The sequence below is a fragment of the Orcinus orca genome, chromosome 16 (assembly GCF_937001465.1).
Source record: "Orcinus orca chromosome 16, mOrcOrc1.1, whole genome shotgun sequence".
In the NCBI taxonomy this organism is placed as follows: domain Eukaryota; kingdom Metazoa; phylum Chordata; class Mammalia; order Artiodactyla; family Delphinidae; genus Orcinus; species Orcinus orca.
This window is the reverse complement of record NC_064574.1, coordinates 4,035,818-4,612,533: the sequence shown is the minus strand read 5'-3', so window position 1 is coordinate 4,612,533 and position 576,716 is coordinate 4,035,818. Positions and strand designations below refer to the sequence as shown.

General features: G+C 47.2%; 6 protein-coding genes and 5 long non-coding RNA genes across 16 annotated transcripts in view; 2 read left to right on the top strand and 9 right to left on the bottom strand.

Annotated features, from left to right (window-relative positions):
- LOC125961401 (uncharacterized) overlaps positions 1-4,610 on the bottom strand; it is a 5,583-nt gene extending 973 nt beyond the window's left edge. The window contains exon 1 of the long non-coding RNA XR_007472084.1: positions 4,474-4,610. This is a non-coding gene — a long non-coding RNA (uncharacterized LOC125961401). The remainder of the gene's footprint in view (positions 1-4,473) is intronic.
- A 99,193-nt stretch (positions 4,611-103,803) lies between these two features.
- Positions 103,804-111,680, bottom strand: LOC125961398 (uncharacterized). The gene is made up of 2 exons (XR_007472079.1): positions 111,548-111,680; positions 103,804-104,101 (listed from the first exon to the last, which is right to left on the bottom strand). It is a non-coding gene; the product is annotated as an uncharacterized LOC125961398 (long non-coding RNA).
- On the bottom strand, positions 104,167-108,829 carry LOC125961396 (uncharacterized). Its single transcript, XM_049699158.1, has 2 exons — positions 108,473-108,829; positions 104,167-107,865 (listed from the first exon to the last, which is right to left on the bottom strand). Exons 1-2 carry the CDS (start codon positions 108,483-108,485, stop codon positions 106,904-106,906), a joined length of 975 nt encoding a protein of 324 aa, XP_049555115.1. The 5' UTR covers positions 108,486-108,829; the 3' UTR covers positions 104,167-106,903.
- Positions 111,681-147,730: 36,050 nt separating the features above from the next.
- Positions 147,731-386,329, top strand: PHACTR3 (phosphatase and actin regulator 3). Of its 3 annotated transcripts, none has more exons than XM_049699157.1 (13): positions 147,731-147,879; positions 288,255-288,416; positions 292,444-292,521; positions 299,654-299,836; positions 308,708-308,920; positions 311,443-311,617; positions 312,434-312,681; positions 350,621-350,774; positions 376,552-376,607; positions 380,664-380,725; positions 381,740-381,880; positions 383,683-383,759; positions 385,756-386,329. In XM_049699157.1, the coding sequence occupies exons 1-13, from the start codon at positions 147,771-147,773 to the stop codon at positions 385,769-385,771; spliced, it is 1,674 nt and encodes a 557-aa protein (XP_049555114.1). In that variant the 5' UTR covers positions 147,731-147,770; the 3' UTR covers positions 385,772-386,329. The 3 variants fall into 3 exon arrangements, with proteins under 3 accessions (XP_049555114.1, XP_004282371.1, XP_033266187.1); XM_004282323.3 differs by lacking the exon at positions 147,731-147,879 and adding an exon at positions 168,919-169,494; XM_033410296.2 differs by lacking the exon at positions 147,731-147,879 and adding an exon at positions 232,734-232,845.
- Positions 368,026-369,836, bottom strand: LOC125961399 (uncharacterized). The gene is made up of 3 exons (XR_007472082.1): positions 369,768-369,836; positions 369,326-369,467; positions 368,026-368,144 (listed from the first exon to the last, which is right to left on the bottom strand). It is a non-coding gene; the product is annotated as an uncharacterized LOC125961399 (long non-coding RNA).
- A 47,702-nt stretch (positions 386,330-434,031) lies between the features above and the next one.
- Positions 434,032-464,307, bottom strand: SYCP2 (synaptonemal complex protein 2). 3 transcript variants are annotated; one of them, XM_049699141.1, is made up of 18 exons: positions 463,192-464,304; positions 462,144-462,287; positions 460,723-460,851; positions 459,830-459,928; positions 459,562-459,586; positions 457,305-457,390; positions 455,291-455,376; positions 454,983-455,017; positions 454,040-454,182; positions 453,905-453,957; positions 452,717-452,762; positions 452,080-452,175; positions 446,899-446,959; positions 439,720-439,868; positions 438,466-438,540; positions 437,880-438,026; positions 434,949-435,048; positions 434,032-434,116 (listed from the first exon to the last, which is right to left on the bottom strand). In XM_049699141.1, the coding sequence occupies exons 1-18, from the start codon at positions 463,213-463,215 to the stop codon at positions 434,097-434,099; spliced, it is 1,518 nt and encodes a 505-aa protein (XP_049555098.1). In that variant the 5' UTR covers positions 463,216-464,304; the 3' UTR covers positions 434,032-434,096. The 3 variants fall into 3 exon arrangements, with proteins under 3 accessions (XP_049555098.1, XP_049555100.1, XP_049555099.1); XM_049699142.1 differs by lacking the exons at positions 434,032-434,116; positions 434,949-435,048; positions 437,880-438,026; positions 438,466-438,540 and adding an exon at positions 440,538-440,617 and having other exon boundaries at positions 439,855-439,868; positions 463,192-464,307; XM_049699143.1 differs by lacking the exons at positions 434,032-434,116; positions 434,949-435,048; positions 437,880-438,026; positions 438,466-438,540; positions 446,899-446,959 and having other exon boundaries at positions 439,796-439,868; positions 463,192-464,303.
- A 7,962-nt stretch (positions 464,308-472,269) lies between these two features.
- Positions 472,270-475,604, bottom strand: PPP1R3D (protein phosphatase 1 regulatory subunit 3D). Its single transcript, XM_004282325.4, has one exon. It carries the CDS (start codon positions 475,397-475,399, stop codon positions 474,500-474,502), a length of 900 nt encoding a protein of 299 aa, XP_004282373.1. The 5' UTR covers positions 475,400-475,604; the 3' UTR covers positions 472,270-474,499.
- An 801-nt stretch (positions 475,605-476,405) lies between these two features.
- Positions 476,406-481,010, top strand: FAM217B (family with sequence similarity 217 member B). Its single transcript, XM_004282393.4, has 4 exons — positions 476,406-476,656; positions 477,507-477,618; positions 477,763-477,848; positions 479,436-481,010. The coding sequence occupies exons 1-4, from the start codon at positions 476,406-476,408 to the stop codon at positions 480,592-480,594; spliced, it is 1,608 nt and encodes a 535-aa protein (XP_004282441.2). The 3' UTR covers positions 480,595-481,010.
- Positions 481,011-488,778: 7,768 nt separating this feature from the next.
- Positions 488,779-516,211, bottom strand: LOC117197643 (uncharacterized). 2 transcript variants are annotated; one of them, XR_007472080.1, is made up of 5 exons: positions 516,116-516,211; positions 513,692-516,025; positions 509,582-509,672; positions 505,283-506,235; positions 488,779-489,802 (listed from the first exon to the last, which is right to left on the bottom strand). It is a non-coding gene; the product is annotated as an uncharacterized LOC117197643 (long non-coding RNA). The 2 variants fall into 2 exon arrangements; XR_004478369.2 differs by lacking the exons at positions 505,283-506,235; positions 516,116-516,211 and having other exon boundaries at positions 513,692-514,043.
- A 3,851-nt stretch (positions 516,212-520,062) lies between these two features.
- Positions 520,063-528,121, bottom strand: LOC117197642 (uncharacterized). Its single transcript, XR_007472081.1, has 6 exons — positions 528,093-528,121; positions 527,793-527,941; positions 527,189-527,414; positions 525,666-525,822; positions 524,538-524,803; positions 520,063-523,543 (listed from the first exon to the last, which is right to left on the bottom strand). It is a non-coding gene; the product is annotated as an uncharacterized LOC117197642 (long non-coding RNA).
- Positions 528,122-535,647: 7,526 nt separating this feature from the next.
- Positions 535,648-576,157, bottom strand: CDH26 (cadherin 26). Its single transcript, XM_049699161.1, is given in 22 exon segments — positions 535,648-538,484; positions 538,579-538,656; positions 541,525-541,612; positions 541,615-541,653; positions 542,228-542,298; positions 542,300-542,443; positions 543,716-543,857; positions 543,860-543,958; positions 545,917-545,926; positions 545,928-546,060; positions 550,610-550,775; positions 550,778-550,883; positions 552,456-552,641; positions 554,348-554,482; positions 554,680-554,845; positions 556,397-556,517; positions 556,613-556,751; positions 557,145-557,288; positions 560,564-560,757; positions 565,393-570,591; positions 570,943-571,347; positions 575,823-576,157. Coding segments are annotated over 17 exon segments (1,809 nt in total). The 5' UTR covers positions 556,638-556,751; positions 557,145-557,288; positions 560,564-560,757; positions 565,393-570,591; positions 570,943-571,347; positions 575,823-576,157; the 3' UTR covers positions 535,648-538,384.
- Between the last annotated feature and the right edge of the window lie 559 nt (positions 576,158-576,716).

The window sequence follows — 576,716 nt, the reverse complement described above, 5'->3', positions numbered from 1 at the left end:
TGTAGGTCTCTGCAAAAGGCTACGTCTGATGCCTAAGAGCCGAAATGAAGACAGAGCTTCATTTATATCTGAGACGCACTTTGCTTTGCAAAGGCCTGGAGGAGACTTGAATTCCTACAGGGTAGGAGGGATAACAGGCACCACATGGACCAGTTGCCAGGGTCCTCCCTCCCTTATTTGGACTTTATCTTGTTCTGTGGACCCCAAACTCTCCCCAAGGCTCTGCTTCCTGGCCACCTCGGGGAGCCAATCAACAACCAGAACATCTAATTGGGCTTGTGTTGACACTTCTTTTGACAATCCAGTGGTACAATTAGCAACAATTAACCTTGAGAATAAATGAACCACCACAAAAGAAAAAGTTTCTCTTTTGCCAAGCACAGCAGACACCCTTTCAACAAACACCATTCTGATTTTCTGGACACTCCTAATGAGAAAAAGAGCTGCCTGTGGTTTAAATAAATAGACCGATGGGTCAAAAATAAATCCCATTAGTAAACACAGTAACGGATGCCAGGCTTGGCACTCAGCACTCCGCGTTGACTTAGCTCTCTGAATCCCCTCTAAAATCTGGTAAAATCGACACTGTTTTGCCCTTAAGAAAAAAATTTTTTCTAAAAAAATTGATTTTATTGAAGTATAGTCGATTTCCAATGTTAATTTCTGCTGTGCAGCAAAGTGATTCAGTTATACGTATATTTCATATTCTTTTGCAGTATGGTTTATTACAGGATATTGACTATAACTCCCTGTGCTATACATTAGGACCTTGTTGTTTATGAAAAACAACTTTTTAATTTTGAAATAGACAGGAAATTGCAAACAAAGAACAGAGAGGTCTCATGTACCCTTCACCCAGCTTGATGACATCTTATGTGACCATAGCCCAGTATCAAAAGCAGGAACATTGACACTGGTTCCATCTGCAGCCCTTACTCAGAGATCACTGGTTTTGCATGCACCATTTGTGTGTGTGTGTGTGTGTGTGTGTGTGTGTGTGTGTGTGTGTGTGTATAGTTCTATTCAGTTTTGTCACTCTGATCCCCTTTTCGTAGATGAGGAAACCAAACTGTAGAGAGGCTGAAGGGACTGGCCCAAGATGACAAGGCTTGTAAGTGGCCAAGCCAGGCAACGTCAAGGTCAGATGCCTGCACACCCCACCTGCCCCTCTAGACTTTCCAGTACCCCACTCTGTGGGAACATGATTAATATGTGGAAACTTGACTTGCGGATGAATTTAGCCCTTGAATAACCGACACGGCTGGTGGTAAAAATGTCTTCTTACCAGTTTATCTCCTCTAAAGATGATACGCGATGAGGAGAGATTTAAAAAAAAAAAAGTGTGGTGGTTTGACAAGGTGTCTCCAGTCTGGTGGTGTGGACAAAAGTGACCAGGGACCACCAGGGTTAGGGGAGACCAACTGGCAAATGGAAACCCACCTCCCACGAGAGGGGGGCAGGCGAGGCCCCAACACACACACCAGAGGGAAGGTATCTGCTCACATCCAAGGAACACAAATTAATAACAAATTGCAAAACTAACGTGCCCTAGCGACTTGCCTTTGTTCTTGGAGCTGTTAGGAATTTAAAAGGTCATGGAGCTACAATAAATAATGACACCCCCCCAAAAAAAAGCTTATTTTGTGCTTGAGAGATAGGCTTTTATTTTGGAGGGGGGTGGGGGGTGTTTTAATGGCTCTGGGGAGGGGGTTTGAAATCATCTCCTTCCCTCTGGGAGGCAGTGGGAGTGAGTGGAAACTTACGGCATGTTAAATTAAAAAAAAAAACCAGTGGCGTTTCAGGTGATTGTGAATCAAGGGCTATTGACTGAGGCTTAAAGGGGATTAAGGTTAAAGCCTGTGGATGATCAATGGGCCATTACTGCTGTGCTGTGCTGGAGGGAGGGGGCAGCAGGCTGCAGCCTTGGGGGCAGGGGCTGCCAGAGCTGGGGGGCAGCTCTGACTGCACCCCTTTGAACATCAAAAGTATGCGATGCGTCGGCACGTGTCAGACTAGAGGAACCAGGGCTCCAGTGCGTGAGGGAAGCGGTTTGCTGGTTCACTGGCCCCATGAAGACGCCCACGCTTGGCCCTCTCGGACCTCACCCACCAGGGAGGAAATGAGACCCACCCTCCATCCCGATCTTGCGCAGACAAAGCCAGAGGTGCGCCCCGAGGCCGCCTCCGTGCCAATCAGTCCTGGGGCTGTAATAACGACAATTTTCTGATTTGAAGGCAAAACCAAATAACCCACAGGGGTAATTTGGGCCCCGTGGGCCCCTCTTCCTGAGAAGGAGTACAGATTGATTTTTCTTTCATAAGCCCAATTTGATGCGGCTCATCGTCCCCCCTCCATCATTTCTGAGCTCTTTTCTTTCTTTCTGCTCAGGACACAGTTAACAGAGGCTCAGAAAGTTTCTTGCTTCTGATTTCTCCCCTTTGTTGACAGAGCTTCACTTCTGTGCAGAGCAAAGGCATAGAAGCCAGCAGCCCCTGGCCTGTCTTGGGAGAGTCGCTGACCCTTCAGGGTCTCAGTTCGCCTGTGTCCACCACCGAGGGGCCAGAGCCTGCAGAGGGGTCCACCTCTGCCTGAGCACCAAACTCTACAGAAACACTGACAGCCTGGCTCTGCCCGGGGGCCCTGACTCAGCATTTCCAGCGGTCAATGCCTCTCTGGCCCCCACGTCTGTTCTTTACCTAGTGAACTTTAAAGTCTAAACCCTGGCTCAGAACTCACCAGCAGCTCCCAAACTCAGAGTGAGACCCACAGGAGTTGGGACTGTGGCCCCAGGGTCCTCCCCCTGTTGTCTCTGCCTGCACCTGTGCCGCTCTTTCCCCCTTTATTCTGTTAAGCCATTCTGGGCTTCATTCAGTCGGTGGTTCTCTCCAAAGTGGTTCTCACCGCAGGGCCTTTGCACATGCCGTTACCTTTGCCCGGAATGCTCTGATCTGCCCATGGCCCACCCATCATGTTCTTCAATCCTCAGCTCAGTGGTCACTTCCCCAGGTCACACCGTCTACCTTCCTATAGCATCGCCCCGTATCGTGGCCCGGAATTCTGTTCTGTTTATCTGCTCGTGTGTCTCCTGCCTCACGAGAACGTGCCCTTTCATCCTTGCATCGGCACGCCTGGCCCCTTGTCTGGCACATAGTAGGTGTTCAGAGACGTCAGTGGAGTGCATGAGTGAATGAATGCATTCTGTGATCAGACGAGTTTCGGAGGCCCTGGGACACAGCCAAAGGCTCATTACAGGCCTTTTTCAGCTGTGACATTTCATGAGTCTGGACTCATCTTTCTTGAGCTCATTTTACACACGAGGGAGCAGAGGTTCCCAGTAGGTTGATCGTCCTGGGAGGGTTCCCCCCGCAGCTATTAGTGGGGTCCTCAGGTAGTCCCCTCTCCACCCTGTGGGTACCCTCCGGGCGGTTTTGGGTTTGGAAAGAAGGTAGATGGTGCCACGTGGCCTCTGAGCCTGGCAAAAAGGCCCTCGGGGTCAATGGGACCACGTGGCCTTGTCAGTGACCGAGGCCCCTCACTTCCAGTGAGGAGTTGAAACTGGCATCAAGAGCTCAGTTCCGGCGAGAGGCACGCGGCTCCCAAGATAGAAAGAGACAGAGTCGTTCTGAGGCCACTGACACGTGCCAGGTGCTTCCCCGGCTCTTAATCCTTCATAAAGAGCTGCCCATCAGCTCACCTCTGCGCACTGAAAATAGTGTAGGATCGCTTATCCCCTCTGGTGGGAGCCGTGCTGGGAGGGCTCTAGGCTGGAAACTGAGCCCAGCCTTCCCTCCTCCAGGCCCAGAGCGTGGTCTGGGGAGTCTGCTGGCTGGCAGAGTGTTTCCTGCAAGTCGGAGGCAGCCCATTCTACCGTAACACCTAGTTCCACCGGAGGTGGTCTGTTGTGGTCTCCGTAAATCTCCCCTTCTCTTCCCCGACCGGCAGGAACAGCGGACCGAGAAAAAGGCCAGACGTGGACGCTGACACTTGGATTTATGCCCTCGCTTTCTCGCGTTCCAAGCTTTCCCTCTGTTTAGCTGCAGAGCTGGCCACGGAGCCAAGGGTGTCCCCTTTTTGGGCCTAGGAGTGCTTTCTCCAAGCTTCCAGCCAACCACAAGCTTGTCCCCTCAGCCCCAAGTGGGGAGAGGCTCATGTCAGAGGGTATTTGGGGGCAAAGCCAGAGACCCAGCCCTTCACCCGCCCCTCCCCTGCCTGCGGGAGGATGCAAACAGGAACTTCCATCAGCGCTCAACCAGCAGGCAGTGCCCAGCCTGGCGGAAGCACGCCGGCCACCCATTAGTCGTTATGGAAACTCATTACCCCGAGAGGTCATTCGGCTGAAAATATAAACAATTTCCAAAAGGTTTTAGCGAAATTCATGGGTGACAGCCATAATGGCATTATTTAGAGAGTAGGACGCACCACTTCTGGAGCCGTGGGCGAGACCTACCTCCGGTCAGGTGGGGACCTGCTCACCTGTACGTTTCTGCAGCCATCCCCTCGCCACCACAGCAGCCAGAGGCCGGGCACATGGCAGGCCCTCCTAGAAGCCTCTGAGTCCAACAGTGCAAGGGCTACTCCACTGCTGTCAGCCAGGGCTCAGTAGGGAGAGAAAAGAGATGAGGCCATGGTACCCTCTGGACTCCCCAGCAGATACCTCCTGCAAAGCGGTACAGAAAAGCATCACCTGTAATGAATGACGGTACTATATGGCAATAATAATAGCTAGGTGCCAATAATGTAGCGTTCAGTGTGATCACTGTTGCTGTATCGTGTTGTTTAATTGCGTCATTAATGATCAATTGCTATTGACCTTAATTACTAATAGGAACACAGCGTACCAGTGTGTGCCGCTAGTGTTTTGGGAGCTCTAATCCTGATCACAGCCCTGCAAGGCAGCCACTGTTATCATCCTCATTGTATAGATGGGCTAACGGTTATGCCCTCTAACCTTTCACTGCATTAAAACTATGCCTCGGGCCCCGTACCAAGCACGATCGTCAAGTTCCCTAAAGCACCGTCTCGCTCTCTCTCACTTTTACCCAACATTCATTCAACAAGGGTTTATGGCGCTCCTACTGCCTGTTACGTCTTGTTCTAGATGCCGGGGAGGAAGGGCAGGGCCTGCGCTTGGACTTTGTTTTCTACTTGTTCATTGCTACTCACCGCCCAGAACCTACAGAGCATTTCTCCCAGGAAGGCTTTTCCTGAACGTGCCGGCCAGAGGCAGGAGCCCCTTTGATGCCCCCCTAGGTTCTGTGCTTCCCCGACCCCAGCATTTAGAGGTCTGGGGCAACTGCCTGTTTTGTATCAGTCTTTCCTGTTTAAGGGCCAGGGACAGAATAGGCAGTCACTGAATATTTGTTGGATTTTATCACTAGGAAATGAGCTCCAGAAAAACTGGGTATGTATTGTTCATCACCGTGTCTCATAGAACCGTGTCTGATCCCGAGTGAGTACAAGATATATTTGTTGGATGGATGGATGGGTGGGTGGATGGATAGGTAGATGAGTGGACAGGTAGATGGTTCTCCAGTGGTGTTTGAATAGATGGTTGGTGATTCGATGGATGGAAGGAAGGACAAACAGACAAACAAGTGGTTGGATGGATGGTCAGAGAGATGTTTGAATGGATGAATGTCTGATACTTGAATATATAGATAAACAAAATGTTGGTTATTAGGATAGAGAGTTGGATGATTAAATGGCTGATTCAAAATCTAAGCATCGATGAACAGAATGCTTTCCACTGGCTTGTTTCTTGAAAGAAAGAGGAAGAGAGAGATGGATGGGTGGAGGAGAAGAGAGACCCCACCTTCCCTCACACACTGCAACCCCGGTCCCCTCTCGCTGACCTTTCCCATGCTCGTTTCCAGTCCCGATGTTGACAGGCCAAACCACAGAGAAAGCAGGCTCCCCTGGCTCCCGTCCCGGGCCCAGGCCTCTACCCTCCGGTGTGCAGACAGCTCAACAGTGAATTCTGACCTCTGCCTGGATTTCCTCAGCTGGCTGGACATGAACTTGTTCTCAGAGCTGTGAAACTTGACATACGTTATCCGGAGCCTTTCAACTCCCAAGTTTGCTCGGCCAAAACAAGCCATCTTTGTTTAGTCTTTGGGGTTCTTTCCCATGGAAACGGCTGCTGCAACCATGGCCACTTCTACAGGCCTGGAGCCCACAGGGCTTCCCCCATCCCCCGACCCCCACCGTCACCACCAACGTCCCCAAGTCCCCTTGTAGTCCCAAAGGGAGCATCTGTTCTGCTGCCATTTCAGCTGCGTTTTTGGAAATCAAAAATAGGTGGTGATGAAGGGACTGACATCAAGGGTTGAGGGACCCTGAGTGGCCTCTTGGCAGTTCAGTTTCCTCAGTAGAAACGGAATAGCCCTGCCCGGGGGACAGCAGCCTCGAGGGGCAGAGGCTGGTAAGTTGCTACTTGCCCCCATGTCCTCAGCTTAGTTTCCTGGGAAATGCTACGCAACGCGGCTGCCCCAGGTGTTGGCGGGGGTGGGGTGGGTAGTCTTGACCGGCAGGGTCAGGGAGGGAGGGGAAGTCAGAGACTCTCTACATGCAAACGTGCTCAGTGGACCCTCTAAGGCTGCAGCTTCCAGAAGGGACAAGGACTCCGAGCGGTGGACAGGAAGAGTGTTCTGTTGGTTGTGTGAACCGTTAGGAGGACATTCGTTCATTCATTCGTTCACATGGAGCACTGGGCTGGGCTCGGGGGCTCCCCTTGCCCTCTGAGCCCCTGATGTGCCTGCACTGCCATCCCTACCCCCATCCCATCTCTGACCTCCTTCCCTCCCACCCGAGCCCCTCGCTGCAGCTGCTGTGGCCCCTCCTGTGCAGGGGGCCCCCTACTCTTTCTACCCATCCCCCCACTCCCTCTGAGTACCTAGGACTCCTTCTACATTGTTGCTTAAAATCTCTCTCCACCGTCAGGCTCCCAGACGCCTGAAGACAGGGACTTGGTCTTGTGCACAGCTGAGTCTCGGGTGCCGTGCGTGCAGTTGGAGCTTAATAAATGTTGACGGAGTGGATGAGTGCAGAGCAGAAGGCAGAATCAGCTCCCTGCCCTCATGGGCTTTATAGCACAGCAGGGAGACAGGCCTTAACCAGATATACAAAAAAATAAATGTCCAACTAAAAATTATGACAAATGCTCCGCAGAGGAAGGGGTGGGGCCTCCTGAGGGAGGGTGTCCGGTTAGTGAGGTCTGCTGAGGCCTCTCCATTCGGATGGACGCTGAGTGGTGAGAGCGAGCCCGTCTTTCTTTTTTCTAAGCTTTTAAAAAGTCAACATTTATTCCGTTTAAAATGCTCAAGAGACTTTTAAAAGGTCCAAAGGTCTAAAGATAGCCAGGTTTCAGGTAAGATGAGAGGCAGGTGCTGAGTGTTACTATCTCTGTTGCTTAAGCCTAAACTTCCACCTGTTCAATTCTGTACCGCCACGATCCTTCCGCCTCACCTGGGGAGTGGCGCGCTCCTCTGGCTCTTGGCAGACTGCGTCAAAAAGTACCACTCCGACAGCAATGAGAAAAGTGATGGCCGTAGCGATCACTGTCACGGCAAGGGAGAACGTTTTGTGATCCAGAGAGAAAGCTGCCGTAGCGATTTCCAAAATCAGAATGATTAATCCAGTAAAGAATAAAAAGAATCATCTGTAGACTCCGTATGAACACTTGCCTGGCATTCTCCGCGGCACACATGCCCGGCCTGTGGCCCAAATCCATGCCAGGTACAAATTCCTAGGTCCACCCAAACTCACTCACTAAATATTCACAGCAGCATTTTCCCCAAGAGCTCAGGCCCGGAGCCGCCCAAGGGCCGGTCACCAGACATGGGACGGATGCGTGGTGGTCCATCCACGTGGCGGAATCCTGCGTAAGTCGCCATCGGCAACCTGTGTGACTGGAAGGATCCCGCAGACACGGGGGTGAGAGAAGACAGATATTAAAAGAGTCTTCTCTGAATGGTTCCACTTAACAGTCTGCGGAGCAGGGGAAGTAAGGTGATGCTGGTGGGAGTCAGGGTCATGGCCGCCCTTCCAAAGTGGGTGGTGACTGCAGGGCAGCGACGTGGGCCCTCTGAGATCTCGGTGGCTAGGTGTCACCGCCTGGTGTGTGCCTCTAGGGAGCTGTGCCCCTCCCTGTACAGTTATACGAGAGGTTTGAAGATGCAGGCCCCCTCTGCTACTCTGAGGAGAGCGGAGAGGTCACCAGGAGGCACCGAGAGCTTGTCCTGTGAGGCCAGAGCTGCGCTGCTTCTCCCGGACCCCCTGCTCGGGATCAGGCGCCCTCCCCTGCAGGGCTCCCTCCCTCCTGGGCTGGCCTTCCACTTCTCTGCCCAAAGCTCCCCCATCCCGACTGGCCACTGATAAATCCGCCCCCTCTACAGCCAGGCCAGTCAGGGCAGGGATGGGGGACTCCGCAGAAACCCGGCATCTGCCTGGATGGAACGTCTCCGACCTCGAGAGGCAGAGGCGAGCGCAACTGCCGACACGTGCGCGTTCCATATACATTTAAGGCCCAGGCGAATGGGGAAGAAATTCAAATTGCAGTTATTGAAGGAGTCATTTTGGCTTCCAAGGAGCCTCTCGGGCTAATTTCTGAGCAAGAAGCAGCCGCCTGGAGCTGCAGAAGGCCCGGCCCATCTGCTCCGGCCCCTTGGGTACATCTGGGGGGGCAGCCGCATCGCCACCCTGGGGAGCACTTCTTAGCGTGGGACCGGAGCCTCATTAAATTCCCAATTAGGTGTTCCGCCACCCAGCAGGTGTCTTCTGTTCAAACCCAGAGGGGCCCCAGAAGCTGACGTTATTATAGTCAGTTTCTCATTTAGTGTTTACATTAGCTCTTCATTGGGGTGTCATCAATTAGCATGTTGAAGACTTTCTGGAATCTGAAAGTCCTTCCAGCAGGCGGGGGTGGGAGGATGGGGGGGCGGGAGAACGGCTGTCTCATGCCCCCAGTTTCACCGGGTCCCACTTTGCTCACAGCCTTCCCTGGCTCTTTCCTTCCGTGCATTTTAATGTAGGTTTGTATTTAGGGTGGAAGAAAGAAAGAAAAGTTTTGAAAGAAAAGTTAGCATCAGTTTGAATTTAGAATATCAGGAATCCAATGTCCTCGTTCGATCTGTTATTGACGTTGGCTGCTTGATGGGCACGTTCCTGTTGGCCCCCTGTGGTTCTGGCCGCTGCAGCCCCGGGTGATGGCAAGAGAGCGGCCAGATGGTTTTCAGTTGGACCAGCCAAGGCTGAACTGGACGGGGCCGGGCTGGGCTGGGCTGCGGCTCACCTGGGCTGTGGTTTAGATGGAAGTTGGGACTGTAGCCACGGATGGAGCAGGGCTTGGTGTCCACATAGCAGGTTTATTTCCCGTTCGAAGGGCGGCCCCACCAGGGTCCCCGAAGCATACGAATATTTTAAAAGGCTAAGAAAGAAAAAGTGTAATCAAACCCCCCGCAGGGCTGAGGCAATGGGAAGAGGGCACTGAAACAAAGGCAAAGAAGTGGACATAACAGCAAATGAGAATCAATGGGCCAGAGCACAGAGACGGGGTAGGTAATGCTTCTCGGTGTCTGGGGGTGCCCAGGGTTCACCCCTACCCATGCAGACGGGCACACCTTTCTGGGACACACCTGTTGTCCAAGGTCAGCATAAAGACCCATATGTCCTTCAGCAGCCCTCTGCCCCAGAACTTCACAGCCCTAAGCTCCTGCTGGAAGCTTTCTTCCCAGGGGTCAGGACAAGGGGAGAAATTCGCCGCCACCTGCCTCTGCCCTCTCCCTGCACGTTCCTAGCTGACATCCAGGAAGCCACACTAGAGTGATAAAGATGTTTCACGGCCGCATTTTTACTTGGGTAACACATTTTATTGTTTAAATCCGGGGTTGAAAACAGTCGGTAGGTCGATGAAGGCGAAATGACCTTGTGGTTGAGAAAAAAAAAACCTCCGGGGCTTCCCTGGTGGCGCAGTGGTTGGGGGTCCGCCTGCCGATGCAGGGGACACGGGTTCGTGCCCCGGTCCGGGAGGATCCCACATGCCGCGGAGCGGCTGGGCCCGTGAGCCATGGCCGCTGAGCCTGCGTGTCCGGAGCCTGTGCTCCGCAACGGGAGAGGCCACAGCAGTGAGAGGCCCGCGTACCGCAAAAAAAAAAACCCTCCGTATCTCAACCCCCTTCAGTAGCTGCCTTCACCTAAATGCTAATGACCATACTTCTAATTGATTTACGCTGGCTCTCCCCGGTGTGTTTGCATTGCGTGGGGTGTTTGACATTTCACAGCTTCACCTCTCCAGCGTGGGATCGAGGCTTAGCAAACGTGCTTCCGGAACAGACACTAAGCATTATTTGGAGTTTGATCTTTAGCTGACACAGCGGGCTCACACAGCATCCTTAATTGATGGAGTAAAAATTGAATCCGGAAGAGTGCATGCCCCAGGAGACTCCTAAAACAGATTGCCAATGGGATGCGGGCCAGTCAATGGATCAATCGGTAGTACCGAGCATGCTTCCGCCCCCTCTGCCTCCCTGACATCAGTTCAGCCCTGAATCCCATGCTGTGAAGACCTCAGACGAGGACCAGCTGTCCAAAGAGGTGAGGCTCTCCCAGGTGCTGTGAGAGGCGCCCGCTTTCAGCGGTAAACCATCCAGGATGTTAAGCCAGTTTGGAATGCAGGGAGGCAGCGAATGAGAATCTGGGTAGCCCCGTGAGCAGAGACCCCTGGAGGGATGGAGGCTTTGCGGAGTCAGTGTGGGCCGGGGGCGATGCGGTGTATGGTAGCGACAGGCTGGGGACCTGGCTCTGCCGCTCTCCACCGTGTGGGACCACTCGGAAGCCTCCCAGCTTCTTCCCCACATAAGGGAGCTGCTTTGGAACTGTCGGCAAGGCGGACACGCAAGAGTTCGGGGGCAGAATAAGTAACCGTTCAGAAATAGAGATGTGGGGTCATGTCAAGACCAAATGTAACTACTCCCCGGGGCTGTTAGTATCTAGAGGCCCAGCCCAGCTGGGTGCAGCTAGCACCTCAGTTTTGTGAGCCAGTAAGCCAGTAATTTCAGCAATCACCTGAGAGCTGATCCCACCCATCAGCCCACCAGGCGGGTCCAGGGTACCTGGCTCCCCATAAACAAAATTCTGTTGCTTATTACACAGACCCTCCTGGGCCTCAACAGGTCGCTTTGGCAGGAATTCCAAGGCCAAGAAATGGCACACAGAACTTTCTCCTTATTAGGCAAGAAAATACCCAGAAGCGTTCATCTACACAGAACGATTCCGTACGTGTTCACCACAGTGTCAAAATAGCTCTGAACTATTCTCGGCTTCCCTTGTGCCCCCAGCTGCTTAAGGGATGCTCTTTTCAAGTGCGTGCCTTTGGAGCCCAGGAGGACCCCCGCCGCTAGGGTCTTGGCATGCAGAGTTAGTACAGATCAAAGGTACGAAACACTGATGAAGGATCGGGGCTAGAAATCTGGCCTTGGGAAATGTGGCTCTTTTCCCCCCACGTTTTCGGTTTGAGGTATATTTACATTCAGTAAAATGCTTCCATCTTAAGTTTACAGCGTTGTAAACTCTACCACGTGTACACCCATGCGGCCAGCATCCTGACCAAGACATGAGGCATTTCCTTCAACCAGAAAGTCCCGCTGTCTCCTTCCAGGTGACTACCCCACACCCCTCAACCTTGGCGACCCAAAGGCACCCAATGTTCTGGTTGCTGGTACCACAGACTAATTCCGCCTGTTCTTGAACTTCATATAATTGGGCTGATACAGACATACGCAGTCACATCTGGCCTCTTTCACTCAGCATAATGCTTTTGAGAATCGGCTATGGTGTTGTCTACATTGGCAATCTGTTATTTTTATTCTTGTATGAATATATTTCATTGTGTGGATATACCTCAATCTGTTTACTGTTATCTACTATTAAGAGATAGTTGGGTTGTTTCCAATTTGGGGGCTGTCATCCATAAAGCTGCTTTAAATACTCTTGTATATGTGCTTTCATTCCTTTTGGGTCAATTCCTAGGAGTGGAATTGCTGTGTCACGTGATATCTCCTTGTTAAACTCTATCAAGAACTTCCCAAAAGTCCCAAAGTGGTCGTGCCTTTTCCCACCACCGTCGGTGGTTTCTGAGAATTCCTGTTGCTCTACATCCTTGCCTCGGTTTGATGGGCTTTTAAATGTTTGTTGTTCTCATGCACGTGGAATGGTATCTCGTTGAGCTTTAATTTGCAGAGAAAAAGGTGAGTTTGTAATTAGGCTTGGTCGCTTCCACCTGGGGTACTCCCTGGGAAAAGTTAAAAAAAAAATTGGGGCTTCCCTGGTGGCGCAGTGGTTGAGAGTCCGCCTGCCGATGCAGGGAACACGGGTTCGTGCCCCGGTCCGGGAAGATCCCACGTGCCATGGAGCGGCTAGGCCCGTGAGCCATGGCCGCTGAGCCTGTGCGTCCGGAGCCTGTGCTCCGCCACGGGAGAGGCCACAACAGTGAGAGGCCCGCGTACCACAACAAAAAAAAAAATTGATGGTGTCTCTGAGTTGGAATGACTGGAGAGTTGTGAGCATGATTTTCTCAGTAAACACAGGAGAAGTCCCTCTAGGACAGGAAGGGCCCTCAGGTGGCAGAGAGGAGTGGCACGGCCAGATGCCACCTGGAGCAACCCCCCCGGGGGCAGGCATTCTTCCAAAGCCCTCAGATTCAGGATTGCGCGGAGGATGAGGACCCGTGGGGACAGGTCCTCTGTACCTGAACGGCACTTCCTGCTCTTCAGTGGCGTGTGTGTCAGGTGGCCCTGCCCACAGGGTCCAGGGCCAGATCCCCAGCCCAGCTCCTGAGGATCTGGAGGCTGGAGTCATCACTCGTGTACTCACTGGGTGGACATATTAATGGAAACAGGCTGCCATGGACCACGACGGTGGCCCTTGGCCCTGAAGGATGCTGCAGGTGCCGGGAAAGGTTACTGTGATTGATGCCGGTCCAGCAGCATCGATTCGCCCCCCCACAAATGCCAGCTCCATCCTGACAGCCCCAGCCAACCTGGGGCCTGTGCCGTCTCACTCTTTGCAAACCCTGAGGCCCAGGGAAAGGTCAGCCTGCTGGTCTCGCCTTGCTCAGGGCAGCCCTTTGGCGCAGCTGCAGAGCTCGGCAAACCGGACTTGCACAAAGGACACGTGAAGCTGTATCCGTACATTTAAAAATGGTGATGATGTTGAGGAGGGTGATGATGACAACCTCTTCTTGATTTCTTGCTACAATGCTCAACTCACTCCCTGTTAATTTTCACAACCACCAGGTGGGAAGATCCGTGTCCTGGGAGGGAGAGCTGAGCTATGGTTGAGGAACTTACCCGACAGCCCAGGAGGTTTAGGATTTGAACCTTGCAGAGCCTTTCCCATCCTGCGTTGCAGGGAAGCAGTGGGTCCCAGCTTTGCCCAACCCCCACGTGCTTGTGCTTGCAGGGGTCAGAGAAACACAGCGTTTTAATTAAGCATCGCTGGGGGTGGAACAGGTGAGGGAGGGGGTATGTTCTCACTGGATAGGCCAGGAAGGCCACCGGGAGGGGGAGGGAGTCAGCCCTGAAGGCGGGTTGGAGTTGCGTAGGGAAGGGGAGAGGTGTCTGGGGTCTGAGCACGAGCACGTGGAGAGATCTAGAGGTAGCACGCGGTGCGTGTGTCTGACGGTGCATGTGTCTGACGGGGCTGCAGGCTGTAACGCTGGGGAAGGGAGCTGGGGGAGAGCGTGACATCGGGGGAGTCTGGCCTGGCTAGGGGGTGCTGAGTGCTAGGCACAGGGGCCTGGACCACAGTGGACCGGCAGGGGGAGCGCTCTTAGAGGTTCTGGAGCACAAACCCGCAGAATGGTTTAAGGAGAGAAGGAAGACATTTCTCATGTGCTGTCATCATTAGTTCCTTCAGCAGATGTTGGGTGAGCTCTAACGGGCACAGGACTCTGGGGATACCGTCATGATGGGCAACCCCAGTTCCCTGGCCTCCTGGAGCTCATGTTCTGGGGGGTGTAGGTGATGCATCATTACACAGATGAGACGGAGAAGACGGTGGGGCGAGGCTGCTTGGCGGCTGTGGTCGAGGGAGACGCGTTTGAGAAAATGGCATTTGAGCTGGGACGGGGCTGTTGAGGAAGAGCCAGGCTCAAGAAAAGCTGAGAGAAGGTGCCCCTGGCCAGGGGACAGCAAAGGCCACGGCCCCGCAGTGGGAAGAGCGCCAGCTCGCTGGGAGGTCTGGAACGTGCCCCTTGTCCCCCTTCATGTGACAGTCCTTAGGATCCTCTGCAGACAGCAAAACCCCCAATCCTATGTGTTCGAGTCTTGGGGATGCCGAGACAAAGATCTAGAAGATTCTGAACACTGAGTGGGTTTGAGGGAAGCTGTGAGTCATGAGTCGATGAGAAGGGGGATGGGAGGTGATCCGAGTTGGAGGAGCAGGTGAGGACGTGCTGGTGTCATGCAAGCGAGCATGGAGTGTGGACAGGAGGTCCTGGGGGAGCTCGCAGGCTGCAAGGGGAGGGGAGGCTTCTGTGGAGCTGCTGAGATCCTGCGCCCCGTGGCCCAGATCTACTTGTTCTGCTCTGACCTTTAAAAACAACCTCACGTCCAACACTCAGTGCAGAAGAGAAAGTCCCCTCGTGTGGGTTCCAAAGGGCATCTGGCAAAGCCACCACCTCCCAGTAAGACACGAGCCACACCCCCATCTTGGTGGCCCTAGGAGCCAGGATCCTCCCCATTCTACAGATGAGGAAACCAAGTCCTAGACACCAGGAAGTGTAGCGGTGCAGCTGGCCATTCAGCCGGGTCTGTCTGGCTCTAAAGGCCATGATCAACTTTGCTCTGTTACGTAACGTCAGTTCGCGCATAAACATGCTAGGTGAGAGATGCTCGCACCTGAAAAACTCCAAAGGAGAACAGAAAGTGCAAAGGAAGATCAGTCTCCATCCCCTCCCGCTTCCCCTCCCCGCTCTCCAGTCCCCCCTCCTCGAAGCAGCCACAGATAACAATTTCTTGGACATCCTTCTGTGCATATTCCATGCATATTTCTGCATCATGACCTTCTTTTTACTTTTTACGCAAACAGCTGCAGCTAACGTGCGCTTTTCTGTGCCTCGCTTTTCTCAGTTAACAGGCTATTTGGGGGACAGTTCTGCGTCAGTACAGATGGACTTGACTCATTCTTGGGGTGGCTTATACAGTGGTGTGGATGAGCCGTAGTTTACAGAGCCATCCTGTGCGCCCGTGTGTGTGTGTGTGCGTAGAGCCGTGCAGCATCGCGGTACATCATCGCGGTACATCATCGCGGTACATCATCGCGGTACATCTGTAGTTTCCGGCGTGCGAGAATGTCTTTCGGGCAAATTCCTAGAAGGGAGCTGCTGAGTCAAAGGGTGTGTCCATCTTTCATCTGAATGGTTATTGCCAACGGTTGTGTTCAAGGGTGTCAGGTGTGCCCAGGCCAAGGAACTGCAGGATGTTGCCAAATTTTGTGATTTCGCCGATCTGATGGATGCCACATTGGCCTTGTTCTTGTTATGAGTGGGGCGGGGCAGTTTTTCACGTACTTTCAAAGCCAACGGCAGTTTCCTTCCCTGTGGCTTCTCTGTTCAGGACTTTCAGGGCACACCCTTGGCATTATCCTACCCTGCCCGTCAGACCCCTTGCATGGGACGATGAGGGGTGGTCTTGGGTCAGGGGCGGGCGAGGGGTGCCTGGGTCTTGGACTCTAAGACGAACACTGCATCCAGTTCTCCGTGTGGTCTTGCAAAATATGTGTGCCCACCTACGAATGCGGTTTCCTCCAGGAAGAAGGGTTTGGATCAGATAATCCTCAAAAGTCTATGAATCTGTGGTTATTGCACAGATGGCTGTGGCTGGTAGTTTGCTATCTACTCAGAAGGAAATGGATCTGAGCCTCAGGAGAAGGAATTTAATTTAGATACTGGGGAAAACTTCCTGATGCTGCAGGATATTAAACTCTGCAATGAATGATGATGGTCTGGGGCAGAATATCTCTGTAATACCGAGAACTTCAGAAACAAGATGACTCATTTGGCCTCGTGGGAGAAGTTTCGCTCGGCCTCGGAGATGGCCGTTTGGGGCAGCACGAGGGTCATTTCAGGTCTCAGCGTGTGGTGCGTTTCACGTTTTCAGAGCCAGGTGCCACGCCGATCAGCAACGTTCAGCCAATTACCTGTTTTTCCCTGGAGTTTGTACATCACCCGATTTCATGACTTAGCTCGTTACACGTTAGAAGCAGACACACTCTTAGGCTCACGTAATCAATTCCTAAAATTAGCATTATTGAAAAAATGAGCTGCGAGGGAAGCTGCTGATGTTAATCGATAGTTCAAGTGAGCATGGGGAAAGAATGCCCGAACTCAGCAAAACCACCTAGAAGTTTGGCAACATCACCCCTGGCCTGGCGTTTTTGGGGGGAGAGGGGGTGGGGCACAGTGTTCCGGATAAGTGAGCTTTTGGTTAAGGGGAGGCCGAAATCATTCCGAGCACCCAAACTCCTTCCTTGTCTACTCCTTTTTTTTTTTTTTTTTAATAAATTTATTTATTTATCTTTGCCTGCGTTGGGTCTTCGTTGCTGTGCGCGGGCTTTCTCTAGTTGCGTTGAGCCGGGGCTGCTCTTCCTTGCGGTGCGCGGGCTTCTCATTGCGGTGGCTTCTCCTGTTGCGGAGCACGGGATCTAGGGCACGTGGGCTTCAGTTGTTGTGGTGCACAGCCTCAGTAGTTGTGGCTTGTGGGCTCTAGAGCACAGGCTCAGTAGTTGTGGCGCACGGGCTTAGTTGCTCCGCGGCATGTGGGATCTTCCTGGACCAGGGCTCGAACCCGTGTCCCCTGCACTGGCAGGTGGATTCTTAATCACTGCACCACCAGGGAAGTCCCCCTTCTGTCTACTCCTAATGGATGTCATTACCCATCCTTTGCATGGGCTCCTGCCTTAGTTAACAGAACATACTCAGCATCATTTAATCTCTTCTTAATGACTCAGGGTCCTGTTTGTTTATAACATCCATTACTAATGCCAACAGCTGACCTCACATTCTGCAGAAATCTAAAATATTAGTATTTTTACAAGCCTCTTGGGGGCTTGAATTGTCTACTGTGACTTCCTTCTCATGGGAGCACCTTTCAGTATCCCCAAGAGGAGCTTACACAGCCTCCACCAGGGGCCCCCAGTGTCTGGGAAACTCGCGCGAGTCCTCCCTTCTCCTTCCCTTTTTCCCCTAATATTTACCAAATGGCTCCCTCCCCCCAGGCACTGTTCTTTGACCTCAGGAATCAGTGGCAAAGAAGGCAGATAGGGTCCCTACCCTCAGGGAGCTTGACATCTATTGCGGCGACAGATATTAAACAGGTTCCAGCACAGCTCAACATACAAGGACAGATTGTCACAAGTGCCACCACGGAAACGCACAGGCCCAGGGTGGAGGCAACCAGCCAACGGGGATGCAGGAACCAGGGGACCGACAGCAAGGTGGGTAGTCAGGAGGATGGGGGAGATGTTCTGATGGAGGGATCAGAGAGTTCCAGAGAAGACCTTTCCCAGGCCACAGGAGGCAGTTCCATTCATTAAGCGCCTACTGTGTGCCAGCGCTCGGCCAAGGATTTCACATGCATCACCAACTCGGGTTAGGTCCACACACCGCTGTGAGAGATTTCTGATGGAACGCCCGTGGAGACCTTTCGTCTTCATTACTCTGGGTTTATTGATCTTAGCAGCTATTAGAAAACGTTTCTGGGTCCTCCTGTCTGGGGTTTCATGGAGAGCATTGCTTAGGAGTAGGTTAAGTTTTTTTTTTTTTTTTAATATTTATTTATTTGGTTGCATGGGGTCCTCGTTGCAGCAGGCGGGCTCCTTAATTGCGGCTCTCAGTCTCCTTAGTTGCAGCACGTGGGCTCCTTAGTTGTGGCATGGGAACTCTTAGCTGAGGCACGCATGTGGGATCTAGTTCCCTGACCAGGGATCGAACCTGGGCCCCATGCTCTGGGAGCACGGAGTCTTATCCACTGTGCCACCAGGGAAGTCCCAGGAGTAGGTTAAGTTTTAAAAAGTCAGTTCATCTACAGTTGATTTAAAGAAAAAATCCTATACATGGTAGTGTGGGTGGGCTGAGGCAAGGGCTAAGGCCACAGAGGCAAGTGCATCTCAGCAGGGGCAGAGTATATGGCTGCTAAGAGGCTGTAGCTTTCTGGCTGATTCAGAGCCGGAGCTGGGGGTCCCTGTGTCCCTCAGTCCCTCAGTCCCTGGGCTTTCTTCCTTCTCAGGGTGTTGGCACCAGTGCTCAGTTGAGACATGGCCAGCCTCTTCTCTGTGCCTCGGCCCCTCCGGCCCTCTGTCACCCCTCTCCGCTCCCTGGGCACTCCAACCGTGGCCGAGACAAGGGACCCCATGGGGACACACCTAGGAAGCACGAATGGCAGCAGGCAGGTGGGACACGGTAGGGAGCCCGAGCTCTGGGGTCAGGCCTGGGCTGAGATCTCAGACTCGCTCCCCGCTAACCAAGGGATCTCTGGCCAGGCCTGCCCCAGTCCTGAGCTCCAGGCTTGAGCTCTGTGAGACGGGAGGTCACATGTGCCCCGCCTGCTCCCTGGCAGCTTCGGGGTCACTCTGTGACCTGAGCACCCGTATGTCCACCTGGTCAGGGAATACCCTTTCCTCACCAATCACAGTCAGCCCCTCCTGGCCCGCGGGCCCCGCTCTTACTTGGCCGAGGACCTGGAAGCTGGACATGGCTGGGTTTCTAGCCGGTCCTTTGGTTTTGGCCTGGGTCCATTGCTAGAAAGACATTCCTGGGACAGGCGAAGGGCCTCTGAGGAAGGGCTCACAACAGGGTGACAACCTGGGCACAGAGCCGTGAGTGGGATGGACATCCAAGAACAAGGATGCCAGACACTCAGGGCACACGCTCCCCCTGTCAACCTCTGCTCCCTGGTACCCGCTCTGTCCTGTGTACGGCAGGTCAGAGGGACGCTCGGTGGACCAGGGTCATCGCCACCGCGTCTCTGCTCCACCCCAAGTCCTGTCAGCTCAGGATGCCACCCTTTCTGGGAAGACAGCCAGCTAATAGCCGAGCTCAATAAAGAGGCGATTATCCAGCTGAGTGATAGAACCACTTTTCACAGCAGGCCCCCGCGAGCCCGCGATCACAGCATTGGGCTTGTACCTTTCCATGGTACATAATTTGTTCTTGCAAGAAAAAAAAAAAAGAAAAAAATATATATATAAATAAAGGGTGGTTAAAATGTAGCTTAAGCAGAGATCTGGGATGGTGGCAAAGCACAGACATTCAATTTCCTGCACCCTTGCTTTGGCTTTGAAATCTGGGGCTACATTCTTGGTCCGCGTGGGCAAGAAACAGACTGTTCTGGGAAACCACGCTCTCTGTGACTTATTGGGAACCAAATTAATTGCTAAATGTTCTATCGAGTAACTGGCCTTCAGCGCTGAAGTACCGAGCACAGGGCGGTCAGGGCTCCGACGGTCCTTTCCGGAGGCAGAGTCCACACTCTGGGGACTGACCAGTAGGCCAGGAGCCCAGGCTGCAGAAGGCAGTGGTTTCTGGAGGGAGCAGGGGGTCTGGGCTGGCCTTGCTGCTTTCCTCATCTCCCTGCTCTGGGGTCCCTCGGGACGGCTGTGCTGGGCTGTGAGTCTGCGTGTGTTTGTCCGTCTGCACATCCACTGTCCGTCTGCCCTCCGGGCGGAGCTTGGCTTGAGACTGAGGTGGGTTTGAGAATCTGACCCGACCACTGCAGGGGTCTGTCCAGCCTCTTGTGCCCCCGACGTGTGCGGACAGACCGAGAGGTGCATGTGGGTCCTCTGAGGCTGGAGGGGGGCGCCGTCTGAATGCCGGATCTTGTCTCCAATGTGAAGACCACAACGGTCATCCTTGTGTCCCTGCTCAGCCCACCCTCGAGGCCACACACACTCCATCCAGTGTCCAGGCCTCTTCCTCGGGCTGCTCCCACCGTTTAGGATGTCACTTCATCCTAAATGCACAGGACCCAGCTCCAGGCCTGCCTCCTCCAGGGGAGGCTGTGAGGGGGGAGGAGGGGGGAGGAGGGGGGAGGGGCGGGAGGGTGAAATCCCGGCTCCTTAGTCATCCTCCGTCCATGGGCCACGGGGACTAACAGCTGCGAGGGGGGGAGTGTCCTCAGTGCCCAGAAGAAGGGCTTTGCCCCCTCGATCTGTGTGAGCAGCGTGTCGCTGATGCGGCAGGAGGACCTGGTCGAGTGTGAGCACGCCGCACGCTCTGCTCCACTGAACGTCTCAAATACCAGCTCAGGCCCGGTGCCGCTTCGCACACCGAGAAGCTGGGCAGCTCCCCTGTCAGGTGCCCGAGGCGGGCAGGGCGGCACCCTCCAGCGTTGCTCCAGCCCTGCCGCAACGGAACGAGTAGGTGGCGTGGGCAGCAGCAAACACACAGTTCACGCCTGCTCTGCTCTCTCCTGTGCCCCTGGGCGATCCTGAACACCTGAGCCTCTGTTTCCCCAACTGGAGATGGAGGAGGGGGCTCCTCCTTGGGCCACAGGGAGGAGTCTGGCAAGGTCGTTACAGGCGGCCAGGCTCGCTGCCCTGAAGGCCGCCTGCCTGGAGCTCCTGGGCTCTGTGTGTCTGTGGCTCTGGGCTGCCCAGGAACCAAGGGCTGCCTCCCTCTCTGGAAGGGCCTCTGTTGACACAGGAAGGAGGGCCAGGGGCCAGTTCCCAGGGCAGCTACAGACAAAACCCAAAGAGATGGGCAGTTTTTCCTCCAAGGGCAGCAGTCATTGCCCTTCCCGTGTGACCGGCGCTGACCTCATCTGCCCAGCGCCTGGCTGTGAGGTTCCTCTCTTGTTTCAGCCACCTGTGTCCCTTCTTCTTGAACCCCACCAGCAGACCCACCCTTACCTTTGGGCACGTGTGGCAGCTACTTTAAATATCTCGCCCTGTTCGCCCATCCTTTACTTCACATGCTTGTCCCAAACCTTGAACTGTTTTCCAAGCCACATAGACCCGAGACTCGGGAGGAAGGCAGGTGGCCCAGGTCCTGCATTTGAGGACACGCTCGCCACGCCGGCCTCACCAGGTGCAAAGGGTACCACTTTCATAAACCCGCCCCCTTTGACTCCCACTGACGTCACTTTCCGATATTTGTTTCTAAATCAGTTCACCTTAAAAAAAAATGTAATAGATTTCTTTACAAAGCGTTGAAAGTGAAAAATCGTTCTTCCTTGCCATAATAAATAGATGGGAACCATGACAAGAAAGGCAACGGAAATGAAACATTATGAGATCTGCCAGGAGACCTTGCCCAAAGATTCTGAGCCGGAGCCCTGCTTTGTTTGACAGGGAAGTTCTTTGAGGGTTTGGGGGTGGCAGATGCATTAGATTGAGATTCTTCTTGATGTAATGAGAAAATGTCAAAGACTTGGACGGGAAATAAATTTTCCTTACGCAATCTGTCCTTGCAACACCACACTTCATCAAACGCAGACCGAGGGCAGCCCTTCAAACCCCAGAGGGGGAAACTGAGGCATCACGTGGAGAGAACAGAGACCCCAGGTCAGGGGGGGAGTTCACGGCCTCGGTAGATCAGGCATCAGAGAAGGAGCCCATCCTCAGCTCCACGCTGGCCCGGGCGCCCCCCTGGTCTCTTCCTTTGCCTAAGTTGACTCTCTCCACGTGGCTTTCAAAGAAACTGACAGCAATCCTGGCACCAGACTGAGGTAGGTGGAAAAGGCACATGCAAATTCCACCAGTTCCTCCTGGAAAACCAAAGGGGATGTTTAAACTGCAGCTGAATCGGGAGATGGAGGGCGTGGCTGCCAGCAGGGATGTAAGTTTCCTTCCTCCTGATCAAACACCTCCCGGGGCTTCTTGGCTGCGTGGACAGTTTTCTTTTTTCTCTCTCTCCTGACTGTCTTCACATTTGGTGAGTGTTTGAGTGCCAGCGTGGGAGGGGAAGACAGAGCACCACCTGGCTGTCCATCACCGCAGAGGGGCTAGCAAAGAAGCTGCTGGATCAGGAGTCCATGACTCACCCCTCGCCCGGCCCCCCACCCCCACCCCGGACACTGCGGGGAAGGTCCTGCGTGACTTTGTGCTTCTTCAAGGAGAGCTTAGCATCTTGGGACGCGGCGAGGGACACACCCCAGGGAAGTGCTGAATCTCCAGGCAAGAGTTCCCTGTATTGGCACAAGAGGGGCCAAAAACAAGGGCAGGTGAACCCAGCTGGTGCAGATGAGGGGGAAGGAAGTTTCCTTCTTTCCTCAGGAAGAAATACATCCGTCTCCCTCCTGTCTCTCCAGGAATGCTTCTCAGTTTTCCCCCAGCCCCTCGGTTGCCTTAATGGGTCTTGGCTGTGGGGATGGGAAGGTGAGGAGGGAGAGGTTAGTGGGAAAAGATGAATTGCCCCGAAGTTATTAATGCCATGGAAGTTAGGTCATAGGACTCCCCTCTTTTTCTTTCTCTTGCGGGAGACTCGGAGGTGGAAAGATACAGCGAATCCTTTAAGAACTTCATCAAAGGGAGTGGGGAACATGAAGAAACCAGTCCTCAGCTGAAATATTACACAAAGAACAAATTCAGCTGGGCGTACCGTCTTGGTGGTCACAGGAAGACCGTGGGTTACCCAGAAAGGACATCGGCCAGCGTCGAGAAGAGTGACTGTCTTTCTCCCCTGGGGACATTGCGCGAGGCCGGGGGAGATCCATCGCCCGGGTTTGGTGAAGTGGGTCAAAAGCAGGGGCGCTGCCAGGATCGTTACTTCTGGAATGTGATTGGCAGGATGAAAGCGACCTCAGCAAGGAGGGAAGTCAATTACACTTGGTTCCAGGATTTCTGGAGAGCTGCTGTCCCACAAACACAAGGCAGACGCAGGGGAAGGCCACCTCCACGGTGGGCATCGTCGCCAGGGGCTGCTCAGGGCCACCAGGAGCCTACAGCCTTTGCCCAGGTACCCAGCTCTGGCTGGCCCAGAGCAGGCGCCCAACCCTACAGAACCAGCTGTGGGATGGGAACGTCAAAGCCTGCCTCCCTGGGGTGTGGCTGTGCCTTTAGGACTGACTCAAAGATGTCGGGAGCAGCGGGGGCACCCGAGGCCTTTCCAGGTTCATCGCTGGACAGTCCACTCCCAGCCCAGCCCCGGTCTGCATCGTGCATAACACCCAGGAGCCCTTTAAAGATGAAGGTTGGCCCTGTTGCTCCTTTGCTGGAAGTCTCTCGGTTGGTGGCTCATGGGCTCCTCCGAGGTATGAAGTCCAGTCTGCTGAATGAGATGTAAGCCCAGTACCGGACCCTTATCCCAGAAGTCAGGGTGGCAGCGTCTCCCGCAAGACAGGTGGATTCGTTTCCCGGGGTTGTGTTAACAAACGAGCACAAACTGGATGGATTGAAAGAGCAGATATTTATTCGCTCCTGGCTCTGGACACATCAGTAGGGCCGTGCTCCCTCTGGAAACTGTTGGGGAGGTTCCTTCCTCGCCCCTCCCAGCTCCCAGGGGCCCCAGCTGCTGCTCCGCTCCAAGCGTCGCCCCGATCTCTGCTTCCATCTTCACGTGACTTTCTACTCTCCTGTGTGTGTCAAATCTCCCTCTGCCTCCCTCCTTTTTTTTTACATCTTTATTGGAGTATAACTGCTTTACAATGGTGTGTTAGTTTCTGCTGTATAACAAAGTGAATCAGCTGTATGTATACACATGTCCCCATAGCCCCTCCCTCTTGCGTCTCCCTCCCTCCCACCCTCCCTATCCCACCCCTCCAGGCGGTCACAAAGCCCCGAGCTGATCTCCCTGTGCTATGCGGCTGCTTCCCGCTAGCGATCGATTTTACGTTTGGTAGTGTGTATATGTCCATGCCACACTTGTCATTGTGTTTAGTGTCCACAAGGCTAATCCAGGGGGATCTCATTTCAAGACACCTGGCTTAATCACACCTTCAAAGACCCTTTTCCCAAATAAGGTTACGTTCACAGATTCGGGGGTTTCAGATGTGGATGTATCCTTTGGGGACACCATTCAGCCCCCCCACAGAGGGCATAATGGTCTCTGGTTGTTTAAGGCTGGGACCACCCAGAAGCAGAGCTGGAGACAAGCAGCTGGATTGGGAGGCGACCCCAGGAGGCACCCCTAGGAGAGGAAGCCAGGCAGATGACAGAGGGGAGCAGAGCATGAAGGTCGTGGCCACGAGCAACTGAGGCTGTTTCTCGGGAGATGAGCCTCTGCTCGTGGTGTGGAGCAGGCCCTCGGAGCTGTCGTCACAGAGGGAGAAGGAAACGGGGGATTTTATCCCCCACCTCCCACCATCTTTGGCTGAGAACTGCTCTGGGCGTGAGAGCTCCTTAGCACTTCCGGTCGGGAGAAAAGGTTCAGTGTTCACCGAAGGACACTTCTGGAATGCTCTGGAACAAGTGCTGGGGGGATACGGGCGGGCACAGCAGCATCTCCCCCACTGGTCTCCAGGGAAGTGGCATTGCCTGATCCTTGAGCTGAGTAGGGCAAGCCCGTCTCTGTTCCTCCCGGGGGGGAAGCACTGAGCGCCATTAATATTTGTTGACCGAGGGAATGAGTAGCCACCCATTTTCAGGAAACTTCCCTCAGTCACGTCAGCCAATTTTAATATCTCCTTTCTCTGCATCAGTTTATTATTATTAATAGTAACCTCTTGGGAGACACAACTTATTCAACATATGGATTTATCGAGGCTTAGCATTTGATTTTATTGGGCCTTGAATTGTCATCTATTTTCTGTCCGTCTCCTGCTCCAAACTGATGCAAACACCCCAAACTGTGGGACCACATGCCATTCCTCATGGGATTGTCAGGTTAAGGAGGCCAGGTTTAAGAGTTGCATTTTGCTTTAGCCTTCTATATTGTTAATTAACAAGTATTGAATTCCCCCATGAGCCTGGCATTGTTCTAATTGTTTTTATTAAGAGTGTTTCAGTTGCCCATGAAAAGAAAAATTCAAACCGGCTCAAGCCCAATCCAGATGTCATTGGCTGATGTATCTGAATGGGCCAAGGGTTATTCCAGCTTCAGGCATGGCTGGATCCTGCAGCGCCAGGGGGCATCACAGGACTCTGAGACCTCTTCTGGCTCTGCTTGTCCATGTGCTGGTGCCAAGACTCTGTTCCTGTAGCTCCTGGTGGGAAAGGACATTTTCCAGTCACTACGGCAAAAATCTCAGAATTCGCTCTGATTGGACAATCCAGGTCACTATGGTTACAATGATGTTGGCTGATTTAGGGCTGAGTTGCATGACCCCTTTCCCAAAGATCTTCAGTAGTCAGCCCCACTCAAACCACGTGGACTGAGAAAAGGGAATGCATCCCTCCAGGAACCTCAGGATATAGTTACTAGAAGAAAGGGAGGAGACTTCCCTGGCGGTCCAGTGGTTAGGACTCCGAGCTTTCACTGCAGGGGGGTCAGGTTCGATCCCTGGTCAGGGAACTAAGATCCCACATGTCTCGGTGAGGCCAAAAATAAAAAGAAAAAAATAAGAAAGGGAAACAGATGCTGAGTCATCTAAAGGAATATTTGTCCTCTGTGGTCCTTTTCATGCAAATCCTAAAACCACCTTCAGGAGGAAGGTTCTATTATGACGCATTTTGCAGAGGAGGAAGTGAGGCATAGAGAGGTTTCTTGGATACGTTGATAAATTGTAAGAAGACTCCAGCCCAGCTGCAAGGTTCCTTGTAATGACCCCCAAAATTGTCTGTGCTGTTGTTGGTTCTCTGATCTCCTCTGTTTGTGGCTCCCCGACACCAGCACAGAGCCAGGCACACAGGAGGCCTGAAGAGACTGCCTGGTTCTATCTATGAATGTCTGTTTCTGGTGTTTGTGCGATTGTTTATGGTTCAGAATTTCCAAAGGCTACAGAATGTGCCCAATAGCAAAACACATCAATTTTTACTGCAAATTATTTTTTTTAATAAATGATGTATAAGTTTATACATCCTAATTAAGCAAAAATTACTTATTGCAGCAAATTAAAATGAAGTCACAGAAATGACGGCAATTCTAAGTTCTTGACAAAGTGATAAAGTCCATTAATGCTTCGCTGCCTTGCTGGGGCTCCTTGAACCCCTGCCAGCAGCCAGCTGTCCTGCCCCCCCACAGAGCTTACAAGGAACAGATTCAGAGAGTCTGTGGATCTGGGTCCCCTGGAGAACTAACTCCAGGCTGGAGGTTGCTCCAGACCCTCAGAGAGCTGACAGTCAGCATCTTCTGATTTGGTTATACCAGGGAGGGAATTATAAATCACTAGACCTCTCCATCCGGACACAGAGATGGGAGAGGAATGACATGCCCCTCGCTTTTGGAGCACCCAAAAGTGACAGGTTCTTTTTGCCTCTAATCTCACTGCCCTTGCCTTATCCCATGACTTGCTGGGACCCACTTGAAATGTCCCCGTTTCCTCCCATGCCAACATTTATTCATCCACCCATCCATCCATCCATCCATCCATCCATCCATCCATCCATCCATCCACCCATCCATCCACCCACCCATCCACCCACCCACCCACCCAATCCTCCATTCCCAACATCCCTCCCTCCCTCCCTCCCTCCCTCCCTCCATCCATCCATCCATCCATCCATCTATCCATCCACCCAATCTTCCCTCCCTCCATCCATCCACCCATCCACCAATCCTCCATCTCTCCATCCATCCATCCACTGACCCACTCCTCCATCCCTCCATCCCTCCTTCCATCCCTCCATCCAGCCAACCATCCATCCATCCATCCATCCATCCACCAATCCTCCATCCTCCATCCATCCATCTCTTCATCCATCTATCCAGCCATCCAATCAATCATCCATCTATCCCCAAAATATTTACTGACAACAGAATACCAGTAATTATTTTCCTGGACATAGGTGCACATGGTCTTTTGGATCAAACCAACTCCTATTTATTGAGCACCTACTGTGTGCAAGGCAGGTCCTCCTTTTCCCCTAGACAAACCTGCCCATTTTTCTGGGTTTCCTCATCTCTTCCACCTGGCTGCCTTTGCCCACTTCAGCATCTGTCAGTGTCTCACTCTTTCAAATCCTGAACTCCACCTGCTCCTAGAGGTGGGACCCCACCACATAGCGCCTGCTACTTCTCTCATTTTATAGATACTGGCCTTGCTTCCTCTTCTAGATGGTGCCTAGGGAAGGAATCTCTTGACACGTCTTCTCTTGTCCCGATGCTTAAAAAGCCTGGGAAGCTTGGATGAACCCAGCAACCAAGAAGCCTGTGTCATTCATTCATTCATTCATTCAAGTAGAAACACTCATAGGGCACCTTCCTAGTGCCAGGTACTCGGGGTTAAGACAAACTAGGATGTGAGACTCACCTTTCTCATCTGTGAAACTGGAGATGCAACCAGGGACTTGGACTCTGTAGACGGCAGGGCATAGACTTCGGCGAGACGCCCTCAATATCCCGGTTAAAAAGTGCTCTGCAAGTCACAGAAAACACATCTGTGAGCCAAACGCAGCCCAAGGGCTGTCAATTTGCAAACTCTCATCCTTGTACGATTGTTCAAAGGATCAACTGGAATAACATGATTAAAGGGGGATAGATGTGTCCAGAGGAACGGCGGCCGAGGTCGGAGCAGAGGAGTGGCCGTTAGGGCGACTCTCAGGGCAGAGGTCATTCCCCGTGCTCACTGGTCTGTCCTCCTGGTCCCCAAGCCCCCTCTTCTCAGTATCTCTCTTTGTGACCTGCCCCCTCCCTACCTCGTCTGTTGCAGAGATCTCTGCGTCTACACATGACCCCGACCGCTCCTAAATTCCACCCTCATTGGCAGTGGAATAAAAAAACTGGTAGTTTTTTTTAAAGGGCAATTCCTAAGAGGCCATGTTGAGACTCGGGTTTTGGGATGAGACAGACTTGAACGTGAACTTGAGGATTAACTCTTCGAGTACTCTTAGCAGGGTGCCTGTGGGAGCCTTTGCGTCCATCCACCGAGAAATGGGTTTAGTGATTGGACCACAAAGAGCTGTAGAAAATGCTCCCCAAACGCCAGCTATTATTATAGAACCAGTAGCCACGAGCAAGGTTATTTATGCCACAAGAGGATCCATCCTAGGCCCTTCAAGCACCCTTGGAATTCCTCTAACACGGGGTTCATTTGAGGAAAGTTGGATTGGTTTGCGGCTTTTTTCTAGCCCTTATCTTCTGAGGAAAGAGAGATCAGAACAAGGTTGCTTCTCCCCTAAAAAGTGCATAAGAAATTTTACAAGGATGGGATCTCCAATGCCAGCTTGTTTTTTTTTTCAAACGATGCAGCCATCTGCAATTTTTCAGAATGGCAACGTTAATCTACTATAAAAATGTGTTGGTCAAAATTCTCATGGTTGCAGGTGATGAATTAACTAACTCCAAGTGACTCAAATAGCAGGGTTGACTAATCTTGTATAACTAGCAGCCTAGAGATGGACAGTAACTCAGCAATATCAGCTAAGACTCACTCCTCCCATCTTTCTGCTTTGCCATCTTCATGGTGACAGTATGGTTGCTATAGCTCCAAGCATCACATCCTTTATACAATGACATCCCAAACAAGAAAGAAGGGGATACAAGCCAAAGAACCTTCTCTTTAGGACTCTCTCTTTATTCTGGGGGGATAATCTCTTCCAGAGATTAGGTTTTCTCTTGCATTTCATCGTCTAAGAGTAGGTTATATGCCCATCTCTACGTCAATCAAGACAAAAGAGAATAAGATTTCAGTGGCTTAGACAAATCAGCCGTCTTTCTGTGGAGTTGGGCATATTGTCACACAAAATCAGGGTTCTATTCACAAAAACAAAGGGAAAATGACTGTTGGGTGGGTGGTCAGTATTTCTGCAACTCGTAATAGTAATGCAGGTGAAAAGAGCCTCTGTTTCTTGAGCCCAGTCACTGAGTTGAATCCTCCCAGCAGCCCCTCTCCAACCTCATCACAACCCGACAAGCCGCAGTGCTTGCCCCCATCTTATGGGGGAAGCAGGAGAGCACTTGGGGCCACCCCAGAGGTTAGCCCTGGTGGTCAAGGATAGACCCGCCCTCCCCTATTCCCCCAGAGCAGCTGGAGGAGAGATCGTGGGCAGGGCCTCTGCCCCCTCAGTTACATATTCCCCTGGGGGTAGCAGCAGACTGGCACTTGGACCTGTTTCTGACCCATGAAAGGGAAGTTTGGGTGTCAGGAGGGGGACACGGCCCAGGTCTGGTCATCGGGTCCTGTCTCTCACCTGCCGGCAGCTCTCCTCTGGATCTGAAGTCTGTCTATTTCTCTGTCTCTGTCTCTCAGACACACATGAGCACACTCTGCATTTCTCAATTATATAGTAGAAAATTCTGTGTGGGTGTGTGTACGCACGCACATGTACACAAGTGTCTCTCTGGACAGCGAGGGTCTCTCCTTCCTCCCCTCTCTCTGGGTAGGACACACCAATTTTGTTATTGTTGTTATTGATTTGCATATGGACACATTTTTTGGTTTATTTTTGTTTATTTTAATTTTTAAATTGAAGTATCGTTGATATATATTATCTAAGTTACAAGTGTACAATATAGTGATTCGGTTTTTAAAGGTTATACTCCATTTATAGTTATTATAAAATTTTGGCTGTATTCCCCGTGTTGGACAATATATCCTTATCGCTTATTTTATATATAATCATTAGAAGACAGCAATTTTTAAGGCAGCATTTAAGGAAATGCCACATACCCTGATCCCGCCGGCCCCAGGGGGAGGGTGTGGTTGTACATGCGTGCCTGCATAGGTGAGGATCTCACACGTGGGTAGGAAGGACCCTCCCAGGACAGAACGGTCTCCATTTCTCTTGCTGAGTTATCTACCAGCTGAAATGCAAAATCAACGCCATCCGTTTTTCAGCACATAGGGAAGCGTGCAGGTCCCTGGTGAAATGCTCCCCGCCCCGCCCCCACAAAAGCCTCTCTCTGAAGCGCCTATCTCTAAGCAACAATCCACGAGCCCCCCACCAACTCCCCCATCCGAGGTTTCAGTTACCCACGGTCAACGTTGGCTAGAAAATATGAAATGGAAGATTCCAGAAATAATTCATAAGGTGTTCTTTTGTTTGTTTGGTTTTGGTTTGTTTTGGATTTAATTAACCTTTTTCTTGAAGTATAGTTGATTTACAATGTTGTGTTAGTTTCAGGTGTACAGCACAGTGATTCCGTTATGTGTCTATTCTTTGTCAGATTCTTTTCCCTTAGAGGTTATTATAAAATGTCGAGTATAGTTCCCTGTGCTATACAGTAGGTCCTTGTTGTTTATTTTATATATAGTAGTGTGTATGTGTTAATCCAAACTCCTTATTTATACCTCTCCCACCTTTTCCCCTTTGGTAACCGTAGGTTTGTTTTCTATGCCCATGAGTCTATTTCTGTTTTGTAAATAAGTTCACTGCATGCTGTTCTGAGGAGTGGGGTGAAATTTTGTGCCGTCCTGGAGCTGCCCTGTCCTGCTCCCCCAGGAATCGGCCCGCTGATGCTTGTGCTACCTACCCGCTGGTACAGGAAAAGCACGGAACACAGAGGGCTCGGTACTGTCCGTGCTTTCAGCATCCACTGGTTGGGGAGGGGGATTGGGACGTATCGTATCCCCTGCGAACATGGGGCAACCACTGTACATCCTTCTCCCTAAGAAAGTGCAACTGAGAGAGAAATACTCAGAGAAGTACTTCTGCCTGTGATCTGTTTTTCCATGGAAGCTGAAAAATATATCTGTGCTTTCTTTTCAGGAAGAAAAAAAAATCTGTCTCTCTCCCACTCAATGACTTTCTGTCTCCTTCTGTCTCTCTGTCTCTGTGTCTGTGTCTGTCTCTCTCAAACACACACACACAAAACACACTCACACACTCAGGCAGAAAGTTCTCTCTATTGGATTTAAAATTGGACAGAAATTACTCCCCTTATTTAGGGAAGAATCATTTGAGAAAAACACTCTAGTTCTCTGCATACAGAAAAGTGTGTGTGTGTATTAGGTAAAAATTATTCTCTCTCAGAGTCTCCTTCTGAAGCTCATTCTCCCTGGGCAGAGATGCTGGCTGCCTTGAGAAAACACGTACCAGAGAGAAAAACATACACATAAATTCTCTGTCCCCGAAGAAAACTCTGTGTGTGTGTGTGTGTGTGCGCGCACACGCATGTACATGTGTGTGTATCAGATACACGTCTTTCTGGGTTGATTTATCTCTCCGTGCAATGAGGGGGAAATATGCCCTTTTTTTTGAAGAAAAACATACCCCTTCTGTCTCACACACACACAAGTGCCTTCCCTTCCCTCACTGAGTGTCTCTTATTGGCAAGACAGACTCTCTCCTCCCAGGATGTGGGGTAACGTGTGTGTGTCTGAAGAGGGGGAGCCAGAAAGGACCCTCTCTCTCTCATTTTTTTAAATCATTTTTTCTTTTTTCTCTTTCCTTTTTTTCTCTTTTTTTCTTTTTAAAAATAATTGTCTTTCTCTGTCTCTCTCTCTCTGTCTGTTGGTCTCTTTCTGTTTCAGAAAAGTCTCTCTCTAAAGGTACACACGCACACACACACTGACACTAAGAAAGTGCACACGGAAGAGAAATGCTTAGTCTCACTCTGACAGCAGGAAGAAAAGTGCATGTGTGTGTGTGTGTGTGTGTGTGGGCGTGTGTGTGAACGTGTGTGCTGGCAATGAGCCTCTGTCCACGGACTGCTGGTCTCTCCCCACAGGCAGGAACATCTATGCATGTCTTCTCTCCAGGCAGAAGAATCTGGAAAACACACACACACACACACACTCTCTCTCTCTCTCTCTCTCTCTCTCTCTCTCAGGCAAAAAATTCTCTCTATTCATTGTTAAAACTAGACAGAAATTACTTGTCTTCTTAGGGATTCATCACCTGAGAACTAAACACTCTGTCTCCCAGCTTGCGGGAAAGTGCATACATGCGTGTGTGTGTGTGTGTGTGTGTGTGTGTGTGTGTGTTTTAGGCACAAATTATTCTCTCTGAGTCTCGTCCTGTAGCTGGTTCTCACTGAGCAGAGGTGCGGGCTCCCTTGAGAAAATATGTACCAGAGAGAAAAAACATGTAAATTCTCTGGGCAAGAAGAAAATTGTGTGTGTTCGTGTATGTGTGTGCACGTGCCGTGCAGGAACAAACGGACAAAACAAAACGAATAGAAACTTCTTTCTGTCAGCCTGAGTCTCCCTACAGACTTGGGGATGGGGGCAGGGGAATGGACGCGCCATCCTCTGGGCAGAAAAAGCCGTCTCAGACACTCACACATGCACCAGACACACACTCACCCATTTGGCAGCAAGGCCTCACTGTGTGCCCCCAGCAAAGCGAGCCCTTGCACACCAGAAAGGTCATGTGTGTGCTTGTACCACACACAACACACGGCAGGTACCGGGCAGGCTCCCTGCAGTCTCGGAAAGACGTGTTTTTTTCCAGATATGAAAACAAAGAAAACAGAAAAAAGCAGCAATTGTCTTTGCAACACACACACACACACACACACACACACACAGAGCAAGAAGGGATGCATCTGCTTGGGTGCTGGGGGCACAAGCAGAAAATGTCTTTCTGTTGTTTATCTAGTTCCCTTCCTGCAAGCAGACCTATCTCACACACACAGCTCTCTCCTCTCACTAAGCATTCAGCCGCTGAACACTATTTTTTAGCTCATGGAAAATTTTGTGTGTCTGTTTACGAGCAGAAAATGATCTCTCGTGCTCAAAATGCATGTCCTGCAGCTGCCCTACTCTCGCACTGGAGAAAAGCTTATTCATTGTGTGTGTGTGTGTGTGTGTGTGCCTACACACACACAATCCATCTCCCTCAAAACACACACACACACACACACACAAATACAAATGTGTCCCTTCCTCTCCCTAAGTTTTCATCACCTGAAAAACCAACATCTTTCTCTGGAATTCTTGGTTCTCAAGAAATCATGAACACTCTTGTTCACTGAGAAGGGCTGAGAGCTCTCTGTCACCAGGCAGGACCCTCCTCCACACACACACACACACACACACACAGTCAGGCACATGGAAACTCATAGCAGGAAGAACATGGTGTGTGTTTCCACACACCCCTGTTACCCTCTCTACACACCCATGTGCACACACATACTCACACTCGAGCAGAAACATGCCCCTGCCACCAAGTGTGCACTGGGTGACAATCAAGGCTCCTCCCTTCTCAGGCTCGGCTCACAAAAACCTGTCTGCAGATGAAAAAGGCTTTCTTCCTCTGAGAAGCCTTTCTCCAAAGCATGTTATCACTGGAGACAAATGACCCCCCGTCAAAGGGAGGGCCCTTGACAGGAAACTCACGCCCACTCTCACCCCCTTTCCGTATCTGGAAATTGTGTGTGTACACGCGTGTGTGCAGAATCACTGCTTTGGGTCTGTCTTCTTGCAAGCCCCCAAATACGTATCTTTTTCCAGACAGTAAAACTCTCTGTCTCTGTGTCTCTGTCTCTGTGTCTCTGGATCTGTGTCTGTTTCTCTCTCTCTCTCTCTCTCTCTCACACACACATACAAACACAGCAAGAAGAGATCCGTGTGTGTCCATGAGTGTGGATATAAGCAGAAAAAGTCTCTCTGGGGCTGAGCCAACTCCCTGAAAGCAGAGAAAAAAATGTTCTTTTTCCAGAAAGAAAAAATAATACTCCCAACACACACACACACACACACACACACACACACACACACACACAGAAATGTGGCTCTCCGCTGTGTTTGTACTATCTGGAAAATGAACAGACAAACAAACATTCTGTTTCTCAGCTCATAGAAAATTATATCTGTGCTTGTCTCCAGGCAAAAAAAAAAAGTCTCTATTGCCACTTCGAAAAGTCACTTTTTAAAAATCACTGGGCAGAAATGCACCCTTCCCCATAAAGACCACCACAGATAAAAACACACGTGCTTGGACTCAGAAAACTCTGTGTGTGCCTGTGTGTATGTAGGGGAAAAAAACCTTTAATTTATTAGACTGTCTCTTCCTGTGGGCCAAGAAAACACACATGTTTTTCCATGCAGCAAAACGTGGATGTCAGGCTCACGTGCGCGCACACACACACACACATTTGGGCAGAAGGTCTTCGCTTCCTCACTAAGTATGCATCACCTGAATTTCCAGCCCTTTGTAATTCTCAGCTCACCGAAACGTGTGTCTCCGGGCAGAAAATGTTCTTTTTTCCCTCTCCCCCTAAAGCTTTTCATCACCGGGCCCAAGTCACTCCCCTCTCCCCAAGAAATCACAGATGAGCTAGGAAGAGTGCACACTGGGCAAGAAGAAAACTCTGTGTGTGTTCACATGTGTGTGGCCCCAGAGTGTCTCTCTGTGGATTTCCTGATTTTTGTTGATTCCCTGCAAGCAGAGAAATATATGTGCTGTTTTTCCAAACGTATATTAGAAGATCCTCTCTGTCTGTCTGTCTGTCTGTGTAACACACACACACACACAGAAGCACAAAGATCCCTTTGCTGGCCCCGCTCCTGGGCACATCTGTCTCCCACCCCATCACTCAGGCTTCCCCACCTGAGAAGCAAACACTACTTCGCAGCTTGCAGAAAATTCCGTGTGTGCGTGTGGGCAGCAGGCGCCCTCCTCTCCTTTGCCCTCCTCCCTTTCCCTCTCTCATCCCCTCTTGGAAACGTCTCCTCTGCGGCAGCCAAGAAACACAGGGCGCTAGGAAACACTCGTCCCCCTCCAGACGGGACCCTCCAGGGGCCCTGTCTGTCGCTCTGTCTCTCCTGCTCACGGAAACACGTGTGCGTGCGCGCGTGTTTTCTCTGGGAAGAAGAAAATCAATCTCCCTCCCTCCCTCCCTCCCTCTCTCTCTCTCTCTCTCTCTCTCTGCTGGAAAAATCATTGTTTGTTGCTCTGGACCACCCTGGAAAGGTCTCCCTCCTTTAACCACCACGAGGGCTGCAAACCCCATCACCCCGTCCTCCCTGCGGCCGAGAGCCTGGCTCTACCTCAGCCTCCGTGAGAACCAAGGGCACCTATCCTCCTTATGGATGTAGAGTGTGACTGTGTCTCTCTCTACTTAGGCCCCGTCTTTCCGTCTGTCTGTCTGTCTGTCTCTCTCTCTCTCACACACACAGACACACACACACACACACACACCGTTTCCCTAGGCTGAAAAGTGTGCTCGTGTCACTGTCCAGGCCCAAAGGCTCTGGGTTCACCCAGCACCCTGGCCCACCAGACGGTGACCTTGGCCCTTTCGCCCAGCGCCCCCATCCCTCGCTCCCAAGGCCTCTCCTGGGGTCCCCTTCCCATCTGCAGCACCTGGGCCAGGCTGCGCCGTCCCCCTCCAGAGCAGGCAGGGTACTCGGTGTCCCAGCTGGGTACCTTCCTGCACACGCCCCCCGCCATGCCCACCTCCCCAGCACTTCACTGTACCAGCCCGTGCTGGGCGTCCCGAGGACACCGCCGCAATTAGGACGCCCCCAGGCCGGGAGGGCGGGCTCTTGGCCCCGAGCAAGCCGGTCCCGGCCCAGTCACCCCGAGGCGTCCCATCTCCAGCCCCTCTCTCCGGGGTCTGCCTCCCGGACCCCCCATCTCATCTGGGCTCCGTCAAGGGGAGGCCTGGCACTCGCGGGGGGCGATGCCACAACCAGGACCTCGCCCCGTGACTCGGGTGGGGGACGTGGGCCCGAGTAAAGGGAAGGGACCGCCGGTCTCCCCCCGCCCCCCCCCCGCACCCAACCGCGCGGCTCCGCAAACCCGAGAAGTCCCCGCGCCGCCGCCACCCCCAACGCGCTGCGCTCACTCGCTACACAACAGCGTGCCCACGCGGCCGCAGGCGGAACTGCAGGCGGCCGCCGTGAGCCTCTCTGCGCAATGTTTTCTTAGAGGCTCAGCTCCTTCTAGAAGCTTCCACCAGTCTTTTCCCCGTCCTAGAGGCCCTGACTCGGGACCTAAGAAGAGGGGCTTATCTCCAATCTCCTCTCCTTGAATTTACGTATTTCAGGTGGTGCTCTCTACTCATGATGTAATGCATTTGTGCCTGAAAAAACCCACACTCCCCCCAAAAATAAATAAATAAAAGATTCCAGGTGGCCGATCCATGCCGTTTCACTAGAGGGAACACAGACAGGATGAGATCATAGACAAGTTCAACTCTCTGCCCTTTCACTTGCTGACTAGGGGAACTTGGCAAGTCATACGGCCCTTCTGAGCCTGTTTCCCCATCTGGAAACACACAGCCCTGGTGGGGTTGCTGGCGGGACCACAGGGTGGGTGAAGCCTGGAGACCGTGGTGGGCAGCGGGTGGGCTCCCAGGACACGGTGGTTCCTCCCGTGAAGGTGCCCTTGTGATTATCCGCAAACACAGCTCCCAGACTGTGGGGGAACGTGGGGTCCCAGGGCCACCAGCCACCCCAATGGATGCCTCTGTGCTAGTCAAGTCGGGGTGTTCCTGGGGAGTCTGGGCTCCTGCGGCGGTGGGAACGTAAAGAGGTGTGCTCACGTGTCCCAGGGAAGAAGTTCTAGGCCAAGGGCAATCTCTCCTAATGATACCCTTGTCTCCTATCAACAAGGATTAGCTCAGCCCTGTAGACCGACTATACAATATGTCACCCCAGTGAGCTCCTCATTGGGTCACTAATGGACCCACACTGGATTAGGTCCACCGGGGATTCTCAATCACGTTTGGGAGGTGAGGCAGAGCCGCCATCTTCCCAGCCCCCACCCCCGGCTCCATCCGCACAGCTGGTTAGGCTCATAGCACCATCTTTATCTGCGCTCTGACCATGCGTGTTTGTGCAGCTCAATAGCCCTTCCCCATGTCTTATCCCATTTCTCCTCCAAAATCTGCCTGCTTTAGAAGATTAAAGAGAACGCCATTTCTTTGACAGTTGTTTATTGAGGTCCTGCTATCTTTCAGGAACTGTGCCAGCTACTGGGGATGTGGCATAAACAAGGCAAGTCCCCGTTTTCTCAAGGAGCTTACATTCTAGTGGGGGAGAAGACAACAAATGGGTAAATTAACAAGTAAACAAGATGATTGCAGATGAGAATGCCTGCAAATGAAGCAAGATAGGATAGAGAGCAATGAGGAGCGGCTTCTTTAAACAAGGGGGTCAGGGAAGGCTTCTCGGAATAATGAGAAGGTGCCAGCCATGTGCAGAATAGCAGTAACAGTGTTCTCAGTAGCGAGAATAGAACGTGCAAAGGCCCTGGGGTGAGGATGCGGAGGTGAGATCGGGGAAGCAGGCAGGACCCACCTGTGCTAGATGTGAAGACAAGGTGAGGGACTGGGATTTTAGTCTAAGTTTGGGAGAAGCCAGTAGATTTCAAGCAGGGAATGACAGAATCTGATTACCGGTCATAAGGTCCCTCTGGGACTGTGTGGAAGGGTGAGGGCTGGGGAGCAGTTGTGGACCCAGGACGTAAGTCACATTTGCTGAGGTCCAGGTAGGAAACAATAGTTGGAGATGCTGGAGGTGGAGAAATGTGTTCCAATTTGGGAGGTAAAGGCAATAGAATTTGTAATGCAGCAACATTATTCCATTTCTCAGATATTTAGGCTGAAGTACAAAGAAAGGCTGTGCAGTTGGGAAGGAATCCCACTTCCTACTATAGGGAGGGTCCTTACCTCTTCAGCCCTAACTGTCTGCCATCTTACCTACCAATGCTTTGAAAAACATATATAGCTAATGCTGTTGAAAGCCTGTTCTCCCAGGCTTCTGTCTTGCTATCTACCTGATTAAGGAGCTTCCTTGAGGAAAGAGCTAGTAACTCACTTTTTCCTTCCTCCCATCCCTTGTAAGGTCTTACCCACAGCAACTTTCCTGAGTAGCTACTGAGATGTCTGCTCTGTTCACAGCTGTATCCCCACTGCTTAGGATAGCACATACCATGCAGTTGTCCATATATATTTGTTGAATGAATGAATGCATAATTTGATCTAGCTGTGGATGGTTGACCAGAGGGCCAACAGTTTTCCAAGTGAGTGTCCCCCTCCTGTTGTCTTTCCCTTAGTGGCGTTGGCTCTCCAAGACCTCTTGCTTTGGGCTTTCCTTCAGAACCTCTCTTGCTGCTCCTCTGAGGGCTGGGTTGAACCCCGAGAAACCATTTCCTTGTGGGCATTGCTGTTGTTTTCTCAACATTCTTACATGTTGACCTCAAGTTCTTCAACCGCCTTACAATGCGTCTGAGGGAGAGGGGCTAGACCCACAGTATGGACTGCTGGCTCCAACTTTGAAGTAAAATGTTTAAACAGCCCGGCTCATGATATTGAAAACAATAGTCTAAAATGTGTTCTGTAATAGTCATTGATACAAATATATCATTCCCCCATTACCGCGTTTCAGAGTTCACAAGAAAGAACGATGGTTATGGAGAAGCCGCCAACCCCAACATTTCCTGGATGGCCCAGAACAATCGTTTTCTCTCAATTTCACTTAGAATCTCTTTCAAGGAGGAGATTTTTCAATTTGCCATAAATCCTACAATGTTTATTTTTAGATGTTCCAGTTCCATAATAATTTGCGAAGGAGACATGCTTTGAACCCAGGTTAGACTTGGCTGAAACTCCCCAGAGGAGACTTGATAGCGTTCAGTGAAAGGGAAACCAAAGTAGAATTTTGGAAAACACCCACCTCCTTGTTAAGAATCCTCCCACGGCGTACGTCCCCTCATTGTGGACCCTTATCTGCAACGTTCACCTACTGGAAATGAAATTATGTTAACCCTTCACACTTTAGTTAGAATAGGAGCACTGATTTCAGCTCTCCACCATGAATCCATGTGAACGCCCCCAACATGAGATCCCTTTTTCATCCCAATGTCACTGTGACCAGTGAAGGAGAGGTGGGCTTGGGGTTACTAAGGCCTGAAGACGGCCTTGGAGGCAAGACGTGCTCTGGATCACGAGGGTCTTCCAGGGTTTCTGAGAGTCCTTGAGAAGTCTACACTTGGGGTTCTGGAAAGCCATCCAGTGCAGTGCAGGGGTCTGTCCCCACAAGCGAGACCGCCCCCCCCAAAAGTAGAAAAAAAAAGAGCTGCTTAGGAAGCCAAGGCCTTAAATTGGAGTCTTTGCTCTTCCTTTCACTAACCATGTGACCTCAACCAAGTTCTAGGCCCACAGAGTTATCTTGTCTGAGCCTCCACGTAAACCCAGAGGAATCTTCTTCCTTACAGTTGTGTGAGTAGAACAAGCCTTCTTTCCAGTCCAAAGCCATGTGTCCTCCGAGAGAGCTGGAGAAAGGGTTTCCTAGAGCAGTGGCGAACCTCCCCAGCTGATTTTTTCTGAAATGAGGAAATACAGTCGGGAACCTGCAACAAAACGCTGGTCTTGCATTGGCCCTTCAGAGCCTCGTACCTGGATGTAAGATTTCCCTGGAGCTATGGCTCCCCCTGGTCGCCACAATCCAAAAACAACTGAAAAAACTTTAGTATCTTCTCTCCATGATGAGAAATAAGGGTATAAGGAAAATAAAGAACTGAAAGAAAAAGAAAGGAAAGGAGAAGAGAACTGCGTTGACTAGAATCAAGTTGAGTTGAATCCATTTAAGCCACAAAATGAGGGAGGACTTTCCATGAAAGTCAGATTCTTTCGGCCTCTTGTCCAACGTTCAAGCAATTATTGAGCGCTTACTGTGTACTAGGTGCTGTGCTACATCCCAAGGTTACAAGGAGTAGCGACGACTGGCCTGCGTCCTCAGGGAGGCCCTGGGTTCCCATGTGACACCCGTACTCAGGTTATGGAAAGAATGGGAAACAAGTTCTCCTTTGCGCCCCTGTTTTTGCCTTTCCTTCTCTTCTCCTCGTTCTTGCCTTCTTTTACCTGGCTCTGTCTGTGCATCTCACTTTTTCCTTCCTGACTCTGCTCTCTCTGTCTCTCTTTGGCCCCAGTGGGCAAGTATGTTTTTATTCATCAAACGCGTTGTGTTGAGTTGATCTCAGACGTTCTTTAATTTAGAAGTGAATGGTTCTGCAGTGCACTGAACCTCTCTCTCCATACACAACATTCATTTGCTTTCTGGCATATGGGAGTCTTGATGGAAAAAATTCTTGTCTTCGAATTTAGGCATGTGCCCATTGTGCCCCCCAGAATAAGACTGAAATTTCCATTGGCCACATTTATAATATTAAACATGGAGGCTCAGAAAACTACCTAGAAAATAGGGGTTTTTTTCAGGAATCTTGGGAGAGAGCTAGGGTGAGAACACAATTTAGATTCAGGGACGTGACGGCACCCAGACCGTTCACTTCATGAATGAATGATATAGAGTGACAGGACCTGGCTAAAGCTTCTGTTGATTGCAAAAGGTCTGTTAGCTTTACCTTTCCCAAGTGGCATAAAATATTCTTGGCAAGTCTGATTTCCTGTTTACGCAGATCCATCTCTTTGCTGTCAATGAGAACACAGCCAAAAAGATCATGATTTTTCATTGTCAACAAGAAACAATGAGTGAATGTATTAGGGCTGCAGCTGGAAAAAGAGAAGCTAGAGCAGGACTCTCATCTCCCCGTGTTGCTTCCTGGCCCCCGGTGGGCCAGCTGGTACCCACTCTTCCAGAGATGAAGCCTCTGCAGTTGCAATGTCTCTGTGATCTTCAGGCATCATTTCATCGCACCTCCCTTGCAAGGGGGGAGCAGAGGAAGAAGAGTCAAGACAGAAGGGGGAAGAGGACCCCCATTCAGGAGTGGAAAAGTGGAACCCCGTTCGCCTGCGGAGCCCACCCAGCGCCCCGCCATCTACATCTCTTGATTGGGTTCCCTTGACACACGTCGGTCACTTGAACTGGAATGTTTGTCATGCTCGTGACATGCTCCAAAAATGATGGACCTTTGAAGATGGTGATGCAGGACGTTCATTCACACATGAGCAACCATATATTTTGTGGTTGAATTTTATGCCCCTTTTCATCATTCAGGTGGCAAGGAGGAATGGCCCAAAGCATGTCAACGTCCAGGTACACAGAATCTGGGTCCTCGTTAGCATAGAAATCCTGTGAGCACCGGGCAGAACCTTTTAAGATGATTCGTGTCATTGAGAGGATCCAACAGGCTTGGGAGGAAATGAGAAATGGGCGCGTTAGCTTTTCTCATTGTGAGAAACGAGAAGATCAACCACGTGATGAATTAGGAAAGAAAAGACCTGACAGGGGATAATTACAAAATGAATCCAGAAAGAAAGGACTTTGGGGGTTATAACCCCCAAAGGGCATCTTTATGAAAGGTTGTCTCCTTTTTTTCATAAAAAATAGTCTCTCACTATTCAAATACAGTCGTTATTAAAAAAAAAAAACAGCAAGTTGGCATCTATTTTCAAGCCCTTTTAATGAGGTTATTGCAGAAAAAATGAGAGAGCAGAGAAAGACTCTGAAAAGCAGACTTAGCAGGAAGTTGTTTAAGAGACCACGAGAGCGTCCATCAAGAGTCATGTAGAAAATATTGCCAGGAGAATTCATGTTGGCTCAGCAAATAAACTACCCCTGAAGAAGCTGACGAATGTTTATTTACATCCACCCGAATGTTTGGGCTCCAGTGACCGCGGCAGGCCAGCTGAGATGAGCACGCGGGACGCACTCATTAGGCCACCATCTTCCCTGGCTGTCACTTTATTACCCCCGGTTCATTTATTCGCTTTGAAATTATGATGGGGAATTGACGCCTCAAAGTGTGTGCCTTGTCACAACTGACTTCTCCTTGTTTGTGGAGAAATCAGGTGCACATCCACCGTTGCCCGGAACGAGGGCCCCTGTTTGGGTCCCGGCCCTGGGGCCGGAGCCGCACCAGCTGCTGTCAGCTCCCCTCCACCTCCACCTTCCATCCCCTGGGAACACGGCCAGGGCTGCTGGATCCTTGGACTTTTCAAGAGAAGGTGTATATCACCAACTGTGGCTGCATCTGGGGCCTCAGAGTTCAGGGGCTACATTGCGTCACCAAATGGGCACTAACTGCTACCACCGTCTCCTGGCGCGGCCCACAGAACTCTCTGCCCACCGACGGTATTTACCAAACACATGGATGACACCTCACTGGCCCAGCCAAGAAGGCTTCTCCTCCCTCCCCTCCCTCACCTCCTCAAGGCCCAGGGCGCATCTGGCCTCCCGGGCCCATCTCCAGCTGCCCTTTTGGACGCTTCCAGTCAAGGGACTTTCTGGACCCATCATCACCAACTTTGCCTCTTCCAGAGGCCTGTAGAAAATGGTCTGATGTTTCCAACGTGGGAGGATTTTGTTTCTGAGCGGGTTATTACAAAGGGAGGGGCTGTTACTCTTGTGGTGATGAAGACTCTGCAAACAGCCACTGAGTGCCCTTGGGTGGAGGCTGCCTGGTCGCCCCCTGGTTAAGGACACTCGGTGTTTCTGCAGTTCCGTCTTCCAGGCCCCGGGAGAAGCCCAGGGAACAGCATCGCCGGATGTGAATGAGCAAAGGGAGAGAAGACAGCCCCAGCTCAAAGCCCCCATCCCATACTCCACAACCTAGTGTCTTCCAAGGAGGGGACCCGGGGCAATGAGGAAGTGGCTGGGTGGTGGCGCTGTCAGCGGCTGGCATAATGGGCACGGCACAAAACACAGCCCCGGGGGCAGTGGAGGTAAGGGAGCTCCCAGCCCCCTGGGAAAGTGCGATACCCCCTGAAGGAGCCAGGGGAGCACCCAGGCAGGGTTTCGCGTGGAGTCTAGTCCGCTCCCAATTCCGAGGGCTTCTTTTAAGCCAGCGCTTCCCCTCCGAGGCACTACTGTGAAGGCTTGGTACACAGTAACTTGCTGAACCCTCGCGGTGGCCTTTGAGGTAGGGCGGGGGTGTCTGGCAATGTCCAGAGATATTTCCGGTTGTCACAACTGGGTGAGGGGCTGACTGACCTCTAGCGGGTAGAGGCCAGGGAGGCTGCCAAACCCTCGAAGGGCCCAGGACAGCCCCCCCTCACTCAGCATGGCCCCAGGTGACCGCAGGGAGTATCCCTGAGGCAGGGCTGTATCATCAGCTCCATTTTCCAGGTGAGAAAAACACACAGAGAGGGGAAGTGACTTGTCCAAGGGCACACAGCTCAGAGACGGGCTGTGTGTCGGTGCAGGAAACCCCGGACCAGGCCGCTTCTCAGTTCCCACGAGGAAAGGCCACCATTCATCCTGCCTGGAGTGCCTGCACCTCTCTACCGTCACGAACCCTGTTTCTGCCCTCAGGCCAGAGACCACCCTGGAATCAGGAGCCCTCTCTGAAGAGGCTGGCGGTCCAGCAGGTGGAGTGGAGACCTCTCGGCTCCTTGAATCCAGAGACTTGGAAAACCATCAAAAGCAGCGGTCAGAGAAAACCCCACCCTGCAGAGTTAACGTCAAGGGATTTCGTGCCAAAGCTCAGTGAAGGCTTTTTGCCTAAACCTCACATTCTTGGATCATAAAAAGAGCAACCTCTGCATTTTCATATATCTTAGCATTAATAATCCAAGAAGTCTGAATAATAAACATTTGGGTAGCGCAAAGCTCTTCCCTCCCTCTTCCCCCGTCAGACAGGGCCTGGGCCGATGGTGGGATCTTTCTGGGGACCTCCCGCCAGGGGTGCGGACGCCAGCCAGGAGCCCAGCTGGGCATCGAGCTGGTCCACAGGTGTGAAGCCCTGATGGTAGATGTCACGCTGGGTTACCGAGGGGACTGTAGGTTTTATAAGTGCAAGGGTCCGTTTTATTTTTCCTTGATCCCACTAAGCCGGACAGTGACCACAGTCTGTTAAAAACCTTGCAGAAAGTAAAGCCTCCCCAACAGCTGGGCTGTTCTGTACATTTAATCTCAGCCCTGAAGGAGGAGAGAGAAATGGTCTTGCTGGTAAACACCGGCTGCCGCTGACATATCCTGCAGTGTCTGGACCCACATCCCTCTTCCTGGAGTCCCCGCTCCCAAAGCCTGGGAATTATCCTTCTTTGAGGGAGATAGCGATTTTATTTCATCATTAGAGTTCAGGATTAAAGGGTCTGGGAACAAGAATGAGGGGATTACTGTTTCCTTGCCCCATTTTGCTGACTTTCTGACGCGTGTGAGGACAGACCCCGTCGAAGAAGGAGAAAATGGGGTCCCCCTAATTCAGGAAAGATCTGGGGCCACAATCCCCCCCTTTTCAGCACTTTGCTCACACCCTAAACCTCGAAAAACAGTTCTCCTGCCCTCAAAACCCAGGCGAGAGTGGCATCTGTCCTGTAGCTCTGATCCCTGGCAGCCTGAGAAAGTGTTCCAGGGCCACCTTGAGCTGCCCGGCTGGAAAGCAGCCAAACCACCCAGAACCTTCTGGCCCCGTTTACAAGAGCTGTGGCCCAAGCATCCAACTGTTCTCTGTCTCCTGGTTTCCAGCCTCTTGCCTTCTGCTCCTCCTGGAATTCCCAGGTGACCCGCTGACCCCCACGTCAAAGGGAACGATCCCAGGCCTTCAAAGGTGGCGTCTGAGCCGAGCCAGCCACAGTGCCTCCCCGACCCTGGCTGGGGACCCAGGGGCTGACCCCGTCCAGCAGAGAGGGAGCCCACGTCCAGGCCTGGCTCCAGGCCTGGCCTCCTGGAGCCTTCAGGTGTCCCTCAGCAGCAGTTAGGTGATTGCGAAGGTAGATGTGCTGACAGTCAGTCCAAGGCTGGTAGTCAGAGAGAACTCGTCAGGCAGAGACTTCTTGTTTAGAAAGCTGTCTCTTCTCACCCCTGTTTTCCTTCCAACTAATCAGCCACCCAGCATTCTCCCTCCAGAGCGCCGACTGGCAACCATCAAAGTCCCACGGGTCCCTCACACTGTGCAGGCCCAGCCTCTCCAGGGGGCTCAGGTTTCCAACCCCGAGGCTGGTTTCTGTCTAACTCAGGTGGTTCCATTTAACACGGACGGAAGGACAGAAGGGCCCCAGGGCCGCGGGGGCCTCCCCTGCCTGCTCTGCATCCGCGTCCGGCCCTGTGGGGTCTCAGCCCAGGCACCCTGGTCCCCTTAGAGGCCGGCACAGTCTCACCCTCGCCCCCTGCACGCACGGCACAACCGGGGGCTTAGAAATGTCCTCTAAGGTGGTACCTGCTGAACCCCTCAAAGCTTTCCTCGAGGGGAACAGCCTCATCTGCGCCCGGAAGAAAGCGAGTGTTTCTACAGCTGCTGTGGTCAGACTTGGACGGAGGGGTTGTTTGTTTTGCTTTGTTTTCTTTGACTTCATTTTGTGTGGGATTTATTAAATGGGTTTAATATTGAAGTATGATACTCAGATGGCAGTGATTCTCAACCAAGGGTGGCTTTGCCTTCTAGGGAACGCTTGGCAATGTCTGGAGTCATTTTGGGTGTCTGGGGACGGGGGGATGCTGTTGGCATCTCGTGGATAGAGCCTCAGGAGGCTGCAGTGCACAGGGCAGTCCCCGCTACAGCGAGTAAGCCGGCGTCAAGTGTCAGCAGTGCTGAGGTCGAGGTCTGGCCTGATGTATAGCCAAGTGTGTAAATCTTAAGTGTACAAATCTTAAGGGTATCAGTCTTAAGACACATCCATGAATTTTCCAATATAGACATAACTGTATTAGTTTCTTAACGCTGCTGTAACGAATTACCACAAACTTAGTAGTTTAAAACAACACATATTTATTATTTTACAGTTCTAGAGGTCAGAGGTCCTAAAATCAAGGTGTCAGCAGGACTGCGGTCCTTCTGGCGGCTTTAGGAGAGAATTCCTTGTCCTTTCCAGTTTCCAGAAGCTGCCTGCATCCCTTGGCTCGTGGCTGCCCCCTCTAAAGCCAGCAACATAGCATCTTCCAATCTCTCTTTCTGTCTCTGACCATCCTGTGTGCCTCTTAAAAGGACCCTTCTGATGACACTGGGCCACCAGGATAACCCAGGATAATCTCCCCACTTCACGATCCTTAACTTCATTCCACCTGCAAAGTCCCCTTTGCCGTGAAAGATATCATACGCACAGATTCTGGGAATGAGGAGGTATCCTCTTTGGGGGTCGCTATTCACCCTCCCACCTATACTCAGATCCAGATGGAAACCACCCCCATGACCCAGAAGGCTCCCATGTGCCCCTTCTCCTCAATGCCCACCCCCAGTACTATTCCAGCTTCTATCCCCGCTTTTTCTTAGGGTTAACGACTTTTAGAGAAAATCCCTCTTTATTAAAGGCTACGCATAAAATGTTAATACAGTTATGAAGAAACCCTAACGTTTGGATCCCTAGAAAACTGCAGGCAAATTCTTAGGCTGAGCGTTCAAACCCAGCTTAGAAAGAACCAGAACTTAATTAGAGTGGGAAGCAGTTATTTTACAGACAGAGATCCACATGCATTGTGAACAAGGGGGGCGGGGGGCAGAGGAGCAGGGGAATGGCATGCAAGTGCCAGTAATTAAATATATTCACGGGGCTTCCCTGGTGGCGCAGTGGCTGAGAGTCCACCCGCCGATGCAGGGGACGCGGGTTCGTGCCCCGGTCCGGGAAGATCCCACATGCCGCGGAGCGGCTGGGCCCGTGAGCCATGGCCGCTGAGCCTGCGCGTCCGGAGCCTGTGCTCTGCAACGGGAGAGGCCACGATGGTGAGAGGCCCGTGTACCGCAGGAAAAAAAAAAAAAAAAATATATATATATATATATATATATATATTCACAGCGGAGGAAATCGTGGTGGAATTTTTAAGATACTTAATATAGTTTTTTAAGCTCCTAGCACTAATATACACATAGTCCTCCTGGATGGGGGCGGGGGGGTGTGTGTCGCTGGTCCCGAAGGTCTAGGACTACAGGCTTATGGATGGCAAGTTGCAAACATTCACACTTTTTCTCATTTATCCAACAATCCTGGAATCAGACTTTTAAGTCTAAGATAAAAAGAGGTTAGTGGTAGCCAGGAGGCGTGAGACAGGTCATCGAATGAGCAAAGTGTTTGCCAACCAAAGGCTCGAACCCATGCCCAGTTCTAGAGGGGGCAGCATCATGACGTGTCACATGCTGACGTCCTGGTCTAGTGGGTGGCCCCAAAGGCAGGTTGAATTTCCCAGGGGACCATGGCTCCCCGCCTTCATGGGCTAGAGCTGATGCTCAGAAGAAATGGCTCCATTTTCTTATGTCCAGAGAGTCTTATGTCAAACAGCTCTCGAGACCTCCATGTTTGGAAGTTGCTCCTGGGGGTGGGGGGTAGATAGTGAGTGCTCAGCAGAGGGTCCTTGTCCTTCCTCCCCCGTAAGACCCACGTGCTGCAGCCATCCTGAGCTCTGATTGCTGGTTTCCCTGCCGACATGTCCAGTTGGCCGCCTGCCTTTATGAACTCACCCTGAAATACACATATATTGTGTGCAGTCTTTCAAATGTTTTTTTCTTATCAAAACAATAATAGCTGCACTACAAAGCTAATAATCTGGCAGTAAATTCTTCCAGGAAATGTATTGCTAAGGTTGTGTTTGAGAAATTGGTCATGCTATCCAATGAAGGGGGTACAATTAGACATTGAAGAGTAAAAGTCACACGGGATTTAGATGATGCTTCTCGGACGAAGGTTTCAAAGACTGTCTGTCCTTTTCCCATCAAATGCTCTACAGATGATTTCAGAGGCTGAGAAATGGCAGAGCTAAGTCTAAGGTCAACCGTGAAGTCATCTGCAGCAAGAACTTATCTCATTGTTTCCTCGGCTCTTCCTTGTGGCGTTTGCTGCTGCCGGGTTTGTGTTTGGGAAGGTGTTTATCCCATTCTAGGGCCTGTGAGCCAGCTGAGTTCCTAAAGGTGGTTTGACCTTGACCTGCAGCTTCCATCAAGGTCAAGGTATTGCCAGACCAGCAGGGAATTAGGGAACGAATAGAAAAAGAAGGGGAACTCTTGAGGACAGACATAAGGAAGAAAGTGAGAAAATGAGGTGAAAAAAATGACAGTATAAAGAATCCCATTTGCAGAAACCCGGGATGAAGATGCCCAAAGAGGGAAAAGTAAGAAATGGGTCCTGGAGAAAAAGTCCAAGGTGGTGGCCAGGGTGAAATCAGTCATAAGTGCAAAGTGGGTCTCCACCCTGGGGGATCTGTCCACGTGTTTGGAGACCGGGGATCGTGCACACACAGAGTAATCCATCCCCAGGAGAGGAGCTGGACAACAGCGCTTGTGGAATTCAGGGGAGAGAGACAGGGTTGGTCCAGTGCTGGAGAGCGTGGGGAGAGTCCTAAGGAGGGGAGATGTTTCCAGTAAGGCAGTGGAGGGTGGTCTGGGGGCTTCAAGTTTAGGTGGATGATAGGGGCGTCTTGAAAGCCAACGGGAAAATGCCACTTACTCAACCCTTCCATCCGTATCTATAGAGCTCCCAAGCTCTGTGCGGAGGAGAGAGCAGGCCCTGCTCTGGGCAGGTGGGAGCCGCGCAAAGCCGATGGGCAAGGAAGTGTGTGTAGGAATCTGGGGTTTTAGAAGGAAGCTTGGGGACACTTTTCTCCTTTCGCCACCCACGGCTGTGTTTCCTACCATCCCTCCGGGTGCTGTCCGTGGGGCAGAGCTCCTAGTCTCACTGTCCCTGGATTCTGACCGTGACAGCATCCACTCCTACCACGGCAGGCACCACCAGGAGCCATGTTCAGGCTCGCTGTTTCTTTTATTCTTTCATTCCCGGGCCAGCCGGCTGCTCACAACAGCGTCTGAGATGGATATGGCTCAGATTCTCGTGCTGTCGTTGGGGAAATTGAAGATTCATGAGCGGCAGTAGGTGATTTGCCCAAGGCCAGCCAGCCAGCGTCACAGCCCAGGAGTCAAGCCCAGGATCAGCCCATCAGGGGCCCTGTACCCGCTCGACCGGGGTGTTCTCATGTGTTGAGGGAAACCTCTCTTCTGAGCTCCGTGACTGTCCTCTGCCCTTTGAAAGAACGGAGGACGGCCCTGCAGATGGAATGAAAATATCCGGCCTCACACGTCACCAGATTTCCTATCAAGCCTAGAGATGAAACAGCAGAAGATGCAAGTGGCAGAACCCAGGAAAAGAGAGGCAGGCTTATCTCTATCACCTCTCTTTCTGCCCTACCCCATTCCTCTCTCTGCTCTTGGGCCAAGTCCAAGCCTGTATCTGGGTACATTCTGTCTCCTGGGTGAGAAAACTGGAGTCTGGAATGAAAATCAAGTTTATATCTGCCGTGCATGGGCTTTTCATCCTGGCCTGTCTGATCCATCCACGTGGACCAGCTGCAGAGGGGGCAGGACGAGGGGAGGCAGGCCTAGGCTTCTAGGAGGGGCTGCTTGCAGTAACGGGAAAGGAGCTTTGACAGTCCGTCCATCGAGGCTGTGAGGTGTCCCAGTTTCCCACTGTTCTAACATCAGGTTGTGGTTTTCCTTGTAGTGACGCCACCTGGGTCTTTCTGAAGATCGACTGCCCCTGTGGCTTGGACCGTGTGTCCAGGATCCTTGGAAGAAGCTGGTTGGGTCAGCTCCAAGGAAAGGGAGATAGATGCCAGGCTTTCTGTGCACCTGGTGACCTCCGAACAGCCCCACTTCTTCCAAATGCCTTCAGAGCAGCTAGAAAGCCCACAGGAAACGCCCCCTCTAGTCTGTTGGGAGGCCTGGCATTCTATAAGAGGATTTAAAAATTTTTGTTTGTTTGTTTGTTTTTTGAATCTTAGGGGGAAATATGGCAAATGATGCTCACAAAGGGCTGGGAAGTTGCCTGGGCTGCACAGCTGGCCAGGACCCTGAAATAAGTGAAAAAGAAACAAGGAGAAACAATGGGAGATGATTGCAAAAACATTCTCTCCAAACTGAGGAGGAGGGATGGGGAGAAGAGAAAATGTAAGTTATTGGATGTTGGGGAAAGGGCAGGACGTGCCCTCATAAACCTCTTGCAAGAAAGCAAAGGAAGGAGTGTCTTTCTTGGACCCGCAAAAGATCGCGCACTCAACAAGCTCCAGGGATATGGCCCAGTGGAATTCGGAAAGGAATCCGGGTTCTACGAGCATCTGGTGTGGCAGGAGCTAACAAGGAACGAGCACACGCCCTACAATGGAGCAGATGGGGCTTTGCGGGAGGAGAGAGCCGCTGCTTATACTCCGTTTCAGAGGTTTTGTAGGGTAATGATAATAACACCTTCCTTTCTGCTTTTCCCAAAGCGCCCCGTCTTTGTAAATAGGTCAGCAGCATGCGGATCCTCAGGCCCCACTTTGTAGATGGGAAACTCCAGGCTCAGCCCATGAGGCTGAAAGACTCACCCAGGTGGACAGAGGGAGAAGCAAGGGCAGAGCCAGCGGATTCCGAGTTCCCTAGAAGAAAAGCCTTCTAGGCTTTTCTGTGCCACGATTGCTTGTCCCTGTTCTCCCCTAGAGGTTGGAAACTCTGGCCAGATGTGTTCCAGGACGCGTCCGAGGGGTCCCTCCCTCCTTCCCCTCCTTCCTTCCTCCCGTCCTTCCATCAATTACTTGCATTTGAAAATCGGGCACATTCCTGTTGCAGTCCAGATACACAGCTTCTCTTGAAGCGTCAAAAGGTCCGGCAGCAATGGCCGTGCTCCCCCGCAGTGCTGACCCTCAGACGGGGCTGGCATCCTCAGCGCATTTCTCTCGTTTAGGATCTAGCCTCTGGTCTGCCCTCTCTTGGTGCCTGGATGTGACCTCTGTGCTCTGCCAGGACCCACCTCTTTGGGGCAAGCATTCTCCCACACCTTCAAGGGAAACAAACAAAGGAGATTGAGAGAAGCATCTGGGTAATTAGAGGGGAACATTTTAGTTCTTGCACAAATTTGGGGGGCACTAGGCAAAGATGGCTCCGTGGGGGCACAAGCCAATCAGGTTGCCACCATACCCTCCGAGGTTTGAATTCACAATTCAAGAGCTCATGAATGGCTCAGCTCCAACTAGACTGTGTCAGCTCCAGCTAACCTGTTGGATCATATGGGTTTGGTCTTTCAAAAAAAACCACAAAACGTTCATGGAAATCTCAGTGCCTATCAGCAGAAGACTGGCTAAATAAAATGAGACAGTGCACATGTCCGAACTCGAAAGAGCAGTTAAAACGAAGGAACTACAGCTCGGTGGACATATCGTTAAACAGACACACAACATAGCAAGTGTATAACAGGACTTGGGGAAGCGCCACCCACCACCTGTTTTTGTAAATAAAAAACCAAACCCGCGCATGCTCGTTTGTTCACCTATCGCCTGGGGCTGCTTTCGCGCTGTAGCAGCGAGGCTGAGTAGCTGCGACGCAGGCCATATGGTCCACCACGCCGAAATGTGTATTAGCAGACCATTTCCAGGAAAAGTTAGCTCTACATTATTTGGGGACATATATAAATATAAATGCACGTATCTCAAATATTTCCTATAGACATCTAGGCAAGATAGAGGCATTTGGTTGAAAAGATATTTAAGTTCATGGTAGAGGTTGCCTCTAAGCGGGAGTCCAAAGACAGAGAATAAATACACAAAATTTTCTCCATCCTAAATTTCCATTTCTTTAGTTAAAAGAAATATCTGGGGCAATATGAAGAAATGTTCGCAACTGTCAGATTTCAGTGGAGGGTTCACAGGTGTTTGTTTTATTAGTCTTTGAACTTTTCTGCCTTTGAAATGTTTAAAATAAAAATTATTTCATAAAAGAACAAAACAAGTTTTAGGAATGGAGTAATTCCATCTACATAATAAAAATCCTAGAGTGACATTGTAATTATATGTTTAAAATGATCTACCATAGCTCTCTTCTTAAATACTCAATGTACGGTCCTCAGGTTGTAGTCTAAACTATTTGGGAAGAAAGGACTTCAGTTTCAGCTTTTCTTATGCTTGTATATTTTACAAATTCCCTTCTATATCTTTATAAATAGTTTCTAGGTACAACCGACAAATTCACTTAGTCCAGGCACCAACTTTCCCCTCCTGGTCCTGTTTTATTTTCCCTCAACACAGAAGCAACGTATAGACCCATCCAAGAGGAACAGCTCAATTATGTAACCAGTGCCTTCCAACATGTAAATACCCCGTCTAGGAATCCAGGAAAAATAACCGGGCTTGTCCCAGTTACTCAAATCACACGGACAATTTACGTCCGTGAATTGGAATTTCGATCTGATCTCAGAGTTTACATGTAGAGGCCAAGGCACATTATAGGGGGGAGAGAGAGGGGGGCTGACCAAGTTGAGAATTGGAATTAAAGTAATGGGAAATGGACACAGGCTGACGGATGCCAAGCGAAAGCCAGGTGCTGGCTTCGGGCAGGTGGCCTGGGAAGCCTGGCTCCCGCCCCTGGGGCAGGCTGTGAACAACGTGAGGGGCCGTGGGTGGGGGCATGATTTTGGGTCTCTGATTGTTCCACCTCTGGCCGTCTTCGCCCAAGGGGTTGATCGTGGGGTCTGGAAATTTCAGCGGAATACGTCCTCTTCCGCACCTGAAGCGGGGGTGCAGAAGTGGGCGTCTTTTGAAAACAGACTTCTGGAATTTCCCAGACTTCTTGCAAATAATCCACACGACTTTGTCGGGGTGGAAAAACCTGAAATTCTTCCTCCTCCGTCTGGAATATATACAGTAAAGTCTTTGTGACTTGGCAGGGCGCGCCTGGCCGGGAAGACCTCTGTTCTTGGCTGGGCCGTGCAGCAGTGAACTCGGTCACCTCAAGGAGATCAGGCGCCTCTGGGGGCCTCTGCCTGCTGGGCCGTGGGGTCGGGGGGCCAGGGGAGGGCTGGGGGGCCCAGCCTTTGTCCTTAGATTTCCCGAAAGTCAGATGACCTTGGACGTGGCACGTGATCACTGCAGATGCAGCAGGTGGCTGGGTGGGCGGCCAGCTGCTGCAAGGCCTGGAGAGAAAGCAAAGGAGGGTCGGAGAGGCTGAGTAACAGGCTTGGAGTCGGGGCGGAAAGGGCCCCTTCCCGTGGAGGGTGTGGCCTGTAGCCTCTCCCAAGACTCTGTGGCCCCACAGCGCCAGGGCCTCACGGCTGTCTGGCTGGGCTGCAAACGGGGTCTGTGCCCGGCTGGACCCGCCCTTCCCCCAGCCTGAAATGTCCACCCCTGGTTCCAACCTGTCTGCGACCTCCCAGACCCCAGCTCCCCACACCGTCTCCCTGGCCGATCTCGTTTGATCCCCCCGAGAAGCCTTTAGGAGAATGAACGTGGGCATAAACCCAGGCTCGGTTCCCATCTCTGCCTCTCGCTAGCTCTGCAAACTTCTGAAGTTTCTACCTACCTTCTCTAAGGCTCCGGCTCCTCGTACGGGAAACAGGGATGATCACAGTGTCCTCGGTGCAGGGACCTGGCAACGACTGGGGACACCAGGACCAGAGCTGTGAAGGGGGGGGTGACTGTCGCCAGCCTTCCCCTGCCGACCGCAGGCCAAGGTCCTGCCTTTCTCCTCCTAAAGCCCCTGCCTCTTCGGCTTCTCTCGGGCTCTGATCACTGTGCACCCCGTCACCCCTCACCCTGGCACCGACCTTGAAGACACAAAGCGGGGCCGCCACACCCTGCAGTAACTCCGTTCACTCATACAGGGAGCACCTCCTCGGCCCCAGCGCCGTTCTCACTCAGGGAAAATGGCCTTGACCAAGGAGACAAGTGCCTTACGGAGGTTGCGTGTCAGTGGGGAAGGCAGTGGAAGAACTGCAAAGAAAATACAGGCAGTGATCCAGGCCTGGACTGCAAGGACACCGGATGGTGGGTGGGAGTGATGAGCAGGTGCTCTCAGCAGGCCACCCGAGGAGGACATAGCTTTGGAGTTGAGACCTGGCCGACCCGAGGGTGACGGGTGGCCATCAGAAGAGAGATGTTTCTGGCTGGCGGAGGGAACAGCTGGTGCAAAGGCCCAGTGGCAGGAGGGAGCGGGGCAGTCTGAACACTGACCGCAGGTCTGGAGGGAGAGAGAGGGGTGAGGAAGAAGGGGGGGTGGGCAGTAGGGGTCGAACTGAAGCATGCTGGGTACCATTTGGGAAGTCTGAGTTCCGGCTTAGAAACAGCATCGCTGCTTCGGGATGGAAAAGGAGCTGAGGGACAGGGCGACAGAGAATGAGTCTTTTCTCCACCTCCGCTGCCCTGTACTGGGGAGAATGGGGACCATTTTCTAATTTAAGTTCCAGCTAAATTAAACTAATTTGGCTTATGGAACCTAAGCATTAATGGTCAGTCCAATGACCCCAACGCAGCGAAATATGAAGGAACCAGAAAGCCCTCGCACAGAGGAGATCGTGGAAAACGCTTATGGGTTCAGACGTGCTCAGCCTCAGCTGGGTTTTAATAGAATAAACACATTGGGGAACTCTTTCATATTTCCCTTTCTCAAAACAAAACAAAAAAAACCCTGAAATGTGCCACCCGGTTCCTATTGAGAAGTGCACGGGCTCCCAGAGCTGTTCTGAAGGCCTGTTACTGCATTATCGGGGTTTCTCATAAATCCCTCCCGAACAAAGCTATAGCTCTGTAGGGGAAGGTTGACCGTAATCTAATTATTGAGAATTACTTTAAGATTCATGTTTTTCCTCATATTACTGAAAAGTAATCATTGTACTAATGAAGACCGCATGTGTCTTGGATCTAATTATTAAATCGTTATATTGTTTTATAATTCCTATTAGCTACTTCGGCTAAAGGGTCAGATGAAAAAAGGCAGAAGGATTTTTTGTGTGTTTCTTTTTCACTCTGACGTTTTAATTTCTCTCCATACCCTTCACTCCAGCCCGAGGAATGGCAGAGTGAGGACCAAACTGGCACGTCCAGGGGCCCGGGCTTGGCCTTCGTGGTTGTAGGGGCCTGGAAGGACACAGCTAGGACCCCTGACAGCTGGCAACAGGTCAAGGGTCTCCAGCATTGGCCCTGACCACTGGTGAGAGGCACTCCCAGAGCCAAGTCTAGGTGCCTTTTCTTTTCTTTTTTTTTTTTTAACATTCTTTTTCAATTTTTCTTAAAAAAATTTATTCTTTTTAATTGAAGTATAGTTGTTTTACAACGTTGGGTTAGTTTTAGGTGTACAGCCAAGTGACTCAGTTATAGACATATATTTTTTTTCAGATTCTTTTCCCATATAGGTCATTACAACATACAGAGTATAGTTTCCCGAGCTCTATGGTAGGTGCTGGCACGGTTTCTGACCAGCCCTTCTTGTCTGGGTCTTATCACTGGATCTGCCTGTGAACACTCAGGCCCCGCAGGTGCTCCCCTTAGGCCCACCTGCTTTCCGCAAAGTCCTCTAAAAGGTCAAGACAAAGCAGTAACAGTGGACTACGTAAATGTTTGACTCCATAGCATTTCAGCCAGGGGCCTGCAAGTTGCTTCACTCGTAATACAGTTGAAGTTACCAGATCAGGATGAACAAGACCCGTGTGTCTCAAAATACAAAATAAAACATCACAAGAAAATTGTAAAGACAAATTAAGGTCATCTGTGACTTTTTGTGAGTCAAATTCCAAATCATTGTAAAAGCCAGATTATCAACTTCTTTCCAAAACGTTTTGCAGCCAAAAAATCTCCTGGGTGGCGACGTGTGCTGTGCTGGGGCTCAGGGTGGCACCTGCCCCCTGGGCCAGGGCTCTGGGCTCAGAGCAGTTGGTCGGGAAACCCTCCCCATGTACTGTTGACGGGGCCTGAGTGTTTCCCTGGAGCGACGTCTTGTCAGCCTCCAAACGGGGGGGGAGGTCACTCAGTTGTGGCCCCCCGAGCGGAGCCCGGCTGCTGCCCCACCCACTGTGTCTGCAGGACCTGGAGGGGATGTTTGAACCTCTGATGGTTCAACACCCAGGATCACACTCAACTTTGCCATTTCTTCAGACCCGTGCACTGCCCTTCACTGAGCATTCAAACAGTAGGTGCTTAATAAGTGCTTCTGGCCCCAAATGACCACAGTTCTGTCTGGGTCCTGCTCCTTCCACACATTTCTGTCCTCTTGAGTCAGGCAACGTTGAGTATCCCCCAGGGAGAGCAGCCGTCATCTTTGGAGTTGAGAACTTCAACCCTTCCCTGTTTTTTCAGGAATCCTTTGGAACCAAGAGGGATCAAACCATGAAGGAATGCTGAAGAACCTTAAAATTATTTTCTCTCTACAGCCTACACCTCTTGCAAGGCCCTAATTATCATTAAACACTGTAATCTTTGCATCTGGAGCCCTTTCCCTGGTGAGAAAGTAGCAAGGCCTGACCAGAGACCCTTAGCTGGAGTGACTCATTCATTCATTCACTCACTCACTCAGATTAAAAATTTTTTTATAAAAGTATAGTTGATTTACAGTGTTGTGTTAATTACTGTTGTACAGCAAAGTGACTCAGTTATACATATGTATACACTGTTTTTCGTATTCTTTTCCATTGTGGTTTTATCACAGGATATTGAGTATAGTTCCCTGTGCTCTACAGGAGGACCTTGGTGTTTATGCATCCTATATATAACAGCTTGCATCTGCTAATCCCAAGACTCACTCAGATTTTTAGAAAGCAACTACACACGTCCCTCAGACTTATAGGTGCTGGGTGATGTGGAACAAGATAGGTCCCTGCTGTCATGGCACCCACAGCCCGCAGGGAAGCTGCCAGTGCTGAGCGAGGTGGGCACGGGGGCGACGTGTCCTGGCTGTGTGCTAGCGTCGCGGCACCAGATCTCCCGGCAGAAGGAGACCACCAGGCAAGAGGAACGAGGTTGGAGGGAAGGAAGGGAAATGATCCAGGTCGGGGGGACAGCATAGGTGGCAGCCAGGAGGCTGGAGGTGCGTTTGAGAACCTGAGAGAAGCAGTGAGGTGAGAGCAGGGGCGGGAGGCCGTGGCATGTGTGCGCCCGGCTGTGGCTCCAGGCCGCCTCTCCTGCTCCAACAGGCAAGCGTGGGCCAAACCCTCCCTTAAGTTCCAGAGAGTTCCAAGCCCTGGAGGAGCTGAAAGCGTGTCATTAGTTGTGTCTGGGGACCCCTGGGGGAATGCTGCTGTGAGGACCAAAGAGGGGGTCGAGGAGACCCCGTGGAGAAGGCAGGCTCCCAGGCCCCCATGTGGCACCCTCGCTGTGTCCTGCCTGAGGCAGGGGCCCTGCAGACCTGCCGCTCCAGGAAAGCAACTCTTTGCGGGTCCCAGGAGGAGTCTGGAGACACTTATGGGCAAGCTGTGCGCAGGGCATCTGATTCTCAAAGCCAGTGGCTTCCGTGCGTTATGCAGAAGCACCTGGGCTGAGCCAGGCCCCAGCACGAGTCAGAAACTCAGTTCCCAGACGCCAGCCTCTCCTGTCCCACCCTCCCCAGCTACAGGCCTCAGCAGAGACAGACCTCTGCGGGCCCTTGAAAGGGTGAATTTGCCTTGAATAGGGGCACCAATGATAGCCACGACTAACCATGGCAATGAGAGATTCTATTAGGCTGAAATTAGGAAGGGAAGGAGAAAAAAGGGACACCTAAGAAATCCAGCAGTCCCTTCTTGGCCGTGGGGACAGATTACAGACAGGGCCACCTTCTCCAGCAAGACCAGGGCCCCAGGCGCCAACACACCGCGGTTTAATGCTGGGTTGCCACCATCTTGCAGTTCTTAACAGCTGTTGAAGGAGAGTCTGCAATCTCGCTGCCCTGAGCCCCACAGACTGTGTAGCTGAGCCTGGTCATGGAATTTGGCTGCCGTACCTGCCATACCTCCAGGCCTCCTTTTAAATATTCTTCTCTCCACCGTATACAATATAGTCCACCCCTATTTCTCAGCGAGGTGAGTTTGTGGTGGCATTTCCTTTTTCTCTTGATTACTGTTTACCTGGACTTTTAAATTAAGGTATAACATGCAAACGACAAAGCTCATAAATCGTAATGGTTTTTTGTATATGGATGAATCCTTGTAAGGTTCCCTGACGTTGCCTTCCGATCAGGTACCACCCAGCTATCGCCATCCTGATCTCTAGCATTATAGCTATGTTTGTAGCAGGATTTTATCTCGGAAAGATTTTCTTATTTCATTTCCCAAATTCTCTTGGAGATTATTCAGATCCTTGGGAATCCTGAAAATCTTATGGGGAGAAATAAAAGATAGAACTATTTTAAAGAACTCTGGCTGTGGCAAACACCCCAAGTCGAAAGAATATCTGAGTCCTTCAAATAGTGTAAGACATTATTCTGTTTTGATGGGCCATTTCTGCAATGAAATTCTTGGGTCTTTTAGAAGATGCTTTCAGGGATCCGGAATCGTATATTTTTGAAATGATGTATTATCTTAAATCGTCTTAATTGTTTCATTAATGTGAACTTGACATAAAGTAGCCTCTCGAAGTGCATTGCTAAGGAGGGAAAGGAGATTAATAACCTAATCGAGCATTTAGAAACAATTGAGATGCCTCATGGAAAGGGTACTCTAAAAATTTCATTTAAAAATGTAATTATACTGATTAGAAAGACGTATTCCTTTGTTTCAGAGAGAAGATCTTATAGTTTGAGAGCATTTAGCTGAATGGATAGGATTATATTTAAAATGTTATCTTCTTAATTGTGTAAAATGTCATTTCCAGGCTTTTACTTCAGAAAGAGATGAGTTTCTGGAGTCTTCTGCTGTTTTAATGTTGATTTGGGGGTGACCACTGGTGTTAGTGGGAATGGGAAACATAAAAATGAGAGAAACATAAAATATGTAATTTAAGATATTTTAATGTCAGAACCCACCTTGCTCTAGGTAAGGTGGCCGTGGATTTGCAGGTGGGACACAGGTGTGTAGAAGTGAGCATGTATGGGCAAGAAGAAGGTTCGCCCCGGGGGGGTTCCCTAAAAAATGGGCCCCCAAATCCAGGTCCCAGGGAGTCTGAGCCTCCTTCTTTGGATGCAGCCTTCCCTTTGGGGAACAGAGAACTTGGCACAAGTTTGAAAATCTTCGTAATGTCATATTTACGTTCTTTGAGGGAGGGCTGGATTTCCTGAAATAAGTCACTGGAGCCAAGATCGGTTAGTGATAAGCTGGGAAGATAATGCTCTGAGATAAAATTTTGCACAGCGAAGCCAGTTCCCAGGGTCCTGAGGCTGATTTCCTTGTGTGCTTTCAAAAGCTCACGTCCTTTCATCCTGGGGGTCCTCTTTCTCCTGGTTATTTATCTGAAGGAGAAAATACATTAGAGGGAAAAAATGCTGCATGTGTAAAGACGTTCAAGCACAGGAGGATAATAGCTGAATGAACAAACAAGCAAGCAAACTGAAAACAACCTAAGTGCCTCTGGCCAGTGCTATCAGAGCTCCTGTGATCGGAACCCCCCGGCCCCCCCAGACATCATAAAGGCTGCCCAGACATACGGAAACATTGATGAGATCATATGGGGAAAAACCCAGGAATCAAAAGTTGTAGGTACCCTCTGCAGTGGGAAAAAGGAAAATGCCTACTGTGTCAGGATCGTGCGATTCAGAGGGAAGGACTTCTCCCCTTGTTTGGGCTTGAAACTGCACATTTCTGACAAATAGAAATGTGGAGAACAAAGAAGAGAGGCCAAGTAAAGCAGGTGCCTCTGTAGCAGGATTCTGAAGGAGAAGCGACAGCCTTTCAAGCAATGCTCTGTCTCTAGATTGTGTAATAATCTCTTTAGGTAAATGAGCAGAAGGGCGTCATGGCCGTTTGGAAGTAGAGGTTTTCTACATTGCCAACAATAATAACCAACATTTGGAAGGCTGACAGAAAAACGTTCATGTAGAAGGACTCACTTCGCTCAATCCAAGCCAGCGAGGGTATCGCTATAGACAAGAGGGAAACTGGGTCTGAGAAGAGGCCATCAGTGGTGACCTGGCCAGGCTTCAAGGCAACAGGATGAGGCTTCAGAAAAGGAGCCCTGTCTCCTGGTCTGAGGCCTCATCCAAGAGAAATGGACTTGAGGACATGGCAGTCGGTTCTGTCCTCAGAGATAAGGAAGCTCTTCCATCCACATGGCCCACCGGCTTTCCAATTTCGCCCAAAATTGATGTACTGGGTCCCGATGGCATCCCTCCAGATACCTGCTGCCTGTATGATCTGATTGTCCTTGGAGGCGGAAGATGAAATCTCATTCTAGGCCCCAAGATCACAGGCTCAAACTCCCTCGGAGGCCAGAGCTGGGGGTGAAGAGTCTTTGCTGCTGTTTGTGAAATGCATAAGAAACCCTCTTCCTTCCTTCACAGAAATGTGTTTTCTTTCATTTCTTGCTTGAAACATGGAGTGCCCTTGATTCATCTGTACCCATTTGTGATGGAGTCTATGTTCAAGGGAAATATTTCTCTACTTTGAGGAAAATACCCTGCAACGAAATGATAATTGGCAAGGAAAATAGCCTCTGGGAAACCACAGGGCTTGGTGGAAGATGTGGAAAAACCCAGCACTTTCCATCCCAAGGGGGCCCCGTTACAGCTCCTTGCTGCCATGCTTAACAGTGGGTCCCATGCTGTTACTTGTTCTTATTTTCAGAGGGAAGCCAGAGACCTGAATATTTATGTAGAAACTTCCCATCAACGTATTTTAACATTTAAAGAGAAAGAGTGACTTTCACTTTAAAGAATTTCAAGAACTCGCATCGGTTAAGGGTCTTGGTTTGGGTTCCGCCAGGAGCAGTCCCAGAGACGAGGATTCGAGGGCAAGTAGTTTTGGGGGGAGGGAGTCCCAGAAAATACCCAGAGAAGAGCAGGAAGGGAGAGTTGGAGGGTCGATGCTTATGGGGGGGGGCGGGGGGGGATAAACAGCACTTGCATCAATGGTACCTCGCCTGCTCATGCGCAGCTATGGGCTTCCTCCCTTCCCGGTCTCCTCCATCCTCTTTCAGTGTTTCCTGGAATCACCTTCCGAATCAACTACTTGCATTGGATTCCCCAGGTCAAGGTCCGCTTCCGGCAGACACCGACATGAGCGAGACATGGCATGAGATCTGGCCTGGGTCCACGGGGCAGCCGGCCAGGGCTGCTCAGCCTGCTGTGCAGCCGGGTGTGGCCATGGCACACACGGTGATATGGGTTATAGCATCTCAGAAGCAGGTGTGCCTCCTCCTAGCGTTCACCTCTGCCCCCGTGGGCCAGAAGGGAAACGACCAGGCTGACGCTGGAACCCAAGTGTTGTGGGTGGCGCAGGCAGAGCCAGCCTGGGAATAAAACCATCCCACAAATGATTCACCTGCGCAGACAGGCCCGTTATCGAGGGAGGAGCGAGTTCTGGCGGACTGACGTCACTCTGTCTTGCTGGGTCTCCGTCACAGGTTGAGCCCTCCCTCCAGAAGCGGACGCTGAAATGGAATTGAAGTGCGAGGTGTCCATCAGGGACCAATACTTGTGAAAGGAGGAGCCAGTGCTGAGCAAAGGGGAAGTGGAATCAGGACCCAGATGGAGGCCCCCCAAGCCCCGGCTAGTCCAGCAGGAATGTGAGAAGAGGCTGTGCCCATCAGGCTGAAGTCGCCAGGCCTCTGTGTCCTCCCCTTGCCACCGCTGGATGTCGGCTGTCCCAGGAAAGGAGTGACGCTGCTGAAGCAGCCGAGGCTGCCCCTGAAGGAACGAAAAGCTCCAGGCTGCCCACCTTTTCTGGAGCTGTGAGCAAGTGCTTCCCTGAAGCGGGCCCCGGGGGCTTCCATCATTAAGCGGAAGGGGCACAGCTAATGGTGGGTGCGTGGACTTGCTCGAGCCCTCTGGTCCCGCGTGTGCCATTTCCGTGTTATGGCGGCTGCTCTGGGGCCAGCTCTACCCCATGGCTTGGTGGGGACACAGATCCTGATGGGTAGTCATGACCTCGTGGTCACGTGATGTCCCACGGTTAGCCATTCCTTCTCTTCCAGGAATGGAATTTTTTTTAACACACTATAAACCATTCCGTTTCATTAATTAATGTATATTACATTCAAACATAGTCTAAAGAAAGCATTAAAAACTCTACTGTACAATCCTCGATCAAAATACAGATTATGAGCGTTCAAGAATCATTCTTATTCTTCTGATATAATGACCTGAGAACTGTGCTTTCTACGGTGTTCAGAACTGAGGCTAGCTAGTTAGTAAAGACAGACGTGCATTAATTTTATGACATTTTAGGTGTACCAGGGCACCGCAGGGGCTGGTTTCCACCAGGTATAGGATCCTCCAGTGAATTCTTTCCCCACCACTGACGCCTCCAGCTCCACGGCACCTGCTCGGTTGTGTGGACCTGCTCCGAGCGCACTTGCAGCTAGCCGCTGCATGTCACCCCGCATACGGACGCAAAGTACCCAGCTGTGACCCACCACAGCTGGGTTGTGCTTCTTTCACGGTTGCGGCAGAGAGGTCAAGATTCAACACTGTCTTCTGCTTTAGGGAGAGTGTCTTGGTGTGCCTCTGACCACGGGGGCCTCTTCGCAGGGCCTGTCTAAGCCCCCTGAAGCACGTGTGTCTTCTCAAGGCCTCTGGCGTGCTGGCCACTTCTCGCACTTTTGGGCTGATCAACATAATATCATCACTGTCATGGACCAAAGTGATGCCCCACGGATATCCAGATGGTCCAGATTTCATTATGAGAGAGGGCGAGGGAGGCCACTCGGCCTGGGACAGACCTGCAAACCCATCTTGTCCGCTCCAGATCCATTTCTGGAGTCCTGCAGACCATCTCTGGACCTCTTTTCTGATTGGGATGGAATAGAGCTCAAATATCTGATCTGAAGCTGCGGACCTCGGGCAAGTTAGTTTGTGAGGGTAACACACCCAGTACAGAAACTGATCAGGGGTCCTTACTAACGGTCACCCACAGTCACCCCCCGGGACTCCTCCTGTTTCTTCGAGGACCAGATAGGTGAATCCCACAGTGATATGATGGGGACCTTGTCCCTGGATCTTTTAGCTCTTTTAAGAATGATGCTGACCACCACCCGCTCCTGGGATGGAGGGGATGAACTGTAACCTTCCCCTTGACCTTCTCCACTGAGATGGCTCTTACCTCACAGAACAAGGACCGGCTGCCCAGCACGGCAATCCTAAATATGCAGCCGGGATCAGGGCGCTGACCCCGGCGGGCGGGGGGCAGTCATGGGTCCAGTGGGCCCGCGATAAACCAGCGTTTGGCCGGGACTCCACCTGTGATCAGGGACTCACCTCCCGTCTCTGATCAGGAGGAAACCGTGATGAGGCCTCTGTGGTTTCTGATCACTGACGACTCGAACGTTGATAAAACGGAATAACTGAAGTGTTTTCTACGGCGTCACTGACCACTGCCACGCGCAGGGAAACTGACAAAATGAGTAGCCTGTCGAGAAGCAGGTGCCTAGGCTGGCGGATAAAATGAGCACTTCGTGCTCTCTCTGTGCCCTGCTGTGCTAGATTCTCCCCACCGACGTCCGTCTCTGGACGTCTGCCTCCTGACCCTGGGCAGCCCTCTACGCTGGTGGGCTAAAATCTAACCAGCAGGTTTGAAACAAGGGGTGGATGTAGTCAGGGCTTGAAAAATTGGAGACAAAGGTATTTTCCTACCCCAGAAGGAAAAGGGAACTGGCCAGCCAGGTGGGATGAGGACAGAGGCATGGGGAGAGGTGACCACTGACTGGAAGGTGCGGGTAGTGGGGTTGGTGGGCGAGAGGGTGTCCCTGAGCAAAGGGGTTCCCAGGACGTTGTGGAAGATACGATGTTAAGAGGCAGAGAAATCTCTTTTCTCAGACAATGAACACCTGCCTGTTCGGGGCTATTAAATCCAGCATTTCTCTCCCTGCATGAAAGACACATGAAATTGTTTCTGTGATCCTCTCTGAAGGGAAATGTGAGAGCAAAGCTTGACAACCGGAAGGCCCTTCAAATGGGGCTGTGGCTACAGGCGCGTGAGACGCCTGTGACGGGGCTTCAGGGGAGCTGCTCTTCCCCAGGTCGGCTGTTTGATTGCAGAGTCAGGCTGTGGGAACGAACCAGACAGTTATGATCGCTGGAAAACCAGCTCTCAGAATGACAGCTCGCACACTCCAGGTGTGTTTGATAAGGCGTATTATTTAGATAAACCAAGCCTCCCTACTGTCCTGGTTCTTCCACTGAGCCCTCCACTGCCTGGGGTGAAGCCCTCGTGATTTTATAATCAACCAGGAGATAAGCACATCGGAAGTGACAGCCCAAGGTGGGTGTTTTGGGGGCTTCTTCTCCTCTGCATTTCCCCGTGGAGTTCCGTCTTCCTCTGCCGTCAGCGTGAAGCTCACATGAGGAGTTTTACTGGTGCGTCCCCAACTCCCTCTTTTCTGAACGGTGGGACTACTTTCTTTTTCCAGGCAAGCTTCCAGGGACACTTGGCATTTACCATTCTTAAAAGAAATGGAAATCCACAGACATTTCATTTTCGTCTGTCCCGCAATCTGGTTAAGTGGCCTGCCTGTCAAAGGCCCCAGCAGTGACCCCAGCCAACAAAAGCCACCCCACCTGAACACAGGGCCGTTCTGCAGCGACTCACGCAGCTGTCTCGTGTCTGATCTCTGTGCCACCCCCCACGTGCCCCTTCCCTTCACTCGTGTGTCATTACATGTCAGAATATATTACCATGCTCGACCGTTGAGCTAGGCTGTTCTTTTTCAGTTTAATTACCAAGCTCAAATCGCTGACCCCCTGTCTGTTTTATTAAGATGTTGCTGCCGATAATGAATAAATTGAGAGGGGAGAAATTCCAATTTCCTGCTGAGCTGCCTTTGCACGAGGTGCTCTCCAGGATGGCAGCCACGCTGCCGTGGAGCTTGTATTCAACCCATTGGACGGACTCCCCCCAGGCTGAGCCTCACCTCCTGTTTTGTGGGCTACAACAAAGCACTGGAAAGACGTTTATTAGTTCCATAAAAACACTAAGAAAACAACTGGAACCAAGTCACCTGCTCTAAGGATCAAAAACGGTCACAACAGCTCCTTGGAAAATGGGGTCGTCCCAGCCCCAGGGGCTTAGAAATAGAAACTAACTGGTTCTGCCCAGTTTTAAAAAGGAGGGTAATTCCTCCATGGGCTCTGGGGAGAGTTTCTGTCTGCCTCAGGACACGTGCTCCCCATGGAAGCCCTGCTTCCGTCGTGAGGATGATTTTAGAACCACCCAACCTTCTTCCTGACCCCCAGATCCGAGGAGGGCACGCTGGACACAGCAAACCCTGTTCACGTGATTGTACATCCCTCGCCGGGCACTTGGGCTCCATTTTGACACTAATAAAGTTAGTGAGTAGAAATCGGATTCCAAGAAGGAACAAATGAGTTGTGTTTCATGAGGTGAGTCTGTGATGGTCCATTTCAGCCGGGAAGAATTGCAGCTCCCGGTGCGTCTTCAGAGAGTTTACCGAAATGTATTCATTTACACAGAAAGCGGAAGGCAGGCATGATTGCTTTTATTTCTCCAGTTGAGAAACTGGAAAACCTGGTGCGGGGCTCTTGGGACCTCACGCACTGTAGATGTTTGTCTTCGTTGGGGGGCCGGGAAGCAGGTGGGAAAAAGAAGGACTCGAAGGAAGGAAATTGAATAGACAGGCACACTTCTGAGTCTCATTGACCTTACTACCCCACGTGACTGCAGAGAATTTTCTCTGGGGCTTTGCAGTTGTTGTACATGGCGGGGAACCTAGCATCCTTGGGGTTTTCTGGTTCTGCAGAGAATCTCCTGACCCCGCGCCTCTCCCTCCCCGACTCTCATCACCTGGTCTCTCTGAGCCCCATCGCTCTTAGCTGCTCACCGGCCTCCATCTGACACCCTCCTTTGTACTTCGCCTGCACCTGTTCTCTCCCCATCCTCTCCTTGCACTCCACAGTGACCCCGTGGTGGCCAGCAGTGTAGACGCTCAATAAAAGTCCATCCCATGGAGCTGAATTGTTACAGCAAGAATGGCCAGCAGCTTTTGGCCCGGTGGCCAGCCGCATCCGGAGAAGCAGCAACTATAGCCGGCTCTCCCCTGATCCCTTTTTCAATACAGCTTGCCTAAGGCTGGGGCTTCAACTGCCATTCAAAACATAAATTGCGGGCTTCCCTGGTGGCGCAGCGGTTGAGAGTCTGCCTGCCAATGCAGGGGACACGGGTTCGTGCCCCGGTCCGGGAAGATCCCACATGCCGCGGAGCGGCTGGGCCCATGAGCCATGGCCACTGAGCCTGCGCGTCCAGAGCCTGTGCTCCGCAACGGGAGAGGCCACGACAGTGAGAGGCCCGCGTACTGCAAAAAAACCACAAAAAACAAAAAAACATAAATTGCTTGTTTGGTGGCCTAAAATAGAGCCCAGAGACACTCACTAATGAACCCTTGGTAGGAAGAATCCTCCCTCCTGCAAAGAGGGAACGAATCTAAGACACCCAGCTTCACTGTTTAGCAAAACTGTACTCTCAGTGCCGGGGACCTGCCCTCCCCTCCTCACTATGTTTCTAGTGTGTTATTTTACTTATTATGATTTGCTAGGTATGGCTGAGTGGGAAAATGCTGTCCACAGAAAGCCATGAAGCGACATGTTTCAAGCTTGGGCCAGATCTGTCATCATGGAGGGGGTCCCCAGCATTAAGCAACACCTCTGGCCTCCACACGTTAGATCCCAATAGCATCCTTCCCATCACCCCCCCGCCCCGGTTGTGACAATGAAAAATATCTGCAGACATTGTCAGATGTGCCCCAGGCTGGGGGCGAGGGCACAATCACCCCAGTCAAGAAGCACTCAATAGACACAGCTAAAATGCCAAGGAATTAAACCTTCAAATTAATTTGGGCTGCTCACTTAGGGTTGACACATGTCCACAGACAGCAAAGCACATTCATTGGGCTTTGCCTTTGTGTTTCTAGTCTCAGGACCAATGATCTATTTAATGAAACCTTTCTGGCTTCATCAGACTCACAGGTGACACCAAAGTTTTGACGAAACCGTGACAACCTGGGCGTGAGATGTGAGGCCGGGGACGCTCAGCCAGGCCGGGAGACTGAGCCCACACTCCACTCGCTAGCAGCTATTTGATGCCCGCAGGAGAAGACGGCTCGATGGAAAACGTGTCTACATGAGCAGATCCATCCAAGTTCTGGTTCTGGTCCAAGCGAGAAAAGAGCACGGGGCAGGGAGATGGGACCTCACACTCAGCAAACACCGTTCACCCGGCAAGTCCCCCCACCATCCCAACTTCAATCCCCTTGCCCCCCAGGTGGGGACATCACTCTGCCTTTTTGTTTTCCCCACGTGGCTATGACCAGACCCTCTGGGGTTATTTACACAGAAGCACCTTGAGGAATAGAACACTTGGAGCAAATCAAAGGGTTTTTCTTCTTCTGTGTCTGGGTCCCATCTTGGTAAACCCTGTTTAATCAGCGCGCACTCTGTTTCAGATAGCTTAATGGCCTGTTGGTATAAGGAAGGTGTCGCATTGCAGAAGAGGGTTTATCACGTGCCACTGCTGACATGTAACAGAGGAGGGACTGGAGAAACATTGCCGAATGCAGATCTTCAGAGCTGGATTTGAAAGGGATTTTTATGCACTGGGCTTATTGGCCTGGTTTAGAGAAAGGCAGTATGCGACTTAAGCTTTGTATTTATTTCAATAATGCAATTCTTGGAAAAATGAGTTCATTTGTGCCCTTTGAAAGAAAGGCACCGAACCTAGTTAAGTTTGGATTAGTTGTATGTGAGAGCAAGGATATGTCTCCTTAAATCTTGATGGGACTAATTGCCCTAAGATGCAGTAGTGTGCAGGGTCTCAAGCTTGAGCAGGAGGCAGAACCCTCTGGAAGGTTTCTCAAAATCCACACGGCTGGGCCTCACCCCCAGAGTTTCTAATTCAAGAGGTCTGGGATGAGGCCAGATAAATTGCATTTCTAAGCAAGTTCCCAGGGGATACTGATGCTGCCCACCTGGGTACCACACTCTGAGGACCGTGGCAATGAAGCGGAGATGAAGCAAAAAGCCTTCCAGGTAGCAGCTGACATTGGCATCCCGTCCACATCCCCTTCACACTCACCTCTACACCTGAAGGCTGTCACAGCGTCCCCTGCCACTCTCCGCTGCAGGGATGCACTGGGCCTGCAGAGGGTGCGTAAACTGCTGGAGAGTTAATGCCCTTGGAAGCAGCCCTTAATCAATTGCAGGCAGGACAGTGGTGGATAAATACACTAGGTTCCCTAGCCCTTGGATGGGGTCATTCTGAGCTGTGGTCTGCACCAACCCTCTGACTCCAAGTGTGGTCCCGGCACCAGTGCTGGCTGGTTTCCTGAGCTGTTTTGTTACTGATCTGTGATGGGCCAAGTAGTAAAATTGAGCGTGACCAGCTAGAAACTTCAACAGCAATCTGATACTTTAATTTCATGACCGTTGACGCGAATAATAAGAAAAGTAGGGCTTGGATTTTGTATGTCTTTGTTCTCCATTTTATTATGTTTTACAAAAACGTAAGTCCTCCTTAGTTTGGCAAGACAAGTGAATTCTGCACAGCAGAAAGTGTGAAGGGCACTGTCCTGCACCATCTCGGAGCAAGCCAGCAGGGCGGAGCCTCTGCTGCCCACAGAGGCCACCTGTTCATCAGTGGACCCGCTCGTGGCTGCTTCCCTTCCCCGTCTCCCTTCCCACTCTTCCCCGGGTGTTTCCTGGGACTCCCTCCCAACTAAACTGCTTGCCCTCGAATCCTCATCTCAGGCTTTGCTCCCGGGGGAACCCAAACCAAGACACTTAACTGGTGGGGTTGAGGGCTGCTTCTGGGCGCGTTAACTCTGGTCCTTCGGTGACCTCTGTGTGGAGGTCGCTGCCGTTACTTCGGTAGCAGCCCTGGGTGCGTGGAGGTGAGGGCCGGGAGAGACATGCGACATCAGCCTCAAACGCTGGTACAGAGGACAGGCCAGCATCACTTACTGAACATTGTTCTTCAAGGCAGTTCACTTAAAATATGTAAATAGATTGGCTTTTGAAAGACATCGGTGCCCCTTCTCACCTTCCTTCTTTCCACACCAGTGTCCCCCAGGCCCCGTGCTAATCACCTGGGATTAACAGTGGAAAAGGCTCAGCCGCCCTAGATTTCTGTTTGGTGCAGAATAATAGACAGATTGGAGCGAATGGTAAATTCGTAGACCCAGGAGGATACTGATGACCTTTCTTTTAATTTTTTTTTTTTTTTTTTTTGCGGTACGCGGGCCTCTCACTGCTGTGGCCTCTCCCGTTGCGGAGCACAGGCTCCGGACGCGCAGGCTCAGCGGCCACGGCTCACGGGCGCAGCCGCTCCGCGGCATGTGGGATCTTCCCGGACCGGGGCACGAACCCGCGTCCCCCGCATCGGCAGGCGGACCCCCAACCACTGCACCACCAGGGAAGCACTCTTTTAATTTTTTTAAATACCCATTTTATTTTGGGTTTTTTTGTTTGTTTTTTAACTTTATTAAAGCATAGTTGATTTACAAGGTTGTGTTCATTCCTGCTGTACAGTAAGGTGACAGTTATATATTCTTTTTCATATTCTTTTTTATTATGGTTTATCACAGGATATTGAAAATAGTTCCCTGTGCTATATAGTAGGACCTTGTTGTTTATCCATCCTATATATAGTAGTTTGCATCTGCTGACCCCAAACTCCCACTCCATCCCTCCCCCACCCTCCTCCCCCTTGGCACCCACAAGTCTGTTCTCTATGTCTGTGAGTCTGTTTCTCTTTTGTAGATATGTTCATTTGTGTCGTATTTTAGATTCCACATATAAGTGATATCATATGGTATTTGTCTCTCTGACTTACTTCACTCAGTATGATCATCTCTGGGTCCATCTTTGTTGCTGCAAATGGCACTATTTCATTCTTTTTTTATGGCTGAGTAATATTCCATTGTGTGTGTATGCATATATATACACACACACCACATCTTCTTTATCCATTCATCTGTCGATGGACATTTAAGTTCTTTCCATGTCTTGGCTATTGTAAATAGTGCTGCTATGGACATAGGGGTGCATATATCTTTTCGAATTATAGTCTGTCCAGGTATATGCCCAGGAGTGGGATTGCTGGATCATATGATAGCTCTATTTTTAGTTTTTTGAGGAACCTCTATACTGTTTTCCATAGTGGCTGCACTATGGGAAATTTACAATTTACATCCCATTTTATTTTGAAACAAGGCATCTCCAAATATTGTTTTTTGCAATTGATCCAGAAGTTCGCGCACACGCGAGTGGGAATCACTCGCCCCTGTTCACGTACTTCTGCGTGCATGCGTGGGTGGGTGCGTGGGCGGGGATGCACGGACACTTTGGTTCCAGGGAACACTGTGTATCACAGGGAAATGCGGGGAGTGATTTTCTCTGCCTTTCAAGAGACCTTCTGCCTCTCGAATGCAAACACAGCCGATCTATCTCTCCTCCGACTTTAATAACAGTTTTGTGAAAACCCCGGGGACTCTTTCCCTTGCCTAACCTTCAAGCCAGATTTACAAGTCAAGGAATGTTAGAAATGAATTAATTACCTCACTAAATACAAGCGGGACGCAAGTGCACATGAAAGGAAGAGAGAGGTTCTTAGCTCCCACACAGAAAAGGTTACCAGAGAAATGCTCCTGAATTATTCTTCCTTCCATCTCCTCTTGCCCCTACTTGAACGCTGTATGCACCAACTCATTTACATATTTTCTAAAAAAGACTTCCGTCCTCTGCCTTTTTTCTCCTACAGATGCACACACAGCCCTAACGAAATACCTTCCTCTCCATCGTGTTAAAAGCTATTCAGGGAAAGCCCCTATCTTTCTGTTCGGTGATGGGCTTTTAATGGCCTTTTTGATGCCGAGGTGAAAGCGGCTGCGTATTTTATCTCTCAGACCTCCTTTCATTTGGCTCGACTGAGATTTCACCCCCTCCATCGGAACCATCTCTGGAAACTTCTCAGGGAAATTGATTAAAAAAAAAGAAAGAAAGAAATTCTCTGGCGGTCCAGTGGTTAGGACTCCGCGCTTTCACTGCTGAGGGCTCAGGTTCGATCCCTGGTCGGGGAACTAAGATCCCACAAACCGTGCAGTGCGGCCAAAAAAAACAAAACAAGAATAACAACCATCTTTTTACCGTCCGTCTCCCTGTGAACTGGCCTAGCTTGGGTTGGGGTGCCTTGGTTTCAAGGGAGACCTGTGGGGATGAAGAAAAGAAAAAAAAAGAAATCCCTCTCTTTTCAAGGATTTGACTGAAAGTTACATGATAGAAAAAAGAAACATTTGAAAGACACACATGCAGAGAAATTGGTACCAAATCTTTTCCACATCAAACTGCACTTTTAAAGTTTTCTGGCGAATAAACGCTAGAAAAGTCAGTTCAGAGCTCAGGGCAGTATTATGACAATCCTGTAGACGCTGCCACCTTCGAATGAAAGTTTCAAGCTGTAACCAAAAAAAAGTCTCTGGAGCTACAGTTTATCCACTATATTGAATCCAGATTTCGTAAACCACAAAAATGTCATCCCAGAGATGATACGCAGAAACATGTTTTCTTCAGAACTTTTAAAGTGGAAATCAAATCTACGACGAAGACAATTAGATGAAATTTGGAAAAAGCCAAACCCAGGAGATCTAGGGCGACTACAGGCTGGGGTCAGTGTGCGGAGGGAACGCATGCTTCCCAAACACGGGTTGGGGGTAGGGGTCCCAAGTGAAGGGCTGCAGCTCCCAGGGCTGAAGAAACCCGAGGATTTGAATCATCTGAGTGAGAGACAGCAGGACTTTTTTTTTTTTTTTTTTTTTTAATCTGCAGTGTCGCAATGTTGCTCTGTAGGGTTTTTATTTCACCTAATCTTGGTAACTCCGTGGCGGGTGATATAGTCGTCTCTGCTGTGTGCTTTGCCACGGTGCCAAGTTCAGTCCTGGAGAATGTTTGCAGTCACAGAAGGGGAAGGGCAGTTCCCAAAGTTTGTTCTGGACACAGATTAGCAGGGAGGCCTTTCGTGAGCTGGAGCTGAGAAATGCATGCAGCCCGGGAGCGGGGTGTGGGCATGGGGAAGCAGCCGCCGTCCACCGGGGGCCCTGGAGGTCTGGCTCCAGACCCCACCATCAGAGCGGAACGTTGCCTCGTTAACAAAGCGCGTCCTCGCATCTTCTGAAGCCATCCCTCCCCAACGGAGCTGCATTAGTGGCAGGACACTGTGCTGTCTGGAAGTGAGAAAGAGACACCCCATTGCCTGGTTCACCAGCGTGCTTGGCAAGCCCGCTTTTACGTGCCCCCGAAAGACAAAAGCCCATAAAAAAGTATGCGTGTGGCCGGATGCAAACTCCTCCACTGACTTTCCAACCTACAGCTCTAGCCCTACACAGACAACACTTTCCTAATTAGCTCCGCTATTCCCTTCTGACAAGACAAGGCAGTCTCAGAGACTGGAAGGAACTCTTTTCCTGCCAGACTAGAAGGAAAGCAGACGTCTTGAAAGAGCTACTCTTGTCTTTCATGGTCCAAGCGGACGTGTGGCTGTGTCTCACCAACTGAGAGAAGCCTCTGGCCTCAGCTTTTCCATCCTCAAGGCCTCAGATGTCTCCGTGTAGCAGCCAAATTAAATATGACGATGATAAGGAGAATAAGAATTTACAGTGTGTGCCTATTGTTTGTAAAAGGCTGGGGGTACGGCTGGGCCAACCCTAATTTCTCAAGTCTGTAGCACAGGTACCTCGGGGGTGGTGTGGAAACCGCCCAGGAGGTACAGCGTGAGCTGGGAGCTCAGATGGACCTGAATTCAAAATCCCAGCTCTGCCAGTTTTCAGCCGTGGGACTTTGGGTGATGCACTCAACCTCTAAGCCTCAGATTCCGCATTTGTAAAATGGGAATAATAATGCCAATCTTAAGCATGGTTGGGAGAATTATTAAGTGCGCGGCCTGAGCGCTTAATAAATGCTGGCTCTTGTTATCACTGTTAATGGCAATGATGTCCTGGCCTAAAGTTGCCATGGGGCTCAAAGGCAGAGGCCTAAAAAGATGGTTTTTCTTCAGGAGAGCAGTTTATTTTCTGGAACTTTCTCACCAGTGTTGACATTTCAGATTCTGGTCTTAACCTCGGAGCAGAGCTCTCTGCAAAGCTGTCGGGGGGAAGACCCCACCTGGGAATTGGGCCTGTTGTGTCTCCTGCTTGGCAGGGTTTTGTAGGGAGTAGGGGGCCGACCCAGTTTTCTTCCTGGAAACGCAGCCCTCACCCAGGAGTTGGGCAGCTGGGAGAACCCCAGACTCTGGAGAGCATTCCTGGCCTTTTCCGGAAGGCGGAAAGGCTAAGAATGTAAGTGTGCAGGTCAGTTGGTGACCCCGGAGCGCAGAATTCTCAGACTCTTATCCTCCTGCTGATAAGATGTCAATGGATGTAAAAAAAATTTCTGGAGATAAGGGTTAAGAAGGATTCCCACGCAGAAAACTTTCTCTCCCAAATGCTGGAGCCTATAGGACTTAGAAGGTAAAATAACCTTGACTGTCCTCTTCCCCGGGTTAAATTTCTTCCATCTTTGGACCCGTTTCTGCCTTGCTTCTCAGCTCACATATGTTTGCATGGGTTTAGTTAGGATGTAACCTGCAAGATTCACCACACTCTTTGGCAAAGGGGGAAAGTGAGCACAGAAATCAGGGAAGACAGGAAGTTGCAGGCAAATCCCCATCACTTGGGAATCACGGTAAATCTGTTTCCCCCAGGCTCCTACCTGGCCTCCAGGGAATGGGCGTCGTGGTCGTGACAGGCATTTCCCTGCTTCAGGAAGAGCTTCAGTGCGGTGACCGTGGATAATAGTAGTTTATTGTACACTAGGGACTTGCTCAGAGAGTGGGTCTTAAATGTTCTCAACACACACACACACACACACACACACAAGGTAACTACGCGAGGTGATGGGTGGGTCAGTTAGCTCGATTGGGGGATCGTTTCACCGTGTAGGGGTGGATCAAAGCATCACACTGGACCCTTACGTAGGTGCATGTTTACCTATCAGTCGTGCCTCGATGAAGCCGGGAGACCAGCAAAACTCCCACACTCACTGCAGGCGTTCCCCCCTTCCATCCTGCTGACCCATAGACTCCTTTTGCAAGAAGGAAAAGGCCGTTAAAAACACTTCCAGAAACCCATCCAATGGGCCAAACGACTGGATTCAGCCACGTCTCTTTAGCTCAGCTGTCTTGTCAGAACATGGCATAATGAGCGTTCGCCTCTTATTGTAAATGAAATATTTTCCAGGCTTCTCTAATTCGGAGGACATGATCGATTATGAGCTTTTCCACTCAGCCAGGCGTGGGGCGGGAGGGGGCTATGTGACAACGGGGTAACTCGCCGAGCAGCGTGTCCAGCGGGTCACAGGGCCGTGGAGAGCCGACCCAGAGCCTGGTTTGAAATAGAGGAGATGCCATCCGAATTTCTAAACGACGACACTGGAAGGTAGGCTTTGGACGTTACCGTTTTCCCAACCAGATCCTTTTCTTCCCTTGGAGTTAGAACGTTTTTACAGGATTCTGAAATTAATCGAGGCATACTATTAGAATGATACGGTTTACAGGAAATGGGCGCTCACGCTTCTCTTCGAGTTTGAGGGAAAGATCACCTCGGTGCTTCTTATTATTCATTCTTGATTCTTTGGACCGGACCTAACAGTTTTCCCATCCCCTCCTGTGGATAAAGAACCCCACGCATCGGGGTGAAGCTGCAGTGGTGGAATCCAGGCTCGGAACCCCAGGGGTGTGTTCACTGGGGCACCTCCAACCCAGGGAAGATGGCTCATGGCAAAGCCATTCTTGGACGCTGAGCCAAAGCTGTTGAGATGTGAAAACGTTCCCAGGTAAACAGATACAACCCAGGCATCCCCGCTTGACCACCATGATGTAGAGCCCGTAGTGTCTGGAATGGGCAGTGGTTACCAAGACTACGGATGCCATTTTGAATATGTCTGATGCAAATGGACAGAAAGTCTAATGGAGCTAAGACTACATCTGTCCTTCTGACTCCAGACAAACTGACTGCTAGATCCACAGGGTGGGTTTTTCTTCTTTTCCTTCCTTTCCTCCCTCTCTCCCTCCCTCCCTCTCTCCCTTCCTTCCTTCCTTCCTTCTCACCCGTTCCCCCTTCCTTTCTCCCTCCATCCCTCCTTCCTTCCATCCATCCATCACTTTTTCCCTCCTTCCTTTATTTCTTCCCTGGAACATTCCAGTTCAGTAGTTTACAGAGCTGAAACCAACTGGCTAATTGTCAGTTTTTCTCTCTGCTTTGTAATAGGCAGTGTATCACCTGAGCCGAACGCTTAGTCATGCAAGATAATGAGAAATACAGAAATACAGAAAGCCACAGAAGCATTTAGGAGACAAAGAGTGAGGAAATTGTCTCTCAGGAACTAATTGAAAATCATTTCCGAAAGGTTCTTTCTTCTTTCTCTTCACACCCAGCTGCCACTCCCTCCTTAAAATTCCCAGCGCTACATGCAAAATGGGAATATTTCAAAGGTCAGGTCCATGAGTCTCACTTGGAGCCTCAATTACTTTCTCATGAAAGGAAAAGAGGATGGAGGGAAAAAGCACCAAGGACTTCTGGCGGAATTTTAATTAGGTACCAAAAGGCAAATGCAAATCTCAGATTTTTCCAAAAGCTAACACGAAATTGTTTACCCAGGATACCTGTTGCTGATAAAAAGTACTGAGGTGAGTGGCTGGGTGGTGCATATGAAGAGACACCTCTTTGGCATAAGTCTGTGTGCATAAAAATGCTATTCTATATGAGCCAAAAATACATTCAAAAGATTTTTGCAACCAAATGGAAAGAAAAATGTGTTATTTTCATGTCATGTTAATGTGGTTTTTTTCTCCTGCCACTAATTTTGCTATTTCAAGAAAATAATTGGAATTGGCTAGAAGAAATTAAGAATAGAAACTTGCAAATTATATAACCTAATGAATGTAACTTTTGGTAATGAACTTAGTTGCTACTTAACACGCATCACTGGAGCTTGCATTAAACAGAGGCGCCTCCTAATTCTTTTAATTCAACTGAACCATTCTTAATAATTCATAATTAAGTCTGGCTCAGAAATGATAGTCTCCATGGCAATATTGATTTCTTTGCTTTTTATGTCTCTACCAAATGTTGAAAATGACAGAATCCTGAGTCTCAGAATCCATCCACAAAGATCACAGAAGCAGAGCGATAACAAAGGGCTTTACCAAAAGTCCTTTCTCTCTTGACTTCCAAGAAAGATGAGAGTGAAAATGGAAGAAAATGGGAAGTGGGGCTTATGGGCTCCCCGGCCAGGTTTGAGCACACATTAACAACAACGTGTAGGCACTGGTGCTGGAAAAATACTGTCTGTGATATGAGAGCAAAGGTCTTCTGGCGGCTGGAGAGGGGAACGGCCCCCGCTCACCGGATCCCCAGCTTACTTTCTGCTTGAAAGACCATCCAAGTCTGCACTTACAGAGAAAATGAGTTGAATGAGGACAAATTCCAAAAAAAATGCCCTATTTGGTCTTCATCGTCTTCTCCTTGGGTCCTTTAATTGAATACACTATAGACTTGAGAATTTATGCTGTTAACATAGATTTAAAAAAACCCCAATCGCCCTCACTCGTCGTGCCGGCGCTTCATAAAAATGTCGTTCTGCTGGGGCTGAAACACTCCCCGAAGACCTATCATCTGAACCCTGAACTCCGACCCCAAAGGAAATGAAGTCAGCTCCAATGCACAGATCACAACACAGCACTATTATTTTTAGACCACGTGGTAATGAAAACAGTAATACTTGTAATAAAAGTAATAGATGCAATTAAAGTCTATATTCAGAGCTATAAACGGGAGTCAAACAGTGCATAAGCATCGTATTTTAAAAGTCCAATTAAGAGCCTGCCTTTAAGGGAGTTGCAAAAGGAAACTCGGGGTTAGAGCGTGCTTTTGCTTGAACGCCCTGCGTCTTGGTGTGCTGTGTCCAAAACTCAGGCCTTCGTTAACTCTTTTTTTTTTTTTAATTTATTTATTTTTGGCTGCATTAAGTCTTTGTTGCTGTGCGCAGGCTTTCTCTAGTTGCAGTGAGCGGGGGCTACTCTTTGTTGCAGTGCACCGGCTTCTCATTGCGGTAGCTTCTCTTGTTGCGGTGCATGGGCTCTAGGCACACGGGCTTCAGTAGTTGTGGCACGTGGGCACAGTAGTTGTGGCTCGCAGGCTCTAGAGTGCAGGCTCAGTAGTTGTGGCGCATGGGCTTAGTTGCTCCGCAGCATGTGGGATCCTCCTGGACCAGGGCTCGAACCCGTGTCCCCTGCCTTGGCAGGCGGATTCTTAACCACTGCACCACCAGGGAAGCCCCCTTCGTTAACTCTTGAGGATCTTCTCTTTGTGATTTACTGTGTTTTTCCTTTAATCTCTTCCAGCCAGTTGGGCAATAACGTTTTATTGAATGGGAGTAAGGTGTGTGTTGAATCCTGTACTAGAGACTCTTAAAGATGGCTTAAAATAGCCCAAGGCCAGCAACATTTTCCAAATGAAATCGCTGAAGCATCATACGGACAGACTGAGGTTTCCCTTTAGGTGAGGCTGTCACCTTTAGGAGGCTGGTTTGGATCACACACATGAACCCACACACACACTGCACACCTGTGCCCCGCAGTGTGACCCCGGCGCTGAGCGAGCTTGGCAAAGAAGCAGACAGACCCGGCTTTGAACCCGACTCTGCCACCAATGCTGTGTGACCTTGGCCAAAGTCGCTGCACCTCTCTGAACCTCCATTTCTTCAGCTGTAACATGGGGACGACCACCCCTGCTCTACCTGCTTTCCAGGTCGTTGAGGAATTCAAAAGATGTGGGAGATGTGAAAATAAAGAGTAGAGTATAAAGCAGATTGCGAACATAGAGTCCCAGCTCTTCCCTGTACCGGCTGTGTGACCTTTAACAAGTTACTTAACCTCTCTGTGCCTCAGATTCCTTATTTATAAAATGAAGACAATAGTAATATCAATCTCATAGGATTGTAGTGATTCCTTATTTATAAAATGAAGACAATAGTAATATCAATCTCATAGGATTGTAGTGAGTATTAAGTGAGGTGCTTATAACAGTGCTTCTTGTTACTGCTATTAACGATGCTCTGTTGAAAAGGAAAGTGAAAAACAGATTGTCCTTTTCTCTCTGAGAGGGACACAACTTATGTCCACAAAGTCATGGGACCTTTATGGAGCTTCCTGAAATGAATCCTGAAGGACAACAAGGCCATGAAAAATTGTGTCAATGATGTAATTTTAAAAACAACATGTCAGGACTTCCCTGGCGATCCAGTGGTTAAGACTTCGCCTTCCAATGCACGGGATGTGGGTTCGATTCCTAGTCAAAGGTCCCACGTGCCTCAGGGCCAAAAAACCAAAACATAAAACAGAAGCAATATTGTAACCAACTCAATAAAGACTTTAAAAATGGTCCATGTCAAAAAACTTTAAAAAGTTACTTAGAGACAATGTGTCATTCCCACACAAATTGGAACAAACGAGATAGATGGACGGCGTCGTACACAACTATCTCTGCAGGGCCACACCGTGAAGAAACCAGGAGCAAACTCTTGTCCATTCATTCAGAAGTCAACATCTGTTGGGCTCCTCCTGGGCGTGACATCCTTGCTAAACGAGGGGACAGTGACAGGGATGCCCTGGGTCTTCACGGAGCTCACAACTGAGCATACGGAGAGTGATGACAAAGCAACGTGCATTTGTCAGGAGAGGAATAAACAGGGCCAGGGCCCCAAAGGCGGGGTGATGGGCTTCCTGGGTGCAAGGCGGGAGGGTGCGGAAACTCGGAGCTGGAGGAGGAGTTTGGATCAGATAGGGAAGGCTCAGCCCGTCTGGCAGAGCACAGAGCCCAAAGGCATCGCAAGCCCGGGGCGAGGGGCTGACTCCTACGAGCCCAGACGTGGGAGAGAAGGGGGAGTTGGAACCCGGAAAAGCGTGCTGAGCACCTGGGATCTCGCGCTGTGTCTGTGAGTGGTCCTGGAGGCTCTAAAGTGGGGCAGGATGTGAGCGAGTCTCACCGTTGAGCGCTCACTCCAGGTGGCGTGAAGGTTGGACCGGGAAGGGAGAGATGAGGCCAGAGGCCCTGAGCAGGCGTTAGAGGTTTCGGCAAGAGACCACTGGATGGGCTGCCCCCGTCTCCCGACTTGAGCACGTGCGTCCTCTCATGAGAGCACAGAAGGGCAGTTTGGGGAAGGGGCTTCTCCCCGTCATCAGCATCATCTGTGCTGGGCTGGGAAGTGTAAGGAAAAGGCAGAAAGTGTGGACAAAGGACCATGAGGCTTATGCTGTGGAAGGAGGCTGAGGAACGGGACAGGGTCTGTAGCCCCTTCCTTCCCTCCTCTGGGCTGGACTTTCTGCATTCAAGAGGCCCGGGTGTGAATTCCCTGGGACGAGGTGCAAGATGAAGTGGTATCCCTTGCAGGACCAGCCTGGATGGTCCTAGGAAAATCATTTCCTCGCCCTGGGTAGCGTGGCTACGTGTAATGAACACCGCTCTATTCAATTCACACCGAACGAACTGATTGACAGAGGAGCGTATGGAGAGATGCATAAACTCCTCATTGATATGCGTCACTGAGAATAAGGAACTCACATGGAAAGAGATTGTGTGAACATCTTCAGTAACCCCGTGGTAGCCAGAAAACCTCGAACGGATCCACAGGTAGCCTTGGGAAGCAGCCCTGATCCCCGTTCCTCTGGCTGCCGCTGCTGCTTCTACTTGAATTTTTAAAACTATCAACGGCGTGGTTCAGAGATCCCTGTTTCTCTACTCAAACAGCTTTCCGGAAGTTTGGAAAACAGAAAATATTCCCCTGAGGCGGAAAGAACACACACTTTCAGAATGAGTAGCCTGGCAAAGGGAAATTAAAAAGTTGGCTGTGGGTAACAGAGTTGTCAGGCACAAGTGTTTGATTACCAAGGTTCTTAAAACTAAGCTCTAAGTAAAGGTTCGTTCCACTAAGTAAAGGTTCCTTCCACCAGGGTACCAGGGGGACTGTTAGCTCACTGTCAGATGCAGGTTTTTTGCGCTCCCCAAACATCGCTCCAGCACCTGCTCGACTTAATATGGGATACTGTTTCCCATTCTCCCTCTCTCCCCCACCCCGCCCCACCGCTCCCTCTTTTTGAACAACCAAAGCCCAGTGCATACTTGCCATTTCTCCTCTGACATAGCTAAGATTTCAAGTGACAACAAAATCTGAAATACAAAACAAATCAGTTACCCCCAATGTAACAAGAACAGCAAAGCTGCTATGAGTTACCAAGGGCAGCCGTCTGTCACCGATTGTGGGACCCTGGGGCATCCCATCACGGTCCAGCCCCGGGACAGCCCCGGGACACACCCACCCAAGAGGATGGGCTACACCAAAACTGAAGATGCCAGATGATGGAGTGACACTTAGAAGTTGAGCATTTTTCAGATTTCATAGGAGATGATGATTACTACTCGCATGGAGACATTTGGATCCCCTTTCTATCCCGAGGACACAGTTGTGCTCAGACAGAGTTGGAATAAACATTCAGCTGGGGAGGGAAGGGATGAATTTATGGCTTTGCCTCATACGAGATGGGAAGCATTTGCACACAGGCAGTTAGCGCTGGGCTCCCTCACGGATGTGGAGGTTCACCCCCTGGTGGTCAGAAAACTTAGAAAAGGCAGCTGAATGTGCAGCCGGAAGGCTCAGCTGGGAAAAGGCTGTTTACTGGTTTTACTGCTCAGAGGCCAAGCTAAGCCACCTTTAGGTCTCAGTTTCCTCATTTATAAAATGGGTTAACATTGCTCACAGATGCTATCAGGATCACACGGGAGGATGGAGGAGCAAAACCTCGGCACCACGTCCAGCCTGCCTGTCTGTCCCCACCTCTCTCTCCCTTATCTGTTCACTCGTTCACTCACTCATTCATTCATTCATTCATCTGTCCTAACATCCGTTAGGGTTGGGGTTAGTGTTAGGGTTAGGGTTAGAACCTAACTAACCCTGTTACGGACCAGGTACCACGCACGCACAGGGCATGAGCCGTGAACGAGAGAGAAAGGTTCTGTCCGTGGGACACTCATGGCCTGAAAAGGAGCAAGAAAAAATTCAGACTCTATTAAACTGCTGGGAAGAGAATGTAGCCATGTTGCCTTAAGGAGGCTGGGCCAGGAGGGGATGGTCAAGGCCAGCACCCTGGGGCTGGGCTAACACCAAGGGATATCAAGGCAGTCTTTTTTATTATTGTCATTATTATTATTATTATTATTTTTGGCTGCATTGGGTCTTCGTTGCTGCGCTGGGCTTTCTCTAGTTGCGGCGAGCGGGGGCTACTCTTCGTCGTGGTGCGCAGGCTTCTCATTGCAGTGGCTTCTTTTTGCGGAGCACGGGCTCTAGGTGCGCGGGCTTCAGTAGTTGTGGCTCGCGGGCTCAGTAATTGTGGCTCACGGGCTCCAGAGCGCAGGCTCAGTAGTTGCGGCGCATGGGCTTAGTTGCTCCGCGGCATGTGGGATCTTCCCGGACCAGGGCTCGAACCCGTGTGCCCTGCCTTGGCAGGCGGATTCTTAACCACTGCGCCACCGGGGAAGTCTGAGGCGGTTTTGAGCACTGCCTCTGTGCCAGGCACTGTGCAAGGCACAGGGGTCACCGCTGCAGAACACCCACATCCTTGGGAGGTTACAGTCAGGCAGGGTGGGCGGGGGAGGAGGACGGAAGAACCACACAAGCAGATACAAAGTGACGAGAGGGGCAGGGCGCCAAGAAAGCCCTGGGCGGGGGGGGGGGGGTGGGGGGTGGGGGGGTGGGGGGCGTGCCCTGGCCCAGGAGGTCTGGGCAGGCTGCCTGGGGCAGTGATGCAGGAGTTGAGCCCTGAAGGCAGAGCCGGCAAAGAGAGTAAGGAGAGAGGAGGGACCAGCCCAGGTGACACCTGCCAGCCCAGGTGGGGCAGCTCAGGTCCGAGGAGGCTGAGGGGAGGGCACCGGGCACCAGGAGGAGGAGGTGGAAGGAGACCGCGCAGGGGAGGCGCGCCATGTGAGACCAGGCCAGGTTACCCACTGCAGCCTCTGTCTTGGGACTGGAGGGGCAGGATGGAGCGCGGGGCCGCCAGTGTGAGCCCTGCACGTTAGCCCAGCAGGAGACGCATCTGCCTCAGGACGCAGGCCGTCTAGTCCCCCCTGGTCCTTCTTGCTTCCCTTTCGGACCCTTCTCATCCTCCTTGGATCGGGAAGGACCAAAAGGGGTCCAGCACGTTGGGAGGTGGCTGACCCCCTGATCTCCCTGCCCCAAGGAAGCCACTTTCTCGTATCGTCTTCCAGAGGCATCTTATTATCAGTACAGACGTGTGTGGTGACTTCTTTCTTTTTGCCCAAGTGGGACCTCATCATACACATGTCAGTTATATCCACCCATGGCGGAGTAACCTGGGTATGAAAGTACTTTTTGCAGCAATGTTTATAACAGCAAAATATTTGGAACAAAATGAATGTCCATCACTAGGGAGCGGGTTGAGTAGTTTACGGCTGGGTTTCTCAACCCTGGAATATTGACGCTCAGGACAAGATGATTCTCTGCTATGGGGTGTCCGATGGGTTGTAGGGTGTTTAACAGCATCCCTGTCCTCTGCCCGCTGGATGCCAGTAGCCCCTCTCCCTGGCTGTGACAACCAGAAGGTCTGCAGATGTTGTCAAATGTCCCCTGGAGAGAAAACTTGCTCCCCCCGGGGTTGAGAACCCCTGGATTCTGGTGCATGTATGCTATGTCGTATAATACAGCTCCCCAAAGAAGGGAGAAGGCCTTTCCTGATTTGGAACTCAAGCAGGCCCAGAAGGACCCCCCCTCCCCTTGAAGTCAGCAGCTCCATGGGAGGAATCCCAGGCAGGCCTGGTGGGGTCTGAGGGGCAGAGGAGGTGACCACCTGCGGAATCGTCAGCAGGGAGCAGAGACGGAGGCCACCCGGGGACAGGGGCCCCCTGCTGGTTGGCTCTGCAGCTGCAGGGAGCATCCAGAAAGCTGATGAAGTGAGGAGAAGCTTCCAGAACAGCTGTGTTTCCTGTATCCCTTTCAAGTGTGCTGAGCAGAGCCTGCAGTGACCCTCTGGGAACCCGGGAGGCCACAGGGCTGAGAACGTCTCAGCTGCCACCTCGTCCACCTTGCTGGGCTCCAGCGTGTGGGCCAAGGCTCCCTGAGGACCAGCCCTGCTTGGGGTCGAGCAAGCACCCCTGGCAAGATGTCAAGTCAATTAGAAACAGTGCCCCCCCCCCCCCAGCCATCGCAAGCGCCACCTGAAGCCCCCCAGCGTTTCGGTGTGCTCAGTAAATTCCAGTCGGCCTCGGATGAACAAGTTTTCCCTAACAACGTTCAGTGTTTGCCAGTGGTCCTCATTGGTTTTGTTGACAAAAACTCAGAGTGGCCCCAAGAAATGGACTAGATGTGCTGGCAGAACAGTCCACGTTGGAAAAAAAGTCCGCTTTTGTGGACATTGAATTGACGTATGCTTTTCCATAAACCCAGGCGTGGGAGGAATCGTGCTCACAGCTGCCTTGTCCATTTTCCATCCCGTGTGCTCTCTCTGTTTTTAACGCGTAAATGCGCAAAGAAAACACATCTTTCGCCTCCTGTCTTCCCCTGCCTGATGAACGGGCTGCTTTTTGCTGGCTCAGCGGACGCTGGGGGCCCAGGCCTAGGCCTCCTTTCCAGCACTCCAGGGTAAACCAGGCGGCCTGAGCCCAGCTTCCTCACTTCTGTTCTTCCCTCCCTGAAAAATAGGGAAAGGGTCCCTCTTAGGTCATAAAAATGTGGCTTAAATACCAAGAACATCTGGCTGGAGCTGATGGTCTCATGGAAACTTCTCCAGGGGTTCTGTGCGTGCCAGACCCCCTCCAGGGCAGCTGGGACGTGAAGAGACTGCAGCCAGCCGGGAGAGGGAGGACGAACCAGGACCCACACTTCCAGACCCAGCCACTGCCACATCCCCAAGTGGGGAGTTCAGACAGATGCTGCCCCGAGCAGAAAGGGGCAAAGCAGTCGGGGAGCAGACATGCCATTCTGAAGCCTGAGACCCGGCTGCCACACGGCCCCCAGATAACAGAGGGGAAGAGCATCGTCCTGGAGCCTCAAAGACCCAGGTCCAAATGCCACTCTCTGCCGGGACGCCCTGGATCCTGGGCACGTGACAGACCACTCTGAGGTTCTGCAGTGCGGGGACCACCGGGGTGACTGTGGGAGTCCAGGAAATGTCTGGAAAGCTTAGCGCAGGGCCAGGTTTTGCTACGTTGGGACACATTGTAAAAGTCTGTGTTACCTCGTGGTGCGGGGATGCGTTGGGCTACGTTCCCAAGCTCTGATAACTCTCCTCCCCTCTCCCTAGCCTGTGAGGGTCCGGAGGGGGGGCCCTCCCCGGCCAGCAGGAGAAAGGCCCAGGCTGTCAGAACTCGGGCCCTGTGCCAGCTGCCTGCAGATGCAGACTTCTGGGAGTCCTCGGACCCCAGAGAGCGGTTTCTTCCAGCAGCCGCTTTGGGCAGCTCATTTGTGAGGCAACAGCGCCCCCTCGCGTCGGAGAGTGGTATTTCCTCTAGAACTTCGGGTTTCAGAGCACCTGCACCCCGAGATTAAGAGAGCGTGCTGAGTTCCTGCAGGGAGATAAAGGCGGCCTCGTGGTCATGGCCTCCATCCCTCTCACCCGTGCCTCGGGCTCTCGCCCCTGAACTCGGATGATGCGGAGGGACGGTGGAGGCAGAAGAAAGAAGGGTCTGCACCTGAAGGCGTCCGCCGCTCACCCTCCTGGTCCCCTCCCCCCCAACCCCCCCCACCCCCCCGGGACCGGCACTGACTGAACACAACCTCATTCGGGCTTGTTCTGCCGTCCCAGGGGCCGCCTGAACCCCAGCTGGCACTGACAACTCCCCACCAACACACACCCCAACCGTGGAAACGTGTGTGCTGTTTGCTTTGGAAAATTCCAGAGATCCAGGCTCTCCTGGGGTCTGTTTATGTGTCAGAGACTCCCCGGGCGGTGTCTGAAGAACAGGAAAGACTGAGGTCCTCCCCCCGACCACCCGGGGCCAGCAGTGTTTTCAGTGGCCTCCTAGACAGTCTCTAGAAGGGGCAGCAGAGTGGCGGGACGTGGCCTCAGTTGGAGTCTGGCTCTGGGCCTTTCTCCCAGACTCCGTGGGGCTCGGAGACGCAGCGGGAAGGAGAGCTCGGAGGCCCCTGTCGGGCTTGCTCCCCTATCCCCCGCCGGCAGAGCCCCTCCAGCCACATTGCTCTGACCCCTCGCTCTCAAGCTCCCTGTGACTCCACGTGGAGTAGAGAAAGCGGTGACCTGAATTTTTGTGAATGAAGGTGATGGCGGTCCAGTCTCTAGGGCCCCAAACAGGACCCATAAACATGCGAGAGGCAAAACCGATCATCACTCAGCACGCAGCTAGCACCTCCATCCTCACCCCATCCAGGCCCCGTCTGAAAACCCACTGGCCGCTCACTGCAGCCCGAGGGAGGTATTAACATCGTCTCTATCTCACAGTTTGGAAAACGGAGGTTCAGAGAGGGTGGGCAATTTGTCACCATCACACAGCAACTGGGATTGAATTTAAGCAGCGGGCCCTGAGTCCCAGCTCAAATCTCTGTGCTTTATGAAGATAACCACTGTTTCTCAAAGTGTCTGTCAAAGGACTAGGCAGGGTGCTTTGAATACACTATCTTTCCTAATCATCACTGCAAGGAGGAGGGGGTTTCCTGCCCATTTTACAGATACAGAAACTGAGACACAGAGAAATGTGTGCCTCCGCTTGACGTGGCAGAGGTGGTTTTCAAACCGAGGCTTGATTGTCCTGTATCTTGTATCTAGCTGCCGCGTGATACTCCTCTCTGTGCGCAGGTGGCGTCCATCCAGAAGTGACAACCGCGCACGCGCTTGTGCAGGGTCCGCACGTGCCGTGGCACTTCCGGTGCATCACCCAGCGCTCACCGGACTGTCTGCGCTGGGTTCATTTATTATCCCCGCTTCACGGATGAGGAAATGGAGGATCAGAGGAGCTGAGAGCCTTTGCCAGAAGGTCCCACAGCGGGAGAGTAGCTGAGCCAGGACTGGGGCTGCAGCTCCAGAGTCTGAGCTCTTAACCATCCCTCTTTGTGAGTTACCGGGATGGATGTGACCACACGATCTGGCCTGTTTAAGAATTGCTTCAGCCAGAAAACGTGTTCTGGATGCTTCTTCCTCCAGGATGGAGAAGGGGTGCTAAGCAGGTCCTACTTTCTCACTGGTCTCTGCTCTGAGAGAGGGGACCTGCTGGACCCATGACTGCCCGGGGCTGGGGTCCAGGGAAGTGATCAGCTCGGGGAACTGGACCTAGAAAATCCAAGTGTATTCCTGCTGCCTTCCCCTGGCTGCTGGGAGCCAGGCCCTTCTCTCTTCATACCTCTGTACCATTTGAATCTCAGCCTCCCACCCACTCCTCCAGTAGTACTCCCCCAAAGGACAGAGGCATTTTCATCGGTGGAGAGACCCCAGTGTTTTCTTGTCTGGTCAGCATCTTGTCCCCCCTCTGAAAGCAGCAACTCACCTCCCCCAGGGGAGGAGCTCCGCTCGGAGTCCTGGCCCATAGGGCTTGGATGGGGTTTATCCTTCTCCCTGCCTGACCCAAGGGGTGAGCACATGCCTCGGCCTGGCCAATCAGAGCCAGAAATAATTTGGTCAGTGATGGGCATGTGACCCAATCCAGCCAATGAGATCAGGTCGTGGAATTTTGCCGGGATTATTGAGAAAGTTGTGTTTTTCTTCTGCTGGGATTACGGCCTGGGATTGCTTTTCCACACGACTTGGGAAAGAAGCTGTGGCTGCCAGCCTTCCAAGTGTCCTCAGTGATTCTCACCTCCTGGGACTCCTGCCCTGAGGTAGTCCCCTTCTGCCTTGGTAATGCTGACTTGTGGTTCCAGTGGAAGATTGCACAAACAGTGGAGTGTGGCATCAAGGTTAGGTCATTAAAGACATTGCAGCCCCTCCTGGGTCCCTCAGCAGCCATATTGTGAGGACACTCAAGCAGGTCCACGTGGCAAGAAACGGTGGCCTCCTGCCCGCAGCCACAGGAGTGCCCCATCTTGGAAGCAGCTCCTCCAGCCGTGGTCCAGCCTTCAGACGACTGCAGCCCCAACAGATGTCTTGATTTCACTCTCGTGAGAGACCACAAAGCGTGACACAGCTTCTGAATTGCTGACCCCTGTGTGAGATAACAAATGTGTATTATTTGGGGCAGATAAATCCTGGGATAATTTGTTACACAGCAATAGTTAGCGACCATAGATGCAAACACAGAGGAATGCAGCGCTGAGAGATGGAGAATGTCAGATTCCTTATGATGTATTTTGACCACCTGGATCCAGCCATGCCTGAAGCCGGACCTTTCAATTTCTCAGTTAATGAGTCAGCCAGTCCTTCTTTTGTTCAAGCCAGCGTGGACTAGATTCCCTTGTGACTGAAGAGCCCTCATCAACATAGGAGTTTTAACAAAAATATATGCATTAGGAACCCAGGAACCAACAGATCCCCTGGGCTGAAACCATGGGACAGCGTTTGGAAGTAGACACAGTGGGTGGTGGATGCCCTTTGTACTTCCGTCCATCAGAGTGCCCTCTGCCTTCTCCTTGGGTCTAAGCTGATCGCAGCCCCAGCAGGAGGCCAGCCAGATGCAGGTGGAGGAGGAGGAGGTCGGGTTTTATTCCCCCAGTGCCTCCATCACATCTGAAGACCTGAGGGTACGGGAGGCTGTTTGTGGAGATGACAGAGGCATCAGGGCATCCTCCCCTACCCTCAAGTCTTCAGATGCCAGCAAGCACACCTTCCCTTTGCCCATCAGGCTGGGATGGCCGTGTCCCCCCCACTGGCCCTGGGCATCATGCCATCCCTGTACCCACCCAGCCCACAACTGTCTCCAAGTCCCTCTACTGGCACAGTCTGTCTCCTGCCCGTACCCTGACAGATACCACGGCAGATTGTCATTGTCATCCCTGTCTTGATGAGGATTGAGCTAAGGCACAGAGAGGTGAAGTGACTGGCCCAGGGTCACACAGCAGCAAAGTGGCAGAGCTGAAATTTGAACTCAGTGGGTGAGTCCAGAGCTCATGTTCTTGGGCCTTATTCTGAAGGTAACTCAGGAACACAGATTTAATCTGCCATTTGGAACGAGGGTCAGACAAACGCACAGAGCTGGGCCGGGGCGGGGAGACCTGGGGCCTGGAGTTGAGGCTGTTTGTGGAGGTGATGGAGGTGGGGTGGGGAGGGAGAGAAGTGGACACAGCATTGATGGGATGTGCGGAGGGGAGGCCTCCAGGACGGTGCCTGAGTCTCTGTGGATGGCACTGTCCTCCCCGGGGGTGGGTACAGGGTGGAGGAGAAGAGTGGCTCTGGCTCTGACACTATAAGGAAATCGTGGAGTCAGCCTGGCCTCAGCTCCCGGGAAACAGAGCGCAGAGCCCCTGGTCAAGGACCTTCTTCCTCCCCCCACTCCGGCGGCCGCAGCTTGGGACTCAGCCCCCTTCCCGTTTAAGCTGCCTCTTATCTGGAAAGCCAATCACTAGCCTGCCCTCTGCCTCCAAATGTACCTGGCTTTGCACGATGCCGAAACGCCATCAGTGGGGGCTCCACACGAGCCCTGCTGGAGCCTTCCTGGCTTCCGGCTAAGCAAGCCTCACACGTGTGGAAAATAGCCTGTGCTGTTACCGCTGGCCCACAAGTCGATTTCACAGACACGGAGTCTGCTTCATCTCCCAGCACAGGTGAGAATAGTCCGGATGCCCATTAAAAGAAACAACAGGGTGTCAGCGCGTGTGCAGTGGCCGGAACCCCCGAGGAGCCCGGATCTGTGCTGCCGGAGCCCATCAAACTTTCACAGTCACCCACCTCCCCAAGTCTCCGGGCCTGGGGTTCACCCACAGGGAAGAGCAGACAGGTCCTCACTCCCACACGCTGAGCCAGGCACCGCCCCAAGCCCTTCTCCTTGGCCGTCTCCCTGTCCTCTGGAAGCATCCAGGGACTGGGGTGGTGGCTCTCACATCCCCTCCCCACAGCTGGATACACGGAAGGTCGGGAGGTGGGGCTTCCCTGGCCAGATGGCATCGAGAATATTCCTCGAGTACCTACTGCGTGCGGGGACCATACGAGGAGCTCGTGCTGCAACTGTGTCCAAGACAGAGGTGTTCCTGCCCACATGCCAGCAGGACACAAGACTACGCCAAGACAACCAAGAAGAAAACATCCACGGAGTGTCAATGCTTTGGGGAAAAAAAGATAAAACAAGTCAATGTGATATTAAAAATCACCAGGAAGGAGGAGGGCTAGATGGGGGGGGGGGGGCGGTGTGTGTCGAAGAAGGCCTGAGACCAAATGAGAGCAGCAGCTGGGAAAGGATCTGCAGGGGGAGGGGCGTCTCTCGAGAGGAGGCTAGAACAGGTGCAAATGCCCTAGGGCAGGAACAGACCCTGCAGGTTCCCCGCCCTGGCCTTCCAGGCCACGTGGGAAGGGAGGGGAGCCCCCTGCAGAGACCCAGAGAGAGCTGCGAGCCCAAAAAGCAACTCCAAAGCCAGCACCAGGGCTGTGGCCTCTGTTCCACCACGTAGTCCTGGCCTGAGCCAAGGGGCCGTCACTCAGGGCCGCCGTGTGGCATTCTGCACGGGAGACACATGCTCAGGAGGGGGCCTTGGACCAGGTGGAGCTGGCAAAGCCAGGAGGTGTTTGTGACATCTCCAGATGAAACGGTGACTAATGGCCTTTCCAGGCCCGGGGGACACAAGGCAGGCTCAGCGCGGCAGATGTTCATGATGATGAGGGAATCGAGGCAGGTGGAGGCCCCAGAGCCCGTGCCTCTGCACCCACGACAGGCTGGGCCAGCGCGCAGAGGATGCAGCGGGAAGACGGCCGGACTTGCGCTCGGTCAGTCCACAGAGAGGCCGCCCGTCTGCGCCCCATTAACGGCACAGCCTTGCTCTGTTGTTGTAGTAAACTCAACCGAAAAGTCATCTCTTTTTCCTTAAAATGAAGTTAGTAGTGTTTAAAGTCCCCATACGTTGACTTGGGTTAGATCCCTTGGCACTAGTTTCTGGAACCCCAAGTTTGAGGGCCGAGCCCCCAAAGTGCCTGTGTCAGCCTGAGAGATGTGTGTGTCCGAAGAAGGGGGTCCCGAAAGGAGAATGGAGGTGCCGCTCCCCGAAGAAGGGGCCCCAGGCTCCGCGGCAGCGCTCCCGGGCCTGCGTCGTTAGCATCACCTCGGGAGATGTTTACATCCAGGTCCCCAGGCCGCGGGGCTCTCCAACTCGGCGCCACTTTGGAATCATGGGGGAGTTGGAACGAGGCAGACGGCGCTGCCGCCCGCGGTTCTCCTGGTCCTGCTGTGGCCTGGGGATCTGGGTGTAAACATCTCCCGAGGCGACGCTAATAAGCGTCCAAGTTGGCGACCTGCAGCCCTGCCTCCGGGAGAGGCGGGGAGGGTGAAAGCGCTCACAAATTCTGCTGTTCTCGTGATCGTAAGAGCAATTATTACTGCTGTTTGCGCGGAGAAAATGGGGGCTCGGAGAAGTCACCTGGCCCAGCCAATCTGGGCTGAGCACCTGGGTTTCTGTGATTCCAAAGCCCGTGCCGTGATGGAAGCTATTTTAACTTAGCCAAAGGAAGAAAATGTGTATTATTTCTGTTCTAGCCCGTAATCACTTTACATTTTCTGTTTTCCAAGCAGTAGGCAGTTTGCAGGGTTAAAAGAATTGGGAGGGGAATTAAAAACTTTCTCCCTGAATTGTGCCCCAATTCCAGATTCTGGAGCAATTCAGTGGAGCCTGGAGTCTGTGAAGCGGTGTTGGGACAGAAAGTTCTCGACCTGGGGGCTGAGGGGACCCTGCCCTGCGTACAGCTGCAGAATTAGGGGCCTGGAGACAGGGACGGAGGCAGGAGCCTGACGGAGCTTTAATCTCTCCGAGGTGGCAGGTGAGCGCTCCTGGGTCAGGGAGGGAAGACCCTGGAAGCTTTCGGCCACGTGCAAGTCCTTGCACGATGAGCAGCAGCCTTGGGCTCTGACAGGCATGCGGGGCGGGGCGGACGCTCAAGTCCGGGCTCCTGGAAGTGAGAGGTGGGGGCCCAGGACTCAGGAGTCGGTCCTGGAAGCTTAGTAACTAGCTTTCATTTATCCACCTTTTTACCTCTTGCCCCTGTCCCCTGTCATCTTACATCTGTGGTTGGGCATGCATCTAAGTCACAAGGAGAGCTTATCAAAACACAGATTGCTGGCCCCATCCCCGAGGTTCTGCTTTAGAAGATCGGGGGCGCGGGAGAACTTGCTGCTCTAACACATGCCCAGGTGATGCTGGTCCAGAGACCACATTTTGAAGACCGCTGCCTTGATTGACGTTCACAACAGGTTGTGAGGGACCGAGGACGGAAGTTCAGGGGCAAAGGCAACTTCCCAGAGGCCGTACAGCTAGAAACTAACAGAGGCGGGATTGGAACCCAGGCCCGGCTGATCCCGGGACCCAGCGAGCACAGACAGGTACCATGCTTCCCACTCCCAGGTTCATCCTCAGACAGGGGTCCTGAGTCAGGGCAGCCTCTGAGGGGACAGGGCCTCTGACCTGACTGCACAGTGAACCCCCTGGCAAGCTTTGACATTGTTTGATGCCGGGGCTGCCGCCAGACCAATTCAGTCCAAACCCCTGGGGCGGCACTGGCCGGCAGGTGACCACGGTGCAGGCACACTGGAGACCCGGGCTTCAGGGAAACCCAGGCAGCCTCAGCAGCCACCCTGGACTGCAGGAGGGGTGCAGGCAGCCGACCACCACCCAGCACAGGGCAGGTCTTGTGTGGTCGGCTGTGCCCTGGACGGGGCCCTGTGGGAGACCAGGGCCCCATGGCAACCAGAGTGATAGAGGAAAGGGTGACTTGCCCAGATGGTGACAGTGGGCAGAGGTCCCGCTGGGGTTGTCAGATAAAATACAGAATGCCCAGGTAGATTTGAATTTCAAAGAAACAGCATTTTAGAAAATATAAGTATGTCCCAAATGTTACATGAAGCAATCTTCTACTAAAAAAAAATTATTTGTTGTTTATCTGAAATTCAAATTGAGCTGGGTGTTCTGTATTTTTATTTGCTAAATGGGGCAACTCTACACAGGACCCCACTCAGAGGAGGGGCCCCAGGCCTAGCAGGTAACTCTGCAAGGGCAGGGGTCCCTGTCTCCAGAACAGCACCCAGCTGTGGGTACTTCCCACCTGGGGTCAGGACTCAGCAGTGAGTGAAAGAGTGAATGAGTGAATGAATGAATGAATGAGCAAACATATTCATTGATTTCATTCAGCACCACGAGCATTGGCATACAGGCAGGGAAGGTGATGCTCTTGGTGTGATACCCAGGGCTCTGCTCAGCAGGGTGGGGACCACGGTGACAGGGGAGGTAAGCCCCCAGGTGCATACAAAAGACACTCATTCTTAGGGATCCCTTCTCAAGCTCGGTGCCGGGGCGCTTACCTCGCTTACCCTAGTTCCAGCCCTGCTGAGACGATGTATTTCCTTCCAGCTTTCTCTGAGGCGTGGCACCTTGGGTTTATTTGGGGAAAGAGCCCTCCGGGGGAAGGGGAGGATTCTGGGCACTGGGGAGAGTGGAGACCCCCCTCACCCCTCTCCAGAGCCTCCAGCAAGGAACCCCTGGCCGACACCTTGATTTTGGCCTTGTGAGACCAAGCAGAGGACCCTGAGCCCACCCAGACGTCTTACCTATGGAGACAGTGAGAAAGTAAGGTCATACCTTGTGAAGTCCCTCAGACTGTGCTAATTTGTTCCAGCAGCAGAGAAAATAAATGCTTCAATCTCTCCTGCCACGTCTCTCACTGCAGCCAGAGAAAGTTCTTGGCTTATATATAGGGTTCATGGGATGACATTGGATCCACCCAGATAATTCAGGTTAACCCACGCCCCGCCCCCCCGCATTTCAAGACCTGTCACCTCAATCACATCTGAAAAGCCCCTTTTGCCAGGTCACCCAGCGTACTCACAGGTCTCAGAGATTAGGCTGTGGCCATCCTCGGGGCCATCCTGCAGGTCATGAGCCTACACAGCACAGTGTAGAAATCTTCGTGCACAACTCAGTGAATGTGTCCACGCTGACGCATGCACCGCTGCCCAGATCAGCACATACACCTGCCCGGGGTCCCAGCAGGCTCCCCTCGCCCTCGCCTATTCCTCTCTACTCCTCCCACCCACAAAGGCACCCACTATTCTAAACTGTATTAACTGTTTTTTAATTTCTCTTAACACGGAATCACCTTGTCTGCACATTTGTCTCTCTTTTCTTCCACTTAACGTTATGTCTGAGATGCAACCATATTACTGCGTGTAGCAGCCATTCATTATTTTTCATTGCTGTGTAATATTCCATTGCATGAATAAACCAAAATGTATCCATTCTGCATGGACAGTGGGGTTGTTGTGGATTCGAGGCCCTTGTGAAGCATGCAGACACAAACATTCTTTGTTACAAAGCGTTTGAAGGTGACTTCTACTGCTGAGTGTTGTGTGAGCTGGCGGTACACGGGCCCGAGGGCTGAGAACGCAGCCTTGTCTCAGACTGCTTGCATCCTAGTGTTTGCTTTTCTGCTCAGTAACTGCGTGGCCTTGGGTTGTCATATGCCTTCTCTGTGCCTGTTTCTCTTTACAAAAGGTAATACTATTCCCCACTTCAGAGGTGAGGGTGAATCAGTTGGGTGCCAACTGTAAAGACTCATTGGCTGTGATTAGTAGGAGGCCCAGCAGGAAGACAGAACTGAAAACAGGTGGGAGGAAAACAGGGAGGAAAGAACAAGGGTAGGGACCCACGGTGGGCTCAGGAGTGGGTCTTGTGCATGGAATAGACCCATGTGCTTGCTGTCCCCTCCTGGTGCAGCGCCTGGGGCCCCCTGCAGGTGTGGCTGGGTCACCACAGACCTTGGTGGAAAAGTCAGTTGCGTGCTTCCTGGTGGCACTAGAGGGCAGTTTCATGAGTTCCAAAGCTTCTCAGGCTCCCAAAGAAAAAAGCAAAACAGTTGTAATTACTCATTTTCCTGATTTTTTCCTAACGCTGCTATTGTCTGCGTTCCGTGTCATGCCGGAGGCTGTGTTGCCCTTACTATACTCCTCTTACTGATTCTCTTCCCTTTGGACCCCCGCATGGTGGAACTGTGTCCCCAAGGAGCACCCCCAGAGAATTCAGCTGTGTTGTGTCTTTCACTGCAGCCCAGGTGTGTGTGTCAGGGTGTGTGTGTGTGTGTGTGTGTGTGTGTGTGCACGCGTGCGCACGGGAAGTGCCCATGAGTGCTTAGGTACAAGGGCTAGCATGAGGTCGGCCCCCGGCACTGTGATGGTGGTGCTGGCCGCCCCAGGAAGTGAGCAGAATCCCTCCACTAGCTGTGGGACCCCATGGAAACCCACCATCTTTGGGGCCTGTGTGTCCTCAGTCAAGTCAGAGTCACACACAATCCCCTTCAGTGTGAGCCGTTCACAGAGCACCTGCCTGACCCGTGATAGGGGCTCTGTTAATGGGAGCTGATTCTAATCAGATCACCGTTGTTAGGTGTATATTCATACCTTCCCCCGTCAATCAGAGCCATGGGGCAGAGGTTCAGAGTGAGTGAGAGAGTTGAACTAGAGAAATTGACCCGGGAGTGGGTCCAGGCGGGGCTGGGTGGACCCAAGTTGGGCTCCAAAACCTCAGGGACCCCTGGCCATGTGCCTGGGTCTATGTGACAACCTGGGGCATCTTGTAATGTGGCAGTGTGAAAATAAAAGATTTTATATTTTTTAATTTTATATTTTTAAAAGTTTTACTGTATTAGAAAAAGGTAAATTTCCCATGAATTTTGTTTATTTATTTTAATAAATTTTATTTATTTATTTTTGGCTGCCCTGGGTCTTTGTTGCTGCACACGGGCTTTCTCTAGTTGCCGTGAGCGGGGGCTACTCTTTATTGAGCGGGCTTCTCACTGCGGTGGCTTCTCTTGTTGCGGAGCGTGGGCTCTAGGTGCACGGGCTTTAGTAGTTGTGGTTCGTGGGCTCTAGAGTGCATGCTCAGTAGTTGTGGTTCACAGGCTCAGTAGTTGTGGCTTGTGGGCTCAGTAGTTGTGGCACACGGGCTCAGTAGTTGTTGTGCAGGGCTTCGTTGCTCCGCGGCATGTGGGCTCTTCCCAGACCAGGGCTCAAACCTGTGTCCCCTGCGCTGGCAGGCGATTCCTAACCACTGCGGCACCAGGGATCCCTCCCATGAATTTTAATAGAAATTCCCTAGAATTGTGATAGACAAAGCAAAAGAATTCAGGATAGCGAAGGCACTGCCTCCCACCCCTTGTCTTGAGCAGAGGCTCAGCCCAGCCCCCAGGGCCCACCCAGCCAAGGGAATCTGGCCCCCTGGCTGCAATCCTCCCAGCGGCCACTAGAGGGACACTTGGCCGCTCCCAGTGTCCAGGAGGCAAAAGGAAACCTTTGCTCAGGTGTAGAACCTGATTATGTCTTACTGTAATAAGACTTTTTCTACCTCCTACCCTCTCTCCTCGGATTGACCAGTTTGAGCACCATTTCTTGACCTTGGTTCCTTCCAAGTCCCTGCTACAGCATCAAACCTCCTGTGAATATGTTCAGAGAACAGCCACCTGCCCGCAGGAGTCGGCAATGAGCCTACCTGAGTACACCTCGGGCTTAAATGCTGAGTTTCTGGGGTACATGCTCTCCTGCAGAATCTAGATATGGCCCGAGAGAACATGGCCCTTGGGGCAGCCAGAGACATGCCTTTGGGGATTGCCATCCAGGCTCAGGGCATAGCCCTATCTTCCCTTTCAAATAGCCAGACTCTTTTCTGCTCTATAACAAAGTGAATCAGTTATACATATACATATGTTCCCATATCTCTTCCCTCTTGCATCTCCCTCCCTCCCACCCTCCCTATCCCACCCCTCTAGGTGGTCACAAAGCACCGAGCTGATCTCCCTGTGCTATGCGGCTGCTTCCCACTAGCTATCTACCTTATGTTTGTTAGTGTGTATATGTCCATGCCTCTCTCTCGCTTTGTCAGAGCTTACCCTTCCCCCTCCCCATATCCTCAAGTCCATTCTCTAGTAGGACTGTGTCTTTATTCCTGTCTTACCCCTAGGTTCTTCATGACATTTTTTTCCCTTAAATTCCATATATATGTGTTAGCATACGGTATTTGTCTTTCTCTTTCTGACTTACTTCACTCTGGATGACAGATTCTAGGTCCTGTTACTCAGCCATAAAAAGAAACGAAGTTGAGCTATTTGTAATGAGGTGGATGGACCTAGAGCCACACTCTTTAGTGGCCCCTCCCTGCCCACAGAAGGTCTCTTTGTCTTTTCCTGTAAGTGCCTTATGGGCTGTTCTGACTTTGCCTTCCGTTTATCCTCCCAAGTACACACCCTGCTCCCAGCCACACATCTTTTCGATTAGGCCTGTTCTGACACAAAACTCTTCCCACCTCCACATTTTAAATCAGTTTATATACAATGAAAATCACCCATTGAAAGTATACAGTCCAACGAGTTTTAGCAAATGTATACACCTGTGTAACCATGACACTGGTCCATACATAAAAACATTCCCTCTCTTCCAAAATGTCCCCTCTTGCCCCTTTTTGTCACTATAGATAATTTTACTTTTTCTTGATTTTCACATAAATGAAATTGTACGGACCTTCTGGTGTCCAGCTTCTTTCAAGGTGTTCTGAGATCCATTATTTTGAGTGTCTCTGTAACTGGTTCTACAGTATTTGTTATTACTGTCACGTTCTATTGTATGGATTACGACTCTCTATCCCCCACCCGTTGGGGGACATCTGGGCTGTTTCCAGTTGGGGCTATTATGAAGGAAACTGCCGTGAACATTTGTGTGTTTGTCTTTCTTGTATCTATTTTTCATTTATGGCCAGTGTTTTTTATATCAGATCTAGGATCTATGCTAAGATGGTAAAGATTTTCTCCTGTTTCTTTAGATGCATGGTAATAGCAGATTTCATAGTTAGGTCTCTGGTCAAGTTTGAGCTAATTGTTGTGTATATTGTATGGTAAGGATCAAAGATAGTTTTTCTAGTACAGATATTCAGGGTTTTTTCCAGCTCCAGTGTTTGAAAAAACTGTCCTTTCCCATGGTATTCCCTTTGCACCATATGGAAAGTCACTTGACCATGTATGTGAGGGTCTATTTCTGAACTTGCTCTTCTGTTCCATTGATCTGTTTGTCTATCTTAATGCAAAACCTCACTGTTTGTTAATGGCTTTATAAAAAGTAATGAAGTCAGGCAGTGTAAGCCCGCCAACTTTGTTTTTCTGTTTCAAAGTTGTTTTCATCATTCCTACATAAATTTTGTATTTCTACATACATTCTAGAATCAGCCTGTCAAATTTGTCAGAAAAACCTACTGGGATTTTGATTGAGGTTGCTGTGAATCTACAGATAAGTATCAGGTCTTCCAATCTATGAACATGGTATATCTCTTTATGTCTTGAGGTCCTTTTAAATTTCTCTCAGCAAGGTTTTGAAGTTTTCAGTGTATTGATCCTGAATCCATGTTTTTAAATTTATCACTAAGTATTTCATGGTTTTTGAGGCCACTGAAAATATTTGTCAATTTCTTTTTCCAGTTGTTGACTAGTATTTAGAAATACAGTTGGGTTTGTATATTAATTCAAAGCAATCCCAATAAAAAATTTCAGCAGACTTTTTGGTAAAACTTTGCAACTATGGTAAAGTCATTCATTAGTTACTACAACTAATATAGAGCTTTGTAAAAATAGAGGTTTTTTTGGTTCCTTGGAATTTTCTAACACACATCATCATGTAATCTTTGTGGAATGATTTTCAATTTTGAATTCAATTTCTTAATTGATATAGAGCTATTTTGTTTTTCTACTTCCTTTTAAGTCCATTTTGATACATTTTGTCTTTCAAGGAATTCATTCATTTCATCTAATTTGTCAAACTTATTGACATAAAGTTTGTCATCGTCTGTTTTATCCTTTTAATGACTATAACATCTGTGGTACTCTCTCTCTCTTCTTAACAGCTTTATTGGAGTATAATTGATATACAACAAATGGCACATATATTTCATATGTACAATTTGATGAGTCTGGGCATATGCAAACACCTGTGGTACTATCACCACAATCAAGGTATAGACATATCAACACCTCCCAAAGTTGCCTTGTGTCCCTTAATGTTTTATTTGTGTGTGTATGTGTGTGTGTGTAAGAACATTTAACATGAGGTCTACCCTCTTAACCAATTTTGAAGTGTTCAATACTGTATTTTTTCTGTTCTTTCATTCCTGGTATTGGTAATTTATGTCTTGTCTCTTTTTCTTGATCAGTCTAACTAAAGGTTTAGCAACTTTATGGACCTTTTGAAAGAACTAGCTTTTGGTTTAATTCACTTTTCTGTATTGATTTTAGGTTTTCTTTTTTTCTTAACTTCCACTCTTACTGTTATTATTTCCTTCTATCTACTTTCTTTGAGTTTAACTTAATTTTTTTAATTGTAAAATGGCACAACATAAAATTTACCATTTTAACCATTTTAAATGTATATTTCTATGCTATTAGAACTATATGGCATTAGAACTATAGGCTTTTAAGTGGATAGTTCTGTTTCATTAAGTACATTCATATTGTTGGGCAGCCATGACCACTATCTATTTCCAGAACTTTTTCATCTTCACAAACTGAAACTCTGTCCCCATTAAACAATACCTCCCCCATTTCCCCTCCCCCAGCCCCTGGCAGCCACCAGTCTACTTTCTGTCTCTATGAACGTGACTCCTCTAGGTACCTCATATAAGTATAATCATACAGTATTTGTCCTTTTGTGACTGGTTTATTTAATTTAGCATAATGTTCTCAAGTCTCATCCATATTGGAGCATATGTCAGAACTTCCTTCCTTTTAAAGGTGGAATAATATTCCAGTGCATGTATATGCCACCTTTGTGTATCCATTCATTCATCCATGGACGGGTGGGTTGCTTCCCCCTTTCGGCTGTTGTGAATCAAGCTGCTATGAACGTGGATGTACAAATATCTCTTTGACACCTTGCTTTCACTTCTTTTGGGTATACACCCAGAAGTGAAATTTCTGGATCGTATGATAATTCTATGTTTATATTAAGGAATTACCATATTAGTTTCCACAGAGACTGCATTCCCATCAGCGATGCACAAAGATTCCAACTTCTTCGCATCCTCACCAACACTTATTTTCTGTGTGTTTGTTTTTGATAAGAGCCACCCTGATGGGTGTAAAGTGATATCTCATTGTCGTGGGTTTAATTTAATTTTAATTATTATTATTTTTTGTGTGTGGTATGCGGGCCTCTCACTGTTGTGGCCTCTCCCGTCGCGGAGCACAGGCTCCGGACGCGCAGGCTCAGCGGCCATGGCTCACGGGCCGAGCCGCTCCGCGGCATGTGGGATCTTCCCGGACCGGGGCACGAACCCGTGTCCCCTGCATTGGCAGGTTGACTCTCAACCACTGCGCCACCAGGGAAGCCCTAATTTTAATTTTTATAGCTGGAAGATTAGAATAATATTCTTTTTTTTTTTTTTTTTTTGGTTTTTTTTTTGTTGTTGTTGTTGTACGCGGGCCTCTCACTGTTGTGGCCTCTCCCGTTGTGGAGCACAGGCTCCGGACGCGCAGGTCCAGCGGCCATGGCCCACGGACCCAGCCGCTCCGCGGCATGTGGGATCCTCCCGGACCGGGGCACGAACCCGTGTCCCCTGCATCGGCAGGCGGACTCTCAACCACTGCGCCACCAGGGAAGCCCTAGAATAATATTCTTCACCACGATACTCTACAACTCAATTTTGTTAAGATTTCATTTCACTAAAGATTTGGAAAACTATCTTAAAACAAACAATTGTATCAACGAATACAAACCTTAAATATATTTTAAGGGAATACAAGGTACTTCATGAAGAAACTGTGAAAGTAGTTGCCAGGGGCTGGGGAGTGGGAGAAATAAGGAAAGGTGTAAGAACTTTCAGCTGTAGGATGACTAAGGTCTGAAGATCTAATGTACAACATGGTGACTGTGGTTGATAACTCTGTTATAACTGAAATATCCTAAGAGTGTAGCACTTAAATGTTCTCACACACACACACACACACACACAAAGATAAACATATGCTGTGATGGATGTTAATTAACTCAATAGGAGGAATCCTTTCACAGTGTGTACATATCCAAAAGCATCACCACGTACCCTTTAAACATCTTACAAATTTTATTTGTCAATTACACCTCAATTGTCAAACCCCATTAGGCTGCTTTCTCTAGCTTCCTACAAGAGCTGCTTAGGAAAGGCTCTTCAGAAATGTTCAGGAATTTCGTAAGCTGCTGACTAACAATATTAAAAATTAAAAATGTCACACTTATAATTAAACTATATAAAAAACAAAGCCAATAATTGCTTTAAAACCATCACTCACTACTTGACTACATTTTACGATGCTCTGTGTTTGTGGGTTATTTGTGTCTGTTGCACCTGTTCGGTAGAAACACTGTATGAAGGTGCACATCTCTGCTCAACTCTGTTTCAGCAATGTTAGTTTATAGCTTGAAATCATCTATGGTGGGAGTATTTACACTATGGAAATCAGCCCTTGTTATATAGTTTTGTTGATTGTCTAGACTTAAGCAAGTGATGGGCAAATGTTAATAATGCAAATTAACCTCAAATCTGTGTCTTGTCTATAGCTGTTGTATTGTGAATGGCACAAAAATGTGGAGGAAATATTCTATCAGTATTTGAAAACGATTATCTCATTCAGTGAGGAAGTTATTCCCATCACTGTTGAGTGAGTGAAGTTTTGACACCTGTCTTTGTTATTTCACTTTTGGATTACTCGTTAACGTATATGAAAATATCAACCAACCCTCAGGTCGGAACTATAGCTGTTTGTCAGTGATGCGAGCCAGGCTCTTTGCTGAATCAGATCTCAATCAAGCATTCCGTCACCGCCTGCTAACCTGCCTCTTTTGTTGGCAATCGAATTTTGAAAGCTGATGATGGTTTTTGCAAGAAATCCAAGTTATACTGAAGTTAGAGTTGTATGGAATTTACAGTAGAGCCTTGTAACTTATCATTTGTGGGCTGTTTGCTACACACCCTTTATGTCAGTAAAATTTATAACAAACATAAACCTATGTACGTACACATGTGCACCTATTTTTCTTTTCTGGAAAGCCAGTAGTTAAGCATTGGCCACCATGTTACGGGTCCTGCCCCGCTCCAGAGCCCACAGACAGCCATCCCTTCTGGTGATTCTAGGAAGGTGTAGAAACTTGGACGAGCACAGCTCCGAGACCCGGGGGTGCCCCTGAAGGACAATGGCTGCCTTTCTCAATCAGCCTCGACTAATGGGAAGTCCTTGGGGGTCTAAGGTGACCAGTGTGCCTCAGGCTTTCCTGATTTTAGCTTGGAATGTCCCATGTCCTTTGTGTTTGTTTCCTACAGCGACTGTAACTAATTGCACACTTAGTGACTTCCAACACCACAAATGTATTCCTTTAGCATTCTGGAGATCACAGATCCTCAAATCAGTCTCGCAGAGCTAAAATCATAGTTTCAGCAGCGCTGCATTCCTTCCGGAGGCTTTAGGGGAGAATTCATTCTTGCCTTTCAAGCTTTCGGAACTGCCTTCATGCCGTATCTCTTGGCCCTTCTCCCATCTTCAGAGCATCTTCCACGCTCTCTTTCTCTCTCTCTGACTCGGTCCCTCCTGTCTCCCTCTCCCAGGAACATCCGTCATTCCTTTGGGCCACCTGAATAACCTGGGACAGTCTCCCCATCTCAAGATCATTAACTCAATCACGTTTGCAAAGTCCCTTTTGCCGTATAAGGTAACAGAGCCACAAATTCCAGGGACTAGGATGTGGACATTCGGGGGAGCCCTTATTCAGCCACCTTCCCCCAGGAAACCCCCCAATTCTGGATAAACCAGTACGGTTGGCCATCTGTCAGGCCGTCTCCCCGCCAGCCCCCCATCCCCTCTATGCCGTCACAGCCATCTTCCCCGGATGCAGGATGTAGCCCACCTCCCTGCTCCCTGGATAGCCTGGAGCCCTGGATCCCAGGAGACAAGTGGGGACAAACGATTTACCACCCAAACCTGGGTGATGCCTGTGTCTTTCCAGCCTGGATATGGCCAGAATGATTCATTTCCACCTGGCGATGTGACCTTGTGAAAATTAATTAACCTTTTGGGGCCATAATGGCCTCCGTCAAATGAGAGTAATAAACCTTCACCTTTCCGTTGGTGTGGGATGGAGTAGGGGAGGGTGTGATGTCCCTCGCGAGGGACCTGCAGCCTCCAGAACATGGGGCTTGTATTTTAATCAAATCCCCATGGTTATGGGCTTATTCACACACTCCTTTCCTTTCAGAAAGGGCTCCTTGGGCTGACAGTGCCTCATAAATTAGAGCGGCAGGGCCAGGACTGTGGTTTGGAGCAGAAGGAAAGGGGCTGCCCAGGGAAGGAGCACAGAGCCAGGACAGGAAACAGGGGTGGCGTGTGGCCGGCACCCAGGAGGTCCTGTTGGTCCCCACTTGTCCCCAGGGGCTTGGGCCACATGCTGGGCTCTGAGCCTGCACCGCCTGGGTCCCTATCTCTGTGTCCATGTGCTGGAGGTCACGTAAAGCAGCAGGACAGACCCAGGCACCTCTTCATTAAGAGCCTGGATGTGAAAAATCTGTTTATATCGACAGGTGCCACCTTGTGGACATCAGGCTTCATGACTTAAGCCAGTCACAAAAAGACAAATCCTGTATGATTCCACTTACAGGGGGTCCCAAGAGGAGTCAGATTCATAGAAAGTAGAAGGGTGCTTGTCAGGGGCCAGAGGGAGGGGGAAATGAAGGATTATTGTCTGGTGGGGACAGAGTTTCAGTTTGGGAAGATGAAAAAGTTCTGCAGATGATGGTGGTGATGGCTCACAGCAATGTGAATGCATGTAATGCCACTAAGCTGTACCCTTATGATGGTTAAAATAGTAAAATTTTTTTTTTTTTTTGCGGTACGCGGGCCTCTCACTCTTGCGGCCTCTCCCGTTGCGGAGCACAGGTTCCGGACGCGCAGGCTTAGCGGCCATGGCTCACGGGCCCAGCCGCTCCACGGCATGTGGGATCTTCCCGGACCGGGGCACGAACCCGTGTCCCCTGCATCGGCAGGCGGACTCTCAACCACTGCGCCACCAGGGAAGCCCCTTGCATCAGTTTTAATAATGTATGGCTATTTAAAAAAATTTGTCCATTATCAAAATTTTCAAGCTTCTTGGCATAAAGTTTTTTATAACATTCTCTCATCTTCTTAATGTCGACAACAAAAACGTTCTGTTTTTCATTCCTGATGTTGGATATTTGTGCTTTCACTTTTCCTCTCCCTCTCTCTTCCCTGTGTTGTTTTTTTATTTGAATCAATGAATGAATGGATTTGTTCCCCTCTGCTCTTATTTCCACCTCTACTACTTCTCAGTTATACGTCTGAGGGTAGTTTACATAAATCCTTTGGGCACGTGGATCAGTGCTGTAAAACGTGGGCAGTAATTTCTACCTGAGAACACTGTCTTGAGAATGTGGTGGAGTGGAGGGACCAGCCCAGCACAGGGCTGTCGGGAAAGCTAAGCCATTATTGTCTCAGAGCTGGCTTTAAATGGTCATACAGAAGTATAAAATAGAGCGACCAAAAAATTAGGAGTAGGTAATAAGGAAAATTTAAAATGAGGCAAACTAGGAATGAGAAATGTATACTTGCTAGAAGGGACCACTGGTTTCTAAACACATTCTTGTCAAGCTGGGGGTTATCCTGCAAGGAGCACTGACCACGTGCCAAGGGCTGGGGAAGCCGTGGGATGAGGTACATCTTCCGAGAACACCAGGATCCTAACAGTTACGCACCATGCTCACTCCATCCAGCACAGTTCCACGTATGTTGCATGGATTATGTCTTTCCATCCTAACAGCGGTCCCGTGATATAGAGCCAACTATCATTCCTATATTACCAATGTGGCTAGACTGAGACACAGTGAAGTTAAGGGTCTTTCCTTAAGGCTTTGTTAGACCTGCGCGGTCTCCTAGGAGTTTCGACTCGCCCAGGAAACAACAAGAGTCGGAAGTCGATGCAAAACGCAAGAGGTTTATTGAAGGCCGGTGCACCGGGGTTCCTTGGTCCTCACGCAGGAGGTCGAAGAAGGAACCCTTTTGGGCGCGAATATGTCAGTTTTATAGGTTCCCACTTCCCCGTATGTAAATTATAGATTTGGTTGTGTTCTCCTGCTGATTGGTCCCGGCTTAGGCTCGGACCAGAGAGGGAACTTGTCCCCAGCTGCCTGATTGGTCTTTGACAGACACCTTTTTTACATTTTGTTATCTCCCTCCTTCTCCCCAGCTGCCTGATTGGTCTTTGACAGACACCTTTTTTACATTTTGTTATCTTCCTCCTTCTCGGAAGGGGGCCGGACATCCTGGAAATTCACCCATTGTCTAAGAAGCCCCTATTGTCTGGAGAGTTCTTAATCATTAGCTGGAACAATGTCCCTCGAGTCCCACATTCCCCCCTTTTTCTTGTGACTATTGATTCCAATCATGGAATCTCAACCTTCTGTTCGTAAACTTTGGTACTGTTGTCTTAACATTAGAACTTGTACAGTACTGATACGTTCTCTAATAAATGCTATCAAGCGATTTAGAACACATGGTCCAAAAGTTAAAATCAACAATAAAACAATAAGAGGTCCCAACAGAGTAGAGATTAAGGTGGTAAACCAGGGGGATTTATCAAACCATGATTGAAACCATCCTTTTTCGTTTTCTCTCTCCCTTTGCCTTTTATCTAAGCATTCCCCGAGTTTATCCATGGTTTTGGTAATGGTTCCTGAATGATCAATATAAAAGCAACATTCTTCTTTTAGAGCGGCGCATAATCCCCCTTCTTTAACAGCAAATCTAGGCCTCTTCTATTCTGCAACACCATTTCTGAAAGTGAGGTGAGTGATTCCTTTAGTTGAGTTATGGAACTTTCTAATGCTCGAAGGTCGATGTCTACAGCCTGTCTTAAACTTGCATAATACTGGGGTTGTTGTATGAGGGCTGTGGTTCCTGTTCCTATCCCGGCAGATATTCTTAGTCCTAGAAGGACAGCCAATGTGAGGATTACAGGTTCTCTCTTCCTTCTTGTTTTTCCCTCGTATTCATCTAAGAAGGACGAATCTGAATGATAGATAAGTCTAGGAACTAATTGCACTAGCACACAAAAATCAGCTGAATTGTTGAGAACCTCTAGAGAGACACAAGGGGTTAGCCCCGTGTTACATGCCCACCATCCATCTTGGGGAGGTACAAGATATCCCGAGCCTGAAGGGAGGCTGAAATCATGACAAAGGTGTCGATGGGACTGGGGAGGTGTTCCTATACAAGTACCATTTCCAGAAACCGAAGACAGAGTTAATTTACTGTTCCCTTTCTGTTTCCATTGACAATGGTCCGGGGAGCTGACATTAATATAATTAGAACTATATCCTATAGCATCATAATAAGGGGGAGGGGCAGCATAACAGAGCCAACATGATTTTGTAGCCTCCGGGTTTGTAGCATTAAGGACCGTAAAGGGTGCCTGCACCAAAGAAAGCATCCTATCCTGAGGAGTCCCAGGCTTAACTGTGGGTTCTTTGGATCCAGAGGTTTCATTAGTCTCATTCTTTGTTGACGTAGTTGAAGGGGCCGGGGGAAGCAAAGGGGGGCCAAATACGGGATTTGGGCCTATTGATATAGGAGCAGAAGTCTCAATCTTTAGCTTAAGAGTCATTAATATTCCCAAATCATATCCATTCTTGTAAAATCTAATGCCCCATGAGTGGCCATTTACCCATTTTTTATCTCTTTTTCCGGGATTACTAAAGGAAATTTTAAGGGGATGACACCATCCTGAACATTTACTCCGGTGTCCGGTATCCTCATTATGAGAATAATTAGCCGTTACAGTAATAAAATCCCAAGCTGAGGTGGGTTTCCAATTAGTATCCCCGGTAGTTTCACATCCCCAGCTTTTGCAATAAAAGTTTTCAGTTCCACCACATTTATAATTCAGAGATCGAGGGCGGTGGAACCCGGGTCATACGTAGAAAGTGAGGATACCAAGCATCATTCTTTTGCCTGCATTTTTGCAACCCGGCCCAAACTAATCAGTTTCCGAAACTTTGGAAGGGGCAGTGTTCATATCATGAGAATCTTCTGTATCCTAATAAGGTGTTCCTATAGCCAATTTACAAACATCAGGAAAAAAGATCTGGCCACCAGGTCCAGGGGGGTGCAGTATGACTAATGGACCAGGTTACATCTCCAGTCTGAGAAATTACCTGCCAAGTTAAACGTTGGGGGAGGTGAGGGTTAAAATCACTTACAGTCAGTAAAGGCAGTAAAACCAAAATTATAAGTCTTAGGTTCGTAGAAGCTTGAGTTTGAGCGGGTTGTCGGTTCTTTGGGCCCGCCATCCTGATGATGCCGTCGCTGGTGCAGCCTTCACATGTGAAGCATGGATCCAGGCAGCGATGCCGTCCACTTTTATGGCCGTTGGGGTGGTGAGGAGGACGGTGTATGGTCCTTTCCATCGAGGTTCCAACGTCTGGGTTCGATGCCGATGGACGTATACGGAGTCTCCGACTTGGAAAGGATGAGTTTCTCCCGGTGTTCCCGGTTGGTAGGCCTCGGCGAGTTGGGACCATATTTTTTTCTGGACCAATTGGAGTCCTAGTAGCCTAGCATATAAGTCAGTGTTATTTTGACAATCAGGTTTTATTTCTTTTCCTAAAGTGAGGAGGGGAGGCGGGGCACCATATAATATTTCAAAAGGAGTAAGATGGTATCGGGAAGGTGTATTTCTAACCCGGAATAGGGCCAAAGGAAGGAGCACCGTCCAATCGGTACCGCCAGTCTCCAAGGACAATTTGGTTAGGGTCTCTTTTAGAGTCCTATTCATTCTTTTTACCTGACCTGAACTTTGGGGTCTATAGGCACAATGTAATTTCCAATCAGTCCCCAAATATCTGGCCACATCCTGACTTACCTGGGCGACGAAGGCTGGACCATTATCAGACCCTATTACCTTTGGTGCTCCAAATCGAGGAAAAACTTCTTCTAAAATCTTCTTGGCTACTACAGCAGCTGTTTCTTTCTTTGTTGGGAAAGCCTCTATCCATCCTGAAAAAGTGTCTACAAAAACTAAAAGGTATTTATTACCGTACCTTCCAGGACGCACTTCGGTAAAGTCCACCTCCCAGTAAGTTCCTGGGCGGTCCCCCCGAGTCTCTTTCCAGTTTCAAGTTTCCCTTTGTGAGCATTTACCTGTTGACATGGGACGCATTCCTGCACAATTTGTTCAGCTAATTTTGTCATTTCAGGGGTTTCGTACCCGGCTTTTTGTAACAAGGCTACCATCTTTTTAGTCCCCAAATGTGTCCATCTGTGCATCTGTTGTAACATGGATTCTGCTTGCTGAGGGGACAAAGTTCCTTTTGTTGTGGCCAGGATGATTTCTTCATCGCGGCCTGGTTTTTCAGGAACTTTATCTGACAGTCCTAAAATGACTTCTCCCGATGCTATTTCTCGGGCCACTTGGTCAGCCATATTATTTCCCCTAATTATTGGGGTATTTCCTTTTTGATGTCCAGGGCAGTGGATGATACTGACTTTAGTAGGAAGCATGAGTGCAGTCAACAAAGCCACGATTTCGTCTTTGTTTTTAATTTCTTTGCCACCTGAAGTTAGTAGCCCTCTCTGTTGGTAAATGGCACCGTGGATATGAGCGGTAGCAAACGCATATCTACTGTCTGTGTAGATGTTTACTTTTTTATTCTCTGCCATCTCTAATGCCCTCGTCAGGGCAATTAATTCAGCTCGTTGGGCTGAGGTCCCTTGTGGTAGCGCCGCTGCCCATATGACTTGTTTTCCGTCTACCACGGCTGCCCCAGTTCGACGCTTACCTTCCTCCAGGAAACTGCTCCCATCCGTGAACCAGGTGAAATCAGCATCAGGGAGGGGCAGGTCCATCAGATCTGGCCTACTGCCGTGTGCTGCGGCCAGTATTTCCTGACAATCATGTATGATGGTGGAGCCTTCCAAGTCAGGATCAGGTAGCAAGGTGGCTGGATTGAGTCCTGTGGCTGGAGCAAACTTGATGCGATCTGAGTTTAGCAACAGGGTTTGGTAATGGGTCATCCTGGCATTAGTTAGCCACCTATCCGGTGGTTGATGGACTACATTTTCCAGGGCATGAGGAGCTGTTATCGTTAGATTTTGTCCTAAAGTTAGTTTGTCAGCATCTTTGACTAGAACGGCCACTGCAGCGATTATCTTTAAACAGGTGGGCCATCCTGATGCCACAGGGTCCAATTTTTTTGACAAATAAGCAACTGGGCGATTCCAGGGACCCAATTTCTGAGTCAATACTCCTTTTGCAATGCCCTTATTTTTGGCCACATATAAATGAAAAGGTTTGGTTACATCTGGCAGTCCTAGGGCTGGAGCTGAAAGTAAAGCTCGTTTGATTTGGTCAAAAGCCCGTTGTTCCTTATCGCCCCAAACGAAAGGAGTGCTGTTTTTGGTTAGGGGGTACAATGGGGCTGCCAGCTCAGCAAACCCTGGAATCCATAGTCTACAGAATCCGGCCGTCCCCAAAAATTCTCTAACCTGCCTGGCGTTTTTGGGAGCCGGAATTTGGGCCACTGTATCCTTTCTGCTCTCCGTGAGCCATCTTTGCCCCCCTTTTAATAGATACCCCAGGTAACTGACCTGTTGTTGGCATATTTGTGCTTTCTTGGCTGAGGCTCTATATCCCAGGGTTCCAAGTTCCGTTAACAGTTTTTCAGTACCCTTGATACAATCTTCTTGGGTCTCAGCAGCTAATGAAATATCATCAACGTATTGGAGTAATGTTACCTGGGGATTTGATTCTCTATATAATGCCAAATCCTGATGGAGGGCTTCATCAAAGATGGTCGGGGAGTTCTTAAATCCCTGAGGTAGCCGTGTCCATGTCAGCTGACCAGACATTCCCGATGTTGGATCTTTCCATTCGAAGGCAAAGTAGGGTTGGCTCAGGGGAGAGAGTCTTAAACAGAAAAAAGCATCTTTAAGGTCCAAAACAGTATACCCACGTATGTTGAGGTGGAAGAGTGCTCAGGAGGTTGTAAGGGTTTGGAACTGTGGGGTGGAGGTCTGCCACCCGTTTGTTTACCTCTCGTAGATCCTGCACCGGCCGATAATCATTTGTTCCTGGTTTCTTTACCGGCAGGAGAGGGGTGTTCCATGCTGATTGACATCTTATTAAGATGCCCAAGTCTAGTAGCCTCTGCATATGGGGACGGATACCGTCTTTGGCTTCTCTACTCATGGGGTATTGACGGACCGTTATTGGGGTGGCAGTTGCCTTGAGTTCCACTAGCACCGGGGGCCGATTTTTGGCCATCCCCATACCGGCAGTTTCTGCCCAGGCTTGAGGGAACCGAGTTACCCAATCTGTAACATTAACTCGTGAGGATGAAGGCTGCTCGTATAATTTATATTCATCTTCTAATTTCATAGTCAATATTTGAAGTAACCTTCCTTTATTATCAGTTATGGTGGGACCTTCTGGCTGAAAGTGGATTTGAGCCCCTACTTTGGAGAGTAAATCTCTTCCCAGCAAAGGATAGGGGCATTCCGGTATAATCAAAAATGAATGGGTTACTCATCCAATCCCAAGATCTACTGTCCTTCGTGTGGTCCATGAATATTGTTTATTCCCAGTGGCTCCTTGTGCCCATGACCTTTTAGCTGAGATAGGACCTTTTGAGTGGAGAAGGACGGAGTGCTGGGCTCCGGTATCCACCAAAAATTGAACAGGTTCCCCCTCCACTTTAAGAGTTACCCGGGGCTCGGGGAGAGGGTTCGAGCCCTGACTTCCCTAGTCTTCTTCTTCCAATGTTAAGATTTTGTTTCTGGTTGGCCTTCCTCCATTCTTTTTTTAGGGCATTCTCTCGCCCAATGTCCTTTTTCTTTACAGTAGGCACATTGGTCCTTGTCTAATGGCCGCCTTCTGTCTGCCGTTCGCCCTTCCTGCCTATTTCTATCCCCTATATTTCTTCCTCCAACCACAGTGGCCAGTATCTTACTTAAATTCCTCTCCTGTCTCTTATCCCGTCTTATTTCACGGGCTTCCTGCTCTTTCTGCTTTCTTTTTTCCTTCTCTTCCTCTGTTTCTCTTTTGTTATATACTTTATCTGCCTCTTTTACTAACTCCTGAAGCGAAAATCCCTGCAAGCCATCTAGCCTCTGTAATTTCTTCTTAATATCAGGGGCCGCTTGATCTATGAAAGCCATTGCTATAGTAGCCCTATGTTCCTCCGAAGTTGGATCATAAGGGGTAAAGCGTCTAAAGGCTTCCATTAAACGTTCTAGGAACACAGTTGGAGATTCCTGGGGCCCCTGAGTGACTTCCCTTACCTTAGCCAAATTAGTGGGCCATCTGGCCGCTCCATGGAGACCCGCCACCAGAGCCTGGCGATACATTTTCAGGCGCTCCCTACCTTCCGGGGCATTGAAATCCCAGTTTGGCCTGACGAGTGGGAAACCAGCATCAATCTCGTTAGGCAGCTGGGTAGGTTGCCCATTGGCACCTAATACATTTTTTTCTGGCTTCTAAAAGAACCCGTTGCCTCTCCTCAGTCGTTAGGAGAGTCTGGAGCAGCTGCTGACAATCATCCCATGTGGGCTTCGGTGGATCCGGGGCGTCGGGTAGCTTCTCCGTGTTGGGGTTTTTCTTTAAGGCTAATATCTCCGACGCTGCTGATGTATGCGCGGACGTACCTGTTGAGGAAACAAAGGGCCGGACCCACGGAGGTGGGGAGAGAATTAAATCTTCCCAGACCAAGACATATGGTACTTGGTCTGGGTGTCCGTGGGGATCTATATTAAATATCTTAGACTTCAGCAGCTTAATCTTGTCTAATAAAAAGGATCCTTCGGGGGGCCATCCTATCTGAAATGTTGGCCATTCAGAGGCACACAAAGTCTGCCACTTTCCTTTCTTTACCTCTACCGAAAAATTATGGGCTCTGGCCCGAACTTCGGTCCAATGGCTTAGGGTAAGGGAAAGAGGAGTCGTCATAGTTTGTCCCATTGTCGTCCGTCAGAGAAGAAGAATAGACCACAATACAGAAACAGTTAAAACTCCACGAAACACATATACGCATGGGCCACCGCGAGCTCGCTTCAAAACCGAAACCTCTTCAGATGGCAGTTATCACCAAGGGAACTGCCGAAACCGAGTGAAGGGGAGACAGAGTTTGCCTCTCCTTCCAGATGAGCCACCAGGGCGTCCCCTAGGGCTCATGGACGCCGGCTATTAGCACGTCTGCCTAGCCAGAGGTCCGATACAGATTCCATAATAAGCCGATTCTTACGGCTTTCCTCCGATAATGGCCCACAAAGAACAAGGGACAAACAGAAAATCAAGCTCGAGCTTACCTGGTACCTCCAACTCCCGATGTTCTTGTGGTCCGGGGCGAGTGGAATCCCGGACGAGCCCCCAAATGTTAGACCTGCGCGGTCTCCTAGGAGTTTCGACTCGCCCAGGAAACAAGAGTCGGAAGTCGATGCAAAACGCAAGAGGTTTATTGAAGGCCGGTGCACCGGGGTTCCTTGGTCCTCACGCAGGAGGTCGAAGAAGGAACCCTTTTGGGCGCGAATATGTCAGTTTTATAGGTTCCCACTTCCCCGTATGTAAATTATAGATTTGGTTGTGTTCTCCTGCTGATTGGTCCCGGCTTAGGCTCGGACCAGAGAGGGAACTTGTCCCCAGCTGCCTGATTGGTCTTTGACAGACACCTTTTTTACATTTTGTTATCTCCCTCCTTCTCGGAAGGGGGCTGGACATCCTGGAAATTCACCCATTGTCTAAGAAGCCCCTATTGTCTGGAGAGTTCTTAATCATTAGCTGGAACAATGTCCCTCGAGTCCCACAGCTTTAAACGTAGAACTAATGAAAGGCAGAGCTATGATTTGGTACCCTGACATGAATCTCCCTGACCAGTGCTTTTAACCTGTACATACTCTGCTGCCTTATCTCTACTGAGAACTTATTTTATATGAAATCTTATAAAAAACACATTTTCGGGCTTCCCTGGTGGCGCAGTGGTTGAGAGTCTGCCTGTCGATGCAGGGGACACGGGTTCGTGCCCCGGTCCGGGAAGATCCCACATGCCGCAGAGCAGCTGGGCCCGTGAGCCATGGCCGCTGAGCCTGCGCGTCCGGAGCCTGTGCTCCGTGACGGGAGAGGCCACAACAGTGAGAGGCCCGCGTACCGCAAAAAAACAAAAAAAAAAAACCCACATTTTCCATTTAAAGAAAAACAGTTTTATTGTTTAGTGGAATACAAACTTTGAATGCATTTTGAAGAAATCACGAAAATATCGTGACTTTGCATCCCCCACCACCACCACCGTGTGAAATTCCCCCAGCCCATCCCAGACCTCCTGGGGGAACTTGGTTTCTCCACCTTGTGCCTCTGGGACACGCTGGTAGAGGATCTGGAAATGCAAAGCTGTCCATTTTCTTTCAGTCATTATGGTGAAATTTGATCAGTTCCATCAGTATTTCTGAAACTCGAGCCAATTTTCTTTCAGAGGCAAAGAAGTTACATAGAGCTTTCAATGTGTTTGAAGACCCCAGGCTGAAATCTACTGATTTAAGAATCTCAAGTTTTGGAGGATGCAAAATGCCTTTCGATTGTAAATAAACTATTCAACAGAGCAGATTTCTTTCAACTTGTTAAAAACAAAAAGAAACTGTTAAAAGATTACTGCTGAAAAGAAACCAGAAAATGACACAGGATATTACGGAATGCCCCGTAGGGCACACAGCTCCAGGGTCTGCGAAACGCTGAGACACGGTGCTGACCATGCCCTTCAGAGTAAAGCAAATCTGACGCTCGAGAAGAATAAATACGGTGGCCCTCGTCAAGGTTGATGGCGGTAATTCAACCTCTTCCCTGGAGATTCCTTTGGCTGAGTTGATTGGATGCTGTGAGTCTATTTAAATCAGCGTCGCTACTGAAGGTAGAAGGGCTGCCACCCCCTCCTCACCTGCTCTTGGCAGACATCACTAATCAATCACACCCCAGCTCGCCGCGGGCCTGAGGAAACCCACCATCTTCTGTCGTGTGTGTGCTCCCTGTAGACGGAGCCTGCTGTTCTCTCTCCCTACATGATGGACACAGATTTCTACCCTGGTCCCTGTCTGACGGCTGGCAAGATTGTCTGGATCAAGTTCAACTCCACCGGCCACATGACCTCATGTAAATGCATTAAGCTTTCTGAGGTCTGGGTTCTCTCTCAAGCGAGGATGGACAACCCCAGTGAGTTCTGGGGGCTCAGTGAGAAGCCCTCACACTCTTCCTGCACCTGACAGGTTCTCCAAGAATGGGAGCTCCTGGTGTAAAGGGGGTGGGGGCCTGGAAGCTCACCATGGACGTGAACTCGAGACGTGGCCCCAGGGGGAGTTAGGAACACAGATCACACCCCCCAGCCGCCCCACCATCTCAGGGCAGGTCCCTGCCACAGGGAGGAGGGTCACCTGGGCTGTGAGCCTGTGCTTTGAGGACAAAGACCTCTTACCCTTGGGTTACTTGGCCCCGGGCTGGGGTGGTATAAAGCCCCAGGACAAAGCTGGTACCTCTTCTAACTTGAAACTCTGAAGATTAAAAAAAATGCCATTATTTTATACCCAAAGAAACATGCCCATATTTGGGAGTAAAGGCTGAAATTTCCATTCATTTTAAAGCTCAAGGGGAAGAATGAAGGAAACTGAATGCTTTCACGCTATCACTCCAGAGCCCGGCAGTGGAGACGCTGAGTTCTACTTGTTCAACGCGGGAGGACTTCGATGGGAAAACTGGTGAAGCTCCGCTCTAGTCCTTCTTGCAGCCTTTAGAAACGTAATCACGTCCACGATTCACAGCACCCGGGGATGCAAAGCACAGCGATCTCACGGAAGCCTGACTGTTCGGGATGGTTTTGACATGAGAATTGCTGCCGGTTTCCTCCCCCTCGTCCTCACGTCAGTTGGGTGCCAGCACCCTGCTTCCTCCCTCCCGGTTTCCATGCTTCTGTGAGGTGGGGTCTCCTGGTTTCCGGTGCCAGAGGGGACCGACGTCCACCTGTGTCCTGCAAGAGTTGGCTGCCTGTCAGGCACCTGTGAGCTGGGTTTGGAGACACACTCGTGCTGAGTTTCGCCCCCGCAGAGCCCAGCTGAGGCGGACAAGGGGGCCAAACGTGGAACGGTCCACAGGTTGTCAGGTCGGGCCGGAGTGAGGGAATGGCTCCCACTCCTGGACCAGACAGCCAGCATCGCCCCCCTTCCCTGTGAGCCAGAAGGGCACATCTTATGTCAACACCCCGCTCCCGGCGGCCGTCACCAGGGGCCACAGCCACAGTCACCATGCCTCCCCCTCACGAGGGGAGTGATTTGCCGATCCAGGCATGCCCATCCGTCCATGAACTGAAATTTGACCCAGGGAGGCTCCAACTCAGGACCACTGCCTTCACCCAAATATCCAGTCAGGGGAAGTCATTTTATTCCCCTGGAAATCTGGATGAAACCCAAAGTGAGCATAGCCCTGGGGCGTCCCTGTGCTGGGGACCATGGGCCAGACTGGCCTCGTCCCAGCAGCTGCTGGGATGCACGGGGACATCCCTTAACCCATCCCTAGCTTTCAGGGGCTTAGGGACCCGGATCAAAGCAAACCCCTATCCTGAGGGAGGCAGCTCCGGGCCTCCAGACCCCTGCTCACTCAGGAGCAATCTCAGAGGCTCCTGGGGAGGGGCCCTGGGGTGCTCTCCGTGTCTGCGCCCACCTCTTCCTCTCACTTCCCTCAGTCCGGCCCCGCCTCACTTCACACCCGGCTCTGGACCCACCTCCAGCTCATCTGAACAGCGCTATCCTTTGCCTCCTCTTCAGACCCACGTGGGGCCTGGGTTAGGAGTGGGGATACGTCAGCCAACCGCACAGACACACAAACCCCTTCCTCCGCTTCTGCCCCAAGCTCACCCCCGCTCAGCCCGGAAGCCCTGCCAACTGGGCTGATTTCTCGGGGAGGGGCTCCTACCTCCCCGCACATTTAGCCACGTGACTTCGTGTTCCGGTGAAAATGGTGCCTTTTCCTCCGTGCTGACGACGGCTGACCTTCGCTGTTGGACCTCCTGCCTCCCTGACACTCTTCTGGAGTTACCTGCTTCCACCCACCCAGCGGTCCCTCGTCCCCATCGTACCCAAGGGGGGCTGAGCTTAGTGACCAAGGCGCCGGCTCCGGGCCTCGAAGCCGGGACCCCCCCCAGCGTCCCCCAGACTGCAGCCCTTCAGTGTCTGGGTGGGAATTTTGTTCAAGGATTTAAAGAACTTCTTTTCACGTGAGTGCAAATACAGTTGTAACATTGTGTAGAACACCAGATTCGAATGCATTTTCCTTTGGGAGAACAAAAGTCTTCCCACGGGAAAAATGAAGTGTTTGCATTCAGAGCCCTTCGGTCTCTCCTCCGCCCTCCCCACCTGCCGTGTCCTCACCAGCGGGGACCCTTTGGCCACCTCTGACCCAGGGAGTCTTGGGCGAAGAACTGGGAAAGGGCCGCCTCAGCTCTGCCAGCACGAGAAGTTAGGATGAAAATAAAGCCCAGGGGTGTCCCAGGCAATCAGGGGCCAGGCGCTGTCCCAGCTCTGGGTGCTGAAATCCCACAAGGCACAAGACAGCACCCACATGAGTATCTACCCCAAATGTCAAGGTGGTCAAGATTGAGAAGCAGCCCTGCACTGAAAGCTTTACGTATTGTATAAGGTTCCTGCAGCTGCCATAACAAACATCACAAACCGGTGGGGGTGGGGTGCTAGGGGGCCCTTAACACAACAGAAATTGATCCTCTCACGGTTCTGGAGGCCTGAGGTCTGGAACCCCAGTGTCAGCAGGGCTGCAGGCTGGAAGGCAGAATCTGTTCCTTGCCTCTCGGTTCCTGGTAGCTGCAGATTTCCTGGGCTTGTGGCCCCATCGTCAGGCTGGTCTTCAAGGCCAGCATCTTCAGATCACTCCCTGCTCTGTCTCTGCATCACCTTCGCCTCTGTGTGCACCGAAACTCCCCCTGCCTCCTCCTTATAAGGACATATGTGGCTGCATTCAGGTCCCACCTGGATAATCCAGGGAAATCTCCCCATCTCAGGATTCTCAACTAATCACATCTGCGAATAGGCTGTTTTCCGTGTGAGGTCACATTCACAGGCGCCCAGGATTAGGATGTGGGTGTATACGGAGGCTGTTATTCAGCCAATCACGCGTATATTAATAAATTCGATCCTCACAAGCACACTAGGAGACAGGCTACTGCTTGTTTTGTTTTGTTTTTTTTCCACACAGCATGTGGGATCTTAGTTGCCCGGCCAGGGATCGAACCCGCACCCCCTGCATTCGAAGTGTGGAGTCTTAACCACCGGACTCCCAGGGAAGTCCCATGACAGGCCACTGTTAATAGCCCCACTTGACAGATGGGACAAATGAGGCATAGAAAGATTAAGGAACGCACTGAGGGACGGAGCTGGGCTGAGCCAGGCCACCCACCCCAGAACCCATCTTCTCGGCCACTACCAAGGTGCTTCTCCAGCCCTAAACCACCTCAGGGAAACCCACAGGTGACACCTGAACTCCTCAGATCTGAGAAACTTAACCTCCAAAGAAAATAACCCTTAAAATCCTCAGGACATATCAGAAGACTCCAGTTTTTAAAATCTCCATTTAAGAATCAAAAGTATTAAATCGTGAAAGATATCTTTCCATTGGGATTTTGCAGGATAATTTTGTTTTTATGTTTCGTAAGATAATTTAGAGCAGCACGGATACAGATTTTTTTCATGTGTGATTTGTTGGGAATTTTCCCCCAGAATACTTTGCATCCTGCCACGGGTCTAAAGACGTGTTCGTCTTCTGGGGCTGCTGCAACAACGTGTCACGAACAGGGCAGCTTAGAACAAGAGGATTGGATTATTTCACAGTCTGGAGGCCAGAAGTCCACGATCAAGGTGGCAGCAGGGTTGGTTCCTCCTGAGGGTGTGAGGAAGAGTTTGGTTCAGTCCTTCCTCCCAGTTTCTGGCAGCCTGGGGCGTTCCTTGGCTCGTGGATGGATGTCTGCATGTTTACCTGACGTTCTCCCTATATCTTCACCTCGTCCGCCCTCTCTATGTGTAGAGCCTAAGTTTCCCCCTTTTAAAGGCCACTACTTATTTTTTTAAAGTTTTACTTATTATTTATTTATCTTATTTATTTTTGGCTGTGTCGGGTCTTAGTTGCGGCACGTGGGATCTTCATTGAGGCATGCGGGATTTTTCGTTGCAGCGTGGGGGTTCTCTCTAGTTGTGGCGTGCGGGTTCCAGAGCACGTGGGCTCTGTAGTTTGCAGCACGCAGGCTCTCTAGTTGAGGCACGCAAGCTCAGTAGTTGCAGCACAAGGGCCTAGTTGCGGCGTGGCATGCGGGATCTTAGTTCCCTGACCAGGGGTCGAACCCAGGTCCCCTTCATTGTAAGGCGGATTCTTTACCACTGGACCACCAGGGAAGTCCCAAAAGGGACGCTAATTATTAATTAGGGGCCCACTCTACTCTTGTATGGCCTCATCTTAACTAATGACACCTGCAATGATCCTATTTCCAAATGAGGTCACATTCTGAGGTGCTGGAGGTTTTAGGACTGCAACATGTAGATGTTGGGGGAACACTATTCAACCCATAACAGAAGACCCCTAGCTCAGTAATTCTGGAGACAAGTTTTACTATGTCCATAGAATGAAAGAAAAAGTGTTTTTGGAGAAATGTGACCTCTTCGTGTGTGCTATTCTTATTAATATTTCCATTACTTGTTTTTTAAATACTTTTTTATTGAAGTATAGTTGATTTACAATGTTGTGTTAGTTGCAGGTATACAGCAAAGTGATTCATATATGTATGTGTGTGTGTGTGTGTGTGTGTGTATTCTTTTTCAGATTCTTTTCCCTTATAGGTTATTGCAAACTATTGAGTCTAGTTCCCCATGCTATACAGTAGGTTAGTTATCTATTTTATATATAGTGGTGTGTATATGTTAATCCCAAATGCCTAATTTATCCCTCCCCTGATTTCCCCTTTGGTAACCATAAGTTTGTTTTCTATGTCCGTGGGTTTATTTCTGTTTTGTAAAAATGTTCATTTGTATCATTTTTTTTTTAGATTCCACATATAAGTGCTGTCATATGATATTTGTCTTTCTCTGACTTACGTCAGTTAGTATGATATTTTCTAGGTCCATCCATGTTGCTGCAAATGGCATTATTTAATTTTTTAATGGCTGAGTAATATTCCATTGTATATATGTACCACATCTTTATCCATTCATCTGTCGATGGACACTTAGGTTGCTTCCATGTGTTGGCTATTGTACATAGTGCTGCAGTGAACGCTGAGTGCGTGTATCTTTTTGAATTATGGTTTTCTCTATCCATTACTTATTATTTTGTCATCAGCCTCCCTTTGGTCGTGGCTTCTGTGCCAGCCTCAGCCTCTGCGGTGCTCAGGTCCGGGCTGCAGGTCAGCACTTAGAACAGGCCACTGAAGCCTGTGTCCATGTCCCTCAGCCAGAGACCCTGGGAACTTGCCTGTCCTTGAACAAGTTGTGGCTGGATGGCTCAGTAAAGGACAATAGGAAAACCTATAAGCCAGTTAGGTGCCTAGGGCTGGTGGGGGGCAAGGTAGTGGCGGGGTCTTGGGGTCGGTGGGTGGGATGGGAGTAATTACCCTCCAAATCTCTGCCCCAGATATGAAGTGTCTGAGGTCAGAACGATGCTGGATCAATGACACGGGGCAGCTGCCCGACCGCTTGTAAATTAGTTAAACTTCCTGGCCACAGTGTCCTCTGTCCAATGAGCTAAGCGTCTGCTCTGTAGGACTGAGCATGGGGCGGGGCGGGGCGGGGAGGGGTGCCTTGCACAGACCCCGGCACACGCTAGCCACCCCTGAACGGGGTTCACAATCAAATCACCACAGCTGCCCGTTTATTCACACACCCTCTTGTCTCTGGGCGGGTTTCAGAGGGTCGTGATGGCACAAAGATCAGAGCAGGACAGGTGTGAGGGGTGGTCAGGTCATGTAATAGCCCCGGGGGAGGCCTCAGCACACCCACCCGGCACCCAGGCCTGGGTACACGCCTGGCAGGCGGGCTGCACTTGGCTGGAAGCCCAGGCTGTGGTGGCTGACCCTCAGGAGTCCTTGCCCAGGTGCTGGGACTGCCGGAAGTCAAAGGGCACAGCTGATGCTCCTTGTATCATCCAATTAGAGGATTAAAAATGCAATCACTTTTCTGATCACAAACATCTCTAGGTTGTGGAAGCTAAGACGTGAGGTTTTCACGGATTTTGAAAGATAAAGCAAAATAAATCAAAGACATTTAGGCAGTGCACCAAATGCCTTGATTTGAGAGGGCCAACTCTGCAGGGTACCTGGGGAGCTTCTTCTGCAAGGAGTGATGGACCAAGAAGCTGGAAAAGCCAGCAGCAATCCCTGTGGCATCCACCAGAAGGCCATGCAATCGCATCCCAGGACTGACCATTACCTGTGAGTAAAAACCAAACTATTGTCCAGCAGAAACACCATTTCTGTTTGTATTTTATGTCCTTTTTATGGGTCTTTTTTGTTTTCTTCCTGTTTTATTGAGATATAATTGACCTACAACACTGTATCAGTTTAAGGTGTACAGCATAATGATTTGACTTAGATACATCATGAAATGATTTCACAATAAGTTTAGTGAACATACATCATCTCATTTAGATACAAAATTAAAGAAATAGAAAAATATTTTTCCTTGTGATGAAAACTCTTAGGATTTACGCTCTTAACAAATTTCATAGGTAATGTATAGCCGTGTTAATTATATTTATCATATTGTACATTACATCCCTAATACTTATTGATAATACTTATATATCTAAGTTTCCACATTTTGACCACCTTCATCCAATTCCCCTCCCCACCCCACTTCCGGTAACCACAGATCTGATCTCTTTTTCTATGACTCTGTGTGTTTGTTTGTTTGTTTTTAAAGTATAACTGACCTACAACACTATGTTAGTTCCTATTACACAACATAATTATTTGATATTTCTATACATTTCAAAATGATCATGGTAAGTCTAGTTACCATCTGTCACCATGGAAAGATATCACATAGTTATTGGCTGTATTCCCCACACTGTACATTTCATACTTGTGACTCATTTATTTTGTAACTGGGAGTTTGTACCTCTTAATCTTCCTCACTGATTTCTTTCCTGTTTACATTTTAATTGTTAATATCGTCACTGTTGTTTTCCTTTTCAACTCCATTATTTGGGTACCATTCCTGCCCTGGCTGGTCTTTACAGTTAGCCAGGCCACTTCAAAGTTAGCCAGTGCCGAGGAGATCTGTTTCTGCTTATGTTACCAAGTCCGAGCTCATACTGTTCGCCACACGACAGGCCAAAATACATCAAGAGACAAGTTGTCGGGGCAAGGAATAGTGACTTTATTCAGAAAGCTGGCAGACCGAGAAGAGGGTGGACTCGTGTCCCAAAGAACCATCTTGCCTGAGTTAGAATCTAGGCTTCTTTTATACTAAAAGGGGAGGGGGTGTGGCTGGGTTTTGCAAACTACTTAGTACAGGAATCCTCTGCTCTTGCAGCTGTCCACCTAGGTCTGGTCAGGATGTTCCTATAAACCTCCAAGACAGATGTTATTCTCTGTTCTGCAACTTTTTATCTCCATATAAATGAGAAGTGTTATATTTTTTAAAGGTCATCCCTGGTAGGCAGAGCCTTGGGAAAGAACTATCCTGTATATTTCAGGCAATAGGCAACATTGTTTTACAAAAGGTGCAGAGTCAGCAGGACTTACCTCAGGCAACAGGGCACTAAGGTTAGAGGTAAAGGAACCAGGTTTGTTCTTCCCTGTTACACTTAGGCTGTAAAAAAAAAGCCACTGTCAAAAAAAAGCACAACCTAAAAGTTGAGAATTGTATCTTACTAGGCGAACTTGCTGAGGACTTAAGCCTGGGAAACAGCCTCTCAGCTAGCTCCGAGGGACTTCTCCACAGAGGTAAGAGAGGAACCAGGATATAGAGGGGTTTTTGCAACAAAAGCCAGGTAGTCAGAACATCAAAAGATTACTGTTAATTAAAGAAAACCAGACATCTCAAGTTAATGAATTTAGCACTTTTCTATGTATGGGAAGATGCAATTGTCTGGGCTCATTGAAATCATTCCTTTGATTTGCACCTTAACCATCTAGGGCCAGTATCCTGCTTCTCTCCATCCTGAATCCCCTCAGGGTTCACAGTTGGGGGTGGCTGCAGTGGCTGAGGGCTTGATGACAGCAACATCTTTTGTTTACTGACATGGCAGACAACATTCTTTGTCCACAGAACCCTAAGCTTACAAAATGAGCCCCAAATCACCAAAAATGCAGAGGGGTTCGACCTAGACATTGCTGTGTTGCCCTGTTCTGTTACAGAAATGTGTTCAGAAGCGACACTTTCAATGTTAAGGCAAATGCAGTTGTAGTGTTTGGTAGAACACACATCTTAAGGCAGTTTTAAGCAAAACTTAGATGCCCTTTTACGAGAAAGCAAGAGGCCTCAAAAGGCCATTCCCAGGGTGGTTTCCTCAGACCCCCTCAGGGGTCCCTGCAGCATCCTGGACCCCTAGGAAGACTTTCAGGAAACATGTCAGAGACTCAAAGTACACTCAGCCCTCCGTATCCATGGGTGCATCATCCTCAGATACAACCAACTGCGGATCGAAAATATTCGGAAGAAAATTCAGAGAGTTCCCAAAACCAAAACTTGAATTTTCCACCTGGCAACTATTTACCTAGCATTAAGAGAGTATTTGCAACTATTTACCTAGCATTAAGAGAGTATTTGCAACTATTTACCTAGCATTAAGAGAGTATTTGCAACTATTTACCTAGCATTTACATTGTATTAGGTCACATAAGTACCCCAGAGATGATTTAAAGTGCATGGGAGGATGAGCTTAGGTTATATGCAAATACTTGCCCATTTTAGAGAAGGTTCTTGAACATCCATGGATTTTGGTATCTTCTGGGGTCCTGGAATAGATCCCTCTATAGATCCCGGATACAGAGGGATGACCATAATTTTAATTTTAAACCTTAAAATTTTAGACTATCAAGTAGCCTTTGAATTACACTTTTACATTGCAGCGGCAGGCTGGTATTTTTCTGTCTGGTAAAGTATAAGTTTTTAAAAATCCGTTGTGGAATCTCCACACTCTGCATGTCCACGGGTCTGCAGACAGCCATTGGGAAACACTGGGCTACAAATTCAAGGAAGATAAAAGCAGAAGAAGCAAACAAAAGCGTAGGAGAAGTACCCCCTTCCAGATCAATGTTGTCGCTTTGGCAGCGCTATTGTTGTTTCTGTTGTTGGTTCAGTATTTGCTTCAGGCCACACCTTTGCGCTGTCCGGCCCTCATGGATAGGACAGCGTATGTCCCCTCAGACCAGATTTGCAGACATGTCCACCTGCCCTGCCCTTCTCCGTCTCTTGCCTTTGTCAGACATCACCAATTAATCGCGGTCTTCCCTCCCAGGGGGCAGCCTCACCAGCCCCAGATGAGCACTCCCCACTGCCTGGCTGTCTCCCTTCTGTCTGACCCCACCGGAAGTGTCACAGCACAAACGCACAGGCGTGTGATCCGTGTAAGTTCATTATCCTTTCTGGCTCCCATGTCCGCTATCAAACCAGAGTCCTGCCTATGCCGTTGGTGTGAGGTTGAACGCGAGGGTGCAAAGACCTCTCACAGTCCTGGCGAATAATAGCCCCGGTGCGATGCAAGCTGCTGTCTAATCAGATCTCCTTTGTTGTGATGTTCCAGGCTCCCTCGTTATTCAACAAGGGCTTCAGAGGCCCACAACGTATGTAAATTAGAGCAGCACGTGGAGATCTGGAGAGGGAAGGAAGGGGAGGAAAAGGAGTGAGAACGGAGGTCAGGATGTGAAATGGGCCCCCGGAGAGGCTGGAACGCAGATCACCCCCCAGGAGGCCGAGAGCACACTCAGCGGTGGGACACACGGGGGCTTCCAGCTCCAGCCTTGGGAACCGGGGCACGTGTGTGCTCCCTGTACTTGGCCATGTTCTGGGCTTCAGTCAAGTCCAGAGAAACCTGACACACATTTTACATCAAAGCTCTTAAAATAATATTGAAAAATCTGTCTATCTATCTATCTATCTATCTGTCTGTCTGTCTGTCTATTTACCTACCTAGCTCTTTTGGTATTAAAACGAGCATCCCTATAGTAGGGAGTACAATGTGAGAGTCTTTTAAAATTTAAAACAAAATAAAAACAACTGTCAGAAAGGTAATGCTTGCATCCCACCCTTGATGGGTCCTCTGAGGGTTCCTGGTGAGTTTGCTCTGTCCGCCTTAGGTGGACTGAAGGGAGGGGGGATTGGAAATCGGAGGAGCCCTGCTGTGACCTTGCTCACAGGTTCTGCTCCCTGGAGGGCTTGGTGGCCACTGGTCCAGCGCAGCTGTTCCTGGTTAACTTGCATGAATTTTGTTGTTTCCATCATCTGGCAACTCTTTCTTCTGCTCAGCCACTCCACCAGCATGGGTGCCACCTTGCGCCCTAGGCCCCCTGGCCACCCAAGCTGTGTTCCAGCCTCCAGGAGATGAGCAATGGTTCTTTCCTCTAGGAAACCACGGTGCCACCTTGAGTGCCTATTAGATGTGTATGGTATGTGGTAGGTGGAATCTTTTAAATATATTGATGCTCAGTTATTCTAATTTAATTGTTCTGATGTTAACCAGCCATCTACATTTTCTAAAAAAACCAACCCAGTTGATTGTAATTGAAAGCCTGAGTTGAGAGCTACTATCCCAGGCCAAAATGTACAAATAAGCAGCTCACATACCAGCATCCCATCTCCTCCTGTCAGACGGAGATCTCCAAGCCATCGCTATGATAGGCAAACTCTAAGGTGGTCCCATGACCTCTGTCATTTGGTGTTAAGCCCTGCATAGTCCCCTCCCTGCGCAGATCCCACCCCACTCCAGTGCAGACCTGTCATTTAGTTATGGAATGACTCACGTTCTGGGTTTGTGCAGTAACTTAAACTTTTGCTGTGTGGTTTGTAGTTTGTACGGATAGGTATCTCATCCAGAAGTATCAATAGATTCAGCTTCAGTGTATGAGGCAAGCACCTTGCACAGGTGGGCCCAGAACCATGGGGCACGTGTTTTTTCTCACTTTTGTGATGGTGAACGAGCATGGAATTGCTTCCCACATCATCACCTGATGGAGCCAGTAGATTCGTTCCCACAGATACCACACTTCCTGGTTTCAGTGTCCCTTGATAACTATTACCTTGTCCCATTACTATTAGAGGGTCAAAAGAGTGATTTTTAAAACTGTGTCATGCCCCCGAATTTATATTAGCTAGCATTTTCTTCCCAAGAAGACTCCCTCTTCACCTATGTGATGGCCCTGCAATACAGTCCAGTCCATACGAGATTGTCGAGATAATTGCTCTATTCTTTCCAGTTGTGTATCAGTTTTTAAGAATAACAAGATGGAGTTAGTGTTTAGGGACTAAAATCTGCAAACTAGGGGTGTTCATTTTTAAATACTACTGGGTTGTAGTCTTCTAAATCTTTTTAGGAGACAGGAAATATTTTATAAAGAAAACATATGTATACTAATATTTTCAATTTAACATCAAGATTACAGGGAGTTGCTTCTATTTTTATATATTGGAATGTAGTTGATTACAATGTTGTGGTAGTTGCAGGTGTACAGCAAAGTGATGAGTTATATATACACATGTATCTATTCTTTTTCGGGAGTTGCTTCGTTGACTTAAAATTTTTCTGGAAGGCTGAAAACCGTGGCTGCCAATGACAATAACATTAACATAATTGTGTACTTTATCTTACAATCTCTCTGTAATAGTTTCAAAATAGCCATCCCAGTAATGAAGCCAGGCTGACATTTCTTTGAGTGTTTTTCCTCAGAATATATCCTATTAGGACTATATAGCTAAAAGTGTGTTTTAAAGTCAATTGAGCCAATGATTTTCTCCGTGTGGTGATGCTACCAGTCTGATAGAATTTTAGGTTTGTTTCCTTTCCAAAAAAAGTTTTTTGTTGTTAAGTATTTTTGTTTATTTATTTAGTCATTTATTTATTTTAAAATTTTATATTGGACTATAGTTGATTTATAATGTTGTGTTTCAGGTGTACAGCAAAGCGATTCGGTTATACATATACATATATGTATTCTTTTTCAAATTCTTTTTCCATTTGGGTTTTTGCAGAATATTGAGTAGAGTTCCCTGTGCTACTCAGTAGGTCCTTGTCGGTTATCTATTTTATCCTTTTCAAATTTTAAAGATTGTTTTCCTTTTTAAATGTAATCCTTTTTTAATTATGCAAAAACATTTACATGGTGCCCAGATCAAAATGATATAAAAATGACAGCCAGAGAACTTGAGTGTCATCTCTGTCTTCTCCATCCTAATTGTCCCCTCCACCACTAGTCGCCCAGTTTATTAGATTTTGGCTATATTTACATTGTTTCTTTGTGATAATATAACTGTTTACGTGGATGTATTTACCTGTCCCTTTTGCATTCCTCTTTTGATATTTTTTCCTGTGTGTCTTTGGGGACAGTCCTAGAAGTGAGATCAATAGGTCAGGGGGCAAACGCACACAGGACTGTCCTGCAAGTCGCCTCACTCCCCTTTCCCAGGAATTGGCTTCCCACCAGCGACATTAGAGAGTGTCAGTTTCTCCACAGTATCAACCACAGAGCACGTTGCAAGCTGCTTTTTCAGTTTGTTAAGTGACTGTGTCTTGGTGTAATTTTAATTTGTATTTCTCATATTATAAATCAGGCTGAGTACCTGTTCATAGGATCAAGGACCGTTTGCATTTCTTGTTCTGTGAATTTTCTGTCTATATCCTTAGCTTGTTTCTTAAGCTTCAGGGCTTGCTTGAATTCTGAGACTTTAGGGCTTCTGTATGTATTTGATATATGAGGTTTTGGAGACTCGTTCATGTGAGTGTATGAGTCAATCTTTTGTTCACTTTTACTGCTGAGTTGGCTGGGATGCGCCATGATTCGGTTATCTATTCGCGCCAGTTGTTGGAGATTTGGATTTCTTTCCATTTGGGGCTATTATGAATAACGCCAAGTGTGAATAATACACCTACAATTCTGTGTGTATGTATGTTTTCATTTCTCTTGGATAAACACCTAAAAGTGGAATTGCCGGGTCTGTGATCAGTGTATGTTTAACTATATAAGGTGCTACCAGGCTGTTTTCCAAAGTGGCCGCACCATTTACCTTCTCACCAGCAATGTATTAGGTCTATTAGTATTTTTTTATTAATACATAAACATTTTTAAATCATAAGTTTTTATATTAAATACGGTAAATCTATCCATTTCTCTATTTATTCTGCATAAACAAAAGCTCTTTGGGATCCTCAACATTTTTTGAGTGCAAAGGGGTCACAAGACCAAGATGTTTGAAAACGGCAGTTTTAGAGCAAAACTGAGAAATAGAATGTGTTTTCTAGCAGGGAGCCCTGCTGTGTTTTTCTAGCCTGAGCCAAGTTCATTTTAAAGGAAACAAATTCTCAAAGTCCCTGAGACCATGCTTGAGGACATGAGGTTGAAGAACATCCATTTAAGGGCTTCCCTGGTGGCGCAGTGGTTGGGAGTCCGCCTGCCGATGCAGGGGACGTGGGTTCGTGCCCCGGTCCGGGAAGATCACACATGCCGCAGAGCGGCTGGGCCCGTGAGCCATGGCCGCTGAGCCTGCGCGTCTGGAGCCTGTGCTCCGCAACGGGAGAGGCCGCAACAGTGAGAGGCCTGCATACCGCAAAAAAAAAAAAAAAAAAAAAAAAAAAAAAAATCCATCTAAGAATATAAAATTCTGAAATATGCAGGTCTCGTTCAATAGCGCGTTCGCGCTGCAGCGGTGGGGTTTTCTCACTAGGCTGCTAAAACTGGCTTTGCTGCTCTCTTTTTCCACGCTTTTCATCGCAAAAATAACCCTCTAGCAATATGAAAAATTTCTCTTGTAAGCAGCTCACGTTTTTTTTCACCCCAAACACTCCCCCTGTGTCTTCGTCGGGTCTGCAAATGTGAATCTGAGAACGACTGAGTGACCCAATTTTACCATCGGGTAAAAGCGACGTAAGTGCTCTAGAGAAATCCTGCTTCTCCGTGTGTGATGACGATGCTCCTGTCACTCTCCTCTCTGCCTTCGTGGCCCTTGGGACACTAGAACATCATAAGGGCCCTCCCTGGGGGCCTGGGGGCAGCTCACCCCACGGGCTGCGGGCAGCCACTCCCTGGGGCTGGGATGGAGGACGAGCAGGTTGTGCTGGTCCCTTGACACCCAGGAGGGGGGACCCCAGGAAAGACTTTGCCTAGATCTTAGTGTGGCTCATGAGCTCTGTTGCCCTGTGGCCTCTCCGAGCACCTGTGTCCCCTCACAAGTGGACAAGGGGCCTCCACCTTCCGTGCGGCTGTGACATCACATAGGGCCTTAAGCAAGTGGAAGCTAGTTTATAATCACACTCCCATTGCTAGGTGTTGGTTCACGCTCCTTCCTTCCCACAGACGGCTACAGGGGCTCAGAGTGTCACATAAATGAGAGCAGAGGGACAGGGGTGGGGAACAGTGAGTACAAACAAGGGTCTGGCCATGAAGTGGTCCTGGGTAAGGCTCGGGTCACCCACCAGGTCCCGGGGTGGCACACGTGGACTCTGAGCTCGTGGCTGTCAGTGCAGGGGTCGCTCACCAACCACGGGGTCCTTGGCCGGGTTTGGGGGTTATGTGAAGTCGGGGTCCAAACTCTGGGCATCGTTTACCTTGAGCATTTGAAAAATTTAAATTGCATTTTAATTTTTTTAACCAAACGTCCCTATACAGGCAATTAATTTGGAATCACTACGTAACAATTAATATGGAAAGTTCCGTGACTGAAAGATTCAGCAAAACCATCCCCTCTTCCCTGGCCCACCTGGCGCCCTCTGCCGTGCACCTGGCGTATTGCTTATGCGAGATTCAGATGCACGTTTGCAGAATCTCGGCTTCAGTCTTCCCAGCCACCACTAGAGGGAAGCGTCATCATATGAAGGATTCCTGAGGCTTCCCTGAGAAAAACACTGGAGTATAAATATTCCTGTTTGTTCTGGAAAAGCTGGAGCCCCACAGGAGTAAGGACAATAGGAAAATGAACCTCCAGGTGCCCTAAGGCCCAATAGTGTTTAATATTTGGCCAATTTTGTTACATCCATCCTACCTATAACCCTGTTTTCTTAAAGTGTCTTAAAGCAAATCCCGAACACGTCTGGATTCACCTGAAAATAATCCAATATGTGTCTTTTCCAGAAAAGGACTCATTAAATCCTTCGACATAGCCACCATCGCATCGTCACCCCTAACAAAATACCACCAATCCCTTGATACTATATAAGCCAGTTCCGCTTTTATTACTTCTTGATTATCTCAAAATGCCTCTTTGCAGTTGCTTTGTTCAAACTCACATCCAAACAAGGTCAGCACATTTGTGTTGGATGAAATGTCTCTAACGTGTCTTTCCACTTACGGAGTTTCTTGCTTTCCTCATTTTTGTTCGCAAGTTTCGTTGTTATTTGGGGGGTGGGTATGGCATTTATCTTTTGAAGAAACTGAATATTTGTCCTGCTATAGGAGCCCCAGGTCTGGTTTAACTGCCCTAGCACCCTGCGTTCCTGGGAACTGGTGGTTAGACTGAGATGCTCCGTCAGTCTCAGGTCTGAGTCTTTGGGAAAGACCTCTGGGTGAGGCAGGTGTGAATCCCACTACCTCCCATCCAGAGGCAGAGAATATCAGGGTGTCTCCTTTGGGCTGTCCCACTTGGTCGGTGGAATCGGGTCCTTTCATCATAAAATTTGCCCGTCCACGTTTCACCGGATGGTGTGAGCAGGGGCTTCTGACTATGCCTAGCTCCATCGCTTCACTAGAAATTGCAAAACGACGATATTCTAATCACATCATTCCCTTGGCATTTTTAAGCTGGAATTCTATTTATAAGAACACGGAGAACTCTTTCCTCATCAACTACTTGGTTATTCTGGAATACGGTTTTTATAGGAAGAGGAGGATAAATGCTTCAGTTTTTTCCTTAATCTATTTTCATAATACAGAGTTGATGTCCTAGCAATTTGAGAGGTTTTTCTTCCCCTCGTAAACTCATGGCATTTCATACACTTGATGTATTCATTATTCTTCTGGGTGGTCACCTGTCTCATTGAGGCCAGTGGGAGCCTCTTCGGGTCAGCCCGTATCCCCGGGACTCAAAGACTTTGAGAGCGTCCTTGCCTCCTGGGGTGACCAGATGTTCGAGGCTCAGCTATGCATCTCCTGCCCCAGAAGTGGACTCAGCCCTTTCTCTGAGGAGCCCTGGTTCCCGTCAATTTAGGGAGGGTGGAGTGGGTGATGTGCTCACATCCACAGTTCTTGCACAAGGCAGGTAAGGGCTGTGATGGGGAAGGGGCCGTGGCATCAGATATTAGTGATGCAGCCCTTGCTTAAGTATGGTGCCCCCTATAAACTCCTAAGAATCGTAACTCATTTGAATTCTGCCTTCTACTCAAATCTCAGCTTTTGTTTTAATATCCAAGTAATCCATTCCTCCCTAAAACTCTGAGTACCGTGGCTATCCTAGGGAAATGTATGATTTTTATCTAAGGGCCTTACTCATGCCTGAGCTCAGGGCCCCGAGCTCACAGATGCTAGTTTGAAAGGATGAATTGAGCGAGAGAGCAGGTGTGCGCCCACCTGAGCCTGGGCCCCATTTCCCAGCCCTGCCCTTTCCTCCCTCTTCGTCTTTGCTGCCTGATCGATCTACTCCAAATGCCTATTTTGTTGCTACAGTTTCTGTGTCTATATGATCCATATTAAGCCATCTTTGGAATAAGATGGGCTGTGAAGTGACGTGAAAATCAGAATATGAGAAGGGAAACCTCCTGTGTGTCGAGGGCTTTGCCGCCGTGGGCCAGACGCTGGGCCAGGTGATTCTGCACATCCCACCACACCCGCGGGACCACCTAACGAGATGGGCTTTGCTGCCACCGTTATACAGAGGTGGGCACTGAGTTTCAGCAAGTTTACTCCCAAGGTCATGAGTGTTAGTAGCCCAAGCAGAGCTTACCGTTGGCCTCCAGCTGGTGCTCCAGGCTCTCTCCCCTTCTTACCCCTCTTGTTTCCTTCCTACCAGAATCGCTGGTAAATATCAAGGACAAGGTCATTTCCTTGGATCGCAGGGGATGGCACTCTTGCTAAGAAGCATGAAAAATAACGATTACCATATGCCCTTTGACCCCACCCCAGTGATGGACTTCGGGAATTCTTTTTTATGACAGTCACAGAACTCGGTACCTGCCCAAGACAACCATCTACGTTAGGCGTCCTCCACCGGCAATGCCCTAAGCCCCTCCCCGGAAGAGGAGGTAAAGTCCTTGAGTGATGTTTACTCTTCGGATACCTTATGAGGTTTTCAGTTTTTCTCTCATCCTGCTGACGTGGAATCACTAAAATCTAAAACTGTTTTCCCCAAAGCCCTACAAGCCAAATGACTTAATATAAACTTCAGAGAAGTCACCACAACAGATCAAATGTGTGGACAGTCCTCATACCTGCTGCTGTGCGGGCCACTCAAAAGTTCATGAGAACAACCAGTGCCACCACGAGACTCATTCAAACCGCAAACCAGAAAATTCACCCAAATTGCCTCTGCCTGTCCTCACCTGGCCCCCAAAAGATGCTTCAGAACCAACACCTTCTTGATTGAATGCCTTCTAGACTTCAAAGCTGGATTTATAATTTGTTCCACAAGGACCATTTACTTTAGCATGAAATGATGGTAAAATAATTTAGAGCCACCAAGCTCTTAGTGGGACAAAATGGAATATATCACACACTTGATTAATTTTTAAAGGCGAGAATGAAGACGATAAGTGAAGATAATCAATGTAGGACCAAAAGAAAACCAATGGTAAGAGGATAAAAAGTAAGTTCAAAGATATTATCAATTTTATTTGACAGCAATGTATTAAATAATCCAATTAAAAGACAAAGATTGCCAGACTGGAAGAAAAAAACAAACTTGTTGCTGCTTTCAAGATAAACTACTTAAACCTAAGGGCAGAGAAAGTGTGAAGTGAACTCTTGGAAAAAGATGAATGTAAATACTAACCAAAAGAAAGTTGGCTTATCTATACTGGTACTAGTTATCAGGCAGAGTAAACTTTAACTTATGACACATTACTAGAGATAGAGTCATGTCACTATAATGGAAGGATCTGTGCACCAGGAAGGTGCGACGATGTAACTGCATATGCACCTGATAACATAGATTCAAAATATGTAAAACACATAGGGAGACTATTAGTAAGTTACCCGTGGTGGCCGTGGAGCAGGGTACCTATGAGGAGCTAGAGAAAGGAGAAGTCATATCTGGGACTAGATTAGGGCCAGACAACTCTATGGACGTGAACTGACTTTGTCTTGGATGAAGCATGATTAAGTATTGAGCGGAAGGGCTGGTGTCTACTAAAAATCATATAGCAGTGTGTTTAAGCAGAGAGTGTGCTGGTAAATGTCCAGCCTCACAGATGATGTCAAGTTCCTCCAGGTGGCAAAATGTATGCAAATTCCTCCAGGCGCTGTGAACCAATTAAAAGAGGCAGATGAGCCTGTTACGTTTAGGGAATACACAACCCAGACTCTACAAGGACAACTGTGAGACATCAGTTACAAACACTATAAAGAGCCATCGTACCGTGTTCCCACGGACATTGGCTTCATCCGCCACAGCCCACAGCTAACAACATCTGGGTAGGCGCCATAACGGAGTCAATTTGGGAAACAAAGCCAAAACCATGATGACCTCATCCCAAAGCATGATATAGCTGAATCCTCAGTTCTGCAACAGTGTTCGTCATCTATGTCCGGGGGCAAAGGAAGAGAAAGAAGACCTGGGGAAAGAGATCTAAAACAACAAGGGGCCGTTATAAAAGACTTTAAAAACAACTGGACTCGTCAGTCTGCAAAGTTCTGGAAAGGTTAAGAGAATGTGATAGGATCTATGAAACCATGGAAGTTAGGGTTAGGAAAAGTCCAGACTCGTGATATATGTATTCGATCCTGATATATGTCTGAGTTTCCTATTGCTGCCTCCAAGTTAGTGACTTACAACACCACAGATCTCTCGTCTTGCAGCTGTATTGCGTACAGGCCCGACGTGGGTCTCGCGGGGCTGGAGTCCAGGTGTGGGCGGGGCTCGGCTCCTTCCTGGGGTTCTGGGGGGAGAATCTTTTCCAGCTGCTGGCATCCACCTATATTCCCTGGTTCCTGACCTTTTCCCCCGTTGTCAAAGCCAGCAAGCGGGCTGTCTCCGTCAGCTCGGACTGAAACAACACAGAGCCGTAGGCTGGGGGCTTAAACCACGGACGTTTCTTTTCTCACAGTTCTGGAGGCTGGAATCCAAGATCGAGGTGCCGCCAGGGTTGGTTTCTGGGGAGGCCTCTCTTCCTGGCCAGCCGTGTTTCCCTTCCCACGGTCCTCACGTGGGGCAGAGGCTGAGATCTCCCTCTCTGCCTCTTCTCACAAAGCCACAGATTGGGGACCCCGCCCCTCTGACCTCATTTAACCTAATTACCCCCTGAAGTCCCTATATCCTGACACAGTCACGGGAGTTAGGGCTTCGGTGAATATTCGGGGTGGGGGGTGGAGAAAATTCAGCTCATGGCACAGGACAGGTCCCTCTGGCCTCCTCTGGCCTCCTTCTTCCAATCTGAAGGCTCCTGTGCTGGCTGGCCTGCCTGGCCTCGCCCCCATAATCCACGACAGTCTCCCCATTTGAAGTCGGCTCATCTGCCAGCCTAACCCATTGCACACTAGATTGCCTTTTGCCACGTAACCTAACATAGTCGAAGGTTCTGTGAATTGGGACGTGCACAGCCCAGGAGGCCATGGTACACAGAAGTAACGAGTGCTACCCGGGGGTCTGAAAGCAGCAGTTTTAGGACAGATAAGTGGAGGTTCTTTTTTTGTTTGTTTGTTTTTTTGTTTTTTGCGGTACGCGGACCTCTCACTGTCGTGGCCTCTCCGGTTGCGGAGCACAGGCTCCGGACGCGCAGGCTCAGCGGCCATGGCTCACGGGCCCAGCCGCTCCGCGGCATGTGGGATCTTCCCGGACTGGGGCACGAACCTGCGTCCCCTGCATCGGCAGGCGGACTCTCAACCACTGTGCCACCAGGGAAGCCCAAGTTGAGGTTCTTATTCCTTGTTTTATTGTGATAAAAGCACATAACACAAAACCATCCGGACCATGTTTACGTGTGCAGTGCAGTGGTGTTGTCTCTATGTATATCGCTGTGCATCTGATCTCTGGAACTTTCTCACCTTGAAAGACTGAAACTCTACCCGTGGAGCAAGTCCTTCTCCCCTGGCCCACCGTCGAACTTGCTAGGACTTTGATGACCGTGGATCCTCACGGAGTGGGCTCTCACCGTGTCTGTGTTTCGTGTCGGGCTCGTTTCACTCAGCACGATGTCCTCACGGCTCATCCCTGCTGTACGTAGCACAGCAAGTGTTCCCTTCTGCTTTAGACTGAATACCGTTCCACCGATGTCTACACCGCACGGTGCGTACCAGCCATCCACCAACCGATGTTTAAGCGTTTCCATGTTTCCTGTATCGTGAACAGCGCTGCAGTGAACACAGGTGTGCAAACAGCTCTTCGAGATCCTGTTTACAATCCTTTAGGGTTTATACGCAGAAGCGGGATTGCCGGATCGTAAGGGGATGTTGGGAGAGGCAGTCTCATGTGTGCCGTCTTTCGACCCCACTCGGCCACCAGTGGAGGGGCCTCGGGCCTGGAGCACATCCCCACCTCGCACGCAGCCTGTGTGGGCCCGGCGCCTCGTGCGGGCATCTCTCTCCCCAGGTCCGACTCTGTGTGTCGTCTCTGCTCTGTGTCACACGGCACCCGGCCAACCCCACTGTCTCTCTGTCCCCTGGGCCCTTCTGATGAGACGGGAGGGCTGCGTCGGGCCAGTGGCCCCGGGTCGGCTTCCACGTGGGGCCCGCCCACTGCTGGGGCTGGTCTTGCCGTGTCTCTCCTCTGCGTGGCTCCATCCAGTGCTTTGCTGTGGTGTCTTTTTCTCGGTGTCTTGGGTACCACGAGGCTGAGGGCAGAGTCATTCGGACTTCTGCTCCCGGTGACAGACGACAGAGGCCACTTTCTGGACACTGGAGCAGTGAGCAAGGTCGCCAACAGGCGCCCCGTGGCTTGGCGGGAACATGAAGCTCCTCGGCCCACTGCCACAGGGCAAAGCCGGCTCTGGGGGTGGAGGGTGACGGGCGGCTCGGGTGCCCTCCGCCACCGGTGTTCCCGTGATGTCCCGGGGGTCGCGGACGATGTCAGAGGGAAGTAGGGGCCTGTGAGGGGCTCCACCAGGTCGGTCACTTGCTGGCCTCCCTCTGTACAGAACCGCTGACGGGGCTGCCGAAATGAGATCCTTCTCTAGGGATGAAGTACAGAGTGAAGGGCAGACGTGGGCAGAAGCGGGGGAGCCCCAGGCAGCCTGGTTGGTGCGTCTGTTGGGTGAAGGGACATTGCAGACCCAAATGATTCAGGCGTTTGACACAGTCAGGGATGGATCGAGGTCTCCAGGACCCACTGGGACCAGGGACCCTCTACTCCTATCAGGATAAAGGGCAAAATGGGGGGAATTCAGATTCTTCTGGGGCTCTTGGGTGCTGGTTCCCACATGACCATATTTCCAGGTCCCCATTAGGGTGGGATTAAACGGATGACATTGGGGATTTGGGGGTGAATGTGATGATCTATGACACATGGGTGCTGATACGCCTGTGGGTGGGGTCTCTGGGCCATTGGGGGTGCTGGCAATGGTGGTCCCACAGCAGAGTGCATTGTGGGCCCTGGCATTTTGACTGCTTGTGGCTCAGAATGTCACTGTCATCTGGGGGGGTCTGACCCTCAGCAAAGAATGCAAGTCGTAACAGTGGGGCGTGTCCACTCCCACCCAATCTCCTAAGTTACCCAAGCCCAGCGGGCTGTTCATCGTGAGCTGGGCTGCCCTCCAGGCGGATGGGGGATTGTTAACTCAGGGCTTGCTGCAGACAGGAATGTTACAGACCATCTGTCACCATTTAACAGCCCCGTTTGGCTGATCAAAAAGGCCTCCAGGACATGGAAACTGACAAGGGGCCATCCCAGGCTGGATCCATCCTCAGAGCCAGGTGTCCTCACTAAAATGGTCAGTGACAGCCCATTCCCCAGATGGGTAAGTCATTATTGACTTGGCGATTTTTCTGGGCTCTAGAGAAACAGGTGGTGCAGCCCTGCCCTGAGTCACTGACAAAATGACATCACCAAGCTCAACACACTGGGTGATATTAAGGGATTGTCAGTTGCATTCAGGATGCCGCTTCCCTCGTGGAATTGGACAATTGGGCCAAAAGGTTTGTGTGAAACCACAGGGGCAATGGGTCCGCAGGGAAGTGGCAAACAGTGTCTCAGCCTGGAGAGCTCTGTGGAGCCGGACAGGCTGCGGGCACTCGCCTCCCCCTACAGAATCCTGGGCTGCGCCTGGTAAAAAGAGCCCCCTGATGAAAACCCGCACAGCTGTGGACTTCACGCAGATTTGTTGGCTGAGAATGGAGTCTCTCGTCCTCGCTCCTGTTGTATCGCCTGGCCAGTACACAACGACTCAGACTCTCCCCAAAGCCAGCAAGACTCAGTGGACCAGATGGCCAGGTGGTGATGGACGACAAAACAGACCTTGATGATCTGCTGGCAGAACCAGGTGGCGTCTGTGTCATTGGCAATACCCCTTGCTGCGTACACATCGATTCTTCAGGGGAGATGGAAACTGACAGAAGATCCTCACCTGGGCAGGTGGTTATCAGCTGCGCACCTGCTGAATTTGGGGCTCCAGGTTGAGGTCCATCGCCCAGGGAGGCCTGATCATTCTCGTGAGTCCAGTTCTCCTAATAACCTTGACAAAGTTCTGGCTCAAAATGACAGACTCTGTGAGCAAAGCGCGTTCATACAGGGGTTCAAGGCCCATTGGACCAGCTCACCTCTGAGTCAGGGGCAGATGGTGGTCCTACAGGACCTGACATGCTTTATCTCCAGGCCTCTCCAGGCAATGTTGGGGACATACTTATACTGAAAAATCATTCCTTTATTATATGAAGTTCAAATTTTACCGAGTATTTCATCTGGCAACCACACATGATGAGGCCTCTCCACCGACGGCAGAAGGGCCGGGAATTTACCTCTAAGACCCTCCTGGTCAGATGGCAGGGCGTACACCCAAAGGGGCCCTCAGGGGCCACACGGAGAGTTTTATTCAAACAGAACAAAACAGGGCCTTATATTAAAACAAACGTGGTTATATTTTGAATTAATATTAAAAAATTAAAATAAAACTTGTAAGATAAAGTGATTTTAAAAATATATTTGGGGCTTCCCTGGTGGCGCAGTGGTTGAGAGTCCGCCTGCCGATGCAGGGGACACGGGTTCGTGCCCCGGTCCGGGAGGATCCCACATGCCGCGGAGCGGCTGGGCCCGTGAGCCATGGCCGCTGAGCCTGCACGTCCGGAGCCTGTGCTCCGCAACGGGAGAGGCCACAACAGTGAGAGGCCCGCGTACCGCAAAATATATATATATATATATATCGCGCCCCTGAAATTTTTGTTCCAGGATCCACCGGTCACAAGTGAATTTCTTTGGGGAAAACGTGAGACTTTTGGATGCAATCCTTCCAATGGCCACTAGAGGGCAACCTGACAGGGTGGTGATTCACAGCATCCCCACCATAAAAAGAAAAACACCTTCTGCTACTTTGTTGTTGTTTCTTCCATTTCTACGAATGTTATTGTCTTTCTTCTCCTCCTTGTGTTGCTCCTCCCTCCTCCCTCCCTCCTGCCACTCTGAGTTCCGTGTCCTGTGTCCAAATGTCCCCGCTGTCCCTCTGTGTGTCATCCTCTCCGTGGCCTCCCGACCCAGCAGTGGGCTGTTGGCACACTGATAACAAGAGCCACCACTTTCCCCGGGTGCCTTCCCCACATGCCAAGCACGTGAGGGGCGCTGCTTGGGTACCACTCAGGATCCAGGAGCCATATCATGTATTTACCTCGAGGGCATTTCAGGCAGGACACTGGCTGCTGGGGACGGCAGGGGCCAGGTCACTGAGTGGAGTGGGCCAGAGACAGGTGTAGGAGCCGGGCAGAGACACAGGCTCTGACGAGGATGTTGCTGGGCCTGGGAGGGAGGGGGCTTCCTTTATTTCACTGTGGCAGGTCCAGCAGCCTCACTCTACACCTCCGTCAAATCCGTTCTTTCACCAAAACCCGTGGAAGGAATGTGCACAGCAGGCAAACCACATGACCTGCGGACGCCCTGCTGCCCTGGCTGGCCTTTTCTCAGAGGGGGGAAGCAAATACATTTTTATCTAAGTCACTAACCCGTGGTTTTCTCTCTGCATCTTTGCAGGTTTTCTGAGGAACAGCCTACAGAGGGCACCGGAGTCCCAGGGAAGTGGCCGGTGCAGGGAGGAGACGGCGGGGGCCCCTTTCTCTGCTCATGGGGTCACATGGGCCCTGGACCCCAGGAGCCGCAGCCGCCTCCGAGGCCACCAGCACTCAGAGGTGGGATCTCTGGGCCTCTCCTGCCTGGGACTCTGGCTGGGACAGAGGGAACCATCCTGGGCTGACTGGATCTTCCAGACATCCGGGACGTTGAGCTGTCCTGGGCATCAGGGACCCATTACAGAGGCTCAGCCAGGTCCGTCGGTCTGGACAGTGGCCACCAGCATGGCCCTCCTGTGGGGAAGGCCACAGGCACCCAGGACTCCACTCTGGGCTCAGCTCAAAGGCTCTGACTCAGAGCCAGACCTTCTCACTTTCCCAGACTCCTTGAATCACGTCGCACTGGAACCACTGGCTCAGCATTCCACAGTAAGTCAACAAATGTGCACTGAGATGCCACACACCGTGAACCAGAGGGCACAGGCCCTCACGCACGGGTTCCGCTAAAATTAATAGAATCCAGGTAAGCGTTAGCATCCCCTAAAGCCTGCTGTGTGCTCAGAGCCACGTTGTTTGAAAGAAAGTCATAAAAGTACTTAAAAATAAATATTCCTACTCTTCAGTAACACCTCTGGAAGGAGTTACGTGGAAACCCCTCTCCCCCAGTCCTGGAGTCTTCCCCACGTGGGGGACTGTCCCACTGGGTCCCTGCCTCCGCCCCCAGCTCCTCCAACGTTACCCAGCACCCCCCGTCCTCGGGGGGCACTTGCTGGAGCTGTGGCCACCCAGCAGCCCCCTCCCTTCTTTGGGAAAGCACCTCACTTTGCTAAAAGAGGGCACGTTCCTCTCGCGCCCATGGGATTTACTCTGAGTGGGGTGACCCGCAGTCCCTCCCAGGTCTTTGGTTCAGAGGGAGATGAGTATTTAAGGCAGAGGACTGTGGTTCCCTAGACTCCCACTGCACGTGCACTAATGAGAGTGGCCTGGCCACGCTGCCTCTTTTTAGACGTATCTTCACACTTGCCATGTTCCCTCGAAGGCTCCCAGTATGAACGCAGAACGTCTCAGCTGAGCAGAAATGAGAAGAAAAGATCATTACTCTGCATGAAATAAGCCACATGCAGAAGGACAAACAGTGCAGACTCCACTCGTGTGAGGTACTTACCTAAGTCAAATCCGTAGAGACAAGGAGTGGGATGGTGGGTGCCAGGGGCTGGGGCCTGGGGAGGGGGCTACTCTTTAATGGAGATGGAGCATCAGTTTTTTTTGTTTTTTTTTTTGAGGTACGCGGGCCTCTCACTGTCGTGGCCTCTCCTGTTGCGGAGCACAGGCTCTGGACGCACAGGCTCAGCGGCCATGGCTCACGGGCCCAGCCGCTCCACGGCACGTGGGATCTTCCCGGACCAGGGCACGAACCCGTGTCCCCTGCATCGGCAGGCGGACTCCCAACCACTGCGCCACCACGGAAGCCTGAGCATCAGTTTTACAGGATGAAAAAGTTCTGGAGACCAAGGGGGGTGACGGTTGCACAGCAGTGTGAATGTGCTTAATGCCACTGAACTTAACGATAGTCAAAATGGTAACTTTTAGGAAGTGTGTATTTTAACACAGTTTTTTAAAAAACATAAACTAAAGGAGGAGGAGGGGGGGATGAGTTAGGGGGAGGGGGGACCGGACAGGAAATGACTGGGGATGGGACGCCTCCATCCTGCCCAAGGTGGCCAGTCCTGGCTTCTAAATTGTAGGAGCAGAGGCTGACGACAGCCTGTCCAGGAGGCCCCAGGAATAAAAGGGAATATTTCAGGAAAGTTTCGCAGGGATCAGGGGCAAAAGAAACAAAATATTTTAATGCAAAAACTGTTAAGGGAAAAAAATCATAGAAGACTAAAGCGGGTATCTTTTCTGTGGAAAACTAGATTCCTAGCCACCAACCTGGACTATCAGATTCTATGGGGTGTCTGTGACTTTCATTGCCTCTGAGCTATTTTCCAGCCCCGTAAAATATAGAAAATTGATGTAGGGTAGATTGGTCCTCAGAAATGCAGATGCCTTGGCCTGGTGGTGGTGGCGATGACACCCCTTCTGCCCCCAAGAAGCCAGCCTGTGTCTTCACTAAGGACATTCACGTCGGCGTCCTGATCGGCTGTCCTTTGGATTCTCCTTTGAACCACTTTTTACGTCCTGACAGTTTTTCCCATTACTTACTGACTACCATAAAATCTTTGACACAGGCTTATTCATATTTATATATGAAAATAGTGATCTTCCCTTTTAAAAAAAATTATACTTTAACAACATCAATGAGGAGAGAGCATAGAGGAGACCAGAAGATTCGCGGGAACTTTTAGACAGTTGAGAACGATGTAGCAGGAACTTTGCCCCACCTGGCCCTCCTCCCTGGGAGCTGCCTCTGGGGTTTCAACCTCTGTCTTCAAAAATGATTTGATGAAAAAATTGCAGACTCGTGCTACAAATTGCCTGTTATCCCTAGAGGGAACCAGATCGGGATGTTGATGAAATGTCTGGAGCCAGGGCAGCCTTGAGTTCCCACGAGCATTTTGCTCACATCTCAGGAAGCCGGAGTGCTGGGCTGAGCCCTGTGGCGACAGCCATCAGCTGGGGGGACCCAGGGCCGACGGTCCCAAGAGGTGACGCTGAGGCCTCCTTCTCCCCTCCTGACCAAGCTCGGAGCTCTAAGCTTCAACCCCCCACTCAGATGATGGGTCCAAACACCGCCGGCAGAGGGAGGACAGGGGTGTCCATCCAGAGGACAAGGGCAGAGCTGGCTTTACCTGCCTGGCCCCAACCTGGGCACGTGGCAGGGCAGAGGGGTGGTGTGACAAAGGGATTTCCCATCACATCAGCAGAGAGGAAGGGAGGGAGGGGCAGAAACTCGGAGAACTGCGGGCCAAAATCAGACGTGCAGAGAGACAGGCAGAGACAGAGAGAGACAGTGAGAGAGAGAGAGAGAGAGACATCCGGAACAAGATCCAGAGACACGCAGAGATGAGCAGAGAGACCGTCTCTCACACAAGGGCCACGGGTCCCACGGCCCGATGCACACCGCACACCGTGTGACTGGCCAGCTTTCCTGCCTGGTGGAGCCTCAGGCCCTGCCCCGCCGCCTCATGTGGGTCTTCCTGTACCCCCATCCCAACGCACAGGGTCCCCTCTTCCCCCATCAGTACCCTCCCTCTCACCGCCGGCGAGGCTGGGGGTTCAGTTGTGTGATCCATCCAGTCGGGATGACGCTGTGTGTCTGATTTTCAGCAATTTCAGCTCTGGGGCTACAGGACACGAGGGCTCCATCAGGGCCCACCCCGAAGCTCTTGGGGCATTTGTGGGCTGGAGCTGTGAATCCGAAGCCCTGAGACCATCCTTCTCTCTCACCTGTTTGTCCAGGGACAGTCACAGCCACCAACCAACACCGTTCTATTCCTTGGTTTTCCCAAAATCTCCAAAAGCATCACTTACGGTCCCTGAGCTCCTTGGTTCTTGCAAGGATGAGGTGACGAGGAGAAGCCGATGCAGATGTTCGAGCGTCTCTGCCAACACTTCACGCCACGGACAGTCAGCGCTCACTTGACTACGGGAAATAGACTCTTAGCATCTTTCAATCTAATCAGGTGAGAGAGTGGATTCCAGAAACCCCAGAACCGGTTCAGACAACTCATGCTGAAAATTCTATTCCTCTAGGGCCACGCTCAGGACCAACGTCTGTGTGAGTCCGGCTCCTTCAGGTAAACAGAACCAAGAGGCCAGAGAGAGACATGGAAGAGGAGACTTATTGTAGAAATTTGTTCACGTGATTATGAGACCAAGAAGTCCCACGGTCTGCTACCTCCCGGCTGGAGCCCGGGGAACGCTGGGGCTTAGTTCAGTGCAAGGGCCTGAAAGTGAGGGTGGCCAGCACAAGTCCCCGTCTGAGTCCAAAAGCCCGAGAGCCAGGAGGGCTGACGCCCGTGGGCAGGAGACGGACGTCCAGCTCAGGCAGAGAGAGGGCATCCCTTCCCCCACTTATGTGTTCTGTTCAGGCATCAAGGAATTGTGGGATCCCCACCCACACTGGGGGGGCATCCCCTTGCTCAGCCTCTGATGCAAATGCTAACCTCTCTGGAGACCCCCCTTCAGACACACCAAAAGGAATCTTCTACCAGCTTCTGAGCTGGGCCTCCCTTGGCCCAGGCGAGTTGACACAGAATTAACTGTCACACCAGGGAGACTGTATCACCCAGATGAGGGGCATGAAAGGCAGTGATATTAACGATGAGACCAGGACAGCAAGCATAGGAGGGGATGGTCCCATGTGAACTGGGGTGTCCAGGCCCAGAGCTGACCATCCCTGTAGAAACCTCTGCCAACACCAGCAGTGGAAGGAGAGGAGGGCCAGGAACTGGGGCTGGGATGAGGGAGCCGGCTCTCGGAGAAGAGCCTCTGGCTTGGTCACGGCGCCAGGCCCCTCACCCTCCTGGGGCCCTGGCTGCAGCCCAGGGACTGAAGGGGGCCGACAGCCTGTCTGTCCCCTGAGCATCAGTGTCACTGGAAGATTCGGAGGGAAATTGTCTGTGTGGAGATGCTGCCCAAGTCTCATGGATTTTTCTAACGAAACAAAAGATTTATTGGAAGTGAATCATTTTGGTCCCAGACCATTGCAGAGCACACCTTGATTTTCTTCCGACTTGGGTTTAGACATTAAGAATCTCTGTCTGGAGGGAAAACAGATTCTCGGTGGCCAGGAGAGAAACACACACGCGTGCGCATGCACGCACACGTGCACACACAGACACACACACACAGACACACACACACACAGACACACACACACACACTAGATCCCATGACCCCAAGCCTGACTTGTCCGTAAGTTGCAGGGCAGTTGGATTTTGTAGCCTTGTAGACGGTCTCCCAGCCCCTTCCCAGGTCTCCGGGAAAACCCTGTGACGTCATCATATCTGCCTCCTTTGGGACATGAGGTTGTGGAAGAATTCCTGGCACACACAGAGGCAGTGAACTTGGACCGTCACTGCTTTGGGGTTGTGTGTGTGTTGAGGGGAAGCTGATCACAGCCACGACCTGCTACCCAATTTGCAAATGCAAATGCAGTGCCCTTATTAACACACGTCAGGAACTTCAAGGTGGTGACAGCAGAGCAGGAAACCAAGGATGGGCCCTTCTGAGCATATGGGGCCTCTGGCGCCTGTCCAGGTCACACGCCCGGGAACAGCTCTGGTCACAGCCCCGCTGCCCCACTTCTACCTCTGACACGTGGCTTGGAATGGCACAGTCCAGCACAGACCTTTAAAAGCGAGAAGGGCCGGCCTGCAGCACAGTGTTCTGGGCCAGCACCCAGGTCCTCTCCTACCCGCCTCCAGGTGGCGGGGCCGCAGTGGGTTTGGAGCGCCTCCCCTCCCCCGGTCTCAGGCCGTGAGGTTCAGGTGAGCAGATCCTATCCCACCTCCATCCATTGTGCAGGCCACCAGCCCTGGGCAGTCAGCATCTTCCATCCCTTGGGGATAACCGTTGGTTCAGAGCTGGTCACGTAGCCGGGGTTATAAGGCCAGTCTCAGGGCTGCATCGGGAAGGAGAAGGAAGGTGTCTTGATGAGCGCTTGGACTCAGGTGTGCCCCTCACGCCCTCCTCCTCTTGTGAGCTCGTGCCTGCCCTTTCCGCTCCTGGTGGATGCACGGGGATTTCAGCCCATTGGAGGTGGAGTGAGGAGGCTCCAGTGGGGGGCTGGACGGCTGGGCAAAGTGGATGCCCTGTGCCCATGGCTGGAAGGAGAGCTGCTAGCTGCCCTGCCTCTCTCAGCCCTTGCTTGTGTCAGACCCCGTCAGCGGGGACTCCTGCTGCCCCTCCTCTGTTCCGTGGCCCAGACACATCCACGGCCGTTCAGGACACTCCTGCTGCTGTAGACTGCCGGAGGTCCTAGGGCGTCTGTCCACTTTACCAGCCAGGGTCTCTTCTGGGGGACTTGCTGCCAGCCTGCCTGGCGCTCTGGTCTAAATCAATACACTGACAAGCCCTCGTGGGCAGGAGATACTGCACCCAGGACTGGCCTTAAAGGGCCTTCAGGGATCCCGGGAGCAGCTGTGGGCTCTTCAGCGCCCTGGATTTCTCGCAGGGGCTGCCCTCACCAGCCTGCATTCGGCCTCAGAGCTGCTTGCAAGTAACATGGTCCGTGGCCAAGAGCGTGGGTCCTGGAGCCCAGCTCCCAGGCTTGAACTTGGTCATCCAGGCATTAGCCGTGGGGCCTTGGGTAACCTCTGTGAGCTTCCGTTTCCTCATTTGTAAGAGGGGGATAAGTCATAATCCCTTCTTCGTCGGATTGTTGTAAAGATTAAGTGGGATAAAGTGTTTAGCACGGGGGCCGGGCAGTAAGGCGTGTTCCATAAATGTGAAATATCATCACATTTCTTTCCCCCTCACGTTCTCTCCTGAAAGAACTTGCTCAGCCCCCAAAGAGACCAGGGACCCCAGACCCCGGCGGCTGGGTCGGGGGTGTCTGCCGAGCCTCGGGCGGGGCTCGCCAGCTCCGTTCCTGGTTGTGGCGACTCGGGAGGGCCGTGCAGTCCTGTCACGTGGGGTGTTGTGTCGCCTGCAGACAGATGAGTGGCATCGAAGGCAATGGCCTGTGGACGGGCAGGGGAGCCCAGGAGCTGAGAGAGGGGGAGGGGGAGGGAGATGAGGGGACAGAGGGAGGGATGGGAGGACGGGGAGGGAGGGAGAGAGAAGGATATTAAGAAAGAGAGAGAGAGAGAGAGAGAGACCTGTCATAGTACTTTGCTTTTTATTATTGTTTTTTTATGACAGCCTTATTATTTTGCGGTCTTTGTGGGTCAGGACTTTGGACATCCCTGACTGAAGGTCCCTCCTGAGTTCCGGTTGCTCCTGGGGGACAGTCTCATCTGGGGGCTCCCCTGAAGGGCCTTCGCCCTGGCGCTCAGACACACACCGTCTCACGGACTCAGTGGCTCACGGCTGTGGGTGGCAGGCCACCGTCACATCCCTGACGCCTGGGCCCTGCAAAGGGCGGCTCAGGGCGTGGCAGCTGCCCGCCATCGGGGAGAGCGAGGGAGACCGCACCCAGGTCAGATGCCGTAGTCCTTCTGTAACCTGATCTCAGGTACGACATCCCCTCTCTTTTTTTCCAGTTTATTTTTATGTGGTAAAACAGACGACATAAAATTTACCATCATATCCATTTCTAAGTGTACAGTTCAGTGGTATGAAGTACATTTGCATTGTTGTGCAGCCGTCACCCCCGTCCACCTCCAGAACTCTTTTCATCTTCCCCAACTGAAACTCTGTCCCCATTAAACACTACCCACCCACCCCCCCGCCCACCCCACCTCGTTCCCCACTCCCTCAGGCCCCAGCAACCACCGTTCTACTTTCTGTCTCTATGGATCTGACTCTGCTAGGGACCTCAGGCAAGTGCAATCATACAGTATTCTGGGGGTGCTTATTTCACTCAGCATAAGGTCCTCCAGGTTCATCCACGTTGCACCATGTGTCAGAACTTCCTCCCTTTTTAAGGCTGGATAATATCCCATTGTATGGATGGACCACATTTTCTTATCCATTCATCCATCAGTGGACACTTGGGTTCTTCCATGTTTTAGCTGTTGTGAATATTGCCGCTACGAACATGGGTGTACACATATCTCTTCGAGACCCCGCTTTCAATTTCTTGGGAAATAGATCCGGAAGTGTAATTGCCGGGTCATATGGTAACCCTATTTTTAGGTTTTTGAGGACCCTCCATACTGTTTTCCACAGCAGCTGTACCATTTTACACTTCACGCTCCCATCAACAATATACAAAGCTTTCCATTTCTCCAAATCCTCACCAACCTTTGTTATTGATTATTATTATTTTTATTATTATCTGATGATAGCCATCCTAATGGGTGTGAAGTGATACCTCATTAGAGTTTTGGTTCACATTTCCCTAATGATTAGTGATGTTGAACGCCTTTCCGTGTGATTACTGGCCATTTGTATATCTTTGGAGAAATGTTGAATTATTCAAATGCTTTGCCCATTTTTGAACGGAGTTGATTGTTTTTGTTGTTGGATTTTAGGAGTTCTCTGTGTTCTGGATATTAATCCCTTTTTAGCTATATAACTTGGAAATATTTTCTCCTATTCTAATGATCTCTTTTCGCACCAAGGCTGAGGGGGGAAAGGAGATAGCAGGCAGAGTGTGATTGAAAATTCTAACCCTCCGTTCAGCTACCTTCAGGCATAGCTGGAACCAGGGGCTCAGCCCCAGCATCTCTGAGATCCTCCCCCTTCCATGTTGTTTCAATTCTGAAGCATGTGATGGCTCGCAGAAGCGCTGACCACTCACATCAGGACCAGTGGATTAAAAGGACTCCTCTCCCAGTCCGGTGAAAGTCCTAAGTGTGTACCTCCATAAACAAACTTTCCTGAATCGGTTATTGAGGCCAAATGTCTGGACTATGCTGATTGGTCAGACTGGGTCACCCCTGGCATTAGGGAGGCCGGGGAGGAAGATGCCCAGAGGCAAATGGAAATTTTTTTACCAGCAGAGGAAGACAGAGGCTGCAAAACAGATGTTCATTGACCTGAGTGGGCCTGGGAAGGTAGCGACTAGGGCCAATGCCTGTCCTCTCCAAGCCCAGCCCAGTGGGGATGGGGCAGATGTGTGGGTGCCTGACTGCATAGTGATGCCGTTTGTGCCCAACAGAAGGTGCGCCCGAGGCTGGGGACATGGACACGGGAGAACCAAGCGCATAGGGTGGGGAAGCAGGGAGGCTGAAGGAAAGACTTCGGAGCAGAGGCAGTGCTTAAGCTGGGTCTTGAAGGATGAGTAGGAGTTCGTCAGGGTGTGCCCAGTGGGCCTGGCAGAGAGCAAAGGCACTGAGACCTTGACTGGGGTTTGAATCCTGATGCTTCCTCTTCCTAGGGCAAGTTACATCATTTTTCTGAGCCTCGGCTTCCCCCTCTAAAAAATGGGGGAGGATCACTGTGCCTCCCTCTGAGAGCTGGTGGAAGAGGCAATAGGATGAAGCAATTGCTCAACAATTCATTCAAAGTCCCTGCTCTTCTGGAACTTGTATTTTCTCATCTGTAAAGTGGGGATGATCATTGTACCCTCCTCAAGGAGTTGTCATAAAGGGTAAATGAATATATGAATATACGGCACAGTGCCGCCTAGTGTTAGCTGGTAACTGTTGTTATTATAATCCCAAACTTCCGAAGATGAGTGACAGGTCTGCGGGGGAGATGCTGGAAGCAGGTGTGTGTGCCCAGGGAGGATGCAGGTGGGTGGGATGCCCAGCTACACCCGTGACAGCACTGCACTCAGCATCCACGTGGCCACAGACAAGCCCTTCCTTTTTGCTGCCTGCCCTCCTGCATCTGTAAAATGGACCGTATGAGGGCACCTGCTCATGGAGTTGCTGGGCCTGAACAGGAGGACCACTGAGGCCCTGAGCAGAGCTGCATTTGGGTGGTGGTGACGAGTGTTGTTGCTTTCGGGCTCTCGGGAACTGTGCCTGTTACACTGAGCCGGTCAGTCTGATGGCCTTGGTGCTGACGAGGGCCCTGAGGCCATCTCAGGCCAGAGACCCTGCCTCAAATGCAAAGCCCCCAGGGTCAGCAGAGCCTTTTCATCCTCTCAAGACTGAAGGCTCCCGGGTGGTGGTGGGTGGCGGAGGAGTTGTGATTGTTCTAGAGCTCAGAGGGCCTTGGGAGAGGGGCCTGGGCACACGGTTCTTGAGCTGGTTGGTGGCAGCAAGCGTCCCACATACGGTTGTCACCAAGCGAAGTAGTAATGTTTTATTTTATTAAAAAGATAAATACTACGTATGTACATATATATAAAGCGAGTGTATGAGAAGCGCAGCAATGACTCCTGCATTTCACAGCAGTTATAGCAAAGGCGGCCAAGGCGCCTCCCGCATCGGGAGGGTCAGGCCCTGGCGCAGTTCTAGGCTCACTCTCATCTCCTTTCACCCTCTCCACGCCCATTTTACACACCAGAACACTGGGGCTCAGAGAAGTCAAGCGACTCGCCCAGCGTCCCACAGCGGCTCAACTGGGCAGCTTCTTTACGACGTAATTACGCGGGCGGCTGCACCTCCCGCCCTACTCTCCCTTTAACGTTTCCAAGGCGTCCTGGCTCTGAGGTCCCTCATCCCGGGCTGCGGAGCCCGCCGGGTCCCGGAGATCAAGGTCACGGCGGCGCCCCTCGGCGCCCCCTCCCGGCGGAGGGGCCGGCCTCGCATGGCGGCCCCGCCCCCGCCCCGCCCCTCCCCGCCCGGCGCTTCCCGCAGCTCTGGGCTCTGCGCGGCGCAGGGCGGCCCCGCGGACGTAGCCCCGAGAGGCCCTCCGGCGGGATGCGCGGCCGGGGCGGGGGGCGCACCCGCTGGCCGGCCCCTGTGCTCTCGCTGCTCCGCGCCTTCGGGATCCGGGACGCCGCCGCCACCGCGCGAGGCCCGGCGCAAGGTAAGCGCGCGGCGCGGGGGGCGGGCGCGGGGCTGGGGGGCGGCTGGCCGGGAGCACGCGCCCTGCCCTGGGCCGCTGCGGGGTGGCTGGGATACCCGCTGCGCCCCCAGCACGGAGGTGGGCGCCTGCTGGCTCGGGCTGTCCCCGCAGTCGAGGCGGGCCACTCTGTCCCCAAAACAAGGGCAGTCAGTGAGCACAGTGGTCCGGAGCGCTGGCCTTGGCGTCGGCGGTCCCGGGATTGGAATCCTCCTGTGTTAGCTGCGTGAGCGTGTGCGCGTGGCACTTGACTTCGTTGTGCCTCGGTTTCCGCATCTGTAAGATGGGGTGCGATCCAGTACTTAAGTCTTGGGGCAGTAGCTGGGATCACGTGAGCAGCGCTTGCTACCCAGTGAGAGTTCCACACGTGTTCCTGGTCCCTTGTTCCCTCAGGAAGGACAGCGGGCCTCCCTCCACCTGTGCAGGGCGGGAGCTGCCAGGGTCCCTGCAGATAGACACCTGCTCCTGGAGTGGGTCCAGCTACAGTTAAAGGGACAGGATCTCAGGCGCGGGACTGAGGAAGCTGGAAAATGGCAGGCCTCCACCTGGTCCAGGGGAGAGGACCTGGGAGTGGGCGGGGCTTAGGTCTCCCCCTGTGGAGGCCAGAGAGCTTTGCCTGGATTTGCCGGCCATTGGTACGGTTGGCAACCAGGCTGAACACTGGTGCGGCCCTAGGAGAGTTAGGCCAATGTTTACCCCAGTGGCCCCTTGGTTGGAATCCCTGGGGGATCCCACCCCAGGCCTGCCCCTTAGAATCTCCTGGAGTCTGTCTTTTTAACCAGTGCCCCGGGTGATTCTGGGATCCAGCTTGTCTGGAAACTGGTTTAGAGACATCAGTGGTTCTCACCAGGGGTGTCCCCCACGCCGGTTTTGGTTGTTACAACTCCTCCCCGCAGTTCTACTGGCATCCAGTGGGGAGAAGCCAGGGAAGCTGCTGAACATCCCATGATGCCCAGAAACCCCCCCCCCCCGCCCAACCCCATCCCCCAGAAAAAGAAGGAAAAATAACGCGCAGATCCAGGCCAGTGGTGCGGAGGTTGGGAAACTCTGAGATCCACCGAGTCACTGGGTCGAGAAGGATGGGACTCTGGGGTTGTTGGGACCAGCAGGCGTCATTTGAGAGCCTGTTGTGTGCCAGGCCCTTTGCGGGGCCCTGAGGTTGAGAAGCCCGTGGAGAAGCTTTGGGGCACCTCCGTGTGGTGAGAGGAGCCCCAGCCTAGAGGATGGGCGGCCCTTCTGTTGGTGAATCCACTCATCGTGAATACCAAGCACCCGTAAGCGTGAGGCCTTGTGCGGAGCCCTGGGGGTGCAGCAGACGAGAGGGAGGTGGCCCCCACCCCGGCACTCACCCTCTAGTGGGGGCAGAGGCGCCCTCACCCCGTGCCTGTACACAGTGGGTGCACACGAGCACCAGCTTCCTCCCCTGAAAGCATTCCCCCAAGCTTTACTTGGGTACTGAGTTTGTAGCAAGGTGTATTTGGGGTTAGATTTTGAGAAAGGACATTTCAAATTGTGACCTTCAGCCTCTTGGGAGTGTATTCGGAGCCGTCACAATGTATGATCTGCCTGTGGACATGATGCAGTTCCTGCCCCACATGCTCATTTCAATTGTTGGACATTTTTAAAATAGTTCCGTGGCTTCCGTATGAGCCTTGAAGGATGCAGGGCTCAGCCACTGCTAACCCACTTTCGCCAAGGAGGAAGCCGACTGTTTAGCGGGTCAGCAAGTGTTTGTATTAATCACTGAAAATGGCTCAGGCACTGACCTACATGCTGGGAATGCTGCAGAGCAAGGGGGTCAGCTTCCTGCCCTCAGGGAGCTTTGATTCTGGTGGGGGGAGAAAGACAATGGGTGTAGAGGCAAATAAAGTGAAACTAAAAGATAACCTCTGTGCAGAGCAACGTTGGAAGAAGATAAGGACAGAGAGGCGGTGATTGAGGATGGGAGCTGCTTTAGCCGGGGTGGCCAGGGGAGAGTCTTCCAAGAGGGATGTTTGGCTGCAGACTTGAATGGGGAGAAGCAGGGAGCCATGTGAGGATAGGGGGCGAGAGCATTCCCAGCATGAGGAAAAGCAGTGGCAGAGGCCCTGCATGGGACTTGGTGGCACTGGAGAACAGAAGAGGGTCATGAGGCTGGAGACCCTGGGCGAGGGGAGATGAGCCATGCCTGGCCAGGTGGGCCAGTAGACCCTGGACCCTGTCATGAGCTATGGGGGTTTCACATGTGCAACATGAGGCCATTGAGTATGTGGGTTTCACGTGTGTAGTATGAGGCCGTTGGCCAGCTTTAGGCTCAGGAATCGCATGAGTGGCCGTCCTGTGGCAGCAGGCCCCTGGTGGGGAGAGGGCCACCTGCTGCTGGGAGGGCAGGGGTGGGGACAGTGGGCAGCCCCGGGACCCTTAGGTGGTGGAGCTCACAGGCCCTGCTGAAGTCTTGGGGGCCTGAAATCCGGGCTGCTGGCTCCTTAGGTTTTGTGTCTAAGCCTGGGGTGGGAGCTCCTTCTGTGGACTTGCGGAAGGCTCGCTGGAGGAGGAGGGAGACTGCTGGGGGGGAAGGTTGGGGAGAGGAGGCCACGTTCGCTAGGATAGGCCTGCTGACATCTTCGAGGATGTGCCGGATAGGCCATCGTCTGTCTGAGTCTGAAGCTTTGGGTGGGCGGGCGGGCGGCCTGGAGCCTCCCATCCGAGATTCCCCGGCACCAGGCTGAGTCTTTGGGTTTCAGTGTTGCATTTCAGTGTTGGGTCAGTTAAGACCCCGTCCAAATACCGAATTTTGGTTTGGAGCAAGGGTCCGGGGACGCGGGGTAGAGCCAGGCTATGTGCCCGCCACTCTGGGTGTTCTGATGGTTGGGCAGTGGAGGTGTCCCCTGACCTCCCAAGGTCTGGACCCGGAAGGGGGATCTGTCTGGCCGCCACCTGAAGCTCTGCTGCCCTGATTCCCGGAGCTTGCTTTGGGCAGGTCCTAGCTCCCAACCTTGAAGGGCTGACGGGCTGTGTCTGTGGCCGGTGCTGCTTTAATTTAGGGACAAATGACCTGCTTATTCTTCCAGAGTTCGAAGTTGGCTTTGGAAACGCTGAGTTGTACTGGGATATTTCTGCACCACATGCGTTGTGGTTTTTTGTTTGTTTGTTTTTAATTTTTTTGAAGGGAAAAGAATGATTGATGAGAGCATGACATGTTCGAGCCGATGCTCGTTACAAGTTGTGGCTTTAGTGGCTGCACGAGGCCACTGCAAATGGAATGCTGGTCTCCCTGGCCCAGCCCAGGGCTCAGAGTTAGGACTGCGCCAGGCTCCCAAAGGCAGCAGCTCTGAAGACCCAGCTTGGGGCTGAGCTGCCCAATTCTTTGGAAATCATAATGACAACCAGGTGTATTTAGCAGACTTTTCTGGTAGCAAGTGACCAACAATTTAGGAAACGGTAAATCCAAAGCTGGGCAGTCTCAGTAGCTCCAGCTAGCATCCTTTTGGCTGTTCAGGGCTCGGGCTGGATCCCACCTCCCGCCCTTGGGAATGGGGGGTGCTGCGTGGCTGAGTCCTAGCTCACGGGCCAGTCCACAGGCTGCCCAGCCAGAGACGGAGCCTGCATCACCTCCGTAGCCAGACCTGAGGACCCCTGCTCCCGCCCTCCCTGGAGAAAATCAGTGTGATGGCAGCAGAAGGAGAGTGGGTGCTGGGCATTGCAAACCCCAGCACATTTCCAGCTGCCCCAGCAGCACGGGAACCCCATACCTGTGCGCACCTGACCTGCAGAACCAACCATGGATCTGGAATCCTCTTCTGGCCTCAGCCTTCTTTCCTGTGACAGGTTTGTGTTTGAAGGCAAAGGCAGGGATTGCAACCTCCAGGCAGCAGCAGAAGGTCCTGCGAGGGTTCGCCATCCAGCCGAGACCTTCCCTTCCCTCCTGTCACCTGCCCAGGTGCCCAGGGAATTTTCCCGCCACTTACCCCTCATCTACCTAAATCTGCACCCCATCATCTTAAAGCTGGCTGATGAACTGGGCCAAGATGAATTGGCTGGTCACTCCATTTTTGCTTGAAGGGAAATGAGTGGTCCTCAGGCTTTAGAACGGGTCTGGCCTGTAGCTGGCACTTGGTAAATATTTGTCAGATGAATGCATGAGATGTTCTCCCATGCAGGCAATAGGTTTCTTTGGAGGGGAAAAAAAAAAAATATATATATATATAATTACATTAGTATTTCATGAACACCTTCTCCAAGTGAGAAGTGAAAACATTACAGGATCTCCTTGGAAAAACACTCCTTCCCTGCCCCTCCCTGGAGGGAACCCCTGTTACCATGAGTGTTTTTCCCACCAGACTGTCTTGCCACGTGCGTGTGGGTCTTGGTAGCATATGTACGGGATGGTTTCCTGTAAGTGTTTTTAAAGAGGTGGCGTTTGAATACAGCCGTCTTGTTCGGAAACTTACTGTTTTTATTCAACAGCATGTCTGGGAGATTTATCTGGGTTCGTGGATTCTTCCTAATTGCTTTAGAATATTCCACCATTTGAGACCTTCTGTGGCTGCAGGCCGTGGAGGGCGTCCTCAGACCCCCTGTTCCCAGTGGTGCCTCTGTGAACATCCTCTAGGTGCATTTGTGCAAGTGTTTCTCTACAGGGCACGTTCTAAGACGAGGAAGTCCTGGGGCATAGAAAGAGCCTGTTGTAAATTTTACTTGGTTTAGCCAAATTGTTTCCCACAGTGGCTCTGTCACCCCCAAGGGCAGTGTCTGAGGAGCTAGCTTCTCTAGGTCAGTTTCTTGAAGGTTGTCAGTCCCACAGGAGAAGAGTGGGACCTCTTGGTTTAAGTTGTATTCCCGTGATTGCTGGAGAAGGTTTTTCTCATGCTAATTGGCCCTTTGGATTTCACTTTCTGTGAGTTGCTTCTTTGCTGTGGGGTTGTTAGTTTCTTTTTGTAATTGGTGTGTAAGAGCTATTTGTGTGTTCTGGGTTCTAATCCTCCGTTTGCTACAGAGATTTTTAATCTCCCTGCGGCTTGGCTTTTAATTTTGTTTATCGTGTCTTTGGCTGAGTAGAAGTTTTAAAGTTTGTCTTTTTTAAGATATGGTTGACACATAACATGATATGGGTTTAGGTATATTATGCAATGATTCGCTGTTTGTATGTGTCGCGAAATGATCAACACAATAAGTCTAGTTAACGTTCATTGCCACAAAGAGTTACGTGTGTGTGTGTGTGTGTGTGTGAGTGTGATGAGAACTTTTGCCATCTACTCTCTTAGCAACTTTAAATGTACAGTACACTTCCATTAACTATTGTCACCAAGCTGCACATTCCATCCCCACGTTTTCAGTTTTGAAGAGTGAATTTCTTTCTTTTTTTTTAAATAAATTTATTTATTTATTTGCTTTTGGCTGCGTTGGGTCTTCGTTGCTGCACGCGGGTTTTCTCTAGTTGCGGCGAGCGGGGGCTACTCTTCGTTGTGGTGCGTGGGCTTCTCGTTGAGGTGGCTTCTCTTGTTGCGGAGCATGGGCTCTAGGCACGCGGGCTCAGTAGTTGTGGCACGTGGGCTCAGTAGCTGTGGCTTAGGGACTCTAGAGCGCAGGCTCAGTAGTTGTGGCGCATGGGCTTCGTTGCTACGAGGCACGTGGGATCTTCCCGGACCAGGGCTCGAAACTGTGTCCCCTGCGTTGGCAGGCGGATTCTTAACCACTGCACCACCCGGGAAGCCCCCATCCAGCTTTTTCTTTATGTCTTTGCATTTTGTGTCTTCTTTAAGAAATCCCTTTCTGCCTCACATTTGGAGCAAACACCTTGCCCCAGTTTGCCCAGGATGGTCCTGGCTTTAGCACTGAAATTCCTGTGTTCTGAGAACCCCTGAGTCCCAGGCAAACCAGGACAGTCGGTCATAAACATCTTCACCCATGTTTCCTTTTAATGAGTGTACAGCGTTCTTCTTTACATTTATGTTTCTAATCCACTGTAATTTACTTCTGTGAATAGTATGAGGTAAAATACGGATTTTTAAAAAAATTGAAGTAGAGTCGATTTACAATGTTGTATTGGTTTCAGGTGTACAGCAGAGTGATTCAATTATACGTGCATATATATATTTCAGATTCTTTTCCATTATAGGTTATTACAAGATATTGAATATAGTTCCCTGTGCTCTACACAGGGTCCTTGTTGTTTATCTGTTTTATGTATAATAGTGTGTATCTGTTAATCCCAAGCTCCTAATTTCTCTCTCCTGAATACAGATTTTTAATCAGGGGTCCAGGAGTCAAATGTTTCACTCAGGGAACCATCGGTTCTGGTGGAAACATCCAGCCGTGCATATGGGCAGAGGAGGAAAGGTGGCCTGGGGGGCAGGCGTGTGACAACGGGGCAGACCATGTCTCCCGAACCTAACATTGAAGCAGGTTTTGGGCGAGAGTTTCGTTTCTGATTTGATAAAATATATGGTTTTATTGATAACGATCAACGTTTCATTTTGCATTTGAGAAACCCCTTTTACCAAGAAGCACCGGCCCACAGGAGTCAGCTGTTTGGAGAATTCCAGGGGTTCCTCCTCATGGTCCAGCCGCTTCTCCCTCCCCCTTCCCCCCGGAAGGAGCCCTCCCCCCCGTGCCCGTGGAGACCTGCGTCCTCGTGACTTAATAAAACCAGGGCACTGAGTCCCCCAACCCCTCCTCTGTTTGAGTTTCATTAAGGCAACCTGCTGCCTTTGGGATTTCTTCCAAAACTCAGTTGCAGTTTATTTTAAGGAAAAACACCACTACAGCAGCTCACACCCCTTGCATCAGACTCCTCCCAGCCGGACGGTGGTGACGAGAGGGGCTGTGTCCCGGTGACTTGGGGTCTGCACTGTGTCCTCTGCAGTTGGGGGGGTGACGGAGGACAAGGTGGGGTGCCTGTTGTCCTTTGAAGACTGGTGACCTTGGTTACCTGGGAAGATGTTGATTTTGCATAATTGTGATATTTTCTGGAAAGGTGACTCGTTCCACCAGTCACGGGTGCGAGTATGTGAGTCTTCATGAGGTCTTTCCCGGGATGGAATCCAGGGGCCCTGGGTGCTCAGAGCTGAGCCGTCCCTCTTCTTTTTCCTGCCCTTGGACACCAGCGTCCTGGTTCCCAGGCCTTCAGGTTTGGACTGGGCCTGTACCACTGGTTTTCCTGGGTCTGCGGCTTGTTCCTGGCAAACCATGGGGCTTCTCTGCGTCCATAACCATGTGCCAGTCCGTCGTCATAAGTGTCTGTCTGTACGTCTGTACATCTCCTACTGGGTCTGTTTCTCTGGAGGACCCTGACTAATACAGCTGGTGTATTAGTCTGGTAAGGTTACCATAACAAACAAACTACCACAGAAGTTAAATTTCTCACAGTTCCGGAGGCTGGAAGTCCAGAATCAAGGTTTCGTCCGAGGCCTCTCTCCTTGGCTTGCCGACGGCTTTGCCCTCACGTGGCCTGTGTCCTCTGTGTGCGCCCCGCTGTCTCTCCCTGTGTCCAGGTTTCCTCTTCTAGGGACGCCAGTCAGGCTGGCTTGGGGCCTCCCCAGCAAACCTCATTTAACCTTAATCACCTCTTTAAAGGCCCTGTCTCCAAACAGCATCACATTTGGGCGTACTGGGGGTGAGGGGCTTAAGTTCATGAATTTTGAGGGGACTCAATCAGTCCAGAACCCCTGTGAGGTTAGTGCCACTGTCTGTCGGTGGGGAGCTCAGCGGGGCTGTGGGCTGAGCCTCAGGTCTGCTCCACGAGGCCTTTGCATGGGAACCTGGGTCCCAAGAGGGAGCTTCCAAGAGACACAGCCTCCAGTTCTGACACCTTTTGTGATCTGGCCTTGGAAGTCACACCTCATCACTTCTGCCGTAGAATCAGCCCACCCAGACTGGGGGTAGGGAAGCAGACACCCATCTCTTTTTAAACATTTTAATTAAAATTTTTTTCTTTTAAATTAATTTTTATTGGAGTATAGTTCATTTACAATGTTGTGTTAGTTTCTGCTGTACAACGAAGTGAATCAGTTATACATATACATATATCCACTCTTTTTTAGATTCTTTTCCCATATAGGTCGTTACAGAGTACTGAGCAGACTTCCTTAGGCTATACAGGAGGTCCTTGCTGATTATCTGTTTTATATGTAGTAGTGTGTATATGTCAATCCCAATCTCCCAAATTATCCCTCCCCCATCTTCCCCCTTGGTAACCATAAACTTGTTTTCTACATCTGTAACTCTATTTCTGTTTTGTAAATAAGTTCATTTGTACCATTTTTTAAGATTCCACATATAAGCGATATCAGATGATATTTGTCTTTCTCTATTTGTCTGACTTACTTCACTCAGTATGACAATCTCTAGGTCCAGCCATGTCGCTGCAAATGGCATTATTTCATTCTTTTTATGGCTGAGTAATATTCCATTGTATATATGTGCCACATCTTTATCCATTCCTCTGTTGATGGACACTTAGGTTGCTGCCATGTCCTGGCTATGGTCAGTAATGCTGCAGTGAACACTGGGGTGCGTGTATCTTTTCGAATTATGGTTTTCTCCAGATATATACCCAGGAGTGGGATTGCTGGATCATATGCTAACTCTATTTTTAGTTTTTTAAGGAGCTTCCATACTGTTCTCCATAGTGGCTGTATCAATTTACATTCCCACCAACAGTGCAAGAAGGTTCCCTTTTCTCCACACCCTCTCCAGCATTTATTGTTCGTAGCTTTTTAAATGATGGCCATTCTGGTGTGAGGTGACACTAGACACCCGTCTCTTAATGGGGGCCATGCAGACCCATGTGGTGAGATGTGAGGTGGGGTCGTATCCTGGCCGTATCTGGGAAATACCACCGGCCACACCATCTGAATGACCCCGACACAGCCCCCTTCCCAGTTCCCGTGTGGCCCTCACCGCTGAGTGTGCACGGAAGAGTCGACCCAGCAGCCTCTCTGCTCTCCCTAGAAAGGCCTGCTTGAGGGGTCGGCCTTCTGCTGGCGTCTGAGAACGTGGACTTGGGGAGGGTCCCTTCCATCTCAGGCTGGGAGAGTGGCTCCCTGCGCTGTTTGCACAGAGAGTCGGGTGCACACTGGGGCCCTGCTTTCCTTCTGGGGTCTGCCTTCCTGCTCCCTGCGGGCAGACGGTGCCCACGGGACCAGCCCCCCAAGAAAAACGCTGGGCGCTGAGTCTCCAGTGAGCTTCCCGGGGCGACCACCTGTCTCACGTGTGGTCCCAACTCCTCGGTGGAGGAATTGTGTCCCGTGACTCCACAGGGAGAAGGTTCTGGAAGCTTGTGCCTGGTTTACCCGGGCGTCACCCACTTGCTTTGTCCCTTTGCTGACTGTGCTCCGTGTCCCCTCTGTAGTGAATCACAGCCGTGAATACGAGTGTACCTGAGTTCAGGGAGCCCCTCTAGTGAGTCCCCAAACCTGGGGGTGGTCCTGGAGACCCCAGCACCGTGGCCATCTGTTCACTCTCTTGTTCGTGCTCCATCTTTCCCAGCCAGTATCGACCCAGGCCCGCGGCGACCAGCTCACTGTTGTGTGCACACCTGTGCCTAGCACGTGGCAGGTGGCCTTACCGAGAGCACGAACCACAGGTGGGGCTGGGAAATCCCGCCTTTTCTCAGCCCACGGAGAGAGCCATCCTTGGGCTCCAGAAGTTTCTTCCTTCGGACAGCATCTGTTCTAACACAGAGCCTCTGGCTTCTCTGCAGAGGAGACCCATTTAGCAGAAAAAGCCCCCAACTCAGCAGCACTTTCCCCCCAGAATTGCAGGGAGCAGCTCACAGCCTCTCCGAAGCATCTCTCTCGGAGAGGCTACCCTGCTCTTCTGAAAGCGTATATTTTTAGACCGTTTCGAATTATTTACACACCCTTCCTACAGCAAACTTGAAACAGGTGTATGGAGGCCTACCTGGGCTCCATTCTCCAATACCGACCCCATGTACTTTGTACAGGTACTGACAGGCGCCCCTGGCAGGCACCTCCATCCGAGTCTTAATCAAAGCGTCTGCCGTATGCGTTTCCCAGTCTGTCCGGGTCCGATTCTACCACCAGCAGGTCTCCCGGAAGTCAGGCAGGCATCCTGCTGCTTGCATTGTGTGCATCGTCTTTTTGGATGGTGGGGTCACTGCCACTGACCCACAGGGTGAGGACCAGAAATAGACCCTGCCCTAGATGAGGTTTCTGATACAAGGGAAGGACTGTCTCTCTCCACTTCATAGTGTGCAGAACAGCTGTGTGGAAAGGAATGTTATCTTTCGTCTGTGACTAAATCTCTTTTAACTCCTGTAATTCACATGCATGCAGATAATGGGATGCCAGCACCCAGAGGAGGCTGCAAATTTCTGTTTCTATTTTTATTTTAACGGCTTTGCTGTCTGTGCTTTTCCCTATAAGCCACACCCCCAAATCATGGTAAATTAGCTCCAAGTTTTTACCTCTTCCTTAAATATTGTGAGGATAAAAAGTAAGAGGAGGGATGCCTTTCACTTGTAGAACAGAGTGATTTCTAACTTGGAGAATTATGATGAAAGTGATGGATGTTTTGTAATGATCGTTTGCACCGGCTTTGTATGGGAGTCACCACGGTGGGAGAAGCCACGATGAAATCTCCTCTGGGGGGACAGTGATATCACACGAGCCGGGGCCCTCAGCTCTGCCCCTTTGCCTGCATGTCTGTATAGGAGGTGTGACCCCATTTGTCAGATGAGGAAAACTGAGGCTCAGAGAGATGGAGTAACTTGCCCAAGGTCACACAGCTGCCGGAGCTGCACCTGAACCTGGGCAGTCGACTTTGGCAGACGTTGGATTCTTAGCCCTTTGCTTGTTCCTGCCTCAGAATTTATGTTCTCTACCTTTTGTTCTGGAAGACAGTGCTAGTTCTTGGTACCTAATACAGGGGTCCTTAGTGAATGCCCCAACTCAGGCTGCACCGTGGAGGTGCCTGACTTGGAAACAAGGGGTCTGGTGGCAGGAGAGACCCTGCAGGTGGCTTTCTGTGCCCCACAGGTGGGACACCTGGGTGGCCGTCTCCACCTGTCCTCCTGTGTGGTTTGTGCCCTTCGTTTGAGTCTTGAGTCGTCTTGAGTCTTGGATGTGCGCACATCCCTCTTCCCAGGTGGTCTATGCGGGGTCACCCAGGGTCGTGCAGGGGTGGGAAAAGGACCCTTGCAGTCCGGCAGACCCGCATGACCAGCCCCTGAGCCTGGCCCTCCTGTGGGTGGAGGATACCACCGGGACTGGCGTCCTTGGTCACCCGGGAGGATGAACGGGAGGATGCGTGCGTTCCTCTTCTGTGGCTGCTGAAACGGAGGACTGCGAACTTGGTGGGCTAAGTGACATGTGTCTATCGTCACACGCCCCTTGTGGGTTAGAGGTGTGGAGGGCTCAGTGGTGCCCTGCTCTGGGGCCCACGGGCCAGAGGTGTGGGCAGGTCCTGGCGTTCTGAGAGGGAAGCTGAGTCCTGCTCACAGGTGGCAGGACCTGGGTCCCCGTTTCCCTGTGGGCTGTTGGGGGTCCTTCTCTGCTTCCAGAGGCCGCTGTGTTCCCTGGCTTCTGGCCCCTTTAGGACTCGCAGTGGTGGGCTGCATCCTTCTCGAATGCCTGGCCCTCCCTTTGCGCCCCTCGTGCTCTTCTGTCTTCTCTCTGCTCTGAGGGCTTCTGTGATTACACAGCCCCGTCTGGATCATCTCGGATAATCTCCCTGTCTTCAGGTCAGCTGATTAGAACCCTGGTTCCGTCCGCAAAAGCCTTCACGGCAGTGCCTGGGGTCAAGTTTGATTGAGTAACCCGGGGCTGGGAATCTGGGGAGATTAGAATTCTGCCGTCCACACTGTGGGTAAGTGGATTAGCCCGGGGACCGGCCCATAATGAGCTACTAGGTGCGGACAGGGTGACACCACTGTGGTGAGATCCAGTTAAATCAGCCGCGTGAGTTTGTGTTGGGGGAGAGCAGCAGTGTCCAGCTTCGAGGAATCCTGCTATTAAAACAGCCCCCCTCCCCAAATTATAGAGCACGTAAATCAGTTGGTAACTATCTGAATTGTAGCAGTTATCGTGTGTAGGAATTTTGTTTTATTGCAGTTCAGCCGGCACGGTACCTTTGCATCAGGAGTGGGCAGGACATACATAGTTACAATGTATCTGGGCTCTGCCCACTACCCTGCATTCTAGGCTGCCTGTGTCTCTCCCTGTCTGAATTGCAGCAGCCCCTGTCCACCCCCTCATCTCCCCGGCCCCTTTTGCCTCCCTCCAGTGGCCCCATAACCTTCCAAGAGAAGGGAAATCCGTTTTCTTTCCTGGATGGAGACCCTCCTGGGTTTTTCATTCCTCCCAGGATAAAATCTGTTCTCTGCCCCATGGGTCACGAGGCCCTTTGAGTCCTGGGGCCTGTCCCCCACTCTCACCGCGTGCCACCCCATCCCCAGCACTCCAGCTACCCAGCCCCTTCTCAGCCCTTCAGACCGCCCACTGCTCCCACCCCAGGGCCTTTGCACGTGCTGTTGTCGGGAGGGAGCCCTCCTCTCCCCTTCCCCACCCCCTGCAGTGCCTGGCACAACTATGAATAAATGAATCAATCAGTGAAACCCCAAACGGGGGCCTCATGTTCCTTAGGACACATCTCTTGAAACCCCAAACAGGGGCCTCACGTTCCTTAGGACACATCTCTTGAAACCCCAAACGGGGGCCTCACGTTCCTTAGGACACATCTCTGGGATCAAGGCTGGTGGCTCCGTGTGGTCTTCAGACCCACACCTTTCCGAATGCAGGGCCAGCCCCCCGTCTTTGCTGTGTGTTCCAGGTTCTGGTCGGAGCTAGAACCAACCCCACTCTAGATTTCTGCCCCTCCACTCCCTCCTGCCAACAGACCCCCAGGGCCCATTCCCCTAAAATCCTGGGGTTCCCTTTTATACCACGGTACCCCAGGTAGCCCTTGAAAAGAATGAACCAGGAGGGTCAGAGGCCCCCCAGAACTGCCACGTGGAGTGCCAGGACTGATCTCTGCTGCGCCCCAAGTCGTAGCCTCCACTACACGCGGAAATGAATGCTGTTCCCCCGTCCGCCGTGGAAGTCACTGGCGCTACTGTTAATATTCCAGAATGCGGACTGGTGAACGCACCAGGATCGAACTGCCTAAATGACTGCCCCTCCCCCCATGAAATCCCAGCGGAGCCACCAGCTTTAAACTGCACAGCGGGTTAGTGAAATGTAGGCTCTGAAAGCGATCACAGCTTCTATGAAAATATGGACGCAGCCATCATTATTTATAGGTTTGCACAAGTGGCTTCTTGGAATTATCGCTCCCGCCAAGGAACTTAGGAAGGATTTTTAAAAGTTTAAAGTACTATAAACCTGGTGCTATGAACTTTCTGTAATTAATGGATCGGGCTCGCTGCCGTGTTTGGACTGTTACCCGGTAAAAGACTTTGTCTCCCGTGCCTGCGATGGGTTGTTAGAGACATAAATCCGTGTGTGGTGAGGCAGTAAGCCCAGCTCTGGGGTCTCCCGAGGGAAAGGAAAGAAGCCCCTTTAGAATATAAATCCAGTAAACATACTCCAGTGCACACGTTGAATTGGAGGAAAGAGAAAGTGTCTGGGTGACAATGACCATTGTTTAAACATGAATTATCTTCTTTTAAAAGCCAGAGTCAAGTGGCTGGACCATCGGGCGGTGAGCATAACTGCTGAAGAGCATTTCCAGCTTGCCCTTTTATTTATTATTAACATTCTAATCATCCACGTCTTTCAGCATCCCTTTCTCCACAGTTGTGGGCATCCCATCCTCACGTGTGTCACTCCAGGGTCACAGGGTGGCTGCTGGAGCTCCAGACCCCGCAGGACACTCGGACAGGAGGCAGGCACGCTGCCGTCAGCACCTGCCAGGGTGATGGTGACAGCTGCCTTTTCTGTGTGTCTCCCCGTCCGTCCATCAGCGGCGTTTCCCACAGAGGAAGCCATCCCACTCCCTTCATTAGCTAGAAACAGGGCACACGCATCCTCCAACAAGGGAGGTGTATAGGATGTACCCAGGACGGGAGGTCCCCTGAGACTTTCGGCTTTGTGCTCCAACGCACCCCGGACACGCAGAAGCATGAGCTGACTGGGGCTGTTTTTTTTCCTTCCTGCAGAGGGCGCCCCCATCCCTCCCCTGGTTCGGCTTCTTGCTCCGTATTCTTTTGCCTCCATCCCTGCCATCCTATGGGGCCCTCCCGGCGGCCTGGATGTGCTCGGGGCACGTAAGACATCAGAAGGCCAGCGTCTTGCACCAGAGGACTTTTTGTGTCTCGAGTGCTGGGACCGAATGCCAGCACCCTACGAGGGAGGCCCTTCCCCGACTCACACGCGGGCTTAGAGGGGACACACAGTTAGGAAGTGATGGAACCCCCTCTCGTGCCCGGGTCTTAGACTCCGGCTCTAGATAGCCTGAGCACGGAAGACACTCTCAGGAGGGCTAAGCCTGGGGGCACCCACGGCCGTTTCTCAGGCCAGCTGTGGCTGCCGATGCCTTTCAGGGCGGGGACCATGGTTGGTGACATGGAGGCTTTTGTTTTAGAAGAGTTGGGTGTGTTTAGAAAAGAGCCACAGCTGGTATTGCATTGAGCACCACCCTGAGTAGCCTTATGGGCAAGGCTGGTGATGGAAACCCCAGCAAGGTCAAAGGGCAAAAGAAGCCAAGTTCAAGGCTAGGTCAGTCCTCAGGTCAGGGGAAGTTCCCACAGGCCATTGTTGGGCGCAGTTCCTTCTGTGACCAGCAGAGGGCGGGGCTCCCCTCCTCAGCGTGGGCTCCGTGGGACCTGCTTTGTCTTCACCCTTCCCTCTCCTTTGGCCTCCAGTCCCCACCCTGGGGGATGCTCTCTGGACCCTCTTCCATTGTTTCCGTTTCCCTAAGAGCTTGGACAGAGACTGCGGCTGGAGCAGTTCTTTTTAAGCGTTTGAGTTTGCTGGTTTAATTCTGTTCTGTGACGGGTCAGGAAGGGTCCCTGGAGCCTCAGGAGAAACCCCAGGTCTGGAGGGCAGGAGCTGACGTGGGTCCTGAGGGTGCTGAGCCCCCCACTTTTGGAGCAGCGACGCGTTGACGCCCCCGTGCGCAGTCATTGATTTGGTCAACGGATACCAGCTTCTTGGGCACCTGCAATGCCCCAGGCTTCTGCCTGACAAAGATCCCTGAACCCACGGTGGCGACCTGCTGGGGTCCCAGGTCCCTGGGCCATCAGCTCTGCAGGGGTCGTCGACATGCGAGGGGTCTCCAAGAGCACCGCTAGCACTGGTCCAGCTCTTGCCACGTGACCTCTGGGAACGGCCGGGCAGGAGTGACCATGCTCTTTCTAAGATGAGGAATCACAGTTCCAGAGAGGGGTCCCCAGCCTGCAGCTGGTACCAGAGGGCCTGTGGGACACAAAGCATGTGCCCTTTTGTCCCTCCCTCACCTGGGGTCCCTCTGTGTCACCAGCTGCAGGAATCCTCTGGAGACCCACTTCTGAATTCAGCACTTGTCTTGCACCGTGCTCACGACAGGGACCACAAGACACTGCATGGACTGGGTCCACACCCCCTCCTCCAGCCTAGCTCACACCTGGCCCCTCACTCTGCCTCTTCTTGGGGACTTCAGAGCTCTGTGCTGCTCCCACCTCATGGCCTTTGCCCAGACACTTCCCTCTGCCTCCTTGACTTGTCTGATTAATCCCACTGAGACTTCAGTTTCAGGAAGAGCATCACTTCCTCAGACCAGGCTCTGCCCGCCCAGGTTGGGCATCCCTCACTCTTGTGTTCACTGAAATCAGTGGATTGATGGATTGCTTAGTTCTGAATCCTCTCTTCTCTGCAAGATCACGAGCTCTGAGAATTCAGGGTCCAGGAACGTCTTGTTTCATTGTGGTATTCCCAGAAAAATCCTACCTTTTGTCACAAAATAGATACTCAGGAAATATTTGACGGATGGCAGTAATCTGCATCTTTTTAAAATTGAGGTATAGTTGGTGGACAATATTCTATAAGTTTCAAGTGTACAGCATAGTGATTCCCAGTTTTTGTATTTTTCATCTGCACTTTGTGTAAGAAGGAAACCAACCCTGGAGACACCTGTGGGCGGGCTTGGGCCTCTGTGTGGTCCTTTTTCCACACACCTGCTAACAAGGGGCACGTCTCTGTGTACGGGTGGCTCTGCCAGCCTCACAGTCACCTCTGCTGTAGTGTCCCCACCACGCCTGCCCTGGGCAGAGGAAGGCCCTCCCTTTCCTTCACCACTTCGCGTTTTCAGAAGGGACGAATTTTACAGGCTTCGCCATCTTTGTAGTTCTTTGAGGCAGCTGTGTTGAGACTGTCAGGGCTGCCCGGAGTCAGCAAATGGCTTTGGGTTTCTGATCAGGGACCAGAAGGGTGACCCCTGGGAGGGCTTCAGTCTGATTCGGAGCCCAGGGCAGGGACAGGGGAGGTTGAAGTGTGACTGTGCCTAGCAGAGGTGAGAGGTGGAACCCAGTCATTCTTCAGATCAGAAGCTCAGCCCAGGTGCCTCTGTGTACCTGGTTTTGTTGTTTAAAACAGCCTCAATGAAATACTTTACGAACCATAAAGGTCACCTGTTTAAAGTGTAGAATTCCATAGCTTTTGGTACATTTACAGAGTGGTGAAACCATCACCATAATCTTATTTTAAAACACTTAGAACATTTCTATCACCCCAAAAAGAACCCCCTTCCTCATGAGCAGCCCCTCCCTTTGCCCCCATGCCCCCCCCTGCCCCAGGTAACCACTAATCTGCCTTCCGTCTCTGTGGACATTTCACATAATAGAATCCTATAGTATATATGTGTATATTTCACATGATGGAATCATATAGTATATATATGTGTATTTCACATGATGGGATCCTATAGTATATATATGTACATTTCAAATGATGGAATCCTATAGTATATATATGTACATTTCACACGATGGAATCCTATAGTATATATATGTACATTTCACACGATGGAATCCTATAGTATATATATGTGTATTTCACACGATGGAATCCTATAGTATATATATGTGTATTTCACACGATGGAATCCTATAGTATATATGTGTGTATTTCACACGATGGAATCCTATAGTATATATATGTGTATTTCACACGATGGAATCCTATAGTATATATGTGTGTATTTCACACGATGGGATCCTATAGTATATATGTGTGTATTTCACACGATGGGATCCTATAGTATATATGTGTGCATTTCACACGATGGGATCCTATAGTATATATGTGTGCATTTCACACGATGGGATCCTATAGTATATATGTGTGCATTTCACACGATGGGATCCTATAGTATATATGTGTGCATTTCACACGATGGGATCCTATAGTATATATGTGTGTATTTCACACGATGGGATCCTATAGTATATATGTGTGCATTTCACACGATGGGATCCTATAGTATATATGTGTGTATTTCACACGATGGGATCCTATAGTATATATGTGTGTATTTCACACGATGGGATCCTATAGTATATATGTGTGCATTTCACACGATGGAATCCTATAGTATATATGTGTGCATTTCACACGATGGAATCCTATAGTATATATGTGTGCATTTTTCACATGATGGAATCCTATAGTATATATATGTGTATTTCACACGATGGAATCCTATAGTATATATATGTGCATTTCACACGATGGAATCCTATAGTATATATATGTGTATTTCACACGATGGGATCCTGTAGTATATATGTGTGCATTTCACACGATGGGATCCTGTAGTATATATGTGTGCATTTCACATGATGGGATCCTGTAGTATATGTGTGCATTTCACATGATGGGATCCTGTAGTATATATGTGTGCATTTCACATGATGGGATCCTGTAGTACATGTGTGTGCATTTCACATGATGGGATCCTGTAGTATGTATGTGTGCATTTCACATGATGGGATCCTGTAGTATATGTGTGTGCATTTCACACGATGGGATCCTGTAGTATATATGTGTGCATTTCACACGATGGGATCCTGTAGTATATATGTGTGCATTTCACACGATGGGATCCTGTAGTATATATGTGTGCATTTCACATGATGGGATCCTGTAGTATATATGTGTGCATTTCACATGATGGGATCCTGTAGTATATATGTGTGCATTTCACATGATGGGATCCTGTAGTATATGTGTGCATTTCACATGATGGGATCCTGTAGTATATATGTGTGCATTTCACATGATGGGATCCTGTAGTATATATGTGTGTGCATTTCACATGATGGGATCCTGTAGTATATATGTGTGTGCATTTCACATGATGGGATCCTGTAGTATATATGTGTGCATGTGTGTGTGTGTGTGTGTGGCAGGCTTCTTTCACTTGGAACACTTTCAAGGTTCACCCAGATTGTAGCAGGTGTCAGTATTTTATTCCTTTTTATGGCTGAATGTTACACTGGAGGGTGCACCACATTTTATTTATCCGTTTATCGTGGATGAAGACCCCCATGGGACCCTCCAGGCTGGGACCTGCGGACAGCAGCCTTCTGCACCCCTTGTGGGCCAGATCTTCCCAGGCCTGTAGACGGCCCTGGTCTGGGTGTGGATAACTTGGACGGCCTGAGTCTCTGCTGCAGGCAGTTCACCAGACTTTTGTTTCTACTGATCAGTAGAGGTGGGGTCACTAGTGTTTTTAAATCTCAAACTATTTTTATTTTGGATCATTTCAAAGCCAGAGAAAAATATAATGACCAGCTCCACCTCTACCCGACTCAAATCAATATTGTACCAACATACACGCTGAAGAACTAACGTATTTGGTGGTCACCCTTGTCTTCTGCCCCTCACCTCCACGGGAACTCCTGGAGCAGATGCTAAACCTTATGCTCTTCTATGCCTTTAAGCCCCGACATACAGTTAGGGGGAGTGGGCGAATGGGTGCAGCCGTGTAGACTGTCTGAAGGGACTCGAAATGGTTTTAGGTGGTACGTACACAGGCGAGGCATTAAGGGATGTTGGCGTCTACAGACAGTTCTTGTGTTCTTCGACCTCCCCAGACGCGGCAGGGAGGCTGCATTCCTATCGCTGGAGTGATGGTTTCCTTTAAAATGCATTTAAAGACAGATTGATTTAAAGAAAAATCTTAAGTCCGTAGCAGTACAGGTTCTGAGTAGGGGAGGCCCTGAAGCGTAGGGGTGGGGGACAGACAGCTGGAAGACGCTGTGGCCACTCCTGTCGCACGTGCCCCTGGGCTGCCATCCGCCCCCCAACCCACTGGTCCATCTCTGTATCCGCTGCTGGCCGGCTTACCTCAGTCCTCCTCACGCAGGTGTGGGACGTGCTGATGGCGTGGCTGGGGGCTTCCTGAGACCTGCCTGTGTTTGGGCCGGGACTCGGCACGGCTCTCGGGGACTGCCGGAGGACACACTTGGAGAGACCATGGGCCGGCAGCCTCGGCCCTGCCTGTCCTGGCTTGTGACCCAGGCAGGTGCGCTTGCCTCTCTGAGTTGCCCTCACCTCTCAGGTGGAGGCTACAGTAGCTCACACCTCAGAGGTGCGTGAGGAAGAAATAATGCCCCCCGCCCCAGAGCCAGGTGTGTCACCATGCAGCACATTTTTACGTGGATAAAAAGTATTTAGTAAAACGTCCTACCGATTTCCTCTTTGTTTCATGGTATGTGTTGACAACTGCAATGAAATATTCTGGGGGGCTGACATGTATTGATTTATTGGTGGCCCATTCTCGGCTCTGTCCTCCCCGGCCACTGGAGGACCCATTGGGGGTGTTTCTGCATCTGGATCCCCAGTGCGTGGCGTGGTGCTCGGCACACACTGGACTCTGCGGATTATTGGAAGGGAGGGAGGGAGGGAGGCTGGCTTGCTTTCTCTGAGGGGACTGCTGCTAAGAGCCCAAAGCCCCAGGTGCAGTGAGGACCCACATTTCCCCACACCTCAGTGCTGTCCTTGGCCCTTCACTGGGGTTCACCCAGCACCGCCAGGTGCTCCCCCTGCACCCCAGCCCTGCTTTAGGTGCTGGCCGGATACGAAGAAGCAGCCCCAGGAAGGTCCCCAGCCCCTGCCCAGCTTCAGGACCCCTGGCAGGCTCCTCTGAGCCCTGGTTGTTTTCATCACCCACAGTAGGGCTGAGAGCAGCACCCTCTACCTGGGGTGGCTTGAGGGGCTGAGACAGGATCCTGCCCATCGGAGCTTCTCTGCACAGCAAGGCCGGGGCTGGGCGCACCCTCCCCCGGCGTCCCTGTGGCCCTGCCACCTGAGGGTCTGGCCCCCTTCTTAGCCCAGGCTGTGTGACACAGCTCCCCTTTCTGTGTCCTTTACTGGGCTTTCCTCTTTTTCATCGCCCGAGCCTTAGCCGGAGGTGTGGGAGTTGCCTCTCTTTCTCCCACACCACCATCTAGAAGGGTTAGAATTGTTCATTAGCCCCTTGGGGGGCACTTCTGTAAGTGGCAGCCCTAGGCGGTGTCACCTCCCTTGCCTTGCCTGGTCTCATCAACTCCATCAAGGAATCTGGGGGAGGCCTCCCTGGAAGGTGCCAGGTGCCCCTCTGCCTCTCTCCTCCCCGGCGAGGGGCTGAGGGCTGGGGGGGAGGGGGAAGGAGGGCTGGGCAGTGGGGAGGAGGCTGTGGTGGGCGGGGACAAAGCTCCGGAGTGCCCCACCCCCTATCCCACGGTGGCCTCCAGATCCCCGAGAGAGGAAGGGCCCTGGAAACCTCTGCCTGAAGCTGCTGGGGAGATTAGGCCCTGACCTCCGAGGGAGGCACCCTCAGGGTTTCCTCCCCGCCAGCGGGGAGCCGGAGGAAGCGGGATGTGGAATCCTTGTTTCCAGAGAGCGGCTGCGGTGGGAGTGGGCGGTTCAGAACCCAGGATTCAGCCCTCTCCCTCGGGGCGGGCAGCGTGCAGTTCAGGTATTTGAGACCCCGCCCCATCCCCACGCTGGCTCTCGCTCCCCTCTCTCGTGACGTCAAGCTCCTCTCGCGGGGCATGATGGGAGAATCCTAATGTTTTCCAACAGATGCTCCAAGAACAGCTTTCAGATTAAAGCAATCGCCAGAGCAAAGATTCTTTTTTCCTTTTTTTTCCCCCGGGGGGTGGGAGGTGGGGTGGGGGAGGGAGCGCCCCCAGAAATTCTCGGGCATCACCCCCTGCCCCAAGCACGCAATAAACACTGACAAGAAAAAGTTTTTATTTCCTGGTTCAACTTTTTTTTTTTTTCCTGGAATATAGACTGAAGAATGGGAATAAACACGAATAAATAACAGAGCGAGGCCGCGCACGCCGGGATGCGCCTGGCTGCAGCCGCGAGGCTATTGTCTCACCGCCCTGAAGCCAGCCCCGGCCTCGTCCTCCGGCTTCTTCCCTTTCCCTGTCCTTTTTTATTTTCCTTTTTAAAAAGCCGCCCCCTCCAGTCCCCTGGCCAGTGACCTTGGCCTCCTCGGATGCTCTGATTACACGCGGCTCCCACCAACTTGCCCCCACGCCGGCCGGGCCCATGGCCGCGTCCGAGGACGGGAGCGGCTGCCTCGTGTCGCGGGGCCGCTCGCAGAGTGACCCCAGCGTCCTCACCGACTCCTCGGCCACGTCCTCCGCGGACGCCGGGGAGAACCCAGGTAACGGGGAGGGCGGGGAGGGCCGGGGCAGGGGGCGCTGGGCGCCAAGTCCCGGGCGCTGCTGCGCGCCGGGGCTGCATTTGCGGAGCCGCGGCAGGACCCGGTCGCTCAGGCTCCCCATAAGGCGGCGGAGCCCTTTGTCCGGGGAGGAGCCGGTTCCCCGGGTAGAGCCCGGCACTCCGCATCTGCCCTCCTTGCGGGTTGGTGGGATCTGCTGGCCCCTCCGCGGGGCTTCCCTTCTTTGGGTGCTGACCAGCTGGGGGCCGGGAGTCAGACCTGTGGCCGCCTCTACCAGCGCCGGCTCCGAGCTCTGCTTCCCTCCCCCGCGGCCCCAGCTCCGGTGGCCCAGGAGGCCCGGCTGGGGCATCCCCCGCCCGGGCAGGGCAGCGCTTATGCGGCCGCCGCGCAGAGGGGTTCCGCGGGGCGCCCAAGTCGGCGGGGCCTGGCGCACCTGGGCGCGCCCGCCCGCCTCCCGGGACAGGTGTGCTGGCAGAGCTGCCACTGGGAGATGAAGGGCATGCGTGCACCAGGACGGAGCCTGATTTCATTAAATTATATGGACTTCGTTCATTCCCCCACCCCGCGCGGCAGCGTCGATTGTTTAGGTGATAAATCCGGTCACAAAGGAGTCTATACGGCTTGATTGATTACTTTCCAAAGAGGAAGAAAGGCCTAATAAAGCAGGAGGGGGGTGGTGGGAGGTGGGCTGTGCGCCCCGTCACCATGGAGACGCAGGAAGCAAAGTGATCATTAAAACCTTTCTCCACCAGAAGGCAATTTTCACTTCACAGGGAGAAGTCTGAGCTTCTGAAATGTAGGGTTCAAAAAAAGAATCAAAGCTGGTGTTTTGGTATCACGCCACAGGACTCCATTCGAATCTTAGAGAAGCACCATCCTGTCACAGGTTCTGTTTTGACAATAAGTTGCTCTTACCTTCCTTTGAGGATTGTCCCTCTCTAAATTCACTGACCCCAGATGGGGACTTGATCACGGTAAATGGTGGGCATCAAACTCCTGATACTCCCTGGGGCTGGGGTGAACCGGCTTTGTGGGGAAGGATTCCTTCACTCCGCTGGAACACAGAGGAGCTTCACTATTTAACTGCAAAGAAAGACGGGTTAAAAGGCAGCTCTGTGGGCGCCAGGGCCCAATCTGAAATTTTAAACAATAAACCCATGCAAGGCTTGTAAGATTTCTTTGTTAGGACTATTGACACTGTCATTTGGTCAAACTAAGGTACCCACCGGAGGAGATCCCTGGCCCTTTTTTAATATCTGGGAGGGCAAGTTAATTTCCTTAGAGTTTCAAGCAGAGGTAGCTCTGCGCAGACCCTTAAGGCTTTAATGAATCCATTTATTAGAAATCTGGGATTAAGCCCTCAGCACTCCATGGTGGATTGGTTTTCTCTGTGTTGGAGATGCACATCCATGATTGTTCCAATTATGGAAGTTGAGTGGCTCATCATGAGAAAATCCTTTTCAGCTCCTTTTGTCTCCCTGGCAGTAAAAGGAAGCAAACTTGGAACAGGAATTATGGAGGATTTCGCTTTTTGGCTGTCTGTGAGTTGATGTCTCCGTGGGTGGGAACAGAGGGCTTGACAGGTGTCTTGTGCGGGTCCGCCTGGGAGAGAGGTGGAAGGGCTTGGATGTCCGTGATTAAGTGATACCACGGGAGGCTGAAAGCCCGAGTTCGTCTCTGGTTCAGATGCTCAAAATGGGACCCAGCGAGCAGACGCCTGAGGTAAAAAAAAGTCTCTAGTAGGTATAATTCTGTGAGTGGTAGAACCTTACTAAAAAGCAAAAATCAGTGAAGTATTTAAGGATTGTGTTCAGCACAGGAGTTCACGGTAGAAAGAGATTCAGAATCTTCACGTTGGAAGCGACCTGGGAGCTTGGAGTGGGAAGGGTGGATCAGGGAGCATTATCTACACCTGCTTTGCTTGGTCGGCTTGGCATGTGCTTGCATGCCTCTTCTGATGGGGGACTCACTTCTTTTCAATGCAGTGCATGCGTCTCTTTGGGCAGACCGATTTGAAAAGTCTTTTTCAAACGATCTGGGAAGGTCTGCTACCAGTCAGTTCTGATGTGATCTTCTCATGATGCACGTTACCTGGGTTTTCAGAGAGTCTGGTGTTGTGACTTAGTTATCGCGCCCACCTGAGTCACTTCCTCACTAGGTTGAAGAGTCCCAGCCCTTCGCCTCCCTTGCCCTGTGGGACCTCTCCCATTTGTCCGCCTGCTGCTCTAAAGAGCTGCTTCTGAAATGTGAAGCTCACAAGCCAGCTGTGGAATAACCCGGTGCAAAGTCAGATAGAAGTGTCACCTCCTTCCATCTACATTCTATGATTTTATAAAAACAGCCCAAGGTTGCATTTAGCTTTTCCCCCTCCAAAATGCATCCTTAACGCATCAATATTCTCACCACAAAAACTAAGAACAGGGCTTCCCTGGTGGCACAGTGGTTGAGAGTCCGCCTGCCGATGCAGGGGACACGGGTTCGTACCCCGGTCCGGGAGGATCCCACATGCCGCGGAGCGGCTGGGCCCGTGAGCCGTGGCCGCTGAGCCTGCGCGTCCGGAGCCTGTGCTCCACAACGGGAGAGGCCACAACAGTGAGAGGCCCACGTGCCGCAAAAAAAAACCACAAAAAACTCAGAACATTATGGGAAAGGTAAGCAATGACCCCCCTTTCTGTCACTCTCCAGAGGTTATCTCTGTGACGAGTTCGGTGGAGCATCTGGACCTTTTCCTACGTGTTTATATCTACAGGTTCTTGGGGAAAGGCATTTAAAAGAACTCAAGTGGTAACACACTGTATGGAAGGTTCTTCCATTTGGGTTTCTACTCAACACTGGGTCTCAGCGATCTCCCTTTCTTAATAACCACATAGTGTCCCAGGGAATATATTTTTCTCAGTTGAGCTATTAGATATTTGTGTCTTCAATTTTTAACTATTACAAGCAGCACAGCAGCGGTCATCCAGGCAAAGCCTTCTTGTGCTCCTTTGTGAATTTCCTCTAGGGTATATCTGGGTCACAGGAGACTCACATTGAAAATTTTTCTGATACTGCGTCCTCCTGGAAAATGGACCACTGATGCTCCTTCAGAATCTGAGAGCACCCTTTCTCCAAAGGCTTGCCAGCACCTGAGGTCATCAATCTGGTTTTTTCTCTCACACGAAGGGTGACGGGGGTCTCTCGTGTTTATTTGTGGCTCTTTGACTGCTGGTGAGCGTGAACATCTTTTTGTGGCCTTATTAGTGTGTTAAATCTCTCAGCGGCCAGGGACTGCGTGGCAGGGATGAAAGATTCTCCCAGAGGGTCGCCCTAATGCTCTCTCCACACCGTTACTCCATTCACGATTCCTTTGGCAGCTTTACAGCGTTCTTCACTGCAAATCCTTACTCTGTACCCACAAGCATGGTTAAGATTTTCCCCCAGGGCCTCCCTGGTGGCGCAGCGGTTGAGAGTCCGCCTGCCGATGCAGGGGACGCGGGTTCGTGCCCCGGTCCGGGAGGATCCCACATGCCGCGGAGCGGCTGGGCCCGTGAGCCATGGCCGCTGAGCCTGCGCGTCCGGAGCCTGTGCTCCGCAACGGGAGAGGCCACGACAGTGAGAGGCCCGTGTGCCGCAAAAAAAAAAAAGGTGACTTGGCATCCCATCACCTTGCCTCCCTCTGAGGGGTTCATACTCGCGAGGAGAAGTTTTGCTTTTTCTCGTTCCATTAGCTCTCAGGCCATGGGATGGGCTCTGCCCTGGCGTTGGTCCCGTGTGGACCTCCTTCTGGTCCGAACCCACGTCACCTCCTCACCTTGTCCCTTCACTGCTCTCGCCCGCTCATCCCCCACTTCCTGACACCCTCTCCTCCCCGGGTTTTCCCTGCATCCCACGGCACGTCTTCCCAGCGCATCGCATGGGGGTTCCCACAGGGCCTTCTTCCTCCATTCTCAGCTCTCTCCCTGGTTCCCAGATGCCAGGACCAGAGACTGAGCCGAGTCACCCTGGACAGCTGTTTAGAATGTTTCCATGGGGACCTGCAATTTGTCTTTTTGAAGATTCTGCTGTGCAGCCAGGTGGGGGACCCTTTGATCTAGAGCGGGTTTCTCAACCTCGACACAGTTGCCATTGGTACTGGGATCCTCCTCTGCTCTGGGGGCCCCCCTGTGCTTTGTAGGATGTTCGGTAGCCTCCCTGACATCTGTCCACTAGACAACAGTAGCACCCCTGGTTGTGACGATCGAAAAATGTCCTCAGACGTTGCCAGATGTCCCCTGGGGGCAAAATCTCCCTGGAGACCTGCTGATGGAGCTCTTTCATTGTCAAACCCTAGCAGTGTATCAGGATCGCCTGGAAGGGTCGTTAACCGCCCCCCCCCCAGCCCCGCACCGCCCCGGTGTTTCCAGTTCAGCCTATGTGGTGGGGGCCGGTGATGTGCATTTCTAACACGTGACCAGGTGACGCTGATGCTTCGGGTCAGGTGAGCACACCTGGGGACCCACTGAGCCTAGTCCTTTGCCACGGTCTCAGTCTGTGCTGACAAGTTCCGTGTGTGTGTGTGTGTGTGTGTGTCTGTCCATGTCCGCGTGTGTGTCCGTGTGGGACCTGCCTTGACCTGTCTGGCTCCTGAGCTCCAGACGTCTGGGTCCTGCTGACCTCTGCTTGCCCAGGTCTCGGGCCGATCTTACCTCCTCAGAGGGTCCTCTTTGTTCACCTGATGAGACGAAGTAGCTACCCTGCCCCCACCGCCCAGACCCCCTTCCTCCGTCCCAGTTTGCTCATGATCACCACCTGGGACTCTGGGCTCACTCTCGGTGGGCCAGGCTCCCTAGGCCAGGAGCGCAGCACAGACTTCTCCCACAGGAGGCCTCGGTAAGCATCTGTGGAACCAGGCACAGTGTCTTAGTGGACGAGGCCTGGGGCTGGCCAGATGGCTGGCCAGGGCCTCCGTGGATAAGCAGCTCAGTGGCAGCCTGAGAGTGGCTGGCAGGTCAGTGTGGAGGAGGCTGGGACCACATCTTTCTGCAGGGACAGATCCACCTCTGCTCATGGCCGGGAGAGGGAGAAGCCTCTCAGAGCATCCACTCCCCTCCTGAGCTGCAGACAGACTCACAGACACATCCGCACCCCAGACTCCAGGCTCTGGCATCCCTTTGCCTGAACCTTTTATTGGTGCCCCAGCGCGGGGTGGGGATGAGGGGGTCGCGGCCTGCTTTCTCCACGGCGTGGTTCTCCCCGGCTTCGTTCCTTGCGCGTTCCCTTGCTCCGGAGTCCTGAGTTTTGGGGATCTCACTCTTGCAGAGTGTCTCCATGGCTTAATTAGCAGTAGAACTATGCAGTAATTACCTTGTCAGCTTCTTCTTGGGGCTTATTAAAAACAAAAGCTGCATGCTTAAAGAAATATGGAATTTAGAAAACTTAGAATTCTTTCTGCTTATGAAAGTAGGAGGCTTTTGAAACTTCCCTTCCTCAACCCTCCTCACCCTATTGCGACACAGAAGGCAGTGACAAGGGACAGCTTCATCCCTGGGACCTTCCCAGGTGCCAGGTGTGGCTGTTCAGCAGAAGGCCAGCCACAGGCAGAGCCCAGGGTCTACCTCCCGCCCCACGCCATCCCTCTCGGTCACTTCAGCCACTTTCCTTCTCCTCACTGGTCGCTCTTTGAAATGATCTCACTTATTTGACCAACTAACTTATTCTCTGTCTCTCCTGCCACATAGCACCCAATACAGTAGCCACTAGCTCCTTATGGCAATTTAAATCTAAATGAAATAAATTAACCTTAACATTTTCTTTCCTCAGTCGCACTGGTCACATTTCAAGCACTCAGTTGCCACGTGTGGCTGGCGGCAGCCATGTTGGATCGTGTGGATCTAAAACACTCCATCCTTGGCGGCTCTGTCAGACAGCACTAGTCGGTGGAACACCCTGAGGGTCCTCTTGGCTGTGCTGCCCTTGGCTGTCCCCCCGGGGATGTTTGTTGACTGAATGGATAAGTCGAAGTGTAATTGATGTGGTCATAGAGCTCTTCTGCTGGAGCCCCTTGGTTGATCATCTCACGCCCTTAAGGGGAGGACACCCAAGCAGGAGTCATTTCTTATCCACACAGGATTAATTTATTTCAATGCATTGAGCTCCTCCAGAGAACCTAAAATGTGCCATGGTTGGCCCTGGCTGGATGGGTCTCTTTGACAAAGAGAACGATGACAACCGAAGAGATTCTTTGCCTGGAATTGGATGAAGGGGTCCCAGGCCTGGCTCTGCCACGTACATGCTGTGTGACCTTGGGCAAGTCATTTCACCTCCTCTGAACCTCCATTTCCTGTCTGTAACATGATGGTAGAGAATGTCCATAACTCCGGGTGGGGGAGGATTACTCAGCTGTTGTCTGTAACAGATGCTAGTCATTGGTTTCACAGCTGTGAAGAGGCAAGGCTCTCCTAGGACATCCCCTAATCGCCTTGAGATAATTCCGTCTTCTGTGAATAATGTCGGAAGGGTGCAGACCCTGTGATGAAGACGTGGAGACAGCCTGTGTGTTGATCTGCAGCCCCTCCTCTAACTGGCTCTGTGTCAGGGCCAAGCTGGTCAACCTCTCTGGGCTTCATTTCCTCCACCTGTGAAATGTGAGTTAGTGCTGCGTGGACCTGGCCGTGGTTCCTGCGAGGACTCGGGGACCCACGCCCCTCGCTGTCTCAGAACAGTGAGACCACAGGGTCCGTCCTCAGGAAGCAGTGATGAGAAGAAGGGGGGGGTCCGGTTCCGATTCTGATTCTGGTCTACCCAGAGGGCAGCAGCAGCAGCGTGCCGTGTGGACATGTTGGTTCTAACAGTCTTCCCACCAGCCCGGGGCTCCTGACCTCACCTGCCCTTTCCCACACTGACCCTTTTCTACTCCCCGCAGCCTCCCTCCCTGCCCGGCCCCAGGTCTGTCCAGCCATCCTCATATGCTGCCCCCCGGCCCCCTTCCTGCCTCCCCCGCTGCCCCGACTGCAGGCCTACTGGAGTCTCCCCACCTTCTTTAAGTTATTGACTTTGGTTCTCTAATTATGGGATAGCACATTGGTGGTCTTGAAGTCAGATTTGAATGTATATATATATATATTTTTTGATTGTTTTATAAATTTGGTGACCTCTTAGGGAAAGGTACCTGTGTTGAAGGACACAGGTGACTCATTTTAACACTAGGCCTGGGAGTGGCCAGACCACCTGCAGGAGGCTGTGGGTGTGGAGGATGGGAATGTTCCAGGCCCCTCACCCGTGCTTCCATCAGAGCATCATGTATGGGGTGGATGTCAAATGTCACAGGAATTGAGGCGAAAGGAAAACGTTTGAATATCAACAATGTATATCAGAGGGTTTGAGACCTACCATTATTGAGTTTGAGAGCTGGGATCTATTCCATGTCCTATAAAATGGTTTAACCCAGGCCCCCAACTGCAGCGCCCACAGGGGCTGGTACCCCCGAAAACAGCCGAGTCAGGGAGTGGGATTTTGCATAGAACTGTTATCACCAGGCAGGAATGTGGTCCCAGGGGGACCCGAGCATCCTATTTTAAGAGACATGCTGGAAATCCCGATTTTTATGTGAAATGTGGTTTTTAAATATTAGCAAGTTTGTCAGTTAGGGATTGGTTTGGCTTCATGTAATAGAAAACCTAAGCGGTACTGGTTACAATAAGAGACGGGGCATTTTACTTTCACCGGAAGTGCGGGCAGCACACCGGCCTCCCTGTCTCAGGGCCAAGGCTCTGCGATTTCCTTGCTGCCTCCTGGGGACAAGAGGGTTGCTGTAGCTCCAGCAACACGTACGCTTTCTAGGCAGGAAGGAGGGGATGGTGACGGGTGGAGGCGTGTCCAGCTGCTTGGTCCTGACCTGGCTTTCCTGGGAGCCCCGCCCAGTGACATCCGCTTACACCTCGTTGGCCAGAAGGGTGTCAAACAGCCACTCCCACCTGCAGCGCCTGGGAAATGGGACGTTTGTTTGTTTTTTAAATTGACTATATTTATTGCAGTATAGTTGTTTTACGACGTTGTGTTAGTTTCTGCTGTACGGCAAAGTGAAGCAGCTATATGTACACACACATCCCCTCTGTTTGGGATTTCCTTCTCATTTAGGTCACCACAGAGCATTGAGTAGAGTTTCCTGTGCTATACAGTAGGTTCTCATTAGTTATCTATTGTATACGTAGTATCGATCGTGAATATATGTCAGTCCCAGTCTCCCAATTCATCACCCCCCTTCCCCCTTGGTATCCATACGTTTGTTCTCTACGTATGTGTCTGTATTTCTGCTTTGTAAATAAGATCGCCTATACCAGTTTTTTCAGATTCCATATATATGCGTTAATATACAATTTTTTTTTTCTATTTCTGATTTCCTTCACTCTGCATGACAGTCTCTAGGTTCATACATGTCTCTACAAATGACCCAATTTGTTTGTTTGGTTTTTTTGGGTTGTTTGTTTTGGGTATGTTCACGGCTACCCCTAACAAGAGCAGGTTCAGAACATGTGAAGAATGAGAGTGACTGCCAGGTGGTCACCTACTGTCCTCCTCACTTAAAAACAAAGCACGTGACCTGAGCCCAGCATATCTGGGGCTACATGTGGCCGGTAGGCCACCCTTGGAAAGCTCACACAGAATCTCAGGGGAAGCTGAAGCATTTTTTTTTTTTTTTTTTTTTTTGCGGTACGCGGGCCTCTCACTGCTGTGGCCTCTCCCGCTGCAGAGCACAGGCTCCGGAAGCGCAGGCTCAGCGGCCATGGCTCACGGGCCCAGCCGCTCCGCGGCACGTGGGATCTTCCCGGACCGGGGCACGAACCCGTGTCCCCTGCATCGGCAGGCGGACTCTCAACCACTGCGCCACCAGGGAAGCCCCTGAAGCACTTTTTATACTTACGATATTTCTTTACCAAGAAGTTAAAGGTTGGCCTAAGATGTGTGACTCAAGCCTGAACATTATGTCCATCCAAATTTTATTTAATAATATTAATCCTGGGAACAAGACTGACCCTCACGTAGCTGACAGTCTGGCAAATCATCAGTGGCTGGAGTGAAAATGTGTTTGTTGTCACCTCTGTGTTACACATGGGGCATCTTACGTTTATTTAATCTTCCTCCAAACACTTGAGGTAGGGTCAGAGGGTGAGAGGGCCGTGGGCACATGTGTATGAAGAGCAGTTTGAGTCTAGGTGAGTTTAATGCCTGGCCCACCCTGCATGCCCCGCCCACCCTGCATGCCCCACCCACCCTGCCCCACCCACCCTGCATGCTCCACCCACCCTGCATGCCCTTTACTGGCTTCATTCTGCATCTTACAGGAAGGCCTTCTGTGCTTTAGATGAAACAGATCCCTGTGTTTATCCCATTCCTGGTTCAAGCAACCTATCCCGTAGATGCATGCACATCTGTAGTCACACAAACACACAGACGCAAGCAGATGTACTCTTCATTTTCCCAGTTCATTTCACTAGCATGGCCACTAGGACAAGATTTATTTATCGAAGGTCAGGCAAGGTGATGGCGGAGGACCAGCCGTGGGCAGAGTTGTGGAAGGTCCTGTCTTTAATGGGCTGGGGCGAGTCATTTGGGTGTGTCTCTTGGCAACACACCTTATCTCGTGGCCGTGACATAAGTAGACTTTGACATCGATTAGTCAGCAGTCAGAAAATGGGTTTGCCAAGACCTGAGTGGAAGGTGGGAGCTGTGGCTCTGGACCTAATAAATATGTTTATTACACACTGTTGTGCAGCTGTTTTTGTTAAAGTTGCTGGGTTGGTCTTAATACTGTTACTCATGAGTGGTATTGTCAGTACTTCATTTTTTGGTCCCATTACTTCTTGGAAGTTTGTATCCATGTGCAGACAGAATTTTTGCCTTGCTGTAATCAGTAGCTCAGGGAATTTAAATAGTCAGGAAGATCTGCCAAAAATGATCTTTCTGTTTCCCTTTGGCAGGAAAACATTGTCTTGGGCAATGTGAATTGTGGGGTGACTGTGTTTCTGCAGTCACGAGTCAAGTCATTGCTGACCTTGGCTCATTTGTCAGCAGGGTCTTTTGTGCAGAACTCCCCAGAGCTCGCCAGCCTCAGGGCTGTCCCAGCCTGAGCATTGCTCTGTGGGGTCCCCTTGGCCTTGCCCCACCTGCTCTATTTCCCTGTTATCCTCCAGGTGACCAGGGTTACACTCTCCATAGAGAGTGGTGGAATATGGTCCTCCTTCAAGTCACATTTGTTTGCAAACAAAAGAAGATGGGCTTAAAATATTAATAAAGTAGCTGTGGTCATCTGTTGAGGAGACACAGGTGTGGCAAAAGTCACTAAGGTGGGATGGGTTTCGGTGAAGTGGGGCATGGTTTTATCATCTTGTACATTATCATCCATTCCTACATGTTTACCTGCTGACGTAGGAAGTGCTGCTGTGTGCAGGGGGCATGGTGTGTGGGTGATGTGAAGAAGTATTGCCCCTCCCGGAAGCTCACCCTCTGGCTAGGGGCATACCGTTTGGACTTGTAAAATGACAGGACACGTATGTAATAAGTACCAGACCTCCCACGTTTGCCCCCTTCTGTGTGGCATCCACTTTGTCCTCTGTTGGAGCCTCCAGGCCTCCATGCTGCGGTGCTGGGCGCTCTCCCCTCTGCTGTCTGCAGCTGGGCAGCGTCTGCAGTCTAGGCTGGGCAGCTCTTCTCTGCGCGCAGCTCATCCTCCTTAGACCCAGCGATGCTGTCTCATGGCAGTGGGGGACAAGTGCGGAGTCCCTTAGCGTCTGGGGCTCTCACTTCAGTCTAGTTCTGTTAGAGTGGGCACATGGCCAGTTTAAGTTCACGGGGAGGGAATACAGCCTACCCCTTGGTGGGAGGGGCTTGGTCACATTCACGTTGGACTCTCCTGCTGCCTCTACCATGGTGGGGCCTTGGCCTTGCCGGGGGGGGGAAGAAACAGACAAGGTCTTGAGGGGAGCTGGCAGGTGCATGGACTCTTTGGCATCCCCTGGTTTGCAGAACTTGGACAGCTCCACCTGACATCTCTGAACCTTGGTTTCCCCCTACGTAAAGTGTCCCTGCCTGAGGGGTGGTGGTGAGGACTTGATGGGTTGGTTCCTGTGAAGCATTTAGCACGGCGCCTGGAGCGCAGGGAGGCCCTGTCGCCATGAGCTGGGCTTCGCCCCCGCCTGTCGTCATGGACGCGCTTCCACCAAGGTCCTCTTGGAGGCCTCTGAACATTCTGGCTGATGACGGTGGGAAGCCCTGATTCTGGGCAGTTTTGAGACATCCATGGCTCCTACTGGTGCCTCGAGATCTTGAAAGAAGGGTCCCTCCTGGCCTGAGGTCACCGCTGCTGGGAGAAATCAGGCAGCCCTGTAGGACTCTCCCATCCTCCCCCCTGCACGGCCCTGGAGCTGGTTCCAGGGGTCGCCGGTGTGCACTGGGGGCTCCTCCGGGGGCACTGTGCCCAGATTCCTAGTCGGGGAGCTGGTCCGGGGGAGCCAGGATGCAGAGGTTGTACACCTGGCCCAACTGAAACGTCAAGGTCAAAGGCTGAGTCACACTCCAGCTGGGACATGAGGCTGCGATGCTCTGAGCTGACCGTAGTCCCGGGGCTCCTTGAGGTCGGCTTGGGGCTCAGGAAGGAGGACACATGGACGGTGGAGCCAGCCGCCGCCTGCGCCTTAACTTCTGTTCTTTCTTCTCCTAATTCTTGCGGCTAGTTCCTCTGCCTTAATGGGAAATAATGCGAGATTTAGGGATAATTGATTATTTTATCTCGTCTTTTCAGTGGGAGGGGTGAGTAACGGGGGACATTTAATAACACACAACATGGAACAAAGCAAGTGCTGCTTCTCCTGTTCTGCTGGGCAGGTGCTCTGGGTCGGGGGTGCGGGGACCGCATCCCGTTTGTCTCCCCCCAGGAATCTCATGGAAGTTGTCTTTTCCTTAAGATCCTTATTGCAAACAGCATTGACATTTTAATGTAATTATTTTCTTCTAATATTTTTCCAGCTCTTTCCGCCTTCTGGGAAATGTATTTGTTTCTTTTTACTTTATAAAAATATGTCTTGTCCACTGTTCTGTCTTCAGCTCCAAAACAGTCTCGCTTATAGTAGGTGCACAGGAAACATTCGTTTTATCGTAAGTACATGGTAGTGATACCAAGCAGCCCCTCCTTGTTCCTATTCCTATTCCATAAGGAAGAGTAAAATCGAGGGGAAAAAATCCCCCACACAAGCAACAGCAAAGCATCAGGTTAAATGGTCTTGCCCTGTTGGAAATTCCTGGAGCAGGTCAACAGGCAGAGAGGGTGGTAGCTCAGAGGACAACTTATCAGTAATACTCATGGCTAAAAATAAGCCTACAAATTTGTTAATAATTGGTCTCTGTCTTTTTTTTTTCCTTTTTTTTTGCAGTATGCGGGCCTCTCACTGCTGTGGCCTCTCCTGTTGCGGAGCACAGGCTCCGGACATGCAGGCTCAGTGGCCATGGCTCACGGGCCCAGCCGCTCCGCAGCATGTGGGATCCTCCCAGACCGGGGCACGAACCCGTGTCCCCTGCATCGGCAGGCAGACTCTCAACCACTGCGCCACCAGGGAAGCCCTCTGTGTGTTTTTTTGTTTATTTTTTGTTTGTTTGTTGCAGTACGCGGGCCTCTCACTGTTGTGGCCTCTCCCGTTGCGGAGCAGAGGCTCCGGACGCGCAGGCTCAGCGGCCATGGCTCACGGGCCCAGCCGCTCCGCGGCATGTGGGATCTTCCCGGACCGGGGCACGAACCCGTGTCCCCTGCATCGGCAGGCGGACTCTCAACCACTGCGCCGCCAGGGAAGCCCTCTGTATGGTTTTTTAAATTAACTAATAACACTTTATTCCAGGAGGATATTAGCACAGAGCAGCTGTTTGCTCATAGGAAATGGAAATTCCAGTCACTGGGGTTTTCTCTGTTTGGTTGCATCTTGCTTGGAGAGCTCTTTGACTGGGAGGCTGTGGGAGCCCATTCACACTGCCCAGGGCGACATCCCAGGAGCCAGTGCTGGCTGGCGGGGGCGCGTGCGAGCCTGGGAGAGTCGTACAAAGATGGAGGCCGGTACCTGCAGCTCACTGCGTGTGAGGTCCTCCTTCCCTCCCCCCCTCCTTTCTCTTTCCCACCCAGCAAATCGGTGCCTTCTATTAGGCCAGGCATGATGCCAGGCGAGGGGCTGCCGCGGAGAGCAGAGATGTGGCCCACACTGAGGGGTCTAGTGGGGATGGGCTCAGATGCCAGTTGTGGGGGAAGGGGTAAGAGCTGCTCTGGGGCTGGCAGGCTGGGGGGAGCTGAGGGAAGGTGTCCAGGGGCAGTGAGTTGAGACCCAGAAGGTGGTTGGAGTGAACCAGGCCGAGTGGGAAGGAAAGGTGTGCTGGGCAGAGAGAACGGCCGTGCAAAGGCCAAGAGGCAGGAGGGAGCTTGGGGGGTTCGTGGGCTGAAGTCAGCCAGTGGCTGGAGGAGGGTGAGGGTGGCTGGATGAGTCATGGCACGCGTGTGTGCACGTGTGCGTGTGCCCTGCTGTAACTTATCCTCATTTAAAAAAGCCACAGGCAGTCATGGGCATGGTTAGGGCCATGACACGGCCCTCGTCGCTCCTGCAGACAGCTGGAGCCGTTGTGCCTGGGTGCCTCAGAGCTGGCCTTGTGGTCAGGCTAGAACCCCGGCCCTGCCAACTGCACCTGGCTGATCTCAGCAAGTCCCTCTCTCAGGCGGCGCCTCAGTTTCCTCGTCTGTAGAATGGGGGCAGTGATGGTTCCTAACTCCTGCGGTGGTTGTGAGGCTGGGTAAAGTATGTGACCCCAGCCCAGTGCCTGCGCTGAATGTAAGTTAACTGTCACCCGCCTTCAGGCGCCTGTCCCGTGAATGTCACCAGTAGAGCAGAAAGCTCGGCCCCGGGGAACAACACCCTTTTCCTGGTTCACGCTGGGCAGTGAGTCTGCTGAGGCCACCTTGTCCTGCCGGTAGAGGGTGGTGCTCCGTGGTTGCTGGGAGACCTCAACCCGGGGCAGTTAACCATCTGGCCGCACACAGGAGGGTCTCTCGTGTTTCTAGCCCCTCTAGCTCCAGGACGAGCAGGGGTCAGAGATGTCCCATGAGCTGAGTTGGGTGCCGGTCCCACAGGGAGGAGGGTGGCCATGCAGCTAGAGCCATCTCTGGCCAGGCTCTGGTTATTCCTGGCACCCCGGAGATGCATGTCTGTCCTGAAAGCCTTGAACTGCCATCTGAAGAAGTCCGAGCTTATCCTGTTGGAGGCGAACACTTGGGCTAACATGTTGCCCCGTTGTTAAATTTATTTCGAGGAGGGCTTCTAACACGACAGCAGCTTTGACCAAAAGAAATCTTCAGCAAACACCCAGAACCGTGTAGCCACGTGAGGTGTAGCCTTCAAAAGTGACCGCCCCCTTGGAAATATTGGCAGGAAAAGGAAAAGAAACGCTTTTCATGGGAGGTGGGGGACATCATTCTTTTTACAAACAGGTTTCTGGAGACGGGAAGAGTGGTATGTGCGCATGTCTTGTGGAGAAGCGTCCGTGATGGCCGGAGATGGGCGGAGCAGCGTTGGGAGGTTGGCTTGGTGTAGTCAGGCCCGGGCTGGGGTCTGTTACTTGTCAGCTGTCGGTTCCCCTTCTTTGGGCCTCAGTTTCCTCCTCTGTCAAATGGGAGCATTGTGATCATCTCCGCACCATGCGGTCACGGGCAGGATGAACTGACACAGTCTGGCAAGTGCACGTTCAGTGAGCGCTGTCCTTATCGTTCCTGCAGACCGACCCCCTCTTCCTAGAGGCACCACCGATGTTTCTTGTTTCTGAGATGCTCTCAGAACATGTCTGTGCATTATATTCTTCCTCTTGTTTTTAATCACAGAAGGGAGTGTGCTCTCCCCACCCCCTCCCCCCAGCCCTGTTCTCTACTTTGCTTTTTCCTCTTAAAACTATATCTTGGAGATATAGATATGAACTTTGAAAAAGTAGGGGTGAACCAGCTGAAGCGTGATGAGGGCAGAGGATGCGGGTCATGACCGTTCCAGGCAGAGGGAGCAGCAGGTGTGGTGGTCCCGGGCGGGAGGGGGCGTTGTGTTTGAGCGTGGGCCGCACGGCGGGGGGTCGGGGGGGAGATGGCAGGGCGCAGCCCGTGCAGAGTGCTGGCGACCCCGCTGAGGCTTTGGGTCTTTATCCTGGGAGCAATGTGGAGCCTTTGAAGGTTGTATGAGAGGGTGACCAATGGATTTGGGACTGGGAAACGTCACCTGGCTGCTGCCTTGGGGGCACATGGGTCGTGTGTGCACGTGTGTGTGTGTGTGTGTGTGTGTGTGTGTGTGTGTGTGTGGTGCAGCTCCCTGAGAGAGAAGATGGGCCAGAGTCTGGAAGAGGTAACGGAGAGAAGTAGATGGAGGTGGGGTTCACGGGACACACGTTGCGGGTGTAGGCAGGGGCGGGGGAGGGAGGGAGTGAGGACGACACCAGGTGTGTGGCTTGTGCCCCTTGATGGGGGAGATTGGAGGAGGACCCAGTTTGAGGGGAGGGGAAGAATTCAGTCAGAAGAGACAGTCAAAGGCAGATGCTCAGGAGGAACTGGATAGAAAAGGCTGTACTTGGACTGGAGAGAAATAAACCACACGGACATACAACTAGAGGCTTGTATGTCAATGTGATCTGTGAGTCTCCCTGCACAGCCAGCCTCCTGGGACTTTGGGGGTGACTTTAAATGTCCCCCAGACTCTTCCCTGTCCGGCCTTACCCTGGGAGACCCCACCCAGCCAGCCAGCCGTCTGTCCACCCGCCCGCAGTGCAGGCAAGTGAGTTCCCTGTCCCCGTGGAGCGAGGCTCAGTGATCTGTGCTGGGCACACGGATGGTTTATGTCAAAGTCAGAGCTTGAGCTCTGGGGGTCGGTGGGGGGTGGGCGCTGCTAGGTTAACCTGCTATAGGCAGGTTAGGTTGTGTGGCTTCCAGTCCTGACTCTGTGTGACCTCAGGCGAGTCACTTGCCCACTCTGTGCCCTCCACCTCCTGTAAAAAGGGGATTATGCTATTCAAGTTGTTTCTACAGTCGGCCTCATTCCCTCAGACCCCACCGCCCTTGTGCATGTGACTTTGTCAGTCCTCCCATCAGGCAGGGAGGCTGCCCCCTGGCATCCTTGTACTTGCTCTGAACAGAGCACAGCAGGAGTGACGCAGCGTGACTCCTGGCCCAGAGCTTGGGCGCCTGGCAGCCTCTGTTCAGCCCTCTCACCTGCCGTGTGAAGCAGTTTGGACCATCCTGCTGGGGAGAACTGGGCGCCCCGGCCGACAGCTCTTGAGAGCAGAGCCGTCCAGGGTGTTTGCAGCCTGGCCAGACTCCCAGCTGAGGAGTGAGCCTGGCCCTCACCACGTCCAGCAGAGGGGCCCTGCCCAAGCCCAGCCCACAGCAAGTGGACAGTGAAATGGTTATTATTTGGGGCCCCTGAGTTGTGGGTAGTGCGTTACGTCTCATAGATAACTGATAACCCACTCCAACTAGAGCGTTTGAGGAGCCCGGGGCTACTTCTTGCCCTGAGTTACACTGTGGTCCTTTGTGCTGAGCTGCTGGGCAGGTGCTGACTTTTAAATGAGGTTTCTCTGTTTCTGGCGGACTCTGGCTCTGCGTTGAATTTGGAGGGGGTGCCCGTTACATCTGTGACCGTGTGCACCTGCCTTGTGGTGGCAGCTTTGGAGGTTTCTTTCCTGAGAGCCAGTAAGTGGGAGATCTCGGTGCTTGTGTTGTGCTGGGGCAGGCCGGCCCACCAAGGGCACCAGGGCTGGACCTGGTCTGTTCAACCCAGGAGTCGTGAGCCAGGAGTGGTCTTCACAACCCCTGTGGGGAGTTGAAAAAAGTGAAATCAGTCTGAACTTTCTCCCTGGAATTCGCGATTGCTGGGTGTTAACAGGTATTTCTTGGCCACCTACTTTATGCCTGTCATTGTTTTCGGGGCTGGGAATTTAGCAGTAAAGACTGTGGTGTCCCTGCCTTCAAAGAGTCAGTAGTCTCCTGGGGCAAGGGAAGCAGAGAAAGAAATAGATGTGTAATGTGATGCCAGGTAGTTTTCAATGCCTACAGCCAGGCTGGCGGAAGGGGAGTGGTAGGGAGGGGTCAGAGGGCCTCTGAGCAAGGGCATCTGCAGAGAGACGAGGCAGAAGTGAGGGAATTAGTCCTGTAAATACCTTGGAGAATAGCCTTCCAGGCAGAGGGAACAGCAGGTGCAAAAGTCCTGAGGTAGCTGTGCACTTGGATGTTGGTGAACAGGAGGCTGACGTGCAGTGACTGTTGGAGGTAGGCGTGCTGAGGCCAGTGAGCCCAGGGGCTCTGGGGGTTAGGATGTGGGGAGGCCCAGGTGGAGGCTTGGCCTTTGTTTCCAGAGCTAACACTTGGAAGGGGGTTGGTCTGCCTGCAGTGTAGAGAGGTTCGACCGTGCTGCGCAAGGCAGGAGGAGAAGGGCATTTAGTGAGACATTGTGGTGGCTGGGAGCACACTGCTTGCAGCAGGCAACTCTGGTGCCCGTGTCACCTGCTCCTGGACCCCCCCCGCCTCTTTCCTCAGTTGTGCTTCCAACTCAACCCACGTGATGGGAGACAAGCTACCATGTTGGCACAGAAGAGGCAGTGGTTACAGTTTCAGGAATGCTGGGAGCTGGTGGATACTATGTTGGTACTTGAAATCCTCCAGGGTGGGAGCATTTACACTGAAATTGGCAATGCCTCGTCACCTGCTCCCCTCCGTCCCCCAGGGGGTTGTTAAACCAGCACACCACTGCCAGGACCTCACCTCCAGCGCGAGCTGGGTGCTCCGCAACCCAGTCCCAAGCGGCAGAACTGGGGTCAGGACATCAGCAGAGTTAATGGCCGAGGGATGATCCTCTACTGACAGGATGGGGTCAATGTCCCAGTGTCCCATCCTTCAGGTGGACGGGTCGTACAGAATCAAAACCCCACTGCCGGGGTCCCATGGTGGGGCAGGGCGGGGACTGGCACTGGGGCCAGGGTCCCGTGGGGCGGGGCTGGGGGGGCGCTAGGACTGGGGCCAGGACCCGTGGGATTGGGTGGGGGGTCGCGGCTCCGCAGGCGGCGGGGGTCCCCGGGGCGCTGTGTCCCTCGGAGCCCCGGAGAGCTGCAGGGCGGGTCTTTGTCACGTTGAGAACCTGGGCCGTCGCCTGTGCAGGTGTGCGGGCTCGTTCATGGGAGGCGTGCACTGGGGGAGCGGGCTTCCTGCACAAGGTCGCCCCTCAGGCGCTGATTGGAAGGAATCTCGTGACACCCCAGATTTTTACCATTAAAATGGTGGATTAAATGTTCATGCTGGTTCATCCTTTCCCATGATGGAGTGTGCACAGGACCCTGATTTGCAGCTCTGCTGTTTCTCTCTGTTTATTGAAAGCATCTACCTCACAGGACTGCCAGTATTGGTCCATATCCTGTATTTCAGGAGCATTACCCTAACTGGCCATGAATACAGCTGTTGACAGGACCGAGGATTATGGAGTTTTGCATCTCCAGCTCTGTACCTGGATTCTGTGAGATGGTCCCCCATTTGCCCCGCACCGTTTGGTGAATGCTCCATGTTTTCTCCGTTGACATGAAACGCATCCCAGGAGATTCTTGGGCAGACTACTTCATGGCTTCTGAGCTGAGCTTGTGGTGACAGTGGTTCTTTGTGAAACCTCTCCAGGCCGGCAGAGACCTCAAACACGCCATTGAGAGCTGCAAACAAGTCAGACCTGCACCAGTACCGGCGTAGGTGAGGTCTCCAAATTGCAGCCTGGAATGATGTGAGCACGTGATTCCCATCTAGTTGGTTTCTCCACTCCACATACCATCACTCCAATAAAGTCAGGAGGTGACAGGAAAAAAAGAACAAAACCAAAAACCCCACTGCCTACAGCCATGACCTTGAGGATGTACTGAGTTGGGTTTTCCTCCATCCCTCCCTCCCTCCCTCCCACTCACTGACTCCTGCTTTCTGTGACAATCTTCCAGATAAACTGCCCTAAATCCACGTCCAGCTCTGCTCTCGGGGAAAATCCAGCCAAGACAGTGGTAGAGCCGGAAGTGGTGAGAAGTGGCCACAATCTGGGTGTATTTCGAGGCAGGGATTTGCTGATGGATCAGATGTGTGGGGTGAGAGATAGAGAAAGGTCAAGGATGACCCTGAGGGTTTCGGTCTGAGCACCTAGAAGAAGGAAGGTGTCCCAGACAGAGACGGGGAGATGTGGAGAGAACCAGGTTGGGAGTCTGAGCTGGTGGGTGCTCGCTTCAGTTTTGGGCAGACTCTGGTCCTGCCCACACTGAGTGGAAGTGGTGGAGGAGCTGGGGAGAGGTGTGTGTGGATACCTGGGCTGAGACGGTGTGGATTAGTCAGGGTCCCCAGCTGGCATCCGTGATGCAGCTGTGCCTTCCTGTTTAAGAAGTACTGTTCTGGGCTTCCCTGGTGGCGCAGTGGTTGAGAGTCCGCCTGCCGATGCAGGGGACGTGGGTTCGTGCCCCGGTCCGGGAAGATCCCACGTGCCGCAGAGCGGCTGGGCCCGTGAGCCATGGCCACTGAGCCTGCGCTTCCGGAGCCTGTGCTCTGCAGCGGGAGAGGCCACAGCAGTGAGAGGCCCGCGTACCGCAAAAAAAAAAAAGAAAAGAAAAAAGAAGTACTGTTCTTTCTTCCTTTCCCTCCTTCCCTCCCCCCTCCCCTCACTCCCCACTCTCTCATCTCTCTATCTAATCTATCATCTGTTTATATGTGTCTATCATCTATCTATCTCTCATAAATCTAGCTTCTATCTATCTCTTTATTATCTGTCATCTATCATTTGTCTGTATCTGTCAAGTATATATTTATCATCTATCTATCTATCTCTCTGTCACGCACCCCTTTGTCCATCCATCACTTGCTTCCCTCCCTCCCTCCCTTGGCATCCTGCTCAGCTAGAGCCTTGCCCCTGCTTGAATGCCCCAAGTGGTAAGCAAGTCCCTACCTCTTAAGGATTCTGCTTACAAGTTTCCAACTCGTGGGACCACTTCAGAACACTGTCTTCCAGGGATGGCGCTCACTCCTCTTTCCCGCCCCCCTCCCCCAGGCTTATTTCCACTCTTCACTGGCCAGGAGAGAGGCGCTTAGGAGTTCGGAGCTGTGGATGCTCCCTGGCAGGGCCAGCCCCCAGTGCAGGGGAAGGAATGGGGCCAGTCCCAGCGGGGGAGGTGCTCCCGTCTCAGCTGCAGCTCCCTGCTCTTGGCTGCCGTGCAAGGGCGTCTTTGTGCTCCTCGTGGACAAGGCTCGCCATTGAGACCGGCCTGGGGACACTGTGCACAAGCGAAGGATGGCTAGAAGCTAGAATCAGGCATTTCACAGGGAGCAACACCCGCACCCGTCCCCCAGCGGCTTCCGCGTGCCCAGAGGGGCCCTTGGCCGTGGGGCTGCGCTTCGAACAGGCTCTTCTCACTCGGGGAGAAAGCCCGCTCTGTTCTCTGCCCACATGAGCCCAAACACAAAGAATCGAAAGTGCGAGAGGATTGGTTCCTTTTCTCCTGCTCCTAGTGGGCCTCCAACCCTGTCTGGGGGTGCATTAGTGTTCTGGAAGTTTCCCCACAACTCATCTTCAGAGGGGCCGAGGGAAGCAGGCTTTGAGGAAGACTGGCAGGTAATCAGACAAAGGAGGTGGGAACACAGAGGAGACCAGACTTGGCTTTTTATAGTTTTGTGTGTTTCCTAAACTTTTTTATTTTGAAATACTTTTAAACTCACGTGGAACTTGCAAAAAGTAGTACCGAGAGTTCCCCCAGCTTCTCTCAACGGTGACACCGTACCTGGAACAGGACGCTGGTGGACACGGGGAGACTGCCCTGGTGCAGTACTGTCACTAAACCAGGGGCCACAGCAAGTGTCACCACGCTGTACGTGCACCTTTTGTGTTTGGTGTAAGTTGCATGACACTTTATTACATCTATAGAATCACCACACTTTTGGCCCCTGAGACGTGCAGGGGTGTTGGTGCCCACAAGCGGGGAGGCAGGCCCTGCCCCCAGCCCCTTGACTCCACGTGGTGCCCCGTCCATGCCCCAGGGGCAATGTCCTCTGGACCCCGCAGGCCCTGCTTCCTTGGTTCCCAGAGAGGCTTGGCACCCCGTCCCCTTCTGCCCAGGAAAGGCCGGGCTGCAGGGGCCCCCATCCCCTTCCTGGGGCTACAGGGGTTTCCTGGGGTGGCTGAACAAAGTACCGCAGGCTGGGTGGCTTGAGGAATGGAAAGGGATTCTCTCCTGGTTCCGGAGGCTGGAAGTCCCAGATCCAGGTGTCAGCAGGGTGGGTCCCTTCTGAGGCTCTGATTCATTCCCGGCCTCTCCCCTGGTGGGCAGATGGCCGTCTTCTCTCTGTGTCTTTTCACGTCATCTTCCCTCTTTGCACATCAGTGTCAGTGGTTGTGCATCAGGCCCACCCATACATTTTAACTCATTTTAACTCACCACTCCTGTGAAGACCCTCTCTCCAAATGAGGTCACGTTCTCAGGAACTAGGGGCTGGGACTCCAGCACGTGAATTTCAGGGAGTTTTGGGGGACACAGTCCAGCATCACAGTGGCCCTCCCTCCCATCCCCCCGAGGGCAGAGGCAGCCCATCTTCTTGCACCATCACCTCCTCCTGTTAGGCCCCCCTTAACCCACCACAGATGCGTCTCAGGCCTCCTTTCTCCCTGCTTCTCCCTTGGATGCAGGCAAGGGATTCCTCACCCTGGCAGCAGTGACCTGTGGCCCTTTCTACTACCTGTGCCACCTGGGGTCTGCTTCCCAGCACGTCCCCCCGAAGCTGGACCAGTCAGCTTTCGGTTGCAAGTGACAAACATCCCAATTCAAATTGGCTTACCCTGGGGAGGTGGGGGTACTTACTGGTGCAGGAGGGAAACAAGCCTGGCCTCCTGCCCCTGGGTTTCAGCCATGTCACCGGAGTCTCCTTCTCTCCCTCCTCCTCTCTCGCTCTTCCCGTGTTGGACTCCTTCTCGGGCAGGCAGGCAGGCAGGCGTCTCCATAGGGTGGCTCTTGGCACTTCATAACTTCCTTCCAGCTTAGCAATCTCTGCAAAAAGGAAGTTCCCCAGGAAGGCAAATCAAGTGCATGGGACCGATGCTGATTCAGCTTGCCTGAGTCATGTGTCCAGCCTTGACCAATCATTGGTCAGAGAGTGAGGATGGAGGAACCTGATTGGCCAGCTGGGTAACACACCTGCCCTGAGCACCTACGGGTGGATCAGCTTCATTGAAGCCCATGAACTGCGATGGGGAGGGTGGTCCCCAGAGGAAAGCTGGGACGTGGCCAGATGCAGGGGGAGTGGGGGCAGGGCGGGCAAACAGAGAACTGTCTGCCATGGCCACTCAGTGGAGTGGAGGTGAGCTTTCCAGGGCTGGCGCCCAGCCTTTGTTCCTGGCTGGTTCTCAGCTGTGTTTGTTGCACTTTCCATGCCATCAGCCACCTTCATCTTCAGTGTCTTCACCTTGGAGTCCAACCGGCCCCCCACCTCTGGCCCACCTCGCTTCCATTCTCTGTCTCTTTCTCTCTCTCTCAGAGCTTGTGAGCATTCTGTCCTAACATCCTGTTCTTCCATTAAATACTTTTTTGCATTTATAATTCGTCCATGCTTCTAGGGATTCTATAATTCGTCCCATTCTTCTAGGGATTCTAGGGATCCCATTCTTCTAGGGATCCATTTCCCTCTCTCACTAAGCTCCACCGCAGTTATGAGCTCCAGGGAGGAAGAGAGCCCATCTATGTTGTTCCCTGCATTGGCCAGCACCTGGGACAGCGACGAGCTTATTCTCAAATAGCTGTGTTGCCTGGGACAAGTTACTTAACTTCTCTGGTCTTGGGTTTCTTCAGCTATTACCTGTTGATCGTGGTTCTCACTTCACAGGTTTGTCGTGATAATGTCATGAGACAGCCTATGGAAAAGCACATGGGGCTTGGCACTTAGGAAGAGCTGAACACACGGGTCCTGCTATGATACGTGCTGTGGCTCTTGACCGTGAGAAGTGGTGGGACGTGGTGGTTAGACTCTGGGGGCAACTGCCCGGGTTCTAGTCCAGCTTTTACCACTTACTAGCTGGGTGACCTTGTGCAAGTTCATCAACCTCTCTGTGCCTCCGTTTCCTCATCTGTAAAGTGAGAGTGGCAATAACACCAACCTGTAGGAGTTATTTATTAGCAAAGCACTTATGACGTTGCCTGGCTTGGGTGAGCCTACAGAAGCATTAGGTGCTGTCCTCGTCATTGGTGTTTGTTACTTTCATGCCACAGCTCACACGTTACTTCTCTGGAGCTAGCTGTTAGAAGCAAGTTTATAACATCTTGCAAGAAATGAACAAAGTGCTTGGGATCTGGGTTCTGTTTCCAGGTCATGTTACTCTGCTTTAGTATGAATCCCTAAAGAATCTACCGTCACCCTCCCTGTCATCCATTTCCCCAGTTCACGTTACCGTGCCTTATGTAGTGTGTTCCCCGTGTTTACCTCCTGAGCGCATGTCCTGCCTCTGTGGTCTTTGCCGAGAGAGGTCCCGTGGGTGTGTGAGCTGCACACCTGCCCCCAACAGATCCCGAGGCTCCAGGCTGCTGCCGGATGCCACACAGGGCACTGTCCAAGGGCAGCTTCTGTTTTCATGTCAAAAAATGGAGCAGAATAAATACAGTCGTCTCTCTGGAATCGGAGATTAGCTCTTGTGATTTTGTGTAAGTTCTTCAAAACATAAAGAGAAAAGTATCTTCCCAGTTCCATAGTTGTCCTCAGAACAATCCCAGCGGGCGACACTGAGTAAGCGCCCTGCTCATCAAGATGGCCACTGTGGACCTGAGTTCTCACGCCCGTGACTGATGGAGCGTCATTGGGCGGAAGCACCCCAGCTCCCGATGACAGTGATGATAAGTGACACCCGTGGGGATGGCTATAGACTAAGGCCCCCCTGCAGCTGAAGGAAGAAACACTCGGGCAGAATTAAGAACACTGGGCAGTGGTTTAAATCCCAGCCCACCGTGGGGATGTTCGGATGCCCGCTTCCCAACCAGCCGATTAGAATGCTGATCTCCTGGTAGTCTATTGGGTAATTTTAGGAGGGAAGTGAACTGTTATATAAAGAATGTTTAAATTAGGTATACGTTTGCTTAATTTTTTTTTATTAGGAAAATAGTGCATTTCCATTCAAGTAGATGCCAAAGTTTTCCTTTTACACTTATTTAAGGAAACATTAAAAAAATCTATTCACTGCAGGGAGGGTGGTGGCCGAGCGAGTGCAATTTGGAAGACACCGCGTTGTGCAGAGTTATGAAGCCGCCGCGTGGCAGAAGTGCTATTGGAGGTCCGGGGGGCATGGAGGAGGGGGCACAGTCCCGCACACCCTCGAGGAGCTTGCAGTCTAGAAGAGGGAAAGAGCGGCACACGAGGTGTTGTCATGGAAACAGGGAGTTGATAAGCCTGTCCAGGAAGCTCCTTAATGCTCTAGGAGATTCGAAGAGGAAGATTACGTATGTGGTGGAGGTGGAGGTGGGCGGAGGGATTTGGAGACGCTTCATGAAGGACAGGAGAGACTCTGTGGGGATTCTGGAGGTAAGGCGGCCCCTGGCACGGCAGCTGGCACGTGGTGCGGGCTTGGTGACTGTTGACCGTCCTTGTTGAATGGAAGTCAGGCTGAGAAGAGCAGTGTAGACCTTCCGTGCTGGGAGAGAAGTGGTTCTCAGGGATTTATGGTCTTGAGCTAAAAACCCGGGGCCGATGCCCAGGCTCGGGGGCCCTCTAGTGGCATAATTAGTGAGAAGAGGTCCTTGGTTAAAGTCTGGTCTAGCTCTTATTAGACCTCCACGTGCACCCGAATCTTCCGGGGAACTTGGTAGAATGTGGATTCTGACTCATCAGTCTGGGGTAGGGCCTGAGACTCTGCATTTCCAGCAAGCCTCCAAGCGATGCTGCCGCTCCGGTGCCCCCCATGGATACTCTCAGCCATCCCCCTCCAATGACAGGAGAAGGCTGCTCGCTCAGCAGAGGCCAGCGGCCTGGGAGAGCTGACTAGGGCAGAGCGGGGTGGGGTATCGTCTTGGTCCCGTTGGTAAATATGGCTCAACCAAGACAGCAAGGGTGGGCAGAGGTTGCCAACTTTTAAACTTTAACCAAATAGAGATGTTTTAAAACAAAAGGACAACAGTGAAGAAAGCTCAGAACATCCAACTATTGTCACCATTATTTCCTAACAGAGGTAGAATTTTAAGTCCAAAGACTCCAGAACGCTCCACGCTCCAGCGGAGGACCACCTTTTAAAGTACGTTCAGCCAGTCTCAGGAACGCCTCACTGCTTGTCCTTGTTTTGGGGGGACTCGGGATGTGTCGCCCACAGGCTGGCACGGATCCTCAGGCTGATGGTTGGGGCTGTGGCTGTGAGAACGGGGACTTCCGTGGTCCTCACCCGTGTCATCGTGTTCCTAAGAGCCCCCTGTGGGACCTCTGGTGGATGCTCTGTCCTTTCCCAGGAGGAAGGGGCCAAGCGGCGCCTGGGTGAGCAGAGCTCCCTCCCTTCCCCTGCACCTCCCTCCCCAGAGGTCTTCGTCCTGGGATGCTGCATTAGCTCTGGGATTTGGGCTGGTGGCTCTCATCTGTAGCTACTGTGTGTTCCTCATGGGCCACGTGAGTCCCAGGCATCACTGCCTCAGTTTCACTTGCTTCTTCTCCACACGCTGGGGTTGAGCCCCAAAGCTGAGGAAGGTCCTGGGAGCCCACTGCTCTCCCTCCAGTGGTCCCCAGGCTGTCTGGCCGTGAGCGAGCACACACCGTCTCCATCTAAGTGGAACCAACCATCACCCTCCACTGTCCCTCTGCCCAGGGTGAGTGGTCCTTGGATGACTACATGGAAGGTTTGACCATTGAGAGTCTATTCCAGGACTTCAGTTGGAGCTTTTGGAAAGGGGTGTTTTCTCTCCACTAAGAGGTCACTAAGCTGGTGGGACTCGAGCCTGGAGTGGCTGTTTCCCCCACCTGCTCAGGTGGGGCCTGCCTGAGAATGGATCCAGCCCAAAGGAAGGCTGAGCGAGGAGGTGAACGCTGACTTCTGCTGGCATCCTTTCAGCCCGGGATCCGGTTGCGAGTGAAGCTGGCGCACCCCTGTATGTCTCAGTTAAACGCTTATATTCCCTTTAATGCTTCTGCTGGTTGGAATTGGGGTTCTGTCACTAGCACCCAAGAGCTCTGATTATCACAGGCGCCTAGAGAGAGGAAGTGGCTTTGCACAGATCAGAGGACTGATGGAAGTGCTGGGACCACCATCCAAAGACCCACCTGCTTTCCCAACAGCTCACTCTCCATCCTTCTCCCAGGCACCTACCCAGCCCTGTGGAGATGCCAAAAGATGACCCGTCTTCCCCATCAGTCTTTGGGGTGTCTGCCTCACTGAAGATTCCTGAGGTTTCAAAGAGGAGTGTCCTTGGCCAGCTGTGGGAGTTGATGGGGGCGTGACAGGAGGCATCTATCGGTGGCCTCTGCTGCTGGGAGGACCTGTATGACACCCAGGGACTTAGGCGGTGCCGGGGGTTCAGGCCTTTTTCGCGAAAATGGGGCTTTGCTTGGACACTTTCACGTTGCCTGGGCTTGCGTGTCACAGAGAGCTCCGTAAGTCACTGACGAGGGTATTCTCAGGAGTTGCTAATGTCATATTTGATTTTAATAATGAGACACCCATGCTCACTATTTATTACCCACTGGTTCCTTGAGTGGTTTAAGAGTTCGAGGTTAATGGATCACACTATTAATTATTTAGAACGTGGAGACAGGAGGCTCTTACAAAACCAAGACTTTGTAACAGGTTAATTAATAGGTTCCTAACTTAACTATCATTTTGAATTTTCCAAAACCACTTTTTCTCCCAAACCACGCAGCTGTGGAAAGTTATTGGAAAACATCTGATTTTTACATCATTTCTTTGCTAGGTTTAAATATTAATATTCTTATTTTCCCACAGCCATTCAGTTCAGGGCTTTTGTTCTTCATTTTATTGCCTGTGAAATACATACAGTGGATTCAGACTTTCTGAAGCCTGTGGAAGGGTTCGCAACACAAGGTGATATTTTAATGCTTCGGAGGCCAGAAATTCGGTAGGAAAGTTTCCTTTCATTTTCACTGGACTGTGGATGGTTACAAGTGTAGCCGTTAGGGTCAGGGTGACCTAGGTGTGGATCCCAGCCCCTCCACTTGGGTTGGTTACTTGAACTTTCTGGCTCAGTTTCCTCCTTCAGGCAGTGGGGATACTGGTAGTCTTAACCTGCTTGGGTCACAGTGAAGAACAAATTAAAAAATGCAGCTACAGCGTCTGTGGTGGTACCCAACAACAGGGTAATAGGCTGAGTGTTGGCTGTTAGTGATGATAAAATACTAGTGTTCACTACAGCAAGCATCGGCAAACTATGACCTCCGAGCCCGCCTCCTGTGTTTGTAAATAAAGTTTTATTGGAACAGAAGCACGCTCCTTCGTCCACATAGTGTCTGTGGCTGCTTACGCACTTCAACAGTGGAGTTGAGTCGTTGCCCGGAGCCGTCTGGCCCACAAAGTCTGAAATATTGACTTTCTGGCCCTTTATAGCAGAACACATGTGCTGCCCCCTGCACATCCTTTCATGCTTTTATCTTTTCTGGTAACACTTGAGAGGTTTCTTTACAGATGAGCCGTGTAACAGCTTTCTGCAAGGATGGGAGAGTTTGCATCTGGGCTGTGCTGTCCAGTGTGGCAGCCACTGGCCCCCCGTGGCTACTGAATGCCTGCAGTGAGGCCAGTGCTTGCAGAACTGAATCTTACATTTGATTTAGCTTGAATTAATTTAGATTTAAATAGCTGTCTGTGGCTAGGGGCTAGCCCTTGGGGGCAGTGCAGCGATGTGCTCTTTCTCCTGTCTCAGCGTGTCGGCCAGGTGGTATCTCATGTGGTCCCTGTGCTAAAGTCCTTTCTGGAGAATGCTGAGGCGGAGGTGCTTCTGTCTTTGGCAAGCATCGGCAAGCTATGACCTGTGAGCTGAGTGAGGAGCACGCGGCAGGCTGCCTGCTTTGTTTGCTCTTATGTTTTTGCTTATTAAAAACATTTTTGGTGGCAAAAATAAATCTGTTTTTTTGGGGGGGGTGAAATATTTGCTAAATGTAGAAAAGCACGAAGGAGAAAACTAAGATGTCTGATCCCATGATTTAGAGACAGAGCCCCGTCAGCAGTCTGGTCTTCGTGTTCGGTGTCACTTTCACACATTTGTGTACTGCAGAAGGGGGATGGTAGCGTCCACACGGTGCCCCCCCACGTTGTCCGTGGCCCTACACACACGGGCCTCCTAGGAGTCCCGGTCGAGGGCTGTGGGACTCTCAGTGGTGCAGCCGCCTCTCTGCAAGGCTCTCTGGGCTCTTACAGTAGGGACTTTACAAGCAGTGCAGTGACCAGTGCCCTTGCTGTAAAGTGTCTTTGTGTTTTTCCTGTTTATACAGAGTGGCCATGCGTCCTCCTAAGAGGCTTTTATCAGTTTATGTTCCTGCCAAAGGCATTGGGGTCTCTGCTCCCTCGCACGTTTGTTGGGGGTTCATGCCCTCAAATTACTGGTCTGCATTTGCATCACTGTGATTTTGAATAAGATATGTCCCCGGAAGTCACTGCTTGGACATACCTCTGGTCATGTTTCTCACTCCTTTTAATTTCTGGGTTGGGCCATTAGGATGTGGTTCCTGGATCTTTGCGCTGTTTGGTGGGGCATGGGTCGGGCCTGCAGAGAGCAGATTTTAACAGCCGCTTGTATTTAGTGAGGCCTACGCTGTGCTTTGCAGGTTTTAGCTCATTCATTCCCCATAACCACCTGCAGATCCAGATGCTTTCCATCCCCATTTTACGGATGAGGAAACTGAGAACTCCCTCAAGTTCAGATGAGTGGGTGACACAGCCTGGACTTGAATGGATGATGGACGCACACAGTGGGAGGTGCGGTGGAGGAGAAAAGTGTGGGAGACGGGGCAGGAGACTACCCAGAGTAGGATTCACAGGCTCCGTGGCTCTGGACAAAGACCTGTGGCCTTCTCAGAGCCTCAGTTTCCCCAGCTCCCAAGCAGATACCTTGCAGGGCCGTTTTACAGACACACAGAGAGTGTGGAAGGGCCCTGGCACCCATCAGTGATAAACGGTGGCTGTTATCTGTATCAGCAACTCTTATTAACACAATGATGGAAAATGTAGCGTAAAGATGATAAGTAGAAAGTGTCTGATACGTAGTAGCTACCAGGAGTGGTAGCTGTTATTTATTTTGTGAACATGTTACAGTGTGCGTGTTGCCACACTCTAACATAACAAGCGATCCAAACTTTGCTCTCCCAAGGACAGTGCTGAAAGCCCCTGATGGGCCTCAGACTGTCATCTCACAAACACAGACCTCTGATCCACGGTGGCCAGGATCATTGCAGACTGATGTAGGCCAGAAGATTGCCGTGTTTCTAAAGCAGCCTGCTCCCTCAGGCTCCCCAGGGGTGTCGCATCCTCCCTGACTTATCACGCCTCCACAGCTGGTGGTATGTTTCGTCCGTGAGGTCTAATCATGGCTAATCGGTTCTGTGTCAGAGGGGGGACTTGCCACCAGCACTGGAGCCTCTGCTTTCCCGATGTTCTCCTGCAGCGCCTGACCGGCTATGTCCGGGGACGGTGCTGGTCCTTCCGTTGCAGGCTAGAGACATCACAGCGTGAACGGGTGGCCGGGGCTATGGGCGCATCCTAGGGCAACCTTCATTTCCAGTCCAGCTGTGCCTTCCACCCTCTCGCGGGGTTATGGAATTAGCCAGCCCCTGACATCTTAGCTCCCCCTGTGCTAAGTTGACTGCTGGTCAAAGTTCTGTGGATTAAATTCTCCACGAAGATGTACGTCCACAGTGGAAGCATCTCTTCTCAGAAGTGAAGTCTCTTCTTAAAGACTTGATTCCTGACTGTCCCTCTCATCCCAAGCATCGTGCCCAACTTGAACAGTTTGGAAATGAGCCTTACAACCAACAAACAGACCACAGTGAAAAAAAAATCCCAACAAACAGCGAGGAAAAAGTCATTCTTTTGGCAGATCTGCCTCTTCTGGGGCCCGGATGATGGTAACTTTCACTCTTCTGGCAGAACCATCCTCCTTACTGCATCTTCCTTGTGGGGAAGTTGCTAGAAGGGAAGGTCAGGGATGGTCCTGTGATGGCAGCTAACGTCTTTATTGACGACTGCTTCTATCTGCCAGGTACCACGCTTAGCTCTCACCTCACCTCCCTCAATCTCGGGGCAGCTCTAGGGGATTCCCACTATTATTATCCCCATTTTGAACTTGAGGAAACCGAGGCCCAGGGAAATGAGGCTGTGCACCCACAGCGCAGGACAGTGGCAGGGTCAGGATTCAAATGCACGCTGTGTTGCCTCACGCCCGGCTCTTAGCCCAGTGCTGTATGAGTTGCTGCCTGGGTTCTTTGACGTCACCCCACCAACCCCAAACCAAGCGGGGTCTTCTTGTATCAGTTCTTTCAGCATTTTAAAAGTACCTTTGTAGACAAATACCATATGAGATCACTTATATCTGGAATCTAAAAGGTGACGCACATGAACCTATCTATGAAACAGAAACAGAATCAGGGATATAGAGAATACACTGGTGGTTGCCAGGGGGGAGGGTAGGAGTGGGAGGTTGGGATGAGCAGATGCAAACTGGTATATATAGAATGGATCTACGACAGGGTCCTCCTGTATAGCACAGGGAACTATATTCAATATCCTGGGATAAACCATAATGGAAAAGCATATGAAAACGAATGTATATATACGTATAACTGAGTCACTTTGCTGTACAGCAGAAATTAACACAACATTGTAATTCAACTATACTTCAGTAAAAAATAAATGAAAAAATAATAAAGTACCTCTGTAGCACTCATCAAAACTGTCATTTAATTGTTATTTGGGTACTTAGTAGTTGGAAGTCTGTTCTGTAGGCGGAGCTGTGGACTTGTGAACACAGGGCCAGTATCCAGCTTGCTCTCCCAGTCCCTATACAGTGCCTCACACATAGTGGGTCTTAAGTGCTGGATGGATGGATGGATGAATGGATGGATAGATGGGTGGGTGGAGAGATGATGGATGGGTGGGTGGAGAGATGATGGTTAGGTGGATGGATGAATGATCAGCGGATGGACAGATCCACTGTGGATGATGGATGAATGGATGGATGAGTAGGTAGAAGGATGAGGTGTGGGTGGACAGGTGGACGGATGGACAGTGGTGGAAGAATGGGTAGCTGGAAGGACAGATGCTTAAAGTAGAAGCAGAGACGTACTCTGGAGTAGGGGAGTTTCTCTCATGGCCCCCCAGGTTTGTTGTGATCAGCTCCTGGAGAAGCTTGCGACAAAGAACCTTGCATGTCTGTCTCTTCTTTCCTTTTGGCCAAGATGCCCTCATGGCAGTGCCTTGGTTACAGTCAGGAGAAGGTTCTCCCGGCCACATAGAAACCCAAGAGGCGGACAGGCACATCCCTGGTCAGCCTCCAGCTAACTTGAATCTCCAAACTTGAACCTTATCCCCCCCCCACCTCCTGTCCTGGGCCTCTTCTGGGATGACTGATTGGAATGAGAATATTCACAAACCTGACTCTGAAGGATCTTGGGAGGCAGCCACAGAGAGGATCAGCCTCAGAAGGACTTAGGTTTGAGTTCCAGCTCCACCACCTGCTCGCTGTGTGGTTTGGGGCGAGTCCCTTTACCTCTCTGAACCTCCGTGTCCACATCAGAGTGCCTGTGGTTCTGCTAAGGAGGGAGGGGGTATGTGTGCATGGAGCAAAGTCAGCACTACATCAGTGTCTAGCAGGTGTTAATTTCCCTTTCCATTTCACCCTCTTTGTTTCCTTTTTCTTAGACTCTTGGAAGAGATGTACTGTGTTGGAATTAGATTTCTGTAATTCTACTCTCTTCCTTCCTCCATATTCTCCATGAGAATGCAAAAAAAAAAAAAAAAAAAAAAGGACCTGACAAGCCAGCTGTGTTGCCCACTAGGCTGGCAGACGTTGTCTTGGTTCCAGTCCTGGCTCCGTGAGAGGAACTTCTGTGGACCAGTGGAAGAGGAGTCCTTGGTCCTGTGTGAGCTCATTGGGGGTGTGCCAGGGGATGGGGGGTACAGCAGGAGAGCAGAGCAGATGGTTGATGGTGTAGGTGTGGATTCAGACCTACCTGGGTCAGCCCCTCACGAGCTGAGAAGTCCTGGGAAAGGTTTTGACCTCCTGTAGCACCAGCCTTGGAGGGTAGGTAGGACCGAGTGCAGCCAGTATGGAAAAACATGTCGGATGGACTCTATACCAAAGACTTTCCCCCGAGAGCCTGTTTGGATATGGGCTGGGTCAGAGCAAGGTGGGGGTGCACATGGTCCTGGGGCCAGGCAGGCATTCACCGGCCAGGGCGAGTCGTAGTGATGGGTCCCAGCCTCAAGGTGGGGAGACACGGGGAGCCCCTGCCCTGCCCGAAGACTATGCTGCTACTCTGCCCAGCTGGTGGTGATGACGCGAGAACATGGGGTCAAGGGCGCTAGCTCTTGAACTTGAAAGTCTAGATTTTCATGGGAAATTTCTTGACTCTAAAAATGTTTTCTTCTGATTCATATCTTTAAAAACTGTGATGCACACCCAGCAGCGTATTTCTTACCCCAGCATTGCAGAAGGCAGAGATGAGAGTAGAAATGACGAGTCAGATGATGGGAGGAAATGGAAAATATGAATGGCCAAACTGATGAGTGCCTCAAACCAACAGGAGAGAAGGCAGCAGGAGAGGACATAAGCTTGGCTTCTAGGGAGATCACATGGATGACGATGACTGTTTTGCAGTTGTGAACTTTTACCTTGCATCTTGGGGGAATGTGGTGTAACTTTAGAACAGGGGTGTTGCAAATGTAACAAACTATAAGGAGGATACTGACAAATACACCTGTCCTGCAAAAGGATTGTAAATGTGTCTTTGGAGATCAAGCCCTCAGCTTCTAAGTTATAAAAATGGACCAAAAATGGACCAGCAGGATAGGGACACATAACTGAATGTATGGTATTATTGTTATATGCATCTCTCTCTCTCTCTCTCTCTCTCTCTCTCTCTCTCTCTCTCTTCCCCCCCCCACCCCTTTCCTCCTCCCTCTGTCTCAGTTTCTCTGTGTCCCTCTGTCTTTCTCTCCCTCGATAGGTACGTAGATGGATAAGTAAATCTACAGATATGTGTGTACGTGTGTCTATAAAATATAATTATCATGTCAAGGACAACTCACAGCCTTCAGGGAGCAGTTAACTCTGCCCTAATGGTTCTCAGTGTTTCTTTATGTACAAATAAAGTATACAGGAACGATGCCCTAGTCCTATTTTATTAATGACTCTTCTGTTTGTCTGTTTCAAGTCAAAGTTCTCAGAGCCCCAGTCTTCTCATGAAAAGCAGGTCCCTGTCGCTTAGGAAACCTGAATGGATGACCGATGGCTATTCTAGTCTCAGGGAGAATGTGGACAACTTCCCTTGTGACACACTCCCTGGTTCTCTGGGTGATTTTGTCCTGTTGAGGTCTGGACATAAAGTAGACTGCCTCTCTGCAGAGAACTAGACTCCCAGAGACTAGAACTAGACTCTCTCTGCAGAGAACTAGACTCTGGGAAGAAGAGGTCTGAATTAAATAGAAAAAGTGACTCAGACACGGGCAAGCACGCCAACCCCGATTCCACGTTCTCTGGCTTCCTTGATTGGGACAGTGTTGAGTTATTTCTCTATTTCATTGTTTGCTTGTTTGTCTAATGCCCCTTTATTTTGTTTTTCTTTTTAGACTTTTTTTTTTTAAGGAAAAATACTCACTATTGAACATTTAGAAAACAAAATTAGCGAGAAGGAAATAAAAACGATTCACAAGCTCCCCACCTCCATCCAGAGGTAACTCTTATGGCTACTTTTCAGCTCCCTTCCAGACGTTTTTCTATGTAAACTATTTTTACTGTATTGGCATCTTTCAGTCTCTCCTTTATTACATTCATGTATCATAAGCATTGCACCATGTCTGTCTGTATACCTGAAACCATGATCTATAATGGTTTCATAATGCTCCCAAATACGGATTTGCCAAAATGTATTGATTGATTGCCCATTCCTCTTTCATCGGAAACTTAGTCTGTCTTGAGGCTTCTGTTTATTTTGGGGGTTTTCGCTATAATAAAGAACTCTGTGGTAGACTTCAGGCTACATACCTTTTTTGTGTGTATCTTTGATTATTTCTTCAGGCTAAATTTCTAGTAGCAGGATTCCTGAGTGAAAGGGAGTAGAGCAAGCCTTCAGATACGTTGTACCCGCATGTTCTCTGGCTGAAGGTGGAGTATTCAGGGAGAGAAAGAGCAATCTAGTTGAACCAAATAGCCTTAAGTGATTTAACTTTTTTTTTTCCCCTTTGGCCGCACAGCATGGCATGTGGGATCTTAGTTCCCCGACCAGGGATCGAACCCGTGCCCCCCTGCAGTGGAAGCGCTGAGAGTCCTAACCACTGGACCGACAGGGAAGTCCCCGCCTTAAGTGATGTAATTCTGCGCCTCAAAGCTGGGGATCAGAGTGAGGTGGGAAATACCTAGCACCGCACCCCAGCACACAGTCAAGGAATGCCTTTCCCCTTCATGTCTCGTAATTTTTCCCATCTGTGAGAATTAAGTTTACACCTGCTTCCTTCCTCGCTCTAAAGGGGCCTTAACTGGGAAAAGCACGGGGGGAATTCAACACACGTGGAGCGATCTGTTTTTATTATTATTTCAAGCAGCTTGATGTAATATGATCCAACCAATTTTGTTAAGTTATGCCTGTTTTTTGAGTAATTCTACACAAAACTGTGTCTTTACTCCAAGAGGAGAACAGACATTGGCGTCGATCTTCACGAGATAATTAGACTCTAAAATTAGAAGGCAAACGGTGCCTATTCAAATGCATCTAAATAAAACCCCAGGGGGGAATTCATCCTACTTGGCAGTGCAGGCGAACTTGGGTGCACGCCTGATGGAGCAGTGAGAAGCTGAAAGGGAGCGATGGGGGCTGATCCGCGTGGAGCGCTCAGGGCACCTGCCTCCATGCTGCTGACGCAACCCCTTTCTTTTGTCTAAAAATACTTGGTTCCAAACGAAAGGGAGGCGGGGTTGGAGACCTTCCTGAATGTCTTGCGTCGTCCCAGTGTGCAGATCCTGCGAGGGTAGCCCCGGGGAGGTGTCAGTCCCATTTCCTGTTGTTCTGTGAGCCCATTGGAGAGCATTCCTGGCTGTCCTTGAGGGAGGAGGTAGGTCAGACAGCTCAGGGCTGAAGTGGCGTTTCCTGCCTTGATATAGCTGACCCGGAATGTTCCAGAGCAAGCCCTCCATCCACCCGTCCAGCCTGCAGATGTTTATTTCATGTCTGCTAAAGGTCATGGATGCAATGGGCAGCTTAGAGTCTAGTGGGGTGGGAGAGGCTCCTTCAATAAGTTAAGGTCCATCGGATGCCTGCTACATGCCGGCACGGGGCTGGGGCCGTGGCCCCCCCATGAGCAAAAAAGGGAGCTAAGTGGGCCGTGTCCCTGCAGAAACACGTATGTGTTGCACTTTGTGGTGAAAACAGCCTTGGATGAACTTTTGTCTGTTGTGACGTGACATGAAATGAAGGGTGGAGAAGAATGACTGTCACATCAGTTGTTCAGTTTCAAGTTAATCTTCTCTTCCTTGTCTCTGTGTGCCCCCCACTACACTGTGAACTCTGAAAAGGTGGGACCCCAGGGTCTAGCCCAGGGCTGGGACTTAGTAGCAGGTCTTGTGTGTGGGATGGATGGATGGACGCGCTGAGTCTACAGGACGCTCCCCTACTGTGCTGCAGTGCGGCCCGAGCACCTGGAGATGGCGCTGTAGGGAACAGGTGCGTTCCCAGCCAGGTCGATCCCTTTTACTGCCTTTGCACCTGCCCCTTCCCTTCGCATCAGCTACCCCGCCTTGCCGGTACTGCTCTGTTGGCGGGTCTTTTTTTCTGTTGTTTTTAACCAGGGCTGAGCTGACCTCCCAGAACCCAGATAACAGGTGCTCACTCTTTTTAGAACAAACAGAAGTCCTGTTTAGACGCAGGAGGGAAGGGTGGGGGAGGGAGAGGGGAAGGGAGGGAGGGAGAAAGGGAAGGAAAGAAGGAAGACCTTTGCCTGGAACAGCCTTCCCTCAGATCTTAGCACCACTGGCTCCTCATCATTCCCGTTTCAGCTCCAGAGCGCCCTCCCTGGCCACCGCAGCTCAGTTGTCCCCCCACAGCCACCCCTGCACTCCCCTCCTACTCCCGCTGCATTTCCCTGGACACACTTAGCACCACCCAGAAATAGATTATTTATACACAATTGAATCTTGCTTTATCAGTTATATAGGAAATGCAAAATATACATTCGAGTGTGTGTGCACCTGTTTTCACCCCGTGAATATTGTTTAAATGAAAGCAGTCTTTCCCAGCACCCAGCACAGTGCCTGGCCCACAGTGAAGGCTGAAATATGACTTGAATGAATGAATGAGTTTCCCTTTTCCCTCCTCTTTGCTGTATTTTTCATGAGGCTGTTGAGCCCAGAACCCCTGCCCACTGGCTATTCCAGGGTCTTAACACCCCTGATACCTTGAGGAGACCCCATGGCGTGTCTCCAACAGAAACCCTGACAGAGACAGTGTCAGGCCCAAGTCCCCTTTGATCTTTTATCCTTTTCTTTCTCCTTTCCCACTGATTTCCTGAATCCCTTTGACAGACGAGCTCCACAGTTTCAGAAGGAAAGAAACATGTTATCATCATGTGTGTCCACGTGTGGGCACACATGCCCCGTAGAAGGTCATCTCCCACAGCGTCCAGATTCCTAACTTGGTTTCCTGAGTGTAATAAGGATTATAGGATCCCCAGATCCAGGTCCCAGACCCGCCACTCACGTGCTTGTGACCCTCATGGCCTTCCTCAGCTGTGGTTCCTCATCTGTGAAGTCTAGGACTTGGATTATGTCATTCTGCCTTTCCTTCCGGTTTTGAAACTTTCCACGTGACTCTGTTTCATGTAGCCTGTTGATTGTGGAGCACATCCCTGTGGTTAATTGCACACGATGTAGGTGCCTTCCCTTCAGAAGGCTTTTTATCTCATCGGTCAAGATTCTTTTGGTTGCGTGTGGCTTTAGTTGCCATCGAGAAACCCAAGTACACTGGCTTCACGTAAAGGGTATTTATTGGCTGAAAAATCTGATGAGTCCGGGGGGACCCTGACGTGCGCCCGTCGGATCCAGAGGGTCTCATTTTACCATCAGTGTTCACTTCCTCTGCATCTCCTGACCTGGGACTCTGTGCTGGCCCGCTCCTAGGCCAACTCTTCCTTCTTTTGGGGCCCTTGTAGGCTCCAGGCTCCAGCCCACTCGGGGAAAGAGGAGACTTCCCCTTTCCTACTAGTTCAAAAAGAAAACAAAACTCTAGGAAATTGTGTCTTATTGGCCTGGAGGTGGTCAGCTTCTGTGAAATCATATGGAAAGAATTGGCAAGGGGTGGGTCCCCCAAAGGAGACCCAGGACTGCAACCAGAAAAAGGGCATAATGGCTGTTGGGTAAGAAAAAAAGTCCGTCTTACAGTCTTCAAAAGAGCTCTCCTTGAAAATTTCCTAGTGATTCCTTAACCAGCGAGAAAATGTCTTGAATCTGGGGGTGGGGGAAGGAGTTGGAAGACCTTCTGGGGTTGATGATACCATTTGCCTTCCTTCCCTGAAACAGGCTTGCACTGACCTTGGTGCTTAATGTAGGCCTGTCCTTTCCTTCCTCACCAGCATCCGTCCCTGTCACGTCCTTTCGGCACTCATTAAAGGGGACACTTTGGGATTATTAGGCTGATGGATTGGGTCGATGTGATTCAGTGTGGGGTGTGTGAGGGTGTGAGAGGCTCTCAGAGAAATGACACACAAATAGCAGTAGAGAGCACGCCTCACCCGCGGAAGGGCTGGGGATGACTTGGGAACTACCTCCTCCAGAAGGTGTGCTCATATTAGGGGACCTCATTTTCCTCTGTTGGAAACACCTGTGATGAAATGATAAGACGGGAAGTGTGGCCATTGAGTCTTCCGTTTCCCTTGCTCCATCCAGCTCAGTGCTGCTGACTTGGAAGTACCATCAGGAATCAAATGATTTTCCACTCCAGAGTTTGCGTGCTGGGTCGTTGTTTACTGAGTTCAGTTAATTTCTGAGTTTTCTTTCTATGACTTGACCTCACTTTTTTTTTTAAAAAAAGGCTAATGAGAGTGAAATTTTATGGTAAGCACATTGAAAAGCAAATAGCAAATAATGAAATTATTATATGAAATTATTCCATCTATGAAATTGTTATAAGAAAAGTTATTATGGTAATGGTTAGAGTAAAACCACTCTATTTAATGCCTGATGGTTGTAGAGATTACAGCCAAGATATAGAATTGTATTTTTCTTTAAGTATTTTTCAAAGCATGCATTTTCATATGATCTCTGTCGTACACGGTCACATGCATTAATGCAGTAAACTCATCAAAGGGTAAACCACGTGCAGCGGCCTGATGTTTTCTTTCTTTAAATACAGTGCATATTTCATGTGGTAAATCAGGGGCTAAATTATACCAGGTACATTTTGTGGTAATATAATGGGGATTTGGGGTTTCATTGAGTTTTTATTTATTTTTACTTGGTTTTGAAGGCCTTCTCTCTACCTCAACCTATTAGAAAGAAGCATCCTTTTAGAATCACAGTTAGAAATGCTTGTTCCTATTACGAACTCAGATGCCAGTACCAACTGATTACTTGAAGGCTTTTTACCGGTTCATGACTCAGTAATATTCAGTGGCGTCTTTCCTGTAGTGTAAAAATATCACTGATAAATTGGAGTGTGTCTTCCGTATAAGATACAGATTGTTCCACATGCACGTGATCAGTGTTTACCTTCACGTGTTGAAAATAAGAAACAGGGCTTCCCTGGTGGCGCAGTGGTTGAGAGTCCGCCTGCCGATGCAGGGGACACGGGTTCGTGCCCCGGTCTGGGAAGATCCCACATGCCACGGAGCGGCTGGGCCCGTGAGCCATGGCCACTGAGCCTGCGCGTCCGGAGCCTGTGCTCCACAACGGGAGAGGCCACAACAGTGAGAGGGCCACGTACCAAAAAAAAAGAAACAAAAACCTCATAATGTGGTTTTCCACATTATCTTTGTTGGCAATGAGAATACACTTCTACAAATTAGCTTTTATTTGACTTACCTGAGTTATTTTAGAGATATTATTGCACAATTGCTAATTGGTAGGTTTCTAAATTCTTCAGTGTTGAAACTCAAGTGGTGTTTTCCCGTATACTTTTTTTCCTTCAGGTCAAAAGTTGAATTTGGCGCATCTGTTAAAACACAAACGAGTAATTTATAGAGGTGCATGTATTTTATTTTTATGGATATAGAAATAGATATAAAGGGACTTGTGAGACAAATGAGCATAAAAAATCAAACTATAAAGAATGAAATACTAGACTCTGGGTACAGGATAATATTCATAATACAAAATGTGGAGAGTTTTTTGGTCATGTTTTCAAAAACAAGGTTCTTAGAAGTCTGTATTTCAGCTGTGAAACACAGAAAACAAAGAAATAGTTGAACATCAGCAGAACCACCAATTCAGAAACAAATCGGGAAATTCCAAATGGATCTGCATGACTATGTTTGCATTTTTCTCTAAAATTAATAAAGTATATGCTTTATATATCTGCACACGTCCAAGATTTATATGAGGGGTTACAGATGCTAAGTTCTCAGGGATGAGAATAGATAATACAAGCTGTTCTCTGTCTTTTGCATTATGGCGATTGTTCCTGGAGGGGGAAAAATTCACTTTAAAAAGCCAATTGAAAGTAAATTTTCCCATTCCATTAACATTAAAACAATGGGATCCTATTTCCACCCATCAGACTGGCAAAAACCAAGCCATAGGAGGATGGCAAGTTTTTGTGAACTTCGGAGAAACAGGAACTTTTACGTGCTGTTGATGTTAGCATAAATGGCTACGGCCAGTTTGGAAAGCAATGTGGCGTACGTCCTTGAGTTCAAAACGCTGTGACCCAGCAGTACCTGCCCAGGCCTTTGCCCTGGAGAAGATCACATCCATGAGCAGGAGGAGAGCCATCAGGGATGTTTATCACAGCATTGATTCAATAGCAAAAAAAAAAAAAGAAAAAATGGGGGGTGCATAAAAGGGGAACAGGAAATCGTGAGCAGGAAAATTCACACTTCAGTCAGTCATTGCCTCTGTAGTGGTGGCAGGGTTGGGGGATGTGAGTGGGCTCCTGAGGTTACTGCAGGGGCTTAAACTCCATCTGTAATGTTTGTTTCTTCTAATGAAAAGAAAACCCATCTTAAGCAACTGTGGTAAGTGTTCATCTTTGCAAGTTGTGGCTGTTGGATATACACATTTATTTTCTGTGCATGTGTATTATTTAAAAGAGATCAACCCATTCAGACTGCATTCTCTAAACCAGTGGAATTTTTAATATTAGAAACTAGAATAAGAACCACTGAAGAATGTTGTAAGTCATGAAGTGTTGCCTTCATAGTTAGTTGCCAGGATGTCCTGCCAGTGTGTATTAACTAATAAAAAAAATAAAAATAGTTAAAAAAATAAAAACACTGTTATATTGTCATTACAAACTGGCTGTATAAGCCTTATGGAAGGAAATTGGGCTATATTTAGCAAAATTACTTATGCAGTTACCCTTTGAACCAGTAATCCCACTTCTAGGAATCTATCCCAAAATATCTTGGCAAAATATAAAATAGCACAAATGCAAACCTCTTTATTTTGTCATTATTCATTATAGCAAAATGTTGGAAACAACGCACATGTTCATGTTAGTGGATTGGTTGGATAAACAATGGTATATCCACACAGTGGAATACTGGATGGTTATAAAGAAAAATGAGGTTGCTCTCTTTACCACCGTGGAGTGGTCCCTAGGATATATCACTGAGTGGGAGAAAATCAAGATAGAACAGTGCTTATAGTATACTAGCTTTTGTGTAATAGGGGGGAAGAGATGTATGTGTGCGTTTGTGTGTGTGTGTGTGTGTGTGTGCGCATGTGTGTGCATGTGTGTACTGAGATTATCTAAAGGGAACTCTGGAAGCATAAAGCAAAAACTAAGAAAAATGGTTGCCTGTAGGGAAGAGAGCCACAGGGTGGAGGGGACAGATATGGAAGGGACACCTCTATAAGAGTACTTGGTTACATAATTTTGAGCTCTGAAACGTATATAGTTTACATATTCAAAAACTTAAAAAGGGAAAAATTGAATCAGATGTATTAATAATAATTGAACCTAACTGTATATCAAGTGGGTGGCTTAACCTCAGAGGAAGTAATTTCTTCAAGTGACTTTAAAACCAAGTATTTTAACTGTCTATTCCTGGTGGGGTATAGTTTAAGGACACACATGCATATATAAAAACAAAGAAGTCATGAACTGCATTCATTAGTGTTATTGTTAGTTGTAATATTGATAGTGTTACTTTGAAATTATTATAGGAATAATTTTGCAAAAAGCAAATAAGAAATACGGTAATGTTAGGAATCAAGATTCTTAGCATGATAGAAAAGATATAATTTTTAAAGCTACCTAGAGTCCTATAATATTAAATTTGAATTGGAAATACCAACATGAATTCATAATATTCTTTGCTCTTACAATATCTACTTTACAACCTGTTCACTGAAAAGACTTGGAAGCAGTGATAGCCCTGTGGCAATGAACACCCCCTACTGCCCAGATTTTGCTAGCTAAATACCATTTCCCATTAAAAGGAAGCAGTTTCTTGGAGAAATGACTGATTCCTCGTCTGAGATGCGTTATCATGCCAGAAAGCAAGGAAGCTATCAAAGATTAATGGGGTTATGTCAAAAGAATATAGGAACTAAATTGGATGATTTTCTGCTGGCTAAGAGGAGGTGCTTGCATGTCAAACAGAATAATGACTACAATTGATTGAAATACATCAAAATTATTTTTAAAAATCCATGCTTTCAGAATGATACTTCAATAGATAATTGGTCACCATTTTATGTTGCTAGGGAACCAGCTCACTATTCTGAAAGTCACCAAATAAAAATCAAGCATTTATTCTGCCTACCATATTTCAGGGTATCCAAATAGTTGCTGATGCAAAGTTCTCCTCTGTAGAAAAGTTCCAATTAATACATGTACAAAGAAAGATAAAATTAGAAAATTACCTTTTGACCACCTTAATGAAATAACAGGTCTAGGTAATTATCATCAATGAGTGTTACATCTTTTCCCATCCTTTTACACACAACCTGTTTGCATCTTTGATTCTAAAGTGTTTTCTCTTGTAGACAGGGGAAAGTTGGATCTGATCTGATTTTTTATTCAGTCTGTCAATCTCTACCTTTTGTTGGGTTCTCTAATCTATTCACCTTTAATGTTATTGACATAGTTGGTTTTGCATTTGGGTATTTTAGTTTTTGTTTCCTATGACTCATATGTCTTTTTTGTTCCTCTATTCCTCCTTCACTATTTTCTTTGAATTGGTGAATTTTTAGTGTAACATTTTAATTTCCTTAATGCCTTTTGAGTTATTTTCTTAGTGGTTTCTCTAAAGCTTACCAAATACATTTTAACTTATCAGAATACTTCAAATTTATGCTAATTTAATTTCAGTCAGGTATAGAAACATTACTCCTATAAAGTTCTCTTCTCTCTTTTTGTGCTATAATTATTACATATATTACATCTATATATGTTGCAAATGCTGATACATTTTTATAATTATTACTTTATATGAATTTATGTCTTTAAAAAAGCAAAGAGAATAAAGCATGGCAAGTATATATTTATAATGTTTGTTACATGAACCTTCTCATTTACCATTTATGGTTCTCGTTCTTCGTTACTGAGGATTCAAGTTACCATCTGGCGTGATTTCCTTACTCCAGTACAGCTTTGTCCCACACATTTCCTTTGTATTGTTACTGATATGTAATTGGTTTTTAAATCAGTTAACAAAAGAAAGCAGAAGGATATGCATTCACCCTGTCATATATAATTGCAAACATACATTTATAATTACATAATCACTTTGCTGGTGTTCTTTGTTTTTGCATGTATGTTGATTTGAATTACTGTCTGTTGTCACTTGCTTTCAGCCTGAAAAATTTTCCTAGCATTTCTTATAAGGCAGGTATGCTATCAATGAATCCTATGTTTTATTTATATATGAATATCTTTAATTCACCTTCATTTTTAAAAGATAGTTTTGCTGGATATAAGATTCGTGGTTGACAGCTTTTTCCTCAGTTTGAATATGTCATCCCACCGCCTTCTGGTTTCCATTGTTGCTGATGAGAAGTCAGCTGTTAATCTTGGGTCCCCTTGTTCATCACTAGTTGGTTTTCTTCTGCTACTTTCAAGATTTTCTCTTTGTTTTTATCTTTCAACATTGTATCTGGATGTGGATCTCTTTGAATTTATCTTCTTTAGAGTTTTTTTAGCATCTTGGATTAATTTTTTTAAAAATCACGTTTGAGAAGTTTCAGCCATTATTTCTTCCAGCATTTTTCCTGCTCCTCTCTCACTCTCCTCTCATTCTGGTACTCCTGGCATGCATATGCTGGTGCACTTAATGGTGACCCCAAATTTTCTGAGCCTTTGTTTATTTTCCTTTGTTCTTTTTCTTTACTTTTTTATCTCTGTTTTTCAGATTGAATACTCTCCACTTTCAGGTTTGATATTTCTTTTTTTTCCTGCACGTTCAAGCTACTATTGATCTCCTCTAGTAAAATTTTCATTTTAGTTATTGTAATTTTCTATTCCAAATTTCCATTTTATTCTTGTAAATAACTTCTCTCTCTTGCTGATCTCTTTTTGATAAGACATTGCTGTTAGACCTCCCATTTCCTCTCTAAGAATAGTTTTCTTATTTTTCTTTTTAACATCTTTATTGGAGTATAATTGCTTTACAATGGTGTGTTAGTTTCTGCTTTATAACAAAGTGAATCAGTTATACATATACATATGTTCCCATATCTCTTCCCTCTTGTGTGTCCCTCCCTCCCACCCTCCCTATCCCACCCCTCCAGGCGGTCACAAAGCACCGAGCTGATCTCCCTGTGCTATGCGGCTGCTTCCCACTAGCTATCTGTTTTACGTTTGGTAGTGTATATATGTCCATGCCACTCTCTCACTTTGTCACAGCTCACCCTTCCCCCTCCCCATATCGTCAAGTCCATTCTCTAGTAGGTCTGTGTCTTTATTCCCGTCTTACCCCTAGGTTCTTCATGACATATTTTTTTTCTTAGAATCCATATATATGTGTTAGCATACGGTATTTGTCTTTCTCTTTCTGACTTCCTTCACTCTGTTTGACAGACCCTAGGCCTATGCACCTCACTACAAATAACTCAATTTCGTTTCTTTTTATGGCTGAGTAATATTCCATTGTATATATGTGCCACATCTTCTTTATCCATTTGTCCGATGATGGACACTTAGGTTGCTTCCATCTCCTGCCTATTGTAAATAGAGCTGCAATGAACATTGTGGTACATGACTCTTTGAATTATGGTTTTCTCAGGGTATATGCCCAGTAGTGGGATTGCTGAGTCATATGGTCGTTCTATTTGTAATTTTTTAAGGAACCTCCATACTTTTCTCCATAGTGCCTGTACCAATTCACATTCCCACCAGCAGTGCAAGTGTGTTCCCTTTTCTCCACACCCTCTCCAGCATTTACTGTTTCTAGATTTTTTGATGATGGCCATTCTGATCAGTGTGAGATGATATCTCATTGTAGTTTTGATTTGCATTTCTCTAATGATTAATGATGTTGAGCATTCTTTCATGTGTTTGTTGGCAGTCTGTATATCTTCTTTGGAGAAATGTCTATTTAGGTCTTCTGCCCATTTTTGGATTGGATTGTTTGTTTTTTTGTTATTGAGCTGCATGTGCTGCTTGTAAATTGTGGAGATTAATCCTTTGTCAGTTGCTTCATTTGCAAATATTTTCTCCCATTCTGAGGGTTGTCTTATGGTCTTGTTTATGGTTTCTTTTGCTGTGCAAAAGCTTTGAAGTTTCATTAGGTCCCATTTGTTTATTTTTGTTTTTATTTCCATTTCTCTAGGAGGTGGGTCAAAAAGGATCTTGCTGTGATTTATGTCATAGAGTGTTCTGCCTATGTTTTCCTCTAAGAGTTTGATAGTTTCTGGCCTTACATTTAGGTCTTTAATCCATTTTGAGCTTTTTTTTTTTTTTTGCAATACGCGGGCCTCTCACTGTTGTGGCCTCTCCCGTTGCGGAGAACAGGCTCTGGACGCGCAGGCTCAGTGGCCATGGCTCACGGGCCCAGCTGCTCCGCAGCATGTGGGATCTTCCCGGACTAGGGCATGAACCTGCATCCCCCGCATCGGCAGGCGGACTCTCAACCACTGCGCCACCAGGGAAGCCCTGAGCTTATTTTTGTGTATGGTGTTAGGGAGTGTTCTAATCGCATACTTCTACATGTACCTGTCCAGTTTCCCAGCACCACTTATTGAAGAGGCTGTCCTTTCTCCACTGTACATTCCTGCCTCCTTTATCAAAGATAAGGTGACCATATGTGCATGGGTTTATCTCTGGGCTTTCTATCCTGTTCCATTGATCTATATTTCTGTTTTTGTGCAAGTACCATACTGTCTTGATTACTGTAGCTTTGTAGTATACTCTGAAGTCAGGGAGCCTGATTCCTCCAGCTCCACTTCTCGTTCTCAAGATTGCTTTGGCTATTCAGGGTCTTTTGTGTTTCCATACAAATTGTGAAGTTTTTTGTTCTAATTCTGTGAAAGTGGTAGTTTGATAGGGATTGCATTGAATCTGTAGATTGCTTTGGGTAGTAGAGTCATTTTCACAATGTTGATTCTTCCAATCCAAGAACATGGTATATCTCTCCATCTATTTGTATCATCTTTAATTTCTTTCATCAGTGTCTTATAATTTTCTGCATACAGGTCTTTTGTCTCCTTAGGTAGGTTTATTCCTAGGTATTTTATTCTTTTTGTTGCAATGGTAAATGGCAGTGTTTTCTTGATTTCACTTTCAGAGTTTTCATCATTAGTGTATAGGAATGCAAGAGATTTCTGCGCAGTAATTTTGTATCCTGCTACTTTACCAAATTCATTGATTAGCTCTAGTAGTTTTCTGGTAGCATCTTTAGGATTCTCTATGTATAGTAGCATGTCATCTGCAAACAGTGACAGCTTTACTTCTTCTTTCCCGATTTGGATTTCTTTTATTTCCTTTTCTTCTCTGATTGCTGTAGCTAAAACGTCCAAAACTATGTTGAATAAGAGTGGTGAGAGTGGGCAACCTTGTCTTGTTCCTGATCTTAGTGGAAATTCTTCCAGGTTTTCACCATTGAGGACGATGTTGGCTGTGGGTTTGTCATATATGGCCTTTATTATGCTGAGGAAAGTTCCCTCTATGCCTACTTTCTGGAGGGTTTTTATCATAAATGGGTGTTGAATTTTGTCGAAAGCTTTCTCTGCATCTATTGAGATGATTATATGGTTTTTCTCCTTCAACTTGTTAATATGGTGTATCACGTTGATTGATTTGCATATATTAAAGAATCCTTGCATTCCTGGAATAAACCCCACTTGATCATGGTGTATGATCCTTTTAATGTGCTGTTGGATTTTGTTTCCTAGTATTTTGTTGAGGATTTTTGCATCTGTGTTTATCAGTGATATTGGCCTGTAGTTTTCTTTCTTTGTGACATCCTTGTCTGGTTTTGGTATCAGGGTGGTGATAGCCGCATAGAATGAGTTTGGGAGTGATCCTCCCTCTGCTATATTTTGGAAGAGTTTGAGAATGAAAGGTGTTAGTTCTTCTCTAAATGTTTGATAGAATTTGCCTGTGAAGCCATCTGGTCCTGGGCTTTTGTTTGTTGGAAGATTTTTAATCACAGTTTCAATTTCAGTGCTTGTGATTGGTCTGTTCATATTTTCTATTTCTTCCTGATTCAGTCTTGGCAGGTTGTGCATTTCTAAGAATTTGTCCCTTTCTTCCAGGTTGTCCATTTTATTGGCATAGAGTTGCTTGTAGTAATCTCTCATGATCCTTTGTATTTCTGCAGTGTCAGTCGTTACTTCTCCTTTTTCATTTCTGATTCTATTGATTTGAGTCTTCTCCCTTTTTTTCTTGATGAATCTGGCTTATGGTTTATCAATTTTGTTTATCTTCTCAAAGAACCCGCTTTTAGTTTTATTGATCTTTGCTATCGTTTCCTTCATTTCTTATCTGATTTTTATGATTTCTTTCCTTCTGCTAACTTTGGGGTTTTTTGGTTCTTCTTTCTCTAATTGCTTTAGGTGCAAGGTTAGGTTGTTTATTCAAGATGTTTCCTGTTTCTTAAGGTAGGATTATATTGCTATAAACTTCCCTCTTACAACTGCTTTTGCTGCATCCCATAGGTTTTGGGTCGTCATGTCTCCACTGTCATTTGTGTCTAGGTATTTTTTTATTTCCTCTTTGATTTCTTCAGTGATGACTTGGTTATTAAGTAGTGTATTGTTTAGCCTCCATGTGTTTGTATTTTTTACAGATCTTTTCCTGTAATCGATATCTAGTCTCATAGTGTTGTGGTCGGAAAAGATACTTGATACAATTTCAATTTTCTTAAATTTACCAAGGCTTGATTTGTGACCCAAGATATGATCTATCCTGGAGAATGTTCCATGAGCACTTGAGAAAAATGTGTATTCTGTTGTTTTGGGATGGAGTGTCCTATAAATATCAATTAAGTCCATCTTGTTTAATGTATCATTTAAAGCTTGTGTTTCCTTATTTATTTTCATTTTGGATGATCTGTCCATGGGTGAAAGTGGGGTGTTTAAGTCCCCTACTATGAATGTGTTACTGTCGATTTCCCCTTTTATGGCTGTTAGTATTTGCCTTATGTATTGAGGTGCTCCTATGTTGGGTGCATAAATATTTACAATTTTTATATCTTCTTCTTGGATCGATCCCTTGATCATTATGTAGTGTCCTTCTTTGTCCCTTGTAATAGTCTTTGTTTTAAAATCTATTTTGTCTGATATGAGAATTGCTACTCCAACTTTCTTTTGGTTTCCATTTGCATGGAATATCTGTTTCCATCCCCTCACTTTCAGTCTGTATGTGTCTCTAGGTCTGAAGTGGGTCTCTTGTAGAAAGCACATATATGGGTCTTGTTTTTCTATCCATTCAGCCAATCTGTGTCTTTTGGTGGGAGCATTTAGTCCATTTACATTTAAGGTAATTATCGATGTGTATGTTCCCATTCACATTTTCTTAATTGTTTTGGGCTCGTTGTTGTAGGTCTTTTCCTTCTCTTGTGTTTCTTGCCTAGAGAAGTTCCTTTAGCATTTGTTGTAAAGATGGTTTGGTGGTGCTGAACTCTCTCAGCTTTTGCTTGTCTGTAAAGGTTTTAATTTCTCCATCAAATCTGAATGAGATCCTTGCTGGGTAGAGTAATCTTGGTTGCAGGTTTTTCTCCTTCATCACTCTAAATATGTCCTGCCAGTCCCTTCTGGCTTGCAGAGTTTCTTCTGAAAGATCAGCTGTTAACCTTATGGGGATTCCCTTGTGTGTTATTTGTTGTTTTTCCTTTGCTGCTTTTAATATGTTTTCTTTGTATTTAATTTTTGACAGTTTTATTAGTATGTGTCTTGGTGTATTTCTCCTTGGATTTATCCTGTATGGGACTCTCTGTGCTTCCTGGACTTGATTAACTCTTTCCTTTCCCATATTAGGGAAGTTTTCAATGATAATCTCTTCAAATATTTTCTCAGTCCCTTTCTTTTTCTCTTCTTCTTCTGGAACCCCTATAATTCGAATGTTGGTGCATTTAATGTTGTCCCAGAGGTCTCTGAGACTGTCCTCAGTTCTTTTCATTTTTTTTTCTTTATTCTTCTCTGCAGTAGTTATTTCCACTATTTTATCTTCCAGGTCACTTATCCGTTCTTCCGCCTCAGTTATTCTGCTATTGATCCCATCTAGAGTATTTTTAATTTCATTTATTGTGTTGTTCATCGTTGCTTGTTTCATCCTTACTTTTTCTAGGTCCTTGTTAAATGTTTCTTGCATTTTGTCTATTCTATTTCCAAGATTTTGGATCATCTTTACTATCATTATTCTGAATTCTTTATCAGGTAGACTGCCTATTTCCTCTTCATTTGTTAGGTCTGGTGGGTTTTTATCTTGCTCCTTCATCTGCTGTGTGTTTTTCTGTCTTCTCATTTTGCTTATCTTACTGTGTTTGGGGTCTCCTTTTTGCAGGCTGCAGGTTCGTAGTTCCCGTTGTTTTTGGTGTCTGTCCCCAGTGGCTAATGTTGGTTGAGTGGGTTGTGTAGGCTTCCTGGTGGGGGGGGACTAGTGCCTGTGCTCTGGTGGATGAGGCTGGATCTTGTCTTTCTGGTGGGCAGGTCCATGTCTGGTGGTGTGTTTTGGGGTGTCTGTGGACTTATTATGATTTTGGGCAGCCTCTCTGCTAATGGGTGGTGTTGTGTGCCTGTCTTGCTAGTTGTTTGGCATAGGGTGTCCAGCACTGTAGCTTGCTGGTCGTTGAGAGAAGCTGGGTGCTGGTGTTGAGGTGGCGATCTCTGGGAGATTTTCACCGTTGGATATTACATGGAGCTGGGAGGTCTCTTGTGGACCAGTGTCCTGAAGTTGGCTCTCCCACCTCAGAGGTACAGCAGTGACTCCTGGCTGCAGCACCAAGAGCCTTTCATCCACACGGCTCAGAATAAAAGTAGAAAGAAAGAAAGAAAGGAAAGAAAGAGAGAGAGAGAAGGGGGAGGGAGGGAGGGAGGAAGAAAGGAACAAAGAAGATAAAATAAAGATAAAATAAAATAAAGTTATTAAAATAAAAAATAATTATTAAGAGAAAAAAATTTTTTTAAGTAAAAAAAAGGACGGACAGAACACTAGGACAAATGGTGAAAGCAAATCTATACAGACAAAATCTAACACAGAAGCATACATATACTCAGAAAAATAGGAAAAGGGGAAAAAATCATAAATCTTGCTCTCAAAGTCCACCTCCTTAATTTGGGATGATCCGTTGTCTATTCAGGTATTCCACAGATGCAGGTACATCAAGTTGATTGTGAAGCTTTAATCTGCTGCTCCTGAGGCTGCTGGGAGAGATTTCCCTTTCTCTTCTTTGTTCGCACAGCTCCAGGGGCTCAGCTTTGGATTTGGCCCCGCCTCTGCGTGTAGGTCGCTGGAGGGCGTCTGTTCTCCGCTCAGACAGGACGGGTTTAAAGGATCCGCTGATTCGGGGGCTCGGGCTCGCTCAGGCCGGGGGAGGGAGGGGCACGGAGTGCGGGGCGGGCCTGCGGCGGCAGAGGCCGGCATGACGTTGCACCAGCGTGAGGGGGTGCCGTGCGTTCTCCTGGGGAAGTTGTCCCTGGATCCCGGGACACTGGCGGTGGCGGGCTGCACAGGCTCCCCGGAAGGGGGGTGTGGATAGCGACCTGTGCTCGCACACAGGCTTCTTGGTGGCGGCAGCAGCAGCAGCCTTAGCGTCTCCCGCCCGTCTCTGGGGTCCGCGCTTTTAGCCGCGGCTCGCGCCCGTCTCTGGAGCTCCTTTAAGCGGCGCTCTTAATCCCCTGTCCTCGTGCACCAGGAAACAAAGAGGGAAGAAAAAGTCTCTTGCCTCTTCGGCAGGTCCAGGCTTTTCCCCGGACTCCCTCCCGGCTGGCCGTGGCGCACTAACCCCTGCAGGCTGTGTTCACGCCGCCAACCCCAGTCCTCTCCCGGAGCTCCGACCGAAGGCCGAGCCTCAGCTCCCTGCCCCGCCCGCCCAGGCGGGTGAGCAGACAAGCCTCTCGGGCTGGTGAGTGCCGGTCGGCACCGATCCTCTGTGCGGGAATCTCTCCGCTTTGCCTTCCGCACCCTTGTTGCTGTGCTCTCCTCCGCGGCCCCGAAGCACCCACCTCCGCCACCCGCAGTCTCCGCCCGCGAAGGGGCTTCCTAGCGTGTGGAAACCGTTCCTCCTTCACAGCTCCCTCCCACTGGTGCAGGTCCCGTCCCTATTCTTTTGTCTCTGTTTATTCTTTTTTCTTTTGCCCTACCCAGGTACGTGGGGACTTTCTTGCCTTTTGGGAGGTGTGAGGTCTTCTGCCAGCGTTCAGTAGGTGTTCTGTAGGAGTTGTTCCACGTGTAGTTGTTCCACATGTATTTCCGGTGTATCTGTGGGGATGAAGATGATCTCCGCGTCTTACTCTTCCGCCATCTTCCTCCTCTCTCCAAGAATAGTTTTCTTTAGTCTTCGAGCATATTTATAATAGCTACTTTGACGTCTTTGTCTGTTAAGTCCGACATCTGGGTCCTTTCATAGGCGGTTTCAGTTGTTTGCTTTTTTCCTTATGTACTGGTCACGTTTTCCTGTTCGTTTACACACTTTATAACTATTTTTCCCCAAATGGGTGTTTTAGATAATATATTTTAACAACACTGGATACTGATTTTCCCTTCGCTCAGGCTTGTTGTTTGCTTATTTATATGTTTTGTGACTTAGATAGGCTATTTCTTTGTTTAACACCACCCCCACCCACCCCTATCCCCAATGTGGAGTCCTTGGCGTTGCTTCTGAGGATGCGTCCTTGGAGGTGTGCACAGTCACTCTGAGATGACGGTACTTTTAGTAGGTCTCTCTCTGAGGGTTTCTTTCCCTAATTTTTCTTTTAAGCTGTTGACTTCTGTTGGTATCACACGAAGCTGTTAGGCCCCACTAACTGCCAACTGATTGCTCTATTACTTCCAACAATACTCAAGGGCTTAAGTTCCTCTACAGTCTGATCCCATTATATTTGTACCCTTTTGCCAAAGAGCCGATCTTTGGCCAAGAGGGCTATCCTTAGCTGTCTCTTTTTCTGGTAAAATAGCTGATCTACAATTTAGCTTGTTGCTGTTGTGGAGCTACCAGCCTCCTATACCTGTCTTCAAGTTCACTGATCATTTCCCTTGCTCTGCCTAGTCTGTCATTAAGCCCATATAATGAATTCTTCATTTCTGATATTGTATTTTCCACTGTAGCATTTCTATTAGGATCATTCTTTTCGTTTCTATGTGTTTCAATTCTCCATCTCTTCAGACATGTTATCTACCTTTTACACGCCATTCTTTAGGATTTTTATCATCGTTACTTTAAAGTCCCTATCTGTTAGTTTCAATAGCTAGTCTACTGAAATTAAGAGGAATTTATATTTGGAGACTACCTAGGTCTTCTCCTCTTGTCTATCTCCTCCCTTGATCATGGATCAAATTTTATTGCCTCTTCACGCATCTTACTTTTTACCACATGTAAGACATTTTGTATCAAATAACAGTATATTCCTCTTCTTTCAGGCTATCAGTGGTGGAGCACAGTCTTGTCCATGGTTGAGCTGAGTCTGGACTTTTGTTTTGTTTTTGTTTTTTTGTCGTACGCAGGCCTCTCACTGCTGTGGCCTCTCCCGCTGCAGAGCACAGGCTCCGGACGCGCAGGCTCAGCGGCCATGGCTCACGGGCCCAGCCGCTCCGTGGCATGTGGGATCTTCCCGGACCAGGGCACGAACCCGTGTCCCCTGCATCGGCAGGCGGACTCTCAACCACTGCGCCACCAGGGAAGCCCTGGACTTTTTTGTAGGTTTGGTTTGATACAGTTCACTGCAGCCTTCAAGTGCTTTGGAAGGAGGGTCAGGACTTCCCTCTGCAGGGCTTGGGCTCTGAGCACTGAGAGGTCTCTTTCTGTTTTGCATCTGAGGTCCCAGCTTTCTGAACCTTGAGACTTCTTTCTCTGTGTTGTAGCCCGGCTGGCAGACGTAGGGGCCACAGAGACTTACTGTTGCTCTCTGGCCCCACTGGAGAGCTCTCTCTGGTCTGTTGCCCTGCTCCCAAACTTGGGAGGGCAGTTGTCTAACACTCAGTGAAGGTCTGTGATGCCTTGAAGGGGTTTCCTCCACTTTCCCCTGCACGCTAGACCTCAGTAGCTGAAAGCCTGGAGTTTCCAGGATGGATTTCTCTTGAGTTTCCCCCTTGGCCCCCCACTTTCAAAGGGCTGCTGTCTGTCACTTGGGGAAGCCACTCCCTGTCTTGGGGTCTTTCAGTCTTCTCGATTTACCTGTGGGAAAGAGGAGCCCGTGGATACAAACTCGCTGTGTGGCTGGAGCTACTCCACCCTCTAATCTGTCATCTGGCCATCAGAGCTTCCTTCAACTGGCGGCATGTTCCTGCCCGTCCTGTGCTTCCCTCACCACTCTCTCAGGGGTGAGAGCAGTCAGCTGGCAAACTCCTTCAATAATATTTTCTGTCACTCCATTACCATACTCTGGATTTCATACAAATGTTAGTCATATGGAAGCGCTGCATGTTCACAGTAAGGACAGCGTTTTCTTGGAGAGCCAGAAAGGGAGTCGTTTAACGAAACATCTCTAATTTAGTTAATTTTTTTTTTTAAAACAGGGAAATTCTATGGTAGTCATTGCCTTTGTGAAAATTATAGAAAAGGGAAATCAGGAGACCAGCGAAGGAAATCACTCCACTTCTGGAAAATACTTTGTTTGCCCTTACTTACGTCCTTTTTCAAACTTCCGAAGGTTGAGGAAGAGAATGGGGCTGCCTGAATGTCTGTTTGACGGGATCTCTTCATGCTGTGGTTTCTCATTTTTCTAATTTCAAATTTCAGAATTTTAAAGCAGACAGTGGCTTGTCCAACTTTACAAAGCTTCTTAGTTACCTGATAGTGAGAGGAAAATTGGGCTGAAGGCATAATTGGCAGAAGAGCTCACCCAAGTACCATGACTTTACTCTGATTTAAGGAAGTTTCAGCCAGAGAAAGTGGTCATTTCCAGCTGGGCTGTTCTTATATTGCTATGTTGTGAGGTGTGTGATTCCAAAGTTATTCCCTGTAGTAGGGATAAATCCAAGTGGTCATTTCTATCGTAATGCTCCATGGGTAATTGCCAGGATCCTCATTTTAGGACTTGGTTCTTTGACTGCCATGACTGCAGCATGTATCCATGAATACATTTGGTCCAATCTCCTTAACCGTGTTGGAAACTGGTCCAGCTTGGCCTCCCATAGGGAACTCTTTCTGTGGCCAAAGATGCCAATACATGTAATTTCCTACATGCTTGTGGCCTCAGCTCCCTCGGACGTCAGGCTGGCCATGCAGTGACAGACCTGCCTCTCAGTGGGAGTTCTCAGGATGTCTAATCAGATGGAAATCTGACCTGTATGCACGACTGGCCTTGGCAGTTAGATGGTGCAGAAAACCAAATCTGCCCTGGCTTTACTAGTTCACGAGGTGAGTGCTGGCCACAGTCCCGCTTGCTGTGGACCCATTGCCTTCCAGTTGGATGTCTTTGGGTTGGATCCGTTTCTCGTGAACCCACAAAAGGAAATCAGCGCTGTTAGGAGATCATGTGGAGATGTAAACCCGGAACTCCAGGGACTTTCCAGGTGCATCTGTGGACCATACATTCATTCATGCACTTACCTCCATCTACTGGGGACCTACTATGTGCCAGGCTCCGTGCAAGACCCTGGGGTTAACCAGGAAATAGTTCTGCCCACAGGGGGATCATAGTCTAGAGGGAGAGATGGACACAGAACAAGAAATGACAGATGGGAGTGTGTGCAGAAGCCAGGATCTGGTGGGCACTTGGCAGGGGACCTTGACCGAGCCTGGGGTGGGGGCAGGGGCAGAGGTGGTTTCCCCCAAGGAAGCCGCCTATACCCTGAGATCCCCAGGAGGAGTAACATTCCCAGATGAGGAGGGAGAGAAGCGGCAGGCGGAGAGTATTCAGGTAGAGAGGACCCGGTGTGCAAGGGTCCCCAGTGGGAGCCGGCAGTGTGTTTCCATGAAGGCAAAGGCCAGTGTGTCTGAGGGCAGGAAGGTGAGATGATGTGGAGAAGTAGGTGAGACCACGTCATGGGGCTTCGTAGCTACGTGAAGGAATCTGGATTTTATCCTAAAAACAAGGGGGAAGAAGTAGAAGGATGCGAAGTAGACGAGTGAGCTGATTAGATTTGCATTTTCTTTCTTTCTTTCTTTTTTTTTTTTTTTTTTTTTTTTTTGCGGTACGCGGGCCTCCCACTGTTGTGGCCTCTCCCGTTGCGGAGCGCAGGCTCAGCGGCCATGGCTCACGGGCCCAGCCGCTCCACGGCATGTGGGATCTTCCCGGACTGGGCCACGAACCCGTGTCCCCTGCATCAGCAGGCGGACTCTGAACCACTGCGCCACCAGGGAAGCCCTAGATTTGCATTTTCAAGAGATTCCCCTGGTGTAGAAGGGGCTGGAGGGTGCAGCTGGTGGAGGGAAGGGGGCTTCTTTGCAGACACCCAGGCAGGAGGCTCTGGGGCCCTGGTCCTGGGCTGGAGGTAGGGAGTGGGTTGGAGCGACCTGGAGTAACTCTGAGTATTTTAAGAGTAAACTTCATGTGACTTGATGATGGAATTAACTGGGTGGGTGAAGGAGAGCCTGCGAGTTTCCTCAACAACAAGCACAAACTGGGGAGCTTAAAACAACAGAAATTTATTTGTTTCACAGTCCAGGAGGCCAGAAATCTGAAATCAAGGTGTGAGCAGGGCCATGCTCCCTCTGCAGGCTCTGGGGGAGGGTCCTTCCTGCCTCTTCCAGCTCCTGGGGCTCCTGGCATCCCTGGCGTGTGGCTTCATCACGAATCCCTGCCTCCGTCTTCACGTGGCTTCTCCCTGTGTCCTCACCTCTTTTTATAAGGACACCAGTCATCGGATTTAGGACCCACCAGGGAGATCTCATTTTAATGAACTAATTACATCTGCAAAGACCCTATGTCTAAATAAGGTCTCATTCTGAGGTTCTGGGTAGACGTGAATTTGGGGGGGAGCGCCCCTGAACCCACTACAGGGAGGGAGGAGGAGTCAAGGATGGATCCAGACGTCCTGCTTGAGTAGCTGGGTGGGACAGACAGATAGCAGCGTAAAGACATCAGGACCACTGATCCGGGGACGCGAGGTCATGGGTGCGCGGGCGGTGAGACCGGACCTGGTGGCAGCCTCGGGCGTCTCGCCTTAACCTCTTCTCCTTTTTCACGTGAGTGAGGCTGGAAACCTTTCGGTTCATCCTTACTTGGCGAAAGCTGTTCTGAAAAGCTGATGCCTAGATTGTCGGCTCAGCTCAGTAAAGGCTGTGAGGACCTTCACAGCGTGGGGACCCCTGAGGCCTCACACAGTGCCAGGTTCAGCGTCGGGGCTGGGAGGGCCCAGCGTTCCCGGGCTTTCGGCGCTGACCAGCTTGGCCACTTCCCAGCTGTGTAGCCTCGGGGAGGTCTCTGAGCTTCTCAGGTTGCTTCCTTTGTACAACAGAGTTGAAAACACGAACAGGGTCATGGAAAGAATCATGTAATGCTTGAAAGTGCTCGACACAGAACCAGTCTGGGTTTGGTTTTGTTTTTACTTTTAATGGAGGAGTTCCGCATCAGGATTCTACTTTACATTCACCAAACCCATCGGCTGGAGAGTGTCTGCGATTACGCGATGCTTGGTGAAACGTCCACGTTCCTCCTGAGCGTGAATTATTGACAAACGCTTGTCATTCTTCCTTTCCTAAGCACTCAGGTGAGAAAAATCCCACTTCATTGTAGATTCTCTTTTATTAAGGAAATACTTTATTTAGGAGCCTGGGAAAATGGTGGTTGATGGATAAATAATAAGCAGGTGGATAAGAAAAACAGTAACCTTCCCTCAGAAAAAGACGGCAAGGAAGTGAAAAATCCGCAAAAGGAGTGACGCTAAAGAACTTTGCATTTAGAGAGAGAGATCACTTGTCAGTTCCTTTCTTCAGTTTCCTTCGGTTTCCCAGCTTCGTTGCCGTACCCTTAGAATGGCTCTTCCTCCAGCACTAAGTCAAGCAGCCAGCACTCTATACAGCTGTGCCTGCCCTCAACCTCCACGTGACTCTGTACCCCAGCCCCCCTCCTTCTTGTCCCATAGCCCTTTCCTGGCACGGTTTCCTCGCTGACCCAGCCTGGATCCCAGAACCAGGCATGGTCTCACTCTCCGTTGGATCTCAGCCTTGACCTATAGCCCCCATCCCCAGCCTTCAGACGTCTCTCTCCTGGTCTCAGGGTTCCGGCTCCTCATTGATGGCAGAAATCACGACCGTGCCTTAGCCATTTCCCCAGCCTCGGCCAAGCCCAGAGAGCTGCTTGCCCATCTTCTTGTATATCCCAGTCTCACAGACTTGTTAAGACCTTCATCCAGGTCTCATGTGCCTCACTTACTGGAAGCACCAGACATCTTCTGCCAACCACCTGGATGCCAGGATGCTGTCTTTCACAAGTCAGCTCTCAGAATCTGACGTCCCCTGTGAAACCTTCTGCCCTGATTCATCAGAGGACAGTGAATGTCCTTCTGTTAACCATTATAGCCTGGATCGAGGCTTCTCCTGGTCCCTTCACATGTTCTCAACCCTCACACGTGCCTAAGGTGCTTGCTCTTACCTCCTACCCTGAGAGTATGACACACTTACTTTGCACCTGGTTCACTTTGTTTTCTTTTCTTTTGTCACCAAACATAAGGATTTATTGCAAGTAGTCCAAACTGAAGTTTAGTTTCCAAAATTGCAGGCATGAGCAGTGTTTCAATGGAATACCCACTTTAGTGACATTTACTTCAGTGGTCTTCCTTCTGTTGGATAATTTGCTTCAAAGTTTTCAGCCGGTTGCGAATACAGCAGAAGAGCCTTCGTGCATGTGGTGTTCTCTGTATTTAGGGCTCTTTCTTCAGGATAGATTCTGAGACATGAAGAAGTTCAACGTTCTGCACCTCTTGAAAAATAATGCAGCATTGCCATTCTGGGGGCTTGTGGTGATTTAAAGTGCTCCTAGCAATACACAAAGGTGTTTGATTTCACCACTCCCCCTGGAGGAGTGGGAAATGAGATAGAAGATCAGCTGGGGATGAGGAGAGAGCCTGGAAGTGCTTAGTGCCCAGTCAACTACAGTGAACGTCTCACCTTCCCATCTGTCCTAAAGGTCCAGGTAGAATCCCAATCTCATGTTGACTCAGCAGGTCACCTGTCTCTGGGGTTTAGTCTCGTAGACCAAAGGAGACGTGAGCACAGAGTTGGCCTCCCTGCCAAGCAGCTGTGCGAACTTCACCCTCTCAGCAGCGGATTCCCTGTAAGTCTGACCGAGAGCGTGTCTTGGGAAAGTGAGCTTTGCGTGAATCGTTTAGACCCTGCTCTTGCTTCAGAGTCGGAATCATCTGCTTAATTACTGGCTGGAGATAACCAGTGGGTTCTGCTGAGCTGGCCACAAGTGTGCGCTGGGAATGGCAGGCTCTTTCCTAAGTCCTAGTGGGGCTTGTTTGTTTCATGGAGATGGTACAGCCCCTTGCTCAGTGGCCGTTTTGATTTGTTCTCAGAGAATACAAAGCTGTCCCCCATCAGAAACATACATCCTCCCTCTGCATAGAGGATCCTTCTTCCGTATCAGACCAGGTTCTCCCAAAGTAAGCTCCTTCCTGGTGGGCAACTCAGCAACGACGTACCGAGAGAGATGGACAGTTCAGCTGAGCAACAGAACCTTAAGCTTTGTTAGCAGACACGTGTCTTCAAGTTCTGCCTCTCTCATTGGCTCGTGGTGTGAGCTCAGCCTGGTGGCTGGAACCCTCTGAGCCTCACTTCCCACATCTGTAAAATGGGGACAAAGGCTGTCTCTGCCCCCTAGGGCTTCAGGCAGAGCACTCCGTGTGCTCTCCCCCTCCTCGCCGGGGAAGCTCAAAGGTAAGTCACAGTTCCCTCTAAGCTGTGATGCCTTATCCTTTCTCTCTTAAGCCTGGTTGAAAGCCACAGAGTCTAGAGGCAGCCCAGGGAGGTGGCCCAGCCCTGCTTTTCTCTGAATCTGGCAGAAAGGAAGGATAGAAACCCAAGGTCCAAACAGGCAGCCCGGGGGCCAAGTTTAGCCTGTAGATGTGGTTGGTTTGGTTTGAACGGTGTGTGTGTTTGTGTGTGTGTGTGTGTGTGTGTGTGTAACTGAACGAGGATTTAACAGCTGGGGGATTCTACACAAACATCTGGACTTCTGGCATGGCTTGAAAACCTCAGAGCTTCAGGCAATGCCGAGCTGCCACAATGGGCCTCTCTTGAGGACAAGGTTGTCCCTCCGTTTTGTTCACTGCTCTGTTTCCATGGCCTAAAGCCATGCTTGGAGGTGTTCTCGATTTGCAAAACTGGAAGAACGGATGGCCAAGTGCTGGCCGCCCACTTTGGGCAAGACCCACCCCGTCCAGTGTGTCAAAGCCCCCGCCCCCTGCATGGAGAGCTCACACCTGGTCCACCTTCACATACCTGTGTCCCCAGCCTGGCCTCTCGGTAACAGCCGTGGGCATAAAGTGTGTGTCCTTCATTCTAAAATGTGGTCCATCAGACCCCAGCTAGAAACGCTTCCAGAAATTCCGCCGCGAGGAAGCCTAGGTGCCTGCGGCTGTGACCACAGCTCTCACGAGTGACCGCATTCTGGGGCGGGGTCAGGCAGACGTCATTGGCTGCCGTTGCCAGGGCAGTGCCCACAGTGTAGTGTCTGTGCTGCGTGGACAAAGAGAAGGGATGTTGTTTAAGGGGCCAGCAATGCTCCTCTCATTGTGCATTTTCCAGGGAAAATAAGTCTCGGACCCCCAGTTAGAGGAAAAAGCCGTACAACCCACGTCCAGGTGTCCCTGTGTTCTTCTTCCATCCAGAGCAGCGGTTCTCCACTGGGGGTGGTTTTGGCAATGTCTGCAGACATTTTGGTTGACACAACTGGGAGTAAGTTCTATTGGCCTCTAGAGGGTAGAGACCAGCGACGCTGCTAAACATCCCGCGGTGCATGGGGCATCCCCCATGGCAGAGCATGGCTGGGCCGCAGCGTCTGCGACGCCGGGGCTGAGAAGCCCTTTGCTAGAGCCACAACACCTGGTGCTCCCCCAGCCCTGCTTCATCGCTGCGGCCTCGGCCCACTGCCTCTCTGAGCCTCAGTTTCCCGTCTCTAGTTCGGGGATGATAGGAAGGCCCATCCCTTGTGGACACGTGGGGCTGGAAAGGACATAACCTGTGTGCAGGTCCCAGGCGTCCCGGGAAGGCAGTAGTCATATAGCGCTCGGCTGCGAGCTAACTGTGACCTCAGGCTTGTCACGTGCCCGCTCTGAGCCTCAGTTTCCCCACCTGGACATCAGGGAGAGTGATATCGCACCCTTCTGGGATGTGAGATTAACCAGGACTCTGCCCGTGCTCGGCACACGGCACGTGAGGATACCCGGGAGCGTTGCCATCTGCCTCTCGGCCCCTGCTCCTGGCTTCCCCTGGCACAGCTGTGCCTTAGGTGCAGCTCCCGGCCTCTCCCCCTGCCCTCACAGCCGCATTCCTCATCCACGAGGTGGGTAAACCCACCCCGACCCACACTCTCCAGGAGGATTCGGGAAGTCCGCTGAGTCTGACCTTTGGTGGATGGACAGCTCACAGGGGAGCGGGGAGACAGTGGATGGGCTTCCAGGGGAGAGATGGGCGTGGCTTAGTCTAGGCTGGTGTTGATGGGGGTTGCGAGGAGGGGACGGAATTGAGAGAGACCCTGAGGGCAGAGCCCAGCGGAGTTGCCAGTGGATGGTGTGGTCTGTCCCAGAGAACTGTGAGGTGTCCGGGGACGGGAGCGCACCTCGTTTCACTGGTTTCTCCCCAGCGTCTGAGTCGATATGGTTTGTGGATTTAAATAAGCTGGGAGCTTTCGGGGCCTCTGTCATCTTCTCATGGTTTATATGCCATTGTGACAGGAGTGTCCTGAGACTGGGGTGGGGTCTCCCTCCCACCTGAGCCTCTTTGGGTCTCAGTTTCCCCATCTGTACAATGGGGATGAAATCCCTCCCTCCATGGCCTCTTGTGAGGATTCAGTAAGACCTGGTATTGGAAGACCGGCAGTGATGGGGTCCCTGGAGCACAGATGGGAGGAACGTGATGATGAATCGTCCTCGTGAGAGCTGGTCCCAGGGGCGCTGAGTACCTCCTGGGAGCCTGGCACCAGGCTAAGCGGCGTTTCTGCTGTTAACCCCGTCTGGCTCAGTGACTTGGCCTGGGTCACTGCTCACAGCCGGGTTCTGGGGCTCCATGTGTGGCAGGTGCACAGCTGGGTCGGGAGCTCCCGGGAGCAGGCCTTGTACCTGACCTTGCTTGGTGCTCCCTTGGGACTGCCCTGAGCTGGACAGTGATTCGTGGACCCTGGATGTCGGCACCTCGGAGCTGCTGAGGGCCGCCCCCAGGCCCGGGTCAGACAGGAGTGGCTTCTGTGCCACCTCCTAACGTGTGGCCTTGGGAGCTCATTTTACCTCTTGCAGCCTCAGTCTCCCCGCCAGACAGAAGTGCCCGCCCTCAGGACGCTCACGAGTGAGGGTGAGATCAGGCCTGGCAAAGGGGGCCCGGCGCTCCCCCCGCCTGGCAGCCCCGCGCTGCCTGCGGTGCTGCTTTGCACGCGAGTCGAGGGAGAGTGAACCGTTTATGTTTCCGTCCTCTGCCTTCAGCCGAGATTCCAGTCCTCAGTCTTCCTGACCCTGAAAAGGGGCAGAAATTGGCTGCCCACTTCAGCTGTAAGGGCATCGGGCTGGCCCCTCCCCGGCGGGATGGCAGAGAGGTCCCATTAGCAGGGCAAGGCCTCTTTTCTGAAAGGCAGAAGCAGCCTATCCGTGGCTGCTGGAATTAGAGGTTTCCAGAGAGACCCCAAACGCGGCTAACTCCCGAAAAATGTTCCGCGTTTGTGTGCTCGCTCCAGGGCTGTGTGAGGGGGCCTGACTCTCCTCTGAGCCCTGCCCTTGGGATTGCCGCCCCCCCCCCCCCCAGCTCTTGGTTGGAGCCTTTACTGTGTGATAAGCACTTTGCTTACCTCACACCAGCCCTGGGGAGGGGGATCCACGCTGTACACTTGGGGAAACGGAGGTACACAGTGGGGCGTGAAGCCCTGGCTGCGATGTGGTGGACACAGAACTCAGGCCCGGGTCAGCCTTGCTCCAGAGCCCGGCCCCCAACACCTGGGTTTTTCCTCCATCAGCAGGAAGGATCTGGGCCCCTCTGGGTGTGCAGTGAAGCGGACTCAATAGCAAGACCTTCACTAATCAGCTCCTGGCCCCGGCCTAAACCCCTGACAGCCTTATTACCCCCTTTGCAGGTGAGAACACTGAGGCCCAGAGGAGTTGTTGCTTTCCCAAGTTGACACCGTCATGAGGTGGTGACAGCAGGATTCAGACCCAAGCTGCCTTTCTCTAGATTAGAAATCCCAGCCAGGGACAGTTCTTCCCCCTCCAGGGGACATCACAATGTCTGGAGACACTTGGGTCGTCAGAATTGGGGCTGGGGGCTTCTGGCATCTCATGGGGAGAGGTCGGGGTGCTGCTGGACGTCCTACGATGCACGCTACGGGCCCCCGATGCCAACAGTGCTGAGGCTGAGAAACCCCGCTCTGGGCCCCTCCTCGCTGGGCGGTCACCCCTAAGCCAGCCATAGAGGTATAGATGCAATAGGTGCTGGGCCTTCAGCTGAGCCTCCCCTTCCGTCTGCTGCCCATCCGGGCCTGGAGTAGAAGGTGCAGTGAGGGTCCCTGCCGTCAGCACCTTTTGACCGAGGTTGGAGGTCAGAGTCCCATTCTCCTGCCGTGGTCCCTCCCAGCTTGGCTCTGGGCAGCCTCCCTGACCTAAGCCTGCAGCAGCCATCTCGTGACGGTGCAGGGCCAAGGTGCCCTCTCCCCAAGGTCAGCGTGGCAGCAGTGGGGGTAGAGGAGAGCACCCCTCTGATCGATGGGCCCCGCCTTAGGCCAGGAGAAGTTGCTGGCGCAGTGGGTTTTGAATGTGGGACTTAGGGCTTTGGTTCTGGTGACTTCTGCCAGACTGCGGCCAGCTGCTGGCCTGGGCAGTGTCCTGCCAGCGCTGGGGAGCAAATCGTGGGCACTCAGCAGAGCAGGGGGGGCTTGGTCCATGAGCTGATTGCTCAGGCCCTGGGCCGCTCTCCGCACCCCATCCCCACCTGCACTCCTGTAATGTCTGCATGTAGAAATGTTTACAGATAATAATGGTGTTCGGCCCCAAAAGGCAGACAGGAGCGTCCTGACAATTGCAGTGCGGCTCCGGGTTGGAGCTTTTCTCAGGGAGCTGAGCTAGTCCGGAGCGCTGCAGGGCTGTTTGCCAATCACTGCCTCCGAGGGAGGTTTGGAGAGACAGGATCCAGGCGCCTGCAGGGAGACAGAGTTCCCTGGGAGAATGAGGACCTTAATTCAGAACGATTCTTTGACCAGAAGGTAAGTGGGATTCCCCCAGACGCCTCCGAAGGAGGGAGGGGTGTAGGCGTCTTCTGTAGGGGAGGCCTCTTAGGAAGGCACAGACTTTGCAAAAGTGAACAGAACCAGGGCCAGCGGAGGGGGAAAGACTGCCCCGCCCCGCCATGAATCAGATGGCCAGGTTGGGAGTCTGGGCTGAGAGATGGGTGTGCCCTTCTCCCCACAGACGGGTCGATTTTATGTGTCTGGTGGGTCAGGCCAGGATTAGCCAGCAGTCCTGCCCTTCAGCCACAGAGACCAGAAAAAGAGTCTTTTGTTTCCACAGGAATGCTATTTTAACCTATTACTTCTGGGCTAAAAATAAAAATCCCACCTGGATGCCTTTTCATCTCCAGCTTGTAAGCTGATTCCCAGGGAATAATAGATTGTCGTCGATGTGCATTTTGACTGCATGGGGTCCTATTCTGAAGCCAGGTTTTGTCAAAATTCAAAGTAGGGGAGGTTTCCGACAGTGGAGGTTTAAACCTTCATTTAGCATCAGGGAAAAAGATGGCACAGTCAGGAGGCATTGCACTTTGGGAATCTCCACCACAGAATCCCTGCTTGGGAGGCAGGGTGTGGGGAGGAGCGTACATTTTGCTTTTCTGTGAGTTTGCATTTAGCATAGTTTTTGGATTTGGGGTTCTGAAAAATGGTTTGCCGGTGAGGTTGGATATCTGAAGTTGGGGCCAAAGAGGGAAATGGGGAAACTAATTCTGAGTGGTAATATGGGTCGTGGGAAGTTCTTGAAAGCAAAATTGGTTCCTGACTGTGCCCTGCTGTCTTTCTAAGTTGCAAGTTTTTGGCCCCAGAGGGAAATGGTGATCTGTATCCTAATTTCTTCAGGAGACGGCAGTTGTCTGAACGCCAAATCCCCTCCCCTGAAATGCTTGCTTTTTTTCTTAGCGGGGGTGGGGGGTGGGGGGTGGGGGGGTGGGGAGCAAAGATGGTAAGTTAGCAGTTCTTTTGTGGGATGTCCTTGGCATGTTACGCTGTGAGGATGAATTACAGATTTATGCAAATTCATTATGATGGTAACCACTTACAAAAATCTAAGCGTAACAGGTCATTGAAAAACACCATGCTTGAAGTTCATTCAGAAATCATCAAGGGTATATTGTTTGATTAAGGAGAGAAGGGAACACTTGTCCTAGAGCCATCATGTCAGCTGTCACCTAGGTGTGACTCTCTGAGAAGCAAATATTCCCAGTAAGACACGCTGCAAATTTGCTGCTGTTTAGTTTAATCTCACAACTTTTACCAGGCGAGCTGAAAGAAGAAGCCCTTATGAAAGCGCAGTTTCCTTACCATAAAGGACCTTCCCTCCAGAGCCACACCCATGGGTGGCTTGGCAGTTTGTAGTTCTCTGCCCACATGGAGTAGATATAGACTTTCTTTTTCCCTGTATTATTATTATTATTATTATTTTGGCATTAACTCTTTGGTTACCAGGCAATTGAGCCCTGAGTCAGTATGATTGGCAGCCTGTGACTTATGCGATTGTTAATTACATTGTTGTTACATAAGGCAATAGCTTTACTTGTGGGGTGACTCACTGCTCCTACCTTGCAAGTGCAGAACGTTCTATTTTTAGACTGTAAAGTATCATCCTGGGAGCAACCTGCTCACTCCTGCCTCCCCTGGGGCCCTTCGCTTTGTACCCGTGGAGCTGTGGGCATGAGGGCACATGGTATATGGACAGAGCAGCCAGCTTCTTGTGTCCAGGGCCCGCTGGGACCTAAGGAGTGGCCAGAGGCTGTTTTTCTTTCTGGTCCTGGAGTTGATGAACCAGAGCCCTTTCTGCTCAGCCTTGTGGTGCTATTTTTAGCTCCCTTTCTTCATTGCTTCTTGACACAATTTGACATGTCACAGCAGAATCCCATCTACTTGCAGAGCTTACTGTGTTCTGCAATCTGTTTTTTGTGGGGCAGAAATAATCTTTGCCTGAGCATATTGTACTGTCGTTACTTAGGCGGGAGGTTAAGATAATACCCATTAACTTCAAAAGATACATGCAAAATAAAATCTAACGGTTTATTTTATTTCTGTGCTAATTTCCCGGCTGGCTGGCTGGCTGGCTGGCTGGCGTGAGCACCTGGATGGGAGGGAGGGAGTATTCTTCCAGCTGTTGGCTCAGAGGGCAGAGAGCAGTGGTCCAGAGTTTGAGAACCTGCATCAGAATCCCCCGGGGAGGGGGGCAGGGCTTGTCACAGGAGCCATTGCAGCCCCACCTGCAGAGTTTCTGATTCTGCAGGTCTGGGATGGGTGTGAGAATTTGCATTTCTAGTGTATTCCCGGGTGATGCCCCTGGTCCGGACCACTCTTAGAATCACAGTGAAGGTCAGTAAATAATTAGAGTGGGGAGAAAAGGCCTAATTCTAGAGCCAATTTAGAAAGTGTTCAGATAGCAGAGCAGGAGGTTTCTATTGGTTTGTATCCTGTCCACATGGTTGAAGATGAACTTGATAGGAAAAGAAATGTTTACAGAAAAACTTTATTTCACAAAAAGGCTGAGTATTAGATGATCCAGGGACTTAGTTGGTTGGATGTGACATTACTTCAGGGGGATAAGGCTGAACTGTGGAGAGGTGAAGTGTCACAATTTTAGACCACTTACTTTGAGATGGTTCAACAGTGCCCACGGTCTGTAAGAGACGTATGTGTGAGTAAATATATGAACACATAGAACAAAATATTAACAATTGCTGAACCTGGGGGTGTTCATTATCTAGTCTTAACACTTTTCTGCACGTTCAAAAATCATATTAGCACGTTAGGAACCGTAATAGGGCTGAGGGCTCATCTTGTCTTTTTTGTGTGTGCCTCATGATGGGTGTTTAGAGCTAAGTTGCTCTGGGTGTGTCGGGCATGTGCGTGGACACACACGCAGCCCCGTCGCTGTTACAGTTAGTCCCTGGGACACGATCATGCCCCTGGTTCATGTCTCTTTCGGGCTGTCTTACTGGCACTGGTGTAAAGTTCCTTCCTGGAACTCGGCTTCTTCCCTGACATAAGCCCTCTACTGCAGTTGTGCCCCTGTGTTGTTAACAGAAGAATTCCATACGCTCAGGACCTGTGACACTGCGGGGAGAAGCTCCTAGAACCTGACTGGGGACAAAGAGGTGGGTGGAATTAGTACCAGCTGGAGAGCTCTTCTCCCAGAACAAAAGGGTGGCCCGGAGTCGAGGCTCAGGGCTCTCGCGTCGAGGGGGAAACACGGTGCAGGGGTGTGTGGGGTCAGGCGCCCACCGTGGGCCCCGCGAGTCGCTGCCACCAGGCCCTAGGACTGTCTCCTTTCCTTCCTTCCTCCCGTTCCCATCTCTCCGTTTTCTTTCCTTCTTTTTCCTGCATGGCTTCTGATCCAAGTAAGTAGCACAATAGGAATCCAGAATTATTAAATTTCACCCTGGGAAATAAAGCACCTCACCTGTGTCTTCCCAGCAGCTCCCCCCCCCCCACCACGGGTGAGCACACAGCGCGTGCTGGCTCTTTGCCCATCTCCCTCATCCTCACTAGGGCCTGGAAGGCAGGTCCTACCGTTGCTGCCATTTGACAGATGGGCAAACTGAGGTTTAGAAGTGTAAGGAAGTTGCCCCTCATCCCAATCTTGAGCCCATTGACCCCCAAGCCCACATTCTTCCCCACTAATGTGGTGGGGAGAGCAGGGCAGGGTGGGGAGTCCTCTGGTCCCTTCTGGGCTCTGCTGCCCACCCTCAGGCCTGGCTACTCACTCCCTCGAGGGAGGGTAACCAAGTGCTCAGCCTTGGGGCTTGGAGATAGACTGGCCGGGTCTGCGTCTCCCGGCGAGTAATTCGTGTGAGCTTCCAAACAGGGGGTACTTGATACGGGGACCGTAGGCCCACACTGATGAGAATATTTACTGTCTGGCCTGTTGCAGAAAAAGTTTGCTGACTTGTGATTTTTCCCATGAGGTAGCTGTCTGGGTGGAGATCAGACACACACACCACACAGAGGAAATGCAGCAAGATGTTAACAATTGTGGAGTCTCGTTGGTGTATATATAATTGTTCATTTTACTATTTTTTCTACTTTTCTGTATGTTAAAAAAATGGTAAGACATTTTGATAACTGTAATAGTGCTGACCCCCAGGTCTCTAGAGGAATGCCACAGGGCTCTATCCTAAGTCCTGCAACATCAGTATTTGCCTTAACAACTTGGCAGGTTAACAACTGGGTAGACGATGGAATTGATAAAAGCATTAACAGTGTGACCGACGTACTCAGGAGTCCAAGAATCAAACATATATCTCAGCAGACCGCTTGGGAGGCTGAGACGACAACAAGTTTCATGTTGCTAAACTTCAAGCCCCCAGATTAGATTCACAAAGCTCACTGCCCAGGCCCCACCGGGAGTAGCCGTGGGTGGGAATCTAGCCTCTTCACTGAACTAAACCGATGTCTACTGCCCCAGAGTGTGGGCACTGTTCTGGCTGTCGGGATATTGGTGAGCAGAGCAGGCACGTTAGCTGGTCCCTGGGGGCCTGCATCTGATGGGAGAGGGGCGGCAATAGCCAGTACCCATCACCGGTAGGGAATCACCCCGCACACTGGTAATAAATGTTGTGGGAAATTGGCAGGGGAAGGGAGGGCAGGGGGACGGGAGCCTACATGTGGTGGGCGGGAGACAGCTGAGTGTTTGAATCAGGGTGGGCATCACTGAGGAGGTGACATTGGAGCCAGAACTGGAGGGCAGTGAGGAAATGAACCATTGGATATCGGGGGCAGAGGGGCGGGAACCATCAGGGCAGAGGCCCCCTGTGGGAGCCCCCGGGGGTCCAGGAGCTGTAGGAGAGAGCCGGCAAGGTCGTAGGAGGGGGCTGCCAGGACTTTGGGTTTTGTGCCCAGTGTGCCAGGAGCCATCGGAGGGTTTGAAACCCAGAGACTTGAGATCGGACGTAGGATTTCGGGGACCCCCAGGCCACTGTGTGAGGGCAGGCAAGGGTCAGGGAGTCAGGCCAGTCCCGAGGTCACTGCTGCGATCCAGGTGGAGATGGCAGTGACTGACCACGGCAGGGCAGGGGTGGGCGCAGGTAGAAGGTGGAGCCAGTGGGGTCGGCCGAGGGAGTGAACCAGGACGGGAGGGCTGAGGGTGACCCTCAGCTTTTGTCCTGAGAATCAGGAGGACGGAATTCCCTTCCTGGCCTTGGAGGGGACGGCCGTGGGTAGAGCAGGTTATGGGGGAGAGAAGTTCATTTGGACCATGTTGAGCTTGAGGTGTCAGTGGGACATCCACGTGGACACAGCAGGTGGCACCTGGTGGCCTGAGCCTGGCGTCCAGTAAAGGACTGGGCAGCAGCTCTGCATCTTGACGGCTCTGCATCACGGGTGTGGCAGATAGACATACATCACGTCCTCTGATGAGCCCTCTCCCAACTCGCTTGTCTGCCACCTTTAGGGTACTTGGCTGAATATTTTCTTTTAATTTTTTGTTTGTTTTTTTTGTTTTTGCGGTACGCGGGCCTCTCACTGTTGCGGCCTCTCCCGTTGCAGAGCACAGGCTCCGGATGCGCAGGCTCAGCGGCCATGGCTCACGGGCCCAGCCGCTCCGCGGCATGTGGGATCTTCCCGGACCGGGGCACGAACCCGTGCCCCCTGCATCGGCAGGCAGACTCTCAACCACTGCGCCACCAGGGAAGCCCTCTTTTAATTTTTATTAAAAGAAAGTCTATTTATTTTTACCTAAAACTCGTTTTAAAAGGAAATCTTTTGCTGTGACTTCAAGTGGGAAACCACTTGCTTTTAATAAAAGGTACCCATAAAAGTAAAACAATGACTGTAAAATAACATTTAGTTCAAACTAGACATGACCTCGCACCAAGATCTCTGACCCAGAAGACCCTCTGTACTTGTTAAAACACCAAGATCTGCAAGGGTAGGGGGGCATCAGAATCATCTTAGCCCCGAACTAAGACTCTCCCCTACTGTCCTCTGGAAGAGTAGAGGGGAATTGAAAAGGGACTAACCTCTGTTACTTTGCACTGGGTCCACGAGCCCCCGAAAATCACCTTATCACCCTCGTATCTGTGCCTGGATCTTTCTGAGCGAGCAGCTGATAGGTGGAGAATGTATACAGTAGTGGAGCTTAGGGTCTAGCTTAACCCTCTGCTCAAGGTTGAGTTCCCTTTGAGATGCTGTGTTTTCTGGAGGACTTTGGCAAACTGGAATTTGCAAGAACACTGAGAGGGACTGTGGCTGTTTATTCTAGAACAGACTGAAGGGATAGCAACCCTGGAAAGAAAGGGGGGGATTTGTCCCTCCTGGTTCCAGAGGGTGGCACTGGGACCTACAGGGAGGCTACAGCAGACAGCTTTCAATTCCCTCTGAGCACACGCTTCTGCTCTGAGAATTCTCATTGGAGCTTTTGTTTTTAAATTAAATCATCCGCTTCCTGACTCATCTCTTTCCTCTGGGGTGTTGCTTTTTCCTGTTTCTTGTGGTCTCTTTTTCACGTTGCAGCCTTTCCTCCAGTGCCATGGTTGACCTTTTCTGAAGCAGCAGAGAGCAGCAGAGCGCACAGGGGCCGGGCGCCTGCGTCACAGACTGTGCCTCAGGCTGTCCTGGTCTGGAGCTGGCCTTTGTGCTGAGGGCTCTTGCAGATGCCTCTCGTTGCGCGTGGTCTGGGGGCAGGCACAGGGGGCCCAGTATTCTGTGCCTGGAGATGGGAGCTGTCTGTGTTATCTGTGGTCCTCCCTTTGGCTGATGGTGAGAAAGGAGTTCACCGTCATGGGAAGTACGTAAGCAGAATCCGGGGATGGAAGGGCTTTTGGACCTCTGAGGTCCTTCCTGTTGTGCGTTTGTATAGTTTTGCCTCTGCGACCTCTCCTTCAGGACTCCTTCCCTCGGTGGGGAGCGTCTGGAGCGTAGTGTCTGCTGACCTGCTGTCACATCACGCCCAGCCCCAGTCGGGCTCTGAAATGTTGAATGGGTGGATGGGTGGGTGGGTGAAAATATCTGCCGCTGCAGCCAGCTGCCCGACGCAAGGCCACCGAACCCAGCTTGGCCCCCCTGTCCAGCCTCCACGCCTCAGCTGGAACGCCCTCATCGCTCCCCCCAGCTCTCCAGGTCCTGCCTGTGCAGCCAGGACCCCTGTTGTATGAAGTCTTGACCCGCCACCTCCACCTCAGTCCCCTTTGTGGCCCCTTTGCCACCGTCCTGCACCCACCCACTCTCATTTGGCTTCTCGTGGTCTCCCTGCTCCACCCTCACCTCTGGGAGAGCCCGGGAGGCTCTCAAAGTGCAGATAGATCTTGTCCCAGCCCTGCTTCCCATTGCCCTTGGATAAAACCCATCCCCCCAACCATGGCCTCTGAGACATGCCTCCCTCGGTCACCGCATCCTCCATCCCTGGGAGTGGCGGCTGTGTGGTCATGGTCGGGAGTTTGGAGTTGGAGCCTCGGACCACCTGGGTTTGGACCTGGCTCCCTGCTTGCTTGCTTTGTGGCTTCCTTTCTTATTTTCCTCCTCTGTAAACAGGTGATGCTGAAAGTACCCACCTCATAGGTTGTTCTGAGGATAGACAAGTCAAGGGTGAAAGGCTGAGCACACCTCCAGGCTCCCGGTTGGTGCCACCTAAGTGTTTTCTTTTGTTGTTTCTCTCCCTGCTACGCACAGCTTTCTAGCCCCCTTTCACCTTTCTTTTTTTTTTAAACATCTTTCTTGGAGCATAATTGCTTTACAATGGTGTGTTAGTTTCTGCTGTACAACAAAATGAATCAGCTCTATGCATACGAATATCCCCGTATCCCCTCCCTCTTGCGTCTCCCTCCCACCCTCCCTATCCCACCCCTCCAGGTGGTCACAAAGCACCGAGCTGAAGATGTGACACATATATACAATGGAATATTATTCAGCCATAAAAAGAAACGAAATGGAGTTATTTGTAGTGAGGTGGATGGACCTAGAGTCTGTCATACAGAGTGAAGTAAGTCAGAAAGAGAAAAACAGATACTGTATGCTAACACGTATATATGGACTCTAAAAAAAAATGGTTCTGAAGAACCTAGGGACAGGACAGGAATAAAGATGCAGACGTAGAGAATGGACTTGAGGACACGGGGAGGGGGAGGGGTAAGCTGGGATGAAGTGAGAGAGTGGCATGGACATATACACACTCCCCGTTCGCCTTTTTTCACATTCCTTGAATTTGTCAGATGATTTCCCATGGCTGCTCGTCCTGTCCCTTCACTAAGGACACTGTCCCCTGTCTTGTCACTGTCCCTGTTATTTTGGGGGTCTCGGGTTAAATGTCACCTCCCCTCTAACCATCCCATTTAAGGTAGGTGCCCCCACCCACGTTCCATGGGGTGCTTTTGTCTGCTGATTAGTTGCGTTTGCGCCAACCAGAATGTGCCCGTCACAGGGCTGTGGGCCTTGCCTGTAGTTTCCTCCGCTGCTTGGAGGGAGGCAGCCAATGACTGTCTGTCTGTTACCAAACCACACTCAGGTCCTCTTGCCCACGTGCAGTAAAGCCAGTCCACTGACGCTGGGTTGTGGTGGAGGAAAGCACAGCGTTTATTGCAGGCACCAAGCAAGGAGCTCTGGGCAGCTGGTGCTCAGGAAGCCCGAACTCCCCAGTGGGTTTCAGCAAAGCATGTTTACAGGCCAGGTGAAGGAGGGGGTCCCAGGGCGTGTGATCAGCTCGTGCACAATTCTCTGATGGGTTGATGGTGAGGTTACAGGGCGGTGTCACAGGGGTTAACAGAATCCTCTGGTGCAGGAGGTCTGGGGGCCGTGTGCTCAGTATCATCAGGTCGTTAATTTCTTCCATTCGGTGGTGGTTTTAGCACCTGATAAACAGCTCAGAAAACGTGCATCAGATACTTTTATGTGGGTGCTTCAGAGAGGAGCTAAAGCAGAGGATATGGGGGCGGGATCTGTCCCGAGAAGGCTCCACAGCGTCCCTCGGGGTTATGTGTCGGCTGAATGAATGAAGGAAGGAACACACGGACTGTTGAACCACGGTGCGAGGGGCTGTATCATTCACACGGCGTGAGGTGTGGGCCGCACCCTATGCCTAACTTCTCCTCTGTGTTTCCCCTCTGAATGCATAAGGTGCCGGCCTCAAGGGCAGGAATGCCAGCTCGTGCCGTGCAAGGTGTCAGGTTCGTAGGTGCAGCGCCATGCTATGAATGAGACTGAAAGGGGATGAGCAGAGGGGGTCAGGGTCGTGGTTCTGGAGGTCACGTGATCCTGACCCCTACTACTCATGAGCCCAGTGACCTCGGCCAACTTTATTTTATCCCTCAGTGCCGCAGTCTCCTTATCTGTAAAATGAGAGTGGTAATAGTACCTGTCTTAAGGGTTGTTGGGGAGATTAAATGAGTTAGTTCTATTTCAAGGTCTGGACCAGTGTCAGTGTCTGGCACATGGTAATTGCTGTGTAAATGGGGCTGATTTGATGATGATGATCGACGATGATGATAATGTTTTGTAATAGATTTAAAATGTGGAGTAGCAGAGAATTAAAGAAAAGGCTAGCGAACTAAAGAGAGGAAAGCCAGGATCCAGGAAACGTTTGCCAGGGAACGCATGAGCCCTGTTTGCAGTGTCAGGTGGATTCAGACTCATGAACTTTACTGAAGCTGAAATGTACTGAAGCTGATGGCAGGATCCATTTCCCAGAGCATGGACGCAGCCCCCAGCAGGTGTCAGAGATGATTTTCCAGCAGTGCGTTTCACATTCTCTGTGGAATAGGACCTGTTTTAAAATTTCCAATATGCTACAAACTATTTTCTTTAGTGTGGAGAGGAACATTGTGGTGCTTCACCCTAGAGGGAAGAGGGTGGAGTGAATGGTACCTGGGACAGATCCCTACCTTGTTGCCACTGGCTACACACACTTGCCCGGTGGGCAGTGGTCCCAGATGCCCTGCTGCTGTTTCTGATGTAACTCAGATGGGGCTTTGACTGTCATGGGATCCCATGGTCGGATGGCTGTTCTCTTTGAATTCTATTTCCGTTTTCTGGTTGTATCAAGGAGAAAATTTTAGTTTGTGGCTGGTGTGTCTTTGACACTGGATGCTTTTTGATTTCTCTTTTCTAGCAAGCAAAGAACAGCCTCAGACACGGAGCCCTGCAAGGGTACAGAGCCTGCCGGAATAGAATTATATCGACTTGTTTCCATTGTAGTTATTTTGTGGCCACTTAACATTTCTGGAAATGGATTCTTTCTTATTAAAGCAGAGGTGTAAAGTTTCTTTAATAGATACATTTATGTAGGTACAAAAAGTGAGTTGACTTAAGATGTAAATTATCCTGTAGCTGATTGTACATATATGACAAATATAACGAAAATGGTACAGGAAGGATTCTTGACAAATCTGCAGAAGATGAATGGAAGGTGGGGTCAGGGAAGTGGGAGTTGATGGAGTGGAAGTTTGGGGGTCATTTGGGGCCATGTGAGCCCCTCCCCAGCTCCCTGGTGGGATAGCATAAAGAACATGCCTGCTCCGCCTTGAACATCCACTTTGGGAGAAGCCACAGGAAGCTGTTATTCTTAGTACCAGAGAAGCCTGGTTTGCTTCATTTTTCAGATTCGGAGAACGTTGTGTCTGGTTTTGTTTCTGTCTTCACCAGGGTTGCTAGGAAGCCCGGCATCCAACTTCATTTCAAACCTCCAATCTTTGCACAGAATATAGTATGTGTTTTGTGTATTTAAGCCAAAATCATGTATTTTCTTTCCTCCTCTAGTTTTATCTCTTTTTCTTTTTTAGATTGCTGTAGGCATTTTTGTAAGCCAGCTTACCTCCTTTTTGGAACACTATGGGGGTGATGATTAAATGCTGGATAAATAAATAATGATGAAACTCTCTTCTGTAACTGTGAGACTGGGGGCAGCTTCGTTACTGGAGCTTCTGGAGGTGATCAGGACCAAGAGGCAGGCAGAGCATCGTAGGACGCGAAGAGCCTTTGTTCTGAGAGGCTCGGGCTGGGTGACGTCACGGTTGTTCTGAACGCTAATTTCTATTATTTGGTGGTGTTCATATCTCAGGCCTCTATTTAAGATACAACATAGATTTCAAGGCACATATTTGCATTCTGTGTGGGCTGAGGTGCCTGGCTTCATTCTCTCTAAATATACCCACACCGCCCCATGGGTATTTTTAAATGCACGTCTTAAGAGCCAACTTTTCTACAGGGAGTGGGCTTATCATTGTGCCAGGGGAATTGCCATGTGGGTTTGCCAGGGCTGAGGGCAGAGACATTAACTCCCTGGGGGGAGAGCCCTTCCCCTTGCAGCCCGTGGCAGGGCTGCCATGGGGGATCGCTCCCTAGCAGGGCGGGACTCAGTCCCTGGTGTCTGTCCTCACAGTTGCTGGAATGGCCAGGAGGCCAAGTGGCCTGAAGGTCATGTCTGAGGTCAGGTAGGGAGGATGACTCAGGAGAAAGATGGTTTGTCAAATAGTGGAGCGTGACAGAGACAGCAGGGCCTGGCGAGATTGAGTCCTGTGTTTTCTCACGCTTGTCTGAGGGTCGTTCAGAACATCGTGGGGATCCCCCAGGGGCCTGCTTGGAATTGAGGGGTGCCAGGCTGTGTGGGCTCCGTCCCCTGTCCCCTCTCATGTGACCTGTTTGGATACTAGGATGCTGTGTGAATTGGTTTGGAGTCCAGACTTGGCCCGTGAGACAAGGGGGAAAGTCCCGCAGTAGCCCAGCCCCCTGACTTGACACGATGGGAAACCGAGGCTCAGAAAGGGACCCAAGGCTGCAATTCCTCATCCTCCTGCAGTGTTCCCAGGGGATGACGCTGAGTCTCCCCTGGCCGCTAAAGCCAGAAACCTGGGAATCAACCTGACTCGGCCTTTTCCCTTCTCACCCTGCATCCCTGCATCCTGCAGGCTCTGCCGCTGAGTACCTCTCAGATCCATCTGCTTCCCATCACCCCTAGCCACGACCACCGAGGTCCAGGCCTCCTCCTGTCTCCTCTGGGAGGATGCAGCTGCATCCTGACCCACCCCTGCTTCCTCCGATAGGCCCACCTAATTGGGTTTCTGGTGGTAATTGGAGTGATCTTTTTAAACCTCAGATCTCATTATGGCAGTCTCCCAATCCCCGGCCCCCGCCCCCATGTTCTGATCTTGCTTAAAATTTCTCAGGGGCTGCCCATGACTTGTAAGACTAAAGACACCCAAACTCCTCACTGTACCTGTCCTGCCTGCCTGCTCCGGCCCCTCTCTGCCCCTCTGGCCACATGATGGTGTGGCAATCCTTCCAACCTCAGGACCTTGACACATGCTGTGACCTGCACTGGAACTCTGACGGGTTCCAACCGCTGCAACTTGTATACACACAGGTCTTTCCTGGCAGACTTCTGCTCTTCCTTCCCATCCTAGACCAAGCACCCCATCTTCATACAGCCCCAGCACGTTCCTGGTCCTTCGGGACACCCAGAACCAACTGTTTGGTGTCTCAGTTGGGGTCCTCTGGCTTTCTCTCTCTTACCCACTGGACTGTCAGCTCCATGAAAGCCAAGTACCCCTACCTCATGCCCCCCGAGTCCCGGTGCCTCCCAGGGTGCAGTCAGTATGTGCCGAGGAGACAGAGACCTTAGGTGTTATGTGGAGGCCGTGTGAGGTACGTAGATGTCTGAGGTCCAAGCGGGAAGTGTCTTCCTTCTCATAGTCCCGCTAGTAAATCCTTCTTCATGGGGCCACTGAAGCATCATGTTGTGGAGTTTCAGATTCAGGGACCCCAGGCAAGGGGACCGTCTTCAGTTCACCATCCCCAGAGCCCCTGCCTTTTGTACCCAGAAGGGTCTCCAGTGCTGCCGGGACTATCCCTATTTAACTGATTATTTGCCATCTGTCATAGCGCCAGAGCCTAGCCATCAAAGGTCACCGGTGACGGTCCTGCAGTAGATAAGCTAGTTTTGTTGCAGGAGGGTGTATGCGGGAGGGTGTCCCCCCAGGGGCCTTGGTAGCATCCCGGCCAGGAGGGCTGGGAGGGGCTTCGTACATGGTTTGGGGCATGCGATGGATGATAATAGAAGGAACGAGGAAGTGAGGCCCAGGATTGGATATTGTCCAGAATAGCCTTCCACTGTGGGGTATCTCAGTGGTCTTTGCTGAGGAGCTGGGAGAACAAATTGGGTGGGGATGTCTTGGTAGGAAAGCAGGATTCATTCACATGAGGGATCCTTTGTACTTTCCATGTGGCCTCATGTGTGTCCTGGTGGAAACCTTGTCTCTCTTCTGCTGGAATCGTCCTCTGATTGTCAACAGGGATGATTTTCACTTTGCTCACTTCTCTACCATTTTTTTTCTTTCTTCTATTTCATATATTAGGGAGTTTAGCTGTTTGTCTGAGGTATGATTTGCAAATATTTTTTCTTGGTTTGATGACAGTCTTTTGACTTACAGTGATTTTTGTCATACAGAAATTTTCATTTTTATGTAGGGTGAATGTATCAAAATTTTCTTTCTTTTGTGGCTTCTGGGTGTCATGTCATCGTTAGAAAGGGCTTCTGTAGCCCAAGCTTATTTTTTACATGTTTTCTTTTAGTAGAAATAGAATGTAATACAGGTGAAACTGATATGATGCTATAAACCAACATGACCTCAATAAAAATTTTTTTTTAAATCAATGTTTCCTTTTACTTTTTCTGTGCTGTCATTTTCTTTTTATGTTTAAAGCTTTCGTAAATCTGGGATTTATCTTGATGTCAGTGTGAGGGACACCATCCTACTTTTATTCCAGTTTGTCACCAATTGTTGTAACTCCCTGTATTGAGTCATCCCACTTTCCCCTGATTTTCATTGCCTTCTCTATAAATATATTAAATCCATGTGATTTGAGGTCTGTATTTGGATTTTTCATTTTGTCCCATTGAAATCTGTCTGTTCTCGCAACAAAATCACTTTGTTGTCATTATGATCATGGTATATGATATGTTTTGATAAGAGGGAAGTTTGTTCCTTTCATCTTTATTCCTCTTTCAGTCTTTTCCTGGTTCTTCTTGTTTACTTTTTTCATTTAAATTTTAGCATGTCTACTATCTGTCTTTTAAATCTCTGATAAATTTCTTACCAGGAATTTAGTCCCACAGGAATGACTGGATTTAAACCTGGAAGAAGGCTTGGAGAGCCCTTGTCTAACTCTCTCGTTTTCTAGAGAGAACAGTGATTCTATGAAAGTGATGCTGTGAGTTAGTGGTGATGAACCAGGAAATCCCCCCATTCCCGTTCCTCAACTCGATTCCCCACTCCCCAGCCAGAGCCTCTAGCTCGAAGGCTGGTCTTGCCCACTGCCAAGGAAACACTTCATCAGCGAGGCTTAGTGCACCCCTACGATGTCAATTTGATCTCAGTCAAAGCACCTCCTTCTGCTACGTTGATTTTACTGGAAAGGATGGAGCTGAGGGATTCAACCTCGATTTTCATTTTGCTATTTGCATTCTGAGCAAAGCTACAACGTAGTCAACACCACTTCTTTGTTTCCATGTCGGGAAGGAAGTTTTATTGGAAGGGTCGGCTCCATTGAACTTGTGGGCAAAATCTTAAAAGTACCCAGGGCAAGGCATTCAGCAAGGAAGTGAGCGGTGTGAGACGGAGTCTGAGGAGCAAAGGCCTTGCAAGCATTGACCCAGCGGGGCACTGGACTGGAATGGTAATAAATAGAATTGGGTGAGAATCCAGGAGGTCACACGTGGTTCGGTTTCGGAGGCGTCCTTGTTTGTGCTTTGCTTGGAGTGAGCATTGGCTTATAAATAGCGCCTGGCCAGCTGCCCGAGGATGATTCTGACTGTCCTTTGCCGAAGGCCTGTACTGGTAGCTCAGTTGTGAGACTGTCATGGGTCTCTGTGACCTCACTCAGAGGGGGAGGGTAGGCAGTGACAGATGCTGCTGCTATTAGCAATGAACATTTCTGGACCACACGCCCGGTGCCGTCCTCCACATGCTTTGTGAATTAACCCTTTAGTCTTCAAACAACTTTTTATCCCCACATTACAGACGAGGAAACTGAGCCCCAGAGAGGTGAGGGCAGAGCCACCTACTGCCCACAGCTCCCCGCTAGGATGTAGGTATAGGAAAATAAAAACAGCATCAGATATAACCCCACAACCCAGAGATGAGCACTGTTGACATCCTGGTCGAGCCCATGACAGTGTTTTTCCCTCTTTGTATGTGTGTAAGTATGGATTCCATAAACAAAACTGGAATCATGCTGTTTATGCTGTATCCTGTGTTTTAACCTCATGTTACTTTGTGGACGTTTTCACATGAATATCTTAGTGACTGAGTATTTTTGGCTCAGGCATTTTCATCTTACCTCTTGAAGTCAATTTCTATCTAGAAACTGGGGGTGATCACGAGATCAGCCTCATAGAGGGTGTCTATTTTACTTTGATTTGGGGAGGGTTAAACGAACTCATGCACTTAGCCCCATCCTGTAACATCCGCTCTTAACTCTAGTACATGTGCATTTATTTGGGACGAGAGCAAACAGTGTGCTAGGCTATTTGGAAGGTCATATGTAGAGAGAAATGCTTTGAAGGCTTTGGTACTAGCACAAAATAAAATTAAATGGAGGTCAAATCATAGAGCACTTAGGGATTCCTGAAGTGTCCAGACCGACAGTGGCTGGCTGTAAATTACAGAAGTAACCCAACGGTGCTGCCTCTAAGATTCTGAACACAGCATCAATTAGCACCAAACAATGGACAGCCAGCCTCTTTTCAGGGCTTACTGAGAGCCTCTAAAGAGTGTCACCAATGAAGGGAGAGATTGGAACGATGACCTGAGATGCTGCCTTTAAGTGTGTGTTGACCTGTCCAGAGGGAGGGACCTGCCCGTTCTCCCTAAGTGGCCGAGCGCGGTGGGAGTCCACCTTGGGCTGTATTTCTTGCTCCCTTGCTGCTTTAGTGGTGCTCATCGTACCTAAGTGCAGTTTGTACCCTCAGACTGGGGCCTTTGTATTCCAGCCACTTCGCTGAGAAGGCCCAGGGCGACTTGGTGAATGCTAAGGAACGGCTCCTGCCCTGGCCCAGCCTGTGCCCAGCTCCCTGGGCAGCTGCCCGGTGTGGGGGGGAGGTGGGAGACGCATGCCAATGGGCTTTGAAGAGAGGCTGGTCAGCTTCTGACCACTTGGAGTTGACAGTTCCCAGAGTGGCCCCTTAGGATACCCAGATCTGCTTCAGGGAGACCTTGAAGGCCTCTGAATTTCCTCCCCGCCTCATTCTGGCTTTACCTGAATCAATATGGGGACATTGCTGTGTGTCATGCTTTCCTATTGCGGGGTCTCTGGCTCACCAGGTGGATGGACACTGAGACTGTCAGCAATAATAATAATAAAAAAACCCTCAGAGTTGAACAGAGGGTGCTGGGATTTAAGCAGATGTTTGGGCAGAGAGGAGGAGCAGGGCTGGGGGTGGAGCTGGAGGATGACGTGACAGTATCACTCATATGTGTCGTCCCCTTTGCTTCTCACTAGGGGTGCATGAGGTTAGTGTCGCCCCACTTACCAGGTTATGAAACAAAGGCTTAGCAGGTGGAGGTAAATCAACCCAGGTGTGGACAGGGCTTCTCTAGAGCCTTTGACAAAGGATGTAGGCACTTGTGGTCCCCGTGGGAATCTTCCTCGCCGCCGCCTTTGTCAGTGTGTGCGCTCATAATGTTTCTTGAGTTGCTGCTGGAAGACTGAATTCAGATGCTCCCTAGATCCATGTCATGACTGTACGGAAATAGGAAAATCATACTTATTTCCTTGCTGGCTCAGACCTACTTCTTTATCCCTGTCCTACACACAGAGGCCCCTATAACGTATCAAGTGGTGGGGAGGGGACTTCGGGAGCCAGGAGACTTGGTTGCAGACTCATCCACTGTTTCTTAGTCCTGGGGCCTTTGGCAATTCACCCCCCACTTCCTCGGCCTCATAGCAGCTGTGGCTACTAGTCGTCACACATGAGGATGGAGGACGTAGTCATTTGTGTAGTCATTTCCAGGCCAAGAAAGGACTGGAGAAGATTAGAAGGAAGGCGGGAGAGAAAAGAAAGGGCAGGATATCTTCCACCCAAATTTGACAGTGTCATGTGTTGGCAAAAATGTGGGTGAGACAGCTTTCAAACATTGCAGATGTAAAACTGGGATGGCCATCCTGGAGTGGCAGTATGGCGGTATCAAGTGAAATTGGAAATGTGCATGCACCCATATCTATTTCTAGGCAAGTGGAAGTGGGCGCGGAGGCGTGGGCCAGGGTGGACCTCACGATTAGAGTGTGTGTGTCATAATGAAACCCTGAAAGCAACCTAAATGGCTGTTAGTAAGGGGCCAGATATATCAGATACGGTGTGTTCCTACCTTGAGGCTCTAGGCGGTCGTTTAAAGCAATGAACTAAATTTCTGTGACAAAGGAAAGTTGCAAGACCAAAATTTACAGTGTGATATTAGTAAACCTAAACCTCCCCAACAAAACAATATGACGCATATCAGATAAGCATGGTATGAGGAAGGGGTGGGGAGGGAGAGAAGGGGGAAGGAGGGAGGAGAGGAGAGAGAGAGAATAAGTGAGAGTGTGTGAGTGAGCATTCTAAATGTTGGGCTCGAAGGACGTATACGAAATCCATGATCATTGACCCCTTCTGGGTGTGTTGAACGCGGCAAAGGAGGATTTCACCTTTATCAATAATGCTCCATTGTATATATTATATATATCATTATGCACTATGTATATTATATATGTCATTACACACTGTGTATCATACACACTATATATTGTATATATCATACATACTATCTATGTTTTAGATATCATTGCACACTGTATATGTCATATATATCATTACACACTACGTATATCACACACACACACCAAACGAAAGCTTTAACAACCTCCAGTTTTGTACGTTTGATATATTGTTCTGTGTGCTTTAAATTTTTTTTTTTTTGTGCTTTAAATTTTTAAAAAATTATTCAGAGAAATTAGAGAAACAATTTTAAAAGAAAGAGATTTGTTTGGGGAGGGAAAAAGGCTGGACAGCTGAAGATTCATAGTTTAAGTTCAAGGTCAAATTTGACTGACTTTGTAAGGTACTCTTCTTTTCTCCTTGAGAGTGTTTTTCAGCAGACACTTATTAATCGCCTGTTGTGTACACAGTCTACAGGACTGTCCACGGTGCTAGTTCTTCAACTGCTAGGCTCGCAAATAAATCCCCTAATGGAGTTCATCTTTGATGATCTTTTCCTCTCTGATAAGGACTCACATTGTCACATAAGCTTTGGCCCGTATGAACTACAGAGTACTGAAAGTGAATGAGCAATGCCTGGGAAGTACATTCATTCAGAAGCATGACTTTCCCAGATGTTCTGGTGTTTCTGCTGATCCCAAATTCCCAAGGCCAAAATAAGTACAAAGGTCACATCTGAGCTGCACAAACATCAGAAAATTGTTGGCGTATTAAGTGGAAGGGGTGTCATTTCTTATTTTTTATGGGCCCGGAGGACTCCAAGAATAGGGAAACATCTCGGACCAAACCCGAAGAGGACAGACCTGGCTGGCCCATTGGCTGTCATCTTTATCTGCTTCCACAGCGTGGGGTTCGGGCTGTGGTTTGCAAGGAGACGGCACTGCTGCCTTATCTTGTTCTAAGTCTTGGGCTGGAACCAATATGGCGCCCTCTAGATTCAGAGCCAAGAGCTACAAGAAACATGGCCCGAACAAACCACTTCCTATCCAGAAGTCACTGGTTCTTGAGGAATCCACTGATTGCTCATTCACCCCTAGTGACTCGTAAAGACCTGACATTCCTTTTTAGGCTGTTAAAAAGCAGGCTACCAGTTCTGTTGCCTCCGGTCTCCGGTATGTTATGATTCCTTTCAAGTCTCTGTATGGGCTTGGCAACTATGTTTGGTCTGGCAGATGTTTTTCTTTTTTCCCCCTTCTTCCTTACATTTATTTTAAAAATATTTGAATAGATAACATTTGACTTGCTTTTGTAAGGTAAACAAATTAAGCATCATGAAAGATGGATAATGCTATTGTAAGTACTATTACTGCCATCACCATCACTTTTACTAGACAGTACAAAGGTTCCCTTCTCTGATTCTCTGGTGGTTCAGTCCTCTTCGGCTGGGGCAACCACTGTTCTGAGTTCCTTCTTTGTGACTCCTGGCAGATATACTTAAGTCTTCTATGTGCATATGTGAGCATGTGCGACCCTGCTTTTTCACCGTAACGATGGTACACTATATACATCATTACATCAAGGCCGTTCGGTGTCTTTTCTTACTTGCCAGTATTTCCGGTAGATCATCCCATATCCATTTACATCAATCTTCCTCATTCTTTTTTTTTTTTTTTTGCGGTATGCAGGCCTCTCACTGTTGTGGCCTCTCCCGTTGCGGAGCACAGGCTCCGGACGCGCAGGCTCAGCGGCCATGGCTCACGGGCCCAGCCGCTCCGTGGCATGTGGGATCTTCCCGGACCGGGGCACGAACCCGTGTCCCCTGCATCGGCAGGCGGACTCTCAACCACTGCGCCACCAGGGAAGCCCCTCCTTCTTTTTACATGTTCCTGATGTTCTAAGGAGAGCAGGTAGCAAACTGCTCTTCTCCGGCACCCCACTGGTGGGCACTGAGGCTGTTTCTAAACATTTGTCCATAAAATTAGCTCCACCGTGAATAATCTTATACCTGTGTATCCATCTTTAGTGTCAGGTTCAGGTTCATTTGTAACATCTGTTCTGAAGATTGTAACTGCTGAGTCAAATCATACGTGCATTTTAAGTTTGGATAGATATGAAAAATTGGCCTCCAAATGTATTATACCAATTTATAATCACACCAGAATTAGTAGGGACTCTGTTTTCTGACCCCCTCGCTAAGCCAGGTCACTGAAAATTCTAAGAGATGTGTCAACAAGAGTAGTGATCTCAAAACACAGAAGTCATTTTTTGACTTAAATTCAAGCTGTATTTACCATCGAAATGATGTAATGTCTTTGCTTCAAAATAATGCAGCGGGGCAGGGGTGATTGAATGGGAGTTGGCGGGGGTGTACATGAGAGGCGATCCCCCACGTATTAGGAGTCCTTGAAGCTGAGTGGTGGGTACATGGCCGCTCGTTTTTTTCATGCTGTGTACTTTTGTAGGCACTTGCATTTCTTTATACTTTTTATAACGGGAATTTTCAAGTCACATGTGAAACAGTTTTACCGTCTAATCCACACAGTAAACATTTGGACAATAATCTATTGTGGATTTTTATTTTTCTGCCTGCGTTCAATAAAAGCTTATCGTGTACCAGGCAGCAGACGAAATGCCTGGTGTGATCATCTTTACTCACTCCTGGAATCTCTGCAAGGTCAGGAGGTGATGATTTTATTTCTGTTTTACAGATGAGGAAACAGAGGTTTTGAGAGATTAGAACCAGGAAAGCAAGACATCTGACAAAGTGTCACACCATGAATGGCTGGCTGTCCCTTTGCCTGGTGGTTGCCCCCTGAATGCCACCTGCCTGCCAGCCTCTGGGGACACTGGTCACTCAGGTCCTGTCCCAGCAGGACAGGAGAGACTGGAATAGATGTGAATGGATTGTTTGAACATCCCACCAGCAACTCTTCTTTTATAATAGGTTTAATTTTCAAGAGCAGTTTTAGGTTTGCAGAAAAATTGTATGGAAGACACAGAGTTCCCATAGACCTTCCCCGCTCCCCACGCCCAGTTCCTTCTCTTATTAGTGTCTCGCATTAGTGTGGTACATTTGTTACCACTGAAACGCAACACTGATACATTGTTGCTAACTCAAGTTCATACTTTATATTAGGGTTAGGTCTTGGTGGTGCACGTTCTGTGGGTTTTGACAAATGTGTCACGTTGTGTAGCCACCATTATGGTATCATACAGAAGAGTTTCACTGGCCTGAAAGTCCCCTTTGTGCCACCTGTTCACCCCCCCTTCCCCCGCCCCGAAGCCTTGGCCACTGCTAATCATTTTACTGTCACTGTGCCTTCCCCAGGCTGTCCTAGCGTTGGAAACATACAACATGCAGCCTTCTCAGACTGGGTTCTTAGCAACACACCTTTAAGTTTCCTCCGTGTCTTTTTGTGTCCTGTTTTATTTTTATCACTGAATACTATTCCTTTGCATGGATGTACCACAGTTTGCTCGTTTACCTATCGAAGGACATCTTGAGGGCTTCCAATTCTTGGCACACACAAGAAATTGAAATTTACATTTTCAAAATGGTTAGATTTCACTTGTGAACCTTGTTGCGCTTAGAGCACCATCAGATGCTCCCCGTGACCTGAGGCCCAAATGGCCTGGGCTCCATCGCCCTCACCTCCCGGCCTGGCTTCCTCTCCTGCTTGCGTCCCTTCCCTCCTAATGTGCAGCCGCTCCAGCCTTCTTCCAGTTCTTCCACATGCCTTGCTGGATCCCGCCTCAGCACCTTCCTGCTTACTCTCCCCTCTGTGCAGAAAGCTCTTACCCCAAGAGACTGTCTAGGTCAGTTGGGACTGTCTAGGTCCCAGCTCAAATGACACCTCCTCTGAGAAGCCCTCCCTCACTGAAAGAAATCCATACTTCCCAGTAACCCTCCTTCACAAACTCCTGTTTTGATTTCCTTTAGTGCATTTTTCGCTCCCTGAAATGGTCCTAGCTGTTTGCTTGTTTGTTACCCGTCTCCCCACAGACAGAGGGCGGGACCACATCTGGCTCATCCCTGGCTGTATCCCCCAGCCCTAGAACAGTGCCTGGGGCACAGTGAAGAGGCTCGAAGAACATTTGTGGGATGAACGAATGATTCATTGATCGGTATGACTGCTCTGATGCCCTCAAGTTGACAGCCTTACCTCTACACTGATCACATGCGCCCATTAAATATAAGATGGGGAAAGTACATCTTCAGTGACATGTGTTGTGTCTCGGGCAGCTTATGGGGAGACCCGTAACATGTTTTCACGCAGCTTCTGCTGGAGGTTAGTCTACACACCCCCTCCCTCTGTAACAGAAGGGATGGAGCCGTCAGTGTAACAGAAGGGATGGAGATATCAGTGTTGTATCATTCTGAACCAACATGTTACAAGAATCAATTTCAAAGAGATCCCTTAGAGATGCCTCTTCTCTCCTTTACCTCCCCATCTATTTAGACCCTGAAAGGTGTTTATGTTGATTCTGCCATTCTCCATTCCTGAGGTGCAGATAAGCACCATAAATATGTTAGTATTGAACAGGTCTTGAAATTTACTGACATAATTTCCATTGTCTTGTCAGTTCTCACAAGCACGAATGGCCTTTTCTTGGTGTGTTGAATGACCCACAGTTGGGGACGGTTCGAAGGCATTTTATGAGGACATTGAGTTGTTGGGGACCACTTGTTCCTGACTCATGCATTTATTTTAAGTCTAAATCTTTTGAAAGGTCATTTAGATTTTGCAAACGTAGTAGGCGGGTCCCTGTCTCACATCCTTTCTCCTTGCCCATTCTTGCTTTCAACAAAGGAAATCATTTTCAGGAAAAGAAGATTTAGATGATGTACAACCAGCCCAAGAGGAATATAGCTTTATACACACATTGGTGAAGTGTTTGCATCTTTTCTTGGGGGAAGGATTGTGTCCAAGGTAGGAGGTGGTGAGAATTCTAACCAAAGTCTCTTTTCTAATTATGAAATTTGCACACGTGTATGATGGAAACATTTTCAGGTAAGTGTAAGAAAGAAAATAATTATTATGCAAGGACCTCTATATATCACATTCTGGTGTATTTCCTCTGTGTGATCTCATTAGTCTGTAAACTCGGCCCCTGAGAAGATGCTCAGTGACAATTTACTGAATGAATGAACGTACATATGTGTCACATCTTTCAAAGCAAAGTTTGGCTAGTTTTCTGTATTTAGTTTTGTATTCTGCTTTTTTTTTCCATTCAATACCAGCCATTCCTCATTTTCAAAAGGTTTTTTGAAAACAAGGTTTTAAATGGCGGAATGTTATCTCATTTTTTTCCCCAGGTTTTTATTAGTTATCTATTTTATACATATTAGTGTATATATGTCAATCCCAATCTCCCAATTCATCCCACCACCCTCCTCCCCGCTTTCCCCCTTTGGTATCCATATGTTTGTTCTCTACATCTGTGTCTCTATTTCTGCCTTGCAAACTGGTTCATCTGTACCGTTTTTCTACATTTCACATATATGCATTAATATACGATATTTGCTTTTCTCTTTCTGACTTACTTCCCTCTGTATGACAGTCTCTAGGTCCATCCAAGTCTCTACAAATGACCCAATTTCGTTCCTTTTTATGGCCGAGTAATATTCCATTGTATATGTGTACCACATCTTCTTTATCCATTCATCTGTTGATGGGCATTTAGGTTGCTTCCATGACCTGGCTATTGTAAATAGTGCTGCAGTGAACATTGGGGTGCGTGTGTCTTTTGGAATTATGGTTTTCTCTGGGTATAGGCCCAGTAGTGGGATTGCTGGGTCATATGGTAATTCTATTTTTAGATTTTTAAGGAACCTCCATACTCTTCTGCATAGTGGCTGTATCAATTTACATTCCCACCAACAGTGCAAGAGGGTTCCCTTTTCTCCACACCCTCTCCAGCATTTGTTGTTTGTAGATTTTCTGATGATGCCTGTTCTAACCGATTTGCATTTCTCTGATAATTCGTGATGTTGAGCAGCTTTTCATGTGCCTCTTGGCCATTTTTATGTCTTCTTTAGAGAACTGTATGTTTAGGTCTTCTGCCCATTTTTGGATTGGGTTGTTTGTTTTTTTAATATTGAGCTGCATGAGCTGTTTATATATTTTGGAGATTAATCCTTTGTCTATTGATTCATTTGCAAATATTTTCTCCCATTCTGAGGGCTGTCTTTTTGTCTTGTTTATAGTTTCCTTTGCTGTGCAAAAGCTTTTAAGTTTCATGAGGTCCCATTTATTTATTTTTGGTTTTATTTCCATTACTCTAGGAGGTGGGTCAAAAAAGATCTTACTGTGATTTATGTCAAAGAGCGTTCTTCCTATGTTTTCCTCTAAGAGTTTTTATAGTATCCAGTCTCACATTTAGGTCTTTAATCCACTTGCAGTTTATTTGTGTGTATGGTGTTAGGGAGTGTTCTAATTTCATTCTTTTACAGGTAGCTGTCCAGTTTTCCCAGCACCACTTATTGAAGGGACTGTCTTTTCTCCATTGTGTATCCTTGCCTCCTTTGTGATAGATTAGTTGACCATAGGTGTGTGGGTTTATCTCTGGGCTTTCTATCCTGTTCCATTGATCTGTATTTCTGTTTTTGGGCCAGTACCATATTGTCTTGATTACTGTAGCTTTGTAGTATAGCCTGAAGTCAGGGAGCCTGATTCCTTTAGCTCTGTTTTTTTTCCCTCAAGATTGCTTTGGCTATTTGGGGTCTTTTGTGTCTCCATAAAAAATTTAAGACTTTTTGTTCTAGTTCTGTAAAAAATGCCATTGGTAATTTGATAGGGATTGCATTGAGGCTGTAGATTGCTTTGGGTAGTATAGTCACTTTCACAATATTGATTCTTCCAATCCAAGAACATGGTATATCTCCCCATCTGTTTGTGTCATCTTTGATTTCTTTCATCAGTGTCTCATAGTTTTCTGAGTACAGGTCTTTTACCTCCTTAAGTAGGTTTATTCCTAGGTATTTTATTCTTTTTGTTGCAGTGGTGAATGGGATTGTTTCCTTAATTTCTCTTTCTGATCTTTCATTGTTAGTGTATAGGAATGCCAGAGATTTCTGTGCATGAATTTGGTATTCGGCAACTTTACCAAATTCATTGATTAGCTCTAGTATTTTCCTGGTGGCATCTTTAGGATTCTCTATGTATAGTATCATGTCATCTGCAAACAGTGGCAGTTTTACTTCTTCTTTTCCAATTTGTATTCCTTTTATTTCTTTTTCTTCTCTGATTGCCATGGCTAGGACTTCCAAAACTATGTTGACTAATAGTGGCGAGAGTGGACATCCTTGTCTTTTTCCTGATCTTAGAGGAAATGCTTTCAGTTTTTCACCATTGAGAATGATGTTTGCTGTGGGTTTGCCATATATGGCCTTTATTATGTTGAGGTAGTCTCCCTCTATGCCCACTTTCTGGAGAGTTTTTATCATAAATAGGTGTTCAATTTTGTCAAAAGCTTTTTCTGCATCTGTTGAGATGATCATATGGTTTTTATTCTTCAATTTATTATTATGATGTATCACATTGATTGATTTGTGTATATCGAAGAATTCTTGCATCCCTGGGATAAATCCCACTTGATCATGGTGTGTGATCCTTTTAGTGTGTTGCTGGATTCTGTTTGCTAGTATTTTGTTGAGAATTTTTGCATATATATTCATCAGTGGTATTGGTCTGTAATTTTCTTTTTTTTTGTAGTATCTTTGTCTGGTTTTGGTATCAGGGTGATGGTGGCCTCATAGAATGAGTTGGGAGTGTTCCTTCCTCTGCAATTTTTTGGAAGAGTTTGAGAAGGATGGGTGTCAGCTCTTCTCTAAATGTTTGACAGAATTCACCTGTGAAGCCATCTGGTCCTGGACTTCTGTTTGTTGGAAGATTTTGAATCACAGTTTCAATTTCATTACTTGTGAAATGGTCTGTTCATTCATTCATTTCATCACTTGTGACTGGTCTGTTCATATTTTCTATTTCATCCTGGTTCAGTCTGGGAAGGTTATACCTTTCTAAGGATTTGTCCATTTCTTCCAGGCTGTCCATTTTATTGGCATAGAGTTGCTTGTAGTTGTCTCTTTTGATGCTTTGTATTTCTGCTGTGTCCATTGTAACTTCTCCTTTTTCATTTCTAATTTTATTGATTTGAGTCCTCTCCCTCTTTTTCTTGATGAGTCTGGCTAATGGTTTAGCAATTTTGTTTGTCTTCTCAAAGAACCAGCTTTTAGTTTTATTGATCTTTGCTGTTGTTTTCTTTGTTTCTATTTCATTTATTTCTGCTGTGATCTTTATGCTTTCTTTCCTTCTACTAACTTTGGGTTTTGTTTGTTCTTCTTTCTCTAGTTCCTTTCTCTAGGTTCCTTTACACCTAAAGGTGTAAATTGTTTATTTGAGATTTTTATTGTTTCTTGAGGTAGGATTGTATTGCTATAAACTTCCCTCTTAGAACTGCTTTTTGCTGGGCCCCCAGGTTGGGAAGCCTCACATGGGGCTCAGAACCTTCACTCCAGTGGGTGGACTTCTGTGGTGTAAGTTTTCTCCGTTTGTGAGTCACCCACCCAGCGTTTATGGGATTTGATTTTATTGTGATCGTGCCCCTCCTACCGTCTCATTGCGGCTTCTCTTTTGTCTTTGGATGTGGGGTATCTTTTTTGGTGAGTTCCAGTGTCTTCCTGTTGATGATTGTTCAGCAGTTAGTTGTGATTCTGGTGCTCTCGCAGGAGGGAGTCCGGAATGTTATCTCATTGAATGAAAAGCTGTGTTGGAAATCCTCTTTGTACTGCAAAGTTTGAGACCATCTTCATTCATTTCCTTGCAATCAGTCTCTAGAAGTGGAAATCTTGGATTAAAGGGCCTGAACATTTTTAAGGCTTTTATACATTTTTGCTAAATAACCCTCCAGGGAGAAAGTGCCTAGGTTCATTCCCATCAGCAAAGAAGAAACTGGTTCTTCTATTCATGCCCCCAGAAATGCGGTGCTGGGGGTCCTCTTACCGTATCGATATATTTCTGTTGTGTATGTTAATATTTTCTGCAGCGACTCAGTAGCATTCTCAGTTGTCTTTAATGGGATATTTTCATGTTCAGAAGTTCTAAAGATTATTAGAGCAAATGTACTAGTATCTTTTCTTTACAGCTTTGCCAATTGCTTTTATACTTAAGAAGGTCATCCCCACCACCAAGAACCTTCTTCTCGTTCTTTTCTAGGTTCTTTTTCTTTATATTTGACCTTCAGCTCATGCATTTTCATGTGAGGAGTGATGTCCTGACCTTCTGAGTTAGGTCAGAGACTCAGCCATACCCTTCAGATAGTTCATATTTGCCACTGATTTGAAATGCATGTTTTGTAATATACCTACTTCTTTTATTTATATTAGGTTCTTCTCCTGAACTTTTAATTTTCTTTTATTTACCTGGGTCTGTCCTTTTAATAACTACAGTTTTAGTATATATTTTAATATTTAGCCTCCCTAAAAACCTATTTATATATTAAAATTAATTATAACTATATATTAATTAAAGTATACTTAGTATATACTTTAATAGGAGGCCTCCCTCATTATACGTCTCTCAGCTTTATTGGCCATTCTATCATATGTATTCTATAAGAATTATTATGATTTATATCACATTAGATTATAATATACAGTTAGAATTGCATGAGATTTACAGAATCATCTTAGAGAACCGATATCTTCACCAAATTGAGTCATCCCATTCAAGGGCCTGATAACATATCTTCGGTTTTTGAGACCTTTTTAAAAATCAGTGTAATTCTCAGTTTAGATGTTATTGTTTCCTCCCGAGGAATTCAACAGTTTTTTATGAGTTTTATGTCTCTGTGTTTCATGTTTCGCACTTGTTACTGTGAATGGGATTTTCATTTTCTTTGTGTTAGCTGGGTGACTGTTGCTAACTAATTAGGAAGAAAATACTGATTTGGGTCCATTCATTTTGTAACAAATTATCTTAGAAACTTTCACAGTATTTAGAATAGTTTTCTAGTTAGCTCTCTTCAGTTTTCTGAGCGTAGATTTGATCGATCAGCTACCCACACAGCCAATAATGAGTAACGCTTTCTGTAAAATGTTCAGCCGTGGCTCACAATGTCCACCCTAACTGAGATGGCCCTGGTTCAAGGGCAGTTCTGGTCCATGGTTCCTGCTCTGTCTTCTGTGGAGAAGGATGCTCTGGCTAGCCTTAAAGTGCCCTTTCTCTCCAGTAGGCACTAGGCCCCAGAATAAGTAAATAAAGGTTAAGCAGCTCACCTCTGATTAGCAGTTAGTTGGCAAGTGGCCACGTAGGGCTGAGACCCTGCCTTCTGAGGGCCGGGCCCTCCTGTTGCCCCCGTCCTGCCTTTTTGGGATACCCTGCCGCTTGTCCGCTTGCTGGCTCCTGTTCTAATCCAGCGGAATCTCCTTACTTCACACCTCTTCTCTGCTGCTCCCTCTGCCAGGACAAGCATCCTCTCCCCTTCCGCATCTTGCTTATGCTGTGCATTCAGAACCACCTCTTCCAGGAAGCCTTCCTGAACCTTCCCACTAAGCCAGTCTCCCTGGTCCCTGCTTCCAAGACGAGCGCTTTCATTCCTCCTCCCCACAGGATTGTAGGCTCCCCCGAAAGGGACCCTTGGGTCTTGTCCGCAGATGGGGCCCAGTATGTAGTGAGCACACTATGTATGCAGGACCTACCTGGCCGGTGTCAGGGGAATGGTGGGAGGGGCAAGGGTGCAAACTAGGTCTGTTTGTTATCTGGGTCTGCCCCTGCCCACCCCCGCCCAACAGGCAGGCAGCTGAGGGTGCCAGCCTGCAGCATCTGGGCGTCTGTAAAGGATAGTACTGTCGATGTGGGAGCTTCAGACTGTGGGTTTATGTCCCAGGTAACGGGAAGAATCGTGTGCTGCTGACAAAGGCCCCTCAAAGGGCAGGTGAGGTCTGGGACTGTCCCCTAAGAGAGGAAGAAATGACCTCGAGGTTCCAAACCTGCAGCGAGTTTCAGATAATTCCTCCTCCGTGCCTTTCTGACAGTCTTTTTTGTGGCTTTTGCGAACATGGGAATAGTGACCAAGGGCACCTGACACCCCCTCCCCCGCCCCCCAGTGGCCTGACTTGCAGGATGCTCATCAACGCCACGCCCACCGCCAGGCACCAGGCATTTCCGGCTCACGGAAGCCAGGGCTCCTTAGCCTCCTGCCTGGACCACACTGGTATTAATGGACATCACGCCTGGGCCTGGAAGGATAATTGGGCCGTTTCCCCGAGAGCTGTTAATTGGGGAAAGAAGTGTTTGTTCTGCTTTGCTGGTTCCAATCTTGTGATTTTGCATAGAACGTGAACGCACTCGGTCACACACATACATGAAGAACCAGAACAGCTGAGCCCTTCTGTTTGAGAAGCCAAGCTCGCCCAGCAGAAGGGGAGCCGTCCCCAGCCTGGCTTCTGGGGGCGCGGCCCTGGGCTCTTTCTGCGTTGACCTGGGGAGGAGCCATCAGCATCCTTTCCTGGTTGTAAAATGCCCACAATTGCTCAGGACCTCAAATGTCTGTGGGCCGTTACCTCAGAGCTTCCCCCAAAGCATCTTATTATTTCCTTCCTAAAGAAATGCAAATCTATTTGTGTTTCCTAACCTGCACAGGGGAAGAAGGGTCCGACTTGAAGTGGTGTAGATGAAAAGGGCACTGATGGAATCACAAGGATGAAACGTCCAAGGTCGGCCAGGCAGCTGTGTCCAGTGGTACACACCGTGTCAGCAGGAACCTTCTCTCTCGTGTCTGCTCTGTGCCCATCTGGTTTGGCTTCACCCCCCAGCAGGCTCTCCCCACGGAGTAGCAAATGGCTGTCAGAGCCCCAGGCTCGTGTTCTCATAGTTTAGCAATCCTTACTTGGAAACGCAAATGTTAATCCCAGCAGTTCCATAAAAAGTCCTGGAATTTATTCTCATGGGTCCAGCCCAGTCACACGTCCATGCCTGAGCCGATCACTGCAGCCAGTGAAAAGTGACACTCCGATCTGCTCGCTCAGGCCTGGGTCACGTGTCTGTACGTTAGGGCTGTGGGTGGGTGGGAGGGAGAGCTGGCCGCGCCTGAGAGGGGGATTAGTCAGGATTAGCTGGGCTCCTGCTGCTATAACATCCTGAATGTTTGAGGGGCTCACGACCATGTCTATTCCTCTCTGATTCTCTGCGTTGATTATGGGACAGCAAAGGGACTCTGCTGACCACATGCTCGGGAACCAGCTTGAAAGAGGCTCCATCTCAACACGTGTCTCCATGGCCATAGAGGCCAGATACGGGAACACGGAGATCCATGTCGTGGCTCCTAAAGGGTCCGCCCAGAGTGGCACGTGTCACTTCCACGGATGCATTGGGTCAAAGCCAGGCTTGGAGTTTTCCTTCTCTCTACTTTTTCAGGTTGGTTCCTGGAAAGCTTTCTTTAAATCCTCCCTAGCTCACCCCCTTGACTCAGTAGACGTATCTTAACAAGCAAAGAGTCCTATTTATTTGGGTACCATGGATAAGAGTGGAAAAGTAGAAGCAGCCTCATTCATCCATCCCCTTCTCCCACTTTTGGTCCCAAGCCAGCTGATCCAGGGGTCTAAGTGGACCTCGGGAGGGATGAGTCTGTGAGACACCAGATGGTAACAGTCCTCCTGGATGGTGACTAGGCGCTAATTTTTGGAGCTTGATTTGTTCTTTGAGAGACAGGGGTAGGGTTAAGTTGGGGCTCAGAGCATCATCTGACCTAGCAAAATGGACAGCTGAGTTCACTGGCCACCCCCTTCAGGCAGACACACACTTTCTAATTCCCCACAGTCTCCAGCTAGCCTTTTAATTTACTTATTTAGTGAAGTAGATTTACAATATTGTGTTAGTTTCAGGTGTACAGCACTGTGATTCGGTTATCCTATGTGTGTATATATATACACACATATGAGATATCTATATTCTTTTTTCAATTCTTTTCTGTTATAGTTTATTATAAGATATTGACTATAGTTCCCTGTGCTCTACAGTAAATCCTTGTTGTTTATTTTATATATGATAGTATGCATTTGTTAATCCCATACTCCCCATTTATCCCACCCCCTTCCTTTTAGAAAACAAACCATAAGTTTGTTTTCTATGTCCATGAGTCTGTTTCTATTTTGTAAATAAGTTCATTTGTACTGTTTTTAAGATTCCACATGTAAGTGATATCATATAATATTTGTCTGATTTCACTCAGTATGCCAATCTCTAAGCCCATCCATGTTGCTGCAAATGGCATTGTTTCATTTTTTATGGCAGAGTAATATTCCATTGTATATACGTACCACATCTTCTTTATCCATTCATCTGTTGAGGGACATGTAGGTTGCTTCCATGTCTTGTCTGTTGTATATAGTGCTGTCCAGCTAGCGTTTTTCATTCTTTTTCAGTTCTTATGTGTTTCCTGGAAATACCTGACCCCTTTCACCAGAGCCTTCAGCTCTGCCAGTTTCATACGCAGCTCCATCAGTGACTTCCTAGTTCCCAGGTACATCTTTTTCATCCTTGTTAGCTGTTAGTTTGGAGTTCAAGTCCCTCCAGGGTCTGCCCCCACCTTTCCTTCTCACCTCTCTCTCCATTGCCTCCCCTTATTCCCCAGCCCAACGTTTTGCTGTTCCTGCATCACAGCTTTCCTTTCGTCTGAAAGCTCTTCCCCACCCGTCAGGATCCTACCCACCCTTCAAAGCCCAGGTCAAATGCTACACCATCAAGAAGACGTTGGATGGCAGGAATGGAATATTTTTCCTGCATCTGAGAACATTACATGCTTATTATAGAATATTTATAAATGAAACGAAAATCACCTTCCATCATGTCACCCGGAGTTAATCACTGCAAATATTTGCATATATCCCACTCATCCTTTTTAATGCAAACATATGCACAGACTCTTTTCTAATACTGATACCATATTGTAGATATAATTACAGATCCTGATTTTAAATATAGCATTGTGTCTTGAAAATTTTTCAACATCATTAAATATTTTTCAAATACATGATTTTTATTGCACGCCTGAAATTCTGTCCTCTCTCTCTTCTGCAGTATATATAAACATTCCTCTTACTGTTGGACTATTTAGATGGTTTTAGTGTCATAACTTATTTTAGAGATTCTTTTGGATTTTCTAAAAACGTTTCTCTAGGGAACAAAAGATGGCTTCATTTCTTCCTATCCACTCCTTAAAGTTTTTGTTTCACATTGTACTGGTTAAAATCTTCAGTACAATCTTAGACAAAGACATTTTTGTCTCATTCCCAATCAGAAAGAAAACTTTCAGTATTTCATCATTAAGCATGAGTTTGCAACAGATATTTTGCATGTATTCCTTTTTTTTTAAACATCTTTATTGGAGTATAATTGCTTTACAATGTTGTGTTAGTTTCTGCTCTCCTCGTCCCAATTTGCTAACAGTTTTTGTTTGTTTGTTTGTTGGGTCTTCGTTGCTGCACGTGGGCTTTCTCTAGTTGCATTGAGCAGGGGCTCCTCTTCATTGCGGTGTGCGGGCTTCTCACTGCGGTGGCTTCTCGTTGCGGAGCATGGGCTCTAGGTGTGCTACTTCAGTAGTTGTGGCTCATGGGCTCTAGAGCGCAGGCTCAGTAGTTGTGGCTCACGGGCTTAGTTGCTTCACGGCATGTGGATCTTCCCGGCCCAGGGATCGAACCCATGTCCCCTGCATTGGCAGGTGGATTCTTAACCGCTGTGCCACCAGGGAAGTCCCCAGTTTGCTAACAGTTTTTAATCCTGAAAGGGTGTGGAGTTCTAGCAAATGCTATTTTTATGTCTATTGAAATGATCATATGATTTTCCCCTTTATTCAGTTAATGTGGTTTAATCACTGACTGATTTTTTAATGTTGAACCAGCCTTACATTTGGAATAAGCTGGTTTGTGATGTTTCTCTTTCTACACATCTCTGTTTCTGATTTTTAACGTTTGTGTACGGTTTCTGTGTCTGTTCATGAAAGAGGTTGGCCTCTTGTTCTCACTTCTAGTGATGCCCTTTTCTGGTCCTGGCATTAAGGTGATTCTGGCCTCCTAAAATAGGTTCCCTCTTTTTTGATTCTCTCTGAGATTGATGTTATTTCTTCCTTAAGAGCTTGGAGGGATTCACCATTGAGCCAATGCATCCTTCAACAGATACTTGAATGTTTAGAAGAGGTGACATCATTCTCAGACGTTTGCAAACTAAGAAAAACGAAAAGAGGTGGAGGCAGAGGTGCCTGTCCACATTCCCCTTAGGGGGAAGGATTCATTCATTCAGTCAGAGCGTCTCAGGTGTTTGGCCCACACCAGGCACTGCCAGGCGTCGGGGATACGCGGGGAGGGAGCCACACACAGAGGTGCTGCCCCTGGGACAGAGGAGTGTTCTCAACTCGGGGATGAGCATGTGTCCATGCACTTAGGACCCCTCGTCCTGTTACCAAGTCCAAGCCCATACTGCTCACTGCACGACAAGCCAGTAAATTGAGAGATGAGTTGTTGGGACAAGGAATAGTGACTTTATTCAGAAGCCAGCAGACTGAGAAGAGGGTGGACTCGTGTGCCAAAGAACCATCTCGCCTGACTTAGAATTCAGGCTTCTTTATACTAGAATGGGAGGGAGTAAAGTCACACATTTCCTGATTCTGGTCAGCCTCCAGAGGAGATGTGTTAATTTCTTCCTCCCTGCAGTCATTCACAGGTGAGCCTGGTCAGGAGGTTTCCTGTGAGCGAAACAAAGGTATTTTAGCTTCATGCTCATTACCTGGGAGGCAGGGTCCCCAGAGATGGGCCACTGTGTATAATTTAAGCTTATAGGCAACATCCCTTTAGCGATGAACTTAGAACAAAGGCTCTTTCCTGTTACAGTCCCACCCCTCACCCTGCATATTGGCCCCGCCTCCTTCTCCAGCTTCACCTGGCTCGCTGCCCTCCATGACTTTAGCCTACATTTTCATCTCTTAGGTGTGAGGTATATAGTATAGTAATAGATTACTTGGGGTATAATAGGGCAAGAAACTAGGAGCTGACTGCTACTGAGCTGACTGCTACTGCTTGCTATAGTTCATGCTGTGCCATGGGGGGGCCCACTTAGGGGGTGGCCCCCGCAAGTACTGGGTGGGCGAGGGGAAAACGTGGACGAGAGCCTTTATTGTGGTTTCCTTGGGAGGGAACAGGCAGGGCAGGGAACCTAAGTTGGGGGTGGCGAGTTTGAATAATTCTAACAGGCTCTGTGGTATGTAGGGGATGTCCCTCTTGGTCTGGTACCTGGCCCCGGGGTGATTAAGGCAGGTGGATAGTGGCCCAGAATATGAGACCCCAGTAAGGGCAGGGGCTGGAGTGTAACTCTGGGTTGGCTGGTCTGTATTGAAACCATGGTCATGGGCAAGTTGTATACTGTCTCTGGGAGTTGGCTCCCTGGGGGACCGTGGTCCCTCAAGGGTCAGCAAGGCTCTAGATGTCAGAGCATCAGAAAACAGAGGACAAAAGACATGGTCATACACACACCCAGGCTAAGTGAGCTTCTCCAGGACCACAGTCTCAGAGCCCTGTGCTCTTCCCTCTCCACACTTACTGTGGTTGCAGTTTACAAACTTGCAGTTTAATTGTGTAATTATTTTGGTTTTAATGTCACTTGTCCTCATCAAATTGGTGCTGCTTAAGGACAAAAGCTGTACTCATTCTGCTTGCCAAGGAAGCCCTTGTGCCCAGTGCAAGGCCAGGCACACAGTAGGTGCTCAATAAATGTGCCTTCCCTTCCTTTCTAAAGGGTTCCTGAGGGCCATTAGTAGGAAGAAACCCAAGTGCAGATTAAGACCAAATCCAGCTTGCTCCTGATGTGTCCCCATTCCCAGCACTGGTCGCTGTTTCATTATTAGTGGAATGAACGAAATGAATCAATGAAGTGTAATTGAAGTTTATTATACTCATAAAGGAAGACAGAGATTAAATAGAGTCATCACAGTAAGATGATTTTGAGAAATTACTTTATCCCTGCACTCATTTTGTTTCCATCACTAATGGTACACAGAGACAATTTTTTTTGTTGTTTTCATGAAAAGTTAACGGGACCCTTGAGTGTTTATTCAGTGTATCGTTTTTGGCAGGATTAATGATCTTAATAACGAAAATAGCTGGCTAACTTTTTTAATTGAACTTTTTATTGAGATCATTGTAGATGTACATGCAGTGTGAGAAATCATGCAGGGAGATGGCGTGGCCTTTGCCCAGTTACCCCCAGTGCTAAACTAGAGAGTGATAACCCAACTGGGTTATTGACATGGATGCAACCCCCTGGACTTACCACGTCGGCTAACTTGTCATTTACATTCGCGGCACTGTGCTGAGTGCTTCATCTCATCTAATTGATAAAACCACCCTCAAAGGGAGGCTGCATTAGGGCTTGTGTTCTAGGGCCTGGGGCTCCCACTCTCAGAGCTGGGAAGTGAGTTACCCTTGGTCTTGCAGATCCTAAGTGGTGAAGCTGAATACACACCACGAAGACCGACATCCCAGCCTGTGCCATTTACCACGTTGACAGGAACGTGATGTCAACATGACCTGCCCCTCGTTAGAGATCTTTAGAGAAGAAGATGACTTGAGGAACAAAAAGAATTTTGTTGTCAGGTGTGTTTTTTGAGTATTCCTTCAGAATCGCATTTTCTGAAAGTCTAAAGAAAACTGCAACAATTCAAGGCACCCAAGTCTCTGAAGAAGCTCTCTGAGTTTACCTGTGTCTGATTCATAGTCTTTCAACTTAGCGGTAGATGGAGTTATCCTCCGTGGCAGTGGCTTCATATCCTGGGGTAGCTCCCCCATCCAGGTTTGCAGACGTTCCTCCAGGGCTTGGGGAAAGGTCCTAGGTGGTAAGAAACCTGCGTGGACAGTGTCCTCGTGTGTTCTTAGAAGCTAGGTGGCCGGGGCAGCCTAGACGTTAGGTGGCCAAGAGCAAAACAATTCTTTTTCTGTCTTTCTTCCAAACACCTTGTCACTCGGAAGATTTGAGACGGCTTCCGCAAGGCCTGGTGACTGGGTAGTTGTGTCAGCGGGCTGCATATTCTCTCCTGCTCATGGGATGGTGTTGAAGGCCACCTGGTTCTCCCGGTCGCCGTGTGGCTGTGAATGACCCTGGACTTCTTACAGCCCAACATTTCCATCCGGTCCCATCGGGGAGGGGAATGTGGAAGCTGGGTTTGTGGCCAAGCTTCAGCGGGACCTCAGCCCCAGGATCACTGGTTCCACTTGCCTGGACCTTTGGCAGAAATCTTTCCTTGTGTGGGAAAGTAGAAGAAAAGGGCAGTCAGTTACACCGTAAGGAAAGGCTCCAGTGCAGGGATGACCCCTCTTGATGATGTACGGAAGACTCTCCCCTAAACACTTCTAACCCTATCTCATCTTCGTTCATTTCGTAATAAAATGAGATCTACTTTTAACTTCTGTTAGGCTGAACTGTACAAAATTACCATTTTTGCAGGTCAGTGACTGCCGAATTTTGGCTGTTTCGAATGGCTCAGTCTAATCTACAACAAGTGAAATTAAACCTGAGGCATATGCAGATCATCACTTAGCGTGGCTCTTGTTTTGAAAAGGATGTCAAGATATTTCAGCTGCGTTTCTGTCCTGTGTTGTGAGCCCCTGTTAATGGTTAAGGCACTGTGGTAGCGCTACGCGTGGCCTCCCGCCGTCACTGAAAGCCCTCGGCCTCTCCGAGGGGCAGAAATCTCATCGCCAGGGACATTCCTTATCTAGATGAGAACCCATCAGATCTCATGAAAACTTAATGTGGCAAAGGGTATAGTTGCATGAGGGTTTTTTTTTTAAATAAATCAGTTCGTAATCCGGTAACACCAGATGAACATAATAATGGGTCTCCCCCAGGGGTTGTGGCGCTGACAGGCAACGCTAGGGTGAAATTCACTCTCTCTTATTTGCGGTTTTCCCTTAAAGAGAATTCCTGCCTTTTGTTTTTCTTCCTGAAGTAGATTTCAGGGTTGACAGATTCTGGGGGTTTTGACTGGATTTTGTGCTCTTAGCCTGCAGGATGGAGCAATCTAGCCCTTTAGCCTACCCGCCCCCCCCCCCCCAGAGACGTGGTGGAATCAGACCTGCAGACCCGAGCTGAGCCTCGATGTTGGGGGGCTTTAAACAGGCTTTTGGGGAATTGGTCAGGCTCACCCAAGCGTGCGTCTTTGCAGCGGGTTCCCCTCCAGGCTCATCACAGGCGTGGCTGATGTGGACATTAGTACCGTCGCACAGCCGCATATCGCAGTCAAGGACCCCTGGGAGACCCGGAGGGGTCTGTGACCTGCCTGCGGTCATGGGGCAACGTGACGTGGAGCTACCCGCCTCTCCTGGCTCTGGAGCCCAGGCTCCTTCCGAGATGTCCGATGGGATCGTAAGCTCCTTGAAAGCAGGGCCCTGTGCTTGCACGACTCAGTGTCCCCGCCGCCCCGGCTTTGTGCCATTAGGCGGGCCGTGAGTGCAGGGGAAAGGCCCCTTGTGCCGCGGGCTGTGGAGGTCTTCCAGTGAAGAAGGGGCAGCACCACCAAATGGCCCTCGGGAGGCCACCAAGCTCACCATCCCTTTGTGTGAGCCCTGCACAGAGCTGACTGGCCATGTTGGGTGCACGTACATATCAATAAATGTTAAAACCACCCACGAGGATCCCAGGGTTCACATGGACAGGCACGTGGAGACTGAAACAGATAGAGGCCACGGCCTCTTAGGTCTCCCAATTCCTGTCCCCTTTCCTGTCCAATGATGCTGTCTCTGGTGACCCCAACCCCGGGCGACACACAGCTGACGGCATCCGCTCAGCACGCTGCCGCGTTCGCTGGTCCCCGTGTTTGTGCCTTTGGGCTGGTCTTCCTCGTTCAGGACCTCAAGGAGCATGAGCCACACAGAGTTCTCTACCTTCCTTTGATCTGAGAATGCTGGTTCTTCCTGGTTTCTGTTTGCTGTGCATTTCTTCCCAGATCTTTAAAAAGGACTGTGCTTCGTCCAAGCATCTTAAGGCTCTTGCTGTAATGGCCACTTCTCCTAAAAGCATCCAACCCGGTCCTTGCAGATTCCAGGAGGAGCCACTGATCTTTTTTTCATTCATCTTTGGTGTTTTGCCTTTAGAAGGGAATATCCGTCCTGTTGAAAATGAAAGACTTGATAAAAGTGCTCTCTATGACTCCCTTGAAAATTGTGAGATCTAGCCCAGGATCTCCGTGGTGTCTTCACTCATCCAACAGATATCTATTGAGTATCGACTGTGATTCAGGAAGGCCACCCAAAAAGCCTGGAAAAACGGATGACAAAGATGCTGTGTGCTGGGCACCATATCAAGCTGTCCACATGCATGAACTCATTTCATCCTGCCAACAACCCTTTGGGGTAGGTACTCATGTCATCTCTATGTCATGGATGTCAGGAAACCGGGGCTCAGAGAGGTGAAGTACTTTGTCCAAGTCTCAACAGTTAATAAGAGCTTGCATCCCCACCTGGTCCGTTCTGGCTCGTGGAACCCAAGCGTGGCAATGCTGCATGGTGCTTTGTGGGATAAACCCACATCGCCTGCTGTTTTTTCAAGGGTCCTTACGGAGGGCTTTGTGTGAAATTCTGCCCTGACTGATGGTGGGCGAGACACACCTGTCTCTCCTGATGGCGTCATTCCAGCAAGAGATCCAGTGAAACGAGCAATTTGGATGCTGTGAGTGAGATGTGATGATCGGCGGGGGGGGAGTGGTGATGATATGAGGGCTCAGGGTGCACAGAGCAGGGCCCCCAGTCCTGAGCTGGGAATGGCTTTTGGAAGGAAGTGAAATTTAAGCTGTGACCCAGAGTAGGAGTTGGCCAGGTCAGGAGAAGGGTGTTCTAAGGGGAAGCATGGGTAAAATTCGTGAAGCAAAAAAAAAAGACCCTGCGGAACGAAGTTGCGGCCAGTCTGGTTGCAGTGATGAGCGATGAGGTGGAGGGAAGGCAGCACCAGACCCCACGGGGAGGACGCTCTGGGCCTCTTGCACTCCCATCCTCAGGGCAGTGGATCTGAGCAGAGGGTGACTTGGCGTCCAAGAGAAAGTTACTGAGCCTCTGCTGCCCTGGGTGAACAATGGTGGACAGACAGGCAGAGCCCCTGCTCTTGCGGAGCTTGTGTTCCAGTGGAAAAGCAGGTAAACACACAAGACAGCGTCAGAGAGCAACATGTACCCCAAAGGAAGTGAACCAAGGTGAAGTGAGCTGCAGAAGGTACGGGAAGGCCGGGTAGAGAGGGTCGGAGGGGAGGGATTTGGGGATGAACAGTAAGCAGTGTGGCAATGTTGGGGAAAAACATTCCAGGCAGGGGTGACAGCGGGTGCAAAGGCCCTGAGGCAGCAACAAACTGGGCATGCTTAAGGACCACAGAGCACAGTCAGTGCGGCTGGAACGCAGAGAGCGAGGTGGGGCAGGTGCCGGGAGAGGCCAGAGGGGCCTCAAGGAGTTTGGATTTGATCCTAAATGCGGGGGAAGCCACTAGAGGCGTAGGCTGGGGATGGCAGAGGCTGATTTTATTTTTGACCATCACTCTGCTTCTGTGCGGGTAACATTGTGGAGCAGCAAGAATGGAAGTTGGGATGAGGGCAGGGACGTGAGCTCCTGCCGTTGTCTACACTACAGAAGGTGGTGAATTGACTTGAGCGGTGGCCCTGGGGAGAGGAACCCAGATGGGTTTGGGAGATGTTGCAAAGTGAGCTTGCTTTGATACGGAGCCTTTGATTGGATGCAGTGAGGGCCACAGCTTATGGGAGACAGTCCGGATTCTGAGTTCCATCCCGACATCAGAGAGACTCCCACCCAGAGAGGGCGGGAGGGAAAGACCCCTGTGGTTCTCAACCAGCTCAGAGAAGGACCTGAATGAGGATGCGGGCAGGCCCTGACCACCTTGTGTTTTTCTCTTTTTTCAACAGCTTTTTTGAGCTATAATTCACATACCATACAAGTCACCCACCTTACAATTCAATGGCTTTTATTAGTGTATTCATAGGGTTGTGCAACCGTCACCACAATCCAGTGTTAGAACATTTTCATTCCCCTCCCAAAGAAGCCTCATACCCATTAATTAACCCCATGTCCCCCTCCCCCAGCCCCTGGCAACCACGAATCCATTTCCTGTCTCTACGGATTTACCAATCCTAGATGTTTCATTTCAATGCAGTCATAGCACAAGTGATCTTTTGTGAGTGGATTATTTCACGTAGCATAACGTTCTCAGGGTTTACCCATGTTGTAGCACGTATCAATATTTCATTCCTTTTTATGACTGAATAATAGTCCATCGTGTGGATACACTGCGTTTTATGTATGTTCATCCTTTGTTGACTTTTCCCCCCACTTTTTGGCTGATATGATAAAGTTGCTATGAACATTCATGTACTTAATGGTTGAGGAAGGAAATGATTTCTGAGGCCAAGACCTGAGGGGTCCCCAAGGGCTTCGTTTAGACAGTGCATTTAAACTTCCACGTGGGGATTTGCTTGTTATGCTGGGAATCGTAACCAAGGACCATTCAACATTTTACGTTGATAGAGGGATCTTGAGAGTAATGACTCTTTAAAAAGGCATTTCGATGGGAAGGACTGAGGTCGATTGGGGTCCACAGCCTCTCTGAGGTTTGTGAAAAGCATCCAGACAAGGCACCCTCGGGGCCCTGGTACGAGTTGAAGCCCACTCTTCACATTACCAGTGCTGTGTGATCTTGGGCCAGTCACTGTGCCTTTCTGGTCTGTACTTGTCTCATGGCCCCATGGTTCCTGATGGAAATGTGGGCAAGATGCATGGGCAGTGAAGATTTTCATAAAAAGGTGTGAGTGTGAATATTCCAAGCTGCCTCTTTCCAGGTAGTTTTGCACTTCTTTTTTTTTTTTTTTCTGGATAAAAATTACTCAGCCCATCTCATCCTTCTCATCTGCTCTGGAGTACCTCCTTGGGGTAGTTTGTCTAGTCCCCCATCACATGCTCCCATGCAGCTCTCTCCCATCTACCCCAAAATGCTTACCCGGCTTTCGTGGTGCACTTACGCATTTGGTTTGATGGTTGACGTCTGTGAGCCCAGTGAGGGCAGGCACTGCGTCTAATTTTGCTCATTGGCTTTCCTCCGGCACCTCACCCAGAGTAGACGGTTGTCTTTGTTTGGTATTTTGCAGGGTGACCCTGGGATGAGGGTTTGAGGGTGAGTAACTCTTAAAAGCGCTCCCAGGAGAAACTGGTGACAGAACAGGGGCAGCTGCTCCGGGAAGGGGAGGGGCAGGCGGAGGGTGATCTCAGGCCGTGTGGCCCCCATTACCGCCTTCTCTCCGTGCACGAGGGCAAAGGGCAACTCAGCTGCAGGAGCCCGAGGGGTGAGGGGTGAGGGGGCAGCTTAGAGCAAAAGCACATGGAAGGCGGGCAGGGCCATGACCGTGGTGCAAGGACTCCAGGACCTAGGGAGAGCCCTGCCAGTGCCTGTCCTGGGTCAGTCCCCAGCCAGCGTCCTGGCCGCGCCTTGAAGAACTAAGGCAGCTAAGGGCTGCCGGCGAGTTCAGGATGTGCACCGTTTCCCGTGTGCTCAGACACAGGGAGAGTGTTTTGGAGTGCCAGCTCAGGTGGCCCCACGTGGCGACGGCCTGAGCCCAGTTTACCATCCCCGCAGCCAGGGCGCTTAGACATGTGTGATCCTTAACGAGCTTGTAATTTAGGGGGATTGCAAAGTCTGCGCAAAGCGTGAGCCTTTTTGTTTCTATGGCTTCTTCAACTCGGCATGAATCATGGGCCTGATGTATGTGTGGGTTATTGTTTGGCATCCTGACCAGCTTTCTTCTGGATCCCAGAGTCCTAATTCTGTGAAGATGACACGTGTGAACGAGGAGGCCAGGCCCAGAGGCAGCCTGGAAGTGAGTCGGCATTGAGTACCCGGTACAGACCTGCTGGGGCTGGGATCATTGCGTCGTTTATTCCCCGGGACACCGGGCTTCCTCGGCACCAGGCCAGGCCCCACTCAGATGCAGGCGAGCGGGAAACCATACGACCCTTTGCTTCTCATTTCACCCAGAAACCACTGGGTGGGCTTTGCAGGGCTGTCTCTGGCTCTAGGACATGTCAGGGAGCTCCACTGTGTCGGACAGGCTTTCTGGTTTTTAATTGAGCTAAAAGACCCGTAACATAACATTTAACATTTTAACCATTTTAAAAGGTACAATTCACATTGTTGTGCAACCATCCCCATTCTTTAATTCCAGAACTTTTCAGCACTAAACAGAAAGTCTAGACCCATTTAGCAGTCACTGCCCATTCCCCTCTCCCCCCAGCCCTGACAACCACTGATTTACGTTGTGTCCCTGTGGCTTTACCTGTTCTGGGAGTTTCATGTCAATGGGCGCAGATGGTATGTGGTCTTTTGTGACTGGCCTCGTGTTTTCTGTGTTCATCCACACTGTAGCATGTGTCAGTGATTCATTCCTGCTGGGGATGTAATATGGTGCAGCCACCCTGGAGGATGGACTGGCATTTCCTCCAAAACCGAAACGTATACCAAAGGGGAAAGTGGGGCGGGCAGAGGGATAAATTAGGAGTTTGGGATTAACAGATACACACTACTATATACAATATATATAAACTAGATAAACAACAAGGACCTACTGTATAGTACAGGGAACTATATTTAAAATCTTATAATAACCTATAAAGGATATATATATATAAACCTGAATCGCTTTGCTATATACTGGAAAATAACACAACACCGTAAATCAACTATACTTCAATTAAAAAAAAAAGTGAGGTATTTCCCTGGTGGTCCGGTTGTAAAGAATCTGCCTTACAATGCAGGGGACGCGGGTTCAATCGCTGGTCAGGGAACTAAGATGCCACGGGGCAGTTAAGCCCTCGTGCCACGACTACTGAACTTGCATGCCTCAACTAAAGCCTGTGTGCTGCAAACTACAGAGCCCATGCGTCCTGGAGCCCGCGCGCCACAACTAAAGAAGAGAAAACCCGCCCGCCGCAACTAGAGAGAAGCCTGCACACAGCAATGAAGAGCCCGTGCACCACAACTAAGACCTGACACGGCCAAAAATAAATAAATAATAAAAATAAATCTTAAAAAAACAAACAGAGCTACCACAGGACCCAGCGATTCCACTCCTAGGTATATACCTAGAAGAATTGAAAACAGGTGTTCAAACAAAAACTTGTATGTGAATGTTCATAGCATCACTATTTACAACCACCAAAAGGCGGAAACCACCCAAATGGCCATCAGGGGATGAATGGAGAAACAAAATGTGATACATTCAAACAATGGAGTATTATCTTTTCTTCTTCTAGTATTTATTAGAGCTAACTTAACTCTTCCTGACATGTCAGAGCTCACCACAGGTGTCCTCACTTTCCCAGGAAGTCTTACCTGAGTCCGGAGACCAGTCCTTTCTCTGCCCACAGAATCCTGTCTCAGTCTCCATCACAGTGCCTTGTCCATCATCAGTTTGTTCACTGATTCCTTCCAGAGTATCTCCCAGGAACCCGCTGTGGCTGGGCCTGCATCTCTCCAGCGGGCAGAGACTGTGAGATCAGCTCGCCTCAGGGAGGGGCGCGTGCTCTGAAGGGGTGAGGTGTGCTGGGCCCGTGCCGGAGTCTCACTGTGGCTCAGTGCACCTCCCATGGAGGAGACCGCGGTACCAAGACCCCAGAGACGAGAAGGAGGCTGCTTTGCAAAGGCGGGAGGGAGAGGGAGCCTCCAGGGCCGCCAAGTGCAGGGGTCTGGAGGTGGAAGGAGGGTGGAGAAGCTGAAGACCCCAGGGTCGGGGCTGCCGGTGAGGGCAGTGGTCACGGGGCGTGAGGAACCACGTGGGATTTTATTCCAGGTGCAACTGGAAGCCACCGGCGGGGTTTAGGCAGGGAAAGGTGGGGGTCAGGGGACATGGTGTGACATGACCCAGGGGAGGACGTTGCAGGAACCTGGGAGCAATGAGGGTGACCGGGACCCGGGTGGGTCCAGGGGAGGGAGGAGTGGTAAAGTCGCACTGTCTTAATTGCCCATTCACACGACTGTCACCTTCTTCCACCCCCAGACCCTGGGACTGGGCGGGCAGGGGCCAGGTCTCAGGCACAGAGTAGGCGCTCAGGAAAGTGGACCGAAGTGTGAGCGAGTCAGTGCAGTGTGGGTGCAGTGGGGAGTGGACAGAGCTGGCTGCATCCTCCACCCTGAGCGGCTCCCTGGCGGCCCAGAGTGGTGGCTGGGACCAGTGCCGCTTGGGCTGGCCCTCGCTGGGGACGCCAGAGGGGGCTGCTGTCCAGCGGCAGCGGGAGGTCCTTAGGGATGTCTGAGCAGACAGGTGACACCGCAGGAGCAGGTTCCCAGGACTGGCCCGTCACTGGCTGTTTTGCTTGTCCCCAGGAAGAGTGTGCTGTTCGGTTGCTGGCTTGTCTGCCGTCTCCATCTTGTTCTGTCGCTTCCGTGACAGTCACCAGAGGTGCCAGGGCCAGAACAGGGGCCTTCGGAGAAGCAAGAACCCCGATGACAACAGATGTGCAGATGCTTACAGGTGTTCAGGCATCACATCCATGGCTCTTGGGTGAAAGTTCTCAGTGAGCAACCACAGCTCAGCCGATGAGGTGCCAGAAGGAGGCCGAGCCAGGCAAAAGCATAGCACATGGCAGGAAGGCCCATTCAATTCACGAGGGAACCCAACGTGCGAAATGCTGAGAACCCTGCCTTGTTCTGGTAGGATGATAACCTTCAGATGTGCCTGGACCAGCTCCCCACCCTGGGCAGGGGCTGTGAACTCGATCATAGAAGGATCTGTAGCTCCCCTCAATACCTGCTGAGCCCTTGCTGGGCCCCCCTGGGCTGTTTGGGGGTTAGGGAGGCAGTTATACAGGACACACTTGGTCTCTGCTTGTAACAGGGAAGAGCCTTCCGTGGTCTCTTACAAGTTCATCACTAAAGGGATGTTGCCTGTAAGCTTAAAATTATGCATAATGGCCCGTCTCTGGAAACCCTCCCTCTCAGGTAATGAGCATTAGGCTAAAATACCTTTTGCTCACAGGAAACTCCTGACCAGGCCCACCTGTGAATGACTGCAGGAAGGAAGAAAGTAACACATTCCCTCCGGAGGCTGATGGGAACCAGGAAGTGTTTGACTTTACTCCCTCCCCTTTTAGTATAAAAGAAGCCTGAATTCTAACTCAGGCGAGAGGGTTGTTTGGCACGTGAGTCCACCATCTTCTTGGTCTGCCAGCTTTCCAAATAAAGTCGCCATTCCTGGCCCCAGCAACTCACCTCTCGATTTACTGGTCTGTCGTGGGGCCAGCAGTACAAACTTGGACTCAGTAACGTGCTCTCGTGGTCAAATAGCCAAGATGGACATTAAACTAATGAACATGAAATCAATAGCTAATTATAAATTCTATTGAAGACTATGGCAGAAAAACTAACAGGAAACCTAACAGGTGAGTATAGAGGATGGGGCCATGAGGAATGAGTAAGAGTTCATCAGGGAAAAGTGTGGTCTCTAGAGGGATTGGCCTGGGAGGCAGCCCTGTGGTGGGAGGACAGAAAGAGACAGACAGAACTAGAGCATAGTGGGGCAAGGGCTTGGCATGGTGTGAGATAAGCAGAGACCAGGACTCTGGGGTCACAGCTGAGGTTTTATCTTTCATTCTAGACGCCACTATGACATTAAGCAGGGCAGTGATGCGAGGCCCCGTTTGCTTAGGGGAGCAGGATTAGTGGATGCCTGGAAACCAGGGAGGAGGCTGCAGAATAGGGTGGGCAGAGTGCAGCTGGCCTGGAGCCCAGGGGTTAGAGGTGGGCAGGACAGTAAAGGCTCAGAATCAGAAAATGTTCCTTTTCTCCCTTTCTCTTCCTGGGGTGTCCAGTAGTACTTTTTCCCTGAAGACATTTCCAAAGGGACCATTTAAGGCAGGCGTTGGCAAGTGACAGACCGTGGACCAAATCCTCCTGCCGCTGGTTTTTGCAAATAAAGTTTTATTTAAATATAGCCACGCCCATTGATTTACATATCATCTACTGCTGTTTTCATGCTACGGCAGCAGAGTTGGGTAATTGTAACAGAAGTTGTCTGGCCCTCAAAGCCCAAGTGACTTACTATTGAAGTCTAAGATATTTACTATCTGGCCCTTTACAGAAAATACTTGCCCATCCTTGACCTAAGCAAAATGCGTCTGGGACACATTTTCTAAACACAAATCTGTTGGCTTAGAATCTTCCCAGCATTTAAAACGTGTTTAGTTCCTGTGAAAAATGCTAAAGTATGCATATTTTAAAATTAACATTTGTATGTCCTTAAGCGTTGACTGACATTATTTAAGAATCTCATCTTACACTTGAGGGTTGGAAAGTCAGAGTTGGAACTTGGGCTTTGAAGATGTTGGGCGATGTTATTTGTCTAAATTTATACTGTGATGCTAAACTCTCCTGATGCATTATTTTACCATTTATGTCTTCTCTCTGAAACACTGCTTTGTCTCCGCTCTGTAAAATAGCATCTTTAAGAGGATGCCTCTGAAACCAGCTTTTAGTCTTTGCAAAGTCTTTGGGCTTCTTGCAAAATCATTTTTATGAGCGTTTGCTTGTGTGCAGATACAGAGCATCCTACGAAACCCAATGACGACAAAGCCGATTTTCCAGATCCTTCCTTTTTCCTTCCCTGACCCCGTCGTCTTCATGTTTCAACTCCTGGTTCTAAGCTCTGTGCAGCCTTTTTGGATTCACTTGATTTACAGATTTGAGCTGATTTCACTTGGAGAATTGGCCATATGTCTGGCAGACACCCGCCACCATTGGCAGAATTACGGGGTTGATGCTAAACAGATGGGCTTTCTAGTTAGACGTGCTGTTTTTTCCACGATACATATGAGGGCAAAAAGGAGCCACTTTTAATAATGTCTTGATTTTCCCGCTGGTGTCAGAGGCATGAAGGACGCCCATTTCTCTAGAGTTAATTTCAGCATCATTTCCGTGTAGGAGACCTTAGACAGCTGGAAGAGGCTTAGAGACTCGGGAAATTTTGAGACCCAACCTCTGCTAAGATCGCAGAGAATCCTGTTACCCTTGGAATACAGATGTCGGGGAAAAGAGTGTTAACTTCCAAAAGTAAATTGTCCTTAGCACTACTTAGCAGGACTACGTTGAAAGTGCTTAATCTCAGGTCTAGTGCTCAAACTCCATGTGACAGCTTTTGTGGGGTTCTTGCTGTCTGGGCAGCGAGATGTAAATGCGGGTTGGCTGACCCATCTGTTTAGGAAAAGCTGGCCAAGCGGCTGAACGGGATTGCTTTTACTGCAGGACTTCTCAGAGGCTTTACTATGATAATGTATGGCGGCGCTCTTCAGAGAAGCCTTTTGCTGTAGGTAGTGTTTCCCAAGTGTCTTCATTCACAAAGCATCGCCCCTGCTAGGGTGCCATGGGACATGCTTTGGGAAACACTGGTGTCATGCCCAGATGGGGAACTTTAGGTCGGAGAACTTGGGCTCCAATGCCGGACCCACCACTTCCCAGCTGTATGACTTTCCACGCGGGCCCCCCATAGCCTCCACTTCCTAAATGTAAAATGGAGCTGCAAATGTAATCCCCGCCTCCTGGGGTTGTTTGTTTGTATTGAACATCCAAAAGGATTTGGTGGCCTCCCTGCGAGCATTCAAAGGTATGTTCTCCTACGAGAACATACTCCTACTGTTCCATTCACAGTATCCAGGGGCTGTTATTCACTCGGAAGCTCAGCCAGGCTCTTGAGTTTCCTTCTGTATGTTCCTTAGCACCTCCACTAATGGGGAAAGGAGAGAAAGGAGATGCTGTCTGCTTAGGGGGTGGCTGGGAGAAATGACGGGGCAGCATGGGGCCAGGAAGTTGCTTAGGAATTATAGTTATCCCCCTCTGACAGGGGGCACAGAGGTGGCTCAGCTCTTTGTTCATTACCACTGACCCACGTTTTGATTCATTTTCAGTTTTTGTATCACAGGATCAATCTCTTTCATTCCTTCATTCATTCACTCGGGTCCCCGGCACTGTCCTGGGCACCTGAGAAGGAGGAAGAGCCCGCTGTGGGGTCTCGGTTTCCTCCAGACTGGAAAGGCAGCAGTTTTTCCACCCCAGGGGGCTGTCAGCGTTCACAGCTTCTGATGCATTTGCTCGCAGAGCTGTAGGGAGGACTCTGCAGAGCTGCTGGGAATAGAGCCGCAGACCTTGAGGAATTCTTTCCCCCTTGAAATAAATGCTCCCGTCTGGCTAACCCTGCCTCCCCGCCACACCCCCTCCTGGAAGCTGTTCACCGGTGGCCCTAGTTCTGCGTATTGATCAGTGCTCCCCACCTATCCTGTGCTTCAGTCATTTCTCCAGAATTTTCCAGTAGGAGTGGAGAGGGTCGAACCAAGAATACTTTTATGTCTGGGAGATTTCAAATCCATTTCGTAAATTTGGTTTTGGAGGTTCGGACCCATCCAGGTGGTGGGTCTATTAAAACACCCAGCACTTTCTTAGAGGACAGCGGCCGTCAGGCCACATCTCTTGCAGCCTGGCCACAGCCATTGGTCTTTTGACCCTAAATGCCGTGATTTTAGTATACGTGGCTTCTTTTTTTTTTTGCTGTACGCGGACCTGTCACTGTTGTGGCCTCTCCCGTTGCGGAGCACAGGCTCCGGACGCGCAGGCTCAGCGGCCATGGCTCACGGGCCCAGCCGCTCCGCGGCATGTGGGATCTTCCTGGACCGGGGCCTGAACCCGTGTCCCCTGCATCGGCAGGCGGACTCTCAACCACTGCGCCACCAGGGAAGCCCAGTATATGTGGCTTTAATGCTCTTCTCTCCTCCTTCACCCTGTATCCCAGATAACAGTGCTGTCATCATCTGCTCTGAGTAGTCTAACATTGGGGTTAGGACGAGGGCTTTGGGAGCAGATGTCCTGATTTCCAAGCCCACTGTGTCACTTTAGCCGCGTGACCTGGGAAAACTGTTTCCCATCTCTGCTTCCATTTTCCTCATCATAATGAGAGTGATGACGGTAACGACCTGCCTTCTTGGGTCTTGATGGGACAGGAATGAGCTGATTCACGTCAGGTGCTCAGGACACAGCTGTCACACAGTAAGTGTCCAACAGATGCTGCTGTTGCTGGTGACAGTGGTGACAGAACAAACCTTGGTTTCCTTGACTCTTCTGTATGTGTTACTGGCCCACACTGGTTTCTCACCCAGCTCTGGCGAGGACTCTGCCTCAGCAACGTCTCTGGATTCCTGTCTCCCTTCTCTGCTGTCCCACTGCTCTCGCCCTGCCTGTCCCTTCTCAGTGGGCCTCCTGGCTGTCTGCTTTGTTCCATGAAGCTGCCGCCCACACGGACGTTCTCTGCGGGGCTGATCTGGTACCAGATCCCTCAGTGATTCCCTGCCCTCAGGGCTCCTATCACGGCCACATACAGCTCTTCTTGTCTGGTCCCCAGACTGCTGTCCATCCCCTCCATCGAGAAACCAAGAGAGCTGCAGCCTAAGGGTTCTCAGGTTCAAGTACACAGACCCATGCCAGCAAATTAGGAACACGAAGGACAACACAGGCTTGCTCGTTTTTCATTTATCAATATATTTATCGATATATCAATAGTAAAGATGCCTTTCTTACTTTGAGATGAGCTTTTCCTGTTACTGATAGTCGGTGGTGATGATGATGATGATTTTGTTTCCGTGTGTGTGTGTGTGTGTGTGTGTGTGGGTGGGTGGGTGTGTGTTGGTCGTTAGCTGGCACCGTGGGAAGCTGGTATCCCTCTGTGGATCCCCGTTTTATACGTGGAGATTTTCCGGGGCTCTGAACCTCTGACTGGCGGTGTCAGATCTCGCTCCGCTGCTTTACCATTATCTTCCAAACACCATGTACGATCACGCTTTTATGGGTTTGCACCTTTTATTCAATTCCTAGTCAACCTCCAAGGCCCAACTCCAAAATCACCCCCACCCGCGGTAGCCTTCTCCGAGTCCGCCCGCTCCAGGCAAGAAGAGTTACTTCCCCTGCGGTTGTAATCCTCCATCCTGGTTCCTCCTGGTGATTCCGTGCACCTTGATTTTCTCCGTGGTCAGTGGGCCCACTAGGGCAGGGGGGTGTCCAGCACCTCTTTCTTCTACCTCATACCTGGCACCGTGCTTTGTTGAAAGAAGCTGGTCGCTACGTATTGCCAGATGGATTCTTTGGGGGCAGGGAAGGACTCACCGAAGAAATAGAGGCCACGCTCCGTTGACCCACATCCCCACTTCCATAGCTCGCATCACGTTCTGAAGGCGTCTCACTGTAAGCAGGCGAGCTTCACGCAGAGCAAGACAGCGTGTCAGTGTGCGTTCACTGCGCTGTCTCAGACTCAGAGCAGCCCTGGCACCCAGCAGGCCTCAGCGGATGCTTGATGAATGAATTTGTGAGTGAATGAATGAGACAAGCAAAAGGTCCTGTTCGAATATTGTCTGATACGGATGGTGCCTGTCTTCCCTGTGAGGCGAGCCGCTCAGCACGTGGCACCTGGTAATCGGGGAGCGGAGCTTCCTTTCCACTGTGTTTTGGGGAAGGTGACCTGGTGAAGTGGAAGGAGACAGAGCCGGGTCAGGGGATAGAAGATGACGAAGCAGAAATGCCAGACATCCCTAAGGCGAGGACTGTGGAGTCAGGTGGACGGGGACCACATCCTGGCTCCGGCCCTGGCAGCTCTGCCTCTCAGATTCACAGGTCGCGCAGGTGTTTATTAGAGCACTTCCTGGGTGCCAGGTGCCAGTAAAGATGCCAGGGACCCATGACGAGCAAGGTGGCCACAGTTCCTGTTATCATAAAGCTTAACGTTGGTTCCAGTGGGAAAGATAGACGATAACAATAAATAACAGATCCCAGGATGATATCTGAGGGTGATCAGAGCTAGGACGGAAGGGGATATTAGGAAGAAAGGAGTTGGCCCTGAGCCAGGCATGGAAGTTAGTCCGTAAGCTCAGTGCCCTCAGCCATGGCATTGGTGTCCTTCACTGCCTGGTTCTAGAAGTGCCTGACTTGTAGGTCTGTGGGATCCGTTGATGGCGTGGTGGCAGTGGGTCCTGGGGGACGAGGGCCCTGACTGCCGTTAACCTCAGAGGGGACCGGGAGAGGGCTGGAGTTGTGGAAGGGACCAGAGATGGGAGGGGCTGGAGCCACGCCTTCAGCCCCAGGGCGGGGCGCCTGGCCCATCCATCGTTTGGGAGCCTGGACGGCCTCCTGCCTGCCCTGCAGCCGCACGTTGTACTTTCCCAGCAGATGCGGGGAAACATTTGTCATTAATTAACTGCTAATGCTTCACAGGTGGCAGAGGCGCCCCTGGAGCTTAGCACCGCATGCTATTCAGAGGCTGCAGGGGTCTGCTGATGTGTTGGATCTGGGAATCCTCCCTGATGTGGGAAGGAGGTTCCCGGGCAACTCCAGGGACGCTGAGTGAATTCAAGGGCTGGGGATAGAGGGTGGTGGCGGTCCCCCACCCTCCCTTCTCTCTGTGTGACGCACACGTACAGGTGCACGCACGCCCTCCCATATAGGCACACGCATGCACATATGCACTAGCTCTCTGCTAGTGCATATGTCTAGCTCTCTGCTAGACACGCACCTGCCCACATTCACTCCCACCCTCCAGTGTGAGTGGGCCACACGGTACCCAGGAGGGCCCGCCCCCCCTCTGCTCCCTCGGACCCCCATGCACACCGTCGGTGACCCATTCATGCCCTTGGGTGGCTTGTAAGTGATTCCTTCACTGGACGGAACATCTCTTCTGAAATTGCTGGCCTTGGGTTATGAGTGACGGCCCTCGGGAGCCCTCACCCTGCCTGGCCCTGGGTCCAGGCGGGGGGAGAGGGCGCTGGAGGTGCAGGCTTCAGACCTCTGGAGCCTGTCCCCACCTTTGCTCCCCCAGTGACAGCAGGCCCCTGGGGAGTCGCTCAGACTAAGGTGTCTTCCTGGTCGCGCACATTGGATATTTGGTAGATGAACAGATCAGGTCGTTTGAGCTGAAGAGACCCAGTCGCTCCTGCTGAATTCTGAATCAGGTGCAAGCCCCTGCGTGCCTCCGCAGCTGCATCGATGGCCCTCATACCCTGCGCTCTTCCTCCAAGCCCTCGACCTCGCTCTTCCTCTGCCTGGGACCCTCTTCCCTGCCCCTGCTCCCATCTACACTGCTGGCTCCCTTTCACCCAGGCTTCTGCTCCAGTAACGCGCTCAGAGCAGCCTTTCATAACCCTCCGTTGCCAGTCAGCCCCCGCGTCTCCCCCGGCTCCCTGAGCAGATGCTGGGTTCTGTCCATCCGTCCTCATGTCTGGAAGGATCTCCTTCACCACATGGGTTCCTATCTTACGTGTTCTGGGCACCAGGGATTCAGCTGCAAACCAACCATCAAAGGCAGACCCTGCTCTCAAATTAGGGAGGTGACTGAGCAAAGGCAAACAAATAACCGTGCATCTGCGTGTGGGTCTGTGTGTGTGCGTGTCTGTGTGTGCGCACGCAGACATACACACACACACCAGGTGATGAATGTGATGGGGAAGATAAGGAGAGGAAGGCAGCAGGGAACTAACTATGGGGCGAGCAGGCTTGGTTTCTTAACGTCCCCCCTCCCGTTGTCCGTCTCCCGCTGGCCACTAGAAGCCCCACAGAGGCAGGGATTCTTTCTGTTCACCTCTGCACATTCTCCTCCTGGTGCAATTCCGGCACATGGCTGGTGTCAATAAGTTTTTGTTGAATAGATGAATGAATGAGTGAATGGATGAGTGAATGAATTCTCAAGGGGAGAGTGGTGTGCAGTCTGTTCAGTGGTCGGCATGCCCCGCCTGTGCCCCAGGCTGTGCGGTGAGGACCCAGGTGTGCCAGAAGTGAGCTGGGAACCACAGTACCTGCTCCAGCCACTGTGGGGAGGGAGCAGGGAGGCAATGTATTAAAATAGTGATGGTGGGGGCGTCCCTGGTGGCGCAGTGGTTGAGAGTCCGCCTGCCGATGCGGGGGACGCGGGTTCGTGCCCCGGTCCGGGAAGATCCCACATGCTGCGGAGCGGCTGGGCCCGTGAGCCATGGCCGCTGAGCCTGCGCGTCCGGAGCCTGTGCTCCGCAACGGGAGAGGCCACAACAGTGAGAGCCCCGCGTACTGCAATAAATAAATAAATAAATAAATAAATAAATAAATAAAATAGTGATGTGGAGGGAGGGGGGAAGGGGTGTTGAGGAGGGGGCCACAATGTCCCTTCTGCCCACCTCCCATTGGTTCAAGCAAGCCACATGGTGAGCCCCCAGGTAAGGACTTGGGAAATCCCCTGTACCCCCTATTCCCCCAGCAAGGCCGGGGTAAAGGTGAAAATGCAGGGAGGACAGTGGTGTCAACACTTCAGCCCCAGGTAGTGAATGACAGAGCCAGGGTGTGAGCCCGGATCCCTGCTTCTGGTAGCTGCATCCTAACAGTTACGACATTCTGGTTTCCATAACATGCCATAGATGCTAATGCACAATAATGCTGCTGATGAAATGGAACAGGGGGCTAGTGGGCAGGGGTGAGGTGGGCGGGGCTTGGGAGCAGATTTCCGAGACCTTTACAGCCTTGGCAATTTTGTCCTAAATGAGAAGGGAGGCCACAGGGAGTAAGCAGGAAAGCGATACGATCAGACTTACATTTATAGGGGTTCACGGGGACACCAGTTAGAAGGCTTGTGTGAGCATCTGGGGTAGAGATGCTGGTGGCCTGGACTAAAGTCACAGTGATACAGGGGGCAGATGGAGTGAGGTTTGGGGTCTGATTTGTAGTTTATTCTATGTGCTGCTCCTTTTTGCTTTGGCTGCCAGGAAGCTCAGAGCCACACGTGGTGTCTCTAACCCCTGATGCGGTGGCTCTGTCCAGACTCCCCTTCCTCTGGATTTCCTCGGACACTCATTTGTCTTGTTGGGCATGTGTTTCTGATAATGGCTGCCCATCCTTTGTGGAGTGAGATGAGATATAAATAAAGCGATGACAGTTCTTCCTCATCTACGTGTGTATCTCTGGGGATCTTCGTCTTTATCTTCAAACCAGCCTGGAAGCTTGGGGAGACCAGGCCGTTTCTTTCTCCTTTGTGCCAAAAATGCCTCCAGGACAGTCAGCTTTTCTGGGGCCACATGGCACCGGCGGTTCCACTCCCATCTGGCATCCGTGGGCGGAGGAAGGAAAGGAGAGGATGATAACACGCAGTGAACTGACTCTTGAGGAGAGGAGGACCATCTGCATCCTGCACGCCTGGAGTGCGGCGCTGGGGGTCGTGACCTTGCCCTGGCTCACTGACTTCCCCACCCGAACTTCCTGGGCCCCTACTAGGCGCCAGGCACTGGGCTTACAGCTGAACCCAAGGTGGAAAATGTCATGGGCTTAGGAGCCTGGCTGGTTTGCTAAGTCCGCAGAGAGAAGTCCTCCAACGAGACCCCTGGGCTGTCTGTCCACACGAGGTTTCTTTGTGGACCCCCTGCGGACCCAGCCTCTGGTGTACACTTAACACTCAATTAAATAACAGCTGTAGACAGGGGCTTCCCTGGCGGTCCAGTGGTTAAGACTCTGCGCTTCCACTGCAGGGGTCGTGGGTTCGATCCCTGGTTGGGGAAGTAAGATCCTGCATGCTGCACGGAAAAAAAACAGCTGGAGAGAGTGGTTGGCTTCGTTTGGACGGTGTTGGTTTACGCCTCCTGTTGTGTTCCATCCATGTGTGTCCTGCTTTGGGTGATAAAGTTATATCGTCACCCTAGAAGCAGCTTAGAGATACGAGAGGGGCCTCTGGAGTCAGGCCGCCCGAGGCCATCATCCCCTCGCTCTGGCAGCTAACAGAATGGCTTGTGGCTCCGAGCCCCAGTGCACCCATTTGTAAAATGGATATAATAACAGGCTCCACCTCCTAGATTTACTATGGGGGTAAAATATGTTAGCACTCGGCCCAGAACAAGTAGTGACTAACTTTTGCTCCATAGTAATTATCGTATTACTTACACAATATAAATGATTATGAAAATGTCTACTGAGAGCCACCCGTGCTGGCACGGCATGTTAGGCAGAATGGGTAGACAGTTTCAAAACACAGATAATATTACTTCACGTGGATCGTAACATGCTATCGATAAACTGTGTATTATGTGTGTCTACCTGTTTCCAGACGTCATGGCCACCGTATGGTCACACAGAATTTTCCTCTCAACCCTAGGCATCAGGGATGATGATAAGCTTCATTTTCCAGATGTGGAAACTGAGGCTCAGAGGGGCTGAGTGGCTTGGGCTGCTGACGGGCACAGCCCTCTGGAAGTCAAACGTCAGGGGTTGCTCTGGAGGCTGCCGGCTGGGGCTGCCTGTCCCTGGGACGCACGTCCCATGGGGCGTTGGGCTGGGTCTTTTGATGACCGCCCATCCCAGGTCCTGGCCCCTCCGACTGCTGGTGGCCTCCCCTGGCCTGGTCCTCGCTCTCTACAGCCCTGCTGTTCCTGCATCTTTGGGTGTCTCTAGGGCTTCTTGGTTCTGGATAAACTCTGCCCCTTCTCACAGGCAGCAGGAGGTGAATTAACCCAACTGAACGTGGGCTGCTACATGATGGAACAAGCCCCGTCTCCATCGCCTGGCCCACCCTCTTGAGCCCCAGGCTTTGGAGGATCACTGGTGGCCCCAGGGAGGAGGGGAGTCACCTCGGGCCCCCCAGGCTGTCGTGTGGGCTTGGTCATCACTGACCGCCTCGCTGGGTTTTCGCCTTCCAGATGAGATGGACCAAACCCCCGCAGTGCGCTCTGAATATCTGCTCTCAGGGATTCGAACTCCCCCCGTGAGGAGAAACAGCAAACTGGCCACCCTGGGCAGAATCTTCAAACCCTGGAAATGGAGGAAAAAGAAAAATGAAAAATTGAAGCAGACAACGTCTGGTGAGCACCAGGGAGAGGGGGCCTGGCGTCACCGTCACCGCGCTTTCTGTGGCTGGTGTTGGGAGGGGCAGGCTGTGCTCTGTGGCCTGTGACGGCCAGGAGCTGTTCAACCTCCTGCGGGTCCCCTCTCTCCACCGGTCCTTCCAGGTCCCTGGTGGGGGCGGGGGCGGGGAGGCAGCTCCAGGTCCCACCCGAAGCCCACTCACGCCCAGACCCTAAGGGGCACACACGTCACCCTCGACCTAGTTAAAAATGCAGACTCAAGGTCAGTGCAAGGCCAGGCTGGAGCTGAGGCCTGGCTCGTAACCATCTCTCCTTCCTGACCACACCGGAGTGGGGAGCACCCAGCCCTCCTGCACCTGGACCCTCACTTTGACAACCCTGGGGCCTGGGTCCCACTGTCCCCAAGAGCCCCCTGGGGGATTCACTCAGAGGGTCGGGGCCTCAGTTTGGCCTCGATACCGACGCTCGCCAGCTCCTAAGCTCCTCCTGAAGAGGCAGCTCCTACCTGGGCAGCCCCGTCCGGATGCCCTCCCACTAAAGGACCCCAGAGCTCCCCTCACTCACCTTCAGCTCTGTGGGAAGCTGGGTTACGAGAGGCTGGACCGCTGCCCCCGCCCCCTCGAACTCCAAGCCAGGAGCTCTGGCCACGAGACTGACCCAGGGGATGCACGTGGTGACGACAACACAACTGGCCATGAGTCAAAGCGACACAGCACGTTTCTAACAACGAAGTGCTCAGAAGCCCCCGTATCACAGCGCTCCTGCCCATGTCAGGAACGGGAAGCGGGATCAGATGGGCAGCCGCTCCCAGGGCCAGGCAGCAGCAGGTTGTGGGCTTGGGGTTGGAGCCCTGGCAGCCGGGCTCGGGTCTGGTTCCTGGGCGATGGGGTGCCCTCGGTGAAGCGGAGGTCGGTGCCCTGAGAAGCAGACCCCAGGGGAGACAGCATCTCGGCTCCCACAGGCCTGTTAGCTGCTGCTGGAAACAGTCAGCGAGGGAGCTGCTTGTGTGGAGTTAGTCCTGGGCCTCGGGGACCCGCCTGCTAAGTGCCCGTCTTGGGCTGTTGCCTCTGGCGGTCCCTGTGGTCCCAGCCTTGAAGTGGTGCAGACTCCCGGGCTCAGGGGATGGCAGAGGCAAAGCCAGTGGGGCGGGGGGCAGGGGGGGCTCCTAACAGCAGCAGGGGGTGCTTCCACCCACACTTTTTATGCAATTTACAAACTTATTTTTTTAACTACCCAAGAAGTTGATGGACAGATTCTCCTCGTCAAGGATGAAAGCAGAACAAACGTCGATGAACCTTGTGTGGCTCCTGTGTGCCAGGCACAGAGTAGACAGGGAGACCCAGACCCTGCCCGCTTAGAGCTTTCCGCCAACTGGGGGGCCAGGCGACAGACAAGCACGTGTGACAGTCACGACCTTGGCGGGGCTGAGGAGGAGGGGGGGGTGGGCGTTGCCCTGGGCTGAGTGGCCTGAGAAGGTCCAGGTGAGGAGGTGACACTGAGCTGAGACGTAATCGGTCCCCTGGAGGGAAGCAGGGAAGAGCATCGCAGCCGGGGGAACAGCTGTGCAAACGCACCGAGCTGGGGAAGCCTCACCCGGGCATCAGTGAAAGGCTTAGGGGGCCAGAGCAGGGTGACCTCTGTGACCTTGGGGAGCCCCTGATGCTCTCTGGGCCGTGGGGTTGGAGGGTGAGCTGCGTGCTCTCGGGACCCTGTGTCCCTGGCCCACTTGGCACTGGGCTGCGGGGAGCAACCTGTGAGTTTTTCAGGATGCTGTGCGGGCCCTGCCGGGGGACTGAGGGTCTCCAGGTTAAGACCTGCAGCATCCCTGCCTTCAGGCAGGCATCCCCGTTGGGCCCTTTATCAGGCATTTGGAATTCTGCAGATAGCGCTGCATTTCATTTATTTATGCTAAACCGTTCTTTCCCCCCAGAGTGTGGGATGTTATTTATTTCAGCCTATCCAATCCCCGTCTTCACAGGCATCCTTGGTGAGGATGAGATGAAGTAAAAATAAAGATGATTTAGAGAGAGGAAAAAAAAAACAAAACAATGCAGACAGTGGTTTGGGCAGAGTGGGGACCGGTGACACCATGACGGTGGCTCTCGGAAGCCTGAAGTCTGGGAAGTGGCATCTGAGCCCGTACCTGCTCTGGGAGGAGGGGAGGGGGGCTTGGGCCGTGGGGACAGGTGTCCTGAGTTGCAGACAGCAGCCCCTGGCAACTGCCTCTTCAGGTCATTGGGAGGACTACAAGTCAGTGCATCTAAGCAGGGTGCTACCAAGGCTGCCACCAGCACTGGTCACAGCGCGGTCCCTCCGTCCTGGAGACCTTCACCCTCGTCCTGCTCGCCTCTTGTTTTTGGACTGGGCGGCACCTCCCAAAGCCAGAGTTCCGTTTCTCAGTTTTATCCACACTGCTGGCACCTGGAAATTGGATTGGAAATTGGACTCAGAAAGGAAATTATGTTCCCTTTGCCCCCAGTTGTCCTTTTCCCGGTATGTTTGGGTTTTCTGTATTCATCCCTCAGCGTAAACACCCTCAGGGAAGCAGCTGCGTTTCCCCAGACGCCCTGCCCCCATGCCCTCTGGTTCTGGTTGATGCCACTCGCCCAGATGTTTGTCATCTGTCCCAAAGCTCTGGCTCTCAGGCAGAGTCCATGCCTGTCTTGCTCCCCTGTGCCCGGCACACAGTAGGTGCTCAGTAAATATTTTTTGATAAATAACTTCATGGTCATTGCCTGTTTGTCATTGGCCACTAGACTTTAAGCTCTGCTACTCGAGCGGCTGTTTCGTTCCCACGTGGGGCAGGGCATTCATACATGTGGGTGACCCAGGGCCCTTTGTGATCCAGGCTTATAGCCGGTACTTTGTCCGTATCTTTTAAAGAGAGGGTCTGAGGGGTGTCATGGGTTCGTGTTTGGAAATTGGATTCTACTGCAGGCAAATTGTTTTCTGGACAGTTAGGGAGAAGAAGGAGAGCAGAGTGAGACCGGCCCCTGGGAGGGGAGAGGCAGGGGCAGGGGGCCAGTCGCTGGAGGGTTTGCCCTGGGATGAGGGGGCTGAAGGGCTGTTCCAAAGGAGGAATTGACGAGGTTCGTTCCGCACGTTGGGCTCGGTGGAGGGGGATCGGGGCCCGGCCGCCTCCTTCCTGTTCGATTGGCACATTTTTTTTTTTTAAAGCTACTATTTCTTTCTTTCTTTTTATTTTAAAGGAACATTATTTATTTATTGGCTGCATTGGGTCTCCGTTGTCTGCACATGGGCTTTCTTTAGTTGCAGCGCGCGGGGGCTACTCTTTATCGCGGTACGCGGGCTTCTCGTTGCGGCAGCTTCTCTTGCTGTGGAGCACGGGCTCTAGGCGTCGGGCTTCAGTAGTTGTGGCATGTGGGCTTCAGTGGTTGTGGCTCGTGGGCTCTAGAGCGCAGGCTCAGTAGTTGTGGCGCACGGGCTTAGTTGCTCCGCGGCATGTGGGATCTTCCCGGACCAGGGATCGAACCCGTGTCCCCTGCCTTGGCAGGCGGATTCTTAAGGGAAGTCCCTACTGGCACATTCTTTGAAAGCATGAACCTGGGGCTCATCGGAGGAGCCTCTGGTGGGACAGAAGACTGGTCTGTGAACAGACAAAAGGGCGGTCGGGATGTATTTAGCAGGTGAAAACAGAACCGCAGAAAAGCACCCCAGGGTATTTGGGGGACAAGGTCTTGGGCTGGAAAATGAAGGCGTAGTCGGCGGAGGGTGGGGATGGGAGCCTAGAGAGGGTGGTACACGGGGCATCGCTTCTCAGATGAGCCACGCAAGCCACTGCCTTAAACAGTGCTCACGGTACCTCCCTTCTGCCCTGCTCAGCACATTGCTTAGGGGGGAGCTCGGGTTCCTGAACCACAGCCCCACCTGGGGGCCCCTAACCCACGGTCACCTGCTGCCTCTCTGCTGTCTTCCTACGCTGGAGGTGGCGCTGGCCGGGCTCGGGCGGGGCCCTGCGGCGCTCTGCCCATGACTCACCTGGATGTCTGTGTTGTGTGTGCAGCCTTGGAGAAGAAGATGGCCAGCAGGCAAGGTCGGGAGGACCTCATCAAGAAGGGGCTCCTGGAGATGATGGAGCAGGGTAAGTGGGCCACCCCGGGCCGGGCTGGGGGTCTCACGGGGGTCCAGCAAGCCCATCAGGGTGGCGTGGAAGTCAGAGGAGTCCGGTGTCCAGCTGTGGCTCCTGGACCTGAATGAGGCCTCCGTGGGTCCAGTGAGGACCCACGGCTCAGCCCCCGGGCCTCTGAGGACCCATCGGTGAGTCTAAGAGTCAGCTGCTCATGGGGCGTGGAGCTGAGTGCAGCCACCTGCCCTGGGGATGAGGGGTGGCTTCCCGCCCCAGCTGGGTGTGGGTGAAGCTAGTGGCTAGTCCTGGTTTTTTGTTTTTTCATATTCAGAGTTTAATCCTGGATTCGGGTGAGTTATTTGTTCCCCATGACCACCTAGTGTTACAGCTACCGTTTATTAAGGATCGATTATATGCTGGGTGCTCTGCTGGGCGTTCTACCCGCCTTCAACCTTTTGTCCTCACAGCATCCTTGTGACTGGGTGTGGTGTTATCACCCGGTCTCCAGGTGAGCAATGGGAGGGCCTGGGAGGTAGCTGCCCTGTGTCACGCAGCCGGAGGGCCCGGATGCTGTTCAGACTCTGGTCCAGAAACCTTCGTCACCGTGGTGTCTGCGAAGCCGCCCTTGTTTGCATCTTTCAGAAGCACCAGGTTTTATCACTCACACAATTAATTTAAGGATTCTTGGGTTCGCCCATCTTCCTCCCTTGGTGATGGCGTGAGGCACAGGACTTGGGTCCTGACGCTAAACTTTCATGCTTTCCAGTTCTCTGAGACCCTAAAGCTTGGCAGGGGTGGTGGGGTCTCAGACAACCTCACTGCTGCCTGCAGGTCTCTCTGGAGCTGGACCAAGCTCTTGCCTCCTGATTGAAAGAACCTGGCCTCACAGAGCCAATTCTGTGAGGCTCACGTGAATAAATGGCATTCCTGTCTCCCTTTTAGCCTTAAAATATTATTGGTGTCTTTGTCATTTGGCCCAGGTATCAGGAAGTAGAAAGGGAGCCCATGGAGTCCGTGAATCCGGATTTATAACGTGCTCCGCGTCTGGTAGGGCCCTTGTGGTCATTCCTCTTCTTTAGATGCAAAGGGAAAAGTACTTTGGTGATGATGCTGGTTTCATGGGAAGCATACGTGGGAAATTGCTTAGTGCTAATAATCAAACTTTGTCTGTAAAAAAAACTTGGTATCAAGTCCTGTGACGTTCGGATGTTAGACGCTCCAGGCTGACTGAGATTTCGGAAAATGTCTTCGCCGAGATGGAGATCTGGACTGTGTGAATTTGGATGGAACCAAAAAGCTCCGAACTCTGGCATTTTGAATATGTTGCCAACAAAACTTACCTTAACTCTTGGGGCGGGAGGAGGGAAAATGAAAACAATATGAAGGTCTGTTTATCATCTGTTTTTAAAAATATTATCACTGATGAAGGAAAACATGGATTTGATTTCCGTCAAAGATAAAGTGATAGGTGAATCATTAAAGGGAAAACCTTCCAGGAGAAGGGCGGTTTTTCCTTTCCTAAATTCTGAATCTTTGTAAAACGATTTTGTCTGGGGGCCTCAGTACCGAGAGCCGGCCGCCGAGTTGATGGGGTGAGCCCGTGGCTGACGCGCTCAGGGGCCGGCTCTCCTGGCTTCCGTGTTTGGCGGGGAGATCTCACGCCGGCCCACCTGCAGTACTGCTTTAGATTGGGGTCAGCGAGCCTTTTCTGGAGAGAGTCAGACAGTAGATTATTTTAGGCTGTGAGGTCCATACTTACCCCTGCTGTCATCAGGCACAAGCAGCCCCAGACACTACACAAAGTTGTGGGTTTGGCTGGGTGCTGGTAACACTTTATTTAGGGACATTGAAATTTGAATTTCATATAACTTCCATGTGCTATCGAGTATTATTTTTCTTTTTCAGCCATTTAAAGAGGTAGAATCCCTTCGTAGCTCGGGGCTCTGTGGAACAGACGGTGGGCTAGATGTGGCCCCCAGGGTGTAGTTTGCCAACCCTGACTTTAGATCACTCTTTCTCTCTGGCCAAGTGATTGTGGACCAGGAAATGGAGGGGCCTGAAACACAGTCTCTTTGCTCAAGAATTGACAATGCGCTCGTTAACTGACGCCACACCATTTTACTGAGCATCTGCTATGGGCCAGGGTCTGTGTTAGCTGCTGAGGATACAGGTGAGCAAAATACCTTTCTCCCAGAACTCACAGTCCCGTGGGGAACAAACATTAGAGAATCCCACAAATCAATACAAAATCACAGCTGAGCTGAGTATGGTGAAGGAAAGCACGTAGCACCTGAAGAACGTGAGTTGGGCCCCTGACCTGGTCCGGGGCTGGGGGGAGGTGATGGTGGAGTGGGTCTAATAGCAGGAGTCAACAGGCTGCTTCTCAGAACTTGCTACAATTAGGGTCACCTGGAGAGCTCTTCAATCAGAGGTGCTGGGGGTGGGGCCTAGGCGTCCGGAGTTTATAAGCCCAGCTGCTTCCAACGTTGGTGCCCCAAGGCTGAGAAGCAGAGAGCGATGGGAGGCTGGGGAGCGTCTTCCAGCCCAGTGGAGCAGCCCGCGCAGGACCCCGTGGGGGAAGGAGCAGGCACCCCGAGGAGGAGGAAAGAGAAGGTGGGTGCGGGTTAGGGGAGGTGAGAAAGCGGGGGCTGTCTGACAGGGTCTTGCGTCCTCCTGCCTCTCCCTGCAGCATGGACGGAATGGAGAGAATTCGACTCCCCAGCAGGCGGCTGGGTGACAGGCACCCCTGTGGCCGTGGCACCCCGGGCAGCCACGGGACAGGTGGGCTGAGTCTGCAGTGAGCCTGCGGGGCTCCCGCTGGGGGGTGCGTGTTAGAAGCAGGGAGCAGGCGTTGCCCCTGGGAAGGGACCGGGTCTGGGGGAGGGGGCAGGGGTGTGGGCTCACCACCCACTCATCTCCCTTAAACTCTTAACTGTATTACCTCTAATGGACGCACAGGGGTAAGGGGAGATGTGAGAGTGTTTGCCGACAGGCTCCTGGGGTGCATACCTCTTGGAGCGATTGTTTCTGTCCTGCACTTGCTGAGAAAATGCCTTTTCTCACTGGGGTGAAGTCGAGCTCTAGGTCAGCCTCTGTCGGTCCCGAATTTGTCCTGGAGGTGGGACAGCAGGGCTCCTGCTGGGTTGATCCGTGGCCCCGGGAGTTGAACCGCCCCCTCCCCCTTCAGAGATGGCCCCCGGCTTGAATTCAGGAATCATCCTCATCGCCACCACCTGCGCCCAGCTCGGCTGGCCGGCTTCGTAGCCAGGAGCGCCCCCCTGTGGTTGGCTGCCCCCTACCCCGCACTGAGCCTGGACTTCACACCCAGGGGGCACCTGGGGGGCTGAGCGAGCCTCCGACACTGACCGAGGGGCCCAGAGAGGCCCCCCACAGGCTGGGGCCACAGACCCTCCCAGAGCTGCCTGCAGTTCTTAGCAGCCTCAGGAACTCACACTTGAACGTCCTAGGCCAGGCCAAACCCAGGAAGGTCCTCTGCCCTGCACAGGTGTGCACACGCGTGCACATGGACACGCCCCTGGGTCAGCCCCCTGGAGTCTGCCCACAAAGCGGTCAGGAGCCGGCTGCGTGAGCCGGCTGTGGACGGGCCTGCAGGAGAGCCTGCACGTCCCGGAGTTGAGCCTGTGTCCAGGGCATGGGTTTGCCCTCCCCGCTCTCCGGGGGGGTTGTTATTTTGTGATACTGTGAACACATGCGTTTTCTGAACCCCTCTGACCTATCCTTGGTTCCTGAAGGTCTGGGAATCTGCCGGATCGAGGAAGGACCCTGCTAGTACGGTTAGGAGTTGTGTGAGATGCGGCCAGGTCTGCATGAGGGACCGGGAGCTGACCTTTCCCTCTCACTCCATCTTCACAGCTTTGACCAGCGACACATCTGTGACAGGCGAGGCCAGGCTGGTGTCCCAGCCCCTGCACCAGGTCCCTGGCCCACATACGATGAGTGAGGACAGGAGCTGGCCCATTTCTCTGTCCAGACGCCGTGTGTGCCCTGGGTGACGTTACTCCATCCTCCTCAATGTGTCTGCTTGGCTTTGCCTTAATAGTTTAAGGACTTTCATTCTCTATCACTGGATATAAGGAGGAGGTGGCTGTTACCGCGGTGCTGTGTTCCGTGACCTGAAAGACACGAGGTCCCTGTCCTCGGGGCAGTTGGCAGTGACGCGTCAAGTCTGTCTGGCTTCTGTGTGGCAGGAGCGCCAGGAGCTGTGTGTGTGTGCGTGCACGTGCGTGCAGGCGTTTGCGTGCGGGGTACGTGTGCATACAGGTGTGTGCGTGCGTGTGCATGAAGGCGTGTGCGTGCGGGGTGCGTGTTTGCTTGGGGCATGTCCCCTCTCAGCGTGGCTGCTCCGCGTATAACCCAGCCTCCGGCCCCGGCTCCCCTCTGCCGCCTTCGGAAGCGCCTGGCCGGGAGGGAGCGCCCACAGTATAGTGAGAGGAGCAGGGGACCAGCTGCCCACAGCTCCCCCCGCCCTGCCTGCCAGCATTGCTTAGCAACGACCCTGCCGCCCAGGCTATTTTGAGAACTGTGACTTTTCACTGAACATGATTATGAGCCGGAGCTCTGAGCACAGCCCAGAAAAGTCCTGCAAGTCCGCTAAGACGTAAAAGTAGGTGGAGGAATCCCGGGGCTGTGCGTCCGGGTGCAGCCTTTGCTGAGCCCGGGTGGAGGGTGGGGACCTTCGGGTCTCGCAGTTTCAGTGTTCTGACCATTTCATTGATGACGATGGAGATGCCGTTATTATTAACAACGGGGATCGTCACCGGCAGCAAATGACCCGCCGCTCCTAAGATTCGGTGTCACCATCTGTAAAGGGTGGGCGGGGAGCTGTGACATTCAGGTGAGATGGTGCCAGCAGAGTGCCGTGCTGTGTCTCTAGCTGTGCACAGCCTCAGTCAGTGCTGGCTGTCACCTCTGTCACCAGCGGCCAAGTAAGCTGGTAGCAGAGACTGTCACAGCTGTGTTTCAAGTATGAGTAAACCAGTCATGAGAGAGGGTCCAGGAAGCTGTAGTTTTGAGCTTGGTGACCTCTCACTGTGTCCACTGGGTGACTTCTCTTGGCTTGTGTCTTGGTCTTCTCCTGGGTGGAGGTTGGTTGGCTGCTGGTCAGATCTGGCCCAAGGTCTGTTTTCTTAAAGCCCCCTTGAGCTAAGAATGGTTTTAAACTTAAAGGACTTTTGTAAAAAATAAACAACAAAGATGAATATGGAGCATGGATTTGTGGCATGTGGCCCAGAAAGTCTAAAATACAAATACTGGCCATCCGCTTCTTTCTGGGGAAGGGTAGCCGGTCCCTGGTCTAGACCCACCCCCCAGGCCAGGTGACATGGCTGCATAGATGGCATCTTCTGAGACCCAAGTCTCTAGACTCTTGCCGTTCTGCCCTCCCTGCTAGGGGGCGTGCAGCAGACGGTAGATGGTGAACAGTGGTTACAAGTGCACGTCCCCTGCAGGGTCACGTCACAGGCCTGGCCTGAGTCCTGGGCGTGGGGAGGGCCCTGTTGATACCACGTGGGCCGAGGGGCCCAGGCCGAGTGGCCAGACCATCACCCTTGTCATCGTCCTCCTTGTCCCCTTTGTGAGCAGCAGTGAGGGTAATGACAGGCACATGCGTGGTGTTTGCTTCATGCCAGATGCGTTATGGACGTTCACTCACTGAATTCTCACTCTGACTCTGCGAAGCCAGGAGTATTAGCCCCATTTTATAGAAGAGGAAATTGAGGCCTGGAGACATTTGCTGCCTGGGCACAAGAAACCCCACGTGCTGTGGTGTGGGATGGGTAGAGAGGGTGACCTTATACCTTTTGTCCCACCTGGGCACTTTGAGGAGTGGAAGGGACACTGCTACCTGACAGCAGGGAGGAGCCAGGACTGACTTAAGCAACGGACCCCCGGCTCTGAAATAAATCTCTCCTCTCCCCGCTGCCTCCAAGCAAGGCTGGTTCCCCGACGCTGCTGCCTCCCAGCCGTGTGGACGTGTGCAGCCTACGCTGACACGCTGCACTGCGGCGGCCTGGGTGACCTGGCCGTGGGGCCTAGGGGTGAGCCGGGGGCTTTGTGGGTGCTGCATGGACTGGGCTGTGAGCTGTGTCTCCGAAGGCTGAGTCCGATCGGCTGGCTGAGCCTCCCTGCCTGGACCTGCCACTCTGGTTGTGTGATCTGGACCAGTTGTTATGCTCTTGAGCGCCCGGCCCCGCAGCACTAAGATATGACCCAAGGTGATCAACCAGTCAAAGGCCAGACCCTCAAAGGCTCCAGCCACTGAGCCCCAGCAAGGGGAGGGCCGGGTCCTCCTTTCAGCCCTACTAGGAGCCTGGTGTCCTCCGTTCTGAGATGGCCACCTGCCTAGACCAAGGACTCCCTGATTCCCGCCTCAGCCCTTCTCTGTGCCTCTGTTGGACTGGCAGTGCCACGTGTGGCCAGCTGTGTGGCCGCCCACAGTTTGAGCCACCTGGGGGGTAAGGATTGTCTTGTTAATCTCCGTCTTTACACCGTTGGCACAATGCTGGACCCAGTAAACGAGAAGCATTTGTGTGACGGGAGACTCATGGTAGGATGGCGGGTGCTGAGGTGAAAGGTAATTTGTAGCCTCGATAGTAACAACCCAGCACCTCCGGGATGGGCAGCAGTTAGGGCTTGTCATCACCTGTCTGGGTGGCCTTGGCTGGCAGGATGGGGGCGCCTTGGCTCTGCTCCCCTCCCCCGCCATCTCTCATCCCCAGCAGGCTGGCTGGGCCTGTCCTCAGGGGGAGGTCCGGGTACAGGAGAGATGTGCAGGAATGGGCAGGTACTTTTAAAGTCGCTGCTGCTTCACACCTGCTCACTTCCCATTGGCCGAAGCCACAAGGCAGAGGCCGAGGGTCGGGGGCACCACAAAGGCGAGGACATGGGTGGGGGCATTGTCGAAGTAAGAGCGCGCAGGCTGGAAGTGGTGCGGCCAGAGGCCAGCGGGTGTTGTGACGCTCGGTGCTGCCTTAGGAAGGCTCTGGAAAGGGATCCCCAGGGTGTGCGAGAGCGTGCAGGGCACCACACCAGGCCTGGGATAGCGGACTTCCCAGGAAGTCACTTCGCGCGTGAATGAAAGCAGGTAGGAAGGGAGTCAGGCTCAGCTGACAGCTGAATTTCCTTGCAGACGCTGAGAGCAAGGCGTGCAGCCCCGACGGAGATCCCCGAGTTGCACAGAGTGAACCTTCCACTCCCAAGCAGGAGCCGCTGACCTCGGCGGAAGCCCAGCTGGGGAGCCCTTTGGCCACTGGGACGGACCAGGCTTCCCTGGATGAGACGCTGTCCTCGGACACCCCTTCAGACGATGCAGGTATTGATTGGACCCTGGGCTTGAGCTGCTCCCAGGAGGCCATCCGCCTGGGTGGCGACTGAGGTCCCCAGCCCGAGCTGGGCAGCAGCCGTGGTAGAAGACCGTCCTCAGAGGCGCAGCCGTGCCCCGGGCTCTGAACCCTGCCATGTTCCACCACGTGGTTGAGTTTAAATGTTTGCGGGAGCGTGTTTCTCCAGCATCTTCCCAAGTCCGGCAGAGCAGTGGATGAAGGTGCTTCCACATGGTCACAGGTCCCTTACCATCCATCCTCCTCCCGGGTGTCTTTGCTTGTTCCCTCCGAACTTCTGAGCGGGAAAATTCTCTCCAAAGAAGCCGATGTCTGGGAGCATCTTAGCTACCCCAAGGCAGTAGGGCAGGATGGAGAAAAGAATGGCCTGTGTCGGGTTATCTGCAGGGTGGGAGGAGCCCAGGGCAGCGTCTGCCACGTTGAGTGATTCTTGGTGGGAGCCGTGGTGGTGGTTCTTGTGATTTCAGTTGAATAGACCAGGGCAGTTGTCAGGTATGGGGAAGGGGAGGAGAGAGGGAGTGAGGGAGGGATGGAGAGGAGGAAAAGCACAAACCCACCACAGAAACTGTGTGCTGTGAAGTCTCTACCCCCTGCTCGCTCTGACCTGTTAGCAGTGTTTTCATAGAAACCTTCTAGGCAACCTGGCCGTCAGGCAGGAGGCCTGCTCCCTCGTAGAACTGCAGCTGTAAACATCGCCAGGCCCGGCGTGGCGGCTGCGACGTGTCCTGCGTCCCCACGGTGTTGGGCTGAGAAATTCGGGCGTGTGCACGGGCCTCTTTGGCCGGGGCCTCTCTGGCTGGCTCTTTGGTTTCAGAGCCGGGGGTTGAGGGGGGCACCTGTGCTCCGCTGCCGCTTCCCCAGACACCACTCACACCTGCACTTTCCCCTGCTGCCCCGGCCACGGCATCCCTCTGGCCTTCATGGGCACCTGTTGAGAGGCATGCCCTACTCTCCCTGGGGATGGCTGTCCCTCTCCAGTTTCACCCCAGCTTGGAGACACGATAGGAGTTTGGGGTCTGAAGGGCTGTGGCCCTTGGGACAGTCCTGGCCTCTCCTGCAGAGACCCTTTTGTCACCGCCGTATCCCCGTGTCCCCCACCATCTGACTTCAGTCGGGCCAGCTGTTGGCGGGATTCTGACGGCCAGCTGAAGCGTCGCCTTCCGCCTGGAGTCCTAGCAGCCCAGCGCTGCCCTTGACCACGGAGCCTCCCTTCTGCGGGCCGCTGCACCCCGCCTCCCACTGGCGCCCCTCCCTGGCAGACTTTCTGCTCCCGTCGGCGCCCCCTCTAACCTCAGGTGCTTTCTGTCCACGCTCTTGATTTGGGGATGGATTCTTGAGACCAGAGTTGGTTTGTTGAGATCACAGATCTGCATTAAGGACTTTTCTCCTGGTGAGACGTGCTGTTGGGTCTGGGGTTGTGATGATAATGTGTCTGGGTCTCTCCTCCCGGGTGGGTGTGAGCAGGTGAGCAAACCTGGTGACCCCTGGGCTGAGTCCCTGCAGGGCTCTGGAGACTGGGAGAGCCCAGCTGGGGTAGAGGGATGACTAGAACTTGTCCGGCCAGAGAGTGAGGGAGAGAGCGTCCTGGCGGGCAGAGGGACCCTTGCAAGGACTGAGAAACAGGGTCAGCTGCTTTCTCTGTAAAGGGCCGGCTGTAAATCTCATTGGCTTTGTGGCTAGGAAGGTCTCACCTCTGCCAGGTGAGGATGTGCAAAAGGAAGAGGAATGGTTGGGTGCCAGCAAGCTTTATTTGCAAACAGCCCATGGGCTGGACTTTGGTTGCTGTGGGTGGCCTGGGAGTAGGAAAGACCACGGGACTTTGGCAGAGCTGTAGGTAGATGTGGTCAGAGCCGGGATAGGCTGGAGAGAGAGAGGGCTGGGCCGGAGAGCCCTTCCCCGAGGGCAGCCCTTCCCCGAGGGCAGCCCTTCCCCGAGGGCAGCCCTTCCCCGAGGGCAGCCCTTCCCCGAGGGCAGCCCTTCCCCGAGGGCAGCCCTTCCCCGAGGGCAGCCCTTCCCCGAGGGCAGCCCTTCCCCGAGGGCGGTTGGTTGGAGCCACAGTGGGGTTTGCACTGTAGGAGAAGCCTTGGGCCTCTGGTCAGTGTGTAGTCTGTGGTGATGGGAGGCAGCTCCACCCCTCACCGGGCCTCTTCCTTCGCTCTGGCCCCAGAGGTCCTGAGCCCCTGGGGTGGGAGAGATGATGTTATCTGGTGGCACGTGTACACAACTTGAAAACGTTTTAGGAGTAATGTTCATTTTCATTAATTAGAGCAAGTGGTATGGGTTTCTCATTCAGGGTAGTGATAGCTTCTTAATAAATAAATTGAAATTAAAAGCCTGGCTTCACTTAGAGTAAAATACAGCAGACAAAAACATGGAAAAGTACAGGGCCACGTCCAGTCTCCAAAGCAGGGCCGATTCATTCCTTTGGGCTGTGGTCAGTGTATTAGCAGCTACTGACCTTTATCATGATGCTGATGACAACAAGGGCCATCACGCTCGGCCGCTTGTGTGCAGGACGCTGTTCTAAGCGCTGTCATGTATATTGGCTCATGTGGCCCCCCAGGTGATTGATTGATGCTGTTTGCCCCCTTTTACTCATGATGGAAAGGAGGTACCCAGGTTAAGTAACTCATCCAAGGGTATAGAATTAGGGAATTGAGAGCAACGTCTTCGACATCAGGTTGACCTGGGTTTGAGATGTGACCGGGCGCCTCACCAAGCTGTGTGACCATGGACAAGTCACTCAACCTCTCTGAACCTGAGTCATCAACTATAAATGGAGATAATGTTGCACTTCTCAGGGTTGCTAAAATTAAACCACTTAGCTCAGTCGTCACTCACACTAAGCGCTCAAAGTGTTTGCTGCTGCTCCCAGGGATTGTCCTGTCTTTATCCTCATCATCACTTTGTCATTGTCATGGAAAAGCAGCCCTTGGAGGGAGGGTGATGCATTAAAGCCTGGTATTGGGTTGCCTGCAAATGCCCCACAGAGGCCCTGCATCTAAAAGCACGTGTGGGTGGGGATGTGGGTGCACCTGCACTTTGCTATTGAGCGGGGGATCCCCCCCACCCCCCACCGGAGTCTCTTGCAGCCCTGCAGGCCTGGAATCCTCCACCAAGAACACTGACCAGGGCTGTGGCTCCTGGTCTCTACCGAGAGGACTGGCCTTGAGCAAAGCCCCTTCAGTGAGGGAGTGGATTGTAATCTAACTCAGACACCTTAAATCATTTCTTCAAACACTGCCTAGGCTTAAAAATCGGGAGCATTCATGAAAAATCCACACGTGCAGCTATAGCTGCTTTTCAACAATCAAAGTCCGCGCCCACTGGGCCCGTGTTCCCACGCAGCTGCGGTCTCTGGGAGCTGAGAAGAGGTTATCTCCTTTGCGGGGGGTGGGGGGGCGGGGTGCTCACCTCTCAGCTCCTGCTTGGGCCCTTGGGTGTATGAGTTTGTGATCCCTTCCATGAAGGTGAAGAGCCTGGTCTTGGGAATCGACCCCTGTGCTGCGCTGGGGGCGATGCCTCTCCTTGGCCAGGTGGTGACACCTGGATTGGGGCTGCTGCTTCTGTGTGCCCCAAACCGTGGGGTAGGGCTGGGGGCATGGGGGTTATAGCCAAGGATTGCAGATATCTCAGGAAGGAAACACTGTCAAAGATTCTGACCGTGGTTTTCTTTGATCCTCAGTTTGGGTTTAGTGATTTGGGTTGACTTTGGACTTTTGTGTTTGGGGTGATTCCTGGTTTTGTTTGGGTCATGCTGTGTCAGCCACAGAGCATCCCCTAAACAAAGCCCAGGAGAACCCCTTGTTTCAATGTTAAGTGGGACAGTTCAGTGTTTCTGTCGTGCAGGGGCTGAGCTCTGGCGTGCCCAACAGTGCGCTAATTAAAAGGAAAAGTGGCACTCGGCATGTTCTGTGTGTGCTATAATATCTTAGCCCCATTTTTTGTTTTTGCTTTTAGATTAGAAAGCAGTGGCCCAGAGAGGTTAAGTCACTTGCCCGAGGCCACAGAGCACATAAGTGGTAAAGCTGGGGGTTGATCCAGAGAACATGCCAGGTGTCACTGGGGTTCTGTGAAACTGACCACGGCAGCTGTCCCCCCAGCCCTCTAGGTCCCTCCTCTCAGGCTGGTCTCTCTCGGTCTCAGAATGTCTCCAGTGGGTGATAACTGGGTATAAAGAAAGCCCACCACCCAGCAGCACGCCCCGGGCAAAAGGGCCTCGGCTGGGAGCTCAGTTGGTGAGAAGCGCCCTCTGCTGGCCAGGGCTGGACAGGGACAGCCCCGATGGAGGGATCCAGATGCGGGGAACGTGCAAAGCTGATGTCGGCGTGTACATTTAAAAAAAAAATTTTTTTTGATATAACACTTGAGACTTTAACAGATGTTAACGTTTCAGTTTTGAGAAGATTACTTAATACAGTGGTAGCTGCACACTCGCGTGAGATGTGCAGAAAGATGTAGATTGGCAAAGGAGGCGCTGAGACTTCCTAGACCGAGGATCCCTCAGACAGGTCAGGGTGTGAGGGGGGTCAGTGTGGAGAGACATCGGAGGAGGGTGTTTGGGGTGAGTTCCTGGTGTGTTGGGTCCCGGGGCCCTCAGAGCAGAGGGTGGGGGACCCACTGCATCTTGGGCTAGTGGCGGGGGGGACCTCCCTGGGGCTGTTAGCATCTTACTCTGTGACCTCTCTGGCTGAAGGGCTGTGACCACTGACTCACTCCCAGAAGTCCAGAGCTGCCCTGTCCACTAGCTGCGTGGCTATTTCAATGAATTAAAACCAAAGAAAATAAATCTATCTCCCCCGTTGCACCGGCCACTTGTCAGCTGCTCGCTGTAGCAGACAAGGAGGCGTTTCTGTCATCTGAGAAAGGCCTACTGGGTGGCACTGAGGGTGAGGGGTGGCCACACGTCCACTTGGGTGCACAGCCAGGGGAGTTTGCTGTTCGGGTCGCCAGCCCTTCCAGAGTTTTCTGCACCAACAGAGACCTTATAACCTGCAAAGCCAAAGCCCTTTACAGAGAAAGCTTGCTGACCCTCATTTAGAGAATGGGTTTGGGGTGCCATGGGTGGAAGGGAAGGAGCTTGAAGGTCATTGCTGAGGTTCAGGCAGAGGCTGGGGCAGCTGACACTGGGAGGACAATATTTCCGAGAAATATTCTGGAAGTAGAGTGCCCAGGATGTATTCGTGAATTAGATACGAGGGGTGGGCATGAGATGGAGAGGACAGGAGAGGGATTGAGCATTGTGTCCAGTCTGGCTGGACAGCTTGGGGGGTGGGGGGAGCGTGTACTGAGTCTGGTGAAGGTGGGGCTCTGTCTTGGTCAGTGCCATGTCCACAGCTCCTAGGGCCCCATAACTGTTCAAGGATACTTGTGGGATGGATGGATGGATGGAGGGATGGATGGATGAGTGAGAGAGAAGAGGGACTGGGGAGGGGTTTCTCCTGGGAAATCAAGAGATGGGTTTGCGCGTGATTCATTTTGACTATTTGACCTCCAGATGGAGGTGTCAATGTGGCCGATGATGGATGAGTCTGGAGCTCCGAGAAAGGGTCAAGGGGGTTGACAGAGATGAGATGGATTTGAAGCCAGAGGACTGGAGGAGAGAATTAGGTGAGAGAGTGGGTTAATGGGGAAGAGGACCAAGGGCTGGGTCCTGGGGCAGCCCAGGGGGAGCCTGAGAGGGGCTGAGCAGCTGCAGCTAGAGCAGCAGGAGGGAACCAGGGGACGAGGTGTCCAGGACCGCAGGGGAGGGTGCAGGGATAGACATGGCAGGACTGTGCTGAGACAGAGCCGGGGGGACCTGCTCTGGCCAAGCGGGTGTGGGGACCCTGACCCAGGGCTGTCTCCTTGTTAACCCTTCTCTCGGCAGCCCTCCCAAGGGGACCCATGGAGCCCAGTTCAAACACGCCCACCCTGTCCAGACTCCCAGGTCCGTGCGGGGAGACCAAGGCCCAGAGGGAGCAACTGGCTGGTCGGGGTTTCCATGATGGCAGCGCCCGGGAGAGTATGTCACAGCTGTGGGTCTCACCACAGGCCTCCCTCGCCAAGAGACACCACAGAACATCCCCTTAGAAGTCTAAGTAGCGTCTGCCTCAAGCAGGGGCTCTCAACCACGGGTGTCCTCCCCTCCAGGGGGCGTGGGGCAGTGTCTGAAGATAGTTTTGGTTGTCACTCCGGCATCTGGCAGATAGAGCCCAGGGCTTGCTGCTGAACATTTTACAGGCAAAGAATTATCTGGCCCCAAACGTCAGTACTGCCAAAGTTGAGAACCCCTGACCTAGAATGAGAGGAAAACTCATCCATGTTCCAAAATAATGCTTCGATCCCTGGCAGTGTGGCCCGTGACCGTCCAAAGTGCTGAATAGCTTCAGACATCCCCTCCACGACCTCATGGAAGTCTCCCTCCCTTGTAGTGGGCAGGAGAGGCTGTTTTATACAGATGTTTGTACAGATGAGGAAACTGAGGCTCAGAGAGGTGGAGACCAAGGTCGCTCCTCTGGAAATGAGTCAGTCACAACAGAGGCAAAGGATGGATGGGGGAGACTGGTGTGGTGAGCTTGAGGTCAGGTGAGCCATTCCTGTGCCACCTGTCTCCCCCGAAACCATGACATTGGGAACATGCTGGATGCCTAGAGGATAGAAACCAAGCCTGGACCGAGTACTCAAGCTCACTCCGGCCCCTCAGCCGGTGCTTCCGGCTGCAAGCTTGGCCACTGAGGGCCCGGGAGCATGGCCTCCCCAGGATCAGGGTCCACTGCCCTGCTCTGATTCACACAGCCAGGAGGCCCAGTGCCCACGTGGAGAAAAGGGACCTTTCCACACTCACCTATGGCTTAAGCGAGGAAAACACACAACAGTTTTTACCTAGAAGCACAAAATGTTTATTTTAATGTTATTTTTGCAAAACTTATTAACTAAAACAGAATTGTAGAGTCTTAGAAGTTGCGGGTCACAGTTCATGGGACATAATAGTCTTGAAGTCTAGGAGTCTTTAGAAAAAACGCCTATGAACAAATATTACTTTTGAGGACAGTTTTATCATTATTGTCAATAATAAAATAAAACCATGGTGTTTTCACATGGGTATCCGAGCAGGGCATAAGGTAAGGAGCCTTCTGTAGTGGCTGTTCTCAGCTCAGACTAACCTCATGATACAAACCTGACTGTCTTCTGCAGCGGGTGGGAAGGGGACGTTTCTCTTCCCAGATCTTGCTTATCAGGATTTGGGAGGGCCACAGCCCTTCTAAGGCAAAGACTGCATTTCTGTGAGCTTCCCAGGGAAAAGGCCTGGCCCGAGAGGTATTCAGCTGCCAACAGGGACGCCAGAAGGACAGAAATGGTGATAAGCAATGGGATGCCTGGGACCTGCAGTGGTCCCTTCTGGAGGTTCACTGAAGCTTTGTGAGGGCCGTGATCAAGCCTGCCTCGGTCAGCACCACGGACAGTGCCGCCGCCACCACCCCCCCCCCCCCCCCCCCCCGCCCCAGACGCGTTCTCTGGCTGATGGATGAATCCCGCACGGTGACTTTGGGGCCAGCTCTATCAGGCTGTTCCCAGAGGATGTTAGGATCTTCCCCCTTAGGTGGTTGCAAAGATGAAATTAGACGTTGTGGGGCGGGGCACCCGGGGTGTGTGCTCTGAGCGGGCAGGGGGGCTGGGGTCCCGAGGTGGGGATGGGAGGCTGCCTCTCTTCTTGTGTCGGGGATGGTAGGTTTGGGTTTGAGCTCCCCCCGCTCCCCCCAGCCCCTGGCCTGATGGGCTCATTTTCCCCTGTAAAGCTGGAGGTGAGGCCGCACAGGAGGAGGGCGTGAGAAGCTGCAGGTAGGAGAGAGACAGAGAAGGTCTGAAGCAGAGTGACCACCTGCTGGGGCAGAACCAAAGGCCCTGAGGGTGGTGGTCCTGAGATGGCCAGGACTGGGGCTTCTGTGTCGCCGTCTGTCTCCCACAGCACTCCCCAGGGACAGGAGCTGGCAGATGAAGGCTTCATCCAGAGATGGGGTGTTCCCAGTTAGCTAAACGCAAAGGAAGGGCGGCAGAGGGCTTGGGGGTATTGGTGAGACGGCTCTTGAGTGATGGATGGTGGAACTCGAGCTGGAGATAGAGAGAAGGGGAAGGAGAGGTTGATGGGTTGGGAGAAAGCCCAGGGGTGGACAGGCCAGGGGAGGGGGGAGCAGTGCTTCGGGAGGGGGGAGAAGCCTGAGCCAGCAGCTGGGAGGAGAGGGGATGGGGGCTGTGGACGGGCTGACCCTTCCTCAAATTTGAAGCTCCCTGCTGTCCCCCTGCCACTCAGCTCACAGCCCTCACTCGGGCAGGACTGTTGTTACCCGGGCACGTAAAATCAATCACTGCGGGATCTGAGGGTCTGCGGTGCGCCAGCCGCACATCTCATTGTCGCTTCTTGATTAAATCTCACAATCCTGTGAGGGACTCTTGCTGTTAGTCCGATGTCGTCCACGGGTAAATGGAGACACAGGAGATTAGGAACTCGTCCAAGGTCGCAGAGTAAGTGCAGGGGCCAACTGACATCTGATTCCAAAGCCTGTGTTTGTGACCAGCAGCCCCGGGTGAGGTGGGAGCTTCAGTACTACCTACTGAGTGGAAAAGGGACAGAATCGCCCACGCCCTTGAAGTTATTTCCCTCTCTCCCCGCTCCCTCCTCTCTGCTTCTGATGTTTCTGTTGATAGTAGAACTCACGGGGAGTGACATGTGTGTGAGAGGTGACCCCTCTGCACCCTGCTCCGTGATAACGAGCCCACCCATCCAAGGCTCCCTCGCTGTCTTCACACCCACCCCAGCCAGAGGAGCTGTGGTGTGTGAACTCTCTGTTTTGCTTTTGAACCAGCCAAGATGTCGTCCGCATCCAGAGATGAAGAAGCAGGTGCTGCGGGCAGCCTCCCACCCTCCACGGACGAGCCCCCTCAAGCCTTAGCTGGGTCCGACCCCCTGGACAGTCCTCCCAGACCCCTGGAGAGATCCGTGGGCCAGCTCCCCAGCCCCCCGCTGCTGCCCACCCCGCCGCCCAAGGCAGGCTCCAGGACCACGAGGAGTGTCACAGGTGGGCCTGCGTGCATCCACCCGTCCACCTTGCTGCCTTTTTCCTTCCGTTCATCCATCCATGCCTCCGACCCGTCCTGACTGGGCTCCCACTGCGGGCCGGTTCTCACCCTTGGCTTCTGCGGTGCTCTGGGGCTCTGGGCGGGTCCAGGGGAGCAGAGCTGGAGAGGGGAGGGCGGTCCTTAGCCAGGAGGAGCCCTGGTTGTCAGAGGCAGACAGCCCGGGCTCCCTCAGACACGTGGGGCAGCGCTCAAAGGTTTCTTCCGGAAGGTGGATGCAGGAGGCGTAGCCACAGCCCCCAGGATGGGGGCTTTATCTTTCTGGACATTCAGGTGTCTGCCTGTCCTTCTCTTTCTGCTTCTGAGTCAGTGTCTGTCTGTCTGTCTCCTTACCTCCCCCCCTCCCTCCCTCTCATCCCCTCTTTTCTCTCCCTCCCTGCCACTCCCCATCTCCCCTTCCTCTGTCTCTCTGTCCATCTCATGATCTCTGCTCATCTCTGTGAGAGCTCCGTCCAGCAAGGCGGAGCCAGGAATCCACCCTGGACTGTAGGGTGGTGGTCAGAGAGGGGAGCACGGCTGAGCAGAGGCCCGCGAAGGCATCGCCTCCTGTAGCTTTGGCCACACTGGCTGAAGGGTCCCAGGAAGTAGGGGCGTTGTCTTTTCAAGTTTGGGTATTTCTTGTCCCGTCCCTGCTGGAAACAGGAGACACACACTGCAGGTCTCAGGGGGAAAGCAGGCCTTTCACAAAGAGGCGATTGTTTAAGAGTAAAGCCTTGCGTGCCGCCTCTGAGGGCGGGGCCAGGAGGATGAGAGTGGATAGCAGGGTTCAGCTTTGCTCTAATCCTTGGCCACCACCTGTAATACGACTACTCACAGCTTGTCAGGATCTGCCCACCCCCAGGCACCGCAAGGAGGCCAGCCCCTCTGGGGAGGGAACGTGTCCCCACTTGACGGTTGAGGGAACTCTGCCATCACCCCTAGTCCCAGCGCCTGCGTATAGCAGGTGCTCAGCGAGTGTGGGTAACTGTGATCGAAGGAGCAGTCAGGTGATCTGACCCCTCTGTCTGCTTTCTGCCTCTTTCTCCATCTCTGGGAGTCAGTCACTCCCAGAGTGACATGGCCACACAGACTAAAGTTTTGAGGCAAATAGTCTGCATCTTGTTACAGTCTGTGTGCGAATCCCCCTTCCATCCATTGAAACGTGAGACAGTTGGAAATCCACTGGATAAGGCACCGTCCGCCCCACTTCCTTCGGGCTCCTGTATAATTAGTTCAGGGACCCTCTGTCCCCGTTGTGCTTAGACAGGATCAGACCTCAGCCTGTTTCATGTCCCGTGAGTCCTCTCTCCCCGTGTCCTAAGTCCTGGGTCAGCTTCTCTGACTCGCCCCAGCCCCTCAGGGGCGAGGAGCTCCTGAACTTCGGAGACCTTTTCTGACAAGTCACCGAGGAGTCTGGGGACTGGGTTAGGGCGGGAGGGGAGGGTTACAAGCTTTGGCCTGGATCTCTTACAGCTGAGACTGCATTTTGGCAACTTGGTCTTCATTTCCTTTAGGGGGAAATAGTTGCTTCAGCACGTGGCCACTAGGTGGCAGCAGAGGAAGAGAAAGGCCCTTCACCTGGGCTTAACTGGGGCACAAGGGGACAGACGCTACACACTCAGTGCTCCCCACCCACCCCGGGTGCTCGCTCGGCTGAGATAGCCACAGCGGCCCCCAGCCCACGAGCTTCCTCAGCCCACCCTCCCCCAGGTGTCAGGGAGCCACCTGCACCCAGATCCCACACACAGACTTGCTGTGCTGGGTCTGCGTGGTGTTTAATATTTTAAAAATGTGTTGCCAACATTTTAAACATATCAAAATATGTTTCAGTATTAAACATATTATATATCTATATTTATCTGAATCACTTTACTGCACAGCTGAGACTAACACAACATTGTAAACCAACTATACTTCAATTCCAAAAAAGAAAAAAAGGAAAAAAATATAAAATATGTTTAACGGGCAGCCTTTGGGGCCCTGGGACTTGCCGTCATCAGGCCACATCTCGTCCCAAGGAGAATGGGAGAGCCGTGATCAGAAGGCCCCCCCTGGTGAGGTGCAGGGTTGGCGGCGGACGTGAACGGATGGCGTGGGGAAGCAGAGGGGGCCGTGGTAGTGGTCCAGGATGAGCGATGGCTGTAGAGCTTGGGGAGTTCTTCCACGTTCCGCAAAAGGAAGTATGGCTTCAGGAGTTTGTAGGAGAGAAATGGGAAGGAGGCTTTCGGTGCCTGAGACCTTGCAGGGGGCCTGTGGGCACTGCCATGGGCTCAGCTCAGGGATGGAGGATGGACTGGAACCGGTCAGGGACAAACCTCGTCTCCGGCTTTGGGGGCGAAGGGACATGGTGCAGCATCTGGTACTAGTGGGTTCACCTGGCCGGGAGCCCTGTGTCCCCTCTGTTCACAGGCTCCTGTGTTTCTGCAAAGCCCCACTTCCCCGCCCCCAAAGACTTACCTTCTTGTTGGTCCTTCTTACGCCCCAGGCCAGGCCACACTCTTCCAAGGCTCTGGCGGGAAGAGTACTGACCCTCCTGTCCGAGGCCAGCTTTCCACGCCCACGGGGTCCCCACATCTCACCGCTGTCCACCGGCCGCTGCCCCCCAGCCGAGTCATCGAGGAGCTGCACAGGGCGCTGGCCACCAAGCACCGCCAGGACAGGTGAGGCCCCTCCCCTGGCAGCGGGACCTGTGTGCCCACATCCCCATCTGCGGCCAGCCTTATGGGTGGCAGTTATGGGGGGCGGGCTCCGGGTTGAACTCAATGCTCTGCTGTCCCCGGCTTGGAATTCCTAGCTTCTGAGCAAGGAGCTCGTGTTTTCATTTTGCACCGGGCTGTGCAGCTGGTCTGTAGCTGGTCTCAGTTGCCACTTCCCGGGCGGGGTCAAGTGGGTGATGTGCACCGTGGGGACCAGCCACAAAGTCCCTGCATTTCCCCCGGAGGATCCAGGGATCCAGGGTTGGGTGGGAGCATCCCGGGGCAGAATCGAGAGGGAGAAGTAGCTGTTACGTTGTCTCGGGACTCTGACGGCTTCCCGTTTTCATCAGGCAAGAGCACAAGTAAGCCTGCTCGGAAGCTGACTCTTATTCTTGGTCTCATATGCCTCATAGACTGAGGATAAGTGAGTCATCGAAGGGCAAAACAGACAATGGAATACGCGTGTGGCTTGACAGAAATATTGGACAAATAAAATGCCCTGCTCAGTTCTGAGGAAATCCTTGATCTGAGTGTTTGCTGCTCTCAGCCTTGGCGGGGTTTATTACGTGCATGTCTGTGACATTCGGGTCAGCACGTCCTAAGCAGCCGTTTGCCTTGGACTCGGAGCCGCGTGTGCCTCCGGCGCGCCTTGTCCTGTGTATCGGCTGCACGTACTTGGGGGTCGTCTTTGCAACGCCCGTTATAAGTCTTCAAGTCGACTTTGCAGGGTTTGCAGGTGAAGCTGGACAACATATAACACGAACTGCCTTTCTGGTTCAGTTTCCAAGGCAGGGACAGTAAGGGGTCCCCGAAGAAACGCGTGGACGTCCGGCTGTCGAGGACGTGCAGCGTGGAGCGGGGCAAGGAGCGGGGCGAGGCTTGGAGCTTTGATGGAGTCTCGGACGGCAAGTGGACCGTGGCTCAGGAGTCCGAGGAGAATAAGGAGAACCTGATCATGAATTCCGAACTCAAGGATGACCTGCTTTTGTATCAAGACGAAGAGGCCCTGAATGACTCCATCATCTCTGGTGAGCGGAGGGTGGATCCCGCGGGGTGGGAACCTCCCACCAGAGGTGCGCATCCGCCAGCACAGAGGGGGCGGGGGAGTGATGGAGAGAGATACCCCCCCCTCTTTGTTTCATGAGCAGGCTGCCTGCGGGCAGGCTCAGGGCACAGTTAGGATGGACCTGAGTGAGTTTGCTTTATTCTGCCCATTGCATATTCATTTTCACGTGTGTTGGAAAAACAGAAGTGGCTCAGTAAGTGACAGAGCATCACTGCTTGGGATGACACGGCAGGAGGTGGTGTCGGTGGCACTCGGATGGCCAGCGTTTGGAAAATGTAGCAGAAAATGTTAATAGGAAAACGAGATGAGATGGAAGTGGGAGGGAGGGAAGGAGAGAGGGGCTGATGCCAGCAGTCGTCTCGGAAATACTATAAGCCTGGCAGCATCTGTTAGTTCAGGACCACGTGTTCACGAGGCCCTAGGAGGTCTCTGTCTGTCCTCAAAACATGTTCTAAAGATCAGGGTATTTGGTCTGTCTTACCCTTGAAGATCTGGGGACTCAGAGAGACAGAGCATCGTAGACCCCTCGTGATGCAGGTAAAAGGGTGCCGAGTCCTGGTGCAGGCTGTGCAGGCTTCGTCTCTTGTAGGAGGGTCAAGGGTGGACGTGCCTCTAAGGCCTTTGGGGGAGGGTTCTTGTTCCTAAGTGAGGGGTTATTGTTCTTCCTGAAAGCATCTCATGGTGACCATCACTGCCACAGGCAGAGCTCTGGGTGGAGCCACTGGGGACCTGGTCTGGTGTTGGTGGAGAGTCGGGAAGGGGCTGGCATTGAAACTGAGCTGGCTGGTACTAAGCGGGTACAGGCAGGGCGAATCGTGACCCAAGTGGACAGACCAGGAGCCCAGGGCTAGACACTGGCCTTGACTGTCATCCCCTCCTGTGACCTCGCGTACCTCTGGGCCTTCTCCACGCTGGTCTAGAGAAGCACTTCCGGGAGCATGTGCTGCGGTACATGTGGGGTGACACGGCTCCCATGAGGTTGGAAGAGGCTGATAGATAGTCGAACTGAGGTCTTCGTGGCAGAAGCTCGCAGCCATAGGGCCCTGGACGTCTAAGAAGAGGATGAAGCTTGAGATGTTTCCCAAACTTCTCTGGCCCTGGGACCCTTTCCCTTAAACACCCGTCAGCATCCTGCCGGATGGGGTGACGTGGGACACATCTGAGAACGGCTGGCGTAGACAGGGCTCACGGGCTGGAGCAGGTCCCTCAACCTCGGCACCAGTGACATTGGGGCTGGACAGTTCTCTGTGGTGGTGCTGCCCTGGGCCTTGTAGGGTGTCTGGAGCGTCCCTGGCTTCTGCTCGCTGGACTGCACTCCCTCTGGCTCTAGGCGAGGGTTCTTCCTGCCTCTTTCAGCTGCCGGGGGCTCCAGTGGTCCTTGCCTTGTGGCCGCAGCGCTCTGATCTCTGCCTCCATCTTCACATCAGCTCTTTGTGTCCTCTCCTTTTCTTATAAGTACACTCATCATTGGTTTTAGGGCCCATCTGGATAATCTGGGATGATCTCCTCATTTTGAGATCCTTACCTTAATTACATCTGCAAAAGCACACTGCATCTTTTTTTTTTTTTTTCCCCAAATAAGGTCACATTCCCAGGTTCCAGGTGCACCAATCTTTGGGGGTCACTGGTCTACCCAACACTGTCACCCCGATGGTGTAGCATGTTTCTTTTCTTATTGAGCCAAGGTCGCCCCTGGGACCTTTTACCCCCAACCCCACGCCCGGGTCCTCAGCAGTGGGACCAGTCCGCGCGCCTCAGACGAGACCTGCTGTGGGAAGGAGCGGGTCCCGCCTGCCCCACCCCCCGACCCCTCACTGATCAGCTCCGACCTTCTCCTCCCTGCTCTGATGACAGCGCTGTGAACCTTCCTTCAGGGCTTTGACGCAGTTGCCGTTTTACCCTGACTTCTGTCCTTGTCTGACTGTTGTCTGTCTCCCCGCCAGTCTATCATTATTCGACTGTTACTGATGACCTAATGTATGTGTTTGACTACTGTGCCCCCTCGTCCCCATGTGCCTGGTTCTAAGCAGGAGTCAGTGAGCAGCTGCTGGATGAGTGGCTTTAAATACCACCTGCCAATCCGACAGGTCCTCCAGCCCACGTGGCCCGAGCTCCAAGGGGTTGTCCTGTTAACTCAGCACGTCCCCCTGGGGTCTTGGAGGTGCGGCTGACCCGACATCTTTGGATCGGAGCTCTTGATCTTTGCCTCCAAACCCAGACCGTTCCCTGTCCTTGCGAGCAGGGCCTCTGACCTTCCGTGGCCTGGGGCCACCGTGCAGCTCTCTGGACTTTGCACCTGACACGCAAATGGCTCCTCCTTGAAGACATCGGGCCAGTCCCCCTCTGCTGCGCTCAGCCTCCCCCGAGGCTCCCTGCCTGCGCCATCACCTCTGTTCTAGCCTCTCCACACAGACAGACGTCAGGGAACGTCACCCCTTGCTCACATTCCTCCAGTGGCTTCCGAGGGGTTGAACGCCCTGACCTCACCAGGATCTGCGTGGCCTGTCCCTGTCCCCCAGGCTTGTCTCCTCTCCACGCCCCCTGGGACCCAGCCACACACCCTCCCTGCTTCTTACACGCCCTGACCACAGGGCTCCCGTGCTCACCATGCAGGAGGTGTTGTGCGGCTCCACGGGGTTTAAAACACCGCTTCCTCCAGGAAGCCGGCAGGCATAAACAAGCAACTCCTCTGCCAGTCCCTACGCACACAATAAATGGCAGTGAATGATGGGGTGTCGGGATGAAAGGAGATGGTGTCTGTAGCCTCACGTGGCAGATCAGCCATTTCGCCACCTCTGAGGGTTCTCCCAGGACGTGGGGCAAAGCTGAGTCTCTTGTTTGTCTTCTCAAACCGGCGTCCTTAATTGAACTTGGCGTTTGACTGTGGTGACAGAAAGAGGGAGGGTGGAACTCATTCTAGAAACTCTGCTGTTGTTAACATGCCCAGGATCCCACCAGGCTGTGCTCAGGAAGGACTGCACTGACTGTGTTTGCAAACCCAGGTAAAGCCACCCCTCTTGTGGGATCGTTATCTGGGGCTCAAGGTCAAGGGCTCACATCCAACCCTAAGAGCATCCTGTGGAGGGCTGGGCGCATTGCACGCAGTGAGGCAGATCTGGGGATTCCCGACGCCCACACACTGACCCCTGACATCTGTAGTTGAGGCCACGGTACACAATTCGGGGTCCCTGAACCCCTGAGATCCAGGGCAGAAAGTGGATGCTTTGCCTTTAGCATATTCTCACGTGTGTTTGCAACTCCCTCAAAGTTACGAATCTCTGGGACACCATGCTTGGAGGAAAAAAATTCAATATCGGTTCTGGGAAAAGTCTATAAATCTTACTTTTGGGGCAAAGTGGTTCCTAGTGGGAAAGGCTCATAAACGTATTCTGCTTGGCCTGGTAGGACAGTGGCAAAGATCAGCTTTTATTTCCTTGCTCGTGTTCAAACCCCGCTCCCAGCATCACGCTGGTGTGTTCTTTGTAGATCTCTGTGGTGCAGAGGCAGCGGCTTCATCCATTATTAACCATAGAAACTGCACTGGTATTTATTTATTTATCCTCATAACTCGCTGTCGATGGAGCCTTTGCAGGTGGCGTCTCATCCAGCGTGAACACCCCAGGACGTGCTTGTTATCGAACATCTTGCCAGCCTGAATTCTCTAGTAGTAGCTACATCAGGGTTTAGTTTCTGGAGGTGGTGGAGACCCCATCCGAGGCAGCCCTGCCCCTGAATCAGCTCCGACACTGTCCTGCTGGATCCGGTTGGAGTGAAAAATGTATTTGCTTTAGTCTGGGTCTGGCCGTTGGATTTCCATGCAGGGCACATACGATGTCTCGATCAACACAAAGATGCATTACAGGCTGTTGTGCTTGTGCCTCGTGTGCTGTGTTTATGCTCCCACATAGGCTTGCGTGCGTATGTGTCCACACGGTACCTTTGTGGGCGTGTGCAGTCAGTGCCAGGTAATTGGGGACATTCTCAAGTCCATCAAAGGTGATTTTTTAAAAGATTTTGTTTTTTAGAGCAATTTTAGGTTCACAGCAAATTAAGAAGAAATACAGACTTTTCATGTATTCCCCTGCCCCATACCTGCACAGCACCCTCCATTATCAGCATCCCCTCCAGTTATTACAACTGATGAACCTGCACTGGCACACGGTCACCTAAAGTCCATAATTTGTTAGAGTTTATTCTTGGTGTTGTACGTTCTATGGGTTTGGACAAATGTATCATGACGTGTCCGTCCTTACAGTATCATATGGAGAAGTTCCACTGCCCTGAAAATCCTCTGGGCTCTGCCTGTTCATCCCTTCCTCCCCCCAACCCCTGGCAACCACTGATCTTTTTGCTGTCTCCATAGTTTGGGCTTTTCCAGGAGGTCGTAGTTGGAATCATACAGTAGGCAGTCTTTTCAGATTGGCTCCTTTCACTTAATAATATGCATTTATGTTTCTGCCTTGCCATTTCATGGCTAGATGATATTTAATTTTTTTTCTTTTTTTCTTATCTTTATTTTTTCTTCCAGTTTTGTTGAGATAGAAATGACGCGTAACGCTGTGTAAATTTAAGGTGTATACAGCATAATGTTTTTCACTTACATACATCCTGAAATACCACAATGCGTTTAATAAACATCCATCGTCTCATATAGATACAAAAGTAAAGAAATAGAAAAAATATTTTTTCCTTGTGACGAGAACTCTTAGGATTTACTCTTTTGAAACTTTCATATGTAACACACATCAGTGTTAATTACATTTATCGTATTTCTCGTCTTGTACGTTACATCCCTAGTACTTACTTATCTTATGCCTGGCAGTTTATACCTTTGGACCACCTTCATCCAATTCCCCCTGCTTCCATCTCCCACCTCTGGCAACCACAAATCAGATCTCTTTTTTCTATGAGTTTGTTTTTGAAGTACAGTTGACCTACAACACTACCTTAGTCCCTGGTATACAACATAGCGATTCAATATTACTATACATTTCAAAATGATCTCCATGATGAATCTAGTTACCATCTGTCACCATACGAAGATATCACGTAATTATCGGCTATATTCCCCAGACTGTACATTTCCTACCCGTGGCTCATTTATTTTGTAACTGGGAGTTTGTACCTCTTAATCTCCCTCACCTGTGTCTCTCCTCCCCCACCCCCTCGTTTCTTTTTAATGCAGAATAATATTCCACTGTCTGGCTGTATCCCAGTTTATTTATCCCTTCACCTACTGAAGGAGGTCTTGGTTGTTTCTAAGTTTTGGCAACTATGACTAAAGCTGTTATAAACATCCATGTGCAGGTTTTTGTGTGGGTATAAGTTTTCACCTCCTTTGGGTAAATACCAAAGAGTGAAACGGTTGGATCATAGGTTAAGAGGATGTTGAGTGTCGTAAGAAACCACCGAACAGCCTTCCAAGGTGACTGCTCCATTTTACATTCCGACCAGCAACGGATGGAAGTTCCTGTTCCCCCACATCTTCGCCAGCATTTGGTGTTTGTCAGTGTTCTGGACTTTGGCCACTCTTATAGGTTTGTAGTGGTACCTCATTATTGTTTTAACTTGCATTTTCCTAATGACGCATGATATGGTGCATCTTTTCATGTGTTGATTTAACATCTGTATATCTGCTTTGGTGAGGTGTCCGTTAAGATTTTTGGCCCGTTTTTTAATTGGGTGATTTGTTTTTTTATTGTTGAGTTTTAAGAGTTTTTTTTTAATATATTTTGGATGACATCCCTTTATCAGATGTGTCTTTTGCAAATATTTATTCCCAGTCCATGACTCTTCTTCTTATACTCTCAATATTGTCTTTAACAGAACAGAAGTTTTAACTTAGTAAACTCCAGCTTATCAATTTTTTCTTCCTTGGAATGTGCCTTTGGTCTTGTATCTAAAAGTGATTACCATACATAAGGTCACTTAGGTTTCCTCCTAGGTGATCTAGAACTTTTATAGTGTTGTGTTTTGCATTTCAGTCTGTGGTCCATTTTGACTTAATTTTTGTGAAAGGTGAAAGTTCTGTGTCTAGATTCATTTTTTTATTCTTTTGCATGTTGATGTCCAATTGTTCCAGCACCATTTGTGCAAAGATTATCATTGCTTTATTGTATTGCTTTTGCTCCTTCGTCAAAGATCAGTTAACTGTATTTATGTGGGTCTATTTCTGAACTCACTGTTTTGTTCTATTGATGTATTTGTCTATTCTTTCACCAATACCACACTATAAACTAAGTCGAGTAGTGTCAGTCTTCCAACTTCGTTCTCCAGTATTGTGTTGGCTATTCTTAGTCTTTTGCCTGTCCATATAAACTTTAGAATGTCTGCCAGTATCCACAAAATACCTTGTTGGGATTTGGATTGGGATTGCATTGAACCTATAGATCACATTAGGAAAAACTGACGTCTTGACAATATTCAGCCTTACTGTCCACGAACATGGAATATCTCTCCATTTATTTGGTTCTTCTTTGATTATGTTCATTAGAGTTTTGTAGTTTTCCTCGTATAGATCTTGTGTATATGTTGTTGGATTTATATATAACTGTTTCATTTTGGGGGCTGTTAATATAAAGGCATTATGTTTTTAATTTCAAATTCCAGTTGTTCATTGTTGGTATAATGGAAAGCAGTTGACTCTTGTATATTAACCTTGTATCCTGCAACCTTGCTACAATTACTGATTAGTTCCAGGAGTTTTTCATTGATTCTTTTGGATTTTCTACATAGATATTGTGTCATCAGAAAACAAAGACAGTTTTATGTCTTCTCACTCTGTGTACCTTTTATTTCCTTTTCTTCTCTTTTTGCATTACCTCCTATTCCAGTATGATACTGAAAAGGAATGATGGAAAAGACATCTTGCTTTGTTCCTGATCTTAGTGGGAAAGCTTTGAGTTTCTCACCATGAAGGATGTTGTTAGCGCTCGGTTTTTGTAGATATTATCAAGTTGAAGAAGTTCCTCTTTGCTAAGTTTACTGCTGTGGTTTTTTTAATTGAGGTAACGTTGGTTTATAACATTATGAGTTTCATGTGTGCAGCACTATATTTTTACTTCTGCATACACTACAGTGTGCTCACCACCCCAAACTGAGTTTCTACCCATTATCATGCAATCGACCCCCTTTGTCCATTTTGCCTTCCCCCTTGTTTCCCTCTGGTAACCACTACTCTGTTCTCTGTATCTACATTTTGGTTTGGTTTATTTGTTTTTTATGTTGCACACGTGAGTGATTTCATTTGGTGTTTGTCTTTCTCTGTGAGACTTGTCTCACTTAGCATAATCTCCTACAGGTCCATTCATGCTGTTGCGAATGGCAGGATTTTATCTTTTTCATGACTGAGTAGTATTCTGCTATGTGTGTGTCTGTGTGTGTGTATGTATATGTGTACACAACTTCTTTATCCCTTCATCTCTTGATGGGCAGTTAGGTTGTTTCCATATCTCTTGACTATTGTAAATCATACTGTGATGAACATAGGAGTGCGTATATCCTTTTGAATTAGTGTTTTTGTATTCTTCAGATAAATAACCAGATGTGGAATAGCTGGATTGTATGGTAATTCTATTCTTATTTTTTGGAGGAATCTCTATATTGTTTTCCATAGTGGCTGCACCAACTTACATTCTCAGCAACTGTGTATAAAGGTTCCCTTTTCTCCACATCCTCTCCAACCCTTGTTATTTCTTGCTTTTCTGATAATAGCCATTCTAACAGGCATGAAGTGATAGCTCACTGTAGTTCTGATTTGCATTCCCCTAATAGTGATGTTGAACATCTTTTCACATGCCTGTTGGCCATCTGTATGTCTTTTTTTGAAAAATGTCTGTTCAGATCTTCTGCCCACTATTCAATCAGATTTTGTGTTTTGGAGTTGTTGAGTTGTATGAGTTCTTCATATATTTTGGATATTAACCCTTATTGCATATATGATTTGCAAATACCTTCTTCCCATCAGGTAGGTTGTCTTTTAGTTTTGTTGACGGCTTCCTTTGCTGTGCAGAAGCTTTTTTAGTTTGAGGCAATCCTACTTGTTTATTTTTGCTTTTGTTTCCTTTGCTTGAGGAGACATTACATGGAAAGGTATTGCTAAGACTGATGTAAAAAGAGCATCCTGCCTATGTTTTCTTCTAGGAGTTTTATGGTTTCAGGTCTTATATTCAAGTCTTTAATCCATTTTGAGTTAATTTTTGTGTGTGGTGTGAGACAGTGGTCTAGTTTCTTATCTATCCAGTTTTCTCAGCACCATTTATTGAAGATACTGTCCTTTCTCTGTAGTATGTTCTTAGCTCTTTTGTTGTAAATTATTTGTCCATATATATGCAGGTTTATTTCTAAGGTCTCAATAATGTTCTTTTTTGATCTATGTATCTGTTTTTCTGCCAATTCCATGCTGTTTTGATTACTACGGCTTTTGTAATATAGTTTGAAATCAGGGTGTGTGATACCTCAAGATTTGTTGTTTTCTCTCAGGATTGCTTGGGTATTTGTGGTCTTTTGTGCTTCCATATAAATTTTAGAATTTTTTGTTCTATTTCTGTGAAAAATGTCATTGGGATTTTGATAGGGATTGCATTGACTCTGTAGATTGCTTTAGGTAATGTGAACTTTTGAAAAATGTTAATTCTTTTAATCCAATGAGGACACAGAGTATCTTTCTGTTTCTTTGTATCTTCTTCAATTTATTTCAGCAGTATCTTACATTTTTCAGTGTATGAGTCTTTCACCTTCTTGATTAAAATTACTTCTTTTTTGGTACCAGTTGTAAATAGAATTGTTAATTTTACTTTATGCTAGCTTATTGTTAGTTTATAGGAATGCAGTGGATTTTCATATATTGTTTTTGTACCCTGCAACTTTATTGTAATCATTATTTTGAGTAGCTTTTCGGTGGAGTCTTTGGGATTTTCTATACATAAAAATTACGTTGTCTACAGTGAACAAGAATGGTGAGAGTGGGCACCCTTGTCTTCTTCCTGATCTTAGAGGGATAACTTTCAGTTTTCCACTATTGTGTATAATGTTAGCTGTGGGTTTGTTTGTCAAATGAGGCCTTTATTAGGTTGAGGCACATTCCTCATATACCCATTTTATTGAGAGTTTTTGTCATAAATGGCTGTTGAATCTTGTCATATGCTTTTTCTGCATCTACTGAGATGATCGTATGATTTTTATCCTTCATTTTGTTAGTGTGCTGTATCATATTGATTGATTTGGGGATGTTGAACCATCCTTGCATCCCTAGAGTAAGCCCCACTTGATCATGGTGTATGATCCTTTTAAGGTAGCACATGTGTTCCGTTTGCTAATATTTTGTTGAGGATTTTTGTGTTTATGTTCATCAGAAATATTGGCCTGTAATTTTCTTTTTTTGTGTTGTCTTTGTCTGGTTTTGGTATCAGGAAGATGCTGGCCTCTGAAAATGAGTTAGGAAGTGTTGCATTTTCTTCAGCTTTTTGGATGAGTTTGAGAAGGATAGATATTAAATCTTTGAATGTTTGGCAAGATTCACCTGTGAAGCTGTCGGCCCTGGACTTTTGTTTCTGGAGAAGTTTTTTTATTACTCTTTCAGTCTTCTTACTAGTGATCAGTCCTTTCAGATTTTCTATTTCTTCATGATTCAGTCTTGGAAATTTGTATGATTCTAAGAATTGTTTCATTTCTTCTAGGTTTCCCAGTTTGTTGGGAGTACAGCTATTCTCTCTCTTTTTTTTTTTTAAATCTTTATTGGGGTATAATTCCTTTACAATGGTGTGTTAGTTTCTGCTTTATAACAAAGTGAATCAGTTATACATATACATATGTTCCCATATCTCTTCCCTCTTGCATCTCCCTCCCTCCCACCCTCCCTATCCCAACCCTCCAGGCGGTCACAAAGCACCGAGCTGATATCCCTGTGCTATGCGGCTGCTTCCCACTAGCTATCTACCTTACGTTTGGTAGTGTATATATGCCCATGCCTCGCTTTGTCACCCTTCCCCGTCCCCATATCCTCAAGCCCGTTCTCCAGTAGGTCTGTGTCTTTATTCCTGTCTTACCCCTAGGTTCTTCATGACATTTTTTTTTCTTAAATTCCATATATATGTGTTAGCCTACGCTATTTGTCTTTCTCTTTCTGACTTACTTCACTCTGTATGACAGACTCTAGATCTACCCACCTCATTACAAATAGCTCAATTTTGTTTCTTTTTATGGCTGAGTAATGTTCCATTGTATATATGTGCCACATCTTCTTTATCCATTCATCCGATGATGGGCACTTAGGTTGTTTCCATCTCTGGGCTATTGTAAATAGAGCTGCAATGAACATTTTGGTACATGACTCTTTTTGAATTATGGTTTTCTCAGGGTATATGCCCAGTAGTGGGATTGCTGGGTCGTATGGTAGTTCTATTTGTAGTTTTTTAAGGAACCTCCATACTGTTCTCCATAGTGGCTGTACCAATTCACATTCCCACCAGCAGTGCAGGAGTGTTCCCTTTTCTCCACACCCTCTCCAGCATTTACTGTTTCTAGATTTGTTGATGATGGCCATTCTGACTGGTGTGAGATGATATCTCATTGTAGTTTTGATTTGCATTTCTCTAATGATTAATGATGAGCATTCTTTCATGTGTTTGTTGGCAGTCTGTATATCTTCTTTGGAGAAATGTCTATTTAGGTCTTCTGCCCATTTTCGGATTGGGTTGTTTGTGTTTTTGTTATTGAGCTGCATGAGCTGCTTGTAAATTTTGGAAATTAATCCTTTGTCAGTTGCTTCATTTGCAAATATTTTCTCCCATTCTGACGGTTGTCTTTTGGTCTTGTTTATGGTTTCCTTTGCTGTGCAAAAGCTTTGAAGTTTCATTAGGTCCCATTTGTTTATTTTTGTTTTTATTTCCCTTTCTCTAGGAGGTGGGTCAAAAAGGATCTTGCTGCGATTTATGTCATAGAGTGTCCTGCCTATGTTTTCCTCTAAGAGTTTGATAGTTTCTGGCCTTACATTTAGGTCTTTAATCCATTTTGAGCTTATTTTAGTGTATGGTGTTAGGGAGTGATCTAATCTCATACTTTTACATGTAGCTGTCCAGTTTTCCCAGCACCACTTATTGAAGAGGCTGTCCTTTCTCCACTGTACATTCCTGCCTCCTTTATCAAAGATAAGGTGACCATATGTGCATGGGTTTATCTCTGGGCTTTCTATCCTGTTCCTTGATCTATCTTTCGGTTTTTGTGCCAGTACCATACTGTCTTGATTACTGTAGCTTTGTAGTATAGTCTGAAGTCAGGAAGCCTGATTCCTCCAGCTCCATTTCTCATTCTCAAGATTGCTTTAGCTATTCGGGTTCTTTTGTGTTTCCATACAAATTGTGAAATTTTTTGTTCTAGTTCTGTGAAAAATGCCAGTGATAGTTTGATAGGGATTGCATTGAATCTGTAGATTGCTTTGGGTAGTAGAGTCATTTTCACAATGTTGATTCTTCCAATCCAAGAACATGGTATATCTCTCCATCTATTTGTATCATCTTTAATTTCTTTCATCAATGTCTTATAATTTTCTGCATACAGGTGTTTTGTCTCCGTAGGTAGGTTTATTCCTAGATATTTTATTCTTTTTGTTGCAGTCGTAAATGGGAGTGTTTTCTTGATTTCACTTTCAGATTTTTCGTCATTAGTGTATAGGAATGCCAGAGATTTCTGTGCATTAATTTTGTATCCTGTGACTTTACCAAATTCATTGATTAGCTCTAGTAGTTTTCTGGTAGCATCTTTAGGATTCTCTATGTATAGTATCATGTCATCTGCAAACAGTGACAGCTTTACTTCTGCTTTTCCGATTGGGATTCCTTTTATTTCCTTTTCTTCTCTGATTGCTGTGGCTAAAATTTCCAAAACTATATTGAATAAGAGTGGTGAGAGTGGGCAACCTTGTCTTCTTCCTGATCTTAGTGGGAATGCTTTCAGTTTTTCACCATTGAGGACGATGATTGCTGTGGGTTTGTCATATATGGCCTTTATTATATTGAGGAAAGTTCCCTCTATGCCTACTTTCGGCAGGGTTTTTATCATAAATGGGTGTTGAATTTTGTCAAAAGCTTTCTCTGCATCTATTGAGATGATCATATGATTTTTCTCCTTCAATTTGTTAATATGGTGTATCACATTGATTGATTTGCATATATTGAAGAATCCTTGCATTCCTGGAATAAACTCCACTTGATCATGGTGTATGATCCTTTTAATGTGCTGTTGGATTCTGTTTCCTAGTATTTTGTTGAGGGTTTTTGCATCTATGTTCATCAGTGATATTGGCCTGTAGTTTTCTTTCTTTGTGACATCCTTGTCTGGTTTTGGTATCAAGGTGATGGTGGCCTCATAGAATGAGTTTGGGAGTGTTCCTCCCTCTGCTATATTTTGGAAGAGTTTGAGAATGAAAGGTGTTAGCTCTTCTCTAAATGTTTGATAGAATTCGCCTGTGAAGCCATCTGGTCCTGGGCTTTGTTTGTTGGAAGATTTTTAATCACAGTTTCAATTTCAGTGCTTGTGATTTGATTGGTCTGTTCATATTTTCTATTTCTTCCTGATTCAGTCTTGGCAGGTTGTGCATTTCTAAGAATTTGTCCCTTTCTTCCAGGTTGTCCATTTTATTGGCATAGAGTTGCTTGTAGTAATCTCTCATGATCTTTTGTATTTCTGCAGTGTCAGTTGTTACTTCTCCTTTTTCATTTCTAATTCTATTGATTTGAGTCTTCTCCCTTTTTTCTTGACATGTCTGGCTAATGGTTTATCAATTTTGTTTATCTTCTCAAAGAACCAGCTTTTAGTTTTATTGATCTTTGCTATTGTGTCCTTCATTTATTTCTGATCTGATTTTTATGATTTCTTTCCTTCTGCTAACTTTGGGGGTTTTTTGTTCTTCTTTCTCTAATTGCTTTAGGTGCAAGGTTAGGTTGTTTATTCGAGATGTTTCCTGTTTCTTAAGGTGGGCTTGTATTGCTATCAGCTTCCCTCTTAGAACTGCTTTTGCTGCATCCCATAGGTTTTGGGTCATTGTGTTTCCATTGTCATTTGTTTCTAGGTATTTTTTGATTTCCTCTTTGATTTCTTCAGTGATCACTTCGTTATTAAGTAGTGTATTGTTTAGCCTCCATGTGTTTGTATTTTTTACTGATCTTTTCCTGTAATTGATATCTAGTCTCATGGCGTTGTGGTCAGAAAAGCTACTTGATACAATTTCAATTTTCTTAAATTTACCAAGGCTTGATTTGTGACCCAAGATATGATCTATCCTGGAGAATGTTCCATGAGCACTTGAGAAAAATGTGTATTCTGTTGTTTTGGGATGGAGTGTCCTATAAATATCAATTAAGTCCATCTTGTTTAATGTATTATTTAAAGCTTGTGTTTCCTTATTTATTTTCATTTTGGATGATCTGCCCATTGGTGAAAGTGGGGTGTTAAAGTCCCCTACTAGGAATGTGTTCGTGTCGATTTCCCCTTTTATGGCTGTTAGTATTTGCCTTATGTATTGAGGTGCTCCTATGTTGGGTGCATAAATATTTACAATTGTTATATCTTCTTCTTGGATCGATCCCTTGATCATTATGTAGTGTCCTTCTTTGTCTCTTCTAATAGTCTTTATTTTAAAGTCTATTTTGTCTGAGAATTGCCACTCCAGCTTTCTTTTGGTTTCCATTTGCATGGAGTATCTTTTTCCATCCCCTTACTTTCAGTCTGTATGTGTCTCTAGGTCTGAAGTGGGTCTCTTGTAGACAGCATATATATGGGTCTTGTTTTTGTATCCATTCAGGCAATCTGTGTCTTTTGGTGGGAGCATTTAGTCCATTTACATTTAAGGTAATTATTGATATGTATGTTCCTATTCCCATTTTCTAAATTGTTTTGGGTTCGTTATTGTAGGTCTTTTCCTTCTCTTGTGTTTCTTGCCTAGAGACGTGCCTTTAGCATTTGTTGTAGAGCTGGTTTGGTGGTGCTGAACTCTCTCAGCTTTTGCTTCTCTGTAAAGGTTTTAATTTCTCCCTGAAATCTGAATGAGATCCTTGCTGGGTAGAGTAATCTTGGTTGCAGGTTTTTCTCCTTCATTACTTTCAGTATGTCCTGCCACTCCCTTCTGGCTTGCAGAGTTTCTGCTGAGAGATCAGCTGTTAACCTTATGGGGATTCCCTTGTGTGTTATTTGTTTTTCCCTTGCTGCCTTTTTTTTTTTGATACGCGGGCCTCTCACTGTTGTGGCCTCTCCTGTTGCGGAGCCCAGGCTCCGGACGCGCGGGCTCAGCGGCCACGGCTCACGGGCCCGCTGCTTCACGGCATGTGGGATCTTCCCGGAGTGGGGCACGAACCCGTGTCCCCTGCATAGGCAGGCGGACTCTCAACCACTGCGCCACCAGGGAAGCCCCTCCCTTGCTGCTTTAATATGTTTTCTTTGTATTTAATTTTTGACAGTTTGATTAATATGTGTCGGTGTATTTCTCCTTGGATTTATCCTGTATGGGACTCTCTGTGCTTCCTGGACCTGATTAACTATTTCCTTTCCCATATTAGGGAAGTTTTCAACTATAATCTCTTCAAATATTTTCTCTGTCCCTTTCTTTTTCTCTTCTTCTTCTGGAACCCCTATAATTCGAATGTTGGTGCGTTTAACGTTGTCCCAGAGGTCTCTGAGACTGTCCTCAGTTCTTTTCCTTCTTTTTTCTTTATTCTGCTCTGCAGTAGTTATTTCCACTAGTTTATCTTCCAGGTCACTTACCCGTTCCTCTGCCTCAGTTATTCTGCTATTGATCCCATCTAGAGTGTTTTTAATTTCATTTATTGTGTTGTGCATCATTGCTTGTTTCATCTTTAGTTCTTCTAGGTCCTTGTTAAATGTTTCTTGTATTTTGTCTATTCTATTTCCAAGATTTTGCATCATCTTTACTATCATTATTCTGAATTATTTTTCAGGTAGACTGCCTATTTCCTCTTCATTTGTTAGGTCTGGTGGGTTTTTATCTTGTTCCTTCATCTGTTGTGTGTTTTTCTGTCTTCTCATTTTGCTTATCTTACTGTGTTTGGGGTCTCCTTTTTGCAGGCTGCAGGTTCGTAGTCCCGTTGTTTTTGATGTCTGTCCCCAGTGGCTAAGATTGGTTCAGTGGCTTGTGTAGGCTTCCTGGTGGAGGGGACTAGTGCCTGTGTTCTGGTGGATGAGGCTGGATCTTGTCCTTCTGGTGGGCAGGTCCATGTCTGGTGGTGTGTTTTGGGGTGTCTGTGGCCTTATTATGATTTTAGGTAGCCTCTCAGCTAATGGGTGGGGTTGTGTTCCTGTCTTGCTAGTTGTTTGGCATAGGGTGTCCAGCACTGTAGCTTGCTGGTCGTTGAGAGAAGCTGGGTGCTGGTGTTGAGGTGGCGATCTCTGGGAGATTTTCACCGTTGGATATTACATGGAGCTGGGAGGTCTCTTGTGGACCAGTGTCCTGAAGTTGGCTCTCCCACGTCAGAGGTACAGCAGTGACTCCTGGCTGCAGCACCAAGAGCCTTTCATCCACACGGCTCAGAATAAAAGGGAGAAAAAGTAGAAAGGAAGAATTATTAGAAGAAGAAAGAAAGAAAGAAAGGAAGGAAGGAAAGAAGGAAATAAAGAAAGGAGGGAGGAAGGGAGTGACGGTCGGAGGGAGGGAGGAAGGAAGGAGGGAAGGAAGGAAAAAAGAAAGAAAGAAGATAAAGTAAAATATCATAAAGTTATTAAGTTAAAAAATAGGGCTTCCCTGGTGGTGTAGTGGTTGAGAGTCCACCTGCCGATGCAGGGGACAGGGGTTTGTGCCCCGGTCCGGGAAGATCCCACATGCCGCGGAGCGGCTGGGCCTGTGAGCCATGGCCGCTGAGCCTGCGCGTCTGGAGCCTGGGCTCCGCAACAGGAGAGGCCACAACAGTGAGAGGCCCGCGTAATGCAAAAAATAATAATAATTATTATTATTATGAAAAAAATTTAAAAAAACAACGGACGGGTAGAACCTTAGGACAAATGGTGGAAGCAAAGCTATACAGACAAAATCTCACACAGAAGCATACACATACACACTCACAAAAAGCGGAAAAGGGGAAAAAAATCATAAATCTTGCTCTCAAAGCCCACCTCCTCAATTTGGGACGATTCGTTGTCTATTCATGTATTACACGGATGCAGGTACATCAAGTTGATTGTGGAGCTTTAATCCGCTGCTTCTGAGGCTGCTGGGAGAGATTTCCCTTTCTCTTCTTTGTTCGCACAGCTCCCGGGGCTCAGCTTTGGATTTGGCCCCGCCTCTGGGTGTAGGTCGCTGGAGGGCGTCTGTTCTTCGCTCAGACAGGACGGGGTTAAAGGAGCCGCTGCTGATTCGTGGGCTCTGGCTCACTCAGACCAGGGGAGGGAGGGGCACGGAGGCGGGGCGGGCAGGGAGGCGGGGCGGGCCTGCGGCGGCAGAGGCCGGCGTGACGTTGCACCAGCCTGAGGTGCGCCGTGCGTTCTCCCGGGTAAGTCGTCCCTGCATCCCGGGACCCTGGCCGTGGCGAGTTGCACAGGCTCCCCGGAAGGGGGTGTGGAGAGTGACCTGTGCTCGCACACAGGCTTCTTGGTGGCGGCAGCAGCAGCCTTAGCGTCTCCCGCCCGTCTCTGGGGTCCGCGCTTTTAGCCGCGGCTCGCGCCCGTCTCTGGAGCTCCTTTAAGTGGCGCTCTTAATCCCCTCTCCTCGCGCGCCAGGAAACAAAGAGGGAAGAAAAAGTCTCTTGCCTCTTCGGCAGCTCCAGACTTTTCCCTGGACTCCCTCCTGGCCAGCCGTGGCGCACTAACCCCCTGCAGGCTGTGTTCACGCCGCCAACCCCAGTCTTCTCCCTGCGCTCCGACCGAAGCCCAAGCCTCAGCTCCCAGCCCCGCCCACCCCGGCGAGGGAGCAGACAAGCCTCTCGGGCTGGTGAGTGCTGGTCGGTACCGATCCTCTGTGCGGGAATCTCTCTGCTTTGCCTTCCGCACCCCTGTGGCTGCGCTCTGCTCCGCGCCCCGAAGCTTTCCCTCTCCGCCACCCGCAGTCTCCCCCCGCGAAGGAGCTTCCTAGTGTGTGGAAACATTTCCTCCTTTACAGCTCCCTCCCACTGGTGCAGGTCCCGTCCCTATCCTTTTGTCTCTGTTGTTTCTTTTTTCTTTTTCCCTACCGAGGTACGTGGGGAGTTTCTTGCCTTTTGGGAGGTCTGAGGTCTTCTGCCAGCGTTCAGTAGGTGTTCTGTAGGAGTTGTTCCACGTGTAGGTGTATTTCTGGTGTATCTGTGGAGAGGAAGGTGATCCCCGCGTCTTACTCTTCCGCCATCTTCCCCTCCGGCCCCCAGCTATTCTCTTGTAATCCTTTGCATTTCTGTGACTTTCATTGTTATTTCTCATCTTTCATTTCTGAGTTTATTTATCAGAGTCTTCTTTTTCCTTAGTGATTCTTCCCAAAGGTTTGTCAAGTTATCTTTCCAAAGAGCCAACTCTTAGTTTCATTGATCTTTTCTATCATCTTTTTAGTGTCTATTTTATTTTTTAAATTTCTGTTCTGATTTTTATTATTTCCTTCCTTCTACTGACTTTGGGCTTTGTTCTTCTTTTTCTAGTTCCTTTAGGTGCAAGATTAGATTGTTTATTTGAGATTTTCCATGTTTCTTGAGGTAGGCCTGTATTGCTATAAACTTCCCTCTTAGTACCACTTTTGCTGCATCCCATAGATTTCAGTATGCCATATTTTCATTTGTCTTTAGGTAGTTTTAATTTTTTTTGATTTTTTGTTGACCCAATAGTTGTTCATTAGCATGTTGTTCAGTCGCCACATATTTGTGATTTTTCTAGTTTTCTTGTAGTTGAGTTTTAGTTTCATACCGTTGTGTTCGGAAGAGATGTTTGATATGATTTCAGTCTTCTTAAATTTACTGAGCTTTGTTTTGTGTCCCAATACGTGGTCTATCCTTGAGAATGTTTCATCTGCACTTGAGAAGAATGTGTATTCTACTGCGTTTGGATGGAATTTTCTGTACAAGTTTATAAAATCCATCTGGTCTAATGTTTCATTTAAGGCCACTGTTTGCTTATTGACTTTCTGCCTGGATGATCTATCCATAGATGTAAGTATGGGGTTAACTATTATTGTGTTGTTGTTGTCAGTTTCTTCCTTTAGTCCTGTTAATAATTGCTTTATATATTTTGGTGCTACTGTGTTAGGTGCATGTATGTTAATAACTGTTATGTCTTCTTGCTGAATCGTCTGCTTTATCATTATATAATGTCCATCTTTGTCTCTTGTTACCATTTTTGGCCTGAAGTCTATTTTGTCCGATATAAGTACGGCTACATCCACTTTCTTTTCAGTTGCTGTTTGCTTGTAGTATCATCTTCCATACCCTCTCTTTGAGCGTATGTTTGTCTTTAGAGCTGACATGGGTCTCCTGGAAGCAGCATATAGTTGGGTCTTGTTTTTTGTCCAGGTAGTTGCTCTGTGCCTTTTGATTGGTGAGTTCAATCCATTTATATTTAGGGTGATTATTGAGAGATGAGGACTTAGTACTGCCATTTTATCTTTTGTTTTCTGGTAGCTCTATATCGCTATTGTTTCTTTTTCCCTGTGTTTCTGTTATTTCAACTTGGTGGTTTTCTATGATATTTCTTCAGTTTCCTCTTTTTTTATGCTTTGTGTCTCTGCTCTAGATTTATGTTTTGTGCTTACCATGATGTTTGTATAAAGCATATCATAGATAAAATAGATAAAATTTTATCATAGATAAAATATGTTTTTATTGTCTCAAATTATCCTTCTTTATGTTGTGAGTTTCTTACCAAATTGAAGGTAGCTATAGTTATTTTTACTTCTTTTTTCCTCTTTAACCTTTATACTGTAATAAATGTTTAAAAACCTATTCTGGGGGCTTCCCTGGTGGCGCAGTGGTTGAGAGTCCGCCTGCCGATGCAGGGAACACAGGTTCGTGCCCCGGTCTGGGAAGATCCCACGTGCTGCTGAGCCGCTGGGCCCGTGAGCCACGGCCGCTGAGCCTGCGCGTCCAGAGCCTGTGCTCCTCAACGGGAGAGGCCAAAACAGTGAGAGGATCATGTACCACCAAAAAAGAAAAAACAAAAAAAACCGAAACACCTATTCTGATACATAGTTGCAATTTCTGATTCTGTCTGTTAGCACCTTACTCAAAGATTTGTGTACTTTGGCCTTTTTGTATCAGGTAGAAGAGTTCCTTTCAATATTTCTTGTAATGCAGGTCTAGTGCAGGTCTAACTCCTTCAGCTTTTGTTTGTCTGGGAAAGCCTTTACTTCTCTTTCGTATCTGAATGACAGCTTTGCTGGATAGAGTATTCTTGGGTGACAGTTCTTTCAGTATTTTGAGAATGTCATTCCACTGTCTGTTGGCCTATAGAGTTCTGCTGGGAAATCTGCCGGTAGATAATGGGAGTTCCTTTGTAGGTTATCATTCTTTTTCCTTGGCTACCTTTCAAATTCTTCCTTTGTTACTGACTTTTGACAGTTTTAATATAATGTGTCTTAGAGGAAGAAGGTCTTTTCTGAGGTAATTAGGTGTTCCCTTAGATACATGGACTTGTATATCCAGTTCCTTCCCCAGGTTTGGGGTGTTCTCAGCTATTATATTTTTAAAATAATATCTCTATGCCCCTCTCCTTCTTTTCCCCCTCTGGGATACCCACTATCCTAATGTCCTTCCTAAAAGAGTCATTTTGTTTTCATAGAATTTCCTCATTTTTAAAGATATTAATTCTCTCTCTTCTACTTGAATCATTTCTAGATTTCCTTCTCCAACTTCACTAATTCTCTCTTCCATGTGGTCTGCTCTATTTCCAGTGCTTTTCATTGTGTTCTCCATCTTGGTTATTGAATTCTTCAGCTCCATAATTTCCGTTGGGTTCTTTTCTAGAGTTTCAGTCTCTTTGGTAAAATATTCCTTCTGTTCTTTCATTTTATTCCTGAGCTCACTGAACTGCCTTCCTGAGCTTTCTTGTAGCTCATTGTTTTTTTCATCACAGCATTTTTGAATTCTCTATCGGTGAGATCGTAATATTCCGTGACTTTCAGTTCGGTTTCTGGAGAATTGTCATTTTCTTTCTGTGGTACAATGTCACTGTGGTTCTTCCTGGCACTTGGTGAGTTGTTCCTCTGCTGTTGCATTTGCACTAGTAAACACCTTTTTTCTTTAGGTAAAGCTTTTTTTTTTTCTTCTTTTTTAACTCGATTCTAACAACTCAACAGGTTATAAATTAGAGGCCTTTCTTTTCTTTTCCAGTAGGTCGTGCTATAGCGCAAGTTTTTGGTTTCTCTTACCTGAGCTCACCTTTGAGAAGCGGCACTTTGCACCCTCCACTGGGTGCCCTTGTTGTCCCTGCTTGAGTATCTGGGGGTCATTGGTGCCTTGCTGCTGCTGGTCACCACCTGGGACACTGGGGTGACGGGCACTTCCACTGTGTCTGGGGTCTCCTGAGTCACAGGCTCCGCTGTGGTAGGGGAAGCCAGGGTCGTGAGTGCCTCTGTCGTGTCCTGGGTTTTGGGGTGTATGGGTATTGCTGCTGCAGGCAGGGAGGGGGGCCAGATTTATGGGCACCTCTGTGACTGGAGGGATGGATCACAGGCCCTGCCTCCACTGCCACGTGTTCCCCTGTGGCTGTGGACGCCACCGTGGCCAGGAGGCTGGAGTTGTGTGCACTGTCTCCTCTGATGCAACTGAGTTCTCTGGGGCTGTGGGCTTGGCTACTGGGGCTGGGGTTCCAGGATCACAAGTACCACCTCTGCTGTTCCCCAGGTTCCGCCGCCTCTGTGTGTTCCAGTCCACCCACCTTCAGATGCACAGATGTATGGAATTTTCTGGTGTCCTGACACGGTGGGCAGAGGCAGCTTTGTTTAGCTGTGGTTGTCGATTGAAGAGGAGAGACAAAGGGGCGTCTCATCCACCGTCCTGCTGACGTCATTCCCTGACCAGGGATTGAACCCAGGCCCTTGGCAGTGAAAGTGCAGAGTCCTAACCACCAGACAGCCAGGGAATTCCCTGCTGACGTCGCTCTTGACTGAGTTTTTTAAGTCATAAATGGTTGTCTGACTTGTCAGATGCTTTTTCTGCATCAGTTGATATGATCATGTGATTGTTCCTTTTTAGCCTGTTGCTGTGATGGATGTTAATTGGCTTTCAAATGCTGTACCAGCCTTGCATACCTGGTATAAATCCCACTTGGTTGTAGTGTATAATTCTTTATACATTTTTGGATTCGATTTGCTAATCTTTTAAGGATTTTTGCATCTGTGTTCCTGAGAGATACTGATCTTTGATCTTGTACTATCTTTGTCTGGTTTTGGTGTTAGGGTAATGCTGGCCTCATAGAATGAGTGAGGAAGATTCCCTCTGCTTCTGTCCTCTGAATGAGATTGTAGAGAACTGATAAAATTTCTTCCTTAAGAGTTTGGTAGAATTCACCTGGCAACCCATCAGGGCCTGGTGCTTTCTGTTTTAGGAGATTATTAATGATTGATTCAGGGGATTTAGTAGAGGCTTGTTCAGATCGTCTACTTCCTGTGTGAGTTTTTGCAGCTTGTGTTTTTTCAAGGAATTCGTCCATTTCGTCTCGGTTATCCAGTTGGTGGGCACAGAGTTGTTCATGGTATTCCTTTAATATCCTTTTAACATCCATATTACCTACAGTAATGTTCCCTCTTTTATTTCTGATATTAGCAATTAGTGTCCTCTTTTTCTCTTGGTCTGGCTAGATCCTATTGATTTTATTGATCTTTTCAAAGAACCAGCTTTTGGTTTTGTTGGTTTTTCTCTGTTGATGTCTGATTTTTAATTTCCCTGATTTCTGCTCTGGTTCTTGCCATGTCTTCTGCTTAGTTTGGATTTAATGAGCATGTCTTACTTTTATCATTAGCAAATCAGTAAAGATAGGCATTTTTGGAAAAGACCCCATTTCTGCTTTGGGGAGTTCTCAGTCTTACAAACACAGAGGCAGGCAAGAGTAACACAACTCAACAATTCCTGCAACAGAGGAGCTGACGCCTGGGCTAAGAACAGGTCAGGTGGTGGGCGGATGTCAGGAGGAGGACCAGAGGAGTTTTCAATAGGGTTCTGAGGAATGAGTAAGAGTTTGCTAGGAGGATAAAGTCTCAGAGACATGGCAGAGGTGGGCGCACTTAGGAAACTAAAGCTGGCTTGGACCACCTGGGGCCCAGCATGTATGTGCAGGAAGGGGGCCAATTCTGAGGTCTTAGTTGGTGTGAGCATAGCGTTGATGTGAGAATCTCATTCTCCATCACTTTTGTCAGTTTCCCAGGTAACCTGAGAAGGCTAAGAATCCCAGCCATGGTGTGAAGTGTCAATATAGCTAATGGCAAAAAATATCACTCTTATTGGCAAATTGCATCTGTTTGAGGATGAGTGTAAAATAAGCGATAAGCACCTGGGATTCTGAGTGCAGTGATTCTTGAAGGGACCCCGGCAGCTCACTTCAGGCAATGGTCATAGGAGGCAGTGATCCCCGCACAGCTTCAGGGCAGCTCCCACACCTGCCTGATCCTTCCGTCCTGGCTGCATCACCTGTCAGGGACAGAGGTCCTGGGGAGCTGTGTGACCTGCTTTGAGGACTCGCCCAGTGGGACCCCTGGGGCTGCTCTGTGTCCTGAGCAGGCAGGGTGGCATCTTGAACCTAAACAGAACCCCCAGGAGGGGTTCCACAGCTAGTGACACTCAGGGGCAAGGCTTTACGCTGAAAACAAGGGACCTAGCAAATCATTCTCAGTCGGGCTGTGACGAGATGAGCATTTAGAACCAACAGTCAGATGGTCACAAAGCTTTCTGTTGGTGCATCCCAGGAGCAGAGAAGAAGGATATGCTGGATACGTGTGCAGCATTTATTTCATTATGTATTACATTTATTTATTTATCAACTGTATATATGAGCAGTACCATACTAATGTATTGCAAACGTTATAAAATGCACACAAAAGTAGTTATGAGGGAAAGATGACATGAAATAAGCCATGGTGTTAATATTTTCATTTTCTACCACAGCCTGACCTACTGAATCCTGAAAGTGAGGCCCAGAGATTGGCATTTCGGCAAGTGCGTAGATGGGGGGGCAGTGATTCTGGTGCACCTGGTCCAAAGTTCATCCTTGATAGGTCCACCATAGTATAAGAGCTAGAATTTTCCACAAAGCTTTATACAAAAATCTGCTTTGTCGTTTATTCAACAAGTACTTCATGTCCCAGCTCTGGGTCCCCAAGGATTCTAAGGAAAAACTAGACCACCTGAGGAGTTCTGGCTACATTAAAAGCTGCCGGTCAGCAGCAAGGCAAGGAGGCAGAAGAGGGCCGTGTCTGGATCAGAAATCCTGACACATCGGGCTGCATGGTGTGGTGACAGGAACATCGCTGTGGGGAGAGGTGAGGCCGGGCACTTTGTGGTGTTTCCTGAACTGAAAGACAGGGTGGCCCTCTTTGCAGGCTCCGGCATCCTTTCGCCTGGACCCACTCGTGAAAAGTAAAAGCTAAAATGTGTACTGTTATTTGAATCCTATTTTAAATGTGGTGCAAGGTTATTGAAAGGCCCCTTGCGGTGAATCCTGTGATGTGAAGAGTCACTTGAGTCAGGTGAGGGGAGAGATCACCTGTCGTCACTGCAGGATGAGCGAACAGAACACCAGCGGTCACTGCCTGGGCTTGGCCTGGGGCTCTGGGATTGACGTTACCTGGAAACCGGCCATTCCCCGCATGCACACTAGGTGGCGCTGTAGAGAGCCACTGGGATGCGCGATGCTCGGAAGAGGGGCCTCTTTGGGACAAGCTGGCGGGCCGTTTGCGGGTGACCCTATGAGGGTCTGGTGGTTATCACTGAGCACCAAGCAGCAGATCTGTGCGAGGGACTCGTAGGCCCAGTGATAATCCGACATAGCAGAGCTGCTGTTTCTTTGTGCTATTGCTTCAACCTGGGTACTTTCCTGAGAGCTTCTCTCCCGTTCTATCACCTGATCCCCTGACGGGGCACGTACTATCTATCACTGTCCCTTTTTCACAGTTGAGGAAACCAAGGCAAAGGGGTGGGGGGACACGTGCCCGTTTTTTTTTTGTTTGTTTTTTTGAGCCTTCTTTTAATTAATTTATTTTTATTTTTGGCTGCGTTGGGTCTTCGTTTCTGTGCGAGGGCTTTCTCTAGTTGCGGCAAGCGGGGGCCACTCTTCATCGCGGTGTGCGGACCTCTCACTGTCGCGGCCTCTCTTGTTGCAGAGCACAGGCTCCAGACGCGCAGGCTCAGTAGTTGTGGCTCATGGGCCTAGTTGCTCCGCGGCATGTGGAATCTTCCCGGACCAGGGCTCGAACCCGCGTCCCCTGCATTGGCAGGCAGACTCTCAACCACTGCGCCACCAGGGAAGCCCCACGTGCCTGTTTTGAACGCAGGTCTCTAGCTCTGTAGCCACGAGGGATCACCCATCAGCAAACTCTCCAGGGCACCTCAGCGTCCCTAAAAGTTCGTCCACTCGGGCCCAGCATGCACGGCCTTGGGGCTCTCAGTTCTCCTGGAGCCTCAGTTTCCCCTCAAAAAGGGCATCTCAATTCCCTTGGAGAATTACTTTAAGAACCTGAAGTCTTAATTCTGCGAGACTGTCCCTCAGGCCCTTCTGCAGAGGGCAGTAAGGGCTGCCCCTGGCTGCCCACTCTTCTCTGTCCTAATGGGGAGCAGGGCGGCCTGCTCTGGCCCAGGAAGCCACCCTCGGGCAGAAGTCTTCCAGGGCCTGAGGGAGCCGCCGTGAGGATGACACAGGATGAGGTGGGCAGTGTGCTGAGCGCCACCCAGCGGTGGACAGGTGTTGATGGAGGTCCCTCTGTGCAGGGGACAGGACGTGGACACCTTTGGGGCCATTATCCTGCTGACCACAGTGGCACACAGAGACCCCTGCACAGGAGGAGCTGAGCAGAGAGAAGGGTCCCCAGCCTCCTCACCAGTGGTCCCCTGGGAGCTCCGATATGCAGAGTCTTGGGCTCCACCCTGACCCTCTGAATCAGGGTCTGCATTGTGTGGGACCCTAGATGCTCCAGGTCACGGAGGAAGGGTAGCAGCCCTGGTCGGAAAGCCATCCTTTCTTTTGACGGCGGCAGCTGGGTGACCACAGAGACCTCCTGTTCTCTGGGAGGGGGCAGGTTTCGGGGGGACTGGCTTTGTCCTTGTCTCAGATTCTTAGTTCCCTTGCCTCAGGCACTGTGGCCCATTTCTGTGTCATTCTCAGCACAGCGCCCGGCACGCAGTAGGTCCTTAGTGACGACTGAGGTGATGAACCTTGGAAGAAACACAGGAGATAGGACCTGGGCTGGGTTCCATTGCTCCATTTCACAGATGACAAGACCGAGGCCCAGGAGATTAATCGGCTGGTTTGGGCACCATGGGTAGTTGTTATGAGATGGGTCTGGGCTGGAACTCAGGGCCCAGACTCCACCCCCTGTCCCTTGCACACAGCTCTTGACACAGCAGGGCACCCTCTCTTTCCTCTTGTGACAGGCAGCGATGCTTTTTCCAGGCTCCAAACTCCAGAGAACTCTGGGGCTGTGGAATTATGGTGATGCACAGACTTATCCACTGAAATGCAGTACTAGCCCACATTTGAAATTCACATTGAAATTCACTTTTATCCTTGGAAGACAGGGGTACACACAGAGTGAGCCCCGCAACTGGTAGTCCAGCTTTCTGCCTGGAGCATCTTCCTGGGCGGGGGTAGGGCCTCCAAGCAGAGTGGTGATCACACCAAGATGGGGAGACCTAGATGCGGTTCTGTGTTGCTGAAGCAGCTGGAGTTCGTAGGTCAGGGTCCTGGAAAAGGGGGCTCTGTGAAGGGGGCCCCAGAAGTTCACGTGGAGATTCAGCTGGCCGAGGGCAGACAGAATTCCACAGGACTTAGCAGAGATCACCTGTAGGGGCAAGGGAGGAACGTGGTGCTGGAGGCCAGGGATGCTGGGATCCAGCCCAGACCGCGGAGAGACCTCGGAGAACACCGTGGACCGTCTTTCAAAAGCCCAGGAAGGCCAAGCCTCCGGAGTAAGGAACATGCCACGGAGTAGACGACCATGTTCAAAACCAAAATAGACCTGCCATCGTTGTGAACATGTTCAGGGTCTTAAGGAACAGGATGAATGAACAGATGGAGAATCTTTGCAGAGAACCAGAAACTATAAAAGAGAAAAAGAAACTATAAAATGCAGATTCCAGAATTGAAAAGTATGAAGTCTGAAATGGAAAATCCACAGCAGGTTAAAGACGGCCCCACAGCATCCCTGCTCGTGCCGAGGCAGGTGTGAGGACTCCTCACACGGGGCTCCTGCCGCCGGGGGGGGGGGGGGGCATCCCCGCCCTGCTCCACTCTCGGGGCACCCATGCCTTCCGCCGCCTCCCACTCAAATGCCAGAGCCTCAAGCGGCCGAGCGCCCTGGATTCCACAGTTGCCAGTCTGCAGTTTGGGGGGAAAACGGCGGGAGTATACGCATCCTTGTAGCCAAGACTTGGCGCCTCTCTGTAATGATGTCCTTAGGATAAATTCCAAAGTGTGACTAATTGAGAAAAAGATCTCGTGCTGAGTTTATTTTTAACTCCTCAGCCTTCTGTTCTTCTTTATACCCGACCCCATTTACAGTTCCTCTCAAGACTGTGGTTCTGGAAGCAGTCGCGAGGCAATGATCCAGGGTGGAGGGGGGAAGGAGCGTCTGTCTAAACCTAAAATACGTGGCAGCTTCGCTTCAGGGATGCTCGCCTTGCCAGGGATCGAGCTGATGGGAATATTCATCCACGTGCAGGGAGACACAGGGACGAGGGCAGTCCCTGAAGCTCTGGTGAAGAGACCGAGAATAAGCACTAACCTAGATGTCCGTTCACGGGGAGCTGGATCAACAAGCGGTGGGATTATGTGGCATCCACACTCGGGGGTCATTTGCAGCCGTAAAAGAGAAAGAGCTGGATCAGTCCGTCCTTCTTTAGCAGCAGATGTGTGAGCAACAGCTCTTTGCTGTACTGCGCATGGTGCGATCCCGCTTCTGTGAAACACAAGAGTTAAGTGGGCGTGTCAGTGGTTAATGGTAGAGAAATAGTTCTGGAAGCAGGTGCCAGAAAACACCCGTCGTGGTTTCTTCTGGAGGCGAGATGTGGGCGGGGAAAGGGGATCCTTTCCTCTTAGTACTGCTCTTGTGCTTCGGTTGTTTGCAATGTGTGTGCATTGTTCTTATAGCTGAGTGAGAGATCACGCTTCTCTGAGCCAGAAGGCAGACAGCCTGAGCTCTGCGCCCAGCTGTGACCTGGGACAGCTCCCACCTCCGTGAACTTAACCTTACCTCTCGTTAACTCACCGTTGAGGTGAGCGGGCGGAACCCTCTGGGCCAGCGGGCTCTGATAAGAGTCAGCAAACACCCCGTAAATGGAAGGGTGACCTAATCTATTTTTTCTTTTTCAAAGCTTGTTAATTTTGCAAATGATATTGGTTGCTTCTCAAATGATAAACCTCTTTGCCTCCCAGCTGGTCATGATGTGTTACCGTTTGTATAAATTGTTGGATTGGATTTGCTACCGTTTTGTTTAGGATTTTTATATCCATGCTCACGAGGGCTATTAATCGAACCCGGGCTCCCTGCACTGGGAGCATGGAGTCTTACCCACTGGACCACCAGGGATGTGTCCCTCCTTGCACGTTTTCTGTCTACTTGCTCTATCAGTTACTTAGACAGAGGTCTGAAATCTCCAGCTATAACTGTAGATTTGTCTACTCCTCTCAGTTCTATTAGTTTTTGCTTCATGTATTTGACCCTCTCAATAGGGCCATCAATATCTAGGACTGTCCCATCTTCCTAATGAAGTTGTCCCTCTATCACTTGGGACGATCCTCTCTATCCCTGAGTAACTCCTTTGCTCTGGAATCTCCCTTGTCTGATGTTAATAGACTTCAACTTTCTCTTGATTAATCTTAGGATGGTACCTCGTTTTCCCTTTGTGCGTTTCGTCTGTAATATTTGCATCTTTCTATTTAAAGGGCATGTTTTGTAGGCAGCATGTAGTTTGCTTTTGCTTTTTTCTCCATCCTAAGAATTTTTGCCTCTAGTTAAGGTGTTCAGACTGTTTACACTTCATGTGATCATTGATTTTATTGAGTTTTCGTCCACTGTCTGGTTCTGCAGATCTCCAACTTCTGTCTGTGTTGCTCTGCCTCCCATTTCCACCCGCAGACTCTTGCTGTCTCGGTCTCTAAGGCTTCATCTTTTCAACTCAGGTAGTTTTCCAAGCTCTTCCTGTTGCTTCTCCCCGGTCCATGGCCCAGGAAATCTCCAGAGGCAGTAAGCTGGGTCAGCATAGGGCTCGCTTTATTTGATTCCCATCTCGGGGGTCACTGTCCTTTCCAGTATCGTCAAAACCATTGTTTCATATATTTTGATTTTTGTTTGTTTTATTTATGGGTGGGAAATTCAGTGTGTATTACTCCATCCTGGTCAGAAGTAGAAGTTAAAGTCACCACTCTTACTTTGGAGCCCGAGACAAGTTTTCATGGTACATCCCTTCTATGGGACAAGCTGGGTTCTGATATGACGGGTCCTCAGGAGGGAATCCTTCTTACAGGTTCCAGCCCAGATGCTCCTTCCTTCAGAAACCCTTCCTTGATCTTGACAAGCGCCCTTCCTCATGTGGCCGGTTCATTCCTCCTTGTGCTATGTAGTTCAGCAGACATTTCCCGAGTGTGTGCAGGGAAAGAAATGAACAAGGCAGAGTCCGCTGCATGGATGAGCTCACCAGATTTGTGTTTCTCCATTGAGTGAAAATGTTTCAAGCTCAGATGATGACTGTGGTTAGGGAAAGCCACACAAACAGATAATTAGAATACGTTGTGAGGATGTGCAAATAGGAACACACATAATGTGTTTCGGATCGTTACAGGGGCTTGTTTTCACGTCTCCCTCCCTAACCTGAGTGGCTCAGCGGGGCGTGCACCACGTGATCCTCATTTCTGCTCTTGGGGGCCAGGCGTACAACAGGTGCACTAGAGATGGTGCCTTGCTGAACCTAACAGATCTGCGAAGGTCACGGCTAAGAGTGTGGATGCTGAGCTCAGGCCTGGGGATGAATCTCGGTTCTGTCGCTTAACCTATCGGCAAGAAAACAGGAGCTCAGTTGTGGACGTGCTAAGTTTGAGATGCCTGATTGGGACCTGGGTAGAGACATCATGAAGGAAGCCAAAGATGCACCATGGATCCAGGAGAGAGGATGTAGCTGGAGAGGGAGATTCTGAGCATTGGCAGCTGGTCCTTAGTGTCGTGGGACTGAAGAGGTTGTGTAGGAAGCAAGCGTGGAGGAGGGGTTTGAGGGTTGAGTCCTGGGCTCATCCACGTCTAGAGGGGAGATGATGCAGAACCAGCAAAGGAGACAGAGGCGTGGCTATGGCAGTGGGAGGATGCCGGCCAGTGGTGCGTAGGGAGAGAGAAGGGAGGCTTCACAAGGAAGAGAGTGGTCCAAGGCCTGAGACCCCCCACGAGCATCCTTTCTCCACCGGGTGGCTAATGGGCGCTGATGAGACGGGGCTGAGGGTATGTTCTGAGTCCCACACACGCTGGTGTGTCGGCCTGCGTGGAGCTCAGGAGGCTGCCCCCCGCCCGGTGAGGTGGAGCCCAGAGCTCTGGGGTCAGCAGCTCTCTGGGCCATGCTGGGTCCTGGGAGAAGAGCCAGCATTGCCCACCCTGCTTCCTGAGCCCTGTCTGTCAGCTGTGTGTGGGAAAAGCTCTCCAACATTGGCTGGAGTTGAGCTGGATCTGGTAACATCAAGGTTTTACTTTTTTTTTTTTTTAACATCTTTATTGGAGTATAATTGCTTTACAATGGTGTGTTAGTTTCTGCTGTATAACAAAGTGAATCAGTTATACATATACATATGTCCCCATATCTCTTCCCTCTTGTGTCTCCCTCCCTCCCACCCTCCATATCCCACCCCTTTCGGTGGTCACAAAGCACCGAGCTGATCTCCCTGTGCTATGCGGCTGCTTCCCACTAGCTATCTATTTTACATTTGGTAGTGTGTATATGTCCATGCCACTCTCTCACTTTGTCCCAGCTTACCATTCCCCCTCCCTGTATCCTCAAGTCCATTCTGTAGTAGGTCGGCATCTTTATTCCCATCTTGCCCCTAGGTTCTTCTGACGATTTGTTTTTCTCTTTTTTTTTCAATTACATATATATGTGTTAGCGTACGGTATTTGTTTTTCTCTTTCTGACTTCACTCTGTATGACAGTCTCTAGGTCCATCCACCTCACTACAAATAACTCAGTTTCGCTCCTTTTTACGGCTGAGTAATATTCCATTGTATATATGTGCCACATCTTCTTTATCCATTCATCTGTTGATGGACACTTAGGTTGCTTCCATGTCCTGGTTATTGTAAATAGAGCTGCAATGAACATTTTGGTACACGACTCTTTTTGAATTATGGTTTTCTCAGGGTATACGCCCAGTAGTGGGATTGCTGGGTCATATGGTAGTTCTATTTTTAATTTGTTAAGGAACCTCCATACTGTTCTCCACAGTGGCTGTATCAATTTACATTCCCACCAACAGTGCAAGAGGGTTCCCTTTTCTCCACACCCTCTCCAGCATTTACTGTTTGTAGATTTTTTGATGATGGCCATTCTGACTGGTGTGAGATGATATCTCATTGTAGTTTTGATTTGCATTTCTCTAATGATTAGTGATGTTGAGCATTCTTTCATGTGTTTGTTGGCAGTCTGTATATCTTCTTTGGAGAAATGTCTGTTTAGGTCTTCTGCCCATTTTTGGATTGGGTTGTTTGTTTTTTTGATATTGAGCTGCCATGTGTTGCTTGTATGTTTTGGAGATTAATCCTTTGTCAGTTGCTTCATCTGCAAATATTTTCTCCCATTCTGACGGTTGTCTTTTCATCTTGTTTATGGTTTCCTTTGCTGTGCAAAAGCTTTTTAGTTTCATTAGGTCCAATTTGTTTATTTTTGTTTTTATTTCCATTTCTCTAGGAGATGGGTCAAAAAGGATCTTGCTGTGGTGTATGTCATAGAGTGTTGTGCCTATGTTTTCCTCGAAGACTTCGATGGTGCCTGGCCTTACATTTAGGTGTTTAATCCATTTTGAGTTTATTTTTGTGTATGGTGTTAGGGAGTGTTCTAATTTCATTCTTTTACATGTAGCCGTCCAGTTTTCCCAGCACCACTTATTGAAGAGGCTGTCTTTTCTCCACTGTATATTCTCCCCTCCTTTATCAAAGATAAGGTGACCATATGTGCGTGGGTTTATCTCTGGGCGTTCTATCCTGTTCCATTGATCTATCTTTCTGTTTCTGTGCCAGTACCATACTGTCTTGATTACTGTAGCTTTGTAGTATGGTATGAAGTCAGGGAGCCTGATTCCTCCAGCTCCATTTTTCATAAGATTGCTTTGGCTATTTGGGGTCTTTTGTGTTTCCATACAACTTGTGAAATTTTTTCTTCTAGTTCTGTGAAAAATGCCAGTGGTAGTTTGACAGGGATTGCATTGAATCTGTAGATTGCTTTGGGTAGTAGAGTCATTTTCACAATGTTGATTCTTCCAATCCAAGAACATGATATACCTCTCCATCTATTTGTATCATCTTTAATTTCTTTCATCAGTGTCTTATAGTTTTCTGCATACAGGTCTTTTGTCTCCTTAGGTAGGTTTATTCCTAGGTATTTTATTCTTTTTGTTGCAATGGTAAATGGGAGTGTTTTCTTGATTTCACTTTCAGATTTTTCATCATTAGTGTGTAGGAATGCCAGAGATTTCTGTGCAGTTATTTTGTATCCTGCTACTTTACCAAATTCATTGCTTAGCTCTAGTAGTTTTCTGGTAGCATCTTTAGGATTCTCTATGTATAGTATCATGTCATCTGCAAACAGTGACAGCTTTACTTCTGCTTTTCCGATTGGGATTCCTTTTATTTCCTTTTCTTCTCTGATTGCTGTGGCTAAAACTTCCAAAGCTATGTTGAATAAGAGTGGCGAGAGTGGGCAACCTTGTCTTGTTCCTGATCTTAGTGGGAATGCTTTCAGTTTTTCACCATTGAAGACAATGTTGGCTGTGGGTTTTTCATATATGGCCTTTATTATATTGAGGAAAGTTCCCTCAGTGCCTACTTTCTCGAGGGATTTTATCATAAATGGGTGTTGAATTTTGTCAAGAGTTTTCTCTGCATCTATTGAGATGATCATATGGTTTTTCTCCTTCAGTTTGTTAATATGGTGTATCATGTTGATTGATGTGTAAATAAGGAAGAATCCTTGCATTCCTGGGATAAATCCCACTTGATCATAGTGTATGATCCTTTTAATGTGCTGTTGGATTCTGTTTGCTAGTGTTCTGTTGAGGATTTTTGCATCTATGTTCATCAGTGATATTGGCCTGTAGTTTTCTTTCTTTGTGACATCTTTGTCTGGTTTCGGTATCAGAGTGATCGTGGCCTCATAGAATGAATTTGGGAGTGTTCCTTCTGCTATATTTTGGAAGAGTTTGAGAAGGATAAGTGTTAGCTCTTCTCTAAATGTTTGATAGAATTCGCCTGTGAAGCCATCTGGTCCTGGGCTTTTGTTTGTTGGAAGATTTTTAATCACAGTTTCAATTTCAGTGCTTGTGATTGGTCTGTTCATATTTTCTATTTCTTCCTGATTCAGTCTTGGCAGGTTGTGCCTTTCTAAGAATTTCTCCATTTCTTCCAGGTTGTCCATTTTATTGGCATAGAGTTGCTTGTAGTAATCGCTCATGATCTTTTGTATTTCTGCAGTGTCAGTTGTTACTTCTCCTTTTTCATTTCTGATTCTATTGATTTGAGTCTTCTCTCTTTTTTTCTTGACGAGTCTGGTTAATGGTTTATCAATTTTGTTTATCTTCTCAAAGAACCCGCTTTTAATTTTATTGATCTTTGCTATCGTTTCCTTCATTTCTTTTTCATTTATTTCTGATCTGATCTTTATGATTTCTTTCCTTCTGCTAACTTGGGTTTTTATTGTTCTTCTTTCTCTGATTGATTTAGGTGTAAGTTTAGGTTGTTTATTTGAGATGTTTCTTGTTTCTTAAGGTAGGATTGTATTGCTATAAACTTCCCTCTTAGAACTGCTTTTGCTGCATCCCATAGGTTTTGGGTCGTCATGTTTTCATTGTCATTTGTTTCTAGGTATTCTTTGATTTCCTCTTTGACTTCTTCAGTGATCTCTTGGTTATTAAGTAGTGTGTGTTTATATTTCTTACAGATCTTTTCCTGTAATCGATATCTAGTCTCATAGCGTTGTGGTCGGAAAAGATACTTGATACGATTTCAATTTTCTTACATTTACCAAGGCTTGATTTGTGACCCAGGATATGATCTATCCTGGAGAATGTTCCATGAGCACTTGAGAAAAATGTGTATTCTGTTGTTTTGGGATGGAATGTCCTATAAATATCAATTAAGTCCATCTTGTTTAATGTATCATTTAAAGCTTGTGTTTCCTTATTATTTTCATTTTGGATGGTCTGCCCATTGGTGAAAGTGGGGTGTTAAAGTCCCCTACTAGGAATGTGTTCGTGTCGATTTCCCCTTTTATGGCTGTTAGTATTTGCCTAATGTATTGAGGTGCTCCTATGTTGGGTGCATAAATATTTACAATTGTTATATCTTCTTCTTGGATTGATCCCTTGATCATTATGTAGTGTCCTTCTTTGTCTCTTGTAATAGTCTTTGTTTTAAAGTCTCTTTTGTCTGATATGAGAATTGCTACTCCAGCTTTCTTTTGGTTTCCATTTGCGTGGAATATCTTTTTCCATCCCCCCACTTTCAGTCTGTATGTGTCCCTGGGTCTGAAGTGGGTCTCTTGTAGACAGCACATATATAGGTCTTGTTTTTGTATCCATTCAGCAAGTCTGTGTCTTTTGGTTGGTGCATTTAATCCATTTACATTTAAGGTAATTATTGATATGTATGTTCCTATTACCATTTTCCTAATTGTTTTGGGTTTATTATTGTAGGTCTTTTCCTTCTCTTGTGTTTCCTGCCTAGAAGTTCCTTGAGTATTTGTTGTAAAGCTGGTTTGGTGGGCTGAATTCTCTTAGCTTTTGTTTCTCTGTAAAGGTTTTAATTTCTCCCTGAAATCTGAATGAGATCCTTGCTGGGTAGAATAATCTTGGTTGTAGGTTTTTCTCCTTCATCACTTTAAATATGTCCTGCCAGTCCCTTCTGGCTTGCAGAGTTTCTGCTGAAAGATCAGCTGTTAACCTTATGGGGATTCCCTTGTGTGTTATTTGTGGTTTTTCCCTTGCTGCTTTTAATATGTTCTCTTTGTATTTAGTTTTTGATAGTTTGTTTAATATGTGTCTTGATGTGTTTCTCCTTGGATTTATCCTGTATGGGACTCTCTGTGCTTCCTGGACTTGATTAACTCTTTCCTTTCCCATATTAGGGAAGTTTTCAACTATAATCTCTTCAAATATTTTCTCAGTCCCTTTTTCTCTTCTAAGGTTTTTCTTTTAATTGACTTACAATATTTGGCCTATGCATTGATTTTTATTGGCTTTGGCCAATCAAGAACTCCATAGAGTATTGAGGAAGACTGGTCTAAAGATAAATGAAAGCCTTGCGCTTGGAAAGACAGTATTGTTTTTGACAAACGCGCCCCCGGGGAGAAGGTAGTTTTGCATTGGGCCAGCTCTGAGTCAGATCCAATGTGGACAGCCTTGTAGTGGGGTCTTCAGAGAACCAGCGACAGGTCAAATGATGACAGCTCTTTGGGAATGAAGCCTGTTCCCCTCCCTCCAGTGGCTGCCAGGTCCCTGGTTTTCAGCAGAAAACAGACTGCTTCAAGGCTGCTGCCAAGCTGGAGAAAGGGCCAGGGGAGAAAGGGACAGAGTAAAACATTCTTCCTGAGATTCATCCAGTTTTCCTTGAATAAAGATTCCCTGTGTTGCTGCAACCCTTTAGTTAATTTACAGAGTTCTGAAAAAGTTGACTCTGATGATTTTGCAGTTTTCTTGTTGCTTTTGTAGAGAGAATTTTCCACCATCTTCACTGCTGTCACTCCACAGAGGTCTTTCTTTTTAAACAATTATTTTGATATAAGGAAGCTATGTTGATGATTAAAAATAAAATACAGAAAACCAAAATTAATAAGTAAAATCCATTCCTGGCATCTCTATGCCGATTTATAAGAAGATTATAAATTCTTACAAAATTAGATGCAAACACGTACACAGATACATTTATATATAAAAGTACATGCTTTCCTACAAGTTGCTTTTCTTAGCAACGTATCACGTCTGTCTTTTTGTCCCTCAGTAATGTATATACCACTGCTTTTAGGTTCATGATAGGTTCGCGATATGCACGTGCTACAGATGCGCCATAATGTAACACATGCTGTCTTGTCGTATTTCGGCTGTGTTTACTTTCTTTCTTTTGTAAATGAGGCTGCGTGAACACCCTCTTATGTGTGTTTTGTGTGCTTGTCCCATTTGTTTTGGGAGCAGACTCTTGGAGGTGGGATTTCTGGCCCCAAAGGTAGGATCACAAGTGTGTTTGGGGGCCTTTGGGGGAGAGGGTGGCTTGTTCCCATCGTCAGGACAGGAAGGTCTCCTGGCCTCTGTCTCTCAGTGTCACATCCTGCTCTGGATCCCCTGCTCGTTTAGAAGAATTCCCTCAGTTGTGCAGAAGTGCCCCTCAACTTCATGAAAAGCCCTCCCTTTAAGCTATTTGTCTGGAAGTTTCCCTTTTTGACTTTTAAGTAGTCAAACCTGTTAACCTCCTGATAGCTTGGGGAAGACCGTCAGCCCAGACGTGTTCATCGTGGCCCTACTGGGTGCCATGCTGTGCTCTTAGGGCCTGGATGACTGAGCCGAGGAGAATTAATTGCTCTTAGCACAGAGATTTCCTGTGGAGTGAATTCTCATTTCATCTAGAAATCTCTGATGAAAGGATCTTTATCTCAGTTAAGAACGAATATGCTTAAAGTTTGTAATGACAAGTATGCCGAGACATTTGCAGTAGGCTTAAGCTTTTGCACAGCAAAGGAAACCATAAACAAGACCAAAAGACAACCCTCAGAATGGGAGAAAATATTTGCAAATGAAGCAACCGACAAAGGATTAATCTCCAAAATTTACAAGCAGCTCATGCAGCTCAACAACAAAAAAACAAACAACCCAATCCAAAAATGGGCAGAAGACCTAAATAGACATTTCTCCAAAGAAGATATACAGACTGCCAAAGACATTCTTTATCGAAAGCTAGAAAGATGAAACCACATTCGGTGTAGTTTCGTGGTTAGCATATTACAGTTGTCTAAACATGGCAGTCCTTCTCGCCACCTATCAGACCTTTGACATTCACGAAGGATTTGTCCTGAGGCCTTTGAGACTCCCTCAGTTCATAAATGCCAGTTTAGCTTTCAATTTCCCCCAGACCACGCAGTAAAGATCAACAGAAAAATGCATGTGACTGCCTTAGGCCTTCATGATTCTATAAATACAGGACTCTAGTCATGTATAAAGCTATTAAAACAAAATCGGGCTGGAGTCCTGGCTGACATGGCTTTGGGGGTCATTAGTTTTCTCTTTGTCTCTAATAAAACACACAGCAAACAAGTTCATATTAGAAACTCAAGCCTCAGTCAAGTCCAATATTTTATATCTTACTTTATCCCAGACTTCTGTTAAACTATCACCTTACTAGGCGTTTCTTGCTTTGTATTCCTGTACCCCACAGTAGGAATGGGCTTTCTTTGGCCAGCCATTATTCTTAAGAAATAAAGTTTCCCTCCACCTGTGGGGTTGACCTCATTGGATGATGGTCTGAGCCCCCGGGATTTAAACCCATGCCCTAATAAAAGCGCAAAACCACACGCCGCAAAACTGCAGTCTGCGTCGTGCTCCGGAGTTCCCTGCCCGTTGTCAGCGTGTGCGCTCGCCGCGGGGCAGGTAAGGACTCTGCTCTTCATGCAGCTCCATGCCGTTTCCTTTTCCGCCCATGAATGCAGCCAGCCCCCTTTTCTGCTCTTCAGTACGTTTAAACGTCGTCGTTCCTTAAGACCTTACATGCACACCGATGTCACTCTGCTGCTTGGACGTGTGTAGAACTGAAAGTCAATGTCAGCCTCCTAGACCTGAACCAGGCTCACTCAGCCGTGTTCCTTGATAACCTGTTGCGTCAACACTGTTCCAGGACCCAGGAGAACAGACTGTTGTCGAGCTTAAAAGCTAGTGGAGGGGATGGAGGATAAACTAGTGAACAAGAAAGAGACCAGGTAGGGGAGGAGTTAAGCGGGTGGGTGATGGTGATTGGAGGACCCATCGGGCCTCTTTGAGGGCAGGGCTCAAGGCCAGCAGTGTGATTCAGGAGGTGGCCAGCCCTGGGTGGTCCAGGCAGAGCAGGGGGGTCGCCATGGGAAAGACATGGTGCAGAGACCCTGAGTTGGGATCGTCCAGGAATGGAAGAGGACCCACATGGCCACGGGGTCACAGGCAGAGGGGAGAGGGGGGTGACAGGGGGATGGGGGGACAGACCACCATGGGTAAAGTAACTGTAGTTTATGATCTGCACCTGGGCACTTCTGAAAGAAAACGTGGCGCTATTAGTAATTGCTGTGGGGCAAAGGGTGTCGATCGGGACTGTCTCTGGAGACCCCGGCTGCATGAACGACCCCGCACCTGTGGAAGGCATGGTTGTGTGTGGGCCTTTGTGAAGGGAAGTGCGTTGCCCACCGTTCGCTGGAGGGCATTACAGCTGCCAGACGTGCCCGCGTGGCTCTGGTCCAGGTTCTTTCCTGCAGGAGGGTGGGAAGTGCTGGCCGCACTGGCAGCCAGCGACCCCCTGACACCCGCTTTCTCGGTGCCCCTTCTCTTAGGAACACTGCCGAGGAAGTGCAAGAAGGAGCTCCTGGCAGTGAAACTGAGGAACCGGCCCAGCAAGCAGGAACTGGAAGACCGCAACATCTTCCCCAGGAGGACGGCCGAAGAGAGGCAGGAGATCCGGCAGCAGATTGAGATGAAACTCTCCAAGTAAGTGGCGCGTGGACACAGTGGGAGCTGGTCCCGGCCCTGCAGCCCGACCCCTCGGATGTCCCTCCTTCTCCACACTGCGCTGTCCCGGCCCCAAACGCAGTGCCCGGGGCGGGGTTTCCCAGCGTCGCCACTGTCGACGCTCAGGGCCAGACGGCTCTTCACCGCGGGGGCCGTCGGGGCGCTGTCGGATGCTTGGCGGCCCCCTGGCCTCTGCGGGCTGCACGCCCCTGTGACAGCCGACACTGTCCCCAGACAGTGCCCGATCCCCCCGGGGCCACTCTTCCCTGGGGAGAAGCACTGGTTATAGAAGCCAAGCAAGGCCTATGGTGAGGACAAGCTCCGGGGGGCTGCCGGTGCTACTGGTCTGTGGTGCCCCCCTGCCCTCCGGAGGAGCGAGGGCCGGAAGCAGGATCTCCCGAACTCGGGGCCCCTGGTGTTCGGGGCCGGATGACACTGATGGGGCCGTCCTGTGCGCGGTAGGACGTTTAGCAGCGTCCCTGGCCCCTACCCTGGAGATGCTCACAGCCCCTCACCCTGCCTCCCGTGGTGACAACCAAAAGTGTCTCCAGTTACTGCCAAGTGTCCCCTGGGGCACGGAGCCATCCCCCAGTCGAGGACCCCTGATCTGAAGGTCGCCCTGGACTTCTCTTCCAGGTGGTCTTTCCTCTGCCCGAGGCTCAGGTCTCCTCGTTTCGGGTGGACGGGCCCTTGTCTCTGCTCTCTGCCGGGGAGCTTGGGCCCCCGTGTTGCTACCCTCCGAAATCCTTTGAGTTTTTTCAGAGCGGGGGGCAATGAGTGTGAGGGGGTGAAGCCCAGCGCCCAGATGCTGTGATTCTGTGGGCCTCAGTTTTCTTACCTATAAAATGGGGATGATACCAGCTGCGGGATCACGGTGGAGGAGGGGCGGGCTTAGCGTGGCGCACATTTCTGCAGGCAGCCGGGGTCCCCAGCTGGGGTCCTGAGGGCTTGGAATCACATAGCCCTGCTCTGTGCTGACGTGCTGGGGGACCTTGGACCAGCGGCCTTACCTCCCCGGGTCTTGGTTTTCTCGTCTATAAGGTGGGGTGCCGATGCTGTCTAGGTCATTGTGAATTTGGGGGGAGATCCCGTAAGGAAGGCATATGGCCGAGCCCTGGCACAAAGTAGGTGCTCAGTAAGTCAGTGCTCACCATGGCTCGTGGGGCCTGGGAGCCGGGTCCTCAGCCCCTCCTCCTGTATCGGGTCTGAACCCAGACCAGGGAGAAGCTTTTTAAAATACAGATTGATGAGCCCCACCCCGACCTGATGAGTCTCTGGGCTGAGGGGGATTTTAACGAATTCCCTGATATTAATGGGTTGAGGGGGCCTCTGCAGGTTGGACGTTCTTAGCCTGATTGCCGTGAGATTGTCAACCCACCACGCACTTATCACTCTGTGTCTGGTCATTCAGCAAAGGCTTATTTTACTCAAATGAGGGGCAGGCAGGCGCCGTGACCATTGCTAGAGATACAGTTGTGGGTAATGAGGGAGAGAGCTCCCCTGAGCTCCGTATTCCCGGAAGCATCCTCAGACCTCTTCCTGCGTGGCTGGTACCCACTCTGGGGCTTTGTACAGACCAGATGGGTGCTCAGTAAATGCTTATGGGTGGGAAGGAAGGAGGGGTGGAAACACAGGTGCATCAATCTCATGGCCAAGGGGATATGCTGGCAGATGAAGCTTGGTGTCCTTGTTGCCTGTCTCATGGACGGGATGCACCGTCGCAGGAGGCGTGGTTTCCTCTCGTTTCTAATGAGATTGAACTTTTTTTTCAGTGTTTATTAGCTGTCTGGGTTTTTTTTAGTTCCTTTCACGTACATTACCTGCAGTTTTCTTTATCTTAATGATTTGAGGATTTTACCCTGGAAATTGCAGCTTCCAGTCTTTTCCAGGTCTGTGAATGACACCTCTTCTCCCTCTTCAGGACTGGTATTGTCATTTTGTTCATGCTTTCCTTTGATGTGGGAAAGTTTTTTATTTTTAAAGTTATCAGATTATCGCTCATATACTTCAGGTGTCAGCAGACTTTTCCTGTGAAGAGTCAGATACTGAATATTTCTGGCTCTGTGGATCCTACTGTGTCTGCTGTGACCACACGACTTTGTCGTCGCGCTAACGCATGGCCAATGCGTGGTGAGTGAGTGCGGCTGCATGCCAATGCGACTTTATGTACAAACGTAAACAGCAGCCCACGGGGCAAAGTTTCCTGGGCCCTGATATACTTTATGGTCCATATTATTTGTGCCATGTTTTAAAACATCCTTCCCTGCCCGAAAGTCAAAAAAATGATGTTTACACGTATTATTTTTGCAGTTGTCATCTAATTATGCCAAGCGATAATGGTTTTCTATTTGCTAAACAAACTAACTTCTCTTTCAAGATAGACTATTAAGTGAATTTAAAAAAATAGTAAACATTGTAGCATATGTGATTCAAGGATAACAAAATGTTCATGACGGTGCTCGTCTTAAGAGAACTCTAAGGACCCCACTCCTGTCTCCCAGTGCAGACGGGAGGTGGGAAAAGGTGGGGTGCTGGGAAACCTCAAAGGACTCCTAAGTAAGTGATACCCCAGACACAGGCCCTGGACGGAATCTGTAACTCATTTTAAAGCTTGGACTAGAACATAGTAGCTCCTTGGACGTTTGTCACCATGTTTAAAAACGGAAAAGCGACCCCAGAATTAGACACGAAGAGAGCGTGGTTGAGAAGTCACATCCCAGGCGGGCAGACGTAGCCTTCCTGGCCGGCCCGGTTTGTTTCCCCTGCAGAAATGGTTTAATTGGATCGTTTGTCTTTGTTTTGCCGCCTTTCAGAGATTCTTCCGCCATCCCTTGCTGAATAATTCAGCCTCTGGTTGCTGTGGCAACGTGCCATTCACTGTATCCTGAAGTGCAGTCGGCGTTTTCGTACTGTGTATTTTTAAAAATTTCCAGACCCTTACTCTTTTTTTTTTTTTTTTTTGCGGTACGCGGGCCTCTCACTGTTGCGACCCCTCCCGTTGCGGGACACAGGCTCCGGACGCGCAGGCTCAGCGGCCGTGGCTCACGGGCCCAGCCGCTCCGCGGCATGTGGGATCTTCCCGGACCAGGGCACGAACCTGTGTCCCCTGCATCGGCAGGCGGACTCCCAACCACTGCGCCACCAGGGAAGCCCCGGACCGTTTACTCTTTTATCTTTTGGGCGCTCCTAGGACTTTTCTGGATGAAGTGGTCACGGTCTCCCCTGACTCTGTGTGCTGGCTCTGGGGATTTGCATGAAGTCGGAGTCAGCTTGGGAGTAAAGGAGGAGTAAAGCCCTGTGCTCATGGTCACCCCCTTTCTATATGGGAGCCCAGCTCACCTTTACGGCGTGTGTAAGTGAATCCGCAGAGTATTACAGACCCGCAGCTCCCGTGCCTCACACAGTGGGCAAGTTCTAGAAATTACTGTCGTGCTTCAGTTGGGTTTTGTGCACGCCATTTAAGGATGCCCGACAGCTTTCTCTTTTATTATTATTATATAAGCTTCAGGTGTCCAGCATTGTAATTCGACATCTGTATATACTACAGAGTGATCAAGTGACAACTTTCCCTTTTAAGTGCGGACCCCGTACAGTATGTTTTGCTTCCTTTCCCTCATTTCATTTAATCTTTACAGGAACCAGTAGAGGAGGTGTTATCATCATCTCCATTTTACAGATGAGAAAACTAAGGCTTGATGAGAGGTTAAGGAACTTGCCCAGGGTCACACAGCTCAGAGGAGGTGGGCTAGGAGTCAGGCGATGGGTGGTCCCTCAGAACCCCCAGGCCTGTGTGGCGGGGGAAGCAGAGCTCTGGGGGCCTGGCTCATCTAAGTCTCTGCTTTGCGTTTTCTCATACTGGTGTGGCTTCCATCAGGGGACATTCAGGCCTCCAGCCAGTACCCTGGGCTTCTGTGCAAAACACTCCATGCCTGTGTTGGCGGGAACCCGAGGGGATGCAAATATTCTCCCACCGCCGGAACAGTGCAGTTAGCGAACAGAGACTCTCGGCCGACCACGGGCTCTGGGGAAACGTAGACAAGTAGGTTCAAATCCCAGGCTTTCCGTCACAGCGGTGTGGGTTTGGGCCAGCATGGCCTTCTCTGAATCTCCCCCTGGTTTGTAAATTCAACACTGTGGCAGCACCTTCCTCCTGGGGCCCCTTTGGGAAGTTCCAGGTTAGTCCCTGGACAGACAGGTGAAAGTGCATCCCTGCAGGAGGCGCTCTGGGGGGTGGAGCTGCTGCTGTTTGGTCCTGGCTGGACGCACTCGGGCTAGTTGTCACCTGGGCAGGGGCAGAGGCTACGCAGCAGGCCAGGCCAGGGTAGTGAGCTGCTGTAGAGCAGCGCCTGGAGGGCCAAGGTCGTGTTAGCGTAGTTGTTAATGTCAGTACATTGTTGTTCTCGTCCGTGACTGTGGTGTTTTTTGCTCCGCCGGCACCTCCGGAGTGATGCACAAACTTTCTGTTAAGTCTCCCTTGGGGCGTCCTCTGCTGTGGGACCGCATGTGAGAAGCTGATTAATGCTCAGTAGCGCCCTCCAGTAGCACGTTAACACAGGCGTTCAATGCACGTGCATTAAATGACCCTCCAGCCGGTCCCTTTGTACGTTTTGTTCTCCCACATCCAGAACAGGCTGCCGCCACTCAGGCCTCCGGGAAACAGATTCCCAGGAGGAAGTGTTCTGTGCTGCTGCTCCCTTGCCCCGTGCTTGCCTTGAAATCTGCGGAATTTTAAGGAGGAGGCTTGATGCTTTTAAGGATGGGGGTGGAGATTGGCACTCTTATAATCAGCACCATGAACCTAGCATTAGCTGTGGGACTTTCTTTCCGCTGAAGGTGTCAGGAATGCTGGGGCGCAGTGCAGGGTCTCGGTTCTGTGGACACAGGGTTTAGAAAATACAGAAACCTTACTTTTTCTGGCCTTAGCAGGAAAAAAAATGGCTTAATTTTAATTGCTGCAAAGGAAGCTGCTCCTTTGGGAAGTGTTGAGGCGTCATTGCAGCGGGTGGGGGATTTCATAATAACAGATGTTGATAAATATTTGCTGCTTTTCCTGTTCCCGACCTGCAGTGCCGGGTGGGAGCCCAGCTCCTCCTGGATGACTTGAATCCTGCCCCATAAGCACCATCTAAGGAGGGACAGAAAAGTGTGGTTATTAATGATGGTCGTTGCTAACATGTATTCAGCGTCTTCTGTGTACCAGCTTCCTGCTAAGCGTTCATGCATATTACCTCCTTGGAGCCTTGCGAGAGCTCTCTGGGGTAGGTGCTATTAATGGTCCTATTTTTCAGATGAGGATAACTGGCTCAGAACAGTGCAGTCACTTGCCTGTGCTCACACAGCGGGAAATATGGGGTGCGGGGGTAATTGGTCACCCAATCCACTCCAGTTCCAACATCAGAGCATCCATCCAGATCACCAGGGAGCTTTGTGAAAGCACAGATTCCCAGGCCCCACCCCAAGTCTCTTGAACAGGAATCTGTATTTTAACAGAGCCCTTCTCCTAAGTGTCACTGTTGCCTTAGGCTGCACTGTGTCCCCTTCCTTGCCACCCTTGGAAGACTGTTCTTGGAGGCCTCAGGATCAAAATAAGCTGTACTTCTGTGTAACAGCTGTCTGTTAGTATCTTAAGGAGAATGCACATTTTATAGTTGATTGTGTTTCCCTTTTTGCCTTGGCCACCAGGAAGCTCAGAGCCAAGTATGCAGATACCTGTCACAAGTGTGTTGTATCGTTTGGGTTGTGTGTCTGTGTTTGATCTTATGTTGTATGGCCTTTGTCTTAATTTCCTCAACTCTTTTTTTTTTTTTTTTTGGAAGGAAGGAGTCTCACATTTATTGACCATACTGTGTTCCAACTCTTTCACCTATGTTACATTTTTTCATGGTTACAAGAAAACTAAGATATAGGCATTACAACAGACTCTTGCCATTTGATGATTCAACATTGGAGGTTTTGCCTATTTGCCAGTAACTCCAAACATGTAGGACTTGAAATTTTTCTAAAGCATTCACGTGAAACTGATGCCCACCTGGAGGCTGAGGTCGTGGAGGGAGTGATTGTGAGCGAGACACGATTATTGGTGAGCATCTCTACTTCAGTTTGAGTTTGCTTTTGTCACCTCTCTTTCTGTCTGCTGTAGTTCTCCAAAGTGCTTCAGTAGTTTCCTTTTTTTTAAATTGAAGTATAGATGATTTACAATATTGCATTAGTTTCAGGTGTACAACTTAGTGATTGTGCATTTTTGAGATTATACTCCATTATAGGTTATTACAAGATAATGGGTGTAATTCCCTGTACTATACAGTATATCTTTGCTGCTTATCTATTTTATGTATAGTAATTTGTATCTGTTAATCTCCTACCCCGAATTTGTCCCTCCCCCTTTTCCTCTCCCCTTTGGTAACCATAAGTTTGTTTTCTATGTTTGTGAGTCTGCTTCTGTTTTGTATACATATTCGTTTGCATTATTTTTTAGATTCATATATGCATGACATCATATAGTACTTGTCTTTCTCTGACTTATTTTACTAAGGATAATATTCTCTAGGTCCATCCATGTTGCTGCAGATGGTAGTTTTTCATTCTTTTTTATGGCTGCTTAATATTCTGTGTGTGTGTATGTACATATACCTTAAGCCAGTTGTCTATTGATGGACACTCAGGTGGTTTCCATGTCTTGGCTGTTGTAAATAGTGCTGCTATGAACATTGGGGTGCATGTATCTTTTCAAAGTAGTGTTTTCATTTCTTTTGGATTTATACCCAGGAGTGGAATTGCTGGTCATGTGATAGTTCTATTTTTAATTTTTTAAGGAACCTCCACACTGTTCTTCATAGTGGCTGTACCAATTTACATTCCCACCAACAGTGTAGGAGGGTTCCCTTTTCTCCACACCCTCTCCAGCATTTGTTATGTATAGACTTTGATGATGGCTATTCTGACTGGTGTGAGGTGATACCTCACTGTAGTTTTGATTTTCATTTCTCTAATTATTAGTGATGTTGAGCATCTTTTCACGTGCCTGTTGGCCATCTGTATGTCTTCTTTGGAGAAATGTCTAGTTAGGTCTTCGGCCCATTTTTTCGATTGGAGTGTTTGGTTTTTTGATATTGAATTGTACGAGCTGTTTGTAGATTTTGGGTATTAACCTCTTGTCAGTCACATCATTTGCAAATATTTTCTCCCATTCGGTAGGTTGTCTTTTTGTATTATTGATGGTTTCCTTTGCTGTGCAAACGCTTTTAAGTTTAATTAGGTCCCATCTGTTTATTTTTGCATTTATTTCTTTTGCCTTAGGAGATTGATCCAAGAAAATAATGCTACAATTTATGTCAAAGAGTGTTCTGCCTGTGTTCTCTCCTAGGAGTTTTATGGTTTCAGATCTTACATTTAGGTCTTTAAACCATTTTGAGTTTATTTTTGTATGTGGTATGAGGGAATGTTCTAATCTCATTGATTTACATGTGGCTGCCCAGTTTTCCAGCACCACTTACTGAAAAGACTGTCTTTTCTCCATTGTATATCCTTGCCTCCTTTGTTATAGATTAATTGACCGTAGGCGTGTGGGTTTATTTCTGGGCTCTCTATTCTTTTCCATTCATCCATATGTCTGTTTTTCGTGCCAGTAGCACTCTGTTTGATTACCGTAGCTTTGTAGTATAGTCTGCAGTCTGGGAGGCTTGTGCCTCCTGCTTTGTCCTTTTTTCCTCAGGATTGCTTTAATTTGCTCAACTCTTAATTTTATCTCTAGGGGGTATAGTTTTCTATACATGATTTCAAACCCATTTCTCAATTTTAACTATAAAAGTGTAAGTAAAAAATACATATTTTTTATGGAGGCCCTGTTAGCATGCGTAAGACTTTGCCATCTAACATCATGTCAGAAGGGTTTTCCATTCTTTTTCATAGGATTCAAATGTTCATTTTTAATAGTGGTCTGGTGTGTTAAGGAGGGGACAGACCTACCAGCTTTGCTTTTCCCTCCCACAATCAAGACTTTTAGTTTGCCTCAAAATCTTTACTTTTAAAATAAAACTACATGTAATGCTTATTTTCACACATCAGTGTTTTTTTTTTCTTTTTATGGATTATTTACATGAGCAACATTTCCAGAAATGTTAAAAGAGGAGGAGGAAAATGCATTGAATTAGATGATGTCATCATTCAAGAAAGAAAACCAGTTGTCAGCAGAACCCAGCAGATCAGTGGGTAACAGCCTGGAATTTGTGGTTCAGGAGGGAGGGAGCAAAATTTCTTATCAAATACATGAAAATAATTCAGTTTCACTAGTAACTACAGACATTAAAAAATTCATAGTAACAAAGAACCTTTCATCCTCAACTAAAATGACAATAAAACTTAAAATATTATTTTTAAATATTTTAAGTTATATTTTACTAATGTAAATACTGATCATGATATAAGAATATCCCACCCTAGTGAGTTGGTGGTTTCCATTGCCATCCCACTGCTGGCAGCCATGTGACTTGAAAATAACTGGGCAGGTGAAGAGCCAGGATGACAATTTGCACATTTTAACCGAACACTCTGCTTCTGGGAGTTTATATTCAGGGATTTAGAAGGAGAAGAAGCATGCTGTGATGGTTAGTTTTAGTCCCAGGGGACTTTGTGTCTGTGGGGGCCCCCCGTTAGTGTCTCTGGGGACAGAGGGTCAGGACACAGTGTGACAGCCGAGAATCTCCATCCTCCAGATGTGCTGCAGGTGGGGCAGGTCTGTTTCGGGTCCTGAGGACGTTACACGCTGCGACGTGGTGACAGTGTTCCTGCAGAAGCTGTCGTTCAGGCTTCGAAGGGGCCAGCTGGGGGTGGGCTTGGTCTCAGGGGCCTTCGTTCTGCTGTGAACTTGTACCGAAATCTGTGCAGATGAGCACTCACTTCCACTGAAGTGTCCTTTGGTAAATTTCAGGCAAGTGGAGGGGGGAGAGCCAGCTTCTGACCCAGGTTTCATGACAACATGACCAGCAGGGAATGGGACAGATTGGCCCTGACCGCAGGCTGGGCACCGAGCTGCTTGTGTCTCTAGCCGGACCGCAGTGCTGGGCAGGAGCGGTCCTCCCTGCTGGGTCCCAGTGTCTGTGGTGGAGCAGCCAGACTGTGGGTTCCAGAGCCCTCGCTCTACCCGCGCCCCGCCCCGGGAGCATCTCATCTTCCACAAAAGCACAGAGAGCACGTGACGCACTACGGCTCAATCCACTTCCTGGTTCATCGGAACTAACGCGTGTGTAACATCCTCATCCTCCACTGGTCCTTCGCCTGCTTCAGCGTCGGCAGCCCTAGAACCTTCCCTCTGTGTTCCATGCGGTGTGGGCTCCTGTACACAGGCCTCGGCTTCGGTCCCTAGTAGACCCTCCGATGCCCACGCTGCAGCCTCACCTCGGATGCAGGACGTGACAGTCCTGGGTCAGGGCCTGGTGCGGCCACCCCCGACTTGTATAATAACAGCCGTTACTGCCGAACCTGAAGTTCCTCGCACATTTTGCCTCCTACCCCTCGGGTTATGCACGGCTGCCGTGACGTAAGAGGGTGTTGTAAATGACTTACGGGGGAGGTCAAGACCGCGGAAGAGCAGGCCTGCTTTCTCTTGCAGCATCGCATCTCACACCCTTGCATGTCTCCTGGGACGCAAAAGCCCCGTCACGAACCTCGGGTCCCTGCAGAGCGCAGGGGCCGGGTGCTGGGGAGCAGAGGTGGAAAGATAGGCTCAGAGGTGCATCATGTCTAATAAAATACGTGCAAAATAGACGTGTGAACCAGCCGTGGAAGTGGAGGGTCTAGGAGGGAGCGATGAATCTGGCAGGAGGGAGGAAGAGTTGGGGTGCAGGCATCAGAGAGGGGGTGACGTGGCGCGCGGTCTTGATAGCTCGATACGTGTCAGCGCACGTGGCAGCCGGAGCGCAAGGATGTCCCGGGCAGAGAGCAGCCGCAAGGAAGTCCCGCGGCCTGAACCCGCATCGCCCTCTGGAGAACGTGGTGTGGCTGTGAAGGGCTGGGGCGAGCGGGGGCAGAGGGGAGGCTGCAGGGCTACAGGGCCAGGTGGTGGGCACCCTGCTAGCTCCTGGTCCACACGCGGCTGCCTCTGGTCCCTCCCGGAGGGACCTCCCTTGATGTCCCCCATTCTCCATCCCATCATCCCGTTTTCTTCACCGCACTTAACTGCTGTCTGAAATTCCCCTTTATTCCTTTCTTTGCCTCTTTGGGGTCTGTCTCCCCGCTAGAACACTGGGATCCTGCCTCTGCCGTTCGCCTGGGGTGCCCCCTGTCACACTGAGCAGCCGCCCCATAAATTGGTGTCAACGGTGGACAGGGGCACCTGGCCTTTCCTGAGAAGCAGTGAGGGTCCCCTGAGGGCTCATGAGCAGCGGCATGGCAGGGCGACGGCACGTCTGAGGTCCCCTCTGCCTACACGTGTGGGGGGTGTCAGGCTGGGGGGCCTGACGGGGGCATGTGACGCTGGTCTTGCAAGAGCCAAGCTGGACGTCATCACGTGACGGTGGGGCCGCGGGGCGTGGGTGGGCGGAGGCGGACGAGGGGCGGGACCCCGGTAAGGGCTTGAGGAGGTGCCGGGCCGGGGAGGGGCTGATGCTCTGCGCCGGGGCGGTGGATACAGGAAGAAGGAAGGGAGGTGCTTGAGGAAGGCTCGTGCCCACGTTTGGGCACAGAGCTGGCCGTGTCTCTGGCGCTGTTAGCAGGGGTTCGATCCACGAGCAGGGGCGCGGACTGCCTTGGGGAGCCTCCACTGGCGGTTTTGAACTAACTAGGTTGCAGGTTACGAGCAGTACGAGCTGAAGGTCAAAGTCACTGAAGGACCAGTAAGGAGATTTCCGGGGTGGTGTGGTTCCTTTGGTCATGGGTGCGTTTCCTACCACCGTGTGTTCCCTCCGACCTCACATCAGGGTGACAGGGAGAGCAGGTGGCCAGCCGTTTTCCCCTGGGGCCCCTGGGGACAGAAGGGCTTTCTGTGTGTCAGGTTGAATAAGCCCCGTCCATCTGTGGAAACAGAGTGGCATTAAATGCAATCCAAGGGCAATGGGGGGACTTGAAACCCACTTTTCTTCATTCTGGAAGCCTGCAGGACTTGAGCCGTGGGACGTTGCTGAGTAATTTGGGGATTTCGGTTGGCACATCAGGGGCGAGGTGCTTCTGTTTGGATGAAACAGGACAAGGGGCGACTGAGTCCTTCCTCACATTGCTGGGGAGGGGCCGGGCCAGGGCTCCCAGCTCTGGGAGGGGGAATCTCACAGCCGACCTGGGGCTGCAGCCTGGGGGCCCAGCAGGATGGACTCAGGAGAGGCCTCCGGGCGAAGGCGCTGCTCATTAACGAGCCGCCGTCCACGAGAGCACGAGATGTTCTCCCAGCTCGGCTGCACGGCGGGAAACCTCAGAGGGTTGAACTTGGCGTCCTGGTACACGAAAGGCCGTTCGTCAGCTCGGTCTCTGAAACGGCTGGTGGGACAACTTCCAAAGGGATTTGCAGGCAATAGAGGAAAGAAGGTAGATGCGTAATGAGGAGACTAGCAATTCATTAAGCCCAAGAGAATTCTTGAGCAGAAAACTAATAGCTGCGCCTCTCCAGCAGGAGGAAGTACAACTGTGGTGGGAAGGATGAGGTTTAGGCCTAATGTGCCCCCCACTGTACAGTGACCTCCGAACCTGCAAAGCAGGTGATTAGGCTGCAGGTCCTCAGGCCCCTGGGGAGGGATGCCCCCACCTCCCCCTTCACCATCCCCGGAAGGTTGGTGGACAACAAAGTTGATCCCAAAGCTTCCTGAGCACTTTCAGGGGGAGAGCAGACACTGTCCTGGGATGGGGGTGACTCTGGAGTGGGGAGGTCAGACTGTCCTCCTGGCTCATTTCACAGAACGGGAGTCACAAGCCCAAAGGCGCCCTCTGTGAGTGACGGGCCAGGGGCAGTGCTGTGGCAGGTTGGGAAATGTGTGTCCTTGCTGCAGGGGGCACCTGCCCCTCAGCAACTGTGGGCGTCAGCCTGGGAATGCCAGATCAGTGTGGGCAGAATTTTCCAAGAGAAACTGGAAATATTTAATCCGATGTAAAATTTCCTTTATTTAAATGTTGGGGGCCGACTCACATTTTTTAAAAAAGAAAGTATAGACCCCATAAAATACATTTGTGGGCTGTATTTGGCCTGAGGGGGTCACCCGTTTGCCACCCGTGATGTGATGTCACTTGTTGTATGAGAAGCTCGTTCTCGTTTGCACTGAGAATGGGGGATTTTGACTATTGAATTAATGTAGGGAAAACAGTGGGTCAGAATCTGAATTGAAGGTCAGCAGGAGAAGCATTAAGACCAGAGACTGTGACCACCAACGTCCTGTGCAGCTCCGGCAGATCTTTTCTTTCCAACTGGCAGGGGAGGGGGCTACTCTGGGAGAGCTTGTGTACACATCGCCCCCATGGCTCTAATCGTGATGGGAGGAAGCATCTCTGTGTGGTGGTGAAAGCCTGGACTCTGGGCAGGACGTCTTGGTTCCTGTCCCCGCTCTGCTGTCTTCCAGCTGTGTGACTGCAGGCAGGAGGCCTCCCTGGCACCTGCCTCACTGTCCTCTTGTGTAAAATGGGGGTAATTAAAACAGAGCCCATGTCCTAGGGCTGCGGAAAGGATGCAAAGAGACAGGACACATAAAAAGCCTGGACTTCTGTGTGGCAGGGAGGAAGCACCAGGGACTAAAACAAAGAAATATGGGGATAGGGAATTTTCATAGTGTGAGACACAGTTTCCATACCATACAATGCACCCTTTCAAAGTGCACAGTCTAGGGCTTCTAGTATATCCGTGGAGTTGTGTGTCCATCACCACAGTCAACTTTAGGACATTTTCATCACCCACCAAAGGAGCCCTCACCCCTTAGCCATACCTCCAATCCCTAGAACAGTACCTGGGCCATGTGGACACTTAATACTTTTTCAGTTATTGTCGCAAGGTTGAGGGAGGTATGTATGAAGACCCGTTACCACAATTAGTGTCACATCCTGTTCGTCATCTGTGTCTCTACCAGCTTTATCGTCTCCCTCAGCATCTTCATCACTGTTGCCGTCTTTATCCCCATCACCACCTTCATCACCTTGTTCATCTTCGTCATCACCACCGTCATTTCCATCAATGTCTTATCCATCTTTTTCTTCTGCATCTACATCAGGTACCGTCTGCATCACTTTGGTCTTTATCTTCTTCATCTTCTTTACCATCATCTTAGCAACATCTTCATCCACACCTTTATCGTCATCCTCAACGTCTTCATTGTCTGTCTTTGTTACATAGGAAGCACTTAGGAAACAGTGGCTCTCGACCTCCTTGAGGTCCAGGGACCCCACTTCCGGGAGAATGAAGCCCACGTCTGAAGCCGGGTCGGGAGCTTCGGGCTGACTCCTGCCTGGAGAGAAAGGGAGCCTTGAAAGTGGTGGAAGGTCAAGGGTGGGCGGGGCCGGGACCTCTCAGTTCCTGCAGGTCCAGCTCAGGACCGACCCGGTGCAGTGGCTGGCTGGGATGCTGATCTCGAGGTAGCAGCCACCCCTCGGCTGGGATGTGCAGGGCCCCGGTCTCTACAACCCTCTTAAGAGCATTTTGAGATCCCAGGAGTGAAGACTCTTTGTGTTGAGCAGTTTCTCTGCTTTTCTTCCTGTTTTGGTGAAGCAGATTTTCTCGACTCACTTCCCCAGCCCTCCAGGGAATCTCGGGCATGTTCCTGGGGCTTTCAGTCTTCCCGTGTTTAGAAACCTCAGGGGACACGGAGGTCAGGTCTGTTCTATCCAGATAAACCCTCCCAGGCCCTTGGCCTGGTACCGCCTCGCTGCTCCGCTGCTGTGGGAGGGGCCTGCCGTGACTAGTACCTAGCCTCCAAGGTGAAGAGGAAGCCTGGGATTAACGAGGCACTTTCAAGGATTTGTTGCAAAATACAAAAGGAAGTCGCGGGGCAGGCCTGGGAGCAGGCCCTGTGGGATGTTGTGGGGAGGGCAAGACGAGACCCCTGCCCTGGAGGGAGGGGTGCGATGGTCCTGGGAGACGGAGGCCGGCACCGTCCAGGCCGAGCGGTGGCCGTAAGGTCGCGCGTGTTCTGCTTTTAGATGGAAGTGGCTAAGCAATAGAAAAACGGCACTCCCCAGTCGGGAAACGTTTGACAAAATCTACACCTCGGAGGACACACATATGAATCTCGGTCTTTGTTAGAACGCGTGGCGTTCAAGGAAGAAGAGCCAGCACCTGGGGCTGGGTGGCCCTTGCAGGTGGAGCGCACCTGGGGCTGGGTGGCCCTTGCAGGTGGGGCGCAGGCCCCTGGTCCTGTCAGCTCATGGCCCCCGAGTCCTCCCGTGGGGTCAGGTGGGGCGCAGCCCCCCGGTCCTGTCAGCTCATGGCCCTGAGTCCTCCCGTGGGGTCAGGTGGGGCGCAGCCCCCCGGTGCTGTCAGCTCATGGCCCCCGAGTCCTCCCGTGGGGTCAGGTGGGGCGCAGCCCCCCGGTGCTGTCAGCTCATGGCCCCCGAGTCCTCCCGTGGGGTCAGGTGGGGCGCAGCCCCCCGGTGCTGTCAGCTCATGGCCCCCGAGTCCTCCCGTGGGGTCAGGTGGGGCGCAGCCCCCCGGTGCTGTCAGCTCATGGCCCCCGAGTCCTCCCGTGGGGTCAGGTGGGGCGCAGCCCCCCGGTGCTGTCAGCTCATGGCCCCCGAGTCCTCCCGTGGGGTCAGGTGGGGCGCAGCCCCCCGGTGCTGTCAGCTCATGGCCCCCGAGTCCTCCCGTGGGGTCAGGTGGGGCGCAGCCCCCCGGTGCTGTCAGCTCATGGCCCCCGAGTCCTCCCGTGGGGTCAGCTGCTCTTGTTTTCCTTGGTTGCTGGGGAGTCTGCCGAGGAAAGTACAGCGTGTTTTATAAGAAAATGCGGAACCACCTCAGCCCCCCTTCAGGATCAGTAACAACACGACTCCCATACCCAGGGGGGCAGGTGGACTGGCGGTTTAGGGCTCACTGGCTGGGGGGCGCGGGCCGAGGGGGCCCCGGCTACTCACTCTCCACCTGTCCGAGCCTGTGAAATGAGCGTGTGACACCTGCCTGCTTTACCCAGAGTCAGGGCTTATCCTGCGTGAGCTGTAGTCATAGGAATAATAGTGCAATGGTAGCTCGCTAACATTTATTAAATGTGTGTTGTGTGCCAGGGACTGGGCCTTGCCTGCATTCACCGAAGCCTAAGAGGTAAATGCTATTGTTAGCTGTCTTTCATAGCTAAGGAAATGGTGGTTCAGAGAGGTTAGGTAAGATGTTCCGAGTCACACAGCTAGTATGTCATGGAGCTGAGATTTGACCCAGTCAGGCTGGTTCTGGACACTGGGCCTGGAGGCATCCTGCCCCGTGGAATGGTTGCAGACAGTCAGGCCTGGCATGGTTGTCGCTCAGTCACTGAGGGTCCAGGCTTCCTTCTATCAATATCTTCCTGTTCAGTTATCCTCACACTGGCACTTACCCTCTATGGTCCAAGAGGGCTGCAGGAGCACCAGACATCACATTCAAGTCCCAAAGGTGCATAGATCCCAGCTGAGTCAGTTCTTCAAAAAGACTCTTTCTAGAGGCTTTTTGGCACACCTTTCCCTCCAGCTCCTTGGTAGAACCTCTTCACGTGGCCGTGCTTAGCTGGAAAAGAAGCTTCCCGGAATAGAATCAGCTTTCTGGTGCTGTGTAAGAAGGGAGGATGGAGGTTGGGTAGGAAGCTAGCGGTCTCTGCTACAGTGGGTGTTCAGATTAATTTTGTTGAGGTAGACTGAAGGACGGAAGGAAGGAGCAAACAGATGGACAAGTGGATGGGCCCAGGGATTTCGGCAAGTGGCGGGAAGCTGAGGGGGCGGGGGACTCCGAGGGGCCCCTGGGGTGACGTGGACAGATACCGCTGTCCCTTCCTCAGCGATACCCCCCATGACATTGCAGTTCAAGGGCAGACACTTCCTGGGCAACCTCTATGTGCCCCCCTCAGCATAGGGCCCTGGGGATGGAGGAGAGAACAAAGGGATGCAGGGGCTGCCTTCAGGACACAGGGCGGGGAGGGAGGTCAAGGGAGAGAGGGTGAGATGCCTGTGGGACACAGGAAGTAGTGTGCGCACTGCACAGGGCACTGTCGGGGTCCTGCATCCCGCCCTACTAGGCAGGTCCTAACTTCCCGTCTCCGGGCTGGTGAGGCCGATGCTTCTTAGTGGTGCTGCTGAAGCTCTGTGTCCTGTAGAAGCTACCTGGTGTGTCGGGTGGTGCTCTTTCCTTTTTTTAAAATCGAGTGGAGGGCTTCCCTGGTGGCGCAGTGGTTGAGAGTCCGCCTGCCGATGCAGGGGACGCGGGTTCGTACCCCTGTCCGGGAAGATCCCACATGCCGCAGAGCGGCTGGGCCCGTGAGCCATGGCCGCTGAGCCTGCACGTCCGGAGCCTGTGCTCCGCAACGGGAGAGGACACAACAGTGAGAGGCCCGCGTACCGCAAAAAAAAAAAAAAAAAAAAAAAAAAAAAATTGAGTGGAGTTGCTCTTCTCTTGGCCTGGGTATTTTCTCACCCAGTATTTGCTTGTTTACTGCAGCCTTGCTGAGCCCCTGCCCTGGGCCTCAGGCACCGTACTAACCTGCCTTCGGCTCCCAGACTTGCTGGGGAGGGGAGCTAGGAACCAGGAGATGCGGCCCAGCGGATGAATAAGCCTCTTGGTGAAGGAGGAGCTGGGAGCCCTCCAAGACCCGGGAGAGCTTCCCCAGGAAGGGGAGGAGGGAGGGGAGGGGCAGGGCCTGGTACCGACAGGTGCCCCATAAATACTTGTGGACCAGGGACCGAAGTGGTCCTAATGCCACGGGCAGGCGGTGGGGAGCATCATGTATTACTTTAATTTTCCAAATCTGAATAAGGGACCGAGATCCGTGGTAAAACTTAAATAGCACATCTCACTCCCACCCCATCTCTGCCCAGAGGCTGCCGCTGTCCGTGGGCTGTTTGGAAACACTCAGAGGCGGGTTTTACACGAGCAGTAATAACCATGATGGTAACTAGCCTCCTCTGTACGGAGTGGACAACCCTCCCTGCACGGGGCTGAGCCATCCTCGGGAGGAGATCACAGGCCCGGGAGGGAGAGGGCAGAGCCCCTGACTCCACGTTCAACACGGGTGATTAATCCCAAAGCCGGTTAGAAGAAGAAGTGATAAGCGTGACTTGTCATGCTCGAAGCACTTTATTTTAACGTAAGTCATTCAGAGGTGCATGTATTCGGACGGCATCAGAGACTTCACACTGCAGAAGGATCTACAATTAGTGTTCTTTCTCGTGTGAGACAAACGTTGGATGCATCTTCTACTGTTCCTAGCGCCGACTTCTCTGCAGAGGAGTGAGAATTAAAGACGCCTGGAAGCAGAGTCCTCCCAGAGATGGAAAACCCCATCGTTCACGCGTTCGTCTCCCACACTTGCCCGCGACGGCCGTGTTTCAACATCCTGCCTTTACTGACTTCAGAGCAGCCAAGTCGGTTCTCATAGAAATAACATTTTCTTTTTCCATCCATATTGAATCGTTTAATCAATGTGCATAAAGTCTGATTAAATCACCTAATTACAGAAACGAGTTCACCTGGTTTGCATAGGTTAGGGAACAAGGAGACCAGTTCCTGACAGGTGCACCAGCTCTCTGTGGGAACGGACTGCACGGGGCCGGGGCTGCCTGCCACGTGTGCTCAGTGGGGTCTGCCTTTCCAGAAGGACTGGGAGTGTCAGTTAACCCGGGTTCAGATAAGTGGAGGTAACTTGAGAGAGCTTCTCCCATAGTACTGTCATCCTCGTTTATGGAGGATGGAGGCTGTGTCTGTGAGACCCAGAGGCCCAGCTCCAGTGGGAGGTGTATATTAAGCGGTTTATGGCAGGACATTGCTGACGGCATCTGTGGGGCAGGCCGTCGGGAAGGGCCGGAACTCCCGGGCGTGGACCGAGGCTGCTGTCTACAGGCAGAATTTCCTCTTTACCAGGGAGCCCCAGCCCTGCTCCTAATGCCCTTCCACTGATTGGACGAGGCCCACCAGACCATCTAGGACAGGCTCCCTTAGTTCAAGTCAACTGATTATGGATGTTAAATCACATCTACAAAACACCTCCACCATGGCACCTAGGTGAGTGATGGACTGCAGAACTGGGGACGGGGCCTTACCAGGTGGACTCCACCAACTGACGGCCCCAGGGCCAAAGGCAGCAAGAAGTTCGTGAGCAGATGGGGGATCCCAGAGCTGATTTGTGGAGAAGTTAGAATTCACACCAAGGCTGGGTTCGGAGCCCAGTTTCATTTTCATGCTCCGGAGTCCAGCCAGGTGGGCTTCCAGGGAGGACCCATCGAGAAGCGCCCGTGCTTTCCACCCCTGCCTGGAGCTGTTGCTAGCGGACCACAGTGTCTCCAGCCAGGCTCTAAACGGACGCCAGAGCTCTGCCCTGAACTCTGCCATCAGGCACCGTGTCCTCATGAACTCCCCGGAAAACATCTGCTTAGACCTGAACTGTTGGTCAAAGGATAAATACCTGCATTTGTAATCTTGGTAGATACCAAAATGTCATCATCAGAGCTCGCCTGAAGAGCACACTCTGAGGCCCGGGGTTGGAGGTGAAGGATGGGCCCCCCCTGTCCAGCCGGAGGTCTTCCTGGAGGAGGTGAGATGTCTGCCTGAGAGCACAGGGTTTAGGTCAGCTGCTCTGTGGCCCCTGGCAAACCTGGGGAGGTCTCGTGGGCTGTCACTGTGACGGGCCAGGCCAGGTCGGGCGTCCCACAGGCGAGGGCACTTCCTGAGCAAGGAAGACTTACGCCCACCGCACTTGACCTTCAGTGTCCCTCGGATGCTCGGAGGGTCCAAAGCTGTTACAATGACCTGAGCCTGCAACCTGGGTGTGCAGTGGACACACACAGGGAGATCTGGCAGTCTCGTCACAGTTTCCCTGAACACAGGTGTCTTGGAAATTGACACACCTGGTTTCATTCAGAACTTTACCGAGAATTGCTCATTTCGGGAAATGGCTCCTCCGTGGCGCCGTCACTGTGGGGGTGTGACCAGTACAGAGCCCAGTCTCTGCGTTCGTAGCTGCCGCTGTTGTCATGGTGATGGTCTTGCGTAAGTGCTTTCACCACATCACGTGACGTGCTCACACTGAGCGCTTATGTATTGAGTATACGGTATTCGATTAAAACTTGCCTTCCCTTCTTCCTCCTGTGTGTTACAGCCGGACATCACACTGACTTTTAAAAATTACGCATGTCGGTGGGTTGCGGTAAAGGGGGCGTGACAGAATACTTGTTATAGACGGGGTGTAGGGTCTAATGGGGTTGGGGATCCTGAGTTAGGAGAAGGATGCCTGTGCCGAGGGAGACGTGAGCAGCTCGGTGTGGGAGTCACTGGGCGCAGGGTCTGGGGAGGGTCCCCGCAGACTCGCTGGCCTCGTGGGGCTTGGACTTGGTCCTGAGTGCGGTGGGACCCCGGGTTTGAGGTCATGGTGAGAGTGGGGGTCACGTTTCAGAAAGGCCAGCCCGCGGCTGTGGGAGGCATGGAGTGAGGGGGTTGGACATCTGAGGTGTCGGTGCTGGAACCCTGTAGACTCGGAGATGCCTGGGGGCTGGGAGCAGAGGGTGGCTCGGGGTCTGGCGTGAGTGCGTGGACCACAGCAGGTGCCAATCTCTGAAACAGGGACACTGGACCGTAAGCAAGTACTAGGAGGTGGGGTCGGATGCTAGGCCGGCTGGAGTGCCTGGGTCACAAGATGCTGTGATGGGGACCTGCGGCCAGCGCCTCGCCAGGCAAGCCCCTAACAGGCTGATAATTCGTCCTCGCAGGGTAACTGCAAGAACAGAGGGGACTAAGGTTTCGGGGGACGCTGCTGTTCCCCAGCGTGGACAGCTCCGCCCCTCAGAGCCTGCAGCCCGGCTCTAGTCTCTGTGTGGCCTCGTCTCCGTGTCACCTCCTGGAGAGGCTCCCCTCCCTGGCCCTCTCTCCCCGGTCTGCCTACGTGTCCCTGTGGTCCCCCCACCCTGACAGCGCCCGTGGGAACAGAGGGGCCTGCGCCTCTGGGGAACCCCGTCCCAGGCGGGGACTCCGGTGTTCCGTGGCGACTCGGCTGGCAGTGGAGGAGGACTGGTGTCCCCAGGAAGGAGCTCCCACAATAGCCGGCATCCCTGTGGGCGGGGAGTTGTCTGTTCTGTAGCTGTGGCTTCTCCCCAGGAAGGCATTCTGCCTTGTTTGGCGGGATTGTGTCTCGGTTCTTGCCTGACGCTGAGGTGACTTTAGGCGTTTCCTTGAGCCCCGCGGGGAGGCAGTGGCGATTCGGGGCGCATGCAGTGCCGGGGGGCAGTCCTGGCCGGCGGGGGCATGACCCGCAGCCCCTGGAGCCGTGCCTGGTGCGAGGTCCCGCGAGGGTGTGTGAGGGACGATTCCGACACGGCCACTGACTACAGGCGGGCCTGCTGCGTGTCAGGCACCTGGCTTGGGGCTTCTGGGCCATTTCACTTACCCCATAGCCACCCCGACAGGTGGTACTGTCATCAGCCCCTTGTGGGAGAGGAGGCGAGAGCCCAGAGAGCGTCACCGGCCCATGCACGGAGGCTGCGTGGCGGCCCTGCGCCTGAGCTGGCGGATGGGAGACAGGTGTGCCTGGAAAGAGGTCTGACTGTGCGTTCATCCTCCCCAAGGAAGAAAGCCGGCAGCTGGACACTCCCGTGGGGCGCTAAGCCGGGGCCACTTGTCCGCGGCGGGCCGCAGAGCTGAGGTTTGGACCTGCTATCCTTGGGCCATGTCAGGTGCTCCCGGGAACACGGACCACTCGCCCCCAATGTGTCTCGGAGGCAGAAGGGGGTCCTGAGGACGAGGAGGGGGTTCCCAGGGCCCAGCCCCCTCAGGACCCTGGTCCCACAGGTGACCCAGATGGAGAGCCCGCAGGGGAGCGAGGCCACTGGGAGGGGAGCCGCGGGGGCGATGAGAGTCAGCTGCTGTGCTCCAGCTGTGCTGCCAGGGGTGGGGAGGGCCAGGGAGGTGTGGGTCTGGAGTAGCCAGCTCTCCCAAACATCAAGGGAAGCTGCAAAACTGATTTTTTAGAGTGAAAACTCCCGGTCGATTAATACTTGCTTCATATTCACATTTTTTAAAATATCGGGTGAGCCGAAAGTGCGGCTCCTTGCTGAATTGGACCGTGGTGCTCTGATGGGTCAGGCGGCCAGGCTGTCCCCCACCCCGGGGGTCAGGGAGGTTGCCGGCAGGGTGGAGATGGCAGCTCTGTTGGCTGAAGCTGGAGAAGACCTGGGCCCACCACACCCGGGGAGCAGTGTAGAAGCTGGGCATCGTAATAATAGCCGCACCTGCTCACGTGCCGGCCTCCTCCGTGTCTTAGTATTCTCGACCCCCTCGGCACCCCTGCAAGTGAGGGCCAGGGGATTGGAGGCTCAGGTAGGGGGGCATTAGCCCCTGTCACCTCACCGGCAGAGGGGCAGAGCTGGGACTTGAATTGAGACTCTGCCTGTGTCCTGCCCCTGGTGCTGGTCTGGGGGATCTAAGTTTGCAACCTGAGGGATGTGGACGGTATAACCACATCACTTATTCTCCTGAAACCCACTCCGGGCACCCTGGTCACCCGGCTGTCAGTGGCCTCGTGGCTCCCCTCCCTCCACCCGTTCTCCCCCATTCCTCCCTGTTCGTGCGTCACCTGCTCACTGACCGGCTGTCAGGTTGTTTCCCATATTCACAGCACAGGGTCAGGTGCAGAGTTCGGCCTTCACCGCAGACCTGTTCAGAGGAGATGCCGGAGGGCTGGGGAGCCCCTATGGGGGCCCTCACACCCACACTGCATGCAGACCCGCAGCTGCCATGCCCCCCACCCTGTCCTGTCCCAGGTGGCCTGTACGTTTACCTCCTACTCAAGTCCCCAGGGCCTGTCCAGTGCACTCCTGGTCCCCCAGCATGCCCGCCTCTCCTGTGTGAACAGGCGTGGGGAGGGGAATGGCAGGGGGTAGGGCAGGTTCCCTCTCTCCTGGTTTCTTTTCTTGGTGTCGCTCCCACGCCCACGCAGCGCTGTAATTGGCTGCCACATTCCTGCTTTCTCAGCGGGGAGAGTCAGAAATAGACTGTGGCTTCCCCAGTTCCAGGCGGCACCTGCTCATAGCCCACAGCGGCAGCTTCTGAATAAGGAGGGAGCGGCCCGTGGGTGGAGCCGGGGAATCCCTCAGGGTGCTGAACTCTCCTACCCCACCGCTCCGGAGGCCCCGCCCCTCCGGAGGCCCCGCCCCTCCTGAGGCCCCGCCCCTTCACCCCCAAAGCCCTGCCGCCTTGGGGCTGTCTCCGCATGTCCTGGAGAGCCCCTTGCTGCTGAGGTGCCAAAGCAGGGGTGCTCTGGCAGCATCCCTCCTGGGCCACACCAAGCACACGCCTCGGAGAGGGAGAGGAGCCAGCATCCCTTCATTTGCTCCTTGTTCAGGCTACTTGTGTTTGCCTGTGCCAGGCCCTGGGGCCTACGTGGGGAATAAGACCTGGTCTCATCTGTAAAGTGGGCATAATCATGTCTGCCCTTGATATTAGGGCTGTCGCCACTCCTGCTTTGGGAAGTCCCAGCCCGTGTGGAGAGTGGTGCTGAGTCTCAGGCAGCAAACGGGCAGAATATTGTGTTTAATATGTACTTAGTCCAACGGGTATTAATTTGGAATTTGCAGTGTTTTCAGTCTAGAGCCAATACCTCCCTTTGTCTTGAATAGTTCGTGGGCCCTCAGCCACTCACAGGCCTGTGGCACCTGTGCTTCCCGTCTGATGGGGCTCCCCCTGAACAGCTCGGGGACAGGTGCTTCTCTGTCCTCCTCTGGAAAGCAGTCCACAAGTGCTTCCGAAGGTGCATCCCATCCTGGCCCGCCCGTGCCCCATCCTGCCCTGCCTGCTTCACACCCTTCAGTGCCTTCTGGGCTCTGGGAATAAACCCAGACCTCACCAAGGACTGCAGGTTGGGTGGGTCCTGCCCCATGGACACACACCCCCACTCAGTCCAAATGGCACTGCAAGAGTCCTTCTGATCTCAGGATCTTTGCACGTGCTGTGCTCTTCCCTCCCCTCCTGGCTTAGCGATCCCCACTTATCCTTCTGATCTCAGCTCTCAAGGCAAGCATCACCTTCTCAGGCAGTGCCTCTGTCCAGGTGGGCCCACCTACTCTAGGCTTTCATAGTACTGTCGATTCTTCTTCCTAGCGCTAGTCACCACGCAGAAATGCCTGGTTGTTTGTGTGATGATGGGCTGAATGTCTGCCCTCCCGAGCCTGTGCTCCTGAGGGCAGGGCTGGGTCTAACTTCTCACCACCACATCCCAGGGCCAGGCGTGTCCTATAGGCTCAGTAAACATCTGACACGGAAGGTCAGTTTAACTCAAGGTAAAAGTTCTCAGTCTCATGAAGTTGGGTGTCAGGTACAGGTAGGGGCGAGTCTAGATGGGGGCTCTCGACCTGCAGCACCACCCTTCCCCCTGTGATTGGGGTCCCACAGGGAGGGGATCGGGCTGGCGGTGCTACCCAGGGCCCTGGGCCCTCTCGTGCAGCCGTGGGCTCCTGGACTCCCTCTGGGTAGAGGGGCAAGTTGGTGAGAACCCAGTAGGCTGCACTTTGCTCACAGCTGTGTACCTGCAGGGCTGCGTCCGCCCAGCAGACTACCCCTTCTGGACCATTCGGAGGTGCCCTGTGGGCCCGCTTTGGCCTCACCCTGGCAGCATCCAGGAGGTGCATAGCAGCCAGCTGGAGACCTGCCTTCCCGCCTCGGGCCAGTGGTGCTGAGATGTCCACCCTTTCTGAGAACTCAGTCCATGATCAGCTGACAACCCACAGGCTGGGTTTTCTCCAGACAGTTCTTGAGAAACCATTGTCCTGAGCAAGCATGGTAACAGGTGCATTTGTGCATTTTCTCATTCAATTTTCTCACCTCTGTGAAGGTCTGTTATTAGTCCTCATTTTGGAAGAGAACCCGGCTCCAGGAAGAAAAAGCCTCTGTCGGGGCAAAGTGAGTGGAGGTTTGGGGGTACTTTTCAGGTTTGAGGAGATGTGTGGCCTCATCCTCAGCTGTCCCTGTGGGCATCCTGGCTGGTCAGCTGGCAGCCACTAAGCCCCAGGGTCTGCACGCCTTGTGGATTCTCCACAACTCTGCCCAAAGTTTCCTCTTCCAGGAAGTCTGCCTTGATCACTCCTCCCGGCCCTCCCCAAGCCCAGCACGTGAGCAGTTAGGAGACACCATCTAGAAATGTGATCTTCCCAAGGCTGGCTCCTTCTCTTCCTGCGGTCTCTGTGGAAATGGATCTTCCCTGAGTTCCCCCTACCCCATCACTCATCCATCACATCCTCCCCGCCCCCCCATTTTGTCTTCTCCATGGCATTGACCACTCCCTGGGATGGTCTTGTTTGTTTGTTTACTGTTGTCTGCCGCCGCCTTTAGACTGTGAGCTTTCCAAGGGCAGGGACCACTGTGTCCTGGGGCTTGGAGCAGTGCCTGGCACAGAGCCAGTGCTTGCCAGTCACTTAGTGAGTGAGTGAATGAGTGGCGTTTGGGGGATTTTGACCAGGCTGAGGGAGCCCCACCCAAAGAGCTTGGGAGGGATTGGGGGGCCCTGGCCTCTGGGTGCCAGCCAGGAGTTGTGGGGGGCAGGTTCAAGTCTCAGCAGACATCCAGACAAGATGTTAGGCAACCACCCAGCAGCCAGCAGACACACAAGCCCCTAGAAGAACCCATCAGCAGACTGAGCCCCCGGGCCGCCCTGGGCTGTGTGCTGCCACAGGGGTTATAAACGGGAGGCAAGTGTTTATGGAAGCGACATCCCCTTTGGGGCAGAGTATTGTGGACCCACGTTGTGGGCGTTCAGATGCTCAGCCTGTTGTCTCTGTGCAGTGGCTACAGGATCCGGAAGTGGGAAGCTTTCTGGCTGGGCCCCAAGGACAACATTATTGGAGTTACAAAAATAATTGGAGCTTGGCATTAATTTTGGCTAATTATGCCTCCCTCTTCTGACAAGCCTTTTATTTATGTATGTATTCTTTTCGTTTTGGCTGTGTCCTCCAACTCCCTTAATGAGAGGCCATTTGAAAGGAAATGATCATTTGTCTTCCTATCTCTCAAACCGGCCGGGTAGGGCTGGTGGCGGGAGGGGAGCTGTGGGCGTGGCCGGCTCCGCGCGCTCAGCCCAGGAGATTCCCAGCCTGGATTGGATGCGCTTCCTCTCTACGCGCCTCGGCTCTTTGCCCGTAGAGGCAGGAGCTCCCTCCATCACCACCCTGGTGGCGGGTGGCGGGTGAGGCTGGACCGCAGTAGGAGCAGGACCAGTGCGAGTGCCAGTGTCCGGGTCGCCGGGAGCTGGGGACACAGAAGCTGGAGACGCGGCTGCCCGCCCCACCCTCCGCCAGCGGGCAGGGGACCATCTCCCAGGTGGATCTCCGCGCAGCTCGGACGCGCCGCCTGGGGAGCCGTCCAGCCCGCTGGGCTGGCAGTAGATCTGGACATGAAGAGCTGCTCGTCTGGAGGGGGAGCGCGGACTGCCCCAGCCGCCCGGTGACAGAGGACCGCCTCCTTCCCGCGCGGGGGTCTAACTCGATTTGCCCGCAAGAGGCAGCCGCCGGAGAAGCCCCCCCTCCCCTCCTCCCGCTTCTGGGGAGGCGATCTTCAGCGGGTGCACCACCCGCCTGGGACCCTCGCAGACCCTGGGTGCAATCCGCCGGCAGCCACCATGGTGCAAAATGTAATTCTAGTGTTTTTCCGCAGACGGCTGAGCCAAAGACCCGCCGTGGAAGAACTGGAGAGAAGAAACATCTTGAAACGTGAGTAGCGGGTGATGCTCTGAGGCTCCCCTCACGTGTGCTGAGGCTGCTGCGGGAACCCGGTTCTGTGGCCTGAGCCCTCCTGGGTTCCCATTAGGTCTGATGTGCTGAGGGACTCTGAAAGCAAGCCCCCGGGAAAGTTGAAACACCCAGGCACATCCTGTTTAAAATTAAAAAGGAAGAAAGCTCTCCCAGCACCGTTAAAGATGTCCCTACTCCAGGGTTATCTCAGTGGTCGGCCCTGCAGATGGAACGGAGACGAATCCATGTCCTTTTGCAGGCTGGGTCTCAAGCAGGTGTCTGTCCCTGGCAGTTTGGGACATCACAGGCAGGTGTGGACAATGTATAAATCCTACCAGGGAAGGACTCGCCCCTTGGTGGTTACAGCTGGGGGCATAAAGCAGCTCGAAGGAACGGAGAAGCCTTGGGACACGTTGCCTGTGGCTTAGAACCCCGCGATTCCAGGCCCCTCCCTCCTGGCTTCACACCCCTTGGGGTTCCCCAGTTAGGCGTGCGGTTGTAACATGTGCCGAACACCGGTGTCCAGGGATAGCCTCCACGATGTAGCGAACACTGTCCCATCTCATTAAAGCCATTGATGATTTGGGTGGTACAACCCTTTCGAAAGTGTTTCTCACATACTTCTTGTGTACCTGGTCAACAGACTTTAGTTTGCGAGACATTTTCTACAAAAAGTATCTTCTAAGGGCCTAGATTTTTTAAATATTTTCATTTTCTCCCCTCTTTATGGATGAACACTGCAGACATTCTCTGAGTTGGGTTTTTCATCCCATGAACATCTTTTTACAAAGTTAAGATGGTCCCGAGGCTGACCGTCTGTCACAAGGTAGACAGCAGAACCTCTGGTCCAGGTGCCGCGTCCTATCTGATTCCTTCGCCCTTTCTTTGCCTCAGCACCTTTATTAACTGCCTGGAAGACTCCCTCCTTTATAGACTGTTGGAAATATTTAAACCCTAAGATTAAGAATTCTTTGTTTTAGGGGCTTCCCTGGCGGTCCAGTGGTTAGGACTCTGCACTTCCACTGCAGGGGGCTCGGGTTCGATCCCTGGTTGGGGAGCTAAGATCCTGTAAGCCGCGTGGCACAGCCAAAAAAAAAAGAATTCTGTGTTTTATTTTTTAAACTTAAGATACGGAAACTACTATATTACGTGAACTAGGCCACCTCTGAGGATTTCAAGAAAAGCTTTTCGTTGCTAACATGCTTAATCAAGTGGGCAGCTAGAAATGTAAAGCTCTTTGTTACCAAAATTTGAATTTTAAAAAATTACATCACTTACTTATAAAGTTCCTAAGTCACAGGTGCCCCTGAAGTAGTAATCCAAGAGTTGAATGGGGCAAGTTCAAGGCCCGGGCAGCGCTGTCCTCAGACTGGTCTGTTGCCCAGAGTCGGCAGAGGCTTTTCTCCCAGAAACCGTTTTCTCCCGTCAGTGGTGACCTCCTCTCTGGTCTTGCGGACGGCCAGGCCCTCCCACCGGCAAGTGCTTCTAATTGTGTCAGTCTTTGCACATAGACGTGGAAACCTGAATATCAGAGCTGGTGCTTGGTGAGCAGAGATGGCAGGTGGACCCTGGGAGCTGACGGCGCTCACCTTCAGGGCACAGCAGGGGCAGGAAAACAGGCTTAACCCCTGTGGCCTTGGTGGTCCCTCCCTCGCCATCTAGCAGGCAGGTCCATCCCTAGCCAGAAGCTTCTCGAACGCCCTGGGCAACGGTCCTTGAGAATTTCACCGCTGGTTTGAGGTGGCTGTTTGGCTTGGTTCCGTGGAGGTGAGAATCGACTGACTGTAGCTGGTCCAGCCTAGAACGTCATCCTCTGAGGCCCTTGACACCGGCTCGCACTTACTGCATTTTTGGCTTTTAATCAATGTGCAGAGTATCATCACGTTGTATTTGCTCCCCTTCAAGTGGGGAGCTCATGACTAACTGCGATCGTGTCAGAGGAACGCTCAGAACTGGGCCTGTGCATCTGTGGATACAACAGCGTAAGACACGGTGGCCCCTGTATATGCTATGATATTAAAACTGATCATCCCGCGTTGGGCCCACTCTGCTAGATCGTACGCAGTGCTTGCTTGTGTTCCCCCATTGAATTGTTACAGCACAGCTGTGAGGTTCGCACGGCTGTCCCCCTTTCCCTAGCGAGGAAGCTTAGACCCCAGGAGGTACTGCAACTTTTTAACTTGAGTCTTGGCAAAGGGATGGAGCTGAAGTTCATGCCCAGGTGGCCTGGCTCGTCGTCCACGCTCTAACCACTGCCTTAGGAGCAGCGGTGCATCTCTGACTGTTTACAGGGGACACATGTGTGACTGTCCAAGCTACCGGCACTATTCCCAGTAAATCCGGGTGTGGAAACTCCGATCATGGCTCCCTTGTTTTGTATAAGGCACCGGGCTTTCTGGGTCTGAGAATAAGAGATCCACAAACCCATCGCTGAGGGGAGCTCAGAGAATCTGTGGCTTAGGCTCTGAGGAAGGACGTCTTGGAGTTGGTGCCTCACCGAGCGCCTGGCCCTGAGAGGGACCCCGCCGGGCACCCAAAGCTCAGCTCTCTGAAGCTCATGTGAACTCGTAATGAAGCTGATGTGTTGTTCACGAGTTAAAAAACAGAAAGATCTGATCTTGCTTCAGTGTTTTCACATGGAGGCTGTACTTGGGATTTTTTCATGGCCTGTTTTTAAGAAATCTGAAGAATTCGTTTCATATCATCATTTAAATCCCTCATGGTTGGCCTTCTATGTGGTACTTTCACAGTTTTTTCTAACTGTATTATCAGCTTTCTGATTAGCGCTTATAACTGTGGTTTCTTCTGGTTTTTCACATGGATTAAGAAGCAGGAACATAACAGGGTTTGGTTTCCTTTTCTAAAACACCCAGATGCGAGATGAATCCTTTTTAAAGAAAACTACTGAAAAGTACAATGGCTAGTATGTTAAACGCCCATATACCAAATCCCCCAAATGCACAAATGTTTGAAATGTTTTAGATAAAGGCAGGTAATGTGACCTTATGTTAACTGCAAGTCGCAGGATTTTCCTTTCTCAGACCTGGCGGTGTTTCCAGGAGAGCTGACAGATGAGATCCCTTTTCTAGGAGAGGAATTCTGGGCCCCCTCCAGGGACCTGAGGCTTTATTTAGCAACAGAGAGAGCCAGAAATAGGACATCCATTATCTGGTATCCCAGGGCAGAGCGTACGTTCTACGCTACATCTCAGCATTCTGTTCCATTTTTAGCTCCCAAGTGTAGGTGTGAGCACGGCTTGCATGTTAATAGCCACACTCCCCAGGCAAAGCCAATTTTGGTGAAAGACTAAGGGCCCTTTAAACGGCAGGTCATGCCTCTTGCTTCTGCAGTGGAGAGTCAGCTGGGTTCCTGGATATGTTTGGATTTGAAATACACCCTGAAAATATGAATTCCAAGCAGGCACATGCTGCCCAGAATCTGAAGAGAATGTTCCTTACCTTATGCTGGTTGACTGAAAGTATGTATACCTGTTACGTGGAAAAGGGGGGAAAAAAAAGCAGTGACAGTTCTATTAATATGCAGTCATTCATATATATATATATATGTATATATATATATGTATGAGTATATATGTAACTTGTCCTAGTAAAACTATTTTTGTCTGCTGTCTGTGTTCCTAAATGTAAATATACAGAGAGAGATATGATATTTGATTAGGAGAGAGAGCCTCTTCCTGTTTCTCCCGCAAATAAATGCCCAGCGTCAATCTGTGCGGTTATTTCTGACACAGAGAAGGGTCCAGGAGAACCAGGCTGTGACAATGGCAAAGCTTCCCTTCTACAAGTGTTTCTGTGGACAGTGAGACCATAATCTTCTGAGCAGCAATTGGCAAAGCAGAGATAAAACAAACTGTGATGTGGAGAAAAGTGTCACCTACCAGGTGTCCTTTGTGTTACATCTTTAGCTTCCAGAAGTATGCAGATCTTGAGGACACTTCCCTGCTAAAAAGAAGAAAGTCTCAACCTGCTTCTTTTCTTTTCTTTTCCTTTGTTTTTTTGTTTTAATCTTTCACAGAAAGGAATGATCAGACAGAGCAGGAAGAAAGAAGAGAAATCAAGCAGAGATTGACAAGAAAGGTACTATCATTTAAGCACCTGTGTCCTGAATATTAAGGGGGAAAAGGTGGCTAGAGAAAAGCTGCTTCTGTAGCAGCGGGGATGGGCGATACAGGGCCTTGCTCTGTGATAACGAGTGATGGTTTCTGGGGTAACAGTGAACTCACTTACCAGATGCTCGAAAAGCAGTGCCTTTTGCCACGTCCCGTGTGACCGACATGCCTGTGGACAATGTCCTTACCTAGCACCAGAGAGCGTGGCGTGGCCGTGCAGCCCAGATGACATTTCCATCTGTTTCCAGGAAGTCAGACGTTGACTGGGCATGCTCTTCATTTATTCGAGCTCCTTACACAGTGCTTAAGGAAAGCGTGCCTGGATATCAGTGTGTCGGTTACCTTTCACTTGTCTAGAAGCTCCTGACTGCAGAAAACTTTATTAGCCTCAAGGGTTTGTATCTGGGGCTCAGATAGTTAAGTCAAAACGTACTATGGCCAACATAGGTAGCAAGTCTATCAACTTTGATCTCCTTTTAAAGCCCTGACTATCTCTAAATTCAAGTGATCTGGTGTTTTCCTTTCTCTACTATGTTCTGTAATAATAATAATAATGAAATCTTGTCTTGCTTGAAGTTAATAGAATATCCTTCCTGAGCTTGAGTTACGAGCACTAGTAGTAGTATTTAGCATTTCAACTTTATCATAAGCTTTTTTGGTAAGACAGTTGAAAAGAAGCAGCTGCTGCTGTGAAATTTTTCCTAAGTTAATTCATCAGCCTTTCCTTGAGCTGTGCTGTGAACAGGGTGCCGCTAGCCTCCTGGGGTGTGAGTGCTCCTGATGGGATATGTTAAGGGGAGGAGGCTGTAATTTAAGAGTGTATAATTTAAGCCCTTCCCATTAGAGATTTTTTTTGCATTAGGATTATATTTCACAATTTCAGACTTTTATATTTATTTGTACAAGGGTACTGTTTGTTCAGAGTACTTTAGGAAAGCTAGTTTGGCATGTGAGACCTAACTATGGTTATCTTTTATTTTAGCTGAATCAGAGACCCACGGTTGATGAACTGAGAGACAGAAAAATTCTGATACGATTCAGTGACTACGTGGAGGTGGCGAAAGCACAGGACTACGACAGGCGGGCAGACAAGCCCTGGACAAGACTGTCGGCAGCAGATAAGGTGCAGAACAGACCTGTCTGCGCTGGCCGGGGGTGCACGTATGAAAGAAGGGCAAATCGTGTCATGCCAGGGAGTTTATTCTTAGACAGTGGGCGCCGTCAGCTGTTGCAGTTAAGGCTGAGCCTGACCAGATGTTGCTTTCACAAATACAACCCAGATTTCGGGTCTTGTTTTCAACCAGGGGATGGTTTTGCCCTTAGGGACATTTGGCAACGTCTGGGGACATTTTTGGTTGTCACCAGTGGGGCGGTGCTACTGGCGTCTGTTGAGTGGAGCCCAGGGATGCAGCCTACCACCCGGAAGTGCACAGGACGGCCCGCACAGAGACTGATCCAGCCCCAGGTGTCCAGAATGTGAAGTTGATAAGCTCTGATCTGGGGCACAAGTCAGAATAGGCAAGGCTGGCAAAAAAGAGCTGGATGGCATTGTTTGAAACAGTGAGCCGCACTGGGGATGAGGAAGGGAGGAGAGGCGAGAGGCCCTCAGGAGACCCTCCCCCGTGTAGAGGAGGCAGCTCTGGGCTCTGTCCTGGGCCGGTCCGGTTTGAGGTGTCTCTGGGGACCTCCTGGTCAGAGAGGCGGGGAGAGCAAGGAGGCGGTGGGGCAGAGGCTGAGGGGTGAAGCAGAGGAAATTAACACCCACCGAGCCCTCACGCTGCCCTGTACTGAGCCCAGCCTGCCAGCTATTGTTTCATTTAATCCTCCAAAAGATCCCAAAGAGAGAGGTGTTGTAATTATCCCCGTAGAGGTGCCATTGAACAGGTGCCAGGAGACGCTGGGACAGGTAAGGCTTGTCTGGGGTCAGGTGCTATCGACTGGCAGAACTTAAACCCAGGAGCGTCTGTCTACACAGTCTCTCCTACCTTCCCGCCTCTAGTGATTTTCAGAACTCTTAAAGCCTTTCGGAAGAGGAACATAATACATTCAGCCAATGAGTTTGCTGACTTTGCTAATTGTTCCTCGTTCTTCATATGCTGAGTGTGAGTCCGTGAGGTTATAAATGAATGCACGTAAGCATTGCAGGCACGTGGAGAAATGCAGACAGGCTGTAGTTGGACTGACCCTCTCTGTTGCCTGTGGTGGATGTGCTCAGAGGAGCATCTCCCAGCCGTGAAGGGAGAATTCAGGCATCTTTGGCAGCAGAGCTGGGAGTAGTACGTCCCTACATACTTGACGCAAAGCCTTTCCTTGCCCCGGAGGCTGTGTCTGATGTTTTTGTCTGGCCTGGTCCTGGAGGGTTTATCTGAGAGAAGCACACAATGAAAGTGGGTTTGGGAAGCTGGAGGAGGGCCAGATGAGAGGCCCTGAAAAGACTGAGATGCACATCTCACCCACATGTAACGGCAAGGTTATTTCTCAAATGACACAAAACAAAAATGTATTCTGAAGTTAGAATAACTTGTTTCTAGGTTATCTAATTGCTGAATTCCAAGTAAGTTCACCAAAAGCTGAACTTCACTATTTCGAGGTTCCGACGTTATAAGTGCCCTAGGCATGTGCTTGATCCATCTATGCTGTGCCGTGCGGGGGTGGGGCGGGGGGAGGGTGGATATCGTCCTACTCCAGCACAGCAAATAAATTCACTAAACACTTCCAGAATACTAGCTATGCACTAGCTTGGTAGGACTATAAAAATGAATATGTAAATGTCTAAATGCTGAACAAAAGGTTTTTTTTAATCTATCAGAAAATAACAAAAGCCAGCAAGTATTAGGAATGGCTGTCAATCCATAACCATGATACTCATTTCCTGCATTAACTTTTTAATGTCCTGAAAAATAATGTGCAGTCTTTAAATTCCAGGCAGCAATTCGTAAAGAACTGAATGAATACAAAAGCAATGAAATGGAGGTACATGCGTCAAGCAAGCATCTGACAAGGTCAGATTTCTGTTTGTGTGAATTTCATGATACTTACATAACATGGTATTTATTTAAAAAGAAAAAGCACTGTGTGTTCAGGTAAAAAAATTCAGTATTTCTGCAGAGAACTGTCTTCAACAGACAGAATGCAACTCAATTGAAAGTGCTGTTCATTCCCGTGGTTTCTTACAGGGCTTGGTGAAAGGTGGTATGTAGAACAGTATTACACAGGTCGTCGTTTTATTTAAGTGGTTAATGTATATTTAAGGAAATTAGTCTCAAAGCACTGAATGTACTTTGCCTATATGTTTAATTCCCCTTCTCTAATATTCAGAACTCCCTAGTTGATAGAACTCCCTGATTTATTTATACAAACATCTATATATTTGTTTCCTCAGCAAATATTTGAGTATCACTATGTGCCATTCTTGGTGCTGAGAATGCAACTATAAATAAGGTAAAGGAGGGTCCGGTCTTCATGGAGCTTATATTCCAGTGGGGATATATTGACTGATTCTTCCATAATCAAGACTTTTCACACAAGGGGGATATACTCTCTGTCCACGTGACCATAAACAAAAGTGGCACAGGGTGTCTTGCTGATGCTGAAGTGCTCGTTGGCTGCATATCCTTCCAGCGTTTCCCCTTCTTGTCCACGGCCGTGACAAGTCACGATGAAGTTCTCACATCCCTTTAATCCTAAAGAGGCTGCCTGTGATGCCACGTGCCTTCAACTGTGCCAGCTGCTCTGTCGTTTCTCCCTTGGTCTAGAGATGCTCAGGCCCCACATACAAAGAGAAAGGAAACCCTGAACGGAGATACTGCTTAAACTAAAACAATGGATTCCTTTCCTTTTCTGTTCCTCACAAAGTGGCCACTGCACCTGTTATTTACAAGATCACTCTGTGAGCCACTGTGGCTGTAGAAGAGAAGCCAGGCACACAGAATTCCCTCCTACACGATAGTTTTACTTTGTATATATCAAGGGAGGAAGAGGAGGTTGGAAGAGCAGGAAAAAAATGAAACAAGTAAATAGTTTGTTTAAAAAGATTTGTTTCTGCCCCATGACTGGCATACTTTTGGGCAGGAATAAATCACCTTACTTCTGAGTGTTCAAAACACTAAAAAATGTTTAGGAAATAAACGTTCTCTGTAAAACATTCAGAGTTATTTTTAATGTTCAATTCTGTGTTAAAAAAAGATATAATTACTACATATTCTATGTATGGTAGTTTCAAAATATTTAATACATTTTTTCATTATACATTATTAAAAGAGATGTTTACTAAAGATATGTATTTTTTTCTCATAAGTCCTTGATAGCTTTCTTACAGGACAGAATTTTAAGAGTGAGCCCAAAACTTAGACAACAGGAAATACGATTTTTTTTTTTTTTTTTTTTTGGCCGTACTGTGTGGCATGTGGGATCTTAGTTCCCTGACCTGGGATCACACCCACAACTCCTGCATTGGAAGCATGGAGTCTTAACCACTGGACCACTAGGGAAGTCCCTGAAATATGGTTTTTATACCAACACATTTTAGAATTCAATGTCAACTTTTAAAAGTGAGAACAATATTTTTAGTCACATGAGATTTTCTTAAGTGCGTTAAACATTGCCACAAACACATTATCAACTCTACAAGAACAAAACTATAACTCTACTACTGTAATATCCAATAATTTGTTGTATTAATCAATTCATTATTTCTACTGATTTAGCAAAGCTCTGCTCTTTCTGTGTACTTCAAGGGCTTACCTAGCATTTTTCAAACTAAGTTTTAGGCAGGCTTAAGAATTCAGCATCTGATTCCTCTTGGGTTATGGCTGGGGCCCGAGCGGTGGGCGCCGTCTGAGGCTTTACACTACTTTAATCGAGGCAGGTCCATCCTCACGTTTTACCCGTTGGACCTGCGCAAAGCTTTTACAGCAACAGAATTATTTGTGGAAGGTTTCGGCAATTTTAACTTAGAAATGTGTAACCTTAAGGTATTTGTCTTTTTGTAATTTCTAGATTCCACAGGCCATAGAGATTTTCTTCTGAGAAGAATTGTGTTTAATTTTTTGATACCAACACTGAACATTCATCAGGGAACTTTCCTGAAGTTCAGCTCACGACTCCCTGCTGTGTTTGTGCGAGGAGCAGGACCCACACAGGTGAAATCTTGGCCACACTCACCTGTAAGAGGACCAGCAGAGGACACTCTTCACTCTCTGGTGTCTGAGGAGTGTGAACTGCTGGGGTCAGTAAAGACCCCAAGTAACTCGACCAGAAGAAAACTGTTGTTTGCCTTCCCGCCTTGTTTTGCAGTTCTGCGGTGTGACCAGGGACGGCCGCGTGCGTGTGCAGGGTCGCCACGCCGAGGCTCCGACCAGGGACGTGTACGCAGTGTCTTCAGTACCGTGTGGAAAAGACGTTTTTATTCTGATCACAGTTAATTTGAGAACTCTTTAAGTTCGTGTCATACAAAATGACTTACTGTATTATTCTTTTTTTATATAATGTCTAACAAAAAATGCAGCTGCAACATTTTCATTCCTGTTAATTTTGTTCTTTAATTAAATGACTACTCATTGCAGGAAATTAACCTGGGTGTTACAGTTTCTTGGGGTTGGGGTGAGAGATTTTTTAGAACAGGATGTGAAACGAGTCCAATTTTATTACTTTTGAGCCATCAGAAGCCAAACACATAAAGGAGAATTCAAACTTCTCGTGCGTTTTGTTTTGTAAATTCTGTTAGTATACGTGGTTTGTGCCTTAGAAAATCGAATTATCCTTTTCAAGTTAATTTAAGTTTATGTATCATTCAGTAATGAACCTAGAAATAAGTAATAACTTGTTGAAAAATTCTACCAAAAGGAAAATTATGCCCTCTTTAAGAGTATTTTTAATTTCATATTTGCAAACATTATTAAAAACTCTGTTATAAGAGACAAAGGTTTAGCTGGAGTGGAGATCATAAAGAGGAAACTTACCCTGGCACAAATGTAAAAGGTAATATTGGCACAAAGGGGGAAAGTAAGTTAAATAAAAATAAATGTTCCCTGAAATACATTTTTACTTGGCCTTCGAGTAAGCATCCTCGTGAAAATGAGCCCTCCCTCCTGGTCCATCGAGGCAGGGAGCACAGTGCTTGGATAAGGGCTTTGGGATCTTGCTGAACCTGTGCCGAAATCCCAGCTCTGTGCCATTCAGCAAGGTACTTATTTCCTCTTCAGGAAGCTCTCCCACCCCCTCCCGGCCCCGCCCCGCTTCGCCCCACCCCAGACTCTCTTTCTCTCTCTCACACACACAACACTACTGTAATCTCTAAATGAGATAAAGGAGGGACAGTGGCTGAAGTGCCAGCACAGTGCCCGGCAAGTTCTGTCCACCGCAGGTGTGGTTGCCAGCCCTGGAGCTGCCGAACCTCGCCTGTGACTTCTCACTGCTCAAGCTACCTCATTGCTCTCCTTGACTTTTCCTGTTCTGCTGCTTCAAGGCTGCAGTAGGTCAGGCGCCTGTGGAAACTGCTCAACCCTTGTGGTAGCACTTTGTCCTAAGGGACTTGTGATCAGTCCTAGATGCTAGCAAACATACTGTCAGTTTGTGGAATTGGGGTCTTTTATAAGAAATCACTGTATGGTAGAAAAATTCCAGCTCTACCTCTTACTTGCTGTGTAACCTTCTGTGAATCGCTTGACTTCTCTGAGCCTCAATTTCTGTGTCTATGAAATGATATCTAAATCCTTTCTAATGAGAAGCCAATCCCTTAATTTTATAAGCATTTATGTGTATGTATATATATTGTATATTTAATATATATATGTGTGTACTCTTTTATACATAAGCTGTTACTTGTGGCCAGTCAACCCCCAAAATACTTATTTTCTATTTTAAGTACATATTAGCTCCCTATTTTATATTTTATTCAATTTAAAATATTAATTGGAGCCAGACTGTAAAAATAAGATTTCAATCTCCATCACCTAGAAATATCCATATAACTGCTTACTGTGAAGCAAAGAAAGGAAAAAGTTTCCCTTATTCTAGAAATCATTCTGGCCCCCGAAGCAAAAAGGATCCGTGCTTAGAAAATAACTGAACTGCAGCTATAGTCAGAGATAGTCTGATAGATGGGACACATGTTCAGGGTTTTTTGCCCAAGTAAAGACCCATAACTAATAGATAAAATTAAAAATTTACGATAAAATACAAGATATCCAAAGCAGGGTTTTTTGGTTTGGTCCAGACTCAAGGGTTCTAAGATATCATAAAACCAGAAGACATTTTCATTGTAATCAAAATATTTGCAATGGTATCTAACTTCTATCACTGTATTTTTATTAATCATAAACTCTTTCCCTAAATTGTATTTCCATATTTCATGTTCTTAGCAGGTATTACAGAGGATGAGATAACCTAAAACTGTGAATCAAGTACGTGTATTTACTCTGCACCTACTAAGTGTATGGAATCCTGCACTAAATAAGTATATGACATGGCATCTCAAATCTCTCTCATCCTAGTTAGTTGGAGGAACAAAATTAAAAAGCAATTAATAAATCACATGGTACTGGTGATATACATGCATATGTATATGAATTTAAATATGCTGTATAAATTTGAAGAGAAAGTTTATATTCTTAGGAGCCTGAAGACTTAGAGAAAACAGTTCTGCTTTCTTATAACAATCAGATATAGTATCTGAATAAGAATTCTTCATGAGTGCTACTAGTAGTAGTCGTTAATGAGGTTTTTGTGCATTGACTTTATAACTTATTTTTATTTTAACAAAATAAAATGACTGTTAAAGTAAAACAAAATTAAGTCATTAAAGAAATTGCTTTTAAGGAGTTTAAAAGACTTTAAAAACTTAACTGGTAATTTTGTGACAGGAAATTGAATCACGTTTCGAAGCATCAAGTTTTAAGCCAGTATGATAGGGAGAACAGTACATTGTGTGACTTTGTAAAAAAAAAAGTACATTTCAAAAATTTTAAAGGGGCTTTAAAATTATATTATGTAATTTTTGGACAATAGAAATGGATTAAAAAACACCTAACATCAAGAGGTCCACCGTGTGGAAATATATGGTAATTACAAGTCTAAATTTATTCTAATATATATTGGAAGTTTGAAAGTCAGTTTTTAGCTACATATCCACAGTTCTTCAATAGCAAAGTGCAGAAATGCAAAATTCTAATTATACTGTTAAAATTACTAGTCCCACATTATTCCAATACCCATTTACCCAGTTTTTTTTCCAAAATTTTTTTTCAGAGTTTTTCACGTGAAAGAAACATCTCAGAAGATGCTCATAAACAGCTGAACTTACGGAAAGTCAAACTGACTTCAGGTCCTTCCTGTCAGGAAGGACCTAACAGTTTGCTCCAATTTTTACATTGCTCAGACTTCTGTTTTAGGTGTTTATTCATAGCACTTATGATTCTTCCATGCTTACATTTTAATACAATATGTTAATGAACCTAGAATAAATATGAACTCACGTATGATAACTCTGACTGGGTTAACTGTTATTAGGTGGTGCTGATGGAATGGCTGAAGAAATATCTCTAGCAACTTGGAGAGCTTCACCCTAGGCCCTGAGGTGAGAGACAGCAGAATTCGTCACCCTAGACTGCCAGTTTAAGGAAGAATTAAATGCTAGACGAAAACCACAGTCTGCTGCCCCCTCAAGGATGTGCTGGGCATATATGGTATCAGGATTGGGTGGCATTTAAGTCTCTGTAGTGATGTCTGTAGCGTTTAGTATTTAAGTTTCTGCCTGGCTATACTAATGCTGCAAAATTTTTTCTCTCTTCCGTGACCCTTCCCATGTGTTCTTCTGGAACAGTTAACCATTGTACAGCTCCATTTGATTGAAGTGTCGTAAACCTGCACCAACATCGTGTTAAATTGTGATCCAGGTAAGACGTATAAGTCATTAGCAACAATGCTTATTTATTTTTTAGTATGTTTGAAATAGGAAAATCAAGAAATGTTAGCTATATTAGTTATTTAACATAATCATTAACATCTACTAATGCAAAATTGATTTAAATCACTATAGTAAGATAAATTGAGGAATAAATTTTGTAGTAAAGAACAGAGATCTGATCTTCAAAATGTTTCTTCTAAACTAGGGGTCTTGCAGACTACAGCCCACAGACCAAATCTGCCTTTTTTTTTTTTTTAATGGTCTGCAAGCTAAGAATTGTTACTTTTTTTTTTTATTATCTAGAGTGGGATTTCTGGGATATATGCTAAATATATGTTTAAGTTTTTAATACATGTTAAATTGTTTTCCAAGGTGGCTGCACCACCTTGCATTCCCATTAACAATGAATCAGAGTTCCATTATTCCATATCCATGCTAGCACTTGACATTCTCAATCTTTTTCACTTTAGGCATTCAAGGAGTTGTGTATTTGTACAACATTGTGACATTAATTTTCCATGCAAATGTCTTATTGTTGGCTCATTTGAGTTGTACTGGTTCTTTCTTTGTGTGTGTGTGTGTCTGTGTGTATTTATTTTTGTGGGTTTTTTTTAACATCTTTATTGGGGTATAATTGCTTTACAATGGTGCGTTAGTTTCTGCTTTATAACAAAGTGAATCAGTTATACATATACATATGTTCCCATATCTCTTCCCTCTTGCATCTCCCTCCCTCCCACCCTCCCTATCCCACCCCTCCAGGCGGTCACAAAGCACCGAGCCGATATCCCTGTGCCATGCGGCTGCTTCCCACTAGCTATCTACCTTACATTTGTTAGTGTATGTATGTCCATGCCTCTCTCTCGCCCTGTCAGAGCTCACCCTTCCCGCTCCCCATATCCTCAAGTCCGTTCTCCAGTAGGTCTGTGTCTTTATTCCTGTCTTACCCCTAGGTTCTTCATGACATATTTTTTTCTTAAATTCCATATATATGTGTTAGCCTACGCTATTTGTCTTTCTCTTTCTGACTTACTTCACTCTGTATGACAGACTCTAGGTCTATCCACCTCATTACAAATAGCTCAATTTCGTTTCTTTTTATGGCTGTGTAATATTCCATTGTATATATGTGCCACATCTTCTTTATCCATTCATCCGATGATGGGCACTTAGGTTGTTTCTATCTCCGGGCTATTGTAAATAGAGCTGCAATGAACATTTTGGTACATGACTCGTTTTGAATTTTGGTTTTCTCAGGGTATATGCCCAGTAGTGGGATTGCTGGGTCATATGGTAGTTCTATTTGTAGTTTTTTAAGGAACCTCCATACTGTTCTCCATAGTGGCTGAACCAATTCACATTCCCACCAGCAGTGCAAGAGTGTTCCCTTTTCTCCACACCCTCTCCAGCATTTATTGTTTCTAGATTTGTTGATGATGGCCATTCTGACTGGTGTGAGATGATATCTCATTGTAGTTTTGATTTGCATTTCTCTAATGATTAATGATGTTGAGCATTCTTTCATGTGTTCGTTGGCAGTCTGTATATCTTCTTTGGAGAAATGTCTATTTAGGTCTTCTGCCCATTTTTGGATTGGGTTGTTTGTTTTTTTGATATTGAGCTGCATGAGCTGCTTGTAAATTTTGGAGATTAACCCTTTGTCAGTTGCTTCATTTGCCAATATTTTCTCCCATTCTGAGGGTTGTCTTTTGGTCTTGTTTATGGTTTCCTTTGCTGTGCAAAAGCTTTTTAGTTTCATTAGGTCCCATTTGTTTATTTTTGTTTTTATTTCCCATTTCTCTAGGAGGTGGGTCAAAAAGGACCTTGCTGTGATTTATGTCATAGAGTGTCCTGCCTATCTTTTCCTCTAAGAATTTGATAGTTTCTGGCCTTACATTTAGGTCTTTAATCCATTTTGAGCTTATTTTTGTGTATGGTGTTAGGGAGTGATCTGATCTCATACTTTTACATGTACCTGTCCAGTTTTCCCAGCACCACTTATTGAAGAGGCTGTCCTTTCTCCACTGTACATTCCTGCCTCCTTTATCAAAGATAAGGTGACCATATGTGCATGGGTTTATCTCTGGGCTTTCTATCCTGTTCCTTGATCTGTCTTTCTGTTTTTGTGCCAGTACCATACTGTCTTGATTACTGTAGCTTTGTAGTATAGTCTGAAGTCAGGGAGCCTGATTCCTCCAGCTCCGTTTTTCATTCTCAAGATTGCTTTGGCTATTCGGGGTCTTTCGTGTTTCCATACAAATTGTGAAATTTTTTGTTCTCGTTCTCTGAAAAATGCCAGTGGTAGTTTGATAGGGATTGCATTGAATCTATAGATTGCTTTGGGTAGTAGAGTCATTTTCACAATGTTGATTCTTCCAATCCAAGAACATGGTATATCTCTCCATCTATTTGTATCATCTTTTTTTTTTTTTTTTTTTTTTGGCGGTATGCGGGCCTCTCACTGTTGTGGCCTCTCCCGTTGCGGAGCACAGGCTCCGGACGCGCAGGTTCAGCGGTCATGGCTCACGGGCCCAGCCGCTCCGCGGCTTGTGGGATCTTCCCGGACTGGGGCACGAACCCGTGTCCCCTGCATCAGCAGGCAGACTCTCAACCACTGCGCCACCAGGGAAGCCCTGTATCATCTTTAATTTCTTTCATCAGTGTCTTATAGTTTTCTGCATACAGGTCTTTTGTCTCCTTAGGTAGGTTTATTCCTACATATTTTATTCTTTTTGTTGCAGTCGTAAATGGGAGTGTTTTCTTGATTTCGCTTTCAGATTTTTCATCATTAGTGTGTAGGAATGCCAGAGATTTCTGTGCAGTAATTTTGTATCCTGCTACTTTACCAAATTCATTGACTAGCTCTAGTAGTTTTCTGGTAGCATCTTTAGGATTCTCTATGTATAGTATCATGTCATCTGCAAACAGTGACAGCTTTACTTCTTCTTTTCCGATTTGGATTCCTTTTATTTCCTGATTGCTGTGGCTGATTGCTCTGGCTAAAACTTCCAAAACTATGTTGAATAAGAGTGGTAAGGTGGGCAACCTTGTCTTGTTCCTGATCTTAGTGAAAATGCTTTCAGTTTTTCACCATTGAGGATGATGTTGGCTGTGGGTTTGTCATATATGGCCTTTATTATGTTGAGGAAAGTTCCCTCTATGCCTACTTTCTGCAGGGTTTTTATCATAAATGGACGTTGAATTTTGTCGAAAGCTTTCTCTGCATCTATTGAGATGATCATATGGATTTTCTCCTTCAATTTGTTAATATGGTGTATCACATTGATAGATTTGCGTATATTGAAGAATCCTTGCATTCCTGGAATAAACCCCACTTGATCATGGTGTATGATCCTTTTAATGTGCTGTTGGATACTATTTGCTAGTATTTTGTTGAGGATTTTTGCATCTATGTTCATCAGTGATATTGGCCTGTAGTTTTCTTTCTTTGTGACATCCTTGTCTGGCTTTGGTATCAAGGTGATGGAGGCCTCGTAGAAGGAATTTGGGAGTGTTCCTCCCTCTGCTATATTTTGGAAGAGTTTGAGAAGGATAGGTGTTAGCGCTTCTGTAAATGTTTGATAGAATTCGCCTGTGAAGCCATCTAGTCCAGGGATTTTGTTTGTTGGAAGATTTTTAATCACAGTTTCAATTTCAGTGCTTGTGATTGGTCTGTTCATATTTTCTATTTCTTCCTGATTCAGTCTTGGCAGGTTGTGCATTTCTAAGAATTTCTCCATTTCTTCCGGGTTGTCCATTTTATTGGCATAGAGTTGCTTGTAGTAATGTCTCATGATCTTTTGTATTTCTGCAGTGTCAGTTGTTAGTTCTCCTTTTTCATTTCTAATTCTATTGATTTGAGTCTTCTCCCTTTTTTCTTGATGAGTCTGGCTAATGGTTTATCTATTTTGTTTATCTTCTCAAAGAACCAGCTTTTAGTTTTATTGATCTTTGCTATGGTTTCCTTTATTTCTTTTTCATTTCTTTCTGATCTGTTTTTATGATTTCTTTCCTTCTGCTAACTTTGGGGTTTTACTGTTCTTCTTTCTCTAATTGCTTTAGGTGCAAGGTCAGGTTGTTTATTCGAGATGTTTTCTGCTTCTTAAGGTGGGCTTGTATTGCTATAAACTTCCCTCTTAGAACTGCTTTTGCTGCATCCCATAGGTTTTGGGTCATTGTGTCTCCATTGTCATTTGTTTCTAGGTATTTTTTAATTTCCTCTTTGATTTCTTCAGTGATCATTCCGTTATTAAGTAGTGTATTGTTTAGCCTCCATGTGTTTGTATTGTTTACAGATCTTTTCCTGTAATTGATATCTAGTCTCATGGCGTTGTGGTCAGAAAAGATACTTGATACAATCTCATTTTTCTTAAATTTACTAAGGCTTGATTTGTGACCCAAGATATGATCTATCCTGGAGAATGTTCCATGAGCGCTTGAGAAAAATGTGTATTCTGTTTTTGGATGGAGTGTCCTATAAATATCAATTAAGGCCATCTTGTTTAATGTATCATTTAAAGCTTGTGTTTCCTTATTTATTTTCATTTTGGATGATCTGTCCATTGGTGAAAGTGGGGTGTTAAAGTCCCCTACTATGAATGTGTTACTGTGGATTTCCCCTTTTATGGCTGTTAGTATTTGCCTTATGTATTGAGGTGCTCCTATGTTGGGTGCATAAATATTTACAATTGTTATATCTTCTTCTTGGATCAATCCCTTGATCATTATGTAGTGTCCTTCTTTGTCTCTTCTAATAGTCTTTATTTTAAAGTCTATTTTGTCTGATATGAGAATTGCTACTCCAGCTTTCTTTTGGTTTCCATTTGCATGGAATATCTGTTTCCATCCCCTTACTTTCAGTCTGTATGTGTCTCTAGGTCTGAAGTGGGTCTCTTGTAGACAGCATATGTACGGGTCTTGTTTTTGTATCCATTCAGGCAATCTGTGTCTTTTGGTGGGAGCATTTAGTCCATTTACATGTAAGGTAATTATCGATATGTATGTTCCTATTCCCATTTTCTAAATTGTTTTGGGCTCGTTATTGTAGGTCTTTTCCTTCTCTTGTGTTTCTTGCCTAGAGAAGTTCCTTTAGTATTTGTTGTAAAGCTGGTTTGGTGGTGTTGAACTCTCTCAGCTTTTGTTTGTCTGTAAAGGTTTTAATTTCTCCCTCAAATCTGAATGAGATTCTTGCTGGGTAGAGTAATCTTGGTTGCAGGTTTTTCTCCTTCATCACTTTCAGTATGTCCTGCCACTCCCTTCTGGCTTGCAGAGTTTCTGCTGAGAGATCAGCTGTTAACCTGATGGGGATGCCCTTGTGTGTTATTTGTTGTTTTTCCCTTGCTGCTTTTAATATGCTTTCTTTGTATTTAATTTTTGACAGTTTGATTAATATGTGTCTTGGCATATTTCTCCTTGGATTTATCCTGTATGGGACTCTCTGTGCTTCCTGGACTTGATTAACTATTTCCTTTCCCATATTAGGGAAGTTTTCAACTATAATCTCTTCAAATATTTTCTCAGTCCCTTTCTTTTTCTCTTCTTCTTCTGGAACCCCTATAATTCGAATGTTGGTGCGTTTAATGTCCCAGAGGTCTCTGAGACTGTCCTCAGTTCTTTTCCTTTTTTTTCTTTATTCTGCTCTGCAGTAGTTATTTCCACTATTTTATCTTCCAGGTCACTTATCCGTTCTTCTGCCTCAGTTATTCTGCTATTGATCCCATCTAGAGTCTTTTTCATTTATTGTGTTGTTCATCATGGTTTGTTTCATCTTTAGTTCTTCTAGGTCCTTGTTAACTGTTTCTTGCATTTTGTCCATTCTATATCCAAGATTTTGGATCATCTTTACTATCATTATTCTGAATTCTTTTTCAGGTAGACCGCCTATTTCCTCTTCATTTGTTAGGTCTGGTGGGTTTTTATCTTGCTGCTTCATCTGCTGTGTGTTTTTCTGTCTTCTCATTTTGCTATCTTACTGTGTTTGGGGTCTCCTTTTTGCAGGCTGCAGGTTCGTAGTTCCCATTGTTTTTGATGTCTGTCCCCAGTGGCTAAGGTTGGTTCAGTGGGTTGTGTAGGCTTCCTGGTGGAGGGGACTAGTGCCTGTGTTCTGGTGGATGAGGCTGGATCTTGTCTCTCTAGTGGGCAGGTCCACAGCTGGTGGTGTGTTTTGGGGTGTCTGTGGACTTATTATGATTTTAGGCAGCCTCTCTGCTAATGGGTAGGGTTGTGTTTCTGTCTTGCTAGTTGTTTGGCATAGGTTGTCCAGCACTGTAGCTTGCTGGTCGTTGAGTGAAGCTGGGTGCTGGTGTTGAGATGGAGATCTCTGGGAGATGTTCCCCGTTTGATATTATGTATTATGTGGAGCTGGGAGGTCTCTTGTGGACCAGTGTCCTGAAGTTGGCTCTCCCCGCTCCGAGGCACAGCACTGACTCCTGGCTGCAGCACCAAGAGCCTTTCATCCACACAGAAAAAGAGGAAAAGGGGAAAAAGTCATAGATCTTGCTCTCAAAGTCCACCTCCTCAATTTGGGATGATTCGTTGTCTATTCATATATTCCACAGATGCAGGGTACATCAAGCTGATTGTGGAGCTTTAATCCGCTGCTTCTGAGGCTGCTGGGAGAGATTTCTCTTTCTCTTCTTTGTTCTCACAGCTCCCAGCGGCTCAGCTTTGGATTTGGCCCCTCTCTGTGTGTATGTCACTGGAGGGCGTCTGTTTTTGCTCACACAGGATGGGGTAAAGGAACCGCTGATTTGGGGGCTCTGGTGCACTCAGCCCAGGGGGAGGGAGGGGCACGGCGTGCGGGGCGGGCCTGCGGCGGTAGAGGCCGGTGTGACGTTGCACCAGCCTGAAGTCCGCCGTGTGTTCTCCCAGGGAAGTTGTCCCTGGATCCCAGGAACCTGGCAGTGGCGGGCTGCACAGGCTCCCCGGAAGAGGGGTGTGGATAGTGACGTGCTCGCACACAGGCCCGTTGGTGGCGGCGGCAGCAGCCTTAGCATCTCCTGCCCCAGAATTGTTACATTTTTAAAAGGTTACATTTGACATGTTTAAACAAGTACCTACATGATACCCTCAAATTTACCTTTTTGACCTAAAACATATATAGCCCTTTAAAAAAGAGTTTGCCAACTCCTAGTCTAAAAACTTTTTTTAACTTTTAAATAAATATATAATAGAAAATGTTGAATTACACAGAACAAACAGTTAATTTTGTTTCTAAATAAGCTTGAAATTTTAATAAATCTGTTACAAATTTCAGACTCATAAGCTCACACTGACAGTAGTTATTTGATGTGCGTAGAATGCACATCAAGTTAGGTAAAACTAACACAGGCCCTGTTGGTATTAAAGGCACATGTGTCATTAGTGTGACAGTGAAACACACTGCTCCAACTTCCGTTTATTTCAAATTATTGCTATCACAGCATAAACCAAAATTATATTATCTACAGTTCAAGATAGTACAACATATAGATCTCATTCAACACATTTGTATTCCTGAAAAAAATATTGAGTTATTTCCCTCTAGATGTTGTTTTAGAATATTTCCATTGGCTCTTTTGACCTAATATGTTCTTTTGTTTTTTTGTTTTGTTTTTTGTGGTACGCGGGCCCCTCACTGTTGTGGCCTCTCCTGTTGCGGAGCACAGGCTCCGGACGCACAGGCTCAGCGGCCATGGCTCACGGGCCCAGCCACTCCGTGGCATGTGGGATCCTCCCAGACCAGGGCACGAACCCGTGTCCCCTGCATCAGTAGGTGGACTCTCAACCACTGCGCCACCAGGGAAGCCCCTTGACCTAATATGTTTTTAAAAAACAGAAACTAACCATTACAAATACGACATCATCTTTGGTAATGCAGCCTGTGTACCTCTGATTTGCCTACACAATTCTTCAAAGGTGCCAATAAAAAGGAAATCCATATGATTCTACATGACTGCTTTAAAAACAGATAGATACCATTTTTAAGTACAAGGAGAGGGTTCATTTCTTACCTTTGTATATAGAGCTGAGCACAGTACATGTCACATAATAGATGGCTCATATGGCTGGTTGACTAATACTTTATCAATTTTAATAGAAATACCAACATTATACGGGATTTGAGGATCTGAAGAGTTTTAGGAGGCACACTGGCCCTCTCTGTACTTAGCAAATTCCTCCCTAGAAACACTACATCTGTTCACTCACTTATTCACACTGTGCAAGCCTGCTTTTCCAGGCACTCTTTTTAGGTTCTGGAAATAGTGATGAACAAGGTAGACAAGGTTTCTGTCCCCATAGAATTTTTGAAGTATACTGTACAAGAAGAAAGGAGTAGGAAATAAGAGTGAAGAAAGAGGCAGAGGCTAGCTCATGTACGGCCTTTTAGGCCATGATATAAAGGTTGGGTTTTACGGGCACAGAAAACCTCTGGAGAGGTTCTTTGTTGTTGTTTTTTAATTCAGGTGAAAAGGAGATAACATGAAACTAACAGTGTTAAAGAATACAGTTCAGTGGCATTTCATACATTCACAAAGTCATACGGCCATCACTTCTGTCTAGTTCCAGAACATTTTCATCACACCCGAAGAAGACCCCATGCCCTTTAGGTAGCTACTCCTCGTTCTCCCCTTACCAAACACTAACCTGCTTTCTGATTCTATGAATTTATAATTCCTGGATATTACATGTAAATTGAATCATATGTGACCTTTTGTGTCTATTTTCTTTCACTTAGCCTAATGCTTTTGAGATTCATTCACACTGTAACATTAATCAACACTTCCTTCCTCTTACGGCTGAAAAATATTCCATTGCATAGATTTACTACATGTTTGTTTATCTGATGGCCATTTGGGCTGTTTCCACCTTTTAGCTATTGTGAATAGTGCTATTGTGGACATTCTTTTACAAAAGTATTTGTTAAATATCTGTTTTCAATCCTTTTGGGTATATAACTAAGAGTGGAATTGCTGAGTCATATGATAATTCCTTGTCTAATTTTTTTTAATTGTACAATTTTTCTTCTTTTAAAAAATTTATTTTATTTTTGGCTGCACTGGCTTCTTCGTTGCTGTGCACGGGCTTTCTCTAGTTGCGGCGAGCAGGGGCTACTCTTTGTTGCGATGCGCGGGCTTCTCATTGCAGTAGCTTCTCTTGTTGCAGAGCACAGGCCCTAGGCGTGCGGGCTTCAGTAGTTGTGGCGCCCAGGCTCAGTAGTTGTGGCTCGCAGGCTCTAGAGCGCAGGCTCAGTAGTTGTGGCGCATGGGCTTAGTTGCTCCATGGCATCTGGGATCTTCCCAGACCAGGGATCGAACCAGTGTCCCCTCAATTGGCAGGCGGATTCTTAACCACTGCACCACCAGGGAAGCCCCCTTGCTTAACTTTTTGAGGAACCACCAAATTGTTTTCCAGAGTGGCTGCATTATTCTACATTCCCCCAGAAATGCACAAGCGTTCCAATTCCTGCACATCCTTGCCAACACTTACTTTCTGTTTTTTTGATTCTAACCATCCTAGCGGGTATAAAGTTGGGATCTCATTATGGTTTTGACTTCCATTTTCCTGATGACTAATGATGCTCAGTATATGTTCATGTGTTTGTTGGACATTGGTATGTCTTCTCTGGAGAACTGTTTATCCAGTCCTTTGCCCATATATTTTAATCAGATTGTCATTTTGTTGTTGAGCTGTAAGTATTTTTTGTATATTTTGGATACTAGACCCTAATGAGATATATGATTTGCAAATATTTTCTCCCATTCTGTAGGTTGTTCTTTTTTCCTTTCATGAAAGTATTCTTTGATGCACAAAAGTCCTTTTTTAAAAAAATATTTTGATGAAGTCCAAATTACATTTTTTTTCTGTTGCTGGTGTTTTTGGTGTCATATCTAAGAATCCATTGCCAAATCCAAGGTCATGAAGATTTACTATGTTTTTTTCCTACGGGTTTTATAGTTTTAGCTCTTACTTTTAGGTTTTTGATCCATTTAACGTTAATTTTTATATATGGTGTAAGGTGAGGTGGATGAGTCCAGTTTTATTGTTTGGCATGTGGCTATCCAGTTGTCCCATAACCATTGGTTGAAGAGACTATTATTTCTCCACCAAATGGTCTTGGCACCCTTGCCAAGGTTTCCAGGCACCACCTTGAAACTCAACTGACCATAGATGAATAGGATTTTTGCTAGACTCTCAATTCTATTTCATTGCTCTGTTATGTCCATCCTTCTGTAGGTACCATACTGTTTTAATTTAGCTTTGTAGTAAGTATGAAATTGGGAACTGTGAGTCCTCCAACTTTATCATTCTTTTATCAACGTTGTTTTGCTATGTTGGGTCCCTTCCATTTCTGTGTGATTTTTAGGATTGGCTTTTTCATTTCTGCAGAAAGGGCTTGGAATTTTGATAGGGATTGCATTAAATGTGTAGACTGCTTGAGAGAGTATTGCCATTTAACAGTGTTAAGTCTTGCAGTCGGATGGGATGACCATGGGATGTCTTTTCCACTTACTTAGGTCTTCTTTCTTTCAATAATGTTTTGTAGTTTTCAGTGTTCAGATCTTTCAACTCCTTCATTAAATATACTCCTTTTAATATGCTTCTGGATTCAGTTTGCTAGTATTTCGTTGAAGATTTTACATTTATATTCATAAGGGATATTGGTCTGTAATTTTCTTGTGACGTCTTTATCTGACTTTGGTAGCAAGGTATTGCTGGCCTCATACAATGAGTTAGGAATGTTCCCTCTTCTGTTTTCTGGAAGCATTTGAGAAGGACTGGTATTAATTCTTCTTTAAATGTTCCGTAGAATTCTTTGCTGGGAGGTTTTTGATTACTGATTAAATCTCTTTACTTGTTGTAAGTCTGTTCAGATTTTCTGTTTCTTCTTGAATCAGTTTTGGTAGTGTTTCTAAGAATTCATCCATTTCATACAAGCTGTCTAATTTGTTGGCATACAGTCGTTCATAATTCTCTTGTAATCCTGTTTTTGTAAGGTCAGTAGTAATATTCCCAATTTTCATTTCTGATTTTAGAAAGTTTAGTCTTCTGTTGCTCTTAGGCAATCTAACTAATGTTTTATCAATTTTCTTGATCTTTTCAAAGAATCAACTTTTTTCCCCCTTTCTAAATTTAGTTTATTTTAAAATTTGCTATTTTGTTCATCTTGGATTTTTGGCATTGATTTTGATTTCTTAAAATATTGCATTAAGATATTATTTATCTTGACTGATGAATTTTTTTGGCATCCCCTTAAAATTGTGCCCCCAAGGCAAGTGCCTCATTTGTCACCTTAGTCTTGGCCCTGGGGACTGAAGCTGTAGTTGGAGGGAGGGAGGGAGGGAGGTTAGATCTGGGGGAGGGGGGAATTGGGGGTGGGAAACAGCGGTGGAAGCGGGGGGAGGCAGAGCCACCAAAAGACTTCCTTAGATTCTCTGCTTAGATGACTTCCTCAAGTCAAAGTTGGGATAACTTCCATAAGTTTGCTCATGAAGCCCCATGGCTCAGATTTGCAGTACTCCAGGAGGTGTCTTCCAGATTTTCTCCTTTTAGGGTTCCATTTCCAAGGACCTCAGACCTAGATAGGAGGGGGTTATACGCGAACACTGACATCACGTTTCCCAAAGGACACATGGGTTTTGTGCAAACTTGGCCTTGGGCTGCCGACAATATTGACCCTATGGTTCAGGGCTGTTCAACCAAAGGGAGGCGATGGTGGGGGAAGAGGGCAAAGGTCTAGAGAGGACCCAGTCTCAGAGCAAGTACCTCCCTCTCCTCACCCCAGGCCTTCCTTTTCTTCTCCCTGTCTCCAAGTGGCCCTTGGCCAGTTCCAGCTTCCAGACAGGACTCCTGGTTGGAGCCCTGGGGGTGAGTGAAGGGAAGGCAGCCAGCTCGGAGCCATGCCTATGCCTCCCACCATGTGTGTGCCCACGGGTTGTCGCCTACTTGCTGGCTGAGAAGTGATCTGTCTCATCTCTTGGAGCGAGGGCAGAGGGAGGAGAGGTGCAGGTAAAACCCAGGTCTTTATTAGCCATAAGACTGGCAAAGATGGTTCTGGGAGGGAGGAGGGGGCCTCAGCCTGGCAAAGGAAGAGTCATGATGTGTGGGATGGACATAATAGCTCAGTCTCCCTAAGGAGGCTGTGAGGAGAGAAAAGTGGGCAGGGCAGGCAGGCTCTGTGTCATCTGGGGTGTCAGTCAGGGTCCTGGCAGGAGATAAAAGACCCACTCAGCTGTCTGTGTTTGCATCACTAAGACTTAATGAAGAACTTTCAAAGAATCAGCTTTTGGTTTTATTTATTTTCTGTTTTCTATTCTTTTTAAAAAAAAACTCTAATATCTATTATTTCCTTCTTTCTGACAGCTTTGGGTGTAGTTTGCTCTTTTCCTAGTTCTTTAAAGTTATAAAGTTAGTTTATTAATTTGAGATCTTTCTTCATTTTTAATGTATATAAATGTACAGCTGTAAATTTCTCTGAGCACTGCTTTGAATATGTTGCATTTTCATTTGTCCCCAAGTATTTTCTAATTTCCTTTGTGATTTCTTCTTTGACCCATTGGTTAAGAATGTATTTTCACTGGAGAGTTTTACATACGGAGTCAGAAGCATGGTATGATTTATGATTTAGCAAGAACATATTGGCTGCTAAGTGCATAAAGGGTTGTAAAAAGGCAAGTATGAACACTGGAGGCTGTTGAAATTGTCTATGTGAGAAATGATGTTGACACTGTCAAAGGTAGTGACAGTGGAAGTGACAGAAAGTATACATATGTAGAACATATTTTTGGCAGTACAATCTGCAGGACTTGTTGATTGATTAACCGGCCAAAAGAAACGGAGCAATCAGGAATTACTTCTAGGTTTTGGCTTGAATAGTTGGGTGGATAAAAGTGACATTTACTGAGATGGAAGGACAGGTTTATTTTTTCTTTTCTCTGGTGGTGAGAGGGACTGCTGCTGAGAGAGAAATCGAGTTGTTTGGAGAATTGAGATGTTTATTAAAACTATCAATAAAGTAGTGTATATGACATTCTAATGTCCAAAGTGAAGGTCAGCATGTTTCTACATTTGGAAGTCATCAATACAAAGATGAAATTACCTAAGGAGAAGGTATAGATTGAAGTGATAGACTAGGATTGAGCCCCCTATTAAGGGAAGCCAGAAATAAGCCAAGAAAGGGTGGAAAATATGTGCCAGCCAAGGGGGTTTTTAACTGTGGAATGGTACTGAGAAGCTGCGTGAGAAGTACACAGAGATAAGATTTGGTAAAATAACTGGTGATTTTGATAAAAGCTATCTCAGTGAAATTGTAGGGACAGAAGCTGGACTGAGGGGAGGTAGGTAAGGGGCAAATAAGAAGTGGGTTGAGATAGTAACTCGCGAAAATTCTTTTGATACGTTCTGTGTGAGGGTGAGTAGAGAATTACATAGGGAGGGCAGCAGTTAAAGAGGAACTTGTTGTCAAAGTCCTTTTTAAAAAATAAAAATAAATAAAAATAAGTGTGGGCTGTACACATCAGTAGAGAGAAGTCAGACAACAGGATTCAGAGCACTAGCCAGGGGTATTAGATTGTCCTGAAATAATGAGGCTATTCTGCCATTGGAACATGTGAGAAATCAGAAATGCCAGTATTGATGCAGGTAACATGTTAGATTTTAGGGAGAAGAGATGAGGAAAGTATGAGGTAAGTCCATCCCCTAAAAGGTAAAGAATTAAGGAGGTACTGATATACAGTAATACTCTGGAAACATGGTGAAGGCAGTTGAACAGGGCAGAATAAGGATTACTGAGCAATGCTGTGTAGCCACTTGAAATAGGTAGTCATAGGGCTTCCCTGGTGGCACAGTGGTGGAGAGTCCGCCTGCCGATGCAGGGGACACGGGTTCGTGCCCCGGTCTGGGAAGATCCCACATGCCGTGGAGCGGCTGGGCCTATGAGCCATGGCTGCTGAGCCTGCGCGTCCGGAGCCTGTGCTCTGCAACGGGAGAGGCCACAACAGTGAGAGGCCCGCGTACCGCAAAAAAAAAAAAAAAAAGAAATATGTAGTCATAAATTTAAACCTTGATTATACTTCTCAAGTGATGTTCAGGTTGTGGAATGAGGGGTATGAACTAGTGGATAAAGTTGCGGAGAGGAGAGAGGGCAAGAGACTTATTTTGGACTAAGGACTCTAGAATCGGTAAGGAAAGGACAGACAAGAAGGGTAACTAACAGGCAATAGCAGAAGAGTTGTGGAGTAAACAGCCTGGGACTACTCTAGAAAGCAGGCTGGGGTGATGATGTTTGAAGTTGAGATTCAGGGCACAACTATGGTCATGACAGGGTCACAGCAGAACGGTTTAAAGAGCTGGGAGGAAGTAGGAACCTGGGTAGGATTACACATACAGCACAGTATAGGAATTAGTATAATGTATTATTTAGGAGTCTTGGAAGTCTGGCCAAGGATGAGGCAAACAAGGATGTGTGTCACGATGGGATTGATTCTAAAGAAGTCTCACAGGGCAACATGGAGTTTCAACTCCTGAGTAGTAGTTAATATTACAGCAGACCTGTCACTGTTTCTTGACATAGAATCCCTGCTACCATATCAATCAATCAGTAAATCTTAGGTGATGCTAGCAATGGGATAAAGCTAAGATGTGAAGGGTCTTCCTTTGCTTATCTAGACTAAGCAGCCTGTACCACTGTATTTAAATACCGGTAATATCCAAATACTCTGCTACCATGAAGCAGGTAAGTGCGACAGTGAGTGAGGCTGCGTGGTGGTACACTTCAGATGTCTGATTGATTGGAGGATATTTTGCTTGATCCAATGTTCATAAAACAGGAAAATGACTTATAAAGTAAAATAATTGTATAAAATCCCAGTGACAGCATTTATTTCAACTTTATTATATAATTAAAGCAAATAAATGTATATTCATTTTTATACATTAATCTAGCAAAATATATTATTACAATGAACACTAGGGCTTAAAAAGTACTTGTCAAAACAGCCTGCTGCAAGTTAATACCATTTTAATTCTAGATAGACATGTTAACTATTTTAGGCTAGTTAGTGCCTTCTAATACAATGGAGCCATAACTGAATAAATATACTCTCCAACAGTGTGCTGAAAGTAGTGATTTACACTCAGGGAAGCATTTTAAATCAGACTCCTCCCCCTTCTATGCATCACTAAATTTTTATTACTTGTAGTATATTCTGAACTAGTAAATTTTAATAATACTTTAGTTCAGACTTGACTTTTAAAATATATTTTATATGATAATTTTAGTTTATTAGTTTATGAGTATAGTTAACTTGGCAATATTTGTCTCCTGCAAATATTACTATAAAAACAAGCCAATTTCTTTGATTGGTTTCCCAAAGCTTTCTAAAAAAAATAGTATTGTACAGACAAAAGTCTTTGGGTCTCAAGAGTCATGTTATAGTGACTGTAGGTTCTTTCTCATCCATTAGAGGACATTTCTTTGAATTTAGAGGTTCCTACAAAGGTACTCTTGCCTGGGTGACATGTATTTTCTTTGTAGAGCTACTCTGGTATTCCCCAGCTATACACACAAAGGAATAACTGGATAAAACTTGTTGATAACAACTAGACATCACACATTGTTTCTTTCATGAGCCATGAATAATGACATCAATCCTCTGCGTACATTAAGAAGCTGCTCTTCTTGCTATGGCCAAGAAGAAAAAAAAAATCACACTTTGGTAGTTTTACAGTGAAACTTTAAAATCTAATAAAACAGTAAAAAAAAAATCAAGATATTAGATACTATGAATAAAGATATTATGTATCAGTGTTCATTCTATCCAGTTCACCAGGGTCCATTCCTAGATCTCTACAGAATTATGTGCTTATTACTGATATTTTAGATATATTTAGATGAATTTAGATGATCAGTTGCGAGAAGACCTCATCTTTTAAACCCCAAATCAATGAAATTTATTTTTTACTTTCTTCCTTTAAATATTAAATCTATAGTCTAGTCTCCTTTAAATATTAAATCTATAGTCTAGTCTGGAGAAGAACTTCAGCAAGAATCAGTCTAGTTAGTTAGCTTATGCGCTTTAAGCTGAACTGGCTTAGCCACACATCCTGATCCTCTGCTATATATCAGCATACTGGTTCTATTAAAATTTAATAAAAGTGTATTAAAATATCCTGTATTAAAATATCCTGTATCAAAGATTAGTACTAAAATACATATAGAAATGCCTCCACCTTTGAGAAAACACCAAAGGCATGTTCACTTGGAGAAGTACCTTTAGACACCTTCCCCCCTCCCCAACCCCTGATTGCAGTTGCTGGTCTACTAGACCTTTGGAAAGCCAGCTACTTTAATCCCCAAATCTAAGGAAATGAAGTCTTGTCCAAGTAGACAATAGTTCTTTCTGGGTAGTTGTGCCTGACACAGGACTTCAGAAGACACATCAGGACTGTTGCAGTGCATCGTACTTAGATGCATACAAAGAAATCATGCTTCTAGCTTATTTTTAAATTTCTAAATCCATCTTTTCTTAGGAGACGGACTCATTATTTAAATCACCCCTATTTTTCTACTGTAAATTTGCTCCCATTTTAATTTTAAAAACTTAAAGAACTAAACCCCAGTGGGGCTAAAACTGGCTTCTCTCAATCCAAAAAGACAGAAGAAAAACCTGTGGAAGAATTTCCCATTTAAATATATAAAAGCATGACTGATCATTCCATTTGAAAAACCCAAACTAGATAGCTGATTTACCATTTCCTTAAGAAGTCTGTCTTGCAGCATTTTCATGTTTTCTTTCATCAAACACATCTGTGAATAAATAATTTCCCCCATGAAATTTACTATAAAATTTTCACAGCAAAAAGACAAGTTAGACTGACTAATATTGAGATTATATATAAAAATATAAAATTTATACCTCAGATGTAAAAATAGTTTCTTCATAATCAGTGTTGTAGAAGACATTCTTTTCCAATGAAGCTTTTAAAAGGTGAAGTCTAACAAATAGAATAATGAAAGTTACCTTTGTATTTTAGTTAACAAATTAAATTGCTATAATATAGTATATATAATTTTAATTTTAAACTATAATAAAATCTAACGTTATAGATTCTAATCATTAAGAATGTCATACTAACCTCTGCTGTTCACTTTTATGATAGGCACTGAACTTCTGAAATACCTTTTCCCAAAAGCCCTAAATTTCAAAATACAAAACTGATTATAGTAAATTATGACTAAAAATTAAAACTTGGCAGAATTTACTATAGTTATATTATTCCTAATTTTAAAAACTTGGCTATATGCTAAGAATATTGCAGATGTCCTATACTCTTTCGGCTAAAAAAAAAATTGAAAGCAAACTCTTTCAGACTTTCTCCTTTATTATCGAAGGTATTCATCATAAACTTTATATATATATTTACTGAAGTATAGTTGATTTACAGTTTCAGATGTACAGCAAAGTGATTCAGTTATACATACATATATATATATAGTTTTTCAGATTCTTACAAGATATTGAATATAGTTCCCTGTGCTATATAGTAGGTCTTTGTTGTTAATCCATTTTATATATAGTAGTGTGTATCTGTTAATCCCAAATTCCCAATTTATCCCTCCCCCGCATCATAAACTTAAGTCTGTATTTTTAGTGTATGTATATGAAACTAACTAAAAATCTAAGATTAAGTTATGTTCTAAAAAAACAAAAACATTTATGGTGTGGTCTACAAGCAGAAGGTTAACAGAAGTTTTCCTGAGTGTAGCTCTTTAAAAATGAGGTTTTAAAATTATTTTTAAACTCTTAAAAGCACAAACCACAAATTCCTTCTCCAAATCTTTTAAAGACTGTGAATCTTTTTCAAAATTCTCCAGCTCCTCTATGATGATGAGTTGGAATTTGTCAAGTTTTTTGATCCTATTAAAGAAACAAAATGAGATTATTTTTTTTAATGATAGCACTTATAGCACAGCACTTAGAATATTTCAGAAGGGATTTTTAGCACAGACCTATACTCCTGAATCTGATGGTCCACTGTTTTTATATGTTGTTGAGCCGTTTTCCAAGACTGTTTAGTAAAATAATCCATCATTTTGTGGCGGATCTGAAAAATACTCATTTTTAACTTGAAAAATCTTTACAACATAATAATCTAACCAAGACTATATTAAGGCCAAAGCCTTTTCCATGAAATATAAATACCTAAGAAGAACTTAGAAAAGTGAAAAATTAAAAACTCAGTGATCTCAACTGAAGTGTTAATAAATAAGCTCAGAGCAGGGCCTAGTTCCACCAGGAAGGCTCTGAGTGAGGGTTGGAATTGGTAATTATTTTCATAAGTACATGCCATTCTACATTTACAAAAATGCTAGTGATTATAATTCTCTTCAGGAACACAGCATAAGAGCCACACTCAAAGTTATTTATTACCATTTTTCATAAAAACATATATTCGCAGCTAGTCACAGATGTGTAACAGAATATATGAATCAGGGCTTCTCTGTTTAGATGAGACTGACCTTGGATAAATCAAATCAAAACAAAAGAAATATACAGAATCTTAAATAATTTCAGATTTTACCCATGAAGAGATGAAAAAGGCAAAGAAGAGATAGGGCTGATAACCTGTGCAGAAAAATATCTTAACAGGAGGGCAAAAAGAACTGCCTACTCTAAATATAGGCATGTGAGAAAAAGAGATAGGTGGAGAAAACAATAATAATTAAAAGTTATTTTAGAAAGTGTTTTTGTAAACATCACTTCATTGGAACCTCAGTAACTAAGGATATGTAGGTACAGAACTGGTGAAACAAACAAAGTGAAATGGATTTCTCTGAGGCTGCTCATCCTCTATACTTTAATATAGTACCCTCAACAAGCAGTCACTGCTGTGGAGATTAAAGAATGTATTAAAAAGACTAGGCATGAAAAGAAAATCGTTCAGAAAAAAAAAAAGAAAATTCACAGAAGACTCAAAATGTTAAACTGAAAAGGAAAATAGGACAAAGAGAACCCATAGAAAAAGAAAGAATACAAGTAATGCACAGATTTTAGAAAAGGAACTGGGCTCATGAGATAATAAGGCTTTTCGCCTAGGAATCATTCCAATTTTTCACCAGTACATGAGGAAAGGTGAGTTCACGAAGTGTTTTGTTGCCAAAGGGTCAAACTGACAGTCTAGTAGAAAGTGTGCCATATTGTCATGTTATTGGGTGCAAATATAAATCATAATTTAAAGAATGACAACTCACATGAACTTTCCTCCTAAATTCTGTATTGAACTCCTCACACATCGTCCCTATACCTGAAATTTCAGTTTCCCAGTTCTCCCCAGGAATACAAAAGTCATTTGTTGATAATGGAGATAAACTTTCAGACACTAAAAAATGAAGACAATCAGCCAAAATTAAGATATGCATTGTTATAAATTCAGCATTATTTGTCATGAGGCTGTGAACAAATCTATCTTATTTTTAGATTCTATATGTAATCTAAGGATTATAAAATCAAAGACAGACTACTATATTTTTCATTTAAAATATTATTTTGACTTAACTAAAAAAACCTTCTAGCATGGGAATTAAGGCAGAAACAGTAACATTAAAATAGAACATACTTGGACTGATTTTTAAAAAAAACTAGTTCTTAACTACTACATTATTAACCCAAGTATTTAGTGACACACTCATCTATCAGTAAATTCATACTCTAGTAAAACTTGTCTGTGGTAATCAGTGATAGAATGATAAGGGAGATTTATGAGTAAAAAGACCCTTACTATAACATTATTCAGGTAAAGTGAACTTTGTGATAAAGCATTATCCTTCTTGGATTTATACAAAGTTATCTTTACAAAGGAATTTGTTTTGTGAGTAGAACCACTCAAGATCTAAGAAACCATTTTCAAAAATAAATGCATTTTGACGTAGGCATTTGCTCTACCTACCTTTCCAAGTGTGATGATCTGCACCTTCTGCTTTAGACACTTTCTTGGGAAGCAAGTTTGCTCTTTCTTCTTCTTCTTCCAATTCTGCTTCACCAGGATTACTTAGATTGTCTTCTATGTACATTCGTTTGCGACTAAGATGTTGTGTAGGGCCTTAGAAACAGTTATAAAGTAATTAACAGTGCTACAATCTTAATTACAAATACCTAATATATACTTGCTTTTATAAAAAAGGCCTTTGTTTCCATTATCTGTATAGTTTTAGGTAACTGTGCATTAAATTCTATTGTACTTACTTTCATTTTAACATTAACTAAATTGACTTAAAATATATAATTTCCTCAGATGAAATTTTACGGCAGTATTTTGGTGATTAACATGTTTTTTAAAAAGCAAGTCTTTGACTACAAACCTGATACATGAGTGGAGTCATAGGACATGCCACACCATATTTTCCCTCTTCCTTCACTAGACATGGATAATGGAGATGCTGAATGACTTTCCTAAAGTATGTATCAGAAATAGGAAAAAATATTCTGTAATTACTCTTGGATTCACCTTTGACCATCTTTCTCAAACTCTAAAGACAGTAAATTGCAAATGCTATCAATTCTTTTTTTTCAGATTGTTTTGTTTCTATACCTTTTTATGTCTCACACTACCATGCATTTACCTAAATTCTTATGTTAACCTCAATCTTAAATTACAGCAATAGTTTTGAGCTGGCTTTTTTAAACTACTCCTACTTTTCAGTTCTTCCTTATTAGGATTTTGATTTCTTTATTTGAGTCAAGAAATGGGAAGCCATAGAAAAGAAAAGTCTAAACTAGTTCTTTCAAGCTGTATCTTTAAGCCATATCTTTGTCCTCTAACCTTATGTCTTACTGTTTCAATACACAAGTTTGTTGTTACAGTCACATTAGTCTTTTTCCTGTTTTATGAAAATGCATGTCCACTTCCGGTAGCCTTTCTGTACTTAGGTTACTGCTGCTTCTCCAGTCAGTCTGTATATATACCAACCTATCCACTTAGGTCCAGGTCAAAACCCAGCCCACTCCAAGCTGTAAAATTCTATCTTAACATTCTGTATTTTATAGGTTATTAAAATATTTTTGTTGATGGATTGGTGGACTTCTATAGTGGAAAAAAAGCTCACCCAAATTCCTGTATGATCATGAAACCAGAAAGTCCTAATTATAAATATGTCAGTGGTTTAGCAGTGATAGCCTATTTAACACCATCTCATTTTAAAAATTTCAACTCTTTTTCTATGATCAAACCATCCTACATATTTTAAACATCATATTTTCAGATAATAACCATTGAAAAATACTAAATTATTATAACTATTATTAAAGGCCCGTAATCTGATTCTTATAAGAACCAACTTAGTATAAGGAAAGCTTGATGGATACACTACCATATATACCCCTCTTTTGCTTCAAATATGATTTTCATATGTGGAGGTTCAATTTCCATAAATTTTTTCTGAACTGTAACTGCTTACATCTGAATAGCTGTTGCAATTTTTGTATTTCCTGTATAAGTACACTCCTCCCTCAGTATCTGTGGGGCCGATTCGGTTCCGGGACCCTTACAAATATCAAAATCCACTGATGCTACCGTCCCATATATAAAATAGTGATCCACAGTTGGTTGAGTCCACAGGTGTGGAACCGATGGATATGGAGGGCCAACTGTACCACAGAATTTACATTGTTTCTATTCACAATGGTATTATTCTTAACTGGGCTATGAATGAACAAGACACACAGAAACCCAAAGGAAGTTAGAAAACTAAAGTAAGAAAAACACAACAACATTAAACCAAACTACTTAAATTTTGAGGGAGTAACTCATTCCCTACTAAAACTCAACACCCATTCATAACTGAAAAAAAGGCACTTAAACAATTAGAACTTTAATCTGATAACAAGTATCTACCAAAAACTATCGATAAGCATGCATGCTAGCATGGTATCTATTTAGCACTGCTCTACAGGTCATAGTAACCTTAAAAATGAAAAGACCATGCAGTATAAGGACTGGAAGAGAAAATGCAAAAATTACCATAAAAAACAGTTTATGATTATCTATATTCAAAATACAAGAGAATCTAGGCAGGCGATTATGAGAGAATTTGCCAAGGGTGTGGGGACATATAAAAATCAATAGTGTTTCTACACAAAAGCAAAAAGTTAAAAATCCAGAAAACAATTGTTTTAAAGTTTTTTTTTTTTACATACAGTAAAGAAAAAGGCCCATAAAACACTGCAGAAGTACAACTTTCTTTGTGGAAGATTTGACACAACTTTGTTGGAAATAAGACCAAAAAGTAGAAAAATGAAATATGTCGATGAGAAATCTCAGTAACGATACTGGGAAATGGCAATTCTTCCCTTACACAAACTAATTCTAAATTTTATTGGACAAGTATAGGGCCAAGAGAATTTAGAAGCAGAATGAGATGAGGGTGAGGATGGGGGTGGTGAAACCCCTGTAAGCATAAAACTACACTAATTGAAGCAATGTTGTATTAGCTCGAAGATAGGCACTGTTCTGTATTCTACTGGTCAAACAGCTGACCCATGTGGTTGCCAAGGCTGTGACCAAACTGGCATCACAAATGATGGAGAAAGGAGGGGTATCCAATGCATGATGTGGCACTAATTCACTATCCATATGCAAAGAGGAAGCCTAGGAAGATGGAAAACCTCAAAGTTAAAACTAACATTTGTACAAGAAAGGAAAATATTTTTATGACAATACTGAGGGAAGGATTTCTTGAAGAACAAAAGATTGGTAAATTTCATTACATCACATTTTGATTTAACTAAGTGAAAGACCGCTACATACTAGAAAAAGAACGTCTGCAATGTATATAACCAATAAAGAATTAATCTCCAGAATATAGTAAGAACTCCTACAAATTTATAGGAAAAATCAAACTATGCAATTTAAAAATTAGAAAAAACACAATTTACAAAGTGGCCAAAAAAGATGAAAATACTCACTGATGCTGTTAATCTGAAAAATGCAAATTAAAGTCAGACACACTTTACACTCATCAGATGGGCAAAAAACTGTAGAAAAATGGGCACTATCACATAGCATTGTTGGAGAGTGTAAGCTGGTACAACTAATTTATATAGCAAATTTCCAATACCTAATTAAGAGTCAACAGTAAATGGGAAACACAGTGTCTCCTGTAAATGTCCAGCCAATAAATATGTTACAATTAAAATTCCATCTAGCACAGATAGCATCAAAGTAGGTGGCTGGGGATGACCTAAGGTGTTGAGATTTGCAAGATGGGATACTAAAGGGAGAAAGGATTCAAGGAAAGGAGGGATGACAGAGCAATACTGAGAAAGGACCATGGGATGATGGTCTAGTGGGAAATGGTTTCAAATTGTGGTCTGTAGAAATTAAGAGTCTTGCAAAGGTGCTTTTGGGGGGTTATCAGAGAGGGAGGGAGGTGTGTAGGCGACAGTTTAGACCCATCTGCTTTAAATAGCATAACTGCATTTTTATTTTTATGTTTGGCACACTGAAGGTTTCATATAAGATTCTGTTTGGCAATCAGTTCTGTAGCTTTATCACTACTTCAAAATTCTCCAAATTAAGCCTTCTATACAGCCCAAGCCAAGGAGGTGAGGTGGGTTTTGTAAACTGGTACCAAAGTACAAACAACTTAAAAAAAAAAAGCAGAATTCAAACTACAAACTACTCCTCATAGACATTATATTTTTATCTACACTCCCTCACTTTGACCCATAATTGATTCCTTTCTCTAATACCTTTTTAAAAGACTTTTGAGCATATGTATGTATTTTATTAATAAGAAATGGTACATATAATAAATGAGCGGCAGAATAAAGACTTTTTCAATATACCATTACGTTAATATTCATGCCATTTAACTATTAAAGTTCCTTTACAAATCTGTAAAGCAAATGCTATAGTCATACTGTTTTCAACTATATTCTTTGTCAGTTTGCTTTGCCAACTTGTGATTTAGTAACTAAAAGGTTACAGACTTCGAGTTATGGTGAAACCGGAAAGAAGCGCCTGTGTTGCAGGAATAAGCCTGTTCCAATCTAGGAAATGTAGTTCTGACATGTAGACAAATAAGCAGTACCTCTTTGGAAGTGACTGTTCCTATCACAGAATTCTTATCAGTACTCTGTACTTCTCATACCACTACATCTTTCTCCTGTGTGTATCAGTCTGTTAGTTCACTGAGGCTGTTTTACTTATTGGTAGGTTCCTTCTCTCCCCCAGACCAAACTCAAAACCTTAAATAGACAATCACTGTACATTTGATTAAGATTAGAGGCAAATGATTTACTCCCTTCAGGTATATCTAATAAAGGAAAAAATATATATACATTATTTCCTTACCAAAAAGAATGATCGTGGAATTGGTGAGCAACTTTCTCTTGTACATAGTAAATTCTTCTCACTGTTCTTGGGTGACTTTACTGGACTTCCATCTCCACTGTTTAAGGATTCAGGTGATGAAATTTTTGGATAAGGTGATACTGATTTTGTTATACAGCCATAGTCCTGAGAAAAATCCCTTTCTGTTATTTTCTCTATACCTATATTGCCTCACAAAACACAAACAAAAAGAGATGGCAGGTGTTAATCACTGACATCTTTAGAAATAGTATTATTAAATTCTAAAAAATACAGTAATTTATCAAATCCTCAAATCTTAGCTGTATTTAGAAAGGATAAATGTTCAATAAATCAAGATAAAATTAAGTGTAAAATATTTTTATAAGACTTTGAATAATATTAATGTCTCAATTTAAAACAAAATTGTAACTAAAAGAACTTTCAAAACATTTTCAAACACAAATATCTGTAGTATGGGCTGCACTATAATGATCAACCTAATTATTATCTTGAGTAATTTTGACAGCAGTACTGATATATATTAAAGTCACAGAATTTTATGGTTAGAAATGGCTTGGGAAATCATCTGGTCTACATCCTTTATATATAGATGAGAAAATTCATGGCTGAAATAAGTCTTAGTATAAATGAATTCTCAGACAGTTTTCAAATCAAATCAGGGCATGTGCATCTGTCTTCTAAGTGTGTGCTTATCTGAGATGACAGTGGTCCCAAGCATTATGAAAATATTCTAGAAAAGAACAAAGTAGCTACTTTAGAGGAAATGTACATTAACTGGTGTTGAATGGTCTTGAATTTTAGCTAAAATGACAGACACTTAGAAATGCTTTAAAATAGCCATAAAGGGAAATGAAAAATATACTAAAAGTAGAAACTTATTCTTATAGTTTCTATACTAGAAAAATATATACATATGCCAGAGCTCCAAAGAATAAATTTTCTCTTTCCCAATTATTTTTAAATAAAAGCAAAACTTCAGTTGTTTATGAAGATAATCCACTACAGCTCCAAAGATTGACCATGATATTCCTTGGAGAATTTTGTCAATGAAATGTAAAAATGAGAAAATAGAAATCCCCATCATTATTTCCCTCTTATTAAATATATTTTGAGCTAAAAACATAAGTGTTTATTCAAGCTTTCACATTATAATTTTTAAGTATACATTAAATATTTTCTATATTGAAGCATTTGGTCTTTAACTTCCTAACATGTAAAACTTCAGTGTCATAGTAATATTGTTCCCAAGTCTACTTAGCAAAGACCAAGTTACTAGCATTAACTAGTTTAAAAATGAAGTTTTGACTACTGAAAATCTTAAAACATATCCCTCAAAATTAGTCTTCAAATTGTATTTTCACATAATTAGTTATAAAAGAAAGTTACTGAACATTCAACTAAAAGAAAAAAATGATACTGACATCTCATTACTTCTATAGATGACGGACTCCCAGATAAAGTTACAGGAGATAGATCAAGGTTATTATCTCTTATAGTATCTTTCAGTAGAGGTGAGTTTTTCCATTCTTTTGATACATCCTCTTGTGTTTCGGCAGTGAAGGGATTCTGCTGTTTCTTTGGCAGTTTCATGGTTTTGCGTCTGGAATGGATCTTCTCCTAAATGTATTGATATCTTTCAGTTATACTCGAATACAAATAACTTATACTTGGACACATAAAACAATTTAATTAAATTACATTGAATTATTTATTAAATGCCTTGTATCGCTACATACAGGCATAACAGGGGCCTCAACATGAGTAGTGAAAGACCTTCTAATACACAAGAAAGCATATGACAAATTCACAGGAAAATATTATAGACTATAATAAATATCCTAATAGATACAAATAAAATGCTATAACGGTTCAAAAAAGATGATTTCCAGTTTAGGGAAACCAGAAGGAATTCCCCGATTTCATGGTACTCAACATGCTCAGGAGTTTGTAAAAGAAGATGGCAAGGGAACATACTGAGAGTATGGAGGACGACTGATATGAGCAAAGGTAGCGAGAAGCACAGCTCTTGTTTGGCAGTCACAGGTTATTCTATCTGACTGGTACAGTTCTGTGTATATACTGGGGAAGTGAGAAAATAAGCTTGGAAAGGTATTTTGGTGTTTTGAATGTCTATTTGGAGATTTTCAGGGTTTTCCTTTGAAGAAGGTAAGATGAGAGGTGGCTTGGTAAGATTTACCTAATTATTTCCATAGTAAATTAAAGTAGGAAGCGATAAGAAACTGTGGAGGTAAGTTATGAAGTCCTTAAGTTCTTCCAGGTAAGAGATAACAGAGGGTGATGGAGGTTTAATGATTTAAAATGAGAACAAAAAAACAAAAAACAAAACAAAACAAAAAAGAACAAAAAATAATAGTAATAAAATGAGAACAGTGTAATGATCAGAGACCTGCCAGACTCTTTTGAGTTCAAATCTTTTTTTTTTTTTTTTAACCTTTTCCTAGCTGTGTGACCTTGGGTAAGTTCCTTCATCTCTCTAGAAGTCAGGGGTGAACAGAGGTGGGGCAGGGTATGGAAAGAACCTCAGATCCAATATTTTTGCTTTCATTCAAGAAAAAGATCCACAGCTTCCCAACAGTCTGTAGTTTCTTGAAGCATAATTTTGGAAAGACCAAGTACTTCTCTAATTCAAAGATATTAAAGTTATAATTTTACTAGAGTCAAACATCTCTTTTGTTACAATAATGCCAACTTATTATAAATTTTAACATTATATTGCCTAAGGATCAATTTTTAGAATTGTTATATAAGTTTTCTCATATAAAAAGAAGTGACAAGATAAATCTGACATTCTTACAAAAATATATTCTATATTTAATATTTTAAAAGGCTTTTAGAAACTATTAATCTGAATTGTATCTATTTACCTTTACTATCTCTTTAAATGAATGTGAAAATTCTTGTTCACTCTCTGATTCTGAATTTGAGAGATCTTTATAATTTTTTTTGGTTTCTGCGGCTCGTCGTGGAAGTCTCATTCTCCCCTCTGGAACTGTCTCATCTACCTTTTTGGTGATGTTTTTGTTGGGTGTCTTTTAGGAGAAAAATTCCTGAATATATTAGATCAATATTTTGAGATACAAGCTATTTGCTACAAAATTGGCACTGTGACAAGATCTGTATATTTGTAGGAATAAAAAGATTCCTGATTAATACTTTTAAAATGACTGGATTTTATCTTTCCATTTCAAATATATCTTTATCACCTTTTTATCCTTATCATTAAAGCTCTGTGAGGCCTGATATATATTACATAACTAAAGTAAGAGAGAGAGAAAGGAAAAGATATCAAAAATACCTACAACCACAGAATAAAATAGACTTAAAACAAGTCAACATGATTCAAAAAGGCAGAATGTAGAAGTAAGTGTGCAAAGCTTGGAACAATTATAGAAAACAAGGAACTGATAACAAGGATAAAATTAGGGGACAAATGATATTTTTTCATTACAAGGAGAAAAATAATTTTAAAGGGATGTTTGAACACAGACTTCCTGGTTTTACCATTTTAGATCTTGGCTGTCCCCTTTCCAAAGATGGTCCTGCAATTCAAGAAAATAAGGTTAAATTTTTCAAATAGATAAGAACTGCCATTAAAATTTGTTAGAATACTTCTGCATGTAAGTTAAAATCATAAAAACAATAAGAATATACCTTTAAATTCATTCAAAATTTTAAGTTTCAAGATAAGACTAAACTGACATTGATAAATTGTACAGTATAGTTTGGTACAACATGAATTACCAATTTCCATTCTCCTTTATTTTATAGTATACACTTTTAAACATACAATATGTAACATACATTACAAAGTTACACCCATGAATCTACCATTCCACTAAGAACCAGATTATGAATAATACTGAATCTACTTTGTGTACTCCCTCTTACACAATCCTCCATATCCCCTCTGCCAAAAGGTCATCGCTATCCTGAAATCTGTTTCTTAGTCACTTGCTCTTAAAGTTTTACTTCACAGATATATATCCCTAGACAATATAATGAACTTTGTAAAACAGTATCACATTATATGAAATATTCTATGATTTGGTTTATTTTTCGCCCATCATTATGTTTCTAAGATTTACCCATATTATTAAGAGTTGCTTCAGTCCCTATTCCCTTTTTTGCATTTCCAGGACAATTTCCTCTTTCTAAATATTCACTGAAGCCTAAGAACTGGGCTTATCCCAGCCAAGGAAATAATAATGAATTGGGATTATCCAAGGTCTTCCTGGCAATAAACCAGCTCGTACATATTGGCTGTCATTCAACCATAAAAACAAAACAATTCACTCAGAAGTGTTCTATTTTAAGAGTATTTACTGACTTCAGTATTCTAACCTTTAATAACTTCCCATGTCATAAATGTCTTTACTTATACATCTTCCTACTAGACTATAAGGTCCCTGAGAGTATGTGAATCTTATCATGTTTCTCCTTGGCTTATAACACACTGCTTCAAAGTCCACACACTGTGACTAGACCCAGCCACATTTTTCAACATTTTGCCACAAGTCTGATCTACATTCCAACTACCCTGATACTGCACTTCCTAAGTACACTATGCTATTTCCTACTGTCTCTTATATATATGATAATCCTATTACTTCTCTTCCTCATGTATATGATTGAACTCTCATCTGTTTTCAAGATTCAGCCTCATTTCTAAACACACGCCAAAGTTCATTTCCTATTTCCTCTATTTTTACTTCTTTTTAAGCCATCGTTCCTTCCCCCAACTCCCACAGGTCACTAACAATTATTTTTATCCTGAAAGAAAATAAAAACTGATTCCTTAAAACAAATATAAAAGCTCAGAGTTATGTTACCTTCTTTTAAAAATGGAATATATAAAATCTCTGTGGTTTAGTAAACACTGAAATTTATCTAAGCTATGAAAATGGCCATTATGTCTAGCCAAAAATGCATACCTCAAACTCTTCTTGTCCAGCTACTTCAAGAAGCAGAAGACTTACGCTGGGAAAACATTTTATAAAAGATTTTGGCAAAAATATTTCTGTAAGAAAATTGTTTTCCTTTCAATAAATTTTTATTGCATCTATATGAATTCCTAAAAAGCAGAGAGTGGGGTGTTGTCCAAGCTTTGATTTTGTTTACAGTGCTGGGTTCATAAGTACTTAATACATTACTCACAGTAATTAGCTAAATAACTGAATAGTAGGCCATGAGTAGAGAAATGATGAGAGTGTGTCATGAACCAAAGATTATGATAAACCATATTTTGTGTCCCTAAAGATTCCAATAAAAAAGAAATTTAAATATAACCATATTACCAAAAATAATAAAAACCGCTGTAGCATTTTGGTGTATTTACTTTCATACTTTTTTTCCTATTCAAAAGAGTATGTAATTATAAACACTATCTACATAACAAAAACACATTTATCAACCAACAAAGTATTTCATACAGTTGAAACGGTAAAATCATTTACAGATTTCTCTAAAAAGTGATTTCTTACTTGATTTCCCACTTTTATGTTTCTTCACATTTTTATTTCTGCTGTAGTCTATTAGCTGTGGTTTTGATTTTGGTTCTCTTAGCCAGCTAATATCGGTCTTGCTGTCATCACATTTGTATTCTGTGTCACTATCACTAAAGAGATTTTTCTTTTTGTGATTAGTTACAGTCTATAAAAACAAAAAAACACAATCCTTGTAATAGATGAAGGAATCTGGCTTATTATATGTCATACAAAGGAAGTTAAACCAAAAAATAAAAAATAAAAAAACCCACCAAAAAACTCAGAAAAACTAACTTCTCATTTTTTTAGCACACTAAATCATCTATCTGGCATTAAGGACCTACCCAATAAAATCACTCAGAAACCCAGATCAGAGGTTGAGATTTATATTTTGCTGTCAATGTTGTTGTTAATTAAAAGTTAAATCAAAACAGCTTACTTCATAGAGACAAAACCTAATACCATTGAAGAGAGTAACTAAGGTTGTCATATTTTCTATTACTAGATGATTACAAATAGCTCAGACACTATAGGAAAAGTCAAAATAGGAACATGGATAATCTCCAGAGTAAAAAAAAAAAAAAAAAGTGATCCAAATATTTTTGTTTTTCAGTTCTGGGATAATCTTTGGCATTGAAAAATTAGTAAAAGAAATACTGATTTTAATAGACACATTACGATATTATAACTTACTCTTTTATCTTTTGTTTTGAGAGAAGGTTCAAGTTCATCATGATTCCTTAAACCTAACCTTAAACAAAAATATGCATTAATTTAAATCTTAATTACTTGTTTTTTTAAGGTAGCATGCAACTGGACAGTCAGACCTCGGTTTTCTGCCTTAACTCTTTTACTACGTCCCTATATAAATGTGGCCAAGTCACTTATTCTCTCTGACCTCAGTTAATTATAAAGTAACAAGGTTAGATGAAAAGACTAGAAAAGACTAAGTCCCTTCAGCTTACAACTAATATTAAGTGTACAGAATCTGTAAATCAATTTTAGAAGTAAATGCTAAAATAATAGAATAATAGTAGTTATGACAGCATTTTTATTCTCTCCTTTGATATGTTAAAATGTCAAACTGGGAGGAAATATTTAAGAAAAAGAACAACTGAGAAAACTGTATTTTAAACTGATCCATCTAATTATAATAAAAATACCTACAATGTCACTGAACTATCCACGCAGGTTTCTCTAGCTGTAGTTTGAAATTCTTGGATCTACATTTTGAATAAGCATTAAAAAAATTTTTAGTGTTAAAAGAAGGTAAACAACAATTAAATTAACATAAAAATCTTGTTTCTATAACTTCATGTAAGATGTGACAATAAAATTAATCTTACTAAAATGTTTTTATATTTAAGAAGAAAGCTAGTAATATAAACTATATTAAAAACAAAATAAGATTAAATATGTTGCATCAGTAAAGAAAGTGAATTTCTTGTTGCCCCAGTTACTCATTTTTCTCTACTTCAGTCCAAAAGATTTGAAAGAAAACCAAAAATACCTAGGTTGGTACCAAATAAATTTTGAAGAATTTAATAATATATGTTAAAATATTTTAAAGCATATCTATAAGAGGATGGAAATTAGAAAACATGCTCTAATAACTGCATGGTAAATACAAAATAAATACTGAATAACTAAATACAAAATTTAGTATTTTGTACAAAATACAAAATTCTGATTTCTGGCTTACTCCAAGCTTTATAATAGGCTCATCAGCTCCATTCAAATTAAAATTGTAAACATCATTCCTGTAAAAATGAAGAGAAATATTAACTTCATTATACAACAAATACATTTATTGTCTTCAAATATGAAGAAAACTTTTAAGATTTATGAAAAATTACTTACAATGGGCATTCAGCAGTAACATTAACAAAAGTAGTCTTCAATTGTCTATAACTTTTTTTCTGAACCTTTTCCTAAATACAGAAGAAATTTACATAAAACCATTCAAACTTGTACATCACTTGTCAAACAAATAACAGATGCAACTAAATTTTCATATATTATCTAGTTGTGTTTCTATTAATATAAATTTCACATTTGTGAGTTTCTTTATAAACATCCACACTTTAAAAAATATTGACGACTTAAGTGTTAACTGAGAACATAACAGAAAGTATTGCAAATCAAATACAAACGATCCTTATATCTTTAATATTTATTGACATTACTGTACATAGGTAAATGACCTCACTGGTATTCTACAAGCTGAATTTAGTGATTCTAGGATCACAAAACAATCATGCTTCTACTTTTTCCCCCCAGTATCTCATTTGCTTTAAACTGTTAAATAGAACAATTTCAGGAGAGGCTAGGTTTATGTAAAATCTCATGTGAAAGAGACAAAATTGTATCAATCAACTAGTATTATTAGGGAAAGATGTGTGTACATTTATTCCTATAGCCCACTGCTCAAAGTATATTCAATCTGATCAAAAAGTAGGCAGAAAAGTTAAATAAAATTTTAACATACTTAAGTGTGTAATTACGTTATTAAAGTAATTTAACTATAATTAGTACACAAATACCACTGAATGATTGATTACTGATCAGAAATAATTAGAAGTCTAATTTAATATCTGGAAGTTGGAAATATTAACACTAAAATATTCATTTTAGTTGTGATTCATCTTCAATTTTATTATTTCTTTTGGCTGTTTTATAATAAAATAGTTTACATTATTCCAAAAAGTTTATCCTTCAATATTTTACTCCTCTAATCACTGATCTGACTTGTTCTTTCCAAAATGATTTTTACCATTGTTTAGATACATTTGCTTAATTCATCTTTTGCATGCCAGTGTTTGCTAAGTTTTACTGAAGATCCAAAAATGAGCAGATATTAAAGAAGATACGAAGGTCTTACTTATATAGGATACAAAGATGATTCTAAATAGTTGCATTCTAGTAGAAAACAGAAGAGAGAAAAAAAGAACTGCAAAGTTAGTAAAAAGGTACAAAGACATTATTGCACAGATTCAGAATTCTTGCCCATTTGGATTTTGAGTTAGGGCACCTTAGAAAGTTTTCATAAAGAAGGTAGACTCTGAAGCAAGGCTTGCAAGGAGGAATAAAGTTTTGACAAGGAGAAAAGAGGGTGAAAGAACCTGGCGACTCGCTTCGCAGTTCTTTCCAAAGGGGGAAGAAAAAGAATAAACACTTAGGAAAGACACTTCAAGGAATCTCAATTTATTATGTTTCAGCTAAATAAGACATGTCTAGGGAACTAATTTTAGGAAATAAGACAGACTTTTAAGAGGTCTAGGGAGCCAGCTTAAGTCTCCACTTAATTCAATAAGGGGGAGAGGAGATATGGGGATATATGTATACGTACAGCTGATTCACTCTGTTATAAAGCAGAAACTAACACACCACTCTAAAGCAATTATACTCCAATAAAGATGTTAAAAACAAACAAAAAGCAACAGAGACCAAAGAAGGATTCTCAATAAGAGAATGACATGATTGAAGCTGTGTGCTTTGGAAAGTAATAAAGCTAGTATTGAATGTAATGAATGGATTGGCACAGAGAAAATACTAGAGACAAAAAGAATTACATGAAGGATATTATAATAACCCAGGGATTAGAAATTAGAACTCAAAAAAATAGGAGTTGGCACAGGCAGGAGAGGGAAAACTCAAGAGGAACTTACAGAAGGTAAAGCTCAAAACTTGAAATTAACTGGAGATAACTGTGAGGAATAAATCAAAGATAACTGATATTTTAAACCTGGATGAATAATAAATGTTTTTAACAAAAATATGGACTTCAGGATGATCTTATTGTCAAGAGAGATGGGATAAGTTAGGGAAAAAATGGTACTGAATCATGTACCAAAAAGTAAAAATATCACACATGTATGTAAAAGAAGCATTTTCTTTGAAAAGCAGAACAGAAGTTTAGGGGGCTTTTCTGAGTACTTGCCACTAATCTGGTCAGTTGTTTAATCCATTTTTCAATATGCTGAAAACACTAAATCTACTTCCATCCTACTACTATTCTATTTTACTGTAAAGTCAAATATCATAGAGTTTGACTATACATTTGGTGTAGTTAAATACATGAAACTTACCTTACTGAGCTGTAGATCAGATTTGTTTGAAAAACCACTATAGAAAAGGTTTTGTCAAAATTAAAAAGGCAATTAAATGTCAGTAGAATGTTTTTCATAAAATCCATATTATATAAGGTAAAACATATTTGGATCACTAAGTCTACATTCAATATGCTACAAGTAACTGAAATGTGACAGTCCTAGTCTGATATTTTTGCAACTCCACGCACAGTAAACAGCAACAAAAAAACTTAAGTCTAAGTTGAATCACTTATGCAGCAGGAGGTGCCAGACAATTTAAATGAATGGTTCTGCCATGAGAGTAATTTTTTTCATGCCATATAGAGTCAGAATTAACTTAAACATGAATTAACTACCTGGAAGCCTATAAAGAAACATTTTGTAATAAAAGAAAACCTTCAGAAGGACTGCAAACAAGGAATACATATATACAATACAAAATAACTCATTTCAGGTCATTTAAATTTCATATTTTATTAAGCAATATATGTAAATATATTTAGTCTTACTCATCACTAGTCTCAATAAATAACATTTCTAAAATGTCTATATCCTAAAGATTTATTTCTGAAATGGTATGCTGTATCAATATGGTGCTCTTGATACTTTATAAAATGTAATCAGATACTAGAATGACTAATTTCAATTGTAGTTCCCTTTCTATATAATTTAAACAGATTCTATTTATAAAAGTAAATAAGTACCTGTGTTTTCTAATGGAAAGTTACATTATTTGGACATATGTTTAAAACTAACCTTAAAACTAGGTAAAATAATTTAGTTGTATCTCTCAGAAAAATATTCATTTCTAAATTTAAGAACATACCTGTCAATCAAAGACTCCTTTAATTTTCTTGTAGACTTTATGCCATCCTTTGGTTTGTATCTCTTATTAATTTGGCTTATCAAAGATTCTGCTGCATCAGTAAATCCTTTCCCTTTTGACTTTTCTCTCTGAAACAATTTGTTAGCTACTTAAAAACTCTACCAAGTTAACCTTCAAAGGAAAAAAAAGGCTGAAAAGAAAATTTAAGAAAAAAATCTGGTTCTATAAATAACTACAAAGAGAAATAAAAGGGGTCAGAAATTTTTTTTTAAAAAAACTTAGTAAGTTTGCACCTTGTTAGGCATTACAACAACTTAGGAAAAGTCTTTTAACATATAGAAATGTGCAGAGTGCTTTGCAGCTATTAAAAAAAGTTTCTATCCATGGGGGAAAAAATCATAAAAAACTGAAGGAAACCAAAAGTTGGTTCTTTGAAAAGATCAATAAAATTGATAAGCCTCTAGCCAAGTTCATTAAGAAAAAATACAGAAATTACCAGTATCAGAAATGAGAGGCTATCACTATGGATCACATGGATAAATCACAAGGATAATAAAAAAATATTATGAACAACTCTATGCTCATGAATTTGATAACCTAGAGTAAATGGACCAATTCCTTGAAAGATAAATTCTACTAAAACTCACACAGGGAGAAATAAATCATCTGAATAGGCCTAATCTATTAAAGAAATTGAAACAATAATTAATACCTGCCAAAACAGAAAGCAACAGGCCCAGACGGGTTCACTGTTGAGTTTTATCAAACATTTAAGGAAGAATTATACAACTTTTCACAACCTTTCAGAAGACAGAAGCAGAGGGAGTACCTCCTAACTCACTGTATGAAACCAATATATCCTAATACCAAAATCAAAGGAATTACAAGAAAGGAAAGCTGTAGACTAATATTTCTTATAAACATAGATGCAAAAATCCTCAACAAAAAATTTAGCAAATTGAATACAATAACATATAAAAAGAATTATGTACCCACAACCAAGTGGAATTCCAGGTATGCAATGTTGATTCAACATCTGAAAATCAACTAATATAATCCAGGTTGGGCTTCCCTGGTGGCACAGTGGTTGAGAGTCTGCCTGCCAATGCAGGGGACACGGGTTCGAGCCCTGGTCTGGGAGGATCCCACATGCCGCGGAGCAACTAAGCCCGTGAGCCACAACTACTGAGCCTGCACGTCTGAAGCTTGTGCTCCGCAACAAGAGAGGCTGCGACAGTGAGAGCCCGTGCACTGCGATGAGGAGTGGCCCCTGCTCGCTGCAACCAGAGAAAGCCCTCGCACAGAAACGAAGACCCAACACAGCGAAAAATAAAATAAATAAATAAATAAATAAAATCCAGGCTAAGGAAGAAAAATCATATGATCATATCAGTAGATGCACAAAAGCATTTGATGAAATCCAATACCCATTCACAATAACAATTCTCAGAAAACTAGGAATGGAGAAGAATATCCTCACCTTGATAAAGAACATCTAAAAAAAAAAACTACGGCTAACATTATAAATTAATGGAGAGAAACTAGATACTCCCACTAATATCAGAAACGAGGAAAGGATGTCTGCTCTCACCACTCCTATTCAACATCATTCTAGAAGTCTTACTAATGCCGTAAGACAAGAAAAGGAAATACACTACATACATATTGGGAAGAAAGAAATAAAACTGTCTTTGTTTACAGATGACATCACTGTCTATGTAGAAAACCTCAAAAAAATCAACAAAAATATCCTTGGAGCTAAAGAACAATTATAGCACAATTGAAGGATACAAGGTTTATATACAAAAGTCAGTCACTTTCTTATAAACCAGTAATGAACAACTGGAATGTGAAATTACATTCCACTTATATTAGCACCCCCCAAAATGAGATATTTAGGTATAAATCTAACAAAACATGTACAAGATCTATACGAGGAAACATGACTGATGAAAAATCAAAGACTATCTAAAAAAAAATGGAGAACAGATATATGTATATGTAAAACTGAATCACTTTTCTGTACACCTGAAACTAACACATTGTTAATCAACTATACTCCAATATAAAATAAAAATTTTTTTAAATAAATAAATGGAGATATTCCATGTTCATGTATTTTAAGAAGCTCACTATTGTCAAGATGTCAGTTCTTTCCAACTTGATCTATAAATTCAATGTAATCTCAATCAAAGTCCCAGCAAGATATTTTGTGGTTATCGACAAAATGATTCTAAAATTTACAAGGAGAAGCAAAAGACCCTGAGTAGCCAACACAATATCAGCAGAGAAGAACAAAGTCTGAGGACTGACCCTACTTTAAGACTTACTGAAAAGACATTGAATACAATATAGTGTGGTATTGGTGAAGGAACAGACAAATAGAATAATGGAAAAAACAGAGAGCCCAGAAAGAGGCCCACATAAATACAATTAGCTGATCTTTGACAAAGGAACAAAAGGCAGTACAGTGGAGGAAAGTTAGTCTTTTCAACAAATGGTGCTGGAACATCACCATGCCAAAAAAAAGAATCTAGACACAGACTTTATACCCTTCATGAAAATTAACTCAAAAGGGGTAACAGACCTGAATGTAAAGTGCAAGCTATAAAACTCCTAGAAGACAACATAGGAGAAATAGGAGAAAATCTAGGTGACCTTGGGTTTGGAATACCTTTTTAGGTACTACACCAAAAGCACAATCCATGAGAGAAAAAACTGATAAGTAGGACTTCATTAAAATTAAATATGTCTGCTCTGCAAAAAGCACTGTTTAGAGAATGAAAAGACAGACCACAGATTGGGAGAAAATATTTGTAAAATACATACCTAATAAAGAACTTGTATCTAAAGTACACAAAGAACTGTTAAAACTCACCAATTAGGAAGCAACCCAATTAAAATTGGGCAAAAGATGTGAAGAGACAACTCACCAAAGAAGATATACAGATGGTAAATAAAAATATGAAAAGATGCTCAACATCATGTCATTAGGGAACTGCAAATTAAAACAACGAGATACCACCAAGCACCTGTAAGAATGGCTAAAATCCAAAACATTGACAATATCGAATACTGGCAAGGATGTAGATCAACAGGAACTCTCTTACTCATTGCTGATGAAATGCAAAAATGGTACAGCCATTTTTTCCACTTTTGGAAGACAGGCAGTTTCTTACAAAGCTAAACATACTCTTACCACATGACCCAGCAATCATGCTCCTTGGTATTTTCCCAACTGAGTTGAAAGTTTATGTCCACACAAAACCTGCACACGAATGTTTATAGAAGCATTATTCGTAATTGTCAAAACACGGAAGCAACCAAGATGTCCTTCAACAGGTAAGTGGATAAACAAATCTTGGTATGTCCATACAATGGATTCAGCATTAAAAAAAAAAAAAAAAGCTATCAAACCATAAAAACACACGGAGGAACATTCAATGCATATTGCTAAGTGAAAGAAACTAATCTGAAAAGATGACATACTATATGATTCCAACTCTGGCATTCTGGAAAAGGCAAAATTATGGAGACAGTAAAAAGATCAGTGATTGCCTGCAGTTTGGCGGAGGAGGGAGGAAACAAGGGAGGGGTGGAGCACAGGGGAATTTTGGGGCAGTGAAACTATTATGCATGATACTCTAAGGGTCAATATCTGTTGTTATACATCTGTCAAAAAAACATGGAATACACAACACACAGAGTGAACTATAATGTAAACTATGGACTTGAGTTAATAATGTTTCAGTACTGGCTCATCATTTGTAACAAATCTACTAGCGTAAGATGTTAATGATAGGGGAAACTGGGGTGGAGTGAAGGGGTATATGGGAACTCTTTGTATAGCTGTATACCTGAAACTGCTCTAAAAAATTCTATTAATTTTTTAATGGAAAGACTACGAAGTAGGAATATTATCTGCATAATTTTAGATTATCTGGTTAAAAGAAAACTTGAACACTCTTACTAAAGATATGAGTTCTCTTGCTTTTAGTTTTATTTTTTTTCTGAGCATCATGCATATGGGTTTTTTAAATTATGGTAAAATATAATATAAACATAACATGACATAAAATTTATTATTTTAACCATTTTTAAGTTCATATGTTTTTATATATAATAGATAATAAGTTATTACTTACTATCCCTTCTTGAGATTACCAGAAGACAGGGTATATACCTGCCTTGATAAAAATGTAGCAAAAACAAACCTCCCCTAAAACAGTGTATAATAATATAATATTATTAAGAACTCTGACATAATTAGAGCCAATGTGGGAAATCTGTACCACTGAACTACAGAGTCATCAGAAAGATGACTACCTTAGAGGAGAGTCACCCATGAATGAGAGTGGCAGGAAATGCTGCACAGTAATAAAGAGAGTGACGCTATGAAAGAGCAAAGAGAACTTCTGAAAACGGGAAGTTGATTTAAAAAAAAAAAAGCACAGCTTAGAAAAGATCAAGTTTCTGTGCTCCCAGGAAAAAAATGACTAGATCAGAAAAATTCTGTGGAATGATTCTAAATTCCAAAGAAAACAGTTTAAAATTAAAATTGAAGGACAGATCAGCATTCAGACAAAAAGAAACTTACTTCCACTGGGTCTGAAGGAACTAAATAGCAGCTAAGACTAGAAAGAAGAGAGAATAGCGTACTGAGAATCAAGAAGAAAGTGACCCAAAAGGATCTGGTTAAAAAGGAAAGTAGCCAAATGAGGCAGAAAAAGGGAATTGCAGGTTAAAAACAAAATAAAGAGTAGCCTGGTCAAGACAAATGAAATAATATCTAATTATATACAACAACTGCAAAATTGGCTATTAAGTATTTCACTTGCACACTAAGATGCTCCAATATATGAACATTTTACACTGACTCTAGAAATTTGGCCACCCAGGTATTAGTAACACTCTGGAAGATAAATGAAGGCCTGTACAACCTGGATCTTTTAAGGCATAGTGCAAAAGCGATTGCATTACTGGCAGTGGAAATGTATTCTGATTAGAAAATTTTCTTAATCTGAATCTTGGTAGCAATGACCAAAGAAAAGGTTTATAACTTTAACTGCTACAAAAAGTAAACTTTCAGTCTCAAAGTATGGTGCAAACTAGCTAAAACTCTCCTGGAGATGTTCTACAGATGATTAATTTGAAGAAGTGGAGTCTGCAATGAGGACAAGCAACATTTACAATAGAAGATAAGTCTCCTCCACCCCACTTACATACTTTCTTGAAAAACCTCGTCAAACTTTAAGGCAATAATCCAAGAAATGTTTCAGATGCTACTACGTGCAAAGCTGTGCTAGGCCATGCAGGAAAACAAACGTTGCATAAAACATAGTCTTTACACTCTAATAGGTTAAAACGGGGGGAAAGACCACACAAAATAACCATTTATTAAAAAAGAAAGGTAAGCACCATAAGAGAGGCACAGGCAGTTCTATATGCATGTTCAGAAGAATCTGAGGGACAGAGTGGGAGAGACCCAATAAGAGGAGACAAGGAACTGCAGGGTTCATTCATGCTATACCTATTTACATGCCAGCTATGTGCCAGCAGGCACATAGGTTCTATCAGGGCTGGGACTGGGGAGAGGTCAGAAAGGGGTTCAGGAGGCATGCACTCTCAGAGCCTAAGCCTGAATTAAAGAACATGGTATTACTAGTGGTTACCAGTGGGGAGAGGGAAGAGGAAAGGGGCAAGATAGGGGTATGGGATTAAGAGATGCAAACTACTAAATATAAAATAGATAAGCAACAATGGTAAATCGCACAGCATAGAGAAATACAGCCATTATTTTGTAATAACTTTAAATGGAGTATAATCTATAAAAATATTGAATCACTATGTTATATACCTGAAAGTAATGTAATATTGTAAATCAACGATACTTCAATTAAAAAAAGGACAGGGTATTACAAACACTAAATTTGTAGCAATTAATCAAGCTTCTTTCACTTTATGTTATTAAGTAGGCATATTATGGGTGTGCAGAAATAAAACATACTGAAAGCTCACCATTTTTTTTTGTTTCAAATCCCAGGAATTAAATTCAGATGTCAGTCTTTCCCCTGATTTTCTATGACTTTCTGCATTTTTTCTAGGAGAAGGGCTTTTATCACAGATAGCAGTATTCACATCTTTTGACAGTATGTATTTCTTCCTACAGATCACAGATTCTTCAACTTTCTTATTTAGGAGAACTGATTTTAAAGTAGTTTCAGATTCAATATGCCAATCACTCTGCTTTGTATTTTCAGTATTTTTCTCCTCCAAATGTTTAGAATGATTTAGTTGTTGTTGTTTGTTTCTTTTGCAAACTTCTACTTCTGCTTTATGTATTTTGTTATGCTGCATTATTTCTTTCCCATACTGCACCTTTCCCATTTCCTGAGAATTATCATCTGATATTGAAGAGGATGATTTTTGTTTAGTAAGTTTTTTGTTGATAACAATATCTAATGGGAAAATGAGAAATTAATCCTTATTAAATTTATAAACTGATCATATACAAAATTTGTTAAAACCAAAATATTTGTTAAGACATTTCAAGAAATGAGTATTTCCTTGAACAACTATTTTATATACAGAGAAAACTGTGTTTCACCTTGAGTAAATGTGTCTCCTGATGAAGTACTTGCTCTTTTGTTATTACACAGATTAATATTTGTTACAGGTGGCCAACGTGCCCATTCGAAGTGCATTTTATTTCCACAGATGTTGTCTAAAACACCAGGTAACCTGCAAAATAAATTCATTTGCTTATCACAAAACATTAGCCTATGACTGATATAAGGCCTTGATTCTTTTTATTTAGTCAATGTTTACTGACAGAAATTTAACAGTCAAGTATGAAAAGTCCTGATGAAAGTTAAAATTTACTATATAATTGATCAAGATTAAAGAATATTATTTTAAAAGTTCCATTATTGCTACTATTTTGATATCTACCTAAATACATCTCACATATCTTACACGTCTTCATGTATATCTAAACTTGGTTAATTTTCTTCACATTCATTCTTTATTGTTTTAAAATCTCATTCATTTTAAGTCAATTTGAAAAGAGTTACGTTGGTTGAAGAAACATATAGGCTATTCCCCATTGTGCGATCATAATAATACTTGAAAGATGATAAATTCTATAACCAATACTACACTCTAAGAATATAAAGGCCTTGTCCTTTAAATTTGTTACACTCATCTAAAAGTAACATTATTATAGGCTAAATGATTTGATGGGTTTTCTCATACTTACACAGGTTTATCTATTTTTCCCACTGCCTGTGAATCAGGAACAATTTCCTGGAGTTCACCTAAATAAAACAAAAATTATGGTATTTTCATTTTTTCGTGCAGTTGGCAGGGTAAAATGAAAGCCAGAATTTGATCGAAGTTCACATACTGGGATGGAAAGATTGATTGATCTCATCTTCCCCCTCCCAGACCCAAACTTCTTGGGAACCAAGGCTGTATTATATTTTCTTGTAACCTCTAAGTTCTTTGCATAAAGCTGAATGTATTCATTATAAATCTTTTTTTCAAATAAATGAAAGGGAAGTATAGAGAGGAGTGTGTGTGTGTGTGTGTGTGTGTGTGTGTGTGTGTGTGTATATAAAGGATGACTAAAATTAAACCAAAGATTACTTACTAAAATTTTGGTTTGGGAATTCAATGTCCTTATTTTCTGTCTTTTCTCTATCAGTTTCGATATGCTATAAACGGGAGAAATTTTAATATAAATTTGAATTAAGGCATTATATGAAAACAACTTTTAAAAGTCAGAGTATTAAAGTTTAAAACTTTTTTGCCTTACTATTAAAAGTTGGATAGTATTTCTATTTATTTCATACGATTATGCCCATTCTAGAATATTGCCTATCCTAAAACACAAGAAAGTAACTTTCATTGCAGATAAGGAGGCAGAAGATCCTACAAATTTTCTGATCTCAGCCACAGCTAGAAAAATAATTCAATTTTCCTCTCTGAGAATTTCTAGCACCTCCTTGGCGTATCTTCTCTTGCTATTGATCTCATAGCCTGCATCTATTCTGTCTTTTCACTAACATACATATGAACCGGAAATTATGAAGTATTAACTTATTTTATAAAGTTTTGGCCACCGCACAAGTAACTTCTTGACTGTAGCAAGCTTCCCTCTTTCCACAGCCACAGATACATACCTTCCCGGACCAAATAAAAATTTGCCATCACTATCAGAAAAATATACCCTCTAACTAAGATATTTTGCCTCATCCTGGCTGTCTTCCCTACTGGAAGAGGAGCAGTATGAAAATGTACAGGTGTGTTTTTTGTTGTCACAATGACAGAAGGGCTCTCCTGACAATAAGTAAGCACAGGCCTAGGACACTTCTCATCCTACAACATTCAGAACCACACTGCACAGCTAAACAATATTGCCCCTATTAAGAAACACTTAGCTAGACAATTTGAACCATTACTTTGACTATTTTTTCCTAATATCTTCAACTCTTGCACCCTTTATCTTTCAGCCTCATAACCATTAAAAATTTTTTTACATCCACCATCTTTCTTTTTTTTACTGTAACACCAAGGCTGCTAAGCTTTATTTGAGGAAATTATACTTACTTCTAAACTAATGCCATGATAAGCTTCATAGTCTTAAAATTGAACTGGGCCCTCAACACTGCCTAACACTTGTACTTATTCTTCCCCTTCTCCATTCTCTCTCAGTAGTTATTCGAAACCTCTGTGTGTCTCTGAGCCCTCTACTTCAAGGCTCTGTCCCCAAGAGAAGCTCACCATGCTCACACTTCAGAGAAAACAAAAGCTTTCAGGTGTTCCTCCTCATCTACAAACTTATCTGTATCTCTGATTACCTATTTCTCCAAGACACAACTTTCTCTCATCCATTCCCTGCTCTGTCCCCCCTTCAACTTCCTGAAAAGAATGCCCTCCTCGATGTCCATGTGACTAATAACCTTTATTGACCCTTCAAAAATCAACTCTTCTCCATCTCCTAAAAGAGCATCTCCTGATCTTCAGCTTCCCCTCCAGCTCTGGGATTAGGCACTTGCCCCTCTACTAGGTTTCTATTGCATCCTGTATGTACATCTGAGAACACATACAGTATTATAATCATCTTATTAATTTGTCTAATTCCCATGCTAGACTTTGAGATACTAAAAGATCCCACTTGTGTCTTATATTTCTAAACCAGAACCTTCCCCATAGCAGACACTAATTTGTATAATAAACTAAAGAATGATGGCAAGTCCATTTCTCCTAGTGAAGGCATAAATCAGTTACACTGAATGAATATTTCTAAATTTTACTGTTAGCACAGTAAATGATTGATAAGAACTTACTTTTAAGGACAATAAATGATATCTAAAAAATTTAAAAAGCAATACTGTAGGAAAAGTGAAACACTCACTGCTTGCAAAAGTAATTAGCTCAATTATGTATTTCTACAATAATTTGATAAAAATTTATTTAAAAATGCTTTCAAAGTAAAGTTACTTTGTCTGTATTATCTCCTCTATTTCTTTCTTCAGACGGTCTAGATTTAAGTGATACAGCATTATCCACTCCATTTTCCAATGTTTTAGAAGCACCAGGTTTTTCTGTAGAACTCGTCATTTGCAGTGGTGGTTTAATTCTTCTTCTTCGTAGTGTTGCTAAAAAGGAGGACAAAGGACTGCTATATTTGTAGGATTTTCTATGTTGTTCTCACTGAGACACTTTTTGCTGAGGAAGGTTAAAAAAGGGGATTCTAAGATGGGTCCCAGGTTTCTGATTTAGATGAGTAACTGGATATGGACGCCATAATCCAAGGTAAGAAATGGAGAAAAACTGGCAGGGAGGGTGGAAAGATGAATTTATTTTGGACCTGTTAAGTTTGAGAAGTTTGTCAAATATTAGATAATTTCCCAGTAGGCAATCAGATTTTGGGAACAGAAGGTCACTATTAAATTGTCATAAAGATTAAATAATACTGTGTTTATAGCAACTAGTACACAGTATCAGATTATTTTAAAATTTTTATTTAGCTCTTAGTATGTACCAGGCACTGTCTAAATGTTTCACAACATTTGTTTAATGAATAATTTTTATTTAATCCTTTAAACAGTTTAATTTGATGAGGTTAGACACTTCAGTCCCATTTCATAGAAAGGAAACTGGTTCTAAACCTAGCTACAAAGTACATACCCAGGAGTGGGGAAACAAGCCCAAGCAGCCTGATTAATTTAATGCTTTATCCACTGTGTTATGCTGGCTCTCACTTAAAATTACAACAAATTATTAATGCTGGATATTAATATTCTGAATAATGTTTATATGGATACCCATTAAACTTCTCAGACATTTGTAATTTTTTGACAGAAGACATTTGTGGTTCATATTTTATTAATTTTTATATCCCCAAATTATCCTCTAGATAAATTAGGTCCAGAATACTCCTGAATTTAAAAAATGCCAGCTTAAAACAATAATACTTTTTAGGAATCTTCAAAGGCAATAAAACTTACATGTATTGACTAAAAATATTGGACTTCTCACAGTGTATCTATCTGAGCCAGGAACAATCATTGATGCTTCAGACATTTTTCTTTTGCTAGGAGTAATTATCTTAAACCATGAGAAAAAAAAACCCACAGTAAATATACATTCTCTTTTGAAATTAAATATCCTGTAATTTTATTCACAACATTTCACCTTGACTACACACAAAAGACATATGGTATTTTATAAACAATATGATATCCAGAAATATCTGCAGTTTAGCCTGACTTGAGGGATTTTATCCTAACGTTTGGTATTGAATAGATAGCCGAAACAAGTAAAGGGTGTTGTTTTAAAGAATATTTAAAGAATATCCAGACTTGGAATTATTGTACCTTTATATATTAGCTGAAAATATTTTATTGACACTCAGTTTATCTAGTTAACCATTGGCTCACAATTTCCTATTGTATTTCATAAGGATAATGTTTGGAACACGTATTTATGTAAACTTGTTTGTGAAAGTTTTCATAACATTAAGCCTTGTTCAAAACTTTCACACATTTAAAAAATTGTATTAATATTCTGTGAAGACTAAACTGCCTTTGGAGTAAAACGCAGCTACTCAGAGTTCAGAGACTCAGTGGCACACAAGCTAGTGTTCCAAAAAAGATGTGCATTTTCTAACTTTAGCCTAGAATGACTGATAAGAGCAGAGGAGGGACTACAGGAGACAGGAGTTCCAGAGGATGCCGTACAAAGGAGTACATGATGACAAACCATAAAGAGGGAGAAGACAGCTGTTTTGAAAAAGGCACCTGCCTCTAAGACAGAGAAAAAAATATTGATGGAGTTTTGAGTAGGTATGTATATAGGGCAATGGAGGAAAGGTGGGGAAGGACAGGAGAAAAGTGAATTCTAAGATTAACCAGAAAATAAGCTACTGAATCAGTAGATTCTTCTTAAAGAAATTACAGTTCTAGTGGTATATAATGAATGAGATCCAAAAAGTTACTTATTCATATAAATGCTTCAAACAGTTAGTCCTTATTGAAAACACAGTGGGTATTTAACAACAGTGCAATGTTTTTCAAACTTTAGTGTGGTTAAGATCTTTTCCAGAGTTTGTGTTATGATTCAATAGGTTTAGGTGGGTGGGGGGGCTCTAAGAATCTGCATTTTTAGTAAGTACTCAAGTTATGATTCTGATATAAAGACAAAAAAAGGCTTTTATAATCTAATCATCTGAGGGAACTACAGTTGACAAAAATGATACTTTTAATTTAATGAAGGACACAGACTACAGGGAAAAATAGTAACACAATGTATGGAAGAGCCTGTGAGAGTTATAGTTGCCTAAAGGTGAGAGATTAGTAAAAACAAATAATCGGGAAAAGCTCCATTAAGAAAGTAAAAATGAACAAAGATTTACAAATGTAAGTACACTTTAGATAAGTAGAGGTAAAAGCAGCATGAATGAAAGTACAGAGGCAAGAATGAGCATGCCATAAAAAAAGAGACAGTAAAGCAACTGACCATACTAAAGTGGAGGGTGTTTTGATAGAGTAGTATTAAATTACAGAATGTCTTCAAACTAAGTCAAAACTTAGATTTAATGGGATAAACACAGAGATGACAAGGCTTTCTGAGCAGAAGAATGCTATGAGGATACTGGTATTAAGAAAAATCAGTGGTGTACGACACAGGGTAGCTCACAAAATGGAGCAATAGTGTCAAAGACACTATTAGAAGGTTACTGTATAACCTACGTATGCTAAAATGAGTAACGGTAAAGGGAATAATAAGGAGGAAACGATGTGAGAGATACTATGAAAGAACAATCACTAGCACCTTGCTTCTAGGTATGGGGGGAGAAGAGTTTGGAATCAAGGATATCATCAGAAAAATGAATGGTAACATTACTGAAGTATGGAGGCAGATGCAAACTTGAGGCAAAAGATAAAGAGTTTGAGGTAGACTTTAGGAAAGGGCTTGAAGAGACACAACCAAGGGAAATATAAAAAGAGTAAGTGGAGGGCTTCCCTGGTGGCGCAGTGGTTGAGAGTCCGCCTGCTGATGCATGGGACACGGGTTCGTGCCCCGGTCCGGGAATATCCCACATGCTGCGGAGCGGCTGGGCCCGTGAGCCATGGCCGCTGAGCCTGCGCGTCCGGAGCCTGTGCTCCTCAACAGGAGAGGCCAAAACAGTGAGGCCCGCGTACCACAAAAAAAAAAAAAGAGTAACGTAGCTATAGAACTTTGAACAGAAGCCTGGTACATTTTAAGAGCTTAAATTATGCACAGGAAGGAAGCTCTCTAAGGGAGAAGGCATAGACATGTTCAGAAAGCTGGGTATCAAGCTTTTAGAGCAAATCTACATTTAGGAGACAGTGAGAGAAAGTATCTCTGATGTAGTAACAGAAGTAAAAAGAGAATTAAAATGCTAACACAGAAGACAAAGGAGAGGACATTAAGAAAGAGAGGGCTGTTAGCAATGTCAAGTGTCACAGCAAGATGTGGAGAGGCGGCTGAGAAATGGTTCTATCACATGCAGCCTAGAGGAGATCCTCAATGGAGCAGGAGGAGGAGGAGAAAGAACCTAGTATTTTGCTTTCTTTCCTCATGCCAGTAAACAGAACATTACATTATAAATTTGTATTGGCCAGTGCAGAGAGAGAACAGAAAGGATAAATGCAAAAAGTGGTAGTTACTTTCCTATATATCTCTAATTTGAAACTTACAAGTGTATAGTATACCTTGTCCTAAATCCCTAAACCTTACATATAAACACAGTCTGCTGAAACACTAACTCTTGTTTGCATTTGTAAAATGCAGGGGAAATACTCTGAAATGTTACTGATGAACATATGAATTCTAGATGCTTTTTTCTGTAATTATATATAGCAATGATTTGACCTATGCTATTTTATAAATGACTATTTTGATGCCATATATACCTTAGGCTGACTATTTTTTATGTCTCCTTGATTACTGTTTTTGATACATTTTGGAGGTTTAGCAAATTCCTCTTGGGGGTTAGCTTTTTCTTTCAAACTAACAAGTTCTTCTTCAACTGGTGAGATTTGACTTTCTGGGACTAGAATCTGTTGGAGAATAAGGAAAAAGTGTTTAAAACTGCAAACCATAGGAAGTTCTCAATCACTGGATGACTTCGTAAAGCGCTCATTCATCTCACACTCATAAAGGTCAATTCTTTTTGTCTTATATCTATGTACTGTTATAATTTTTAGTCCTTTTTCAAATGTTAATAGACATAATACAGGCTTTGGCATTAGTGGAAGAACATGTACTTCTGATTTTTATTTAAAGTTACCAAAACTGGTATTAATAACAATCTACCTTCTGTACTGAAATAAATGATTATTAATGTGTTTAAAAAGTATATACATCTTACTGGGGCATTATGTTGAGACAATTTATTTTTTAGATATTCACCCTCCAAGATGAACTTTATTACCGTGCTCTCATTATTTAGGGTTAAACTTAGCCCAGTGGTAAAAATCAAGTAAGTCAGACACATACCTGTGATCCACTTGCATCAAAAAGAATATGCACAGATGTTTTGGCAACAGAAATGCCTTGTTTTCTGGTAAATTCCTAAAGTAAAATTAATTCAAAGGGATGTCATTTTCTCCCAGTTCTTTCCATTTTAATACAATTATTTCCTATACCTGTTTCCTTCCAAAATTGCCAAATTATCTTAAATCATTATTATTTATACATATAAATACTCTTTTCAGAATAATTCAATGAGTCCCCACTAACAACGGTCTTAGCCTATTTTGGTAAGGGTTCCTCACAAGCATATTATCTGCTATTCTTCACCATAAATCTTTTGCACGCTATAGACTGAATGTTTCCCCCACAATTCGTATGTTGAAACGTAGTCCCCAAGGATGGTATTAGGAGTGGAGGCCTTTGGGGGTTGCTAAGGTCATGAGGGCAGAGCCCTTATGAATGGAATTAGTGCTCTTATAAAACAGACCCCAGAGAAATCCCTCACCCCTTCCACCATGTAAGGACACCGTGAAAAGATGGCCATCGATGAACCAGGAAACAGGCCCTCACCAGACACTGGGTCTGCTGGCGCCCTGATCTGACTCACAGCCTCCAGAACTATGAGAAAAAAATGTTTGTTGTTTAGGCCACCCAGTCTATGGTATTTTTGTTACAGTAGCCTGAACAAACTAAGACGTGGACCATCCAAGCTTGTCAACTGAACATCTCCCTAAACATAACATGAATTGCCACCTTGATTCCCAGTTAAACAATATCCGACTCATATCGTCTTCCACAGTCCTGGAAAGCATCTTATCTAAATTTCATTCATTAACTTCAAAGGCCATTTCAAGGCCCACCTCCATAGCCTTTCCTTCAAACCTGACTCTTAATGGGCATTCTTTCTTCAACATCTATACTTCATTTTCTATATGCCACTTACTTCTTCTGAGGCACATTCTATAATTCTCATAATGTTTAATATCTTGAAAACAAGTCTTTGTCTCATTTCACTTTTTAAACACCTCGCAGAAATTCATTAAATGTTTTGAGTAGGTGCTGCTAATTCTGTCATCTGAGATTCCTTCTAATCGGTAACTGAAAGGGTATGGCTAACAATCTGATGGCCATTCCACAATACAAACTTAAAGGACTAAAAATCTACATGTTATTTTATAAAGAATTGTAGGAAAAAAAAATCAATGAAACTTAGTCCCAAGTAACTGAAAGTTTCCAGAATTATGAAAATAAATGTTTATTAAAAAGAGTTTAACTTACCCTATACTTATCTGCACCAAAAACTTTTTGTGTCACATTAGTGATTTCTAACGATGCATCAAAATACAAAAGCAATTCTTTCCCTTCTCTTTTACTAATTTTTACTTTATTTTTCAGAATTATAGTCAGTAGCTTCTTCGATTCTCTCACTGTACACAAATGAATCACACTGATTAGTTTACATTAATTCCTATGATACCACTCTATAGGTATACTATAAATACCTAAAGCATGCAGCATACCAATTAAAATGAACTGAAATAAAATTAACTTTTAGGATTTAAAAGTATTTAAATTAATCAATTCTGGTACTAACTACTTACGTAAAGAAATCAACAATTCAGTTTATTTTTCAAAGTCTCAGTTTCCTGATCTATAAATTACAAGGTAATACAATAATTAATGAACTAAAGCCCTGAGTACCTCCTGGACACTAACAGGTTCTTAATAAATATTCTTTGAACACATCTGAGAAAACTATTTTCTTAATTTAAAACAGGCAAAAAAGAAAATAACTTTACTTCCATAACTAACTATTCCTAGGCATAAGCATCTATTCAGACATTTCTATTAAATCCACAGTTACAAACGTGTTGACAATGAACGTCTGATAAAAACTTGAGTACCAGGATATTGTGAAGGAAGGATACAGTGCTAATCCTCAATGAATTCACCAATCCAGTGAAAAGAAAATACTGTTAAGCGCCAGTTTATATGAAGTATTCACCTCCCTTCCTCCAAAAAGTTACAGAAAATTACCTGGCACCCAATTAATGTGCCTGTATTATGGACCGAAGGCCACTATGGTCCTGTCCTACCTCTGGTGCTGCTCCTGTTGCTGACTGAGAAGTCTCCACACCTGCCCCCAGTGTTTGCTTTTGGGCAAGAGGAAAACATCCTGAGGGAGAAGGACCACACCAAGGATAAAACTTTGTGTCTGCATCAGGAAAAGCTCCGCTGGCCACTCCACGCTCTACCCTAAAGGACAAATGTCCCTATCGGCTATAAAACTCTCTGATCCTTGTAAGGCTTGCCCAAGCAGAAAGTGTCTTATTTGCTTTTGCAGCTATATGGTCATGACACTTCCTCTGTGATGTCCTTTGATGGTACTAAGAAGTATTAGTTGCCTGAAGATAGTGGTAACGCAGTTTCTAATCCAAAATGCTGGCAGTGTTTTTTTTTTTTGAAAGAAAAAAAAGTCACAAGTCTCAACAGTAAAAGTTTTCAGGCCTTAGAGATGAAAGATCAGGTGCGTTGAAAATGATAATGTTTCAGATTGTGATGATGAAGATTAGAACACTTCTAATCTTTATGAATATTTTTGTTTATTGTTATATCCCTCTGATACGCATTTGAATTTTTTTCTGCAGCTTGCTGTGAACTTAGAGTAAATGCAGTATTTGCTTCACTGCTTGCATGAACATGGTATTAGAATTACTTCCAATTTATTATTTTGCTGAATGCTTTGTACCTTTTTCTACAAAGCATTCTCCACATGTCATGACTATCTACGTAAGAATTTGTTGATATTTGTTATATTTTATTGCTGACTTTGTTGAAATTTCTGATATTTGCTTTGACTGCCTAGACTATATCGTGGCTTGCTTTCTAGTTAGCAATATTACTGAAATACCAGAAAACTTCCTATTTTGTTGCTTCCTATAAAATCCAAGTATTTATAGATATCAACATATTTGGATCTTATAATGTTATCTAGATATTTCTGTAGGATTCCAGTATACCATTCTTAAATGAATAATGTTTTCTCCTGCAAAGCCATTCAAAATAACACTTAATTGTCCATGGAGCCTTTATTTTATATACTCCTATAAACTGAACATAAAAGGGTCTAACCTCACCCTATTGTGCTGCGGCTTCCCCTTTCCTTCAGTCTGCAACTGTAGATGCTCTTTTTCACTAGAACTACTGCTTGATCCCCAGAGTCCACACTTTTTTTTAACTTCCATTGAGTGCCAGTCATATAAAAAATTCAGATCTTGCCTGCTCCACATAGGTAGACCACATCACCACTTTATTACAAAGGATATTAAAAGATACCAATGAACAGCCAGATGAAGAGAGATAGTGCGAGGTCTGGAAAAGTCCTGAGCACAGAAGACACTATCCCTGTGGAGTCTGGGGTGTGCCACCAAGGGTCAGTATAAGGACTGAAGTGTGTATACTGATATTGATAATGAAAGAGTGAATTATTATCTTGACATCTGAAATTTCAGTGGAAATTTTGGTGGAGTGGGATGTAAAACAGAAAGTAGAAAAGAACAGAAATGAAGAGCAAGAAAGGGAAAGATTTAGCAAAAACTATTCTCTCAAAATTGGCTATGAATGGAAAAAGAATGAGATAGAGGAAGACATAGGATCCAAGTAGACTTTTTTAAGATGCAGTGACAAATGTACCATAAAAATGTATGATGTTAAAACTACAGGAGAGGACATTATGTTAAGTGAAATAAGCCAGTCACAAAAAGACATATGCTGCATGATTCCACTTAAAATAGTCAATTTCATAGAAACAAAAAGTAGAATGGTGGTTACCAGGGGCTGGGTGGAGGGGGAAAAGGGGAACTGTTCAATGAGTATAGAGTTTCAATTTCTCAAGAGGACGAAAGTTCTGAAGATCTGTTTCACAATAATGTGAATGTACTTAACACTACTGGACTATATACACTAAAAAATGGTTAAGATGGTAAATTTTATGTTATGTGATTTTTACCACAATAAAAAAAATAAGAGAAACCGCGTGAGGGTGTATATGGAAACTTTCTACACTATTCTGGCAAGTTTTCTGTAATCTAAAACTATTCTAAAATTTAAAATTTATCTTTAAAAAAGACCCAAATGAAGGGCTTCTCTGGTGGCACAGTGGTTGGGAATCTGCCTGCCAATGCAGGGGACGTGGGTTCGAGCCCTGGTCTGGGAATAAAAGTTATAAACTATTGATACATGAAGTAAGTTGGATGAATTTCCCACATGCCGCGGAGCAACTAAGCCCATGAGCCACAACTACTGAGCCTGCGCGTCTGGAGACTGTTCTCTGCAACAGGAGAGCCCGTGACAGTGAGAGGCCCGTGCACCACGATGAAGAGTGGCCCCCGCTTGCCACAACTGGAGAAAGCCCTCGCACAGAAACAAAGACCCAACACAGCCAAAAATAAATAAATAAATAAAGACCCAAATCAAACTTCCCAAGATGAAAAATATAATGCCTGATAAACATTACACAGGATAGAACAGAAGCAGGTTACACACTGCAGAAGAAAATATTAACTAGCAACAAAACAAAGCAATATAAAACTACCGAAGTGAAAACAGAGAGTGGAAATAAAAGCCTGGAGTTTGGGTGGAGAACCCAGAGAATCAGTGAGCTACGGAAGAACTTCATATAGCTTAGTATATATGTAATCAGTCTCCAGAGAGGAGGAGAAAAAAGGAGCAGAAAAAAATATTTGAAGAACAATGGATAAAAACTTTAGAAGCAAGGAAGCTCAATGAACCTCAAGAATGCACAATATGAAGAAAATTACACTAAAGCATTATAATCAAATGTTTAAAACTACTAATAAAGAGAAAATCTTAAAATCAGCCAGGGGAAAAAAGACTAAACAAAAAGGAGCAAACATGAGAGTGACAGACTTCTCATCAGAAACAATGCAAGCCAAGAGAGAGTAGAGTAACCTCTTTCAAGTACACTGAAAGAAGACAACAGGCAATCTAGAATTCTGTATGTATCAAAAATACTTTGCAAAATAAAAACAAAATAAAGACTTTCTGACATAAAAAAGCTGAAAGAGCTCATCACCAGCATATTTGCAGGACAAGAAATATGAGAGAAGTCACCTAGGCAGAAGGAAAATAATACCAGATGGAAATCTGGGTCTATACAAATGAAAGCTGAACACTGGAAATTGTAAATAGGTGGGTAAATACAAAATACTTTTTAATCCACTTTTTACATCTCGTTAAAAACTAATTGGCTGCATAAAGAAAAATATCATTACACATAATATGAGGTCTTTGACACATTCAGAAGCAAAAAATTTTTACCATTATTGGCAGCAATGGCACAAAGGCCAGGAAAGCAAAAATGGAACTTTACTACTACAAGGTTCTTATACCATTCATAAAAGGGTATAATATTACTTGAACATACACACTATTAAGTTAAATATGTATAAAATAAACCGTAAATCAGCCACTAAAAAGGTGGATATAAAGCCAACAAAAGAAATACAATTAAACCACTGAAAATGAATTAACACCAAAGAAGAAAAAGAGAAAAAGAAAAGAAACATGGCAGATGGGATGGCACGTAGAAAAAACAAAAGCTAGATGATGAATTTAAAGCAAATCAATAGTCACATTAAAAACCACAAAAGGCAGAGACTGTCAAATTACACTGACAGTCTCTGATATGATGCCCAGTATCAGTATATGATGCCTGTAAGAAACCCACTTTAAATACACAGACACAAAGGACTTAAAAATAAAGAAAAGCTATGCCATGCTATAATTAACCAACAGAAACTTGGAGAGAGTATACTAATATTATATAAAGTAGACTGCAGAGCAAAGAATATTACCACAGGAAAAAGAGTCATTTCATAATGATAAATTTATGAAGAAAAGATAATACCACTAAATGTTTATAAAACTAATAACAGAAATTCAAAATATCTGAAGCAAAAAAATAACAGAACTGAATAAAAAAACCCCACAGCTCTAGTGGTGACTTCAATACCCCTCCCTCAATAAGTGATAGAACAGGAGGCAGACAATGAGGAAGGATATATGACAACACTATCAACCCAACCCTCCACCCAACAACAGCAGAATACACATTCCTTCAAGCGCACTCACACCATTCACCAAGACAGACCATATTCTGGGTCATAAAATAAGTGTCAATATACTGAAAAGGATTCTCAAAGATCATACAAAGTATACTGTCTCATAACAATGAAATTAAATTAGAAATCAGTAGCAGGAAAATATCCCTGAAATCTCAAGTATATAGAAACTAAATAAAAAACTTTTAAATAAACCTATGGCTCAAGGAAGAAACCAAAAGAGAAATTTAAAAAGAATAAATTAATGAGAATGGAAACACAGCACATGGCAATTTGTAGGATGTTGCTAAGGAAGTACTTAGGGGAAGAATTTAAAGCACTAAATGGCTATATTAGAAGAGAAAAAATGGTCTCAGGTCAATGACTTCAGCTTCACCCTGAGATGCTAGAAACAGGAAAGCAAATTACAACTAAAGTAATCAGAAGAAAAGAACAGCTATAAGAGCACAGATCAATTAAATTAAAAATCAAAACACAAAAATGAGAAAAATCGATGAAACTAAAGGCTGGCTCTTAGAGAATATCAATAAAATTGATATAACTCTCATCAGACTGATTAGGAAAAAAAGATACAACTTAGCAGTATCAGCAGCAACAGGGGGACCATCACTACAGAATCTACAGACAGTAAAAAGATAAAATGGGACCATTATAAACCACTTTATGCCAATAAATTTGACAACACGATTACTTGAAAGACACAAATTACCAAAGTTTACTCAAGGAAAAAAAAAGATAACCTGAAAAACCCTTTATCTATTAAATTAATTGAATTTGTAGTTAAGAGCCTTCAGCAAAGCAAAGTAAAAGTGCAAGCCCAGATTGCTTCACTGGTAAATACTACCAAGTACTTAAAGAAGAAACAATACCAATTCTACACACACTCTTAGAGAAAATGGAAGATTATAGAATACTTGCCAATTCAGCCTATGAAGCTAACAACGCCCTGATTCTGAAACTTAAAAAAAACAAAACAAAAAAACCAGACATTACAGGCAAAGAAAACTACAGACCTTCTAGAACATGAAATACCAAATTCCTAACTAAATTTTGCAAATCAATTCCAATAATATATAAAAGAATAATACGTCACAATGAAGTGTAACTATTGTTACAATGTTATTTCTCCAGATATCAAACTACAATCCCAGTTGTAATTCTAGCAGGCTTTTTGTAGCAATTGATAAGCCAATTTTAAAATTTACATGGAAATTCAAAAGGTCTAGAATTTCCAAAACAGTCTTGAAAAAAAAAAAAAACCCACAGTGTTAGAAGACTTACACTATCTCACTTTAAGACTCACTATAAATCTACAGTAATTAAAACAATGTGGTACTGGCATAGGGAACAGATCAATGGAATGGACTACAGCATCAAGACCTGCACTTCTACCCGTCATTTGATTTTCAACAAGGGAACCAATGAAGTCCAGTGGGGAAAGGAAAACCTTTTCATCAAATAGTCCTGAAATAACTGTATACCCATATGAAAAAATGAACCTAACTCCTATATTACACCATAATCAAATATTAATTTGAGATGGATCATAGTCCTCAACATAAAAGCTAAAACCATAAAGTTTTTACAGAAAAACAGGAGAACGTCTTTGTGACTTGGTAGTAGGCAAAATTTCTTAGGTCACACAAAGCAATAACCATGAAAAAAAAGAAAACTGATCATATGGACTTCAAATTTAAAAACTTCTGCTCATTAAAGACACCAATGAGAAAATGAATAAGCAAGATACAGATAGGGAGAAAATACTCACAGAACATATATTTGTCGAAGGATTTGTATCCAGGATACATAAGAACTCAAAAACTTAATAATAAAAAAGACAGTCCAGTAAAAAAAAAAAAAAAGGACAAAATATTTAAACAGATACTTCACGAAGAAGATATATGAGTAGCCATTAAGCACATGAAAAAGTGCTCAACATCACTGGTTATTAGGAAAACGCATATAAAAGCTATCATGAGATACCACTACATGCCCACTGAGGTAACTAAAATACGTCTTGATATCTGAATTTGGAGTGGTGCCAGTCTGCCAAGGTATATGATTTTTGTCCAGCACGTATTGACAAGAAAGTGACTGACCATGGGTTTTAGACTAGATAGAGAAGGAAATAAATATAAGATATTGGGGGAATTGTGGGGGCAGGGAATTTGATGATATTGAACTATCAAATTTATGAATGTGAACATATGGAAATGTTGATCTGCTTTCATCAGTCCATTGTGTTTTTCCATAGAGTGTGCAACTTCTACTCAAGCAGAATCAAGAAGAGAGTTATCAAAAACAAGTTTAATACCTTCAATGCTGTATATTTGTACTTCTTCCTCAGGCACAGTGACTGCTTCCCACTGATGAGTCTTAAATTTAAAAACAGGTTTTGATCATAAATAATAATTTATTCTTGCTTTAAAGCTCCTTTAAACACCATTTTAAGTTATACAAACAATAAAGGTTATTACTATTTTCTTTTACTAAGTATCACTAAGTAACTGGTTGATATAACACATTTCTTGCTCCATCAATTGACTAGATAATATATTATACTTGCCGCATTTAATCTATTCGTTCATTCTTAAAAGTAAATGACAGTATTGACTACTTTTATGGTTTCCTATTCTTAACCAAAAGCAAAGAATGACTAGCCATTCATATTTATTAGAGTATACACTTTTAAAAATATTACCAAATCCTGTCATTTCTTCCTTTGAAATGTTGTGTGATCATATTCATCCCCCAATTCTCACTCATTAATTGACTGTCCTTAGATTCAAACACTGAATGCATGAGAATAATAACCTAAAATGTGTTCCCCTTCCAAGTATTTTCATTGAAAATTTGTATAAGTGAATAAAATAATATGAATTCACACAAAAAAGTCATGGTAAAAATTAGAACCATTCCTAAAAGATGGGATCCTAAAACCTTCAGTAATCTTATGATGAAAATAGATCCAATTCTTTTGCTATTTAAGGACCACTCATTGTATAGAAATTCTGCCAAATCCTCAATCTCTTCACTAACTCCCTCCCTTATTTGCCTTAATTGGAACCAGTCTATACTCTTGAGGGCACCACTACTATTATAATTACAGCCTTCTCCAGTTAAGGTGCTAATTCTCCCAGACCTCAAAACCTCAGGGTCGGCAGGAAAGGGCTGGTCTCCTCTCTCCCCAACACTTTGAGCAGCTTCACATTTCTCTGTGTGTAAAAGCCTTGCTCCTTTGTGGCACATGCCAGCTGGCACACATACCCATCGGTTATCATCTACTAACTTTAAAGTGACTCTTCCTCATACATGGAGGCACCTGGTTCAAAGCTTTCCTTTTGAAAAAATATCTACATTATAAAAATTTTCAAACAGATTATAAAAAATAGAAATCACAGTATAATGAATCCAAAATATGCCCATACCCAGCTTCAACAGTTACTGATATATTATGCCCACTTGTTTCATCTTTACCCCCTACCTTCCCTCTACTACACTCTCCTCCTCTTGACCTCAGTTTTTTATTTAATCTCTGTCACCCCAGCCATCAATTTTAAAACTCTTATCATTAAAGTACCTAACAAAAACCCCTCCCTGGAATCCACATCTCACTTTAGCTTCTACTGTTCTCTTTCCCTTGTCTTTACTTCCTCTACAAATATTTCAACTTTCCAGGAATGCTTAAATCCTCATCACTTAAGTGAAATTGCTCTTTCATGGATCGCCAGTTTTTATTTATTTAACGTGTTTTGACAGTGTTCATCATTTCCGCTCATAAAACACCCTTCCTTTGTCTTCTATAACATGATACCCTTTTAATTTGTTCTTTTTTGGCTGATTCATCAAGTATCCTTCAGGCTAGAGTCTCTTCTACCTATCCTGTATAAATTTGTGTTTTTCACAGTTCTGTCATGTAGACACTCATTAAATCCCATGGTTTTATTTATCATCTATATACAGAGAGCTTCTAAATCTCCATTTACAGCTCAGTTCTCTCACCTCAACTTCAGACCAATATATCCAACTGCCTACAAGATATCTTCAGCTGAATACCCCACACACACCTCCAAATCAAAACATCCAAAGTTGAGCTCATCATCTTACCCTACAAAACTGATCCTCCTGTGACAGCATCTTCATCCATCCAGTTACCCAAGTTTTATCAACCCTTCCTCTTTTTACTACAAACTACCAAGTCTGCTCAATTCTACCTCCTCAAGTTTTTCTGGAATCCATCCATTTCCATCCATCCCCACTGTCACTTTCCAAAACTGTGCCACCATGATTTCTCTCACCCGGATTACTGCAAGTCTCCTAACTGCCTCTGGTCTTGTCCCTTTTTAATCTGTTCTCCTTGAGGCAGGAGATAGGTGGGCCCCAAGCTAGACATTTACAACTGGCCTCCTGTTCCAACTTCCTGGGGTGAGAAGAAGATGGGCTCCAGGCTGGACATTCATTACAACCTCCAACCCCCATGTTTACATTTCCTGAGGCAAGAGACAAACCGGCTCTGGACTACATATTTATGACTGGACTCCAGTCTATATTTCGAGATCTGCACTTCAATATAAGAAACAACAACAGGAATAGGGTAGATAACTGGACATTGGACACTTTTATGGCAGGGACAGAGAGGGGCTGAACCCTGTTAAAAGATCAAGACATCATGCATTTCCCATCCTTGGTGCAAGGGAAACATTGCACACGCACAGAAAGGCTCCTTGGGGTTCAAAAAGGAGGGGGCACCACCCCATAATATGTGATGCTAAGGCCATCCCCTAGGCCTCTGGGCTGAAATCCATCTTGGAAAAAAGTTGCGCATGCACCTCGGCGAGGGTCCTAGGGCAGGTCAGGTGTTGAGAAACCAGATAATTGGCCAAAGGTAAACAAAGACCCGGAAGAACTGCCCTATATAAATGACTTAACCACCTCTTTACTGAGCTCCTCCTCATTAGGGAGGAGGCCCACACCCTTGCTCTCCGGGTGTGCATCTCTGCCTTGTTTCCATCTTAACTAAACAAAGTGTTTCTCTGTGTGCTCTCCCACTAGTTGTTGTGCAATGTCTCTAAATAATAAACTTTGTACCTGTTTTTTTTACAGTTTTTGCCTCCGTAAGAAATGCATTTTTCACTGGGGGCAAGAGCCAGGGGGTCTGGTGGCTAGGATTCCTGGTTTTCATCCAGGCTACCCAGGTTCAATTCCTAGGCAGGGAATTAAGATCTCGCTTCACGCCACCACTCACTGCTGCCTCTCCGAGATCATCCCCACCAGGAGAATCTTTTACATGAATGTGATGCTCAGTGTCTAGCATATATCTGGCACACAGTAAGTTCTTATTAAATATTCACTGAACTGATGTTGCCTCCTACTTACAATCCTTCTTTGGCTCTATACTGCCTGCCTTATTTCTTTCCAATACCCTTTGAACTCTATGCACTAACCATACTATGTATCTTTTAGTTGAATATTCTATATATTAATTCTTAAAATAAATACGAACCCTTGAATAGCCATAAATGAGAAAAGACATGTCCCTGGTTTAATAAATTTTATGTTCTACGAGGGGGAAAAACAGAAAAAACAACAGATAAACAAAAGGATTTTAAGTAGCAATAACTACTATAAAAGAAAAAAAGAGGCCAGTGTTATATAATGTGGCTGGGTGGCTACTTCAGACTGAGTTACCAGAGAATACCTCTAGGAGATGACATTTGTGCTGAAATCTAAACTGGGAAGGAACTAAGACGCAAAGATCTGGAAGTTCCTAAGCAGAAGAACCAGCAAGTAAAAAGACTTGAAAAGAGCGTGATCTAGAGGAAAAGAAAAAAAAAAATTAATGTGGCTAGAACACAGTAAGCACAGAGAACAGTCTGATTATCAGAGAAATAGTCAGGGGCGAGGTCATAAAGGCCCTCAAACACCATGTTAAAGAGACAAAGGGAGGGTTTTAAGCAGCCACAATATGGAAGAATGGCTTTGAGGAGAGTAAGCCTGAAGACAGGGAGAAATGCACTACTGCTACAGAAATCCAGAGGGGAGAGGAGTCTAAATATCTCTGTGGGAAGAACTCTCTCCCAGCATCTCTAGATCAGTGACAGGAACATAGGAGGCATTTAATACTTATAAATGCATTTTATACTATCCCTATCAAGTATAATACTAAAATTACTTATTTTCTTGTCTGAATCATCCATTAGACCAAGTGAGTGAAGTCAGGAACCACATCAGTCCTATTCTATCCTCTTTTCCCAAAATGAAAGTCCACTTCCTGAAGAAAATCCAGTTAAAAATACACCTAAAAACGCTGCAAGAATAAATACACTAATGAAAACCATCAGTACCCCTGAGAAGTAGTGCTAGTTTTTGGAACTCAATTTTAATTAAGCATTCTAAAAAGGTACTCTAAAAGAAATAAAGGTACGTGGAAATCCTAAGAGGCATTTGGTTAATGTTCGTCTAAAAAGAATTTACCTGGAACAAAAGGCAGGATTTTACAAGAGAGACTAAAAAGACTAAAGCCTCTTTGTATTATCAGCAGCCGCAATCAGATTAGTAAATGCAAATCAACTCTTACTCAGATCTTGGCCATACAGTTTGAGCTAGAAGTATGCAAATGTAGCAAATATTAAGTGGTGGCTATTTGGAAACAAGGCCTCAAGAATTTTCCTCAGGTTAAAGAGGTCAGTAGAAAACATACCTGCCTGGTTGCAAAGTTTAAACATAGTTACAATATAGCACAGAAAGAAAAGAACTAAAATTCACTTCTAAGTACCACCATAAGAATCAATCCCTCACAACCAAATGTAAAATAGCTAGCTAGCTGGAAGCAGCTGCAAAGCACAGGGAGATCAGCTCCATGCTTTGTGTCCAACTAGAGGGGTGGGAGACGCAAGAGAGAGGGCATATGGGGTTATATGTATACTGATTCACTTTGTTATACAGCAGAAACTAACACACCGTTGTAAAGCAATTATACTCCAATAAAGATGTAAACAAACAAAAAAAGAATTAATCCCTCACTATTTTCAAACAGAAGATTCTATGAAAGAATAAGGTAAGACCATTTGTCATCATCTGTTAATGTTATTTTTAACTGAATGCTTCTGTACTGGAGTAACTGCTGTCTTTTCTAGATTCAATTCACTTTGTTCATGTGAATGTTAAATTTTAATCATTAACATGTAATTAATTTCTGAAAAGCTCATATTTAAACACTAGTATTAAATTTTAGCATTTTTCTCTTGCAATAAGACATCAGAAATAATTTTCAATTCTAATTAACTTGATAGGTTACCATGCTCATCAAAACTACTAGAGCTAACATTGAAATCTATTAAAATAGCGAGAAAATAAATATCAAAGAAATCCATATTCTTAAATTGAATTACAACATTATATACACACACACCACACACACACACACACACACACACACACACACACACACACACACACACACACACAAAATGGTACAGAGGTATCTAAAGCTTACATCATTGTCTTCGGCAATGTAGAATGATACAGTCTGGCTCCCGAGATTAAAATCTATCCAAAATCCCTCAAGTTTTTCATCTGATGGTATTTGCAACTAATAAAATAAACATATAAAACTAGAATATACTATGCTTTTAAAAGTGACAACAGAAAATTATGATGTTATATTCATGGTTGAGTTTTTTTGAAAAATAAAAGAGTAGAGCTGGAAGGTATGGGAAGATAAAGAGCAGGCAAGTACAGCATTTAAATCAATTTAGAAACAATCAAAAGAAATGCTGCTTAATATTTTACATAGAAATTAGCTAGCTCCAAAATATCACAAATATTCCAAGTACAAATAAAGGTTGAAAATATTTTCATGTTTGAATATATTCATGAATGATAAACAATAACGGGCTTGATTAAGGAAACATAAGAAAATTTGAAGTACAACCTTTATATTTCACTTATCCTTGGCTACAAATGTGCCATTTCATAAAATGTCACTTAGATCCAGAATACCAGACCAGCTGTATTTGTGATCTAATTATGACTAACATTAATGTTCTTGTCAATTTGTAACCTACAATTCACTTGACCTTTCCATCAAAATTCATCTAATAACTAAAACACATACTAAATTAAAAATTTACCTCATAGTTATCAAGAAATGCTGATAAACAAGGAAATGTAAAGACCCTGAAATAAAAAGTAGTCTGAATTAAAGAAAAAATTAATAAGCCTTCACAACATAATTTTGACTTGCCATACAAATCATACCTAGGATCAACAGGAAATCAGGCAGTAGTGACAACAATTTAAATAAAATCATATTTCCTTCTTTATTACTCTTTAAAGTGAGAGTTCACGGGAAATCTGTTTCTGAAAGACAGCATATTACTTTGAGGATACTACTCAACCTACCATTTTGACTAAAGTGACTGAACCAAATTACTTTTCATGTTATTGACTATGAACAGAGATTCCTAATTTAGCTTATACTAGTGATATTGATACAGTGGAAGTTCCCATAAGATTATATGGGAAAAGGAGAGTAGAAGTGAATAATACTGCTAATAAAAATGGCTGAATTCATTGAATACTTTCTTGGTCAGATACTACTATAAGTACTAAGTGTATAACCATCTCATTTAATCTTTACAACAAACATATGAGGTAGATATTATTAGTATTCTTGTTTTACAGTTAAGGAAACTGAGGCGAGTAAGGTTAAATAAGTTGTCCAACATTAGAACAGGAAGAGGGGGACCTGTTATTCAAATCCAAATAGTGTGACTCCCTGCACACAACCCTCACCGTATCTTTCATTTCCTTAGCAGGTAAACTAAATGTGAACTCATTCAATCCAATGTGTCCTGAACACCTGTAAGGTGCTAGGCACTGCACTACAAAAATACCTCTTCTGTCATTGTCAAAAGTGATAAAAATTTATATTACCTAGCCTTCCATGACCATTCTTGAGATTAAATAACTGCAGAAAGAACATCCTTACAATATGTTAATTATAAAAGAAGATGATTTATGTTTGCTATATATTTTTATTCCAGTATGTGTACGAAGGAGGTAGCTCAAGTAATATTTATACCTAGATTTTTATTGTTCCTTAAACACCAAATTTATAATATATATGCAATTCTGAAATACAGTAAACCAATTTTAGACAAAGTTATTAATTAATATTAATTAAATAAAAATGTATTCTTTCCTCTAAAAAGTACAAAGCAAAATAAGACCAGTGGAGGATTATTTCAGCCTACCATTGTGTGCCCTTTCTTGAGCTGTTTCTTTATCGTTAAATGGTTGTATTTTGCATTGTTTACCTTCTTTTGTCTCCAAGCATGCCATTTACAAGGTTGAGAAATATCCTGCAATCCTAATTTTTAAAAAAGAGAGAGCTTTTAAAAAACACAGTAATTTTAAAAAACTTGTTAATTTGTTATTTTTACACTACTTACTGTTTCAAATTCAGAGACTTTAATTCCTTTAAATGCATTAGCAATAAAATCCATTGAAAACCACTGACATGCCAGTTCTTCTCTTTGTTCTTCTGGGGTCATTCTACATAAAGCTTCTACGATAGCCACTTGTAAGTCATAATCTTTAAAAAAAAAAATTAATGTATTATTTGAAATTATGAAAATTAAAGTTTATAAAAGTCAATACATTTCATAAGTTGTTAGAACAAGCAAGAGTAATGAGGAACGTAGTGTAATTTACTCATCTTTTGCCATTTTCTTCATAGAGATTAGAAACATCTCATCATTACAGGCGTGAATATAGCCCAAATAACAAAATAAGTTTACTAATAGAAGAAAGGAGTAAAAGAATATTTTTAAGGATATTTAAAAGAAACTCCTAAATGTTCAAAGATTCCTCCATTCCATAATTAGAGTTGTGAATTGCAAAATAACTCATAGAAAAGTCTATAAATCACAGGTAATCTTTGTTTTCCTTTTGCATATCATGATATTTACAGTTATTTTAAAGTACTTTAAACCAGTGGTTTGTTCTATATGTAAATCACTACATCAAAATTTTCTCATATGAAACTTAGGAAAGAAAATTTGAGCTCTTTTAATAAAAACACTGTTTACAAACAAATCTATCAATCCCAAGAATATTAAACCTAATTTCATAAAATACATTTAAGAAATTTCTTCACAAAAGGAATCCAAATCTACTTGAAAATTAAGTTATTATTCAAAAACCTACCACTAGGCACAAATTATATTTGACAACTCCTGTTATCATACTTAATTTTTTAGTTCAGTTTAGAATTCCCTTGCATAATTTCACTACATTACAATGTTAATATTATTTTGACTAATTAGATATTATAGTCTATTAATAAATTTGGAGTAATTTCAAATATGAACATTTTGAAAAAAACAGACTTACCTCCAGCATCTAAAATCCTTTCTCCCATACTACTCCTGTGAATCAAAACAACAGGTTATAATACTAGACAAGTATCAATTAACTAGAAAGCTCATATGTTTGGGGGAAAAAAACTTCACCAAAATTTACAATTGATTAGTATCACAGACTTTGGCAGAAAACATATATATAAATTATATTAGAAACCTACAAGAGTTTATCAGTTTTAATTCTTAATGCAACTCATGGTTGCCTTATTTGCCTTATAAAACATCCTTTAAATTCTTGGCTTGAACCACTAATTAAAGAAATATAGTACAAGTTATTACATGAGAATTAACATTTCTTGGTTAGAGAGTATTTTCCTGGCATCTTCAGGCATTTTGTCCAGCATAGCATTCATTTTTTTTAGAGCCTAGAAAAGAAAAATACATAATCCATTAACTTTATATATTCAGTGAAACATTAAGTACTTAGAGATATATTATAGGTATATAAACTTAGAAGCCTATTTTTTCTTAATCACAGCATTTTATGCAGGGAAAGAAGGGTGGAGGAAAGAATATAAAGCATAAAATAATGAATATAAGAAAACATAAAACACAGGATATGAATATACCATGATTCCTGTACTTAAAGCAGTTATACTCTTTGCAGTATGACATATGTTTATTATTACTCTAAGAACTAAAGAAGCAAAAAATATTACCCTATTAATATTTGTTCTTATGACTACACACATGTACACATATATATATACTAATACAGGTTATTTTTAGCATTTAAATACTTAGGAACTACTAATATCTACATGGTATAGTTTATTTTCATATGAGCTATATATGTATACATAAACCCACATGCTTATGAATTTTCAATACATATTTAGGTAATACTGGGTTGGCCAAAAGGTGTGTTTGGCGTTTTTTTTCCATAAGATGGCTCTAGTAGCACTTAGTTGTCTTTAACTTCATTTGGAACAATTTTGTTAGATTGTATTGTGACAGCTGTCATATCAGCGTGCATTTAAAAAGAACTTACCAAAATTAGTGAATTTTTGTGTAGCCATTTTAATATTGAAGATGGAAGAAAAAAGCAACATTTTTGGCATATTATGCTTTACTATTTCAAGAAAGGTAAACACGCAACTGAAATGCAAAAAAAGATTTGTGCAGTGTATGGAGAAGGTGTTGTGACTGATGAAACATGTCAAAAGTGGTTTGCGAAGTTTCATGCTGGAGATTTCTCCCTGGATGATGCTCCATGGTCGGGTAGACCAGTTTAAGTTGACAGCAATCAAATCAAGACATTAACTGAGAACAATCAACGTTTTACCACGCAGGAGATAGCTGACATACTCAAAATATACAAATCAAGCGTTGAAAATCATTTGCACCAGCTTGGTTATGTTAATCGCTTTGATGTTTGTGTTCCACATAAGTTAAGTGAAGAAAACCTTCTTGACCCTATTTCCACATGCAGTTCTCTACTGAAACATAACTGAAACATTCCGTTTTTAAAACAAATTGTGATGGGCGATGGAAAGCGGATACTGTACAATAATGTGGAACGGAAGAGACACTGGGGCAAGAGAAATGAACCACCACCAACCACACCAAAGGCCGGTCTTCATCCAAAGAAGGTGATGTTGCATATATGGTGGGATTGGAAGGGAGTCCTCTATTATGAGCTTCTTCCGGAAAACCAAACGATTAATTCCAACAAGTACTGCTCCCAATTAGACCAACTGAAAACGACACTCGACCAAAAGTGTCCAGAATTAGTCAACAGAAAACGCATAATCTTCCATCAGGATAACACAAGACCGCATGTTTCTTTGATGACCGGGCAAAAACTCTTACAGCTTGGCTGGGAAGTTCTGATTCATCCGCCATATTCATCAGATATAGCATCTTCGGATTTCCATTTATTTCAGTCTTTACAAAATTCTCTTAATGGAAAAAATGTCAATTCCCTGGAAGACTGTAAAAGATACCTAGAACAGTTCTTTGCTCATAAAGGTAAAAAATTTGGGAAGATGGAATTATCAAATTGCCTGAAAAATGGCAGAAGGTAGTGGAACAAAACAGTGAATATGTTGTTCAATAAAGTTCTTGGTGAAAAATGTAAAATGTGTCTTTTTTTTTTTAACTTAAAAACCAAAGGAACTTTTTGGCCAACCCAATATATTTCATCGTGTCAGACAATGAATTAAGACAACAGAGACACAGTACATGATAATTTAGTGCCAAGATAAAATAATTATTCAATCTGATAAATTGCTACCAAATTGTCTTCACCTTCTCTTTAAGTTTTCAAAGAAAATCTAAAAAATGACTTTACCTCCTGCTGAATACAAATATTCACTCTTGAGTCAATAACCAGGGCACAAATTCGAGGTATGAAACTTTCCACTACTTGCCTTCTACCTGAATAAAAGTAAATTATTGACAAATGTGTATTTTAAACTCTTTTCAGTGACAATCTTGTATGTGTTAATGGAAATCAGACATACTAATTCAGTTCAGACGAAGGCCCATGGACTGGCCTGGGCACCAGGAAGCTTGAAATTCAGTCCTGGTTCTGCCATTAACTAGCTATGTAACTTCGAAAAAACACCATTCAAACAGGTGTGACTGATTTTAACTCTGGCAAAGGAATAACCCCAGATCCAGCTTCTCCTTTGAGGCACTTAAAGCAGTATTACTTTTTTGGATAAATAAATACAGTCCAAAACTGGAAACGTCTAATTTGAGGTTTTTATGAAACTGGCCTCAGTAATTTATAGTCATACCTCCAAAATTCCATAATGGCCATTAACACTTCCGGACTTCATGAAGATCTAAATATCTTGTCCTATTTCTAAAATTTGACACTATTCTCTCAAAAGACAAGCTTTATTAATACTAAGTATATTAAGAGGAATTTGCTTCATGCTAATTCATGATGCAGAGTTCTAAAATAAGTTTAAATAATGCAACGCTGCAGCAGAAAATGCACTTTACAAAGTGACTATGTTAAAAGAAAAAAAAATCACTGAATCACTTGAAAAGATAAAGTGATTTACTTAAAAAAAAACAGTTGGATCACTTCATAATCACTGGTGCTTTAGGACTGTTTTCTCGCTTACAAACTTAAGAATTTAGACTAAATTGTTATGTTAATTGCAAAGAAACCAATGAAAAGGTAGCATTAACTACTACTGAAATAAATAGCAATTGATATTTTTAAATGTTTTGGGAGCAATTAGCTGTTCCTTTATTTATAAACAATTCACCGGCCCCAATTACCAATCCTAGGTAATTCTTCCTCAACCAACACAGAGATAAAATAACTTGAGTTTATTGTTTGACATAAGGCACTGCCAAGCACAAGTGAAATGATGAGTTGTAACATGTTCTATAGTCTCCGTGTACTACTGAAAATTTTGTTTCATTAGATCAAGGACAAACTATGGCCCACAAACCAAATCCAACTCACTGTCCCTTTTTGTATGGCTGTATTCATCAGCAGGTACTCTGTGGAAATATGTGAATCTATCATGATTTACTGAACCAGCAGTCTCAGGTGAATTTCATTCATTCTTATGAACTTAGCCATCATTAGCCACCACTAAATGAATGGCTTTGGTAATTAGCTTGGGCTGCAGAGTTGATAGTGTTTCTTAATGAATTCAACACCAAAGTCCAAGGCAAAATTAGTGCGTATATGAGAAACTTATACTTCAGTAAAGTTATTTCAATGAAACAAAGGTCATCTGAATCACAAGTAATGTCCAGCTGCTTTATACATCTCCTAGGCTGTCAAAAGCTGAGACAAGAAATGACATCTCCATTTCCAACAACAAATTTATAGGGGATATATTTTTTCCAAGATCCAACTACAGATCCAGCAGCGTTTCTGGACGTTGATGTAGGTGCAAAGGAAATTTCCCTATTTCAAAATTCATTTTAACTCTGCAACTGAGGAGCTTCCACCTAACCTTCAACTGGAAGTGATTAATCTGCAATGCAATGGCATTCTAAAAAGCAAATATTAAGAAAAAAGTCTAATATAATTCTATAAATGCTTTCCAAGTGATGAATATGCTCAATTAAAAATCATGCTCATGAACTGATATCAGTATTTGGCATTATCTGCATGAAAAGACGTTTTCTAATGTAATATACACAAAATTTCACTACAGATAAGCATGAACAAATAAATATTTGCAATTAATTTTTATAACAGCAAACACTAACTCTGAACCTTAAGAGAAACGTCATCTTCTCAAAAAAGAGTGCTATTCTCCTCATTAGTAGACCTGTATTACAAAAACACTGTACTCAATTATTGTTATATTTTGAGTTGCATCAAAAAAACATTTGTGGAAATTTGTTTTCTTTCTTGTTAAATAAGTACCTACATAATAACATCAATTTTTTTCTTGGCCCACAAAGCCTAAAATATTTACTATCTGACCCTTTACAGAAAAAATTTGTCGATCCCTGAATTAGGTAATGAATTCCTAATATTAGGACAATACTACAAGAATTGCAACATTATACCAAAACTCTAACAGCAAATTATTGTTCCAGTAGAAATAAAATGCTTATTATACCTTCATCATCCATGTCATGTATGACCTGAAAGTGAAGAATATTTAAAACTTACTATCTTATATTATAAACCATTACAAATAGTATTAAAATAAGAGGTTACATATGAACTCACCACATAATTATTTAACTTTTATGTATTAACTAATTAATCAGTATAAATGCACTAACCAATCTGTTAGTGACTTTTAGTCTCAGGGCATATAGAACACAAATTGTTTTTAAATAAACACATGCTTTATAACATCAGTGAATCAATATGATTGTTACCATCAAAAGCTCAAATAAGTCTTCTATCATAACAGCTTCATCTTTTGAATTTCCTTGACTCAGAATAATCTCCTTGGATTTTTCAAACCAGGTAACCATGTAGAAAAAGAAATGTAAATACAATTAGTTACTTTGAATTCAATTTTAATAATTTTAAGAATGTACTCATACAAACAGTAAACCTAAGAATAAAGAAACATTAAAAATTAAAATTCCAGTATTGTACTAAATAAGTTTATGCTCTTAAACACCATCATTGTTTTTGCTTTTTAGTAACTCACTATATGTTCCCATTTTTTAGATGGGAATGGATGAAGTTAATCCAATTCCAAGTAGAAAATCTTTACTTCCCCCCCTTCAAATTCTTAGTTCATGTACATTCATATTCATAGGTAAAGAATTATCATTACACATTAGATTATTGTGGCATTTTTACTATTTGAAATATTTTGGTATTATTTTATTTTTATTAACTCAGACATTTGAGTACACACTATGTCTTAGGCACTGTTCTTGGTGCTGGGTATACAACAATGAACAAAACAGACAAAAATCAATATCCTACATTCTAAAATGGGAAATAGATAATAATAAACGATATAAAAAGAAAAGTAAATTAAGTTAGATAGTGATTAAGATGAGCTAAAGAGAAAATAAAGCAAGTAAAGGTCTTAGGGAGTCTTGTGACCTTAAATTCACACAATTATCAAGGACCCTGTATACAGTTCCCTTGTGATCTTTATTTTTCTAACATATATCACGGGTTATAAAAATATTTGATCTGTTTTATATACAGTTCTCAAATTTATTTTCCAACACTTTGAACCATTTAATTAGAAAACACACCTTTAATCATATTTCCCTCAAAGAAATGTTACATATTCTATACTCATCTTTTGTACTAGTCCTTGTTTTATCATAGTTAGAAGTCCAGCTTTCCCCAATATACTGATATTTTTGCCACATCTTCCAAAAGAAACCAAAATGGTTGAAACAGTTTGGATATCCTTTTTATTCAGCTCCTGAAATGCAAATTATACATTTAAACATCTGTAAATACAAAATAGAATGGAATTGGCATTGTGCTAGGAGCGTTGTAATCCTCACAAATCCTGAGTGTTAGTCATTATCATAATCATAATCTCCATATTGCAAAGGACAAAAGTGTGGTTTAAAAAAGGCAACCGGGCTTCCCTGGTGGCGCAGTGATTGAGAGTCCGCCTGCCGATGCAGGGGACACGGGTTCGTGCCCCGGTCCATGAAGATCCCACATGCTGCGGAGGGGCTGGGCCCGTGAGCCATGGCCGCTGAGCCTGAGCGTCCGGAGCCTGTGCTCCGCAATGGGAGAGGCCACAACAGTTAGAGGCCTGCGTATCGCAAAAAAAAAACAAAACAAAAAAAACAAAACAAAAAAAAGGCAACCTGCTTACAAGCACTCAGCCAGTGAATGACAAACACAGTACAAAATTGCAGACATGTATAAACTCAAGAAACTTTAGACTTATGATGCAATGAATCAGTTACCTTCCATTCTAAAAAGCTTTATGTATTTAACTAAGGGATACAAGACTTTTTTTTTTTTTTTTTTGCGGTACGCGGGCCTCTCACTGTTGTGGCCTCTTCCGTTGCGGAGCACAGGCTACGGACGCGCAGGCTCAGCGGCCATGGCTCACAGTCCTAGCCGCTCGGCAGCATGTGGGATCCTCCCGGACCAGGGCACGAATCCGTGTCCCCTGCATCGGCAGGCGGACTCTCAACCACTGCGCCACCAAGGAAGCCCGATACAAGAAATTTTTACTCACTCTTCTAGATTCGAAACAAACATCAAATTCTGGTGGAGACTGTCAATAATCACTTTTTTCTCACATATAAAAATACTTTATACATGACAAATCAAGTACAAGGTTTTTGATGATTTTTATTTGTTTTTGTTTGTTTTATTTTGTGTAAGTACCAAGCACTGTCCACACAACATGAAGAATATGCTGATAGGCTTTTAAAAAATAGTTCAAGTTGTTTAAACTTCAAACAGGTAAGCTATTTTTCCCCGTTTAGATAACAGTTAATAATGGTAACACTATGTAAACACACATTTTTTATATATTATTTAGAAAACAACAGTCCAACATGTTATTTGGGACTCCTCAAACAAACACACACAAAAAGCAAGTGGTGAAACAAGCATTTATTTAGATAGTTATAAGTGAGCTTGCCAAAGCCTTTTTATTCATTCCTTCCAACGGAGTATCTCTTCCTAAAAAGTAGAGTGGTATCTAATAACTGTAATGCTCATTCAACAAAAATGAAAATTTACCCTGCACATAAGGTCATCCAACTTGTGGAAAAACTGTTTGCTGCATTTAATCTTCACATCTTCACAAATATCAATTTGTAAAAGTGTTTTCAAAGGTTTGAAATCATTTTTTCTTAAAGCATTATCAATGCATTTTTCCAACTGCTGAAATATAGAAAATGGCAAATATATTGAATCAAAACCCAAATAGTCACCTTATGAAATCAAGTAATTTAAGAATTGTTTTCACATTTGAAAATTCTCAAAAGAGCTTATATAATATCAATTCATTTATTTAAAAAAACTGTCCACTATTAAATTCAGAGTAACAATTAGAGATTAAATGTTTTGATAATAATAAGCTCTATACAAGAAACATATATTTTACTAATTTTACACTTCATATTTCTTATTGGAAAGTCATCATTATGCTAAACTCAACAAAAACCTGTTAATGAAGGAAATAAAAATCAACTTTATAGTAACTAATACTTAATACCATGGATAAAACCCTAACATATCTATCAACTTCTTCATGAAGTTTAAATAGTTAAAAAAAAAATTGCATAAAGACAGCTAAAAGCACTTTTTTAGGAACTATACCAACCAATATAACTTAAGCATTACATACACATATAATTTATTATTTATTATATTTATAAGCTTTATAAAATCTGCCATCCCTGCTATTAAAGTACACCACCATTAATAAGGAATTTTCATACATTAATATGATTCTCCTAAATGCAAGTATCTCACAATTTTAAGCCTTGATATAAAAGTATCCAGCCATAAATGATACATAGATCAGTGTATGATTCATTTCTATGTAAGAGGTATATATAAATCATCTTTAGTACTTTATATTCTTAATAAAGCTTTTGGAAACAAATCTATTGAAAAAATAAAAGGATAACATTTTTATTTCAATTATTTGACTCTTGACCATTTCATAAAAACAAGTAAGCTTTGTCTTTCCTAAAACGATGGCATTTAATACCTATAAATAAACAAAAAGTGATTTTAGGAATTAAAATAAAAGACTTCCTTTTGGTCTAGGACTACATACCTGGAGATTTGGTCTTATTGGCATTTTGACTTAATTTTAAAACAGGTGGACAAAACAAACACCTACAAAAGAAAGCATATACTTTCTGAATCTTACAATCTATTTTATATATTTACAGTTTTAAAGTCTTAACACACATAAATAAGCATTACTGCTTATACCAAAGGCAATAAATGTTGTTTCTTCAAGTTCCTCACTGCTTATGAAATTACTCATTTGAATCTGTCCATAGAAGTTTCTGGACGAAAGCCTGAAGATCATTTATTCAAGCTTTCCCTTTTCATAAATGACTTAAATAAATGTCAAAGTCCTGCCAAAAGGTCACAAAACTAGTCACTGAAAGAATATAAATGTGAACCTCCCTCATCAGAGATTCCAACTTTGGGAACAAGAAGAAAAATAATCTTGAATTAATGCCTAAATGAAATTTAAGCTAGTAATACAATATTTAAGAAGGGAAGTATATGCAAGTATACTACCAAAGAACAGGATATGTAAGAATATACAAATATGCAATGAAAGGAGGAAAAGATAACCTAAACACATTTTTCCCTTCAAAAGAGAATGGAAACAGGAAACAGCAGGGTTACATTAAGCACCATCTTAACAAAAGCATCTAACATTTGCAAATGCAATTTGGAGGTTTGGAGGTTAGTCCTATAAAGGAAAAGAAATAAAACAATCTTTTCTAGACATCATAACCAGAACAATTTTAAAATAATCTGTACTATGAAGAGCTTTGTAATAGAACCTCAGGAAATTCAACATAGAGGGGAAATTAATTACTTAATCCAGGAGGAATACAGGACTGTGTATCTTGAAGGCAACAAGAGGCACTAGTCAGTCTACTTTCTTGCAGACTTGCCAGTAGAGATATTTAAGTGCCAGTGAGGACATACATAAGAGGCATACAAAAGGGATAAGCAAAAAAATATCCTGCATTTCCAAAGATTAACTCCAGGGGGAAAAATCTGATCCACAGAGAAACACTGATTCCACATACATAGGGAGCCAAGTATAACGATGCTTCGGCAGCATCATTCTGAGTGAGAAAATTCAAAAGTACTTAGATGGGAGCTACGAATGGGAGGGAGGGTAAAGAATGAATAAATAAAATGTGGCATATGCTAATCAATTTTGTAAAGATAACAGTTAGATAAAATGAACCAGAATTTTAGATATTTGCAGCCAAACAGTTTTAGTGATTAAAAAGCATGTTGCCAGATGATAAATACAGCATAATGCCACTTATATGCAAAAAGAAACTTTGTATTATTTATGATTATACCTCTAGGTACACATAAGTATACACATATTTGTGTGCATGCGTGCACCTGTGTGTGTGTAGAGTGACATTCACCTACACCACTCAGGACACTCTATCTGTCAGCTTATTGGGGAGGAAGAGTAGAGAGTTGCACAGAACCATAATCAGCCATTTGGCAACGGGAAACTTCAGTTTTATTTGTAATTTATACTTACTTAACCTTTTTAAAAGTAAATTCATACTAAAATGCAGGTAGGTGGGGTCCAAAACTTGGGATCAGTAAAATGTGGGTTTGGGTTATTGTGAGGGAAATGAAATCACAAGGCCAGCCTCTGCAATTAAGCAGCTACAGTCCAGCTGCTCCATCCAAATCTATCCACGACTTAGCTGTGGTTTTGCCCCATCTGGCTATGGTTGTCTGCTCTAGCTTAAATATTAAATGGGTGACTCTAGGTCTGTGGCTAGCTGGGGATTCCAGTATACCAGCAATGATTCCAAGATCTCTAAATAGTTGGTAGTTGTTTTATCATTTTGCCTGGGAAACTGGGAATGCAGGGACCCACCAGTTTCCTTTCCCAATTCCCAACAAGGGGTGTACCTATTTTCTGCTTGGCTTCAATCTTTCTCTCTTTCTCCCCAGGCCATCACAGAAGATGGAAATTTAGCCTGTATTAACTCAATTATGGAGGTAAGAAATAAGTACTGAAGGTCAGCAACCAACAGGGGGATTAATGAGGAAACATAAGAGGAACAAGGTAGGCTAGAGAACCCTGAGCATCCACCACTGCCACTACACAATAGGCCTGAAAGCTGCAGGAGGGAACATTCCTTGGAATAAAAAGACAAAGTTGAGGATATCACAGGATCACAAAGGAACAAAATGTATAGAATAAAAAGTTGAGATATGAAGAAGAGATTCACACATTCCACTACCTATTCAATGAGAAATCCAGAAAAAATTTTAAATAAAAAAGAGCAGTGGGATGGCAACAACTGAATAATAGCCAAGAACTTTCCCAAATAAATATAAACATCCACAAGTTGAAAAAGTCCATGGAATTCCAGGATAAATAAGAAAAAGTACATCTAGACATACTGTGAGAACATTTCTGAGTAAGAATACAAGACAAAATCTTAAGTCACCACAGCAAAAACAAAACTCAAATGCATGCAAAAGAATAAACATAATAGATTCTCTGTTCTCACAATGCAATAAATTTAGAAATCAGCCACAAGATAGCTTCAAACTTCCTATATATTTGGAAATTTAAACACATACATGTGAATAGTCCATGGGATACAGAAAGATAGAAATGACAAAACATTTAAGTGACTAAGAAAATGTGAACATATAAAATCCTATAGGATACAACCAAATCAGCAGTTAAAGTACAATTCATAGACTTGGATGAATTAATTAAAAGGTGAGAAACAGAACTAGCCAAAAGAAAGAGACCCACAGGACCTCCAAATGGTAGTTATTAGACAAATACTTCAAAATAACTGAGTATTGTGTACATAATGATTATAATACAAGACTGAGAATTGTGGCAGAGAACTGGAAACTGGGGTGGGCAGTAAGGAAGGCCACAGAAAGTCTGAAAGAAGATCAAATAATCCTAAAAACAAAAAGTCAATAACAAGATTATTAAGAAAAAATAAAATGGATGGTTTTAATAGCAGATTAGACACAGATGAAGTAAAAGAGAAATGGAAGTGGTATCAGAAGATAATATCTGGAACGAAGCAGAGACAAAAATATGGGTGGGTATCAGAAGTCAGATCAAGAACACAGAAGAAGGAGGAGCTTCAAGATGGCGGAAGAGTAAGATGCAGAGATCACCTTCCTCCCCAGAAATACATCAGAAATACATCTACATGTGGTACAACTCCTACAGAACACCTACTGAACGCTGACAAAAGACCTCAGACCTCCCAAAAGGCAAGAAACTCCCCATGTACCTGGGTAGGGCAAACAAAACAAAACAAAACAGAGAGAAAAGAAAAGGGACGGGACCTGCACCAGTGGGAGGGTGCTGTGAAAGAGGAAAGGTTTCCACACACGAGGAGCCCCTTCACTGGCAGGGATGGGAGGTGGGCAGGGGGGAAGCTTTGGAGCCACGGAGCAAAGCGCAGCAACAGGGGTGCGGAGGGCAAAGCAGAGAGATTCCCGCACAGAGGATCAGTGCCGACCAGCACTCACCAGCCCGAGAGGCTTGTCTGCTCACCCACTGGGGCAGGCAGGGGCTGGGAGCTGAGGCTCGGGCTTCCGTCGCATTGCAGGGAGAAGACTGGGGTTGGCGGCGTGAACACAGCCTGCAGGGGGTTAATGCACCACGGCTGGCCGGGAGGGAGTCTGGGGAAAAGTCTGGAGCTACCGAAGAGGCAAGAGACTTTTTCTTCCCTCTTTGTTTCCTGGTGCGCCGAGGAGAGGGAATTTAAGAGCGCCGCTTAAAGGAGCTCCAGAGATGGGCGTGAGCTGCGGCTATCAGCGCGCAACCCAGAGATGGGCATGAGACGCTAAGGCTTATGCTGCCACCACCAAGAAGCCTGTGAGCGAGCACAGGTCACTGTCCACACCTCCCCTCCCGGAGCCTGTGCAGCCCGCCACCGCCAGGGTCCCGGGATCCAGGGACAACTTCCCCAGGAGAACGCACGGCGCACCTCAGGCTGGTGCAACGTCATGCCGGCCTCTGCCACCGCAGGCTCGCTGAGCATTCCGTACACCTCCCTCCCCCAGGCCTGAGTGAGCCAGAGCCACCAAATCAGTGGCTCCTTTAAACCCGTCCTGAGCAAAAAACAGATGCCCTCAGGCGACCTACACGCAGAGGCGGGGCGAATCCAAAGCTGAACCCTGGGAGCTGTGCGAACAAAGAAGAGAAAGGGAAATCTCTCTCAGCAGCCTCAGGAGCAGCGGATTAAATGTCCACAATCAACTTGATATACCCTGCAGCTGTGTAATACATGAATAGACAACGAATCATCCCAAATTGAGGAAGTGGACTTTGGGAACAACGATATATATATATTTTCTCCCTTTTTCTCTTTTTATGAGTGTGTATGTGTATGCTTCTGTGTGTGATTTTGTCTGCATAGCTTTTCTTCTACCATTTGTCCTAGGGTTCTGTCTGTCCGTTTTTTTTATAAATTTTTCTTAATAATTATTTATTTTACTATATTTTATCTTCTTCTTTCTTTTTTTTTCTCTCCCTTTTATTCTGAGCCGTGTGGAGCACAGGCTCTTGGTGCTCCAGCCAGGCGTCAGTGCTGTGCCTCTGAGGTAGGAGAGCCAAGTTCAGGACACTGGTCCACAAGAGACCTCCCAGCTCCACTAATATCAAACAGCAAAAATCTCCCAGATATCTCCATCTACACAACCCACTGAACCAACCTTAGCCACTGGGGACAGACACCAAAACCAATGGAAACTACAATAATAATAATAATAATGTTTAAGGGACTCAGGGCAGGGTGGGCGGGGGGGTTGGGGGGGAGGGTAGGCTGAAACAATGCAGAGAAGATTGCAGGTTGTGCTGATACTGACATTTTAGTCTCTGCTTCAGAAAGGAGGTAAAATTTGAGCAACCTAAGTGCTCAGGTAAGAGAAAAGACATTAGTTAACTGTCAAATCCTTCCTCTGGCAGAGCAAAACTACAGTTGATTCTTGCCTAATGAAAAACTGCTTCCTAATAGTGCCAAACGTCCATTTTCTTGCTTCTCTTTGTATTCCAACTTGTGGCTCTGGAAGTACTAGCAACTAAGTGCACAGTATTTGCAACAATTGCACATGGTGACTGAGAAACATTCTGTAGTTCTAAGCAATTGCTATTATTCTTTAATTTGTATATATGTAAATCTAGACAACCGCATGAACATGACATATTTACAGTTAGATGGCAAGCGAACACTAGAATAATGACTAAGTTTATTTTATAAAAATATATAATAAGATTTATTCAAAAATAATTTCAGTGTTATCAGAACGATTTTATTTAGATTAATGTTCGTTAGTAATTTGTATCTACCTTAATTTTAAGAAGAATTTAGTATTTCAGAAAATATTAAAGAAACAATACCTTTTAATTTTTTACACTTATTTCACGTTTCTGGTAAAACTACTCAAATTAGTACATTTTGAACAAAATTACATGTTGTTTTAATCCTTAAATCATACTATCAATACAACAGAAAATAAGTAAAAATCTTGACTATACTGATTTTGCTAAAATGAAAAGAAGTTTATGAAATGTGTACTAATTTACGAATTATATAGGTCATTATTACTTATCCAAAATTCGGCAGTCCATCATCAAATATCCATAATAAATGCGTTCAATTATCTTTGATATTTTGCCAACACTCGGTCATAAAAATAATAGCTTCACACAAACTTTTCTATTTCATTACGATGAAGGTATGTGTGAAACTGAAGACTTTATTGCACCACTTGAAAACTCGACTGAAAAGTTTAAGCACTTAAAATATTTCAGGGGCCTCTGTTTGTACTCTTTCCCTAGGGTCAGCAACTGTTGGGGCACGCCTGCCTATGGCGGAATGCTTCGCTGCATCACAGCTACAGCAACCTGAGTGTGAATTTGCCATGTCATTTACAAGGTTACTCTGAGATATGACATACAGTGCAGAGGAATTACTTACGGCCAAGAGGCCACAAGGCTCACAAGATGGCTTAGTTCCTAGTCTACTTTTGTGCAAGAATTCCGTCAAGGGGAAGGAAAATTAATGTCTACCCAGGCAGAGTTATTTTTTAAGTAAGAAAAACTGAACTAAACAATCCAGCGACTCCTCCCTCCCTTCCAAGGCTGAATGCATACTGGCTCTAACAGAGCCCCAAACTGGGTACCATCCATGATACAAGACAAACATCTGCGACTGAGAGGGAAGGCTAAGTCCTGAGGGAAACGTAAGCAACACACTCATCTTTCCACCGCCCTGAGTAAACAATTAAAAATACCTTTATGAAGCGCTATGCCCGAGCACAAGGAACAACAGAACGACCTGAGAGACCCAGCACAGAATTATACTTTTTCAAGAGGAGTCTGGGGGGCGGGGGGTGGGGTCAACTAAGCGGGCTTGGCGCTCTGGTTTCCTTACAGGCAACACAGACCTTGGGACAAGATGAATGTGCATGCGCAGGCGGATGGCAGGAGGAAGGTTTAAAAAACACCCAACAGCTTGACACAGGCATACATTCTTTCCCCAAAGCTGAATCAACGAATGCAGCAAAGCCCTCTGCGCCACCAGAGCAAACGTGCAACAGTTGGGACTGTGACGCCGGAAGCTGCCCGCGAGCCGGGGAGGAACCACCACCTTCTCCTGTCACCACTAAACAGTTACCACAAGCTACTTCACGACACCCAGCGCACAGACCCGTTTCATCCTCCTTCTGCGACCGGGGACATCAGGACATGTGGCTCCCCCCGGAAAAGGGGACCATGGAGAACGCACTCGCGGCAAAAGGCTGCGGGACAGGGGCCGGGGAGGAAGGGCGGTGGCGAGAGGGGAAACACGTGTGCGCACTTGGCTCTCCCGAGAGCAGAGAGCACGGGCCACTGCGAGGCCAGCTGCTAACCCCTCCCCGCCCCCCACACACACCTGGGCTCTGTTACATCGTTTACGACGCTAAGCTGCGGGTTCCGCGCCCGCTCCGGAAGCCCCGGCCCGCCGCGTCTCCACCCGCGTCGCCCTCAATTTCGTGATTCCGGCCACTGCTCGCGTCCTTGGTCATCCCCCGACCAGCGGATACGCGCTCCCCCCGATCCCCCCCAACCCCACCCGGGCCCTGGACACCCGCCGCAGGCCCCTCACGACCGCACGCCCCGCGACCCGTCGGCGCGAGGCCCGCACCGCCCATCGGACGCCCCGGAGTCGGCCCCCCTCAGCCCCGGCGGCGCAGCCGCCCCGGCCGTTTCCTCAACGGCTTGCCTCAACCGTCCGGAGGCCGCTCTCTCGCTCGCTGGCCCGCCCGGCCCCTGAGGCCCAGCCGACGCCGCAGCTCCACTCGCGCACCCCGCCGTCAGGGAAGTCCTCTCCGGCGCCCAGCTCAACCTGCCGGCTGGAGTAGGCCTCCGCTGCCGCTGCCGCCCAGCTTCGCGTCTCCCTTAAGCGAACGCCGCCGCGCCTCACGCAGCCGAGGGAAGGCGGGAAGTGCCAGTCCAATCGGCGTCGCGTGCGGTCGGCGTCGCGTGCGGTCGGCGCCGCGTCCAATCAGCGCCGCCGGCCTGACAGGCCCCGCCCCTCACGCCGGCGCAAGTGCCGCCCGAGGCCGGAACCAGGGCCGCCGAGGTGGGCAAGGCTCAGGGCCTCAGGTAAGTGGGCCGGCCGCGCCCCGACACCGACCCCTGACCCCGGTCGGCCGGCGGCCGCGCCGCGAAGCTCTCCCCGCAGGGACGCGCCGCGAGAGAAGGCGACAGTGTCCCTCCTCTGCCTGCAGGACTTGAACCTGGAGGGCCGGAAGCGCCGGCGGCTCAAGAAGACTCCAGGGCTCCCGACAGCCACCCGCGGAGGCTGGAAGGGGCCGCAGTGACACGGGGGCACTCGGCGAACCCGCGGGGACACGATGGTCAGAGTGCCCTGAGACAGGCGCACGCTGCGGGCCAGCAGAGGGCAGCGTAACCACTCCGGGCCTGTCCCCGCTGACAGCCGCGCTCCACCCCGCCCCGCCTTACGTCCCGGCCCCGCCCGGCCCCGCCCTGCCCCGCCCCTGCCAGGGTTTCCTAGAAGCAGGGGCTGCGAGTGCTTGCCCTCTCGTTAGCCTGAACCCCAGACCCCTGGGGCACAGAGCGCTGAGGCCATCTAGGCTTGGCACTGAGGGGACTCATCAACAGTGTATTCCCAGGCTTTTTAGAATGTTTCAATTTAAAGTATCAGTTTAAATGATAAAAGCAATGGATGCTTGTGGTGTAAACTGTGCAAGCAACTCAAATAATTACAGCAGACAAGCACAAAAAATTAAAAGTTAGTGATTTCTCACCTTGCCACTTTTTAGTAGAGAGAAGAAAAATGTCAGAGCCCTTTTCATTATTAATTATTATACAATTCAACCTTATTTGAATTGTTTTTAAATAGGTTTTTAGATTATGATGTCAGATGGAAAATCTTATCACTCAATCCGAATGGGCTTTCAATTAAATGTAACAAGCTCTTACTGGGTACATCTCATCACATGGCAGAGAGAGATTGGGCTTTGGCGTGGGTTCGAATGCTAGCTTTGCTACTTACCAGCTGTAGGGCTCTAGGTGAGCTCCTTAAACCTCCCCGAGCTTCATTCATTTCAGCTGAGAAAATGGGTAAATTATCTAGCAGGTACTGCAATTTTCAGAATTAAATGAAATCAAATACATACAGCATCTAACATTTTAGGCAAGCAAATAAGAGAGGACACAATAAGTGTTAGTTTCCTTGCCCTGTGTTCAAAGCTTTGTAATTGAGTGAGAGTCACGATTGGGGTGCTGGGGGGGGAAGGCAGGTACACACTAGTTATTCCATATACAGGCTTCAGTAAGCACTAAGGAAGTACAGTAACTGTCCCATCCCTTATGTCCCACTAGAGCTTTCTTCACATGTAATACTGACATGGCATAAAAGGGTGTATTTCGGTTTCTCAAAGACATACACAACTGTGCTACTGAAGTTGAGGTACCATCATACGATGCATTTATTTACTTATCTAGCCAAGATCCTAACTGTGACAGCCTTTTAGGAAGGATGAGACTTACGTGTGAAATGACAATCAGCATGCTTCTAAAGCCTTGTTTCACAGTAATTAGACCACAAGAAAAACACACTTCAACTAACCACTTGTGCACATATACTTTAATATTTAGGCTTAGGTGAAGACACCTTAAATGGCAGGTATTAAAATATGTTTGGGAAGACAACCCAAGAATTGCACAATCCACAACAAAATTTGAACGTCTAGGCCACATAACTGTGTGTTCAGGCCTGAAAATCTCCTGAAGCTGTTCCAAAGCTGCTTTATTGACTAGACAGGTATATTTAAGCTTTAAAATTTTTTAAACGTTGATCTTTTTTCAAAGGCACATGGAGATTCTCTTAATATTAAAGATATAACATTTACTTCATATTCCGTGACCAGAACCTTTTTGGTAAGTGACCTTCATATGGATTATAAGATTCTCTACATGCCTTTACATAGCAATACATTTGCCAGCTCTAGCTCATACCTGAATGCTGTGGACAACTGCCTTGCACGCTGGGCTGGGACCCAGGCCCTCACAGGCTTGCTGAACTAACTGGACAGTTTGTCAAATAGCAGGAAATGCAACCAGGCTTCTCTCCCTCTTGCGTGTCAATGGCGTACACAGTGCTAACAGCCAACGATTGTTCAATTTAGTCACAATATTTTAAATCAAAGTTCCATATTCTTAGATCAGAAGGTACCAAAGAAAGCCACCCCTATTGATGGAATTTTAAAAACTACACAGTTGCAATTATAAAAAAGAAATTGGTTAAAAGGCAAAATGTGTCCTTTACATACTTATTTGACAAATGGCAACAAACATTCAAAAATTTAGCGTCAGAGCATTGGTGACAGCTATCACAAAATTGATTACACTGGTTTCAGCTGTCTCAGAAACAAGCTTCCTAAGTTGGAGACCGTGTCCATCTTAGCTGGGTTTTCACACCTCAGTGCTAGCACCTGCCATCAGACCAACACTCAGCACCAAAAACAATCACCAGCCCCTCACTGAGGTTTTAAGTTCTTGTGGCAGTCTGCAGGGGACAATGGCCTTGACTTCTTGGTTAGAGATTTAAAAAAAAAAACAACAGCATTTAACATTTTAAAATTGGGAAACAAGTCCAGATGAGGTTATAAACTTTTCTATCTGAAGGCGCAAAGAACAAAGTTGGCAGGTAGCTGATAAAACCAGGCATATATAAATACAGTTTAAAACACTTAAAAAGTATAAATATTTGTGTATTGTTTTTCCTCCAGTCTGGCTGTTGCTGAAAATACCTGCTAGTTCCACTTGGTAACGTGATTTCTGAAAGATGACTGCTGGAACCTTTGACGCTCAAGAAGACATAGAGTCACCTTAATTCATCAAAAAGGTCATCGCAAAGGGCATCGTTGCCTGAAATTCCATAGAGTTGCCTGAAAACTGAAATAACTTAAGGCAGAATTTTTAAAAATATTTAGGTAGTTCAAATCTAAACAGAATGGCCTGATAAAGTGCAGATACATAATTATCAAACATGTACAAGAATAATACATGACGTGCGAAAGGAGACTGCAGAAAGGGCTGGCTCTTTTGCTAGTTAAAAGTTTTAAGCATTTTCTTCCTTCGCAATTGCTGATGCAGGAGACACACAGCCTAACCGGGCAGCCTGAACTCCCAGGAATGGTTGTAAGATGACCAGATGAGGCATAAATTTCTTGCCTATTAATAGTTTCCCGGCTGTTAGAAGCCTACAGACATTGGCAAGCAAATGTGATCACAGGTTTTTCTTGTCCCAGGGCAGGAATGCCACAAGGGACCACAATGGGGGTCACACTGTACATTGTTTACAATGGGCACAAACACACAAAATGACTTTTTTTCTTTTTTAGCTTATTAAATCCAGAATGTTCCGAAGAAGGCATCCACCAAGGGTAAAAAGTCCCAATGTCACAATGATGACAAATAACAGCTATATTCACAGAGACCCAATCAGGACACACGCAAAAGCCACAGGCTTTCCCAGCGGGAGGATGCAGGCCTTTCCAAAACCACCTGCCTGGGCCTTCTTCAGAGGGGCCAACGCACCCATGAGTCTACCCACCCAGCACCCTGCCCCAGCATAGGACACAGCTCGGCCTTCTGGCACCTGAGCTTACTTTTTAGACCAAGTGACACAGACGATGCAAGTAGAAGACAGGACGGGCCATGCCAGCACACCTTACAGTAGGAAGTGAGGTCAAACGACCTCGGTTAGGAGATGGGGTGTGAGAAAGGGCCACTGCCCAGATGCGACAGCCCAGCCAGGAAGTGAGCGCGGGTGCGGCCTGCGCGCGGAGTCTCAGATGAAGTGAATCCAGCTCTCCTCGCACTCCCCGCGCGGCATGTGCAGCGCGTGGTTGCGGCACGTGAGGCTGTAGTCGCGGCCGTCGTTGTTGTCCCAGTACTCGGCGCCGGCCACACAGTAGCGCAGCGCGAAGTGCACGCGGGAGCCGAGCTCCAGCAGGAAGGGCGGCACCGGGAAGCCGAAGGTGAAGACGTCCTCGGCGCCCTCAGTGCCCGCCGGCCCGCGCCACCGTGCCACAGCCTCGTGCACGCTGCGCCAGTCGGAGAACGTGTAGCGCACCACCACCTGCTTCTCGAAGGCCAGGTTGCGCACGCGCGCCGTACCGCTGACGCCCAGGTCTGAGCAGGTGACGCGCTCCAGACACACGAGCTGCCGCCCCAGGCGCTCGCCGAAGTCAGGGGTCTCGACGGGCGGCGGGAAGTCAGGCACCAGGCACTGCAGGGTGAACTCCAGGTCCTGGCTGCTGCAGCACAGGTCCGAGTTGATGGCGAGCCGCGACAACACGTGCAGCGGCACGGACGGGTCGTCGCCCGCGTTGAACACCTTGACCTGCGCCAGCTCCAGGCCCAGAGCGTCGGCGAAGCGCACGCGGTGCTGCCGGCTGCAGCCCGGCCGGCACGCAGCGCCCTGCGCGCCTGCGCCCTTACGGCGGCGCTCAGGCAAGCTGGGCAGCGAGCGCGCCCGCCTTAGGATAATGGGCCGCAGGCAGGGGTCGCAGCCGGACGGCGCGGGCGGCGGCGGCGGCGCGCTGCCCGGGCTCCCGGAGGGCCTGCAGGGCCGCGACTCCCGGGCCGCGCCGCCGTCCAGGTCCGAGAGGCAGCTGAGGCTCCGCGGGGCGGGCTTCCGGAAACCGGCGGCGGCGGGGAGGACCGCGGAGCCTGGGTCTCTGAACATGGCCCGGCCGGCCGTCGAGCGATGGGGAGGTGGAACCGAGGGGCGGCCTCCCGACCCCGCGTCCGCTCCCTCGGTGTCCCCGGCCGTGCTCAGCTGCCCCTGGGGAGGGTCCGCCGGAACCTCTGACTGCAGGGGATCCAGTGGGCCGGCTGCGCCCTCCCCTCGACAGCCACTTCGCCCCTCGAGTCCTCGCCCGGGTTTTTCGCTTTGGGCAGCAAAAAAAAAAAAAAAAAAAAGCTGACTTCAATCGATGAGTGCTTGCTCTCGTGGAAGCTTTTCGGGGCCACCGCGGAGCGCGGGGTGGCGCCGGCCTTCTGCTTCCTCCCGGGTGCCTGGGGGAAGGCGGTGTCCGCCCAGCGGCCGCTCCCACCCCCGGGGCCCTGGCGTTACTTACACGGCTGCAACTTGTCGGTGCAACTTCCCGGCGAGCCTCCGCCCCGCCCCTCGTGACGCGGCCGCGCGCTGACTCCCGCAGCCCGAGCGCCGCCGCCGCGCTTGCAGCAGCGCGCCGCAGTCCGGCCTCCCGCCCGGGCCCGGGAAGGAAGGCCGGCGGCCGCGTCAAGTGTCCTCGGCGATCGCGAAACAGGTCTGATCAATCTCTGTCCGCGTCTGCCTGGCCCGCCCGCCGATCGATCATAGTTCCGCGTCTGCACAAACGGAGGACCAGGAACGTGCATGCTGCTGGTCCTCGGATTTCTGGGTTAATGGGGGCGGGGGAGGCGTGCAAAACCCGGCCTTTCCAGGAGCTCGTCCCCAGGCTGATTTTAAGCCTCGAGGCTAGCCAGCTCTTTGGACGTTTGCACTGCAGCATGTACCCTAGGCCAGACCGAGGGAGCCTCACTGCGTAGAGGAGAAGCGTCCTGTCCCCACGGCACCCACAATGCTTTGCCGCCCGGGACCGTCCCCGGGGGTGGGGAGCAGGCGGCGTGGCTGCGGCTGCGGCTGTCTCGTGGCGCCGCGCCGGAGAGGAAGATGTGGGAGTAACAGTTCATACCCTGGGTGACATATGCGGTTGCCTTTAAGCAAGCAGCCTCTGGCGCTTGGGACGCGTTTCTGGAGCCAGAATCTCAGACTTTCAGCTTTGTTCCGATGGGAGCCGGAACCGTCAGGGAAACCGGAGCTTGTTTTCTGCGTCCTTAGGGACCCTGCAGGCTGTCATCTGTCTCTAATTTGGTGCAGAAAACGGCACAGCCTAGGGTGTAAAGCTTGCCAGGTGAAGGCGAGAAGATGGGCGTGCACCAGGCTAATTGGAGGAGGGTTGGTAAAGAACGTTTTCTACGCCCAAAACGAATCAAGCCGTTGATTATGGTATAATTCATTCATTGTGAGGGCCCGCATGTGTTTTTTATTCCCATCGTATGTACACTGACCAAAATGGCACACGTGCTTCTTTTGAAAAATAACACAGCAAAGTTTTAGGAAGGAAATAAAAATCTTCTATAATCCCACCTCTTCCATTTTTCAGAGGCAAGGGATATTATGGAAGAAAGAAATACGTATTCACGTTCAAATGGGGCACTTTTAGTAGCCCACTCAAAATAAGAGGCGAAAAGCAACCTTGGGTGGTACAAATCAACAGAATGTCACAAAGAGATAACATCGTGTGATGTGTATGAAGATACTGATATGACTTTTTCGTGGATTGATGTGATAGTGAAGGCAGGAGACTTGAAAGAGAGCCTCCACAGCAGAGTTTAAGCTCCACAAGAGCAGGGCATGTGTGTAATCCTGCCGTTTTCTAGGCACTCCTGTGTTTGTTGAAAGAACGAACGAATGAATGAATGAATGGACATGGGAACTTCGGAGCAACACCCGACCTTAATTAGCCCCACAGATTTCCACAGCATGTTATTTCCAAGGGGATTTTGTGTGTGGGTATGTGTGGGTATGGGGAGAGAGAGAGAGGGAATCCATTTGTAGTAGTGTGATCTTGTATCTAATATCCACTGTGAAAAACAAACAAGATTAAACCGTAAATAGAAGGCAATATCCTTCCACCAGTTTTTCTATACAATTTGAATATTTAAGAACAAACAAGTGAAAACCAACAATACTGGTGATAGGACCGTTTGCAGTCAGTACTTACCGACACTTCTGTTGCTTCTAGTTCCGGTGGTAAGGAGTCCTTTCCAAATATAAGAGGAATAAAGAAGTTACTTCCCCTGCTGCCATCATCTCCCAACAAACTAAGCAAGAATATTTCGAGCGCTACAGCAAAGGTGATGTAAACTTTGAAGTAAAATCTTATTTAGATTTGTTGGGTTTCTTTTCCTGTTTGTTTCTTGTGTGTGTGTGTGTGTGTGTGTGTGTGTGTGTGTGTGTGTGTGTTCAGGGTATTTATTAACTACGTGTCTGTTTTTTAGACAGTCCATCAAACCCTAGATGATGATCAGCCGTGTGACTTTTTCAAGAAAGGGAATAGGGTGAATAAATCTTATCAGAAAAGCAGGTAAATCGTTTTTCATGTAATTGCTTTATCTTGCAAAAGGCACGTTATCTCAGTTCTCCAGATTGATATGTGTGGTTGGGAAAAAATATGTCTGTTGATAGGAAATATATATTTCTTGTCTGGCAGAAATGATTTTAAACATTACTAGTTGGTAAAAATTCCAGAGGTCATAATTCTTGCACTGTTAGCAGAATCCACAATTTTGGGTAAATCCCTTAATCATCTGTCTATGTTAGTTTCCTTTTATATAAAAAGGATACTGTTAACGTTTATGGATGCACACAGACAGCTAGAGGTAAATGAAAGTTTTAACAATATTGGCTATGAGTTCTAAATAATGGCAATTCCTTTATCCATTTCGTCAACATTTATTGAGCACGTGTTATGCTACTGGCAATGATTTAACCTCCAACGTGTTTATTTGTTAAGAAGTGACACATTTTCAAGTAATTGCTTAGTGTGGTGGAAACACAGACGAATGTAAACCAGACAGATGAACCTCTGAGGTTTCCACAAAGCATGTTTACCACCCAATTCTTTTTTTTTTTTTTTTTTTTTTGCGGTACGCGGGCCTCTCACTGCTGTGGCACAGGCTCCGGACGCACAGGCTCAGCGGCCATGGCTCACAGGCCCAGCCGCTCCGCGGCATGTGGGATCTTCCCGGACCGGGGCACGAACCCGCGTCCCCTGCATCGGCAGGCGGACTCTCAACCACTGCGCCACCAGGAAAGCCCTACCACCCAATTCTTTTAAGCCCACCAGACTGATATTGCTGAGAAGTATTATTCATCTTGGCAAAATGCTACGTTCTTGGTAAATAAGTCAAAAAGAAAATATTTTCAACTCTGATATGAGACCCTGTCTCAGAATAAATTAGAGGCAGGATCAGTTGCCATGCTGGTAATGCACATGGTATTCACAACGTCTACTTCCCCACCATTTGAAGGATTGCATTAAACCTATTTTTTAAATTCATATTGTGTTAAAAGGTATGATTTTATTCCTATTCCTCTAAACAGTTTTTCTGAGTGTGTTTTCTATTTGAAAACACTTTGATAAGCTTTTGGTTTAAGGTGTAGGTTGTACATGCTACACTTTTCCTTAAGATTTTTGTCAGCTCAGAATTACCACCAATCAGTGATTAAGTTCTGTAAAACTTGCATTTTACATCCTGTTTACATTTAATTGAAAATATGTATATGAAAGAAAGCTGTGGATTTTACTTGTTCGTGTTATTAAACACTGCTCATCATTAACAGGACAGAGTCCTATGAGAGATGTTACTAATGTTTAAAATGATAATATAAGCACTTTATGAAATGTTAGTGTTTTTCTTAAAAGCTAATGTTTGATGTAAAACAGAATCCATGCATGGACTCTGGCACCTGCTCTATGATGTTTCCTAAGTAGAGTGTGAAGTGGAAAATTGTCCTGTAACTTCTTCTGTGAGTTTAAAGGCCTCACATTTTCTAATGCCTCGCGATAGCTGAAATCTACCACCAGGGGGTTCTTTTGGTTCCGTTGTTCAATCATCGGCTGGCCAGTTTTTGTCAGATGGACTAAGAATTGCAGGTTTATTTCTCGCAGCAATATGAATGCAGGCCCCTCTTGGAATAAAGTACAGCGTCCAAAGAATTCAAGAAAAAGGCAGAGTAAATCCCAAGTCCCCCATCTCTCGTCCCAGCCGAAAAGCAGTCTCGGAGGATGTGTCCCCCAACCAACTGAGGATAAACTGAAGGAAAGCATTTCCCCGGAAGGAAACCCCAAAAGGAGTCCCCTTGGCTACAGGTGTCGGGGGTCCTCAGGGAACAAGTTGTTTCTGGACTTTCAGACGATGAAAATTATCAAAGAAGATGCTGAGGAGGACAGTGCCAGTGACCTCTCTGATTCAGAAAGAATCCCCGTCCCCCCTTCTCCCCTCACGCCTCCAGATCTTCATCTTCGGGCCGAAGAGATCGATGCGGCTCACTTCGATCTGCACCCAGGGCAGGGTCCCACCCAACAGCCCGAATACTCCTACCCTGACTTCCTCCCGGCCCCGTGTAACTCCTGGGACCTGCGGGACATGGCTGTGCTCTTGCACTCTGAGCGCAGGACAGAGGCCGTGCCCAGAACCGGGGGGCTGCTGGGGAGGTACATCGACAGGCTTGTCCAGCTCGAGTGGCTGCAGATCCAGACTGTCCAGTGCGAGAAAGGAAAGGGGGCCAAGGCGAGGCCTCCCACTGCCCCTGGGACCTCGGGGGCTCTGAAAAGCCCCGGGAGGAGCAAGCTGATTGCCAACGCTCTGTCCAGGCCTCAGCAGGAAGGGCCTCCGAAGTCAGGCCCTTCACGAAAGAAAGACGTGCACCGCGAAGAAGTCCATCCATCCTATTACACGTGTGAGGCTTCCACCAAACCCCTCGATGTGCTGAATAGCAGCAGACTGTGTTCTCAGAAGCAAACCCTGGACGTGCAGACAGAGGAGAAGAAAAAGAAATCCAACAAGAGCTCCAAGCTGCAGCACTGGGATCTGTCCTGTGGGGACAGCGGTGACCCTAAGATCAAGAGTAGCGTGAACCTTCGCCTTCCCAGGCAGCCAGCGGTGATCGGGGACTCCACGGACACCTACAAGGCCTCCAGAGCGCCAGCACATGCAAGTCTTAAGCAAAAGGGAAATGCAAATAATTGTGCTCGAGCCACTGTATCCAGCGAGAAAAAGCTCAAAACAAATGGAGTAAAACAAAACACACACAAATTCAAATCATAACTGAGACGATGAATTGCAAGGACCTGCAGGTGCCTCAATATTAGAGCTCTTCCAAAAGTTACAATACTGTGAATTTTAAGAGACTTTGGGATTACTGACACTGAAGAGGTTGACCAGTTCTTTAGTCCACGCCACGCCCACCCAAGCCACAACAGGGTGGTTTCCAAAGAAGGGTGTCTTTCAGTAACCATATTTTGCGTTGACAGTCTTAGGCAAATGAGAGCCCTTCAGATAAAAATTAACCAAGGTCTGTGCCGTATAAAGAAATAAAACGACAGCTCTCCAAGGGAAGAGTGGACTAAACTTCTGAAACCTCAGCCAGGCCACGTACAGTGCAGGTAAACTAGTGCGTCCTGCTTCAACCGGTGTAGAATCCTGAAGGTCTGAAATAGGGCTCTCTGCATCCTCATCCTAAACTATTCAAGCATAAGGTCCGGGCATCTCACTCCTGGGGAAGCTTCGGCTCTTCCTCGAGTTACGGAGCAGCTATTATGAGTAAAGTCATTTATCACTAAGCTGCCTGCTCCTTCCAGACAGTGGAATCTAGTGCTTTCAAACACTTTCCCTGATATGGGTTTAAAAAAAACAAGGCCGGGCTTCCCTGGTGGCGCAGTGGTTGAGAGTCCGCCTGCCGATGCAGGGGACGCGGGTTCGTGCTCCGGTCCGGGAAGATCCCACATGCCGTGGAGCGGCTGGGCCCGTGAGCCATGGCCGCTGAGCCTGTGCGTCCGGAGCCTGTGCTCCTCAACGGGAGAGGCCACACCACAGCAGTGAGAGGCCTGCGTACCGCAAAAAAAAAAAAAAAAAAGGCCTTTTCAATTTAGAGGTGGTGGCGAAGTCCATTTCTGTATTCTCTAAGCTGAACTTAAAATAGCGTGCAGGCTTCATCCCAGTGGATGTCGGCAGGTCTAAGCACAGTTGTTAGCACGTGATGGGAGGAAGAATGAAACAGTTGGCACCAGAATCCCCGGCGTGTGTGGCTTCTCTGAAGAGGTGCCGTGGGAAAAATCATGAGAATGATGATCTGTCTTCATTTGCAAGAGCAGGACTTTATAATCTTGCTGGGAGCAGGGAGTGGGAGGGCGGACCATGGATAAAGTTACTGAATGTCTTAACCTCCTCACCTGGCCCTGTGGCTTCCTGACTCCCCTAAATGCTTCTTATTTAACTGCTGTTAAGTCACATCTACTTGTCCCTATGGTTGTGCTGAGAGATTTCTCTTGATATTATGGTGAATATCCGTAGAACCTTTGCTTGACTACTTCTTGATGTACAGTATGTTTTAATGACTGTAGCTGATTTTATCCCTTCAAACGATTATTCTATTTGTTTTTTTACATATATATTTGTTTCTGTTTTCTCACCTTTGGGACAAATGAAAAACTCGGCACTTTTCATCTGAAAATATTTACTAACTCGCAGACTTTTCACCCAGTAACTCAGTGTCATCCAAGGCACTGTTTAAGTTAACATAAAGACAAGATGCATTTATAAATAATTAAAATAATAGGCCGAAGTTGAATATTAAGATGCCCTTTTAAAATCTGATTTTAATTGTATTAAACAACAAAAATTTTTACGGTAATTTTTTTTCTTCTAAGACTTTTTTTACAGAGTCCCTCTTGTATTCTCTCTCACACCACCCTACTGGAGAAAGCACTGCTTACAATAAAATCTTATGCATTTTTATAAATGAACAAACAATGTACATCTGGCAGGCATTACTTCCATGGTTCACAATTATACTATAACTTTTGTACTCAGTGTAAGTATAGTGTTTTGAAAACAGTGCTAGTCTTACTTTTCCTTTCTGTGGTTCCTGAGTGGCACCCCACATGTCCCTCGACGGCCCTGCTCCAGTGAGTACAGATGGGTTAGTCCTATATACACTGCCGGCGTGTATATAGGACCCAATTCATGAGTCTTTCTCTGCTAGATCTTTTTTTTTTTTTTTTTTTGCGGTACGCGGGCCTCTCACTGTTGTGGCCTCTCTTGTTGCGGAGCACAGGCTCCGGACGCGCAGGCTCAGCGGCCATGGCTCACGGGCCCAGCCGCTCCGTGGCATGTGGGATCCTCCCCGACCGGGGCACGAACCCGTGTCCCCTGCATTGGCAGGCGGACTCTCAACCACTGCGCCACCAGGGAAGCCCTCTCTGCTAGATTTTTATGCAGCTCTTTATGAAGTATTCCGGGTCGATAAATCTCTGTAAGCACATTACATATATTTACACACATCTATATACACATATATATGCCTGATATTAATCCCACAGGGTTTATGCTGAGCTGCCGCCTCTACCAGTAATGCACCTGTGCAGGTACCCTCAGAGACCTTTCCCGGCCTCGCGTATGTCTGAGCTGATTGAGAAATGCTGAGGTAACGCCTCGAATGTTCCATTTGTTCCTAGCTCTTTGACTTGAAGTTGGTTGCTTAATTTGGGGGGATAGCTATAATGTCACATGTTAAGACAGTTTTAAAAGCCTGAAAAAGTGGCTTGTTTACTTTTTTGCCTCGGGTTCGTAGTTTATTTTAACCAACATTATTGTATTGGATCAGAGCTCCTAATGAATACAGGTTCATTATGGAAGATAAGCACAATTTTATGATTTCTGATGCACACATCTTAATGCACTAAACGCGGCAGATAAAGATCTTGCCATTCAAGCAGACAACATTGGAGAGTTGAGTCAGGAGCTCATTCAGTTCATCGCATCGAAGCCATTGAATCTTGTGACACGAGTCATTGTATTTCTAAGAAGTGCCTCTCATTTCTGTGGAGTTGTTTACATACATGTTGCATTTAAACCAATTAAAATGATCCAATAAAATAAAATAAATGGTAGCAAAAAAAAAAAAACCCAACGTTTAGAGAATGTAAGAAGAACTGCTTCAAGCTTAGGATCAGGGGAAAAAGTTGTAAAAACAGTACAAAAATGAATTACAAAAATATATCAGTATTAGCTACAATTGTTTAGGTTGAGACTACTTCTCAAATCTTTAATGACTAAACTGGCTGCAGGTTTGTAACTTAACTGGAATAGGGTGGGATTGGTGGCTATGACAGAAAAGATGGGGGAGAGGATATCATTGATTAGTAGTGGTTCTTAGGCCTATTTGGTTAGTTTCCAGAAGGAAGAATTTCTACCTTCCATGTTTAAATATTATCTATTTCCTCTTTCCTTTGTGCTCATTTACGTGAGTAGTAAAATAAAAATATAAAACTCTTGGTGGTACCGTATTTCAAGGTAATAGAGAAGCAGCACTTATTACTTATTCATGTACATGTACAGAGCACCCTTCAAAATGGCCTGAAAATATTCAGCATGTTATTTACTGTGTAATTATTGTATGCTTGGTTTTGTATATAATAAAACAATACACGTAGGTTTTTGTGAATCTGGACTTTTTCCTTCCTTGAGATCAATTAAACACTAGAAAAATATTGCCTGGATTTTTCTGGTATGGTTTTCATTTGCCTTTTATGCAGTTTTATTTCAGAGTTTGTCTTATTTCTCTCCCTGATTAGTTCAAAAAACTGCTTGAGGGGGAAATTCTGTTCCAATTCCTTTCTTAATACTGAGCAGCGTGCATGGCAGCAGTACTAGACGCATCTGAGGAGCATCCCTGGCTGTACCTTTCTTGGGTCCCTCTTCCTTTTACGACCCCCAAAGGTGGTGGAAGCAGATGAAAATTCAATAAAATTGACATAACGCGGTAGAAATCTATTGCACGTGAACTTACACATCCAGAAATGAGCCCCGTGTCTTTTCGAGGAAGCCCCCTGGCTGGGAGATGGCAGTTGTGGGCAGCTACTGGCGTAAGCATTCTGAAAGGTTTCCTGCCCCTCTTTCTAAACTCACTCTGACAATGAGGCGCCCTCTTTTGAGTCTACCAAATAGTGGCAGTTTAAAAAAATAATTTTGGGGTGTAAAAAAGCAAGTTCACTGAGTAAATTTCAATCTTACTGACTTTATTCTGTGATTCACGAATCAGCAGCGTCGAGTCCAGCAGCTAGAAAGGAGCTCTGCGGGGCTGTATAAAATGGAACGACAGGCAGAAGGGAGCCGGACGAGAAAGTTATACCAGCAAAAAGCAGATTGGTGGTGTCAAGGTCGCCTTCCTTTAGGGGCCAGGATGGCAGGGGGCGGACCAGGCGGGCGACTGAACGAGTCCCGACTGGGCTGTTCCGACAGAAAATCAATTCAAATTGAGCAGCAGCAAAGCCTTAGAGGTTCGGAGCACTACTGACTTCCCAGACAGGGGCTGAGGGCGGAAAATTTTAGAGAGGATGCAGAGGCAAGGGAATCACTTGATTGGCTGTGGCTTAGGTGGTCCTGCCATTTGGGAAAGCCTGATTGGCTGCTGGTGACTGGGTTGTTTTTCCTGCTCTTGAGGCATTTGCAGGAAATACTCCGCTTAGGGTTTGGTCTGCTTAGGTAGGCGAAGAAGGGGTTAAAACCACCTCAGTCCAAAAGCCTCCCTGCATCGACTTTGATATCGTAAAACACTATTTATAGCATAGAAACAATGCTCCATGAAGGAACATAAATCATTCTTTTATAAAAATCTTCAGAGAGACCCTGTTTCAAAAAATACCAATCGTATATCTGTCCTCAGCAATTTGGTATTTAAGGAATTAACTGTGATAACACTGGAAAATATATATGGAACTTTAAAAATGGGAGAGTCGTACATAGAACTGTCCCAGCTTGCATGATATTCTAGAGAAAACTAATGATGCATATTTAACTTTCGATCCCGTTCAGCTAGCACAATTTTAGGCCTTACTCCTCGTATTGTGAGCCCCACTTCAGACCCACTAATGGTGAAGGAGTTCAGAACACACCACCCCGAAACACGGCGCTCTGGCGTTTGGATGATTTTGAGTTAGAGGCACTCGAAAAACAGCAGGTACAAGACAAAACACTCCTACCTTTCTGCATTCTCCTAAAAGCAGGAAATTAAATTCCTCTATGAAAGCTGTGTTCCTTATACCAGGAGGAAAGTAACGTTTTTCATCGTCAGGGATGAGAAATTGAGACCGAGAGAACTCTACACAAACTTGAATTGTTCAATGATTCTTAACTTCCTCTAGCCGTCCACATCGTGGACGACAATTGCCCACTTTGTTCAACCTAATATAAAAGCAAGTTAGTGTCACCATTTCTCTGGGTCTCCATTCTTTATGAAGGCTTCTGGGTCCTGGAAGACTCGTGTTGAATAAATTGGCGTGCTTTTCTCCTGTTGATCTGTCTCATGTCAATGTAGCTGTCAGGCCCAGCCAAAAATACCCTAAGAGGGTGGAGGGGGGCAGAACTTGCTGCCACAAAATATGCCTCTTTGGCGTGAGGATTTTTTTAGGCTGATCATTTTTGAGAAACAGCAGACACTGGAGAGGCTTCGAAAACTGAGACGTTACCCTTTTGTAAAAAGACATTTACATTAAGGGAAATCTCCATCTGTAAGGGTGTCTTCCTCTCTGTGCCTGGAAGAGGAGGATGAACTAAATCTAGAAATTCTTATCAGTCTTATCCACTCTTATATTAAGGCAGGAGTTAAACCTGCATAACAACTATACTCCCGTTTCCTGTGCTTTTCCTGACAACTTCCTTTTTCACTCGCTCTCCCAAATCCAACATCTTTTGTCTTTAGCTGGAGATGGTATTTATGGCGGCTGGGCCGTGTCTGGGAGTTCCTCACTTTTCCTGGGTGTCTCCCATGTATGCAGGGAGCATACAGGTTATTCAACTTCTGTTGGTTTTCCTTGTGTTAATCTGTCTCTTATTACAGGGGATGTCAGCCAAGAGGCTAGAGGGTAGGGGAAACATTATTTTTCCTTCCCCACGTCAACTACAAATTGGCGCTTGCCATCCACCTCTACAAGGGTTAAATCACATGTTGCTGCAGCTGCTGACCTTCGACACCCCCTGAAAGGAGCTCAGGGTGGAGAGCAGAGATGAGGGACTCTGTACTCTGAAAAAAACTAGCACAACAGGTCTTCAGATAGATATTTCCAGGAGCTATTTTTAAGAGCCCACTTCTTGTATCTCCTCATATCTAGAAAAGCACTAAAATCCTTCATGGTGACGTCTGCTCCTCGTGACTAGCAGAAACCTTCTGCCAAAAGATACGTGTTTGACTGCATGTACTCCCCCTTCACCAAAATCACATCTATACTGACCTTCCCCCCAACCTCTTTGGAGCGATTTCTCAGAGCTCTCTGAGATGCTGTCTCCCAGGCTACAGTCCTCATTTTGCCCCCAGTACAACTTAACTCACGACTCTCACATTGTGCTGTTTTTTTTTTTTTTAAGTTGGCACTCACAAGGGTAAAGGGAAACGCTGGCTTCCAGAATCAGAGTCCGTGTTTTAACAACATCTTTGGAGGTTAAAGTTTGAGAAAACTGCCTTTATGGCACTTAAAGTCTGCGAGGTTGAAGTGGCTGCTTTGACAGCATCTCACCCGCTGGACCAGTCCCCTCTCATGCTTTGGCCACTAACAAAGCCTTTTGCTTACCCCCGTCTACTTTCTCCAGGGCTTAAAGGCACTTAGCTGGCTCTTCACCTCAAGAATAGGTCACTACTCAGCCATCAAAAAGAAGGGAATTTTGCCCTTTGCAGCAACACGGATGGACCTGGAGGGCATGATGCTAAGTGAAATAAGTCAGACAGGGAAAGACACACACTGCGTGACGTCACTTACATGTGGAGGCTAGTGACTATAACAAAAAAGAAGCCGACTCACAGATACAGAGAGCAATCAAGTGGTTAGCAGTGGGGAGAGGGGTAATATAGGGTAGGGGGTTCAGAGGTACAAGCTGTTATGTATGAAATAAGCTAAAAGGATATATGTAGGGAATATAGCCAATATTTTATAATAACTATAAATGGAATATAATCTTTAAAAATTGTGAATCACCTGTAACTTATTAATATTGTACATCAACTATACTTCAATAAAAAAGAAAATAGGACACTAACCTGCATGCTTCATGGCTCTGATGACCTGTGCCACAGGTGGGTATGAAGGAGTGGAGGTTTCTCAGAACACATCCACCTTAAGTGTGTTTTTCTTACATCCACACTCTTCTATTTTTAAACTCCAGGTGTAGAGAACTCACCCTCCCTTCAGCTGACTTTTTCCACATTCTTCATTCAACATTTTGGCCAGGTTTGGTAGGGTCACCACTTCCTGTCACCAAGGTTTTCCTCTGAACTCATCTCTCTGGAGATGTCCACCTTAATAAAGGAAACAGAAAGAAAAGGAAGGCTTGGCCCTTTTCCTATGTTGTTCAATTTTCTAAATACTGAAATGAAATGCTCTTTGCTAACAGGTCTTCTGCAATAATGAATGATCTACCAAGTTTAACTGAAAATATTCTAATTTTAAAAAGAAGCATATATTTTTACCTCAACAGGGTAGCTTATGTGGGGAGACAAAGTAAATAGCCTCAAATCTTTACCTCCCTTCTTCTTCCCTAAAAAAGCATAAAAACATTTACATACATAAACAACTGAAGAAAGAGCTTGGTGATGCTACTATCAGAATACTTGCACAAAGCGAAAAACGCTCCAATCTGTTGTGTTTGGCAGCATTCCCCCCCCCCAATTGTTCATCTACAATGATTAGTTGGACAAATAGGGGCAAGAGATTAAAATCTCTCAAAGGCAATTTTCTGGCCAGCTCTTGGTGGCGGACTCAAAATACTGAAACATAAGGGACCACTTCTGATCAACCTATGTGACTACAAAGCACCCATATAGGAGACAAACATTTGTGAGTCACTGAAAATAAGTCAGGAAATACAAGTGATGAATTATTTTATTCTGTCATGAAATCTCACACATTAGATGTGTTCCCCCGCACGTGTGTTACATATGGGGCTACAACTAGATACATGATATTAACATTGGAGTAAAACTACACTTAGTAATAACTTGGATTTTTTTTTTTTTTAACCGCTGGAGTCAAATTCACTCCAGTGACTTTTGTCACCGATATTGTATTGTAAAACATTTTGAACATACAGAAAATTTGAAAGAACTGTGCAGGGAACACCCACACGCTCAGTACCCAGATCCTGCGTGAACACCTGGCTCTTGGCCCGTCTGTCCATCCTTTTCCGGGCACCTGGTTCCCTTTAGTTTCTGCGCCTTTGGTCTCTCTCCAGAGGCTCCAGGCAGTTGTTGTTTTATGTTTTGTTGAAAGGTGATCATTCTATAAGGCAGGGCTGGGCTTGTGGGAACCACTTCCCCATTTCTGGAAGCACTGCCCTTCCTTGGGTTGTCTTCTGTTTTGTCTCTTGGAGACTGTTCTCAGAAGTTAAGCTTTTCCCATGACTATGAAGAAACAGACTCTCCCCTCTTCTCTCTAGCTCCCACCAGCACAGTAGGGCATGGCTGTGGGTCCCACTGGGACACCTTCCTTCCCTCCTTCTTCTGTTTCCAGGTGGTCGCTTAGGTTGTCTCACCTCCGTGGAGAAAGCGTCCAAATGTCCGACTCTGGACTCCTCTATGCATAGGAGGTATCCCCCCCTCCCGACCAGCAGCATCCCACTGCGGGGGCAGGAAGAAGGCTCATACCCGACCATTTCCCTTCTTTGATGTTGACTTGACCAACAGGAGAAATTCGGTTTCCTCGCCACACTCAATGGAGGAAGTGATGGGCACTTTTCTGTTATCCTTCTCTGAGTCCTGCTGGCCACCACAAGGCCCTTCAACTCAGCTGGGCACAGGGCTCGGCCAGCCAGCCACTGTCTGAGCAGAATTCTAAGCCAGGATGGGACGCCAGGGCCTCGGCTTGCAGCGACCCTCGTGCTTGACCAGTGATTCTCAGGAAGCTCCCGTCCCATTCACAGGAAAAATCCAACTCACTGATTTCCTGAAGTGGAAAGAAAGCAGCCCATCCATCTGCAGCAGGGAAGGTGGGATCAGCTCTCACTGCAAATGAGGCCCAAGGAAGCCAGCTGACACCCGCCCCCCTGGACTCCTCACCAGTGGGTGGGCTGGGACCAGGAGACTGGGCTGTGGTGCAGGTTGTGGGCCACAGGGTCAGTCCTGCCATTTGGGGGAACGCTGAGGTGTCTGGTCCTAACTGTTGGTGTCTCTTTTCAGAACGTTGTGAACTACTGCTTCTTTATTCTCAGTTAATGACTCTACTCACCACTTCCTGGGCCAGTAGAAACCTCCCATGAAACATGCTTTTCCCTGAAAAGATGGAAGATGGACATGTTTCAGTTGTCTTGACTAACAACCCTGAAAATGAAACTCAGTGAGTGCCTGGCAATTGTAGGAACCCTGATTGACAGGGATAATTCAAGACAAAATCCTTGCTTAGATGCACTCACGATGCATTTATCATTATAAAAAACACTGAGAAGACTCTTGGAGGGCTCACGCCAAGGAGTACTTCCCAGAACTTCTGCTGCCAGTGTCCTTGTCCCCACGGTGAAACAGAGCCACCCCCCACCTCTGTAGGAGACCCTCTAACACTAGCAGATATACCAGAAATACATCTACACATGGAACAACTCCTACAGAACACCTACTGAATGCTGGCAGAAGACCTCAGACCTCCCAAAAGGCAAGAAACTCCCCACGTACCTCGGTAGGGAAAAAGAAAAAAGAATAAACAGAGACAAAAAGATAGGGACTGGACTTGCACCAGTGGGAGGGAGCTGTGAAGGAGGAAAGGTTTCCACACACTAGAAAGTCCCTTCGCGGGTGGAGACTGCGGGTGGCGGAGAGGGAGAGCTTCGGCGCCGCGGAGGAGAGCACAGCAACAGGGGTGCGGAGGGCAAAGCGGAGAGATTCCCGCACAGAGGATCAGTGCCGACCGGCACTCACCAGGCCGAGAGGCTTGTCTGCTCCCCCGCCGGAGCGGGCGGGGCGGGGAGCTGAGGCTCGGGCTTCGGTAGAATCGCAGGGAGAGGACTGGAGTTGGCGGGGTGAACACAGCCTGCAGGGGGTTAGTGCACCACGGCTGGCCGGGAGGGAGTCCGGAAAAAGTCTGGAGCTACCGAAGAGGGAAGAGACTTTTTCTTCCCTCTTTGTTTCCTGGTGCGCGAGGAGAGGGGATTAAGAGCGCCGCTTAAAGGAGCTCCAGAGATGGGCGCGAGCCGCTGCTATCAGCTAAGGCTGCTGCTGCCGCCACCAAGAAGCCTGTGTGCGAGCACAGGTCACTATCCACACCCCCCTTCCGGGGAGCCTGTGCAGCCCGCCACTGCCAGGGTCCCGGGATCCAGGGACAACTTCCCTGGGAGAACGCGGCGCGCCTCAAGCTGGTGCAATGTCATGCCGGCCTCTGCCGCCTCAGGCTCGCCCCGCACTCCGTGCCCCTCCTTCCCCCCGGCCTGAGTGAGCCAGAGCCCCCGAATCAGCAGCTCCTTTAACCCTTTCCCGTCTGAGTGAAGAACAGACGCCCTTCGGCGACCTACACGCAAAGGCGGGGCCAAATCCAAAGCTGAGCCCCTGGGAGCTGTGAGAACAAAGAAGAGAAAGGGAAATCTCTCTCAGCAGCCTCAGGAGCAGCGGATTAAAGCTCCACAATCAACTTGATTTACCCTGCATCTGCGGAATACATGAATAGACAACGGATCATCCCAAATTGAGGAGGTGGACTTTCGGGGCAAGGTTTACGATTTTTTCCCCTTTGTCTCTTTTTGTGAGTGTGTATGTGTATGCTTCTGTGTGAGATTTTGTCTGTATAGCTTTGCTTCCACCATTTTTCCTAGGGTTCTATCCGTCTGTTTTTTGTTTGTTTATTTTGTTTTTGTTTTTTCTTTAAAAAAAATGTTTCTTCCCAATAATTATTTTTTATTTTAATAACTGTATTTTATTTTATCTTCTTTCTTTCCTTCCTGCCTTCCTCCCTCCCTCCCTTTTCTTCCTTCCTTTTCTTCCCTCTTTCTTCCTTCCTTTCTTTCTCTCTCTCTCTCTCTCCCCCCCCCCTTTCTTTCTTTCTTTCTACTTTTTCTCCCTTTTATTCTGAGCCGTGTGGATGAAAGGCCCTTGGAGCTGCAGCCAGGAGTCAGTGCTGTGCCTCTGAGGTGGGAGAGCCAACTTCAGGACACTGGTCCACAAGAGACCTCCCAGCTCCACATAATATCAAACAGCAAAAATCTCCCAGAGATCTCCATCTCAACACCAGCACCCAGCTTCACTCAACGACGAGCAACTTACAGTGCTGGACAACCTATGCCAAACAACTAGCAAGACAATAATAAAATCCCACCCATGAGCAGAGAGGCTTCCTAAAATCATAATAAGTCCACAGACACCACAAAACAAACCACCAGACGTGGACCTGCCCACCAGAGAGACAAGATCCAGCCTCATCCACCAGAACACAGGCACTAGTCCCCTCCACCAGGAAGCCTACACAACCCACTGAACCAACATTAGCCACTGGGGACAGACACCAAAAACAATGGGAAGTACGAACCTGCAGCCTGCAAAAAGGAGTCCCCAAACACAGTAAGTTAAGCAAAATGAGAAGACAGAAAAACACACAGCAGAAGAAGGAGCAAGATAAAAATGCACCAGACCTAACAAATGAAGAGGAAATAGGCAGTGTACCTGAAAAAGAATTCAGAATAATGATAGTAAAGATGATGCAAAATCTTGGAAATAGAATAGACAAAATGCAAGAAACATTTAACAAGGACCTACAAGAACTAAAGATGAAACAAGCAATAATGCACAACACAATAAATGAAATTAAAAATACTCTAGATGGGATCAATAGCAGAATAACTGAGGCAGAAGAACGGATAAGTGACCAGGAAGATAAAATAGTGGAAATAACTACTGCAGAGCAGAATAAAGAAAAAAGAAGGAAAAGAACTGAGGACAGTCTCAGAGACCTCTGGGACAACATTAAATGCACCAACATTCGAATTATAGGGGTTCCAGAAGAAGAAGAGAAAAAGAAAGGGACAGAGAAAATATTTGAAGAGATTATAGTTGAAAACTTCCCTAATATGGGAAAGGAAATAGTTAATCAAGTCCAGGAAGCACAGAGAGTCCCATACAGGATAAATCCAAGGAGAAATACGCCAAGACACATACTAATCAAACTGTCAAAAATTAAATACAAAGAAAACATATTGAAAGCAGCAAGGGAAAAACAACAAATAACACACAAGGGAATCCCCAAAGGTTAACAGCTGATCTTTCAGCAGAAACTCTGCAAGCCAGAAGGGACTGGCAGGACATATTTAAAGTGATGAAGGAGAAAAACCTGCAACCAAGATTACTCTACTCAGCAAGGATCTCATTCAGATTTGATGGAGAAATTAAAACCTTTACAGACAAGCAAAAGCTGAGAGAGTTCAACACCACCAAACAAGCTCTACAACAACTGCTAAAGGAACTTCTCTAGGCAAGAAACACAAGAGAAGGAAAAGACCTACAATAACGAACCCAAAACAATTAAGAAAATGGGAATAGGAACATACACATCGATAATTACCTTAAATGTATATGGACTAAATGGTCCCACCAAAAGACACAAATTGGCTGAATGGATACAAAAACAAGACCCATATATATGCTGTCTACAGGAGACCCACTTCAGACCTAGAGACACATACAGACTGAAAGTGAGGGGATGGAAAAAGATATTCCACGCAAATGGAAACCAAAAGAAAGCTGGAGTAGCAATTCTCATATCAGACAAAATAGACTTTAAAATAAAGACTATTAGAAGAGACAAAGAAGGACACTACATAATGATCAAGGGATCAATCCAAGAAGAAGATATAACAATTGTAAATATTTATGCACCCAACATAGGAGCACCTCAATACATAAGGCAAATACTAACAGCCATAAAAGGGGAAATCGACACGAACACATTCATAGTAGGGGACTTTAACACTCCACTTTCTCCAATGGACAGATCATCCAAAATGAAAATAAATAAGGAAACACAAGCTTTAAATGATACATTAAACAAGATGGACTTAATTGATATTTACAGGACATTCCATCACAAAACAACAGAATACACATTTTTCTCAAGTGCTCATGGAACATTCTCCAGGATAGATCATATCTTGGGTCACAAATCAAGCCTTGGTAAAGTTAAGAAAATTGAAATTGTATCAAGTATCTTTTCCGACCACAACGCTATGAGACTAGATATCAATTACAGGAAAAGATCTATAAAAAATACAAACACATGGAGGCTAAACAATACACTACTTAATAACGAAGTGATCACTGAAGAAATCAAAGAGAAAATCAAAAAATACCTAGAAACAAATGACAATGAAAGCACAACGACCCAAAACCTATGGGATGTAGCAAAAGCAGTTCTAAGAGGGAAGTTTATAGCAATGCAATCCCACCTTAAGAAGCAGGAAACATATCGAATAAACAACCTAACCTTGCACCTAAAGCAATTAGAGAAAGAAGAACCAAAAAACCCCAAAGTTAGAAGGAAAGAAATCATAAAAATCAGATCAGAAATAAATGAAAAAGAAATGAAGGAAACGAGCAAAGATCAATAAAACTAAAAGCTGGTGCTTTGAGAAGATAAACAAAATTGATAAACCTTTATCCAGACTCATCAAGAAAAAAAGGGAGAAGACTCAAATCAATAAAATTAGAAATGAACAAGGAGAAGTAACAACTGACACTGCAGTAATACAAAAGATCATGAGACATTACTATAAGCAACTCTATGCCAATAAAATGGACAACCTGGAAGAAATGGACAAATTCTTAGAAATGCACAATGTGCCAAGACTGAATAAGGAAGAAATAGAAAATATGAACAGACAAATCACAAGCACTGAAATTGAAACTGTGATTAAAAATCTTCCAACAAACAAAAGCCCAGGACCAGATGGCTTCACAGGCGAATTCTATCAAACATTTAGAGAGGAGCTAATACCTATCCTTCTCAAACTCTTCCAAAATATAGCAGAGGGAGGAACACTCCCAAACTCATTCTATGAGGCCACCATTACCTTGATACCAAAACCAAACAAGGATGTCACAAAGAAAGAAAACTACATGCCAATATCACTGATGAACATTGATGCAAAAATCCTCAACAAAATACTAGCAAACAGAATCCAACAGCACATTAAAAGGATCATACAACATGATCAAGTGGGGTTTATTCCAGGAATGCAAGGATTCTTCAATATATGCAAATCAATCAATGTGATAAACCATGTTAACAAATTGAAGGAGAAAATCCATATGATCATCTCAATAGATGCAGAGAAAGCTTTCGACAAAATTCAACACCCATTTATGATAAAAACCCTGCCGAAAATAGGCATAGAGGGAACTTTCCTCAACATAATAAAGGCCATATATGACAAACCCACAGCCAACATCATCCTCAATGGTGAAAAACTGAAAGCATTTCCACTAAGATCAGGAACAAAACAAGGTTGCCCACTCTCACCACTCGTATTCAACATAGTTTTGGAAGTTTTAGCCACAGCAATCAGAGAAGAAAAGGAAATAAAAGGAATCCAAATCAGAAAAGAAGAAGTAAAGCTGTCACTGTTTGCAGATGACATGCTACTATACATAGAGAGCCCTAAAGATGCTACCAGAAAACTACTAGAGCTAATCAATGAATTTGGTAAAGTAGCAGGATACAAAATTACTGCACAGAAATCTCTGGCATTCCTATACACTAATGATGAAAAATCTGAAAGTGAAATTAAGAAAACACTCCCATTTACCATTGCAACAAAAAGAATAAAATATCTAGGAATAAACCTACCTGAGGAGACAAAAGACCTGTATGCAGAAAATTATAAGACACTGATGAAAGAAATTAAAGATGATACAAATAGATGGAGAGATATACCATGTTCTTGGATTGGAAGAATCAACATTGTGAAAATGACTCTACTACCCAAAGCAATCTACAGATTCAATGCAATCCCTATCAAACTACCACTGGCATTTTTCAGAGAAGTAGAACAAAAAATTTCACAATTTGTATGGAAACACAAAAGAACCCGAATAGCCAAAGCAATCTTGAAAGAGGAAAATGGACCTGAAGGAATCAGGCTCCCTGACTTCAGACTATACTACAAAGCTACAGTAATCAAGACAGTATGGTACTGGCACAAAAACAGAAAGATCGATCAATGGAACAGGATAGAAAGCCCAGAGATAAACCCACACACATATGATCACCTTATCTTTGATAAAGGAGGCAGGAATGTACAGTGGTGAAAGGACAGCCTCTTCAATAAGTGGTGCTGGGAAAACTGGACAGCTACATGTAAAAGTATGAGATCAGAGCACTCCCTAACAGCATACACAAAAAAAGCTCAAAATGGATTAAAGACCTAAATGTAAGGCCAGAAATTATCAAACTCTTAGAGGAAAACATAGGCAGAACATTCTATGACATAAATCACAGCAAGATCCTTTTTGACCCACCTCCTAGAGAAATGGGAAATAAAAACAAAAATAAACAAATGGGACCTAATGAAACTTCAAAGCTTTTGCACAGCAAAGGAAACTATAAACAAGACCAAAAGACAACCCTCAGAATGGAGAAAATATTTGCAAATGAAGCAACTGACAAAGGATTAATCTCCAAAATTTACAAGCAGCTCATGCAGCTCAATAACAAAAACACAAACAACCCAATCCAAAAATGGGCAGAAGACCTAAATAGACATTTCTCCAAAGAAGATATACAGACTGCCAACAAACACATGAAAGAATGCTCAACATCAATAATCGTTAGAGAAATGCAAATCAAAATTACAATGAGATATCATCTCACACCAGTCAGAATGGCCATCATCAACAAATCTAGAAACAGAAAATGCTGGAGAGGGTGTGGAGAAAAGGGAACACTCTTGCACTGCTGGTGGGAATGTGAATTGGTACAGCCATGATGGAGAACAGTATGGAGGTTCCTTAAAAAACTACAAATAGAACTACCATATGACCCAGCAATCCCACTACTGGGCATATACCCTGAGAAAACCATAATTCAAAAAGAGTCATGTACCAAAATGTTCATTGCAGCTCTATTTACAATAGCCAGGAGATGGAAACAACCTAAGTGCCCATCATCGCATGAATGGATAAAGAAGATGTGGCACATATATACAATGGAATATTACTCAGCCATAAAAAGAAACAAAATTGAGCTATTTGTAATGAGGTGGTTGGACCTAGAGTCTGTCATACAGAGTGAAGTAAGTCAGAAAGAGAAAGACAAATATCGTATGCTAATACATATATATGGAATTTAAGAAAAAAAGTTTCATGAAGAACCTAGGGGTAAGACAGGAATAAAGACGCAGACCTACTAGAGAATGGACTTGAGGATATGGGGAGGGGGAAGGGTAAGCTGTGACAAAGCGAGAGTGGCACGGACATATATACACTACCAAAAGTAAAATAGATAGCTAGTGGGAAGCAGCCACTTAGCACAGGGAGATCAGCTCGGTGCTTTGTGACTACCTAGAGGGGTGGGATAGGGAGGGTGGGAGGGAGGGAGACGCAAGGGGGAAGAGATATGGGGATATATGTATAACTGATTCACTTTGTTATAAAGCAGAAACTAACACACCATTGTAAAGCAATTATACTCCAATAAAGATGTAAAAAAAAAAAAAACCACCGAGAACTTGAGGTGGGTTGGGCACCCCTCAACACCCATGGTGTGAATGTAGAGTGTAGATAATTAGTTCTCACCCTTACCTTCCTTTTAATCAAGAAACTTTTATCTCACCATCACTTTCTTCATTTCAGCTTACATTGAGCTGGGAGCTGCCACCTTGTGGCCATAAGGTATTACTGCACTTCCAAGGACACAGGAACACTGATGGTCTTTCCCCGGAATTGTGGATACACAGAACAGAGAAACTTGACATCTTCCAGCTCTGACTCACCTAAGACATGAGGCAGGTGAAGCCCAGAGTCACCAGCCGAGTGAGTCACAGCCTAACTGAGAAGGACTGCCATATGGGAAACTGGCTTCTTGCTCAGTTAGTTTTAAATGTTTGAGGATGTTGAAAATTTGTTTGCTTTTTAAAATATTAAAATACTAATTTTCTTCAACTTAAAGCAAATATAAAAGTGGAACCCTTCACTCGCATTCCCCTCCCAGACCGGGGCACGAACCCGCGTCCCCTGCATCGGCAGGCGGACCCTCAACCACTGCGCCACCAGGGAAGCCCTTTTTTTTTTTTTTTTTTGCGTGTGTTTCTTTTTATTTTATTTTATTTTATTTTTTGCGGTACGCGGGCCTCTCACTGTTGTGGCCTCTCCCGTTGCGGAGCACAGGCTCCGGACGCGCAGGCTCAGCGACCATGGCTCACGGGCCCAGCCGCTCCGCAGCATGTGGGATCTTCCCGGACCGGGGCACAAACCCCTGTCCCCTGCATTGGCAGGCGGACTCTCAACCACTGCACCAGCAGGGAAGCCCCACACTGTCTTTCTTGATCAACATTTTCAGCGCCAGCATTAGGAGTGTACGACCTGCATCTCTCATGAACATTCCACATGGTTTAGTGTACCTCACCTATAAATTCTGAATTAGTGACTCTAACTTAATCAAGTTTTTGAATAGACTTACATGGAATCAAAATATCCACTTTGAGGGGCTTCCCTGGCGGTGCCGTGGTTGAGAGTCTGCCTGCTAATGCAGGGGAACACGGGTTCGAGCCCTGGTCTGGGAGGATCCCACATGCCGCGGAGCAACTGGGCCCATGAGCCACAACTACTGAGCCTGCGCGTCTGGAGCCTGTGCTCTGCAATGAGAGGCCGCGACAGTGAGAGGCCAGCACACCGCGATGAAGAGTGGCCCCGCACCGCGATGAAGAGTGGCCCCCGCTCGCCACAACTGAGGAAAGCCCTCGCACAGAAACGAAGACCCAACATAGCCATAAATAAATAAATAAATAAAATTTTTAAAAATCCACGTTGAAAATAAATGCAAGGTTGTAAATTTGATGATTATTGTTATGCTTCTGTTTATGCACAGGAAATGCAGAGACGTCTTAAAATTACATTAGTTACTCTTTTCAATAACAAACTATTAATTTGGATTCAGATTATAAACTATTCGAATTAAAATGTGCAGCAGCCTCTCGTGGAGCTATGAATGTACGGTAAGGCAAGAAAGCCTATCTTCTATTTCACCTGCTCAAAAACTGTTTACTATTTTAAACAAGGTGATGAGATAACAAGGTAATAGGTTAAGGTAATGAGGACTAATGGATGTCAGATTGTGTTTTAAACTTGGTCATTGCAGCCTTAAGTATTGGTATGGTAGAACCTCAACTTGTCTTTTTTTCAGAATTCTAATGCAAAGACCCCAGGTTGGTACAGAGACCCCACCCGTAGGGAGTCTCTTTCCCATCCCTCCTCCCTCTTCCTTTAACCCCAAACTCAAAAAGCCAGACTCATCTAAGCATAAAAGAGATTTTGGTAGAAAAAGTCTACAAACCCCAGAGCCTCGAGACATGGTTGGGATAAAGATTGTTAGTGCTTTGCAAAGTAAAAAGTATACTTTTTCTTTTTTCCTTGATAAAGTTATCCTTTCCTTTTCCAGTTCTTTGGTTTCAAATGATAGAGACTATAAGGAAATAAATATTAAAATACCCTGCTATAGAAAGAGATCACTGGGCATTTCACTGATTTTTGGAAACTAAAAATAAAGAAACTAAACCCCTAGTTCCTCAGAGCCACTGGTTTCACTTTCCTCTGACTGAGCCCTAATCTCCTGGGGTCAGATTCCCAGCCTCATGTCTGCTGTATGTGTGGCAGGGGCAGTTTTATTTCCGTCCACTCCCTTCCTAAGAATTCTGCTTGTAGCTAATGAGGTTAAAGGCTAAGGCTCAGCCCACCCCACTCTGATAAACCAAGAAAGGCCAGGGATTAGTTTGCCTCATCCACCAGAGGGAGGACAGCAGAAGCAAGAAGAACTACAATCCTGCAGCCATTGGAACAAAAACCACATTCACGGAAAGACAGACAAGATGAAAAGACAGAGGGCTACGTACCAGATGAAGAAACAAGATAAACCCCAGAAAAACAACTAAATGAAGTGGAGATAGGCAATCTTCCAGAAAAAGAATTCAGAATAATGACAGCGAAGGTGATCCAGGACCTCGGAAAAAGAATGGAGGCAAAGATCAAGAAGATGCAAGAAATGTTTAATGAAGACCTCGAAGAACTGAAGAACAACCAAACAGAGATCAACAGTACAATAACTGAAATGAAAAATATACTAGAAGGAATCAATAGCAGAATAACTGAGGCAGAGGAACGGATAAGTGACCTGGAAGACAGAATGGTGGAATTCACTGCTGTGGAACAGAATAAAGAATGAAAAAGAAGACACCCTAGGAGACCTCTGGGACAACATTAAATGCAACAACACTCGCATTATAGGGGTCCCAGAAGGAGAAGAGAGAGAAAGGACCCGAGAAAATATTTGAAGAGATTATAGTTGAAAACTTCCCTAACATGGGAAAGGAAATAGCCACCAAAGTCCAGGAAGTGCAGAGAGTCCCAGGTAGGATAAACCCAAGGAGAAACACGTCAAGACACATAGTAATCAAATTGGCAAAAATTAAATACAAAGGAAAATTACTGAAAGCAGCAAGGGAAAAAGGACAAATAACATACAAGGGAACTCCCATAAGGTTAACAGCTGATTTCTCAGCAGAAACTCTACAAGCCAGAAGGGAGTGGCATGACATATTTAAAGTGATGAAAGGGAAGAAACTACAACCAAGATTACTCTACCCAGAAAGGATCTCATTTGGATTCGACAAAGAAATCAAAAGCTTTACAGACAAGCAAAAGCTAGGAGAATTCAGCACCACCAAACCAGCTCTATGACAAATGCTAAAGGAACTTCTATAAGTGGGAAACACAAGAGAAGAAAAGGACCTACAAAAACAAACCCAAAACAATTAAGAAAATGGTAATAGGAATACACATATCGATAATTACCTTAAACATGAATGGATTAAATGCTCCAACCAAAAGACACAGGCTAGCTGAATGGATACAAAAACAAGACCGATATATATGCTGTCTACAAGAGACCCACTTCAGACCTAGGGACACATACAGACTGAAAGTGAGGGGATGGAAAAAGATATTCCATGCAGATGGAAATCAAAAGAAAGCTTGAGGAGCAATTCTCATACCAGACAAAATAGACTTTAAAATAAAGAATGTTACAGGAGACAAGGAAGGACACTACGAAAGGGATCAATCCAAGAAGAAGATATAACAATTATAAATATGTATGCACCCAACATAGGAGCACCTCAATACATAAGGCAAATGCTAACAGCTCTAAAAGAGGAAATCAACAGTAACACAGTAATAGTGGGGGACTTTAACACCTTATGTACACCAAAGAAAAGATCATCCAGACAGAAAATTAATAAGGAAACACAAGCTTTAAATGATACAACAGACCAGATAGATTTAATTGATATTTATAGGACATTCCATCCAAAAACAGCAGATTACACTTTCTTCTCAAGTGCACAGGGAACATTCTCCAGGATAGACCACATCTTGGGTCACAAATCAAGCCTCAGTAAACTTAAGAAAACCGAAATCATATCAAGCATCTTTTCTGACCACAACACTATGAGATTAGAAATCAGTTACAGGGAAAAAAACATAAAAAACACAAACACATGGAGGCTAAACAATACACTACTAAATAACCAAGAGATCACTGAAGGAATCAAAGAGGAAATAAAAAAATACCTAGAGACAAATGACAATGAAAACACAACGATCCAAAACCTATGGGATACAGCAAAAGCAGTTCTAAGAGGGAAGTTTATAGCAATGCAAGCCTACCTCAAGAAACAAGAAAAATCTCAAATAACCAATCTAAACTTACACCTAAAGGAACTAGAGAAAGAAGAACAAACATAACCCAAAGTTAGCAAAAGGAAAGAAATCATAAAGATCAGAGCAGAAATAAATGAAATAGAAACAAAGAAAACAATAGCAAAGATCAATAAAACTGAAAGCTGGTTCTTTGAGAAGATAAACAAAATTGATAAAGCATTAGACAGACTCATCAAGAAAAAGAGGGAGAAGACTCAAATCAATAAAACTAGAAATGAAAAAGGAGAAGTTACAACAGACACCACAGAAATACAAAGCATCCTAAGAGACTACTACAAGCAACTCTATGCCAATAAATTGGACAACCTGGAAGAAATGGACAAATTCTTAGAAAGGTATAACCTTCCAAGACTGAACCAGGAAGAAATAGAAAATATGAACAGACCAATCACAAGTACTGAAATTGAAACTGTGATTAAAAATCTTCCAACAAACAAAAGTCCAGGACCAGACAGCTTCACAGGTGAATTCTATCAAACCTTTAGAGAAGCGCTAACACCATCCTTCTCAAACTCTTCCAAAAAATTGCAGAGGAAGGAATACTCCCAAACTCATTCTATGAGGCCACCATCACCTTGATACCAAAACCAGACAAAGATACTACAAAAAAAGAAAATTACAGACCAATATCACTGATGAATATAGGTGCAAAAATCCTCAACAAAAGAGTAGCAAACAGAATCCAGCAACACATTAAAGGGATCAAACACCATGATCAAGTGGGATTTATCCCAGGGATGCAAGGATTCTTCAATATACACAAATCAATCAATGTGATACATCATATTAACAAATTGAAGAATAAAAACCATAAGATCATCTCAAGAGATAAAGAAAAAGCTTTGGACAAAATTCAACACCCATTTATGGTAAAAACTCTACAGAAAGTGGACATAGAGGGAAACTACCTCAACATAATAAAGGCCATATATGACAAACCCAGAGCAAACATCATTCTCAATGGTGAAACACTGAAAGCATTTCCCCTAAGATCAGGAACAAGACAAGATGTCCACTCTTGCCACTATTATTCAACATAGTCCTGAAAGTCCTAGCCATGGCAGTCAGAGACAAAAAAGAAATAAAAGGAATCCAAATCAGAAAAGAAGTAAAATTGTCACTGTCTGCAGATGACATGATACTATACATAGAGAATCCTACACATGCCACCAGAAAACTACTAGAGCTAATCAATGAATTTGGTAAAGTTGCAGGATACAAAATTAATGCACAGAAATCTCTTGCATTCCTATACGCTAACAACAAAAGATCAGAAAGAGAAATTAAGGAAACAATCCCATTCACCATCGCAACAAAAAGAATAAAATACCTAGGAATAAACCTACCTGAGGAGGTACAACACCTGTACTCAGAAAACTGTAAGACACTGATGAAAGAAATCAAAGATGACACAAACAGATGGAGAGAACACCATGTTCTTGGATTGGAAGAATCAATATTGTGAAAATGACTATACTACCCAAAGCAATCTACAGATTCAATGCAATCCCTATCAAACTACCACTGGCATTTTTCAGAGAACTAGAACAAAAAATTTCACAATTTGTATGGAAACACAAAAGAACCCGAATAGCCAAAGCAATCTTGAAAGAGGAAAATGGACCTGAAGGAATCAGGCTCCCTGACTTCAGACTATACTACAAAGCTACAGTAATCAAGACAGTATGGTACTGGCACAAAAACAGAAAGATAGATCAATGGAACAGGATAGAAACCCCAGAGATAAACCTATGGTCAACTAATCTATGACAAAGGAGGCAAGGATATACAATGGATAAAGGACAGTCCCTTCAATAAGTGGTGCTGGGACAACTGGACAGCTACATGTAAAATAATGAAATTAGAACACTCCCTAACACCATACACAAAAATAAACTCAAAATGGATTAGGGACCTAAATGTGAGACTGGACACTATAAAGCTCTTAGAGGAAAACATAGGAAGAACACTCTTTGACATAAATCACAGCAAGATCTTTTTTGATCCACATCCTACAGTAATGGACATAAAAACAAAAATAAACAAATGGGACCTAATGAAACTTCAAAGCTTTTGCACAGCAAAGGAAACCATAAACAAGACCAAAAGACAACCCTCAGAATATGTGCAAACGAATCAATGGACAAACGATTAATCTCCAAAATATATAAACAGCTCATGCAGCTCAGTATTAAAAAAACAAACAACCCAATCCAAAAATGAGCAGAAGACCTAAATAGACATTTTTCCAAAGAAGACATACAGATGGCCAAGAGGCACATGAAAGGCTGCTCAACATCACTAATTATTAGAGAAATTCAAATCAAAAGTACAATGAGGCATCACCCCACACCAGTTAGAATGGGCATCATCAGAAAATCTACAAGCAACAAATGCTGGAGAGGGTGTGGAGAACAGGGAACCCTCTTGCACTGTTGGTGGGAATGTAAATTGGTGCAGCCACTATGGAGAAGAGTATGGAGGTTCCTTAAAAAACTAAAAATAGAATTACCATATGACCCAGCAATCCCACTACTGGGCATATACCCAGAGAAAACCATAATTCAAAAAGACGCATGCACCCCAATGTTCACTGCAGTACTATTTACAATAGCCAGGTCATGGAAGCAACCTAAATGCCCATCGACAGACGAATGGATAAAGAAGATGGTACATATATACAATGGAATATTACTCAGCCATGAAAAGGAATGAAATTGGGTCATTTGTAGAGATGTGGATGAATCTAGAGACTGTCATACAGAGTGAAGTAAGTCAGAAAAGAGAAAAACAAATTATCGTATATTAACGCATATATGTGGGACCTAGAAAAATGGTACAGATGAACCGGTTTGCAGCGCAGAAATAGAGACACAGATGTAGAGAACAAACGTATGGACACCAAGGGGGGAAAGCGGCGGCGGGGTGGGGGGGTGGGATGAATTTGGAGATTGGGATTGACATGTACACACTAATATGTATAAAATGGACAACTAATAAGAACCTGCTGTATAAAAAAATAAATAAAATAAAATTCAAAAAAAGAAAAAAGAAAGGCCAGGGAGAAGGGAGGGGAGAGTTGAGATGAGAATGCCTGGGACAAAGTGACCGAAGAGTGACTGGAGGAGAGGGCCTGCTGGAAAGGCTGGGCTGCAGGTGAGCCCACGGCCCGGAGGACTGACCATCGCCCGCAGGCTCTGGGTGTATCCCAGGCATCCCCACATCGGCATGAGCTCCAGGGCCCAGTCCGTGCTGCTGCTTCTTCTCGCACTGCTGATGCTGCAGGTGAGCAGGGACGGGTACCCACAACCTAGCGTGTGGGATCTATCTGCCAGGTGCCAGGAACGGAGAGCACAGCTCCAGCTGGCTCTGCCCCTTCGAGGATAAGGGGTCGGGGGTGGACTGCATGTGATCGGCTGCAGCTGAGAGCGAGGGGGGCTGGGAACTTTAGTACAGGGGAGGAAAAGGATTTTCCAGAATTTATACAAAGGAAGGGTTTAGCGCCATGATCTGTTTGGGAGAGTAGTGGGAACAGGCTAAGGGGACTCGCCTTAAAACCGGTGTACATAGTACACACACTTTTAGATTTATATCAACACATTTCCTAAGGATACGTCTATTCACCTTACATAAGACTGAGAAAATCTCAACTGAGTATGTCAAAGACGGTTTGAGCAAACCGATGGGGGTGGGAAAGCTAAATCCCCCCGTCCCCCACCAGTTGCCTCGGCTCAACTGGGAAACAGTAGAATCAAGGTGAGAAAAGTATGGGCTTGTTCTGTTTGTACTTACAGTGGACGGAGTTAACGCTGCTGCATATGCTTGTGGGTCACGACCTGCTTAGTCACTTTCCTCAGAGCGGGAGGGAGAGCCGTGAGACTCTCGCGTTGCTGCTGAGTTCCTCCTTATAAACCCGCGGAGGGCAGAGGCAGGAGGCCCTGCAGTGGGCGGGGGTCAAGATGCTGGGCCTGCGCTGGGTTAGTGGGGTGTGGCCTGGGCATCCGGTTTTTAAAGGTTTTAACTTCACCTTATTCAGCCTCATTTCCTCCACCTGAAATTGGAGCTAATGCTTGTACTTTTCTGTGGGAGTCAATGAGGTAATACAGAAAATATGCATCTTTGTTTTCGCAGCCCTGGTGAAATGGTTGCTCCGTTTACTCAGGGCCGGGGCTGCTACTACTGATTGGCTACTCGTTCTGAGCCAGGTGCTTTCATAGCCACTGGGGTATAACAGTAAACAAAGGAGCAAACAAAAAGTTCCCAGTCCTCTAGCCAGCTCTGCTTCTGAAATTTGATGCCTCATTTGGCACCCTTTGCTTGGTGTTCGGAGGACTTTCTTGGCTACTTTTTAACATGGAAGAACCTTTTTTTATAAATTTATTTTATTTGCTTTTGGGCTGTGTTGGGTCTCATTGCTGCGTGCGGGCTTTCTAGTTGTGGCGAGCGGGGGCTACTCTTCGTTGCAGTGTGCGAGCTTCTCATTGTGGTGGCTTCTCTTGTTGAGGAGCACGGGCTCTAGGCGCACGGGCTCAGTAGTTGTGGCGCAGGGGCTCAGTAGTTGTGGCACAGGGGCTTAGTTGCTCTGCAGCATGTGGGATCTTCCCGGACCAGGGCTTGAACCTTGGTCCCCTGCATTGGCAGGTGGATTCTTAACCACTGCACCACCAGGGAAGCCCTCTTGGTTACTTTTTGCCATGAGGAGTTGTGTGTTCTGGTAGAATCCTGTTTCAGTAGCCCATGTTCACCTGGATTTGAATACATCACAAATCAAACCCTGTCTCCATCTTTGTCTTGCTCCTGCCCTCACCCCTAACTGGACTCATTAGAAAACAGAGGTGTATTTTTTCTCCTTTCTGTTGTGTTAGTACAGAGCCCGGGCAGGTCAATTCACGTCGGAGGGTGTGGTGGGTTGGCTGGGCAGTAGGACTGGACTGTGGGTAGCAATTCCGTGTTTGTTGAAAGCAGCTTTATATAGATTCCAGGGTATCAAGGCCAAGGGAGAGAATGGGATGCAGCAGGATTCAGAGGTTTTGAGCAATCCACACTCTGGACCCTTAATTGACGAAGACCTTTGCGCCTGGGAGGTGCCCAATTATTTGCTGAGCGGGCTGTAAGTAACCTATTCCTTTCCACCCCTACCTTTTCCTCCCACATTGGCTTCTGACCAGCTCTGACATGCAAAGCAGGCACCCCCTCCCCCTCCTCTGATCCAGATTTAAAACTGGTACCCATTCTGCTGAAGAGCTGCAATGTCTATGACAGTTTTCTCCCCAAATCCCCCACCCTTGCTTTGTCATCCTGACATGAAGCAAAGGACAAAGCTGTGACTCTGCTGCAGGTCTTTGTCCTAGATTCCACGACAAGCCACAGAAGCAGGGTCCTGCTCCCCTATTTGCCATTTCCAGTCCTGAGAGCCTGCACATCCTCAGCTTTGGGCTGTGGCAGCTTCCAGGACCCAAGAGAAGGGAGGGTTTGGGAGAGAAGTTAGTGCACAAAGTCTGTTATGGTTGGTTGTTGTTTTTAATCTGGGAAATTCTGAGTCGAGTTATCTTTGAAAAGTTTGTTAGCATTTATGCTCTGCCTGATTAACTCACTCAACCACTTCATTCAAGAACAACAGAGCTGGCGGATTGCAGGAGGTGAGGGGTCATATGGTCAGAGGTGATGCTGAGCCCTCAGCAGGGGGCAGAGTGGCTGGTCTCTGTCCTAAGAGCCCTGAGAACCGCATTTTCTGTTGCTCTATGCCAAATCCGCACCTGTGGACGATCAGCCAAGCTTCCATATGCAGAGAATGTGTTTGGACCCGTGTGCTAGTCTCCAAGGGCTGTTATTACCAAGGACAAACTAGGTGGCTTAAAGCAACTGAAACGTACAGCATGGCAACTCTAGTTAATAATTCCAAATCGCATATTTGAAACTTGCCAAGAGAGTAGATCTTAAAAGTTCTCATCACAAGAAAAAAAATCTGTTACTATAAATGGTGACAGATATTAAGTAGACTTATTGTGATGATCATTTCGAAATACATACATATATTGATTGAATTATTGTGTTGTGCTCATGAAACTAATATAATGGTGCATGTCAATGATACCTCAATAAAAAAAATTGTTCTTGAATTCAAGTTTGCTGTGAAAACTATTTTCAGGAAAGAATTATTTCCATATAGGTCTCTTCGTTCTTTACGACCTTCTATAGACACAAAGCCTTCATTTACTGAGAAGACCTCTCCCCAGAGTTGCCCCAGCTCCTCAGCCTGGCCCGCACGATGCCGGTGACATGCCCTCAAGTCAGCAGCAGCTCTCATGTGATGGGCAGGCTGGACCTTACCGTGACCGCCCACCTGCCACACTCCCATGAAACAGGTGGACAGTGCAGCTGGAGATGCGCTTGGAGAAAGTTTGCTCCCCAGTCGCGTTACAGAAAGCATTACGTAAATCTTTTGAACGGCATCCTCTTTGGACAAACAGCCTAAAATTGGCAGGGATGGGAACTATAATAAGCGTACTTACAAGATCGTTTCAACAAATATAACTGTTTCCAGTCTTCCTGCCTCACCAGTCGAGACAGTGCAAATGAATTCCAAGTGGTGCATAAGGAGAGGAGAAACAACACACATGTGCACACAAGGATGTGAAATTTCAGGTGTCTCTGGGCGAAGAAATACACTCTTTCAGGCCTCGTTTCCAGCGCTCCAGCCGGCTCCTAGTGACTGTCGGCCGTGCTCTTTATGTGCCGTCATAGGAAAATGAAACTAGAGCTTTCCTGTTGAGAGGGCCCTACACCTCGCTTCACACCCTTGCTCACAGAAGGGGAAACTGAGGCCAGGGAGGAGACAAAACCTTCATGTATCCTTGTTCATGACCTGGGCCACCCGGAAATACACCTGTCTTAGAAATGGAATGCATTTCTTCATTCTGTTGCAAGACCTGCAATTTTCTCCATTTTAAAATTCCACATGCGGTTAGGCTCTTAATTTAAGATTAACAACATTAATCAAGAAGCATTTGTTGTCTGAATAAGTCGATGTTTGAGATTTTGGAAAGAATTTAAAAAAATTCTTTGCCTTTAGGGAAAAAGACAGAAATAGAGTCTGTGGCAGGAAACAAATACATTTATATTTGACATTAACAAAACCAGATGACCCAATAATATACCCCACTCACCGGAAGGGTGGCCGACCACAAGAAATGAAGATTTGGAGAATGTTTCTTTATTTTCTATGACGCTGTTATTTACTACACAGTCCTTTATGCTGCGACAGATCCTTAAAGTGGGGGGGAGGCGACCACAACAAGGGGTGTTTGGCAGGCTCTAGGTGGGCTGGTGAGCTCTTACCCTGTCCCGGGAGATCTTAGGTATAAATCCTAGAGGAGCAGCTATCAAACCTCTTGCTCTCAGGATGCCTTTCCACTCGCAAACTTTATGCAGAACCCAAAGAACTGTTGCTTATGAAGTTATATTTACTGATGCTTACCATGTTAGAAATTAAGACTGGGAATTATTTTTTTGGCCACGCCATGTGGCTTGTGGGATCCTAGTTCCCTGACCAGGGATCGAACCTGGGCCTCCTGCAGTGGAAGCATGGAGTCCTAACCACTGGACCGAGAGGGAATTCCCAAGACTGGGAAATTTTAAACGTATTTCTCAATTCATTAAAGTTAATGATAAGTCCATTACATGTTAATATAAATCACACATGTCTATGAAAAATAAACATTTTTCAAAATTCCATTCAGTTTGAAGAATGGCACTCTTTTATGTTTTTTGCAAATCTCTTGGCTGTCCGGCTTAAAAGCAGACAGCTGGATTCTCCTCTCTGATTCCGAATTCAGTCTGTTGTAAATGTTGTTTGGTTAAAGTATGTGAAGCAATTCTGGCCTCACATAGGTATATATGGAAAGGGAGGAATATTTTAATCGCCTGGAACAGATAATTGTGGGTATTCTTTTTGACATCACACCAAAACTTGACAAGTGGTCCTTTTTTAACACTTACTTGCAATGTGGAATCCGAAAGCATATTAATGAACTTTCCTTACTCTCTTCCATTAAAACCATTTGTGTCTCTTGCATTGCAGATGACTCTCACCTGTGCATGATTTTGGACCGTGATGTCTTAATCAGTAGGAAACTCAGCTCTCGGAGCAACGAAGATCTTCCAAATGTTGACATATTTCATTCTACAAAATCAAAAAATCACATTCATCAATCTGTCCACCGATATCAGCAGAAAACTCTTTACCTGTTGGGAAGCTGTCAAGCTCGGAGTAGCAGACACAAATTTTCCAAAATTCTAATTTTTGCTTGAGAGCTTAAATTTTACTGTCGGCAACATGACTGTCCATTGTTTTTCTCGAAGTGACGGGCTGACTCTGTTCATTACCAACGACCTGTCAAGTACCTGATCCCGAACAGCCATGGTCAGGCAGTCATTCTTTCGAGGAAAATGCTGCTTCAGAAAAACGTGGCCTGGGGCTTCCCTGGTGGTGCAGTGGTTGACAGTCCGCCTGCCGATGAAGGGGACACGGGTTCGTGCCCCGGTCTGGGAAGATCCCACATGCTGCAGAGCAGTTAGGCCCGTGAGCCATGGCTGCTGAGCCTGCGCGTCCGGAGCCTGTGCTCCGCAACGGGAGAGGCCACAACAGTGAGAGGCCCGCGTACCGCCGAAAAAAAAAAAAAAAGGGGGCCTGTTCAGCTGTCAACTCTGATAATCACAAAGGTGCTCTTCTTTGATTCAAACCTTCCACACTGATGGGCAGCACAGGGGTTCATGCATCCTTCCCATGTAGACCCAGAGTGCTCAAAAGATAGACATGCAGGTGTGGCAATGGGATAAATTAATAACATTTCCTGCCTCGCCCATCCTCAAGTGATTTCAATAACTAAGTGAATTCACCAATTACATCATTCTTAAAGGAGACTGGCTTTTTTTCTTTTCCTTCCTCTCTCCCTTCCTTCCTCTTTCCTGCACGTGCGTGGTGATGAAGAATGCATGACTATCAGAGGAATCTGTGCCATGGCCTCCAATGGTGCTGAGGCATCAGCAGTTTTGTCACCAATCTTTGGTACCATCAGTGCAAATGTCACACAGCAACACAAATAGTATCTTAGATTATTATGTACGTGTTTGGCCTTGTGGAGTCTCTGATAGTGTCAGGGACCACAGTGAACCAAAGTGAAAACCAGGGTCCAGAGACATTTTCTATGTGCATATGGACGTTTATAACTACAGCATCTTTTTTGTGTGTGTGTAATAACAAACAACTGGAAATAACCTAAATGGCCATCATTAGGAGAACGATAAATAAATTGTCCTCTATTCGTTAGTGAAATGCTACAGGGCAGTGAAAATGAATGAAGTAGAACCATGGGTGTCACACACATGCACATACATGCACACACATACACATATACATACAGACACACATGTTTTGTGTTGGTTTGACATCCACTGCAGGGCTCGTCTCTTTCTCTTGGTACTTCAACACTCTTACTGTACATGTTTGGGGTTTTTTTTTTTTTGAGGGGGAAATTTGTTGAGATAAAAATGATAAACAATTCTCAATGTAAATAATTATGTAAACGTAAAGTACCAAATTCCTTAATTTTATTGATGACTGTATGATAAAGTCTAAAAATAAGGTAAACATAAAAGAAAAAACAAAAAAAAAGCCCACTTGAATCCCACCGCCAATTAACGTTTGGTGCTAATTTACATGTGCCCATGGAAATACATTTGTGCTCACCCTGAACAGACAGTTTGATTACCCATTTATTATGTTATGCTAACATAACAGTAACATTTAGGGTTTTAAATGTCCCTACCGTTGGTAATACTTAATCAGAATTCTCCTCCAGTTACAGAAGGGAAGTGGTAATTATGAATTGAGATGTCAAGAACGAGAAATTATAGTTATCAAAACTGAATGCAGTTCCTTTTTTCCCCTTTCTAATTCTAGAAGATTTGTGTGACTTTAGGCAGCTTCTACCTGATTCTGCTAAGTACATTCCCTACTAATTAATGTCATTTTTATTTTTAAGGTCAACAGTGTCCCACCAGCAAATGATGGTCTTGCTAATCGAACAAAGGTGGGGTTTGGAATTCAGTTTCTTGATAAACCAAGTGAGACTGTACTTTACTTAGAAGCTGGATTGCAATTTTGAGTTTTTCAGTGCCCTGTCAATATTTGGTTGAGACAAAATAAATTAGTAACTAGATGTGGCCTTTTAGAATCTCAAAGGACTGAAGAGAATTGCAGACGATGCTTTTAAGTCTAATTAGAACACGAACAATCTGTGAACATCAGGAATCAAGCACACAGTGCTGGCCCAGAGGTTTGCCCACACTCTTTTCTTCTTTAGGGAATTAGAAACAGCAGACTTGCTATTTCCCAGTGTGTGAGCACAGGGCAGTGCAGGGATGCAGTCACCACCACCATCATGAGGTTTTGTTGTATCCTCATCCACCTTATGGTTTCCTTCCTGTAGTTCTTGTGATCTACTCACTTTCTAATTACATAATTTTTTTAAAGCACATTCTTGTGAATAAAAATGAATGTGACTAGAAACTGTCTATACTGTAAAAATATAAAACAAATGAAACCACATAGTTAAATTCTATCTATATTCCCTTGCCTGACAAATCTCTGACCCTAACGTCTGAGTCTAAGTCTGTTACAAGGGACTTGAGTAAACAGAGGGGAATTCAAGACCCAACGGCACTGAATGGAGACTTTCTCACCAAGGATTTCAGAAAGATGGAGAGAGAAGTAGAGGGGCAGTAAACCTCCCACTAATTCAACAACGCTGTGCCTGTCTACTTTAGAGCAGGTGCTAGCACACGCTAGGCGATGATCTTCAGTGCTGTGTCTTCATGGCCCCTGAAATTATCTCATGAGCCACATAAAAATGTAAAATCCTTGGGTGTCACATGCCCCCCAGTTTAGAACTGACTCTGTGGTTGTAGAGAGAACGGGCACTTGGAATTGCTGAGCATCGGAGACTGTTGTGAGGATGGGAGAGGAAAGGGCTATCAGTCACTGCGCCCCTGGCACCACAAACACCCTCCTCCTCACCACGGTCACTGTGATTTCCAGGGAGACAGCCGGCCTCTACGGCGACCCAAGAGAAGATGGGTTATCACGACCCTGGAGCTGGAGGGGGAAGACTCGGGACCCTTTCCCAGACTTGCGGGTGAGGTAAGGCAGCTGCTCTAAGGAAAGGCCCCATCATACACCATCCTCCCTGATTAAGCATGCCGCTGTTGGCAGGAGGCTACGGAGGCCAGGTAGTGGAGTGGTAGGGGCAGCACTGGCCAGGGTCAGGAGTCAGGAGGCCTGGGTCCTAGAGCCCACCCTGCCTCTACCTGAGTGTATGACTTTGGATAAATCACTGCTCCATGTGAGAGTGAGCTGAGAAAGTCAGAATCACATATATACACGCAGGGCTGATTCACTTTGCTGTACAGCAGAAACTAACACAACTTGTAAAGCAACTATACTCCAATAAAAATTAATTAAAGAAAAAAACAAAAACAAAACAAAACAAAAATATTAATTAAAAAAAATCACATATGGCAACAGGCTGGTTAGTTCCAGCCTGCAGGCCTGTTTTATATTGTACCATGATTTTAAAAATTGGAAAAAATAGGGTGATTGTATTAAAAATTCTGCACATCTAGAGGCTTTTTAAAAATGGGAAGATCTGATTCCTTGGAGAGTACATCCCCACATGGTAGGAATTTGCTGGGGCTTGAGTTACCCAGGGCGTCACAGTCCCCACCACTCCCTATTGTCTCCCTCACTTTGAGGTTTGAGTGTCAACTGAAGCACCAAAGAAGTCCCATGGGGACGTTGGATGGCAGGATTTTTATACTCGGCCCCTGCTGTTCATTTCCACCACCTTCCTGACCTCCATGGGTCTTTGAGTTACATACTAAGTCCCCTACAGCTCTGACGTTCTATGATTCCTAGAAAAAATTTTTAAATGATTCATATTTGTTCAATATTTATAAAAATAATATATACCTACTGAAAAAAACCCATCTATAGACAGTTTGGAAGGCCCAGCGGTTAACAGTGAATACTCCCAAGGGTCAGGGGACTCAGTGGGTTCGTATTCCAGAGGTACCACATCCTCACTATACAAATGAGATAGACTTTTTGCCTCCTCATCTGTACAATGGGGTCAACGACAGTACCTTCATTATAGGGTTGTTAGAAGATTAAGCAGGGCTCCCCTGGTGGCGCAGTGGTTGAGAGTCCGCCTCCCGATGCAAGGGATACAGGTTCGTGTCCTGGTCCGGGAAGATCCCACATGCTGCGCAGCGGCTGGGCACGTGAGCCATGGCCGCTGAGCCTGCGCGTCCAGACCCTGTGCTCCGCAACGGGAGAGGCCACAGCAGTGAGAGGCCTGCATATCAGAAAACAAACAAACAAAAAAAGATTAAGCAGGTTAGTGCAAGTAAGGCAATATATAAGCTGGCTCCTTCTAAGCAATTTGTAAAGTTAGCTGTATGATTATTTCTCTTCTTTGGAGGGATAATCAGTATGGACAACTTGGTATGTATCCTTTCAGATGTTTCTTTGCACAGTCACTACTATGAATCTGTATTAACAAAATGGGATCACACTGAGTATACTGTCCCGCTGGTGGCCTTTCTTGTTTTACCATGTGTCACAGCCCTCATTCTGGGGCAGGGAATATAAATCCTGAAAAGCTGCAGAGCCCCATGCCACGGGAGGGGAGAACCACTACACGATTATTTCCATAGGGATGGACATTTATGTTGTTTCCAACTTTTCACGATTACAAACCAAACTGCTGCTATACCCCTTGTTCCTCCATCTCTACCTATCTGTTTATTTCTTCAGGGTAAATTCTCAGATCTGTAATTGCTGGGTATGGTTCTTTACAAATGCCTTTGAATCTTAGCCTAGATATTTGATAGGCGTAGTGGCTTATTCTCGCCCTCATTTTTCCCTTATTTTTTCTCCTTCCAGCTGTTCAATAATTTGTCTGCCGGCATGGAATTAGTATAATCATTGGACCTGGTGTAGATAAATATCCAGAGATTGGTTTGTCTTTAGAAGAAGATAATGTGAATGGAAAAATACATGTTCACCGCCCTGTTCATCGAGAGAAAACACCATCTTTTATGGTACTTTAAATTTGATACATTCTAAGCTTGGATTTATTGTAAAAGTCTTGCAGGAATATTGTATTCGGTAAGCATTCTGTAAGCTGGCTGTGTGCCAGGTTCTGGGAGACTGACATCTTATAAAATGTGCCATGCTTTAGAAGTGAGCCTGGGACACAGAGGTTAATTTTGTAATCTTCTTTTCCAGTTCTGGACTTTGGCTTTGTAATCATATCTGTAATCTGTGAACTGCTACAGGTCTCCCTTCTAATGACCAGTATGCTGATATGATTCAGGATATCTGAAAGCATTGGGCTATAGAGAGACAGAATGTTTATAAAATGGGCTGATTTAGTCTTTGATGAGTCATAGTTGAAATCTATGGAGAGACGCTACAAACAGACTTCATGGATTGCATAATGATGAATGAGGAATTGCAGCCCTTGGTCATGGTTTCTTACTGTGAGTCTAGGTGTTCTTTATGATTTCATCACACCCTAATACCAGGAAGCTGAAATTCAAGTTCTAAACCACAAAGGAAATTCAAAATAAGAATGCCCCAAACCACACGGTGGTATCTCGTGCTACCAGCCTAAGCTTAACGGGCTTCTTAGGAAGCCTGCAGCCTCGTCTGGTTTGACGTCTGCTAGAACCTGTGCTTGGGTCTCAGGCCTGCTTGGCTACACATTGCCTCCTTCAGGGCGGAAGAAGTAATTTGTGAAGGTTTTCTCCAGTGACTCAAAACTTTTATATACAAAGTAAACTATATACCCTTAACTCATTGATGGGCTTGGACTCTCTAATTCTTAAACAGGCAGAAATTCTCCCAGACTCCAAAAGACATGCAAAGATGACTGTCTAGGTCTTCTATCGCCATATAATCCCTCACCCGCCTCCACAAAACGTGCAGTGTTTGTTTAAAAGAAGGAATATACAGTGGTCATAAAGGAGACCCTGGGACAGCACTTCTCAGTCTCTACTGAGCAAAGAGGTCACCTAGGAATCTGGTTAAAATGTGCGTTCATCATACTTGTCCTTTTACATCGATTTCTGCAATTATTTACTAGTTGGTCCCCTCTGACTGTAAACTTTCATGAGGGAAGGTACAGGCTGGGGACTCCAAGGCCTGCCTCCACTGCCCCGAGGCTCTCGGTCCTATTACCTGCTTTACTTTCTCCTCAACACCTTTCATTACCTGAAATGTATACCTGGATGGAGGTCCTCACAGCCCTGCCGGTCCCTCTTCACCCATCACCGCACCGCCTGGCCCTGGCGACTGCCAAGTGTGAGAACCTTGCCCGGCCTCGGTGCATCTGAGCGGGACTTACATCTCCCACATCCTCTTTGCTCTATGTTCCAGGTCACGGTTGGCCAGGAGAGAAGCCTCTGGGCCGTCTGGAAGGCAGACATGAAGCGGCGTGAAATGGGCTCTGATGGGCCGGGCCTCGTGGAAGCTCCTGCTTGTTGCCTCTGATGGGGCCTCACCTGACTGTCCCGGGGCAGCAATGGGACCAGCGGCTCCTCCAGCTCCAGTGAGTCGTGGACCAGGTGCATGGCCAGCAATGTGTGAGGATGGCCATCCAGCCAAGCATCTTGTGGACTTAGACGTGGTGTGAGACAGAGGCAGGTTCTAGTCCATCCTGGGGGCTCCAGTTTCTCCCCGCCCCTCCTGCTCTGTGTGCCGCCCTGCTCAAGCTGGGAACTTCAGGCCAACCACCCGATGTAAAGGCATCAGCCTTCCGGAGACTCGCTCACCTCCTTCATCACTGCATAAGGTCGAGCCCCATCACAAATCTTATCCCAAATCGCTCACAGGGTTCGATCAAGGAAGCACAACTTCTTATCAACACAGCCCTGGACTAGATGGTCCCCGAGGCCACGATTAAATTCTGGGGGTCACAGGTCAACTTGAGAATCGCATGAAAGCTATGCGCTCTGTCACATACACATACAGACACGTTATAAGACGTTTGGCCCAATAGTGGGTGTTTGACCAGTGGGTCTCAAGCTTTGATATGCACACATGTCACCTGGGGATCTTGGTCTCTTACTGAAATGCAGACACAGGGGCTACAGTTCTAGGGCGGGGCCCAATATTCAGCATTTCTAACAAGCTCCCCGGGCAGTGCCAGCACTGCGGGTCCACGGACCACACTTTGAGTAGCCAGGTGTCAGAGGGTTCACGGACCGCATGTGAGGAGAGGTCCACAAAGGTTTGACTGAACAGTTTGTCCAAACTTTCACACATGGGGAGAGGCACAGTGTGATACACATAGCAGATTCTCAATAAATATTTGCTGAACGGATGAATAAATGTGCAGTTTTCACAACAGTTTATCCTAAGTTGATCTCCCTTGGCCATCTGGACCTCCATGCTCCCTGTTACACCTCGCACCATTCATTTGTGGGTGTTCAAGGACCATGGACCCCTGTCACCAGTATCTTCACCACAGTCTAGTCAGAAAAGTGAGCCAACGACTCAAAGGCTGTGGGCACGGCTCTCAGAAGCAAAGAAGAAAGGTAAGGGCAGAAGGTTCGGGTTTGGGCAAGCATGTTTAAACTCAGGCTCCCAGGGCCCCAGCCCAGACCTGCCGAAAGAGGCTCTGGAGGTGGGACCCAGGCATCTGCATGTTAACAAGCTCCCCGTCTGGCACATTCCATCCATCGTTGCTGTGTATCTGTAGCCATCCGTCCTTAGCGTGAACCAGCAAGGGGCTTTGTCCACTCATCTGCTACTGCAGCTCACTCTGATGAAGTGTCCAGCTCGTGCCAGGCGCCGTGTACCACAGAAGCAGGTAAGACAGCACTTGCCCCCAGAAGGCTGGCCTGCAGTGGGCTGGGTAGGCAGACAAGCCAGGAGGGGGCATACTTCCCCAGTGCCACGTGAGGGGCGGTGAGGGGCCGGGGGCCAGAGGAGAAACACGACCTGGTCACGGATGCTGGCCAGGCCATCCCAGCTGGCACCCGCAGGCCAAGCATGGGAGAGACAGGCTGGAGGGGCACACCCAGAGCCTGGTCTTCCCTCCAAGAACACGAAAGCTGCACCTCGTGGCCCCACCCTTACGCAACGGGTGTGAATGGCCCACATTCTGTAAGTGCCCGGGAAGCGCTGGAATATCGCCCGCTCTTCAGAACCTAAACGAATATCGCCCGTCTGAAGACAGTTTGCAATAAAATAGTCTTTATCATTATTGAGAGTTTGACCTGAACCTGCCAACCGCCATGCTCGATTTAAAATCCTTCCATCTGGAATTCTTAGTTAAGGGCAGTTTATCAAAGTAAAGATGGATGGTGTAAGCAGATTTTGCTGCCGGCATTCAGAAAAACATGTCATCCCCTGCCATTCAGCAAAAGTTCTTTAATCACGGTTGAATGAAGGTTACCAGCTTTGAATTATTAGTTAATGGCATCTCTGCAAAAGAATGATTTATTGGGCACCTAAACTTTGCAAACGAACGCAGATCCTGAATTGCTGGGTATTTCATCCAAAGCTGAAATGTGCATTATTTGGACAATCTGTCTTCACAGAGAAAACAAAGTCCAAAGCAGAGGCTGACGTTTAGCCTTGAGCTCCGATCTCTCTGTGCATTCGAGATGTTGGGGATACTGAAGCCTGAGGCACAGCAGAGTCCCCACATTTTCTGTTCACCTACAGCCTGGAAAGCGCCCCCTCAGCAGGTCTCGCCACTTTGGAGCAGCCATCAGGAGAGACGCATGCTTTCAGTGACTGTGACTTGGTCACCCTTCTCTAGGACCCTGTCCTGAAACACCAGCCCCGCTGGGCCAGCACCATTCACTGTCCCACACATACCAGAGACCTGACACCAGCCCCCAGCCCAGCCCTTCCCGAGAAGAACGACTCACCATCAGGCCCCACTCACCTGGACCCACCTCAACCCTGCCTGTCAGCACAGCAGTTCTCAGGGACCATGGGGAAGGAAGTGAAGGGGACCTGTCATCTGCCTCAGCTATCGTTCTCAGACTTCCGAGCAACAGGGCCTCGGGAGGGCTTGCTAATACACAGAGCACTGGCGCCACCCTGGCTTCGGAGCCTGCAGGCCCGGGGCTGGGCCTCAGAACGTGCTCTTTAAGGAGTTCCTGGGTGATGCCACTGCTGGGCCAGGGCACCCTGCTTTGAGAACCGCTACTCTAGTCTGAGCCAGAGGCTTCTGGGCCAGGACAAAGGTCACCAGGAGCCCTGGATAACACCCCACAAGGGATCCAAAGTGTGGCTTCTATTTTAGCCTCAGGATTCTGGCCAAATCCTACCTTCAAAAATAACTAGACTTAGGATCATGACCTGGCCTTATTAATCATGGCCCATGAGATCACTCAGTGCACCGAACGAGGGCTCCCTGCCTGCCCAGACCTGGGAGCATCAACCCAGGCAGCTCAGCAGTGCCCGAGGACCCTGGGCCAATCCCCACTCTCCCCTGACCAGCAGTGAGGTGTAAGCAGCCCGTGGGGCCCTGGTGAGCAGAGCAGAGGCAGCAAGGGTCCAGCCAGGTGAACTTGCCATCGTACACATCGTACACATCGTACCACGTGTACGATGGCACACAGAGAAGCTCTGTGTGCTTGCCACGTACTAGGTGCTCAGTTAAAGCAGCTGCCGTGAATTATACTATTAAAGAGCCGCTCCTGCCCCACGAACATCTGCTTGAAGAGACGGCTTGTGCTCGTAAATCATTACATAGCAGTCTCACGTTTCGTGTGATTTCTCAGTTACGTGTCTTCCCTGTTCATAGCTGGGGCATTAATCAGCTCCCCCAGCCCCTGCACCAGGCTGGTCAGGAGCAAGAGTTGGACAGAATTCCTGCCCACAGCTGTCCCTCCTCAGAAGCCGAGACATGAAAGCATGTTGCTGGCACCCAAGTTCCCGTGAGTCCTACTTGTGACTTGCAGTGATCTCAAAGGCAGCTTCCCAGAGACAGTGGGGGAGCATTTCTGAAGCCCTGTCGGGTTCAAGCCCCGCCCCTTCCACTCGAGGGGTTCATTTGCTAAGGGGCCAGCAAAGTCTTGCCGTTAAGGTAGTAGAACAGACAGAGGGCTCGGCTGCACAGCTCTGAAAATCTCTTAAGCAAAGGAGCTGGAAGTGGCATTTCGTTTGAGCCTGAGTACTAAGGCCGTCTTGGCAGAAGCTGAAGCTGTGGGCACCCTGAGCTGGCTGACCTTTGTGGCTGGGCGGCCTGCCTGCTGCCCGTGTTGTATCAGCTCTCCCCAGGGCTGCCTCTGGAGAGCGGTTTTCTAAATGCAAGCCCTCGGCCCATGACCAGGGTATTTTTAGCCAATCTCCTGGTGCCCAGGGCTCTGCGGCTATGATCAGCATGGGGCCAGAGAACATTCTTGAACTGTGAGTCCCTGCTCTAGGCTGGGCTGATTCCCACGGCTACTTTAGCACTGTGTGGCCTCCCTCCCGACCCTTTCCCCAGAGCTCAAAGCTCCTCCTGACCATTCCGAGGACAGACTTTGGCCCTGCAGGTCCTAATACTGGGAACAAATCATCCCTTCATGGTTAACAGCAGCAGGGACGCCGTTGCCCCCACCGAGAAGAATGTGACATTACTGACAAAAGAGCCATTCGCACTCAGGACAAACTTCAAGTGTAGAGCTTCTAAGCTGGAACGGACAGAAACACCCTCCGGCCCAGGGTTCCTGAATCTTCAGCGCTCCTGGGCTTTCCACCTTCACTGTTTTTACCTTCCCTCTCATACTCTGTAATGTTATTGCTACTCATGCACTTTCTTAACCAGTATATTAATTTTAGCTGCATCCCAAGAACTACCATATATAATTTCATGGGTTTGACATGCTAGTTATTCTTTTTCTTCCTACAATGCTTTAAAGGAACTTCTATTAAAATTTGTAGGAAGAGAAAAAGAAACTCTTCTGTGTGCCTCTGATAAGCAGTAATGAAACCAGTGGAGAGGAAATCACACTCTAGAAACACCACTATAGCGCAGTTCCCACGGTTCACGCAGGAAAAAATATTTATTGCCAGGCCTTGGCATATGTTATTTCCTCTGCCATGTTTTCTCTCTCTCCCTCTCTCTCTCCCTCTCTCTCTCTTTCTCTCTCTCTCTCTCTCTCTCTCTCTCTCTCTCTCTCTCTCTCACACACACACACACACACACACACACACACACACACCTCTTGCCCACCTGGATAACTGACACCTGCTCCAGGAAGCCATTTCCAAGGCCCTAACCTCCGAGAACAGACACATGACCCCCACTACATTCTCCTTAGCCCTGGGGTGGCCTGACAATTTTACTGCCTATTATGCTCTGCTGGCTCCTTGCAAAGACCCCTTTTTGTTAAGGGGTGATAAGGAATGTGAGCTCTGGACTCAAATGTCCCCTGTTCACTTCCTGGCTATGTGGCCCTGGGCAAGTTACTCGTCTGTTGTCCCCAAGTCTACCTCCCTCATCTACAAAACGAGGGTGATAACAGAATGTGAGAAATAACGTAGGGAAATGTTTAACATAGGCCTTAATCAGTGCTCAATAAATATTCGTCGAATGCATGAACACATGAATGGATGCAGTCTGTATACAGGCTGAACTTAAACAATAATCCACAACTTATTCAAGAGCTACTAACAATCTTATTTAAAATACAGGTTCCCAGACCTGTAGCCAGACTTCCTAAGTTAGATCTAGAACCTGTATTTATGCAAGCCCTCAGTGTGATTGTTTCAGAACTAGCCTATTTCTTCGTAGGGACAGTGCTCAGAAGCTGAATGACCACTGAGAATCTGTAGATGCTTCCACAGATGCAAAGTCCCCAGCTCACCTCACATTTTCCCATTACCCTCACACTGTACACACCACTGCTTAAACTTACAGTGGAGTTCTCTCTGAAGCTACGGCAATAGGAGTTAGAAGTTAGCATTTAGAGACCCTTCCATGGGAATGTGGTGTCTAAATAATAAGTGATTATGATGATCTTGGTGGTGGTGTTGGTGATGATGGTGATGACAGTGGTGATGGTGGAGACGGTGGTGGTGGTGGTGGTGGTGATGATAGTGATGGTGACAGTGATGGTGGTGATAATGATGGTGATGGTGAAGCTGGTGGTAGTAATGGTGATGAGAATGTTGATGATGGTGATACCAATGATTTCTCGAAAACCTACAAGAGAGGGATTATTGTTTTCCTCACTTTACAGACAAAGTAACGAAGGCTCAAAGTGTTGAATAAACTTAATCATAAAGGAGGTGAATGATGGAGCTGATTTCAAGCCCTGGCCTTTTCCCAAACCACAGCAGATGTTCTAAACACCTACAGTATGTCTTCCATACACAGTGTTTTCATCCTCTGTGGGACACCAGGGTTGGAAATATGTTAGGGCTACATTCAAGTTCTTCATAATTCCACCATCTAAATCTGCCAGCAATTCCCTGGCAGTCCCGTGGTTAGGACTCCACACTCTCACTGCCAAGGGCCCGGGTTCGATCCCTGGTCAGGGAACAAAAATCCCATAAGCCGTGCGGCGTGGCCAAAAAAATAAATCAGGGGCTTCCCTGGTGGCGCAGTGGTTGAGAATACACCTGCCAACGCAGGGGACATGAGTTCGAGCCCTGGTCCGGGAAGATCCCACATGCCACGGGGCAACTAAGCCCGTGCGCCACAACTATTGAGCCTGTGCCCTAGAGCCTGCGAGCCACAGCTACTGAAGCCGTGTACTCTAGAGCCCGTGCTCTGCAACAAGAAAAGCCACCGCAATGAGAAGCCTGCCCACTGCAACAAAGAGCAGCCCCTGCTCGCCACAACTAGAGAAAAGCCCGTGCGCAGCAACGAAGACCCAACGCAGCCAAAAATAAATAAATAAATTTTAAAAAACGAAAAAAAAGATTGAATTAGATTGTGTTGTTTAAATCAATCAATCAATCAGAGTCTCAAGTTTAGTTTCTGACTAACAAACACAAGAATAGAAATCCATCTCACGGTGGTGGAGAGGGAATGTGCTTTCAGCATCCATGTGTTCCTCTCCGTCTCACAGCCTCCCTTAAGTTCTGGCCAATAGAATTTAAGAGCCACTGTGATTTCTTCATCTTTTCCCTGCCGCAGCAAACTTGGAGGCCCAGATTGTACAGTTACTGGCTTTTGCCTACATGAGAAATAAACCTTTGTTGGGTTAATGGAATTTGTGGATTTATCTGTTAAAGCTGCTTGCACTAACTTCCCTGACTAACATAGAAATTAATTTCAGGGTTAATTTCTCATTCCAACTTCTCCCATTCATTGCAACACTCAGGCCTATATGGTAGCATTTTAATAATTATAGTTATTGAATTATAATACTGTTAAATTATTTTTAAATTGTTCTTAGCCTGTACGGCTTTTGAGGAACAACTCAGTGTTTGTTCCATATTAAAAACTGACTTATAGAATGAGTCAAGTCTTCCACTCCATGTCACCAATGTTATTAAAAGCTAAGAGGGTCTTCCCTGGTGTTGCAGTGGTTGAGAGTCCACCTGCCGATGCAGGAGACATGGGTTCGTGTCCCGGTCTGGGAAGATCCCACATGCTGCGGAGCGGCTGGGCCCGTGAGCCATGGCCGCTGAGCCTGCGCGTCCGGAGCCTGTGCTCCGCAGCGGGAGAGGCCACAACAGTGAGAGGCCCGCATACCGCAAAAAAAAAAAAAAAAAAATGCTAAGAGAAGCAGACAGCTGTCTGTTGGGGGTATTGATTTACAAATCACATGATAGATTAAGTTAATATGCTTCCAAAGTGGAAAATAAAATCTTCAAAAAGATAGATCCGGAAGGTGAAAATACAAAGACAGTGCTTACCTCCCGGCCCCTGATGAACACCCAGAGTGAAGGCAGGAATCATGCAGCCCTCTCACCTGTCCCCTTCCTGCTCTCCCTCAGACTTTCTTCCAAAGAACCTTGCATATCTCGCAAAGCTGCTCACAAAATGCAACAGACGGGAAATTACAAACAGAATTTCATGAATATTACCTTCCTTTCATCTAAAGAACATGAGGAAGTTTTTACAAATAATTAATTAAATTCAATTAACTCTCAAGTATTACATTTCAGATGCCTGAATCCATAACCAAACCTAAGGAGGAAAAATCTATTACATGCACAAATATAGAGACTCAAACCTCAGTGACAATAAAGAACTTTCTTGAAAGGGGGCATTTGGGTCAAAGCCCGGTGTTTCCATTTCCCAGGCTCTGCTAGTCTTGGTTTCATCATTTCCTCATAAATATTCTGATGCAGCCCCTGTCAGCTGTGGCCCAACTCAACAACACCGTCCCTTTAAGCCACTCAAAGCAGGGGGAGTAGCTCACGAGGAGGGGTCTCTGGGAAAGTTTGACTCCTAGTTAAAACTTTTGAAGCAAGTCATTTCATTTGAGGAAATTTTCTTACTCAGGCTGGTTTCTAAAAACCTGAATTAGGCACAAAAGTAACCTTATCAGTACAGGTAATTGTCCAGGGGAAGTTGTGGAGTCACAACTTGGTGCAGGACCAAAGCAAGGTTATTAGGAGCCAGCCTCTGTCCTTCTCTCGTCTCAGCTCCCCTTCATACTGCCTGATGTGGTGCCCTCTGCCCCCATAGCTCTGCAGCTTCCCCTCATGGTTGCAAAGTGGCTGCAACTGCCCCTGCACTTATACCCACTCAGGTTCCAGCCCTACCCAAAGACTTGAGTAGAACTCGGCCTGACCCTCATTGGCTCAGATTGGCTGACATGCTCATCTCTGAGCCAATTATGGTTGCTATGCTAACTAGCTTAGGTCATTCATGATCCACCCCTAAAGCCCATGTGAGCAGGGGATGAAGAGAAAGGGAACTGCCCATAGGAATTCCCATATGTGCTTTCCCAGAAGAAGGGTGAAGAGATGCTTGTGGAAAGACAGACATACAGACAGATACCTATAATACCAACAGACCAAAGTTCCTCTGCCATAGTTGATTCTGGGTCACACTGATGTCCCTGAAAATGCTGAGACTCTGGGGAACTCAGGTGGGAAAACCATCCACCAGAATGAACCCTCAGTCTTACAAGTAGATGCTGATGCCCAGACTAGGGAAGTCTCCAGCAAGGGGGTGGCAGAGCCCTGCAGAGCCAGGAGCCGGACCCTTTTTCAGACCACGTGTCCCATTGTGGGCCTGTGCCTGCCTCTGGGCTCTGAGAACGCTAAAGATTCCATGTAGACTTCCTGTTAAGCATAGTGTTTAGCACAACGAGTTCATTTTTCTGGGTTGAAGGCATGTAACGTATGAGCTCTGTCTACTCTAGGTTGATTTTGGTCAGGGGCAAGCAACTCCTGTCTAATTATCTTTATTCTGTTTTCAGTCCCCGCAAGCAGTGGCTTAAGAGCACTTTGATGACAGGACAGTGTCAACCCAGGGTAAGCCGTGTGAGGGTGGCAGCCCTGGCCCAGAGGGAGCCCTCGAGATACACAGTTTACTGTACTGCTTAATATCATGTCTCTCAGCTCATCTCAGAGGGGAAGTTCTTTTAAAACAGAGGTCATTAGCTTCTTGCCATCCACACGGTATTTCAGAGCGGGTCTCAGTGGGTCTAGGGCAGGGTTTTTCAACCTTGGCACTGTTGGCCCTCTGGACTGGATCATTCTCTGTTGTGGGGACCATCCTGTGCCCTGTGGGACGTTTAGCAGAATCCCTGGCTCTACCCACCCCTTGCCAGGAGCACCCTCTCCCAAGTCGTAACAACCAAAGTGTCTCCAGTCATCACCCAGGGTCCCTGGGAGCAAAATCGCCCTGGGACAACTGGCCTGTGGAAGGAGCCTTTAAAGTACAGCCTCCTAGAGCTCTCAGTGGCTGCTGACTTCATTAAACTGGGCTTCTCCCCACAGACACTGCAAAACATAGAGTGAATTTCAGCTGTTGGAGGTGGTTCATTAGGACGATGTGAACAAGAATAACAATAAAATCATTCTTTTTTTCCCTCACTTAGTTATGTAAATGATTAGTTAAAATGGAAACTGTAGGGTCTGGAGACCCTGAACAGTGGACCCTGGCGATATCATTCCTCAAACCTGGGAAATGCTCACCGAACTTTCCCTGGTGAAGGCCTCCTTCATGGGTTCAGATCTATGTGTGGATCCTCCTGATGGCCAGACACAGCACCATCTTGGTTGACACAAGCATCCTGGTAACACCGCCTCTCCAGGCATGTGAATTCATTGTGCCACAGAATCCTAGGGGGTTCTGAACATCACAAGGCAAGAACTAAAGAATAAAATTGATTGAGCTCACCCGGCCCAGCTGCACAGCGATGCCATGGGCTCAAACGTTTTACGGGTTGTGGGCCCCATCCTCCACCTTCAGCCCCATTCCCAGCCCACAGTGCTGTCACTCAGGCTGATCCCTCACCTGCTTACCCGGCGAGGCCCTGAACGCCTTTCGGCAGTTTCCAAAAATCAGACCCAAGCTCAAAATGATACCGTGTGGACAGAAAAAAGGATATTTAAAAGAGTCTTGTCACAGGGTAGTGACAACCATTTTGGAAAATAATCTTAGAACTATATTAAGCCTTCATGCAGCACAGGGAAGAATGAAACATTCATTGTACAAATATTTGAACATAATGGAAAAAATCTGTTCAATGAATAAAATTAACTACACAGGTAATCACTCTGAAGCATAATGCACATATTTTGTTATGTCAATGTTTTTTCTATTTATTGGTTTGTTTTTTAGGTTATGTAACCTGAGTTAATTAGTACGAAGTTTGGCTGTGAACGACAGAACACGAACCCCCTATAAATAGAGACAGTGTCTATTTCTCTCTTGTAAAAAGGGAGGTGATTCAGGCTCTCATGGTCTCCAGGGTGAGGGATGAGGCTCTAACACATTATCCCATGGTCGGAAGCCTCCGTTCCCAAGGTCTCCCGATAGCCTGCTTTTACAGCCATGTTCCAGCCTACAGGGAGAGGAGAGGGCTGGAAAGAGGCATCCTGTTCTCCTCAAGGACCCATCTCAGCATCTGCACATATGCTTCTGCTTCTGCTTCTGCAATGTGAGTCCCATTGGCCGGAACATGGTCACCTGGTCACATCTAGTTCAAGGAGGGCTGGGAAATGTCATTTTCACTTGAGGAAGCCGTAGCCCTCACTCAAACTTGGGGAAGAAGGAAAGAAGGGACAATGGGGGTTGGGAGACAGTAGTCTCCACAGCCGTCCATGCTTTGGCCGCCCACATATCTGCTTGCCCTTCTTCTACACACAGAACCCCTCCCACACACCCCCCAAGGGAATCAAGTGCAAAGCCCCACCCAATTACTGCATCTGGCTCACAATCCAAGATCCCAGGGTAAAGCCCAGTCCTCTCCAACAGATATGGACGAGGTTCTTCATGGTTTTACAACCTACAAACTAAATCATAAGTTCCTGGTTCCCAATACACCCAGCATAAGGTAGATAAGTAAGAACAGTAAGACGCCTGCAATAAAAATGCCCATTTGGAGAAAAGCAAACTAATAAACACAATTATCATTGATCCATACACATGAGCGAATCCTGGAGGCAGGAACAGTGAAGACACCCCTGCAGCCGTCGCCGCCCCCGGCCCCTACCTGCGTGCTTGCTGTTGTCTCCCCTGCCACAGCTGACCGGCGTGGGTACCGGAGGGGATGCCCTTCCTGGGACCTGCATGGTTTTCACAGCTTGCTCCTTGTTTTCAGGGATTGCTTTGGGGTTGAACAATCGCAGGCTTTTTCAGACCATGCTGTGGCTTCTTTGGCAAAGCATTTTTTCAGAAACGTAAAGATTTCTGATCTATTTGTTTCCAGCCAGCTCTCTCTGTTGAGACACAGTTTATAACCCTGGAGCATCTGGCCTGTCCTTGTTGGCCTCCACGCTCGCTTGGCCAATGTCTCCCGTCCCTCAGCACAATGGCACCGCCCACCTTGAGTCACCTGAAGCAACAGGGCTGGGTAGGAAGGCAACATCCTTAAAGTGACTTTTGCCACAAGGTTTACAAATTGGTAGGACGGGGCACTAGTTTTATTTTCCACTAAGTGCAATGCTTTGCACAGAACCTTTCCAATGATTGATGTCATCTGAGAGATGCAGCGGTTGCTTTTTTCAACCCTGCAAGGCTCCAAATTACCCAGTTCTCAGTCAATTTAGATTGCGGGCTTCAGGCAGAGATGGTCTCCATGAGCATAGCTGCCTTACCTTTCATGCCACACCTGCCCTGGCCAGCTGTCACCCATGTCCATCTCTTTTGTGGGACTTTGCTATAAGCAGTGAGAAGCAGCTAATGCATTTCTACATTATGAATTTCTCCTACCATTTCCTTCCTCAATCCTTGTTCAGAGCAAGGGCTGCTTTTCAAAAAACAACAGAGGAGAGTTGTTAGCAAATGCTTTGTTTCTGCCCGATATGGGTCACCTGTCCTCCAGCCCCCACTATCTGAGTCTCTGCCCCCGACCACATCCATAAGCCAACGCCCCAAGTTTCAGCTCTCCTACTTACAGTTTGCTTACCTTGGTCCTATATTTTGTATCAGTTAAGATTAGATTTGGCCATGAGTGACAGAAAATCCAAAATGGCATGGGCTTGAACAAGACATATTTAATTCTCTTTCAGTTTGAGTCCAGAGTAAGGGAGTCCTGGGATGGGTCCAGTAGGGCTCTCTGGTGTCAGAGACCTCCATCCCTTCTATCCTGTTGGTGTACCATGCATCAGCTCTAACGACAATGTCTAGGATGGCTGCTCCTGTGCCAGCCATCACATTTTCATTCCAGCCAGTAGAAGAGAAGAGGGGGAAGAGATGAGTCTACATCTCCATGCTTCAAGGACACTTCCTGGAAGTTGCCTTCCATTGGCCAGAACGTAGTCACATGGCCATACCTGGCTGCAAGGGAGGGTGGGAAATGTCATTCCCATTCTCGATGGCCAAAAATTCAGGGTTCTTTTATTGAGGAAGGAGAAGTGACAGATATTGAGACGATTAGCAGTTGCTGCAGCCATTCCAGCACCAGTGTCCTCATGCTGGGAAAAATGAAAGGACAAGTCCTTCCTGTTTTTATATCTCCAGCATTCTTTCTCCTCTTCCTTCTTCCTGATGGCAGATTTGTTTGGCCTCTGACACACACATTTCAGGAGAGACAATGACTACCCAAGGTCTGCAGTCTTCTGCCCACATGCCATCTTTGAGGGGACTGTTGCTATGCCTACTTTACAAGTACATAAAATAAGATTTCCTGGGTTAGTGTTTCACTTGGGCAAGTTTTTTTTTTTTAATACTTATTTATTTTATTTATTTTTGGCTGCGTTGGGTCTTAGTTGCGGCACGCGGGATCTCCATTGCAGTGCACAGGCTTCTCTCTCTCTAGTTGTGGTGTGTGGGCTTAGTTGCCCCGCGGCACGTGGGATCTTAGTTCCCCGACCAGGGATCGAACCTGCATCCCCTGCATTGGAAGGCAGATTCTTTACCACTGGGCCACCAGGGAAGTCCCTCACTTGGGAAAGTTTTTAACAACCAAGATAGCTTCTGTGTTTAGTAAATCATAAAAGTAAGCAAAACAAACTCCTCTGATGAAAAACTCCATAAAGCCAATGAGACCGTTAATATAAATGGAAACCCAAAATTGATGAAATGCAAAATAAATATTTAATTTATGAGATGGCAGCTATCTTTGGATTGCTAAGTAATTTGGAGGCTAATGTTCTTAATAAAATCACATTTTCTAGGAAAATATTTACTATTTCTGTTTTATTGCCTTCTTCGTTGCCATTAGTAAGACTTCGTTTAGTTCATGAGTGTACATAAATTCCACTGGAGGCTAACATTTTTTTCCAAAACCTCCTGGTGCTGATGTTTCTAATGGAAACCTTTCTAAGCATGTAGATAGACTTGAAAATGAACTTGTGGGGAGAACCGGCCAACATCCAAGGATGTTCCCTGCAGACATCAGTTGGGACAGGTGATAATATATAATATAGTCTGGCGTCTAAAGGGAAGAGTCAAAGTATTACATACCAGGTATGCTTCATAAAATGCCAACAGGGCCAGTGTCTCCACTGCACAATATATCCCAAAGGCTTGAGACCTATGAAAACATATATATAGGATTCAAAATACACAAAGAAAGCAGCAAAATCAAAATTAATACATGTCTAATTAAGTACCTACAAAAGATAACATTTTGTTCTTGCTAAGTGTTAAATTTGGGATTCATGAATTTTTCATGAGTATTTTATTACTTTTGAGAACAATTAGCTGGAGAGAGCCTCATAATGCAAGAATTCACAAATACGCACAACTGCCCAGATTTCATAACCATTAGTAAAGGAGCCAAGTTACCCGTAGCCAAAAGCAAAGTTATCTAAAACCTTCCTTAATTGTATGGCAATGTATTTGTTTTTAACATAGAGTACGGATATATCTTAATACGTTTGTTACAATGTGGGGTTCCCAAAAAGAATGCCTTAGACAAGGGGGTCAGCATACTTTTTTTCTTTAAAAGGCCAGGAAGTAAATGTGCTGGGCTTTGTGAGCCATACGTCTCCATCGTGACTACTCAGCGCTGCTATGGCAGCACAAAGGGGTCATGGAGGCCCTTAAACAACATATGAGCACAGATGTGTGCCAATAAAACTTTATTCACAAAAACAGACGGTGGGCCACATCTACCCCATGGCCATAGTTTTCTGTCTCTTGCCTCAGATCCAGAAAGGTCCAGTGACCACCTATACTGATCCTTAGCAACCACTCAGACTCAAAAAGTATACTATCCTAAGATATTACTGTTATCCTGAATTACCCAGAAAATGTCCTATACTCTCCTCGGAATCATTCCAGCATTAGCATAGCTGTTCTACACGACTGTGAGTCAGCTTTAGACTTTCCAATGCTTTGGAGATGGTTTTTCTTCTTTTTCAGTTACTCAAAGCAGTAGGTGATACATGAAATAACTATGTACAAACTCTTGAGATCTCTTTAAAGTAAGCATTTGCACAGCTTCTTTAAAAAGAAAGGGAAAGTTTTAAGCTTGCGTCAGCTAAAACTTAGGTTTAATATAGCATTTCACTCATTTGACATAAATGTGCTTCTCCTGATTTATCCCTCAGGTTCAAGAGGGGACTAACAAAAGACTACGCTCATTAATTATATAAATTTTGTAGAATTTGCCACAGGCTTTTAGATATCTAATATATACATTAAAGTGTCCTGGTAGCATTTAAAATTCTGCTTAACCAGTTTCTTATCTATTACTCAGACAAGAAAACTGAGTATATATAGGGCACATGTCCTACTATTTACATTTTTTTAGATATTTAAAGGAAACTATCCCCTCCCCCACAATTTACACTAGCGGTAGGTGGACATGTAGAAATCAATTAAAGTTTGTGGTTTTGTGCGTAGATAAAATTTAATCAGAATTTATTCACTCAAAGGCTCCTAAGTTATTTTACTTACATAATACATGCAAGTTAAATTATGTCAGTTTGGTTTTTTTAGTATGTACTGCTCACAAATTTTAAGTATAATCATTTCTCTCATGATAAAATATTTATCTATTTATCTACTCAAAAACTACAATGGGATTAATATTTATGTTTTTTAAAAAATCACTAAAAATACTGATCACAAATGTTCTAGAAAACATTTCCCTATTTTTCACTTAAACTGAAGCAGAATCATAATTATAGAAATTTAAATAAGCACTTAAAAAATCTGTTTCCCCAGTTTTTCCCAAATAGCTGGGGGTAATCAGTGGATTATATTTTATTTACCCTCAGAGTTGGGCTATGAGCAGCCATGAGCTGCTTCCACGAGCTGAAGCAAGGAATTACACAATTCAAGTTTCTCTAGAAAATCTGCCTGACAAATCGAATTTTTATAAAGTATAACCTGCTGTTTCACTTTGGTTCAAGATGTCTGGTCTGCAAATGTCCAAGCATTTAATCCAGACTCAGTTTCACCTCATTCAAGAACTAGAAGGTAATTTTTTTAAAAAGGAAGTAAGGAAGAAACATTCTAGAAAAGTGATTTCCCCTTCATGAGTTATTCCAGTTCACCATAATATGCAGTTTTTAAGAAACGAAAACCTGACTCAGAATATATTTCTTCGAGTGGAGCAGCCTTTGGCCCCAAAGAGTCCAGCAAGTCGGGCCACAGGTCATGTTCGGAGAAGGCGAGAGAACTGCGGGTCTCTACTCGCTCACACTTGCCCTGCTCTGCGTAGACGTGAGGTGGGTAATCAGGGTCTCCCTTGGGGATGTCAGCACCACTGAGCTGCTGCAGGGGAGCCGCGAGAGAAGGTAAATGCCATGGTGGGCAGGGCCTTGTCCCCACTGTCGCAGACGTTTCTACAGACTGGTCTTGAATGAGGTACCTAATTTCTTTGTCCCTGAGTTTCCTCATTTTATAATAAGGAAAATAATAGCACCTGCCCTGGTGGGCTGATGCAAGAACTGAGTTAATACCTTTTGATTCCTTAGGACAGGGCCTGGTACACAGTGATTATCATCCACGACTTTGCCAAGTAAAGTAACTCTTGGCAGACGACGCCCACCAAGCATTGATCTATTCCTTTGCACTTATTATTTCACAGGTCTGAGCCCCAACTTTCCTGCAACGTATGGGGCTCCTTAGGGTCGGAAGCAGCACCTGAAGCCTCTGTGTGCATCCCTCCCTGCGTGGGTTGGGGGCAGGCACACACAGAGAGCGTCTCTCCACAGCACCTGCTCCAGCCCCTTCCATTTAAACTACCCATGCGTTTGCCCCAACTCCCAAATCACTGTTTAATTTGCCCAAGAATAGAGGGTGGCTGTGTTGAGGAACCTTCCAGGAGAGACAATGTTATTGTCCAATAATTCCCTCCAGCACAGTCAACCCACATCTTTCATAATTTCACAGAAAGAGACCATTCACTGTTGTCTGAGGCTGTGCTGATCTGCAGAAATGCCCCTGGAATGAGGATTCCCATGAAAGCACTTGCTATGGGCTGAATTGTGTCCACCCAAACTCCTGTGTTGAAGCCCTAACCCCCAATGTGATGATATTTGGAGGTGTGGCCTTTGGGTGGTAATTAAGGTTACATGAGGTCATGAGGGTGGGGCCCTCACGACGGGAATAGAGTACTTATAAGAAGAGACACCCGAGAACTTGCTCTCTCTCCCTCTCTGCCACATAAGGACACAGCATGACAGTGACCGTCTGTGAACCAGGAGGACAGCTCTCACCAGAACCTGACCATGATGGTGCCCTGATCTCAGACCTCCAGCTTCCAGAACTGTGAGAAAAATAGTCTGCTGTTTAAGCTGCCTATCTGTGGTATTTTGTTATGCAGCCAAGCTGACTGACACAGTGATTAGGAGGAAGTGGCCCCAGGTCAGTGTGGGGCCAGATGGGGAAGCAGAACCCATTCACCACCAAGGAGAGGCCTTCCTACCTGACTCAGCATCCCTGCCATCACTCGTACCCTCACTTCCAGGGGTCCTCTGGGCACCACAGTATCCAGGTAAACCTACAAAGCAAAAAAGCAGAGTCCTAACACCACCAAGGACTCACAGCTCCCCCCAAGGTGATGGCCTCTTCTGGCCAGCACACAGGGGGCCACCGCTGGGCGGAGGGCTGCCAGAGCTCTCCTTGAGGGACAGCGGGCCAAGGGCAGTTTGATCAGATGTCACCTATGTGTGTGGTGGGAGAGAGGGCAGGCCCTGCCAGTTTTGACTGATAGACCCTTCAACGCCTTGGCTTCTAGGGAAGAAGTGAGCCGAGCAAGCCTGGCCAGTGGGCTTTGGGACCATTCCACAAACGAGATTTAGCAAACAGCTGATTCCCACAGGGAACCTCATCCCACTTCCTGCTCCCCCGACCACATGGCTCTTCCCCAGGTTCTAATTTCTCCTCTTCCTGTCCTTGCTGGGTCAGCCGCACCTCATGTGTGGTAGTGGGTGTGCCGCCCTCCACTCATTCACCGGGCAAGTGCTCATGGACCTGGGTCTTGGGGTACCGGCTGAGGAGTGGGCTAGAGCAGTGAGGAGATGGACGCAGCGTGCACCATGTGGGGGTTGCCTGGGAACCCACAGATTCCCCAACTGCATCATGTAAGTCAGGCCCGCACAGGGTAAGGCGAGGCAGCCTCACTCCTGGGCTCATGCAGGCACGGGGCCAGCACCCAGGGTGAGAGAAACACAGTGATGACCGTGGAAGGTGCAAGAGAGACCTCACCCAGCCTGAGCCTGGGGACCTCTCAGGAGCAGGACCAGGAGACAGGAGCAGAGCGGCCAGGGAGAAGGAAGGGCCAGCAGAGGCCTGGAGGCTGGCGGGAGCTCAGACCTGCAGGTGGAGGACAGAGGCCACCACACGGCCTTAGGCCTCAGGGCTGCAGATTATTACAGGGCAATGGCCAGCCGCTGGGAAGGTTTAAAATGGAGAGTGACATGATACAATCTGTGTTTCTAAAACACTGATGGCTTTACGGCTGAAGTGACTTCTGATAACCCCTGGGTTTAGGGGTACTTAGTGCACTCCAGAAGATGTATGTAAAAAAATTGTAAAGCTTGGAATAATTTTACATGTCCATGAGGATACACACACACACACACACACACACACACCCCTATCTGTACACATATCTATCTATATACATAAACGCAGCACACCCCACCATTGTGAATTGAACTAAACACACTTAGCGAAAGAGAGAGCAAGGGGTGACCCCTACAAACAGCCCTGAGGACCTGCTGCCCAGAGATGCTGTGCCCTCAGTTGGCCACCCTCCGGCTCCCGTGGGCCTCTAAGAGGACGATCCCAGAGACACAGGCCCTTCTTCCAACGTGCTCACGGGTCAGACACCACGGTCCTTCCCGGGCAGTGGAAGAGGCTGCGCCAGTCTCCAAACTTGCCTTGAGCCAATTTTAGGGCCTACCATATGCTGAATTTTGCTGCATTTTGCCCCGTGTGTGTCCACTCTGGCCTACAGCACCCTTTCCCTTCACCCGGCCTCTCTGTACTGAGACCCTGGCTTCAGCTGTGTCCCCAGGACCTGTGAGTTCTCAAAGATACTTCGGCAAGAGTATTTGAATTTCATTTCAGGGAAGATTATTTTAATAATAATACTTAATGTTATATTTCTAATATAATGAAGAAGGGTTTACATCTTTTACACTGAGTCCCCCCAACATGTTAATAAAAGCAAAAATTTTATAATTTGCTTTTACGAGACTTGAATGATGCTTTTTGTCTCTTGTTTGCTGAATCAAAGAGAACCTGATATGATCAATTGAGCTCCCTAAAAAATATTTGAAAGTGCTTATTGGCATGAATTGAAATTTTCTTGATACTTTAAGAACTAATTTCAACAACGTGAGGCAATGAATTAGGTGCTAAGGTAAAATTTCGCAAACTTCCTCCACAATACCTAACTTCTTTTTTGTTGTTGTTTTCAACCGAATCACTATTTTTATTTGTTGCTTTGGCAATATGTATATGTTATAAAAGTTAATGTACTTCAAAATTGGTACTAATAAAAAACACCTCTTTTCTGTTTTATTTATAATGGCATTCTTTGTAGGATCTCATTTGTAAGGAAGGATTCTGCTGCTAGTAAGGTTTAGGGAAAAGATGGACCAGATGGCTTCAATGGCCCCCTTAGCTCAAACTTCTACAAATCTGTAAAGAATCAGAGCAAAAGAATATTCAGGCCTTCACCAAGTTCTTAGCTTCTCAGCAGCAAAGGAAAGTTGCCAGGGACTGAAAAACTCTGATGCTTTCAAGTCTAGATGTAGGTACTTTATTTACTTCTCATCTGTTTCCCACATTCACTTCTTTTGGCCTATTTGGATGTTGGGTGGGTATGTTTTTTCTCACCTCCTCCCTTCCCAGTTTCCCATTTTCAGGGCTTCCCATGGCTATCAGGACAGTAAGGTAACTCTTCTCATGATAACATCTTCATCTGTACTTACAGGAGGAGGGTATTTGTTTCTCACACTTCTTGGATCAAAAAACGTGCCACGACCCTTAAATTTTTTAAAAAATGAAAAATTAATTAATTCAAGTAAAAAGAATGAAGTCTTCATTGGTTTCATATAAATTACCCAAGGATACAAACACACAGCCAGAAATTCTTGTAATCACATTGCCTTTTGTTTCTGCGCTAAAGGTATAATAATTCTAACGATAGCCGTGTAGGTGTTCATAGCTGAAATCCATGGGTGAGTTTTATAGTTGCTTTGTGGGGATGGAGCATGAGAATATAAGATTTTTGAGCCCCATCTTGGGTCCACAAAATCCCTATAAGACTCATTTTGTGCCATGAGCATGGCCTCAAAGTCTGTGAATGAGACGCACGCAACCCCTAAGACTCAGGACCGGCTACATAATTTGCAGCACCCAGTGCAAAATAAAAATGGGAGCCCCTTGTCCAGATATGCAGAATTTCAGGATGGTGACCGTAGAGCATTAACCAAGCACAGGGCCCTTCTGAGCACAGGGCCCTGTGGGACTGACCGGGTTCCACGCCTGTGAAGCTGGCCCTTCCAGGACCAGAGGGACACACCTATCATACACAGGCCCTTTCAAGGATTCATGGCACCGTGTCTGCACAAAAAAGAAGAGCACATTTGTAATCTTGGCGCAAACTCAGCCTGAGAAAAGATAATGAATTATAGAGATCTTGAATTATTTTTTAGAAGTTTCCATCATAAAAACTGTGGCTCTTTGGACCTTGAGAACCTCGTTTAGTTCTTGTCAGAAAAGTAAATTTTTTGTTAAAATAATAGCTAGTTATACTAGTGAAGTCCAAATAAGGTCTGTGTTTGAGACCTGTGCTAATAGTGTTGTACCACAGTCAGTTTTCTGGTTTTGAAAGCATACTATGGTTATATACAGTGTTATTCTTGGGGGGAGCTGTGTGAAAGGTATACAGAAACTCTCTGAACTATTTTTACAACTTCTTGTGAGTCTGCAAAGTCATGTTAAAAAGCAAAGCCACAGTTGTAGAATTTGTACATGGAGTGTATAAAGGGGAGTTGAGGTTCCATTTGGCAGGAGGTATGGAATCACTGGGCTGGAATTTGCCCAGGGCCAAGGCCATTGCTCTTGATCTTACAGATGATCTCTATAAGATGGACACAGGGAAATGTATCTATCTGCGGCTGTTCTGAGAAGTGTCGTATTTGATCTGCACTATCAAATAACAACTCAGTAACAACCAACGATCACAATAACTAGGTAGACAGATGAGAAGGTTTTCACTGACTATGTGTTTGTTCTACCCATATCACAGAATCTTCTAGAAGGGCCGCCTCTCAAGGTAACCAGCTGTCAGTCATCAGTGAAGTCCCAGCAGGAGGGAGTGAGCTTGTGGAACTCACCAGAGTCCCCAGCACGAAGTGGACTTGGTCTGATGCACTTGGCGAAGATGGCAGCATTTCACCTAAATCCTGGGGGAAAACGCTGGGGGAAACTCCAAAGACAACACGTCTCCCTCCAGTTGAAAACGAAGGCACACCTCTCCCTGCTCAGATACTCATATGCAAATAAAACGGGCATTATGATGGGGGAGGTGGTGGAGTGGGAGTAGAAAAGGAAAGGTGGAGAGAAGCAAGGAAAAGGGACTATAGTGAAATGGAACTGCATGCCCCAATGTGACTTGAAGACGTCGATTCTAACATTCTACCGATGACGTTATAGACACCTGACAATTGAATATGCCCACGGACAAGATCTAGAGGGTAACACAGACAAATGAAATTGCTTAGATTTAGGGATAGGAGTGTGGACAATTTTTGCTTTGGGTTTCTATTATTTTAATATAAGCCCTTCAATCATGCAATAAAATTTCAAAGACAATAAAGCAGGCAATGGTCCTTAGCAACAGTTTTAAGATAGTTCATGTCTTGTCACAGATTTTAAAATATCAGGTTACCTGATAAATCATAAGTGACAACTTCACTTAGGGCAAGTATGCGAATGGCTGTCGACTCAAGCAGCCACCACAGGTGCACTTGCTATTTGCAGGACATCATAAAGGGGACCCAGAGACACTCCAAGAAATAGAAGCCACAGGCCTTGGTGTCCTCCCCTCCTGCACGGGTCTGGTGAAAATGCAGTGGGATTATGCTCGTAGAGTGCAAACCCCAGGGCACGCTCAGTGGATCAGAGCTCTTAGTGTGCTTACCAGGAGCAATGCTCTGGCCTCCCGAAGCTTACAGACCAGTTAAGGAAAGAGAGGCCCCCGCCAGCCCCCCAGGAGTCTCTGCACTCCCTTCCCCTGGGAGCGTGGATTGGTGGGCAGATGCCCTCTGGACCTGGACCTGCTCACCCCAGCCAAGCACCTGCCCAATAAATGACGGCAGCCCTGGGTCAACTCGCTCTTTTTCAAAGTGGGATCATCGTCCTCTTAGAGAAGGGAAGGTTCAGCCAGTTCGGGAACAGGGTTTTAAATGACATTGAATTGCACAGCAAGAAAATTAGTCCCTTTCTAATTCCTCTTCCATACTCCTAATGACAACAGGAGAAAGTCTCCATCGGGTGCCAGCCTGGCTTGGCTCTCTCTCTCCTTCCACATTTTCTACCTGGAATTACTGGGTTCTATTTCTATGAGCACTTACCTGCTCTTTATACAAGCAAAACTGGTTTTTCATTTACAGTTGAAATATAAAATTTCCTATTTAAAGAAGTGTATTTCATTGGTATGCAAGTCCATTTAAAGAAAAACAAGTTTTTTAATACACTAGTGCAAGTGGCATCTGCATGTGGCAAAAAGTCGTAATGGTAGCAGTGGACAGACTGGAATGTGGGCCCCGGGTCATCTGACACCTGAGCTGGGAGGCGAAGGCATGTGAGCTTGAGCAGAATCGCAGGGCCTTTGCAGGTGGCGCTGGGGTGGAGGCAGGTGTGGATCAGGCCTGCAGGGGATCAGCCAGGGTGTCCCCCACCAGGGGGACCATCAGCAAAGCCACCCCTCTGTTTCAACCCAAGCAGCAAATGAGCCACACTTACCTTAGCGCCCAGCGTGGCACCTGCCTCGGCTGTGTTGACGGACAGGGCTGACATCTGATCCCTGACGAATGACCTTTCCTGTGGGACACAGGGAAAGAAATATGACAGGAGCTGAAATTACAGATGGCGGTAATAAATGCAGAGGGCAAGGAGTATCATCTCCCCCAGATGCCTTGTTCTGTGCCATCACAGAAGCATCCAGACTGTGCAAAATACACCTGTCCTATGAAGCAAGAGGACATACTTGGGGAGGCGATGCTTCTGTAATTGCTGGTTAGGAAGTGGAGCTTCTTGTTGTTCAGTGTTTCAGGTAAAGTGATGGTAAAAACAAAAACCAACCAACAAAACCAAAAGCCTTGTTTCACTAGGGCCTCGGCATCTAAAAGCCTGTTCTCATCCTCTTCGAAGACTCACAGTGAAGGCTCTTGGGGTCACCGCGGTTGGGCAGTGCTGTGTGCAGCCTTATCCATTCCTCATTCAACCAATATTCACTGAGGGACTCAGAAGCTGATGGGTGCTGGATTTCCTTCTGTAAGAGCTCACCAGCTTCCCCACAGAGAGGGCAGGCCCCTATGCTATCTTGCAGAACCTCTTGATTGGGGGTGTTCGGCGGCAGAGTAGGACAAGGTGGGTGGAATCAGTGATGGCATCTGGGATGAAGGAGTCTTCCCAGGAGTGTACAATGTCCCCGGTGTGTGAATGCAGGCTGGTATATTCAGGCTAACGGAGATGGGTAACGGAGAAGCGTGGACACTTTGGGGTAGCCTTATTTACCAATGGCTACAAAGACATAATTGGTAATTACTGTTAATAATACTAGTAGTAGCAGCCACTGTTCACTATGTACCAGTAATTACTAATTTACATGTGCTACTTGATTAAATTGTCCAATAAGCTTGAGAGAAAAAGAACATCATTGATCTCACTTTATATGTGAAAGTCGAGGATTGGTTAGATTCTGTATCTGATAAGACACAGTTTGGGAACCGAAACCCAGGTTTGTTGGGTCCCCGTTCTCATAGCCCTAAGATACTGTGGCAGGAGCGGGGGTATGTCCTGGGGTGTGAGTAGCAGATGAGAGGAAGGACATCTTCTGGGACAAGATGAGCTAGAGGCCCCTTGTCCCGGATTGGGTGCTCATGTCCCTCTGAGAGTTGGCCCTTGGTCAGTGCCACCAGACCCCCTCCAACCTGCCGGCCTAGCCCTGCAATGACCAAGCTTCCCTTCCACACACTCTGCTTCTGTAGCTGCTCCTCCTTCCCCAAAAGACAACCACTAAGCAGCTGGCCAACAAGAAGAGGCATCACCAGCTCCTCTCCCACCTCGGCAGTGCCCTCAGCCAGTGCCTGGGGAGACGCCCTCCCCACTGGCCTCCTTCCAGCCGGGCAGCCTCAGCTCCACCCACCAAGCGGGAGGCTAAGCACAGCCCCTGGCTCAGGAGCTCTTTCCATTTTCCTGGATGGTTGAGCATCAGAGCAGAGTAGAACTGCCTGAGGCAGGGGATTCTATCTGTCCCACAAAGCACTGTTGTTCGTCAGGATGGTTTCCTTCTTAAAATTACACAAACAAATCAAAACAGGTAGCTGCTATTCTCATAGCTGGGGGCAGGGGGCATTCCTTCTGGGAATCCAACTATCTAGCTAGTTCGGACCACGCCTCTACCTTCCTGTCCCCACGACAGGCAGGGCTGAACGCAGGCCTGCACAGACATGGACTTATAGGTGTGTGCCTCCTCAATGTGGTCCAAAGCTCTTACTTCCCCTTCCTTTGTGCCAACAGAGGAGAGAAAATGTGGGAAGAACCCTAGGAGCCTTGGTCAACCATCAGTTTCTCCAACCACCAATCATCTTTTAGAATATCTCCCTATTTATCCGAGCCAGGGACCAAAGTTAACTGGACTCTCTTTTCCCAAAATCATCTCACTAAGTCTCTTCCTTCCAGGAGAAAACCGAGGGTAGAGGTGTCAGACAACAGCAGATGAGGCAACCTGAATCTTCTGCGTGAAAGACAGTGTTCCCTTTTGACATTTCTTGGCTTTCGTCTTTTGGATCAAGCAGCCTTAGTTCAGAGTGAAGTGAAGACAGACAGGAGCGCTCACAGCGCTTGTATCTCACGGCCCAGCTGCTAACGAGGGCAATGGAGCCAAGGCAGGGCCAGGATCAGAGGCGGCAGGTGTGAAAACCCAGCAGTCGCTGGCTGATTCCACCTTGTGTTGGAGGCTTGTGAGGTGCTGTCATGGGCTTCGTCTTCCTTGACCCATAACCAACTTGTGAGGCTGGTTTCATCCTCCCTTGCTCACAGCTGAGGATGTGCAGAAATGACTCGCCCACCGTGACAAAGGCCCAGGGTTGTCCCTGCAGGGCCAGTGGGCTCTCTGCTCCACCTCTGCTGGAGATGCTGCATGAGTGGGTTCTGCCTTACTTCACCCCACACCACGGCCAAGAAGCCAGCGTGGGCTCACTTAATGAGGGAGCATAGCATGTTTTCCATTTAGAGAAACTCCACCTGGCAAAAGTCATTTTTCCTAAACAAGGTTTCTCAGCCTTGGCACTGCTGACACTTGGGCCAGTGACTTCTCTGTTGTGGGGACTGTCCTGTGTCCGGTAGGATGTTCAGCAGCCTCCCCGGCTCCTACCCGCCAGACGCCAAAAGCATCATCCCCCCAACTGCACTCCCAGTTGAGTTGTGACCACCAAAATGCCTCCACACTGCCCACTGTCCCCTCGGGGCAGGGGGCAATGGGGGGGGGCAAAATCACCCCCAGTTGAGAACCAATGCCCCAAAATAATAATCAGTTTAGTGGGGTTGGACAATTTTCACAGGACTTTCTTTCCCATTTGCTACTCAAATATGGTGAGATGGTGAAATGAGAAAGAACAGTGAGTGAGAACAGTACGGCCGTGCCTAACTCGCATCGACATGAAACACAAGCACTGAGTTCACTACCTGGACGGGGCAGCTCCACTCCCATCGTTCCACATGATCAGGGTCTGGATGCCTTCCTCACGTGGGATAGAGCAGCCCTGCCTCTGGCTTCAGACACAAAATAGCATCTCAGCAGGAAAAGCAGAGCGGCTGTGATGAGAGAAAGGCAGAAACGAGGTGCACAAGCTCATCTAGATCAGAGGTTCCAGCAGGATCCTGTGCTGCTAACTTGTAACTCAGCCATGAACTCAGGGGTCAAGTGCACCTTCAGCATCTTTGTAGCCACAGCACTTAGCACAGCTTGGGGCACAAGTAGGTGCCAGACGACTATCTGTTGAACTGATTAATACCATGTGAGCAGTAATATTTTATTATTTCCTTGAAAATTGAGCTTCCTCGTTAGCCTTTGCCAACCCTGGGAGCTTGTGTTCATTGCTGCCCTCAGCTATTATAAACCATACAGTCACCCTTAGACAGTGTCCATCTATAGGTTCCACGGCTGTAAGTTGCTGTGTACTAAGTAGAAGCTGCCTTTGCCAGGCAGGTAGCATTTCTGACCAGGGTGGCAACCTCTGATCTGAGTCTGGGACTCTGACGAGCCTAGAGGTTATTCTCAAAGGCATCACGCTGACCTCGGCCATCATCTGCTCCCCACCCCCGAGGACTCATCCCCCTGGCTGGGGAGAGGAGCCGCATTCCCAGGGTAGCTCCTGTATCTGCTGACCTGCCAGAGCTATGAACGCTGCACAGAGAGAGGCCAGGACCCCCTGGAGGAGCCCGGCTCCCGACGGAGGGCTCTGCACATGTGAATCCACCGGGACAGGAACAGACCTTCACATGGACAGTCTGCTTCCGGGAAAGTCCCTGTTTGTCTCCGATGAAAAGCGGCACCAAGTAGTCACCACGCGGAGGCTTCTCAGCATATGTTCCACTGAGCGACCTGCAGAGGGAGAGGGACCTTAGCTGCACTGACTTGTGCATTTGTTCAGCTGCTCGGCGGGTATTTCCTAGGTGCCTCCCATGTGCCAAGGCTCTATATGAAGTCAGGGTCGCCAGAGCGACCCTCACTCGGACACCAGCTGCAAGTGCAGGGGTTCCCAAGACCACCCTCAGGTTGATAATTCTCTAGAAGGACTCAGGACTGGCTGAAAACTGTATACGCAGGGTTAGGGTTTATTACACTGAAAGGATATGGATTCAAATCAGTCAAGGGAGGAAGTACATGGGGCAGAGTTTAGAAAAGTATCAAGTGCAGAATTTCCAGTTCTCCTGCCCATGGAGTCGGGACCACGGCACCTCCCGGCATCCATGAGTGACAAGATGTATGGAATATTGCCAACCAGGGAAGCTCACCGAGCCCTGTGTCCACAGTCTTTATCAGAACTTGGTCTTGTAAAACTGGTTAGCCACCCACATGGCTGATTAACTGACACCCACACGCTTACATGACCCAAAGGCCACACCCTAAATCACATTGTTCTTATTGACGGACACAAGATCCCCTCCCCTAGGTAAGCAGAGACACTTTTATCAGGCAGGATATTCCAAGGGCTTGGAGATCACCTCCCGGAAGACCAGACCTCTTTTGGGGTACGTTTCAATGCTTTACAGCACACTCTGGGTCTGGGAAATATAAACATGGACTCACAGTTTCAACTAAAAAACAGGTTACATCCTAGAGACCAGTTAATAGAAGCACAAAGTAGGATGTTGACACTGGATGCCGGTGGTTCCTCCTGGTAAAAGCACCCCAATTTTCCTTTGGGGGAGCCCACACTTCCTGAACTCTCAGCCCGTGTGGGTCAAGAGAGGCTAAGCCCAGATCCCAGCCAGATCCAGATGTGGGCTCAGAACCAGCCAATCAGCACTTCTGCCCTCCTCACCCACGATGCTGAGCAGGACAGGTAACTCAAGCCTTGCAGTGAGGTACACCTTCTTGCTAGGTGCCAGAATGAGTCCCAGGGACTCCCAGCTGCTACCCTGCCACCTCCAGAGGAGAGCCTGCCTTAAGATGAAAGGACCCAGAGAAAGGCAGGGCCAAGGTCCGGAGCTGCCTTCTCCAGGAAGTCCTCGGGGCCCCCAGCTCTGCTGGGAGACAGGCTCACTTAGCCTCTTTCTCGGTTACATAGCTAACACATTCCTCTTTTGCTTAAGTCTGTGGAAGTCAGGTTTCTGTCTTTTTCCATCCTTTATCCCCGACCAATGCAAATACTCACCATTATTTTCCGCCAGCCTCCACGTGTCTTCTGTGTTTGCCCACGTATTGTCCAATCTGAAGGTGAACGGGTGGGAGTAGGGCTCCTGGGCCCCGTCCTCCGCCTCGATGGGGCGGGGCCTGCCTCCTGCAGACTCCAGACCTCCAGGTATTGAGACCATGGGTGGAGGGTGGGCGTGTCGTCGTTGGTGTCTGACAGGAAGAGCAGCATGGGCCCCGTCCCCGTCCGTGGCGGGACACCTGTGGCGGGGAGATTCCAAGAGGGTTGCCGATTAACTAAAGAGGCTGCTCCATGCACACAGAACCCTGGGAAATCAGCATTCTCAGCCTCTGGGAAAAGAACCACTCCATGGAAACACTGAGGCCGCTTCCCTCTCAAAGTCATAAGCTTTACTGCAGGGGCTCAATCTGTTTTCCTGCTTTTTTGAAAATTCAGAATATCTGGGCAGGATAAGTTAACAAAACACTTTGGCTTCCCTGGTGGCACAGTGGTTGAGAATCTGCCTGCCAATCCAGGGGACATGGGTTCGAGCCCTGGTCTGGGAAGATCCCACATGCCGCGGAGCAACTAGACCCGTGAGCCATGGCCGCTGAGCCTGCGCGTCTGGAGCTTGTGCTCCGCAACAAGAGAGGCTGCGATAGTGAGAGGCCTGTGCACCGCGATCAAGAGTGGCCCCCGCTCGCCACAACTAGAGAAAGCCCACGCACAGAAACGAAGACCCAACGCAGCCAAAAATAAATAAATAAATAAATAAATAAAATTTAAAAACAAACAAACAAAGAAAACCACTTGCCCTTTCACATCATTTGTAGAAAGAGGTAGAATGTAGAATCATCGAGTAGATTAAAACATCAGTCATGGGCTTCCCTGGTGGTGCAGTGGTTGAGAATCTGCCTGCCAATGCAGGGGACACGGGTTTGAGCCCTGGTCCAGGAAGATCCCGCATGCCGTGGAGCAACTAAGCCCATGCGCCACAACTACTGAGCCTGCACTCTAGAGCCCACGTGCCACAACTACTGAGCCCTCGTGCTACAACTCCTGAAGCCCGGGTGTCTAGAGCCCGTGCTCCACAACAAGAGAAGCCACCGCAATGAGAAGCCCGCGCACCACAACGAAGAGTTAGCCCCCGCTCGCCGCAACTAGAGAAAGCCCGTGCACAGCAACAAAGACCCAACACAGCCAAAAATAAATAAATTAAATAAATTACTTTTAAAAAAACCAAAAACAACCATCAGTCATGCAAAGTGTTAAGACAGGAAGCTGGGGGGCAGGGAGGGGGGGATGGGTGTGACGTGGTGATGAAAATGTCTGCACCTGGACTGGTGCTGCGTCTTGTAGTCCTGGTCGTGATCCTGCACTAGGGTTTCGCAAGGTGGTACCACTGGGGGACACTGGGCAACGGGTACTCAGGACACCACTACGTTATTTCTAAAAACCGCATGTGAGTCTACAATTATCTCAAAATAAAAGCTTAATTTTTTAAAGCCATTCCACTGAAAAAAGTGCCATTCGTGAAACCATCCATAACAGAACCATGGAGCCCTCCTCACCTAACACCAGTTAGGAACACAGATTTGATATCTCCCTAACCAACATTCTACTGTTAATTATACAAATGGGATATACAACCACATAGCCCTGGGAACCTGGGTTTTTACAGATTTTTCTTAAATACAATCACTAAAGTTATTTGAAATTTTTTATTTATTCAGCTTTATGCTTTGGTAGGTTTAGAAATCCAGCCTTGGGAGATTATAGAGAAAAGTGTTAAAACATGCTCATGAGACCACGCATCCTGGTTTATAACAAATTTGTCCTGTACGGTCACATTTACATGAGCTTATAAGCTGGTCCAAGTACAGGGAAACTGTGCTAATGTTTATCATATGCAGTTGGCTTTGACAAAGAGCTAGAGGGTTGTCTTATGAGCAGATGAAAAAGATGCTGGGACAGTGGCAGCGCCCTAATCAGGTTCATCATCTCTGAACGAATGCTGCCCCTCTTTCCATGGCAGAGCCCCTTAGTTTGCTGTTTCAAGAATTACCATCAAAAATAATCACCAGTATGGATTCACAGTGATAAAAAGGTTTATTTTATATTTTTCCCAGTGTTCTGAAGACATTCAACCATGTCATTTTCCCTCAAGAAGCAAGAAAACACATCCCCACCCCCCTGACAATTTTGGGTCAACCCTTACCATCATCAACAAGTATGAGCGATGATCATGTGAAAGCTTTCATTCACATGAGGGGATTCGCGGTCAACTTGCTTCCTGGTGAGTACTGCCCCTGAGAGCTCACCTACACTGACCCAATCTGCCGGATCATAAGCCACTTCGTATCTTGTAGAAGAAAACACATGCAATTTTTAAAATTAACATGGTACATCAAGAGAGACAAATCCAAATGTATCACAGCAGGCACAATTCCTATCGTGAATTTAGGAAGTTAGGAGTGTTCACGAATCTGACGAAGGCCCAGGGATCTGAGGCCAGACTACAGTGTTAAATCGGTATTCACTGAGCAGGAAGAGCCCTGTCCTTGTCGGGCTGCATGTAACTCTGTCCACCTTAGGGAAAACATTTCGTCCCGGAAAAGAGCCAGCTTCAGTTGCCTGCAGGTGCTGGTGGCTTACTGTTAAAACCAGCCTGCCCCTGCAGAGAAGCACAGGACTTTCTTTATTACCCTGGAGCCCAAAGGATTCAAACGTGGGTAATCCAGTCAGGCAACGTGGTCGTCTACATCCTCCCTCACCTGTGCACACCTGATGCCATTTTAATGGGCAGGCACACCTAGCCTTCCGGAATTCCCCAAGACCTGTTGGAATCAGAAGGCAGCCATCCGGGGGCTTCCCTGGTGGCACAGTGGTTAAGAATCCTCCTGGGCTTCCCTGGTGGCGCAGTGGTTGAGAGTCCGCCTGCTGATGCAGGGGACACGGGTTCGTGCCCCGGTCCGGGAAGATCCCACATGCCACGGAGAGGCTGGGCCCTTGAGCCATGGCCGCTGAGCCTGCGCGTCCGGAGCCTGTGCTCCGCAATGGGAGAGGCCACAACAGTGAGAGGCCCGCGTACTGCAAAAAAAAAGAATCCTCCTGCCAATGCAGGGCACACGGATTTGAGACCTGGTCCGGGAAGATCCCACATGCTGCAGAGCAACTAAGCCCGCTCACCGCAACTACTGAGTCCACTCACCACAACTACTGAGTCCGCTCACCACAACTACTGAAGCCCGTGCACCTAGAGCCCGTGCTCCGCAACAAGAGAAGCCACCACAATGAGAAGCCCGAGCACCCCAATGAAGAGTAGCCCCCGCTCACCGCAACTGGTGAAAGCCCGCGTGCAGCAACAAAGGCCCAGCGCAGCCAAAAATAAATAAATAAAGTAAATTTATAAAAAAAAAAAACCCTTTAAAAAAAAAAAAAGAAGGCAGCCATTGGAACCAAGCCGGAATGCCAAGCACAGCTATTGCTCCTCCTGAGGGACCCGCAGAAGGAAAGGCCTGTACCCACAGGCAAACACAGAAAAGGTGCAGCTCCACCAAAGGGCCAGAGAAAGGGAGTTTCCGTGCCTTCTCTTTCATGCTGTGTAAAGGCTTTGGAAAAGGTCAGTAACTATCTCTCTGATATTTGACAGGTCATGGTTTTTAAAGGGACCAACCATACTGTAGGGATGGGAATACAGCACTGAATCAGATACAGGCTCTACATGGGTGTTCCCAAAGCAAGGTCCAGGGACCAGCAGCTTTAGCATCACCTTGGAACTTGCTAGAAATGCAAATCTCAGTCCCCACGCCAGACCTCATAATCAGAAACCACAAGGGTGAGGCCCAGCAACGGGCATTTTAACAGGCCCTCCAGGTGATTCTTATTCTAACTCAGCATGCACCTGCGTGGACCTGTGCTGGTCTGGAGCTCTTGGTTAGCTGCCCACAATGAGACAATAGCAGAAACTGAGAGCAAGTGTTGGGGAATTTTTATAGTCAGTGGCATTACTGTGACCCCCAAGCACATAATCATCTTTTGTAATTTATTTTTTCATATTTTATAAAATTATTACTCCACAGTGAATTGGAAATTCAAAGAAGCAAAATATGGTCCTTCTCAATGGTTGAGAAGCATTGCTCTAAGGAAGAATCTCAAACTCTTGTGCCCGCGACGGTCCGAGCACGTGGCAGAAATGAGCGAACTGCTCGGATGGGGATTGGAGCCAGCTGCTGAGTGAGAGGTGGAAGGGACATGATGCAGGACCCTCTCTATGCCCCAGATGATCGTGACCTCGTGGGACACAGACCCAGTGATGCCGAATCTTCCTCTTTTTCAGGAACAACCAGACAATTTGGGTTGTTAGCTTAATCTCTTGATGTTTAAATGATGGCAGCTTTATTAGTTTTTTCTTTTTTTATTACAGTAAAATACACGTAACATACAATTTACCACCTTAACCATTTTAAGTGTGCATTTCAGTGGTATTAAATATTTCACATTGCTGTACAAACATCACCACCATCCATGCCCATAGCTCTTTTAATCTTGTAAAACTGAAGCTCTGTACCTATTAAACAATAACTCTCCATTCCCCTCCCGCCAGCCCCTAGAAATTGGCATTGTATTTTCTGTCTTTATGACTTTTGACTACTCTAAGTACTCCTATAAGTGGAATCACATAGAATTTGTCTTTCTGTGATGGGCACATTTCATGTAGCACAATATCCTTAAGGTTCATCCATATTGTAGCATGTTGCAGAATTCCCTTCCTTTTTAAGGCTGAATAATACTCCATTGCACGTATAGAGAACATTTTGCTTAACCATTCATCCATCAGTGGACCCTTGGGTTGTTTCCACATTTTAACTATTGTGAATAATGCTGCTATCCGTGTGGGTGTACAAATAACTCTTTGAGACCCTGTTTTCAGTTCTTTTGGGTACATACCCAGAAGTGGAATTGCTGGATCATACGATAATTCTATTTTTAATTTTTGAGGAACTGCCATACTGTTTTTCACAGAGGCTGTACCATTGTACATTCTCATCAGTGGTACACAAGGGTATCAATTGCTTCACATTCTCCCCAACAGTTGTTTTCTGTTTTTCTTACGGTAGCCATTCTCCTGGGTGTGAGGTGGTATCTCACTGTAGTTTTGATTTGCGTTTCCCTGATGATTAGTGATGGTGAGCATCTTTCATGTGCTTATTGGCCACTTGTATATCTTCTCTGGAGACATGTCTATTCAAGTTTTTTGCCCATTTTTGAATCACAGGTTTTTTTGTTGTTCTTATTCTTGTTGAGTTTGAGAAGTTCTCTGTATTTTCTGGATATTAATCCCCTATCAGATATATGACTTGCCAATATTTTCTCCCATTCTGGCTTTGTACTCTGTGGATAGTGTCTTTTGGTGCACACAATGTTTCCATTTTCACGAAGTCTGATTTGACTACCTTTTCTTTTGTTATCCGTGCCGTTGGTGTCATATCTAAGAAATCGTTACCAAATTCAGTGTTGTGAAGCTTTTGTCCTATGTTTTCTTCTAAGAGTTGTCTTATTTTAGGTCCTTGATCCATTTTGAGTTAACTTTTGTATACGGTGTTAGGTTACCTGTTTTTGTCTTTGGATCTCAAGAAAACCTCTTGAAGACAACATAGAGTCAGATCATGTGTTTTTATCCATTCTATCAATCTCTGTCCTTTGATTGGAGAGTTTAATCTTTCTATATATAAAGTAGTTACTGATAAGAAGGGAATTAACTTCTGTTAATTTTTTGCCCACCCTGGCTCCCACAAGCAGTGTGCGGATTCCAGAGACACGTGCACAGCTGCCTTCCGTGGGGCTGGAGGTGGGGAAGGGTAGCCGCTGGGGAAGGTACTGTGCTAAGAGTTGAAATGGACCCAAATTAACCACAGTTTACAGTCTGCCTTCCCCTGGAAGGTGCAAGCCTTCAACAGATTCCTGAGGTCCAAAATAGGTACATGAGACAGATTCTGCCAGCACGACTGTCTGGATGGGGAGAGAGATTCCTGTGCCTCCCACTCTGCCACCTTCTTGGGGATTATCGAAACTGTGTTTTTAAAAACAAAACACTAAGCAACCCAAGTGTCCATCAAGGGATGAATAGATAAAGTGTGGTATATACATAGAATGGAAGATTACTCAGCTTTAAAAGGAAGGAAATGCTGGGGCACATGCTAGAACATGGGTAAAACTTGAGGACATTACATGCTAAGTGAAATATGCCAGTCACAAAAGTTCAAATCCTGTGTGATCCCATTTATATGACATAATTAGAGCAGTCACATTCATAGAGACAGGAAGTTGAATGTAGTGCCAGGTCCTGGGGGTGGGGGGAACGGGAAGTTATTGCTTACTGGGGGCAGAGTTTTAGTTTAGGAAGATGAAAAGAGACAGATGGAAAGATTTTGCAGATGGACAGTGGTGAGGGTACACTGTGAAGTACAGTATGAATGTACTTAATGTTCCCGAACTACACACCTGAAAATGCTGATAGTGGTAAACTTTACATACATTTCACCACAATGAAAAAGAAAACACTTCTGTCGCCCAGAAGCCAGAGGGCTGCCAGTTTACAACCTTTGATAAAGGGGAACTAGAAATACATAACAAATTCTGTTAATACAAGAAAAAACTGTAAAAGAATTTTGTGCTAAATGCAAAGGAAACGGACAAGTGGATTCCACCTTTGGAGGTCAGAGACCGCTATAGAAACAAGAAGGCATTGAACCTGGGGAAGTGTGTTCTGGGTGGCTTCTGGTATTCTCATAACTGGAATGGAGTCGTCCTCAGGAGCACATGAAAGGAGCTAATTTCCAACAGGGATCCTCTGGGGCATGTGGCTAATTCTGCATAACCCGCCACCCGTCCCGCTTCTGTCTCCCCACCTTATCCGGCTGGCAGTTCTGTCCGGATCAGTAGCATTAAAAATTCCCACCTGAGTCCCAGGCCCAGCGCCGACGCCTTCACTGATGATGAAAGTCCCGGGGAGGAAGGCGGCCGGGTCGTTGACGCTGGCCACCCGCACACTCGCGGTGGTGCTGGCCGCAGCCTGCGGGGCCTCTGCAGCCGCCCCCCTTCGCAGGAGAAGAGCGGCTCCTTGTTCTCCACGGCCACGACCAGGCTCCGCACTGGCTGAGTCTCACAGTCCAAAGGCGGCCGCTGCAGAGAGAAGATTGCATTAGCACCCGCAGCTCTGCTGGCCAGATGAAGCCTGCTCAGCACGCGTGTCACTGTCAACCCAGCGCCTGTGGCTTTTGTGCTTCATTTATTATTTACATCGTCTTTGATAACGATCAAAAGACAGTCATCAGCCCATTTTCAGATCACTTATGGAGTTCTTTTTTTCCCCTCCCCGCTCCTGGTTGAAAAGAGCCACCATCCATCAGAGGGTAATGAAAAATGCAACAAAAACCATAACCTAATAAAACATTAATGTGACAACTCTACTGCAAAAAAATTAGGGGAGCTTAGGGAAATATAGATATTAATGATCATAGCTATTCAGGGTACAAAGTGGTCAGTGATTTAAAAGGATTGAAAGACTCGGAATATTTGGGAAGTTCAGCCCCAGGCTGGTGTAGAGAATCCACAGAGCCTTGCTATTCACAGGGTGGATGTGGCCCCTCGGCATCACCTGGGAGCTTGTTACACTGACAGGCAGAAATGGGCCCCACCCCAGACCTACTAACTCAGGTCTGCCTTTGAACCTGACCCCCAGGTCGACTCACCTGCACTGCACCAGAGGCACTGGTCATTCTAGGGTCTACTGAGAGCAATTAAGACTAAAGGCACTGGAGTCAGACTGCCCCAGTCTGAACCGCTATTCCAGCTGTGTGACTTCCTGAAAACAACCCAACCTCTCTGGGCTTCGGTTTCCTTATCAGTAAATGAGACAATAATACTTTACTGCAGGGCCAACTCTCCACTAGTCACAGCAGGCAAACTGCCAGGAGCCCACAATATTTTTACGGGTCCGTGCAAATGTTCTAATTTCTTTCAAACCCAGGAGGAAAAACAATGAACTCATAGGGTTAGAGAAAATATTTTAAGTGCTTTTATCACAACAGGAGAAAAAAATGTTAGGGACTATATAAATCTATTATATTTTGTCTAAAACAAAAAAATTTAATGTTGGAGTAATTAGTCATATCAAAAATAATCTTTAAGGGACTTCCCTGGTGGCACAGTGGTTAGGAGTCCGCCTGCCAATGCAGGGGACATGCATTTGAGCCCTGGTCCGGGAAGATCCCACATGCCGCGGAACAACTAAGCCTGTGCACCACAACTACTGAGCCTGCGCTCTAGAGCCCGCATGGCACAACTACTGAGCCTGCATGCCACAACTACTGCAGCCCGCGCCTAGAGCCCATGCTCTGCAACAAGAGAAGCTGCCGCAATGAGAAGCCCACGTACCACAACGAAGAGTAGCCCCTGCTCACCACAACTAGAGAAAGCCTGCACACAGCAATGAAGACCAAGCGCAGCCAAAAATAAATTATTAAAGAATTTAAAAAAAATCTTTAATATTGATATGTATAATTTTGGCGGGAGGAGCCATGGAGGCAAAAGGGCTGAGGGTCCATGGCAGAAATCACTGTGCAGCCCTGCCTTCCTCACTGGCCATGGGGGTCGGAACACACGGATCATCACCACTGTTGGCGCCTATTTCATTGTCAGGAATCCTACAGAAAGGGCCTCAACATCTATAGCTACCTGCGGGGATGCATTTACCTTGATTACATTTAAAATCCCTTCATTGGTCTCAGGATCAGTCAAAATGTCAAAATGCCCCTCTTCATTGCCATTTAATATATTGAACTTCACTCTCCATGCTGACGTAAAGGGCGAATCACCATCTTGGACCTCAAGACATAACACGCCCTGGCTGGCTCGGCCATCCGCTATCTAAATGTTATACTGACAGAAGCAATCATTATTTCAGTGTCATGGAGAAAAAGAAACGCAATTGAAAAAGAAAAAAAAGAAAGAAGAAAGAAAACATAGGCCTTGGAGACAACGACCTGGATATTTGTCTTGTGATTGAACTTGACCCCTAAGGATCCGCAACTCTGCCTGTTACAGCGGAACAAGCATCAGTAACAAACATCTCCTCCCTGGTCCCTGTGACTTGGTGTCTGAATAACTAAATAGCTGAGTAACTTTAAAAGTACCCTTCAATTCAACGTGATGCACTACTTTTTAAAGAAGTTTTAAAATAATAATACATACCTTAGTTTATGCTGCCTAAAAAAAATCTAACTCTTCTCCTAAAATAGAGCTCTTATGATTATTTCAATTAAGACGATCGTTTTTCTAACATATAATAGATCTTTCAAATAGCTCCTTATTCAACACTTTTGGTGACAAGATAATTTCTCTAGATGAGCACATCAAAATAACAGCGTATATTTTCTCCAGCCCTACTTTTGGGAGCACAGCTTTTAACTAAGCCAGAGAAGGATTTTGAAACAAGACTCAAACATAATAAATATGTTTCAGTTATTATATACTGTTAGGTGAGATGCTTTCATTGAAAACATTTCAACTTTGGTCTATACAATTAATTTTTTTAAATGACAGTTTAAAAAAATAATTGTAGCATTTATTTATTCAACAAAGGCTACTGTGTACCAGATCCTGGTTTAGGTGCTGTGAACAAGACAGCAAAAATCCCATCACCAGGGACCTGAGAACTGAGTGTGTGTATGTTGCAGGGGTCAGGTTGGGAATTTAACCAGGTCATCAGGAAAGGCCTCCTTGAAAGAGGTCAGGAGAAGGACACAAATACAATGGACATTTTCCTTTTAAAAGTTCATATGGAAGAATGAAAACTTAAGAAATTGAAGGTAGATCATGATGGGTTTTTATTTTCTCTCTTAGCAATCTTCTGTATTTTAAGTGGTATGGTGTTTCCAAACTGATGGGAACAGTGGGTGCCAACACTTTCTTCAAGCCTGAGGACCTAGTAGCATGTGAAATCCTGTGTGGAGCCCAATATATATAAATCAGGTGAGCTGGGAAAAGCCAGGCCCGAACCCACCTACCCATCTTTCCTATTTCAGAGCTCTGAACATTGTGCGCAAAGCTCAGGCCCAGACTTCTCACCCAGGGCCAGTTCTGCAAGGTCTGCAGATATTTTCAGTTGTCACACCTGGGGGTGCTACTGGCATCTAGTGGGTAGAGGTCAGAGAGGCTGCTCAGCATCCTACAATTCACTGGGCAGCCTCCCCTACCCTCCCCCGTACCCTTCCTCAAGCCCCAAATGTCAACAGTGTGGAAACTGAGAACCCCTGACGTGGATGGAGCAGGGATCCTCCGTCCTCCCCGAGCCTCGGTTCTCTTACCTGCAGAATGGAAATCACGCAGCAGCTCCAACCAGTAAGCACCTAAGGATCCATGTAAATGCTCTGAACACAGTTTCTGGCACAAAATAGTAAAAATGCAAGCTCACGTGACTGTTATTAACTGGTTCTCTATCAATATAGTTGACATCTTGATTCTAATTTACGTTATTTTGGAGCATTGCACACATCTTGGGTGATATGGGGAATTCCCTCAGCAAAACCAAGCCTAGGACGTGGAGGCCATCCGTGTGGGGACTTAGAAGCCGAGGCTGCGCAGGCGCCTTACGCAGTCGCGGCTGAACGTGGCATGTGGTTGTAGTCGTCTCGCACACGTATGTGAACCATGGCCGTGGATGACCACGGTGGTCCTCCACAATCCCCCGCTCTGATGAGTAATGCAAGCCGAGGAGCAGTCTGAGTGGAGAGGAAAAGGGAAGTCAAGCCCTTCAGACACTGGAAAGGGGAACGTTAATACAGAAACATTCCATTTTAGCAATTTCAGTAGCCAGTCTAGCCACAGAGGGTTTCTCACTGCAAACATAAACCCTAAGTCTGGGGCTTAGAGAGCGAGAACCCATTTCATTTTTCCAAAACAATAAAGTGCGCATAACCTCATAATCGAAGCATCCTGACGGTCGTATTTCTCCACTAATACGGTCAATCCAGAAGGCACTTTCTCTCAGTAACGGTGTTTGGGAAACAAGGAAGTAAAGGACATGAGAATTTGGAGTATTTTCTTGATCCAAATCCACTGTTAACATCTCAAAAATAGGTTGACTTGGAAAGAATGTTTTCAATTGTTACTGTCGGCCAAAGGCAGCCTATCAAACCAGTAAGAGGATGATTCTTTGCTAAATGGCATTGAGGCACACGCCAGAGTGGATTAAATACTTAAATACAAAGTCAAGCTGTAGACATACCGGACAAAATAAAGAGGGATAAATAGTCATAAGGTCAAGAAGCACTTTCTAATCATGACTGCAAATGTAGCAGGCTTAAAGGACAAAACTGGTACATCGATTTTTTAAAGTGTGGCAAAAAAACTATAAGCGAAATTTAAAAGGAAATGATAAACCAGGAAAACATATTTGAAATACATATTGGCAGATAGAGACATACACATTGTTAATATATATGTAGAAAAGTGACAATCACACCAGCAGAAATGGACAAAGAAAAGAACAAGCAACTGATAAAAGAAATAAAAGTGGCCAAGAAAGCTATCGTGTGTTCAAGCACTTAATAATCAGAGATGAACACTGAGCCCTCTCGTATGTTGCTGGGAGACGGATAAATTGCAGCACTTAAGTTGTGTGTGCAGTTTGAACCAACAATTCTACCTGTCTGAATCTATGCTTAGTAAATACTTGAATGGCACACACATTTAGCTCAGATATGTTCACTGAAGCATGTTTTATAAAAATAGCAGAAGGTGGCAAAAAGGTTGGTTAAAAACCTTAAAGCACACCATAAAATAAAACATGACACAACAGGATGCTGTGGGAGAACACTGTTAGGTTACAAACAGCAAAACTGCATTTTTAAAGAGAAAGTTCATAAATATGCACATATAAAAAAGCATGCCCATATATTTATAAATATTCGATATATACACATATACGTTTTGTACTACCATAAGGATGAAAAAAAGCATGTAGATATACGAATACACATTTGTAATTATATGTATAAATCTGTGAATATATACACATATATAAATATAACATACCATGGGTATATACATACACACATATAAAATGCAAAGAAAAATATTGAAAGAATATAAACTAAAACATTAATTGTACTTACCTCTAATTGGTAGTATTAGAGATGCTTGCCGTTTCAATCTTTTTGTTTCTTGGAACTTTCCAAATTTCCTCGAGACAGTTTTGCAAAATAAATAATGCTTTTGTGTTATTAAAATAGATGCACATTTTAGTGAGGGTGGTTTGGATTTAAAGACTCACAGATTCATAGAGATTTTAGATGCCATCTTGCTGCCACTTTACAGATGAGACATTTGCAGAGATATTCAGGATCCTACCACCCACCTCTGCCTCTTCTTCCCTCATTCATTTGGCTTTATTTTAGATTGATATTTATGTATCAGCTCTTCCAACTGACAACCTTCACATCATTTCATTGCCAATACAAAATGAGGCTTGCAGACCTCAAAGCATTTTGCTCTAATCCACACCCTGCAACCTTTGGGATGTGAACAGGGAAAAGTCTCCCTGAAGACAGCTAGGACCAAGTGCCCTGTCACTAGGCAAGCAGGAAAACCTTCATGGAACAGAGAGGACAGGAAGCCCCGAGGCCCCACCGTGCACACCTGCAGTGTGGTTCTCCTTCACACTGATGTTAAATTCCTTCTCAGGGAACTGGGGTGCACGATCGTTCACATCGCTGATCCTGATGTTGAAAATCAAGGATTTATCTACAGTTTGTCCTGTTAAGCGATTCACAACATCAAAATAAACCTAGGATGCAGAGAACCACATTAATGTTGTACAAACCATTGATTAGATGACACTAACCCCATACCTGTCGGTGTAATTGTGTCCTGCATCTGTATCCTCCATAGACTGAAAGTCCCTGAGGGCAGGGATCACAGGCTCTCATTCACCCTGTGGCCCCAGGGATTGAGCACAGTGCTGGCACAGACCAGGTGCTCAACCAGCATCTGTAAAACAAATCAATGCACTGACTTGAAAAAATACTTCATTCGTTATTATTAGGTTCAAATCTCAATTTCTCCACTTGTGTCAACATAGGCAAGTTGTTATAAGTCTCAGTTCCTACATCCTATCAGTCTTCTGATGAGAAATGAACACACTAATGAATATTGGTGAAACATCACAGAGGGCAGACACTTAAAAGCTTTGGGGAAAGTGAACATTTAAAGTAACGAGGACTGGGAATTCCCTGGTGCTCCAGTGGTTAGGACACTGTGCTTTCACTGCCATGGGCCTTGGTTCGATCCCTGGTCAGGGAACTAAGATCCTGAAAGCCGTGAGGTGTGGCCAATAAATAAATAAATAAATAAATAAAGTAACTATGACAGCCATTGACATACCGTGGGTTCTTAAACGGTCACTGCTGTTACTTGTGTACTTGAATAAGGAAGGTCAATTCATCTCAAACATGCATTTGAGAAGTCTTTCCTTTTAGAAGGTCTCAAATCAGTAATTTAAGCTTCTACCATTAGTTTCTTAAGAAACTTAAAAAAAGGAGCAAATTAATCTTAAACAGAAAAAAGGAAGTAATAAGGATAAAAGCATATATCAATAAGATTGAAAACAGCAAAATCAATAACGTCAATAAAACCAAAAGTTGATTGCCTTCCCATATAAATCTTGGGATCAGCTTATGGATGTCTATAAAAATTCTGCTAATCTTTTGAATAGGCTTGCACTGAATTTAAATTTGAGAGAATTGTCATCTTAATAGTCAATCTTTCAATCCATAAACACACTACATCTTTTCATTCAATTAAGTCATCTTTGATTTCTTTCATCAGTGTTTCATAAAAGTTTTGAGTAAACACATCCTGCACATATTTTAGATTTGTACCTAAGGATTTTAAATTTATACCAAAGCACCTCATTTGTCTGGTGATATTGTAAATGATATTGTTTTAAAAATATTGATTTCCAATTATTCATAGCTGGTCTATAGAAATACAATTAGTTTTATGTAGTAACTTTAAAATTGATTTTCATATGTTAAAAATAGGCAAAAGATTTGATCAGACACTTTTCCAAAGAAGCTATACAGATGGCAAATAATGCATCATTTGTCATTAGAGAAATCCAAATTAAAACCCCAATGCGAAACCTCTACACAACTGTTAGAATGGCTAAAATAAAAAACCTGACAAAGATGCAGAGCAACTGGAATTCTTACATATTGTTAGCGAGAATGCAAAATAGCTCAGTCATTCTGAAAAATAGTCTAGGAGTTTCTGATAATGTTAACATATGCTTTTCATGTGATCCAACAAGCCCACTCCTAGATATTTACCCAAAAGAAATAAAAACTTATGTTCACATGAAAATCTGTACGCTTTTAGCAGCTTTGTGAAAATTTTGCCAAAAATTGGAAAGTACTCAAGTGTCCATCAAATGATGAGTCGGTAAATTATGGTACATCTGTAAAAGAAATACTAATCGGCAAAACAAAACAAACATAAAAACTTTTGCTGCATGCAACAATATGGATGAATATCAGATGCATTATGCCAAGTGAAAAATCCAGATTTAAAAAGTGACATTCCCTTCCCTGGTGGCGCAGTGGTTAAGAATCCGCCTGCCAATGCAGGGAACACGGGTTCAACCCCTGGTCCGGGAAGATCCCACATGCCGCGGAGCAACTAAGCCCATGCACCACAACTACTGAGCCTGTGTGCCACAATTACTGAAGCCTGCACGCCTAGAGCCCGTGCTCTGCAACAAGAGAAGCCACCGCAATGAGAAGCCCCTGCTCGCCGCAACTAAAGAAAGCCTGTGCACAGCAATGAAGACCCAATGCAGCCAAAAATAAATAAATAAAAATAAATAAATAAATTTATTAAAAAGTGACATTCCGTGTGATTCCAGTTTACCTTCTAAACAAGGTAAAAATGTAGGGACAGAGAACAGATCAGTGGCTTCCAGGGGTTAAGGGTTAGGGGAGGGTTTGATTATAAAGGAGAAGCACAAAGAAATTTCAGGGGTAATGGAACTATTCTGTAGCTTGGTATATTAAATGTAAAATACTAAATGTTTTAATTAAAAAACAAAACTACTCAGACAAAAACATAACTATGTGCTTCTTATAAGGAGATACAACTTAAATATAAGAATATGAAAAACTTGAAAGTAAAAGGATATATATATATATATATATATATATATATCCTCTATATATATGACCTTCTCTATATATTATCTTCTTTTGGTTAGTCTTTGAAGATAGATAGATAGATAGATAGATAGGTAGATAGATAGGTAGATAGACTGATTTTCAAAGACTATCCAAAAGAATCTCATCTAGTTATCTAGCTACAGATACAAAACTTTAAGGCAAGAAGTCTTACTAGTCATCAATGGGGACATTTAAAAATCATAAAAGGCTCAATCTATGAGGAAGATATGACATAGCAATTCTAAATCTGCATGCACCCGATAACATAGCCTCAAAATATAAGCAGATAAGATTAACAAAACTAAAATGGCAAGCAGAGATTTTACCACATTCCTCTCAGATAGAACAAGCAGATAAAAACAGGTAATCCGTAAGGATATCAAGTATTTAAACAACATAATTAACTGACTTGATGTGATTGATGCCATATATAGAACAATCTATCCAACACTGCAATATACACATTCATTTCAAGAGCACATTGACTGTTTACTAAAATTGATCATATGCTAGGATATAAAGCAAGTCTCAACTAATTTCAAAAAATTACAACCATATAGAGTATATTAAGCTAGAAATCATTAAGAAAGATAATTTACAACCCCAAATGTCTGGAAGTTAAGCAAAGCACTTCTAAATAATGTATGGGTCAAAGAAGAAATCACATTGGAAATCAGAAAATATTTTGAACTGAATGATAGTGAAAACACAATAAATCAAAATGCATTTTCCTCTCATCATTCAAACTTCAAACCCAGGCTTTATATGCATATTTTGATTCTATAGAGGCTAGCAGGTCAATAAAAGCTTGCAAAATGATTGTTTACAGACAACCAATCATTTTTGTATTTGGCAATAAGGGATTTTTGAGATTTGCCCATGCCATGACTCCTAGGTCTCAAGTTCCTTGTTGAAAGCATGTTACCAAAAAACTTTCTTCCCGAATTATATTCTGCTCACACAAAATGCCGGGTGATATAAATGTGTGATCTTTTATTTTGTGTATCAGAGGCTTGGGTGTAAGGAAATAACCAGAAGTCTTTCTAAATCTGACAGTGCGGTGGTGTAAAAGTTTCTGCTTTGCTAGCTTCTTGGGAGATTTTGGAGTCTTGCAAAACTCACCTCATAGTGAATTGGATTGAAGAAGTATTTATGGAATGAAAAAGCAGAAAGGCAATAACCTACACGTTTGCCATTGACAAAGGAGCAAATGTGGTGAAGTCTCCGTTGATGAAGGAGTCATGATTGTACAAGGCTTTGTTTATGCCTCTGATTTGGGCACCGTAACAGAAAGACTGCCAAAAGCAGAAAGATTGTGGGCCACGTCCACGTTCATCATTCTGCTTCAGCCAAAACACACCTCCAGGAGATTCAGGAAATGCATCATCACCTACTTATACAAAACAGCTATTACATGTGAAAACAAACAAAAAAGCTGCCTGAACCACAACAAAAGCCTTGATTCTGTTTTTCCGCAAATAACAATACCACCTAGCACTGCCTAATGTTTGCTTGCAGGAAAGGGCATTCTCTGGAACTGCTGAAGATGTAAGCAAACTGAAGCATCTTGAGAGAACAAGTGTTTCTCACCTGATCCCTGCTGCAAAGATCCTCGCATCATTCTGCTCTGAGCAGATGCTAAAATTGGTGTGCATGCGTGTGTGCCTGTGTTCCTGTGTGCAATGAAAGCTGAGATGCCAGTGGGGATCCTCAGGTCATTTTGTTTCCTTGAAAGCCAGTTACACCCCGTCATTACCATATTTTTTGCAAATGATTATGTGAAGCTGTAAGGACACACAAAATATTAGATACAAAAATATATAGGCAAAGGCAACAATCTTAAGTCCACTTCTGAGAGCATCTTCTTCAAGTGGTTCATCTGGGGGGATGGACCATGAGACTGCATCAGCACCAATGACCAGCTCTTGAAGACCAAGGTTTTAAGGGAAGAGGCACCATTGTCTTAGTCATTTACCTTTAGGGCAGAGAAAACAGCTAAGGACTCAGTGATCACATCAGAGGGAGCCAACAATGACCCTGCTCCTCCAAGTGAGCAGTTCTCTAGTATCACAAATGTACCTGTCATGTCACTGCAGGCCGATTTAGAAACTGTGAAGAGAAATTATTGTTCTTGCAGTAGGTCAAAATGTTTAAATGGAATCCTTAATTTTCATAGAATTGTAATAAATTTTGAGCTTATGTAGGTTGACAGCATATAGTAAAAATGCTTGGAAAGACATAGATGTAAGGTGATCACTTCTGTGAGATCAGACCAGAGTGGAAAGTTGGGGGTGAGGGAGAGGTTTTTAATGACTATTCCATTAAAGTAAATAAATAAATAAAATCTTATGGAATTTAAAATTCCATAAGAAGCCTTTATTAATTTTACACCTAAAAAGTCAGATAAGCAACAGGAACTCTTGTTCATTGATGGTGGGAATGCAAAGTGGTGCAGCCACTTTGGAAGACAGCTTGGCAGCTTCTTCCAAAACTACACTTACTCTTACCACATGATCCAACAGTCCTGCGCAGTGGTATTTATGCAAAGGAGTTGAAAACTTATGTCCACACAAAAACCTGCACACAGATGTTTAAAGCAACTTTATCCATAATCATCAAAACTTGGAAGCAACCGAGATGCCCTTGGGTAGGTGGAGGGATAAACAAACAGTAGTCCATCCACAGTATTCCCCAATGGAACATTATTCAGCAATGAAAAGACACGGAAGGGGCTTCCCTGGTGGCACAGTGGTCGAGAGTCCTCCTGCCAATGCAGGGGACACAGATTCGACCCCTGGTCCAGGAAGATCCCACATGCTGCAGAGCAACTAAGCCCGTGCACCACAACTACTGAGCCTGTGTTCTAGAGCCCATGAGCCACAACTACTGAGCCCACATGCCACAACTACTGAAGCCCGTGCGCCTAGAGCCTGTGCTCCACAACAAGAGAAGCTACCACAGTAAGAAGCCCACGCACCGCAAGAGTAGCCCCCACTCGCGGCAACTAGAGAAAGCCTGTGCGCAGCAACGAAGACCCAACACAGCCAAAAATAAATAAATACATAAATTTATTAGGGGAAAAAAAAAAGTAAAGACATGAAGGAAGCATCAGTACACATGGCTAAGTGAAAGAAGGCAACCTGAGAAGGCTACAGACTGTATGATTCCAACTATATGGCACTCTGGAAAAGGCAAAACTATGCAGACAGTAAAAGGATCAGGGGTTGCCGCGGGCTCGGAGGGGAGGAAGGGATGAATCGATGGAGCACAGAGGAAGTTTAGGTCGATGAAACTATGATACTAGCAGGGTGGATACATGTCACTAAACACTGTCAAAATCCATAGAATGTACAAAACAAAGAGTGAATCCCCATGTAAACTATGGGCGTTAGTTAATAGTAATGTATATTAGCTCATCGATTGTAACACGTGTACTCCACGAATGCAAGATGCTAATAATAGAGGGAACTGTGGGATGAGTCGGAAAGTGAGGGGGCATATAGGAACTCTGTACTCTCCAATCTATTTTTATGTAACACTAAAATGGCTGTAAGAAATAAAATCTATTAAATTTTTAAAAGGGTCCCTACTTGTAAAATAAGGCATGGGCAACCATATACATATATAGTCAGTCTACTTTGACTTGTTGCTGAATCTCTCATTGCTCTAGGATAAATAGCGATTTTATTTGTTGAAGGCTGAAAAGATTTCAGGGAGTCCGCAGAGAGGCAGAAGCAGCCCTGAGGAGCTCTCAAGGCAGATGACCCCTTACAATGGGAATGTTGGTCTCTCAAGGGGCCTCTGGTTGCCAGGTACACAGCCCTGCTTGGGGATGCTGAGTAAGTATGGGGTTTATTCCCAGAGAAGAAGCTTCAGTGAAGCCCAGGGAGGGCGGACTCACCAGGGGACTGGCTGAGCCCTTGCACAGATCAACTCCTTTCTTCCTTCACAAGTCCTGGAGGGATGCCCCCTTGTCACCCTGCTCTGCACCATATGAGAGGTTCCCTGGCTGGCAGGCTCTGAGCCTGGAAGCAGAGCAGCCCAGATTCAAGTCCCGGTAGGTGTCGACTTGACTGTGCCACCAGCCGGTCGTCTCTTCCCTCTGTGGACCCAGAGTCCAGAGCAGAGGCTGCTTCACCAGACGGGTGTCTTAGGGCCTTGGCAGCTTCACGCAGCCATCTTCCCACCCCCCGCTTCCTCATAGCTCACACGGTCTCCTTTACTTTGCTGTATGTGCCTCCTTGGGCCTCTTTCCCAGCAGACTTGCTGCCCTCTCACCGGCAGCCACCACAGTGGTCCCACTTGGCATCGTAAGATGCTGGCCTGGGCCCCGGGTCTACTCCTGTTCAGCTCTCTCCTCTCTCCCTACGAGACAAAGGATGCGGTGAGGCTACTAGTACTGAACTCATCTGCTTCAGGGACTCCAACATACATTTTTAAATTTTTGTGCAAGCAAATTGGCTTTCTCAAAAGCAGCATTTTCACAGGCTCCTCCATAATTTATGACTGTGCTGCAACGCTCTGCTCCTTAATCACCCTGACTTCTGGCTCTAAATCTGTGCCAACTGTAATCCTTCCACTTAAAAACAGGAACCACATGTTTGTTTTATGTTTATTATTCTATATTCCATTTATTATCCTAAAAGCTACATCTGAGACCTTTAGTTCTGTAAGATGCCTGAGAGGCCTATGTGCTATTTATTCTTTGGCAAGATGCTGAGAATTTCCGGGGGACTCAGAATCACAATGTTAAAAGGAAATGTCATGGATATTTTCTGCACTTGTAAAGGGCTTTCAGCCTTTTGTTATAGCCTTGAGACTTACATCCGTGGATAAACACACCCCAGGGCATTGACATGATGGCTACTTGAAATTACATGTACAAGATGTTTACTCTTAGACACTAATGAGCATACAGAAACATCTTAAATGCCAAACACACAATACAAAATCACAACTGTGCGTAGGTTATAAGTAGGTAAAGATGACTGTGTTGAGATAAAGATCCACAAATAATCGTTACAAGGAAGATAAAAAGGTGATTTTCTTGAGTGTATTTGTATCTTATGAAATTGAGCATATTGTGATATAAATAGATAAGATTCCTATACAGAAAGAAGACTTTTCCCCTCTCCAGCTCTGGCTTCGATTTTTCAGCAATTCTTGACCGGTGCTACTGCTTTCTCGTAGATTTCTTATGGGGTTAACAGGAAATTAGCTCCCATCCCCCCCCACCCACCCCCCCCACCCCGCCCCCGGGCCCCTGCCACCTTCAGAACACAAGTTTTTTAAGGTTTTAGTCAGTTTTAGTGACTCCTTTGCTATCCTCAAGGATAAGGCAGTGCTACTAGAACTGTCTTTCTGCCAATACATTAGGGTTACTTAATTTTTAATAACATCCTCTCCTTATGCACAGCCGAAAAGCCATAATAAGCATTCTCACAGAAGCAGATGGTTAAGCTAGAACACTCAGTTTGTGTACTGTGCCTGTGACACTCTGCTTATCCCACTGCCATGGCTGGTAATCCTCATCAGCCTGTTTCAAATCTTCCTAACTAGTACGGTAACCCCTGTGGGTTAGTTTCCTATGGCTGCTGCAACAAACTGGGTACCTATGACAGGACTGAATTCTCTTATAGTTCCGGGGGCCAGAACCAAAACCAAGGTGTCTGTAGGGTTGGTTCATTCTGGGGCTCTGAGGGAGAATCTGCTCCAGGCCTCTCTCCTTACTTCTGGTGGTGGTGGTGTCAGCAGTCCTTGGTGTTTCTTGGCTTGTAGACACATTGCTCCAATCTCTGTCGCCAGCTTCCCATGGCCTTCTCGTCTGTGTCTTTTTCTCTGTGTCCAAATCTCCCTCCCCATACAAGGATGCTGGTTACTGGACTAAGACCCACCCCAATCTGGTATAACCTCATCTTAATTTGATCACACCTGCAAAGACTCTATAACCAAATAAGGTCACATTCACTGGTACCGGGGTTAGGAGTTGAGCATATCTTTTTGGAAGACACAATTCAACACTCGGGAAGTCTGACACTACATTTTGCTGTTCTCATTCACTCATCCAACATAATTGAGAATCTACTATGTGCAGAGGCCAATTCTTGACTCTGGGGTAATAAGAGCAAATAAGGCAGGGTCTCTCCCTTCTTAGAACTTCCATTTTAATGGGGAAATTGACCATCATTAGAGAATCAAACAGGAAAGTAGGAAACATGGGCCTGGGGATGCCAGATCTCCTAATTTTTCAGGAGAAACTAGAATTTTGAGATTTTAGGTCAAATTTCCTTTTTTTTTAAGAAAAAAATTAGAAATAAATTTGGTTTTTGAAAACTGTTAACCAAACAAAATGCTTTTGCCGGCCGGAATTTTATCCTTCTGACCGTGCCCATTCCCTCATTTTATTCCCTCAGAATCACCTGGAGAGAGTTAACGTGATCTCCTTGCTCAGGCTGCACCGCAGACCACTGAAATCAGAACCTGGGGAGGGGGAGGGTCCCAGCATCAGGATGTTTTAAAGCTCCTCGAGTGATTCCAGTGTGTGGCCAGCACTAGATTAGAGAAAGTGGGTTCACACTGAGGCACTGGGGGAAGTGGTTCAAGGCAGGAGGGGTGCAAGGAGAGCTTTCTGCAAGAGCAGCTTCTGAGTTTTCAAGGGGAGGTCTTGGAACTGCAGGAAAGCAGCCATGGGATGGTAGATGGTTCCTGAGCACCTGGTATGTGAGAGCTGATTGAGCTGTGCTGCAGTCAAAACACACCCTTGATTTTTGAAGACTTAGTATAAAAGAAGGGAAAAGATTTCATTAGTCACTTTTTTACTGGTCACATGCTGAAATGATATATTTGAGATGTACTGGGTATATTGGGATAAACAAAGCATATTTAAAATTTAATTTCATTATTTCCTTTTACTTCTTAAAATGTGGCTATTAGAAAACATTTGAATTGTAGTAAAATACACAGCTATTAGAAAATTTTATATTACAGGACTCACATTATATTTCTTAAAGTCTAAAAGCCACAGAGCTAGTATAGAACTATTGACATGGCTTTTCTCCATGGTCCCTGGACAGCAGCATTAGTGTGACCTGGGAAATTGTTAGTGATGCAGATTCCTAGGCCCCATCCCCAGACCCACTGAATCAGGGCCAGCAGTCAGTACTTTAACAAGTCCTCCTGGAAAGTCCGATGCACGCTGAAGATGGGGAATGGGGTCAGGCAGGCTTCCCAACTCTTCCCAGGGGGCAGGGCAGTGTCCCAGGAAGATGAGCTGCTAGAGCAGAGGTTCTAGCATCAGCCCCAGTGGGGTAAGCTTTGATTTCTTTAGGAAAATGAAAGTTTAAAAGGAACAGGACGTAAGTTGTGACAAAGCGAGAGAGAGGCATGGACATATATACACTACCAAACGTAAGGTAGATAGCTAGTGGGAAGCAGCTGCATAGCACAGGGAGATCAGCTCGGTGCTTTGTGACCGCCTGGAGGGGTGGGATAGGGAGGGTGGGAGGGAGGGAGACGCAAGAGGGAAGAGATATGGGAATATATGTATATGTATAACTGATTCACTTTGTTGTAAAGCAGAAACTAACACACCATTGTAAAGCAATTATACTCCAATAAAGATGTAAAAAAAAAAAAAGGAACAGGACGGAATCTTCAGAAGCCAAGTAAAGTTGTTGGAACTGCTGAAAGTGACTGAAAAGCTAAGAAACCCAACTGACTTGAGGGAGGAAGGGGTTTGGGCAGCACAGTAACAGCTGTTGGAAAACAATACCATTTCAACTTTGTAACCGAATGTGGGAAGACTCCCCAGTAGGCTGTTCTCCCATCCGGGGGCACAGCCGCGACTGAATGAGATGTCTGATTTCATTCCCTGAAAGCACAATGTCTGTGGCCACCCAGAAGCTGACTATGTGCGGGATGGGAACGTGGCCCCCACTCCAGGGAACCCTTCTCCTCCACGACAAGGGCAGGACAGTTTACTGTGTTTAATCCCAAAATATATTGTCTTGAGTTTTCTCTTCCTGCATTGGCAATCTGGTTATTTCAAGGTTATAGCATGCGTCAAGACAAGGACCCATTATTTACCCAGCCACATCCCTCTGGGTCCAAAGCATAACACACACTTGAGTTTTATCTCTACTTTGGGGCCAGACTTTAGAGTCATGTTTGAATAGCAGAAGAGAGAGGAAACAAATTACCCCTACTGGTTTCTGAAGAGGTTCTACCAAACCCACAAGTTGCTGGACACCAAAGTGAAAGTCGTTTTAACATTTAGCACATTTTGATTATCTGCCAAGAAGAACAACCTAGAAGATGACAGACTTGTGACCAAGATCAAGGGGATTAGCAGCTTCTTCGGTAGCCTCCCCCCATAAAAGGCTGGCTCGAGGTCTTCCAAACTTCTCCCAGCGTGGAAGTGGAGAGCCACAGCGATCTGCTCTGAGAGTGGAACAGGACCAGGAGATGGTCCTCCTTAAAAACTGCGCATAATCTATGCTGGCTGCATTAGGAAGTGGAAGGAAAATTCACTGCCTGAGAAAACTCTTTGTTGGGTTTATTTGTCACGAGAAGCAAAATACAGGGTGTTGCCTGGAATGGGGACATCTTGGCCACGTTATTCCGAAGAATAAGATAAATGTGAGTCCCCCATGTTCCAATTAGAAATGTTTTTCACTCTCTCGGATGGCAATGTTCCCTATTGTAGCTTACACTTCCTGGTCCTCTGAGCACTGGCTCCTAAATGCAATTCTTTGGGGAGGCCCCAGAGACAGAAGATTTGAGGTGGGGCATGGGACACCAGGGAAGTGGGGCTGGTGGACCTGGGAAAACAGGACCCCATGTGTGTGAGGTGGGGGAGACAGCAGTTAGGAGCTCCTGTGATAGGATGAGGCTGGCTTACTGTGCCGGTATCCTCTGACACCCGGTTTTCAGCTGTTTCCCGTTTTGCGGTATCGTATGCCTTTGTCATGTTCCTCCTATGCCAAACCATTTTGCAATTTTATGTCCAGTAACTCTGCCTGAGCCTTGGTGGGGTGGTGTACTGGGTAAAGAAAAAGAGACCGTGTTCAAGTTTGGGGCAAAATGCAGCAGTGCATGGGCCCCAACTATGACAAAGACATTAAGGGTACTGGACAGAAGCAAGAGGAAAGGTTAGGTGACTGTCAGAAAGTATAAGCCCTCCTTCCCAATTTCTTAGAATCCTCAGAAGTATTCTGGAGAGGACTGAATTCACCAGAGAAATGCGTGATGTTGAGCCTTGGGTTATTGAAACTGGATGGTGAAGGACAGGGTGGTTCTAGGGGCTGGAGGATTGCTGTCCAGGTATTCAGGAAACATGTGTGCTGCAGTTAAGAAATATTTCCGCCCTAGAAAGCCAAAGCCATAACAAAGAACCCCCTCCCCACCTTCCCATATTTATTCCCAAAGAGGTAAAGTTTTTGCTAGCCAAAAAATTTGACTTCCTGGATTAAGTAAATTTCTGGAGGGTTCCCCACAGTTAAGGCCTTCCCAGATTTGACTCTTAAGGATATTTTTACCAATGTTTGTTTCCAACATTCCAGATTGCCTGCCTTTCCCCGAGGGCTGGGACTGTCCCTTACTCACCTGTGTGTCTCCAGCACCTAGCACAGTGCCTGGCATATGGTAGGGCTCAGTGAGTGAATCCTTAGTAACGAAAGTCCTTTGAAGATTCCAAGGGCTGCATTCGAGCGCAGGACGCCGCCTGACTGGCCAGCAGCCCGGGGGGCCCATGAACAGGACTATTCCTGAGTAGTGTGGTGGAGCGTTGGGGCCTCATGAAACCATCCACAACTGTCCAATCCTACCACCTGATATGTCTGCAGAACTGAAGCGCCGAGGTGTGACACTGCTTTAATGTTCTCATCAAGAAAATGGGGGTAAAAATGCCTTACCCGGCGGGCTTATGAAGAGGATTAAACTGGACAGAGTAACTGTCCTGGAAATTTTAGTTTCCCCCTCTTCCCTTCCTGTCTTGTCTAACACTTTCCTTCTGGGAACTTCCCTCCTCTTCTCTGCCGGTTTCTGGTGGGACTGTTAACCTGGTTGGCCCCAACCTGGCCAATCAGAGTGTCCCATTGTTCCAGGACCCAGTGATTGGCCCAGGGGTGAGCATGTGACCCAAGCAAGCCAATGGGAATCTTTTGAAAGGGTTGATAGAGATGCTGGGTTTCTCTCCTTCCCTGGGTCCCTGGGCTGCAGGGTGATGGAGCCATGGAGTGGGTTGTGGCCAGCATTGCCCCATGGTGCCTACTGGACATGTGGCAGATTTGAGAGATGGAGAGACTGGGTGCTGACACATTGTTTCGACTCCTGCATCCAGCTTTGCCTGAAGCCTATGCATCTTTTGATTTCTCCATTCCATGAGTTCAATATCCTCGCACTTTCTATTAATCCAATTTTGTCACTTCTAATCCAGAGGGTCCTGATAATACTTTATCTCTGTCCTTCTTTCCTCTTTTCTTCCTTCCTCTCTCCCCCTTTCTACTCCGTTTCTCCACCCTCCTCCCATGCTTTCCTTTCTCTCAGTACCTAGCCAGGACCTCGGCTTTGTTCTTATCTTCCTGTCCATTCGTCACTTCAATGGTGTCCTCATATAACTGAGACAGTGACTCCTGCACATTTAAAAATAATAATGAAAAGATCCTTTCATGACTCACAGGCACACAGCTCTCTTAGGAGCACGATGGGCAGTGATGTTGACATTTTGGATCAGGGAATGGTTATCCTTCAGCCGCAGTCCAAGCCATACTTCGCATTGCTGGCTTCGACCTCACTCATTTTTGTCTTCATGTAAATAAAACCATTTTGTTTTCACGTATCACGAGAACCAGGCTTTGTTGATCCCCTGTCCAGGTGTGTTCTGAATGCGTCTCTAGCTCCCGCTAGTGGCTGACATGGCTAAGGGCTGAACTGGCTGGGGCTGAGCCTGTCAGGTGAGAAGTCCCACCCTGGAGATGGGGTTGAGGATGATTGAGGCCGACTGTCCCATCTCTGGGTCTGGCACCCCAGGACTCCACTGAACAATCACAGGCAAAGGATGTCATCTGCCTCCTGGGGTCTCTTGAGCAGTGGGTGGTCTTGTCTGCCAGTGGGGAGTTTGTGGCTATTGACAGCGTTGAAATATTGTTCTTAGAGGAGCGGGGATGAATTAGTCCGTTAATTTGCTCGTGGTCTAAAACCCAAGGAGCACCTGTTTGAGCCATAAGGGGCTTTTTTTTGTGGCTGGAGGGAAGCCCAAGTTGATGGTTTGATTACAACCATCAGCAGGGGTTGTCTGGAAGCTTCATGGAGAGGAGGCAATGAATCACCACCAGGCACAGTGGCTCAGGTCCCCTGTGTAGTTATCCCCATTGCCCTCAGAGCCAATCTCTTTTTCCAGAGGGCGGTGGCTGGAAGTGGGTTAGCACAAGCCGGCTCCTTTGCTCTCCCTGGGCCAGCTAACCAGGGCTAATGATCATAATGACAACAGCTCTGCTTTACAGCACACTTACTGTGTTCCTGCTGCGCTACATCCATTATCTCCGGCCTCCCCAACTTCTGTCGTTCAAATACCACCTTCAAGATCTTTGCTGTTTGTGGAACGCTGGTCCTGTTATTTTCTTCATTAAAAAATACAATAGTTATTTTTTTCCCCTTAAAATAAATGTACTTAAAAAGTAAACCTTCCAAATGGAAAAACATCTTCTAAATGGAAAACTAATAACACCTGCCATGAATGGGAGGAAACCATAAAAATACGATGTGAAAAATATAATTAGAGACTTCTGGTTTCTGGCCCAGCATGTAAGAAGCTGAAAGACGCCACTCCATCCTAAGAACAGGTAAAAAGCTGAACAAACTGAAAAAGCACCGGCTCTTCCTCTATCTGTCAGAGAAGTGAGGTCACAGGGCAAACTGCTGCCCCCCAAACTGGAGATACTGACAGGCAAATCCAAAGAAACACAACTTACTTGAGCAGAAACTTCCGCAGAGGCCAGCACTGGGGTCGGGAAATCTGAACTCTGGTGATTTGCTGAAGCTCAGTGTGAACAAGCCTGGGAGAGAGAAGCTCCAGGAGTACCTGTGTCAGGGCCCCGACACTTGTGTGAATTTTACCTGGAGGAGCTTGGCCATGTTTCCACAGTGAGCATGGGCGGGGTGAGGGGTGGGGATCGTGGACTCACTCTGGCTTCCAGCAGGGGAGGGAAAAAGGAACCATTTTGAAATACACCAGAGCATTCAGTTCTTAATCAGGCCTGCCCTCGGGGAGAAACGAGTTCACCAGAGTCTAACCACCTGGGGATTTACCAGCCCCTAACTGACCTGGAGGAAGGGAAATGCCCAACTCCCAGCTCACAACAGCCATTCTGTCCCACCTAAGGGGAAGAAAAAAAATCAGAAACACTTGTGAAATTCACAGCCCAGAGGCACAGGCTCATTAAAAGACTGACACCTGAATATAGGCTAAAGGACCCTTCCCCTCCTCCAACTCCTCACCATTTTACCAAAGGCCTACTTAGAGCATGTCCTTTTAGCCACCTGGTACATCATAGTCACTTATAAATAAAAGTTACAAGGCATGCCAGAAGACGAAAAACACAATTTGAAAAGACAGAGAAAGTATCAGAACCAGATTCAGATATGGCAGGGATACTGGAGTTATCAAACCAGGAACTGAAAACAACTATGATTAAGATGCTAAGAGATCTGATGGATAATGTAAACCGCATGTAAGAACAAATGGGCAATGTAAGTGGAGAGAAATTCTAAGAAAGTACCAAAATGAAACGCTAGAGATCAAAAACACTAAGAGAAATGAAGAATGCCTTTGACAGGCTTGCTAGTAGATTGGATATGGCTGAGAAAAGAATCTCTGAGCTTGAAGATCTCTCAACAGAAACCAGCCAAAGTTAAAAGCAAAGAGAACAAAAGATTAAAAAAAAAAAAACCAGAACAGTATATCCAAGAACTGTGGGGCTACTACCAAAGGTGTAACACACGCGTAACGGGAATTCCAGAAGAAGAAAGAGAGAGAGAAACAGAAGAAATATTTAAAACAACAATGACTGAGAGTTTCCCAAATTAGTTTTAGGTAACAGACTACAGATCCGGGAAACTCAGAGAACATTGAACACAGTGAAATGCCCCTAAAACTACATCTAGGCTTATCATTTTCAAACTACAGAAAAATCAAAAATAAAGAAAAAATCCTGAAAGAAGCCAAAGGAAAAAACCACAATACCTATAGAGGAGCAAAGATAAGAATTACATCCAACTTCTCCTGAAAAACTGTGCAAGCACGAGAGTGAAGTGAAAGGTTTAAAGTGTTGAGAGGAAAACACCCGCCAATCTACAATTCAGTTCCCTGTGAAATTATCTTTCAAAAGTGAAGAGGAAGTAAAGACTTTCTCAGAAATTGAGGGAATCTGTTGCCAGTATACCTGCCTTGCAAGAAACGTTAAAAGAAATTCTTTAAAGAGAAGGACAATAATGTAGGTCAGAAACTCAGATCTACATAAAGAAAGAAGAGCATCAAAGAAGGCAGAGGTGAAGGTAAAATAAAAACTTTTGATTATTAATTGATCTAGAAAATAAGTTTATTTAAAAACACAATAGCAACAATGTATTCAAGCATGTGTATCTCTCTACATAACCTTTTGTGTGCTTATGTATAAGTGAAATGAATGACAGCAATGATACAAGGGACAGGAAGGGAGACTAACACTAGCCCCCAAGTCTGAAGAAGTGGGTGCCAGCTCAGTGCCATGTGGGCTGTCTGCCACCCCACACAGGTAGCAAGAAGCCCCCGGAGAGACGGCCAGAGTTGGTCACATCATTTTCGAGCAAGAAGGGATCTTAGGGAGCCTTTTAGCTCAGCTTCCTGAGCCCTTGGTGAGGGGCGGTTCTGGCACTCCCTTCCTGGTGTGACACCGATAGACCTGCACACCCTCCAGGACCCCAAGCCCCCTGCAGCCTCCAAGCTGCTGTTCATCTCAGCTATTCTCTTCACAGAGGGGCCAACCCCGATTCAAAACAACACCATACAATTGCAGCCTTATTCCCATTATCTAAGAAATGAATATCTTGGTATATCTTTTCCAATAATAGGTTTCATTAAATTAAACCCACGGCACTTACAGTCCCTGGAAATAGCAGGCTGATTCAATTTGGCAGATCTGTGCTGAATTTCTTTAGAAATCATCACATTGGTTTCTGAGGCTTCTGGTGATCAAGGGCATAGGCTGCCAGGGTTTAAATCCAGGCTCTGCCACCTGTGGCTGTGTGACCATGAGCAAGTCACATCACCTCTCTGGTCTTAGTGTTCCCATCTCTATAATATGGCAACAGCAGTTCCTACCTCCCAGGATTGTTGTGAGGATTAAATAAATTCACATAACGCTCCACAAGGTTAGCTGTAAACATGTACACACAGACTTATAGTGCAGCTCTTGTAGGAAAAGGGATGTGGCCAGGAAACTCATTGCCACCCAACAGGATGCAGGGAAAGTGGTTATTTCTTTAAAGTTGAGAGCAGGAGGAAGCTGCCCTAGACCCTCTCCCCTCTCCTTGCTTTGTTTTGTCTGTCAAGCAGAGGCCTCCTTTCCACTCTATTTCTTAACTGAGTAAACTTCATGATTCTAAACGCAAACACACCCAGAGCAGCACAAACAAGCACTGTTCTCTGCACACACAGCTTCCAGGAGAGCAAGATGAGCGACGGGTTGGCTGCTGAGAGACAGAGATGGAGCCCGAGCAGCTGCTGCTTTTTGCCAAAAGGCCCTGCAGGTTCGACCCATTTGCTCCTTCTTTGTCAGATTGTTCATTCACTCATTCATTCATTGACTCATTCATCCATTTATTCATTCATTTATTCAAATATTTGGTTTCCTGTTTCATGGGCTGGGATTTTGGCCCCTCATTCTCACTAATATGTTAACTCCTTGATATCTTCAAACGGGTATTTTAAAATTTTTGTCCAGATTTTATTATTTTTTAAATTTTCTATTTCTTTCATTTCTTCTCATATTTTATTTATTTTATTTTATTTTTGGCTGCATTGGGTCTTTGTTGCTGTGCACAGGCTTTCTCTAGTTGCGGCGAGTGGGGGCTACTCTTTGTTGCGGTGCGCAGGCTTCTCATTGTGGTGGCTTCTCTTGTTGTGGAGCACGGGCTCTAGGTGCGTGGGCTTCAGGAGTTGTGCCACGTGGGCTCAGTAGTTGCCATGCGAGGGCTCTAGAGCACAGGCTCAGTAGTTGTAGCTCTCAGGCTCTAGAGTGCAGGCTCAGTAGTTGTGGCGCATGGGGCTTAGCTGCTCTGCAGCATGTGGGATCTTCCCGGACCAGGGCTCAAACCCATTTCCCCTGCATTGGCAGGTGGATTCTTAACCACTGTGCCACCAGGGAAGTGCCAGATTTTGTTATTTTTTAAATGAGAGGATTGGTTCAGAGACCCTAGCCTGCCATTGTTGGAAGGAGAACTTTCCCCAAACTAGGTACATGAAAACTTGGAAGCACCTTAAACCAAACAATGGGGGTCCATTATGGTATATCCAGGTAAACGGAATAATACACTGCCACTAAAAGTGTTAAAATATATTATTATTATGCTAAAATACTAAAAATAAAATTTTGAAGAAAAATCAGAGTATAAGTTTTCTATATTATCCCCATGTTTTGCAAAAATAAAATGTCTGTCTGAGCATAGATGGCTAGGAAGAAAGAGATCAAACTATTTATAGTGGTTACTGCTCAACAGCTGGGTTTCTTCTCTATATGCTTCTATAAATCCTAAATTTTATGCCTAGAGAATATACTACTTCTATAGTCAGAAAAATTAGGAAGAAATATTTACCTTTGCTTCAGACATGCAGAATTGCTGGGTTATATCGTCAGTACGTGCCCCTGTGTCCCACCTGTACGAATGTCCACAGGGAGGCCAGTGTTGCTTGGTGAGGGTCCTTGGTCGTTTCAAACCAAGAAGCTTTGTAAACCTGATTTTCTCTGAGTCTGGGGGGAGGTGAGGAGGGCGCTGGCTGTGTCTCCTGGATGTTTTGCTTGCTGTTAAATGTCTTATCCTATCTCTGTCTCATCAGTACCTCTTGGTGAGCATTTATTGACAAGTCATTACATGCTAACCACCACACTAAATGGACTCAGTTATGAAATGTTTGTGCTGGTGGGAGCTGAGATACTGTAACTAGATGAAGCCTTTGGCATGAGACACACAAGCCCCAGCTGGGCTGCTCTAGGTGTGTGTGTGTGTGTGTGTGTGTGTGTGTGTGTGTGTGTGTGTGTGTGTGTGTGTGTGTGTGTGTGTGTGTGTGTGTGTGTGTGTGTGTGTGTGTGTGTGTGTGTGTGTTTTCAGGGGGAATTCCACCTGTCCCTGAGGTCCCCCATCCTCTCCCCAGCAGGTGGCTTCTGGGGCAGGCTTGTGGGGCCCAATGTCCTGTAGAACATCCTGTGAACACAGATGCTCTGGGCTTCTCCCTGTGGAGGTGGGGCTCTCACCCCCCCACCCCACCCCCACTTACCAGGTGAGGCCACCATGTTCTCTTCACAGCACACTGTTCAAAACCCTCCATGCTGCCCCGCCCGTGGCCCTGCCCACCAGGCCCCTCCATGTGGCCCTTGACGCCCCATGCTTGTCAGTCATTCTGTCCTTCAGATGTACCCTGGCCCTTCCTGGCACAGGGCATCCTATGTCACAACTTCTCCCTCTGCTGGGTCACCCCTTTCCACTTATCTGCTCCCTTCACCTGCCCACCCCTCCACTCTCCTCTGAGATGCCCCACTCGGTGAAGTCACCACGTTCACTCTTCGCAGCATCACGCAAAAGGGGCACCGTGACTCACCCGTGTGGGGAGAGCCCCCCGGCATCCTCAGGGCCTCGTCTCAAGCTCCTGGCCTCTCCGTGTCGTGTCCCGTTTTACTAACGGGGGCGGCCCACGGGGGTCTCAGGAGAAGAGTCACTCTAGGAAGGAGCTCAGAAGGCTGGCTGGTGGGTGTGAAATGCAGGCACGTAGCCGTCACCTGGAGCTGGTTACTGTCACAGCATCAGGGCAGGGCTCGCCCGCCGTCTACATCCAGGCCTCCTCACCACTCCTAAAAGCTCTGATTTCTGGTTCAAGGCTTCCTCGCCCTGAAAAGGAAATGCAGCCCTGCAGCCTCTGCAGCCTGGCCCCTTGAACTCGCCCTCCTACTCGCGCTCTCTGCAGACATTGCCTCAGATGCCGACTCACTTCCCTCCTCTCGACTCCGACCCCAACAGAGAGGCTGGTCACTGGCTTTCTCCATCCATTTCTGGGGTGTTGCCCCAGCAGGAAGGAGTGGTTTCCTGTTCACATCCTGTGCTTTGGGCCTTGTGAAATCCTGGTGGACAGCGACGCCCAGCAGGGCTGAGTGTGCCTGACGGCTGCCGTGGTCCAGCTCACCCGTCCTGAGAATGAAACACTGAGAAAGGGTGTCGCCCCAGCGGGTCAGGCCAAGCCAGTAGTTATCACAGCCCGGGGCCTGGGGACCACGGGTCCGCTGTGCAGCCATTTGGCTGACGGTAAACTTTTACTACACGGTGCAAAAGCCATTTAGCACCTTTGAAGAAATTGGAAATGTGTGTTTCATGTGTGGTGGTGCTGAAAATTGAGAATAATGACAGAATTATTAACAACAGGCTTCCCGGGCTTGGACTCTTAATTGCCTGTGGTCTGTAATGCTGACAAGCGCTGCAGAATCCAAACGTGAAATATTTA

What these genes read in the sequence shown, in the direction of transcription:
- SYCP2 (XM_049699141.1), bottom strand. Translation starts at nt 463,215, where the DNA reads ATGCCAATAAGACCAAATCTCCAG. An exon ending in ACTTATTTGAGCTTTTGATG is followed by an intron (nt 459,587 to 459,829) that starts GTAACAATCATA and finishes CTTCACTTTCAG; the next exon opens with GTCATACATGACATGGATGA. An exon ending in ACAAATATACAGCATTGAAG is followed by an intron (nt 439,869 to 446,898) that starts GTATTAAACTTG and finishes ATTTGTGTACAG; the next exon opens with TGAGAGAATCGAAGAAGCTA.
- FAM217B (XM_004282393.4), top strand. Translation starts at nt 476,406, where the DNA reads ATGCGGTTGCCTTTAAGCAAGCAGCCTCTGGCGCTTGGGACGCGTTTC. An exon ending in TTTCGAGCGCTACAGCAAAG is followed by an intron (nt 477,619 to 477,762) that starts GTGATGTAAACT and finishes TCTGTTTTTTAG; the next exon opens with ACAGTCCATCAAACCCTAGA. An exon ending in AAATCTTATCAGAAAAGCAG is followed by an intron (nt 477,849 to 479,435) that starts GTAAATCGTTTT and finishes TATTTCTCGCAG; the next exon opens with CAATATGAATGCAGGCCCCT.
- PPP1R3D (XM_004282325.4), bottom strand. Translation starts at nt 475,399, where the DNA reads ATGTTCAGAGACCCAGGCTCCGCGGTCCTCCCCGCCGCCGCCGGTTTC.
- PHACTR3 (XM_004282323.3), top strand. Translation starts at nt 169,377, where the DNA reads ATGGCCGCGTCCGAGGACGGGAGCGGCTGCCTCGTGTCGCGGGGCCGC. An exon ending in ACCAAGCACCGCCAGGACAG is followed by an intron (nt 311,618 to 312,433) that starts GTGAGGCCCCTC and finishes TTTCTGGTTCAG; the next exon opens with TTTCCAAGGCAGGGACAGTA. An exon ending in GAGAAGAAACATCTTGAAAC is followed by an intron (nt 376,608 to 380,663) that starts GTGAGTAGCGGG and finishes AATCTTTCACAG; the next exon opens with AAAGGAATGATCAGACAGAG.